We start from the raw sequence: 476589 nt of genomic DNA, 5'->3' as shown, positions 1-476589 counted from the left end.
TTTTAGAAACGAAGACTCTCAGATGCCGCCCCAAGCAGGCTCCTTAGCTCCTTCAGTGATGACCCCTACAGCCTTAGCTCCGCCCCATCTCAGCTCCTGACCCCGCCCTCTCCCTCCGCCCCGCCTCCTTCACCCTGCCTCTGGCCCGCCGCCTCCTTAAACTGGAGTCACAAGTACGCATGCTCCCTCCTAGCCTCCTCGTGACGTGATGACGTTGGCGTGGTGACGTAGCGCCGGTGGCAGCGCGTGTTTCGGCCGGGGTCCCGGGAGTTAGGTTTAGGAAGCCGCGGGAGCCTGTTTGGTCTCCCGGCCGCCCAGAGCGCGTGATTTATTTCAGCGTTCGCCGCCGAGTGTGCTGTGTCTGTTCCGCTCTGTCCGGGAGAGGGCAGCGGAGCAGAGGTTCTGTGGGCACAGTGGCGGGGTCCCTGAAGGGGACGAGAGCAACCGGCGAGCTTTGGAGCACCTGGGGGCAGCGCTGCGGCCCGGGAAGGGGAGAAGGGACGGTACCCGCGTCCGAACTCGCTGGGATCAGAGCTGGTCCGGAGGAGGGCCTGGGGCAGCCGCGCGATGCTCGGGGCCCGGTGCCTGCTCCGAGCGCTGCGTTCCTGTTCCTCCGCTCCCTGCCCGAGACACCAACCTGTCGCCAAACTGAGCGTGCGGGACGCTCTCGGGGCCCAGAACGCGAGTGGGGAGCGCGTTAAGGTCCAGGTTGGTGTATGGGAACGGGACGGGTTTTTTCTTTTCAGTGACTTACATGGCACATCGCGTCTAGGCTTCCCTTGTACTGTGGGGTCAGACAGAAGGACTGGCAGGGAGAAGTTAGAAAGTGTAGGCAGTCGTGTGCATCCGCATTTTTCTCCTTTCTTTGGCTGCCGTTACTTCTCGCAGAATTGTTCCGATGCCTATAAAGTGCTGGAACTTTGCTCTCATGATACCAGGGCATTACCTGTAAACTTGTTAATCGTACAGAAAAATGAATGAGCCCGTTTTCCTTTGTTGCTTATGATGAATATCCACAGTTTTATGTGATTGTCTTGAGCTAGCTCCTTCGGAGAAGAAACTCTGTCTGTGGTCGTGGTATTCACACATGGCTGACAGTAAATATTTGATCAACTAAACCATGCCTTCTATTCAACTTTTAGCCACCTCACTGCCTAAAATGGGGCTTTGCATATAATTTATGTTTAATAAATTGGGAGAAAGAGTGGAGTGTAGCAGTATGGAAGAGCTCTGGAGTCAAGCTGCCTAGGTTTAAATCTCTGCCACTGAGTAGCTCGTTAATTAGGGGCGTGTCACTTATGCACCTTAAACCTCAGTTTCCTCTTTTGAAAATGGAGATAATAGTCCCTACCTCATAGATTCCTGAAGATTAAATAATTATAAGACATTTAGGACAGTGGCCCACAGTCAATAAATGTTAGCCGCTCTTATTTGTCTTGCTAATAGTGTTATTTTCAGCAGCTCCACATAGAAGATTCCTCCTTAAATGAGCAGACCAAACAAGGTGGTTCGACTGTTTCTTATTAGGTTGTTGAAACACATTGATGCAATTATTTTTCTTGTTCTCACATATCCTTGATTTTTAGCAGTAAGACCAATCTACCCCTCTTTGCATTTCTTTGAATTTCATATCCTTTCCATAATCTAAATCAAAACCTTTTCTTGCATTAACCTATTAATTCGACATACATTAATGATACCTTCTGTGTACTGGTCAAGAGATCATTCAAAGATGAAAAGAACAGAACCTACTGCCTAGGTTAGAAGCTTTCATTTTATTGCTGTGCAGTCCGATATAGTAAGTACCAGTCCGTTGTGTCACTGAGCATCTGAAATGTGGCTAGTCCGAATTGAGAGGTGCTGTAAATGTAAAATAGACACTAATTTTGAAGAACAAAAGAGAATGCAAAGTATCTCAATATATTTTTATATTGATTACATGTTGATAATATTTGAGGCATAACGGGTTACGTAAAATGTATTATTAAATTAATTTTACTTGTTTCTTTTTACCTTTAATGTGACCCCCAAAAAGAACATAAAATTACAAATGTGACTCACATTGTATTTTTGTTGGACAGCCCTGGTCTACTGGCTAAGACAAGTAATTACAGCAATGTGATAAGTATTAGTGGTATAAAGAAAGAACTATTAGAAAACAGAGAGGGAAGTCCTGAACTGTGAGAAGGTCCAGGAAGACTTCTTGTATGAGGTGACACTTCAGCTGAATCCTGAAGGATGTGTTCCTCAGGTAGATGAACTGGGGATGAGGTGGAAATAGCATTCCAGAAAAGCTTGTTGTTAAGAACCTGAACTTGGAAGTAAGAACTGTATTTGAATTCCAGCTCCAATACTTGGTAACTGTATGACCTTGACTATTTAGAGAGGTTATCCTCCTCTCTCTAAATATGTTTCTTCATCTCTAAAATAATATTCACTTTATTAAGTTCTTGTGAGGATTAAGTAGTATAATATTTAGAAAGAACCTAGAACAGAAGGACATTAAAAAATATTCCATAATGTTAACTTTTACTAACAACTAAAAAGCAAGAGAGTAGTGCTTTGGAAATTACTATTGATTGAGCATAACTGAAGAGCAGGTGCCTTTGGGAAAGCATGATGAGATGAAACTGGAAAGATGGGCATGCTCCAAATTATGAAGGATCTTGTATACAAGGCTGAGCCAGTTTACACTTTATTCACTGTAGCCCTGAAGAAAGATCAAGGGCTTTCTAGTAGACTTGGGTTCAACTTCAGGCTCCACCCTTTACCAGCAGTGTGACTTTCAGCAAGTTAACTTCCCTAAACCTCAGGTTCTTCACTTGTAAAACAGGAATCATGATAATCCATGGAGCTGTTGTGAGCAGGAGATGGGACCAGATATGAAGAAGGTAGTAAAACGCTTGTCACATAACAGATGTTCAGTACTGTACATGGTAGGTATTCTTTCAGTGGCAAACATTTATGGATTATCTACTATGTGCCTGACAGTAGCCTTCAAAGCAACTAAAGCATGGTTCCTAAACCCTCAAAACATAATGGACATGCAAATAAGTAATAGAAGGACTTTATAAGAGTGTCTATAGAGTATGAGGGGGACACAAAGAAAGTAAGGGTCAGTACAGTTTTTCTAGGTAGGATCATCTTGCTTTTCCAAGCGTGTTTAATCAAACAGCATCTATTGTTTCACTGTTCTACACTAGTTAAATTTAAGTTGGGTGTGAGCCTGTGAGAGCTGTTTTCAGTGTTACTGGTCTATTTGAAGACACTCAATTATACTCACACATATCTGTCATTTAAATTCAGAGTTTCTTGAAAGTTTATGTACTACTTAATATGTGTTCATAATGAGAAATTTCTCAAGAACTCTTTTTGTATGATACTTTGTAAAAGGAAAAAATATCCCATAAAGATGTTTCTACCCTATTACTATATAATCTCCCTTCTGGGAATTTGATACAAAAGAAGAAAAGCACCAAAATATGTACCCTGTTATTCATAATGGTGGGGGAGAGGGGCGGAGGCCAGAGAAAATACCTGGAATGGCCAATATTGAGGGAATTAGTTATGTGAATTAGGCTCATCAACCCAATGGAATATTAGGCATCCATTCAGAACGATGAGCTTTATTAACAAAACAAAAAAAAAAGGTGGACTGCCAAACCTGTGTCTCACTGTGGTAAGAACCATATAAAATATATGCATATGGGTGAACTAAAAGCAATTAATTGATTTGGGCCGGCCCCGTGGCTTAGTGGTTAAGTGCGTGCTCCGCTGCTGGCGGCCCAGGTTCGGATCCTGGGCGTGCACCACTTCTCCAGCCATGCTGAGGCCGCATCCCACATACAGCAACTAGAAGGATGTGCAGCTATGACATACAACTATCTACTGGGGCTTTGGGGGAAAAAATAAATAAAGAAATAAAATTATAAAAAAAATCAATTGATTTAAGGCAGGATTATGAGGACTTTTTTTTTCTTTTTTCATTTAGTCTTCTATGTGTACGTGTAATGAAAATGTAAAATGTTTACCTGTTTTAAACTCACATTTAGAAATATTTCTCCTCGTTAGGGATGGATTCGTTCAGTCCGGTCCCAGAAGGAAGTCTTGTTCCTGCATGTAAATGATGGGTCGTCTTTGGAAAGCCTTCAGGTTGTAGCAGATTCAAGCTTTGACAGTAGGTGAGTTTTTTTTTTTAACGAGTCCTTTGATTTTTTTTTTTTCATGTCCTCTGCTCCCCATCCTTAATCCAGTGTTCACATTGCCCCCTGAATGATCTTTCTAAACAAATCTGCTTTTCATAGCCTTGAGGCTCAAGTCCAAAGACTTGGAATCAAGATCCTTCAAGCTCGGGCCTTTCCTCCTCTAATATCTTCACATGACAATGTCCTCTACCTATCCTTTGCTTCAGTCTCTCTTAACTACTTGTAGCTCTTAACCCAATTAAGGGTAAAACTTCTATCATTAAATATCTTAATGTTCTAGTAGCAAGGCCTGTATTACAATGAGGGTTATATCTAATGACATCTTGTTTATGCTGTTTTTTTTGTTCCTGTAGAGAACTGGCTTTTGGGAGTTCTGTGGAAGTTCAAGGGCAGCTGGTAAAAAGTCCATCCAAAAGGCAAAGTGTGGAACTGAAGGCAGAAAAAATCGAAGTTGTTGGAAATTGTGATGCCAAGGTATGCTTTGTTTTGTTTTGTTTTGTTTTGTGAGGAAGATCAGCCCTGAGCTAACGTCCATGCCAATCCTCCTCTTTTTGCTGAGGAAGACCGGCCCTGAGCTAACATCTATTGCCAGTCTTCCTCCTTTTTTTTTTCCCCTTTTTCACCCCAAAGCCCCAGTAGATAGTTGTATGTTGTAGTTGCACATCCTGCTAGTTGCTGTATGTGGGACGCCGCCTCAGCATGGCCAGACACACAGTGCGTCTGTGTGCGCCTGGGATCCGAACCCTGGCCGCCAGTAGCGGAGCGCATGCACTTAACCGCTAAGCCACGGGGCTGGCCCCCCGAGGTATGCTTTTAGACACTTTTATGGAGGTTGTTTAGGCTTAATTTGAAATATTAGTGATCTCTTTTAAGTGTGATTATTGGGAAGATGGCACTTAGAACATATTTTGATTGTGACTTTCCACGTTATTGAAACAGGCTGTAGAGTCTGAGGAATGTAGAGAAAGTAGCAAGAAGTTTTTATGTAGATGGCTGAGTCTTATGAATGAGAGCTAAGTATTAATCTGTGCATCTCTGTGGTGCCTGTCACAGTTGAAATTTGGCACTTTTACAGACGTGCCCAGTCAGCCACAATGACAGAGACAGACCAGGGCACCACGTTCTTAGGGAAGCTCTGCCTAGAAATGACTTTTGCATGATCTAGAACTGTATTGTTCAAAACAGTAGCCACTAGCTGCCTGTGGCTGTTTAATATTAAGTCAATTAAAATTAAATTAAAAATTCAGTTCCTCAGTGGCATTACCCACAATTCAAGTGCTCAGTAGTCGCCTGCAGGTAGTGGCTGCCGTCCTGGATAGCACAGATACCGAGCATTTCCGTTTATTGCAGAAGAGCCTATTGGACAGTGTTGATCTAGAGTGTTGTAATGCTGGGGCTGAACAAACATAAGAAATTCTACATTAAGACATGTTAATATCTGTTTTTACAAGATTCTTTTGTTAGTTGCTTTTTATTTATAGCCTGATGAAGAGGTTAGTGGAAATAAAATCAAAGATTCTCAATCCAGTTTCTCAAATTGGAGAAAATGGGGCCCAGCCAGGTGAAATGACTTGCCCAAGGGTGTACAGCTGAAATTCATATGCTAGGCAGTTGACTCCTCTGTGTTTTCGCTTTGCTTGTCTTCAAGTATTTAATGAACAAAAAGTGAGGGACTATAGGGGCTGGCCCAGTGATGTAGTGGTTAAGTTCACATGCTCCGCTTTGGCGGCCCGGGGTTCACAGGTTCGGATCCTGCGTGTAGACCTATGCGCGCCTTGTCAAGCCATGGTGTGGCAGGTGTCCCACATATAAAGCAGAGGAAGATGGGCACGGACCTCAGCCCAGGGCCAGTCTTCCTCAGCAAAAAGAGGAGGATTGGCAACAGATGTTAGCTCAGGACTAATCTTCCTCACCAAAAAAAAAGAGGGACTGTAGGGAAATTGTATCACTTTAATTCATTTTTAGTTCTTTTAGAAAATTGGAAGAAATTAAATGTAAAGAAATAAGAAAGAAAATGGAGTGATTTTTTTAAATGTCATTCTGAGTAATTTTCTTTCTTTTTTTTTTTTTTTAAAGATTTTATTTATTTTATTTTTTCCCCCCCAAAGCCCCAGTAGATAGTTGTATGTCATAGCTGCACATCCTTCTAGTTGCTGTATGTGGGACTCGGCCTCAGGATGGACGGAGAAGTGGTGCCTCGATGTGCACCCGGGATCCGAACCCGGGCCACCAGCATCGCAGCGCGCGCACTTAACCACCAAGCCACAGGGCCGGCCCAACTGAGTAATTTTCTAAGAAATTCTAATTGACATGTAAAATCAGGAATCAGGTCTAAGATTTCTGAAAAATAGACTGTGAAAATAATTTGGAACTCAGAAAGGAGTGGAGATGGTAATAATTTTTGGTTTTGCTTTTTTAGAGGGTTATATAATTATTAAAAATTTGCCATGTGTTTTGTTCTTCTTACATTGTTCTCCGTTGGCTTCTTTTGGTGTTGATGACTTCACCATCTCTTCATCTTCATTTCAATGTCATTTTTAAGTATTCACACATTAGGGAATTCTGAACCCCTGGCAGTCCCCAGATTCCTATTAATGTGGTCATATTTTCCCTGTAGTAAGTATGTGCTTATTTCTATACAACATAAATTAGTGTGTGCACAAGTCCTAAAGGTGATAGACAAGACTAGAAGAAAAGAAACGGGCTGCCAGTGTAGCTCTTTTACTTAGCTTCTCTGTAATCTTTTTTATTGAAACTTTGGTTTTGGTCTGAAAGTTTGTTTTTGTCTTAATCTTGTAACATGAGTGTGGGCAGGGTGGAAATATTTCTAGGTGGAGTCATAGTTTCCTTAAAATTTTTGTAAATATACACTCCTCTGTATTTCTTTCTGTTATCTGTGGATAACAGAAAGCTGTTGATCCTCCCTTATGTTCTGAGACAGCAGTATGTGTTGATGAACAGTGATGTACAGTGCCAATCGATTGTCAATGATTGTGGGCTTTCAAGACATTTGGGTGGTTTTAAAATTGAATACCAGCCGTGTGTATACAGCTGTAGAAAACATAATCTTTAATATCTACAATATTCTGAACTCCTGTGTGTCAAACAGTGGACTGTTTTGCTTAATTGTATCCTAATTTCTCTATTTGTAAATAGTGATTGATAGTTAATGGATAGAAATTTGATAAATAACAGATTAGCCTTATGATATTCAATAACTTTGCCCGAGGTTCCACAGCTAATAAATAGTAGAGCTGGATTCAAACCCATGTCTCTAATTCCACCCCACCATTCTACCAACTTGTTGGAATTAATGTGGGCTGTATTCAATTATATTAAGAAATAAAAAAGGAAAGCATCTTAGTTTTGTTCTAAAGCACTACTTTTTAACATTTGCCCTGGAAACTGATTTTATAAAACAGTATCTTTTTTAGCTTTTAATTTGTTTTTTCCATTTATTGGCAGGCTTTCCCTTTTAAATATAAAGAGAGGCATCCTCTGGAGTATCTGAGACAGTATCCTCACCTTAGGTGTAGGACTAATGTTCTCGGTTCTATCCTGAGGGTTCGCAGTGAAGCCACAGCTGCTATTCATTCTTTCTTTAAGGTAAGGGGCTTTGCTTCTGGGAGTTGTTCTTTGTGAAGAAGTTGAATAATTATAACACTGGAGTATTATCCTGAAAGTTCTGTTAGTTTTTTATTCCAAGCACCCTGTACTTATGTGGTACTTTTTTGTTTGGCTCATTTTAAGATTTTATCTCTGGTTTTGAGCAGTTTGATTATTATGATGTGTCTTGGCATAGTTTTCTTTATGTTTTGAGTTTGTTGACTTTTTTTGGATCTATGCATTTATAATTTTCATCAAGTTTTTCAGCCATTTCTTCAAATATTTTTTCTGTTACCTCCCTCCTTTGGGGACTTTAACTACCTATATATTAGACCATTTGATGATATCCTATAACTCACTAATGTTCTTTTCTTTCCTTTTCCTAAATTTGTTTTTCTCTGGTTTTTTGAATAGTTTCTAGTGTTATATCTTCAAGCTTACTGATCTTTTCTTCTGTGATGCCTAATTTATTGTTATTCCTATCCAGTACATTTTTCGTCTCACGCATTGTAGGTTTCATATCTAGATGTTTGATTTGGGCCTTTTTTATGTCTTCCATGTCTCTGCTTAACTTTTTGAACATATATAATACAGTTTTAATCTGTTTAATAACTGTTTTAACTGATAAAAACTCTCAACAAAGTGAGTGTAGAGGGAATGTACTTCAACATGATAAAGTTCATATATGACAGGCCCACAGCTAACGTGATATTCAGTGGTGAAAAGGTGAAAGTATTTCCTCTAAGATCAGGAACGACATGAATGTCCACTCTCTTCACTTTTATTCAACATAGTATTAGAAGTCCCAGTTGGAGCAATTAGGCAAGAAAAAGAAATAAAAGGCATCCAAATCAGAAAGGAAGAAGGAAAACTGTCACTATCTGCAGATGATATGGTGTTATATATAGCAAACCCTAAAGACCCCACCAAAAAACTGTTAGAGCTAATAAACGAATTCAGTAAAGTTGAAGAATACAAAATCAATATACAAAAATCTGTTGTGTTTCTATACACTAAGACGAACTCTCAGAAAGAGAAATTAAGAAAACAATCCCATTTACAGTTGCATCAAAGAGAGTAGAATACCTAGAATAAATTTAACCAAGGAGGTGAAAGACCTGTGCACTGAAAACTGTAAGACATTGATGAGAGAAATTGAAGAACACAAATAAATGGAAAGATATTACACGCTCGAGAATTGGAAGAATTAATGTTGTTAAAATGTCCATACCACCCAAAGCAATCTACAAATTCAAGGCAATCTCTATCAAAATTCTAATAGTATTTTTCACAGAAATAGAAAAAACGATGCTAACATTTGTATGGAACCACAAAAGACCACGAATAGCCAAAGCAATCTTGAGAAAAAAGGACAAAGCTGGAGGCATCACACTCCCTGATTTCAAACTATGTTACAGAGCTATAGTAATCAGAACAGTGTGGTATGGGCATAAAAACAGACACACAGATCAATGGAACAGAGTAGAGAGCGCAGAAATAAACCCACATGTATATGGTCAATTAATTTTTGACAAAGGAGCTAAGAATACACAGTGGAGAAATGACAGTCTCTTCGATAAATGGTGTTGGGAAAACTGGACAGCCACATGCAAAAGAATGAAACTGGACCACTCTCTTGCACCATACACAAAAATTAACTCAAAATGGATCAAAGACTTGAATGTAAGTCCTAAATCTATAAAACTCCTGGAAGAAAATGTAGACAGTAAGCTCCTTGACATCAGTCTTGGTGGTGATTTTTTGGATTTGACACCAAAATCAAAGGCAGGAAAAGCAATAATAAATAAATGGGACTACACCAAACTAAAAAGCTTCTGTGCAGCAAAAGAAACCATAAACAAAATGAAAAGGCAGCCTACCAGATGGGAGAAAATATTTGCACATCATATATCTGATGAGAGGTTAATATCCAAAATATATAAAGAACTCATACAACTCAATTGTTTTCAATCAGAAAACAATCTGATTGAAAAATGAGCAGAGGATCCAAATAGACATTTTTCTGAAGAAGGCATATAGATGACCAACGGATACATGAAAAGATGCTCGTTGTTAACTAATCATTACAGAAATGCAAATCAAAACCACAATGAGATATCCCCTCACACCTATTAGAATGCCTATTATAAAAAAAGACAAGAAATAACAAGTGTTGGCAAGGATGTGCAGGAAAGGGGACCCTTGTGTACTGTTAGTGGAAATGTAGATTGGTGCAGCCACGATGGAAAACAGTATGGAGGTTCCTCACAAAATTAAAAATAGAACTACCGTATGATCCTGCAATTCCACTTCTGGGTATTTATCCAAAGAAAACGAAAACACGAACTCGAAAAGACATATACATCCCCATGTTCATTGCACCATTATTTGCAATAGCCAAGATATAGAAGCAACCTAAGTTTCTATTGATGGATGAATGCATAAAGAAAAGGTGGTATGTACATGACAATGGAATATTATTCAGCCATAGAAAAGAAGGAAATCTTGCCATTTGTGACTACATGAATGGACCTTGAGGGCATTATGCTAGGTGAAATAAGTCAGACAGAGAAAGACCATTACCTTATGATCTCACTTATATGTGGAATCTAAAAAAAATGAACTCGGAGAACAGATAGGTAGTTGCTAGAGGCAGGGGTTGGACAAAATGGGTGAAGGGAATCAGAAGGTACAAACTTTCAATGATAAAATAAGTCATGGGGATGTAAGATACAGCTAGGTGACTATAGTGCATAATACTGTATTGTATATTTGAATGTTGCTAAAAAAGTAGATCTTAAAAGTTCTTATCACAAGAAAAAAATTTGTAACTGTGGTGAGGGATGTTAACTAACTCGTTGTGGTGATTACTTCGCAATATATACAAATACTGAATTGTTGTGTTGTACACCTGAAACAAATATAACATGTCAATTATATCTCAATTAAGAAAAATAAAAATAACTTTTATGTCGTTTTCTTCTAATTCTGACATATCTGCCAGTTATGAGTCAGTTTTGATTGATTGATTAGTCTCATTAGGGGTTATGTTTTCCTGCTTCTGCATACCTGCTAATCTTTAATTTGATGCCAGACATTGTGATTTTCCCTTGTTGGGTGCTGGATATTTATAAAGCTTCTTAAGCTTTGCTCTGGTATGCAGTTAAGTTACTTGAAAACTGTTTGATCTCTTTGGGTCTTGCTTTTATGATTTAAGTAGGTCCGGAGCAGTGCTCAGTCTAGGACTGGTTATTCCCCACTATTGAGGCAAAGCCTTCCTGAGTACTCTACCTAGTGCCTTGTGAATTAGGAGTTTTTCCAATCTGTCTTGTGGGAGAAGGCACTGTTCCCAGCCACATGTGAGCACCAGGCACTGTTTCCTCTAGAGAACCTCTCTGGATGGTTCTTTCCCTGACTTTGCATAGTTTCCTCACGCACGTGTGCTGATCGGTCCTCTACCTAATACTCAGGGTGATCCTCTGCACATCTCTGGAGTTCTCTCTGCAGCCCTCTCCATTCTGGTACTCTGTCCTATGACTTCTAGCCACTCTGATCTCCTCAGACTCTCAGCTGTGTCTCAACTCAGGGAGTCTGCTGAGCTCCACTTTATTTCCCCCCTCTACCTGCTATGGCCCAGAAAATCTCAAGGTGGTACTAGGCTACTCATAGCATTCACCGTGTTTGTCCCCAACTCTCAGGGATCACTGTCCTTTGTTGTCTGATATGCATTGTCTTGAAAACCGACCTTCCATGTGGTTTGCTTGTGGCTTTTTTTGTTTCGTTTTTGTGTTCTTGGTTGTTTCAGGTGGGAAGGTATATCCGGTCCCTATTTCTCCATCTTGATCATAGACATTTTTTATATATAGTAAGCACTAATTTTAAAGAATTATTGGTGTTGGTCAAGTAGATTGATCTGATGACTAAAGGCATTTTGCCTCATTTAGCTTTGCTTTTCAGCCATTTCCCCCTACCCAGGAAAGCCACAATGGAAAGTAGTTGGTAAGTTGCTGGGGTAAAGGCACCCTCCCCCATGTGATGGGAAGGCCCCATAGGCAAATGAAGTTCAGTGTTGTTTTGTGTGGTTTTGGAACTCTTCCTGTGCCGCTTCTCCAGATCCAGCTAATTTGCAGATTGTATAACAGCATACCCCTTTCCTTGGACCGTATCCACATTCATGCAGCCCCACCAGCCCTGCTCTGGCATGCCAAGAGAATTCTTGCTCTTTGAAAAGCTCTTTCAGAGTTAATTTCTGGTGAAACAGCTAAAGAACATCATGGCTTTAAGACATGCACTTTTGAATAAGCAAAGGAAAATAAATTGCATTATACAGTGTCATCCCATTGTGGTTTGCAAGGGTGCATTTACATAACACTCTCATAAACTTTCTCATGCAACTTCCGTGTGACTTTTCAGTAGTGCTTGAAGCACACAAACATAACATTTGTTTAGATCTAAAAATGTTTTTTTGACCATATAGGTTTAACAGCTGATAAAGTAAGTGGACCTGCTAATTCGGAAAGAGTTTTGTAGATTTCTGGCCACTAGGTGGTGGTGTTGGCAACCCATTGACAAATGGGCTTTACCTACTTTGTATATTTATTACTTGAAGCTTTTATACTATGTGAACAATTAAAAAATAAGAGAACAAATTATAAAAATCTAAAATTGAAAAAGCAAAATAAATTAAAATTTAAAAAACATTTTAAGTGTTTGAAAATAACTTGAATTTTAGCACTGTTGTGTGATAGTTATTAAGGTAGGCACTTTTGAGTGCTGTTAAGTTCACTTTTTTTTCACTTTTTTTTCGTTGTAAAGCCCTGGAAAATATAATCCTGATACCTCCTTCTATGGTGTTTCCCACATGTGTGTGTGACATTTAGGAATGAATTGTTTAGAGATATCATTGGAGTGCTGTAGGACATATTAAATAATAGTTACATGTTATCTAGTATTTAGTACTATTCCTGTGACTTGTTACATTAGGCTCCCTAAAAGATGTTATGCCTTAAAATGTAAAATTTTCATAAGTTCAAAGTCCATCAATAAAAATGTAGAAATGTGAGAAAAAATAGAAACCTAAGCAGTAACTTTTAGTTAGGATAATTTAATGATCTAGAGTTATTTTATTTATTTATTTTTATTGATGTTATAATAGTTTTTAACATTGTGAAATTTTGGGTTGTACATTTTTGTTTGTCCATCACCATATATATGACTCCCTTCACCCCTTGTGCCCACCCCCCATAGAGTTACTTTTTAGTTTGAGTATTCAGAACCTTTTGTGTGTAACTTGGTTTGCTCATAAAGTTGACACATTTGCTGTGTACTGAAACTTGGCTGTCTAGATCCTCAAGGAATGAGTTATTTAGAAGAGCTGAGTTTCTCAAATAACTGAGAATTCTCTTTTAACTTTTTCTAAATTCCAGTGGAAGTTATCCTAAAATATATTACATACTCCCCTGGCGTCCTAAATTGAACCAGTAGAACAGGGTTTGCCCTTTCTTGAGAAGTCAAGGTTCTTCCTTGAAGTATCAGATTTTGCCCTCTTCTGTATGGCAGTGCCTTCAAAGGCTGTCACCATGTAGAGTGTTCTTTGCCTCTGTGTTAAATGACCTTTGAGTTTCTGTGACTGCTTTTTATGGATTTTTTTGTCTTCTCTTGTTGGAACTTTTTGTTGCCAGTGGTGTGCCTGTGGCTAGCAATTGCTGTCACGTTTCTTTTTTGTTGATTTTGATTAAATAATGATACTTATTTTGGGTGTGTGTGAGAGAAAAAAATAGACCATAAGTCTTTGAGTGATGTGTATGGTCCTTAGGATGTGAATTTTGTAGTTTTCAGATGCTCAGTGCCTTATAAAATATCTAGAATGTGTTTCTGTCAAAATATTTAGACATTTAGAGGTGGTGGATGGAATCTGAAAAATTGGATTAAAGTGTATATTTTTATTTTTTGCCCCTTCATGGCCTCCATATCTCTAATTAGGAACCCCTTTGCTGTGAGATGGGATAGGTACCTGACACTGGTACCCCACTGGAGGTACCTACTGACAGAACTCCTCCACTCCTTGGTATTTATTTTCCTTTTTATCTTTCTACTTCCTCTGCTTTCTCTTTTTTGAACTTTTTTCTCACTGCTTTATTATTCTTCCTTTGTACTTTCTCCTTTATAGCTTTTGATGGTAATGTTATAGACTTTGATATGATAAGCCTTGCTAGTAGCATTAAGGCTTAAAAAGCTGATGACCCCTTTTGAAAGATTTAGCATTAGTTGAGTATTAAAAATAATTCCCACTACTTGAGTGATTTAAAAAAATTATGTCCCATGCAGTTATTTTCATAAGATTTACAGTGTTGTTTCTTGTGGCACTTTACCAGCTCTAACTTTGGCAATTATGTTTAGGCCGTTAAATTTTCTCCTCCCTTCCCCCTCCCCCTCGCCACCCTCATTTCCTTTGGATTTTTCACTTCCTTTCTTTGTTTACTGCACTCATGCTCATAGTTGCCTGCATTCATGTGGAATAAATGATTCATGTCCATAATTCTGGGCTCTTAGGAGATAAAAATTTTATGCAGTAATGTTATTGATTATATTTCGTACGTTCTCTGTAATGTGCTCCGTGTAGCACCTCTAGGCATGATGCTCCCAGATTAAGTACATATTTGAATACTTTCTGAGACTGCTAATTTATAGCTTGAATATTTAATCAGTCTACATTATAAGGCAAGTTGTTGACTGGATACTTTGTATCGTAGCCAGAACACTTGAATTCGACCTTTTTAGGAAGGAAGGAGCAAATTTGAGCTGCCCCTGGTAATGCAGAGACATTTTACATTCCACTAGTGATAGGCAGAATTTAGCAGAGATTGGATGTGTATATACGAATTTATTGTATGGATTTCAAGACCAAAATTTTTGCATTAAATGTATAGTACTGTTCTGCGTTTGCAGCGTTAAGTTCACTTTGGCTACCTTCACCCCTACCCTGCAACATTTATGCTGAATGTAACCTTTTGCCTACATCCATAGTCAAAATGAAAGCAGCATAACCTTGAACTGGCTGGGTTATTTCAATCCTACTAGCAACAGCTTTTGTGGTTCACTAATGGAAATATTCTCAGACTTTGGGGCGTAAGAATTACAGTTGGGCGCCTGGGTAATGGATGGATTTGCTGCTCGGAATCTTCCTTGAGGCAAAGGTAGTGCACTGCCTGTGCCATGTGCAGTGCACGGTGCCATCAATTTAATGACAGTCTTCCTAAAAATTATTTCTGCCTTTTTTTATTTCTTCAGTCTCTATTTTTCAACCTGTTTTTTTCTCCTTTTTGGTGATTTGTTACAATTGAGAGTCTCATTGCAAAATAACTGAACTTCATATTGATCGCTTTGTATTCCCTTAGCAATGTGGACAAAATTGTTATGCATTAGCCTTGAGTGAGTGTGTGTGTGTGTGTGTGTGTGTGTGTGTGTGTTAATTCACTACCGGTATGTTAGAGAAATGGGAAGAAGAAATAGCACCAGAGAGAGACCCTGAAGACCTAGGTTCCGTCCTGGCTTTGCCACTGGCTAGCTGTGTAACTTTTGGCAATTCATTAAATCTCTCTGGGCCTCAATTTCCTTATCTTCAAAATGAGGAGAGTGGACTAGATAATGTCTAAATCACTTCCTGATTTAAAATTCCTTGTGCTTCTTCTGTGCATAGTAAAACACTCAACTTGATATTTCAGTAGTTTTATTTGGGGGGGGGTTAGGGAGAGATTTGATATGGCATTCTCTTAGTACTATTTTAGTAGCATAATAAAGTGTATATTCTTGGCATTGTTTCATATACAAGTATACTGAAAAAAAGTGGCTTTTCTTTTTCTTCCAGGACAGTGGCTTTGTGCACATTCATACTCCAGTAATCACATCCAATGACTGTGAGGGGGCTGGAGAACTTTTTCAAGTTGAAGTAAGTTGTGCTTCCCATCTTGGGGGATATATTCCCCTCTGATATTTTTCGTTTAAGGCTTTGCGTTAAATTTAATCAGAGTTGTATGGATAAACCATGACCAGAACCTAAAATTTTGTTGATAGTAATCCTTAAAAAACATATATAGAAAATTCTCAAACTTCTCTGATTTCCTGACCTACCAGTTGTATTACTTACATTGTGACTGAAAGGAGTGGATTTTTACTTTCGTACTCCATTTGCTTTTCTTATATAACTGTGAATTGGTGAACTAGAGAAGTTGGAAGAGATTAATAAAGATTCTAAGATATGTTTTCTGCAAATTCAATCCCCAGTTAATATTTTTGGATATGTCATATTTTAAAAGATAAATTAAAATAGAAAAGTGTACATATGAATATTTTCTTTTTCAAAGTCTTTAAAAAATACCTTTGTCATAAGAAGTGATTTATGTTCTCTATACCTCATGAAGGCCCTTATTTTAAGTCTTTGTTCGTTGTTTGAGCTCCTACTGTATGCCAGGCATTGTCAGCCTGCCCTTGTTGCAGGTAATTTAAAAATTACCAGTTTTTCTTACTTGTAGGCAGCTGAAAGCCTTTCATTTACCAATTCGACAGCCTGTTTAAAATCATTGGCCAGTGGTATAATAATGGACAAAGAGAAATGTATGTTGATGACTGGTGCTTTCTGTATTTCTTTCGTTTATTCACTGATTTCTTTATCTCTAAGAAGTCAAGATGCTTACTTATACATTTGGGTGATTCCATCAAATGATAAGACCTGTGTATAACTACTCTCTCTGGTTCAGGACTTTCTGACTCTTGATAATGATGCTTCCCCTTCACATTATTGAACAAAGTATTCACTGGGAAAACTTGTCCTAATATGTTGAAGTCATACTCAAAATAATAATCAAATGCTGTCTTTCTTCTTACGTAGCCTGAAGAAATCTTGATGATAGCCTTCTGCAAAAAGCAGAATGAAACTGCTTTGTTGACGATGAAAATAGGAGTGTTAGCATTTGTATATAAGAGTTAAAAGAAGGCAGTAAATGATAAAATGACAATATACAAGTTGTAAAAAAATTCTCTTCTGGCGTTTATGTTGTTTATTTTCTCTTTGCACTTTAATAGTCTTCTGAATACTGAAGTGAAGAAGAGTTAACCACCTTAAATACATTTCATAGTCCCTTAATCTAAATCACTGAATATTAAAAAGATGACATAAAAAAAATGACAGAGAAGGAAAGTTATAATTTAAAGAAGTTTTTACAAATAAGAGGGGAATTATTAAAGAGTCCCAAATTAAACAAGTAGAAAAAAACCTGTAACGAACTTAAATAATGATAATTTGGAGATAACTGTTTTGCTACCAGGGAAAGCCCATAAGCAAGTCTGGATAGTTATAGTATGTGTATTTTGGCCTCTAAACAAAAATAAGACAAGTTAATGGATAAGTATGAACACAAAGGAAGGGAAAAAAATGTATTTCTGAAGCTAAACAAATGAGAAGCATTCTACAGTCATAGTATTGCAGAGATTTTATATAGTGGAATTAGATTTGCCTATTCAGAGTACCAGAAAGAGATGCATTTGAATTCATTGATCCTAGGCTCCTGCAGTCAGGGACTAGACCGGGTTTCAGGAATTTGTGGCTTTTGTGCTGTGATGTGCCATCTTTGTTACTTTCAAAAGTTCAGTTCCTGAAAAAGTTGTCTTCTGCCCCTGCCAACCCTCTATCCTTTGGAAGCAGTGTTCCTTCTTATTCTCACCTCATATACCTGTGTACTTCCAAGCTTCATTGTGTTAACTTCGTCCTGACTGCTTGTAGAGGCATAGGGGTTTGAATCTTGGCACCCCACTGTTAGGAGGAAGTGGAGTTTCATATTTAAATTCTTGCTTCCCTTAACAGTGCTCTTTTTCGCTCTAACGACAATCAAGTGTCAGTAACTATTTAAAGGTAAGGATGCCTAATACACACTAAGGTTTGAGGGCAGTAGTAAGAGGCCACCTTGAAATGCACAGTAAAATCATTTACTTCTAGTACACTCTTGAGAAGTGAATGCATGTCCCATCATTTTAGCTTTCTTTTTCCTCGTTTCCATTTCCTGCTTCAAGACTTTGGATATCTGTTAAGGTTTGGGGACTTAATACCCATGTAGGAAGTTGCATTCAAGGCATTCGCTTGTTATTCAGCAGACATTTGGTACCATGTGTTCAAGATGCTGTGCTGAATGTTGTGAGGGGTAAAAAGATGTAGTTGAGGTTCTGGCCTGTAAAGGTGGTGAGTTGGCAGGGCTTGATGGAGGAAGGAGCATGCTTTTCATTCACTCTTGACATTACTTACCCTACAGTATTTCTTGATTGTACACTTTTTCCTCTTTGTCTTACAGCCCTACCTGAGTTCCCACGATTATGTTTGGTCTTTATGATTCTGGAATAATTAGTTTGTCTTTGAGAAGAAAAAAGAGATTCAAGGCAAGAATTAGAGATTGTGGCAAAAACTACACATTGATGGGGAATAAGGTGAAACTGCTTTATGTATATATTTGAGGCTACAGTGTTACCAATTATAAGTGCTATGGAATCTAGAGGAAAATTATGTCAGTGAGCATTGACTTGGTCAGAAAAATCTTCAAAGTGAATATGTGACTTGACTGCACCCTAGGGACAGTATTCCAGGTAGCAGAACAGTGTGAGCAGAGTCAAGCAATTGAAATGAGTATGGGGTTTTCAGTGGACTCTGGATGGACAGATTAGAAGGTTCATATTGGTGAATCATAGAAAATAAAGTTGGATAGCTATGGGAATGAGAAAATGGAGCAGCCTTTTTAAAAACAACTTGATTGAGATATACTTTACGTACCATAAATTTCACCCATTTAAAGTATACAGTTCCATGGCTTTTAGCGTATTCACAGTGTTGTGCATCCCCACAATCTAATTTTAGAGCATTTTCATCGCCCCACAATGAGACCCGGCACCCGTTAAGCAGTCCTTTCCCATTCCCACCCCCAACTCTATGTAACCACTAAACTACTCTCTATAGATTTGCTTCTTCTAGAACATTTCATATAAATGGAATCATACTACATAGGGCCTTTTGTGCCTGGCTTCTTTCACTTAGCACAAAGATTTTGAGGTTCATCTATGTTGTAGCATCTATCAGTACTTCATTCCTTTTTCTGTCCAACTAGTATTCTATTGTGTAGATGTATGACATTTTGTTTATCCACTTGGCAGTTGATGGATATTTGGATGGTTTCCACCTTTTGACTATTACGAATAATGCTACTGTGAACATTTGGGAAAACATTTAGATGAGCATATGATTTCATTTCTCTTGGGTGGAATTGCTGGGTCATATGGTAACTCTATGTTTAATATTTTGAGAAACTGCCAAACCATTTTCCAAAGTGGCTGCACCATTTTACATTCCCACTGGCAATGTACAAGGGTTCCAATTTCTCCACATCATTGCCAACACTTATTATTGCCCTTCTTATTTTATTATAGCCATGCCAGAGGGTGTGAAGTAGTATCTCATTGTGGGTTTTCTTTTTTCACTTTGCTTTTGAACATTTACAATTTATATTTAAATGTAAATTCACATTAAAGCTTTTAATTACAATTCTGCTATGCCAGAGTGTGATAGATAAATGGTCACACATTACGAAATTAAATTAGGCTGAGAAAATCTAAGGATAATACTTCATATAGTAGGAGCACTATTCAAGTCTAGAATTTATACATTTAAATACTTTAATTTAAAGTGAAGAATGAACTGAAAGTGTAAGCCTATTAAATGGAGCCCAAGAAGACTTGTGTAATTTTATATCTGAATCTCATACTCTGGGAACTCTCATACTAAGATTCTCATACTGAATCTCATACTGTGTACTGAAGTTTCACATTAGGTTGGTTTGCTTTTTTTTATTATTGTCGTAAAAAATATATATATATATATATAAAATTTACCATTTTTAAGTGTACAATATCATTAATTATATTCACAATGTTGTACAACCATCACCACTATCTATTTCTAAAACTTTTTCATCACCCCAACAGAAACTCACCATTCCCCTTAGTCCCAGCCCTTAGTGACCTGTAATCTTCTTTTTTGTCTGTATGGATTTCCCTATTCTGGATATTTCATATAAATGGAATCATACAGTATGTGGCCTTTTGTGTCTGGCTTCTGTTGGTATATGTATCAGAATTTCATTTCTTTTTATTACTGAGTAATAATTTATTCTGTTGTGTGGATATACCACATTTTGTTTAACCATTCATTCATTGATGGACATTGGGTTGTTTTCAGCTTTAGGTATTGTGCTATGCTGCTATGAACATTCGTGTACAAGTTTTCCTTTGAACACCTGTTTTCAGTTCTTTTGAGTATATACCTAGTAGTAGAATGGCTGGGTGATATGGTTATTCTCTGTTTAACTTACTAAGGAACTGCCAAATTATTTTCCGCCGTATGACATTTCCACCAGCAAGGTTTGAGGGTTCCACTTTCACCACCTCGTCGCCGATGCTCGTCATTTTCAGTTTCTTTGGTTATAGCCATCCTAATGGATATGAAGTGGTATCTCATTGTGGTTTTGATTTGCACTTCCCTAATGACTAAGGATGTTGAGCATCTTTTTGTGCACCTATTGGCCATTTGTATATCTTCTTTGGAGAAATGTCCATTTAAGTCCTTTGCCCATTTTTTTTATTGGCTTATTTGTCTTTTTGTTGTTGAGTTATAGGTGTTCTTTATTTATTCTAGATGCAAGTCTGTCCTTCTCCCTCTCCCACCCCAGCAGTCTGAAGCCTCTGATGTTGCCCCCTTGAGTATGCCCACCCAGAGATGGCATTGATTCTGTCAGGGCTCTCTTTGGCTGTCTCTTTCTCAGATCACACCCAGCTCTTAAACTTCACTAATTGCAGGCTGATTGCTTTAGTGTTTTCAACAATGTTCTGAGGCATAAATTGCTTCACAGACTGATCCAATCAAATTCAGGCTCCTTTAAAGGTATGCTTCCCAAAGTCAGTGTTTGAAATTTATTCTGACCCTAAAAGGTTTCTTCACGGCTGTCTCTTTCCCAGTTTCTCTTCAGCAAACTAGCAGGTCTGTAGTGTAGCCTTTGTCTCTGGTGAATCTGTCAGGCTCCTCCCAATTGCTTTTCGCCACAACCGCCATTTTCAAGAGTACCCTTAGATTTGAACTTCTCCACACTGTGTTGCAAATGAAGTCAGTTCCTTTGGGGAGAAATTTGGAAGTCTGTTTTTTTTTTTTTTTAATTTATTTATTTTATTTCCCCCCAAAGCCCCAGTACATAATTGTATGTCATAGCTGCACATCCTTTTAGTTGCTGCATGTGGGACGCGGCCCCAGCATGACGGGAGAAGCGGTGCGTCAGTGCGCGCCCGGGATCTGAACCCAGGCTGCCAGCAGCGGAGCGCGCGCACTTAACCGCTAAGCCACGGGGCCGGCCCTGGAAGTCTGTTTTATGGCCTGCTTCTACCTCCAGGCAAAATCTCTGAACCGAGGTTCTAGTGCTGGAGGCAGATCCTAACTTCACAGTGACAGCCCAGTTTAGGAGCTGAGTGCTCAACTTAGTGGGTGGCTGCAGCCCCAAATCTCTTCAGTTTGCCTCTCCCAGCATGGAACCCCCACCCCATGAGCTGGGGCTACAGAATCAGGGCCTAGTCTTCTCAATAGTGCCTCGTCCAAGGCAGAGCCTCTGTCCCATGAGCAGGGACTGGGCAAAAGAAGGGAGCCCCCACCTTTCAGCCCCACTTGCCCAGAACTTAACTTCAGTAACAAGTAGCTGTGGGCAAGATGAGAAATGCTGGTGTGCTGCCCCTCCTCCTCAGATAGTCCTCTGGCTGGGAGCTGGGGGTCAGGAGAGCCCTGTCTCCTTGGCTGTATCAGTCTGGAGTGGGGTTTCTGTTACGCTGAGTTGTGATGGGGAAGGGAAGGAGTGGGTTGGCAAACACCACAGACTTTCCCTACCAAGTTTTAGTAGATTTTCTTGAATAGATGTTTCTTCATTTGCTGTATGCCCTTAGGAGCGTTTCCAGAGACTTTAAATGGCTGGAGTGGAGGTGGGGGTTGTTTTTTTGTTTTCTATTCTGTAACTTTCACCAGTTTCCCCAAGGAGTGGGTCTGCAGAACTCCCACACTGTCATGCCAGAAGAGAGGGTTAAAAAAAAAAAAGCTAATCTCTTTTGGACTACTTTTTACCACCACAATCCTCAGTTTCCTCCCTTGTAAAATGTGAATAACACTATAGGCTATAAGGATTAAGTGAAATAACATCCATGAAAATTTAAAATTGCTATTCAAAAATAAGGAAAACTTAATATGCAGGAGCAGGCTGATGGAAGCATCAAAAGTTTCTCTTTTCCAAACTCTTGTGCATTCTAGAAATGGTAGCAAGAAGTTATTGGACCTCAGGAATTTTGGTGCTTGTAAATTTTTATGGCTAAGTTACTTACAGCACACATCACTTGGATTCTGCTTGATGTTTTCACTTTTTAATACTCTTACTTGTTTCTTTTAAACTTTTTAGATGGTATGAGGCTAACCCAGGTCAAACCTCTTCTCAGAACAGCTCTTTCAGCTAACATTAATCTTTTCCTTCTCCCAGCTCCTGTTGTACTTATGTTCAGTTGCTATAGCCTATTTTAACTGTCACTTGTTCTTTAGCGGTTTTTTTACATCCATTTTGTTTCCTCATCTAGATCATAGGCTCCTTACGGGAAAGAACTGTGTCCTCCACGCTACCAGAGCGGAGGAACATTTGGATATTTGTTCATTGGTATTTTCTGTGGGCTCTTTTCGCTTTGCAGAGCTTTCAGCCTTGAGACTAGTCATTTTCTGTTGAGGATGTGTATTTCTATTAAGGAGGTCTAATTTTTTCTGCAAATAAAAAATGCCAAGGACATATCTAAGAAGATAGATAAGAGACTCACTATGTTTGCTCCTGGGCGTGGGGCCTGCTGTTCTATGTTCTTTGAATATTTTATCATATGCATGTATTACTTAAAAAACAAAAAGATAATATATATAAAAAGTACACAATTCAAAAGTTACAAAAGAGCGTAAACTAAAAAGTCAGTTTCCCTTCCACCTCTGACTCCCAGCTACCCAGTTCTCCTTCCCACAGGCAGTCACTGTTAACCTGTTTCTCTCTGGAGAGTTTGTACCAGCTTTTATTTCTGTCAGCAATGCATGTGGATGCCATTTCTTATGAATCAGCTGTCAGAGTGTGTTACCAAATTCTTAACTTTTTTTCCAATTTTAATTTGATATATTACTTTCTCAGTTACCAAAAAAAAAAACTAATTTAAAAAAGAGAAAGAAAGAAAATGCCATACTAGATTAAGAAGCAAATCTGTTTTCAAGGGCACTGAGAGGGACCTGACCTGAGAAGCTGGTGTGCTCCCACCAATATTGGGTTTTTGCTGCCTCACTGTGAAGTGAGGATCCTGTGAATTAACACCATGGTAAAAAAAATTCCTTCAAACTGTGAACTGATACAGCCTGCTGTTGTCTCCTAGTCAGAAGACTGAGCTATTTCTTCCAACCTGTGGTATCCACCAAGTGGAGTACCTTCTTAAAATGATCTAATCCCATCAGCCACACAACTGGACTAAAATTGCACTATTTGATTCATCCTGTAAATATTTGTTAAGTCTCCTTTTTTGTGAAAAGTACCGTGCTAGTACTATTTGACTTACAAAGTTATTTCCGTTTTGCCTCTCAGCAACATGCATTTGCAAGATATTTTTAAACGGGAAAAACAAAATCCTGCAATAATAAATGCCACCAAGATAATGTGAACTTGAAAGCTAGCCATATTAAAAGCAAATTGTAGATATTACAAGGATACATTTTAAGACAAATCATTAAGAATATGAAAATAATACTGTGAAATCTGAATCCAGTTATGCTTGGGTTCATAATTTTAAAATAGTTTTAATTTGATTCAGAGGCCAGCATTTTAACCTGAGGATAGATCAGACCAATAACAACATCTGACATTTGTAAAGCATAAGTCAACTGATATTTGTATAGCACTTTTTTGTATTCTTTCGTATTTTTGTATTTGAGACACTATTTGTATAGTGTCTCATGTTATTTTATAATTTTTTTATCATACTAAACCATTAGACAGGGTTTCTAAAAGGAATAATCCATTTTATTAACTTTTAGTAATCCAAGCAGAAAAAGAAAGAGAAATAGCATTTTTTGAATACCAGGTATATTGCAGGCACCATGTCAAGTTCCTTTATATATATTATATAATCTTTTCAGCAATCCTGTGAAGTAGGAATTAATTTGCCTATAGGAGGGCAGAAACAGTGTGTTTCTTATACATTGTTGTATAACACTTGGCACATTCCCTGGCACATGGTAGGTGCTCCATAAATATTTGTTGAATGAATTATCTTTTGTTTTTGCATGAGGAAACTAGGCTCAGATAGTAAAATTTATCAGAAGGCACACAGTAAAGGGCAGAGTTGTAGTTTCAACAAGATCTCTTTGGCTATAAAGTAAATGCTGTTTGTACACACCACGCTGACTCTTGAAGTATCTTGAAGATACCAAAACTTTAACTAAAGTTTGAGGTTAAAGAAGACTCTTTAGGGCCGGCCCCGTGGCTTAGCGGTTAAGTGCGTGCGCTCTGATGCTGGCAGCCCGGGTTCGGATCCCGGGCACGCACCAACGCACCGCTTCTCCGGCCATGCTGAGGCCGCATCCCACATACAGCAACTGGAAGGATGTGCACCTATGACATACAACTATCTACTGGGGCTTTGGGGGAAAAATAAATAAATCAAAAATTAAAAAAAAAAAAAAGACTCTTTATTAGGTAACAGACAACTGTTAATAGTGAGCTCCACAATAAAGTAAAGCATCCTTGCTGTTTCTTTTGGCCACCCTTCTAAGACAACCTTTTATTTTCTTGGGAAAAAGAGAATAACAACATTTACTGATAGCCTGTTGTTAGCAAGAACTATGAGTAAGACTCTTTTTTGTATAAATAACCCATTAGTAATACTTAACTCATTTTTATTAAATGTTGTATAGATGTCAAGTAATATAAGCTATGTAGACAGTATAAAGATACACCTGTACCCACTACTAAACTTAAGAAATAGTGTTAATACCTCTGATTCCCCCACTTTGTGCCTTGTCCCATTCCACCGCCCTCCCTTTCCCCACTATGCTGATTTTGTGTTTATTGTTCCCATGCTTTTAAAAAAAATAGTTCTACCACATGGATGTACCCCTAGGCAAAATATTGTTTCGTTTTGCATGGTTTTCAGCTTATGCAAATGAAGTCATACTATTCTGTGGTAAGTTTTTTTTGCTCAGTATTATGTTCCAATTAAATCAGAATCTCTGGGAAATAGGACTCAAGAATTAGTATTTTTTAAGGATCTCTGGGTGATTCCAATATGCCTTCAAAGGTATATACAGAATAATGGCAGTGCATATTCTTAGCTTCAGCTTTGCTAGGTAAATCCAAATTTTTATAGGATGGGAAGAATGAATTGAAACTCCCACCAGCAGGGTGTGCTATTCCATATTCTTGCCAACACCTAATATTTTCAGTCCTGAGCTAACATCCGTTGCCATCTTCCTCTTTTTTTATTTTTTTGGCTTGAGGAAGATTAGCCCTGAGCCAACATCTGTGCCAATCTTCCTCTATTTTGTATTTGACATGCCTCTGCAGCATGGCTGACAAGTGTAGTAGGTCCACGCCCAGGATCCGGGATCCGAACCCATGAACCTGGGCCAACGAAGTGGAGCACACGAAACTTCAACCACTCAGCCATGGGGCCAGCCCCCTCTGATAACTATTGATATTGAGAATCTTTTCTGTGGTTATTGGCCACTCATTTCCTCTTGTATAAAATTTTCTATTGTGTTGTCTTTTCATATTGGTGTTTTTATATTCTGGATAACATTAATCCTCTGTTGAGTATATTGTTGCAGATGTTTTCTCCCAATGTGTGGCTTGCCTTTTTCTCTTTATACTATCTTTTGATAAACAGAGTTCTTAATTTTAATGTAGTCAAGTTTCAGTCTTTTCCTTTATGGTTTGTGCTTTTGTATCTTGTTTAAGAAATCCTTCCTGTATTATCTCCTAAAAGTTTCATAGTTTGTGCATTACATGTATGTCTTTAATCTACTTGGAATTGAGTTTTGAATATGATGTAAGAGTCCAATTTTTTTCCTAAGTGAATAACTAATTATTTCAGTACTATTTGTTGAATAGTTCATGTCTCTTCCTACGTTTGCAGTTGTCAGCTCTCTCGTAAATCAGGTTTCCATATGTGTGTGTGCCTATTTCTGTGTGCTCTATTCTATTCCATTGGTTTATCAGAGTATCCCTGTAGCACTCCCTCACTCTCTCAATTGCGGTAGATCTTTGATAAGTGTTAATATGTAGTAAGGCAAATTCTTCCACCTTATTTTAGGAGTTTCTTGACTATTCTTGATCCTTTTCTCTTCCATATAAACTTTTGAATCATCTTGACAAGCTCCAAAAAACCCTATTTGTCTTTAATGGGAATAACATTCATTCTGTAGCTAAATCTGGAAAAACTGGTGTCTTTATGGTATTGTGTTCTTATCCCTCGACATGTATATCACTCCATATATTTAGGAGTTCTTTAATGTTTTTCAATAGAGTTTAATAATTTTCTTTATAAAGATAATGAATACTTTTGTTACATTTATTCCTAGGCACTTTATATTTTTTTGTGGTATTGTAAATGTTCTGTGTATCTTTGGAAAGAGTGTATTTTTCAGTTATTGAGTACAGTGTTCAATATATGTGTATTAGAACAAGATTATTAATTATATGTGCAAATCTGTAGTATGCTTATTGATATTTAGTCTTTATCCACCATTTACTGCTGTGTTAAAAATCCTGTGGTGTATTTTTCAATTTTTTTCTCATAGTTTTTGCTTTGTGTATTTTTCAGACTCTGTTACTGGGTATACACAAATTTGGAATCACTTCTTGGTGAAATCAACCTTTAATTATGTAGTAGCCCTCTTTCTTTCTAGCACTGCTTTTTGCCTTATGGTCTATTTTGTTTGATATTAATTTAACCATACCAAGTTGGTTTTGGTCAATATTTGTCTGGCCTGTTTTTTTTACTGTCATTCATCCTTTTACTGTCAACCTTTATTTGTCTTATCTTTTAAGTGTGTATTTTGGAAACAGCATACAGCTCAAATTTTTTAAAAAATGTTATCACTTAGTCTTTGCTCTTTTTACTGTTTAATTTAGTCCATTAATTTTTATTGTGATTGCTTACGCATTTGAAATTTTTAACCATCTTATTTTGTTCGTGTCCTTTCTTTTTCTTTTTAAAAAAAATCCCTCCCTTTTTTGCTTTCTTTTGAATAAATTAAATTCTTTTGCTCATTTTATTTTTTTTCCCACTACTAGTTTAGAAGAGACTGATGGGGGTAAAGGAAAAGAGAGTTTAAAGCAGTGATTCTCAATCTCAACTGCATGTTGAATTCACCTAGGAACGTTAAAAAATATGAATGCCTGGGCTTTGCCCCCCAAAATTCAGATTAATTGGTGTGGGATGCAGTCTGGCATGGGGAATTTTTAAAGCTTACCAGGTGCTTCTAATATACAGTCAATATTGAAAGCCACTGCCCCTGGAGAAACTCTATTTTAATATATGACATCAAATGTAGATACAGGCTTAAAAAGCTAGGTAATCATGACCAACACCCTTTTCTCCCCATACTCATAGCTGCTTTGCCTCTACCAACTAGGAGAATTCACCAGCTAGGTCAGTTTTTTTCTGTTATATACTAGTATGCACAGATTTGTATTATGTCATATGTCGAGAATTTTTAATTAAAAATTATTTTTTAAATTAAATGAGCTGGTCCTCAAGAAATCTTCCTTTGTTCAGAATATAAAGCTGACACATGAAATTATAGACAGAATAAATATTTAATTGGGTTTTAAAAGGGTAATTATACAGAATAATTTATACAGAATTATTAAATGTCAAATGTGGTTCACATTTTATAAGTGTGCCAGGAGAGTTTTCTGACAAGGAGAAACTAGATGCTAGAGTGATCAGAGATGGCCACAGGGCCAAGTAAGCACTTTGTGACCCTTTTTGATATTTGTGTCTTTGATTTTTGCCCCCAACATTGTCTTTCACACTCTGCTTCCAAAATAACCCAGATTCACCCCGAGTCCCTTTCCAGAAAGCTAAATTGGTTAGGAGTTTCGGGAAGGGAGAGGCCCATGGTGAGAAGCAAGCATTTAGGGTCAATTATTGATGCACATTACTTACTTAATGCAATAATTAATTCTTTTTTCCAATTAATATTCAGAACATAGCAACAGTATGTGCTGGGGATATGATGATGAAAAAGTACATGGAAGTCTTTTTCCTCGAGAAGGTATATCCTTGTAGAAAGGGAGGCACAATAAGTAAAACATAAAATATATAGTGTGTTAGATACCGTGGTAACTGTCTCTAAAGCCAGCTCCCTAATGTGCTCTGCTTCCTAGTACTCATAGCCTTCTGTCGTCCCCTCCTACACTTCATTCGGGCTGTGTAACCAGTAGAGCAAGGTAGAAATGAAGCTTCTTTGGCCAGGTCATAAATCTCACAGTTTCTGCCTTGGTCTTTTGGAATGTGAGCTCTGGGGGACGCCAACGTCTGTGTAAGAAGTCTAACTACCATGAGACCACCATGCTTTGTAGCTAGCCCAGACTAGTCATGTGGGAATGCTGAGTGGTGAGACAAAGATTCCTGACCAGCTGTTTGAGCCATCCCAGCTAAGGCACCAGACATGTGGTAGAAGAAGTCATCTTGGATATCTAGCTCATTTGAGCCTTCAGATGACTTCAGTGCCAGCAGCCATTTGGCTGTAACCACATGAGAGACCCCAAGCAAGAACCACCCAGCTGAACCCAGGCAACCCACAGAATCATGCAAGATAGCAATAGACTGTTGTTTTAAGCCTCCTGGTTTCAGAGTGATATGTTACTCAGCAATAGATAATCAGAACAGATGGGGATTAGTACTGTGGAAAAAAGTAAGGCAGGAAAAAGAGGTTAGGGAGTGCCAGAGAGAGAGAAAGATTCAAGTTTAAATTGGGTAGCCAGAAAAGCCTTACTGAGAAGATATTCAACATGATGGATGTGAGGGAGTGAGGAATGTTGATACCTGGGGGAAGAACATTCCAGTCAGAAGACACAGCAAGTACAAAGGCCCTGTGGCTGGAGCTGCCTGAAGTTTTCAGGAAACAGCCATGAAGGCCACTGTGGATGGAGCGTAGTAAATGAGAGGAAGAATAGTGGGAGTCGAGGTCAGACAGGTATAAGGGGTTGGGAGTAGATGCAGATTATATAGGGCTGTGATGTTCAACTTTATAAGGTAGAGCACTCTTTTTTATAACAAATATGTTGTAATAATCTCTTTTCTCTCCTGAAATGAAATATGGATAATATAAGCTTTTTATGCACTCAATTTAAAAAAGAAAATAATACAGTCTTCCCAACTTAATACAAAGAAGACATAAGATGAAGGTAATGTAATTAGTGTATTTCATTATGTAAATACTGTGGTATGACCAGTCTAGAATACAAGTAACCTTTATATTAGAGTTGCTGACTTGGAAAGCTACAAATTAGGACTTAAACAGGTGTGTTATATTGGTGACTCAATTACCATGAACAGTGTTGCTAATGGTGATGGGCTTCTGTGAAATGGTGAATAATTCTTGATAGAGTTCTACACCAAGCAAAGTGTAACCCTCCCTTAATTTACGTGGAGTGTGTATTCTGGAAAATTCAGAGTATGTTGAAAGAACAAAATTCAGGTAATTCTTAACATGAATGTGGCATGGGATATTTGAAACTCTGGTAGTACCCGCTAAACTCCAGTACCTCTCCTTAATTATTGTGATAATCAGAAACATTCCCACTAAGAACGTCAGATACAGGACTTTGCAGGCCATTGTAAGAACTTTAACTCTGATTGAGACGGGAAGTCATTGGAGAGTTCTGAGCAAAGGAGTAACATAAATCACTTATGTCTTAATGAGATCATTCTGGCTGCTGTATGGAGAATAAATGGTAGGTGGGTAAGTACAGAAGAAGAAAAACCAGTTAAGAGTCTAATGCTGTAATCCAGGTGGGCAGATGATTGTGGTTTAGAACAGAGTTGAAATGGTAGATCCTAAAACGTGGTTGGATTCTGGATATATTTAGAAAGTAGTTATTCATGTCAGTACTAGGACACATTTTTTTGTTTTTATTATCTCTACTCCTGGCCTGTATTTTCCCAGAAATAGTTATGTTGGCTAGTTCACCTCTGCTAGAGACTTTTGAACTTTTAGTATGGAAGGGATTATTTTTTTTTTCTACAAACGATTGTTTCCATTCCACAAAGTGAATTTTCTTTTTTCAATGTGAACTTTCATTTTGCTAGTCCAGACATTAGAGTTCAGTTAAGTACTCATAAATGAAAAGAAAACTTCAGCTTCATAAACGCTAGAAAGCCTTTTGAGCTTACCTCTTTAGGGCCAGTGCCATTTAATTGTTTTGGGGAATGGGTTTTTGTTGGAAATTGGACATTTATTTTATGGACGCCATCCTTTAAGGAAGCATTCCATGGCATTGTTTTCTTTAGGAGACACTTTGATCCCAAAAAATGATATGAATATTTTTTGGATAATTTTTTAACAACATCAAAATGATGAAATTTATATCAATATGCCTTATAATAGCTTATCCTTAAGCACCACAGCCAGAGGTGAAGGATGACCGTGCCCTTCTGTTCCGAGTATCAATAACTTGCTTTGCTTTGTGCAGCAACTGCAAGAAAATATGTTGTCTTAGTAATTGTTGGTTGGATTCAATTTTTATATTGGGAGGAAGTGTGGGAGATAAGGGGCTAGCTTTCATAGAAGGGTATTTGATAAGTATTCTAGATGCTTGGTGCAGTTTTGTTTTATATATATTGAGTGCCTACTGTGTTTAGCGGTAGCCAAGTCCTTTGGGGGGGATAAAAAAAATATGAAGTAATCCCTGCCAAGAAGGAGCTTATATTCCAGTTGAGGAAATGGGTACATACAAAATTGAATAACGTTATAAAGCAGTATATGATTAAGTGGTATAAGATTGATAAAGCATTATTTCTCGGAGGGAGAGGGGCAGGTGCATTCCAGGGAGAAAATATAGGATAAGCACTCAGAGTAAGAATGACTAAGGCAAATGGGGGACCCAAGATCTGTTGGGTGTGAAGAGTATTATCAATATGTTTTTCTGGTTTTGAGTGTTTTTAATGGAGAATAATGGGAAAGAAGCCCAAAAAGGTAAGGTAGGTTAGGACAGAGTAGAGGACACACTGCAGAACTAGTGAGGATTTCTAAGCATGAGAAAGACTTGATGAAAGCAGCAAAAATAGGTCAGAAGAAGGAGAGAGAGGAGAGGAGGAGGTAAGGCCATTGGAATAAAATCTGAATATGAGGTGAGATGTACCAGGTCTTGGTAGCAATGGTGAAAATAGAAAGGAGGGAACAAAAGATTTTAGATATTCAAGATGAAGAAAAGGTTTGGAACCAATGCTTCATGATCAGAAAGGGCTAACAGGAGAATTTTTTTGATGAGCAATATTCCAAATTTGCGTTTACTACTTGAATATTTCCCTCTCACTACCTCCTTCCAGGATTCTCACTTTTTCCTTTATCTCAGTAAGTGGGAGGAAATGTTTATTTAGTTGATACATACAAGTGGTTTAGGGACTTAACTCTGGACAGTAGATTTCCCTTCTCACGGAAGGGGCTAGAAAATGGGATGAGAGGATAGTTAATGGGCTGGGACCATATCATATCCATCTTTATAGCCCCACTCTGACAACTAATAAGCCAAAATTACTATTTTTTGAATGATAGTGAAGAAAGTGTTTGGTACATTTTCCCTGACCCCTTCACCTTTGGGAGCAAATTTGACTTTTGGAAATTTGCGTTGTTTCTCTCCTGAAAGAAACCAATGAGGCAGCGTTGTTTATTCACCTTTTGTTTTGCCCCAGCCTCACCCCTCTGATGTTACAGACCCCAGTCCCCTTTTCTTGGTTCTTTCCTTGTTCTTTCTCTATTTCTCAGACTGCCCAGCAGGAAAGCAGACTGTTTGTAAACAGTCTGAGCTAACAACTTCCTTTCTTGCTGATCAGATGGTTGCCAAAATGAAACCTTTCTCAGGGCTGAGAGTGGGTGTTCTAGTTAGTGGGTGTTCTGGAATGTAAATGGATCCTTATTTTAAGAAAGATTATTTTTATACTGGAAGATCACTGTACACCAAGATACACATATTTGTAGCAGTTGGAAAGTATGGAAACATAAACTGGACTTATTGGAAATTATTAGCTCAGTGAAAGGCCTACTTATATGGCTTATTAAAAATAGGAGAATCTCAAACATAACCAGCAAAGTAGAATGCAGTTTATTCAGTCTGCTTCCCTTGGCTTGAGTTTTTATATATGAGATGCAGTCTGATGGCATGGCACGGCAATTCCTATGGCATACAGCAACCCCCTTTGAGACACAGCTTGACGGGGAACATAAAACTACCAAACCACAAATCTGTGGGGTCTGTATGACAGATTTAGTTCCTGTGTTTTGTTTTATAGGACCAGAATTCCACACTTAGGAGAAACTAATGACTTTTCTTAAAACAGCTTTTTGGGGGCTGGCCCGGTGGCGTAGTGGTTAAGTTCGCACGCTCTGCTTCGGTGGCCCAGAGTTCACAGGTTTGGATCCTGAGTGCGGACCTACGCACTGCTTATCAAGCCATGCTGTGACAGGCGTTCCACATATAAAGTAGAGGAAGATGGGTATGGATGTTAGCCCAGGGATGTTTGATGTTAGTCAGCAAAAAGAGGAGGATTGGGGGGCCAGCCCAGTGGCGCAAGTGGTTAAGTCTGTGTGCTCCTCTGCGGCGGCCCGGGCTTCGCTGGTTCGGATCCCGGGCACACTGACGCACTGCTTGGCAAGCCATGCTGTGGGGGCGTCCCATATAAAGTGGAGGAAGATGGGCACGGATATTAGCCCAGGGCCAGTCTTCCTCAGCAAAAATAGAGAGGGATTGGCAGATGTTAGCACAGGGCTGATCTCCTCACAAAAAAAAAAAAAAATGGAGGATTGGCAACCTCAGAAGTTAGCTCAGGGCTAATCTTCCTCACCAAACAAAAAAGAAAAGTTGTACTAAGGTCTCATCTAACTCAAAGGTTCTTTGATTCTTTATTATCTGTATCACGAAAGGCATAGCCTCTCTATAAACCCTTAACTGGAGTAAAGAAAGAAAATAGGATATTCACTGGTTATGTGGAGCTTACAAATGGTGATTACTGTCCCTTTCTTTCATGTTCTTTAAAGGAAATTGCAGATTAGGGTAAACAGGGCAATGGCATGCTGTTTTGATTTTAGACCTTTTAGGTTTCTGTGTCATGCTTCATCTTGATACATTCTGTTCTTAACTTTTCCTCTCTGGGATTATGAGTAAATAGAATGGGGGAAAATGTGGGGGTGAGGGGACAAAGTAGAAGATGGAAAAAGAGTAAAAGGAGATAAAATAGGATGTGGGTGCTTTGGTAACTATGGAGGTCAAATAAATTTTCCATCGTTGATTATATTGCTTTCCACTATTCAGTTAACTGCTGCTTGCCCTCTCCTTACTGCATATTTTACCTGGAGGCAGAGTCAGACTTGTGTGGGTTTTGCTGTTTCATTCTCTTGAGATTTTGAAACTACTCAGCTATATTTGTTCTGCTATGAGAACAGATAACTAGAGGGCAATTCAGAATGTTTATTTAATATTTTCTTGGAAATCTTCAAAGAAAGAGGGAGGATTTTAGACCCCTGATATGATATGAAACTCAATGGGATACACATATTTTAAAATTTGGGGGTAGTTCTTAGATTCCTTTTTCTTGGCTCTGTGTTTTCTGTCTCCCAATGGCAGAATAACCTAGCAAAAATTTTCTGTTGTACATGATAGAGAAAGTCTGGGTTAAATTGTGTTGCTCTAATAAACTTTATGTGATGAGGGAAAGGTTAATTGAATCATAGAATATTCGAGTGGGAAAGACTTTAAAATCATCCGTTGTTGTGGGCTGGCCCGGTGGCGCAAGCGGTTAAGTGCGCGCGCTCCGCCGCGGCGGCCCGGGGTTCACTGGTTTGGATCCCGGGCGTGCACCGACGCACTGCTTGTCAAGCCATGCTGTGGCGGCGTCCCATATAAAGTGGAGGAAGATGGGCGCGGATGTTAGCCCAGGGCCAGTCTTCCTCAGCAAAAAGAGGAGGATTGGCAGATGTTAGCTCAGGGCTGATCTTCCTCACACACACACACAAAAAAATCATCCATTGTGATTTTCAAATGTTTTTGTTCATAAGTCTTTTTCAAACCGAATATTAAACAGAGAACCAATATATAAACTAGATAAAAATAATGACTGTGTTTATCAAGCAGCTCAAATCTGCACTGTTTGGTTGATAATTTTATGCCAATCACCTGTATGAATGTCTCTCCGAACATTAGAAAGTTGGGAGACTGCAGGGAAAATCTTAGTTATGTAGGACTTTGTACATATTGCCAGACAGCCTTGACTCTTGCCCGCTAAATGCCCCTACAGATTTCCACAGTATTTGCTAGGGAACGTTATCATCACCGTTGAGAAGCACTAATCTATGACCTCTCCCCCAGTAATCTTACACAGTTCCAAGGCTTTGTGTACTATTTACATACAGATGACTACAAACTTGTCTCCAGCCCCAGCCTCTCTTTCTGATCTCCAGATGTAGAAGCAACTGCCTACTTGACATTTTTTCTTGTGATGTCTAGTAAACATCCAAACATAGTATGTCTTAAGTATAACTCTTGATTTCTTCCCTCCAAAGCCTCTTCCTCTTCCAGTCTTGCTCATCTCAGTAAGTTGCTGCTACCCACTCAGTTGCTTAAGTAAATACCTAGAAGTAAAACTTAACTCATGCTTCCTCTGCCCATCTTCCCCAACCTCACATCTAATTTACCAGTAAATTTTCTTGACTTATGTCAATGTAAATCCTCAGTCTCCTAATTTCTATTTCCAGTGTCACCTGTCTTAATTCAAGCCACGGTCTTTTCCTGCTTTGCAATTAGTCTCCTCACTTACACTCTTGTCCCCTTATTGTCTATTCTCCACTCAGACACTTGCATAATCGTAATACACATCATGCCACAACCCTGCTTAAAGCATTTCAGTGGTTACATTGTGTTCTTAAAATAAAATCCAGACTCCTTACCGTGATCTGTAAAGGCGCTGCAATGATCTCACTCCTGTCTGCCTCTCCAACTGAATCTTTTAATACTTTCTCTAATGCTCGATCTTCTCAAGCTGCAGTAACCTACATTCTATTCCTTGAATATGTGAAGCCCCCTCCTCACTTCCTGATCTCTCCACTTGCTGTTCCTTGTGCCCAGAATCTTCTTCCCAGTTGAGAGTATTGCAAATGCGTTCTTGTCCTTCAGGTCCCTGCTGACATGTTGCTGCTTCAGAGCGCTGCCCTCCCCACGCCCCCATCCCTGACTCATTAATCCCAACTTGTAATTATCTTGTTTCTTCATTAGTTTACATGTTCATTTTCTTTCTTCCCCCTGAGACAATGTAAGCTCTCAAAGAGGGCTGTCTTATTCATTGCTCTGTCTCCACGGTGTAGCACAGTGCCTGGATGAATGAATGACATGTATGTACAGGTTATTATGGAAGTCCATAGGAGGGTCGTCTTTCCTAGCCTAGGCACAGTGTGGGCATTAGAAGTGACTGTAGCAAGGCTTCAGGGATAAGTGATTTATGAGCTGAATCTTGAAGGACAAGTAAGAGGTGGCTGTGTGAATAGAATACAGGACTTCTGAGTAGAGGGAGCGATGTACTGATACAAAGACGCAGAAGTTAGCGAGAACATTTTGCAGGTAAACATGACTAGAGTCCACAACGTGAGTATGAATTAGAGCAAGAAAGCTTTAGAAAGGTAAATACCAGAAAATGAAGTTTCTTTTATGCTGGTTTGAGGGAGGCTATGGGAGACCATCAAAGATTTTTTTACTGTTTTCAGAATAATCAAAATTTCAATTTTATAAAGATTATGCTGGCAGGAGGCTTGAAGTTTGATTGGAGGTTTTCAATATTGGAGACTGTGAGACTTTTCCCTATAGTTTCTTGTTTATTATGGCTTTGTTTTAGGCCTTGATTGTGTTAAGTAACTCACTTGGTTTCCTGCTGGGGAAGACAGATTGGTTTGGTACAGCCATTCCCTAGATCCTTTTACACTGAAAAGTTACAGAGCACCCTGAAGAGCTTTTGTTCATGTGAGTTATATTCTGTTGATATTTGCCATATTAGAAGTCAAAGCTGAGAAAATTTTAAAATATTTATTACTTCATTTAAAATTAACTATAATAAACTCATATTTTAGCATAAATATTCTATGAAAATAAATATATTTTCTTAAAAAAATTAGTGTTTTATATATTTGCATATCTCATTAATGTCTAACTAATATAAGACATTTGTATTCTCCTATTTGTGCCTGCGTTCAATCTGTTGGAATATGTTGTTTTGGTTGAAGTGTATTAAGAAAATCTAGCCTCATATAGATACATAGTTGGAAAAAGGAGGAGTATTCTAATAACCTTTTCAGATTATTGTGGCTCTTCTTTGATACTATACCACAACTCAATAAATGGTAGTTTCTTAAAGATTAGTTACGATGTAGAATCTATACTCATATACTCATAGTGTACTGATCTCTATACTCATATCATAATGTACTGGTCTCTCCACTGGTTGTTGCTTGTGCCTGGAATACTCTTCCCAGTTCATACTATAACAAATATATTTTCATCCTTTCGTACTCTGTTACATTGAGATCCTTTGGTCTAGCTTACAATTCGAGTGGCTCTTTTACCCCTGCTTAATTTTGTAGCATCATACATTTGTTATTTTTGGAAAATATTGATTCTCTTAGTTATGCAGATCTTTTGAATGTCAACATATTTACATTCATTAATATCACTCTTAATCTCATCAAGAGATAGCTCTAGATATTGGGAAGCTATCAAGCTCACAGTGGCAGATTCACATTTTCCAAAATCTCAGTTTTTGCTTGAAAGCTCAAATTTTATCATTGGTAAAAAAAATGCTGCCAGTTGTTTTCCTTTCAGCGATAGGCTCCCTTCATTTGTTTTTGAGAAAATGTCAGCCAAATATCCAAGACTGAATAAACCATGTCAGTCACTCTTGCAAGTAAAATTGGTGTTCCATGAATAAAGCAGCTCGTTCGACTCTCAGCTCAATCACACAAGTGCTTTTGCTCAAGACAACAGTTATCCTTCACTATGCAGCACAAGTGCTTTACATGTACTCCCTGTTTTGTCATACCAAATATTAAAAAGACGTACTGAGTCAAGATTTAGTAAAATTAATAATTGAAACAGCTTCGTCAAAGATTCTTAAGTGAAACTGGCTTTTTTTTTTTTTCTTTCTGAGCACATGGTGGTGAAGAATACAGTGACTACTAGTACAGTTGGGTGCCACTGCCATGATTTGAACTGATAGGAGACGCCAGCAGTTTTACCCACTATTGTTGCACCATCAGTGCAAATACCAACACGATGGCAAAGACAGATAACTTATTACTATTATTATCACAATAGTTTTGACATCATGAACATCCTGAAAGGATCTTGGGAAACCTCGGGTAACCACAAACCACACATTGAGAATTACTGTTTTGGTGTAACGCAGTGTGGAATCTTATGCACTGCTGGTGACAAAAGACATTGGTGTGACCACTTTAGAAAACAGTTTGGCATAATGTACTAATGTCAGAGATATGCATACCCAATGACTCAACAATGCTACTCCATACAAATGCGTATCACTTGACATTTACAAAAATGTACACAGCAGCATTATTCATATTAGCTTCAAGATGGAAACAATTCAAACATCTATGAACAGCAGAATAGATAAATTCTAATAAAATCATACAATGGAATGCCTTACAACAATAAAAATGAATGAACTACAGCAACACACAACAAAATGGGTAAGTCTCACAACTATAATTTTGAGGGAATGAAGTCAAACATACTATATGATTGCCTTTATATTAAATCAGAAACAGAGAAGTAATATGAATTTTTTTTCCCCAGCTTTATTGAGGTACAATTGACAAATAAAATTGTAAGATATTCAAAGTATACAATGTGATGATTTAATATACTTACACATTGTGAAAGGATTTCCCCCATCAAGAGTTAGTTAACACATCCACCACCTCACATATTTACCTTTTTGGTGGGGAGAACATGTAAGTTCTACTCTCTTAGCAAATTTCAGTTATACAATACAGTCTATAGTCAGTATCAACTATAGTCCCCCTGTTATACATTAGATCCTCAGACCTTATTCATTTTATAACTGAAAGTTTGTACTCTTTTACTAACCTCTCCCTATTTCCCCCACCACCCAGTCCTTGGCAACCACTTTTCTACTCTGTTTCTATGTGTTCGACTTTTTTTTTTTTAGGTTTCACATATAAGTGATAGCATGAGATGTCTTTCTCTGTCTGGCTTATTTCACTTAGCATGAAGCCTTCCAGGTTCATCCATGTTGTTGCAAATGACAGGATTTCCTTCTTTTTTAAAACTGAATAATATTTCATTGTGTGTATATGTATATATTGTTGTTGTTAGTGCCATCGGGTCGATTCTGACTCCTAGCAACCCTGTGTACAGCAGAATGGATGGTGCTGGGTCTTTTTGCACCATCCTTTCACCTTCCGGTGGCTATATAAGACAACGCTCCGCTGTTGTTCACAGGGTTTTCATGGCCAATTTTTTGAAAGTAGGTGGCCACATCCTTCTTCCTAGTCTGTCTTAGTCTGGAAGCTCCACTGAAACCTGTCCACCATCAGTGACCCTGCTGGTATTTGAAATACCCATGGCATAGCTTTCAACATCACAGCAGCATGCAGCTGCCGCAGTATGACAACTGACAGATGGGTGGTGTGGTTCCCTGACTGGGAAATAAACCAGAGCCTCAGTGGTGAGAGCGCCACATCTTAACCGCTAGACTGCCAGGGCTGGCATATATATGCATATATCTCTCTCTCTCGCTCACATTTTCTTTGTCCATTTATCTGTGGACGCACACTTACGTTATTTCCATACCTTAGCTATTGTGAATAATGCTGTTATGAACTGGGAATACAGATATCTCCTCAAGATAATGATTTCATTTCCTTTGGATGTAGACCCAGAAGTGGGAGTATTGAATCATATGGTAATTCTATTTTTAACTTCTTGAGAAACCTCCGTACTGTTTTCCATAATGACTATACCAGTTTACATTCACACCAACAGTGTACGAGGCTTCCCTTTTCTCCACATCCTCACCGGCATTTGTTATCTCTTATCTTGTTGATAATAGACATCCTAACAGGTGTGAGGTGGTATCTCACTGTGGTTTTGATTTGCATTTCCCTGATGATTAGTGATATTGAGCACCTTTTCGTGTACCCGTTGGCCATTTGTATGTCTTCTTTGGAAAAATTTAGGTCCTTTTCCCCTTTTCTAATTGGGTTATTGATTGATTAATTGCTATTGAGTTATATGAATTCCTTGTATATTTTGGATATATAAGGAATTGTATATCAGATATGTGGTTTGCAAATATTTTCTTCCATTTAATAGGTTGCCTTTTCATTTTGTTGATGGTTTCCTTTGCTATGCAGAAGCTTTTTAGTTTGATGTAGTCTCATTGGTTATTTTTGCTTTTAGTATCAAATGTAAAACATCATTGTCAAGAATGATGTCAGGGAGGTTACCCACTATGTTGAAGTTCTTCTAGTTTTATGGTTTCAGGTCTTTCATTCAAATCTTTAATCTATTTTGAGTTAATTTCCGTGTGTGGTGTAAGATAGGGGTCTAGTTTCATTCTTTCACATATGGCTGTCCACTTTTCCCAGCACCATTTATTGAAGAGACTGTTCTTTCTCCACTGTGTATTCTTGTCTCCTTTGTTATAAATTAATTGACCATATATGCTTTGGTTTATTTCTGGGCTCTCTATTCTGTTCCATTGGTGTATATGTCTGTTTTTATGCCAATACCATACTTTTTTGGCAGCTTTGTAATGCAGTTTGAAATCAGGAAGTGTGTGGCCTTCAGCTTTGTTCTTTCTCAAGATTGCTTTGGCTGTTTGGGTCTTTTGTGGTTCCCTACAAATGTTGGTATTGTTTTTTCTATTTCAGTGAAAAATGCCATTGGAGTTTTGATAGGGATTTCATTGAATCTGTGGATCGCTTTAGGTAATATGGACATTTTAACAATATTAATTCTTTTGATCCATCAGCACAGAATATCTTTCAATTTATCTGTGTCGTCTTCAATTTCTTTCATCAATGTCTTATAGTTTTCAGTGTATAAATCTTTAACCTTGTTGGTTAAACTTATTCCTAGGTATTTTATTCTTTTTTTTTTTTTTTTTTTTTTTGATTTATTTTTTTGTGAGGAAGATCAGCCCTGAGCTAACATCAGATGCCAATCCTCCTCTTTTTTCTGAGGAAGACTGGCCCTGGGCTAACATCTGTGCCCATCTTCCTCTACTTTATGTGGGACGCTGCCACAACATGGCTTGACAAGCAGTGCGTCCGTGCATGCCCGAGATCTGAAGCGCTGAACGCTGGGCTGCCAGCAGCAGAGCGTGTGCACTTAACCGCTTGAGCCACCGGGCCAGCCCTGGTATTTTATTCTTTTTGATGCAACTGTAAATGGGATTATTTTCTTTGTTTCATTTCTGATAGTTCATTATTGGTGTATAGAAATGCAGTGGACTTTGGAATGTTGATTTTGTATTCTTCAACTTTACTGAATTTGTTTATTAGTTCTAATGGTTTTTTGGTGTCGTCTTTAAGGTTTTCCAAATATAATATCATGTCATCTGCAAATAGTGACAATTTTACTTCTTCCTTTCTGATTGGATGCCTTTTATTTCTTTTATGCCTTTTATTGCTCTGGCTCAGACTTCCAGTACTATATTGAAGAAAAGTGGTGCGAGTGGGCATCCTTGTCTTGTTCCTGATCTTAGAGGAAAGGTTTTCAGCATTTCACCATTGAGTATGATGTTAGCTGTGGGCTTGTCATATATAGTTCTTATTATGTTGAGGTACGTTCCCTCTGTACTCACTGCATTGAGAGTTTTTATCATGAAGGGGTGTTGAATTTTGTCAGATGCTTTTTCTACATCTCTTTTGAGATAATCTTACGATTTTTATCCTTCTTTTTGTTAATGTATTGTATCACATTGATTTGTGGATGTTGAACCATCTTTGCATCCCTGGAATAACTCCCACATGATCATGGTGTATGATCCTTTTAAGGTATTGTTAAATTTGGTTTGCTGAATTTTGTTAAGGATTTTTACGTCTATGTTCATCAGCAATATTGGCCTGTAATTTTCTTTTCTTGTAGTGTCCTTGTCTGGCTTTGGTATTATCAGGGTAATGTCACCCTCATAAAATGAGTTTGAAGGTGTTCCCTTCTCTTATATTTTGGAAGAATTTGAGAATGATTTGTATTTGTTCTTCCTTAAATATTTTGTAGAATTCACTAGCAAAGCCGTCTGGTCCTAGACTTTTCTTTGTTGGCAGGTTTTTAAATTACTGATTCAATCTCCTTACTAGTAATTGATTTGTTCAGATTGTCTGTTTCTTCGTGATTCAATCTTGATAGGTTGTATGTGTCTAGGAATTTACCCATTTCTTCTAGGTTGTCCTATTTTTCAGCATATAGTTGTTCATAGTAGTCTCTTATGATCCTTTGTATTTATGTGGTATCAGTTATAATGTCTCCTCTTTCATTTATAATTTTTATTTGTTGAGTCTTCTCTCTTTTTTTCTTGGTAAGTCTAGCTAGTGCTTTGTCTGTTTTGTTTATCTCTTAGCTTCATTAATCTTTTCTATTGTCTTTTTAGTTTCTATTTCATTTATTTCCACTCTGATCCTTGTTATTTCTTTCCTTCTGCTAGCTTTGGCTTAGTTTGTTCTTCTTAGAAAAGTAATATAACATTTTGATGGTCAGGTTAACAGTTATCTTTGGGGAGGAAAGAGGAATTATTAGGGGGAGGGACACTAGAGTCTTCTCAGATGTTGTTACTGTTCTGTCTTGTAATCTGGGTAGTAGTCACGTACGCATTTATTTTGTGATAAATCATTGAGCTGTATATTTTCTGTGCCTTTCTGCATGTGTGTTGTATGTCTCAATAGAAAAGTTAGAGAAAAAAATAACGTTAGCAGATTTTTAGTGGCATTTCAGGACTTTTAGTAGAAATATACTGTTCATGTTTCCTAAGTAAATTATTAATAAATTTTAAAATGCCTTAAACCTTGCTACCCCTGCATCAAAAACTGCCTTTTCTAGAGTTTTAACATGTTTAGAAATTGAATTTTTTGTTTGTATCAAGTGGGATTATATTCCTTATTCCTAGTATAGTATGCTTTAAAGTTCCTAATAAGGAATGTATTTAGATAATATGGTGATAATTAAGTCAGTGCTGTTCCTTAGTGTTTATTTAATTATTGGTTTTATCATCTAATTCTGAAACTTCTGGGCACTTTCACAACATATAAAACAATAAAAACAAAGACCCCCCCCCCCAATTCCTATTTCTGAGTCTCATCTTTGCAATAAAGAAGCCAGAGTAAACACCAGTGGTACCCTATGTGAATACAACCACCTCCGCAGCTTCCTGGTGCTGTGTGTATTCTATCTAAGGAGTTCTTTTTCTCTGTCTCTGGTTTATATTTGCTGAGACTGATAGAAATGAGACCCTTTCTCTTGGCAAATGAAGGGTATAACATATTGATCATAGAGATCCATATGTTGACTGTCTTTTTTTAAACAGACTTTACTTTTTAGAGCAGTTTTAGGTTGACAGCAAAACTAAGCAAAGATAAAATATTTCCCATATACCCACTTGCCCCACACATGCATAGCCTCCCCCATTATCGACATCCCCCACCAGAGTCATACATCTTTTACAGTTGATGACTCTACATTTACACATCATTATCACCTAAAGTCCATAGTTTACATTAGGGTTCACTCTTTGAATTGTATATTGTTTAGAAAAACATAGAATGACATATATCCACCATTATAGTAGCATACATAGTAGTTTCACTGCTCTAAAAATCCTCCATGTTCTACCTATTTATCCCTCTCTCCTCGCTATCCCCTGGTAACCTCTCATCTTTTTACAATCTCCATAGTTTTGCCTTTTCCAGAATGTCATATAGTTGGAATGATACAGTATGTAGCCTTTTCAGAATGGCTTCTTTTACTTAGTAATATGCATTAGTTTCCTCTATATCTTTTTATGGCTTGATAGCTCATTTCTTTTTAGCACTGAATAATATTCCATTGTCTGGATGTACCACAGTTTATTTATCCATTCACCTACTGAAGGACATTTTGGTTGCTTCCACGTTTTGGCAGTTATGAATAAAGCTGCTATAAACATCTGTGTGCAGGTTTTTATGTGGGCATAAGTTTTCAGCTCCTTTAGGTAAATACCAAGGAGTGCAAGTGCTGGATCGTTATGGCAAGAGCATGTTTAGTTTTGTAAGAAACCGCCAAACTCTCTTCCAGAGTGGCTGTGCCGTTTTGCATTCCCACCAGCGATGAATGAGAGCTCCTGTTGCTCCACATCCTCACCAGCATTTGGTGTTGTCAGTCTTCTGGATTTTGGCCGTTCTAATAGGTGTGCAGTGGTATTGACTGGCTTTTCAGTGTGCTTGGCCAGGGTACTGCTTTTGAGTCATTTTCTATGGATCACATGGTTCATACATCCCCACTCTCACCCGTTAAAATGATAGCAGTTAGTTTTTTCAGGAATCTATGAGCCAGTTTTTCTTGGAATGTTGGTACACCTAAAGGAGTAAGAAACCTGGGGAAAATTCTGTAAGTTCCTTCAGGTTGTTAACAGACTAATTGATGAATGAGTGAATAAATTAGGACTTTGTCGATGTAACCTGCTCCAGACATATTCACAAGTTCCCAGAACTCTTAAGAGCAAAGCTTCGTATTAAATAACTTTTGTTTCACAGTGTTAACCTTTGAAATTAAAAAATACTGGAGTTCCTCAGGGGCCTCGTCTCTTATTCAGTACTGTATCACTGCATTTAGCCTAGTACCTAGCACATAGTAGTCACTCTGTAAATATTTGTTCAATTGAAAAATAAATTGAAGTAGTTCCTGGAAGTATGGGAGATATCTATATTTGAGATGAGACACAAATTTATTTCTCACTGGAGAGTCCTTGGAAAAGTCTCCATTCATGTTAATGCTAAGGAATACAGTGATCACAAATGCTTGAATAACCAGTAATAAAATATACTATAAAGCTGCTAAATTAAAATAGTGTGGTATTGGTGCACAAACAAACCAGTGTAGCTGGTTTTTTATATTTAGCTACTTACTTTTTTTAGAGCTACTTAAAACCAGTTGATACTATACTGGCATTACCTAAGGGTTCTTCTTTCCCTATGAATTAGTTTTCTATCACTTTGTAACAAATTACCACAAATAACACCCCTTTATTAGCTCACAGTTCTATAGGTCAGTAGTCCGGGATGGTATGGCTGGGTTCTCTACTCAAGGTCTCACAAGGCTGAAACCAACATGTCAGCCAGCTGCATTCTCATGGAGCTTGAGGTTCCCTTCCAAACTCATTTCTGCTATCAGCGCAGAATTCAGTTCTTTGTGGTTGTAAGACTAAAGTTCCCATTTTGTTGCTGGCTGCTGGCCAGGTTGCTCTCAGCTCCTAAAGACTGCTCTAATCACCTTTCCCTGTGTCCTTCTCCCATCTTCAAGCCAGCAACAGCATGTTGAATCCTTCTCATGCTGCAAATCTCTGACTTCCTGTTATGCAACTTTCTGCTTTTAAAGGGCTCACGTGATTAGGTCAGGAACACCCAGAAAATCTCCGAATCTTGAGGCCATCTGATTTGGAACTTTAATTAAATTTGCAAAATCCCCTTCACATCAGTACCTGGCTTAATAGTGTGATTGAATAAACCCGGGGCTGAGAATCTTGGTGTGTGTCTTAGAAATCTGCCTACCACATCCTGAATCTACACCTATGCTGTATATTATACTCCTTTCTAATTTTTGTCAACCTGGTATAGCTAATGAATTCTTCTTAAAATGACTCATTTTAATTTGCATTTCTCTAATTCATGGTGGATTTGAGTGTTTCTTCATATATCTTAGCCATTTGAATTTTCCTTTCTGTAAAGCTACTTTTCATATCCCTTGCCCGGTTGAGGCGAAGCTTATTTCCCCTTTTTTGTTTCCTGGCAGGAGGTCCTTGTATATTCTCTTGATGAATCACTTGTCAATTTTAGATGTTGAAAATATTTTATTCTTAAACTGTCGTTCTTCTGCTAACTTTGCCTGTATCTTCCTTTATTAAATAGAAATCCTTAATTTTAATGTAGTTGAATTTTTCAGTTTTTCAGTTTCTCATTTGCAAGTTGGGGATCTTGTTAAATAAATCCTTACCCACTGGCAAAGTCACAAAGTTAGATGCTTAATGCATATATATATATATATTTTTTTTTTTAATTTGTGTGTGTGTGTGTTGAGAGGAAGATTGGCTCTGAGCTAACATCTCTACCTATCTTCCTCTATTTTGTGTGTGGGACACCCCCACAGCGTGGCTTGAGCTGTGTGTTGGTCCGCGCCTGGGATTCAAACCTGCTAACCCCAGGCCGCTGAAGCGGAGCGTGAGACCTTAACCACTACGCCACCGGGCCGGCCCCAATTCATAAATTTTTTTCTTTCTTCATTACTAACAGCAGTATTTAAGATTTCGAATCTTAAATTTGCAATCCTATGTTAGTAGTTTTTGACCCTGTCATATCTGATAATTACTTGTCTGTATATGCTTTTTTTTTTTTTTTTAAAGATTTATTTATTTATTTTCCCCCCAAAGCCCCAGTAGATAGTTGTATGTCATAGTTGCACAGCCTTCTAGTTGCCGTATGTGGGATGCAGCCTCAGCGTGGCCAGAGAAGCGGTGCGCCGGTTTGCGCCCGGGATCCGAACCCAGGCAGCCAGCATCAGAGAGCACACACTTAACCGCTAAGCCACAGGGCCGGCCCTGTATATGCTTTTTTAAAAATTGAGGTGAAATTCATATAACATAAAATTAACCATTTCAGTAGCACTTAGTACATTTTCAGTTTTGCACAACTATCACCTCTGTCAAGTTCCAAAACCTTTTTATTATCCCAAAAGAAAACCCCATGCCCATTAAGTAGTCACTTCCCATTTCCCCTTCCCCCTAGACCGTGGCTCTCACCAATCAGTCTTTATGGATTTACCTATTCTAGATATTTCATATAAATGGGATCCTACAATATGTGGCCTTTTATGTCTTTTTTTTTTTTTCACTTAGCATAATGTTTTCATGGTTTATCCGTGTTTTACCATATATAAGTACTTCATTCCATCTTATGGCTGAATATTCTGTTGTGTGTATATATTACATTTTGTTTATCCGTTTATCTGTTGATGGACATTTGAGTTGTTTCCACCTTTGGCTGTTGTGAATAGTGCTGTTATAAACATTAATGTACAAGCATTTATTTGAGTACCTGGTTTTAATTCTTTTAAGTCTTTACCTAGGCGTAGAATTGGTAGATTGTATAGTAATTCTTGTTTATCTTTTAAAGGAACCATCAAACTGTTTTTCCCAAGTAACTGCATCATTTCTAGTTTCATTCCACTATGGTCAAAGAAGATAATTTGTATGATTTCAGTCTTTTTAAATTTATTGAGACTTGTTTTATGTCCTAGCATGTGGTCTATCCTAGACAGTGTTCCATGTGCACCTGAGAAGAATGTGCAGTCAGCTCTTGTTGGGTGGACTTGGCCATTTTTAAGTTTCCTCTTTCTTGATTCAGCATTCATTTGGTTGCTATAAACCTTTGACTATTTTCTAGACTTCCCACAGTTGATTCTGACAGTTTTTACTCATTATTTTTAGTTTTTCTGTGGAGGGACAGGCCTTCACAGCTACCTGTCCCACCATTTTTGCTGACGTCACTCTCAGCAATTACTTTTTAAAACAAATATTTTGTAATGTCTGTTTAATATCCAGAAATAAAATTTATAGGTAATATAACTTAATACATGGAGAAATTTTTAAAAATCAGTGTCATGCGTTAATTGTAATATAAAGGAGAAATAAAAGGAAGTAATTTATGAAAAAGTAGTATGAATTTCAGTATGTTATGCTTTCATATGACATTAGACAAAGCGTAAAGAAGTAGGGATATGTTTATACCTATTTAACTAAGTTGGATTTAAGAGATGTAAGAAGATCAGGTTCCATTTTGTACAAAGGCTAATAAATGAAAGACTAAAGTCTAGTCATAAAGACTAGACTTATTTATATGTACAGAGAATGAGAGAAAACACTTTAAGAGAAGTCAGGATAAAACACCAATACAAATTATAGACTAAAGAAGTGACAGAAAGGGAAAAGTGTAATATTATTGTAAATGTGCTGGGCCTTATTTGAAAAGTAATTATGTAGTAAATAGTGAAGAAATATCAGAGAACATATCTTTTATTTTGAAATTCTGACAGATCAGATCAATTAGTTTAGTCTTGAGTAAAGTACTTGGAAACAGTATCCTTTCAGTGATAATGGGATTCAAAGATGGATTTTAAAAAAGCGATGATAGGACATTTGGACCAGTATCAAAGTAAGTTTAAAAAATAATAGGCAATTACAAAATAAATGAATGATTTCAATTGGTAAGTTTTACAGTAGATTTCTCATTCATATACATACACCAATACATAATATGCAATATTTTTAGAACAACCAATGGAATTAAATAAGATGCCTTCATTTCATTTGTTTCTGTAATTCAGTATTTGGTACTGTTAAAAAAAGGAGTGTTACATCTTCTATTGAATATTTAAAATTGGCTGTGTTGCTTTTACAGTAACTGTACCATCACACTAAAACATTTTCAAATAAATGCACAATTTGAAATATAAGAATAAATTAGCTTCCTTCCAAAAAAGAGTATAATAACCGTAACTGTTCTAGCCAGAAGCTTTCTTAATTATGCTATTTAAATTGTGTTTGGCCTCCAAATAATTTTTTTTGCTTACTTGTTATGAATGTTGACTGGCTTGTTTCCTGCCCTTTTCAAATAGTGTAAGCACCCTATCTATAGTGTAAGTTTAAAAAAATCTTTAAATCTAATTGTTCATAATGATAGAGTCCTGTTCTTACCTCCGAGTTGTGGTGAAAATTAAATGAAATAATATGTTTAAAAGTTTATAAAAATCTGTATTAAAAGTATTATTATTAATAATAACAACATGACAACACATGTTCTAAAGTCTATTTTCTTGAGAAAATTAAATCTCAATTATGGGTCAAAATTTTAAGAGATTATGTAATTCTCGACATTTAAAATTTTTAATTCATAAAATCTTTTTTATGGAAAAGTGTATTTTGTGACAAAAGTACTTTGTCCATTGGTTGTCTTATGTTTTGAAAACATGGAACAAAATTCCTTGACCTTAGCACTTGCCAAGCAGGCATTTTCTCTTTTAGGTGTGTACTGAGAACTGCCTTTATTTTTGTGAGATGACCTGTCCTCACATATGTTTAATTGCATTATGGTTTTTAGTTGTGGTGCATATGTGACTGTGAAAAGCAGAGCAAAATATGTAATAGCTTTTTGTGGCTTGTGGTTTTCATTTGCAGCCTTCAAGCAAAATAAGGTTACCTGAGGAGAATTTCTTCAGTGTTCCTGCTTTCTTAACTGTCTCGGGACAACTTCACCTAGAAGTGATGTCAGGGTACAGAATTTTCTTTTCTCTTCTGCTTTAATGGGCTACTGATTATGAGCTGGGTGAGATGATATTATGCTTCCTTTCCCAATGCTAAAACCTGAAAATTGAAATTCATGTTTATGATTAGTCCACTTGAATTCACCAAAAGTATGTTAAGATTGACAATTTGACAATATCCAATTTTTTTACTAAAAAAAATCACATTAATTTAGACTTTTGTTTTTAATGAAAAATGTAACACTGGAAATAGGAAGTTGTGATTTTTTTCTTTTTACTAATCTTTTTTTGCTTGATATGTAATCAAGATTTAAGTATAATTAATCATGTTTATGAAAGTAAAAGTAGTTATAGTTTATACCTGAACCAGGTATTAGCCTATAACATTGGAAAGAGAGAGGTACCTGGAACAGATGGAAGAAAAATTTTTTTAATAATTGGTTTAACTTAAAAAAATTAACCCACAGCGCCATCATGAGAGGTGTGTGACAAATTGGAGAGTCTTAGAAGTCAGATTGCATTAACTTGAGCCCCTCTCAGACCTCTGAAAAGTCACCTTACTCCTTTTGGCCCAGCTTTCCTTTTCTTTAACACAGACGATTGGGCAGGAAGATCTCTAAAGTCCTGTCTAAATCTTATATTCTATGATTCTGTGGGTAATTTCTTAATGCTAACTCAACAAGTACTGAGTTTTCTTTATGTATCTTTGTTTTCTCATACCGAGATTGAGACTTAAAAATCTCTTCAGGAAATGGCTGCAGTGAAAACAAGGGAATCTCTATGTGTTTCCCATTGTTTTTAACATGCACAGGTGGGAAAACTCAAGAGAAATATAATAGAATAGTGTTCATGTTTATTTTTTCAGGTACTTTACTGGCAGGATGGAATGTCAATGGTGAAATAAAGATGGTCTTGAAAATAACATATGCTTTACTTAGATTCTTTTCTCATTTATCTTTGAGACAGAAAGATGTTATTTGATAATTCCAATAACCAAATCATTGACAATATTATCAAAATAACTGTGCAGAAAAACTATCATCATAATAGCCCTGTGAGATTGTAGGATTTGCAGAGCTATATGGGGGAAAGGCCATGTCAGGCATTTCATGGAAAGTTCCTTATGCCTGTCAAAGTATAACTTTAAAAAATTAAAAACATGACTCATACAAATATTAAGTGAACATGTATCAAATATTTTATTCAACTCATTAATTACTGAGGGAACAAGTAAAATAGTAAGGCTAATTCAAGGAGTATATGAGGAGCTGTGTATTCATACGCAATTCAGTAAAGGAATTATAGAATAAGATTGCTAGGTTACAAACTGGTTAATGTCCTACAGACCAATAAACCCTAACCTTTGAAATTTTCTCTTCGACCTGACAGAAATGATTTGCAGCTCTACTGAAGAAAAGTCTGCAAGTTAACATGTAACTTGACTTAATCTGGGATATTTAATTCAATAGTAAATAGAATAATACCGCAAAGTACATTCCCCTAAGTAATTAAATAACCTTTGAAGGTTTCTGTGTCTCCGTATCACATTGAAAGGACATGCTGTCTACATTTTGGTCTTACATCCATGTTTTGGATAACATTTCTTAACACTCTTTCAATATTCGTTTCTTTTATCTCTAAAGTTAGAGGCAAGATATCTTCCCCTCAGAAGTGTCATAACACGTGAAAGGTGTGAACTTACCAAACGTTTGTTTCTCTATCACGATGCCACTGGTGGATTACATATGTTCCCTCTTTCCCAGTAAAGTGCAGTGAACCACAGAACACAGTGCACAGTGAAACTTGACAGAAGATTAAATTGGTAAAATATGAGGTTTTGTATTTTTTAATGTTATGAAGTATTTCTAATGTTAGTCAAGTGTTCCTAGTTTAACCGCATAGTTCTAGGACTATTAATATACAGTACATCATGTTTCAGATTAATGCATGATTTAATCTCCAGTAAGAAATTGTTATTCTTCTTTCCCTCTGCTTTGTTTTTCTTTAATTTTATTTAACAGACTTTTAAAATGGAGTAAATGGTAGTTAAATTTAGAAGGTTAACATTTTCCAAAAAGATATCTATGTTGGTTTAGTGGAATTATGGCTCCATTTTAAAGTTTAATTTTGTTGTTGTTGTTTTTAAATAATAGAAAAGTTGCAAAGATAGTGCCAACTTTTTGTATACCTCTCACCCAGTTTCCCCCATTGTTAACATCTCACATTACCATGGTACATTTGTCAAAACTAAGAACCCAATGTTAGTACATTACTATTAACTAAATTCCAGGCTTTATTTGGATTTCACCAGTTTTCCGCCAATGCCTTCTTTCTTTTCTCAGGATCCAGTTCAGGGTACCACATTCTATTTATTTGTCATGTTTCCCCAGTCTCTTCTCATCTATGACAGTTTCTCAGTCTTTCCTTGTTTTTCATAACTTGTAGACTGTATCCCAGTCTGGATTTGTCTGATGTTTTTGTCATGATTAGACTGGAGTTACATGGGTTTTGGAAAGAGTACCACAGAGGCAAAGTGCTCTTCTCATCATATCGTATCAGGGAGCATGTGATATCCATATGGTGGTATTAACCTTCATTAGTGGATAAGGTAGTGTTTGCCAAGTTTCTCCACTGAAAATGTACTATTTCTTCTATCTCTACTCTGTTCTTTGGAAGTGAGTCGCTAAGTCTAGCCCATCCCCACTGGAGGGGTTGGAAGTGGCAGATGGAATTAGGCACCACTTGCTGGAGGGGGAGGTATTCAGAAATCTTCTTTATGGAAGATTTTTTGTCTCTTCACCCCTTATTTATTTATTTATGTAATCATTTATATCAAGATGGACTCGTATATTTATTTTATAGTTTGTGTTATACTTCAGTTCTATGTTATTTATTTTGTTGCTCAAACTGTGTTAGTTTTAGCTGTTGGAAACTCTTTCAGATTGACTCTTAGCTATTGGAAACTCGTTTAGATTGACTCTTGTATCCCTTTGACATGCTCCTATCCTTTTGCTTTTTGAGTACTTCCTTATTCTCCAGTATTGTGAGATACCCCTGATTTATGTATTTGTTTGTTTGGTTATTTAATTTATTTATTTTTACGATTGATGAACCTACACTGACACATTATTGTCACTCAACGTTTGTAGTTTACATTAGGGTTCACTCTTCATGGTGTACCTTCTGTAGGTTTGGACAAATGTATAATGACACGTATCCACCATTATAGTATGACACGAAATAGTTTCACTGCTCTAAAAACTAGTTCCTCTGTGCTCCTCCTCTTCATCCCTCCGTCCTGCCTAATGCCTGGCAACCCCTGATCTTTTTACTGTCTCCAAAGTTTTACCTTTTCCAGAATGTCATATAGTTGAAATCATACAGTATGTAGCCTTTTCAGACTGGCGTCTTTCACTTAATAATATGCATTTAAGGTTCCTCCATATCTTTTCATGGCTTGATAGCTCATTTCTTTTTAGCACTGAATAATATTCCATTATATGGATGTAACACAGTTTATTTATCCATTCACCTACTGAAGAACATCTTGGTTGCTTCCAAGTTTTGGCAGTTATCCCAGGCTTATTTTGTATTTTCCCTACCCTAGCCCTAGAATCAGCCATTTCTCCAAGAAGCCCTGCTTCCTTTTACTGGAAAATGGTATTTAGAGACCAAGATTTAGTCACTGGGTGTCCTGCTGCTGGGGGATTGTTGCTTCTAAGCCTTCTCAGTGGACACAGCTATAAACATGTTTTTTAAATAAGAGAAAGCTAAGTGTTTTCATTACATTCTGCCTATAAATATAATTTATAAGTGGGATGTTCGTTCTGAGAAAATTAGTAATGTTCTTAATTACAAAACCTGTAGTTAAGAAACGTCATGTAATAAAATTTTCTATTTCTTGTCAGTTAATGCCAGAATTGGAGGAAGGCTCAGCCTAAAGTATTTGAAAGAGTTCTTGACTATTACTGTTTTTCTTTTTTTGTTGGTTTTGTTTTGTTTTTTCTTTTGGTGTTTTGTTACAGGTGTTTTTGTCTTATTATGAATTTTTCTTAATAAGCTATGAAGTCAAGCATATTTCAGGATAAAACTGATGCTTTCCTCTTGAACATTGCTATCGAAGGTATATATTGATACTGCCTCTCTAGAGGAGAACTTTTTCACTCAGAATTTCATTTCTAGGAATTTTTCTTAAGGAAATGATCTGAGTACTCTGTAAAGATGTGTAAACAAAAATGTTGAAAGCAACTCTGGTTATACTAGTGAAAAATAACTAACAACCTAAATGTCCATTTAAGAAGATTGATTTACCCTCAGTATTCCAAGAAAATAGTCATCACCATTTACCATCTGGGCGTAATGGACCTTATTTTTTTTTTTAATAATTTTATTTATTTATTTTTCCCCCAAAGCCCCAGTAGATAGTTGTATGTCATAACTGCACATCCTTCTAGTTGCTGTATGTGGGACGCGGCCTCAGCATGGCCAGAGAAGCAGTGTGTCGGCGCACGCCTGGAATCCGAACCCGGGCCACCAGCAGCGGAGCACGCGCACTTAACCACTAAGCCACGGGGCCGGCCCCCTGGACCTTATTTTTAATAAATATTTTTAAGCCATCTTATGAATAAATTGCAGAAGTAAAAATAAAGGGATAGTGAAAATCAACTTTATTAGAATTTTAATAAGAATTTAAAACATAGCAAACTCGTATTTTTAAAAACTGCTTTATTGAGAGATAGTTTACTTACCATAAAATTCATCAGTTTAAAGTGTACAATTCAGTGGGTTTTAGTTTATTTTCACAGTTGTTCAAACATCACCATAATCTAATTGAAGAATATTTTTATCACCCAAAAAGAAACTTTTTCCCATTAACAGTCACTCCCCTTCCTCCCTCCTACCCTAGGCAACCACTGATCAATCTACTTTATGTCTTTATGGATTTGCCCATTCTGGATATTTCATATAAATGGAATCACACAATATATCATATTTTGTGACTGGCTTAGTTCACTTTGCATAGTATTTTTTGTGTCCGTCCATGTTATAGCCTGTATCAATACTTTATTCCTTCTTATTGCCAAATAACTTTCCATTATATGTATACCACATGTGTTTATCCATTCAGCAGGTGGTGGACATTTGGGTTGTTTCTACCTTTTGGCTATTATGAGTAAGGTTACTTTGAATGTTAGAGTACAAGTATTTGTGTGAACATGTTTTCATTTCTCTTAGGTAGGTACCTAGGAGTGGAATTGATGGGTCACGTGGTAAGTTTAACTGTGTGATGAACTGCTAGGCTGTTTTCCACAGTGGCTGCACCATTTTCAATCCCACTGACAATGTATAAAGATTCCAATTTCTCCATGTCCTTGCCAACGCCTATTGTATGTCTTTTTCATTGTGCCATTTTAGTGAACGTAAAGTAGCATCTGATGGATTTGATTTGCATTTCCCTAGTGACTAATGATGTTGAGCATCTTTTCATGTGCCTATTGGCCATTTGGATATCTTCTTTGGAGCAATGTCTGTTTAAATCCTTGGTTCATTTTTTTAGTTAAGTTGTCTTTTTATTATTTAGTTTTAAGAGTTCTTTGTATATTCTGGATACACGCCCCTTATCAGATATATGATTTGCAAATATTTTTCCCATTCTGTGGATTGTCTTTTTATTTTCTTGATGAGGGTGGCAAACCCAAATTTTTATTCACACTTTTCTATTTTTTGAAAGTACCCCAGATAGACACAACCCTTTGAATGTAGCTGTTTGTCAACTGCCATGCATGGAATACATCTGTACTTTAAATACAGATTCCAGATTTCAAATACATCTTTATTTTTTTTTCAAATACATCTTTAATAGGTTCTAGCTTATTATTACTTCTGCTTCTTGCACTCACATCATCAAAAAGTAATACTTTTGACAAAAAGTAATCAAAAAGTAATACTTTGACAGCTCAAAATTTTGTTGAAGAGTAGGTGGCCATCTTTTCTACTCCATAATTGCAAAAAATTTTTATTTTTAGATTCATAAACACCGATTAGAATGATCAAATCAATGAATTTTTCATTTCCACATGATATTTTTCCTTCCAAACACCTTTGTATACACACTTGCCTTCAGCATTTGGCTACTTATAAACCATATGAAGTAAATTTTTATGCACAAATAGACGATGAAAGAATATTATCACAAATCCTTATAGCAGGATGGTATGGTCCAAGTTCTTGCTGCAAATTGTTGCATAATGAAGTCCTCACTGTGGAATGACTAATTGAATGAAAATACCGTTATTTCCTTTTTGCCTTTAGAAATGTATTATTCACTTATCAGTTCTTGAGTTTGAGAAAATTCGTTTAGGATATTGGTATCTGAAGGCTCATAGTCTGAAATCTCACTTATACAACCAATTTTACCATCATCATTAGAGACTAGATTTTTACTCTCTGTCTCTTTGCATTCATTTCCTGGTTTGTCTGATATTTCTGAAGCATCTTTCTCATTTCTCTTCTGTTTGTCATTTTGAATGAAAAATAAAAGATCTCAATTCTGGATTAGGGTAGGTCCTAAGTCCGGTGACTAGGATCTTTATTAAAGAAAGGAGAGGGAGATTTGGATACGAAAATACAGAGGAGGTACACACGGAGGGAAGAAGGCCATGGGAAGATGGAGGCAGAGATTGGAGTGATGCCGAGCAATGCTAAAGAGTTGCTGGGAGCCACCAGATGCTAGCAAGAGGCAAGGAAAGATTCTTCCCTAGAACTTTCAGAGGGAGCATGGCTCTGCCAACATCTCAGTTTTAGACGTCTAGCCTCCACAGCTGTGAGAGAATAAATTTCTGTTGTTTTAAGCCACCCAATTTGTGGTAATTTATTATGGCTGCCTTAGGAAACTAATACAACCTCTAAGAAAGTATAAAAATCATGAAATACTAATTTTTAAAAATAGTTATGGGGCCAGCCCAGTGGCATAGTGGTTAAGTTCGCACACTCCGCTTTGGCGGCCCTGGGTTCGCAGGTTCAGATCCTGGGCATGGACCTCTGCACTGCTCATCAAGCCATGCTGTGGCAGGTGTCCCACATATAAAGTAGAGGAAGATGGGCATGGATGTTAGCCCAGGGCCAGTCTTCCTCAGCAAAAAGAAGAGGATTGGCAATGTTAGCTCAGAGCTAATCTTCCTCACCAAAAAAAAAAAAGAAATAGTTAAAACTGCTCAACAAAGAAACTCAAAAAATTAAAACTGGGCATAATGGACCCTGGCAGTTAACTGAGGGTTAAATTAATTATGATTTGTCCGTGATTACTGTACAGCCATTAAAATTGATGCTAAAGCTTTACAATGTGTTGTTAAAAGGAAAAAAAAGTGGTTATGAAACAGGAAGTAGAATGTGATTCCAGTTTTTACAGTGTGTATCTATGTATGCATAGGAAAAATATACACCAGTATTCAATGTGTAAGCAATGGCTGTCTCTACTAATTTTTATTTTCTTCCTTAAACTTGTCTTTTTTTCAGATTTGAAAAATTAGTGTTTATTACTTTTATAATGCGAAAAAATTAGCTATTTCCATTTTGAGGGGGAAAAATCAGTTTGGGCTTTGAGTTGATTTCATTCCAGTTGATTAATTGGCTGCTCTGTGGTTGGTATGAGCAATCCTAACTCAACTCATTCCCTTGGGTTATCTCATCAGTTCAGATGCTGAGCTCAGAAACCATGAAATATTCATACTCAGGATGCACTCATCTTGTTAAGTGGCTGTGGTGAGAATGTCAATATGTGAACCTGAGTTAAACTAAGGTACCCTTTATAGCTGGGTGTGAAACTGTCTTCCCATCTCATATGATTTTCTCATTCTTTATCCACTTGATACTTAGATGCTGATCTGAACTTTGTTAATTTATACTCATTTGATTTTCAAGATCTTTTTGATTATGGCTGTTTTATTCATGCCATGCATTTTCATGCACCTCTGTTTCTAATGCTCCTCCTTGTAGCTTTAGACTGCCTTTTCCACATCTGCTCATTCCTCAAGGCTCAAATGAAGTACGACTTCCTCCTTGATTCCTTCCCTGTTTTTCCCTCAATAGAAATTATTTTTCTCTTTTTCTGTTTTCCTATAGTACTCACCTGTTTCATGTCCTAAAGAAAAAAATATTCCTCTTATTTTTAACGTTTAGCCAGTTTGTAGTACTTTTCAAATATGTCTATCTCATAGATTATAAATATTCTCAATATTCATATCTACTAAAAGTAGTAGGTAATTCAGTAAGTATTATTAAATTGAATTTGTAAAGCACAAATTCTCTTTCTTATAAAATTTTCCTTTACTGTTTCTACTGTCAAGTTGAGCCCACAACAGGAGTTAAGTATATATTAATCATTCCTTTTACTCTATTTCATGGAAATGATATCACCATGAAACTTTTGAGATCTTTCATTACTTTATTGTTTCCTGAATATATGTGAATGATGGTGGTTCTTTATGCTATTCTCTTGATGGTGGGACCTTAAAACAGAGATTTCTTCTTTTAGTGTATTATTTATGTTAAAAATTAACCCTATTTAGATAGAAATATGAATTAACAGACTATTGGTATAAATGACTGAGAAACTTCATTCATTATCACCTTACCAATTTCATTACTTGTATCATATTGCCAGGGCATGAGCATTTCAGGCAAATTGAGCAGCAAGTACAGAGCCTTCTTTAATAGGTATACTTAGCTTGCTTGGGTAAAGTACAGAGAATGTGAATATTTGGATTAACCAGGGATTAGGTATTGCCAAGTGGGTTTGATGGAAGTAGAGAGGTACAGAATTTTATAGTGATAGATCAAGGAATCTATGTTTTGGGAAGGAAAGAAGTGAGGAAATAGGGGTAGAGGGTGATGAGGGAGAAAGTGGTGAACTTAAAGAATTGGAGGTATTAATGAAGAATTGTTGCTGTGGAAGTACTAGAGTAAAAACCTGGACGAATACAAGGTGATGGTCAAAGAATGGTGTTGTGAAATTCCTGTCTCTAACTTGGAATCTCTGCTCAGCTCCCCACCTGTAAATTAAAGTGCCAATTGTCTTCTTCAGTTGGCTGTTGTATAACCATCCCAACACGTTCAAAACTAAATTCATCATCTTATTCCCTAATTTTGTTTTCTTCTGAATTCCCTATCTCAGGAAATGGTACTACCATCCTTCCAGTTTGTCAAAGCAGCTATATGGATATCATTCCAAATTCTTCTTTTTCCATACCCTTTGCAGCCTTTCAGTCATTTGCTTCCACTTCCCTTTGCTTCAGCTATCCTAAACTGCTTGTAATATTCTGATCGCATCGTCCTGTTTCACATATTTCTGTTCCTTTGCATGTATTGTTTTTCTACCTAGAATGTCCTTTCCCCATGCCTTTATCTAGCTGACTCCTGTCTATAAGTCTAAACTCAGCTTAAAAATGATCTCACCCAGAATCCCCACCCCCACCATCACCACTGTGTCTTTCTTGTTCAAATGCCCTTCTTCTATATGCCCATGTTGCTTTATTCTTCTCTATTTTGTAACACTGGAATCATTGATTTTTTTTTTCTTTATAGCTTAGACTCTGAGCTTTTGAATTTAGGGACTGTGTTTTGTTTAATTTTGTAACTCTGTTACTTAATACAGAGTAAAAAAGACTTAAATATCTGTTGGAAAAAGGTTTCTGTCAATTCTGTTTATTAAAAAATATTGATGGGGCTGGCCCAGTGGTGTGGTGGTTAAGTTCATGTGCTCTGCTTCGGTGGCCCTGGGTTCACGAGTTCAGATCCCGGGTATGGACGTGCACACTGCTCATCAAACCATGCTGTGGCTGCGTCCCATATACAAAATAGAGGAAGATCGACACAGGTGTTAGCTCAGGGCCAATCTTCCTCACCAAAAAAAATATATATAGAAATTATGTTTATATGCTTATCTTCTCATTAGCCTGTAAATTCCTCAAACTGTATCTTGTTTCTCTTTGTCTTCTTGGTTTTGGTTTCTACCACTTGCCTGCTCCAGGGCTCACAAATCAACCTCAATTTGATTGAACATTTGTTGAGAGCCAACTGAGTGCCAAACACTAGGTTAGGTGCTGAGATACAGAGAAGAACAAGACAGATATGATCCCAACTTTCGTGACCCTGTATATTCTAATGAGCAAGATAGGCATTAAATATGAAATTAGAAATGTGGTAGCTGTTATAACAAAGATCGTCCTGAGAGCAAGAAGAGCATATGGCAAGGGAATTTCACCTTGTCTAGGTTGAATTGAATTTGGAGGTAGCCTTATCGATAGAATGATTACATGAGAGTGCATTTTAAAATGCCATTTATATTTAATGACTACTGGCTGTTATATTTGGTTTGTATTCTATTGCTTCTCTATTGAAACAGCAGAAATCCAGTAAATACAACTTTTTCTTCCCATTATTGTAGAGCATTTTATGGTGCTACCCTGGTACCCTGGTACATATTATCTGTATTTGGCCGTGGAATGTCTTTTGGTACTTTTATGTCGTGTTCAATACGTTATCCTTGAATTAATTATATTTAGCCAAATCAATAGCTAGAAAACTATCTAGCTTCTCTGTCCTGTTCCTTTATCCACTTCCAAATAAAAACTTAGAGTCTTTTTTTAAACTTCATGTGAAAAGGTTGTGACTTTGTGTCCTGTCTGACTTTAGGACAAGAGCCAGGATATGAGGGATATGGACATCATGGCCTGAAGAAATGGTTGAAAAAACTGAATATGTTTAGTTTAGGGAATACAAGGGGGAGATGTGATTTGATAGTTATTCAGATCTATTTGGTGGGCTTCTGTGAGATACCTGTGTGCAAATGAGTTAAGTGATTTTTTAAGAACAATTTTATTGAGATATAACTCACATACCACAAACTTACATCCCTTAAAAATGTTGAATTCGGTACTTTTTACTATATTCACAAAGTTATACAACCATCACCATCTAATTTTATTTTTTTATTTTTTTTTTTTTTTAAAGATTTTATTTTATTTTATTTTTCCCCCCAAAGCCCCAGTGGATAGTTGTATGTCGTAGCTGCACATCCTTCTAGTTGCTGTATGTGGGACTCGGCCTCAGGATGAACGGAGAAGCGGTGCCTCGATGCGCACCCGGGATCCGAATTCGGGCCACCAGCACCGCAGCGCGCGCACTTAACCACCAAGCCACAGGGCCGGCCCACCACTATCTAATTTTATATTTTCATCACTTCCAAAAGAAATCCCTTACCCATTAGCAGTCACTTCTCATTCCCCTTTCCACCCAGCCCCTGGCAAACACTACTGAATCAGAAACAGTGGGAGTGGGGCCCAGCAATCTGTGTTGCAACAAACCTACCAGGTGATAATGATGCTGAGGACCACTGCTTGAGAGAAAGACCCTCTGTTCCCTGGTTGGGGGAACATCTGGCTTCCAGCCACTCTGGCAGGAGGTGAAAGAGGGTTGACAGTAACATATGCAAACTCGCAATGAATCTGCATTTCCCCATCCCCAACCTCACCAAGGTTCTATGGGCAGGTCACCTCCTTTGTGGTGCAGCATACTCACTCTGTATTCCAGATAATGGCTTCCAGGCTTTGACACATTGGTCATCACTCAACCATCTGTTTTCTGTCCTACGAAGATTTGTTGAGATCTCTTGTCCACTGAAGGCTCCCTTCCTGTTTCTTCCTTTTAATTTTTTTTGTTGTATTTTAAGATTGTCCCGGGAAGGCGTGAGTATAAGTATCTGTGCTTATTCATTATTTGAACTTCATTTTTACTAGCTTGAGTGGTATTAATTTGCTTTTCTTTAATTGCTAGTTAAGTTATGCATTATTTGCATGATGATTTAGTGTCTCTCTCTCATGTGTTAACTCTGCAGTGTCTGCATGCTGTCTGAGAATTCTAAACATTGGGTTCTACCCATTTCTAGTATTGCGTTCCTTTGTGAGGGGATTACTAACCTGCCTTTTCTCAACTTCAAGTGTATGGGAGAATAGCCCCACTCTTCTGTTATCTAGTTCACTGAGGTCTGGCTAAGCAGACAAAATATCTGAAGAATTGAATGCCTTTGGAATAAGCAAGTTTGGTGTGAGTTTTAAAAAAAAAATTCCCAGTTAATCCCTTGGGTAATGGTATAAATAGAACTCATTTTGCATGAAATGCAGTGCCTATTGGCATTGTCTAAAAGCAAATGCAGGTTACTATAGTGAGACATCAAATTAATCCTTACTAATTTAGCCAATATGGACAATAATTGGAGCTATAAAAAGCAAAACTGACGTTAATTCTTTCAATTACTGTATAATCTTGTCCAAATTCTGTTTTGCTTAGGTGGCTTTAATTACTTTTTTAGGAGAAGGGGAAAAAAAATCGGTGTTTGTTGCATGGTTGCAGAATTTAGGTTGGGTTGGGAACAGAGAGAACTTGTCATTTTAACTGGTTTTTTTCCCTAGCTTGTTTTCTTCTACCTAAAAATAACTATGAGTACTCATTTATTCAGCAGTAATTTTAGTATTCACCCAAATGGTTTGGAACTGTGTTGGATACCAAAGAGGATGTTAAAAATATGAGACAGCCTCAATGATTGACATATAAAGGGTTACCAGTGCTGTTACAGAGTTAAATAGCTACTGAGATAATGTTATCCCTGCCAAAAAGTACTGATTTTGTCCAAGTGAATGTTCCTGTTAATTGAAGGAAATGTAGTCAGAGAGACTTAAATTAGAATTCTAACTTTTTTACATACTAGTTTTATATAAGCTTAATGTCTGAACCTGCACTTCCTGTCTATAAAGATAAATTATAATAGCCACCTTGCAGAGCTGTTGTGAAAATCAGGTACTATGTAAAGCCCAGCGTTTATCACAGTTTGACACTGAGCTAGTAAGTGCTGTGATGATGGTAGTGATAACAACTGGGACCTGGAGAACCCAGGGTGATTATAAAGGCCCAGCTAAAGAAAGAAGCCCAAGTGGTGTAACCAGGAAGAATAGCTGACAGTTAGTAATCAAGTTGTTTTACAACAGTAACAGAACTGGAGTTTACATAAAACAGCGGATCAGGACAAGTAGCGTCTGCCAGGATTCAGGATTCACAAGACAGGTCAGAAGGTTAAACTAAACCAGCGCCTGGAACGAAGGAAGGGATTGGGACACAGAAATCAGACACCTGTCAGAATTTGAAGACCAAATCAGAAATAAACTATGAGAGCAGATTAGGTCATAATCTGCCCTAAGAGCTGCAGTCAGTTTTGTTGACGGTGAGGCATCACTGTGTTCTGGATGCTTTTGTTCTTTGATAGGTCATGGCTGTGCCCTTTCTGTGGTTCCTAGACCCACCTTTTATACCATAGTTGGGACATGATTATGATTTAAGTGATTAAATAACAGGATAAACCACTGTATGAATAAGCTCTTTTTGTTATTGTTGCTTCTCAATCAACTTTATTGCGTATACTTTACATACAATAAAAATGCACCCATTTTCAGTGAACAGTTCAGTAAATTTTGACAGATTTATAAACCTTTGTAACCTCTACTGTGACAAAAATATAGAATATTTTAATCACCCCCAAAAATTCCCTCATTTCCTTTTGCAGTCAGTCTCCCTCCCCAGCTCCAGGCCCTAGGCAACCATTCATCTGCTTTCCGTTATCATAGATTAGATTTTCCTTCCCTAGAATTTCTTACAAATGGTCTTTATATAATATTTAATTTATATTTATATAAATAGTATCATACAATATTTACTCTTTTGTATCTTCTTTCACTCAACATAATGCTTTTGAGATTCATCCAGTAATTTGTTCCTTTTTATTGCTGAATATTATTCCATTGCATGGATATATAATTTGTTAATTCATTTGTCTTTTGATAGACATTTTGGTTGTTTCCAGTTTGAGGCTATTATGAATGAAGCTCTGTGACAATTCATGTACAAGTCTTTGTGTGCACCTATGTTTTCATTTCCCTTGAGAAAATATCTAGGGATTGCTGGGTTGTACGATAAATATATGATTAACTTTATAAGAAACTGCCAGTGTTATGAAGTACTTGTACTATTTTATATGCCCACCAGCAGTGAATGCGAGTTCTATTTGCTCCACATCTCTGACAAAAATTGGTGTTGTCAGTATTTTTTTAGTCATTCTGGTAAGTTTATGATATCTCATTATGTAATTGCATTCCTGTGATGGCTAATATTATTGAAGTGTTTTTTCTCATGTGCTGTTGGCCATTCGTATATCTTCCTTTATAAACTGTCTTTTCAATTCTGTTGCCCATTTTTATTAGGTTGTTTGTCTTATTATTATTTATATATGTTTTATATAATGTTCTGGATATATGTGTTCTGTTTATACGTTCTGGGTACTAGCCCTTTATCAGATATATGTATTATAAATACTTTCTCCCAGTCTGCCTTTCTTTTCCGTTTTTAACGGTGACTTTTGAAGAGCAGAGTTTTTTATTTTGTTGGTGTGTACTTTATCAGTTTTTTCTTACATGATTCATGTTTTTTGTATCCTATTCAAAAGGTTGCAAAGATTTTCTCCTGTATTTTTTTCCTAGGAATTTTATAGTCATAGCTTTGTATATTTAGGTCTGTGATCTCCCCTACTAGTCTATAAGTTCCTTAAAGATAAAGGCCGTGCCTGATTTACATCTATATTTTCTGTAGTGGTTGGTAGTCTAATCAATATTTGTTGAATGAAGAAATAAATGAGTATGACTTCATGGTAGATAATGATGATGGTAAGATAAGGACAGATAGCTAGGCCCGAGGCTGCTGTATCTGTTTCTTCTTGGCTGCTGTGATCTGTGGGCTTGAATTACTTCTGTGCTTTTGACTTATTTCATCAGCCTATTCTAACTGGGAAAAAATCTCTGTCAGAAAATGCATTAATGAACTTAGAATAATATTATATTGGGTCTATTTAGATATTTTAAAGTACCCTTATTATATGAAAGTAAATTTTGATTTTATATTTCCATGTTGGTATGAATTCAGAAAATTTTGTGTCTTTTAAAAAAATCAAAATTTAAAAAATTCACCTGTAGGGCCGGCCCCGGTGCTTAGCAGTTAACTGCGCACGCTCTGCTGCTGGTGGCCTGGGTTCAGATCCCGGGCGTGCACCGACACACCGCTTCTCCGGCCCTGCTGAGGCCGAGTCCCACATACAGCAACTAGCAGGATGTGCAACTATGACCTACAACTATCTACTGGGGCTTTGGAGGCGCAAAAAAAAAAAGGAGGAGGATTGGCAGTAGATGTTAGCTCAGAGCCGGTCTCTTTCAGCAAAAAAAAAAAAAAAGAGGAGGATTAGCATGGATATTAGCTCAGGGCTGATCTTCCTCACAAAAACAAAAAAATTCACCTGTGAACTATGTACATGAATTATAGAAGCCACAGAAACACTTCTGTGTATTTTACTTTACTAAAATAGATTTGTTCCTTTTTATACAAAATAAAAGGAAACTTCATCTTTGCTCCTCTAGAAAAAATTGCTAATAAAGAAACTCAGCCATGGTTTTTCCTTTTCTCTCACTAGTAGAAATTGGTGACAAATAAGCTTAGTCACATAAATTGGTTTATTTTCACATTATTTTTATTTCTCTTGATGTTTAACACCCACTTTCTCTCTCATGATATAGCCCTACACTGAAAAAATTAAATTCCTGTTTTGCCACTTGAAACGGATGCACAGGACAGATAAATAGACAAGTGTCACATAAATCTCTACAATTTAGAGAATATGCAAAACCTGAGCCAGCCTTATTTCACATTTAAGAGGCAGATTTAGTGTATGAATTATGATAGAGATTGGGAGATAAAGATAAAAACCTAAAAGTTTTTGTTTCTGAAACATCATTTAGTGACTTTTGCTTAGTTTTTGCAACTGGATAATTATTCTGTGCTTTCCTCCTGATTCTACTTCAGGACAGTATAGTATGAGGTTCAATGAGAACATCTCAATTCTAGGCAGACAGTACTTTAGGAACTACTATACAAAGAGTTATCTCAAAGTTTTTCATGCATGCCCCTTGTAGCCAAAATATGTGTTTGATTTGATAATACTGGTGTTTCATATATAGCTGTTAAGGGTTGGGTGTGACTTGAGAATTTGAAGATAACTGCTTAGTTCAGTCCAAAGTCTCTCTACCTTGTGTGTAGATCATCCCATGATCCATATCATTAAGAGTATTTGTTTTTAGTATCTGTACGGTATTCACTGTTTCTTTGTGCCATTTAGAGACATATTTGTAAGTGAAGCCAAATCAAAAGATGGAGGCACTATCATTTCATCATGTATCTGTTTTGAATATTCCTTCTCCGGAAGCCAGGATCATTGAAGAATAGTTGGTCCATTTTCATCTTTAGAAGATAATGAATAAGATGGCTATAGTTTGCCCAGGGATGAGTTAAGAGCCTAGAAAAGCCTGATTCTGAGAGTTATACATGCATATGGATGCGTAACAAAATGTTAATAAAAGCTAGAAACATGATTTACTGAATAATTCTTAGGTTGTACATCAGTGCCTTTCAGAAAGAGAACCATTTTATCAGAAGAAGGGAGCTATGCCTGCAAACACGAAGTAGGGCATTAGTTTTATAAAGAGGGGTATAAGAGAGGGAAGGAGAGCCACAGAGGCCTGGCATGGCAGAGCAGTAGCTGTGGGAAAAATAGAACGTGTATGACCAGGCACTGGAACAAATTCAGAAGCTATACCCAACAAGTCTGTCCTCCATTGGTCTCTTCCTTCGTGTCCCATATTCTGAACACACATTTTTTTCAGTTAATTATCTTCTGCATTAATTGAGATTTCAACAGTCTACTTTGGTGCTGGACATTATAAAACTTACTGCAATAATGGAAATGTTCTGTATTTGCCCTGTCCAGTATAATAGCCACTAGCTGCCTGTGGCTGTTGAGCACTTGAAATGTGGCTAGTATGACTGAGGAACTGAATTTTTATTATTAATTTTATTTCTTTTTAATTAGTGTAAATTTAAATAGTCACATGTGGCTAGTGGCCACCATATTTGAACAGTGCAGATTTAGTTGGCTTCTGCCCAGATTGTAAAGCATTGAAGTCACCTGTGTCATATGTCTTTTGGAGGTTTCTGTTGCCCTTAGCATAGTAATAATGCTGGGCAAGTGTAGGTATTCAGTATGTATTAGAATTTGTTGAATTAAACTGAATGGACAGTCAGAGAGGGGAAAGGTAGGAAGCTTGAAGAACCGAGTGGTGTCCTGGTAAGTGTTTTGGGCTCTGGTGCTAATGCCTGCCCTTTAGTTTTAGTATAATTTTGTCATTTTACTTTTTTATTGTGTTTCATTAAGTTGCCCATCTTGACTCTTTTTGGTGTCTAAATATTGCATAGACACAGTATTAAACTTTTAAAGAGATGTATAGGTAAAGTATAAAGAATAATAATACACTCAACACCCGGCTCCTCCTAGAATGTTTTGTTTCTTTAGTCTCCTGTATGTCCTTTTCTAATCACATCCCCATTCCTCCCTGTGAGAAGTAGCCACTAGCCTCAATTTTGCGTTTATCATTTCTTTTGTTTATAGTCTCATCACATATGTTCATATTTATAAACAATACATTGTTTAGTTTTATAAGTTTGTGAATTTTATGTAAATGGAATCATCTGTATGTATTCTTCTATGACTTACTTTATTCCCTTAACATTATATTCCTGACAACATCCATGTTGTTACGTTATATTCCTAAGTTATATCCATGTTGTATAGTCTATTCATTTTCACTGCTGTAGGATATTCTTTTGTATGAATATGCCACAAATTATCTATTTTATTATTGATGGATATTTTTTCCTACTGTTTTGCTAGTGCATGCAAGTGCAGCTGTAAATCTCTGTATATGTCCCTTGGTATACATGTGAAAGAAAGACTTACTGCAGGGTTCAAAAGAACATTTCTCTATTCTTTGTGTGTGTGTGTGTGTGTGTGTGTGTCTTTGTCGTCGTCTTCTTCCCCCTCCTCCCCCTTCCTCTCTCCACCTTCCCCCACCCCATCTCTTCCCTCTCCTTCCTCTTCCTCCTCTTCTAGAATTTGGGGAAAATGAATGCAGAGTAATAGAGATTTTTCTGTATTATTTCTATAAGCTAAGTGTTCCTTTAAAAGCATTTGCGTTTGGTTCTAGTCTGCCGTGGTCTCTTTGTGCTTTTGTGTTCGTAGACCAAGCTCTGATTTGGAGTCTGTCAAGAATATGAGAAATGTTTTATATTATTCATAATGTATAGCTTATGCTATACTATATAGTAAACTTATATAGTAACTATATATATATAGTTATATATATATATATATAAAACTATATAGTAAAGTTATGCAAATGGTACTTTTTTGTGAAATAACACCTTTTGTATCAATTATTTGTGCCTTTTACTTTCTTTTTTTTTTTTTTAATTTTATTTATTTATTTTTTTCCCCCAAAGCCCCAGTAGATAGTTGTATGTCATAGATGCACCTCCTTCTAGTTGCTGTACGTGGTACACGGCCTCAGCATGGCCGGAGAAGCGGTGCATCGGTGCGCGCCCGGGATCCGAACCCGGGCCACCAGCAGCGGAGCGCGCGCAGTTAACCGCTAAGCCACAGGGCTGGTCCATGTGCCTTTTACTTTCAATCATAATTGGTCATTAGAAGGTCTAGATCAGTGGTTCTCAACTCTGGCTTTTCATTAAGATGTCTGAGGAGCTTTTTAAAAAATAGAAGTGCATCATATTTCAGATCAAGCCCCCAGGAAAACGAATTTAATTGGTCTGGGGGGTGGGACTGGGCATCAAGATTGTTTTTTGAAGTACCATAGGTTATTCTACTATGCAGCCAGAATTGAGAACTGCTCTAGATCATTTGTTCTCAAAGTGTTGTCCTTGGACCAGCATGACCTGGGAATTTGTAGAAATATAAACTCTCAGGCTTACATTAAGACCTACCGAAGCAGAAACTCTGAGGGTGGGGTCCAGTAAGCTGTGTTTTAACAAGTCCCTGCTGATGCTTAATGCATGCTGAAGTTTTAGAACCCCTGCTCTAGATCGTCTGAGCATTTGTCACAAAGCCTCCTTTTACTTAGGTCCACCCTTTTAGGGTCCACAATGTTCCACAGTGGCTCTGGACCTAAAAGTAGCTAAAGGAAGGGGGAGGGAAAGAAGATGCCACAAGAGAAGTCAAGCTCAGGTAAATCCCTGAGCTTGAGCAAAAGTGGCCACAGCAAAAAGAGCTATAAAGTATATTGGATGTATTACCATTTTTTGTAACCGAAAATGGAATGAAAATGTAACCTGATTGACCATCAATGCGTATAAATGACTATCCCCTTTCCACTAAGGAGCTGTAGATGGAGGAAAGCATAGACGGAAAAGAGCAGCTGTAACTGGTGGGAAGTGGCGGTCGCAGAGACAGCAAGTGGAAGAAGGGTGAGTCAGGAGCAGCCGCCAAGAAGGGAGTGACCATGTTGTATAGAGGGGCAAAGCCGCCTGGATAACCATGATGTTGAAGTGCAGAACTTCTCTTTGGAGCGTATGATAGTGTTATGTGGGTTTCTGGAGCTGTTGATCATCTGTGCTGCACTTCCTTAGTTTTGAAGAGTGCGCACATGCAGCACAACAGAAAGTGGGCAGTGTAGTCAAACTGCTTTGCTTAAAGCCAGCTTTGCTGTGCTACTCTGGACTAGGTACTTAACTTGTCTAAGCCTCGGTTTCTGCAGTTGTGAAGTGAAGTGAAATCACCTGCCTCATAGGGTAGCAAGGATGAAATAAAACATGTGTAAAGTGCCTGATGGACAATTAGTTTCAATAAACTTTTAAAAAATTTCATTGTGATAAAATACACATAACGTGAAATTTACTATTAGTGACATCGTGCAACCCAACACACTATCTAGTTCCAGAACATTTTTATTACCCCAAAAGGAAACCTCATACCCATGAAGCAGTCACTCTCCATTATCCCTTCTCCCCAGCCCTTGGCAGTCATTCTTCTGCTTTCTGTCTCTATGGATTTGCCTATTCTGGATATTTCATAGAAATGAAATCATAAAATGTCTCCTTTTGTGTCTGCCTTCTTTCATTTAGTATAATGTTTTCAAGGTTCATCTGTATTGTAGGATATATTAGTACTTTGTTCCTCTTTATGTCTGAGTAATATTCCATTGTATGGATGTACTACATTTGGTTTATCCATTAATCCATTGATGAACATTTGGGTTATTTCTACTTTTTGGCTATTATGAATAATGCAGCTGTGAACATTCATGTAAAAGGTTTTGTTTGAACACTCATTTTTATTTCTTTGGGGTATATACTCAGGAGTAGAATTGCTGGATCAAATGGTAATTCTATGTTTTACTTTTTGAGGAATCACCAAACTTTTCCACAGCAGCTGCACAATTTTCCATTCCCACCAGCAATGTACAAGGAGTTTCTACACATCCTTACCAACACATATTATTGTCCATTTTTTTAAATTATAGCCATCAAGAAACTTTCTAAAAAAGTATATTGATTAGGGAGGGATCTAAACTATTTTTAGAGTTGTGGTTCTTAATCAGGGGTTCACATAATAATTACTTGTGGAACATTTACATATACTCATGGCCAGGACCCTCCCTAGATTTTCTGGATGGCAGCCTCCAGAGATAAAGCCTAGAATTAATACTCCTCATTAAGAACCATTGCTTAAGGTAGTGGCTCTCAAAGTTTGGTCTGGGGATCTCTGGGGCTCCCTGAGACTCTTTTCAGGCAAATCCTTTGAGATTAAAACTATTTTCATAATAATATAAAACAGTATTTGCCTTTTTCATTTTCATTCTCTCGTGAGTGTACCAGAAGTTTTCCAGATTGAATGCATAAGCAGATATGAGAATCCAGCTGTCTTCTATTAAGCCAGATATGAAAGAGATTTACAAAAATGTTAACAGTGCCACTCCTCTTATGAATTTTTATTTAAAAAATGTTCGTCATGACTTATGGGTTTATTGTTTTTAAAGAAATAATTTTTTTTTAATTTCTCAGTTTTAATGGTAAACATTGATAGACATAACCTACATAAACAAAATCTCTTTGAGATCTGCAGTAATTGAAAGTATTAAGAGGTCTTGAGATCAACCAAATGAGAGCTGTAGACCTGTGGAAAGGAAGGAGACAAAAAGATAGCTATTACCATTTGTCGAACACTTACCATATAGTTAATATGAGGTTCAGCTTTTTGTGTATTTTGTTTCATCTTTATAATAACACCATGACATATGTATACTTAACCCTGTTTTCACATGAGGAAATTTAGTCTCAAAGTTAACTTGGCTAGTTGATAACTGAAGGAGCCAGGATTTCAATTTAGGTCTTTAGAGTACATGCTCTTAATTGCTTCCATAACCTTAAAAAAGTAAGGGTCATCTGTACAGAACTTGAGCCCAGGAAACTGTTGAGAGTTCAATGCCATAATGAATCGTCTACCTCTGTAGGATCAGGCCTCAAAAAAGGTAACCTTTGAAATCTTTGTAGACTTAAATAACATGTAAATACCATGTGGTGCACGTACCTAAATTAAAGTACTCACTTGTAATTCTCTTTAGCAGTCCTGAATACAAGGACCGCTACATATGAGAAATGTGAGAGGGATAATCTAGGCATGAATAGATGCAGTTCGTAAAATTTATCTTTTTTGGAAAGACGATTTTAGCATCTTGTTGAAACATGAGGATAAATATTCAGTTAGAAAGAACAATCAGCAAATTGTGACGCTTTAGGAAAATGTTATTTTCTAAGACCTCGTAACCAGTCAGTCAGTCCTCTGAAGAGCTCGTCATTGCAGGAATGATGAAGTGGCAGTAATTGTTCTCATTTGTTGGTGTCCACTCTGGTTCTTTACCAGGTGCTGCTCTGTTTACACAGAATGAGACTTATGGTAGTTTTTTTCATGTGGTAATATTTCAGTTGCTCAAAAAATAAAATCTGGGCCGGCCCCGTGGCTTAGCGGTTAAGTGCGCGCACTCCGCTGCTGGCGGCCCCGGTTCAGATCCCGGGCGCGCACCGACGCACCGCTGCTCCGGCCATGCTGAGGCCGCGTCCCACATACCGCAACTAGAAGGATGTGCAACTATGACGTACAACTATCTACTGGGGCTTTGGGGGGAAAATAAATAAATAAATAAAATCTTTAAAAAAATAAAATAAAATCTTTGCTAATTAGAGAAGTTCACCTGATCTAGTCCTTTTCAAAGATTTACTTGTAGCCTACAGAATAAAAACTAATATGTGGGCACTCACTTTTCAAAAAACTGATTCTTTATCTCCCAGTGCCTTCTGTGAAAAATTATTTCAGAGAATAGAATTTTTTGTTTAGTAGTTGATATTCTGTTTACCATCTTCCTCTTCTTATTTTTCTATCCTCACCCCCATCCCAATGCTGTTTCGAAGATTCAGTTTGGAGATCAGCATATTTTATGGAAAATGACCTATTTCCTTATTTGACAAATATTAATTGTCTAATGTGTGTGTGTTGGGCACTTGGTTAAGACAGATACTATAATGAACCAAAAAAGTAGATAAGGTTGCTCATGAAATTTAGAGTCTAATGAAGGAGATGGACATTAAGCAAATAATCACATCTATATATGTCAGTTTTTTTGTTTTGAAAGGTGCTGTGAACAGTAATATGTGGTGTTATTAAAGAGCCTAATGGGAGGATTGACTAGGAAGGTTGGAAGAAGACTGAAGCCAAAGTGAGGGATTGGGGAAAGTGTGGGTTCTGTTTGTGACAAGTGAAAGGATCAGCTAAGCAGATGGATATATAATTCTGGAGCTTAGAAAAGAAGTCTGGGCAGGAGATACAAATTTGTGAATTGTGTGCCAATAGGTAGTTAATTGAAATCATTGGCTGAGGTGAGATCATTTAGGGAGAATGTATACAGTGAGAAAAGAAGAGAGCCTAGGACTAACTTTTGAGGAATGCTAGTGTTTAATGAACAGCCAGAGTAGAATGTAGAAGGAGGCAGAGGTGGAGGTCAGATAAATAGGAAGAAAACTAGGAGAATACAGTGTTAAATATTTCAAGAGGAGAGAGTATTTCAAGGAGCATCAAATAAAATCCAGACTCTCCTTGCTGCGGCTTACAAGCAAGGCCCTGTGTGTTCTGATCCCTTCCTGCCTCTTGACCTTATCTCTTACCATTCATCTGGCTGCTGGCCTACTTTTGTTCTTTAAAAATGTCAGGTTCTTTCCTACCTCGGCATCTATGTGCTTGGTGTTTCCTTTGCTGGAATGTCATCTCCTCAGAAAAGAGTAGCCAACCCACACTCCCTTCAGCAGGATTGTTGTCAGACTCCATCAAACTTTGAATCTCATCATAAAATTAAGATTAAATTTTGCTTGGGCCTCAAATTCAGTTCCAAATCAAATATTGAGGACATGTTAAAGAAAATTTAATTTTGCAGAAATGTTTAGCAAAGAATTAGTTAAAGAATTTTTAGATTTTAGAGTGCATCCTCCCTAAGGCATCTTGACATGAATTGACGAAATGGTGAGAGCTACATCTCTTTTATACCGTTCCACGAAGTATATTGCAGGATTGTCAGAGGAATAAGGGAAAGCTGAAAAGGAGATGACTGGAGTCCACTCTGTTGGGCATGTAGAAATAATGAATGACAAATACGTCACAATATTGATAGTCCAGTGGAAACAAAGCAGTAGTAAAATAGATGATGATTTTTTGAATGGTAGGAATACCACTTGACAAAGACTATTTTAAAAGCCAGTTTAAAGCTGTCTGTGAGTTCGCTTCATTTCATGTTAATAAGCGTTTACTGAACTGGCAATAAAGAAGTGATAGGAGGTTGGGAGTGGGGGGGCCTTAGGGAAAGTTGCTGATCCAACTTATGCTGAATGATAAGTTCTTTCCCAGCTAAAGAACAGTAATTCCTCTATTCTTACAAAATATAAAGCTTAGCTCTTAAATTTCAGAGCAAGAAAGAGCAAGCAATCAGTAACCATTTTAGAGTAATCCGTTTGCCAATTTAGGGCTTCGTAAAACTCCACACAAGGAAGAAAACGACCTTTGTCGAACCTTTTTTTTGGTAACTTTACTTTTTATTTTTAAAAAGCCATTTTTGTAGCTATCTTAGTTGATGTGTATTGAGTGTACTTTTGTTATCTTAAACATCAACTCCAAGCTCATGGACTTTCCTTATATAGCTTTCCTCTCTCCATAATTTGGCACGAGAATGCTTTCTAGTGCTGAATGTTTTCTTTTTCTGCTGGTCTCTTCTCAAGCAGTACTGGCCTTTCACCTGGTTTTGTATCTTATTTTAGAAATGGCCTTGTTCTCAGACCTTATTTTAAACGTTGGTTGGTCCAAGCCTTGCTGCAAGTGGCTTTCATTTGAAGACAGAGAAAAAGAAAAAATCAGCATAAATTAAAATAAGAGCAATTTCACATGGACCTAGAAACAAAATTATTGCAAAAGATACTAGAGATTAATAACAAGCTGCTCCCATCTCCCACTCATGTAAGAATTTGAAGTCCAGAAAAACTAGATGATTTGCTAAAGGTTACAAAATATTGATGAAAATTTATCATTTTCATTATTTACATGAAGGCAACATATCCTAGAAAGCTATAATTTTAACATGTAAAGCAAATAAGCTATTCATAAGGAAGGGAAATATACCAAACTACTTACCCTAGTTATCTTTGAGAAGGGAGGGATGTATTACAAATTTTTCTTTCTAATTTTCTGAGTTTATCAGTGTTTAGTTATGAGCATGATTATTTTAATCTCGTGATTAAGGCTGTGACCATTAGGAATCAGACCTGGATTTGAATCTGGCCTCCACCACTTCTTAGACTATGACTGTATAACTTTGGGGAAAGCTTATTAACCTCTCTGAACTTCAATTTCTTAGCCCGAAAAATAGAAGTAACAATACACACTTGATTGAGTTAATAATACACACTTGATTGAGTTAACGATAAAGGCGTTAACTCTAAGGTTTTTACATCTATTGCCTGGCCCACAAGGGGCACTTGCTAATGGTACCCACTGTCACTACCATACTGCCACCACCGCTACTTTTATAATAGGACACTCATTATTGAATGATTGAAACATTCATCTGCTTAAAGACTAGAAACTGAATTAGGCAATTTTTCAACATATAAAATGAGCTGGAAGCAGCTCATTTTATCTTTCTGTTAAATCAAAGGAAGCAATTAATCAAAAGTTAATTGTTAAGCAAAGGTTATTAGTTTTTACTTACTCTATTAGAATAATACTTAACTCTTAGGTTCTTCATTCGGAGCCTGGTCCTTACTTTAATTAAAATAAAAATCCATGATCCTCTTCTATATTTTATACTAAACAGCTTACCTTCCATTGCTAGGGAAAATCACTAACCACTGTTAAGTAAAAAATTCCTATCGCTACTCATCTTGGAGTACCCTACATAGAATTGCCATGTGAGAAGCAGATGCCCTTGTGACTTGAATTTGTAGTTCATTTTAGAAACCACTGTCTTCTCTGTACCTAGTACCTTCATACAAATAACATGTCTCTTCTGAACAGCAATCCCATTGGCCTTCCTTGTAGTTCAGGAAGATAACTGCCCATTTCTTGGAAGTCTCCCTCAAAGCCCCCAAAGTAAATTTCACTTATGCCACCTAGTTTTTATTTATGCCCTGGAAAATCTCAATAAAATATCCTTTATTGTTAGTGAATATCTGTATATACAATTTCTTGTGATGCAATACCAAAAAGAAATGTCATTTTATTTATTTATATACACTACCTAGAGACTGTGTAGTCACAGATTGGAAACTCAAGGCCTTATAATTTTTTAATTTATTGTTTGGGACAGATCTAGATTGTTTGACCCATTTTAGGTACTGAGTAACAGCCACAGTAAAATATATCTGAGCATTTTTCTGTACATTATTTGTAATGTTACTATTTGTGAGGATGTTTTGTGCTTTTCCAGTTTACAACTGAGGAAGCCTGTCATCGTTAGTACTCATTCATTCAACATGAGCAGCTGTTTTATGTTAGGCACTGGAGATGCAAATATGAATAAAACATGATTCCTGCTCTGGAAGATTTCATAGTTTACTAGGGGAGAAAGATACTAAAATACATAATTACATTTCAAAGTGATACATTCTATATAATAAATAGATGAACAAAGTGTTATCCTCATGTCAGGTTACAAAGAGAAAGTGACATTTGAGCCAAGTCTTGAAAGATAGATGGGAATTTGCCATTTGGAGAGAGAGGAGCAGGAGGTGGGCTCCTAGAGTAGGAAACAGCCTAAGCAAAGGCTTAAAGGTGTGCAGGGGCATGCTGTGTAAGGAGAAGTCTTCAATGCGGCTAGGAAAAGGCTTTGTGAAGGAAAAGTCAGGTCAAAGGTTGGAATTTTATCCTTTGAGCAGTGGGGAATCATAAAGATTGTTAAATTAGGGCTGATGAAATCAGGTTTGAGTTTGAAAACTCATAGTAGTTTGGGGCTGGAGGAAGAAAGACTGGTAACAGACACCAATTAAAAAGCTGTTGTAGGGGCCGGCCCCGTGGCCTAGTGGTTGAGTTCGGCACTCTCCACTTCAGTAGCCCGGGTTCCAGGGTTCGGACCCCAGGGGCAGGCCTGCACCACTTGTCAGCCATGCTGTGGCAGTGACCCGTGTACCAAGTAGAGGAAGATTGGCACAGATGTTAGCTCAGGGCAAATCTTCCTCAGCAAAAAAAAAAAAAACAAACAAAACTGTTGTAGTGTTCCAAGCAAGACACAAGAGTTTACACTAAGACAGTATCTGGAGATAAAGAAGTCTCTAGATTTGAAAGAGTTTTCCTAGGTGTAAACAATATAATTTTGTGATCAATATGATACAGGAAATTGGGCAGTGCAGGAGGGGTGAGGGACCTGGTTTGGGTGACTAGCTGGATTAACCGAGATTAACAGAGCTGGAGAAATGTAAAAAGAAAAACAGAATTGTTCATTGTTTTGTTTTTTGTTTGTTTTTGTGAGTAGGGCAAGAGTTTTCATTTTGCCAAGGCAGGTTCAGTGTTTTCAGGAACATTCTAGGAGGCAAGTCTGGATCTGAATCTTGGGAGAGAGGTTACCATAGTAATATTTTTGAGTTCTTACTGTTTATTTTTCCATTAAAAACTAAGGTTCTCAGAGGTTAACTGACCCTGGTCTCAGGAAGGTGGCTGTAGAACCAAAACGTAAATTTCTAAGCTTCTTACCAGCTAGGCCTTATCTAAAATGGCCTTTTGAAAGAAAAAGTAAATCTCTTGATTTCCACTATAACTGTTTTACTGTTTCATCTCCCAGAGTATCTTTACTTAAAAAAACAACCCAACAAAAAATGGTACTGGTATGTATATCCACAATCCATCTATTTTCTGCACTATGGTTTCTCATTTTACTGTTATTTGACTGCTGACAGACAAATGAAGAGTGCTCACTGTAATAGCTAAGGAGCACTGAACCTCTTGTTTTGTTCTACCAAAACTTAAAATTCAAAGATTAGATAGCCCTCAGGAAATATTCATTACTCCATATTTGCCTGATCTAATCTCAGTTGTTGCCCTGTTTCCATATGGGGGAGACTGACTAGAAGTGTTAAAGAATGAAGGTGTAGTGTCTACTTCTCTGTAGGAATTTAATTGTAAGAATTTCTTTATTTCCGTCTGGATTGTTGAGCTATAGTCCTTCATGAAAACCATAAAAAGAGTAGACAGTTCTTCAAAATCCATCCTCACCCCCAGATTTCAGGTGGTTATGGAGGACTCGGGCAGGCTTTGAACAAGACAAATCACTACACACCAGATATTCTTTTCTCACGTTTAAAAAATAATTAGCACACCTTATGCACATAAAATTCTAGTTTAACTATTACTATCTAGATTCTCTGTGTGGCTTCTTGGGCTGTGGTATTTTTCCTTTACTTTGTTCTCAATTGCTGTGAAATGTAGTTGCCCGCTGTTTAAGGCAGCTGCAGTAGAGTGCACCCAGAAGTGGTTGTTATTCTATATTTAGTAAGCCATAGGGTTTGTAAAGCATTTGCAAATTCCTTTGGGATAAAGTGGTTTCTATAAATGTAACATTTTTAATGAAACTATTATTATCATCCATTAGAGAAATATAACAGCTAATATGAGTGGATTTGTGGACAAGACAGACATAAAACTTTTTTCTTAAGAGCTCACTGAGTATTTTAAATACTATTAATTAATCATGTGAATCCTATTTTTATACTCTGAATGTTGAATTGCAGAGCTTTTACTCAAGTGTTTACCTTTGGTCCAACATTCCGAGCGGAGAATTCTCAGAGCCGGAGACACCTGGCAGAGTTTTACATGGTAGAAGCCGAGATTTCTTTTGTTGATAGCCTTCAAGATCTCATGCAGGTAGGTATGCAAGTTTTAAAATACAGTCACGTGTCGCTTAACGATGGGGATATGTTCTGAGAAATGTGTTGTTAGGTGATTTTGTTGTGTGAACATCATAGAGTGCATTTACACACACCTAGGTGGTATAGCCTACTACACACCTAGGCTATATGGTACTGATCTTATGGGACCACCGTCAGATATGTGTCTGTCATTGAGCAAACATGGTTATGCACCACATGAGTTTCTAAATATTAGGCATCTGTGACATTAAAATGCTTCTGTATACATTTTTACCTCGGACATCTGTGCATTACAGGTGTTCATAGAGTGAAGAAGATGGAGAACTACTTAATTTAATAAGCATCTACTGAATTCCTTTAGTGTAATAATAGTTTAAAGTACAAGAGTCAGACAGATTTAAGTTCATATCCGAGCTCTGCCGTTAACTTTATGATGTTTCTTAACCTTAGTGGTCCTTAGCTTTCTCAACTGTAAAATGAGAATAATAGTACCTATTCCATAAGGTTATTGTGAGGAGTACATGAAATAATATATATAATGTAAAGCTCCTAAAAAGGGTTCTGGCACATAGCAGGCTCAGTAAGTAGTAGCTCCTGCTATTTGCTAGGCAAATAAAACATCTTTATAGTTAGAGAAACATCTATACAGCTATATTACAAAGCATCCACAGGAGCTGTCAGAGCTCTGTTTGTGGAGCAAGGGATAAGGCTGGAGAGAGAGTCAAGAGTCAGATCATGAAAGACAGACCTCATATTTAAATGCCATCCTAAGGAGTTTGAACTTAATCTAATTTTTTTTTTCCCCCAAAGCCCCAGTAGATAGTTGTATGTCATAACTGCACATCATTCTAGTCGCTGCATGTGAGACGCGGCCTCAGCATGGCCGGAGAAACCATGTGCTGGTGCGCACCTGGGATCCGAACCCGGGCCGCCAGCAGCAGAGTGCGCACACTTAACCGCTAAACCACAGGGCCAGCCCTGAACTTAATCTGAAAGGTAAAGGAGAGAGAGTTCTTAGTTGGGAAAGGCCATGGTCAGAGTTATATGTTAGAAACATCTCTCTAGCAGCAATATGAAGAATGATTTAGAGGGAGATAAAAATAGGGATGGGAGCCCTTTTAGGAGGTGGTGGCCATAATCCAGATAGAGCACACAAGCTCCTGAGTTGGATGGACCAGGATTTGATTCTTAGCTCCACCACTTACTTGCTATGTGACCTTAGACGAGGGACTTAATTTCTGTGAGCCTCAGTTTCCTCATCTATAAAATGGGAATAATAATTCCTACATCATAGAGAAGTTCAGTGGATTAGACAGATAATATATATATAAGGCACTTAGCATAGTTCATGGCACCTAGTAAGTACCCAGAAATTGTTAACTGTTGTTATTATGAATTCTCTATCCAATACCATTTTGGTTAATTTCTTAGTTTGGATTTGTAATTACAGCATGTTTATTTTAGCAGTTTTCATCAACGCTCACTTTTATTCATTTATATATCTTTCTACTCTGATTCACCCAGTAAATGACCCAATTCCAGTTAAAAAATACATATACCACCAAGTAGAATGGACTCACTATTTTATGATCTTATCTTAGGTTGGATTTCCTGGTAAACAAATTCTGCAGAGATTTGCAGGTGGGGGATTATTCGGGAATGCTTTGGAGAACACCACCTGTGAGGAAAGGAGGCAAGCAGCATTGGGCAGAGGGAAAAATTGAACTGTGATGCACTTGCAAACATGGGCCTTAGCAAATTCTGTGAGCAACTTTGGAGCTGGAATGGTCCTTCATAGTTGTCCCACATGAAGGCAAGGGGGTGGGCCTTTGTGTCTCCCCCCTTCAGCCAGTCATTGGAGAGGGGCTTGACTTGGGAAGAGGCTAACCTTGGGTAAGACAGCAGTCTTGGCCTGGACAGTTCCCGAGGAGGGACTCAACTGTGAACCATCAGCAGTTAATATTCCCAGCAGGTAAAGCTCTTGGTCCTGAAGGAGTGTTCTGGCCACCCACCACAGTGTCCACTTAGATGCTCCTTTAACATCTCCCATTGATTGTTCTAGATCAGTGTCCACCAGGGGACATTTTTGGTTGCCCCTACTAGGGGCAGTAGTAGGATTGGGGGAGTAGGGGAGAGTGGTTCCTACTGGCATCTAGTGGGTAAAGGCTTAGGGATGCTGCTCAACATCCTACAATGCACAGTCCCCTCCCCCTCCACAAAGAATTATTTGGCCAAAAATGTCACTAGTAACACTGTTAAGTAACCCTTTTCTAGATTATAGGGATTCAAGATGTGAGTCTCACAAGGTGTTAGTAAAATTTCTTAAGCAGCTTTCAGTTTGAGCCCACTACCCAATTCTGTATTATTATTTTACTCAGGCAATGAGAGTATTGTAAGGAATTGAACCACACGTTTTACCTCCCTGTTTCTGCCTTGACCCTGACTCTACTGCGCCAACATAGATACCAGAGGGAAAAATTACAAAGACAATACATAAATTGTGTTAGAATTTATTAAACCTTATAATCTTTGCTCTATAATTACATATTCTGTAATTAAATAATTTTTATTTGGTACTCCACTGAGTGGCACTCAAGGCATACTCTGTTGAATGATTTAATTAATTTAAATATAAATTTTTTTCCTAAAAACAGAAGAAAAAAGGGCCGGCCCTGTGGCTTAGCGGTTAAGTGCGCGCGCTCCACTGCTGGCGGCCCAGGTTCGGATCCCAGGCGCACACCAACACACCACTTCTCCGGCCATGCTGACGCCGAGTCCCACATACAGCAACTAGAAGGATGTGCAGCTGTGACATACAACTATCTACTGGGGCTTTGGGGGAAAAAATAAATAAATAAAATTTAAAAAAAAGAAGAAAAAAGTATGCTCCCCCCAAAGTAATCTTCTGCTTCTCTTAATTTTTTCCCTTTTATAAATTACATTCTGTGGAAATTATTATCTTGATGAAGAGCAGTCCCTTAAAGATTGAATCATAATATTATAACAAAGGATTTTTTCCACTCATGAAGCAGGTATAAGCAGTTGAATATTACTATTTTAATGCCATTGAATAATATATTTTTAAAAACATCTGAGGGTTATGCTAACTCTCAGTTAAGTTTCTGTTTTCCTCAAATATATTTATAGAGCATAGTCTGAAAGTGAAGGTTAGAGAAGCCAGTGATTTTCTTCTTCACTGGAAATTTACTGCTCATGAAAGATACCGATTTAACAACCCCAGTGGTCAAAGTCTTCATCTTACAGATAGGCGTATGGCGTCCCTCGGCAGTGCAGGCATACTGCCCAATCGGCCTGTTCTTTTTTCCTCCCAGTACAAGTCAGCTTGTTCTTTTTTCCTTCCAATACACATCGGCTTTTTTTAGTGACTGAGGGATATGACCCTTCATAAATCATTCAGTTACTTAGTGATTGCTTTATCTCACTGCTAGATTGAAGGTGATATAGCCTCAAGGCAAAAGATCTTTAGCCTCCTTTTGCTCTTCTTCCATGAACTTATTCCTTATTCCTATACAAAATATATGTAAATATAAAAATGTAAAATATATATAAAATAGAAAAATATTTTGTATATATAAAAAAATAAATGTATCTGGTAGTCACTCCGTAATTAAGTACTTTCCTATATCTGATCATTGTTAAATTACTTCAGTAGATGCTTATGTCCCTGCTGTGTTTCCAGCCTTGATAGGATATCCCCGTGATGCAGGAGAGGAAAGGAAGGTACCTGCCTCTGAGGCAGCCTGTACTCTATAAATGTATCTATCTTTACGAGTACAACATTTGGAGGTCCTACTATGATCTCACTGACTGCAGAGCAAAAATTCTAGTTCCAATTAAAAATGTTTTAGAAATATTTTCCATTCCAATCACTTTTTTCTTCTAAAAACAAGTTTTTCCCATGAGACTTCTATGGACACCCCAGGCAGAATGAATTCTTACATACTGATGTGTGTTGTATAATGATTTGTGTTATTTTTACTTTATGCTTTAGCAAAGCAAAAGTGTATATATTTAGATGTGGCTGTATCTCATTGCTTCTCTAATTTTAAAGCTTACTTTCATTTGCCAATGAGCAAATGAAGCGCTTTTCAAAGTGTCTCACTCTTCACAACAACTGATGTTTGTTGTGTGCTTCTCTGACCAGGTACTGAGCTAAGTCTTATACATAGATTATCTCTTTGGATTTTCACAACAATCCTGTAAGCTAGGTACTGTTATTATCCTGACTCTACAAGTGAGGTATATTGAAATTTAGAGAGGCATCAGTCAGTTTCAGCTGTTCATTTGACATCCCACTTCAATACCAGTATTGAGGGCCGGCCCTGTGGCTTAGTGGTTAAGTGCGCACGCTCCGCTGCTGGCGGCCCGGGTTCAGATCCCGGGCGCGCACCAACGCACCGCTTCTCCCGCCATGCTGAGGCCGAGTCCCACATACAGCAACTAGAAGGATGTGCAACCACGACATACAACTATCTGCTGGGGCTTTGGGGGAATAAATAAATAAATAAATAAAATTAATACCAGTATTGAAACTGTTAACAAAAGATTCAAATATTTTTCTTTCTTTTTTTTTTTTTTTACCACCTCTGAGAAGAAGTTGTGATGCCTCCTCTGATCAATCTGGAAAACTGAACTAACTTGCTCTAGTATATTCAGGGATTAAGAGGCATAATGGATTTATAGTTACTAAAACCTGAGAGCAGTCCTTATAGGGCCCTAACCAGGTTTTTCATATAAAGTAGCTTACTTGTCAGGCAATTCTGTGTCATCTCTCTCAGGTTATGGAGAGGCTCTTCAAGACGGCAACAATGATGGTTCTCTCAAATTGTCCTAAAGATGTTGAACTCTGTCACAGATTCATAGCTCCTGGCCAAAAGGTAATTAGTTTTGTGGATAAAGCCCAATATATCTACTCTTTAAATATGTTAATTACATATAATGAATATAATTACATTTAATTAATTTTCTTTTTTCTCTTTTCTTACCAAGGACAGATTAGAAAATATGCTAAAAAACAACTTTTTAATGTAAGTAGATATTATATTTTCTCTGAACTTTATTCATACTTTATCATCACATTTTTCATTAAATTTTTTGTTTATATATCTGCTTATCACACTCCCTAGACTCGAGGAAGGCCCATGTTTTAATTATTTTTATAGCTTGTGTCTGGTTCATAGCTGATAATCAATGTTTTGTGAATAAATAAATGAATAAATCATAGCAACATAAATGAACGTAGTAATTATTAACTGTATTAATACAATTCAAACTAATTCTAACTTTAGTAATCAAAAATTTGCTTGATTAAAAAACAGACTTTTAAAATACGCACATGTAATGTCTACCCCTCAGTTTTTCTCTGTTTCAGTCTTTCTTTTTCTTCTTTACCTTCACTTGCTAAAATCTGATAATATATTCTATACTGGTTTTTAGCCACTTTTTTTAAACCTAAGGAGCTGTATTTTAAGTATAACACATACATTATTGCTTCATTTCCACTATAATCCTATTCAAGTAGTGCTTGATATTGGACTGTTTATTCCACCAACCATATTAATCAGATAGGCTGTTCCTTTTCACAGTTTATTAAAAAACACATACTTGATATGGAAAAAGAACAGTAAGTAACCTCTTCATATATAGTACCAAAAACATATATAAGACTTAAAGTATTTAGTGTATTTACAGTGTATACAGGAAGTAAGTTTGATACTCAGAAGAATAGAAAATTGTTTCTGAACATAAGTTGGTATCATTCTTCACTTGCTATCTTTGGGTTTAGGAGGTTTTTGTTCCGGAAGATAAGGATTCAACCTGTCCTTGAGAAGGTGAATGAGAAAAACTTGGCCAGCTTGACTGAGCTGAGGTTTCAGGTATCAGCCTAGCCAGCCCTTCATGCTACAAGTTAAAAGTGATGAGTCAGTGAGCCTGAAGGAACACCAAGGCAGCAGACGTGGGATCAGAAAAGGAGGAAGTAGTCAGGAGCCCTGTGATAGAGAATCGAAATGTAGTGAAGTACAAGTGAAGGCCTTTGAGGTTTTTCTTTCACTTAAATGTATATCGAATACTTACTGTGTGCCAGGCCTTGTTTTCAAATCTGAAAACTGTCTTAAAGCAGTGAACAAAGCAGATAAAATTCCCTGCCTTCATTGAGCTTACTTTTCTGGCGAAGGTAATACCAGCCAAGAAACAAGATAAATAAGTAAAACATATAGTCTGTGAGAATGAGTAATATTAAGGGGAGAAAAAAACCCAGAGAAGAGAAAGAAGAGTGAGGAGGTAGAAATTTTAGATAGCGTAGCAGGGAAGATCTCACTGAGATGATTTTTGAGGAAAGAACTAAAGAAAGTAAGAAGACTAATTATATGGCTGTGTGGGAAAAACATATTCCAGGCAGGGGGAATAGCAAGTACAAAGGCTCTGAGGTGGTGGCATGCCTGGTGTGTTCAAGTAATAGTGAGGAGTGAATAAGGGAAAAGGATAATAGAAGATTACAGTAAGAAAGGAGAGCCGTGGGAAAGTCACGTGGGACCTTGTAGGTCACTGTGAGGAGTTTGGGTTTTTACTTGAGTGAGATAGGGAAGCCATTGAAGGGTTCTGCCCAGAGGTTGACAAGCTCTGAATTGGATTTAACAGGATCACTTTGGGCGCTTGTTGAGAATAGGCAGTCGTAGGACAAGAGAGAACAGAAAACCAACTAGGACATTATTACAGTCATCTAGGAGATCATAACTGGTGGTTTGGACCATGTATTAATCAGAGTTCTCCAGAGAAACAAGACCAACATGATGTGTATACACAGCCATGCTTTGCTTAACAACAGAGATAAGTTCTGAGAAATGCGTCATTAGATGGTTTGTTGTGTGAACATAATAGAGGTACTTACACAAACCTGGATGGTATAGCCTACTATACACCTAAGCTATATGGTACTAATCTTATGGGACCACCGTGGTATATGCAGTCTGTCACTGAAAGACTGAAACGTCTTTATACAGTGCGTGTGACTGTATAAAGATTTATTTTAAGGAATTAGCTCACACAGTTGTGGAGGCTTGGCAAGTTCAAGATCTAGTGGAGTAATCTAGCAGGCCAGAGACTCAGGGGAGAGTTGCAGTTTGAGTCCAAAGGTGTTCTGCTAGCAGAATTTCTTCTTTCTTGGGAGAGACCAGTCTTTTTTCTGTGAGAGCCTCCAACTGCTTGGATGTGGCCCACCCACATTATGGAGGGTAATCTGCTTTACTTAGAGTCCACTGATTTAAATATTAATCTCATCCAAAAGACACCTTCACAGAAACGTCCTGAATAATGTTTGATCAAATATCCAAGTACCATAGCCCAGCCAAGTTGACACATAAAATAAACCATCCCAGACCACGATGATAGCAATGGAAGTAGAGAGAAGTTGTCCTGTTCTGGATATATTTTAAAGATAGAGCAAACGGGATTTGCTGAAAAGTGAGAGAGAGAGAGAAGAAGAGTCGAGGGTGATTTCAGGCTTTTGTCATATATTGCTGTAAAAATAGAGTTGCTGGGCCGGCCCTGTGGCTTGGTGGTTAAGTGCGTGCGCTGTGATGCTGGCGGCCCGGGTTCGGATCCCGGGTGTGCATCAAGGCACCACTTCTCTGTCCAGCCAGAGGCCGAGTCCCACATACAGCAACTAGAAGGATGTGCAGCTGTGACAGACAACTATGTACTGGGGCTTTGGGGGCAAAAAATAAATAAAAATCTTAAAAAAAAAAAAAAAAAAAAAAAAAAAGAGTTGCCATTAACTGAGATCGAGAAAGCCATTACAGTAGCAGGGTATTTGGGGGAGAGAGGAGAGGTTATCAGGAACATCATCATCAGGTATCATGTTAAGATTGAGATGCTTTCAGACATCCTGTTGTAGATGTTGTGTGGGTGGTTTGAGTGTACAGATCTGGAGTTTATAGGCGAGTTCTGGACATAAGTATATTGATAAAAGTAGTAATTAAGTAGATAAGAAAAGAAGTAATTTGGGCATCCCAAGGAGCCTGTGCTGGTGACAGAAAACCAGGGAGAAGATCTTAACAGAAGTTATCCAACTCCTATCTAATGAATAAGATCTAAGATGGGGAAAAAAAATATCCACCATTTATTGAATATTTACTATGTGCCAGACAGTGATAAACTTCACATACATTAGTAGTTCATTTTATCTTCACAACAGCTCTGTGAGTAGTTGTTATTACCATTTTATAGATGAAGAATCAACTTAAGGAGATTCAGTAAGTGAAAGATGAAATGGAGCATCCAACTCATCCTCACCTGATTTCAAAGCTCATGCTTTCAACCACCCTAGTTTCTGTATTCAAAAGGGCACTGGAATTAATGCTAGAGTAGTTGTAGCTCCCCGACTATCCTTATGACCCTTACGTATCCCTTAACTGTTGTGCTTGGGAGTCCATATCTGTAAAACACTGGAGCTGGGAAATGACCTCGTGGGCTGTGCCGAATCAATCATTGCCATCACCATCATCCATTCCACACAGCACAAATTGTAGTTGTGGTTTAAATTTATATATGTGATTATTTGGTGTCTGTCACCTCCATGGGGTCAGGGGCCTGTTTATTTTGCTTACTATTATACCTCCGGTGCTTAGCATAGTGCCTCTAACAGGAACTCAGTAAATATTTATTGAATAACTGGGTGAATGGATAAATGACATTTGAGTAACCATGGGGGTGAGGGAATTGTCCTTTAGGCTAGGTCCTTTCCCTGAGATTTCCTGTTAACTCATATTATTTACTTTAGGCACTGAGTGTAGTGAACTCTGATTCAGAGGACCTGGATTCTAATCCTGGCTCTACCACTTATTAGCCATTAATGAATGAATTGGTATTTTTTTAACAAATATTTATTGACTACCTACTATGAGTTAGGCACTGTGCGAGTCATTGAGGATTCAGTAGTGAAAATAGGCATGGATTGGTCCTTTTATGGAGTTTAAAATCTAGAGAAAAAGATGAATAGTTAAATATTTGCATGAATAATTATTTAATTTACAACTATGAACTTGATTAATAGTAAATCTTTAACCTTTCTGATCTTCAGTTTCCTCATCTATAAAGTGATAAGTTGTCTGTCTTATATTGTTGAAAGGATCAAATGACCATACTATATAAGCAGTATGTCAAACTAGATAACTTGAAAACACTCCTGCTGCAAAACATCTAAAAATGCTAGTTAAAATGTAAAATCCTTTTAAATCCATTGTTGAGTTTACGAGAAAGTAAGAGAAGTTCCAAGAGCTAGAAATGAAGAGGGAACCAAACACCAGAGGGGTATACATAAATGACATAATGCTGAAGATTCTCAGGATGGAGGGTACAGGAGATGGAGGAGGATTTGCCAGTCTTGGAAACCAGAGATTTTAATAACCCTGAGAGGACATCAGAGTTGACGAGAAGCGGTGCGTGGGTGCGCGCCCGGGATCCGAACCCGGGCCGCCAGCAGCGGAGCGCTCGCACTTAACCGCCAAGCCACGGGGCCGGCCCTCTATTCTTTTGAATAAATAGATTTCAGTGTATTCTTGAGTACTCGTTATAATTGTTTTATATGAAAATATATTATTTAAAGGACTTGGGTCCTAATTAAATTTAGCCGTTATCAAGCAGAAATAGAATTCAATTATTTTACATTTCTTTTATATTATTAAGGTTTTTAAAATATAGAGTACTTACCTTTCTATTTGTTCTTCATTTATCTGTGTGAATTTGAGGTAAAGAAAGCTGATAATGATCTCTTTAGCTTAGCAGTTTTACTCCAACAGCTTCAGAATAATTTTCTTCATTCAACAATAAAAAATTCAAAATATGAAGGTAGTTTGATGCTGTATTATGTAGTATCACAATGTCCTCTCCTTTCCTCAGAGCACTTGGGAAATAGTTTCTGAGGAGAAGGAATATTATTCTCTATACATATCAAGAAAAATTAGTAGAGAGAGTTGATGAAGGCCATTAAGGATATCCAGTGTCAGAACTGTAATTTGAACTTGAAAGCTCTGCCTCAACTTAAGGTGTGGGGGGAGTAGGGCAGAAGATAACAGAATAACAAGAGATATTTAGACATGAGAGTCATTTTTTCTTAATAATGAAACAGTAACATATCAATGGCACAAAATCCTAGTGCTTCCCATTTTGACTGCTCTTACATTTCTCAGTATAATGAGTAGATCATATCAAATAATTAATGGAATAGAACAATAGAATGTCTAAGCAGAAAAGAACTTTAGACAATATAGTCCAATCTCCTTATTTTAGAAGTACAAACACTTAATTTTTTAATGTTTGTATTTATAAAATGCTTTCATTAAAGTGAAGTGATTTACATAGCTAGTAAGTGGTCGAGTCAGACGGAGAAGACAGAGCCCATTATCTTTTGTTTTGATTGAACATATGAAACTCCAGGTGGTTTAGGCGTTATCTTAGCAGTTAAAAGCGTAGCCTCTGGAGTCAGCACATCAGAGTTTACTGCTTACTTACCTGAGTGATTTTTGGTAAGTTACTGATCCTCTCTAAGCTTCAGTTTCCCTTCTGTGAAATGCTCATTTTAAAATTACTACTATCAACACCACCACCATTTTTACCTTAGAAATTACCTATTATTTAATACTAGATTTTAATTTGATAGATTTTCATCTTAGAAAAAACCTATCGGGCCGGCCCCGTGGCTTGGTGGTTAAGTGAGCGCGCTCCACTGCTGGCGACCCGGGTTCGGATCCAGGGCTCGCACCGACGCGCTGCTTCTCCGGCCATGCTGAGGCCCCGTCCCACATACAGCAACTAGAAGGATGTGCAGCTATGACACACAACTATCTACTGGGGCTTTGGGGGGAAAAATAAATAAATAAAATCTTAAAAAAAAAGAAAAATCCTATCACTCAGAACATAGCTTTGGGGTCTTTATTTGTACTATTAAGACACAACTCTTTCCAGTTATTTATTTATAGGTATGAACTTCATTTTTGCTTCAGAGAATAGGTTGGTTTTTTTTTTTTTTTTTTGTGAGGAAGATCAGCCCTGAGCTAACATCCATGCTAATCCTCGTCTGTTTGCTGAGGAAGACCGGCTCTGAGCTAACATCTATTGCCAATCCTCCTCCTTTTTTTTTTTCCCCAAAGCCCCAGTAGATAGTTGTATGTCATAGTTGCACATCCTTCTAGTTTGCTGTATGTGGGACACAGCCTCAGTGTGGCCGGAGAAGTGGTGTGTTGGTGTGCGCCCAGGATCCGAACCCTGGCCGCCAGTAGCGGAGTGCGCGCACTTAACCACTAAGCCACAGGGCTGGCCCAGTAGGTTTGGTTTGAGTAAGTTATTTTTTGAGCTCAAAGTCCTTCAGAAAGTTTGTAGATTTTTGTTTTTAATCATCCAATATTGCAGAGGACATAGGGAAACTGACATTTTCGTATACTACTGGTGAGCATAAATTGGTGTAAAAGGGGAGCCATATCTTTGGCAATATCTTTCAAAATATGTAAAAACTGCAAATGCAAATTCCCTTTGAATCAGCAATTCCATTTTTTCCATGTGCTAAATTAGTATATGAGAATCGTTTGTAATAGCATAAAATAGACATATGTAGTCATGATTTATAATGGCAAAAGATTGGAAACAGCTGAAATATCCATCAATAGATAACTGGTTAAACTAATTAGGATACATCCACAAAATTGAATATTGTGTAATAGTTCAAAACATGAAGAAGCTCTTCGTATACTGAAAGGAAAAGATTTGCAAAGTATATTGAGTAAAAAAAGATGTAAAAGAGTGTGTATGGTATGTATGCTGTGGCTGCCATCTATTAAAAAAAGGAGATTGTATGGGCTGGCCCTGTGGCTTGGTGGTTAAGTGCGCGCGCTGCGATGCTGGTGGCCCGGGTTCGGATCCCGGGTGCGCATCGAGGCACCACTTCTCCGTTCATCCTGAGGCCGAGTCCCGCATACGGCAACTGGAAGGATGTGCAGCTACAACATACAACTATCCACTGGGGCTTTGGGGGGAAAAAATAAAATAAATAAAATCTTAAAAAAAAAAAAGGAGATTGTGTATTAATATTTGCTTGTAGATGTATAAAACCCTCTGGAAGGATATACAAGAAACCAGTAACAGTGATTGTGTGTGAGGAGAGAAACTGGGTAGCTGTGGGACAGGGATGGAAGGGAGATGTGTACTCTTTTATAGATCTTGATTTTTTTTTCTACTATGTGCATATATTACCTATTCGAACAGTTAAAACAGATCCTTGGTTTAGCTTGTTTTAGGCATGAGGTTTTCTTACTGAGGTAAGCAATGGTATTTTTCCTAAACAGTCTTACAATGCTTAGAATATATTACAGAGCCCTTACCATGGTCTGAGAGAGTCCATAGGATCTGACTTCTGACTACCTTTCCTATCTGATTTCCTGGCATTCTTCCCCTTGTTCAGTATGCTGTAGTCACATTAACCTTTTTGTTCCTTGAATGAACCAAACTGTTCCTCATTTCAGGCCTTTGTACTCACTGTTACCTTTTGCCTGGAATACTTCCCCCCAGATTTTTATGTGGCTCATTTCCTTACCTTATGCAGGTTTCTGTTCACATGTCACCAACTTGGTGAGGCCTTTCTTGACCATCTTATCTGAAATAGCACCGCAAACACCCTCTGTCTTCTTACCTTGCTTTATTTTTCTTCATAGCACCAGTAGCTCCCTGGCATTATATTATTCTGTTTATCTTTCTCCCCACTCCCCACCCCTCACCCCAACACTCACTCTCACACCGGAATATGGACTCCATAAAGGCAGGGGCTTTGTTTTTATTTACTGTATCTCCAGTGCCTAGAATAATGTCTAGCACATAATGTATGTTGTTGTTTGTTGGATGAATGAATGAATGAATGACAACTTTAAGGAAAGACTTTTGCTCTTTCGGCCTCAATATTTCACATCTTTTATTAAGGCATTGGCATAGCATGAATTCGAAGAAAATCTTTCATTGCTTAAGTGACTAGCTCCTCTGTGTACATGGCAAGTAGATCAGGAGTGGGGTTATTAAATGGTTACTTCTCTTCATGCTAATCAGACTCTCATAGGATCAGATCAGCCTTACTTCCTGATTACTCAACAATCATTTAATACTCATTTAGGATCTCAAAGGCTGTATGGAAATAGGCCTTTTCTAGTTTAAGATGGACTAGTTACCAACAGCCCACTGTATTGACCTTTCACCTTGTTTCCCTCCAGCATTTCTTATACTGAAGCAGTGGAGATCTTAAAGCAGGCATCCCAGAACTTCACCTTCACCCCAGAGGTAATATTTAAATGTATATAAACGAAAATATGTTTCCCTCTTGTCCTTATTTCATTAAGGATCCTTTAAAATAATTTTACTTCTCTTATTAGCAATGTGCAGTACTTGCTCATCTGTACATTGGCTTTTTTGATGGTTGCTCAACCTTGTTGAAGTATTTAGAATGAAAAATAACTTTGAAGTAGAATCATATCATTTGGAATAGCAGTGACTAAAGGTTATAAAGAAGCTTCCCAAGTTTAGGAAGATGAAAATCCTAAAAAGGAATGATAATCATAGAATATTAGTGTAGAAATCAACTGGTTCAAAGTATATGCTGAATGATGTTAACAGGTGACAGACAAAAGAGGTTATGTGATCAAATAAGTTTAGGCAACACATTAAACAGGTTTCTTTTTCTGTTGAACTTTATAAAGTCTTCTAATTTGTGATCCGCTTTGGAAAACACCTAATTTTTTTTTTTAAGAACTCCTTTATTTTATTGGCAAGGATATAGGTCCAGAGAGGCCACCTGATTTGTCAGTGGGCATGCACATAATGTCAGACACAAGTCTCCTCGTTCCAGTGCTGGTGCTTCTTTCCTCTAATTAAGATAGTGCCAGACAAGTGGGAGTAAGAAGATAATGTTAAGAATGTAATACCTTTGTCTTTAAACTATTGCTTACCCCAATCCCATTCCCAGTTAAGTCAGATCCTCTTATAAGTTATAATAGTACCATGTGCTTGTTATATTTATAATCAATTAATTTCTTTGTATAATTTTTTATTTAATGTTTGTCTTCTACCCTGGAAGCTTCATGAAGTCAGGGAGTCTATTTTTCTTACCACTATATCCAGTACCTAGCATGGTACCTGGGATTTAATAGGCACATTAGTATTTGCTGAATAAATAGATGAATAGTGTTATTAAATATTCATCAAAGAATGTCTGATATATGAGTTGACTCTTTTATTAAAAAAAAATTCACTGAGAGAAGCCATCTAGCCTAAGATAGACTCAATATCAGGAATATTATCTTTCATCATTTAATTTCCTGAGATTTAAGAACAGTAACTGTAGAAGAAGCTCTAGGCAGTATTAATAAAAAGTATGGTTCTGAAGTCAGTTTTTATCCACTGTGGACAGTGTGCTTTGTTTTCCTGCAGATGCTCTTCATCTGCGACATGCTGCTCCCTGAGAGGGGGCAGAAAGCAGAGTGTTGATCTCCGAGTTTCAGCTTGCACCTTTCCAGGCCTGTGGATGTTCTTGTTAACACCTCTCTCTCTAGTCAGTCATCTGTGTAACCTCAGCAGACAGCTCCACACATCATGATCCTCAGGGAGAGGAAGCCCTTGGAACTGATGCAGGTTATTTTCAGGTCCTGCAGTATGTATTTTAACTCTGTCTTCTCCTCTGGTAATTTCTTTTTTCTCATTACAGTGGGGTGTTGATCTACACACTGAACATGAAAAGTACCTGGTGAAGCACTGTGGCAACATACCAGTCTTTGTCATTAATTATCCCTTAGCACTCAAGCCTTTCTACATGAGAGATAATGAAGATGGCCCTCAGCACACAGTAAGAAAAGACACTAATTAAATTAGGGTTAGTCATCTCAGTCTGGGTTTTTTGCTTAATTAAAATTTCATTTATTCTTTGGCATATTTTCTTAAATTATAAGCATCGTTTTTTATATCTCTTAAAATGATAGTTTCTCAAAGGCACCTCTAAAAAAGTGTTCCCAAAGAAGATCCCAATGTTCTGTAAACATAACTTCCTCATTTCTGTCGCAAGGTGTCCTCCTTCGTTTAGCAGATGCAAATGTGGGTATTTTTGTTTTGGTTTGGTTTTTAAATAACTGAGACAAAGTGGCCTAGAGCTCCGTATAGCAATGCCAGGTCTACTGTCAACTTAAATACTGGTTAGGAGACTACTGGGAGTAGGGGGGGCCAGAGGCATATGCTGGGCAAGAGATGATAGCTGTGGCATGATGGGCAGAGGAAGAGCTGGCTTGGCAGAGCAGGAGGCTTAGAGTACTTTGGCTCTCAGACAGAAAGAGTGAGGGGAGGGCTGTGCAGTGACAGAGGAGGTCTGGGCAGAGACAGAGGAGGTCTGGGCAGGTTCTGCTGTCAGTTCTCTCCTGACTCTCTCTTTTCTACCTGCCTGTCCCGTCTCTGTCTCTCTGCTCCCTTTAGCCCTTCTTATCTTCTGTTCTTTTTTCACCCTTAACTTTAGTTGCTTTTTATTCTTCTGGTTTCCTTTTTCCTTTTTTTGTCTCTTCTTCTCTTCTTTACAAAATTAGCAGTAATATAAAATAAGAATATATTTGACTATATATTTATTGAATAGTTATATACTTAATATCATTAATTGTAAAAGTCTATGAGACAAATATATTATGTTTATCTCAAAAAAAGGTCCAGAAACTAAACTTTGCTATCTGGTGCTTTTCACACAGTTTTAGACACATTGTTAACAATTAGTGAGTGAGTGACTTGTTTTGCTAAGGAAATTTCTGGGAAGCTAAAGAGCAGCTTTTACTCTAAATTTTTTGAGTGATAGCAACATGGCATAAAGGAAAGTCCAGTGCTTTAGAATCAGACACTTTTGGGTTCAAGTCCCAGATCTGTGTGTTATAAACTATGTGATTTTAGGTAAACCACCTAATTTCTTTGAGTCTTAGTTTCCCAATCTGTAAAAATGAGATGATAATATTTTCTGGAATTGTGAGGAGTAAATTAGATAATATATGAAATATACATAGCACAGTGTTTAGGGTGGTAGGTAGTCAGTAAGTGTGAAGCCCTCTCCTTTCCTTCTAAATTTTGATAAAATCTTTATTATGATAAAGCACAATAATGTTGAAATACACTCGTGTGTATTGCCACATCATAACATACTATTACATGAGATTCCTCAAAAGGGAGTTCCCTCGTAGACTATGGTTCACAAACATATCTTACCTTTTGAAGTACCAGAAGGCCTTCATCATGACAAGTCTCTCTAGTAATGTGGTCTCACAGCTTGAAACCTGAAGGCATTATAATGAGACTTTAGTGTACTGCTATAATTTAGGCAGTACGATAGCATATAACTTCTCAGAGCTAAATTATTCAAATATAATTTATTTAACCTATATACATGAGACAGATTATAACATTGATTCATTAGCAACCTAGATTTCTTTTCAACCCACTTGTATAAAGTACTTGCTTCTATCCCTACTTTATGTTTTTCAGTGGTGAATGAACAGGCTTTGGGCCAATTAACTAAATTCTGTGCTACTTTTTGTAGGGCTGTAATAACAGGTTGTAGGCAGGGTTGCAAGAATTTCTGTGGTGGGAGTGATTCAATCTAAAAAAATTAAAACGTGTGTTTCACAAGTGCCTTCTCTAGGGAATCAAAGGAGAAGGATAGGGAAATGTTTAACCTACTCTTGTAACGTTTGGCCAGAGGTAATAAATAGTAAAATAGTATATTTTTACAGTTATAATTTCTTTTCTTTTTCTCCCCACCCCCCATCCTCTCCAGAAAAATGAAGGTATACACTAGGTTATAATGAAAAGCACGCTGGATTAAGAAGTTAATAGTGCTAGGTTTGAAATCCAACTTTCTTAACTAGTTAGCTGTCTGACCTTAGGCAAGTCTCTGCGATCTGAGCGTGAGTTTCTCCCTCTATAAAATCAGAAAATTGGGGGGCGGGCCCAGTGGCGCAAGCGGTTAAGTGCGCATGCTCCACTTCCGCGGCCCGGGGTTCACGCGCACTGACGCACCGCTTGTCAAGCCATGCTGTGGTGGCGTCCCATATGAAGTAGAGGAAGATAGGCCTGGATGTTAACTCAGGGCCAATCTTCCTCAGCAAAAAAGAGGAGGATTGGGATCGGATGTTACCTCAGGGCTGATCTTCCTCACACACACACACACACAAATCAGAAAATTGGATTAGATGACGTCCAAGGTCTAAGATTCACTGATTTCACATAGCCTAAGTTTTTCCTCATTTGGATATATAAGAATAACTTGCGAATTGCCAAACACATTTGATAATTTGAAGGGGACAGATCATGGGCCTCAATAAAATGAATCGAAGCGAATATGCAAAATGCCATATGCCCCTGAGTCTGGGTCCCTAAGTAATTCCCCCAAAGGCAGGTAGCAAATATTCAGGTAGGGAAGTGGCTTCACAAAGAATATCCATTCATTCCAGCCATGTGTGATTAGGAAAAATGACTTCCCAATGGTGCCTGATGAGATGCCAGTATCACCAGGTAATGTTGTAGTTTTTAAAATTGTATCAACATTACTTAGCAAATCAGAAAAATTTAAGCATTAGTGAACATTCCGTAAAGTACATATTGTGAAGTCAACTTAGAAAGAAGAATACTCAACCAAGGGTGTCTAATGAATTTCTCTGTGCTAGGGCTAATTAACCAACCTGCATTAAAATAGCTTGAGCCTCAAACCAACAGAAATAGTGATTCAAGGAATTGCCAGTTTTCCCCGTATCTAGGACTAATGATTATCCTGGGAATTTATGTCAAAGTTGAAAATATACATTTCAGTCCATCTAAAGTGCTCCCAGACCAGCTATTTTACTAGCCAAAGTCCATTTTCAGTCATTGCTGCCTGCAGCCCATCTGCATCTTCACTGCCGTATCTGGAAGGCTCTTTCCTAACTGTGCCTCATTGTTTTTAGGGGCAAAGCACTGTCTGTGTCAGCAATTAGAGCAAGAGCTCACAGAGGCTGAAACCACAAACATGTTTCCTATGGTTTGTGGAACATTCTTCTTCTTTTGATAACAGTATGTGATGTTGCTCCAATGTTGGTAGCAGCCTGTGAGAAACTGAATAGGGAAGTGTTCAATTTGTGTTTTTCGTCAGTATTTAAAATTACTGAGATAGGTAGGAAGAGAGGTAGCAGAGACATTAAAGAGACATTAAACTTTTTCCCCTTCTCTTTGAAGTTAGCATAGAAAAAGTAATGTATTCAATGCCTTGTTCCTATCTAGCCTATTTGTTTTTTAATTCAAGGTCTGAGTTTTATTTTCAGTCCATTGATTGGAATCAGAGAGTAAGAGTCAAAAGGGAGTATCATAAATAGAGACCAGGATTTGTTCAGCTTGAATACCAACACAGACTATTTCTAGACAGCTTGCTGCTGCAGCTGTGTGACTTAAGCAAAATCAAAACTCATACACAGTGGAGGAAAATATGGCAGGCAGCATTCTGGCCTAGAAGATGTGCCCAAAGTCAGTGTTTTAAGACTAGGAAGTTAGCAAAGAGTATAGTAAGATTATTCATAGCCTTCGTTGTTATCTGTGTAGGAGAGTGAAAGGACAGCAGAACTAAAGTCCTTCCACTTATTTCAAGTCTCCCAAAGTTGCTTTGGGAGTGGAGATTTTAGCCACAGAAGTGCTCAATTTTGGTCAATTTTGGATTAAGAGGACATTTCACTACGCAACCAGTAAATTCTCACTTTCCCTAATTAAAGGCAGGGTTGCTCAGCCCCCGGCTCTTTAAGCCAGCCTCAGACTCCCATAAACCACAGACCTGCCGGCCCATAAAGGCAAGTCGTAATCACCAGCTAATGTTCTAAGCAATGTGCTTGTTTCCAGCCTATTTGCACTCTTAACCCCCTCCCTGCCCATCAGTTGGCAAACATACACAGGTTTTCTCATTCCTTCTTAAGAAATTTGTATGATTCCCTGCATATTTTGCATTTTGTGCACCCTTATGTCATGCTGTGTGTTATATCTGTGGGCCTTTTACCTCTGCTAAAGGCTTAGAGAAACAGGTAGTTTCTGTAGTAATTAACCCAGTAGTTATCAGGGGGAGACACAGCTAGAAGAATCCCACCTGGAATCTCAACCCTAACTAAAAGGTATGGAAATTGAGGGAATTGTTCTAGTGATCTCTAGGGAATGCAGTATTTTTTTTATATCATATCAGAACAAAGTGCAGCTCTATGAATAGCAAATGTAAATGTCTTTATTTATAGTTGAGGAATACTTTACTATGTTATAGCTTCTCAGAAAGTGTGCAGAATCTCTAGATTGGAGGATATCGTTATAAAAGAAAAGCAGGAATTATAAGAATCTGACATGGTTGAAGGGAAACTAAACTAAAAGTGAAAGAGTGGAGAAGAAGGTTATATGGAGAAAGAGAAGAAAACAAGGCCTTTGTGGGCCTTTCTTTGCAGAGAGAGAAATCGTTCCTTGATAAAGAAGACATAGTGCCCTTTGATCATGGAACATTTATGGAACATTTATGAGGCATTGTAAAGCAGTGCCTTACTTAAAAGATACAGAGGGGAAGCTACTTTATGTCAAGAAAACATACAGGAAATTCACCCATCTGAGAGTGGGAATTTTCAGACCATCTAGACAAAGAAAGGACATAGATGATGTATGTGTTCGTCTGCATGTCACAAAATTAGTAGTGATATGGGACTTTACCTAGATGTCTTCTAAAATTTTTCTTCAACTTTAGACTATTTTGGTAAGTTCTTTCCTACTGGTAAGTTCCTTTCCCAGAGTAGAGAGGAAGAAAATAGAGGAACTACTATTCTGACCTTAATTCTAATTAACAGTGAGGAATTGGTTGGGAGAGTAGAAGTGAAGAGTCTAAGTAGGTGGGGGAAAGTAACACGGTCAACTGTTTTATTGTACGTAAATAGTTGCCGCTCCTCCCTCAGGGAGGATTAGGCTTCCCTGCCCCCTTGACATGAGCTTAGTGACTTGCATGTGACTTGCATTGGCAGAAAAACTGAGCAAACGTGACCTACATACATTACTTCTGGACAGATTCCTTTAGTGCATGGTCATCTTGCTCTTTTTCACCATCTGCCACGAGGTCAGCAATACCTTAGAAAGAGGGTTTTTTATCAGCTTCAAGCCAGGATGTAGCATACATTTAAAAAAGCCAATTCGGCTGTTGTAAAGCAGAGCTTCAAAATCAGGGGTTATTTTGTCCCCCAACCAGGAGACATTTAGCAATAACGGAGGCATTTTTGGTTGTCACAACTAGGGGAGTGCAACTGGCATCTCGTGGGTAGAGGCCAGGTATGCGGCTAAATATTCCCCAGTGCACAGGACAGGCCCTCACAACAAAGAATTATCTGGCCAAAATTGTCACTAATGCTGTGAGTGAGAAACTCTGTTGTAAGCTTCTGGAGTTGTTTATTACTACAGCATAACCTAACCTATCCTGATGAATACAGCAACTACCACATTAATTTTATAGTAGCCAATGTGGAAGTAGTTAGGTGTAACCAGTTAGGTACTTTGATTAGTAGGAAAACAAGTTTGAAAGAAATCCAGAAAAAAAAACAGATATCGTACTATGGCATAAGATTTTGAGGTGACTCAAAAGGTTCAGAAGCTTCCAGTTCCACAACTATTACTGTGCAATTGCAAATATTCCAGATAAACAGAAACCAGACAGAAAGGTCTAAAACCAATATGGTTGCACATTGAATTCTCCAGTGAACTCAAATATTAAAATAAAGGATGTTTATAATCAAAGATAAATATGTCTTGTACTCTCCTCTAAAAATAGCATTAAAAAACTAAGGTCAAAAATTAACATAATTTAGACGTGCAAAAAGTACTAAGATCCCAAAAGAGTTTTTTGCTTATTTTAGTTGTGTTAGCAGCAAGACCGAGCAAGAAATGGATCTCTTGTTTGAAAAAGCAGAGCAGCTCATCAAGGGTTGCCTCTAGATGCTAGCTCAGAGCCTGTCTTCCTCAGCAAAAAGAGGAGGACTGGCATGGATGTTAGCTCAGGGCTGATCTTCCTCACGTAAAAAAAAAAAAGGGGGGGGGTTGCCTCATTCCCTCATCACGGGCCACCAGCCTCAGCTGGACTCCTTACTTCCTGTTCTTCCATGACAGCTGATTCTCCAGCATGTTTTCTTGAGGTAGTTGACCTTGACCTTGTTAGCTCTGGCTCATAAAGCTTTTTTTTTTTTTTTTTTTTAAAGATTTTATTTATTCAGTTTTTCCCCCCAAAGCCCCAGTAGATAGTTGTATGTCATAGGTTCACATCCTTCTAGTTGCTGTACGTGGGACTCGGCCTCACGTTGGACGGAGAAGTGGTGCCTCGGGGCGCGCCCGGGATCCGAACCCGGGCCGCCAGCATCAGAGCGCGCGCACTCAACCACTAAGCCACGGAGCCGGCCCTGGCTCATAAAGCTTTGAATGTACTTGCAGTATCAGAAGCAGTTGGAATCACCCCAACTTCAAAACCTTGAAAATGATAGATTTTGGATATACCTATCCCTTCTTAATAGTCAGAGTTACACAAGGATAGAATGCTCTGTTTCAGGGGTAGTAGTTCCCAGTCTTTAAATATTTTCAAGCAAAGGCCAGAGAGTCACTTGGTTGTCTCTTCTCTTCCAACACTGATTGCCTATAATTCTCAACTTAAAACTCTGGGTTGAAGTTAAGAACAAGTTTTTCATTATGTGTTTCTTATCTCCTGGTATATTTTAGCCATGTCTAAAAGCAATATACTAGGAAATAAAGATGCCAATCCTTCTGTGGCCATAAAAACTCCGTTCAACCTTGTCCTTCCTCTGAGAACAGAAGGATTACTTCTGGGTGCTGGTTGTAGTCTAGCTCTATTAATTGTCTAGCCCATGAGAGTTTCCTCATCACATTATTAAGACTCTCTTTTTCCACCTATCCACAGCTGTCTGTTCCATTACCTACTTTCACGTCTAAGTCACCGAATCCACATTCTAAAATACCTGCCTGTTCATTGTAGGCCCCCCACGTTTATAGAAGAATTACTGAGATGTGGTCATCAAGCAGTGGTAGCGTGACAAAGACCTGTTTGTACACTTACTCTTCACCAACTTATTGAGTGGTAGGAGATTTAGTGAAAGTAGAAACCATTAGTGAATTTCTGTTCTCTCTCACTCTAATTCAGCTGAGTGATGAAAATCATACCTAATGTTTTCTCTTTTAATGATAGCAATGAGGATGAGTTATACAGCATTTGGGGCACATTCTTGAATTACATTCTTTATTAATCTCAATTATTTATAAAGGATAGCTCAGTGAAAAGTTCTGAAATCAAAACAGTGGGATGGCTTGATAGTAAAGTGAAGCAAAGTTTAAGAAAAGAGTTTACGATATAATGTTGACATTTATTTTTTTTTTTTTTTTTTTTTTTTTTTTAAAGATTTTATTTATTCATTCATTTTTTTCCCCCCAAAGCCCCAGCAGATAGTTGTATGTCATAGGTTCACATCCTTCTAGTTGCTGTACGTGGGACTCGGCCTCGCGCTGGACGGAGAAGTGGTGCCTTGGGGCGCGCCCGGGATCCGAACCCAGGCCGCCAGCATCAGAGCGCGCGCACTTAACCGCTAAGCCACAGAGCCGGCCCTAATGTTGACATTTAAAGATTAAAATATGTTTTATAGATTCCTAATTTTCATTTGTTGCATTAAATCTTTCTTAGTTTTGTGCCTTCAAATTCTTGGTCTTCAATGTCTACCTGCCCCCTAAAAAAGAATTACCAAGTCACAAAATAATACAGATAGCAAATAAAGAGTCTCAAAAATTAAATATTACTAGTAATTGAAGAAATACAAATTAAAATATCAAGCTACCATTTTCCCCTGTTAAAAGTTTTTTTTTGCTGTTTTCTTATTATGAAAGTATAAAACATCTTTATTGTAGAAAAAAGTTCCACTTGCTTGAGAAGCTGACAATTTTTGGAATCCCCTGAAAATGTAATGTTGTGCATGTATGATTTTTTTCCTGTTTAGGTTGCTGCTGTTGATCTTCTTGTTCCTGGAGCTGGAGAGCTCTTTGGAGGAAGCCTCAGAGAGGAACGGTACCATTTCTTAGAGCAGCGACTGGCCAGGTATTGGTCAGAACTCAGGGAAACAAAATTCAGAAATTGGGGATGGGGCACTCAAAGGCAGTCATGGCAAAGTAACAGAGAACAGCACGTGGGCCTCAGCACCTGACAGACCTGGCTCTCATTCTGTGTGACCTTTCTGAGCTTCCCTTTCTTAAGAACTGGAACTGTTACATGAAACAAGGTCGCAATGATATTTGCCCACTATTTGTATGTATCTCTCCCTATGGAAGTCGCTTTTTAAAAAGTTAATGAGGGGCCGGCCCCATGGCTTAGTGGTTAAGTGCACGTGATCCACTACTGGCAGCCCAGGTTCGGATCCCTGGCTCGCACCGACACACCGCTTGTCCGGCCATGCTGAGGCAGCAACCCACATACAAGAACTAGCAAGATGTGCAACTATGACATACAGCTATCACTGGGGCTTTGGGGAGAAAAAGGGAAAAAAAAGGAGGATTAGTGATAGATGTTAGCTCAGGGCCGGTCTTCCTCAGTAAAAAGAGGAGAATTGGCATGGATGTTAGCTCAGGGCTGATCTTCCTCACAAAAAAAAGAAGTTAATGATAGAAGAAGGAAGGAGATTTCCCCCTTAAAGCTTGTCCTTCATTTTTCTCTTCTCTGTGTTTTTTTTTATTTACTCTGAATTATGATTGGCAGACTCCTCAGGGACATGAAAGACAGGGGAAAGACAGGGTCTCTGAACCAGGGAAAAGATAAAGATGGAGAAAGAAAGATACTAAAATATCCACTAAGCTAGCACTTGGAATAAGCAGTTTTCCCTTCCTCAGGTTTTCTACTATGTAAGGGTCTTTATTTAGCTGTTTGAATAACTTATTTTAACTTGCTGTTTGAGACCTGGGAAATGAATCCATAAACACACAGAAAATGTTTTGGAGATGAGAAGTAGGGAATCGTGTTTCTAATTGAACTACCACTCCTATATATGCATGGTCTGCCAACAAACCACAATGACTTCCTAAACTAACTAAGGTTATAAACCTCTATTTTCCATGGTTTCCACTTTTGCTGTGCCAGACTTTTAAAAAAAAGGCTTTCCCATGTCGAAGGCTTAATCCTTCTCTCCAGATGATACTGGGTTTCATAGTAACCTGGAAAAGCCATAATTGTTTGAAAATATCCTGTTAAATTAGCCATGTGTAAGGCATTCTTTTCCTAATGGAGAAATACTTAAAAAGTTGATGCTTTTCCAAGATCCCAACCTATAAATCTGTTGGGTAACTTGGTTTTGTAATCCCAATCATTTGAACTGCTCTATTTGGTTAGGGTCCAAAAGAAAGAGGACGAATATGTTCTGGAAGAACTCTTTTTTATCAGACTACTAACTCCTTCTTATTACTATACCATTAGAAAGTCCTTGGAAAATTGTGGAATTTAAGTGAAGATCAAACTCCTTAGGTGGAAAGAATTTGGATATTTCCTGGGTTTTTTAAAAAGCACAATAAAAATCACACATGGCAAGAAACCTCATCTGTTGAAAGATTAATTGGTCTGTTTTCTTTGCTTGCTTCCTTCCTTCAGGAAACCTTTACTCATAACATTAAATGTTTACCTAATATCTGATAATATCCAAATTTATCTTTTCTAATAAAATGGATATGTGGGTTTCCCTGTCTTGGAGTTCTGTCTGTGACTTCTGTCCCTGTTTTCTATATTTATATATTTGAATTTTTCATAGTCCTGATCACTTTAGATCCAGTCTGGTCCCAAACTCTTTTTTTAAAGGGCTGAAATTAATTTTAATGAATACTAAGAACTTAACCTTTTATTAACATTTCTCAAATTGGCAAAAACCAGTTTGCAACCATGTTATGAAGGCAGCCTCAGAATCTATATTATTGTTTTAATGTTGTTGGATGAAAGGCGTGTCTGTGTGTCCCTTGTGTGTGCCTCCCAACAACCTTACATAGTAGTGATAGTGCTTTTCTTGTGTCACAGGACAATAAGCTCATCGCAAATGAACCGTACTTCCTTCGTATGGCATTTATTGTCTATTCCACTTACTTGATAATACCTTGGATTGTTGGTTAATTTACCTTTCTTAGCATTTAGTAAAGGTTCAGCTCCTCAGCTACATTGCATATTATTTGAGAGCACAGGTTTTGGTGTATACTTCTTTAAAAGGGCGCTTTGCACACAGCCCAGAAGAAATGTTTGGTGATTAGTATATTTATCATATTGCCATTCTCTTAAAGAATTTTATTATTTTCCTTTTACAGATTAGGACTGACAGAAGCCTACCAATGGTAAGAATGTGGCCCCTGATGATTCTTATTCTAGCTGTTGGTCTTAGTGTTACGTAGTTTTTACTTGAATTGCCCTAGGCACTATGGAAGAGAGTTAAGAACAATGAACGGGTTCTCACAAGATTACTTACTCCCTTTGAATCCTTGAAAAATAGTAATAATAATGGCTACCATTTATTTCTTACTTATTTTGTGCCAGATAACTGTGTTAAAAGTTTGATGTAGGGGCTGGCCTGGTGGCGTAGCGGTTAAGTTTGCGCGTTCCACTTCAGCGGCCCAGGTTTCTGAAGTTTGGATCCTGGGTGCGGACCTACTTACCACTCATCAAGCCATGCTGAGGCGGCTTCCCATTCAGAAAAGCTACAACTCTACAACTGTGATACACAACTACATACTGGGGTTTGGGGAGAAAAAAGAAAAATGAAGATTGGCAACAGATGTTAGCACAGGGCCAATCTCCCTCAAAAAAAAAGTTTGATGTATATTATCTCATATAATCATCATAACACCCTGTGAGTTAGGGACTGTTCTTATCTCCTTTTTATTACCCTTCTAGACCTGAGGCCTATGGTTGTTAACTAACTTAACAAAGAGCACACAGTTAGAAGCATAGAGCTGGGACTTTGTTCCTAACCATTGTGCTTCAGTTTCTCTATGTGTGAAATTAGGGGCTTGAGCTAAGTGATCCCTCAGGTCTCCACCAGCTGTGGAAATTTAAGCTGCTTAGGGACGATCACCTGCCTGCATTCATACATTTACTTCTCCAAAGGTGTTCTGGTTTTCTTTCTGCAGACCCTTTCTGCCAGTTCTTTCCAATATATACAAATCATTTATTTATATTTCTGTAATAGCACTCCTTTGCGATCTTGGTGTAATATCAACAATATTATTAATTCTTTGTTGTCCTTAGGAGAAGAACGGGTCAAATTACACTTTTGGTAATGAAAGAGCTAGATTTCAGAGATGCAAAAAGAAAAACAAATTCTAATTATTGGTTAAATAAGTTTAGGCCTTTTCTGGTCTCTCTTAATTATTTCAATACTACTCTTTTCCCTGCTGAAGTTTTCAAAGTCTTAAGATCTCCGAATATGAATATTTATTATTTGAATCTGCTTCCTCTTATATGGTAACTATAGTATTTTAAAAGTAGAAGGAATTTTAGAAATCCTCAAGTCTGTGATCTCTGCTAGTGTTCCACTACGCTGTGAGTAGCTACCCCAGGTGTCTAAGAATTTACTCACTTCCTATTTCTAGATGGCATATGCAAATAAAATCTGTAACTAGTTCCACAAATTTTGTACCATCTCTTCTATAATTTGGCGGCCCTAGAATCAATTTAACAACAATCCAACAAAACATATTCATTAGAAAACTTTGTCTTAGGAGTGGATTTTAGCTCTCAGAGCAAAGGCAAAGAAGATGCTGCAGACTGAATTTCTCTGCTGAATGCAGTTTCCAGACATTTATGCCAGTGTTTTGACATCGATGTATGAGAACTTTAGAGCCAGCTAAAGCTATTGCTGGACCAGCTCAGATCCTGCAGGTGTTTGTGGCAGGTGGTTTGATATGCCCTTTATCTCATTTTCTCACTAAATCAAAGTACACCCTGCCCCCATGCCTTGTAAACTTCAAGTTAGTTCAGCTGCCGAACATGTCAATTACTCAAGGCTGTGCTCCTTCCATTATTCCTCATAGTCCTTACTAGTCTGAAGTTTTATACTAGATACTCCTGTTTATTGATCGCTTGCTTGGTTGTAACTCACCTAGTTGCAATTCATCTTCTCTAGAAAGATAAGTACTTAATCTTAACTGCCTAAAATACCAATACTTGTAACCATTATTATTAATAGTGGGGAAATAGATGATAGTCTTTATCCTTGAGGAGCCAAATGACTACCAGCTATGGCGCTTAAGTTTTATTCTGGAACTGATTTTACAAATCATTCAAGAAGCTATAAACTGGTTTTAACCAATATTATATAACTCAAGAATTCCCCCACCAAGTGATGTCATAAAAATCTTTATAAAGTCTTCCTCCTCCTCTTCCTTTCCTAAAATAACTTTATCCCAGGCTGGTGTATTAGAATCTGAGTTTGAATCATGGCTGTAACCATTTTCTAGCAATGTGATCTTAAGTGGGAATAGAATGTGTATGAATGGGCTTCAGAGGCTGTCTAGCTTTCCAGAAAAATGACTCTGGACGTCTTCCACGAGGCTTGAAGCAGAGAACTAGAAGTTTCTCCACACTCCAGCACTGAAGAGTATATTGTTGTGCCTTCAAACAATAAATCTTCATATAGGAGGCATCTACTCTAGAGCAGGCACTGGAGATAAAGGGTTAGATAAGACACAGTTCCTGCCGTTGATGTAGCTTATAGTCCCCCTTACAGTAGGGGATGTCTTTTTATAATGTATCAGGCAAAACTCTTCAGTTTCTGTGTATTGAACAATATGTGGGTGAAAAAAAGAGCATTATCATTAACATACTAACAAATAGAAGAATGTATTTTCAAGAAAATTAGTAAAGTTATTAGAAAATTTTCTCTAGCCTCATAAAGCAAGTTTTCTGTATACAAGTACGTAAATAACTTAAAAGAAAAAGGATCAAATGAGCAGAGCCCATGAATGCATGGCAGGATTTGCTACTCTTTGGGTAACCTTGAACAGATTAATTTCTCTGTGTCCTTCTTCTGTCTGTGGAGGGAAAAGACTGGTCTACCACAATGATATGGACAGTAACAAATGATTGCAAAATGCTTTTGAAACATAAAAAGCTATCATAACATCTGATCCCATACAGCATTTATAGATGATGGTTCTCTGTTTTTCAAAATCAGGTATCTGGACCTCCGTCGATTTGGATCTGTGCCACATGGAGGTTTTGGGATGGGATTTGAACGCTATCTGCAGTGCATCTTGGGAATTGACAATATCAAAGATGTTATCCCTTTTCCAAGATTTACTCATTCATGTCTTTTATAGCTGGAAGACTGGTTAAGGAAGATCCCTCCGTGCCAGAGGTATTGCACATGAGCGTGCATACAGGAGAATGCATGTTTGAATTTCAGAAATGCACAAGTTTTTATGTGTAATTGTCATGCCGTAAGATATAACAATTGAAAAATAGAAGTGATCATGATTTTCTTAGAAAGTTGAGAGCATTTCATAGAAAGATGAATTCCCTCAAGAAGAGGTACTGATAGCAGGTAGAATCTCAAATCTATTATGTCAATTAAGAAGAAATGAAGAAATTGAACTAGATGGTCTCCAAGTGCCTTTTAAACTTGAAGACACAGTGAGACAGGGTATTTTACTTTGTCTTTAATTATTAGATCCTTTCCTGTGTGACCCTGAGAAACAACTAGTAGCTAAAAATAAAATGTTATTGGATCTTTTCTCCTCTGCCATTTAACCTATGATAAATGCCCATCTTATTCTCAGTTCTTTACTAAACATTACAGAAGTAAATATTCCTTTTGGGGGCCTTAATTGAGTTAATAAAGTTGCTATTCTGAATTGAAATCTTCTTTCATTAGACTGGGTGAAAAAAATCACATTTAATAACTGTTGATCTTTAATTCTAAAAGCTAACAAGATGTATTAATTATTTAAACTAATCACTGTTGTGTTATAATTAATGTTAGATGTTTATAACTTCTATAATAATAAATAGATTTTTGATACAAAAATCAGAGAAAAAGTCATATTTTTAAATTCCATTTTGCCTTTTCCCAGTGAAATTTGGAAGAAAGATATTTTCGGTCCAAGATGAGGATACAAATATTGCTAAACCTAAAGGATGGGTAATTCTGGAGTCAAAAAGTAACATTGTCTAGTAGAGTGAGAAGATTGGGAGTTTGAGACCTGACAGTTCTAGCACTTTACATGTATGATTTTGGACAAGCCACTTACTCTGTATGTGCTCATACATCATTTTTCTCAGAGTTGACATAGTAATTACATGAATGTGTCTGTGTGTGTTTAAAACTGAAATGCTACACAAATTTTTTTTAATTCTTTACTGTTAGTCTTCATTGAGTTACATATTATGTGGACTTATAGCAAATTATATACTCAGTAGAATTTGTATGTATCAAATACCTGTAAACAGGCATGCCTGCCTGAATAATCAATTTCTAAGTCTCATTAGATTACTTATCTTAGATTATTTCCTAAGGGGATTCTTTATGCACTTTATTTTAACCTAATGCAAAATCAAACAGCTGAAAAGAACTGCAGGACCTTAGAGTTAGAAGTCATGGAAGTCACTGAGAGGTTGTCAAGTTCGAACTTCCGCCTAATGCAGAGAGATCTTATATACCTGGGCAGCCTCTTCTTGGCCAAAAGCTCAGTGTCGGGCCGGCCCCGTGGCTTAGCAGTTAAGTGCTCGCGCTCCGCTACTGGCGGCTCGGGTTTGGATCCCAGGCACGCACCGACACACCGCTTCTCCAGCCATGCTGAGGCCGCGTCCCACATACAGCAACTAGAAGAATGTGCAGCTATGACATACAACTATCTACTGGGGCTTTGGGGGAAAAATAAATTTAAAAAAATTATTAAAAAGCTCAGTGTCCCATAAATTAGCTCATTCCGTTTCTGAATCTCTCTGATTGGTAGCTTTTGCTGAACTAAAATCTACTTCCCTGGAACTTTAATCCTTTGGGCTTAGATACCAAGTTTAGGACAGGATAAAAGGGATAATTAGGGCTTCCACAAGACTTGCCTCAACCACGGGTTAGAGAGATAAATTCAGTTGTTTATTCAACAAATATTATTTAAGCTTATTCTATAGGCCAAGAACTGTACTAGGTGCTAGATAAACAGTAGTGAACAAAACAGAAGTGACCCCTGCCTTCATGGAATTTACAGTCTGTTAGAGAAGATGGGTAATCAATGAGTAAACAAATGCATTATTTCAAAATATGACCTGTGCTATAAAATTTTATAAAAACAGGCCAAGTATGGTAAGCTTGCTAGAGAAGTCATCTCTGAAAAGGTGATATTTAACTTTAGACCTGGAACATAAAACACAGGAACCATTTTGAAATATTTGCAACACCAGTCAATATTGATTTGGCGTTCAAGTTTTGATACTGTATTAATTTTGTGGAGCAAGAATCACAAACATTCACAGGCCCCAAAAACCTGGAGGCACTAATAGTTTCCAAGGCTATCAAGAATCATGCCTGCAATGATTTTTGAGGAAACAGAATTGTAATGTTAACATGATGACCAGGAATCAAATAACAGTGATAGAAAAAATACTGAACTAGAGAAACCCCATGTTCTCTAGTTGGTCCCAGTGCCACCAATTTATCTGTAGAGCATTAGGAAAGGAAGATCATCTTTGTGCCCTCCAGTTATTTCATCTGTACAACTATCATTTTGAAGTAGATGAACTCAAAGGATCCTTCTCTCTTAATCTTCTATGAATCTGTGCTGGACATATTCACTAATAATAATTGATTTAGAGTCTAACCTTCCGACTTTATTTTAATACATACTAGGTCTCCAAAAATGTATAGTGACGTCAGATCACTGAAAGTTTAACAATAGACTTGTGTGTTCGTTATGTGTATATGTGAGGTGGGAGAAGGTTCTTCTCAACGAGTCAAACATACGTTCTTCCTTACCTTTTTGGTAGTCTTCTCAGCAATATACTTCCAAACCTTCATACGTATTTGTTCATTCTTTTCCTTCACAATTGATCACACAATAAGTATCTGGTTAAAGCTAAACACTTGCCACTTATATTAAGCCTAATAATTTCCATCTTTGGCTCAGTACTTCTATTTTACCAATAATTGAACAAAAACAAACACCAGTGTCAGATAAAGATGATGAAAATGCCAAAACTAGACTGTTGCTTGCAGGCAGCATCAACAGGAAAAAACTGTAAATTTAATGTCCACTTGTCAGCTGATATATGAATATCCAAATTCTACATACAAGCAGCATTGTATAGTTCTATGTATAATGAATAAAAATATAGATTTAATAGTTGAGGACCTTCTATACTTATAATAATATTCTTATAGAGCTTAATTTGTGAGTTAAAATGTGATTTGAGGGTATTAATTTTTACTTGAGTAACCAGTTTCCAATGAGGGAAAAAATCAAATTCTGTTTTCCCAAGATTTCCAAACATCACCTCAAAATAGTAACTCCAGCCACCCAAGTAAGAGTGTATTCTAAAACTTAGAAATGTTTTTTCCGTCATTAATTCCCATTCTCATTTCAAATTTTGAAGTAGGTGGAGAAAAATAGTTACTTTCCATCTGGCTGTCCTCTTGCCTGGGGAAGTTGTACTGCCATTTTTTTTTCAGTCTGACAAGAACTTAATTGTGTGAGTGATCCATTCCAGATCTAGACATAACTCTCCCACCCTCTGACCCAGCCCAGAGTCTCTTTAACTGTCACAGAACAGCAAAGGAACTGTTTGACCTTTTGTTACTCTTAGACAGGATCTGCCAGAAGCATCTTGCTACAATGTTATACATTCATAGTCTCTATAAATTGAATCTAGACATTCAAGCATGACTGAACAGGCACTGAAGATGCAATTGGTGAGCTGGATTAACTCTATCCTTCTTTAAATCTCTTGCTTCGGATAATTATAGATGAAAGATGCTTATTTGGATTGGATTGCTGTTTGTTCACATATTTATTTTAGTAAGTGGTGAGGCAAGAACATAAAAATGCAGAGTTGAAAGACAGATTGGCCTGGATTAAACTGATAAGAAATGCGTGGGGCTTTTTGGCTTCTGATCAATATTTGTATTCAGTCTGCAATCTGAAGTACGTATAATAAAAAGAAAACAGGTGGGAGTAATATCTGACTGTAGTTTCTTCCCAGTTGGTATTCCAAATTAAAAGATAGAAAAAGCCTTAAGAAAAGGAAAGCAACCTTAATCACCTTACACCAAAGTCATTCAGTAAGACTTCCATAAGACGGATCTTATTAGATCATCGTCAACACCCCTCCAGAAACCTAGACATCTACCATTGCCAGGAGCCCTAGATTACCCCTCTGATCAGCCAAGGCTCCAGTTAGCTCTTGTGAAGTTTGGTTTGAAGTCCAGTGAATTTACAGCTATTATTAGCACAGTGTGTAGTAGTTTCTGAGGGACCTTTGTAAAGAACTCAGTTTAAATGGTTCTTAAACTGTGATTCAGGCAGCTAATCATTGAACTCACATAGCTCATGAGTCTTCAATAACTTGCTGCTATGTCTTTACTGTTCATAATTGTTATTAATAATTTAGTCATCATTTTGGCCATTGCTTTACAATTTACAAAATTTTTTAAAGTATCCTCTATATATTGTGGACCTGGTTCCTTTGTAGCCTATGGTGCCTCAAATTCATTTGGTTTAATGAAAGATTCATTTATTTGTTATGAAGGCTGGTTATTAGGAATTCCTAATATTGAAGGAGAGTAAGACTACAAATAAAGATCACTGCTCTCAGCCTCCAGAGAAACTGAAAGCACAGAATTTTTTATAGTAATCAATGAATCTTGTATCTTAAGCCCCAGAATTTACGGGACATGTTGCAAAACAAACACTTTGGCCTCTTATTTCCTTGTTCTGCACAGGGAGAAGAGACTTAAGAATGTGAAAGAAAATGATGATTGACCTCAACTATATTCTAGTGAAGAGAATCATTGAAAAGGGAATAAAGGGTTCTGGACCCAGCAGTGTACTTAAGCTCACTATGCCTCAATTTTTTTTTATGGATTTACACTCATATTTGTTCTTAGCTTCCTTTTAGGATCATTCTAGAATATACATAGGAAGAGAGATATAAGAACTTTGCTTAGAATTATTAATATCTTCAAAGTGATCGACCTTTGATATTTCAACATGATACTCTGAGAATAGAAATTTGGTGGGCCCATCTATGTAGCAAAGGTTTTTTCATGTTAAAAATACACATGTGCACAGATAGAACTGTGTTTTGCAGAACCTTCTCTGCACACTGGCTTAACAAGAACTGCTGGTTTGCTGTTTTCCTTGGATCCTAGATTTGAAACATCTCTTAGAGATCATATCCCTTCCCCTGTCTATGAGGTATAAACTACTCTCCTGTGTATTTTCCCCAGTTCCTAGTAATTTACCCAATGTCCTTTCGGTGAATAGGAACTTTCTACCTTAAAAGAGAACTTTTTTTTTTATCTTTGGAGACCTCTGATTGTGACCTGATAGTAACAAAACCTGCATGCAAATGTAATCAGTTAGAAACACAGCAGCGGCCGGCCCCGTGGCTTAGCGGTTAAGTGCGTGCGCTTCGCTGCCGGCGGCCCGGGTTCGGATCCCGGGTGCGCACCGAGGCGCCGCTCCTCCGGCCATGCTGGGGCCGCGTCCCACGTGCAGCGGCCGGAAGAATGTGCAGCTATGACATACAACTATCTACTGGGGCTTTGGGGGAAAAATAAATAAATAAAATCTTTAAAAAAAAAAAAAAAACACAGCAGCACTTTTTCTTCTCCCCAGCCTTTTCTTCTCCAGAACAGAATCTCGATAGCTGCTCAGCTGGACAGTCTGTCCTTCCCTGAAGGGCTGCACCCGGCCACGTTATTCATCAGGCAGTGTATCCTTAAAATGGGCCTTTCCCTCGGTAGAGGAATGCTTCCCTCCGCTGTCCACCCAGCTGCTGCTAGTATCTTGTGATACCAGTCTTGATGTTAGAGGAGCTTTAAATTAGAAGTTAAATTTAAATTAAATTAAATTAGAAGAGCTCCAGTGCCTCCTTCCTATTTGTCTTACAGCCTGTAGTAGTTGTTCCACTTGTGTGTATAAGAGTGCTGAAGAATCTTAATTACAGTTTCAGAATGTTCAGGGCAATCCCAACCCCCTTCATTTAGGGATTGCAGAAATGGACCTGGGTCATATACTGATTTGTTGTTGAAGAACAGTTAAGTTCTTTCACTGAAGATTTCCACTAATATACACATTTTCTTTGCAATGCCTTGAAAGGCAGGAACTGATTCCTGTACAGTTAGGATATGGCTGGTCAATGATCTCTGTAAATGTAATTTCCATCTTTCATATTTTGCATTACAGGTTTTTGCATCAGGAAACTGTTAGGTCAGGTTCCTGCCAGAAAATGTGCTTGATGGTTGGTGTCTTGGAAAGAGTATTTTAGACGTAGAGGGAGAAGACTCAGTTTTAAGTCTGACACTCTGCTTATGAGCTGTGGAACCTTGAGCAAGTTATTTTATCTCCGAGTTTGTATATGCATCTGCAAAACGGGGATAATACTTATCTTACAGAGTGTTGTGAGAAACAACAAAGACTGTGTGAGAGGGGTTCATAAACTGAAAAGCACTGCACAAACATAAGGTCTCCTCAGGGAAACCTTTTCAAAACTCAAAAAAACCCTGTATGAATTAAGATATTCATTGCATTTTGAATGAAGTATTTTACAGCCATTAAAAATTATGAGAGAAAATGTACTGAAAAAATTTTAAATTGTAGTTTGCAATTACAACAGTGTAAAAGCCATGTACCTGGACTAGAAGCATACGGGAAAAAATGAAATCAGCTATTTCAGAACAGTGGAATTGAGTTACTTTTTCTTTAAAAATCTCTTTAGTGTATTCAGTTGAGTTTAATAAACTTACTGAGCCTTCACTGTGCAAGATCCAGTGCTAGACTCTGTGGCTAGAGATAAATAGGACATGCTCCCTCGTGTCACTGACTCCCGTTTTGTACAGTCTTTGTCGAAGTTTGTTGTGTATTAGAATCACCTGCAGAGCTTATTAAAAATTCAGATTACCCTGGTCCCACCCTAGAAAGTTCTGGGATGGAACAGCCCATAATTTGCATTTCTGAAACAGTCACCCTGAGTGATTCTAATGTAGGCAGTTTAATTCCACACTGTGAGAAACCTTCAGTGAGGTTTTAATATTTTTACAGTAAAAGATAAGTAATAATTACACAAAACTGCTCATGGAAGAAGATACTCTGTTTGATTGTTCTGTCTGCACCTTTGAGCTGGTTTTTCTGCCTCTATATGAAGGATGGGAGAGCCAGCCTGAAGAGTGATATTGCTCTGGAACCCCTGCAGCATGGAACCCACCTCACCTCTCCGACTTCCTCTCTTTTCCTCCCTCCCTTTCTCTTCCACCACCTCTCCCATGTTTTTTTTTCTCTTTGCGTGTGTTTCTCTCCCACTCTGATTCCTCCTATGCCTAGTAATATATCAACATCCAGATGTTTCGCCTTCCTTTCTCCACCACATCCCCAAATCAGACATGTCAATTTTATTGGGAAGAGGGAACAACTTATATCTAGTTTACTAACTTGTGCTGGAAGACTCTTGTATATGGTTAATGTTTCTCAAAAAACTTGGGAGTGAGCTCTTCATTAATCAACCACCACAAAAATATCATATGTGGAAACTTCCGTGTCTCTATGTTTGACTGTCATTTAGCTCTTGATGAACTTTTTTCCAGTGAGTTAGCAGCCCTCCAGAGATTCTTGTCCTGCCCGTCGAGCTGGAGCATACCCTGCACCCTGAATCAGCACTTCTTGTCTCCACATGCCTGTGAATGGGCTTGGGTGGCTTTCTCAGGCTGCAAACCTGTCACCTCTTAGTTACCCAGAATCAAAATATTAACAACTCTAATCACACTGTCTGATGCTATGAGGCTTATTTCAAGAGTGGTGACACTCCAAAATGCAGCTAGGATTTCTACATTTTCACGTGTTTATATTACTAGTGATAGTGTTTGTAGTACATGTACTTCAAGAAACCAAGAGTTGAACAATGGCTTCTAGACTCCCTTCTTTCATTATGCTCCCTCAGAACCATATGCAAATACTGGTCGTCTTATGCTGTCATTTCTCTTCCCTGCCAGAGCATGAGCTCCATGAGAACAGAGAAGAGAATGCATTCATCATCGTATCTGCAGTGCCTTGGAGGGTACCCATTAAATAACTCTTAAATGAATTAGATATCACTGAGGTGTCCAAAAAAAAAGAGGAAATAACGTCCATCAGACAAAAGGGAAATATTCCTTAAAACATAATTCCCAAACTGGCTTTTCCCTCTTTATGTGTCTGAAATATTTCATAAATTTTTAAACTAGTGCTGTTAGCATGAATCCAAGCCGTTGCCTGAACATAGAACAAAAGTCAGAAATCAAAAGTAATTGTGAGGGCCGGCTCCGTGGCTTAGCGGTTAAGTGCGCGCGCTCTGATGCTGGCGGCCCGGGTTCGGATCCCGGGCGCGCCCCAAGGCACCACTTCTCTGTCCAGCGCGAGGCCGAGTCCCACGTACAGCAACTAGAAGGATGTGAACCTATGACATACAACTATCTGCTGGGGCTTTGGGGGGAAAAAAATGAATAAATAAAATCTTTAAAAAAAAAAAAAAAAAAAAGTAATTGTGAGTTCAGCTAGTAATTTGTCTTTACCATCTGTTTCTGAAGGTGAGTTTCTAGGGCATCTCTCCCAGCATTGCTTCTGGAGTATAGTGACTTAGTAGACTTCTTCTCAAGAACTTCTTCATACTGTTCATCATTATATAACCAGTATCTAGCCATGTGCCTTGCATACAGTAGGTGCTCAGTAAATATTTGTTGAATGAATGTATTTGATTGAAGAAGAATTGTGGAACCAAGGCCCAGATGAGTTTCATTGGAATTGCTTAGGTTTTCAGTTAGTGGTTTTCTCCATCTTGCTCTCTAAATCTAGGTAAGTTTCTTGTCTCCAAATTGAAGTAGCTACTGCTTACATCATCGAATTCAACAAATGTTAGTTGATGCCTACTCTGTGCCTATGTCTTGGGACACTCAAAGAAGTAAAACCTAAACCCATACAGTTTCAGTCCCTATACAGTTGGTTGATAATTTTTCTGTGCTCCCACAACCCTTTGAACATAGCTTCATTATAACATTGCCCACACACTACTGTAGACACCTCGCTACTTATTTCTCTCCCCAGAAAGACCTTGAACTTCTTAAGACCCTGGTCTTATTCATCTTGGTAGTCCTTTGCTGAACTTGGGGTAGTAGGTTCTCAGAAATTCCTTATTGAGAATTGAATAACAAGTATATAAATAACCATTCCTAAGTAACGTGTATTTGAGTATAAATATATTTTGTATTTGAATAGACATACTTGCTTTTCTAAGTGTTTTGAAAGTTTCAAATGAGAGATACTAGGTATGTCCTGAAAGAAACAAGATTGGTTTTCATGTCTCTATTAAACACCTTTCAAGGTGTCTACTTAGTTATCAAACCTATCCCTCCTGTGAGAATTCCCCCACCCCTATCCTAGCCAGTGGATCCCTAGCAGACATATTGGGGACATGAGCTTCTCTTGCTGATTAGACTAGGGGTGGACACCTGACCCAAAGTGGACCAGTCTCATTTTCTCTTGGAAAATTGGAACTGAGAACACTAGAGAGTCTAGACTGGTTGCTTGAAGCAGGAACATGTACACTTAGGAGCTCTAGGGCAAACGTGTACCTCAAGAGACAGAGAAAACCATCTGCAGAGAGAAAGAAATGAGGGCAAAATGCTCAGAGATGAAAAACCACGTGGCCTGTAAGAGAGAGGGACAGACACATTGCACATACAAACTGGCTGCCTAGTTTCTGCTATATTTAGTCCTTGCTAGCCTTCCTGAGGCCAGATTATTCAGCTTTTTCTTGGGTTACATGGGATATACCTCATTTTGTTACCAAGAAATTCCCTATTTGAGCGTGAGTGAATTTAAAATGGGTATCTGCTTTTGTAATTAAAAGACAGTACACTCTCTGACTTATGGAGAGAATTCGTGTTACCTGTTTTTTTTTCAGTCTCATTACCTTTTAGCCATATCCACATATTGTCCCAGAATATATGTGAATCAGAAAATTATTTAGATGAGGAATTCCTGATACGTAAGATGCAAGAGGAGAGTAAGTGACTTCTTTGCTTTTCAAGCTTCTTGATACCCTAAGTCACAAAAACAGAAAACAAATGGATGGAGGCTTATTTACAGAGGGGATTGGATACGTATCAGACCTTTTCTGAACTACAAAATTGGATTAGAGAGGTTTTGAAGAACCAACACATTTGGCAGCTTCCCAAGACATCTATTTTTGAAGATTCTGCTTTCCAGAACTGGATAAGAATGGCTTTTGTCATGAGCCTTAGCTGTGTTTCAGACTAGCCAAAACTGAAAACTGGAAGAGACTAAATAAAAAAGTGTGCGCCTAGAGCAGCCCAGACCCTGCTGCTGGGCTGGCCATAAACAAGGATGGCCAAATCTATCAAACTAAAAGACTCCGCTCTTCAGAAACAGGGCCAAGTGTACACAGAGCTTCGTGCACCACATTGATTCAGCCCTGGCCTGCCGCGCCCTGAATTTAGTCCTCTCTTAAAATAATCATTTTTAAAACATGCATGGAAAATAGAGGGAACCGTAGACTGCGAAAATCATCATTTGTCTGGTTCAGGAAATTTTCAGAGGAAAATCTTAGGGCTTTTTCCTAGAATGTTATGAAAATATTAAGCTATACTAATTGTTGCCAATATAGTTCTAACCACTCTAGGAAAAGAAAACAACAACAACAAATAAGTTTCCAGCTCTTTTCTGAGTCAACACTGGACCTTGGAGAAGCTTGCATGTGATTTGACTGCAGCTACCTTCCTTTTTTAGTTAATTGTGTTAAATGTGCCTCATAACTTCTAATCCCAGTGGGGCTGTCATTTAGAAGAGGGTTGAGGGAAGCTGTTTTAATTCTGGCTTTTGTTTCAGCCACTAAATGTAATGCCACATGATTGTTGACCCAACAGTAATCCAATTAAAAAACAGTCTTCAGAGGTAGTGCATCATCAAAATTAACCCTGATTACATCAAATTATGTTGAAACAGACCACAGCTGTTTGCCCTGTTGAAGCAACTGCTTGAGAGCTCATCCAGAAGATACATCTGGGTGTCAGGAAGATACATTTTGATTTTTATTTTTGTTTCTCAACACAAATGTAGGAGGGAAACATTCTGTTCTGCCCAGAGTGCTTGGTGGAAGCTGAAAACCTTGTGATTCTCCAGAATCAAAAATTTTCTTAATTCCAAAAGAGAAGAAAACCTGAGACCTTCTGTTTTGGTTTTCTATAGGAAGGATGTAAAAAGAAGGAAATTCAAGTCTGTTGAGTATTGCTCTCGTCAGCAAAAAGTGGAACTGACTGCAGAGAAGGGTGGTAGGATTTTCTGTAGTAGGCTGTGTATATGCAGTGGTGTGCTAGGGCTGGCGTATAACAGCCCATGAGAGTAGATGGTTAAGTTGTGAAAAGTTTTGCAAGCTGGTTGTCAAAACAACATTATTAAAATTGTGATTTAAAAATGGAAAATAATTTTTGGAGACAATGTGGACAGATTGGAATCCTCACACATTGCTGGTGGGAGTGTAAAATGGTGTAACCACTATGGGAAACAGTTCAACAGTTCTGTAAAAAGCTAAACACAGAGTCACAGTATGATCCAGCAATTGACTCCTAGGTATATACCCAAGAGTACTGAAAACGTAGGTTCACACAGAACTGGTACATGAATATTCACAGCAGCATTATTCATAATAGCCAAAAAGTGGAAATAGCTGAAATGTTCATCAACTGATGAATGTACAAATAAAATGTGGTATATATATCCATGTAATGGAATATTGTTCAGCCATAAAAAGGAATGGAGAAGAATTGATATATGGTACAACATGGATGAAGCTTGAAAACATTATACAAGGTGAAAGAAGTCAGACACAAGAGGTCGCATATTGTATGATTCTGGTTATATGAAATGTCCAGAACGGGCAAATCCATAGAGACAGAAAATAGATTAGTGGTTATCAGGGGTTGGAGTTGGGGGAATGAGGAGTGACTGCTAATAGATATGGAGTTCCTTTTTGGGGGTGATGAAAATGTTCTGAAATTAGGTAGCAACGATGGTTGTACAACTTGGTGAATACAGTAAAAACCACTAAATTGTACATGTTTTAAAAGGGTGACTTTTATGGTATGTGAATGATACCTTAATAAAAAAATTGTCACACCAGCCCCAGTGGCCTAGTGGGTAAGTTTGGCACACTCCGCTTCAGCAGCCCAGGTTCCATTCCTGGGCGCAGACCTACACCACTCATTAGTGGCCATGCTGTGGTGGCAGCTCACATATAAAAAGAGGAAGATTGGCAACAGATGTTAGCTCAGGGCAAATCTTCCTGAGCAAAAAAAAAATTGTCATATAAACTTACAATTAAATAAGTTATATTAAAAACAAAGGGAATAAATAACCAAACTCATTGGTTAGTAATTATTTTACTGCATTTTACTATCATCTCTGCTCCTGGTATTATTTATGTCTATTGTATCTCTATGTTGGAAATATTAAATAATGATATATTACTGTGCATCTCTTAAGTCTCTGTTTAAAGACATGAAGTTAATAGCTTGAAATTGGTCTGGGGTGGGGTACAGTATTTGCACCACAAAAATTGTCACATACTACAAATCAAGGCTACCACCACCACCACCAGAGAGCCAGTTTTTTTTTTTATTATTTATTGATGTTTTAATAGTTTTTAACATTGTGAAATTTTGGGTTGTACATTTTTGTTTGTCCATCACCATATATATGACTCCCTTCACCCCTTGTGCCCACCCTCCACCCCCATTGCCCCTGGTAACCAAAATACAGTTTTCTCTGTCCATGTGTTGGTTTATATTCCACATATGGGTGAGATCATATAGTGTTTGTCTTTCTCCTTCTGGCTTACTTCACTTAACATAATACCCTTCAGGCCCATCCATGTTGTTGCAAATGGGACGATTTTGTCTTTTTTTATGGCTGAGTAGTATTCCATTGTATATATATACCACATTTTCTTAATACAGTCCTCAGTTGAGGGACACTTAGGTTGCTTCCACTTTTCGGCTATGGTGAATAATGCTGCAATGAACATAGGGGTGCATAAGCCTCTTTGGATTGTTGATTTCAGGTTCGTTGGATAGATTCCCAGTAGTGGGGTGGCTGCATTATAGGGCATCCCTATTTTTAATTCTTTGAGGAATCTCCATACCGTTTTCCATAGAGGCTGTAACAGTTTGCATTCCCACCAGCTGTGTATGAGGGTTCCTGTTTCTCCACATCCTCTCCAACATTTGTTGTTTTTTGTCTTGGTGATTATAGCCATTCTAACGGGCGTGAGGTGATATCTTAGTGTTGTTTTGATTTGTATTTCCCTGATGATTAATGATGTTGAACATCTTTTCATGTGCCTATTGGCCATCTGTATATCTTCTTTGGAGAAGTGTCTGTTCATTTCCTCTGCCCATTTTTTGATCGGGTTGTTTTTTTGTTGTTCAGTTGTGTGAGTTCTTTATATATTATGCAGATCAACCCCTTGTCAGATGTATGTTTTGCAAATATTCTCTCCCAGCTGGTGGGTTGTCTGTTCATCTTGATTTCTGGTTTCGTTTGTCTTATAGAAGCACTTTAATCTGATAAAGTCCCACTTGTTTATTTTTTCTTTAGTTTCCCTAGTCTGGGTAGGCATGTCATCCGAAAAGATTCCTTTATGACCAATGTCAAATAGTGTGTTGCCTATATTTTCTTCTATGAGTTTTATAGTTTCAGGTCTCACCTTCAGGTCTTTGATCCGTTTTGAGTTAATTTTTGTGAATGGCGATAGCAGATGGTCCACTTTCATTCTTTTGCATGTGGCTGTCCAGTTTTCCCAACACCATTTATTGAAGAGACTTTCCTTTCTCCATTGTATGTTCTTAGCACCTTTGTCAAAAATTAGCTGTCTGTATATGTGTGGTTTTATTTCTGGGCTTTCAACTCTGTTCCATTGATCTGTGTGTCTGTTTTTGTACCAGTACCATGCTGTTTTGATTACTATTGCTTTGTAGTATGTTTTGAAGTCAGGGATTGTGATGCCTCCTGCTTTGTTCTTTTTTCTTAGGATTTCTTTAGCTGTTCGGGGTCTTTTGTTGCCCCATATAAATTTTAGTATTCTTTTTTCTATTTCTGTGAAGAATGTCACTGGGATTCTGATTGGGATTGCATTGAATCTGTAGATTGCTTTAGGTAATATAGACATTTTAACTATGTTTATTCTTCCAATCCATGTGCATGGGATATCTTTCCATTTCTTTATGTCATCATCGATTTCTTTCAATAATGTCTTGTAGTTCAGAGAGCCAGTTTTTAAACATTTACCAGCACGTCACTGGCCATACGGGTCAGACAATCATTTTGGGTAACTTTGGTACAATTAGAGAGTTAGATGAAGTGATCTCCTGTGGCCTTTGGATCCCCAGCAAAACAAATACTAGCACATCTGCGCACTCACTATGCATGCGTTAGGTGCAGAAGAAAATGGCATTTCTGGTCAGCTGTTGGATGAAACTCACTTTTACACCTTGAGTCACAGGAAATGATTTCTCCAGCTTTGCTAATATCGTGTGTGGGTACAAGGGGTTAAGTGCTAGAGCCCCTGTATGACTGTCACAGTGAAGCCAGATACTAGATAAACCACAAGTTATTTAATTCTTAGTCCCAGAGAGGAGGGTATCTGGGGAGTCTGCACAACAGTGCCAGGGTTTGGAGACCAGAAGTTAATATGTTTAGCTCTCTGGAGCCTGGGGGTAGAAGTCAAAAGGTCTAAGGAGCCATTGTCTTTGAAACTACCCAAGGGTTTCAACCACCTTTGAAAGTGAAATTGCAAAGGATTGCAATCCTGCTGCTCAGCCCTTCCCACCAGGTCAGTCCCTGTGGGTTTAAACACTTGAACCACTTATAAGTACCTTCACAGATTCTGTTCTCTGGTGTGGATGGATCAGAGTTCTGGATGCTCCAGGCATCCGCAGCTCCCACTTGTCATCCTTTAAGGGTTGGTTCCTTCATTCTTACAACAAACACTTAATGTGCATCTGTTGTGAGCCTGGCACCATGCTGGGAGGCTCTAAGGACATAAAACGGAAGATACAGCCCTGCCCTCAAGGCACTCAGAGGCCCTCAAGGCACTCAGAGTTCCTTGACAAGGAAACAAATATTTGCAGTACGGTGTGATAACTCAATCTGTATAGGTGCACCTGTGAATCTAAGAAAAGAATGAACAACTCTGCTGGGGAGTGGGGATGGTCAGTTTTAGGGAAAGGGAACTTGACCTATGTTCAAGATCTAATTCAAGGTAGGAGTTCCCTCTGAAGGAAGTAAGGGGCCATCATACAAAGTATGGTTTGGAGTACTAAGGTACTTTCCCAGGTACCTTGCCAGTCTTTGTTCTTGGGAGAATATGATAATTGATTTTGCAGCATGATCTGTGAACACAATGATGATACCACCCCCACCAGTGTCAGCAGAAATGTCCCAGGAGCCTAACTGCCGCAAAGCAATTAGCACGGGTTCTGGTTCTTTACAGGGGAGCCATTGGGAAACTGAACTTGCTCAAACTTTTCTCTTTAAGAAAGTTTATTTCCAAAATGTCTCCCACTGGGTGTAATGTCAAGTAACTCTCAGACTGTTAGCAGCCGCAGATGGGGAGGAAACCCAATTAGGTTTTCAACCACACCCCAAGCCCACTTGCAGATCTCAGTCCTAGTCAGATGCCAAAAGTTGATTTGAGCACATCCACCAAGTAATTTGATGGAGGGAACCAAATGGGCTCAAAGCACCCAAGGGTTAAAGAGGCACACACCTCAACATGCCTGAAGACAAGTGTCCTGCAAGTCACCAGCTGAGGTGGCTCAGCTGGCCACACTGACCTTGGCAAGCAGCACTCAGCTCTGAAATTAACCTGTCAACTAAATTGAAGGGGAGAAAAGGCAGAAGGGCCAGGACACAAACATCCATCCCCACCCCCAGTTCAATCACTGATGTCAAGCCTGGCGTGGGTGGTATTAATCACACCAGCCTGGTGTTCAGTTGAGGACAGCTCTCCTTCCAGCCCTTCCAACCCGTTTCTGGGAGCGTTCCACCAGCCATGCACCTGCCACTGGCCACAAACCCTCAACTCCCAGACAGGCACGGATGCAGGCTGTCGCTGACGACACTCAAAGCCACAGTGCACCCTTTAGAACCCAGGCTTTCGGGGGTTGGGGGGGAGGCGGGAGCAAAAGGTGGTGCCCGTGTTTTCCTCCCAGGTGTGCATTTCTCTAATCTCTGCAATGCTCCCTCCAGAGGAACTTTCCCTATAAGAAGGTCATTTCCTGGGGATTTAATGAGAATATAGAATTAATGGGCCAAAGCGCTCCTTGTAGTCGGTCATTAATTCCCCCAGGAATTACCCGTGGTCTTTAATCAAAATTGCCTAAATTATAGACTAGTGATGCATGTCTTCCCAGGGTTTGGCGGGGGGGGGGGGGGTGGGGAGGGCATGTTGTCCCAACTGGTTCCGATAGATGGCGCCTATCTTCATGTAAATAAATCACTAAAATAATTTGTTTTCCATTTCTCCCCATCGAGCATTAAAAAAAAAAAAAAAAAACAGCAGGGAGTGGAGAGGACTTAGTAAAGGCCCAGACAGGAACGTTCTGTCCGAGGGCTGTTTCCAGGCCTGGCACGCACCTCAGGTTCAGATGATTGAGCCACATCAGACTGCTGCCAGGGACCTCAGCAGTAGTCCTGCCTCCTATGTGTAGCCGAAGCTGGGCACTGGCAGCTTAGTAATGAAAAGGTTAGGGTGGGAGTGAGGAGGAGCAAGAGAGCACCAGGAAGAGCCCCTTTCTCTAACCTTTGAGGAAGGAGGGCTATGTCCAGAGAAGACTTCCTGAAGCTGACACTCTGTAGCTATTGTGTTTCACTGCCCCTCCTGTCATTGGCCACAAAACATCAGACTTTTCTGTTTCCACATAGAATTGTAAATAACAACACAGGGGGTGAGGGGGAGGAAGCAGGGGCTTTTGCTAAACAAAATAAGACCCTAAAGAGTTTCTGGTAGAATGCAGCCTAACGCCCAACTAACCATTGCTGAACGGTCTCCCAGTCTGTCTCCAATCATATAACTATCAAAGGATATGTAATAGAAGACCACTCTCCTAGGGAAAGGTCAGGCATCTATATGAATGAATTGAATCACAAAGCTCAGCTGCAAACAACCATGCAGATTTCTCAGACTCTGCAATCCCTGAGACTTGGCACCATGACTCAGATGTGAATGAAGTCAGAAGGATTGCTTTCTTTCGGTTGGGAGTCACCGCCCCCTGATTGATTTGGCAGACTTGAGTATTTTGGTATTTGTCTCACACGGTTTAAGGTACTTAACACCACCATAATTCTGGTGGTGGCCCTTGTGTGAGGCTTCAGGATCCCTAAATTGGAAGACTAAGGGACATCTGGCCCCAGCTATAGCCTAATAGTTTCGGCTTTACATTCAATCCAGCAGCACACTGGCCAGGGAAGAAAGGCAGTGTAATGTTGGGTCCAGGGAAGCTCATCTCTAAACCTCCCAGGGTGCTTAGAAGAGCTAAGCATGTAGTAAAGGATTAGCTTTTACAAACTGAAGTGGGTGAACTTTCACCAGCCCAAGCAAGATCTCTAAAACCAGAAGGATGTCCAACTGCTTGAAACACCTAGCTTTGCTGCACAGGAAAACGAACAAAATAGCCTTAGTCTAAAGTTGTATGGGGAGTGCAAGATGCTGCTTCCCCTATTCGGATGCCCCCAGTACAGTTCCCTATTGACATCGTGGGTTACTATCTACTTCTCAAAGAAGTTGGGGGAGGACCTACATTTTAATACTGCTTGTAAAGTTAATTTGTGAGTTGAAAAGAGCCCCTACCAAAGGGTTTTTTTCCTCCACCCTCCCCCTGAAGGGCTGAGTTGTGAAGTGTATACTTGTGCATACTTATCTCAGTTAAACCTCACCACAACGCAGTGCGAGAAGTATCATATCCCAACTTTCATATGAGCCCCAGAGAACTCTCGTAACCTGTGTCGAGGAGTTGGAACTCGGGGGAATTTTGACCCCAATTTCTTGTTCTACACCACCTTGCCTTCCAGTTCACTAAGAAATACATTGACTCATCTTTGCTTCCTTGATTCTGCAAATCATACGAATTTTCTTCGACTGAATTGTTTTTCCCCGAGGCAGTATGGGAGCCAGCTGGACTTTACTTCCTGGTAATGAGTTGATCTGCAGGCATTAAAGCAATCCTCCCACTTTAAATAGCAGATGAGCAGGACCCCCATACACACATCCCCACCCACCCCCCAACCCCCGCCCCGAATTAGAAACTAGGCTTTGCATTGCACAGGCTTTGGGACCTTAGGCTATCTGTAAAATGGGAATAATACTGCCTGCTCAATTTGTAGATTTGTAAAGACAATCATGTAAACGAGGAATGTAAAAGCGCCCAGCACGTAGTAGTCTGCTCCCTACTCCCGCCAAGGGGATGCGCGAGTTAATGAAACTCGGTGGGAAGCGGATCACTGATTTCAGCTAAAACCTGACCCACTGAAACCTGAAGCTCTGGGAATGGATAGGAAACGCGAACCCCCTCGGGTCCCTTCCTGACGACCCTCTGTGAAAAATCAATTCGCGATCGAGGACGCGCAGCGCCCTCCCTTCACCCCACGCCCACTCCCACCAAGGGCGCGGCCGCCTCCCAGCTTGCTGCTTGAGGAGGCTTCGGGGAAAAGCGAGACCCGGGGGCGCGGCGGGCGGCGGGCTTCGACGTCCTGGCGAGCCCCGGGCCTCTCGGGTCCAAAGACGCGAGGCCGTGTTTGCGTCTTTGAAGGCGGCCCGCCAGGGGGCCGGGCGGGCTGTGGGCGTGGCGAGCGCCCCCGCCCCCACGGGCCGGGCGGGGAGTGCGCGCGGGCGCGGGCGCGGGGAGGCGGGCGCGCGCGAGGCAGCCGAGCCCGCGGCCGCCGGCCGCCCCGGCCCCTCCCCTCCCCCGCGAGCTGCGCACCGCCGGCCGGCTGACCCAGCGGCCCGCGCCCTTGTCCGCCCGACCCCGCGGCGGGCTCCAGGCGGCCGGCAGCATGAGCGGCGGCGGCGACGTGGTGTGCACCGGCTGGCTGAGGAAATCGCCCCCCGAGAAGAAGTTGAGGCGCTATGTGAGTGCGGGCGGCGAGCGGGCGCGGCCGCCGAGGGCGCGGGCGGGGGTGCCCCGCGGCCTGCCGAGGGGCTGGGGGCGCCGGAGGAACCGCGCGGACGGGGAGGGCGGGCCCCCGGCTCGGGCCGTGTGGGGCACCTGCACACCTGTCACAGGTGCGCCGCCGAGGGGCGGGGCGGGCGGGGGAAGCTGCGGCTCCAGCTCCGCGGGGCGGGCGCGGCGGCGGCGCCTCCCCAGCAACCTCCTGTAAACTACATACTGTATTGAAGTTTGTATTGATTGTTTTTGGAAACCGAGGGAGTTGATTCCCGGGGCCGGGGGACCATAGGTACCCTGAGCGGCCTCAGCCTGCAGGGTTGGGGGAGTGGGCAGGAGAGGGGGGCGCAGGCTGAGGGGCCGCGCGGCCCGGCCCCCACAGAGGGCGAGGCGCCTCACACCCTTTCCCCCTTCCCTTTCTCTGCCCGCCGCTCCCGGGTGGCCGCCTGCTTCCTTCCAGTCCACAGCCTCTGCATCATGGGCAGCGTCAGCGGCATGTGCAGCCCTTGTATTAAGTGACTCATTTGTTTGTCCCCCCTTCTTTCCCTTTATTCTGTATGTCTCTCACATACACCCCCACACACGCACACCACCACCACCACCACGATGGTGACACTGCAGTTTGGTCTGCTATAACTGGCCTGGGTTTTGTGTTGTGCAGTCCTCAGCGTCTGGGGTCGGGAGAGATCAAGGTTCTCAGTTGCCAGGTGGTGCTAACCGACAGTGTTTACTGAAATTGCTGGGACGGCTTCTCCCCTCTAGGTGAGGAACTGGCAACATCAAGGGGAAGGTGGTACAGGCTGGTGCTGAGCGGTAAGGAGTTCTGGCCTTTTTTTTTCTTTCCCCCACCAGAATATGCCTTGCCTGGTGGGGTCAAAGTACAAGATGGTGCTAATTACTGAGGTTTGGCTGAAATCAGCTCTAGGGTGTTCCCAGGAGTTTGGAAATGGAAATAAGGTCGCTAAAAGGTGTCAGGGTCTCCCGTTTTTTTCCCCTCTTCGCTTCCCATGAAATGCCCTTGTTACACTGACTCGTGGTGCCGGACTCTGGGCTCGTTCCCACAGCGTGGAAGTGAGCTGTTGCCTTCCAGCTGCAGTGCATCAAGGGAGCTCTGAACAGACCCTGCCCTCTGTCAGCTGCACCAGTGGCTGTCCATGGGGGGAGAGGCAGAAGCTTACCAGAGTTTCCTGTCTTGGCTCCCCAGATCAGAACCAAGGGACTTTTGGCCTCTGGATTGAGGAAGTGACATTCTGTTTTTCAAAGGAAGTGTTTTTGTTGGGGAGTTGTGTGTGTATGTAAATGAAATCAGGCTCTTATTTAGATCATTTGCTGGGAAGAATCTCAGGTTTAGCAGATGACTTTTGAAAGTGGACATAGATTTAAAATATAGTAGAGATGAGGCAATGAAGTGTTCATCTCAGTGTTAAAGCTCATTTTCAGGGATGTGTGTGTCGCCAAAGAATTATAATTACTAAGAAAGAATTTTTTCTCCTTTTCAGGGTTGTATCAATTCATTAGGAAGGGTGAATATCTATATTAGATTAAGGAAAAGTAATTTGCTGTTGATGTTTTTATAAATATTAAAAAAACAAAAATCTTTGGCCCCAAAGCCCTTCTGAAAACTAGCAGTACAAGTGTAATACCATACTAGCTAGTAGAATGGAGTATCCAGTAAAAATGTAACTGTTAATTGCAAATTAGAACACTACCCTAAAGATCCTTGAAACTGTTTTTGAAACAGTTTGTAAACAATTTGACACTGTATCTATGTTTGACTGATGACTACTTCAACTCTTATCACCCAGACTCTCTTTATGATCCATTTTTTGGGTATTTTTGTTCCCGAGCAGCTTTAGCTCAAAATAAGCAAGTTTGGAGGCCTTGGGGTCAAGCACTTTTTACACCCATTTGAACTACTTGACACCCTACAGTCATATGATGACCTCAGCCTCTTTCCCATCTTCCTTGCAGACACCCATGTGGTGTCTGACCCAACTAGCAACAGCTTTTCTTAGGCTGGGGTGTGATGTGTTCCACTGGTATGGCTGGAAGTCTCTCCCACTGTGAAAGTTCATTTCCCTTAGTTAAAACTGAGCTAAACTCCTGGAGAACAGTCTGCCTTTATATCTCCTTTTTTGGGGGGGGGCGAGGGGGAGTATTGGGAATATCTGCCCCCTGTTGTAAGTTAGAACTCTACCAGTTCCTCTGTTCATTAGAGGCCCAAGTGCATTAGAACCAAACTTGGAAAAAAGTGTTTCCCAGCCCCATTGCTAAACACATAGCCCAAAATAGCTGGTTCTTCTGCTATGTATAATAGCCATGTGGTGTTACAGATTGATAAATCTCCATTATAAAATGTATCGAGCATCTGAGATAAGAGAAAAGCAGTTTATGAAATAAGATTACAACTATTTAAAATTATTTTTAAAAAGCTAGATCGTATTTAATGTGGGGAGGGGGTAGGTATAGAGAAAAAACAACTTAGAAGAAATTATGGCAAATGTTATCAGGGATTAACTTTAAGGATTTTTTTCATCAGCCTTTTCTAATTTATTAATCATAAGAAAGTGTAAAAAGGTCTATTCAGTATTTGTTGTGTACCCTAGAGGAATTACAAAAAGTGACCTCTGGAAAATGGTGAGTATTGCCTCTGGGGCATCATGATATGGTTGCGGTAGGAGGCTGGCAGAAGGAATAGCCCGCCCATCATGCTGCACTATGTATGTGTATATGTGTGTGTGTGTGTGCACGCGTGCGTGCACACGTGTGAACAGGCACACACATATATACATGTATATAAAGCTGAGACCAGAATTTCTTGGTGGAAAACATATTTTGTGACATACAGTGCTCTGTAATTTTCTGCTATTTTCATTGGGATCAAAGATTTCTGGAAAAAGATTGGCAGCAGCACTGCCCCCTAGTGGCTAATTTTGAGAACGTTGTGTATTGATTCTAATGAATAACTGCTTTAAGGAAACTGTTTATTTTAATTTTATCTATTCAGTAAACTTATTTATTAAATATTTGTGTCCCAGCCACCTGGATTAAATGCTGAGAATAAAAATTAAGCCAGCCCTTCAGTCTTAGCAGATGACCTTGCCTCCTCCTTCACAAAGAAAATTGAATCTATCAGGGAGTAACTGTCTGCACACACTGCACCAAAGTTCCAAATTTACATGTATCTACGTGGCTCCTTTTCTTTTTCCTTCTTCTTAGAGTAGATGAGGTGCCCCTTCTAACTATGCTGACCCTGCTACCTGTGCTCTGGATCATATCCTCTCCTACCTTTTCAGATAATTCTTCCCCTTTCTGTCATGAATCTTCACCTTCTTCCCCCTACCTATTCCTTTCCATTGACATTTAAACATACTTCCCTTTGACAAAATTCTCCCTCAATGTCACACCCTTTCTTCTCACTGTGGTTTCTCCTTTTCTTTAGGGCTAAACTTGTTAATGATTGTTTTTACTGTCTCCATTTCTGCTACCTTCTTCTCACTGGGCTCCAGTCTGAAACCTAGTTTGTCATTTCCCTAAAACTGTTCTCAGAAAAGCACCAGTGACGCCTAGGTCACAAAATTCAGAGGTTTGTTTTTCAGTCCTCGTTTTATCTCTTCACTGCCTGGTCACAGTGGCCTGCTCACTCTTTCTTGAAGCACCTTCCTCTTGTCTTGAGTGATAACCATATATGCCTGGTTTTTCTCTTTTTTTGGCCACTCTGAGTCTCTTTTGCTAGCCTGACCCTCTGTACCCAATCCTTAAAGGTTGAAGCTCCTTGATAGTCACAGTGGCTGTGGTCTAGGGTCTTTTCTCCTCCTCGGAGATCTCGTCCATTCTCTTGGCTTCACTTATCATTTGCATGCTGGTCATTATCAAGTTAAACTTCCATCCCAGAGTTGTGTTCTGAACTCCAGGCTCGCATATGCTCTTGTTACCTGGACAGCTCTACTTGAATGTCTCTCAGTGAACACAAACTTAACGCACCCAAAACTAAACCCTTATTTATTTCTCTCTTCTTCATCCCATGTCTGCTCAGTAAATGGTGCCACTGACCACCCACTTGCTCAGATGTGAAACTTGGGAATCATCCGAGACTCCCTGTCACCCACCATTCCACATCTAATCTTTCCCCAAAACCCATTAGAGCTATCATCCATATGTCTTTTTATATATGTTTCATCATCCCCACTAACATAACTCTTCAGATAATCATTTTGATAGCCATCTGTTGAGCACTTACTCTGTGCCAGGCATTATGCTTAGACCACTGATCTCTTAATTTAATCCTTTTAGCTGAATATGAGAAGGGAAGCCACTTGCCCAGCATCACCCAGCTTTGACCCAAAGCCTGAGCTTTTTTCTTTTTAATTAAATATTTTATTTTGAGGTAATTGTAGATGCACAGCTAGTTGTGAGAAGTAGTAAAGAAAGATCCCATGTACCTTTTACCCAGTTTCTCCTAATGGTAACATCTTTTTTTTTTTTTTTTGTGAGGAAGATCAGCCCTGAGCTAACATTTGTGCTAATCCTCCTCTTTGCTGAGGAAGACCGGCTCTCAGCTAACATCTATTGCCAATCCTGCTCCTTTTTTTTTTTGTCCCCCAAAGCCCCAGTAGATAGTTGTATGTCATAGGTGCACATCCTTCTAGGTGCTGTATGTGGGACTCGGCCTCAGCATGGCTGGAGAAGCAGTGCGTCAGTGCGCGCCCGAGAGCCGAACCTGGGCCGCCAGTAGCGGAGCGCGCCGCACTTAACCGCTAAGCCATGGGGCCGGCCCCCTAATGGTAAGATCGTGCAAAACTACAGTACAATATTATAATCAGGATATCAACAGTGGTACAGTGAAGATACAGGACATTTCTATCACCACATGATCCCTCATGTTGCCCTTTTATAGTTACCTCCACTACCATCCCATTCCCACTGGTACAGTGAAGATACAGGACATTTCTATCACCACATGATCCCTCATGTTGCCCTTTTATAGTTACCTCCACTACCATCCCATTCCCACCACATCTTCCACCCATGACAACCACTAATCTGTTCTCCATTTTTATAATTTTGTCATTTCAAGAGTGGTATATATAAAGGAGTTCATACAGTACATAACTTCTGGGGATTGGCTTTTTTCATTCAGCATAATTCTCTGGAGATTCATCCAAGTTGTTGCATGTATCACTAGTTTATTCTTTTTTATTGCTGAATAATAGTCCATAGTATGGATGTACTGCAGTTCATTTGTTTATCTGTTCACCCATTGGTTTTAATTTACATTTCCCTTATGGCTAATGATATTGAACATGTTTTCATATGATTATTTGACTTCTGTACGTCCTCTTAGTTCAGATGTCTGTCTTCGTCTTTTGTCCATTTTTTATATGATTTTTTTTTTTTTTTACTGTTGAGTCTTGAGAGTTCTTTACACACTTAAGATACTAGCCGTTGCAAAAGATGTGGTGTGTGTGTGTGTATGTATATATATATATACATGTATACATACACACACACACACACAATGGAATATTATCCAGCCATGAGAAAGAAGGAAATCCTGCCGTTTGTGACAACATAGATAGACCTTGAGGGTATTATGCTAAGTGAAATAAGTCAGATTGAATAAGTTCTGGAGATCTTAGGCATAGCATTGTGGTTATAGTTAACAGTACTATATTTTATAGTTGAAAATTGCTAAGAGAGTAGATCTTAAATGTTCTGATCACAAAAAAGAAATGGTAATTATGTGATGTGGTGGAGGTGTTAGCTAATGCTGTGGTGGTAATCATATTGAAATACATAAGTATATCAAATCAACATGTTGTACACCTTAAACTTATACTGTGTTATATGTCAATTATAGCACCAATAAAGCTGGGGGGGGGGAAGAACAGGGGAAAGGGAGGTCTTCAGAAACTAGAGTGAATTCAAGATTTGTTTCTAGACCATGCTAGGCAGCCAGGGCTTTATTCCAACAGATTGAGTATTTTAAATTAATGTTCTATCTGGTCCCAATTCCTGAGATAGAGAAACAGATGGAAATTCCGTTTAGCAGCTTTCTGTTCTGTGGTCCTAATCACTGGATTGATTCTTTGATTGTGTTTACAACATCGAAGAGATTGTTCTAACCCAGGGCCAGTCTCCTGAGCTTCTTGTCACTCAGATTGGATCAAAACTCCTCATTTGGAAGCAACCCATGTGTCTATCAACAGATGAATGGATAAAATGTGGTGTGTACATGCCATGGAATATTAGCCTTAAAAAGGAAGGAAATTTTGACACATGGACATACTACAACATGGATGAACCTTAATGACATTATGCTAAGTAAAATAAGCCAATCACAAAAGGACAAATACTATATGATTCCACTTATATGAGGTACCTATATGAGCCATTCATAGAGACAGAGAGTAGAAAGGTAGTTGCCAGGATCTGGGCACCGGGGCAGAATAGGGAGCTGTTGTTTAATGGATGCAGAGTTCTAGTTTTGCATGATGAAAAGAGTTCTGGAGGTGCATTGTGGTGATTCACAACAAAGTGAATGTATTTAATGCTGCTGAACTGTACACTTAAAAATGGTTAAGATGGTAAATTTTATGTGTATTTTACCACAATTTTAAAAAAATTACTCCTCATTTGCTAAGGATTAGTACTTGGCCCTGCTACTACTTCTCATCCAAGGGGAAAAGACAGGATGGAATCTCTGTAACCTTGAACAGTAATGGAATAGTCTCTCAGAGATATTTAAGGACCAGAGGCAGTTAGGTTGTACAAAGCAGGAACACAGGCCTGTTGCTTTGCTTAATGAAACAACTTTGATGTTGCTTTCTGTCTCTAGCTGGCCTTTCGCTAGCTGGAAGGGAATAATGGAATATAGTAACTTCAGGCTTATGAAAAATGCTGAGAAATATAGGTTCCTAACTAGGCTGCTGCCTGTATCCACATTAACGTTGGCAAGTGTTTATAGAATATATTTTGTATCCTTTCCCTCCCCAAGGGAATAAGTCAATACTCACCCTGCCTTCAAGAAAATTGCAGGCTAGGGAGACCAGAAGTATACAGGTGAAACAGAGTGATGCCCTTATATAGAGTTACATGGTCCAGGTAGCAAGTTGAGTAAAGGCAAGAGCTCTGAGCATGGAAAAAAATTGAAAGGACTTCCTGGAGTAGGAGGTAGGGATGTGAGTTGGACTCAAAAGATTAGGACCTAGGAAGGAACATGGCAATTAAGGTGGGAAAGGGTCAGTGCACAGGGGTTGTGGAGGGAAGGGAAAATCCATCCAGGGTAGAGGAGTCTATAGTGGAAATCAAAAAGAGGTTTGAAAAGTAAATGAAGAGCTAAGGGGGATAGTCCATAAAATGCCTTTGATGGTAGGATGACATTTATTAAGAACATCACTCTAACTCAGTAAGTCGTTGCCTCTCAGATACACACTCTTTCAATGGGAAATGTCAATGGTGTGTTGACATTGTTTTTCATCAGAAAATCTCTGTCTTAGTGTTTCAAGGGGCTTTGGGTTCTTGAGCAAATGACTTGATTCTCTGAGTCTACTTCCTTGTCTGTAAAATTGGAGTAATACTTCTTACTTCACTGGGTTTGAGAATTTACTAGGATAACAAGGGAAAAGAGCCTTAGCACAGTGTCTAGCCCATAGTAGGTATTTAATATTAGAGGATGTGGCAGTAGGGGCTGACCTCGATTTATATTTGTTAACCCTTTCATAGAAATTCTGAACATGAGTATGGGTGTCTTCACATCCTTTTCAAATTTGGGCCAGACCTGAAGTTTTCAATGTCAGAATGTAAGTGGAATTCCCAAGCTAGATATTACATCAAGTTCTAAGGAGTTAATTTTTCCTGAAAGGAACATCTCAAGAGTCTCCTGTTCCAGGGAAGGGAAATGAAATCACTTGGGGGTTTGTCTGACACTGTAACCTTGACCAGTCCCTGGAAAGATCAATGTGTGAGATTCTGGAGCCCATGTTTGAGAATGATTTAAAATGCAAAAACTTCCCAGTAAGTGATAATCCTTTAAAGCTCAGATGTCTCCTACCCTCATACCCCCCTTCAAAGTGAGTCCCCTTCTTGGCTTGATTCCATGGCACTTTTGTTCACTTCTAGTTTGGCATTCTCACCTTGGGTTTCTGTCTCTCTCCCTTTGCTAGATTATGAGCACTTTACATGATAGTGTAAGCATCCCTCTTAGAGCTTGGTGCAGGCTTGGTGCCACTTGTCCAGCACCAGCTATAAGTAAGACACTTTCAAAGTCTTCGTCATTTATTCTTTACAACTACCCCTCCCCCCCCACCTTATGCTTGCTTCTTTTTATCTACCAGTTGTCAAAAGAGTGAGTGGGTTCCTTAGTCTCCTTCAGAGTGATCAATTAGGGTATTTTTTAGTATCATTATGAGCGCACATGTTTAAACACATCTGATATGAATCTATTCTAATTGTTATCCTTATTGATGGTCAGATTATACTATCTTTAGCCAGTGGAAGCTTATTCAAGTTGGCTTTTGAGTCCTTTTGATGTGTCATTACTAGTATTTGATAGTTCCTTTGTTACCTGGTATGACAAGATGTTCCAGGTTTATCTTGTACGCTTCCTGATCCAGACCTGGAATCAGCCATTTCCTCAAAGAGTCCTTTCCTTTTAGTAAAAATGGTATGTAGAAACCCACAAGGGCATTAAGGGGTGCTTATTGCTATTGGGTTGGTCACACACTTAGTTCATGTTGATTATAACCATGTAAAAAATATCACTTTTTTCACGGTGAATATTTTCATTTACTTCCACATAGTATTTTTTCCAGTTTTTAGTTAATTTAAAATTTAATTTAATTTTAAATTTCAGTCATACACAAAAGTGGAGAAAATGGTCTAATGAACACCAGTTCACACAGTTTCAAAATTTTCAGGATTTCATCACATTTGTTTCATCTATCCCTTTTACCGTTTCTTTGCTGAAATATTTTAAAGCAAATCCCAGACATGTACATAAGTCTTCTAAATATCATGCAAGTGAGTGTATCATACCTTATATACACATTTCCCCTGGTTAGACATTTATGTTACTTCTAATTATTCACTATTATATAAAATAAAATACAAGTCTGGTCTGTTATACAGGTGGCACTTCTGAGAGTTTCACCCCAGCTGATGATCCATAGCATTTAGGTATCATTAACTGTCACCACAGTTCACTTGGAAGATTTTCTTGGACAGGCCATCAGTATATCTTTCCTTAGCTTGCCTTAGAAGAATGTGCCAGTTGGAGCTCTGCTGGCTTTCAAAAGCAAAGGATTTAAGTGCTAAATTTAAATATAGTAGAGAGGCTTATTTTCTTGTGATGATTATAGGAATGAATCTGTTGATTTGGTCTTTTGATACAATTTTCTAGAGGAAACAATGGGTGTAGGCTAGATATATATATATATACCTTTTTGGATGCCAACAAAGGCTATAATGTGTTGAGTTTAATGCCTATTAGAAGTCTTTCTGAAGATACTGTTGTTAACAAATAGTAAGAGTCTACAATGTACATAATATTCCCCTTTGAGTTTATAATCTTGTTGGGAAGCAACTTGGATTATAATGGCAGGCTGTACAAATGGCAAAGACCAGTGCTGTAGAAGCCCAGAAGAGATTGGTGTAGTGTGGTCAGTGAGTTCAGTGTCACAAGACCACTGTTTGGATTTTACTTGCTGGGTAATCTGCCATTTCACCTTTCTGCACCCATTTCCTCATACATTCTTAGGACTCGGTTCACGTGTCACCTTGCGGCAGCCTTTGCTGCCCTGCCCTCCTCATCAGAATGAGTTACGGAACCCCTTCTCCATGCTCCTGTGTCCTTATGCCTTAGTACCACTAACTGTTGGTTTATGCTGTGCGTCCTCCAGACTGGTAGCTTCCAGAGTACACCATGTCCTTTGTTCTTCCTTGTAGCCGTGGTACCTAAAGCACAATAAGTTACTGGTTGACTAGTATTTTATTTTATTTTATTATTTTTTTTTTTAAAGATTTTATTTATTTTATTTTTTCCCTCCAAAGCCCCAGTAGATAGTTGTATGTCATAGCTGCACATCCTTCCAGTTGCTGTATGTGGGACTCGGCCTCAGGATGGACGGAGAAGTGGTGCCTCGATGCGCCCCCGGGATCCGAACCCGGGCCACCAGCATTGCAGTGCGCGCACTTAACCACCAAGCCACAGGGCCGGCCCTAGTATTTTATTTTTGATTAGTATTTTAAGTTTTGAGTAAATCTTACTTTAGGATCAGTTACATTTCTTTGGAGAAGAAAGAGCTTGACCTAGAATTGGATTGAAAGTCCAACTTTTTAGCAACAGATTTTGGAACTTTCATGGTATAGGCTATTAAAAATTGAATTTGGGGGGAGTAATACTTAAATTTCACTCATAATAAAGTTATTGTAAACACAGAAGATTACAAAAAACAAATAGCAATATTAGAGTGCACCCATAGTACTTCTACCATGGCATAAATGTTGTTAACATTTTAGTTTATTTCCTAGTCTCTTTTTTTCTGTTTATATATGCTTTGTATATTTTACAAAATCACGATAAGATTCTACCACCTTTTTTATGCTTTAAAATATTGAAAAACAGTTCCCTGTGTTACAAAATAGCCTTCTAAAACATGTCCTTCAATGGCTACTTGGGCAAAATGACATAACACAGAGCTTCTCAAACATGTGTAATGTAAGGACACTTGAAACAAACATTTTTAAAGGTTCTTGAATGTTAAAATATCTTTGTTATTATGTTACCGAAATGTCTATAAATAAAAACTATGAGGTATAAATATATACTTACCTCTCTTCTACAACTATAAAACCAAAACAGATTTACAAATTAAATATAAAACTTAAGAACCAATATAATTCACATTAACAACAATAGATATTTTGCTGAAACTAAATTACTGCTTAAAATGTGAATATGGCCCTTATTCCTTGAGCGTCTTCTGTGTCTTATTCTTTTCTCCCACCACATTTCTGTGTTTGAACCACAGTGAAACTTTGGTTTGTATAGCAAGCCATTTGGCTTTTCATTGGTTTGACCACATTGTTTATATACAGTCACCTCTGTCTTTTCTCATTAGTTATTGGTGTATAAAAATTAAGGAACTTAATACTTGACATCAGTAAGATTATGAATGCAAATGCTAGTAGTCAAGGAGCAGCATTCACTTATAAGATGATCGTTCAGATGATCAAGACTATGCTTATATCGGGGCCGGCCCTGTGGCTTGGTGGTTAAGTGCGCGCGCTGCGATGCTGGTGGCCCGGGTTCGGATCCCGGGTGCGCATCGAGGCGCCGCTTCTCCGTTCATCCTGGGGCCGAGTCCCACGTGCAGCAACTGGAAGGATGTGCAGCTGCGACATGCGACTATCCGCTGGGGCTTTGGGGGGAAAAAATAAAATAAATAAAATCTTTAAAAAAAAAAAAAAAGACTATGCTTATATATTTTAAGATCACTCTTGAGATGCAAACTGAATATTGGAAAAAATTTTTGAAATGGATTTGCAGATCCCTAGGAATATGTCTTTGGACCCTATATTGAAAAATCCTGGTGTAACTGTAAAAGGCATGGGCTCTGAGGCTAGTTTTAGGTTGGAATCCAAACTAATCCCCCCATGTGCTTTGTGGGCTTGGGCAAATTTTGTAATCTTTCAGAGCTTTAATTTCCTAATCTGTGAAGTGGAGACAAGGGTAACTTTAACCAGTTAATTGAACAGTTTTAACTCAGGGCTGCAAACGTGAACGCTTTTATTTTTCTCCAGTCAGAACCCCCAGCTGTGCCTGGTCAAAATCTCCCTTCTCAAACTCTAGGGGACAGATCCCTTGATGATACCTCAAGGGCAGAATCCATAACCTTCTGGTCACTCTGGCTTTTTGAAAGTCCACCATTTTAAAATTTCAATATAGCTAATTGAAAGCTTTTCCCACTCTTATTACTGACCAGACTTGTGGCTCTGGGGATGCGAAGTGGGAAGAGGTAGATTTGGTTTGTTTTTCTCCTCCTCTTTCTCATCTTCACCTTGGAGAGTACAGGGTGGGAGGACATGCAGTCTCTCGGGATGCCTCTGCCCTGCTCTCTTCTAGGTTCCAGTTGTTCTGGTGTGTAGGGATGGGCAGGAGAGAGAGGGACAGGGTAAGTGTCTCTTAAATGGCTGTTGTTGGGTGCTCCTTGAAGACATTTACTGGTTGCCTGACCAGCACTACCTGTGTGTACACTCCCCCACTTGTGAGTTCTTTGCAGGGGAGGCTTTCCTGCTGCGTGGTCTCCAGACCTGGAGAGGACACAGCTGAGATCCACTTGCTTACTGGACAGCCCTCTTGTGTGGGGAACTGGTAAGAGGGTTCAAGGTCAGCAATTTCCATGCGACTGCATGATGCAGGGGGCTTGCATCTGTGCCAAACAATGGGGTAACAGCATTGCTGTCTCCCCTTCCCCTGTTCAGAATGGTGCAGGGCAGAGCTGTAAGTCAACTACCTGAGCAGATATTCATCAGGCATTACAATTTTTAAAAAATCTTGCCGCAGTCCTTTTCTTCGTGCGCCCTTAGTCTCTGTAACTGATTTTCTTAAAGGAGCCCACTGTGGGGGTAAGGAGAGTACCACCCCAAAATACAGCCCTACCCACTGGGTGAAGGGATCCATGGTTTCCCCTCCCTTCTCTACTCTTCTTTTGTGGACTGGGGAGGGGGAGGGGCAGTGCAGGGGCACAGGTGATGGTTGGCTTAGAAGGTCTCATACTGTAGCTTCTTAATAAGTTCTTGAATTAGCCCAGCCCCAGTTACTGACTGCTCTCCTTACCTTGTGGAGAACTTACCTCCTCTCTATCCTTAGCTCTGGGTTCTATTTGCCAATTCTGGGGCAACTGGAAAAGTCTCACTCAACATTCACTTACGTAACTACCTTATAGATTGCTGTGGTGTTAAGTAGGATAATGCTAGGCACATTGTAAGCACTCTGTAAATGGCAACTGTTAGATTTATTGCAGTGCCAAATTTATTTGGCTCTTCTGTTGTTGGACATTTAGGTAGTTTACTATTTTCCATTGTTTTTAAATAATGCTATGATGATCTTTATAGCAAGGATTTTTATCCTTAGGACAAATTCCTATAAATGGAATTTCTAATTCAAAGAGTGCAGTTATTTGCAAGGTTTTTGATACTTCATGTCAAATCACCTCTCGGAAAGGATAGAGTTTTGATTTTCCTGATTCTTCTTTGATATCAGATATTATAATTTTTAAAAATGCTTGACAATTTGACAGGTGAAAAAGTAGTTCCTTCTAATTTGGATTTCTTTGATTGCTACTGATTTGAATATTGACTCATATTTTTTTAACGAGTTGCCTGTTCAAATGATAGGTGCTTTTTGATGTATAATTGATATAACTGGGAAGACTGAGTGGCTTTGTAAAAAAGGGAACTTGGAATAACTAGAGCAGGGAATCTCCAGCAGTAGGGAGGGAAAACATTGACCAGACCTGACCAGACGTTCCTCTTATTTAGCATTTCCCTTCTGAGACCTTTTTAGCTCCGATCCACAGATTTCCCCGCTGCAGCCTTCTGATCTTAATTCGGTTTCAAGGCCTACCTCAAATGTCACCTGCTTGTGCCACTTCCTGATTTCCTCCTGAAAGAGGCTTGTCTTCCGACATCATCCTGCCGTACTTCTGTACAGCTGCAGCTCTTATAACATTGCAGTGAGACTGTTTTTAGATGTCTCTCCCCTTAATTACATGGGCTCCTCAAAGGCAGTGATTTTTCTTCTATGACCTGGTGTTTGCACAGAGGCACTCAAGGAGAAGATAAGGTGATGAATAGGAATCATCCTTGCTCTCTGGTAGCTCACAGTTTATCAAGGAAAATAGACATCGAAACTGACTAAATATAATGGAGAGTGTTCTGCTATACTAGAGGCTGTGGTAAGTGTTGCAGGCAAGTGGAATAGAGAGATTAATTCCACTTGGAATGGGGCAGTATGAGAGAAAGCTACAGAGAAAATGATGGTGGAGCTAGGCTTTGTAAAAGGAGTAGGAGTTCATCCAGCAGATGAGAAAAGAACATTTCAAGTAATGAGAACTACAGACTTAACTAAAGGCCTAAAGATATGGGGACATGGATATTGAGGAAAATGTATGGATGGGGAAGGATGAAGAATGAGGTTCAAGAGGCCCCCTCTGTTCTCCCTACAACCCCATCTTCATTACCTTTACTCCGCCTGATCCCTTTGCTTTGTCTGGAATATCTTCTCTCTCCCCTGACTCCTTGGACCCTATCAATCATTCTGCAAAAATTACTGAATACCTATTATGTACCATGGACCAAGGGAAAGAGGCAGAAATGGGTTCCTGGACAACTCTGAGTGGCATCGTGGGCATGTTAGCCCCATATTGAAAATCTAGACAAGTGATGTCTTACCCAAATTCTTTTTGGACTGCCCAGATTCTTCCAAAGAACTGAGGCAATTTCTATTATAGCAGCTGTAGATAAAATAGATATTCTTAACAATCAAAAAAATGTAATTTATTTAGTCCCCTGTGATAGCATAAGAGTTTCTCTCAAACCAGGCCAAGACAATCAAAGAAAATATAGCTTCATATTTTTCTATAACTGATCTGCTTCTTCTCTATCAGTTCCCATCTGTTGTCCCAGTTACTTTTTCTTCATAATAAATCTTTGGACATGATAAAGCATGCCCAAAACTTAGTGCCGTAAAACAACCATTTTGTTTTGCTCACAGATTCTGTGGGTCAGGAACTCAGATAGGGCATGGCAGGGACTTGTTTATACTCCCCAGTGTCTGGGTCCTCAACTGGGAAGACTTGAATGGCAAGGAGTGCCTCAACTGCTAGGAACTGGAATGTTCTGGAAGTGTTTTCGCTCACATAACTGTCACCAGGGTTGGGGTGACTCAGGCTCTGCTCGGCTGGGGCTGTTGACTAGAGCACCTACAAGTGGCCTCCACATGCAGCCTTGGCTTCCTCACAACATGGCAGCCTCTAAGTAATCAGGCTAATTACATGGTGGCTCAGGGGCTCCAAAAGTGAATGTCTTAGTGGCCAAGATGGAAACTTCATGGCCTTTTTTAATGGCCTTGCTTTAGAAGTCACACAGTGTTAACTTTGCCATACTCTAGTGCTCAAAGGAGTCACAGACCCACTCAGATTCAAGGAAAGGGAACATAGACTCTTAAATTCTTGGTAGATGGAACATCAAAGAATTTGTGGCCATTTTTTAAAAGTGCCATAATACTATTTTAATTTTTCAAGGTAAACAGTCTGCTTTGAATATTTTCAAAGTTCAGCTGCCTAAACAGAGGTTAAAAATAAATACTTCATCTTTCAGAGATCTGCCCCCTTCCCTTTCTCTACCTCAAAATCTTGTTTGCTCAGGGCAGGGATTTTGTCTGCATCATTTATCTCCAAATCTTCATCAGCCTAGAACAGTGTTTGGCAAATAGTTGATGCTTAATACCTGTTACTGACTGCTTAATAAGAATGCTTGCCATGTCTTTGTGTGAATTGGAGAGAAGAGGATGTCTATGTGGATATCCATATTGATATCCATGTGATGTCCTCTGCTTCACTGTCTACTTTGGAATGTATCCTGGAGTTGTCTGTTGAGTTGTAACTAATTCTGTCTGTCCTTTGGGAATGATGTGCAGGAACCCACTATGAAGGTTGTGGTGCTTGACATTTGTTTCAGAGTCCCTGTACACTGAGAACTCTTTGCTGCAACCACAGACATCTACTGGTCCACCAGTCACTTAGCAACTTCTAGCTGCCCTGCATGCCATGCTCAGCCTTTAGGGAGTGAGCAGTGCTGCCCCAGCTCATCTTTCTGGCCTCTTTCTGCTGTTCCATCCAAGCACCTGCTCCCATACCATATATTGGCACAGAGCTGAAGAATGAACTTGAGTAGCCTGAAGCCCACCCCCATGTTATGTATAGGAAAATGGAGTCTCAATATTTCTGAAGCTCATTGCTCCCTGAGTTGAACCTGCTTTGGAGAGGAGGAGGAGTGTGTATGTGGGGAGCGGGTATGTGCATGAGCACCACTATGCTTTTGTTCACCCGTTCTATCCTTTTTCCTCCCCAAAGGGCCAGGCTTCTCTTTACTTCCCCTTCCATGGCCAGGGCTTCTTGTATATCACCTCCTCCTTCCCAACTCAAGCTTAGCTGCCAGTAAAGAGGCACTTGATATATGGAGTACGTGAAGAGAAACTGCTCTGTCAACAAGGGGACACAAATTAGGAAGCATTTAAAAAGTGTTGTAACAATTATTCTCCATTACGTTGCAGCCCCGGTCTAAACTATTTATAGACTAGCTTCCCTCTGCCAAACCTTATTTTCACAACACCAGTACGGTAAGTTTGTACCAGGAAGATGTGGGAGCATCATCAGGACTCGGAAGTGCTGCCCTGTCCTTGTTGCTGACTTGAAGGAGTGAATCCTTGAGCGTGTTTTCTCTTCAGTAAAATTAGGATATACTACCAGTCTTCAATTGGCAGCGATTACAAGTTTCACATGATTGTTAAGTGAATATTTGGATGATTTGCATAGTAATCAATTTCCCATCCCATTCTTCCTAAAGTTCCCAACATTAAGTGTTTCTGAATGACCTGAGAAGCTTTAAAAATTACAAATGCCATCCTGCTCTGGTCTAAGTAAATCAGAACCTCTGAGGGATGGGGCTCAGGAATGTGTGTTAGAAAGTTAATTCCTGTGACTTTGTGTACCCCTGCTTAAAAACCTCTGCAAAAAAAAAAAAAAAAACTAGAAATACAATATTGTAGTGTTCTGGAAGCAAGTCTTTTTATGAGATTGTCTAAGGCTTCTGTTTAAATTGGACTTGACCAGGGCCGGCCCCGTGGCTTAGCGGTTAAGTGTGCGCCCTCCGCTACTGGCGGCCCGGGTTCGGATCCCGGGTGCACACCACGCACCGCTTCTCCGGCCATGCTGAGTCCGCGTCCCACATACAGCAACTAGAAGGATGTGCAACTATGACATACAACTATCTACTGGGGTTTTGGGGAAAAAAAAAGGAAGAGGATTGGCAATAGATGTTAGCTCAGAGCCGGTCTTCCTCAGCAAAAAGAGGAGGATTAGCACGGATGTTCGCTCAGGGCTGATCTTCCTCACAAAAAATAAATAAATAAATAAATTGGACTTGATCAAGTTAGAAGTCACTTATTTGCGGCTTGTTGTCATGGGTTCCAGAGTAATAGCCTTGCCAACCCTGGTTTCATTTATGTTAAACCCTTTTTAAACCAAAGGGACAGAGGCAAAGTGCCTCCTTATTTGCATGAATGTCCATGTCAGGGTTTTGTATTAACTGGATTTGTGGTTGGTGAGCTTTGAGCATAAGTGCTATGCTCTTTTGTTACTGCAATTGGTGTGTGTCGTGTTAGTGTAAACTGTACCTCTAAAGCCGCCTTTCCTGAACTAATGAATTTGTGTGGTGATGGACACATAAGGATCTATATTATCCTGAAGAGAACAAAACAGTATTATCTTATCCTTATACAAAGTTACTGTGCAACAAATGCCTTAAGTGCCTGCTGTGTGCAAGGACCTCTGGTAGGCATTGTGAGGGATCAGAGCATTATAACAAGGAGTCATACAAAACTGATAGTATTGGTGACCTGTGGGGATTTAGGTGGGAGGGAGGGTCAGAGGGGCTTCAACTTCATAGTGTCTCAATTATTTTTTTTAATAACTACTTTTTTGAAAGATAATTCACGTACCATGAAATGGACTATTTTAAAGTGTACAATTCAGTGCTTTCAGTATATTTACAAAGTTGTATGACCATCACCACTATCTAATTCCAGAACATTCTCACCCCAAAAGGAAACTCCATTCCCATTAAGCAGTTGCTCTCCATTGTCTCCTCCTCAAAGTCCATGGCAACCACTCATCTGCTTTCTGTCTCTATGGATTTGCCTATTCTGGATATTTCGTATAAATGGAATCATAAAATCTGTGATCTTTTGTGTCTGGCTTCTTTCATTTAGCATGTTTTCCAGGTTCATCCATGTTGTAGTGTATATATACTGCATTCCTTTTTATGTCTGAATAATATACCATTGTGTGAACATATCGCATTTTGTTTAACGTGATTGTTAAGTGAATGCTCGGATGATTTGCATGGAAACTAGTTTCCCATCCCGTTCTTTCTTTTTTTTTTTTTAAGATTTTATTTATTTATTTTTTCCCCCCAAAGCCCCAGTAGATAGTTGTGTGTCATAGCTGCACATCCTTCTAGTTGCTGTATGTGGGACGCGGCCTCAGCATGGCCGGAGAAGCAGCGCGTCGGCGCGAGCCCGGGATCCGAACCCGGGTCGCCAGCAGTGGAGCGCGCTCACTTAACCACCAAGCCACGGGGCCGGCCCCATCCCGTTCTTTCTAAAGGACCCAGTGGAATTGCTAGGTCATATAGTAACTCTATGTTTAACTTTTTGAGGAACTGCCAAACCATTTGTCTCAATTTTTTTAATAAGAAGAATATATTCATATACTATTTTTGTACTTATGAATCAATTTTTAAGTTACTTTTAAAACAGAACAGAAAGTATTACGGGGGATGCTAAGAAGAGTGTATACCCGGGTTTTGATTGTATTCTCTGGAACTTACCAAGTTCTGTTGCCTCTTAATTTTTGATAAAGTCAAAGAATCAAAACAGTAGAAGAGCTACTTCTCTTCTATCAGAGTCTCTAAAAGAAACGATGGAGAAGAACATAGACTTGTTCTTCATGTCAATCTCAGATGTTTCCCCCACAATAAAATGTTCTCTTCTTTGTTCTGATCTCAGGCCATCTAGATTGAAACTCTGTCCTGGCACTTAACACATTCTGCCAAGGAGCTAGTAGTGTATATACCTCTTTCCTGCTAGATTATGAGGACCTTGAGAGCAAAGACTAAGTCTTATGCTCATGTTTGTACCTACCGTATTTGTACCATAGAGCATATGCTTAATATATACCCATTAAATATTGATTTGAATTATATTAACATCCTTAGACTTTCCAAGTTGATATTAAGAGGAAAATTCTTTTCTGACCAAGACATCCCTAGTTCACTTCTCTGTTAAGTGGAGTTTCTCGTTCTTCTGTTTTTACCCAAAGAAGTATGGTTTAAGGCAAGGTAACAGTTCACATTTTCTTCTTTTTTTAACAAAACAAAAATAAACAAGACTAGTGGTGGGAACACGATCATTGTATTACTTATTATGAAGCTATTTTCTCTAAGGATATCCATAGCTCTGAAGGAAGAAGGTTGGTAGAGAGCATTTGGATAAAGATAAAAGAAATTATTTTCTAAGACTATATGTGAGCCATGTATATAAATATATATTCATATATATGACTGTCTAAGTCATATGTACACATATATATGTATGTATAGAATATAGAATATGTATAGAATACATACATATATATAGGTAGATATAGAAAAAAGTATGGATTTTCCTATTCATATAGATAGATTTGTCTATATATATATATATATATATATATATATATGGGATACTGTTCTGAGCACTTCTTGTCTATCATCTCATTTAATCGTCACAGCAGCCCTAAGAGATAGACACTTTTATTTTCTCTATTTTATGAATAAGGAACTGAGGAACAAGGAATTTAGGAAATTTGCTAAGCTTTCTCCATTAAAAAAGAAAGGAAAGGGGCCGGCCCAGTGGCGCAAGCGGTTAAGTGTGTGTGCTCCACTGCGGCGGCCCGGGGTTCGCCAGTTCAGATCCCGGGCGCGCACCAACACACCGCTTGTCAGGCCATGCTGTGGCGGCGTCCCATATAAAGTGGAGGAAGATGGGCACGGATGTAAGCCCAGGGCCAGTCTTCCTCAGCAAAAAAAAAAAAAAAAGGAGGATTGCAGATGTTAGCACAGGGCTGATCTCCTCACCAAAAAAAAAAAAAAGAGATTTTGACCCCAAGCAATCTTCCCCCAGTGCCTGGCTGCCCTCTCTATAAAGAATAAGCATATGTTTTTATTGGACAAATCTGAGTTTGAATCCTGGCTCTACTATTTAATAATAATATGACCTTGGGCAAGTTATCTTGTCTCGCTGAGCATCCTTTGTACATGGGGTAGTTGGCAGACTGTGAGTGAATTTCCTCATTCCATTTTAATTGCCTCTGCCACTTCTTTGTGCCTATGTCTCCGCTAACATCACACAACGTGACAGTGGTGGGATATCAGAATGATGGCAGATTTCAACTAAAATTCTTCAGAGTTTGGTTGTGTAATAAGTGAACTATTCAACACGTCATTTTCTGGCCATGTTGACAACTTTGCTTTCTCAACTCACTGAGAGACCACTGTTACTATGGACTTAATTCTGACCCAGTGGGAGATATCTTGGTAATATAAACTTGATGAGAGCTTGGGAATGTGATGGTCAGTTTAGTTTGCTATCAGTGAAGAGAGAAAATATTGTACCCCAGACTTTAGGAATGCATATTTCAGAAAGTATATATCTTAAAATCTTGATCAGCGCTAGTACATCTAGAGAAGATGACCAGGGAATTGGGTGGGAAACATGTCAAAAAAGGGGTAGTGGGAAACCCAGAACCCTTTTGGTGTGAGGAAAAGAAGAGAAAGTAGATTTATTTCCTTCCAGCTGTATTTCCAGTGTTTCAGTGCTTGAATTAATGAAGGCTGTATCTTATTCCTGCTTCCCATGGAAATGATAGTATTCCCTATATAATTTACTGTCTTTTCTGGAAAGCTATTTTTAAAGTCAGACCAAAGTTATATTAAATGTATTTTTTGAGAAACATTAGTCTAGAGAATCTGAGAGGCATGAGACTTTTGCTATGAGTAGAAGAATCATGGCTCATAACCACTAGTTTTGATCTCAAACCATTGATCCTATTGGAATTCCTTGTTATTAGTAGACACAAATAAATGTTTTTGGCTCCCAAATCTACAGGAACTTTATTCAAAGTGGTTGAACAGTATTTTCCAGTGCTTTGGGCTGTTATAAAAGTAGAGTTTATTATTGCTAAGTCTAAGGGGCTCATGATTACAATTGGCTGTGAAAAGGTAGAAATGAGTCCATTTCCATGCACAGTGACTTAGCTTCTTGTAGAGAACTATGCAGTACACAGAGACTTACATAGTTGCTGTTCGTGGAAGGTTCGTTAGGCATAAAAGTATAAGTATCCTTGTTGTTAATTCTGCTTGGAAAAAAAGCATATACCTCAAGTCTTTTGTGGATCCAGGAAAGCTTTTTTTTGGAATAGGTATCGCTAGCAGAAGAGAGCTAAGGAAATGTAGGCTTTTACTGAGTGCTTAGAGGATGCCTCTCACTGGGAATGTAAAGGATATGGTGCTTGGCCTTCAGGAACCCAGACTAGAAGGAAATAGGTCAATCAGTTGCTAACTGAGATCCACTGAGAAAAGTGCTGCAAAACAGACATAAACAAAGTGCCATGAGATCACAGAGGAGGGTACAGCTAATTGCCTGGGAATGATCAGAGAGGCTTCAGGAGGTGTTATATGCAGTAGGTCTGGAAGGACCAGTAAAAGTTGGACTGGAAGGGGAGAAGAAAGGCATTTCAGCCAGAGAGAACACCATGGGAAACTGGCCCCTTACATGCTGGAATAATCATAATGGAGCTGATATGTGGGAGGGGTGGTGGGATTTACAAGGTAGCTGGGGCCAAGTTATAAAGACTCTTGTATGTTATGTTAACCAGTTAGAGCTTTTATTCTCTAAGAGCCAGGATCTGTGAAGATATGTGTTGTGTAGGTTTTAATGGCCTGAGCTCAGACATGTGATACAGCAACCTTTGGTTCTATGGTCAAATAATTTGGGAAACATTCCATACTATATTTCTTTTTCTTGGAGGCTATATGTACATAACCACACTGAAGGCTCTGAAATGATAAACCCATTTAACTTATTTAACACATGGTCAAATGTGTTCAAACATGGAACCCCTTATATTTATTTTACGTTTTAGTATCCTGTTTAGGGCATCTGATATAGGGAAAAGAAGAGAAAGAACAACAGGTGTCTAGGAAAATAAAAGAAGAGCCTTGCTCACTAATTTATCAGTATTTGGGAGTGAGGCCAGGGGGAGGGAAGGGGAGCTATTTCTTAAACCTAAAGAGAGCCCTGGACAGGTGTGAGGATGTCTTGGTTCTTATCCTGGCTTTGCTGTTAAATATGCTGTGTGCCCTTGGCCAATTCACTGTCTTGAGACTCATCCTCAAGACACAGATAGTACTGCCTGACCATAAATTGATTGGATACTGTATTAAGCACTTACATGCATTAGCTCATTAAATCCTCAAATCAAACCTCAAGTTAGATTCCCATTTCAGAAATAAGAAAACTGAGGACTTGAGAGATTAAAGAAACTGTTCAAAGTCACCTTTTAGTAAATGAAGGTTCTGTGATGGGTGAGGCATTTTCAGTGGAAGAAACGATTGAAAGGCACAGAAGTGGAAAGGGGCAGGCAATCTTCAAGGAACCACGTATATAATAATTTGGTATGTAGCCCATTGAAGAGTGGCAGGAGACAAGAATGGAAAAGGTAGGTTTAGGTCAGATCTTAGAGGCCCTTTGAATGCCATGTTTTATTTGCATTTTATTCTGTAACCATAAGGGAGTCATTGTCATCCCAGTTTTCAAATGAGACCTTAGAAATGTTATCATTCAATGGTCATTAAATCTAATATGGTACATATTTAAATATACACTATTATTTTACATACCACTAAGAAGGAAAAAAATGCCTTATTGAAAGAGCACTCGTAGACTTACTTGGACATGGATTTATAGTCTGTTACTCTCTTGCATACACAAAAAGGAAAATGTAAGTGAAATATATTGGTAAAGGATTCGTAAAACTTCTTAATATTTGAGTCTAGCTTTGAATCACTTTTTGACTCACTATCCATATTTTCATACCTAATACTTATCCTCTCTGCCATCAAGAGTATTGATGGTACAACATTTCTTTAAAATGTTTCATCATCATCTTCAAAATTTTCTTCCAAGACCCTGACACGTATTCTGCTAGTTTCAATGCTGGTGTTTTCTTGATCTTACCAGAAGATCTTAACAAAAAGTCTTCTCACAACTGCTAAGATTCATATTTCTGCCTGAAATGGACCTTGAATATTTGTTCAGGGTTGTACTTGTCCAGTCACACCACCAGAAATGACAACCAAGTACACCCTTGTTGACAGCTATGTCCTGACTACAGCTTGACTGTAAGAAACATTCTGATTTTGACAGAAATATTCTGAGTTTGATGTTAAAATGTTCAAGAAAAAAAGAAAAGAATTTTAGAATTCGTAAAATATGGTAGCTTATTGAAGGTCACACAATGAAGTATCAAGACCAGTATTCAGAAAGAAGGAATATGGATCCAGGCAGACTTCTTAGGTTCCAGTCCCAGGCCCTCCACTGTCAAGCTCTGTGACCCTGGGCAACTTTCTTCACCTCTCTGAGTCTATTTCCTCATCTGTAAAATTGGGATAGTATTACCTGCCTTACAGAGTAGTTGAGAAGAATGACTGCAAAGTACTTAGAATAGTGCCTGGTACTTATTAAGCACTCTCTCTCTATATATATTACCTTCTGCTGTTAATAACGTTATTTTGACAGAGGGAATCAACACCTGTAGGACATTTCAGTGTATCTTCACTGCTTAATCTTTGGGCCTATTTAATAGATGGAGAAACTTGAGACTCAGAGAGATCAGCTCCTTTATAGCCTCACAGCTAGTCAATGGCAGACCTGGAACTTGGGACTTCTGATTTTGTCTAATGTTCTGTCCATTGTTCCACATCGTCTCCCCTCCTACCTGTTATATCAGAAACATGATTACAGGTTGTGGATCATGGTTTGCAGTGCTAGCCCATGGTCAGGGTGAATAGACATTCATTATTGCCCCTTCCCTTGCAGTCCTGGAGGAGTTATCACCTTTGGCTGCTGGATAGGTGTGTTTACAGTTTAGGTATGTCCAGACATCAGAGGGCATCAGAACAATTCTCTCCCCAGTACTGTGTAAGATTGGGCCTGCTTTTTGTTCTTGAGGATCACTAGTTTTCTGAAATGAGGTTAATGCACAGGCATTATTCACCTGTTGTGGTTGTCTACTAATGTTAAAATCTAGCAGAGAAGTTGGATCTGGCATTCCAGACCAAGACGTGGACCCTGTGACCTTAAGAATGTGATGTGTCAGGGCTCGTCTCCTCCCTGAAGAGGCCATTGTAGCTTGCTCCTTGTCAAGCATGTCTAAGGCCTCCTCTGTCTCCTGTCTCCAATCATGCCTCATTGACTGTTTATCAGTATTTCTGCTGTTCTTTGTCTAAGCAGAGGGAGAGGGAAAGAGGGAGGAAGTCAAGACAAAAGTCCCTGGAAAAGCAAGATACACACATAGAAGAGGCTCTTCTCTCCTGTTCCTTACCCTCAGGCTCAGCTCTCCCAAGAATAAGCTTTTCCAGAACAGCTGATTCTATTGCCATCTTTCCTTTCCCCTACAGCCCTGGGGTGTGGGGTATAATTAATTGTCTGAGGACCATATCTTTCTTCACTTGTTACATTTGGCCCTTCAGTGTCCGTTTTTTACCAGGACCCTTGGCTATTAGACGGCGCTTTAGTTGCCTGATGTAGAGATAGAAGACACGGGGCAACACAGGATACCAGGGCTCAACTGAGGCCCTGCAAGGAACCTTCCTCAGCAGCAATAAATGATAGCTAGCATACTGATATATGAGTCTAAAACACAGATTCAGTTTCAGAACCAAAGGGCTAGACAAAGACAAGAAATAAACAAGAAACCTTGGCTTCACTGGGCAATGCCAAGTTCAGAGACAAGGTGGTCCTGATCTGAGGTCCCACAGAACACAGCATTTCTCTCCAAGTTGCATTCCTCAGCAGAATCTCTCAGAAACCTAGGTGCATCTTCTGTTTATAGCCAGAAGCTTTTCTGGGAAGATAGAGGCTATTCTTAGACAAATGATTATATTTAGCTTAACTTGATGTCATCTGTGGTTGTGGCTGCAAGACTGAACTTCAGAGTCAGACCCACCTGGTGTGAGTCCTGGCTCTTCTACCTAATAGCTATGTGTCTTAGGCAAATTTACTTAGTCTATTAAGCCTCACTTTCCATATCTACAAAATGGAGAAGAAGATAATACATATCACAGGACCATTGTGTTAAGAAATTATATAATGTAATATCACTATAAGGCATTTAGCTCAGTCTCTGACATATAGAAGGAATCAAAGAAACTATTGATATGGCCTGTACTGCCTCCCAAGTTCAATCTCATACCATACTGCCCGTTGTTCCCCATTGTTCACTATCGTTTAGCCACAGTGGCCTCTTTTCTCTTCTTTCAAAGAGCCAGGTTCTTCCTTACTTCAGGGCCTTTGCACTTGCTTTTCCCTCTGCTTAGAATATCTCTGCCTCCTCCACCCCCTTCCACGTGTCTGGCTCCTTCCCATCCTCATGGTGTCAGCTAGTATATTCAAGGAGCCTAGGAAGGTGGTTAAGAGCATGGACTCTGGATTCAAATCCTGGCTCTGCCACTTACTGGCTCTGTGACCCTGGGCAAGTTACTTCTCTGTGTCACAATGTCTTCGGCTGTAAAAGGGGGTAATACTGTCTGTTTCATTAGGTTGTTGTGAGGATTAAATGAATTAATATATGTAAAGCACTTAGAATAGTGCTTGTCATGTAGTAAAGCTCTGTAGCAGTGATTGCTATTATTATAAAATGTCATTACCTCAGAGACCTTCCTTGACTAGTTTATCTAGAGTTCCCCCCAAACCACTGTGATTATTTGTTATGATCATTGACATATTTGGGTATAGTTCTGCCGTCTTATTTCATGCTGTTTATCCTGCTTTCTGTGATTCCCCCTCCCTTCCACTGGATTTATCTTGTTTCCTTCATTTCTCTTTCTCTTCCTCCCATAGTTTGGCATTCACACATCGTATTTCTGTTATTTTAATGATTTGCCTTGCTTTTTTTTTTTCCTTCAAGTTCCTTACTTGAAGTCTAAAGTAAAACATCTCTCCCCTCCTTAGAATTCAAGATTCTTAGAAATTTCTACTTTAATTCTGCTTGCTCCCTTCATTTCCATCTTTATTGTTGTCTAGTCTTTTGATTCCAACTTGTTTTTCCACTCCCCAAATTAGTTATCATTAGTATTTTACACTGTCAGTGCCTTAGATACCCACATTCACCAATTTCTTTCACTATGTTAGATATAGATGTTGATTAGAAGGATAAATGACCATAGTAGTGGAAGGTAAGAGTACAAACCAGGAATGCAGTATATGTTAGCAAAATGTCTGTAATAAATGTCACTAATGAAGAGTGAAGCATCATAAAACGTTTCTGGTTGTCACTTGGTGTTTAAGTGCTATCTTATATCTGATCATAGTAAATTAATTCAGTAGACAGTTATGCCCCCACTGTGTTTGTAGCCTCAATAGGATGTCCCTGTGATGCAGCGGAGTAAAAGAAGATCCCTGCCTTTGAAGAAGCCTGTACTTTAGACATGAATAATAAAAACTAGTACTTATTCATTAAAAAAATCTAGTAAACACCTACTATATATGAAGCCATATCCTAGACACTGGGCATGAAACTGAATGAGAGCAACAAGGTGCCTGACAGTGGTGCAGGCATTTGGGGGTGGGGAGGGGGTACGGTTCAGAGAAGGCAAAATTAAAGCACAGAAGGGGAGTAGGAAGGGTGTGTGTATGGGGTACAGTTTTAAGTAAAATAGGGAAGGCTTCTGATTGGGAGATTGACATTTGAGAAAATGGAAAGGAGGTGAGGGAAGGAACCATGCAGTTGTCTGGAACAGGAATTTCAGGAACAAGGACCTGCAAGGGCAAAGACTCTGAGTCCAAGGGGCATTTGGGGAGCCCCGGTAAGGAGGCATGTGGCAGGAAAGGAAGTCAGAGAGGTAGTGGGGGAATAGAAAACTTGGGCCATTGTGAGGAATTTCACATTAGCTGAGTGAGGTAAGAGTGAAATATGTAAGCATTATGAAGGAATTAAGTGGTTAGGTGATTGAATAAAATATGCTTCAAGTGCCTCAAACACTTTTTCTTCATACTGTTTTTATGTCTGTCTAGATTGAAGGTGATTTATCTTGTATGATTTTGGAGTTTTTGATCCTCAAATTTTGAAGTGGGAGAAGTTCCAGTTCCAGTAATGGTGAAGTAGCTTGTATCACACTAAATCAGAAAAAAAAAATTAATAAGCCCTAAAACAAAATATGTAAAAATAATTATTTGAAGTCACTAACCAGCAGCCAGAGTAGGCGAAAACTAGAGAGGATTTGACTCTTAAAATAAGGGAAAGGCATTGAATGAGAGGCACAGTTATGTGGCTTGTCTTCTTAGGGTATTATTCCCCAGTATACACAAGGAAGAGCAGCTGGAACTCAAATAGAAAGCTGTACTGTTAGCCTGAAGAGTTTGGGATTGACAAAATGACTAGAAATTGAAAGAGAGAATCCTGAAAGAGAGGAGTAACAGAGTTTGTTTATAAACACCCCTCAAATATTTGGTTGACCTCTGAATTGTACTTGGATGAGTGAGACTTTCAGGACCCAAGGAGGAAACAACAGCTGGGAGGCTGAAACTGCCTATCTGAGATTCAGCTGCTGCCCAACACAGGGGAGATAGATTTTATGGTTAGAGACGCACCAGGTTGGAGGGGCTTGGTAAACACATCAAGCTTTTCGTTGAAACCCTAGAAGGGCTGCAATTTAAAATTAAAGATTATATGCCCAGACAAAGAGAATCACCCTAGGACTAAAGGCAATACAAAAATAATTCTGTCCCAACAAAGCATAAAATAAAGCCTCCACAAGTTCAAAGTTATCCTTCAGTAATTTAACTACCTGCTAGAAAAAAATCACTCTTCAGAGAAAGATAATAGAATCCAGAATCTCCTCAATGTATCATCCACAATAAAAAAAAGATTACTCAACATGTGAAGAAACTGGAAAATATGTCCAAACTTGAGAAAAATCAGTTTTTAGTTTTTAGAGAACTAAACACAACCCAGGTATTAGAATTAGCAGACAAGAGCTTTAAAGAAACAATAATAAATACGTTAGTGTCTACAGCAAAAAATGGATATAATAGGTGAATAGATGGGGAATTTCAGTAGAGATTTGGAAATTGTAGGGGGAAAAAAAAAATGGAAATTCTGGAACAAAAAAATATAAAATAAAAAATTAATTGATGGAATTAACAGAACATTGAATAAAAAAAGACAACAGGAACAGAGAACATGACATAAGAACAAGAGAAATTTTTCAAGCCAAAGCATAGAAAAAAAGATCGAAAAGAAAATGAATAGAAGGTCAGTGACTTGTGGAATAGTATCAAGAAATCTAACATATGTATAATTGGAGTTCCAGAAGAAGAATAAGGAGGAGGAGGAGAGAGACTAGGGAAGAAAAAATATTTGAAGGAATATTAGCTGAAATTTTGCCAATTTTGACTGTAAACAGAGCCCACAGATCCTGGAAGCTCAGCTATTTCCAAGCAGGGTAAACACAAAGAAAAACATACCTAGGCGTGTGATGGTAAAATTGCTAAAAAACAAAGATAAAGAAAAAAAATCTTAAAAGCAGCCAGAGTGGGGAAACACGCACACACATATATATTACCAGATTGACAACCAGCTTTTATCAGAAACAATAGAGGCCATAAGATAATGTAATGACATCTCTACAGTCCTGAAAGAAGAAAACTATGATCCTAGACTCTATATCCAGTGAAATTTTCTTTTTTTATAAGGGCAAAATAAAGACAGATTAAAAAAAAACTGAGAAAACTTGTTACCAGATGAACCAAAATATAAGAACTGCTAAAAGAAATAATACGGGCTCTGGTAAATTGATACCAGATGGAAACTTAATTCTATAAGAAGGGAGGAAGGGTGATCATTGAAAATGATAAATATGTGGCTATATCTAAAAAATTATTTTTTCTGTGTATCAATGTTTTAAAAGTCAATTGAGGGCCGGCCCTGTGGCTTGGTGGTTAAGTGCATGCGCTGCGATGCTGGTGGCCCGGGTTCGGATCCCGGGTGCGCATCGAGGCACCACTTCTCCGTTCATCCTGAGGCCGAGTCCCGCATACAGCAACTAGAAGGATGTGCAGCTACAACATACAACTATCCACTGGGGCTTTGGGGGGAAAAAATAAAATAAATAAAATCTTTAAAAAAAAAAAAAAAAAAAAAGTCAATTGACATTTTAAACCAAAAATAATAATGATGTATTGTTGGGTTTATAACATAGATAGAAGTAAAATATATGACAGCAAAAAATGTATATATGATAGCACAAAGAACAGAATGGGGTGTAAATGGAATTTGAAGGTTCTTGCATTATAGTTTAAAGTGATATTAGTTGAAGATATGCTGTGATGAATTCAGGATGTATATTATAATCCCCAGAGCAAGCACTAAAGAAAAAAGAGGGAATGGGAGAGAGAGAAAAGCTAAAAAATAATAATAATAATAACAAGAAACTTGATTAACTAAAAGAAGAAGGAAAGGAGAAATAAACAGAAAGTCTACTTAAACCCAACTATATCAATAAATATATTGAATATAAATAAACTAAACACAAATTAGATGACAGAGATTGTCACATTGGATAAAAATGCAAGACTCAATTATAGATATCCCTCAATTTAAAAAAAAGAAAAAAAGCTGTGTAAGAATGTTTATAGCAGCTTTATTCATAATTGCCAAACACTGGAAACACTCAAATATGTTCCACAACTGCGGAATTCCTGTTCTTTTCAAAGATTCAAGTAATACATGTTCAGGAATATATGTGAATCACAGCTAAACTTTAATGACCCTGACAGTCTAATGAGGTAGATTGTGGGCACCCTCATTTATATAAGTCAGGAAATGAGGCTCAGAAGGTTAGTCTTGTTCAAGATGGCAGTCATGATGAGAGGTGGGACGTCTCTCACCATGGAGGTAAACAGTAAACATCTGTTCAACTTTAAAACCCAAGTTCTTTTGACTCAAGAGCTCAAAGTGAGTGAGTTTGAGTATTGGATCTAGAAGCCAAGTCTCCTGAATCTCAGTCTAGAGCTAGAAATCTGTATCATCTTCTCATTATATTCCAACAGATACTTCGTAAAAAACCCATTTGCTCACTGTTGTCAGTCCAACCTTTGGGAAATCTGTTTTGTTGGTCAACTGAGTGATAAAACCCTTTCCTAAAGGAAAGCCTTATGTTTCTTATTTTCCATTATTTTGAGTTTATGCTTACTAAGAAGGAAGCCAAGCCAAGGAGACAGACAAGGACATTTTAATTGAGTCAAATGGGACATACTTTTAATCAGATCTTTCATATTACAGCTTCTGGAGAGTGCCTTGAGATCTCTTAATAATCTTGCCAAATCAGCTTTTCAGTTTGGTACTCGTGAGTGTTTAGAGAATCATTGATAGACTAACTCGCTTCCCTGTGGAGAGTAGACGCAGCCTCTGGAGGACAGCAGTCTTAAATTAGACTGAAGAAGAGTGCGTTCACAATAGAAAGTAATGTGAACAGAAGGAGTTATTGATCAGATGGTTCAGAAATCTAGATAATCCTAAAAACATGTTTATTCCAATTTTCCTTTGAGTATGTAGTGAACACTTGTTGATTGCTTCCCCTGAATCCATTTCCCCCTTTCTTCTCCCTAGCAGCACCTTAATTTCTGTTAAAACATCTGTGTGGTTCTGGGGAAGCTGGCGACATCTACCCTTAAGATTTGGCCAGGTAGCATGTTCCATCCCCCTTGCCACAACGATTATTTTGGCTTGGGCATGTGAGTTAAGTAGGTACAATCTGAGTAAACTCTAGTTGGTGCAGTATGTGGATGTGACTTGGTTAATACAAGAAGTAACTCAATCCTGTACTCTGACCGTAGGCTTGTAAAGGGGTTCACACTATTGTAGATGTGCAGTTGGAGTGAAGGGGGAAAGAGAACCAGTGCCTTCTAGTCAGGGCTGCTATGAGGATTAAATGGGATCTTGTCTGTAAAACACTTTGCAGAAAGTCTGCGATAAAATATAAACTCGTGTTTTAAGTACTTTTTGAATTACTAATGACAGAAACTACCTCAGACAAATTTAAGCAAAAAGTGGAAATGTATTGGAATGATACTGTGGAAGTTCAGAAAATTGCAGGAAATGTTCTAGATACCCGGGCAACTCTGGTGACTTTGGACACTAGAATCATATTTCAGTGCCCCCAGGGCTCTCCTTGTATCTCATCATTGCTTGTTTGTGGTTGGCTTTCTTTTCTCTAGGTGATAGGAAAGAAGGTCACCAGCAGCCGCCAATCCTTCCATCTCTGTGTCCCAAAAGGCAAGTTCCCTACTCCTGGAACTCAAAATTGGAAAATGTTGGGGAAGAATGCCTACAGCTTGGGTCATACTTCTACCCTTGGAATAATCACTATGGCCAAGGGATTGGAGCACTTGGTAGGTCAGACCACGGCCACACAGGCTCCACCTGTCTCTCCCTGGGTAGGTGTGGAGGAGTATGAGTGGCAGCCCCTCCCAGAATCATGTTTGCTTTGCTTGAAGAACAATTTCCCCCAATGGAAAGGGATGTGGTGCTGAATAGTAAAACAAGTGTCCATAGTTATTCAGATTGCTTTTCTTCCTAAAGAGATTCATTCTTCTTCTCTCTCTAGTGGGAGTGGGAAGGGGAAAACAGGAAGGTGGAGGGGAGAGTGAGTGTAGATTTTATTGTTCACTTACTGTGTAGTAAGTAGTGTGTATTAGCCTATTACATCTCATTTAATCTTCACTAAGTACTGTGAGGTAGATAATATTGCCATTTTAGCCAGAAACAAGCTCAGGCTAAGGAACTAGCCCAGGATCACAAAACATACAAGTGATGGAGCCAGAGCTAAAGTTGGGTCCACCTGTCTCCCAAGCATACCATGCTTCTCAGAATGCAGTAAACTACACTTACCTGATCAACGTGCCTTTCCCCCTTCCCTCCCTAGTCACTCCTGCCGTCTCTCCACTGTCATGAGCCTGGATTAGAACTTGAAACCTAGATTTTTCCAGACCTGTATGGACATTCTTGTCTCATCTCATAACAGGCAAAGGATGTGTTCCCTGTCTTATAAGCAGAAGTGCTTATGTGTTGACCTAAAACTGGAGAACACATTTCTGAACACAGCCTTTTATTTAAAGTAGTGAAAAAGTTGTAGCAAGAGCTGAATGGCCTGTTTTTGTTTTATAATTTTATTTATTTATTTATTTTTTCCCCCAAAGCCCCAGTAGATAGTTGTATGTCATCGTTGCACATCCTTCTTTTTTTTTTTAAAGATTTTATTTATTTATTTTTCCCCCCAAAGCCCCAGTAGATAGTTGTGTGTCATAGCTGCACATCCTTCTAGTTGCTGTATGTGGGACGCGGCCTCAGCATGGCCGGAGAAGCGGTGCGTCGGTGCGAGCCCGGGATCCGAACCCGGGTCGCCAGCAGTGGAGCGCGCTCACTTAACCACTAAGCCACGGGGCCCGCCCTGCACATCTTTCTAGTTGCTGTATGTGGGACGCGGCCTCAGCATGGCCGGAGAAGCGGTGTGTCGGTGTGCGCCCGGGATCCTAACCCTAGCCGCCAGCATCGGAGTGCGAGCGCTTAACCACTAAGCCACGGGGCCGGCCCATGAATGGCCTGTATTTGAATCCCACTACTTACTAACTAGGCAGCATATTCTGTGCCTCAATTTCTTCATCCATAAAGTGAGGCTAATGATAGAACCTAGCTGATGGGGTTTGTTGTGAGGATTAAATGAGTTAATATATAAAGCGCTTAGAACAGTGTCAAGTACACAGTGTTAGCTCTCTTTGTTAGAACCTGTTACTCATCATTAATGGACTCTTCTGGTTAACGCCAAAACAGGCAGAGTTTTTGCTTAAGGAATCTTCATTTTGCTACTTGGGTTCACATCTGGGATGTATGTACTTAGCTCTCAAAGGGGCAAACCCATCTTACTATAAACTAAGGCAGAAATAAACTACTCATGATCCAGGGAGCACAGTTCCAAGGGGGAAGCAGTCTTCCTGCCTGTCTGGTCCTGTTCACACACCTACGATTAACATTTCTGCCATATGTCCCCTTATCATACCTAGGTACTGATCTTTTAAACACACGAGTTTAAATAAACTTCCCCCTGTCAGGTCTGTGACACTATGGGAAACAGATGAGTCTGGAGTGCACAGTTACTGCCTCCAAGGTACTGAAGGTGATTTGGCAGAAGGGTGATAGGAGTGGGAGGGTCTGAGCGTGTGTGGCAGGGTTGAGAGTCCCGCGGAGAGTCTGTGTATGTAGCTGCTGAAGGAAATGGAATACAGTTTCCTCAGTGAAGAGCTAGGACAACATGGCAAAATTCCGGGGTTGCAAGGCCCCCAGAGAGAACCTGAAGAGCACTGTGACGCATCAATCACTGAGTCAAAGAAAGAAATGGAAGGACATATATCGCTCTCGCTGACTGTGTAAGCTTGACAGGTTTGGGGTGGCCCAGTTCTAGGGCCCTTCCTCTGCCTGTCTCTAGCTCAATTCAGATTAGTACCTGATTCGAGGATTGGATCTGAAACTCATTTGTAGTTGATGAATCTCAAGATTTTGCCTCTACATCAGTGGCCACACTGGGAACTATACCTCTAGATGTAGTTAAGCTATTTAGTGATTGCTGGTCTCTATGCATCTGTCTTTGTAATTTGCCGTGTATTAACTGCTATACAGTTAAGTGCTTTTTCCGTGTTAAACTTTTTATAACAAAAACTTCCCCCATGTCTCTGCGACTAAAAAGACATTTTATACAGAAGCAGAGCCATGGATTTTTCAAACTGTACCTGGTTCAAAAGGCAGAAGTCAGACTACTTAAAAATCAAAGTGAATACTTGTAGCCTTTGATTTCAAAAAGCTCATACGATGGATGAGACTATTCTGTAAAAGTAGTTTAATTCAAATACCTGAATTTTGCAAAGGGTGCAGTTTGTGGTCTTCCCTTTGTTACAGATGTGCCTGTGTGTGAAATGGAATTTGCATTACATGCTACAATTAAAACAATATTTAAATAGACTTGATGCTGTTCTTGATTTGAGATTCAGCGTATCAACTGCATTCTGGCATTTGTTCCCCTCCCCATCCCTCTGCCTTGTTTTATACATAAAATTAACAAACCTCCAGCATTTTCTTGCTTAGTTCTTAGTTCCCTGATGTGTCTACCCACCCACTCAGAGAGAATAATGGGGCTCACTCTCATACTTCTGTAGAGTTGTGTGTATCCTCCCAGTATAGTACTTGCCACCTTGTATTATAGTTGCATATGATCTCTCTCCGACTCCAATAGAATATCAAAACGTTGAAGATAGGGATATTCTTATTCATCTTTGTATTTTTAGCATTCAGCGTAATCTTAGCACATAGTAAGCATTCAGCAAATATTTGAATGAATCACCATTTTATACATTAAGAAATGGATGATTAGGGAAGTATAACGACTTGACTAACATATCTAGTTGGTGGCAGAACTGGTACCAGGACCCAGGACTTCAAGTCTCCCCCACCCCCCGGTCTTTCCATTATAGTGGGTGTTTGTTGACATGGACAGTAAGGTCCTACACAGACATAATTTTAAAATGAGTTCAGAAATGTCACCACAAAAGCCAAACCTGTGATTAAATACAAGATTGTATTGTAGACCTTGGTCTTTAAAATTTTGTTTTTCTTTGAGAGTTGAGGAGGTCACGAGATTAGAGAGATACGGTAGTCAAGTGCATGGAAAATCTTTATTGAGGAAGTGATATTTTTGGATTACAAAACTAAATTGGCATCAACTTGACTTTTTAAGTCACTTGTTGGAATGTGTGACTAAAGTTGCTCTGTTTATCGTGTGTTATAATACAATATTGGTTCAGTGAAACCTTCTGATTTATCAAATCTTTGCCAAAAATGGGTCTCATGGAAGGTAAACTGGACTGGAATACTTCACTTAACAGAAGCAAGTCCTTCTACAAGCATGTGTTGACACCAGCTCTGTGTCAGGTACTGTGTTAGGTGGAGCAGCAAAGAAGCATTAAAATAACCTTGCTTCCAGGGACCTATTAAGTCGGCTTCTCTCCCTAAATTAACTACTGCATGATGTTGTAAATTCTGTTATAGAGGTATGTATAGATAACAGTAAAGGAGCTGGGGATGGAGAGGATCTGGTCAATAATAATAATAATAATAATAGCTACATTAATTGAGTTCCATGCCAGGAACTATTCAAAGCAATTTACATGTATTATTTACATATTTTTTTATGTTTTTGGAAGTTTCCTTTGTCTTGGACCCCTTCAATATATTAAAGGATTTTTATCTCTATATTTAAAACCTTTGACCTTTTTTGTTTTATGACTTGGGCTCCCTTATTTGATTAGAGAGAGTCATTACAACTAGCTGGGAGCCTTAGATCTAGCTCTTTTTATAGTGTATGTTACAGAGAGAAATTATTCACATCACTATTCACTGTTCCCGCTCCTTTCTCCCTGGCTTCTAAGGTGGACGGAGTCTTGCCTTCTGGGTCTTCTCCCAGGACTCGACTTTGTTCTAACGGGCGGAGAATGGAGTGAAAATATAAAAATCAGGAAGACACACTGACTCTCCATAATGAAGAATTGAAAGATAAAGAGGAAAGAGGAGAGTGCAAATTTAAAACTAGTTTGTGAAGGTTGGGCTTGGGGCAGATTGGCAAGTGAGAGACCCTTGAAAAACTGTAGTGTGTGAGAGAACTGGTCAGGAGAAGATAAAATGTCTGGGTTATAATTTTGATTCCTCTTTAATTCTCGCAATGAGAAATGCATGTAAAGATTGGAATTAGTTTTTTTTTTTCTTTCTTTTTTTTACCTTTGATTGCTGGGATGTCGTTAAATGTCATTCTGCCCGCTTAGATTGCTGGGGTTTATTCAGGTTACACATATCATGTCCCTCCACTTTAGCTGGCTTTTTGTCCCTTTCCTTCCCTAATAGTTTTTCTCTTTAGGCAAGTAACTGATAAATGAGGAATTCTTATATTCTTTTTAAGGATTTTTCCTGAAAGAAAAGTTTTCAAGAGGCAGAGTGGGTCTAGGGAATAACACAGCCTTAAGCATCCACTGTTGAACCTTAAGGGCTGGTCAAATTTATTTGAAACACTGTTATTTTTTACCATGTCATCAGCTAAGATTTGGATATCTCTCTTATTTATTGCTTTTTTGGTTGCAGCTACAATCCACATCTGTTCCAGGGGTCTTGGAAGCTCTTAGTCTGTCGGCAACTCTGGTGGGTCTCCCTGGCAGGTCTACAGCAAAGGCAGCAGGGTAAGAGCTGAAAGAGGGAGGCTAATGTGAAGCACTTGGTAAACCTACAAAGGAAAGTATTTTGTACAAAGCCTAGCACAGAGCTGACATTCAGTTAAAGTGTGTTAAATGAAAAGAACAGGAAAAAAAAGCCATGAGATTTCTCTCATGCCAGAAATCTCTTCTTTTCTGATCCTCCTACCACCAGCAAAAAAAAAAAAAAAAACCATTCTGGTACAACTCAGGACATTTGCCAAAGAGTTACCCAAATTACCCATAACTGGTGATTTTCCTGTGTATATGTTGGCCAAGTTGTGAACTATCATTCAGTAAGTTAGGAGTTGTGTTTGGTTGCTAGTAACAGAAACCTAGCTATAGTGGCTTAAATATACAAGGGTTATTCTCTAACATAAAGGAAGTTCAGAGATTGGAATCTGGGATTGGTATAATGGATCCATGGAGTCGTCAGGGATCTAGCCTCCTTCTATCTTTGCTGCTGGTGACTTTCATCTTTAATCAGCTGGGAATGCCTTTTTCCCTTTCTGCTGCTACCTGGAATGTAGACATAACAGGGGTGCTCCAAAAATCAACTAGTACCGAAAGTTCCAAAACACAGAGTGAACTGTTGCTGAATCTGCTCTATTTCTACTCTCTTTATAGTCTTTAACAACAACACTAACCATGAAGGAAATCAGTATTCTGGAAGATCCCAGTAGTGTTTCAAAGTAGTTTCTTTTTTCTGGAAATTAAAATAGGCTATTTATTTTTTCTGGTTGTAAGTTATCAGAAAAGAAGGAAACAACGAGTCAAATGAGTCAGAGAATCTTCTATGCTGGTAGAAAGAAACTGTGTCATTAATATGGCTGCATAAACCACTCCCTCACATAGGTTCACAGGGTCTCCCTCCTGCAGAAAAGTACCCTTAGGAATTAGGAAAAGAATGAGACCTTTCAAATCACAGGAGCTGTGGGACTGAGCAGCCTTGGTCAGGGTAAGAGTGTAGGGGGATAAGAGTGCTCTGAAGCAAAGATTAACACCATGCCAGTCATAGTTTATATTATTTAACTTCAGTCCTTACAATAGCCCTAAAAAATATAGTAGGATCCCCATTTTATGTTCAAGGCAACTAAAGTTTTAGAGTTTGTGTCACTTGCCCAAATGTCACCCTTGTAGCAAGGGATGGAACTGGGGTGGGAATGCAGATCTGTCTAGCTTCAAAGCCTTTGATTTTTTTTTTCCTATCTTTCTAGCCAGAACAGCTGTCAGACTGTTTAGGAAGTCTGATGGGTCCTTCAAGTAACTTTACTAATAGTCTTATGAAAAGTTATCTCCCCTAGGAACTGGTGTTTGGAGTTCTGGTTGGTTCAGCAAACATGTGCTTGGCCCCAGATATGAGCATAGCTGTGCTAGGCACCAAAGGGGGACATGAAAGAATCAAATAATAACTCTCTCTTCAAGGAGCTCCCAGTGTAGCGAGTGAGCATAAACATAAATAATGCTGGGCAGAATGAAATTCTAGTGTGATCTCAGGTCTCCTGGAGGAGCAGCGAGGAGGGAGGGATCGAATGAAGGAAGGAAAAGAATCAGCCTGTTTTATGTAAGAGGCAGAACCATGTCTGTCAGAGCCTAACATCTTTTAGCCACCTGAGCTCATTTAATCTTCACAATAACCATGTAATATCCTGATTATATGCATGAGCAACCCACCCGTAGTTTCCCAGCACATACTAGGCGCATGGGATTCTCAAACTCCGAACTGTGTGGCTCCAAGTCCCTGTCCTTTCCTTTAGGCCACTGGGTATAGACTAAGTACAGGTTTTTCTAATGTTTTCAAAAATAAGACACACATGATGGTGAAAGATTCATTCTGTACACAAGCTTATGTGTCTGGGAATCTACCCAGATTCCCTTGGTTCTACCTGCCCCCCAGGCCCTAGTTGGCTTGCTTAATGGCAAGTCTCAGCTGCTGCTGCTTTTGCCTTATTTCCTAAAACTGCTGGCTGTCTCAGCCTCCCTCTGGGTGAAGGCTGGGCTCTGGTATAGTCTCTGTTGTGCCCACTGTGCAGAGAGCCACAGCAGCTCAGAGGCTTAAGCTCCGTCTGACCAGTCCCAAGAAGGCTCTGACTCCTCCTACCACTTCAGACTCAAATGTAGGGTCTGTTCTTTCCCAGTGACTATCCAGGGGGCTGGGTAACACAGCCTGGATGTGGGGAGGTGGGAGCAGTTAACACCTATGACCAATGCAGTTGTAAGCTGGGGAAGGGAAGGAACCAGCAGATAAAATGCTTGCTGTCTGCCTTTCTCCTCCCCCTCTCCTCCATTCCTCACATATACTATTCTTAGCTACAGTAGTTCTATACAATCTATCCTGAATGATCTTGCCATTGGCTGTGTTTTCATGTAAAGTTTGTTAATGCACAGCCTTGTATTTGCTTTCTTTCCTTCCTAGCCTGCCTCACTAATCTTTTTCCCCTCTCTCTGTCCTGAGATTTCAACACCTAATAAAAAGCAGGTAAGTTTTGCCCGGAACTCGGCTTTGCTTTCTAGGGAACCTGGACAGGGTAGTATTCAATGAAAAGTAAGTGTCATTCCCACCCCATACCCTTGCCCAGTTTACCCTGTCTGGCATCTTGTTATATTTCACTTTATAGTATAATAATAGGTAATATTTGAATGCTTATGTGTCAGATACTGTTCTAAGTCCTTATGATTAATATGCACTACAACTCTATGAGATAAAATAAACCATGGAGATAATTTCATATTAGCACATACAGATCAACTGCATTTGTTTTATTTTTTTAAAGGAATGATTATCACTTTTGTTAAAATAGTACGTGTTCATTATAAATCAAAAAATGCTGAAATATTCAAAGAAGCAAAAATTCACCCCAAATTGCATCCTCTGAGAATAACCATTAGGCAAATAATGTTCCATACAGTTCTCACAAACCTCAGATTTTCACAACTGTATAGTATTGCATAAGTATAGTTTTGTTATTTCCAGAATTTGCTGGTATATAAGACGTGTTCCCCCCTTTCCCAAATATTACCCCGATGTTACCTTGTGTCGAATGCACTTGTTTTGCAGATGAAAGTTTTTGGGCCAAAGCAAAAGGTATTTAACAGCAAGATGATCTGCCCTGATGTGATTCCTCTAACTGAGGAGAATGGAAACACAAAATATGGCAGAGATACAAGTTTCACATCCCAGAGCTTTAGTAACCAAAAGAAGCCATCGGCTACACAGCTGATCAGAGGTACATTTTGGGTTATTACATTACGTTTTAGATTTAAATTTTGCCACACTAAGTCATGGCTCAAAAGTAGTGGAGGCACTGATTTATCTTTAAGTTCATATACATTGCAAACCAACCTAGTTAAAGGGCAGCCGAACCCTATTTTGAAGGCAGGATAACTAAGTTTCTAATGCAGCAAGTGCTAGTGATTAAGACAGTCAACTGGAGACCAGCAGAGATGATGAATTTTCCTGGCACTAGGGATGATTTACCTGACTTTGAAGATGATTTTCCAGAGTCTGAGGTTGAAGATTAAAACTTATACTTTTTTTCTTCTTTTCTTCTCTTACTTACTTTGTACAAATAATTAGTGAAATTCTTGCTTAGTATGCTTTGTTACAGTTTTTATTAAAGTATTTGCTGTACCATGACTACCTCTGTAGCAATTTGTGTACATTTTAGATTGTAGTGTGCTTTTTAATCTTGTTAGTGCCACGAGTCAATTCCAGCTCCTAGTGACCCTGTGTACAACAGAGCTGAACCACGCCCAATCTTTTTGCACCATCCTCTCACCTTCCAGTGCTAGATCAAACAATGCTCTGCTGCTATGCATATGGTTTGCATAGCCAATTTTTTTGGAAGTGGGTGGCCCGATCCTTCTTCCTACTCGGTCATACTCTGAAAGCTCTGCTGAAACTCACTGGTATTTAAAATACCGTTGGTAAACTGTCATAGCTTACAGCATCACAGCAACATGCAGCCACCACAGTATGACAACTGACAGATGGGTAGTGTGGTTCCCTGACCGGGAAATGAACCTGGGCCACGGCAGTGAGAGCGCCGAATCTTAACCACTAGACTACCAGGGCTGGCTGCTTTTTAATCACCCAGTACCGTATTTCAGTGACTTCTGAGCAAATGTGATTTAGCTATAGGATCAATTTCTAGTAGAATTTCTGGGTCAAAGAGTATGTGCCTTTAAATTTTGATAGACATTGTCAGAGTGCCTTTGAAAGAAGTAATGAGAACTAAAGGAGGACTGACTGGGTTTATTTTTTTTCCCCATATATTTTTAAGGTAATTTTTTTGCCTAGAATAATATGCATAAAGTCCCTGCTTTGAGCATTTGAGGTGACAGAACTTTTCTGAATATCTTGCCAGATGGTAAGCCTATTATAGGGCAGATGGGAATTAATCATATTAACGAGCAGTGTTAATCTGTTGATTGACCAGAAAAACCAGCAAGGCAGCTGCTGTGATAGTGTTGCTCTTGATGGACTTTCTGATTGAAGAAAGAGGTCTTGCCATTCTTAGCAAGGAAGTACCTAAGCAGGAGTCAACACATCAATGTAGCTAGTAAGTGCTGTGAGAAATGAAAAAATAATGAGAGAAGTAAGAACTAAAATATAATGGGCTATTTTCTGAAAGAGGCAAAACCTAAAGGTTCAGGCTAAATGCCTTCACCTCCTTGATGCTTGTGCAGACTTACCTAGCTAGAACTGGTTCTTCCTCCTCAAGCCCAGTAGTTTATAACACTTATATGTCGTGACTGTATCTCTAAACCAAAAATCATGATACATGTTCTAAGACAGAGGTCATCAACTGGCCTCTTCGGTCTGAATTCCATCCACAATGTTTGCTTTGCCTGCAGAGTTTTAAACAGTTTTAATTAGTTGTAGATTATTAAAAGCTGAGAGATTTTTACATAAAATTTCCAGCTTCCAGGTCTGGGAGCACTGGGCCCAAATTTCTGCTTAGCAGCAATTAGCTGGAACTGGGTGGCATCTGCCCACTTTAGCCAAGTCATATGCTTTCCAAGTCTCTGTATTCTCGCCCCTCTCCACCCATTGGATCACACATATATGTACCTGCTTGACCCTTTACACCTCTAGAATATATGCCCTTTAAAAGCAGGATTTCTGTCTTTTTTGTTCATTGCTTTTTCCTAATGACCAGAATGTTGTTTGGCACATAGTAGGTTAAATAATATTGTTTGATGGGACAAATGAATTTGTGACTCTTGGTCTAACTTTATGGGGGAAATAAGACCGAATTTTTCGACTTGGAACTTTTCCAGAAATGGGATAATGTACCTCTTTACCCTTGAGGCATTGTGTATGGTTAGCATTATATTTTTCATTTATGACTTATCTTCCTTGTTGGATGGTAAACTTATTGGAGTCAGAGACCTGCCTTGTAATGTTTTGTATCCTTAATAATACCTTAATAATAATAATACTTAATAGCGTATGCTTAAATATTCCTTGGAGGATTGGTAGAATTTTTAAATTTCTCATGAGAAAGAACTTTGTGAATAAAGGCAGGGAGATGTTAACGAGTATGTTGTGATAGAGCATCATGACATGGCCCATTTGAGTTTCTTCTACAGCTATATTTTCTCCATACCCTCACCCCCAATTGTATTCTGTTCACCAAGACCATAGAAGGTTTTTGACAATCTTCACCCCTATTCTTTAGTAGCAAAATAAATTATTCCCCATTCCTCATTTTGTACATACTCTATTTTAGTACTCATATTCTATTAGAGACCTTATCTCCTACACTAGTCTGTGATTTCCACATAGGTAAGAATTCTGTTGGTTTTGTGTGTGTGTATCTAACAGCTAATATTTATGTTATAACATTTGTGCACCAACTCTGTATAAGCACTGTTCTAGGAACTCAGTAAATATTTGAATTTAATTGAGTTTGTGTTAGGAATTGTATTAAAGCTTTTACATCACTTTATAGTTTATAAAACATTGGTGTATTCATTGTCTCATTTGATCTTGAAATCATCTCTGAGAGCTGCAAATGAGAAAATCAAAGCCAGAGAAGCTGTGACTGGTGTAGAGTCACACGGCAGTTAATGACTGAACATCCTGCCTGCACTTTGCCACTTAGTGGCTGAACATTCACTAAATTATGATGCGTAGATAGGGAGGGATAGAATTGTGGAGGACTTGTCATTCTTGGCTGAGAAATTTGGACCTGTGTCTTGAAACAAGAGAAAGGGAAATGTTTCTTGATAATTTATTTTTGGATGAGGGCTCTTTGCCATCCAAGGCTTTATCCCCTCAATCTGGACGACAATAGCATTCCTTAGGGGAGTGAGAAGGATGATGAGTAGTCGTTAGTTTACTTGCCTCACCCAGATTCCAATCTTACCTTCCAGAATTTTCCCCGTTTCCACCCAGCTCTTCAGTCACAATCAATCCCAATCAGTGGCTGTACTTCACTTTTTGGATCAAGGAATACACCTCCCTCCCTTCTCCATCTTCCTCCTTAGGGCTTTGGATAGGAGCCCTTTAATTGCTGTTGACTAAAGAACTGGAGGCCAGCCCCTGCATACCGGGAATGCCAGTGGCTTTGTTAGCTGAGGAGGGCACTGCATTAGCACTGCCCTCTAAATCCCAGAGCAGGTGGAGGAAATCTAATTAGCGCTTAGTAAGCCAAAGCCCCTTGGGGAATTTCTGATAAAGAAAAGGTCAATGCAAAAGAGAAGGAAAATTGATAGACTTCATTTTCCTAGTGGGAACTTTCTGAAATGGCGTGGGAATGAAATAAGCTGGATTCTAATCCTTGTCCTACCAGTGGCTTTTTGGCCACTAGCAAGTCCCTCTACTTATCTGAGGTTTAATTTTCTTGTTTGTGTCTACTCCTTTGCTAAACCCCCTTTCCTAAACAAATATTTGTTTTGTAAGAGTGGAAGGGACCTCAGATCATCAAGTCACTATCGCCTGGGAAGTTTTCCCAGCATTCACATATCCAAATCTCACTCTGTATCTATCTCAGTAGATTCAGTAGATATGTAGTAAATATGTATAGATTGGGAAAAGTTTCCCGGGAAAATTTGATAATATCCTTGATTTATGCTTTTCGGAGAACTTAGCCACATACAGCAAACTTGAGGCTGGCACAGCGTTTCCTCTACACACAGTAGTTGCTCAGGAATATGTTTGGAGGGGGCTTTTACTGGGCTGTCAAGTGAGGAGCTAGAAGCAGAATTCCAGTTGAGAGAAGCGCATTATAAAACATCACAAGCAGTAAGCATTCTAAAAAATGGGGTTGAGAGCTACTAGTGAGTGGTGAAGTCAATGGTAGTGAGTTGTGAGAAGCATTTTTAAAAATGAAATAGAGAGTAGCATGCATTGTATCCAGTAAGGGTATCTCATGAAACTTTTAAGTTAAATTTATGGGTATCTTGGTGCAATTTTAAAAGAATTTCTTGTTGGATTGTGGTCAAAAGCCATCAATCTAGACAGGGGTCTGTATTGGACTAAATAGGGTCCTAGGGGGAAGGAGTGTCAAGACAAGAAGCAATGTGGAAAATACACTAGGAATGTAGGTTCTATTCTTTACCCAAGCTGTTTGACTTAGAGTAAATCATATTTTCTCCTGAACTTCATATTCTTCTTCTTTCTCATGGCCCTGAATATTCTCTGCCTGCCCTCACCCCCATATCTTTTTTTTTTTTTTAAAGATTTTATTTATTTATTTTTCCCCCAAAGCCCCAGTAGATAGTTGTCTGTCATAGCTGCACATCCTCCTCCTCAGCATGGCCAGAGGAGGGGATCACCCCCATATCTGCTTGGTAAGACTTAACTCAAATCTCCCTTCTCTGACACCTACCTGATTCTGGAATACAGTGGGTACTTATAAATACATGGTAAATGGTTGAGAACTTTCCCTTAGCTCTCCAGGTACTTTCTCTGGGCTCTTATACCCACCTCTCCACTCAAACTTCTGTTTATAGCTTTTTAAAAATATATATTTCTGTTTTTCTTCTACTAGAGAACAGACACCGTTTCATTCATCTGTGTATTCCTAGTACTTAACATAGTGCCTGGTATGTAATAGGTGCTTCATAAGTATTGGAACGAATAAGTTATTTTTAAAAGGGATGTGTAATAGATGATTCCATAAAAACACTTACTGAGCACTTATTATATACCAGGCATGTGGCAGGTGCTGGGATAGATAAAATTTGTGTAAAAGAGCAGTATTTTCCCTTGAGGAGTTTAAAGATTAAGAAATTGAAACATAAGCACATAGAATTGCTGACAAAGCCATTAGTGTTAGTGTCTAGCTATATGGTTGCTCTGCGGATAATGTGTAACTTCCCATTTCTGTGTTTGAATGTTGGTCACCAAAACCGGACAGGAAGCATGTCTCTCCATCTCGATTTATTTCCTCAGAAATTAATTGAGAAACCTTGTTCCTGATAGGGTGACGTAGCAGTTCCAAAGCAGGTTAATTTGAGGAGGCGAAAGGAGCCTCACCCTTTTTGTGTCAGTTCCTGAGAGGTTGTTTAAAATCTCCCATTATGATAATGGACTTGTCAGTTTCTACTTGCAGTGATAGCAATTCTTGCTTTATATATTTCGAGGCCATATTTTAGAATTATATATGTTCCTGGACCTTTAAACCTCCTGTCTTTGTGAAGTGACCCTTTTTGCCTTAATATCTTGCTGCTTGATAGTCATATAGCTACAGCAGCATTCTTTTGAGTAGCATATATGCCTTGTGTAATTTTTTCCATCCTTTGACTTTCAACCTACCTGTGCTCTTATATTTTAGATGTCTCTTTTAAGACAGTATGTAACTGGATTGTGTTTTTATTTAGTCTGACAGTGTTTGTCTTTTAACTGAGATGTCTAGTTAATTCACGTTTATTATGGTTAATACAATGAGACAATCTTTGTCTTTTAACTGGTGAGTTTAATTGATTTAAATTTATTGTGATTATGGAAATATTTAGATTTATTTCAACCATCTAGTGTTATGCCTTCTATGTGTTCTTATCTTTGGATTATTTTGTTTTCCTTTTTCTTATTTTGTTTTTACTCCTCTACTAATTTGAAAGTTATACTCTGTTTACTTTGTTAGAAGTTATCCTAGATATTCTATTATGCATACTTATTAAAATTTTTAAATGTAATAGACAATACATTTACATGGTTTCAATATCAAATATTTGAAAAGTATACTGTGAAGAGTCTCCCTCTAGCCTTCTACCCCCATCTGCTCAATTCCAATCCTCTAGTATATCTGTGTCTATAATATATATTCCAATACAGATTATAAATATAGATACAAATATATAGATATTCTAAATGTTCATTTCGGGCCGGCTCCGTGGCTTAGCGGTTAAGTGCGCGCGCTCTGATGCTGGCGGCCCGGGTTCAGATCCCGGGCGCGCCCCAAGGCACCACTTCTCCGTCCAGCGCGAGGCCGAGTCCCACGTACAGCAACTAGAAGGATGTGAACCTATGACATACAACTATCTGCTGGGGCTTTGGGGGGAAAAAAATGAATAAATAAAATCTTTAAATGTTCATTTCTTACAAATGGTAGCATAAAGCACAGCTTTCTCTATACTTAGCTTTTTTCACTTGATAATATATCTTGATACTCTTTCCATATTGATATATGAAGAATTTCCTTCCCCACTCCTTTTTTTTTTAGCAGCCATGTGGTATTCTATTAATTGATGAAACCATAACTAAATGTCTTTATTGATGGCCAATTTACATTGTTTTCAATCTTACTCTTTTAAATAGGTCTGCAAAATGTACATATGTCATTGTGCATGTGTATTAGTTTGTCTCTAGGATAAATTTCTAGATAGGAATTGCTTAGTTAAAGGATATATACTATTATGATTTTGATATATTATATGTCATTTTGCCACATTGCCCTCCAGGGGGTTTGTAACTATCTACACTCCCACCAGCGATGTATGAGTGTGCCTATTTTCCCACAGTCTTGCCAACATAGTTATCAAATTTCTGGATTTTTGCCAATCTAATGGATGGAAAATAGTATTTAGGTGTAGTTTCAATTTGCTTTCCTTTTGTAAAGGAAAGCATTGATCATCTTTTCACATGTTTAAAAATAAATTTTATTTCTTTATCTGTGAACAGTCTGTTCATATGCTTTGCTCATTTTCTACAGGGTTGTTGGTCTTGTAGGAGTTGATTTGTAGGAGCTCTTTATTTAAGAGATTAGCCTTTTGTAATAGCAATTGCAAATTTTAACACAATATTTATGACTTCTAACCCAGTTTATCATTTGTTTTCTTGCTTTGCATATAGGAGTATGTGTGTGTGTGTGTGTGCGCACACACTTGTGTGCTTATTTGTTTGTGTTGCCATGCAGGATTTGTAGATTTTTGTGTAGTCACTCTAACGATCTTTTCTTTTTTATAGCTTCTAGACATCATGTAATAGACTTTCCCACTCAGAAGTTATAAAAGAAATGTACTATCAGGCCGGCTCCGTGGCTTGGTGGTTGAGTGCACGCGCTCCACTGCTGGCGGCCCAGGTTCGGATCCCAGGTGCGCACCGACACACCACTTGTCGGGCCATGCTGAGGCCACGTCCCACATACAGCAACTAGAAGGATGTGCAACTATGACATACGACTATCTACTGGGGCTTTGGGGGAAAAAAGGAGGAGGATTAGCAATAGATGTTAGTTCAGGGCTGGTCTTCCTCAGCAAAAAGAGGAGGGTTGGCATGGATGTTAGCTCAGGACTGATCTTCCTCACAAAAAAAAAAAAAATGTACTGTCTTTTATTCTATTACTTCTATAGTTTCATTTTATATTACATTTAAATCTCTGATCCATTTGGAATTTATCCTGATCTATGCTTAGAGGGACAGATTCAACTTTGTCACCATGTCATTTAAATCTCAAATGCCATCTCAAATCTTTTTCCCATGATTAGAGATGCCACCTCTATCACAACCTAAGTATGTTATGCATTAGTACCCATTTGTGGACTTAAAATATATTAGATTCCAGTGGTTGGTCTGTCAATACATACGGCAACACACTTTGCTTTTAATTAATGAGGCATTTTGGTATGTTTTTGTAATGTGGTTGCCTAAGTCTCCCCTTATTGCTATTCTTGTTTATTTTTCTGTATGAACCTTAAAATCACCTTTTCCTATAAAAAAAAAAGTTGGTATTTTTACTGGGTTCATGTTAAATTTATAAATCCACTTAAGGAGAATTGAGCTCTTCGTTAGCACATATATTTTAATTTGGCCTAAAGTAATATCTTTACCTTCTGTATTAGTTTCCCATGATTACTGTATAAAATTACTACAAATTTGTTGGCTTAAGACAACAGAAATTTAATCTCTCACAGTTCTGGAGGCCAGAAGTCCAAAATCAAGGTGTCAGAGGGTTGTGCTCCCTCTGAAGACTCTAGAGGAGAAACTTTTCTGTGCCTCTCCCAGCTTCTGGTGGCTCCAGATGTTCCTTGGCTTGTGACTGTATTATTCCAATCTCTGCCTCCCTGATCACATTGTCCCCTCCTCTTCTGTGTCTTCTCCTCGGGGTGTGTCTGTGTCCTCCCTCTTTCTCTCCTTCTAAAGGATACCTTTGATTGCATTTAGGGCCCACCCGATTATCCAGGATAAGTGCCTCCTCTCAAGATCCTTAACTTAATCACATCTTTTGCCACATAAAATGCTATACACAGGTTCCTAGGATTAGAATGTGGACGTATGTTTTTTTGGGGAGCCACCATTAAACACACTACACCCTCCTTCTTAATTATATAAGAATCATAGAATTCTTAAACTCTGATCATTCCTCCCAACTTACGTCATTGTTATCCAGTATTTTAGTTCTATCTTGTTTATTTCTAACCACACAAATTAAGTAGGATTCTCGTTTTACACTGGCAGTGTTCAGGTTTTCCACATATTTATCAATATCTTTGCTCATCTTTGTTTCCTTTTATGTCAGACCTTTCATCTGGGATCATTTTTCTTCTTCCTAAAGTACATCCTTTAGAATTTCCTTTAGTGAGGGTCTGTCTGTGTTAATGTCTCTGTTTTTGTCTGAAAATAGCTTTGTTTTGCTTTCCATTGTTGAAAGAGTTTCATTAGTTATAGACTTCTGCATTGACAGTTAATATCTTTAAGATTTTTTTTTAGAGCAGTGTTAGGTTCACAGCAAAATTGAGAGGAAGATACAGAGATTTCCCATATACCCCCTGCCCCTACACATGCATAGCCTCCCCGATGATCAACATCCCCTACTAGAGTAGTACATTTGTTAAAATTGATGAACTTACATTGACATATCATAATCACCCAAAGTCCATAGTTTACATTATGGTTCACTTTTGGTGTTGTATGTTCTGTGGGTTTGGACAAATGTATAACAACATGTATCTATCATTATGGTATCATACAGAGTATTTTCACTGCCCTTAAAATATTCTGTTCTCTGCCTATTCATCCCTTCCCCCTGCTTTCCAACCTCTGGCAACCATTGATCCCTTTACTGTCTCGATAGTTTTATCTTTTCCAGGATGTCATATAGTTGGAATCACATAGTATTTAACCTTTTCAGATTGGGTTCTTTCACTTATAGTAATATGCATTTAAGATTCCTCCATGTCTTTCCATGTCTTGATAGTTTGTTTCTTTTTTTTTTTATTGAGTTATATTTGACATTCAGTATTGTTTAAGGTATATAACATATTGATTTGATAATTTACTTGCAATGGATTGCCATAGTAGTCTTAGCTAACACCTTTATTGTGTCACATAATTATCTTTTCTTCTGGTTTGGGGAATGGATCATATCTTTTTGGTGTTGAATAATATTTCGTTGTCTGAATGTACCACAGTTTATCCATTCACCCGCTGAAGGACATCTTGGTTGCTTTCAAGTCTTGGCAGTTATGAATAAAGCTGCTATAAACATCAGTGTGCAAGTTTTTATGTGGACATAAATTTTCAACTCCTTTGGGTAAATACCGAGAGGTGAGATTGCTAGACTGTATACTAAGAGTATGTTTCATTTCATAACGAACCACCAAACTGTTTTCCAAAATAGCACCATTTTGTGTTCCCATGAGCAATGAATGAGAGTTCCTGTTGGCACCACTTCCTCACCAGCGTTTGGTGTTGTCATTGTTCTGGATTTTGGCCATTGTCGTAGTGCTATCTCATTGTTTTAAAGATTTTATTTATTTATTTATTTTTCCCCCCAAAGCCCCAGTAGATAGTTGTATGTCATAGCTGCACATCCTTCTAGTTGCTGTATGTGGGACGCGGCCTCAGCATGGCCGGAGAAGCGGTGCGTCGGTGCGCGCCCGGGATCCGAACCCGGGTCTCCAGCAGTGGAGCGCACTCACTTAACCGCTAAGCCACGGGGCTGGCCCTATCTCATTGTTTTAATTTGCATTTTCCTGATGACATATGATATTGAACATCTTTTCATATGCTTATTTGCCATCTGTATTTTCTTTGGTGAGGTATCTGTTAAGATCTTTGGCCCATTTTTTAATTGGGTTGTTTATTATTGTTGAGTTTTAAGAGTTCTTTGTGTATTTTGGATAATAGTCCTTTATCAGATGCGTCTTTTGCAAATATTTTCTCCCAGTCTCTGGCTTGCCTTCTTATTCTCTTGACAGTTGTTTTTTCCTTAGCACGTTGAAAATATTATTCTATGGTCTTCTAAATCTTACTGTTGCTGTTGAGAAGTCAGCTGATAGTCTAATTGCTGTTCTTTTGTAGGTAATCTCTCTGCTTCTCTTTTAATATCTTTTTTGTTTTTGGTGTTCTTAAGTTTCATTACAATATGTTGTTTTATTTCTATTTATCCTATTTGACATTTGTTGAGCTTCCTGGATCTGAGGTTTGCTGTTCTATTAATGATTGTGGAAAAATTCTCAGCCATTAGCCTTTCTCCATCCTGTCTAATTAGTTCTTGAACTTCAGTTAAAAGATTAGATATGTTAGACCCTCTTACTCTATCATCTGTGTCTCTCTCTCTCTCTCTCTTTTTTTTTTTTTTTGCTGAGGAAGATTGGCCCTGAGCTAACGTCTGTGCCCATGTTCCTCTATTTTGTATCTGGGACACTGCCACAGCATGGTTTGATGAGCAGTACATTGGTCCATGCCCGGGATTTGAACCTGTGAACCCCAGGCTGCCAAAGCGGAGAGCGTGCACTTAACCACTATGCCACGGGGTCAGCCCCTCATCTATATCTCTTAAACTCTCATCTTTTTCATATCTTTACTTCTTGGTCACATTTTATGGAATTTCTTTGGATCACTTTTCCTGTTCACTAATTATTTCTTAGCTGTATCTAATCTGCCGTTTAACCTGGCCATTGACTTTTTAACTTAAATGATAATTTTTATTTCTGAAAGTTCTGTTTGTTTTCAGATGCCCTTGGTTCTTTTTTTGTTCCTTGCTAATTTTTTCAGGCCTGTCTTTTATATCTTAAAATCTAATAATCATAGACATTTTATATTCTGTCTCTAATTCCAATATCTGAGGTCTTTCCAGGTCTTATTTTGCTGTCTGTTTTTCCTGGTTATCACTCGTGTGGCTTATTTCTGGGTGTGTGTTTTTTGTTTTGTTTCTGTTTTAAATGTAATGTTCCTTAGGACTTTAGCTGTGGAAATTATTCGAGGCCTGGGTTAAGCTTTTATTCTACCAGAAGGGATGAGGAGTTGCTTCTGGCAGTAGCCTGAAGACAATACCAACTGGACTACTTCTAGATCTTCACTTGAGGTTACGTGAATTTGGTCACAAACCTGCACTAGAGCCAGCTTTTGGTTATGGATTCTTAGGAGAGATATTTCTCCTTCTCTACTGGTTAAGACAGGACAGTTTCTTTGTGGTCCTTCTCAGTGCTGCAGATTTATTTATGGTTCATCTCTACAGTGAGAGTACAGCCCATTGGTAACCCAAGTTTATAAAGGTGTTTCATATAAAACTTTCCAGTTAGAGTGGGCCCTAGGCTTTATCTTCTGTTGCCTACACCCCATATGGTCATTGCAGTGGTCGCTAGTGTCTGTTACATAAGCCACAGGGCAGAAGCTGGCTATCATATTCTCTTTCTTTGCAGGATATCTGCTTTCATTTAATTCTCATTTCTTATAGTAAAATACACAACATAAAATTTACCATTTAAACCATCTTTAAGTATAAAATTCAGTGGCATTAGGTACGTTCACATTGTTATATAACTATCACCACCATCCATCTCCAAAACTTTTTCATCTTCCCAAACTGAAATTCTGTACCTATTAAACAATAACTCCCCATTGTCCCCTATTTAAGCCCTTGGCAACCACCGTTCTACTTTTGGTCTCTGTGATTTTGACTGCTCTAGGTACCTCGTGTAAGTGGAACCCTAGAGAATTTGCCCTTTTATGTCTGGCTTATTTCACTTAGTATAATGTCTTCAAAGTTCATCCATGTTGTAGTATGTATTAGAACTTTCTTCCTTTATAAGGCTGAATAATATTTCATTGTATCTATAAACCACATTTTGTTTATCCTTTCATTCTTAATGGACAGTTGGGTTGTTTCCACCTGCTTTTCGTTTTACGTAATTTTTGTTGTGTGCCGATTCCTTAGTTTCTTGACAGCTCAGCGTGATGCATTTTAAAAATTAGTTTTTGGGAATATTTTATTTAACTTTTTAAATTATTTTCTTTCTTTCTTTTTTTTTGTGAGGAAGATCAGCCCTGAGCTAACATCCATGCTAATTCTCCTCTTTTTTTCTCTTTTTTTTTTGCTGAGGAAGACCAGCTCTGAGCTAACATCTATTGCCAATCCTTCTCCTTCCCCCCCGCCAAGCCCCAGTAGATAGTTGTATGTCATAGTTGCACATCCTTCTAGTTGCTGTATGTGGGACGTGGCCTCAGCATGGCTGGACAAGCAGTGCATCAGTGCGCGCCCGGGATCCGAACCCAGGCCGCCAGTAGCGGAGGGCGCGCACTTAACCGCTAAGCCACGGGGCCGGCCCTTAAATTATTTTCTTTGGGAGGGTCATTCACAGTATCTAGGCCACATTACTGGAAACCAAAGTCTCATACCTTCTATTTGAAGATCAGAAGACAACTGCCGAGAACACATTTTTACATTCTTCCTTTTTAGGCCACTAGAAAGGGAAGATTCTGAGATATGCAACAATTAATATATAGTTTTATATGTTTTAATTCTTTCCTTGAGTCTGTTAGGTAATATTTTTTTTTCCTTATCTGTGAGAAAACCTTTAGAATATCATAAGAAAACTCATCTCTGTCTTGCAGGATTTGGTGTTCTTAGCATGTTGTTTGTGCCAATCTCCACACCCCCCTGACGCCCTAATATCCAGTAGTAGCATTTGAAACTTGTACAGAGATCTCAAAATCGTTTACTGCTTGAGCTGAAAGGGTCTAATTCTGACTCCTCTCCCCTCCACCACTGTGTCTTAAAAATTGGCCAAGGTTAGGGCCGGCTCCGTGGCGTGGCGGTTAAGTGCGCGCGCTCCGCTACTGGGGGCCCGGGTTTGAATCCCGGGCGCACACCGACGCACCGCTTCTCCGGCCATGCTGAGGCCGCGTCCCACATACAGCAACTAGAAGGATGTGCAGCTATGACATACAACTATCTACTGGGGCTTTGGGGGAAAAAAAAAAAGGAGGAGGATTGGCAATAAATGTTAGCTCAGAGCCGGTCTTTCTCAGCAAAAAGAGGAGGATTAGCATGGATGTTAGCTCAGGGCTGATCTTCCTCACAAAAAAAAAAAAAAAAATTGGCCAAGGTTAAGTGACTGACTCAGGGTGGTAGAAGGAGTCTGTGACAGCTAGAACTTTGGTTGCCTCACTTCTGTCTCATTATACCTTCTGCTTCTGTGTCCTTTCTCTCTTTGGGGAGACTTTCTGTGAGTTCTGAGCTTGGTCTTTTGAAAAGTTGCTATGGATGTTGGTGAACGTGATCTGACACTGATACATGCATGGGTCAGAGTAGAGGCGAAAATCCTCATCTAATTAACTGCTTGAAGACCAAATAGAGTTGGCCTTCCATACTTTACTTCACTCCTGTCTCCCCTGTCCATGGAGTCTTTTTAGATAATAGAATGTTAGAGCTGGGGGAACTCTGTGATTATTCGGTCCAATCTCAGATTGCCTACAGGGACATTTTGGAATCCTTTGCCTGGGAGCTTTTCTGTTCTTTATAGATGAGGAAACTAAAACCTAAAAGATTCAAATAATTTCCCCAAGATCATATAAGGATTTCATAGCAAAGCTGGAACTATACTCAGGTCTCCTAATTCCTATTCTAGTGGAGGATTTCTATCACCCTAATGCGTTAACTTCACTCCTGGTCTTTAACTAAGCTCCACCCCCATGGTCTCTGGTTTAAGGTTGTGAAATGTCCTAAGGGTGGTTAGCCTTTGAGAATAAGCCAGAACCTGAAGGGTTAATAGAAATTGAACAATGAAGTGGGAGCCCTTTTCTCCTCTCCTCAACTGGGGAGCTGCTGGGCTGTTTCACTTGCACCACATGTGTTCCATTATGGTATAATGATGTAATTACCAGTAATGCTGCTGCTGCTAGAGTAGTGGTGGAGAGGCAGCATTAAGGAAAAGACTAGCCCCCGTTTTCTCCTAAGAGCCATTTCAGCCCACTTCAGTCTATTAGACTGAAGATGCTGGAAGGCGAATGGCTTCAGCGGAGGAAAAGGTCAGATTTAAAAGCTTTTCTGGGCATGGTATTTATTGTTGCTTTTTTGACCTTCAGAAAAGTCCCCTGTGTGTTTGTCCTTGGTTCTTGCCTTTTCCATTAATGCTTGAAAGCTGTATTGCTGGCCAGGCCAGGTCTTTGGCATAGATGGTTTCCTATGTGGTGTTATTTGAGAAGGCGTAGTCCCCCTGTCCAGATTACCAGTCCTACTGCCTTTCGTACCACCATCATAGTGTCAAAAGTCTTTTTGACTCTTGAATATTTTAGTTTTCAGCATTTCTTTACTAAAACATATATATATATACACTCTCCTACAGATATGCTTATACCTAAACAATTTATAATACTTTAAAATACAGAAAAATAAGGAATAGGACCTAGTGCCTTGGGCAAATCACTTGACCTTTCTGTGTACCTCTTCCAAAACATACAGCCTGCCACTTGATGATTATGAGGAGGTAATCATGGTCTCTGGAACACGATAGAGCCTTCCAAAAGTTTTCCTCTCTTGGGGGATAGCCATTATTCTTTCAGAAATATCAAGCACCTGCTGGACCCAAGGCACTGAGCTGGTGTGTACTGTGGGACATACAGAATTGAAAGATGTCAGCTCTTATGTCAGGGAACTTTACCTCTTTGTTAATTTGATGAACACAAAGGAAAACATTGGTTAGAATTATAGAAAAGTGGCTTTGATACAGGTTATAGGAAGGCACAAGCAAGCTTTGCTTGCTTCAGTGGTTCTCAAGGTGCTATCCCTGGATCAGTAGCATCAGTATCACGTAGGAACCTATTAGAAGTGCACGTTCTCAGGCCCCAAGCCAGACCTACTGAATTGTAAATTCTAGGGGTGGGAGCCTCGATCTGTGTTTTACCGGAGCCCTCCAGTGATTCTGATGCATACTGAAGTTTGAGAACCACTGGCTTATTTTACAACTTAGTACTAGGATCCATTTGACAATATAAAATTCCTTATGTTTATCTAGAGCTGCAGTCTCCAATACAGTAGTCACTAGCCATGGATGGCTACTTAAATTTAAATAAATTAAAACTAAGTAAAATTTAAAATGCAGTGTCTTAATTACACTAGCCATATTACAAGCACTCAGTAGACACATGTGGCTAGTGGCTACCATACTGGACAGTGCAGATATAAACATTTCTATCATCACAAAAATTGAATAATGCTGGGCTCGGAGCAGCGGTCCTCAAACTTTAGCATCACCTGGAGAACTTAGGAAAACACACATTGCTGGACCCCATCGCAAGAGTTTCTGGTCCGATAGGTCTGAGGTTGGGCTGGAGAAATAACACCTGTAACAAGTTCCCAGGTGATACTGATGCTGCCCCCAGGGAGCACACTTTGAGAACCACTAGTCTAGAGTAAGGATTCTTGAAATCTGTAAACCTCCTAAAATTGAAGGCAAAATATTGTTTATATCCACATAATAAAGGTTACAGGATATAGGGCCCATAGTTTTAAATCTGATTGTCAAGTGAGTCAGCAGATCAGTCAGGAAAACTTTTAGATGCAGTTAACAGAAAATCTGAGTAATAGTGACTTAAATTACAAAGACATTGATGTTACTTTAGCAGAGTAAGAGGCAGAAAGTTTCAGGGTTTCAGTGGCTCAAGCATGTCACCAAGAAAATCAGGCATTTTCTCTCCTCAGAAAACCCCTTATGTTTTTTTGGTTAGAACTGGATTACATGCCCACCTCTAGACCAGTACTGGCCCAGGGGAATGGGATTTCCATAATTGCTTTAGACCACTTGTGATTCAATCTCTGGGGCTGAGGGGGAGGAGGTTTACCTTCCCTGAGACCATGGAGTCTCTACCTGTTCTCTGAACAAAGTATTAGTCCAATACAGGGATAAAGAGAGAAATTGCTCTTGGGTTGATAGAGATCTGTGTCTATCTCAGTGAATGACCTGAAAAAGGTTAGGAACATCTGGTCTGCATCTTTTCAGCTCATCACATGCTTTCAACTTGCTAAACAGGCAGGGTCTAGACATGCTCAGCTGTGAAGATTTACTTGGCTCTGTCCTCTCCTAACTTAGTACAGGTCTGTGAAGTAGTTCCCTTCACACTGAGGGTGAGGTGGAGTGGAATTTAAGAACCTGATCCAGGCCTCTGGAAGTCAGCATCAAGTCAGCCTGAAAGTTAGTCCCCTCTGACTTTGGCCCCCATTTCTAAAAAGGGCTCTTGCCTGGTTCCTTTGGCCAAGTCCTTGCCTTGTACTTTGATTCTTTAGGGATTCCCATTATTCTTTTTCTTGTACTAGTCCTCTTAGAACTAGAGTCCTGGTCCTGAATTTTGAGACCAAACACTTGGATCCTGCTGCCAGACTTCCAGGTCCCTGTCTGCGTGCCTGGATCCCTGCTTGTCTCCTCCCATCAGTATGCTTCAGATACTCTGCCTTGCTGCGTAGAGAGATCGTGTCTAAAAATGTTAATTCGAGTCTTCTATGTAGAAATGGTAGGTGGAGCACTGGGAGTTAATGAGATCATTGAAGGAGAAGATGTAAGGAAAAAAGCTGAGAGCACCCACCCTAGCCTACTGAATCAAATTAAGGACATGATCATCTATATTTTTATCTGTAAACTCCAAATCAATAGACCTACGAATCACACACAAATCAACACACATCAGTAGACCTAATAGTGCTCCTTGCGGCCCTGGGAATCCAGAGGGGTGCCTGGTGAAAGGGATGATGGCAGCTGAATTGAAAGAGCTCTCCGCCTATGTCTGCTACCCCCCAGAGCAGTTCGGCTTTTATATTATTTTTGTATATTATGGTGCTGCACAAAATTTTGTATGTAGAAATAAAGGGTTCCACTTCTTTAAAAAAGGGTGGGGGAGCACTGGCTAAGCGATGTCAAAAGGTGCCTTCCAACACTGGCATTGAGCTCCAGGGCTGGAAGCTAGAATACAGGTACTAGACTGTCACATGTGAAGCAGAAGTGTAGTACTTTCCTCTTTTAGGAGCAAGAACTCTGATGCCCTCGTCTCCAGTGGTTTTGAGCTGACAGTTGCCTCAGTCAGCTGGATACAGGACCCAATTGTCTGCAGCAAAAGTGCTGCAAGTCTGTTTCCTCTAAAAGCTTCTTCAGCAACTTCCCTCCCCCCATCCTCCCAGGACAGAAGTGGACACAAGGGGGAATGTTTCAGTTCCCCTGCTGGGTTGTGTGTCTTCCTCTCACACCCTGTCCAGAACGTCTAGGGAATTTTTACTTTCCAAAGTTGCTTACCAGAAACAATTTGGCAAAGCATAGTTTGGGGGAGGAGGCTCTAGTGAAATGAGCACAAAAGCACATGTCCCGTGGTGAATTCTCAACGTGTGTGAAGAGGGAGCAAAGGAGCTTTAGTAAAATTGCAGTTCAAGCTAAATCAGGAATGAAAATGAGGAACAACCCAAAACATTACAATTTGTATTAGGACATTTAATCCCTGGCTGTCAATAACACACACTCAGTATTGTAACAGAAATTCAGTGTATGTTTATATATATTTCAAAAAAGTTTTTATTTGGTATTGTAATGTATGCTGATAGAATGAAAAGCTGCCTGTTTTTATAGTACAGATTTCAGAAAGTAAAGCTTGGCTGCTGGGAAAGAAACAGGCAGCAGAGCAATTCTCAAAGAGGAAGTGCATGAGAATCTTGAGGGTTTAGGGGGAAGATTATTTTTGGTTACAAACGGAGGACCTTTGTTAAAAGTTGAAAAACATGATCATCCATCTAGTCTTCTGAGGCTCGGAGAGAGAAGGTGACTTGCCAAGGTCTCACAGATGATTAGATAAAGTTAATCCCAGAACCCGCATCTCTACTCTGTCCACAGAGTTGGTCCCTACCCTGAGCTGCCCTCCAGATCTGAGTTTCCCATGGTTTCTCTCTGTGGCCCACTTTCTGCAGCTCAAGCCACCTTCTCCTTGATCTGTTGGCCTGGCTTCGGGGGAGATGGGCTACAGCTGGTCTGAAATAGGAAGACTGTAAATTTATTTAAACTTTCAGCATGACCTATTTGCCTCACTTTTTCCACTGTGATGAATGAAAATGTAGACAACAGAATGTTTCACAAGATGGACAACTCAAAGAGAATAAGGAAAATGCAGAACAAGGAAGTGTGCAATTTGTTTTTGCTTTTAAAAAGAAGTGTATTACAGAACTTCTTGATTTTTTTTTTTTTTTTACCTCTGTCATCTGTGACCCATTCGCCTGCTCAGCCAAGATATTTTGGCCTTTTTTCTCTGGGAAACCAGTGGGTGGGTGAATATGGAGGAGCCAAGAGTTAACAAAATACCAGCAGATGCTGAGGCCGAGTGAGAGGATTCTGCTCGGCCTCACAAGCAGAGAGAGGCGTACCCCACCCCCACCTTCCCTGGCTCCTTTCAAAAAGACTGCTAAAACTCCCGTACTTGAGAGGATTTCCCATCTTGATGAAGGAAATCTCCAAGAACTCTTCCTGTCCCTACACCATCAAGAGCTTTGCCTTTCTTAGGCTGTCCCAAGCACTTTAGGAAATAATAGCATTGTCTTTGAAGTCAGGATTACCTGGTTTGATTCCAGATCCATCGTTGAATCCAAATCAACCGTTTCCCATCTGGACAGCTTTGGATGAGTTCCTTAAACTTTCCAAGCCTGTTTCCTCATCTGTAATAGAGAAAATAGTGCCTACAGCATCAAATTTGTTAGAATTAAAGAAGGTCGTGTGTATCAAGTGCTTAGCACATTGCCAAACACCTGACTGATACTCAATAAATTAAAAGATTTTTGCAATACCACATCTTTCCTCAGCAATTTATGTATAGCTTTCTGTTTTCCCTGTGACCATGAGATAGGGAATAGTAGCTTTCTAACTTGATTCTAGTGGCAGTAGGAGTGGCAAAGTGAATTAATTTTTTTCTTATCAACTTTAAGGAATAATTTACACACAATAAACTGCATCTGTTTAAATTCATTTAATTTGACAGTTGTCTATACCCATGAAATAACTACTCCAGTGAAGATACAGAACATTTCTATCAGCCGCAAAAGATTCCTCTTGTCCCTTTGCAGTCTGTCCTTTCCTTTGTCCTCAGCCCCAGGCGAGCGCTCATCTGTTGTCACTATAAATTAATTTGCATTTTATATGAATGTAATCATACAGTATGTACACTTTTTGTCTGGCTTCTTTCGCTCAACATAATGACTTTTAGATATGTACAAGTTGTTGCATATATCCATTGAATGGATATACCATCTGTTGATGGACATTCGGGTTCTTTCCAGTTTCTGGCTATTTTAAATAAAGCTGATGTGAACATTCATTTTCATGTCTTCATGTGAGCATATGTTTTTATTTCTCCTGGGTGAATATCCAGGAGTCGAATGGCTGGGTCGTATGGTAGTTGTTTGTTAAACTTGGTAAGACACTGCTAACTGTTTTCCAAACTGGCTGTACCATTTTACATTTTCAGTTGCTCCACATCCTCACCAGTATGTAGTGTAGTCAGTCTTTTTAATTTTAGTCATTCTAATGGATTTACGGGGTAATAGGACTTCACGGTTGTTTTAATTTATGTTTCCCTGATGTCTAATGATGTTGAACATCTTTTCGTGTGCTAACTGGCCTTCTGTATATCTTCTTTTGTGTAATCTCTGTTCAAATCTTTTGCCCATTTTAAAAATTGCATAGTTTACCTTCTCGCGATTGAGTTGTAAGAATTCTTTACCTGGGCCGGCCCTGTGGCTTAGCGGTTAAGTGCGCGTGCTCCACTGCTGGCGGCCTGGGTTCGGATCCCGGGCGCGCACTGACGCACAGCTTCTCCGGCCATGCTGAGGCCGCATCCCACATACAGCAACTAGAAGGATGTGCAGCTATGACATACAACTATCTACTGGGGCTTTTGGGGAAAAAATAAATAAATAAAATTATTTAAAAAAAAAAAAAAGAATTCTTTACCTGGTCTGGATACCAGCTCTTTGTAAGATAAAAATATGTGAAATTTTTCTTTCAGTCTGTGAAGACATGTGAATATTTTCTCCCAGTCTGGCTTGCCTTTTCATTTTCTCAGTAGTGCCATTTGAGGAGCAATATCTTTGAATTTTGATGAAGTCTATTTTTTCTATTTTTCTTTTATGACTTATGCTTTTTGTTTACCTACTGCAAGGTCACAAAGATTTTTCTTACATATTTTCTTCTACAAGCTTTTAAGTTTAGCTTTTACACCTAGATCTACAATCCATGTCAAGTTAATTTTTGTCTATGGTCTGAGGTGAGGGTTAATATGAAAATTATTTTTTGAGTGTCTATTATGTATTAGGAATTTTATTTAATTCTCAATAAATAAGTGTTCTAAGATAGGTAATTATCCCCATTTTAATGATGAGAAAAACAAGTCTCAGAAAGATTAAGTAACTTGCTCCAATCATACAGCCAAGATTCAAGCCCATGATTGCCCAATGCCAAGGCCCATATTCTTTCTACCCTATTATGCTGACACCTTCAGCATTGAATGAGAATCTATATAAGAAATGCCCAGCTGTAACCTTGGAAGAGGATATAAAAATATGAGATGGACTGCCATTCTGAGGACATTCATATCCCAAGTCCAACTGTATGATATTAACAACAAGGATGTTGGGAACTAGGGCCAGGGGTTCCATGTCAGCTCATTTGCTTAGGTCTGTATCTCAGAGTTCCTTTGCTGCTCTCTTAACAGGAGCCTTATTCTGAATTCCTTTTCCATTTTACAGCTGGTCTATCAGAAATATGAGGTTAAGTGCCTGGCCACACAGACAGTTAATCCTTAGAGCACCCGGCTGGATAGCTGAGTCCCACTGTGTTTGGTTTGAGTTTTTATTTTTGGAAAACAAATAGTGAGTCAGCCTCCCTTCTCTCCCTCTCACTTCCTCACCACCCCTTCTGGATTCTCTTAGCTGCTGTGGTCATACTAGGTAAATAGTCTTTTCCCTAAAACTTCCTTTGAGCCATGACAGAATAATGTGAGAAGAGAAGTCCTCTGCCCTCTGATGTTTAATGCCCACCCCCATCCCCGCCCCCACCCCCCACTTTTAAAAGAAAGATCTGTTTAAGGCTGTTCACTTTTGTCATCTTGGAAGAGTCTCTGAGTCTTACTTAGCAGGACTATTTTGTTTCTTTAAAATAATGTGGGAAGAAGTATAAAGATAACAGCTGTACCTCTCTGTTCTTGCTTTTCAACAATGTAGCTTTGGTAATTTCACTCTGTCTTCTTTCTTCAAGTGAGGCGTGTGGTGTAGGGGGAAGAGTATAGGACTTTGGAGTGAGAAGGGTGTAGGTTTGAATCCCTGCTCCACTATTGACAGAGCCAGCAAATCACTCAATCTCTATGAAGTTTAGTTTCCTTTTCCTTGTCTATAAGATGGGAATAACATGTGCCTTATGGGTTTGTCATAGAATGTCTGTACAGTGTCTGATACTTGTATGTGCTTGTATTATCTCTTCCTGTTCTCCTCTTTTATTACATCTCTTTCTGAGGAGTAAGGACATGGGATACTCATAAAAAGTCTGAATAAGCGGTGTTTGAGACTTCTAAAGGATATTTTTTGAGTACAGAGCCCTATTAAGGTACCTTAACAGATATTCTTCTTTCTCTTTGGCCAACCTGCGCAGTCTCATTTCAAAGTCCAGCCATGGAGGGTGAAGCACTGTAGTCATTCTGCCTGTTATTTTCCTTGCAGCTGCAGAGTAGGTTGTCTTGGGTCTCTAGAAGCAAACTCTACTGTGATGTGATTGTGTGCTAGTGAGAAACTTATCTTATGGGCAGAAGTGTGAGTTGGGGACGGGGTGGAGGAGAAAAGACAGTCTATCTGTCTAATACAGAGAAGATCAAGTATAGGTTGATGGGAGGGGGAGGGGAACCAGTTTACACATTTCAGAGAGTTGTACCTCCATCTTCTGAAATACAGCCCTGAAAAACATCAATCTTGGTATCAGTGGTGGCATGAGGACAAGTCAGTGTCTCTCAGTACCTTCTGGTTACTATACCTTACAACTGACCTCATTTTCCTCTGTTCCATGAGAGCCTCCTTTGCATTTCAGTCTGAGAGGCCGGCCTCTGCTTCCCATTTGCCCGCTAAGGATTGATTCTGTGGTCTCCCCAGTCACCATTTTCAAACCTATATATCCTTTAAGATACAGTTCACGGCTTAACTCTTCCAAGAAGCCTCCCTTGTCTACTCTGCACAATTTGATGGTTCCTTAGCCATCCTAAATCGTTCAAGTAGCCTTGGGAATTTGAATATGCAAACATTTAATGAATCCCAACTGTGTGTGTTGGCGAAGGGGGATTGATTACAGAGATAGATTGGAGGTAGTACCAGTGCCTAGCACTTGGACTTAACTATTCCTTGTGTCACTTTTATATCCTCAACTAGATTCCCAACCCTCTTGAGGATTGCCTCTTAGAAGTCTAGTAACTCGAAGCTAAATCTCTCCTAATACATAAATGTAGTTCACATTTCATTCCTTTTGCCCTGGCTTCATACTGTCTGTACAATTTTGGATATACTTTATTTCACTTAACATTATAAGCTTAAAAATTCTTATTATAAACTGAGGATAATTTAATGGCTGCAATGTGGCTCATTAAACCACTTTTTACCACCAGAACATTGGAGCTTAGTGTTCCTAGATAAGGGAATGGGCATCATTGAATCATTAAAGCGCCTTAGTCAGACTTGTTTTATGCAACATACCACTTATGCCTAAAATTTTCTTTTTCCCTCCTTAACTGTATACAGAATAACACAAAAGTGAGATGAGAAAATTAGTCCCTTCCTATCTTAAGGCATGTATTGAATAGCTAAATAACATTTACATTCAGATCTATAAAATAAGTAAGTCTTAAGTTTTACCTGTGGATTGATGCTAAGAATTAAAAACCAATAAATATCTTTTGCAACATTGCAATTATGTAAATATTCACAGCAGAGCTGAGACGCATAATTTGACCCATAGGAAGAAAATAAAGTTCTGTGATACTAAACCTGTTACATTTAAAGGAGAATGTTCCAAATATCAAGATCAAATAAGAAATTCTCTTTCTATATTCCATCACTTTGCCACATTTTCTTTGCTTCATATTTATACCTTGCTTTGCTTTTTGTTTTCCTTGGAGTTTCTAATTGCCTTTTTTTCTTCCTGGGTGAAGAAAGACGCATCTGCCTTTACCTTATGACTAATGTCATTTAGCTTTTTAATCATACTGTTTGTTGTAGGGAAATGACTTTCATCTTGACACATTCTTCTCTAAGTCCACAGAGTTCATTTTCTAATTTCAAGGCCTGCTGCCATTTCATTGAAGTCCTGGTTAAATCTCCTTTTTTGCACCCTGTGTCATCCTCTTTCTTAAAATCCTTTTCAATTTTGCTATAAAGCATCCTTGGTAATTATTTCAAAAAGAATGCATAGAAGTCAAACTTTGTAAGTCCTTTGCGTATCTAAAATGTTTTGCCCAGCTGTTCTTTAGACAGTCCTTCAATTAATTACCTTGATTTCTGCTCTTCTTCCTGACTTCGCTTTCCTTATCCTCTAATTCTGTGCTATCAATTACAATAGCCACTAGCCACATGTGAGCTGTTGAGCACTTGAAATATGGCTCATCTGAATTGAGATGTGCTGTAAGTGTAAAATACAGACCATATTTTAAACAACAAAAAAGAAAGAAAGAAATATTATTTTTTATGTTAATTATTGAAATGACAATATTTTGGATATATTATTAAAATTAATTTCACTTGTTTCTTTTTAAATGTAAAAAAATTTTAAATTACCTGTGTGACTTGTATTACATTTCTACTGGATACTGTTGCTCTACTCCCCAAGATGGCACCTTTCCACACCTCATCAAGGAGTCGTTTTGGCTACTGCATGCAGCTTTTCCCATGTTCCTTTACCCAGCTTCCTTCACTTGGGTTATCTGTAGATGCATCTACATTGTAGTACATCTACAATATAGTACATCTACCACTGTAATCCCATGTACTTTCCATCTTTTGAAAAGTGTTAAAAGTTCCTTTTCTGCCTTTATTCTTCTCTTCCCACCCTAAGCACAGGTATTAATTTATTCCCTCTTGTACTACTTTGTTACGTCTTTGGGATTTGGGAGGGAAGAGAAGTAAACATATTTTCAGTCTGTCAGTTGCGAAACAGAAGATTTTACTGATTTTTGTCACTGTTTTGAACAACAGTACAGTGGTCGTCTTTATGCATAAGTCTGTCTGCATCTCTAGATATTTTCTTAAGATGGATTTCTGGAAGTAGACGTAGTAGTTGAGATGATATGAATTTTTTATGGCTCTTGATATACATATTGACAAATATGTTCCCCAAAAAGGTATCAATTTGTGTTCTCAGTGGGTTATTCAATGAAAGATGGGAGCAGTTATCCAAGAGGTGCCCAGATTCAATCTGAATCCTCTTAATGTGGGCCTTTTATCTGAGCTTCTGTGGAAAGCAGGTCCTCTTTTCTGAATCACTTACCTTTTATGAGCCTTCATTTTCTTATTTATAAAATAGGGATAATCATGCCCTGAAGTGATGTAGATGAAAGCTCATTGAAAGTAATATTTTCATTAATTCCTTTCAGCAAGTGTTTAGGAGCCTGGTACTTGTGCTAGGCATATATGCTACACTAGGAACTATAAGGGCTGTCCAAATGATATAGACCCTGGCCTCAAAACTAATTTCTTACGAAGGGAATAGAGTGGTAGACAAGATATATTCATAAGAAACTAGCTCACAAGTCTTTTAAAACAGCCTGGAGGAGGTGGCATTTAAGATAGGCCTTGAAGGAGGAGTATAATTTCAACATGGTCAGAGAGTAAGGTGGGGGCTACATGAGTTGTGAGGATGAGCTTGAGCAAAGAAAGGCACAGGGGTGAGTTCTAAGCAGATCAGTTGACAGCATTCACTAGAGTGTCAGCAGAAGGTAAAGAAATCACATTGTAAGTAGAAATTTTTGTTTCTTTGAGTATACTTACTTGCATGTGCTGCAGACTGAGGTACTCCCTATATTTATTTCTGCTATGCTTCTGTAGGGAAGGCAAAGACAAATCATTTCACTCCTTTTTGGCTCTGGCCAGAATTTGGTAGGCAAAGTTTGTCTTGTCCATGGGGAAGAGAGCACAGTGTATTTATACTGGCCTTCTCTCCCTTCCACAGAGGTTGGAAATTCTGAGGGAATTTGAAACAGTTCTGAGGCTGTGACACATTACACTTATCCAATCAAATGATAACTTGCATTAGAAGTTTTGAGGAGTGGTCAGAGGAAGAAGACTCCCGAAGAGAAGAATACCTAGACAAAGAAAAAGCTGGCAATAGAGAGAGAATAGTGAGGGAATTAGACCTTTGCTATTGTCATGAAAAGGTGAGGAATTTTATGAAACAAAGATAAGGATTCTGTTTTCTATCCGTCTCTCTGGCCCTCTGCTTCGGGAGTCCACTGTCTTCTCAACAGTCATTTGGTACCTTCTTGCTGTCCTATGACAACCTAGAACCATTATGGGTATCACCCTCCTCCCTCCCAGCACCGTGCCCAAGATTTTTTTCATCCTCAGCAACATTCAGGATTCTCTTTCCTATTGCCTATAAAATGAAGTCAAATTCCTATGCCTGGCGTTCAAGGTGCCCTCAGCCATCCAGCTTGTATTTACCATCTCACTTTACGTTGTGCGCCAGTACTCTAATCTTGAGTCCAGGGCTTAACATCTCTCATCCACTTCTTCAAAAAGAGGCATCTGGCTCATTTATTCACTCAACAAACATTTATTAAATGCCTATGATGTATCATTTCTTCAGTAAACTTTTATTAAGCAACTGATGTGTCGTAGGTCTTATTTAGAGCCCGTGAATAGAGAAATAGGAAAGGAGATAATATTGGTAAATGGAAAAAGACCATGAGATATATTTGGGGAATCCATATAGCATACTAAATATAGGTGTGACAGGAGGTGCCCATGTAGTCCCCTCAAATAATCATTGCCTTTTGGACATTCTGAGCTAGATAATAGTAGACATTGGGATCGAGTCTCAGGGAGCATTTAGATTCAATTCAAATATGTTGCCAAATGGAGATGATAAAAGAAGCAACAATCATGGTCCTGAACTAGAGTCATCAGCTCTAGGACTGCTGATAGTTTCTTAAAAGATATGACTTACTGCCTATTCTGATTCATCTTGGTCAACAATTTCACTCTGGTAATACCTAATAGCACTGTTGGAGTCTGTTTTCTGGGGCCCTTTTCTTTCAATGGTGGCTCCCAAAGAGCAGATACGCAGAAGCTGCTACACACTTGCCCACCATATTAGCTCAGTTTCCATTCCCTAAATGAGCCATATGCTTTCCTGCCTCCATACCATTGCTCATCAGTGAGGTGAGGAAAGAGATGATTTGGAGCTAGATCTGGGTTTGAGACCTAGATTCACCTTGTTTGGTCTGTAATATTGGGCACATTTCTTAAGCTGGTTAAAGGTTTTGAGAGAATAATAGTACTTGCCTTTCCTAGCATCGTCTGTCATAAGGTACATATAAATTAGAATTTATATGAAAGTACTTAGCATAGTGTCTGTCACATGGTAAGTACTCTTTCCTTTCTCCCTTTCCTGGGGGGCTTCCTTTTACTCCTTCCCCCATCTCTATTTATTAAAATTCTGTCTATCCTTTATTTAGCTCTTATATCATCTCCAGTAAAGCTTTTCCAGTGTTCCTAGATGCAAGAAATATGGTCTTCCCCTTTTGTCTGTACTTCGTTTGTGGGGTTTTAGACTTTTGAAGAAAGAGTTCTAAGTAGTAGAGGGAATGGCACAGGAAAATGTAGAAATGTGAACAAAATAGTGCTGTATTTGGAAGCAGGAAAATAAGAGTCAGTGAGAGACAGTATGCAAATGGTATAAATAAGGGTGTCTTGTCACTCAATACAAGGTGATTGATTCTTAGCCCATCTTATCCCAGTAGGCCAAATATGAAGGTTGTCTCTAGGTCCTAGTATTAACCACAAAAAGGGGCCACTCAATCCTCTTTATTCAGTGAGAGCCAGCTACTAATCCTCCAGATAGCCCTGAACTTGTAGAATTTGATGCCGTATTTTGATCAGAATTGGGCAGTCAGTCTATAGATTTTTCTAGGAAGACCTAGCTTAGTCAGCAGAATAGAAAGCATCCAAAATGACATCAGTCTGACAAGCTTTGAAGGAAACAACTAAAGATGGCTAAAACAACTGCTTATTCTTTTATTTACCATTTCACACCTGGTGCAGTCAGGAAGCTACATTTAAAAAACAGTTTTCTCTTTAAAAAATAAAAACATAGTCAAAAAAGCACTCATTCGCATAAAGCCGGAAGGATTCATTCATTGGAGCTGATTGTTCACATTTGTAGAATTTAGAATTTTGTAGATGGTAAGGGCCTTAGAGTTGAATAGGGTCTTCAAAAGGAAACAAAAGGCTCTTGCTTTCTGCATGAACAGAGTTCATTCACAAGACAGTTTTTCTTGATCTATGAGGAGTGATTTCAGACAATTAGCTAATTGGTTGAGGGAGGTGACCTATCAGCTTTGCAGAGAGGATGTCTGCTCTTAGGGATCCACATAAAGGACATATCGTAAGCTTTCCATGACAGCCAAAAGCAGCCCCATTAATCCTCCTATGTAATGGCTAGTCGCAACCACAGATGAGGAGTACATTTCACTTGAGAGTAAAGCAATGAAAACCCTAACAGCTGCCAACAGCTGATCACTGTCACCATCAGCTCAGTGTTGTTTTAGGGTTTGAAATATTTCTGAATGATCTTCCAATTTGCTGCATTGTAAGGAGATAAGTGACCCTCCAGAAATAGTCCGCTGTTTATTTTAAAGTGTTATCAGATGTTTAGTTTGTTGAAATGACACTTGTCTATTGTATAGAAAACAAGGGCAGAACTCATTTGTGGCCATCTTGAAAGTCCAAATGGGTGCAAAAGAAAAAAAAAAGAAAGAAAGCAGAAATGGAAGGTTTCTGTAGGCAAATGTTAGATTTTTCTAGATTTAGAATGTGAAAGAAATTCAGAGTGAAAGAAGAGGATCATAGACTTGTCAAGAAGGGAATCAGGAGAAGATAACTGGTACAAGTCAATAAGTTGAATCCCTTTGCCTCTAGACTGAGAGCTAATGAAATTGGTGTCATTGTTTTTTGGAACATATTATTAAGATGTACCAAGAATATAAAGTTTTATGGTGAGAATAGCTGTGACCATCATAAGATGACTAGTCCCGCCAACCAAAACAACCACGGGACAGGTCATTAAGAGACCCAAGTTTTCATATCACTGCATGCACTCTTGTTAGTGTAGTGCCTAAGAGTCTGGGCTTTGGATCTATCAGATGTGGGCTTGAATTCTGTTTCTGTAACCTACCCGCTTTATTGCCTTGGCTAAGCACATGATAAGTATTTGTATCAGAAATATTTTCAATTTATTAAGCTAACTGATAGTGGTTTAAATAATATTATCACATTATAAGAAGTCTAGAATAAACAGGTGCTACCTTTGGTTTAGAGACTCAGTGTTGTGATCAAGGATGCTTGTTCTTTCTATCTTCCCATTCAGCCATCCATAATGTGTTGGCTTTCAGTCTCATGGTAGCAAGGAAATCAAAAGCTTTCCCAGGAGCCCCCAGCAGATTTCTACTTATATCTTATTGTGACACATGGATACCTTCTGTTAGAAGGCTAGGGAAAGCAAATGTTCTGCTTTTCTAGACTCTATAATGAAGGCAAATAAGCAAGACAGAGATTGTGAATGGGTATTATGTTATCCAGCCAACAGTGCAATGTCTGACTCAACATTCATTTAATATTAAATGCTGTTATGATGATGCTGACAGATAACCCACTTCGTGCTCTTCTGAAGATTCAAGTCATATGAAATTTAACATTTTATACTTTACAAAGTACTTTTACTTACCTGTGTAAGGATTTTGTTAGTGGTTATTGTTGTTATTACATGTTTAGAAGTTCCTTGATGGTTGATCCAGAGAAGAAAGGTCAACCAGGAAGGATAGCATAGTCCAAGCTTTCAGAGTGACCTGGCCCAGTTCCAAATCTATTGCTTACAAAGCCTTCCTAGACCACCCAGAATCACAGCAGTTGCTCACCACTCTAAATTCCTAATATCACTTATGACTTATAATGTTTATTTGCTGCTTTATATTTTTTAAAAAAAACATGACTTCTTAGCTAGTTTTGGAACTCCTTAATTTCAGGGTCTGCATAGAGTGTGCTCTCTGGAATGTAGGGAAGAACTCAATTACTATTCATTTATTGACAGAACATTTTCTGTTTCTCACCATTAGCTGAGTTTGAAGATGGGGATGTGATTAGAATGATGCTCTTCTATGGGGGAAAAATTTTATTTTCTTTTGCTCAGACCTCTACCATTTTTTCTCCTACTTCCCCCTTTTTGCTCTTTGCCTCATAAGAGAGTAGTATGGATTATCAGGGGATGAAGTATATCACTCCATTTTTTAATACTTTCCAGCCTCTTCTTAACTAAGTCTTGACTCTGACTTAGCTATGAGGAATTTTGCCTTACTTTTTAGTAGGCAAAAACTCCTGCCCCTTCACTGCGACCTGTGAGACTGCAGCCAAAAGGAAACCCTTGCATTGTAGTTTCTTTGCCTTTTGCACACTCTGCCACTGTCCTTAGGTCTTTTTGGAGAATTGACTTAAGAGGCAAATAGTAGTGGGTAAGGAAATCAAACCCATTGACTGAAATCTACAATGAAGTGTAAATGATTATCTGATCTTTTACTGAGACCAAATGCTAAGAATGTGTAGGGATCTTGGAACTTGAAGATATTAGATGAGCATTTAGCAAGGAGTATTTAGTAGCAAAGCCAGTTGGAGAACCCTATTGCCCAGTCAAAGGTTCTTTCAACATTGTTCTCTGCTAGTGCTATAGTCTTCAGAAGTCCATAGTGAAATGTAGATGCCAGAGTAATCACAGCCAGATTTCTGGGCGGTTGAATCCAGTGGCTCTCTTCTCTTTACCATCGCTGAGATTTTAGAAATAGAGATGAGAGTAGTCGTTAACATATTTTAGTTTAATTTGTGTCACTTCTTAAGTCACTAATCCAATTTTTGTTTGTCTTGTTTCTAACTGCACAAAACCCAAGAATTTCCTAACATCATGTTTCTCATACCCTTTGGCCACTTAATTTTCCCATACTTTTTATTCCTGTCCAGTTTTCGCTATTTGATGATCATTGTTGTTTAGATATAGCAAATGAAATGACAGCTGTGGTACCTATATTTTCAAGTTCTAACATAAACTTAATATGCAGACATCTGGCGACAAAACAAAACACAAAATCTTAATTATCATCTATTTACATTATAAAGCAGTTCACCAAGGCTTGGGAGATTTGGGGTGCCAGTTAACTATCCCCTTTCCTTCTTTTTTTTTTTTTTTTTTTTTAAAGATTTTATTTATTTCCCCCTCCCCCAAAGCCCCAGTAGATAGTTGTATGTCATAGCTGCACATCCTTCTAGTTGCTGTATGTGGGACACAGCCTCAGCATGGCTGGAGAAGCGGTGCATCGGTGCACATGTGCGCCCGGGATCCGAACCTGGGCTGCCAGCAGTGGAGTGCACGCACTTAACCGCTAAGCCACGGGGCCGGCCCTCCCCTTTCCTTCTGATGTAGAGAACAGGAAGAAGGAGCCAAATGGAGGTAAAGGTATTGACTCTACTCGTGGCTGCCCAGGAGCTCCTAAAGTCTAGTCTGGAGATGTAAGTCTAGGAGTACTCCATGCAATGAGAGAAATCCAAATCACCAAGGAGGATATAGAGCAAGAAAAGAGGAAGCTGAGGATGAAATCCTGGGGATTGTAGACCTTAAAGGAATCCCCATGAAGACGGAAAAAGGAGCAGAGATGCAGAAAGTTGTGGTGTCAGATAATCCAAAGGATTTGAAAGCAGCATTTAGGAAAGAAGGAGTGCTCGACTGCCTCAAACGCTGCCAAGAAATCAGTGAAGGTATGCGCAGCAGCAACAAATGTATCCCTGGGAATTGACGACAAAAGAAGTCTTAGATCGTCATGGTTAAAAAAAACTTGGTGTTCTCCCAGCCTAACCTCCCTAGACTCTAATCACCTAGGACCACCTATGTTTTGTTTTCCAATGCACCTTCACATCTGGCTCCCATTGGGTATAAAAATATGACACCGAAAGATCTTTGGCCTCAAATTGTTTATTAGAAAACCTGGAAGAAGGATGTATGGTATGTGTCTGTGTGTTTGAAGGATGATTGGTGATAAGATTTTCCTTTGTAATCAGGGTCCAGAATTTCTGGGTATGAGGACTGTAAATTGCTGGATCGGGAGGAGTGTACTGATGAGGCGACTGGGTGATGAGTCCTGCAAAAGTTATGCCAGGATCCCAGGCAGCCCAGCACTGCCCTCCTCCCTTCTCTTATCTGTAGGACATGTCTTTGCTATTAGACTGTGAGGTTCTTGATCTGTTGTTGTTCAGTGCTGTAGGAGGTCCACTGATGTTGGGGCTCAATAAATGTTTGGCAAAATTAGGCTTCTGGAAGTATACGAGATGGGGAAGGAGAAGGCTCTAAAAACAAACTCTATCTTCTTCAAATTCCTGTTCAGGCCCGAGGGCATGGAGGAAACTCCATGGGCCAGCTTCTGCCTCTAAGCACCTACAGAAAGGTTGTTTCTCAAAATCACACAAACAGCACTCCTTAATAGCTACTATTTGGTCCCCTAATGTTGCATTTTAGTTTCTCTACTGTTAAGCCAAGCTTTGATTTGTCATTATAAATGCCTTCAAGTACAAACAAGTTTTCTGCATTCCACTGCCACCTCTACGCAGCTTTTCCAACCCTCTAAATCTTCCTAACTCTTAAATTGTGAGGTTTATTCCTTGATAATCAAAACTCACTTAAATACAGGATATCGTTTGTACTACCTATCCATTTCGCTCGTCATTTAAGTCAAGCTGTGTGTATAAAGCACTAGAGCTCGTCCCTTCTATGCTATAATGACTTATATAAATAGAGAGCCTAGAACCCAGGGAGGAGTTGATGAATTTAAATTGAAATTTAAATCACACCAGATGCCTGATAAGCTTTTCTGGGGAATAAAGCCAATGCTAAATTGATCTCAGTAGGTTGGTGGGCGAGGAGAGTTCCCAAGCCTGTAGCTTCCTCAGACACTTCTGGAAGAACTAGGGGCCCTCGCCGCCAGCTTCCAATAGCTTGTGTATTTTTAGTCCTCGCTTTTCATGTAAGTTTCCCGTTAACTGCTTGCAGGAAATCTTTTCTTGGACATAATCTGCCCATTTCCTGAAGTCTTCCTCTCCACATTGTGTCAGTTTGGGGATGAATCAAGTCAGCAGTTTTGGAGAGTGTGTGTTCTCTTCCCTGCCACAGCCTCCCCCCTTTGTGGAATACCAGAAAGCTGCCTTTCTTGTCTGTTTCTAGGGGTGAAGGGAGGAGGGGCAAACCCTTGGTGTGTGTCAGCCTCTTGGGCAGCCTGACACAAATGTCCTTTTGTATGTGGAGGGGGCATGTGTGTGTTTTTCCCTTTCCCAATGGACACTTGCATTTATTAGGTCCGGATGGTGTCCTCTGAGCTGTAAACAATGGTGTAGGAGATAAAGAGCTGCCTTAGTGAGGAGGCTCCGGTGGCAGCAACTGGTTTTCCTTCTCTGCCTCTGCCTCCCACCCGCTTTGTCCATTGTGAGTTTGGTCTGATTTGAGCCAGGCTAGGACCTCTGTCATCCCTTTCTAGGGCCAGAGCAGCATAGACACTGTTCCTCTTAACTTGAAGAAAGAGGTTTTCCACAGTAAGGATAACAGTTCTTTATATTTGTACAATGTTAGTTTTTAAATATGTTATGTCTTTTGAGGAACTGAAAGTCTGGCTTTTGTTATCCCTTAAGAATGTAGGATTTGGGGCCGGCCCCGTGGCTTAGAGGTTAAGTGTGCACGCTCCGCTGCTGGCGGCCCAGGTTCGGATCCCGGACGCGCACCGATGCACTGCTTCTCCGGCCACGCGGGGGCCGTGTCCCACATGCAGCAACTGGAAGGATGTGCAACTATGACATATAGCTATCTACTGGGGCTTTGCGGGAAAAATGAATAAATAAAAAAAAAAATTAAAAAAAAAAAAAGAATGTAGGATTTGGATCAAAAGATAGGAGTTTGCATGCTGGCCCTGCTATTTAATCACTCTGAGACCTCAGGCAAGTTACAGAGCTAATAATAGTCCCTGCTTCAGATGATATTCCTAAGTTTAAGTAAGAAAATATATATAAAGTGCCTACCACATAGGAAGCACCCAGTGTTAACCAGAAAAAAAGGGGGTGGGAAGGGGTGTTAAATAAGATAATCTAGATGAATATTCTATGCATAAAATGCTAAACATTTTAGTTACTATTTGGTTTGAAGTCTGAGAGTTAGCATTTTCTCTCCCTTCTACAGCTGTCCCTTCACCTGGACTCGCATTCTGACCATTCCTTCCTTTCCGCAGACATCCATCACTGTGGACTCTTAATGTGAGCGTGGATCTTCTATCTGAAAGCAAACCACTGTCTCTTGAGGCCAGCCCAGACCAGTCCAGTGCTTGGTACAAAGTAGGGCTCAACAATTACTTGAATAGGTACTCGTGAGAAACTCCAAAATGCAACCCCTTTCCCATCCCCTCGTCACTCAAACTTCTTTCTTAATTTTTATACCCAGGGACCAGTGCAGGAAATAGAAACCACTCCAGATATTTTGAACAGGAAGGAATTTAATACAAGGAATTAGATGCTCATCAAATGATAGGAAGAACTAACGCTGAGTGGTCTGGTCTAGGACTCGACAAATGACTCACCCCTCGCCCCCTCAGAACACCACGGGAGTGGTCACTTGAGCACCTCACCCCCACTCCATAGCTGTGAGCTAGCAATTGGGAGGTCAGACTTAAGAAGCTACTGCTGCAACTGCTCCATGGCACTCAGGAAGCTGGAAAATGCCTCAGCTGCATAAAACCCTTTCATGTCTACACCGTTGCTTGCCAGAAGAAACAAGAAATAGCCAAAATAGAGCAAGTCTTCCCCCCTCTTCTAACTTACTAGTCTTGTGTGAACAAAAATAATTGGCAGATTAACTGCAAGCAAATCTGGTAAAGGTGATTTTCTAATTTTCCAGCATTTCCAACTAGAAGAGGAGTGGAATGGAGGTTGAGTGAGCCAACCTACAATATATACTATACAAGCTTCATCTAGAAAGTACTTCAGGTGGTAATATGACATGATAAAAGCTAGATGAGCAAATACAGATAGGTCCCTTTGCATCTAGTTATTACTTTCCAAGTACAGAATCACTTCCATAGAATGCGTTTGGGATCATGTGTCTCTATGGGAAATCTTCCATATCTTCCCATGGCCCTGAAAAAGAGTTTGATTGCCCCAGCCTGCTTGCCTTGTAACCCATGGGATATATTCAAATGCTTGAATGAGTGCCCTCTGTATTTGTCAGATACCATGCTAGGCAAAGGGAATACAAAGTCAAAAAGAAAGACAAGGCCCTGCCTTCAAGGAGTTCTTGGTAGTCTAGTAGGGTGATACAGAAACGAAAACAGTTATGAAATGAGATTGTAAATGCTAAAATGAAGGCATTCTGAAGAACACAGATGAGAGGTACATAAATCAAAATGAGAGATGAAATGAGGATAAATATGAAAAGGCTGTCTGTATTCATGTAGAGTTAAATGTAAGGGATTTTTATTAATGTTAAGAGCCTACAAGCCTAGCCTTATAAGCTTAAATATAATCTCTTTCTCCCAATCACCCAACCTGGACACGAGACCCCAAAATTTTCTTTATTTTTCCCAAAACTTTTTAATGAAAATTTTCAAACATACAGCAAAGTTGAAAGAATTTTACAGGGAACACCCATATATCCACCATATAGATTCTGTCACTAATATTTTACTATACTTGCTGTATCACATACCTATCCATCCCTTTATCCATCATTATCCATCTTATTTTTTAAAGCATTTAAAGTAAATTTCAGACATCAGTACATTTCCCTCTAAATACTTCAGCATGTATATCATTAACAAGAGTCCTGTATTTGTTTACTATTTTTCTTTAAGGTAAAATTTACGTGGAGTGAATGCCCAAAACTTAAGTGAGCTTTCTCTGAGATTTGACAAATGCATATACCTGTGTAGCTCAAGCTATAAAACATTGCTATCATCCCAGAAAGTTTCCTCATGCTCCTTCCTAGACAATCCCTACCCCCACCCTCCAAAAGCAACCACCATTCTGATTTTTTCCCATCATAGATTAGTTTTGCCTGTTTGCAGCTTTCATATAAATGGAATCTTTTATGCTCGCTTGTTTGTCTTCTTTCACTCATCATAATACTTTTGAGATCCATCCATGTCGTTGATTGTATTTATAACCCATTCCTTTTTATTGCTGAGTAGTATTCCATTGCGTGAATATACCAGTTTGTTTATCCGTTCTCCTACGGATGGATACCTGGATTGTTCCCAGTTTTTGGCTATTATGAATAAATCCACTCTGAACCTGTAATGTACTTTTATAAAAATTAACTTTTATTTCTTCAAACAGTTTTGGATTTATAGAAAAATTGAGAAGATAGTACAGAGAATTCCCATATAGCCCACACCCAGTTTCCTTTATTATTTATGTCTTACGCTTAATGTCCTTTTTAAGGCCCCCTATGGCTTAGTGTTTTTGGCTGGACTGCTTAATGGATTGCTGTTTGGGAAGACTGCAGATGCAATGCTGCCAGTAAATACCCTGCAATGGGAAATCATTTTTGTCATCCCATTGAAATTATTTATTTATTTTTTGTGTGTGTGTAAGGAAGATCAGCCCTGAGCTAACATCCATGCTAATCCTCCTCTTTTTGCTGAGGAAGACCGGCTCTGAGCTAACATCTATTGCCAATCCTCCTCCTGTTTTTTTCCCCCCAAAGCCCCAGTAGATAGTTGTATGTCATAGTTGCATATCCTTCTAGTTGCTGTATGTGGGACGCAGCCTCAGCGTGGCCAGAGAAGCAGTGCATCAGTGCACACCTGGGATCCGAACCCGGGCCGCCAGTAGCAGAGCGTGTGTGCACTTAACCGCTAAGCCACGGGGCTGGCCCCCATTGAAATTATTGACCCAGGATTTATTTTATCAAATAAGTTGGAATCATGAATGCCTAGTGATGGATATGTATATCTATCCCTGGATTCTTGCTCAAGGAAGGGTTCAGGGTGAGGTCCTTGAGTCTGAAGGTGAGGGTGATAGAGGTATGTCTTCATCTGCGCTAGCAAATGATCATCCCACCACCACCACTTTCTTTTCCACTTCTAGACTTTTCTCTCACCTCAATAAGGTTGTAACACTTTTTTCCCATAGCACAGCTTATGATTATAATAGCAATTAATATTTATGTTCTACTTGCCACTTTATAAAGCTCTTTTTTTTTCTTTTTTTTGTGAGGAAGATCAGCCCTGAGCTAACATCCATGCCAATCCTCCTCTTTTTGCTGAGGAAGACCGGCCCTAAGCTAACATCTATTCCCGATCCTCCTCCTTTTTTTTTTCCCTTTTTCTCCCCAAAGCCCCAGTAAATAGTTGTACGTCATAGTTGCACGTCCTTCTAGTAACTGCTAAGCTGCGGGCCGGCCCCTATAAAGCTCTTTAAAATCCATTTTTTTCTTCATTTCAATCTTGTATGGTATATATTATACTCATAGAGGAAATACTAAAGCTCAATGAGATTAAATTACTTCTCCCAAGTCACGCTGCTGCTGATTAAGAGTTTAGGATAGGGCCAGCCTCATGGCTTAGCGGTTAAGTGCGTGCGCTCCGCTACTGGCGGCCCAGGTTCGGATCCCGGGCGCGCACGGATGCACCGCTTCTCCGGCCATGCTGGGGCCGCATCCCACATACAGCAACTAGAAGGATGTGCAACTATGACATACAACTATCCACTGGGGCTTTGGCAGAAAAAACGGAGGGGGATTGGCAATAGATGTTAGCTCAGAGCCGGTCTTCCTCAGCAAAAAAAGGAGGATTAGCACGGATGTTAGCTCAGGGCTGATCTTCCTCACAAAAAAAAAAAAAAGAGAGAGAGTTTAGGATATAAACCCATCTCTGTCATGCCTTTAAATCCTGATTTTTTGTTTATAGCATATTCTTTCTCCTCAAAATTTTGGGCCTGGCCATTCTTTTTCAAGGCAAAGCTCAAACCATTAGTAGATCATTTAAGACCCTCTGTGATTGGGACTCAACCTACTTTTTCATTCTCATCTTTTCCTGGGACCTTCTAGGCTCTAGAAACACTCAGTTGCATATTGTTTCCTGAACACTTCATGAAGATTGCTACCTCCATGCATTTTGATGATGATGTCTTCCCTTTTATGTTCAGAATATTGTTTCTTCCATCCTTCCTCTCTTGTTCCCAGAATTTGCTTTGGGAATATTTTTCATCTTTTAAGACTCATCTCAGATATTATTACTTTCACATGAAGCATCCCTTGATTACTCCCCTCCCCCCTCCACCCCCTCCCCAACCTGCAGATTCCCAGCATGAGGTACGTGGGTCCCTATTCTGTTCATATATTAAACTTTGAGTGCCCAGCAGACCCATTCCGTATTCAGACACAAAGATAATTGAAATGTGATGCCTTGAAGTTGTTTACAGTCTATTAGGAGACTTAGACATGTACAGAAGTGATGATAATATAACGTAGGGATTAAAAATTGACCCAAATGTAGATTTATTGAGTTCCCACTGTGTACCCAGCACAGATACTCAGTACATATTTGTAGAATCATATTGAATAATAGACATGACGCATTTGGGCTAAGTAGGAATGATCTTGAGCATAGACAAAGATGGAAGCTCACCTGCTGTTGTTAAACAGCATAGAAGGAGTCTCTGTTCAAATAAGTCTCTATCCAGTTTCTTCTTAGCCTTCATCCTACTGGGTCAGAACTGTGTCTTCTTTGGACATGTTTGAGGATAGCAAACTGAGTTCTCAGGTGATTTAAACATTCTCTATAATATCATTTCTTCTATTCAGCAAAAGTCACTGAGGTCCTACTCTGTGCCTGTGTCTTTGTCTATGTCTGCGAATACGAAGATGAACAAACTGCTACCCTCTCAAGCAGCTCATAGCAGAATGTAGACACCTTCACAGAAAAATAATAATAAATAACCTGACTCTTTTATGGAATAAGATAAGGCAGAAATAATTTAAAGTAACAATTGTTTTCCTATAGGAAAGCCCTTCAAAGCACTTTCATGACCGTAATTTCAGTTATTTGCTTGTCATTTAGCCTTTTTTTGAACCCACAGAAAAAAAAATTAGTACAATTTGATTCAATAGAGCTTACTACTCTTATCTTATTGACCTTATATATCATTTCATTTTATAAGGAAAACCAAATAAATGCAAAAACGAAATCCCCCTAAAAGTTTATCAACATGAGCTTAAGTAATTTTCTCATTTGAATGGTGTTTGTTAGCCCTCCTCTGGCATCAAGTTGTGATGATTTTAAATAAGACACTTATCTGAAAATAACACCTGTTCTGACTGTCTCACAAGGTTGGAAGCATCTTCCATAAAAAGTAATGAAGAAGTTCGTGGGGCCGGCCCGGTGTCACAAGCGGTTAAGTGCGCGCGCTCTGCTGTGGCGGCCCTGGGTTCGCCGGTTTGGATCCCGGGCGTGCACTGACGCAATGCTTGGCAAGCCATGCTGTGGTGGCATCCCATATAAAGTGGAGGAAGATGGGCACAGATGTTAGCCCAGGGCCAGTCTTCCTCAGCAAAAAAAGAGGAGGATTGGCAGATGTTAGCACAGGGCTGATCTTCCTCACAAAAAAAAAAAACTTTTTTTTGGCGAACTTTTGACTGTTCGCCATTTTGTACCTCTTGATTCTTGAACCATATTACTTCTTCAAAATACAATGTTTAAAAAGAAATGAACAAAAAATGGTTTCAAAATAGTTTGCTGAAGTTTATAGGAATAAGCTATTGTGAATTATTTTTTATTCATGTTATTATTCATTTCATGTCTTCTCGTGCAGCCACCCTCTAAGTATAATCTCTGTATCTTTTGACTTGACCACTGACAATGTAATCATTATCAGGGTGTTGCTAAGTCAAGTAAGATTCTTGGAAATACCACGCTTTAGGTTGGCAATGGTTTCTGTGGTCAGGAAGAAGGCACCTGTGAGCATAGATAGAGTTCTTAGAAACCTAGCATCACAAACTCTCAAGCCTGGAAGAACCAGAAGTTCATTCTAGTCCACCCCTCGTTGTATGTTTATGTGCCGTCTGCATCATTCCTGCTTAGTGGTCGTTGTTGCTATGAAGCTAGCTAAGTCAAGGAAGGCTTCAACTCTGTGGTCTCTGTGCTGTCAGGGAAAAATCACTGGATTGGCAGTCAGATTATTTGACTTATAGCTTTGCCACTAATTCACTATGTGGCTTCAGGCAAATCACCTTCCTTCTGTGGGTCTCTGTTTCTTCATCTCTAAAATTAGAGCACTGGACAGTGTCAGGGACGGCAGGTACATGACATGGTTGCTGCCATTTCCCCCTCACTGCCTGTGACAGGGATCACTTCTCAGTTTTGGCAGGCTCCTTATGATACATAACCACAAACGAAGTCTCAGAATCCTTCTCAGCACAGTCTTCCAGGCAGCTAGAACCAATAGATGGGACCTGGCAAGTGAGATGAAAGTCATTCCCTTCCATCTCTAAGGTTGTCAAGCAGCGATGTGCTGGTAAATGTTTAACAACAAGTTCTCAGAAAAAAAAAGAAAGAAAAAGATGCCCTGATTTGCAGCATTTGCCAATTTCCGTGTTGTAAATACTCCCACCATGGTTGATTTCAAATTACTAAGATGAAGTCAACTGGATTGGAAAATTCCTGAAAATTTAACAGTTTTCATGAGCTGATAGAAGCTGACTCCAGCACATCACTGTAAAATCGATGACTTTGGATTAACTGGCCACAGCTATAAATGAAAAAATCACCATCCTCTAGGGAGTTTTATCCAGAGGCATAATTCTTACCTTTTAGTCTTTTGGACTTTGGAAATACTTGAGTGTCATGACACCTTGGTGAAATTATGTTACTTCCCTGAGCCTCAGTAACACTATCAGTAAAATGGGGCTAAGGATTCCTACCACATAGGATTATAGTCAATAATGAGGGACTGCATATAAAGCACCTAGCACATTGTTTGACCTCTCAAATATTCCCCTGCTTGTACCAATGTAGAAGGCTGTCATGCTAGATTGTGTCTTGATTTTTTCCAGACTCATGAAAGGCTAACCATTGCTTTCCCTCCAGCTCTTCTTTTTTTCCAACCATTATACTCTCTTGACGTTCTCCTCTCTCCCTCTTCTCTGCTCTAATGTATTTAATCTTCCGTCTGAATGGAATATAAATATTTAGTCTTACCTATTCCTAATGTTTTATCTGTATTTATCCTCTATCCAATCCAGTCTGTGCTGTCAGATTATAGGCACACTTGTGGGTAGAGACCAACCCTGTGTAGGTCTCTTGGACTATCCCCCATCACAAGACTTTGAGTAAATAAGTGCTAGTAAGTCACCACTCTTGAGATCAAACTTACATCAAGGCTGTTGCCAAAAGGACCTTCTTTTACATGAGCACCAGAGGAGACTGCTGAATATCAGTCCAAGGCTTAGTGGCAGACACCTAGTATGAGCTCATGACCAAAGAACTGACAGCAGGTAGAAATAATTTAACAATTTAAGAGCGTATCATTTTTTTCTGCAAGTGAAGTACTTTTGAAAAGTCCAAAAACAAAAGTTTGGTTAAAACATACATACAGCCTCCTCCCTCCTGCAGTATAATGTTTATAAAATAAGAGTTATTAGAGGAAATGCAGTGTAATCTGTGCTGCATCTCCTAATTACAGCATCAATTCTCCATCAAAACACTAAACACACATACTATGCCCCAGACACTGCTGTGGGCTGGGAGGAAAAAGATGTGAGACTTGGTTCCTGCTTGCAAGGAACTTACACTCAATAGTCAAGAGATAAGCCTGCCATAAAGTATAACATAGGATGGTAACTGCAAGCAGTAACAGAGGTGGTAAGTAGAAGGTTATCTGTTCCGTTAGCCTGGAACAGATGGAGGATTGTGGGAAGGAGTGATCTGGGAAAACTCGCTTCCCCTTTTTTCCTCTCTCACAGCACTTAGTACTGTGCGAAGCTCAATAAATCCTTGATACAAGGGTGGTTATATCCACTCCCATTGCCTCAGTTACCATCCCTATGTGCCGGTGACTTCCAAGTCTGTATCTCCAGCCCACATGTGCACTTTGAGGACCAAATCCTTGGCCTACAGTTCAGCTCCACAAGGATGTCTTGAAGACCCTACAATTCTAAATGTCTAAAATTAAACTCAATATCATCTACCCTGTACCAAATTTCCTCATGCTCCAGGAAACCTGCGTCGGTAGATGTCACAGTTTGCTCAAGCCAGAAACCTAGAAGTCATTCTTCTCCATTTATCACCCCCTACATTCCAGCAATCACTAAAACGTTGATTCTAGCTATTAAATATCTCTTTTGCATTACCTTTGCTTTCTCTCCATTGCCCCACTTAGCCTAAGTCACCGTCATTTCTTACTGGGACTATAATAGCCTCCCAGTGGATGTCCCTGACCCTGGTCTTGCTCTTCTCCAACTATTCACATAGCAGCCAGAGTGATCTTTCTAGAACACAAATCCAGTCATTGCATTACCCTTTTAAAAACTCCACGTATTTTCTGCTGTCCTTAGAATGAAGTCCAAATTCTTTAACTTCTTCCCACTGGCTTTTTCTGACCCCTTCAATAAGGATAAGACCCTCTTGCTATTTATTCCACTAACACACTGTATTTCCCTTTGTCGAAATATTGATCATGCTTTGTTATAATTACTTGTTTCTTGTTGATATCTCTGCTAGATACTAGGCTCTGAGATCAAGGACTATGTCTGTATTGTTTACTGCTATAGCCTCAGCCCCTAGCACAGTGCCTGGTACATGGTAGAATACTGAATGTGTAAACGGGTTCTTTATTCTAAATGAATTTTTTAATAATACTCTGCTATCCTGTAAAATGAATAGAAAGCCTCTAGTGTAACTCACTGGTAAGTTTGGTTAGTCTTATAGTAAATTTTCTTAGAGCAGATCTTCTTTAGGTTGTGTCATGGGTGAGAGATTGTAGTGTCTGTCATTATATCTGGTTCTGTCAAGAGCCATAGAGATCAACCTTACAAAGCCTAAGGGAAAGTTAGAGGGAAAGACATAGGAGAAAAAAAAATCTAAAGAACAGAGACTTTACTACTTTTTTTTTCCTTCTAGTGCTGTAATATGTATCTTCACACATATATTGTTTTCTTTTCTTTGAGTCCCTTAGTCACTTGCCAGAAATGAGAATTATTGGGTAAAAGGGGATGAACATTTTTAAGGCTCTTGAAATACTGCCACATTGTTTTCCAAACACATCATATCAACAAATAGCTTTGAGCAATGGACAAGGGTGTCTGTTTAATCACACTCTTTACCACTGGGAAATGTCATATAAAATCTTTTTTGCTAGTCTAATAGAGGGGAAAAAATCATCTTCCCCATTCCTTTTAGTTAATATTTGATCTTTTTAATCTGCTTCTTCATGTAGCTCCTTCTGAAGGAGCATCCTACCCCTCAAAGACTTGTTCAGAGGCTGTGGGGCTCACAACCTCAGTGGCCTCTGGGGCATAGCATCTCCGTTGTGCTGTGGTCGGGAGGGGCAGTGATGGAGGGAAAACATAACACAAACCACACCATTGTTAGGGGATGAGGTCGCTGGGATAATGCTGTGAGAAGGGATGAAAAGAACGATTCTCTATTCTTGGTTGTTGTGATTTCCAAGGATGAGCCAACAGCTCCAGCACGGGAAGGGATGGGTCTTTACTGCAGCCAGATGCTCCTTTTTCCAGGGCTGCCTTCCATTATTTCTGGTGAGAAGGGGTGGGGGGGTAGCCTAGCAGCTGAAACAGATGAACTTTTATGCCAGTTTCCTCCCTTTGAGTGATTGCCCTGGACCTAGGGACATTCAGAATTAGTCAGAAAATGTTTAGAAATAAGAACGTGGTTCAAGGTCCATAGTGTTTAAGAGCCAACCTTCTGGAGTTCGTGCACCATTCCTGCCTTTATCTGTGGGAGCTGCTTGAGGCAAACAAAGCTTTCTTTCCTCTCCTGCCCCACTGCCACTGCCTTCGTTCAGGCCCTCATCCTGTTTTGTCTGGACTATGGCAGTAGTTTCCTGTTTCCCTTTATCTTCTTCTACACTCTTGCCAAACTGATATTTCTCCCATACGTGTTGGATCTTGTCCTTCTCCAATTTCAGCTGTCAGTGGTTCCCCATTGTCTTTAGGATAAAATCCCATCTCCTTTTCCCAGCTTTTCGGGCCTTTAGCAGTCAGATCCCAAACTGCTTTTCCAGACTGGCTTCCACCTGTCCTCTGGACTGCGCCCTGACAGTGTGTTCATCGTCTGTTAGGTGCTCATGTTGGGCCTCGGCCCTGCTTGCCTTTCGGCCTCTGTTCTACCTGATTAACTCCTTCTAATCCCCACATCCTTCCTCAAAAAGCAGGCCCCCCTCATTTATCACCTCTTTGGTGGATTTTTCCTAGCAGTTAATCACTCTCTCCTGTAACATGATCTCTACATCTATTTCCCCCAAATCAGGAATTATCACCTTCCTTTTGTATGTTTGTGTTTGTGAATCCCCCAGCCCCTACTGCAATATTTAACACATAATAAATACTCAAAAATGTTTTCTTTCCTTCCTTTCTGCTAGCCTATTCTTAATCTCTTTAACCTTCAATGTGTTCTTATTTTTTAGAGCCGAAAGGGAGTGTAATGTAGTTTAATCCCCCCTTCCCTTTTTTTCTTTTCTTTTTTTAATGGTTAACAAAACCAAAGACCAGTGATGGGAGGAATTCACCATGGGATGCACAGCTAGATTTAAGGGCAGAGCTAGGGAACCTGGTTGAGGCTGAACTCCTTAGGGAACTTGAAAAGAATCTTGAAATAAAGGATTGTATCAGGGAGAGAGGAAGGAACTAAGGTTCACTGCCAAGTTTTTTGCTGGATGCTTTGTATATATTACCTTATTTTTATTTTGGGAAACTTATCCCTTTTTTAAAAATTGTAGTAAAATACACATATAAAATTTACCATCTTGGGGCCCGCCTGGTGGCGCAAGCAGTTAATAAGTGCGCGCGCTCCACTGCTGCAACCCAGGGTTCGCCAGTTCTGGTCCCGGGCGCGCACCGACGCACTGCTTGGCAAGCCATGCTGTGGCAGCGTCCCATATAAAGTGGAGGAAGATGGGCACGGATGTTAGCCCAGGGCCAGTCTTCCTCAGCAAAAAAAGAGGAGGATTGGCAGATGTTAGCACAGGGCTGGTCTCCTCACAAAAAAAAAAAAAAAAAAAATTACCATCTTGACCATTTTTAAGTGTTCAGTTCAGTGGCACTAAGTACATTCACACTGTTGTGCAACCATCACCACCATCCATCTCCAGAACTGTTTTCATCTTACAAAATTGAAACTCTGTACCCATTAAACAATAACTCTGTATTCTCTCATTCCCCCCAGCCCCTGGCAACTACCATTCTACTTTCTGTGTCTATGAGTTTGACTTCTCTAGGTACCTCATATAAGTGGAATCAAATAGGATTTGTCTTTTTGTGATTAGCTTATTTCACTGAATATAAAGTCCACAAGGTTCATCCATGTTGTTGCATGTGTCAGAATTTACTTCCATTTTAAGACTGAATAGTATTCCATTGTGTGTATATACTGCATTTTGTTTCTCCATTCATCCATCGATGGACACTGGGTTGCTTCCATATTTTAGCTGTTTTGAATAATACTGCTATGAACATGCATGTACAAATATGTGTTCAAGACCCTGCTTTCAATTCTTTTTGGTAAATAGCCAGGAGTGGAATTGCTGGGTCATATGGTATTTCTATTTTTAAGTTTTTGAGGAACCACCAAACTGTTTTCTATAGTGACTGCACCATTTACATTCTCACCAACAGTGCACAAGGGTTCCAATTTCTCCATATCCTTAACAACTTATTTTCTATTTTTTTGGTAGTAGCCATCCTAATAGATGTGAGGTGATCTCATTGTGGTTTTTATTTGCATTTCCCTAATGATTAGTGCTGCTGAGCATTTTTTCATGTGCTTATTGGCCATTTATATATATTCTTTGGAAAAATGTCTGTTCAAGTCCTTTGACCTCTTTTTTGTGTGTGTGTGAGGAAGATTAGCCCTGAGCTAGCATCTTTTGCCAGTCCTCCTCTTTTTGCTGAGGACGATGGGCCCTGGGCTAATATCCGTGCCCATCTTCCTCTACTTTATATGTGGGACGCCTGCCATAGCATGGCTTGATAAACAGTGTGTAGGTCCACACCAGGGATCTGAACCCCTGAACCCTGGGCTGCTGAAGCAGAGTGCGCGAACTTAACCACTATGCCACCTATTCTGGATGTCAATCCATTATCAGATACATGATATGCAAATATTTTCTCCCATTCCATGGGTTATCTTTTCACTCTGTTGATTGTGTCCTGTGATTCACAGAAGTTTTTAATTTTGATGTGGTTCAATTTACCTATTTTTTCTTTTGTTGTCTGTGCTTTTGATGTTATATCCAAGAAATTATTGCCAAATCCAATGTTATGGAATTGAATGAAGCTTTTGCTCTTTGTTTTCTTAGATTTTTATAGTTTTAAGTCTTTGATCCATTTTTAGTTAACTTTTGTACATAATATAAAGATCCAGCCCCATTCTTTTGCATGTGGATTTCTGTTGCTGTTTTTCCAGCATCATTTTTTGAAAAGATATGTTACCTCATTTTATATGCATGATAATCCTGAGATGTGTTATAACTGTCTTATGGATGAGAAAACAGAAGTTGAAATATACCTGAAGACACCCTAAAAGCAGGCCCCTTTGAAACCTTGGCAGGCCAAAGGCAAAAAGAAAAAAAAGACCATATATGATATTAGGTGAGAAGAGGGAAATGGAGAGAGAGGGAAAATAAAATTACATAGGCAGCTAGCCCTGAGCAGAACTTTGAAGTGTGTTTAGAATTCACTTGAGAGCCCTTCTCCTTCTGCCCTTTTACTCTCCTCCTTCTTCCTCTGACTGTGCTCTCTGACTCTCAAGGTGGTCCCTTCAGTTTGCTGCCTCTTTTGAAATTCTTCCAAGAGGGTCATTTCAAGCTTTTCCACAGTCTGTCCCCAACCTGTTTTCTCAGCCTTATCTGCTGTCACTCCCTTCCTGCCACTATGAACCTGTACTTGAACTGTGTTAGTTCTCACTGCTCCAGAAACAAGCCCTGCCTTTACACACCATGGTCATTTTATTCACTCTGCCTTCAGTACACTACTGTCTTTCTCCAAGGCCCTTTGAGGGTGGGGGCACATATTCATCTCTGCATCTCCATGGCATTTGGCACAGTGCCAACCACAGGGGTGGATGCTCAGTAAATATGTTGAAAAGATGACAGTTTCTGTTCATCTGTAATGATGAATGCATAATCATTATTACTCATATTTGTATTGATATCATAGACTCATTCATAATGATTATGAATGTATAATCATTCAGCATATGCAACATAGTCTTACTTTTAGGGATTTTAAAAGGTCGTGTGACATGGTCTCTGCCTACCGTAACTGCAGTCTAGTTGGGAGAAGACAAGATTCTTTTACATGTACTTTGCACTTTACTGTTCGGTGTGATGTGTAGTCCTTGCAACAGTCAATGAATGGCAGGGAGGACTGGTTTTATCTCCACTTTACTTTTAGGATACTAATGCACAGCAAAGTTGAGAGGTTTGGCTGAGGTCACATAAATGGAAGAAGATTGAGGTAGGACCTGAACCTAGGTGGCTGACTTCAGGCAAGATGCTTAACCACTTTAAGCAACTCAGTTTGTTCATCTACAAAATGAAGATAATAGTATCTCCTTCCTAGTTGGTTGTGAGTATTGAAAGCCAGACAGTGTACGTGAGTAAAGAATTTAGCACAGTACTGGCACATCGTATAGGTGCTAAAATGCTAGCTGCTATTATTTGTCTCTATAGCTGGTGTTTTTGTCCCTGTTGTAACACACTGTGTATTACTTTGGAAAAGAGGCTTGCAAGTACCATCACAATGGTTTTGCCTTGAATTGTTGGGAATGTTAATGGCTACTCCTGCTTTACATGTGAGTCCTATGTAAAGCATCTCATGTGATTCCTATCTGACTCAGGCGCTCAGTGAATGGTTCCTTTACTTCCCCTCCTGGCTTTGTGCTTTTATGGGTGAATTACATGGGACTTGATACTTCTAAGTCCAGAGGCTAGGGAATAATTCGTTAGGAATAGAACAAAGAATTCTCTCATATTTTCCAGACTGTAAGTTCTTTTCAGTTGCTCTTTACGCAGTCTTCCCTGTGTTCTCTTCTCATTTTTTGTGGTAGGTGGATTTAACTTGGTAGGATCACTGAGGCATAATAGAAGCTAATCTGTACTGTCTTATTTTCGGTTTGTAGAGGCCCCACGATACTTGTGTGATAAATGGTGCCATGTAAATTAAAATCCAACTAAGGGTCTCTTTGGTATTTCTGGAATTAAGTTTATTATGTTTAGTAATTTGCACCTAGAGGCTTTTGTTGTTATTTGTTGTAGTGACTGTGGCAGTAATGAGCCTGCTCCCGGCATAGCTTGGCACATGCCCCACAGACAGTTTATTTGCATTTGGCAGGAATCCATGGTGTACCCTGACCAAATGAATCAGCCTATTTGGGGGATGGGGAAACTCAATCATGGGGAGACTGTGAGTCTTGCTCATGATCCCCAATGATCCTGAGATGGGGGGATTACCAGAGAGTTCTTGTTCTGTTCCTAACTGGATTCTTCCTTAGCCTATGGAGTATCAAGTCCCATGTAATTCACCCATGAAAGCACAAGGCAGGGTGGGAGTGGGGAAGGAGGAGTAAAGGAACCATTCACTGAGCACCTGAGTCAGATAGGAATCACATGAAGTGCTTTACATAGGACTCACATGTAAAGCAGGAGTGGCTATTAATATTTACAACAGTTCAGGGTTCTGATCCAGTCTCGGGACTATCTGCTTTATTGTAGTTGGTAACACTTTGTTTATGTCGCAGCTGCATTGATCCAAACCGTTCAAAGAACTAAAAAAAAACATCATCAGAGTGATCCCAAAGCCAACATACTAAAGCTTGTACACATCTTGAGTCTCATGACAACCTTGTAAGATAAACAGAGCAGGTGATAATTTCTTCATGAGTCTTAGAGAAGTCATGGAACTTTCCTGGGATCACACAGTAAATAGCAGACTGAGGATTGAACCCAGATTTTCTGACAGATCACCACTCAAGATTCTCTAATTCTAAGATTCAACATAAAACAGTATATAATGTCTTATTTTTCAGTTCCTGCTTCTACCACCCTTGTGAAGAGTCTTAATACTTCAGACCTGGAAGGTTGCAGACATTCCTAGCTGAGACATATAAGGTAGTCTGAGTTTAAGAGAGAAAGCCTTGGTTAGCAAGAAGAGTCCAGAAAACAGAGTTGGAAGTCCTTGCTTTACCACTACATAGCTTTACATCTACGGTTAAGTTGCTTAGCTCTTTTGTGCCCCAGTTTCTTCATCTTTAAAATGAGATAGTAATAGTAACTACTCATAGGATGGTCATAAGGATGAAATGAGTTAATATAAGCAAGGTGCTTAGTTCAGTGCCTGACACAGAGTAAATATATTTAGTTATTATTCTTACAGTAAACACCACACAGCCTGGAAAAACCCCAAGATAATCTCCCTCTTGCTTTCCCCATACTTTCTTGTTGATGGGGAGAATAATCTATCCTTTCTTCTTCCTCCTCCTCACACCACTTCCTCCTCCTCAACCATCACCACCACCTCCACTACCTCTACCTCCACAAAACAGCCTGGCTCAGAGCTTACAGTAAACACCAGAGAGCATTCAGTAGATTGTGGCATTCATTTGGTTCAGGGCATCTTGTATAATGTTCTGCCACGTGACATAGACGGGGAAAAGAATTGTTTCCAAGCCTAGAATTGGGAGGGAGGTTGGTATTCTTAGTCATTTACAGCAAGGCATGAAACTGATTTCTATCAGGAGATCCAGCACTGGACAGCATTATTTATTAGATAAAATTGTCTCCTCTGCCTCCTTCCATGTGTCTCCCACCCCATCACAGGGTCTCTGGTGTGTGGCCTCTGCATGACCTGGCCTGACTGAGCTTCTAGTAGGTACCTCTCTCAGGGCTCACCATCCCCTCTCTGATTGCCACTCTCCCTGAGTCCAGTTGCCTCAGGCTTTCTAGGTGTCTAGCTACTCTGGTAACTAATTGCATCTTAGATACTTATGGAAAGAATTAATGAATAAACAAATGTATTGAAGCAATATAAAAGCCATATAATAAGCAGTACCAAAGTTATTAACGCCTACTGCCTGGCCCAGGGCCTGGCACAAAGCGGTGGCTCAATGAAGATTTGTTGAATAAATGTTATTACTTTCGATGTAATACATTTACTATCCTAACCATGTGTTTGAAGCCTAGTTCAAATGCTTCCTCCTGGGCCGGCCCCGTGGCTTAGCGGTTAAGTGCGTGCGCTCCGCTGCCGGCGGCCCGGGTTCAGATCCCGGGTGCGCACAGAGGCACCACTCCTCCAGCCATGCTGAGGCCGCGTCCCACATACAGCAACTGGAAGGATGTGCAGCTATGACAGACAACTATGTACTGGGGCTTTGGGGGAAAAATAAATAAATAAAATCTTTAAAAAAAAAAAAAAAAAAAAACAAATGCTTCCTCCTTTGTTAAACTGTTCTCATATCAAATGTAAACTCTCCTACTTCTATACTCTAATAGAACTTTATAGGAAAGTTTATATATATCAAGTTTATATTCTTTATTTAGGGAAAGAAAAAAACCAACCTTTCACTTCTGATTCTCACAGCACCCCTGATAGGATTATCATCTTCATTTTATAGTTGAAGAAACTGAAGCTTACGTGATATGAAAGATGCCAAGTTCATGCAGTTCTTAAGTAGCAAAGCTGACCACAAAACTTACTTTCAGCTGTTAAATTATTTCTGTTGCAATATGTTAGACAAGCGAATGTGTATTTTATTTAATTGTGTTCATGTTTTAACTTCACCACTAGAATGGAAGCCCTTTTAATCTAAGGACCATCTCCTACTGCCGCATATGCTTCCCAGACCTTCACACATAATAAATGTTTGAAAGTAATTTGCCGATTTTAAGTGTTCTTCAATGCTGGAATCAAAGGGGTGACCAATGGCAGAATTTCATGCAAAATCAGTGTAGAGAGAGAAAAAGGTTTAGGGGGAAGACAGATCAAACTTTTTTCCTTGTGTAGGGAGTTCCATAATGGGCTTTCTTAACTTTCTTAAGATGGACTGTGGGGCGTACCCCCTGCGGGTCCTCTTTCTGATGGTTTGTACCACTGAGTACAGCCTTTACCCTTTCCCATACCTGAAGCTGCAGCTCAAGCACACAGCATAGACTCAAGAGAACAGTGATGGTAGAATGCTGTGGGCCGGCCCCGTGGCTCAGCGGTTAAGTGTGCGCGCTCTGCTACTGGCGGCCCGGGTTCAGATCCCGGGCACGCACCGCCGCACCGCTTCTCCAGCCATGCTGAGGCCGCGTCCCACATACAGCAACGAGAAGGATGTGCAGCTATGACATACAACTATCCACTGGGGCTTTGGGGAAAAAAAAGGAAGAGGATTGGCAATAGATGTTAGCTCAGAGCCGGTCTTCCTCAGCAAAAAGAGGAGGATTAGCACGGATGTTAGCTCAGGGCTGATCTTCCTCACAAAAAAAAAAAAAAAGAAAGAATGCTGTAGGTCCTGGGCCAAGGAAGGTCCTCCTCAGCTAACTGAGACTCATCATTATTAGTATCTGGGTTTCTATTAATACTCCCTTTTCACTGTGAGCTAATTTAAATCTTCTGTTCTCTAAGCTATTCTTAACCACACGTTCATGGGCCTGGGCCTGGTTCCCAATTACAGATCATAACTCTCCATTTTGGTTTTCGTACTTGCAGAAATAATAGGAATTCTGCCCCTGTTGATTCTCAGAGGAGAGATGGGGCTCTGTTGAATTTTGGGTGGGGCAATTCTTTGTTATGCAGGACTGTCCCATGCATTATTTGAGGTTAGTATCCTTGTCCCCTGCCTCTAATGCCCGTAGTGCTCCCCAATCATTGTGACAACTTACCTCCCACCACACACATTTCCAAACCCCTGGAGAGTGGGCAGTACTACCACTAATTGAAAGCCACTATAATCTGATGCCTGTCTCTGCCAACTTGATCCCTGTTGACGTGAGTCCCTATCCAAGTTGGAACTAGGAATGGGGATGTACCCCTCTTACATCTTGAGAAAAGAAGGTTTTCAGCTTCTCCAGAGCTCCCATCTTTGTGGAGAGACAAATTGAGTCTCTGAAATAAGATCTCCTTGGGGATTGGGCAGCTGAGACCAATTGACTGTCACTGTTAGACTATCAAGACAGATTTTAACCACAAGATTTTATTTTCTTAAAATTACATGAGGTCTGGGGGGTGGAAGCGCACAGGGAATGGGGAGTGACCGTTAATGAGTAAGTGAGTATGGGGTTTCTTTTTGGCTGGTGAAAATATGCTGGAGTTAGATAGTGGTGATGATTACACAATCTTGTAAATACACTAAAAGCCGCTGAGTTGTACACTTTAAAGAGTGAATTTTGTGGTATGTGAATCATATCTCAATTTTTTAAAAAATTGCATGAGTCTGCTGCTCTTAGTATTTTCCCTACCTATCATCCAATTTCCCAAACTTGAAACTTAGAAAATCGTACACTTTTGACTCTTTCCTTTCTCTCAGTTTCTATTTCTAATGCGTCACTAAGACCTAACTTCTAAGTAATTCTCAAATCCCCTTTTTTCCTCTCTGTCCTTACTGCTGATGACCCTTCTCAAGCTCTCTTCCCTTGCCTGTACCGTTGTGACCAGCTCTTAATTTCTCTGCCTGTCTCCAGACTGCCCACCCTCGTCATCCTTCCAGGACACTTCGAATTATGTCTTCTTCATTTCATTGTGAAATATAATACATATACAAAAAATGTATACAACATATGGTTCATTAAAGGATACACCTATATTACTACCACCCAGGTCAAAACATTCACAGAGCCTCAGAAACCCCTGTATGTCTCGTCCCTATCATATTCTTCTTACTCCACCCCTTCCAAATATAGTAACTTTTGTGGTAATCGCTTCCTTGCTTTTGTTTATAGCTCTTCCATGAGTATGTTTATCCTCAAGCAATATTGTTAGTTTTGGCTATTTTTGGACTTTATATAAATGAAATCATATTTTCAGCCTTGCTTTCTTCTTTCAACTTCATGTTTGTAAGATTCATTCATGTTGTGTGTAGCTCAGTTATATTTTCTTAACACCTAGATCTGATCCTGTTTCTTCCAGTCACCTAGATGGTAAATCCATGCTTCTTGGTGTGGCAGCATTCAAGGCCTCCCACGATCTGATCTTAACCTGCCTCTTCAGCCTCATTTGCTGTGACCTCTCCCCGCCTATCCTTTCCTATAATCTTACCAAAGAACTTGCCATCTCCGGAAGATGCCATGTATTTCTATACTTCTTTATGCTTAAAATCTGGACTCTCTTCCTACCCTTTCATCCTGGCATATTCTTTGACTCCCTTCTCAATGTACAATAAATCACTCTTTTCTGTATTCCATAATTCTTACGCCCTCTTTTTTACACTCTGTAAATGTCTGTATTAGGATAACAGATAATGGTTACTGAGTGTGTACAGTGAGCCAGGTGCTTAGATTGGATTGGTACTAAATAGATGCTCAATAAATGTTACTTTCTTCCCCACTTTGCGTAGTGGATGTTCAGTCCTGTAGTTGAATCCCTTTGGGGGTGAGACCATTCCTCCTTTAAATCAGCAGTATAAGAAATTATAGGCTACTTTATCTATTCTGGAGCATCTTCTAGAAACTTTTCCTGATGGTCAAATTTATGGCTGATATGACCACTCTATCAGATATTTGGAATTGCCAAGAAGCTTTTGTGCCTAAAGAGGAATACTGGCATCTATTTATACTTTGTTTAATATTTAACTTCAAAACTTTTGAAAATTAGTTTTTGCACATTTAAACTTTAGTTACATATAAATTTGTTTCAATTCCCTTAATATAATTGCAGTTACAAGTTTAATTTGCCTGATTCTCTTGAATACTTCAAAAACCTTAAATAGTAAATAAGACCTTTACAAATACAGTAATTAGAAATCTTTTTTTTTTTTTGTGAGGAAGATCGGCCCTGAGCTAACATCCATGCCAATCCTCCTCTTTTTGCTGAGGAAGACTGGCTCTGAGCTAACATCTATTGCCAATCCTCCTCCTTTTTTTTTTTCTTCTTTTTCCCCCCAAAGCCCCAGTAGATAGTTGTATGTCATAGTTGCACGTCCTTCTAGTTGCTGTATGTGGGACGCAGCCTCAGCATGGCCAGAGAAGCAGTGCGTCGGTGCGCGCCCGGGATCCGAACCTGGGCCGCCGGTAGCGGAGCGTGCGCACTTAACCACTAAGCCACGGGGCTTGCCCCAGTAATTACAAATCTTATTTGTATACTTATGCTTAATCTTACTGTAAAACATCAATGCCTTGGGTTTAATTAATTTCTTCATTATCTTTGTACTTTTTTGCATGTTTTCCTTGGGCATTGCTATACTTATTTTCATATCTTCCCAAAATTGAAGTTATAATTTTGACCCAGGGAAACAACTGGGGAATAACCTAACCAGAGCAAAAAGTAAAAGGAACACCTTCTTAAGTTGGCAAAGTCTTGGTATCCAGTTAAAAACTAACTGATCCTTGGGGCCGGCCCGGTGGCGCAAGCGGTTAAGTGCGCGTGCTCCGCTGCGGCGGCCCGGGGTTCGCTGGTTCGGATCCTGGGCGCGCACCAACGCACTGCTTGGCAAGCCATGCTGTGGCGGTGTCCCATATAAAGTGGAGGAAGATGGGCACAGATGTTAGCCCAGGGCCGTTTTCCTCAGCAAAAAAAGAGGAGGATTGGCGGATGTTAGCACAGGGCTGATCTCCTCACAAAAAAAAAAAAAAAAAAAACTGATCCTTGTTTGGAGCACGTGGCTTGGTTGCCTTCTCACAGTGTTTCAGACCTCTGCTGCTGGTTATGAAGCTGAGCTTCTTTTTTCTAGATAAACTACAGTTATTACATTAATACAACTTTTAGTTCATGCCATTCACATAGGTTTTATTTTCTTATAATCTAGTTTCTTACCTTGAAATGAGGAAATTTTTAGTCTCTCACTTGGCCAAGGTTATAAAAGACTGTCCAGTCATTATGACATAGTGAGCTGAATGTTACCACTATTCAGAACTTACTTATGCTTCAATAGTATGTCATTATCATCAGTGATGCATATATCATCAGTGATGCATATGGGGCGATGGTTCTCAAAGTGTGGTTCCAGGACCAGCAGCGTCAGCATCTTCTGGAAAGTTGTTAGAAATGCAAATTCTCAGACGCCCCTACCCCAGACTTTCTAAATCAGAAACTCTGGGGGTGGTGCCCAGAAATCTGCGTTTTAACATGTCCTCTAGGTGATTCTGATGCATGCTCAAGTTTGAGAACCACTGCTAGAAGATGAAAGATTAGGAGTTCATGAAGTCAGCTCTCCCCTGCAAGCTGAAGTATTACCTTGGAACATACTGTTGAACCCTCATTCTGCTTGGTCAGTGTACATGACTGTACTTACTTATAGTTCCTTGTACTTACTTATACTTCCTTGTATTGATTCTTTCTCTGCTTATACAGATAGAAACAGGTATACATCTATGCTTTATATCAGATATTTTGCTTAAAAGAAGAAAGGAAGGGCCGGCCCCATGGCTTAGCGGTTAAGTGCGTGCGCTCCACTGCTGGCGGCCCGGGTTCGGATCCCGGGCACGCACCGACGCACCGCTTCTCCGGCCATGCTGAGGCCGAGTCCCACATACAGCAACTAGAAGGATGTGCAACTATGACATATAACTATCTACTGGGGCTTTGGGGGAAAAAAATAAATAAAAATTAAAGAAAAAAAAAAAGTCAGTTTAAAAAAAAAAAAGGAAATGTCCAGTGTCTTGACTTTCCTTCTTATTAAAATCTATAAAAATACCAGACAAATCCTATTAGTCACCTTTCTTTTGTATAAAAAAACTTCTGTATACTTCGTTCATTTGAGTATCATGAACTCATATTTTCACAGGCTCAACTTACTTTTAAACTTAAAATGTTACAACTTGGCCATGGGGAACCCCGTTAAGTCTAGTCCTTTTGACTTTCAGCAGTCCTTGACATCTTTCTTCTCTGTATATTTGAAAGCACCCTTGCTTTTATTATTGAATAAGCAGCACATTCAGACCTGTCCTGATTATTATTTTTTTTATTCCATGACATGAAGTCAACTGCCCTCCAAAGAATTCTGATTCCTTTTGTGGAGAATGATACTAAGGACCCACAGCCAGGACTGCAGGTGCACATGAGAGGTTGTGGTGTTCAGAGCACTGCTGCTGCCATGAGCCACTCTCAGTGACTGAGTTGGGAAGTTAATTTTTTCAAGTTTATATATGGGTGCTATACCTAATTTTCTTTGTATGTTTATTGATCACTAAGACTCTCTCCTACATAGATATCAGGAAGTATTTTAGTTACCCGCTACGGTCTCTTGCACAAATACAGGGGTGATAAGAGGCACATGTTCAAAACAATTAAAAGATAAAGCTTATATTTGTACATACACTTTTTAAAAACATGTATACCTTGCCTTATTTTTTTTCTCTATATAACCACGTAAGATAGGTGGAATTTGTTCCTTGTTAAAGAAGAGGAAACTAAGGCTCACAGAGGTTAAATGACTCACAGCTAGTAAGTGATAAACTGGAATTTGAACCCATATCTTTAGATTCTAAATACTGTTTATTTTCCACCGTACCATGCATTTTTTCCATCTCTGCCTTCAAGAAGCTTACAAAACACGTGTGCATCTGAAATAACGTAAGTAACATTCATGATGAAACTTGGAGCTATAAACCAAGGACTACTGCTCATGAATGAAATCTCTACTTATAATCCTTTCAGAGAAAATTTCTGATCTAATTTGATTCTACATTGATAGTTGTAGAAAGTGTACAGGTTTGGATTTTGTTGGGATTGGTTTATTAAGATTAATAAATCATGTTATATTCTGGTTTATGAAAAGCTCATTTCAGTTTGGGGTATAGTACACTAAAGTTGAGGGTTCTAACAAAAATAAAGTGCCAAATTTCTAAGTATAGGGCAGGTATGGTGAATGGGCATAGGGGTTTTAATATAGGGGTATGCATTCTAGGGATTAAACTGTTGGACTTTGTAGACATTTGTACTCTGAGAGCCTGTCTACTGAGTCCTCAGCCAGCATTCAGTTCAGCTGTTGCTTCATGAAGGGGAGAATGGGCATGGTCCCTGCCCTTCCAGAGAGTTCCGCATTTGAGTAGACTCTAGAAGGATTAGTAGTATTTGACAGGGAACATCTCAAAGGCACAATTGCATGGCTTCTTGGGTTAAAGCTCTTTATTCTGCCTGGAGTCTAGGATATTTGTGGGAGTAAGAATAAGATTGGAAAGAGGGAAGAGTGTAGAAGGCAATTACAGGAAGCAGTTTGGGGCCAAATGAAGGAGGGTCCTTGAATGCTATTCTGATTAGTTTGGACTTGGTACCGTAGGCCAGTGCTTCCCAAACTTTTTCATATCACATCACATAAAAAAATAATATTTTAACATCAGGCTGCAGGTAGCTTGTAGCCAGAGGTGACTGGCCCAAGGACTTCAGCTTTCCTTAGGGTTGAAGTAATCAAAACTTTCAGTAACTTGGCACACTCTCAGCAGTTGAAAAGTGCTGCTAGACAATGAGGAGCCTATTTAACAGGTTTCAGGAAAATTCTCTCTTCTTCCATCTCTCTCAAGTCCCAGATTATAATGTGCCTTCAACTCTTTAGATTCCTGCATTAGACTCGATCTCTGTGGAAATAGAGTACGCCAAAAATGGATCAATCCATCACTGTAGATCCTACAGACATTAAAAGGTAATAGATTAGTAGTTGCAATGGTCTGAGAAGAAAGGGGAATGGATAGTCACTGCTAATGGGAACAGGATTTCTCTTTGGGGTAATGAAAATGTTCTGGAATAGATAGTGGTGATGGTTGTACAACCTTGTGAATATGCTAAAAACTATTGACTTGTACACTTTAAAGGGGTAAATTTTATGGCGTGTGAATTATATGTCAATTTAAAAAAATAGAATATTATGAACAACTTTACCTGAATACATCCAATGGACAAATTCTGTGAAAGACACATATAATCAAAGCTGACACAGAAGAAAGTAAAAATACAAATAGCTCTATATCTATTAAATAAATTAAATTCTAATTAAAAACCTCCCACAAAGAAAACTCCAGGCCTGATGGCTTCTCTGGTGAATTCTATCAAACGTTTAAGGAAGAGATGATACCATGTCATTTCTCTCCCAATTAATCTCTAGATTCAATGCAATCACACTCAAAATCTCAGCACTTTGGGTTTTTTGGTAGAAATTGACCAGCTGATGCTAAAATTTGTATGGAAATGCAAAGAAACTAGAATAGCCAAAACAATTTTGGAAGAGAAGAACAAAGTTGGAGGATTCATGTTACCTGATTTCAAGACTTATTATAAAATTGCAGTAATGAAGTCAGTGTGGTATTGGCATAAGTATATGTATAGAGAGAAAGCAATTGACCATAATAGAAAGTCTAGAAATATACCTACTTATATTTGGTCATTGATTTTCGACAAAAAGCCAAGGCAGTTTGAGAAGGAAAGGATAAATCTTTTCAACAAACACTGCTGGAACGGCTGGATATCCATGTGGAAAAACATGAACTCATGATCCTTACACTTTGCACCAAAATGGATTATAAATCTAAACATAAAAACTAAAATTATGAAGCTTCTAGAAGAAAACAAAGCAGAAAATCTTTTTGACTTTGGGGTTGACAGGAATTTCTTAGATAAGAAATATAAGACACAAAAGCCTGAACTGTTAAAAAAAAACGATAAATTGGGGGCCGACCCGGTGGCACAAGTGGTTAAGTGCGCACGCTCCGCTGCGGCGGCCCGGGTTCGCCGTTTAGGATTCCGGGCACGCACTGACGCACTGCTTGTCAAGCCATGCTGTGGCGGCATCCCATATAAAGTGGAGGAAGTTGGGCATAGATGTTAGCCCAGGGCCAGTCTTCCTCAGCAAATAGAGGAGGATTGGCAGATGTTAGCTCAGGGCTGATCTTCCTCACACACACAAAAAAAGATAAATTGGACTTCATTAAAACTAAAGACATTTGCTCTTTAAAAGACACTATTCAAAAAATGAAAAAGCAAGTCACAGACTGACGAGAAAATATTATTAATACATATATCTGACAAAGGACTGTATCCAGAATATATATAAAGAACTCTTACTACTCAATGATAAAACAAACAGGAAAAAAACTCAGTTGAACAATGGGCAAAAATTTTGAACAGACACACAAAAGAAAATAAATGACCAGTAAGCACATGGAAAGTTGCTCAACATCATTAGTCATCAGGGAAATGAAAATTAAAAACATAGTGAGATACCACTACACACTCACTAGATTGGCTATAATAGCTACGTGTTTTGGAAAAACTGGAATTCTCAAACATTGCTGGGAATGCAAAAATGAACAATCACTTTGGAAAACATTTTGGCATTTTTTAATAAAATTAAGCATATGTTTACCAGATGACCCAGCCATTTCACTTCTAGGTATTTACCTGAGAGAAATGAAAACGTGTTCACGAAAAGACATGTACATGAATGTTTTGTTTTTTTTTTTTTTTTTTTTAAAGATTTTATTTATTTATTTTTCCCCCAAAGCCCCAGTACATAGTTGTCTGTCATAGCTGCACATCCTTCTAGTTGCTGTATGTGGGACGCGGCCTCAGCATGGCTGGAGGAGTGGTGCCTCGGTGCGCACCCGGGATCCGAACCCGGGCCGCTGGCAGCGGAGCGCACGCACTTAACCGCTAAGCCACGGGGCCGGCCCCTGTACATGAATGTTCATGGCTGATTTATTCATAATAGCCCCAAACCAGAAACAATCTACTTATCCATTGATAGGTGAATAGATAAACAAATTATGGTACCTCCATAAAATGGCATACCATCAGCAATTAAAAACTTCTGATGCATGCAATAATATGGGTGAATCATAAAACTTTGTTGTGCATAAGAAGCCAGCCCCAAAAGAATGTATACTCTAAGATTCCATTCTGTAATACTCTAGAAAAGACAGATCTAATTTATAGTGATAGAAAGCAGATCAGTGGGGCCAAGGTGGTGGGGGTGGAGATCAACCTGGAAAGGGCACAAGGGAACCCTTTAGAGCATTGGAAGTGTTCTGTCTTGATTGTGGTGGTGGTACATGGTGTATGCATTTGTCAAAACTCATCGACCTGAACTCTTAAAATGGGTGAATTTTATTGTATATAAATTATACTTCTATAATGTTGACTTTTAAAAAACAAGGGAGGAAAAAAGAGGAAGCATTAGCCCAGAAGTCATTCTTCTAATGCTGTGTACTGACTTCTTACAAATTAAACAAAACTCTTTTAAACAGATCATATAGAGGCCATGGAATAGTCTCTATATGGGAATGTTTTTCAGATATACATACTTCAGATAGCTGGATTGATGTAAATTAGGGCTCCCAGGAGGCAGACAGGGCATTTATTTGAGCACCTGAGTTAATCTTTGGAATTAGGTTCAGTTTCTCCTTCCATCCTTTGAATTACTTCCCTGCATTTATGTTGAGTGGTGTGATTAAGCAAGAGAAGCAGGCTCCACAAGGGCCCCATGCCCAGTTCATCCTGTACCTTAGAAGTCACTTTTCATGATATTTGCTCATGACCAGCAGATTCTAGAAAGCACTGGATTTTGTGCTCTGGTTCCTGTATATCCACAATCTGAGTACCTTAAGGAAAGCCAGTCAAGTATAGTAGGGCAAGAAGCCCTACCTGACATTTCCAACCATTTGTCTTTTCCTGTGGTCTTAAAATGTCAGAAATTGAAGGGAAGTTGGAGCTCCACCAATTCAACACCCGTACGTTATAAATGAGAAAACCATGGCCCAAGAAAAAAAGTGTTGTCCCTCTGCCCGGGTTCATATGCCCAGCTACCTGACTGGAGACAGAGCTGGAAGTACGTCCCAGGTCTCCATGATCCACTTATTCCTCCAGAGCAGCTCACTAAGTTATAACCATGTTTTATCAACCATCATTAACAGTGTAGTACAGTGTTTCTCAAAATGGGGTTCTTGGACATTCTGTAGTAGAGTCACTGGGGGTTTATATCTCTGGATCCCACTCCAGACCTACTGAGTCTGAATCTCTGTTGAGATTGGGACTTGGAAATATCTGCATTTGAACAAGTGTCTCAGTGATTCTGATGCACACTAAAGTTTTAAATACCATTGTTGAAGCAAGGAAGTAACACAACCCTGTGTGTTTAAGAAAGTATGAAATCAGGTCTTTAGGGAAGCCAAAGCCCAGGAGTCTTCTGCTCTCTCATTACTTGGGGTGGGAGAGAGAAGCCTTTGTCCTAGAGGAAAGGAAACAGTTTAACTATATTCCTGAGCATTATTTGTCTACCCTCCCCCCAACTTTGCCCTGGTTTTGGCTGGTAACCTTTGCTTAATTCAGTGCTTTAAATATAACTTAGATCAGAGCATTCAAGGACGTGAAAGGGAAGTCCCTCAGTGGAATGACCTTTGTTTCTCCAAAATGCAGAGGGTTGGCAACAGCTCATTTGTTGTTTTGTCAGTGGGAGAGGTAATTCCACTAATGGATTCCCTGAGACCTCTGCAGAAAGATTGACCTAGTCTTTGGGGAATCAATCTCATAGAATTCAGTCAATGTAATCACTAACACAAAGCTCTTTGGTTTCCCAGATGTGACCCTCTCCCTCTCACACGTCAAATTCATTTTACCCTTTGTCTTTGATGCAGTAGAGGCAAAGAATGGGTAGAGTGCATAGGCTTGTCAGAGAGATATGGCTTCCCCACCATAAGTCATAGCACAGCCCACCGACTTACGGAAGCTGGAAATCTTGGAGTCTTTCTTCTTCCTTCTCCATATCCCCCATATTCAGTCCATCACCAAGGTCAGTTATTTCAGTCTCTGAAACGTATCTTTAATACATACGTCCTTTGCCACTGTCCTGGTTCAAATCACTGTTATTTCTTGAGCAGCTTTCTATTTCGGCTCCCTACTCATGCTATTTCCCCCTTCATTCCATTTGCCACAAGCCAGAATGGTCTTTAAGAAACGTAAATACAAAAAAATGTAAAACCATTCAGTAGTCTCGTGTTCTATTATTTGAAAATACTGAAGTATATGGATTAAAATGTAAAAGTTCCCTTATAGTCTTATATACCCACTCTCCTCCACAGGGAACCATTGGTAACAGTTTGAAATGATTTTCTAAGGATTTGTAAGACACAGTGTGTGTGCTCATGTGTGTGTACACAAACTATATATGTATAATATATATACACATATATGTGGTGGTGTGCATATATGTGTGTCCATAAACATACAGGGTTTTTAATATAAATAGGATCAAACTACATTGTTCTCAAGCTTGTTTCTTCAATTGCTACTGTATCAGTGTATTTAATTATGCCCCTACTGAGGGATCTGGTTCTAATTAAGAAAATCTACACTTCATAAAATGGCCTATAAGGCTCCACTGTGATCTGTCCCTGCCTTTTCCTCGTGCTTTTTTCCACTTTTCTCCAGCCATGATCTACTGTCAGGTCCTCCTATGAGCCAAGAAAGGGCTGTGCACATGCTGTTCCCTGTGTGTGGGCTGCTCCCCTAGGTACATGACTGTGGTTCCCATGTAGTGGACAGGGTCCTTGAAAACACACACACTCACACTCACACCAAGCATTATTTATGCACCGAATAAGTATTTTGCATGTATTTGTACTTTAAAAAAATGTAGATATTGTGATTAATAAAATAATTGAGTTGATGAATTCATAGTAGCTTTTATTTATTAGTTAATAATACTAAGAGGTATATTATTGTTCTATGGGGGAATTCTCACATTTTTAATGTTACATTAATATTTGATATTGAGAACCACTGACCTACAGAAAATACGTAAAACTCAGCGTGTGAAGCCCTTCTTAAAATAGCCCCAGACCACTTTTCCAGCCTTCCTTTCAGTGATTACCTTTCCATACTGTTTTTCATCCTCCTTCCTTCAGCTTCACCAAACTTAGCTTTACTATTTGAATACACCAGGCTTTTTCTTATACAGTCACACATCTCTTAATGATAGGGATATGTTCAGAGAAATGCGTCCTTATGCGATTTTGTCATTGTGCGAACATCATAGAATGTACTGAAGGGGATCAAAATTTGCCACCCAAACTGTCTCTTTAACATGAGGATTATTTTAGGCTGACTATTTTTAAGAAACAAAAGACTCAGAAAGTTTTTCTCCTTACCTCCCCCTTAACTGCCTAAAAGAATTCAGATTAAAAAAACCTGTCTCAGGAAGTGAGCTATCAATTTAGCACAACATGAACTGGATGGTAGACAGGGAGGAACCTAGAAAAGCCTGTTTGATGGGCTCACCTTGGTGTGCTTCTGTTTCTCTGTTGCCAAACACTTGTTTTCCAAACATTTGCTTCTTTCACCTACTTGTGAATTGCCTTCCTTCCCTTTGAAGTCCCTGACTCTTCCCTCCCCTAAACATCTTCTTTTGTCTTTAGCTAAGAATAGTATTTAAGGTGGTGACTTCAGCCATTTTGGCGAGTTTTCCTGTGTTTCTCCTATATATACATGTGATTAAACTTTTGTTTTTCTCCTGTTAATCTGTCTCATGTCAATTTAATTCTAGACCAGCCGGAGGAACCTAGAAGGGTGGAGGAAAATTTCTTCCTCCCTTACAATACTTACACAAACCTAGATGGTATAGCCTACTACACTCCTAGGCTATATGATATTAATCTTACAGGACCACCATCATATACGCGGTCCATTGTTGACCAAAATGGTGTTATGTGGTGCGTGACTCTATATAGTCAGTACTCCTGGTCAGATTCCAGATTCTGTATCTGTGAATTCACCTACTTCCTAAAATTTATTTGTAACCTCACATCAATACTCACAGCTCTTTCGTGGTCAGTCACAGACACGCACATGTGCAGAGCAGTGAGAAATTTGAGTATGCCATGCACATGTTCCCAGCTGAGGTAGAACAGAGCCACGCTCTGCCTTCTTATTTCAGCTTTCATACTGTGAACTAGTGCCCTTTTTTCTGTCTATTTAATGCCATGTTTTTCACACTTTTGTGCTTTTTGTTGGTGATTTTGCTGTTTCAAATGGCCCCCAAGCAGAGTGCTGAACTGCTGTCTAGTGTTCCTGAGTGCAAGAAGATTGTGATGTGGCTTGTGGAGAAAATGCACGTGTTAGATAAGCTTCATTCGAACTTGAGTTACAGTGCTGTTGGCTGCGAGTTCAATATTAATGAATCAACAATATGTATTATATAAGGTTTTACACAGAAACAAACAAAACAGGATAATGTATTGATTGGTTGACAAAAATATTGTGACCAGAGGCTTCCAGGAACCTAACCCTGTATTTCCCCTAGGAAAAATGGTTGTGTTTGCTAAGTCAGTGTTTGTGGTGACTTTATAGACCATCACCACTGTGAATAATAAGAGTCAGCTGTACTCGTATTACTCTCTTTTCCTGAAAAGTTCCCCCTTCAGCATTTTTTCCTCAACCAGCAAAACTCCTCTTATCCTTCAAGAGCCAATCCAAGTGTCACCTGTGCTATACAACTTTCCCTGACTCCTCCCAAGCAGAGTGGTTCCTGTTCATACCATTATTAGAGCACAGACATCAGCGTACCAAGTTACCTGTGTACTGTACCTGTTTACCTTTTCCATAGATCATGATGTCCTAAAGGACCTGGCACTAATAGGTTTGATAAATGTTGATTGAATGATTGGAAGGAGGAAGGAAGAAAGGAAGGGGAGTAGATATAATGAAAAAGAAATTGAAAGTGAAGGAAACAGAAACTGGATGGAATAATGAATATGACAAGAGCACATGGAAAGGATCCCTGCGTTACTCTTGTGGTAACAGACTGGTTCTAGTGCTCAGCATAGATCACATGCTTAAAACCTGTGTTGATTACATAGTAACCAAATTGCCTTAAATGAGAAAAGAGTTTATTGAGTCACCTAAGCCAAAAAGGGGAAAACCTGACTTCAGGATCAACTTGATTTAGGACTCATATTTCATCAGGATCCATGTTTTTAACTCTGCTCTCTTTGGGTTGGCTGTTCTCAGACTACAAATGGTTGTCCGTGCAACTTCAGGCTCATATCGTCACAGCCTTCTGTCCAGGCAAAGAGAGAGCCCACTTTGACTAACACAAACAAAAGTTCTGGAGTTGAATTTTAATGACTTTTTGATCATGTGCCCATCTCTGAACCAATCACTGGATGAAATGCATTAATTGGCTTAATCCAGGCTGCATTTGCTTAATCCATGATCTCTCCCTGAAGCCTAGGGTTGGAGTCAGTTTCACATAAAAGACATAAGCTTTTCCAAGTGATCTTTTGTGTTTATGGTGTCTGTGTACCATCTCACCCAGGATAGAGATGGTTAGAATCCTGGAAGTGTTACCTTAGCAGGTCATCTCCCTGAGAGGTTTTGTTTGTTTTTACCAAAAGAGGAGCAAATAGATATTCTTTCCATTTGTTCCTTTGGTATACCTTTCATTGAAGAGTTGTATAGTGTATAACATGTATCAAGCACTGTGCTAAATTCTGGAGATAAAAAAGCCCCTGACCTCAGAAAGTAGCAGTCTTGTAGTAAGATAAAGTTCATTCTGCGCCCTGGGAACAAATAAGGTTCATTTGAGTCAGCGAGAAGCTTTATGACTCAGGAGCATATAATTATGCTGCCCCTTCTAGGGGATTTGGATTTGAGAAGTGGAAATAATTTTGGACTAGGAGTTGAGACTAGTCTAAATTCTAATCCCTCTATTGCCATCGCCTATGAGCTGTGAACTTGACCTTTCATAAACTCTGTGGCCAGTGTTTCTCGAAGTGTAGTCAGCAGTCCATCTGCATTAGCTTCACTTCAGGTTCTTTCTGGACCCTAGCCCTGACCCACTGGACCAGAAGATCTGAGGCTATCATCTCTACAAATTGTTTAACCTCAATGAATCTCATTTTCCTCATCTGTAAAATGGGAATCATATTTGCCTTGCAACATTGGTTTGAGGATTAAATGTGATAATGAATAGAAAGCACTTGGCATGTTAGCAGGAGCTCAGCGAGTACCATTTCGTTTCCTCCCTAAGAGTATAAAGTCACTATGGTCCAGAGTAGTTGAAGGATTCCTAGAGGAAGGATAACAAGAAGCCGTTATGACTCAGGAAGTGTTCCTCCAGATATGTGTGACTTTTACATGATCCACAGGACTCTCTTAGTGTTTGCTCTTAACTGTTGTGGGACATAAGATTGGCCAGGTATACTTCCTGCTGCAATGTATTGGGATGTAGTTGTACATCATAATACTCAATAAGTCAGATCAAATCCTTCTGTCTTTCTGATTGTTTGAGCTGGAACTCAAATCGCATCACCAACTGGGAGTTTCACTAAGAGAAGGTGAGTGTGAGTGAGTGAGTGTGTGTGTGTGTGTGTGTGTGTATGTATGTGTTATTGGTGAATTTTTTTATATGTAAAGCAAAGAGCTTTTTGAAAATGCTAGTATTATGTTTTTAATATCTCTGACAAATAAGTTCAATTTATTAATATCACCTAGTAACTTGTTAGATTCTGATTAACTAACTATAACCCTCACTTGACAGAATTCTCCTGGTTTATTGGCAGTTTTTGGCTTTACCCTCGTCAGAAAGAGAGAAGTTAAAAGGACACACCCATTTCTAGGAGTTACACAAAATTCTCTTCCAAGAAATGTCTTGACTCTTCTACAGCTTTAGCCACAAGGCATGTGAGATTTTGTATCTGGAAAGATGGTTTGAGACTCTGAGAAGTCCTTAGTCGTCAAAGAAAAGTTCTCTTATCTTTGGTATAGTACCTAAGGCAGGGCAGAAGATTCTGGAGTTTTAGAAATATTTTCAACTGTCAAGGCTGAAACTAAAAGGAAATGCTAGTTAATACTTGGTTATTTAGATGAACACATCCCTCTGTTCCAAGAATCTGAGTAATCTGATTAAATCAGGTGTTACCATATCAGATTTTCTTGGTTAAAAATACAACAAGGCTCTCGAAGTTGGAAGAGACCTTAGTACCTTTTCTGTCTACTCATCCAGTGCTTGAGCCCCCTCTTCAGTCTCCCTCCCCACCCCCAGCCTAGGCCAGGGGTCAGCAAGCAAATCTTGCCCACCACCTCTTTTTCTAAATAGTTTCATTGGAACACAGCCGCTCTCATTTGCTTAAAAATTGTCTATGACTTCTTCCATGCCGCTATAGATTTGAGTAGTTGTGACAGACTATATGGCCTCCAAAGCCTAAAATATTTACTCTCTGCCCTTTACAGAAAAAGTTTGCTGACCCTTGGCCTAGGCTATCTCCTCTTCATTGTCTCCAATGCTGAGTAGTTCTTCAGTTTCCGAGGGAACTGCTTTGGACCACTCAGAAAATTCTTACTTATACTGAGCCAAAATCTACTTTTCTGTAGCATGCCCCTGCTGGCTCTAGTTCACCTTGAGTATGTGGGATCACCCACAAGAAATCAAATTACTCTTCCCTGTGTCTGCCCCTTATATATCAGAACACCCCAATCATGACTCTAGGCAGGACCTCACTGAATCCCGGTACCTTAGGATTTCAAGTCCCTTCATCACCACCAGAACTGAACACAACACTCCCATGTAATCTGGCCAGGGTAAAGCTAAATTGGGGCCCAACTAAGTTTTCTAGGTGCCAAGAACAATGGGAAGAAGTCGTGGCTTCATTCTACGTGCTTGGAGACTTTGGAATCTAACCCAAAGAACAGAGGCAGGTTCGCGTGGGACATGCACTCTGCTCAACAGTTAGAAATGACGCAACTTCCGGGCCATGTGTATCCACAGTGCATGTCTGTGGTCTGGGTGGTTGTGAAATGGTTTGTTTTTTGACTGGATTTGGGTAGAAAAGGAAAACAGTCACTTCTATTTCATCAGAGAAGGTGGTGGCATTCTCTTGATCATAGACACAAATGGAAGGTTCTAACTTCCTTGAGAGTAGGCCTATATGCCATATACTTCTTTAAGCCCCATTGCTGAGTAAAGTGACTTGCATTGTCTTTTCCTCTCTGCCCTGTTGCCATCTTCCCTCACTATTGCAGACTATTACAACAGCTTCCTAAATAGTTTTCCTGCCTCATGTTTTTCCTTTCTCTGGTTGGTCTTCCTCATTCTGCCAATTAAGAGCACAGCAATAGTTATCATTTCTCTGCTGATCTGTACTCTTTGGTGGCTCCTCATTACCAATAAAGGTGAGATAAAACTCCTTAGGATGGCATTGAAGGCTTTCCAGGACCATCAAACTCTTCCTTTCCTCCTCCTTCTCCACATTCAAAAGAGACTATTCCACATTCCCTGAACCTGTCTTATATTTTCCCATACCCAGGCCTTGGTCATACTGTGTGCTCTATAAGAAATGTCCTTTTCTTGTTCCTTCCCAAAACCATATATCAAACCCTGCCTTCTTCATATTCATTCATATTTTTCTCTCCCTCTGTCTCTCTCTCCCCCTCTCCTCTGCCCTCCCTAAAATTTTGAGATTGTTGCTTCAGTGGTCTAGTAGCATGTCATGTCTCTTTTTATGGTACTTCTAAAAATCTGCTTTTTATTTTAGGGATATGTGTTCACGTCTTATCTTCCCACAACATTGTAAACATTTTAAGTTACTTGAAAGGAGTATTTGAGTCTTTCCTCTTTTGTTTATCCCTCAAAGCATTTGGCAGAATTTGTGCTTGTTTTACTGAATACTGTAGAAGGAGCTCGTTGATTCTGCGTGAGCAGTGAAGTAGCAGGAAGAGTTGAATGGGAGTAGACAGTATTGAATCTGAGAGACTGGAAGGAGAGTGATACCATTAACCCAAAGAGGTAGAACTCAGAGGAGTTGCTGATGTCTGGTATGGGGCAAGAAGAAGGACAAAATAGTGCCACCTTAGTGATGATATAGTAGAAAGAACACTGAATTGGAAATCTGGGGATCTTTTATAATGATAAGTCTTTTGCCAATTACATGATCTCAGAATGTCCTTGGGCTGCTTCAGATTCAATAACTATGTATTTGGCACCTATCATGCAGAGTTGGGTCCTAAGGGCTTTCACATTTATTAATTTTACTTAACTCTCAAAGCAATATTATTAGTTTTATATTTTATTCCTTTTATATATTTGGTTATTGAGGCTTAGAGAAGTTAAGAAATTTGTCCAAGTTAATAAAGCAAGAACTAGGACTATAATTCAGGTCTTTTCATTCTAATTGCAAGCTATTCTCATCACACTCTGCATCATCTATCTTATTCTGCTTTCCTTATTTGCATTTGTGCCCCTTGGTTTAAATTTTTGTTGATCTGAATTAATAATGTTTCTTCTGCCTGGCTGGGTTATGCCAATAATTAGGCAAAAAGTGATATCCTTTTTCCTTCTTCATATTGCCTATTTGACATTTTTAAATGACTTAATATAATTTATTATTGAAACTAGGAAAAATTAGTTTCATGATGACATATTTAAGCCTGAGTATACTTGTGTTTTAATGAGATTTGGCTAATTTACTTAGTTCGGTAAATAAGAGTACTTAGAGCACAGAAGGAAGGCCTTGTGTGAGGTTCTGGGGACAAGAAAGATATGACCCTCTCTTCTGAAAGAGCTCTAGATGTTGGAACCTTGGATGAAGGATGATCAAAAATGGTGACACGACAGGATAGCATTCAAGTATAAGCGAAACTTGGGAGAATTTAGAAAGGAAGGAAGATTGGGAGGTTTTCAGACAGAGGGAAATTGAGCGTGTGGAGGTGGAAAAGCACCGGACATGTTTAAGAAACAGTGAAAATTCTACTTGGTTTGAATAGTAGCAAAGTGTATATATATATAAAGGAGTAGAAACGAGATGGAAAGGTAGGTTTGAGCTAGATCATGAAGGCCTTCAAACTGAGCAGTAGAACCCAAGAGTCCATCAACAGATGGAATGGGTAAACAAAATATGGTATACATGCAATGGAATATTATTCAGCCTTAAAAGGGAGTGAAATTCTGACATAAGCTACAACATGGATTAGTGTTGAAACCATCATGCAAAGTGAAATAAGCCAGTCACAAAAGGACAAATATTGTATGATTCCACATATATGAGTAGTCAGATTCATAGAGACAGAAGGTAGAATGGTGGTTTTCAAGGACTGGGCATAGAGGGGAATAGGGAATTAGTGTTTAATGGATACAGAATTTCACTTGGAGAAGATGGAAAAGTTCCACAATGCGAATATACTTAATGCCACGGAACTGTACACTTAAAATGGTTAAAATGGTAAATTTTATGTTATGTATGTTTTACCACATTGAAAAGGAATAAAAATTTTTTAGTTAAAAGCTAAGCCGTAGAGTTTGGACTTTGGTATGCAGGTGATGGGAAGCCATTAAATTTTGGGACAGTGGCGGGGAGTAACACGATCAGAGCTTTGCTCTGATTAAACTGGAAGATTAATCTGGAAGCATTTACAAATATTGTTAGGATAAGTGGTTAGGAGGCTATGACAATAGTCTAGATTATAGGTAACAAGTACTTGAAATAGGGAGTGCAGAAAGGCAGGCAGGATGAGGGCTGTTATCAATAGTGTTGCAATAAACATACTTGTATTTTGGTTAATATATATACATAGTTATTTTGGGTATGTACCTAGGAGTAGAACTGCAGGATGCTGGGGTTCGAATACGTTCAGCTTTAGTAGATACTGCCCTTGTTTTCCAAAGTGGTTATACCAAATTACAGTCCTACTAACAGGGTATGAGAGTTTCAGTTTCTCCGTATCCTTCTCAGTACTTATTATTGTCAGTCTTTTTCATTGTAACCATTTTGATGGGTGTGTAGTGGTGTTAATTTGCATTTCCCTGATGACTAATGAAGTTGAGATCTTTTTATGTACTTATTGCCATTTGTTTGTCTTCTTTTGTGTAGTGCCTATTCAGATCTTTTTCCCATTTTTCTCTTGAGTAATCTCTTTTCCTTGCTTATTTATAGGAGTTTTTTTATATGTTCTGAATATAAGTCCTTCACTGGATATATGTATTGCAAATATCTCCTTTCACTCTCTTGGCTTGGCTTTTCATCCTCTTAATGGTGCCTTTTGATGACCAGAAATTAAGTTTAATGTAGTATAATTGATTACTTATTCTCTTGTATTAGTACCTGTGGTGTATTCAAGAAATCTTTGCCTACCCCAAAGTCGTGAAGATATTTTCCTCTAAATGCTTTATTGTTTTTTCATCTTGCACATTTGAGTTTATAATGATCTGAAATTAATTTTCACATATGGCATGAAATAAGGATCAACAATCTTTCTTTTCCTTCGGTTATCGAATTGACCTGGCATCACTTATTGAAAAGATGATTCTTTTCTCCATGGCGCTGCAGTATCATCTTTTTCATAAATCTAGTGATGATGTATGTATGAGCCTGTTTCTGGATTCTCCTATTCCCTTGGCCTATTAATCTATCTTTTAGGCTCTGCTTTTAGTCTTCTAAATAGATGAGGCTTTCCTACTAGTGGTTACCATTGGTTACATCTCCCAAGCCCTGGAGGTAGAAAGTAGAATGCATTAGTTATTTATTGCAGCATAACAATTTACCCCAAAACTTACTGGCTTAAAATAACAATAAATATTTACTATTTTACATGGTTTCTGTGAGCCAGGAATTCAGGAGCAGTTTAGCTTGGTGGATTTGGCTCAGGGTCTCATGAAATTGCAGTCAAAAAATTGGCCTACAGCTGCAGTCACCTGAAGGCGTGACTGGGGCTGAAGGATCTGCTTCTAAGAAGGGCTCATTTATATGGCTGGCAGGAGTCTTTAATTCCTCACCAGGTGCACTCCTCCTTAGTACTGCTTGAGTATCCTTACAAGATGGCAGCTGATCCAAAGGAGAACAAGAAAAAGGCTGCAATGTCTTTTATGACTTAGCCTCAGAAGTCACACACTGTCATTATGCAATATCCTGTTGGTGGTCCTTATTCAGAATGAGAGGGAAGTACATAATGCTATACTAGGAAGTGAAACTCATTGGAGACTATCTTGGAGGCTGGCTAATACACAGAAAAATAGGAGAAAGTGGCTGGAACCCTATTTATATATATATTTTTTCCTCTGAGAACTTTTATTCCCTAAGGCAGAGAATCATGCCTGCCTTTACAGCCAAGATTTCCTAGAGCTGACATGTAGTTTGGTAGGTTCAGAAATACTGGTCACTCTTAGTTCATTCCGTTTTGTGCCCTCCTGCTCAGGAGCCTAAACTCTAAAGTTTATTCATATTTCCACAATGTGATTCCTTAAGAACCCATCTACATCCCAGAGTAGGAAAGATTGAGGACAGCTGGATCTGGTTATAATCATTAGGCAACTATTAACAACCTTTCTCTCCATGATCATCTCTTCTCAGAGGAATATTCGTCTTCTCCTTAAGGTTTTCTTGAAATACAATTTCCTACTTATGAACATTCTAATTCTCTTGTGGATCAGTTTTTTTTTTATTATTATTATTATTTTATTTATTAATTTATTTATTTTTTCCCCCAAAGCCCCAGTAGATAGTTGTATGTCATTGCTGCACATCCTTCTAGTTGCTGTATGTGGGACGCGGCCTCAGCATGGCAGGGGAAGTGGTGCATCGGTGCACACCCGGGATCCGAACCCGGGCCGCCAGCAGCGGAGCGTGCACACTTAACCGCTGAGCCACGGGGCCGGCCCCTGGATCAGTTTTTTTTAATTAAACTTTATTTGAGATAATTTTAGATTCACATGTAGTTGTAAAAAGTAGTACAGAGATCTCATGTACCCTCTGCCAGTTTCCCCAATGGTAACATCTTCCAAAACTGTGCCACAGTGCTACGGTGCCACAACAAGGATGTTGATATTGATACAGTCAAGATCCAGAACATTTCCATCACCACAAGGATCTCTTATGCTGCCCTTTTATAACAACACCTACTTGTGTCCCGCTCCAACCCCTTCCTTAACCACTGACAACCACTAATCTGCTGTCCTAAATTCTGTCATTTCAAGAATGTTATGTCAGTGGAATCATACAGTATGTAACCTTTTAGAGTTGCCTTTGTTCATTCAGCATAATTCCCTGGATATCCATTCAGGATTTTGCATGTGTCAATACTTTGATTCTTTTTTTATTGCTGAGTAGTATTCTATGGGATGGATGTACCACAGTTTATTTAACCATTCACCCATTGAAGGACATCTAGATTGTTCCAGTTTGGGGCTGTTGTAAATAAAACTTACATCAACATTCATGTACAAGTTTTTGTATGACTATGAATCTTCATTTCTCTGGGATAAATGCCCAGGAGTGCAATTGCTGGGTCATATACAGTAATAGTTGTGTATTTAGTTTTTTAAGAAACTGCCAAACTGTTTTCCAGAGTGGCTGTATCATTTTAGATTCTCACCAGCAATGTTTGAGTGACCCATTTTCTCTGCCTCGATGCCAGCATTTTGTGTTATTGTAATTTTTTTTATTTTAACCATTCTGAGTGGTCTGTGATAGTATCTCATTGTGGTTTTAATTTGTGTTTCCTGAATGGCTAATGATGTTGAGCATCTTTTTATGTGCTTACTTGTCATCTGTATATTCTCTTCAGTGAAGTGTCTCCTCATGTCTTTTGCCCATGTCCTAATTGGATTGTTTCCTATTTTTAACTGTTGAGTGATGAGAGTTCTTTATATGTTCTACATACTATCCTTTGTCAAATATGTGGCTTGCAAATATTTTCTCCCACTCTGTAGCTTCTCTTTTTATTCTCTTAACAAAGTGTTTTGCAGAGCAAAAGTTTTAAATTTCAGTAAAGTCTAATTTATAAGCCTCTCCTTGCATAGAGTATGCTTTTGGTGTCGTCCAAAAATTCTTTGCCTAGCCCTAGATCCCAAAGATTACCTCCAATTTTTTTCCTAAATGTTTTATAATTTTACATTTAAGTCCATGATTCATTTTGAGTTGATTTTTGTATAAGATGTGAGACTTAGATTGAGGTTCATTTTTTTTCCCCATGGATGCCCAATTGCTTCAGCACTATTTGTTGAAAGGGCTATCTTTCCATTGAATTGCTTTTTCACCATTGTCAGAAATCAGTTGGGATATTTGTGTGGGTCTATTTCTGGGTTTTATGTTCTATTCCATTGTTCCATGTGTGTGTCCCTTTGCCAATACCACATAGTCTGTGTAATAATTATTGAAATCTGGTGGACTGATTCCCCCCCCCACTTTTGTCTTCTTTTTCAAAAGTGTTTTAGCTTTTGTACTTTCTTTGCCTTTCCATATACATTTTAGAATAATTTTGCCTACATCTATAAAAACTCTTGCTGGGACTTTGGTAGAAATTCTTTTTTTTTTTTTTAATTAATTAATTAATTTACTTTTTCCCCCGAGTCCCCAGTAGATAGTTGTATGTCATAGCTGCACATCCTTCTAGTTGCTGTATGTGGGACGCGGCCTCAGCATGGCCGAGAAGCGGTGCGTTGGTGCACGCCCAGGATCCGAACACGGGCCGCCAGCAGCGGAATGCGTGTGCCTAACCGCCAAGCCACGGGGCCAGCCTTGGTAGAAATTGTCTTAAACCTGAACGTCAATTTTGGGAGATGTGTTATGTTGAGTCTTCCAGTCCATGAACATGGTATACCTCTCCATTTAGATTTTTTTTATTTCTTTGATCAGCATTGTATAGTTTTCAGCATACATGTCCTGTACATATTTTGTTAGATTTACACCTATTTCGTTTTTTAAAGTGGTTATAAATGGCTGTATATTTATATTTTCTATGCCCACCTGTTCATTTGCTAGTATATAGAAGCAAATTGATTTTTGTATGTTCATCTTGTATCCTGTGACCTTGCTGGACTCACTTATTATTCCTGGGAGTCTTTATCTAAATTCCTTGGGATTTTCTATGTGGACAATTTCATGTCATCTGCAAATAGGGACAGTTTTTTCCCTTTCTTTCCAATCTTTTTATCTTTTATGTCCATTTCTTTATTGCCCTGACTAGAATTTTCAGCATTGTGTTAATAAGAGTAGTAAGCACAGACATCCTTGGCCTTGTTCCTGATCTTAGGGGGAAAGCATTCAGCTTTCCAGTACAAAGTATAATGTTGGTCTTTTGTTGATGCTGTTTATGAAATTGAGGATCTTCCCCCCTTCCTATTTTTTGAGTGTTTTTTATTACGAATGGGTATTGAATTTCATCACGTTTTTTCTGCAAGGATTGATATGACCATGTGTTCTTTCTTCTTTAGCCTATTAATATGGTGGATTACATTGATCAATTTTTGAATATTGAATCAGTTTTACATCCTTGGAATAAAACCCACTTGGTCATGGTATATAATTCTTTTTATGTCTTGCTGAATTCTATTTGTATTTTACTTTTAAATCCATGATCCATTTTGAGTTAATTTTTGTAAGAGATTTTGTCTAGATATAAGAACAGTCCTGAAAAAGGTTTCTTCTTAATAACATATTCAGGACTCAGGTTCCCATATTCTTCTTGCATTATGTGTCGGTAATCCAACAGCAGTTTTTCATTTCTGTATCGTGGGACACTTTCAAGCTGAAACTCCCAGACGCCCTTATAAATATTTATTACAAGGTCACTGCACTTATCAGAATGAAAGGAACAAGATGGTAAAGAACTCATGTCATAAAGAATCCACAGCATACCTTTATCTTTTTTACTTTCTTTTCTGTAATCTTGCTGTCTTCCTTTCCTACTTCCTATTGTGAAAGCTTACTTATATTTTAAGTTGTATTTCTTAATTTGAATGAATTAACATATTGATTGGATGGAAAAAATGTCAGCAGATCTTTACTGAGTGTCCATATAGGCTAAACACTCTGCCAAGTACCTGTTAGCCGCTCAGGACCCTAACCTCAAGATGCTCAGAGCTTAAAGGGGAGAAAGACATATAAGCAATTGGCATGCCAAAGTTGAGGGAAGAAATGCCAAAGAAAGCACAGGTTATTAAGGGAACATAAGACAGGAGCACCAGCTCCACCTGGGGAAGTTAGTAAAGACCTTCCAAGAGAAGTGACACTTAAGTTGGCACTGAGAGGACGTAGGAATTTTCCAGATAGACAAGGTGAAATGAAAGGCATTCTAGGAAGAAGGAACAGCTTGTGCAAAAAACATGAAGTCATGCAGTTATGTGGCACATTGGGAGAATAATAAGTCATTTGTTATGCACCTATAAGTTCTGTAAGACCGGGAATTCATGCTGAATCCTCAGCATCCAGAATAATACCTGTAGCGTAGTAAGCATTAAGTAAATATTTGTTGGATGAGTGGATGGAAGGAAGGAAGGAAGGAAAGAAAAAGAGAAGGAAGGAAGGAAACATAAATGAGGCCAGAGAGTTAAGAAAGGTTCTCATCTCTCTGATAAGAGAGAGAAAGATAAAGTGATAAAAGAGCCTTGCTTAGCAACATTTAGCAAATATCTGCCATGGAGATTCAAAGAGGAATAGGAGGAGATGTTGTTCATAGTCTACTTGGGAAGAAACAACAAATACAAAAATATCTGTAATATGTTGTAAAAAAAAAAATGACATGCCATGAAAAGTACCTAAGAAGTGTTTAAAAAGTTTCAGAGGAAGTAGAGGTACATTTCAGCTGAAGCAATCAGAGAAGTTGTCATTGGAGCTAGACTCTTTGGAGTTGCTTATACTTGGTTCTAAATTGTTTGGTTTCAAAAAACAAAAAGAAAGTGCATGGAGTTGGAGAGAAGTTATGGCAGAAGAAGGATGTGAATTTGGGACTAAACCGGACAGGCTTGCCTGCTCTGTTATAAATTGATCAGCGTTTTATAGGTAGCCATTTATCAGCCTGCACCACTTCCTTGGAAGCAGATCCTGACAGGCTCTAATGTTATCTGTAGCAAACACCTTTTTCTTGTTTATGAGGGTATCTGTATGTATGTTTATGCTTGCACCTGCACATCAGTGATTTGGAGACCTCTTTCTACAGAGACTAGCACTGAAGGGGACGCATCAACTGAAACACAAGCAAAACTATTAACAGCGGCTTTTTAAAATGCATCTTGCTCCCCACACACTTACATGTATATGCATGCACCTGCAACATGCACACACACAGTTCTGTAAGCAGCGTTCTGGGCAAGGTTTTAGATGACTATAAATAAATGGTACTTAGTTTGATTTTCCTCAGCTCTATCCTGTCTGGCTATACCTTAATCTTCATTTCAGTCAAAGGCTTTTTAGGCACCAGTTATATCCCCTGACCTGCTAGATGCTGTAAAGAGTTTATGTAAGAAAATGAGTCATTAATTAATCCAATACATATTTATTGATAACCAGCTATGTGCCAGGTACTATTCTAAACACTGAGGATGCAACATGGGGTAAAAACAACCAATCCTTGCCCTCACGGAGTTTACATTTTGGGAGGTGGGTGCAGATAACCAACAAAAATGTGGTGGTGTAAGTGATGTAAGTGCTGGTGAGACCAGTATAGCAGAGTAAGGAGGAAAGAGAGTGTGAGGGTTGGGTGGTAGGAATGGCCTCTCCAATAATGTCACATTTCAGTAGCGACTTGAATGAAAGAATAAGCAATGGAAACATCTGGGGAAGGAGTATTCCAGGCAGAGGGAACAACTAGAGCAAAGACCCTGAGGTAGGAATTTATCTGGCCAGTGTTTAAGACCAGTTTGGCTAGAGCAGAATGGGCAAGGCAAAGAGTGGCAGGAGATGAGGTGAGAGATGAGGGACTGTCATATCAGGCCCATTGGCTATTGTGAGGACTTTGACTTTTACTCTGAGTGACATGAAAAGACATTGGAGGTTTTGCACATATAAGTGACATGTTCTGATTTACATATGGCTTTTCTGGCTTCCGTGTTGAGAAGAGATTGCAGGATGAAGGAGTGGAAGCACGAAGACTACAAAATGGTAGACTAGACCAAGTAAATAACAATGGAGGTGCAGAGAAGTGGTCAGATTGTAGATACATTTTGAACTGTTTGAACCAATAGGATTTTCTGATTAGATGTGGAATGTGAAAGAAAGGAGTCAACAATGACAACAAAATTTTTGGTCTGAGCTACTGGAAGGCTGGAGTTGCTATTAACTAAAATGGAAGAGATTGCAGGGAGAACAGGTTTGGGGGATATCAAGAGCTTAGTTCTGGGCACATTAAGTTTGAGATGCTTATTAGTGAAGAGTTAGATATAAGTCTCTGGAGTTCAATAGATGGGTCTGGGCTGGAGATATAAATTTGGTAATCGCAGCAATTAGATGGCTTTTAAAACTGTGAAACTGAATAAAATAACTTAGGGAATGGGTGTAGAAAGAGAAGGGAAAGAGTCTGTCACCTGAGCATTGGGGCATTCCAATGTTTAGAGGTCAGGGAGATGAGAAGGAACCAGCACTGCGGATGGAAAAAGAGGCCAGGGAGATAGGAGAAAAATTGAGAGTGAACATTGAAGCCAAATGAAGAAAGTGCTTCAAAGAGGACGGAATAATAAACTGTTATGAAATGTTGCTGAGAGATCAACTAAGGCCCCAGAGTTGTTTCAGCAGCACTGAAGTCTTTGGGACCTTTGTTGAGTTATTTTAGTGGTGGTGGTGGTGGTGGTGGTGGTTTTAGGGGGGTGGGCAGATTGATTAGATTGCTTTCAAAAAAAGAATGGGAGGAGAGGAAACCAAGATTAGTAGTATAGAAAACTCTTTGAGGTTTTACTGTAAAGAGTAGAAAAACTGGGCTGTAGTTGGAGGGGAACATGGGATCAAGTCAAGCTTTTAATTTTTTTTTCCTAAGATGGGAGAAGTTGGTTTCCTGATGGGAACAATCCTAGTAGGGAGGGAAAATGCAGAGATTCAGAGGAAGGGGAAGTTGTTAAAGTGATGTCCCCATGTTGGTGAGAGGGGAATGCACAGGTGGAAGAAGGTTGGCCTTAGATTGGATAAGATGTCTGTGCTCCCTGGTAACAGAATTCTTGGCTACAGATACAGGCCACTTGGTAAACGTGGTGATGGAGCATGTGTGAATTCTCTTCTGATTGCTTATATTTTCTCATGAAATAAGAAAAAAAGGAGTAGAAGTGTTGGAGATTTAAAAAGAGAGAAGTTCAGAGATTGTTGCCAAATAGGAGGAGAAAGACAGACTTGGTAAATGTAGTAGGATTATTGGGCAACACGAGGGCCCATTTGATTTAAAATGAGACCAATCAACATAGTTGTATGGTTTTCTCCAGCTATATACAGCTGAGTGGGAACAGGCAGAGCCTCAGGCTTAGCCAGAGGTTGTAGTTTTCCTAGATAAATAAGAGGAATGGAGAAAGAAGCAAGAGAAGGATTATAATGAAGTCCGCTAGGGAGGCACATGAGGCCAGGGATGGAAGGTAAGAGAGAGAAGACAGTAGGATTAATGGAGTGAAGGTCCTAGTGGGATCCAAAGAATTATAATAATCAAATCCTTGGCATTCCTAGTGCTTTAGACTTGTATATGAAGTGCTTTGGGTGGACTTGCATAATAAAAACCCTGTAAGGTAGGTAGGTGGTGGTGGTCGTGTTGATTCTCATTATATAAATGGGGCAAGATCCAAAGAGGTAAATGACTATCTAAAATCACACAGAAAGTCAGTGGTAAAGCATAGACTTAACCCAAGGCTCTCTATTTTATGTAACATCTTTTTACTACTTTGTGTGGTGTCTGCTCACAGATTGCTGTCTTGTTGAAGAGAGGGAATGTAGAAAACAACATAGGGAACATGTAATCAACTGTTGAATTCTATAGTATGGAATGATATAAGGAGTTTATTCATTCACTAATACATACTGAGCGCTTAGTATGTGCAAGTCTCCAGTATAAGTACTAGGGATATAGCAGTGAATGTGACAGGAAAAAAATCCTAAAATTATATGCTTCAGAGGAGTGTTAGAAAAGTTTCTCTGTCATTCTAACAGGGCATCATGATTGGTAAAAAAAAAAAGCACATTGTACGTTTTAGGAAACTTGTTTTTTCACTACTTACTCTGACATTGTTGCTTCAACTTACCATGTCTTAGTGGGGGTCCCCATCCGTAAACTGAGATCTTATGGTTTTGCAAGTTCCACCCTGCCTAAAAGTACCATGAGTTTGAGTCTGTATTCTAGCCTAATGGAATAGTTGCTCTAAAGTGTTTTAGTCCTCGTCTAACTTCCTGATCTAAAAAGTGGGAATGCCACACCTCATTTCATAGTGGTAATACCCTGTTTCCGTAGTGAAATGCTGCACTAACAAGCTTTCTAAAATATTCCGTTTTTGAAACTCTGAGGCAAAGTGTGAAAGGGAGATAGAGGCCGTATTCAGCCTGCAGGTACAACAGTCCCCTCCTTAACCTAGTGACATCTGAGAACCTGTTAAAAGCTTTGAAATAACTAATGACTTTTTTCCCTCTTCTTACTCCTTCCTGTTCAGGCCTGGAAGAAACGCTGGTTTATCCTGCGGAGTGGCCGGATGAGTGGTGACCCAGATGTTCTGGAATACTACAAGAATGATCACTCCAAGAAGCCCCTGCGGATCATCAACCTGAACTTCTGTGAGCAGGTGGATGCAGGCCTGACCTTCAACAAGAAGGAGCTGCAGGATAGTTTTGTGTTTGACATCAAGACCAGCGAGCGCACCTTTTACCTGGTGGCTGAGACAGAGGAGGACATGAATAAGTGGGTCCAGAGCATCTGCCAGATCTGTGGCTTCAATCAGGCTGAGGAGAGCACAGGTACGAGAACAAACACAGACCTCTCTCAGAAGGGGCAAGATGGCTTAGCGGTAGGGGCTGAGATGAGGCCTTCGTCTCTCCTTGAGCAAAGAGAGCAGGCTGTAGCTAAAAGCTTTCCTCTTTGGCAGATGAGTAATAGGCAAAGAGTAAGAATATGAAGGGGTTGGCCGAATATTAGAGGGACTCCTGGCTCTAATTACACTCAAATGGGAAACTAAGATATGTTGGGGTTGTGATGAAGCTAAAAGTACTTTGTGCTAAAGTTGCTTTCTTCAGGTCCCTCAACACCACCCCATTTCTCAACCCTGCATCTTTCTCCCCTTCCTTCAGCTCTCTAGCACTCTGTACCCTGTTACCTATCAGCCATCCCATAGGGCAGCTCACCCCTTGATCCCTTCTCTGGTCCATCTCTGTTCTAGCCCGTCTATTTGACACCATCATGCCCAGTGACACTTGCCACTTTTGTTTGTATGGGGTCCTGTGTGATTATTATTGATGTATAATCCAGTGTTTATTTATATGCACTTGGGAGGGGACAGGTGAAGAAGGGTAAATAACTGATTTATGTTTGTGTTTTGTTAACCTTCATGAAAGGGTAGCTTGGTTTTTTTCTTTTTTTGGTAAAGAAGATTTGCCCTGAGCTAACATCTGTTGCCAATCTTCCTCTTTTTGCTTGAGGAAGATTGGCCCCAAGCTAACACCTGTGCCAGTCTTCCTCTATTTTGTATGTGGGTCACTGTCACAGCATGGCTTGATGAGTGGTGTAGGTCCATGACAGAGATCCGAACCCATGAACCTGGGCCTCCGAAGAGGAGCGCACCGAACTTAACCACTATGCCACTGGGCCGGCCCCATCAGCTTTTTGAAATGAGTTTTAAATTGCAGAAATACTATCAGACATTTGTTTGGACTCATCCCCAACTGTGGGATGATTGAAAAGCGGGTTTCTTTTTGAGGCAGGCGGAGAGCCTAAATCAGTAGTGCTTAAACCGGGTTGTACATCAGAATTAAAGAGGAGCATTTAAAAAAGATTGATGCCAAACACCCATGACAAATCAGTTAACTAAGAATCTCTGAGAGAGGGACCTAGGCATTTGCGTCTTCTGAAAGTTTCATTCTAAGTAGCAAGGGTCCAGGGCTCAGGAACCATTTTCTGTAAATATTTGAAGGCCACATATAGTCTCTGTTTCATATTCCTGTTTTAAAATTTTTTTTACAACTCTTTAAAAACATAAAAACTATTCTTAGCTCATCAGCGAATTAACATCATCTGGGAACCTGTTAAAAATACACTCTTGGACCTTACCCCAGACTTACTGAATCAGAAACTCTAGGGATGGGGCCGAGCAATCTATGTTTTAATCTGCCAGGTAATTATGATGCACAGTTAAGTTTGAGAACCACTAGTCTAGACTCTTGGTACTCAGAGTGGGGTTTGTGGACCACCGGCATCAGCTTCTCCTGGGAACTTGTTAGAAAGGCAGAGGACTTCTGCTCAGACTTACAGGATCAGAATCTACATATGTTTACAACTTCTTATTTTGAAGTAATTTTGGACTTACAGAAGAGTTGCAGAATTGTACGGCAAGTTCCCGTATACCTTTCCCTCAGCCTTCCCTATTGTTAACATCTTATTTAACCATGATACGATTATCAAAACTGACAATTACCGTTGATTGGTATAATACTATTAACTAAACCACAGTTTATTTGAACGTCAGCTGTTTTTCACCAATGTCTTTATTCTGTTCGGGATTCAACCCAGGCTACCACATCAGATTTAGTGGTTGTGTCTCCAGATCTCCTCCAATCTGTAACAGTTTCCCAGTCTTTCTTGTCTTTTTTTTTGAGCTCGACACTTTTTACACAGTAGTACCTGTTGGCCATTTGAATGTCTTCTTTGGAAAAATGTCTATTCAGATCGTTAGCTCATTTTTTAATCAAATTATTTGTTTTTTTGCTGTTGAGTTGTGTGAGTTCCTTATATATTTTGGATATTCACTGCTATCAGATCTATGGTTGCAAATATTTTCCCCACTCCGGGGGCTGCCTCTTCATTCTGTTGATGGTTTCTTTTGCGGTGCAGCTTTTCAGTTTGATGCAGCCCCTCTTGTTGATTTTTGTTTTGTTGCTTGTGTTTTTGGTGTCGTACCCAAAAAATCATCACCAAGACCGAGGTCAAGGAGCTTTTTCCCTATGTTTTCTTTTAGGTGTTTTATGATTTCATGTCTTACATTTAAGTCTTTAATCTATTTCGAGTTAATTTTTCTGAGTGGCGTAAGACAGGGATCCAATTTCCTTCTTTTGCATGTGGCTGTCCAGTTTTCCTAGCACCATTTATTGAAGAGACTGTCTTTTCCCTGTTAACTATTCTTGGCTCCCTTGTCAAATATTAGTTGACTGTAGGTGCATGGGTTTATTGCTGGGTTCTCGATTCTATTCCATTGATCTATGTATCTGTTTTTATGCCAGTACCATACTGTTTTTGTGTGTGTGTGTGTGTGAGGAAGATCAGCCCTGAGCTAACATCCATGCCAATCCTCCTCTTTTTGCTGAGGAAGACTGGCCTTGGGCTAACATCCATGCTCATCTTCCTCCATTTTATGTGGGACACCGCCGCAGCATGGCCTGACAAGCGGTGCATCGGTGCACACCCGGGATCTGAACCCGGGCCACCAGCAGCGGAGCACGAGCACTTAACCACTACGCCACGGGCCGGCCCCAGTACCGTACTGTTTTGAGAACTGTTGCTTTGTAATATAGTTTGAAATCAGGAAATGTCATGCCTCCAACTTTGTTCTTCTTTCTCAGGATTGCTTTGGCCATTTGGGATCTTTTGTGGCTCCATGTGAACTTTAGGATTGTTTTTTCTATTTCTATAAAGGATGCCATTGGAATCTTGATAAAGATTGTGTTGAATCTAAAGAAGGCTTTAGGTAGTATGGACATTTTCACATTATTAATTCTTCCAGTCCATTAACATGACATATCTTTCCATTTATTTGTGTCCAAGTTCTTAACCTTTGAACAAGAGGCCCTGCATTTTCACTTTGTGCCAGGGTCTGCAATTGTGTAGCCAGTTGTGCTGGACTAGATGTCCTGCCCTCGGAATTCTGTGATTTTTATCTTCCTTGGGGAAGGATTATGAGCCCCCATTTTACTCTTAATTTCTTTGGCGTCTTCTTCGCTTCCTGTGTGGAATTTCTTGTTTTCCCCAAATCTTTGTCATTTATAGGCTTCCTGAATTTTGTTTTTGTTTTTCCCTTTATTTTATTCCTGATGAAGGAATAAAATTCTCATTGCAAAAAAAAAAAAAAAGAAAATAAGAAAGGAACCAAAAAGCTGGTGGGGTAGGGGGGGCCATAAACCTTCCAGTCTCAAAGCTTTCATATATATGAGAAATAGGTCTAAGGACTACCTCAGCTTTTTAGGAAATAGGTAGAATTGGGGGAAAAAGTAACAAGAAAGCAAATTGCTTTAACTGAATTATTTTCTTGTAGGATTAGAGATGTTCCTACCAAAAATAAAAAACATATCCTTGAGATGTAGCAAAAATTGCTCTTGGTGCAAATATCTTTTTTTTAAATCACGTATTTAAAAAACAGTTATTGTCTGAACCCTTACTATATAGGATTTAAGTACAATTCAAATATGGATATATAGAACTACATTCTCTGCTTGCTTTCTTTGGTAGGAAGATTCATTTGTTCATTCACACGTTGTTCATTCACTCATTCAGCAAACCTTTATTGAGCACTTATTCTATGCCAGTCCTTGTCATAACCACTGAGGCTACAAAAATGAATAAGAGGGTTCCAGTGCTCAGACATCATAGTCTAGTGGGAGGGACAGACGCATAAGGAGACAGTCGCAGGGCAGTGCTGTAACAGGCACCAGCAGGGATGGAGAGACCAGCCCACGCACCACCAGCTCAGGAAGGGAAGGAGGCGAGGGGAAATAGTAAGGAGGTGGCAGATAATCAAGTCAGTATTTTTCCAACAGCTTTGTCTGTTGAAGGATATATTCCCTTAAACCTTGAACTTCTTTTTTTAAGATTCTTTTACTAGATGTCTAGTGGTTTAATTACCAGAGCCCAGATATTAGTTGTCTATGATAGAGTTTAGGAATCTTTGTGAGATCTTGCTGATGAAGACAACAGGCTTTTCTTCCCTCTCATAGGAGAATCTCGTATGTTAAAAGATTCAGCCACGTAATGAGTTACGTTTTAATTTAGAAGCTTTCTTAAAAGTGGATTATATTTATAAAACCCTCAGGTAAGGAATTAGCGTTTAAACACGCAAGTCAGTGTTTTTTAGCAGAGAGTCAGGATTTGAGGAAAAGCAGGAAGGAAGTTAACATTTGACTACCTACTTAGCTTAAGTACCTTATTTCATTTAATCACTTTATCAACTGTTTCCAGTTTTTTCAAATAAGGAAACTGAGTGCTTTTTCTTCCCTGCCTAGCACTCCAGGACTAAAGCTCTTCTCAGTCTACACCTCTGTCTTGGCTGGGTTCAGACAAGCAGTCCAACTCTCATCTGACCCTGGAACTCGTCCTTAATGTAACATTGCTCTCCTTTGCTAGGGCCTGTGAGAATAATCTAGTCACCTAGGCGTTAGTATCAGCACCTGCCTTACGTAAGGAGCTCTCTGTACTGATGCTGATACCTAACCCTTAGCGGCCACACAAAGAAATAATAGCAGCTATGTATTGAGCATCTACTGTACAGACAGTAGGGACCTTATGTAAATTCCCTCTAAAAATTCACAGTAATCCTTTGAGGTAGTTAAGATTTTAACCCAAGGTCACATAGCTAGAAAACGACAGAGCCAAGATTCTTGTCTAACCCAGTTCTCACTTTGCATTATAATATGCCGTCTCTTTGTCCCTGACCCCCTGGAATACGAGCATCTGCCAGAATCAAGCCTAAATATTTTTGCCACTTTGGACACTATGTGTTGGACTGGAAGCACTCCCTGACTCCTTCCACCAGGGTCCTACAGCTGGCTCAGGTTTCCCCTCCTCCCCAACCCACATTACTCAAATCCTTGGGCTGGAATATTCCCAATTTAGTAACCTCTAGGGCTTTCAGCCAGTTATCAGGCTCCATTGGTGAGTCTGTAGGCTGGGAGCGAGGATGCCTGAGTTCAAAACACATTTCTGAGATTATGTGACAAGTCACTTGATTGAAGTCTCAGTGTCCTTTGTCAAATAGGAGTAAAATTATCTTCTCACCCAATGCTTCTGCTTCTCTCTGGGTCCATCAAGACAGACCTTAGACCCACTGGCAGCACCTCAAGTTCCATATTTCGCAAAGAATTATTCACATATATTCCCTTTAAAGGACTCCCCTGGAGCTGTGCAGTGCAGTAGCCCTGCTTGCTGCTTGGTCCTGGAGAAATTTCTTCCTACAGGGAACCCCCTTCAAGCAGATACTCCCTATTTCTTTTTTTTTTTTAAGAGTTGTGATGGGACCCATAAAAAAAACTTCTGTTTTTCATTTTCAGCTGGAAGAGGTTCCATGGCAGATGGAGTCTTTTTTTTCCAATCCTTCTTTCCACCGCCAGCTTCTTCTTTCTACTGCCACCCTCCGATTCCTCACATATTCCAGCCAAAAATGCCTAGGATAAAACCGTCTAGGATCAAGACCAGACCAGGAGTGAAACTGAGTCTAAATATCGACATAAGGGTGGAGGAAACAACCTCCTGATAGAGAACTCTTTCCAAAAGGAAACCAGGGATGGTGCTCAAGAAGGAAAAGCAATTCCAAGAACAAATATCAAGAAGATTTCATATCACATGTGTGGAGTTTGTTTTCTGTTTATTATGTGTGTGTGTGTGTGTGTGTGTACGTGTGTACATGTGTACAGGTAAAATAAGCGCTCCACCTTCCTCTGGGAATCAAAATAGCCTTCAGGCCCCAGAGTAAGGGAGCAGAAAGCTGCTCTGAGCTGTGATTACGAGCAGGTGGGTCCAAGTCCTCACATTTGTGGCCCGGTCGTGGGCAGCTGTCCCTGGCCAGATGTACCACACACAAAAAGAACCAGCTCTCAGCATAGAGCTTTCATGAATTATTCATAGGCTCAGGAGTCATCACTGTTAGGAAAGCCCTCACCCCTTTGAATCCTCAAAGCTGAGGACTTCTCCTTCCCTTTTATCCCCTCCCTCCTTCATTTATTCAATAGCTATTCCAGGGCCTGCACAGCCACTCTCACATGGACTCTGAAAGGTAGGCTAGCTGCACTTGAGTCCCAGCCCTGCTATTTGTTTGCTCTATGATGTTGAATAAGTAACTTTATCTTTTTGAGGTTTTATCATCTGTAAAGTGGAGATGATGCTCCCTCCCAGAGTTGTTGGGAGGAAGCTGGGGACATGTATAGGTGCACACTGTGAACAGCAGCTGCTCGTTTCACTGTACTCCATGTAGTGGTTGTGGTGATAATGGTTTTTATATCTGCAGGTCAAGATGAACAGGATATGATATATCTGGTGTTTTTAGAGAATTTTACAGTCTACAAAACACTTACGCAGTCTCCTTTGAGTATAAGGAAACAAAATACGATAGGCAGAGCTGCTAGCATTATTCCTGTTGCACAAGTAAGGAAGCTAAGGTTCAAAGGCACTACGTGACGGTGCCAGAAAGCAGTGTTGCCAGGTCTAGAACCCAGGGCTTTTAACTCCATCCCAGGGCTGTGTGCTCACTCCTCTCATTTGTCCTAACCCCTTTTCACAGACTTGTTTACTATGGCTGCTTGTAAGTCACAAAATAGCCGGCAAGAAGGAGAAGCAAGAAGTTTATAAATCACTGAGAACTGACGATTTAGAAAGTAAAGTGCTGTCTGTACATTAATATTAACCTCTGAGGGCTAAATTAGCAAGAGAACGTGATCCATCTGAGAGTAGCCAACAAACTCCTGTGAACTAGAGCTCAGAGAGTTAAGGTCACCAGAGCCCCGTTTGTAACTCTTGAAGATTTTGAAATCAGGCCAGAGCCTCCTCCATATCCTGTCTATTATTTTAGCTTTTCCCCTTCTTCTTGAACTCCCTGACAGGAATTTCACAGTAGTCACATGCCTAGGTCTATGGAATGAAGACTTCCCAGAGTTACGACCAACTGTTCTTTATCTCTTCCCCACCGGTTCTCTACTAAAATTTTGGGTGAGGCTGCTCCCCCCCCCCGCTTTAAATATTTTATAAATATTTAAACTTCTAGTAACCCTTGAGTCTCCTGAGTAACTCAACAGCATAATTATTTTAAGCCCTGGGTCCCATCTGGGATCAAATTATACCCATAGGAATGCTTTGGGGGAAATCTTCAACCTCCAGTGGAGGAATGTTATCAGGGGTCTTCAAACAGCTCCTTCCTCTCCAGAGCGAATGATTGGTGCCTTAAAGGTCAGGACCCCGTATTCCAGCTGGATTTCTGACAGCAGGGAGGGCTTCAGTGGAGCCAGGCAGTCCACTCAGATGCCTTCTGGTGACCTTGGTCCTTCCCCACTGACGCAGTGAGTGGGAGAGCCAGGGGAGAAGCCGGGAGTAGAGGAGGGTGGGGAGGAAAGAGGCCTTCTCAGAGACCTCACCCTTTCTCTCTTCTCATCCCTGAGAGGACCTTTTCCTCCCTTGTTCCCTCCCCTACCTTTTGCTCTTTGTTTTTTTTAACTGAACTCAGATCTCTCAACTCCTCTGGGGGACCCTTGTTGGAAGCGTAGAGCAAATGTGGGAGGTAACATGCAGCTTCTCCCCAGGCTGAGACTGGTCCCTTGAGGAGCAAAGAACAGAGTGGAGACTGACCCGGGCCCCAGCCCAGAGGCGGAGGCTGCTGTCTGAATCACCCACCCTTTTTTTCCACTGAGACAATGAGGAAAATAAACATCCAGACCAGTTTCCAGCCAGATCTGAAATCCTCATGCCTTTAAAAAAAAATGTTATTCTCAATAACCCTGAAATATCAGGCCTTCCTCCTCAATCTTTTGTTTGTTTGTTGTCTTTTGTCTACAGCTGGGTCTGGTCACCCCGAGAGTATGCTTTGAGTTGGAACATAAACTCCATAAAATCCCCACAGACACTTCTGCATTGTCCTAGAACAGGCTGCAGCCCGGACCTGCAGGGAAGTCCAGGCCCTCTGGAGGAGGGAAAGGTGACAGGGAGAAACCTGACCCTCGTCTCTTCGTTCTAAGCTTTGATCCTTCTTCCTGCTTTCCTTTTTATCCTAGACACTCCCCCTCACCACCCCAGCCAGCCAGCATAGATTAAGTCTAGTGTTACCTGCCAAAACCCACAGACTCATAGAGACGAGAGCATCTCATCCCAGCTCCTCAACACCAGAAGCTTTGGATAGCTCCCAGACATCTCCTGAGATGCACCCCCTTTTCTGTTCTTTGAGTGCTTCTGATTATCTCTAGTGAAGGAGGGTGATAAATCATTGTTGAATTGGTCCCAGACCAGATTCCAAAGTGCTAACTCTGACTTTTGGCTAGAGGTAGAATTAGGACTTTGTATTTAGTGGTAAGTCACCTTGGACCTCTGACGATCTTGATGATGATTAAACATCCAGTTAAGTATAGGTCTACATAGGATTCTGAACTCTACAAAATCAGTCGGTATGGTCATTTCTCTCTCGGATCTGAATTGGGGTCAGAGTCCTGGTTTATAGTTTCAGCTTTGTTGCTGATTCAGTGTGTAGGTCTCAGTTTCTACAATAGTAAATTAGGAGTTTGGGGACCAAAACAGTGATTTTCAAACTTTTTTTTTTACATTGCTTGTTAACCAAATCTTCCATGGAACACAATATATGAAATAGGTGAGAAGGAGCTACTTTCAGTATTACGGGAGAGAGAGTCAAGTGCTCAAGTGCTCTAAGCTGGAACTGGATGGACCCAAATGGCCTGCCCCTCCTTCTGTCCCATGGTGGCTGGGAAGCCTGGAAAACAGTGTGAAAATACTGGTCCGTGAAAGATATTTCAAAACAGGGACCCACAGACCAATGCTGAGCTGTGAAAATTTTCCTTAGTCCACAACAAAAATGAAAAACATGAGGAAGATTTAGTCAGTTTTCATAATGCTAAATGTCAGATTTTAAAACTTCTCTTTATTCAGAGATTCTCTTTTTATGGGTGTGCACGTTTATTAAAGTGTTGGTGTATGTGTGTGAAATGACAGTCATAGTAAACAATAGTTTTTCCATATTTGACATAACAAGAAAGTGGCAGCCCTCGTGTCAGTGTTTAAAAGCGCACAAAGTGTCGGGATCACTGATCCCCAGCCTCTGCTTCTGTACTCATGGCCAGAGGCGTCTGAACTTGACCTTAAAGCTCAGGCTCGCCCGGCACTGCAGTGTCAAGTCAGTGCTCTGAGATCTTTGTCCCTTTTGCTCAATTCTGGCCCTAATCTTGTGTGCTAGCTAGGGTCAGCCCTGGGATTTTTGCCTACTTTTCCTGTTCTTAAGTCATTTCCCTGTCAACTTGCCTGTGGTCTTAAATTCCACCTAGGACTGGACTCTGTCCTGCTTTTAGTTAGCCTTCCTCAGAGACCACAGTCTTACCCAAACCCTTAAGCCAGTGGCTGGAGCCGCACTGCCCAGTGGCAGACTTCTGGGTTGCCAGTGGTCTGTCTGCCTGAATTTCTGAAGAAAATCTGTTTCTGCTTTTCTCCAAACATGCTTCCTCTTCCTCATGGACTCTACTGTCCACATTTTTAGGTGATACCCAGCTTCTGTTTCTGTGTTCACTCATTCAGCACACTGAGTACCTGTTTTTGCCAGGTCTTGTTCTAGGGACAAGTCCCAGAGAAGAGCCTAAGACGTGACCCCCTCTCTGAACTCACAAGCCTCGTCATGTTCTCCAGTGTATGTTCTTGCTGCCAAACTACCCTTGCAACTCTTCTTAGTCAGTGCCTGCCTCTTCTGTGTCTAGTTTTAGGGCCTGGACCCCTCAGTTTTCACAAAGATTTACCTGCTTTGAACTGAACTGTACCTGGCTTTGTGCCAAGACATATCTAGCAGATAAAAAAATTTTAACCCTCAAGTGTGGAAAAAAAAAAGATTTTTTTTTTAATTTCTGAATTTAGCTTCAATACCAAGCCCCCATCTGGCCAAAAATAGAAATTGAAGTTTTATTTTTTTTATTTTTTTATTTTTTTTTAAGATTTTATTTATTTTCCCCCCAAAGCCCCAGTAGATAGTTGTATGTCATAGTTGCACATCCTTCTAGTTGCTGCACGTGGGATGCGGCCTCAGCATGGCCGGAGAAGCAGTGCGTCGGTGCACACCCGGGATCCGAACCCAGGCCGCCAGCAGCAGAGCTCGCACACTTAACCCCTAAGCCACGGGGCCGGCCTGAAATTGAAGTTTTAATCATCTTAGCATACAACTGGTTAATACAGGATTTTCTCAGTTATTTCAGGTTTCTCTCTTTTTTTTTTTTTTTACATAAATGGAAATATATATACCAGATATTTTTTTCCTAGCTTTATCGAGGTCTAATTGACAAAACTGTATAAATCTAAAGTGTACATCATGATGACTTGATATATGCATATGTTTTGAATTGGTTACCGCAATCAGGTTAGTCAACACATCTATAAACTCAAAATTCAGGTTTCTCTTGCTGTCTTCATGGGCTGCTATTCAAGTTCCAGAGGCTAGAGCACAGAGTTTGGGAATGGGGGAGGAGTTGTGTGAGAGACTCGAGGGTGAGAACAGGACTCTCCTATCTTTCTGTCACTGCATTAGTAAAGACACATAGTAGCTGCCCAATGAATATTCAAATGAATGATTTAGTTACAATGTTTGGTTATAAGTTTGTAAATAGTTATACAAAATTATTGTTATTTTGAGAAATGCACTGTTGAGGAGGGGAAAAAAACTTCAAAAACATTCTAACCTTTTTCCCAGGACATAAGGTCAGGGTATGCCAATGACTTAAACTTTATTTTACATTATCTATCATTTGTTTATTGTTTGCTTTTATTCCCTACCTCCTCACCCCTTTTGGGGATGAGGTCAGTGAACAAAATTCTTCATGGCTGGTGAATCATATTAACCAAAACACTCAGCCGAGACAGAGAAGGGAATAGATTTCACAGAATGAGAAAATTCTAGAATGTGAGATCTTGAAGGGCCCTTAGAGAGTGTTTAGTTCCAAACTCCTCAAATGACAGAGTATCCAGAGGTCGAGAGAGCTAATTTGCTCAAGATTATACAGCTAACTGGCAAGGCTAGAATTGAAACCCAGGTTTCTTGACTTTCAGCTCGTGTTCCAAATGATGTTGATGATGATACCATGTTGCATTTGTATAAAACCATATGGTTTATAAAGTGCTTTTATGTATATACTGGTTTAGAAGGCCAATTTAGTACAAAGAGCATAGGTCTTGGAATTATATAAATACATGAAACCACAACATTGACGAGTTCAATCTTAATATGGTCTTGAGTAAATTAATTTCCTTTCTGAGCCTCAATTTCTGCATCAGTAAAACAGAAATAAGACGTTCTTCACAAGATTATTATGAAGATTAAATAAGAACCCACTTAAAGCTTATAGCATAATGTTTGGTACATGATAAGCGCACATTAAATATCTGCTGAATGTATGGCTAATAAATTGTCGCTGCCTTCTCTATGATCTTCACAGTAGCCCTTTGAGTATGTGTACCATGCTATTCTTATCTCCCCAGAACTGAAACATCCTAAATAACCCCATTTCTATTTTGCCCACTCTCAAAAACATTTTTGTTGTGTGTGATTAATATGTTTATCAAATAAATCTTGCCGACCTTCCTGATTTGAGATGCGTTATACTTAGGTTGAGGTGCTCAAAAACAAAGATGTCTCTTTAAATGCATTGTTACTACTACTAATAACAGCCAAGGGGCCAGCCCAGTGGCACAGGAGTTAAGTTTGCGCATTCCACTTCCCTGGCCTGGGATTCGCCGGTTGGGATCCTGGGCGTGGACCTACGCACCACTCTCAAGCCACGCTGAGGCGGCGTCCCACATAGAAGAACTAGAAGGACCTACAACTATGTACTGGGGGCTTTGGGGAGAAAAAAGAAGAAAAGAGGAAGAAGCTCAGGGTCAGTCTTCCTCAAAAGAAAAAAATTAAAACAGCTAATATTTACATAGAGCTTACCATGTATGAGGCAGTGTTATATAGTATTTCACAGATCTTAACTCATATAATCCTATGAGGTAGATACCTATTATTATTTCCATTTTACAGATGAGGAAACTGAGGCACAGAGAAGTTCAGTAACTTTCCCTAGTTCATACAACTAGCAGGTAAAGGACCTAGGATTCAAAATCAGACAGTCTGGCTCCAGAATCTGTGCTCTTAACTATTAAGCCATAGTCTGAAATTCTAGATGTAGTTCCTTCCCTCGAGCTGTCACAGTACCTCTAGAGGGTCTTCAGTGCATGCACAAAGACCTGGGGAAAACCCACTACTGTCTCTGCTCTTTTGTGATGACCTTCTCTGGCTTTGCCTGTATAGCTGCTTTCCCTACATTCCTTTAAGAGGACATTACACAGAGTTCTTGCTGCTTTTAATTTCACCCTTAGCCAACTTTTCTCCTTTAACCTAAACCATAGCTTCAGTTTTCTCTGAATCTTGGAAAGATGTTTTCATCCCTGCTAGTCTACATAATTATAAACGGAGCTTGAGGGCCCAGCTGTGGGGCTTGGCTATTGGTGGATACATTTTCCCCTTAAATTCATCAGAGCAGTGGCCCTCTGGAGAAAGGCACCAAGGACGTACTTCTCATATGATTGGTGATCTGAGTGGAAAATGCTTTGGACTGAGGGACCAGAGACCTGGGTTCTGATTCTGGGTCTGTGGTTTACTTGCATTATGAACCTGGGCCAACCATTTGTTCATCAAGCACTGTTTTAGACACTGGGTATGTTAGTTCAGGTTCTTGGAGAAGCAGCTGTCAAGATGAGTTTAGATGTGCAAGAGATTTATCGGGTTAAACACCTGTGAGGGATAATGGGTGGGAGCCAGAGAAGGGCAGGAAGCCTTTGGTGGGATGCAGGTCTGAGACCTGTGATGGAGAGAAGGCAGGAAGGAGGATCAGTCTGCAATGCAGTTCTAAGACCATTTCAGCCAGGTCAGTGGAAGTTTTCGAGCCAAGGTCTCCCATTAAAGGAGTACTGTGTCTCACAGGAACAGGCCTGTATTAGTACTTCTGCCATTCTTTGTCACTGGATAAGAACAGGCCATGGAAAGTTGAGGATGCAGAGGGGCCAGCAGCTGGGGTTGTCAGTCAATTATGCTACCCACATCAGGAGATCTAAGAGGCATATTTTTATGGCCACCACACTGAAGCATCAATGATGAACAGAACATGTGAGGTTCAAACTCTTAAAGGGGCTTATAGTCAAGTGGGAAGAGACAGATCAAAAACAAAATGTTTAAATGGTAGCAATAAGTGCTTTGAAGAAAAGACAAAGTCATGTAAAAAGGAGTGACTAGAAAGGCCCTTAGGTCAAGTGATTGGGAAAGGCCTCTCTGGGTATTGGTTTCTTTATTAGTCATATTAAAATAGATTTTTTTTTTTTTAAAGATTTTATTTATTTATTTTTTCCCCCCAAAGCCCCAGTAGATAGTTGTATGTCATAGCTGCACATCCTTCTAGCTGCTGTATGTGGGACGCGGCCTCAGCATGGCCAGAGAAGCAGTGCGTGCCCGGGATCCGAACCCGGGCCGCCAACAGCGAAGCGCGTGCACCCAACCGCCAAGCCACAGGGCCGGCCCAGATTTCTTTTTTAAATTCCACTGGATAGTTGTGTAGCACTTGTAATTTATAGGTATATGCTTTTCATCTACGCTCACATAGAGCTGCACAGTAGAATGAGCCCTCAACTTGGTGTGAAAAAGACTTAGGTTTGAATCCTGGTTAGGGCATTTTCTAAGATTCTGTAACATTGAATGAGTCATTTTATTTGTCTGAGTCTTAGTTTCTTCATATGTTAAATGAATTTGCAAAGATCACTGCCCTGCCAACTTTTCAGGGCTGTTATAAATGTCAAAGTTGTTGAAAGCAGCCTACAGTTGGAAAATAAATTTTTAAAAAATTCCTTTTAGAATAGCATAAAAATAAAATACTCAGGAATCAGTTCAACAAAAAACATGCAAGATCTCTATACAGAAAATGACAGACCATTGCTAGGAGAAATTAAAGACCCAGTAAATGTAGAACAATATGTCATGAAGTAGAACATTCAATATTGTTACTATGTCACTTCTCACCAAATTGATCTATAAATTGAGTCCAATCTCTGTATAATCCCAGCAGCCTTTTTTTGTATTACTTGGTACCAAAGCAAATTAGAAGGTACTATATGCACATATGAAAATGTTACTGTTTTTTCAAAGAATATGTCAATAATACTTCTGACCTTTTTCAGTCATTAGTGTTGGACTTTGTAGAGAACTTCAGGAAACCATGTTAGATTATTAGATGAAAGCTATTTTCATTTTCCTCAGAAGTAGAAAAGTATACTCAGAGCTTATAATGTTTGTTGTTATTCCAGTTAGATGTAGTACTAGAAAAACACTGAACTGAGAAACAAGAGATTGACATCCTTGCCCAGGTCTGCCACTCAGTCACTGGTAAGAAAATCACTTGGTCTCTCTGGGCCTTAGATTTCTTATCAGTAAAATAAAATATTGAACTAAATGATCCCTTGGTCATTTCCAGACCTGTGCATTTGTAATATGGAAGAAGAAGTGGTTAAGGATCAAAAAGAACAATACGGTTCTTTTTTCCAAGCCTGCCAATACAAGTTTATCATGTTATTCTCTTGAAGCTTTTGATTCTGTGTGCAGACCAGAAACTAGCATGTTGTTTGTGCCCAAGATGTGCTAAAATGTAAATGAATATGATTTCTTATAATAATACTAACGACCTCTCCAAACTGGCTTTTCTTGTGATTCTGCCTCTTGATTATTTCAGAGCATAAGTTTGGGATTCACTGGTCTTGGTTTCAGCTTACTTTTGTCTCCTTAGTGATGAACTTAAATTAGATGCTAATGTATTGAAAGAGGACATGATTATACAAACTAGAATGAAAACTTCTAGTCCAAGAGTTGGCAAACGTTTTCTGTGAAGGGCCAGATAGTAAATATTTTAGTCTTTACCACTCAAATATTCTCTGTCACAAGTACTCAACTTTGCCATTGTAGCCTATAAGCACCATAAACAATATGTAAATGAATAGATTTAGCTGTGTGCCAATAAAACTTTATTTATAAAAACAGGCACTGGACCAGATGTGACTTACGGTCCGTAGTTTGCCACTCCTTGTTCTAGTGTAATAATATGCCTTGGTGGGCCTGCTCAGATATATGTACATATGGTCTTAGTGTGTTGGCCCTCCTAGTGGTATTAAAAAGGCAACGCTCCCTTTTGGAGTGGAAAAAACCTAGAGTTGCTGAGGTGTCAAAGACGCAAGGCTGGAAGATGAGTAACGAAGCTGCAGATGTGAAGCCAGGAGATTATTGTGACACCAGGACTGGAGGCAGTGGCTGAGAAAGAGCTGCCAGCTAGAAGTTGGGTCCTGCCAGGCTCTCTGCCCCTGCAGTCCTCTGCTCAACACACAGAGGCCAATTGAGTCCATTTGCACCCTCTGGGACCAATCCTGGCTCTGATCAGATCCTGAAGGTTTCTGAACACCAAGTTTAAGATCTTCTCCCACACCAGGTTACCTCCCACGATGGAGTGCTGGGAGAACTTCCCTTTGTGGAGCACTCATGTGCAGGAACTATGGCATTTCTTTACTCGGTAGGACAACCCTACAGGTAGCTGTTTTGCAAGTTAGGGCTCTTAGATTCAGATGCCATCCCTAGGTTCCATAGCTAGTAAGCTGAGATTCAGATTGTAAAATCCATTTTCCTTTCCCTGTACCGCACTGCCTCTCCTGAAGCCAAAGTTCTGCTTCAGATAATGCTGCAGATCTCATAATTCTCTAGGCAAGCTGGAGCTCTTAGAATTCCAGGCTCGCCATCCAAATAGAGCAGTTTCAGGTATTGTTTGTGTGATTATTGCTACTGTAATGATTCCTAAGTTCCCACCATTGTAATGTCTGACACTCGTGTTTCACACTGATTGCCGGTTGTCTCTTAGTGAAAGTCACTGTAAAAGAAGGAGAGAGAAGCTTACCTCTTTTAAGTTGGTTAGCTTAAAAATACAGTGATGTATTTTCGATATTTTTGTGGAAAGGTCGCAAGGGTCAAATGCATCATTGACATGTGAGCTTATGGTGCCCACTAGATGGAATGATTCCCATGGGAATGCTAATGGATTCCCAAAGTTCCTTGGGGGAAGGGAGAAGTGCTGCCCTGAATATAAATTTGCTCTTTCCAGCTGCAATATAAGCTCATAGAGCAAGGACCAGATCCACTCTTTTTGACAGGCCTGCAGCTCCTAGCGTAATGCCCACAGTCAGTGCTCATGACCCTGAGTCAATGACAAGAGTGCTTCATTTCCAAATATGGATTAACTCTTTGAGGGGGACCACCCAGCCAACCCAAGCCCCACTCCAAGGAGCGGGAGTAAGGTCTGCACAACTGAGATGTGCTGTAAGTGTGGCAGGTAAGGTGAGAACAAAGCTCGTAATTTGATCTCTCTAAAATGAACAGGACAATGCATGGCTAAATATAGACTGGCTGTCCAGAAACAGAAACACACACAACCCAGAAAACTCACTAAGAGATAACAGTTCCTTCCACTCTAAAGAACAGTTTATGTTTGGATCCTGGAGCTAGTCATTCATTTTTCTGACCCAAGGGGGAAGGATTCTGACAAAACTTACTGCCGTGGTGTGTTTGTCAAACACCTTCTTGTTCTAATCTGGACGTTTGCTAGGCACAGAGCATTGTGCTAAACACCGTCAGAGAAACAAAGATGGTCTAGATCCTGACTTCTAACAGCTCACAGTCTAGTTTTGTATGACAGATTTGTGAATTCCCAACAACAAATAAACAGCAAAATGAAATACTATAAAAAGTTTAGAGGAAACCATGGTTAATTCTAACTAGAAGCTTATGGAAAGCATGGTATTTGCTCTGGGCCTTAGTTTCCCATCTCTAAAATAAGATGCCCCGGGGCAAAGAAGGTTATGTAAGGACGTGTGACCAGGGACTGCGACATGCCTCTAAGCTACAGCCACTCGCTCTCTTTCCCCTGTGCCCTTCACAGAATCGATTTCTGCTAAAGTATACCGAGAGATGGTATGTGTTAAGGTCAGGATGTTCTGACTTGGCTCTCAGAGCTCTGAGATGGTGTTCTTTCTCAGCTCCTTCCTAGGAAGGGGGTTGGGGAAGCATAGTCCCTGCAAAGTCTCACGAGGTCTCATGTTACTGCCTGTCTCTGCCTCCTTTTTCTTCCTCTGCTTTATAGTTTTTATAAACACTAGGAGACTTATATTTTTGAACTTGGGGAATTATTTATACTAGTCTTTAGTAGTGTGATCCAGCAAATGTTTACTAACCATGCAAATATGAGTAACATTGTAAACTCGTAATAAAATAACAGTCCTGCCGGCCAGTGTCCTGGTGATCAGATCTCCTGACTTGATTGCCCCTACATACACACATACACGCACACACACTCTCTCTCTCACATTATAGAGAATACATCTTCATTCACGTTGATACATCCTTTTTTTTGGTACGGTAGAAGGACCGCCGGACTAGGAGATCTGAATTCTAATTCCAGGATTCACATCTGACCCACTGTGTGGCCTTGGACAAGTAGCTTTACCTTTCTGGGCCTCAGTTTCTCCAACTGTACATGAGAGATTTGGGGGTGTTGGGAGGATGGCAGTGATAAGACAGAGACTGGACTCCGGGGCCCCTTCCAATTGCCATATTATGTGAGTTATTGTTTAGAGTGAAACCATTTTGTGTTTGGCCTTAAATTTTTGAATAACTCCTCTAATTATGATGTGTGCAAGAGGATTTTGAAGATTATTTCTTCTTAAATAATTTCAGGCTTGGGATTGTAAGTTATAATGATAGAGAGCTGTTGGTCCAATCTTGCCCTCAGCACCTGTCAACATGCTTTTGTTTTTAGAATCCTCCACACATCTGATCCTTGTTTTTCAGTTAGCTTTCTATGGGGACCACTCACCCCATAGAATCCTATACCATTTTCTGTTTTCAGAATTCTTTCATCAATCATCTTCTGCCTGTTAGAAACCTTAATGTTACCACCGTTCCACTTCTAGGAATAAATGATGGAAAGAACTAGTGTCAAGCCAACAACCATTTATTGAGTATTTAATAATTACTATTTACTCATATTTCATCTCATCAGATCCTCAAAAGAACCCTGTAAGGTGGATGTTCTCTTTGGCATTTGACAGCATAGGAAGTGAGGTACAGAGAGATCAAAAATTTTGCCCAAGGCCTTGCAGTAGAATAATTTCAGAACCTGGACTCCCATGTTTCTGAACCCATGTCAGGGTTCTTTCTGTTACAGATTGTTCCTTCGGAGGGGCCCATAGACAGATGATATGAAGGGCCAGTGAGAACATGGATGGTTTCCAATTTATAATTTTGATGATACAAAGAAAGATTTTTGAAAGAATTTGTTCTTTCATTTGGTTTTCAGACCTTGCTTTGCCCTTGATTTTTCAGCCGACCCTAATTCCTCTGCCTCAGAATTAAGAACCAGAGATTGTTAAAAAGCAAACCAGCAGAGCTTAATCTAAATCTCTGCGTAAATATGACTCAGTAGGTCTTACGTGGAGCAGCTCTCTTAAGTTTCCCAAAGATGACTTTGATGTGTATCCCTGATCTAATCCAGGTTCTTCCTTTTATAAATAGAGAAAACGAGGCCCAGGAAGGTGAAATGGCATGCCCAAGGCCCCTCAGCCAGTTCACAGCAGACCTAGGCCTAGACCCTTAGTCTCTTATTTGACTTTGCCTCCCATAAAGCTAATAATACCCTTCACCTGATAGGGATCTTGTGGGATCTCTTTTCTCTACATGGGTGAAAATAATTGGCTTTGAAGACAGTGAGATCTATTTCAGATCTAGGCTTTGCCACTTTCTAGCTGTGTGACCCCAGAACTTATTATTTTTTATTTTTTATTTTTTGTGAGGAGGACTAGCCCTGAGCTAACATCCAGTGCCAATCCTCCCCCTTTTTTTTTCTTGAGGAAGATTGGCCCTGGGCTAACATCCGTGCCCATCTTCCTCTACCTTATATGGGACGCCGCCACGGCATGGCTTGCCAAGCAGTGCGTTGGTGCGCGCCTGGGATCCAAACCTACGAACCCCGGGCCGCCGCAGTGGAGCACGCACACTTAATCGCTGCGCCACCGGGCCCCAGAGCTCATTATTAACTTCTCAGTTTTTTCACTAAAAAAAAAAAATGGAGATAGTACTATCTACTTCATAAGGTAGACTAGAGACACATAGTAGGTGCTTAGTAAATGGCAGCTATGATTATTATAGTCCATATTGTCCTCTTTGTTCTCGTTCATTCTGCATATAACATCTATACAGGGTATAGTTGTGACTAAAACACTGATAACAATTACCTTCTGAGCATCCACTATAGCTTGGAAAGCAACGCCATACGTCTTGGCCAATTTCAAGGTTTCTGCCAGTTTCATGTATACTCCAGGAGTAGGTGCATTGCGAAGGGTGGAGTTCCATGCTAAATGCTTTATATAAATGATCTCCCATCCTCACAGCAGCCCTACAAAGTATGTATTCTCCCTGTTGAACAAGTGAGGATCAAAGAGGTTTGTGTAACTGTCCAGGGCCACAGAGCTAGGAGTTAGCAGAGCCAGGCTTTGCCTCCATCCCGGGCTCCAGCATGAGCTTTGGTCTACCACTTTGTGGGTTCTGAGACCCACTGAAGCTTGGGGTGGGGATTTTAGGGGGAAAGGATAAAGATAAAAAGGGCATTGAGATAAGGGAACCAGTCATTATTTGGCCAGTCATCTTTTCCAGAAACTCCCGCCAACTGCCCCTTTCCTGCTCCTGTTATCACTAGCCACTTGATGGCTGGGCTGGGCTAAGCTGGGCTGGGCTGGGCTGGGCTGGGCTGAGCTGGGCTGGGCTGGGCTGGGCTGAGCTGGGCTGGGCTGGGCTGAGCTGAGCTGGGCTGGGCTGGGCTGGGCTGGGCTGGGCTCCTTCACTGAAATCCTTCAGAGCTTTCCTGTTCTAGAGTTTTTCAAGAAGGTGGGAGGAGTGTTTGTATGCTGGGCAGGCTTCCCAGGGGTGATTGTGGAAAGGAAGGAGAGTGATTTTGTAGGGCCCTAAAAAGAAGCCAGGATGAAGAGGAAAAAATAAAACCCTGTTTAAAAGAAAACAAATTGACTCAGGCATTTTCTGCCATTATCTTTAGTCTAGACTTGGAGATAGAAGCCCAGGCCAGGAGTCTGGAAAAGTCCATTTTCTTCTTGCTGTGTAAGTGACCTTCCTAATGACCCAAGACACATCATTACAACAGCCTTACAGCCACGTACCAAAAACAGCCCAGACACACATTGTTTAATGTTTTCCTTTATCTTTACCATTCTTTCCTTCCCTCAAGAGGTACCCAGGCAATAAAAATAAATCCTGTTAACGTTTTATGGGAATGCACAGATTTGTTTTCATACCCTTATCTCATTCACCTTTTGTGACAGCCTCACGAGACAGATAGGCAGGCCAAGGATTATTCTCCCAATTTGATAGGTATGGGACTAAAGCTCAGAGAGAGACCTGTCCGTGATCTCATAGCTAGTTAATGGCAGAGCTGGAACTGGATCCCCAGTCTCCTGACTCCTGTCACATGCATGAGGTCCACTCACTGTGAGATGGAATTTCAACCTGCTTGGATCTTTTGACCCCAAACCATAAGTTCTTGCTATTTTGTGTTGCTGAAATTCCCACTGCCTTGCTATGATTATAGGGTGAAGCCCTGAACAGTGGGGTTGGAGGAGATGTAGGGAACCGAAGATAGGAAAGGGAGAATGTCTCTTACTCAGTATACTTTAGTAAGGACTTGATATTTACTGAGTGTTCAATTTTCTCTTCAAAGAGGAAATAATGAAAAACTAAAGGTTAGATATATTTAATTAGACTACTGTTAATCTCTTGCATATACTTAACACTTCATACTTTACAAAGGGCTTATGCATGTGTGTGTGTGTGTTTTTAATTCACATACCATATATCATTCATTTAAAGTGTACAAGTCAGTGTTTTTTAGTATATTCACAGGGTTGTGCAGCCATCACCACCATCTAATTTTGGAACATTTTAATCGCCTCAAAAAGAAATCTCATACCCATTAGCAGTCACTTCCCATTCCCCATCCTCTCGCCAGCCCTAAGCAACCCCTAATCTTCTTTCGGTCTCTATATATTTACCAATTCTAGACATTTAATATAAATAAAATCTAGCTTCTTTTTATTTAGCACAATGTTTCAAGGTTCATACATGTTGTAATATGTATCCATACTTTATTCTGTTTACTGCTGAGTAATATTCCATTGTTTGGATATGCCACATTTTGTTTATTTATTGATCAGTTTACAGGCATTCGGCTTGTCTCCACTTTTAGCTGCTATGAATAATGCTGCTATGAACATTCATGTACAAGTTTTTGTATGGACATATGTTTTTGTTTCTCCTGAGTATGTGCCTACAAGTGGAATTGCTGGGTCATATGGTAACTCTTTTTGAGGAACTGTCAAACTGTGTTTGTGTTTATAAATTTACTAAGATATATTTCCCATACCGTGAAAGTCACCCATTTACAGTATACAGTTTAGTGGTTTTAGTATTTCAGAGGGTTGGGCAACCATCACCACAATCTAATCTTAAAAAATTTTCATCACTTCAAAAAGAAAACACCATCCTCATTAGCAGTCATGTTCCCTTCCCACTCCCCCATCCCAGCCCCCAGGAAACCGCTAGTCTACTTTCTGTCTTTATGGATTTGCCTATTCTAGACATTTCACATAAATAAAATCATACAGTCTATAGCCTTTTATCACTGGCTTCTTTCACTTAGCATAGTGTTTTGAAGATTCATCCATGTTGTACCATGTATTAGTATTTCATTCATGCGGCTGAATAATATTCTATTGTATAGATATATCACATTTTGTTTATCCAGTCTCTACCTCTCTCACCATTTGGCATTCTCCTTCTATGTCTCTGTTTTCTCTTCTTATAAGGACACCAGTCATTAGATTAGGGTGCACCCTAATCCAGTATGACCTCATTAACTCATTCTAATTTAATTACATATGCAAAGACCCTATTTTCAAATAAGGTCACATTCTGAGGTTCTAGGTAGATGTGAGTTTTGGAGGGACACTATTTAACCCAGTATAGGCACCAAGGAATAATCATGTAAATTCAGGTAGAAATCTTTTAAAGTTGCAAGCAGAAGTGGGATTTTGGTAAGGGTTAGTGCCAAAACAGCTTTGAAAGAACTTTTCTGGAGCTGCAGACCATAATGGAGCTCACTGGTTTTATAGACATAGCTTTATGTTGGTAGAAAAAAATTCCAAGCGTCTGTGGGCCCAACTCATCCTAACCCCTACTTCATCTTATTAACAGACTTTGAAAACCTCTCTGATTTTGACCACAAGAAATAAGCATATTTGGATTTTTGTGCCAGGGAAAATTCTTTTATTCATTCAACAAATATGTATTGAATAGCCACTATATACTGGGACTGTTCTAGGCACTGGGAATGCAGAAGTGACTAGAACACATTTTGAGTACCTAAATATGTAGAGTTTTCTAGACCCTTTATGCATTTCATCCTTATAACCACCATATGTCAGTTTGTAAATAAGGAAACTGAGACTCAGAGAGGTGAAATGATTTCTCCAGTTCTACAGGTAGACAGGCTGGGTCACAGATTTGATTCCACAGCCTGAGCTGGAGGCAGAGGACACCAGAGGTGAGGACAGATCACTCCTCTTTTATACAGACCCACAGCCCAAGCATTCAGCATAGGGGACATGAAGGATGTTTTGGGTGACAAGGCAGGATAAGGAGGTTGGGACAAAATGGCGTTTCTTGTCAGACTGGGGAACCTGGACTTGATTCTGAAGGCAGTGAGGAGTCTGAATGTTATTGAGGCGGTATGACTTATTATGGTATGTACTTCCTTTATTTAATCAACACATATTTATGGAGTTGTGTCACACACTGGGCTTGATGCTAGGTATAAAACTGTTACAGAAGAGACAGAATCTCTGCCCTCACTGAGTTTACAGCCTAATGTATGGAGTGATGAGAGAGAGGTTGGTATTTTCCTGAATTTCTGTTTGAAACACAGGGTAATACTGGTGAGGAACAAGGTTGAAAAAATAAACAGGAAAACGGTTTTAAAAAGAGAGAGCTTTGTAAGTCATCCCGAGGATAACAGGGATCCATTGAAGAATTTTAAGCAGGGCAGTGACATAATGACGTGATGTGGTTGTTGAGAAACAGAAAAGAGTCATAGATAATGCCTAGGTTTCTGGCTTGGAGACCTGATTAGATGGTGATGTTGATGTACTTCACTGAGATAGAGAACACAGGAGGAGGGTGAGGAGATCAGTTGAGATTGTTGAGCTTGACTTGCTTGTGGGACATCTGAATGGAGGTGCCCAGCAGACGGAGGGATATTCAACAGGGAGCCCAGGAGAGAGAACTGAGCTAGAGATTAAGATTTGAGAGTTGTCATCACATAGGTGGTAACTGAGGCTGTGAGAGTGGACAGGATACCCCAGGAGAGTCTCCAGAGTGAGAGTGAAGCTGTAGGAGAGTCTGGGGCATAACCCTGAAGACTGCCCCCATTGAAGGGGTGGGCAGAGGAGGAGGAGTCTAAAAAGACCATGGAGAATGTAGAATCGCTCCAGAGGCTTTCTCTTTGCACCTTCCCTGTGTCTTCTCAGGCAGCAGCTTGTGTTCATTCCCTGGCGCCATGGCTACTCCGTCCCCTAGCATAAAGCCTCTGTGCTCTGCCATTAGAGAATTCATCTTGCAAATCTAATGGAGTAATGAAGCCATTGATTCTGTTAACAAACGTCCAGTTCACTACAAGATCTATAATGGGAATTCATTTAGGAGGTCAATACAGCTGTCACTGGAATAGTTTTTCCCCAGAGGCCTATGGCTTTTTTTGTTGTACACTGGCAGAAGTTGTCCTGCCTAGCATCAGAAAGACTGGAGAGTAATTAATACTGTAGAGCATTAATGAGCTGGTGGTCCTGCCTAGGGCTATAAGAAGAGTACAGCCTGAAATAGGTCAGATAACAGGGAGTGAAAACAGAACTATGTCCCCTCTGAAATGATTTGAATAACCCTAGAAAGCCACCATCATCACCACTAAAGCATTATCCCTCACTAGCTATCACATCACCAGAAATTACATCTTTAAACCTTTATTTGTTTTGAACAAAAAGTTTCGCTGTTGGAATTATTGTATGCTGAATGACTGTTTTTGCTTATTCTGCAAACACAAACTAAGAACTTCCTATGTACCTGGTCTTTATTAGGTAAATGCTGGGACTATAGAGGTAACAACATCAGTTCTTAGAAACCCATGGGCTGGACAAGGAAGCAGAGTGACGTAATGAAGCATGAGCCAAGTGCTGTTGGCACCTAGAAGAAGATCGAGTCCAGGAAGGTTTCAGAGAGAATATGATATCCATGTAGCGTCTTAAAGTCTACATATGAGTGCCAGGAGAGCAGAAGTGAAAGCTAGGCGAAAGGTACAGCATAAGCCAAAAACAAAGAATCATAAAAGAAGCTGGTGTGTTCAGGACTGATGAAGCTTCCATATGCCTTGGGTATGGGAGGAGAAAAGCAGGAAATAGGTCAGACTGTGAAAGGCCTTGTATGTTATGCTAAGGAATTTGGACTAAGCTTGGAGAGCCAGCCAAATGAATAATGCCCTTGGCTTGGGGTGTAGCACTCTAAGCTATTATCTGTCTTTAATACCTCGCTTCCTTTCTAACACAACAGATGAGACTTTAAGATAAGAGTTAAGAGAAAAAAAGACCGATAGAGAGTAGTGGGTACAAGAGTTGGGGAGTGGGGAACATCGCTATCCTCAGAGGACTTGGAAGGGCAGGCAGGAGGAGCTGGGACCAGTCGTAAGGGACAGCTCCAAATATATTTGTGCTTTTATCATTAATACAGTAAGGCACAGTCCAGGACCTCAGTGAATGAGTCTCCAGGATGCAAAGCTTCATTTAACAAAGCTAGCCTTATCTTTGAGGGAGGAGATGAGAACAGGAGCCCCCAAAGAGAAGGAAGGCAGTGGTACTCAGTACCCCAGAGGCTGGCCTTGCCTGAGGGCTGGAGTCACATTCCTGGACACAGGTAGCCACACCTCCTGGAAGTGGGCCAGATCCTGGGCAGTATCTGCCCAGGTTGTGATAGAGAGTGGCCTCCAGGTGACTCCAGGAGCAGTACAGAGGTATAGACCCAGGAGGCCACAGCCCTCCTTTCTGGGAGGGCAGAGCGGGGGCAGGTGTGTGATAAGGAGGGAATGCTGCTGCTGGATCATTGCCTCTGCTCTTAATATTTCTTCTTCCTCTGACAGCCACTTTGAGATAAGGACACCTTTCCTTCCTTTTTCATTCACAGAGCTCTTTCTCCTTTTCACAGACTCCCTGAGAAACATTTCCTCAGCCAGTCATGGCCCCCGCTCTTCTCCAGCTGAGCTCAGCAGCTCCAATCAGCACCTTCTCCGAGAACGAAAATCCTCAGCCCCATCGCACTCCAGCCAGCCAACCTTGTTCACATTTGAGCCCCCTGTGTCAAACCACATGCAGCCCACCTTGTCCACCAGTGCACCTCAGGAGTATCTCTACTTGCACCAGTGCATAAGCCGGAGAGCAGAAAATGCAAGGTAGGAGCCTGCTGTGAACAGTAGCTGGTAGAGTGACCACTCACAGGGCCTAGTACTTTTCAGTCTCTGTTTTTTCATTTTAAAGACAAAGAAGTAAAATGTTACATCTTTTCGGGTAAACAAATATATATTTATAGGACAAAACACCATTTTTTCGCTTAGGTAACCTTCACATTTTATTGGTATCATCTATGTTGCTATACAGTGATAATTGGCTTCCAGAGAAACCTCCCATTATCAAAAATCATGCTATAAAAATTTTCTCTTTTCTTTGGGGAAAAAAGGCATTAAGGGCTAGAGTTTCAGAACTGAAAAAAACAAAGTCAGTTTACTTGTTGGCCTTAAGAGTATAGCTATAAAACCTTACCATTATTGAACAAATCCATATTTCACTTTTGCTCTAGAGCTGCACTGTTCCATATGGTAGCCACTATCCACATGTGGCTATTCAAATTAATTAAAATTAAATTAAATTAATTACAATTAAATAAAATTTAAAATTAAGTTCCTCCATTGCACTAGCCACATTTCAAGTGCTCAGTAGCCACACATAGCTAGTGGCTACCATACTGGATAATACAGATAGCAAACATTTTTATCATCACAGAAAGTTCTAGAGCTAGGACTCCCTGCTTTAAAAAAACTGTCTTTGTCTTTCTAACACCACCAGCGCTCTCTCAAGTGCAGAGCCTATACATATTTTTATTACCTTTTGTTCTCATTTTTGGGATAAACAAAAGCACAGAGCTGATGGGCTTTGCCACAGCTGGTTCCCAATTGCTACCATGGCTGGCAAATTACAAATCATGTTCCTTAATTAATTAATGTAGAAATATCTAATTTGTATTATGAAAATTAAAGCAATTAGAGAATTGGCTGTATTAATGTATCACTCTCACAGAATATTTTCATGTATAATCTCTCTTGAACCAGTCAAACACACTGAGAGATGGCCAGTGTAGATCATTTATCTCTATTTCATAGATGAAGAAACTGAGACTCACAACTAATAAAGGACTAGAACCCAGGTCTTCTCATTTCCAGTTCTGTACTCACTTCTCGACACTATGCTACTGTGATTCTGGTTTTCTGAGTTATTTACCATGACACAACAGAGGCTCCCAACACTTAATCTTAAGGCTGCCTCAGATACCCATTTTCCTGAAGCAGCATGATTCATTTCTGTGAACTTGCACTAGTTCAGCCTTCATCAACTTATACATGAAGAGCTGAGTTCTAAGAAGGCAGAATGAATTAGCCAAGATCACAAGTTAGTGGCAGAACTGTAAATAGCACCTGATTCTCCTGAGTCACAGACCAGAGAATCTGTGATATAATGAAAAGCATCTTACAGGCTTTGGAGTCAGTCAGATATGGGTTCAAATTCAGGTTCTGCCACTTCATTGTGATCTTGGCCAACTTATTTAACCTTCCTGACCTTCAGTGTCTTTATCTGCAGAATAGGAATAATTAATTCAGTGGCTTACTAATGAGAATAAAATGACAAAACATACATAAACTACCCAGCAGTAGACGCTCAGTACATATTACCAGTTGTTCTCCTGTGCCCCATCCCCTTCTACGACGTGTATGATTGCCTGGGAGTAGAGATGTGAGGTCTTACAATCCTGGTTCTAGGGAAAGACAAAATCCTTTATAATAGTGCCTCTCAAACTTTCATGTACATGTGAAATACTTGAGGATCTTGTTGAAATCCTGATTGTGATTCAGTAGACCTGAGTAGGTCCTGAGATCCTAAACTACAAATGATGCCAGTGCAGATTGTCTGCAGATCACACTTTTAAGTAGAAGGCCTTATATAATATTAACAACCACCACCACCCCCACTCCCATGATACTGCTAAAGCAACAGAGAACAAATATATAAATGTCTCTACTTGAATTAGCAGTTAGGGCCCACTCTCCGCATCCCCACCTCTCTAAAACCTCCCTTCATCTTCCTAGCTGGAATTCATTTCTGCTGTGAATTCTCATGGCAGTTTTTGATCCTCTCTCTCACAGCGCTTGGAACTTTCTGCTTCCTAATATGGATTTTTATATTAATAGATTACTACTCTTTGAAGACAGGACCCAGGGCACACAGTAGGTGCCTAATAAATATTTGAACAAATCCGTGTTGTAGAGAGATAACGTAATAGAGGAGATAGAACTTATCTATAGCTGGGGAAGCAGCTTTATTGTGGCGCCTTGACCAAGCTGTGATTTTCTCTGTCTTTGTTTTCTCTTGTGTAGGTGTGGGAGCAAGAAGGTGATAAGCAGGATCTCAGGGAGATTTTTGGAAAAAATAAGTTCAAACATTTTTTGCAGAATTCCAAGGGGGGCATGGAGGGTGGGAAGGAAGCTTTCTTCAGTCCAGAAAAACTGTATAGTTTCTGATAGTAGTAGAGTAGCTTGCATGATACTAAACATACTGTAACAATTATAAACTCTGGACAAAACATAAAAAAACAACTGTTTGAAGGCACTGAAGAACAATGAAAAAGCAGGCAGAAACTGGAAGAGATGTGACTCTTAAAAGGAGGGACCCACACTGGGTGGGTCCAATTTACATGTTTTTTCCTATGGAGGAAATTCCTATAACATATCATCCAAAATGTTCAGTATACAATGAGAAATTGCTAGACACAGGAAAAAACTGTAAAAGTTGACCCATAGTTGAAAGAACTCAGTTCTTTCAAATTTTGGAGCTAGCATACAAAGATTTTAAAATGATTGTTAATTGCTTTCATCTGTGGGATGAAAATGGATAATAAGTGAAGAGATGGTAAAATTTAGGAGAGAGATGGAAACTCTGAAAAAGAACTTAGGAGTTCCAGTTCTAAGTGTGGGACTGACCCAAACCAGCATAACAAAGGCTTTGTGAACTAAACTGAGATTTGTGCTACCACACACAGGCGGAGGATCAAAACTTGCAGTCTGAGCCTAACCAGGTGTGCTGCCTGCAAAAACAAAAACATCAGCATTCTTCAGATGATTATAACAGAACCCAGAGTCTATATAACTTAATATCACAGCATTCAGAATATAATTCAAAAGTTTTCAGCATACAGAGAACCAGCAAAGTGTAACCAGTTTTCAAGGGAAGATGCAGTTGTCAACCCCAACATAACCCAGGTGTTGGAATTATCAGACACAGATTTAAAAGTCCATGTTATAATAATATTCCATGTGATAATGAAAAACACACTTGAAATTAATGGAAAGAAAAAAAAAACTCAATCAATCCAGAAGTCTATAGCGTGCAAAAGTATCCTTCAGGAATGCAAACAAAATTAAGACATTCTCAGATGAAAGAAAAATAAGAGAATTTCCAGGAGATCTAATTTAAAGAAATGATAAGGAAGTTCTTCAGGCTGAAGCAAGATAGTACCAGAAGGAAACTAATATCTTCAGGAATGAAGCAAAAATAGTAAATAGTAAATATAGTAGATATCTGCATAATTATGAAAGACTATTTTTTCCCTCCTAAGTTCTTTAAAATATGTATGAGTGTTGGAAGCAAGTGTTAAACATTGTCTAGTGGAGTTTTCACATGGTTTTCTTTCACTTCAGCCAGAAGAGCTTCCTTTACCATTTCTTGCCATGTGAGTCCCCTCATGATATATTTTCCCAATTTTCATTTATCTGGAAATACCTTTATTTCATCTTCATTTTTGAGAGATATTTTTGCTGGGTATAAAATTCTGGAATGATGGTTTTATTTTTCTTTGGCATTTTAAAGGATACTATAGTCTTCTGACATCATTGTTTCTAATGAGAGGTCAGCTGTTCCTTGATTCTCATTTTCCTATGTGTAATGTATCTTCCTTCCTCTAAATGATTTTTTGCTCCCTTTTTAAAAAACTGTGGTAAAATACACATAAAATTTACCATCTTAATCATTTTTAAGTGTACAGTTCAGTGGTGTTAAGTACTTTCACGTTGTCACGCAACCAATTTCCAGAACTCTTTGCGTCTTGCAAAACTGAAACTGCACCCATTAAACAATTCCCCATTTCTCCTTCCCCTAGCCCCTACAACCTCCTTTCTACTTTCTATGTGGATGAATTTGACTTCTCTAGGTAACTCATATAAGTGAAATCATACAATACTTGTCTTTTTGTGATTGGCTTATTTCACTTAGCATAATGTCCTCAGGGTTCATCCATGTTGCAGCATATGTCAGGATTTCTTTCCTTTTTAAGGCTTAATGATATTTCATTCCATGTATATACCACATTTGTTTGTTGGTCATTTGTATATCTTCTTTGGAGAATTGTCTATTCAGGTCCTTGGCTCATTTTTTATTGTTTTTTTTTGTTGTTGGGTTGGTGAAGTTCTTTATATATTGTAGATATTAATCCCTTACCAGATATATGATTTGCAGATATTTCCTCCATTCTATAAGTTACCTTTTCATTCTGTTGAATGTGTCTTTTGATGCACAGAAGTTTTAAATTTTGATGTAATCCAATTTATCTATATTTACTTTTGTTGCCTGTACTTTTGGTGTCGTATATAAAAAATCATTGCCAAATCCAATTTCAAGAAGCTTTTCCTCATATGTTTTCTTCTCAGAGTTTGATAGTGTTAGCGGTTACATTTAGGTCTTTGATCTGTTTTGTGTTAATTGTAATATATGGTGTAAGGTAAAGGTCGAACTTCATTTTTTTGCATATGGATATCCAATGTTACCAGCACCATTTGTTGAGAAAACTGTCCTTTCCCCATTGAATGGTCTTGGCATCCTTGTGGAAAATCATTAGGCCATCTGTGTGAGGGTTTATTTTTGGGCTCTGTATTCTATTCCATTGGTCTGTCTGTCTGTCTTTAATGCCAGTGCCACACTGCTTTAATTACTGTAGCTTTGTAATATGTTTTGAAATCAGAAAGTGTGAGACCTCTAACCTTGTTCTTCTTTTTCAAGATTGTTTTGGCTATTCGGGCCTCTGACTATTTTAAGTTTTTTTTCCTTTATCTTTGTTTTTTAGCGATTTAATTATGCTATCATATGTGTTTTTCTTCATGTTTACTCTATTTGGGGTTCACTTACCTTTCTGGTTTGATGTGTTGCTATTTTTGATCCAGTTCAGCCAAATTTCTACCACTAGTTCTTCAAGATTTTTTCCTGCCCCATTCTGTCTCTGCTTTGCTTCTGAGACTTGAATTATTCATATGCTAGGCCACTTGATACTGACACGTATGTCACTGATACTATTCTTTTTTTTTTTTTTCGATCTTTTTTCCTCTCTGTGCTTGGTTTGGATAATTTTTTAAATTGATTTTTCAGTTCTAGAAAAACTCCCCTTTCTCCTCCCCCCTTTTTTTAAAATAATTTTTGAGGGGTGATTGAAGTACAGTCAATGTCATAGACATAAAGTTTCCTCATGCTCCTTTGTAGTCCATTCTTCCCTCTACGTCATTCTTCAGGAACCACTGACAATATTCCTGTCACTATATTGTTTTTATATTCTAGAATTTTACTTGAATGGAATCATACAGTATTTCCTATTTTTCCTGACTTCTTGCAGTCGGCATCATACTTTTGAGAGATTCATCCATGTTGTTGCACGTATCCTTAGTTTTTCCTTTTTATTGCTGAGTAGTATTTCAGTGTATCTTTTTTTTTGAGGAAGGTTGGCCCTGTGCTAACATCTATTGCCAATCTTCCTCTTTTTCTTTTTTCTCCCCAAAGCCCCAGAACATAGTGGTATATCATAGTTGTAGAGTTGTAGCTCTTCTATGTGGGACACCACCTCAGCATAGCTTGATGAGTGATGGATAGGTCCCTGCCCAGGATGAGAACCAGCGAACCCTGGGCTGCCAAAGCAGAAGGCGTGAACTTAACTGCTACACCACCAGGCCAGCCCTCAGTGTATCTTTATATCACAATTTATTTATCCATTCACGTGTTGATGGGCACTTAGGTTGTTTCCATTTGGGGCAATTACAAATTAAAACGGATTTGTACATAAACAGTCACTAACAAATCTTTTTTTTTTTTTTTAATAATTTTATTTATTTATTTTTTTCCCCCAAAGCCCCACTAGATAGTTGTATGTCATAGCTGCACATCCTTCTAGTTGCTGTATGTGGGACGCGGCCTCAGCATGGCCGGAGAAGCGGTGCGTCGGTGCGCGCCCAGGATCGAACCCAGGCTACCAGCAGCGGAGCGCGCACACTTAACTGCTAAGCCACAGGGCCGGCCCTAACAAATCTTTATGTGGACATTTGTTGCATTTCTCTTGGGAAATACCTAGAAAAGTAGGCCGAGGTTGTTTTATTGGTGAATTCTGTCAAATATTCAAACATAAAATAACACAAATATTACCCAAATTCTTTTAGAAAACATAAGAAGAGGGAATCCTTTGGTAACTCATTTTTATGAAAACAGCATAACCCTACTACCAAAACCTGGCAAAGATTACAGAAAAGAAAATTACAGAGCAATATTCCCTGTGAATATAAATGCACAAATCCTTTTTTTTACGAAAACATATCAGCAATCGAATTCAACTAAAAAAATGTATATCTATATATATACACACACACTCATATGTATATATATATCACACATATGTGTTTTAGGAAAAATATATATAATAGGGAATATTTATGTGTATACATCATTAGAGATAAGACATCATGATAAAGTAGTGTTCGTCCCAGGAATGCAAGGTAAGTTTGACATTCAGAAGCCAACCAATATCACTCATCACATTAAGAGAATAAAGGAGGAAAATCATGTAATCATCACCTCAATAAATGCGGAGAAAGCATTTGACAAAACTCAATACCTCTTCATAAAAGAATATTTCTTAGCAAATTATGAATAGAGGAGAACTTCTTCAAACTAATATTGGGCTTCTAAGGATAACGTACAGCAAATATCATACCTGATGAAGAAATAGTAAACATATTTCCCCAGTATTAGGGACAAGAAGAAAATACGTGCTCTTACCACTTCTATTCAACATTACTAGAGATCCTAGCCAGTTCAACAAGGGAAAAAAAAGATATAAAAGACACTAAGATCAGAAAGGAAGATATAGCACTGTCTCTATTTGCAGGTAACTTAATAGTTTATATAAAAAATCCTAAGGAATCTAGAAAACAACTATAAGAAGTAATAAGTGAATTTAGCAAGTTCACAGAATAAAAGTTAGTATACAAAAATTAATTTTTACATACTAGCAGCAGACAATTGGAAAATGAAATTTTTCTCCCCCCCCCCCCCTTTTTCTCCCCAAAGTCCCAGTAGATAGTTGTATGTCATAGTTGCACAGCCTTCTAGTTGCTGTATTTGGGATGCAGCCTCAGCATGGCTGGACAAGCAGTGTGCCGGTGCGCGCCCGGGATCCGAACCCAGGCTGCCAGTAGCGGAGCGCGCGCACTTAACCGCTAAGCCACGGGGCCAGCCCCGGAAAATTAAATTTTTAAAACTTCTGTACATAATGATGCCAAAAGACATGGACTACTTAGGAATAAATTTAACAAAAGACATGCAAGACCTCCTCACTGAAATCACTATCAAACATTGCTGAGAGAAATTAAAGCTCAATATGGAGAATGATATACTATAGTATGAATTGGAAGGCCCAATACAGGTACTATTAAAACAATAATTCTGGGCGGCCCCGTGGCTTAGCGGTTAAGTGCGCGTGCTCTGCTACTGGCGGCCCGGGTTCGGATCCCGGGAGCGCACCGACGCACTGCTTCTCTGGCCATGCTGAGGCCGCGTCCCACATACAGCAACTAGGAGAATGTGCAACTCTGACATACAACTATCTACTGGGGCTTTGGGGGAAAAAAAAAAAAGGAGGATTGGCAATAGATGTTAGCTCAGAGCTGCTCTTAGTAAAAAGAGGAGGATTAGCATGGATGTTAGCTCAGGGCTGATCTTCCTCACAAAAAAAAAAAAAAAGATAATTCTTCCCAAATTGATCTATAGATTCAACACAATCCAAATAAAAATCCAGCAAAGCTTTTCATAGAAATTGATAAGCTAACTCTAATATTTATGTAAAAATGCAAACAATCTAGAATAGCCAAAGTGATTTTAAAAAGAATAACAACAAAGGTTGAGGATTTATACTATCTGATTTCAAGACTTCCTATCAAACTAAAGTAGTCAAGACAGTGTTGTACTGATGAAAGGGAAAACATATACATCTCTAGAACAGAATGAGGGGGAACATATATGTGTATATGTGTGTGTGTTTTGAGGTGCCAGTAGGGAAATGAAAATCTTTTCAATAAATGATGCTGGAACTGCTGGATATCCATGTAGGAATGGAAAAAGAACCCTTACTTCATATCACACTACTCAGAAGTTAACTCAAATATATCAGAGACCTAAAAGTAAAGTCGAATACTGTGCAACTTCTAGAAGAAAACATCTCTGATTGGAGTAAGCAAAGGTTTTTATATAGGATACAAAAAGTAGGAATCATAAGAGAAAAAACCGTAAAGTAGTTTTTATCAAAATAAAACTTTTGCTCTTCAAAAGACCCCATAAAGACAAAATGGCAAGTTACAAAATGTGATAAAATATTCAAAACACATATATCTGACAAAAGGTTTATTTCTAGAATATGTAAAGAACTATTACAACTCAACAAGAAGAAAAAATTGCCCAATTTTTTCAAATGCGCAAAAGATTGGAACAGACATTTCACACACACAAAAATAGAAATGGCAGTAAACACATGAAAAGATGGTGAATCGTCAGGGAAATGCAAATTAAAACCTCAGTGACATTTGGCTTCATCTCTACTGGAATGGCTAAAATTAAAAAGACTAGCAATGGCAAGTATGGGCAAGTGTGCGGACGAGCTTTAATCCTGCACTCTTCTGACATTCACGTTACATACTAAGCGCTCTGGAAAAAAGGAATAACGCTTTATCATTTACAAAGTACTTTTATATTAGTTACCTCATGTGATCTCTAAAATAATCTTACAGGGTTACTTTTGAGTAGGCAGTTTGAAGAGCGAATCAGCTCATTCACCTCTGCCTAGCATAGACATAAATATGCCTGATTGAGGGGTCGGCCTCGTGGCATGATGGTTAGGTTCGCTTGCTGTGCTTTGGGTGTCCCAGGATTTGCGGGTTCAGATCCTGGGCGTGGACCTGGGCACTGCTCATCAAGCCATGCTGTGGCAGCGTCCCCTATACAAAAAAAAATGGAGGAAGATGGGCACGGATGTTAGCTCATGGCCAGTCTCCCTCACCAAAAAAAAAAAAAAAAAAAAAAAAAAAATGCCTGCTTGGATTACTATAGTGAAATAGTATTTACTGAGGCTAATAACACCAGCCTTCTTTTTTTTTTTTTTTTTTTTAAAGATTTTATTTATTCAGTTTTTCCCCCCAAAGCCCCAGTAGATAGTTGTATGTCATAGGTTCACATCCTTCTAGTTGCTGTACGTGGGACTCGGCCTCGCGTTGGACGGAGAAGTGGTGCCTCGGGGCGCTCCCGGGATCCGAACCCGGGCCGCCAGCATCAGGGCGCGCGCACTTAACCGCTAAGCCACGGAGCTGGCCCAACACCAGCCTTCTATCTATTCCTTTTTACATTTATGGAGGAACCTGATATAAGTTAAGCACCTCAGAGATAAAACCATGAATTATTTATCAATACGTTTACTACAGGACTAGCCACTATTCTTCCTTCAAGTAGTACATAATATGTATTCAGGTTTAAATGACTTCAGTTCTCAAAATCCAGCTCTTCCACTGAGCTAAAGTAAGCAACTAATCAGAATACTAACTATTGGCAATGGAAGGAGTTTTGAACTGACACCGTCAAGACAAGCAGAGTCCTTTTTGTCTTCGAAGACAAATTAGTCTCGCTGGATTTATTTTTGCCCTCCAGCCTTGAGGCCTCATCCCAGATTATAGCTAGTCTCTGTCTTCTTATTTCAAGGAGGCTGTTAAACCTGTAACAGGTGATACATTATGGTGAGTCACATGCCCTGGAAAGCCATAATTCTGGTGAGGGTTGGAGGAGGTGCAATTGTAAGGGCCAGAGTCCAGAACGAAAGCATCACTGACCCTGCAACAATATTCCACAGAACGATGGTGGGTAACAAGTAAAATCAGAAATGTCAGTGGAGAACTTACCTACAATTAATCATCTCTAAGGCTTCTCTGACTCATTTCCCAGTGGCTTTGATTGACCAAAGGCAGAATATACAACTTTTAGTTTCATTTACTTTCACATATACCGCTTTCTTCTGTAACCATAGAGAAAAGCAGGCTCTATATTGCAGCCAGGAGGGTTTGAAATACAAAGATCGCTCACCTCTTCGAGATTGTGAGACAGAATTTTCTGAGTTGTTTCCCTCACGGGAAGGATCCATTTGGGATGGGTAAAAACGCAGGAGGATGGTCTGAAGGATGTCTTGGGATTGCCAGTGATAGCTTCAGAACTGTAAATGGTGGTTAATTGACTTACAAGCATTTATATCTTAGGTTTCCTTAAATGGGAACATAGTGATTAAAAATCAAACTGGGCCCCTTCATCATTAAGGTGCTTGGAGTCTGAATCTAGTAGGGTGGAAAAGAGTGAACCCGTGGTGTAGTGTGGTACATAAAATTATATAGAAATATGCCAAAAAACAATTGCAAAATAAATTGGCTAGAATAACTAGGAAACCATTCCTAAAAGATAAGGGAGAGGTTTGGGGTTGATGTGAAGACCAAAGCACGTGTTGCAAGAGGTGATGTGATAGCACCAACAGCCTCTGGAGCAGCTGGTAGCCAGGGCTGAGAAGGAAAGGCATTGAGCTGCTGGCATGAGGGAGTATTGTCTCCCAGATTTTTCTCTGCCCCCAGGGAGCTCCTCTACATACTTGTGTTCAAGTATCTTCCATCACGAACTCTGCCACTTACCATTTTCCTCATCTCACACGTGAGCGTGGTACTTGTCTCTCAGAACTGGTGGGAGGATTAAAAGTGACATCACGTGTGCTGTGCCTGGCACAGTACTGTGCTCATTTTATGAGGCCTCTGTCAGCCCACAGCCCTCCACATCCACTGCTTCCAGGCATCCATCCCGCAAAAGCAACTCAGGACATCATGGTGACATAGGCCTCCATAAAGGTTTACATGAGAGTAGTCAAAGCCACAGGACTAGCTCAGCATTCCCCTCTCTTGATTCTTGACAGAGGGAGCACACTGTAGCAGATGGGGTTAGCGCAGGGAGTCCCGAGACCTGGGTGCTGGAACCAGCTCCACTACCATCTGAGTTTGTAACTTTGGGCAAGTTTATTTCCCTTGTTCAACTCCTTTTACCTGATTCTTGAAGTAATGACCAATCTCCCTCAACAGGCATTGGTATTATCTCCCACATGCCGGGCACCACGCCAAGGTACAGGATATGGTCCCTGCCTTCTAGGAGCACAGGGTCCAGTAGAAGTGGAAAGACACAGACCCAAAACACAAGACAGAGTAAGGGTTATGATGGAGAGCTGTGGGAGCAAAGAGGAAGGAGTGATTGAAGTGAAAAGAAGAATTAGAGGACCTGCAACACCTTTGTGGAGCAAAAAGCTTCTTTTGCACTTTGTATAGGATTTTGATGCATCAAGGAGGCATTCCAGAGAAAGGCAAATAATGCAAGGCCAAGGCTAGAGCTTAGACCATGTGGAATGTGTTTAGGGATGAGTGAGTAGTTCTGTGAGTTAGGAGGATGCTGGAGCAGAGGGAGGTTGGGACATAAGCTAGTGGGTGCTGAAGGGGAAGGGTTTTGATGTGCTGATCCAAAGGGTTCAGTCCATGCTCAGGAAAGGGGATGGCAGCACCAGCACTTTTCTTTATTCATTTGTTTACTTATATATTCATTTGCTTGTCCATTCAACAAACATTTATTCGTTATTCATTATTTACTGTGTGACAAACACTAATCCGGCGCTGAGGAGACAAAAATGAATAAGACACGGTTTCTTTCCTTGAAGAAATCACAGTCTGGTGGAGGAGACAAGTAACAAGGATACATAACACAGATAACAATCACTACGTGATCCAAGAACAGAGTTGACCAAGTGCTTGAGTATGCTTGGAGGTAGAGGACATAAGAAACAACTTTAAAAGATGTGCAATCTGGGCCAGCCCTGTAGTGTAGTGGTTAAGTTCGGCACACTCTGCTTCGGCGGCCCAGGTTCACAGGTTCAGATCCCAGTCGCAGACCTATGCCACTCGTCAGCCATGCTGTGGCAGCAACCCACATCCAAAATAGAAGAAGATTGGCAGAGATGTTATCTCAGGGCTAATCTTCCTCAAGCGAAAAGAGGAAGAGCCAGAAGATTGAGGAAGATTAGCCACAGATGTTAGCTCAGGGTGACTCTTCCTCAACAACAACAACAAAAAAGGATGTGCAATTTGAGTTGAGTTTGAAGGATAAATAGGAGTCAGAGCTTGTCAGATTGAAGTAAGAAGCCTTTCAGAGAGAGTGAACAACACAACAAAGCCCAAAGGCTTGACCGCATGGGGCGTACGGGGAACACTGGGAAGTTTGGCTGAGTGGATCCTAGAGTGGGAACGTGAAGTGGGGAGGAAGAGATTGGAGGGATGGGTTGGAGTTGGAATACAGCTTAGACCTAAAGGCAGTGAGTCAGTATTGAAGATATTTAAGCCGAGAAGTTAGGAAAGTAAATGTCATTGGGGGTCTAGAGAGGATCAGAGAGGTCCCAGACAGATGGTAGGGAGACTAGTTACCAGCCCTTTCATTTATGCAGAAAAAAATCAGGAGGACCTGATTCGGGGTGGATTCAGTAGGACCTGATGGGGTTATTGAGTGAGAAATCATAATCTGGGTAACTCCCAGGTTTCTGGCTTGAGTGACTGGTGCCATTCCCAAGACAGGAGAGTCAGGAGGAAGATGAAGAGTTCATTCTTGAATATGTTTAAGGCTACTGCAGGAGACCTGTGATGCTCTCCCCCTCCCCCTCCCCCGTTTTTCCCCCTCCAAAGCCTCAGTAGATAGTTGTGTGTCATAGTTGTACATTCTTCTATTTGCTGTATGTGGGACACGGCCTCAGCATGGCCAGAGAAGTGGTGCGTCGGTGCACGCCCGGGATCTGAACCCGGGCCGCCAGCAGTGGAGCGCACGCACTTAACCGCTAAGCCATGGGGCCGGCCCTCCCCCTCCCCCTTAAAATCCTTCAGGGACCCCCCCATTCTCATCAGCCCTGGCCTGGTCCCACCACTGTCGTCTCTCAGCCCTGCTTCCTGACACACTTGCTCCAGCCCGAGCAGCTTGCAGTTCCTTGACCTTGCCAGATTGTGTTCTACTTCTTTGTGCCTCTAACTAGAACACCTTTGCCCTTCTCTTGCCTTTTGCCTGGCCACTTGCCAGACTCACTCAGAGGTGACATCTTTAAGAAGCCTCCACTGACATTCTGTACCACCACCACCAGGGAGGGTCAGTATACATCTGGCAACTGCCGGGTGCTCACCCACTTGACTGTAATGATTTGCATGCATGTCACCTCCTTCACCACTGTGCCCCCCTAGAGCAGGAGGCATCTCTGTATCCATTATGCCTGGCCCAGATGGAAGGTGGGATGTCAAGAAATGTTAAATGAACAAATCCAGATGGGGGCATCCAACAGAGGATGGGAAATTCCAAAAGACAAAATGAGAGGCACCAAAGAAAAATGTGAACAATGTGAACACCTTATGTCTACTATTGGCTCCCCCATCCTCTGCTCCAGGCACTCCATTATCTAAAGGTTAGATGCTCAATGATCTAGGCCCATGGCTGTTGGCTTGGTGATGTGTGTGGAATGGAATAGAAAGGGAGAAAGAACACAGAGTTCTAGAGAGGAGGGCCGCTGAAGGTTTGGGGACTGAATTGGAACTCCCAGCCATCAAAGATGCAAGTTTACATGAGAGGGAGTCTGGCCTAAACACCTGTTTCCCTTCCTCTTTCTAAGCTGCTGGGCTCTATTTTCTACCACCATCTGGTGGCCACATCCATAAATAACAAGCTCCCCACGAGCTAAAAGAGGTTGTGTAAGGCAGAAGTTCCGTGGATTGCCTCAGAGGGTTATGACACCCACTCCCCACCCCCCAGATATAGCATGCAAATTTGTATGTATACTGGTGAGAAGTGCCAGGAACTTTTTATCAGATTCTTGAGGCTTATAGCCTCCAAAAGGCTGAGAATCACTGCTATAAAGGATTGTTCTAGAAAAGCGTTTTTTACTTTTTTTCCCCAAATGAAATCCTATAAAGAATCATAATGTAAGAGAGAGAAAAGCAGACCTGGATCCCTACTTGCTCAGAACCTCACCCCCCAGTTTCCCAGGGCACCTACACAGAACACAGAATCCAGTTTGAAAACCATGCTTATAAAGCCAAAGGCATGGGCCGGCCCCGTGGCTTAGCGGTTAAGTGCGCGCGCTCCGCTGCTGGCGGCCGGGGTTCGATCCTGGGCGCGCACCGCTTCTCCGGCCATGCTGAGGCCGCGTCCCACGTGCAGCAACTGGAAGGATGTGCAGCTATGACCTACAACTATCTGCTGGGGCTTTGGGGGAAAAAATAAATAAATAAAATTATAAAAAAAAAAAAAAAAAAAAGCCAAAGGCTTATGGAGCTTCAGAGCCAGATGGACCCTTAAAAATCAGTGAGACCCACTAGGTCCCACCCTGGAGAGGGGGTTTGGTGAAGCTCACAGAGCATATCAGCAGCAGTACTGGAACCTAACACAGATCCCTCCACTCCCAGGTCTTGTTACTGCTCAGTCTTGCCTTATTCCCTAAAAACCTAAATTAAAAAAAAAATAAAGCTTTTTCTATCCCAAATATAGTTCCCCTACAGGAAACCATTTTTCCTATAGATATTTAGACTTCTGGAAAGAGAAATTTCTCCCTCTAAATGCCTCTCAACAAACCATAATACATGGTAGAAAATCTGTGGCTTACGTTTGAATATTTCTTTACAACTTATAACATCAACACCCATTAGCTGACTTATTTTATAATGGGAAAACCAAGAGTCAGATAAAATAACTTGCTGTTTTCTGACACTGATTTAAGGGTTCTTTCCACTGTCTCTCAGCTTTTGTATTCAAATGTATATATTCTATGGTACTTAAAACAATGAACAAGTGGGTGGTATCACTGACTTGTTGATACCTGTTTGGGGCGCGGGGGTTGGGTAAGGCCAACGCTGCTCATCACAGCCATTTGGGGTAAGGGGAGGGATAAAGGCTAACACTGATTTAACATCTATCTACTAGATATACTAGAGTCTAATTGTTGAACAACCTTCAAAGTATGTTTTTAATGACCATTTTTGCAGATGCATAAGCTGAACCTCAGAAAGAGAAAGTGCCTTGCCCAAGGTCACATAGCTAGTAAACCGAGATAAACCTCAGGCCTGCCTGCCTCCTCAGCCTGTGTTTTTTCCACACCAACTAGCTGCATGGGGCTTTGAACATGCCAGCTTGCCTCCCTGGGCGGGCAGTCCTGGCCTCCTCTGACCCCTCTGCCCCTTCTTTCCTTTCTCTCTCTTAGGAGTGCCAGCTTCTCTCAGGGCACCAGGGCCTCGTTTCTCATGAGGAGCGACACAGCCGTACAGAAACTTGCCCAGGGCAATGGACACTGTGTCAACGGGGTCAGTGGTCAAGTCCATGGCTTCTACAGCCTCCCCAAGCCAAGCCGGCACAATACAGAATTCAGAGACAGTACCTACGACCTGCCCCGGAGCCTGGCCTCCCATGGCCACACCAAGGGCAGCCTCACAGGCTCTGAGACAGATAACGAGGATGTGTACACCTTCAAGACGCCCAGCAACACCCTATGCCGGGAGTTCGGGGACCTCCTGGTGGATAATATGGACGTTCCAGGCACCCCACTCTCAGCCTACCAGATCCCTAGGACATTCACACTGGACAAGAACCACAATGCCATGGCAGTGGCCACTCCTGGGGACTCAGCCATAGCTCCCCCACCCCGGCCCCCCAAGCCAAGTCAGGCAGAAACACCTCGATGGGGCAGCCCTCAGCAGAGACCTCCAATCGGTGAAAGTGGCAGATCGGTCTCAGCCGCGGCCACCATCCCCAGGCGCAATACTCTCCCTGCAATGGACAACAGCCGACTTCACCGAGGTCAGTATAAGCGCCAGCTGAGACCCAGGGGAGAGGGAGGTAGCACAGGGGTTCTCAGTAGTTTGCTAGTCCTTGATCATCCATGCTGAGGAGACTTAACGCCCACCGAGGTGGCTGATGTTCAGGGGTTCAGGCATCTTCTACCCAGCCCGGTTACTAGTTGGTCCTCCAGCACTGGAGGCTATTAGTGGACACCCACAATAGCAAGAGTGTAGCAGACTCTGCCTGAGAGAAGTGACTGTTCTATTAAGGGAGGTAGAGCATTCTTGGTTAACCACAATACAGTGTATTATGGGTCTGGAAGTCCAAATTATAGTATTTTATTCATTTATAAGTCAAACCAAAGATTTCAAAAATAAATATAGAGGACTAGTCCAGACTGGAGCCAAACCTATGTGGAATAACAGACTATTCAAACAAAATTAGATCTACAAAATATTTTCTAAGCCACGCTTGAATCTCTTTGGTTCAAGTCTGAACTTCAATCTGAAGTATCTAAATTCTGTTATCACTTATTTTCCATTGAGAGTATTACAACCCTGCATATAACCTCCTCTATTTGAAGAAAAAGCACAATAATATTAATTCCTTTCATTTTGCATCTTGCTTTATAGTAGGCGAAGCCTGTTCTTATCTGTCCCATTGTTTAAGCCATGTAGTTACCCTAAGAGTTTGGTGGGACAGAGCCTCATTGTCTCCATTTCACGTGAGGCCCATGGTAGTTAAGAGACTCATTCATGGTTGCAAAGTGAGTCAGCAGCAGAGATGGGACTTGGACCTTGGGGTCCTGACTCCTGGCTCTGTACTCTTTGCAGTTTTTCAGTCCATCAGCTATTTTATCAATCACCCTGTGCTTTGGAACAGAAATGATACAGACATATGTAAAACATGTCTCTGCCCTTCAGAGAGCTCACGTCTAGTTGGGGAAATAAAACCAACATGTATGTATTAGTCAAGTATCATTATTACTATAGTATTTGTGTAAATGATGGCTGGGGTGAGTGGGACAGGTGGTAAGTGCTATAGGAGTTGAAAGAGAGGTGCATAAATGAGGGCGGAAGTGGTGAAGGATGGATTTAATGTTGATGCTAACGCCGGAGCTAGATCCAGAAGACTGGGAGGATTTTTGAACTGAGATGTGACATGACAGAAGTAATACCCTATCATCTGGGGTTGGGAGTAGTATCTTTTGGCGTATCAGTAAGCCCCTGAGAAGCATTGGTGAGGGTTTAGGGAAGTGTCAACACGTGGATCAACCGAGTGCACATGGATCTTCCTTCCTCTGTCGTAGCGTCTTCCTGTGAGTCCTACGAGTACCCCCAACGTGGTGGAGAGAGTGCAGGCCGGTCTGCTGAGTCCATGAGTGATGCGGTCGGCTCTTTCCTGGTGAGTGGGGCTTAGCCAGGGGTCCTTAGGCCAGCTCAGGTGTGTTAAAGTTCACACCGCATGGAAATAACAGCCCAGCCCCAAAGAATGATGGCATCTCCATTTTAGGACCCTGCCTAGCTTCTTGTCTTAGTTTAGAACCCTGGGTTGAGTTTTTGGAAAGTAAGATACGGGTATCCTAGTCTGGAAGAAATGGGTGTACTTAGGTACACTAGACTCCAAGGCTCACCAGCCCTGTGGGTAAGCAGGAGGGGTCTAGAATGCAGAGACACAGGCTCTGGGACGGTGGCTCTAAGGCAGCATCCTTATCCATAAGGTCTCACCTGGAGAAGGGCTCTACGGTGTGAGACTACTGGCAAGGGTGGTTCTCAGAGTCAGGCTCCAGGGCAGATTTATAGTTTGAGTACAGGATCCCAGGATCCCCCCTCTAGAGGGGGCTGACCACAGTTCTACAAGGTGTCAGGCCCCAGCTGAGCAGACTAGGGCCTGGCTTCAGGCCCACTGGAAAGACTGTGAAATTAGGTAATCAAGGCAGAAGCAGCTTAGTTGTATGTCTGGACAGACAGGGCAAGAGTTGATGCATTGTACAACTCTGTGACAGCCCTGATTGCAGCCTGGGGGTCACATTAAAAGTTGAACTGAGGAAGGACAACTGGCCCCAGACCTCAGCTGCCAGGGCCAAGGCTTCTAATACACTCCTTGCCCTGCTCAGGGCCTGAGATGCTGACCTGCCCATGGTGAGTCTGGACTTGAGGTGGAGGGCAGATCCTGAACCAAACCTGTGCAGTCCATGGCCTGTGCTACCCTCTGCCTAGGTCAGGCATCCAGAAAGCCTCATGGACCCAGCCACCAAGGATGTTTTATGCTAAATATTTATCACAAATCATAAGTGGGTCCTAAAGGATCGTGGAAGCTAGAAGGGACCCACAGACCTCATTTCTCCCTGTCTCCCACTTGGCTTTCTTATTTGGTTTTCCCAGGGTCTGCCTTATAGCTTCAGAGCGCAGCTAAGTCAGTCATGACTCTTCTTGCCTTGTATACAAATTCTCACCCCTTTCTTGTTTCTTCTTGCCAGTGACAGCTGTATTTCTTTCACTCTCCTTCCTAGCCAGGGAAAACAATTGTGAGCCGATCAGATAGCACCAACTCTGAAGACAACTACGTGCCCATGAATCCAGGTTCCTCCACCCTGCTGGCCATGGAGCGAGCAGGTGATAATGCTCAGAGTGTCTACATCCCCATGAGCCCAGGGCCCCATCACTTTGACCCGCTTGGCTACCCCTCCACAGCCCTTCCTATGCACCGAGGCCCCAGCCGAGGGAGTGAGATCCAGCCACCCCCTGTCAACCGCAACCTCAAACCTGACCGGAAAGGTAAGTCCACTTTCCCCTGTCCCATCTCTGGACAAGGTCCAGGGACTATTTGCATTCGTTTAGGGATCAGGTGGATCCTGAACTGTTCTTGCAAGGAAGTGGTGGCCTCTGGGGCCTAAACCACCCCAAACTCACACACACACATACACAGACACTCCAAATTCATCCCAGTGATCTGGCACCCTACGGACTGGCTGCTGGAGTAGCCTTGAGGGGCATAAGCAGTGCACGAATCAGAAGGACAGGACAGATTCGAGTTCCAGCTCTGCCACCTGCCAACATGTGATTGTAGACAAATCACTCTATGCCTCTGAGCCTTGTTTCTTCATCTGTGAAATAGGAAATGTCACACTCACCTCCCAGAGGCAGTGAGGGCATAGATAATATATCTAAAAGTGCTCTGTAATGTATAAAATGCTATTCAAGGGTGAGAGATTAGTATTAGATCTGGGGCTGGGCAGGGTAGAACTGACAAGGTGGTCTATTAACAGATGCACTGTGCTGTAATAGAAAGGCTTGCGCTTTCAAACCAGGTAGACGTGGGTGGAATCCTTATCCAGTACTTCCTAGGTGTGTGACTTCAGGTAAATCGTTTAAATTCTCTGAGGCTGTTTTCTTGTGTGAGATGGGGCTAGTCACTCCTGCCCCAGGTTTGCTCAGAAGGAAAGCATGGAGGGCGTTGACTCTGGTGCACAGCAGGTGTTGAGTACAGTTAGATCTGTGCCCACTGCATGGAGACCGGAGGAAGTGCTGCAGTTCAGGTTCCAGGTCTGCTCTACCTCACTGCTGGCCTTGGGTCAGTGGCACGGGTTCAAAGGAGAAGTAGAGTAGCCGGGCAGAGATGAGCCCCCCTTGTTCTGGCCAGCAGGGAATTAAAATCCTAGTGTTGGGATTGAAGCTTTCAGGGCCCGGTGGCGTTCACCTTCCTCCGCTGTAGGGCCACAACCCTGGTCCAGGAGCAGCAGGGAATAGTCATGGTGGCCTTCTCCACTTCAAGTATCATCTCTTGTTTTGATATACAGTCACAAATCTGGGGAGAACAATCTGTTGTCAGACACTGGGTCCCCATTTTGGATTCTGAAAATATGATTGCCATAGATACAGTGCAAAGAATATATAATTTGGAATCTGAAGACATGCCTTCAAGGCCTATCAACATGGGCAAAGATTATATAACCTTGCTGAGCCTCAGTTTCCCTATGTAAAACTGGGATGAATATGAAGGCATTTATAAATAGACTTGTGTGTTGTATATAAGTGTGTGTATGTGTGGCATTATCATTGGCTGATTACTTGACTTACTGTTCCTGCTCCAGCAAAACCAACACCACTTGACCTAAGAAACAACACCGTCATCGATGAGCTCCCCTTCAAATCACCTGTCACCAAGTCTTGGTCTCGGGCCATGTGAGTGTCTGTTTGTGGAAGCGGGAGCTTAGAACAGGGCCTTTAGGGTTGGTGAGTGGAATGGTCACGGCCTGTGGGGCAGGAAAGCTGCATCCCGATGCTAATGCTGTAGCTGAGCACATCTCTTAATCTCTTGGGGCTTGATTTCCTCATCTGTAAAGGGGGAATAATTGTACCTGCCCTGGATCAGATCTTAATCTGATAATGGAGTGTGAAGCTCTGAGGGTGGATGTCTGGGTGTGTGAGGGTCAGGGACCCAGCTGGAGGCTGAGAACTTCCTCAGGGCTTACTCTTTGTCTCTCCTCGACAGCCACACCTTCAACTCTAGCTCCTCCCAGTACTGCCGCCCCATCTCCACACAGAGCATCACCAGCACGGACTCGGGAGACAGCGAAGAGAACTACGTCCCTATGGTGAGTACCCTAAGGTGACTCCCATCTGAGGCCCCTGGGACGCACATCTCAGTTCCCCACTTCCCAGCTCGGCTAACTCACCTCAGCCCAGGGGCTCCCACGTTATTTATGGTTTAGTTTGCTGCTGGGGTCATCATCAGAGGCAGGGAAGACATGGCTCCTGCCCTCCAGGAGGGCGCGGTCTTAAGGGGCAAAGAAGGCCTGTCTCTCTCATGACTGTGACACAGGTGGTGTAGTCAGTGCCCTTGGAGAGGCAGTGCTGCAGGGACTCCCCCACAGGGCAGGCAATCATACCAGGCTGGAGGTGCTGAGGTGGAGGTGGCCGTGCAGAGGTGGGACATGGAGGAGAACAATAATCGTTAACAATGGCTGAAGGCAGGGTGAGGTTGAACTGGAGCCAGATCATGAAAGACGACAAATGCCGTCTTGGGAAGTCTGGACTTTTCCTGTGGGCAGGAGGGAGCCCCAGAAGGTCTAGCGGGCCAACTGATTAGACAGGTGTTTCAGAATAGTGATTGGGAGCCTGTAGACAAGGACTAGAGCACTCTTCAGAGTTAACATTCTTCTCTGTCCTCTTAAAATCTTTGAAAAGTAAAAGATCTCTTCATTTCCTTATCCTGTTGTTCCCATGACCATGGGCCAGTATGTGAGTGTAAGCGTTACTGAGTATCTCCTCAGTGGTGGGGAAACACACATGTGCATGACTCACTGTGGTGAAGGCCATAATAGAGCCATGAACGCAGGCAGCGCGTGATAAGTTTCTTCCCCGAGATTTTCACTGAAAAGAGAGTAGCTGCCCAGCACCTGGTGCTCCATGAATAATGAAAGAATGAACCAACTAACCAATAACGCAGCGAAAAAACAGGACACAGGACTATTGCCTTTCTCATTCAGTATAAGACTTCAGGAAAATCCTAGACAAGTTGTCTGTGGTCCCTGGATGGAGACAGGACCCCAGAGCCTGTCACTGGAAGAGCTGCTCAAGGAACTGGGGCTTTGTGCAGCCTGGGGAGGAGGCGGCTCAGTTCAGATCTCTGAGGTGCTGGGGCTGGAAGGAGCAGGCTGCTTCAGTGTGACCTCTTCTCTCTAGGCCACGGGTGGGAGTTTCAGAGAAGCAGATTTGGTGCAACAGAAGAAGACTTGCAAACATCCAGTGCATAAAGGAAATGTGCTCCCCTCTTAGGGCCAGCAAGTGAAGGGTGTAGATGAGCTTTGGCCTGATGCCTTAGAAGGGAGGCAGCGTGGTACAGCGGGATGAGCATAGGTTTGGGAGTCAGAAAACAGACCTGGTTCTCATCCTTGCTCACCAGCTGTACAACTGTAGGCAAGTCACTTGACTTCTCTGAGCCACAGTTTTATCTTTGTTTTAAAAAATAAGAATAGTGATAATACCCCATGTCACAGGATTGTTGTGATGGTTTAAGTGAGAACATGAAAAGTCCCTAGCACAGCGCGTGACTCACAGCAGCCCTCAGTGAGCTTGTAGCTCTAACTCCCAGAGGTGTGTTTTTCCAGGTTAGTCTGTTTCCTAAACTTACTAAGTTTTTTCCTTCTTTGTGATAGCAAAACCCAGTGTCTGCATCTCCCATTCCCAGTGGCACCAACAGCCCAGCCCCTAAGAAGAGCACCGGCAGCGTCGATTATCTGGCCCTGGACTTTCAGCCGAGCTCCCCAAGCCCCCACCGCAAGGTGCCTGGGGTGGGGGGTGTCAGAGCTCTCAGGGCCCTAGGGGAGGGATCTCGGAAGCCAGGGGCCTGCAACACTGAACAGCAGCACTCGGCCTCTCATGACTCGGACACGCTTTAGTCTGGGTCTTAAGAGGGCTCATTCCTCTCAGCGCACAGGCACCCTCGATCCGTAGGACCTCTTCAGCCAGTCCACCCCCCTTGTTGTGCAGATGGGAAATGAATGCGTGATCTGCTGAAGGTCACCAAGTGAATCAGTGACAGATCCAAGACTCGGGGATCCTGTGTCCTGGTCCTGAGCTCTTCTTTGAGGAGCACTCACTGTCTGGCTTGGTCCCAGAGCCCTGCCATTGGCACGCTGGCCTTCCGAAGGGACTTCCAGGCCTAGGAAAGCCCTCTGTGGGAAGTACACTTAGCTGCCCAGTCCAGACAGCAGAGTGGGGATCCACCTCAGCGGAGTTCCCCCTCACAGGATGGCTGTGAGTGCTCACCGAGGGCCACACACAAAGCCCTCTGGCTGGTGCTTGTTGGCACCCAGCAAATTCCTTCCCCTGGATAAGTGGCCACAGGGAGGTGGATGGAGGCAGAGATGAAGGCCTGGACCCATCCACCAGGCCAAGGAAGGGCCTGGGTCCTCCTAGGAGCTGGGAAATCAGGAGGGCTGGCGGGGGCTTGTAGCATCGAACAGGAGAGATGATGCAGTTTGGAGTTCAGGCTCTAAAGGCCACTTTCAGAAAAAGAAGACAGGCTCGTGAGGCTGGTCAAAGCAGCAGGCAGAGGTCCACCTCCACTCCCCTTGAGACAGCTCAGGCAGAGCCCACCCGCCTGCTCCCCACCTCACTGACAACTCACAGCTCCTTCCCCTTCCCACTCTGTCCCTCAGCCATCCACATCATCTGTCACTTCCGATGAGAAGGTGGACTACGTTCAAGTGGACAAGGAGAAGACCCAGGCCCTGCAGAACACCATGCAGGAGTGGACAGATGTGCGGCAGTCCTCGGAGCCTTCCAAGGGCGCTAAGCTGTGACTCCGGGGCCACCAAGCCTGGGGAGGGGCCAGGAGGCAGCATCTCCAGAGCTGGCTCCTCCTTGTCTGTCTCTCTTTCTCCTCTCCCATTGCCTCCTCCCACCCCTCCCCCTCCACTCTGCCACTCTGGCCTTCAAAGCACTTGACATCAGGGACCCTGAACCCTTCCCCTGGGAGGTGAGGGCCTGATCGAGGCACTTCCTCTGCCCACTCGGGGCCCACCTTTGATTTTTATCAGCAATGGCCATGCCTCTACCCACCTTAGTTAGAGCTATTGCCAAAAAGCATCCTTCAGCCTCTTCCTGCCCTTTAGACCTGAATATCTACCAGATGTTTGGAGGGAGGGGCTGGGGCTCTGAGCCAGATTCTACACCTCACATTCGGTCACAGCCCTCAGCCTTCTTCCCTCCCGCTACTGGGCTACCTCTCCTTCAGTCTCGGAAGAAGCCAAGTTGCCTCGCTCACCCAGGGAGCCAAGGACCAGCAGACCAAAGTGGACATGGACTTCTTCATCCCTGTCTGTCTGGGCAGGGGAGAGGCAAGGCCACCAAAAGATGGAGGAGTCGAGAAGGAAGGTTAGAGGTGGTCTTGAGGGACAAAGGAATTAGGTTGCAGATGCAGAAGGGCAGCTGATACCTGTAGGGTCCCCCACTTTCAGGCCAAGTGGCAGTGCAGCTGTTGCCAGGGTGGAAGAGGCAGAAGGATGAGGACAAAAGGAAGGGAAAACTGAGGATGGTGGGTGACCAAGATCAAGAAGGTGCAGGGCTCAGAGCCCAGGAGATGGGGTGACAAGGACACTGCAGGGTTGGGCCCCCAGAACTGTGGAGCTGCAGGCCCACTGCTGCTGTGACAGCATGCAGTCTTCCTCAAGTCTCCGCCCACCTGAGAGAGCCACACTGGAGAGGGCTGGACCGTGCTGGGCAATGCAGCGTGCAGTGTGGGAGTGCCAGCATGGTCAGGGGAGGCTGGCGGGAAAGCAATGCAGGGTGCAGGACGTGGGAGGGAGGGAGCATGGGGTGGACTGGAGGTGATGCAGGGACTGAGGGCAACCCTGGGACACGAATGGGCTGGGCAGAGGCCCAGGGCAATGCACGGATACTGCAGAGGGGATGGTTCAGCAACGGAGTTTCTGCAAGGTGGGGAGGCGCAGAGGTAACTGATGGGATGAGAGGCAGGGGTGAAGGCTGTGGGGGAACAGTGTAGCAAGCGGGGAAATACATCCAAAGAGCCTGGTGGAGGTCCCAAGGCAGTGCCATGGGGACGCAGGGTGGAGCAGAAAGTGAAGGAGTGGCATGTCGTGTCGGGAGCGTGGTGTGCATGGTGGCATGACACAAGGGCAGTTCTCAGGACTGACGGGTCACAAGTAAAGCAGTGCAAGGGAGAGAGCAGGGCAGAACGGAGCCTAGAGGATGACATGTGAGAAAGGCTGGCAGCTTGTGCGGTTCAGCTGGGGTTTGTGCCCGGTACCAGGCCCAGAGTGTTTTCTTGGCTCTTCTCACCCTCTGTTGCTCCCTTGCATCCCAGCTGCCACATTGGACTCAAACCTGGCTACAGGGACAGGAGAGGCCAGGCCTCTCCTCCTGTGGTCTGAAAGGCTATCAGATCAGCATCGCCCTCTGCCCAACCCTGCCAGGGACAGAGGTAGGGTGTCATCCTAGACTCTCTGTCCTAAACCAAGGAGGGAGAATGTGAATGTTTTACGTTGCAAGGTCTTGGCCAAAGGGTTTCAGAGGCAACTGGGCAGACCAGATGTTTCATCCTACCCTGGGGTGAATAGATTTGCTTCCTCAAAAAAAGTGACTTTCCACCATGTTTAATGGAGGTGTCTACTGCTCACCTTTCAGCTCCTGTGAGCGCACGTGCATGCACACACAGAAGCGCACACCTCGCCAGCCCAACGGCCTGACCATTCTCCAAGAAGTCCCATCCTGGGAGAAATTATTTTCTCAACAGTAGCCCCTCTCTTCCTAGTATTAGTTCTACTCAACTCAACAAGCATTTATTAATGGCTGCTGTGGCCAGGCTCTGTCTAGGCTAGGCACTGAGGACGCAGGAATGAATCAGACTTTGTCCCTGCACTTGAGGTCACAGTCGATGAGAAAAAACACAAGACACTGGTAATGGCCTTGAGAAAGACATACTTAAAATGCTGATGGCGTGCAGAGGAAGCAAGGCTACTTCTCCAGGAGATGCCGGGGGCAGGGATGGAGAGAGGATACAGATCAGGGAAGGTGGTTTCTAGGAAAAGGGGGTACCTGAGATGGGCCTTAGAGGAAGATGGGTCAGATGTTTACAGGAAAGGAGGGCAAGGCTGAGGTGCAGCGGAGGAAGGAGAGACTTGGAAAGCCTTGTGCTTTGGGAACAAAAGACCTGTGAGAGTATGGGTCCAGCCACTTAGAAGCAATGGGGCCATGCCTTGGTGTTCCCACAGGCGAGACAGTAATGGTGGCAGTGGCCTACATTGGGCAGGGTTTGCTGGTTCAGTCTACGTACCCCTGACTGTGTCCCTTAATTTAAGGCCTTCTATGAAGGGTCTCACGTGGCAGAGCTTTTCGTGGTCCCAGCCCCAGCAGCCTCCCCTGTTGGCCCCAGGGTGCCCCAATAATGTCAGCATTTTGTGTGTGCGCCATGATGTGAATGAAACCGGTTGGAGTCTTCAGAGACTGAGGTATCCAAATCTAATCTCCAAGGCGGCTTCCTTCCAGCTCTTGGTTCCTGTAACTTCCAAACCCTTAGGTGGAGGCGAGAGTAGAGGTGAAAGGAAGTACAAGAAAAAAGGAAACTGGCCTGTTGAATGTGGAGACTGTGGCTCACAAGCCCCAAACTACCAGGGGTTTAGGACACACCTGTCAACTCAGTTTACAAAACTGGTCCTTTGGCTCCTCAGTGGGTCAACGTCCACCTCTCCTGATAGCCTGGCTAGGACTGAGACCCCAGAATGGGGATGCCTTCTCAGCCAGCCCAGCTCACACCAGGACTCGTCCTACCTGGGGCTCCCTAAAGAAGGAGCCATCCTCCTCCTATTCCAGCTCCACCTGTAAAGTAGAGCAGGAACAATGAGAAAAGGAGTAAGTGCTACAGGGAGATGATGTCTCCTTTGGACCTTAGTTTGCCCATCTGTGAAATGGGTGGTTAGATTAGACAGTCCCTGAGGCCCCTTCTGTGGCTGATGGCAGCACCCAGAGCATTAGCCAATTCACCCAGTCCCCTCCCTAGACTGATTTTGGTAACTTCTACATTTGAAACCCTTCAAATATGCCCCATTCCTAGGACAGAAGCACAACCATTCTAAGTGATTGGAGGATGGGCTCAACTCCAGTCTGCCCTTTGGCCCCTTACCTGCCATGGGGCTAAGGCCTCAGCACCAAGCCATGGGCAACCAGCCCTCCCCAAACCCATACCCCTTTGACAGAGCTCTCTAAGAACAGGACGGGAGAGAAATTAGCACACACATCCCCTCTGGGCCTTCATCTGCAAAATGTGGGGGAAGTGAGGCTGACCAGGTGAGCTCAAAAGCCCTCTCCTACGGGGGGCCGTCATTCTGGGACTCACCAAGCTCTTGGGGCCTGGGCCACGGGTAGGCTGCCTGCTGAGGGGTCCCACTGGAGATTCAGGCTGTCATGTCATATTTGGTGGTGTGTGTTTTTGTGTGTTTGTTGGTTACATGTGTCTTGAAATTTAGAATCATTTCGCACAGAACTGTCGCTATTTGTCGGGAAGTAAAACTGGGCTAGGAGAAGCCCAGTCTTAGGTTCTTGCCCTGTTACCATTTAAAATTGACATTTAATTTTTCAAATCTCTGTTGGTGCCTAATCACTTAAGTTATTAATTTATTCTGTTTTCTTTTAAAAAAAGATTTGTAACACGTATTTATCCTGTGAGTAGGTCTGGGGTGGGGTGGGAACATGTTGAAGTGGGTCCTGTTTTTGCTGTGGTGACACATGGTACAGGCCTGGAGCTTACAGGTCCCTTTTTACTGTGGTGTTGGAGCAGGACAATAATAAAGTCCATTAGAAGAACCAGAGAAGGCTGTTGGAGTCTGCCTCATCTGAAGAAGCTAGGGGAGGGAATCTACACGCGTGAATCCCAGCCTGGGGGCTGTCCATGTGGAGGCTTAAACACGTTCTCGACGAGAAAATCCTCTCTCTCACAGTCCCAGGCAAGGCTATGTGCCGGTCTGCTCCACTTCCATTTTAATAGGAAATAACTGGGTACTTTTGGCTGGGAACAAAAGTGAATTCTCCTTGCCTTGGAATCTGTAGTCCACATGGGTAAAATGGGCATTGTAGTAACGTGTCAGCTCATCTTTCTCAGAAGGTGTACTGGACTGGGACTGTAGAGCATGACTCAGTCCCCGACAGACTATCAGCCCACTTTAGCTGGTTCCTACGGTCTGCCATCTCAAGGGTCTGTGACATCTGGGCCAAAACTCAACTCCTGCACCTTCAGCACAGGCAGACAGCCCCTGGCTTTGCTGCCACCTCCCCACCTCCTTTGTTCTCCCAAAGGGGCCCCTGTGTGCCTATCCGGCACCAAGAATGGGATGACACCTGAGGCACGCCTCCAGCCTTCTACCTGGTCTGTACCCCCAGGTTCTCAGAATGTGGTATCAGCAGTGGCTAATTCCGGGCAGTCTGGAGTTCCTGGGGTCTGCAAAGCCCCCAGCTACTGGGACTCCAGCCCTACCTGATTGATAGGTGAGTCAAGTCCCCCAGCCTATGTGCCTGCCCCTCCAGAGGCGAAGGACTCCCCTGCTTCTCAGGATAATGAACCCCCTCTTCCTTCTCTCTGTTCGTGCCTGCGTCTGGGTATGTCCCCTCCACCGGTCCCGGCTCTGCCCTCCGGGTCCTCCCAGTCCTCACCTGTAACTCACACAGCACGTCAGTGTGGGGGGCTTTCACCGCCAGTGGTGTGTTGCACAAGTCAATGGGGCAGGGAGTGTACCCTCCTTCCTGCCCAGACCCAGCAAGAAACCAAGGGTAAAGTGGATATCACAGCCACTGAGGCAGGAAGAATGACATCTTAAAGGCTTCAGAGAACCTATTTTATTCCTGTTTTGAGACCCCGTGTCTCTTCTCTCCATTTAGAAGGGGTACAGCAGTGTCAGGGCACAATGAGGTCACTATCTGCTCCTCACCAGACCACCTCCGCCAGCCCCCAGGCTGTGCTAATGGCCAGCTTTCGGGACGGACAACAGCTTTAGGAGAAACACAAACATATTTGCAGTAAAATAAGGACTATCTTCACCAGAAAGGGGATGCAAATGGTGCCATCTCAGGCACTGAGGCAGGCGAGGGGAGAGGGGGTCAGGGGCCTCCCACTGTGAGGGGAGCTGCCCTCCCCTCTAGCGGGGAAACAGTCTCTGATCCTGTGCCAGGCTGCTTCCCACCTACAATCCTCTCAAAAAAACTACAAACGTTGCAGGCACCCACATACGTCGCCTCTGAAACCCCCTCAGAGAAACAAGAAGGCAGCCAGAGGTGTGACACACTGCCTCCTCCTTTGTGCAAGGACTTGGAGCCTGCTCTTTTTACAGTACAGAGCAACAGGATTGTCTGCAAGGAGCCAGAAGGGAAATGCTACTTGATGGCAAAACACTAGAGCTGTGACGTTCAGCTCTGTTAGGGAGCCTGCTGGGAGGATGGAGGGAGACAAGTCCCAGAGTGGTCCATCTAAGCTGCTTCAAGTTGACCAGGACACTTGGGTGTAAAATCTTAATGGGGCTCATCCCAGTGTCAGGGCCAGAGGCCCAGTTTAAGGGGCTTGGGTCTCACCTCTATATCTGAATCTCCGTGTACCCTTCAGGCTGAGGAGCGGCATCCCAGAAGCTCCCTCTCCATCTTTCTTGACCTTGAAAGGGCCTGCCTTCAGGACTGGACTGGCCTCCACAACCTCCCTCAAACCCCACCTGGCAGAGCACCTCTGCCTAGGACCTGGGCCCCCACCCTGCTCCCAGAAGGAAGGGGTCAAGGCCTCCCCTGAGGTTGCTGTGGTGCCCACACAGGTAGGAGCAGGCTGAGGGAGGATTCACATTAGAAGACCAGTCTGTGGAAGTCACCACCATTGCCACCTGCAGGGTTGCAGCCCCCCGGAGAGCCTTCGTCCTCATCCTTGTCTTCATCAAAGCCCCTCCCCCAGCGCGGAGATGAGGGGAGTGCAGAGATGTAGGCTGCCCTGCTCCGTGCCTCCTTCTCCTGCTCCTGGGAACACAGATGGGGATGGGGCAGGAAGCTTAAAATTCAGCTCTAAAGCTGGAGTCCTCTCTTTACTCCCTCCCCCAACGCCATCCACCACAGCACTTCTGAATGTCCCCTTGGGTCCCCAGGGCGAGGCACAGAGGAGCCACTTTAGCTTCTGACCTAAAGGCATTCCAACTCAGTGGGAGGAACCCATCCTTCCATCCTATATCCAGGCTTCAAAATCATTCCTCCTCCTCCCCCTAATAAAAAAAACTCCCAGCCCCTTAGAGGAAAGGAACTCATTCATATGAATAGCTGACAAGGGCCTGATGTGGCACCAGGAAGCAGGAGGTCGAGGGACTTCAAGGGTCACGTTACAGCACACAGGGACCTCTCTGCAGGCTTCCTGACACAGCTTTCCAGCTCACTCAAGGCACCAGGAACAGATTCTGCCAGTGAGAAAGCTCTCCTTCCTGCTGAACTGAGGCTGGCCGCACGGGGACTCCTCACCACTGGCCCCGCCTCCGCCTGGACAGCCAGGCAGCAATGCAGAAGCAGGCCGTGTCCCCACCCCACATAAAACACCAACACCATGTGCTGCTGTCCACACGTCCTGTGTGGCTACTTCGGTGGTTTGTGGCTAGTACCCTCCCATTGCTCAGAGCCCTTGCTGTCCCAGTTGACTCGCAAGAGTGGAATTGAAGGCACAGTGACAGGAGGTTCACTGGATAGGGCAGTCCCCCAGAGCCCCCCAGATGCCCCCTCTACCCGCTCCTACTTGACTGTTCACTCGTAGAACCCAATGGTGCTCCTTCAGCACGCTTAAGAAAACTTAATAAATACCTGATAATTATTTAATGTCTGTTCCTCTGAAGTAAGGGGTTATGTCTATCTGGGCCACCAATAAAGTGATAAATAAATGGATAAAAGAAAAAAGGAAGACACTCAGAGAGAGAACCAATAACTTATCTAAGCCTGTGGTTGTGTTGGGAAGCCCTCCACCCAGGAGATGAGATCAAAGGTCCCAATGGGTCTGCTCACCTGCAGGTAAAGGATGTTGTCTTTGGAAATGGCTTCCATCAAGTCTTTGTGGAGGGTGGGCTCTGTCCGGACTCTGGGAGAGCCTGGCACAGCCTCAGGCCCCTCCCCGGGCCGCTGCCGGTAAAAGAGCACGTAAGCCGTGTCCTTGGGGAAGAAGGAAGTGACGTTGCTGACAGACTCGAAGGAGGAGAAGGACACCCGAGTGTCGTTGAACAGATACCACTGGTTCTCGGGCTCGGGCCTATCGGCAGTGCCCAGAGAAGGGACTGGGCGGGCAGCGCCCTCACGGGCATAGCAGTAGTAGTGACCGCTCTCCGAGGACACTCCGGAGTGCACCACGACGCTGCAGAGGTCGTAGGCCTGACCGCGGCCCCCCGCCAGTGGCAGGCGGAGCAGCAGGGGTATGGAGACGTCGTCCAGGATCTTGCGGCGCCGCATGGTACGCAGGTCGAAGGAGAAGCGCAGCAGAGTCAGGATGAGGTAGCGCGGCCCCTGGCCCAGCTCCACCACCTTTTCGGCGTCCTGCAGTGAGGCACACGACTCACAGTAGTAGCGGTTCTCTGCTGTCAGCCTCTCAGGGGACAGGAAGTAGTTGACCAGGTCCAGGACGGAGCGGGAGCCCTCCCCAGGGGATGCGGCAGCAGCCCTGTGGGTCCCTGGTCCCAGGCTGTCCTCTTCCTTCTCCACCTTCTCGGCCTCCCCCTCCACCTTCTCGGCCTCCTTCTCCACCTCTTGCTCTTTCTCTTTCTCCTTCTCCTCCTCCGGTCTCTCCTCCTTCTCCTCTGCTCTCTTCTCCTCCTCCTCTACTCTCTCCTCCTCTGCTCTCTCCTCCTTCCCTGCTCTCTCCTCCTTCCCTGCTCTCTCCTCCTTCCCTGCTCTCTCCTCCTCCTCCTCTGCTCTTTCCTCCTTCTCCTCTGCTCTCTCCTCCTTCCCTGCTCTCTCCTCCATCTCTGCTCTCTCCTCCTTCCCTGCTCTCTCCTCCTCCTCCTCTGCTCTTTCCTCCTTCTCCTCTGCTCTCCCCTCCTCCTCCTCTGCTCTCCCCTCCTCCTCCTCTGCTCTTTCCTCCTTCTCCTCTGCTCTCTCCTCCTTCTCCACCTTCTCCTGACTGCTCTGCCCCTGGGGTCCCTGGGGGCCCAGGCCTTCAATGTCCAGGACGGTGGGGGGGGCGTCCCCTGTGATGCAGTGTTTCCTCTGCCTCGGAGGACCCGCCCTGCTTGGAACCTGGGCTCGGGATGGCAGTGGGGGGTCCCGGGCTCCGAAGTCCTCTGCAGGGAACATCACTGAGCCCAGGCGGCGGCGGCGACAGCGCTCAGGGGGTGGGAAGGCAAGAGAGAGGTCCGTGAAGGCCTCCTCCCTGGAGGAGACATTGAGGCAGCGGAGACAGCATATCCGAGTCACGATCTTGCCTCCAAACATCTTCTCCACAGAGGTTGAACTTGGGCTAGGAGGCTCCTCGGGCGGGGAGGGTGAGCTGGACTGCATGAGCTTCTGGTAGATCCTTGTCCCCGTTTTCTCCTCTTCATGCAGCCTGCAGCAGGGAGCACAGGGTCTTCATACATACACACGGATCCACCAGGGCACTGGCCTGATTCGTGCCATCTACCTTACTCAGCTGGCCAGGCATTTAGACACGTACACATGCAGGAGTATGCAAGAGGGAGGATATGTGCAAAATGGCATCCGTGCACATGCACTCACAAGCCAGGCACACACGCTACTAACCTGCATACAGGCACACAAACCTGCTACATAAAGACGTGCCACGTCTATGTGCACATGCCCCCAGAGCTGTGACAAAGACAGACACACACTCAGGCAAGCACAGCACAGTGTATACGCACACACTTACCCCTCCCAGGTCACAGTTCAGGTCAGCATCTCCCAAACTGCCCTCACACTCAGCCACGGCCCCCACACCCATGGCACACATCTTCTCTGAGCCTTCCACAAGTGCAGTGCAGTGCCCCCATTTCCAGGAAGAGGCAACACCGCTCAGAGGGGTGGGGCTTTCCCCCAGCCTGCAGCCCCCATGCAGAGCCAGACCTGGCCCCTCTTACCGATCCAGCAGGTATTTCAGGTACTCTGAGCAGTCCTGTTGCGTGCCGGGGCTGAACCAGGGTGTCCAGGATGCAGAGAGGAAGTTCTCAGGAGAAATGGCAGGCCGCTAGGACAAGACAGGTGGATGGCAGGGTCAGGAGCAGAAGGCCGCTCACCAACCAGCTCTGAGGGTCTACCTGGGGACTCTGCCCCAAACTTGCTGGCCTCCTCACTGAAGTCCTCGCCCTTCCAATGTCCCTGACCCATCCCACCCCACCACGTCCACACAGCCTATGAGCCAGGCACTGGAATCCATGCAGATGAACCATCTGCTAGGAATTTGCCCTTCCCTGACACAACTCATACTTTCCAGGCCTTTGCTCACTGCCATTCCCTCTGCCTAAAATACTCTTCTCCTCGTCAAAAGCTTAGCTATAGCGTTCAGGTCCCAGATGCATAAGTGTCACCTGTTCCATGTCTTCCCAATGGCTCGCTCCCCCATCATAATCAACCTCTCCCTCCCTTGCACGCCCACAACATGCTGCATTTCCCTCTGTTCAAGTCCCTCTATTGAAGCACTACAATTGTTATCTGCAGGCCCATCTTCCCCACCAGACTGTGAGCTCCATGAGGGCAGGGACCATGGCTTACTCATCTCCGTGCCCCAACACAGGCCATACATAATGCTTGGCCAAGGGCTCTAGGGTCCATGAGGGCAGAGACAGTGAACAAAACAAATACAGCCTTCAGGGTGCCTGGCAATGTGAGTGCTCAAAAATGGCAGCAGATGAACAAAGCAACACCTAGTGCAATGCACTGAATCACTGATGGGAAAGATTTGGGCAGCACATCACAGAAGGGGCTCAAGGAGGCACTCCCTCTCCTGCCCAGTAGGGGCACTGAATTGGCCCCATGGGCTCTGGCCATGAACCCATTCCACCCTGGACTGGGGCTCAACAGCCAGATGCAGGCAGGTCCTGGGGAAGAGGAAAGTGCCAGACCGGAGCCTCCTCTCCACCACCACCCCGAGTCCCCCTGCACTCACCTGGCTATGCTCCAGGAAGGCAAAGAGCCACTGCAGCTTGGTCATCAAGGGCTGTGAGTTGTTCTCAGTCAAACGGAGCACACAGTGTCTGAAGCTTCAAAACAAAGCAGAACACACAAGGTAGGCCAAGGGCACCAAGGAGCCTCTGCTTGCTCATATCGCAGGCAACCCTGGGCCTCCAGGCTAAAGGCAGAACTGACACTGGTGGCTCAAGTCTGGGCCAGCAGCCGGGGAGGAGGAGCACCTAAACAACTCAGCTTGGACAACAAGGTGACCCCTGCAGTCCCTTCTGGCCCTGACAGCTAGGACTCCAAGATTCCAAGATCCAAATGTCCTAAGGTCCTATGGTCTCAGAATTCTAAGGCTAGAACTCACTGCCATGCTCCACAGTCCGTGCAAATACCATCACCAACCACTCCAGCCACTCACATACTTCTCCCTGCTTCCCCGGGAACTGGCGAACGTTCAGATCCATCCAGAGCAGTAGGCCTTGCACCAACCTCAGCCCTCCAAGTCCACTCTTACAGCCCCTCCCCAGGGCCCCTGCCATTGGCCCTAGGATCACCCCCAGGGTTCCTCTGGCCTTCAAATGAGGGAGGCAGGGGCCAATGTGAGGAATATACTGAAAGAAGAAGACACTTCTGGGGTAGACTGCCCCCCAGGGATGGGGTCTGATCCTCTGGGAGACAGGAAAAAGCCCCTCCTGACACCCACATTCCCTGGAACAATCCGATTCCCAGGCCCCAGCTTAGCTCCAGTTCTGACAAGAAGCTCTGGGAACACAGGTCAGGTGTCTCTCCAAACTGAGCCCACTGTGCAAAACAGCATTATGAAGTGTGGTCCACTGAGCAGTCTGCAACAAGATAAGTTCAGAAACTGAGAGCATTTAGAAACCTGTATAATGATCAGACGTTGCTACGACCACACAAGGACGTGATCATTTTTCTGCTAAGTCATTTTTTGTATTTTACAAAAGTAATGGTCTGCAGCAGACTGTAAATTAGAAAACTAAAATAAAACTAGTCCTTCACCAGGCAGTTAAGCATGAGCAGCAGTACCTTAGGAAATCCTAGATCAGCTCCAACCTCCTCCTACTGGACCCAAAGCTCAGAGAGAAGAAACCAACTTGAGGTCCTACCGTTAAGCCAGCAGCAAAGCTTACTTTCACTGTGACTCTCAGAAAAGATGTCTAAGTATGGTAATGATGAAAGAATAGTTGAAAAATCAGCAGAACAGAATAGAGAGCACAGAAATAGACCTCCATAAATATAGTCAACTGATCTTTGACAAAGGAGCAAAGGCAATAATACAATGGAGCAAAGACAGTCTCGTCAACAAGTAGTGCTGGGACAACTGGACATCCACATTCAAAAAAAATCAATCTAGGCACAAACCTTACACCCATCACAAAAATTAACTCAAAGTGGATCACAGACATAAATGTAAAATGCAAAACTATAAAACTCTTAGAACATAACACAGGAGAAAATCTAGATGACCTTGGGTACGGTGATGCCTTTTTAGATACAACATCAAAGACATGATCCATGAAGGAAATAATTGATAAGATGGATTTCATTAAAATTAAAAACTTCTGCTCTGTGAAAGACAATATCAAAAGAATTAGAAGACAAGTCAGAGACTAGGAGAAAATATTTGCAAAAGACACATCTGATAAAGAAGGACTGTTATCCAAAATATACAAAGAACTCTTAAAACTCAACAAGAAAACAAACAACCCAATTAATAGGACAAACATCTTAACAGACATCTCACCAAAGACATACTGGTAGAACATCAGCATGTGAAAAGACACTCCACATCACATGTCATCAGGAAATGCAAATTAAAACAACAACGAGATACCACTGCACACCTATCAGAATGGCCAAAATCTGGAACACCGACAACACCAAATGCTGGCGAGGATGTGAAGCAATAGGAACTCTCATTCATTGCTGGTGGGAATGCAGAAGGCACAGCCACTCTGAAAGACAGTTTGGCAGTTTCTTACAAAATTAAACATACTTTTACTATATGATCCAGCAGTCACACTCCTTGGTAATTACCCAAAGGAGTTGAAACGTTATGTCCACATAAAAAAGTGCACATGGAAGTTTACAGGAGCTTTATTCATAACTACCAAAACTTGAGAACAACCAAGAAGTCCTTCAGTAGGTGAATGGATGAATAAACTGTGATACCTCCAGACAATGGAATGTATTACTCAGCCCTAAAAAGAAATGAGGTATCAAGCCATGAAAAGACAAGGAGGAACCTTAAATGCATATTACTAAGTGAAAGAAGCTAGTCTGAAAAGGCTACATATTGCATGATTCCAACTATATGACATTCTGGAAAAGGAAAATGATGGAGATAAAAAGATCAGTGTTTGCCAAGAATTGGAGGGGGATGAATAGGTAGAGCATAGAGGATTTTTAGGGCAGTGAAAAGACTCTGTATGATACCATAATTATGGATGCATGTTATTTATACATCTGTCCAAACCAACAGAATATACAACACAAGAGTGAACATAATGTAAACTATGGACTTTGGGTGATTATGATGTGTCAATGTAGGTTCATCCTTGGTAAAAAAAAAAAAAAAAAGTACCATTCTGGTGAGTGATGTTGATAATAGGGGAAGCAATGCAAGTGTGGGGACAGAGGGTATATGGGAAATCTCTATACCTTCCTCTCAATTTTGTTGTAAAACTAAAATTGCTACCACCCCCCACCCCACGAAAAAAAGAGGATTCTGGGAAGATGGCAGAGAAGGAAGCACCAGGAAACTGTCTTCCTACCTAGACAAGGATTGCACTGGCAGAATCTGATGTAACCATTTTGGAACTCTGGAGTCTGCTGAACACTTGCAACTTCCAAGGGAAGGCTTCCACTGTAAAGTGTGGTGAGTTCAGCTCTTAAGCACAGTAGCAGCTGCCCATCCCCCACCCCCAGCCACGTGGCAGGCAGCTGTGCACATGTTCCTGGAGCAGCTTATACAGAGTTTGCAGGAGCTAGGGTGGGTAAAAAGGACTCTCCCCAAATATTAAGCGTCTGTGCTCTTACTGCTGCTTCTAATCACAAGTTGCAAAGAGGTGAGCAACCATTGTGGCTGCACCTCCCCCTTTTGTTGCAAGCCCCTCCACCTCAAGGTAAAGTGACTTTCAGGAGATTAAAGGACTGGCGCCCTTTCCCCCAACTCCTCTTCACTTTTCACTTTTCCCCTTTTGGGAGCCAGGCATTAAAGACTAGGACATTCAAAAAAACATATACAGGGAAAATTAGAAAGTGACCACACATGCCCAAGGAAAGGCTCAAAAAAGACATACGAAGACATCAAGTTTACACCTCAGACTGATCCTCGGCACAGAAACAGCATACAACAATAAAAAACAAAAACAATAATAAACAACAGCAAACCCTGGGAAAGGGGGAGAATCTCATTTCCCCAGTTACCAGATTATTAAACTCAAATGTCCAGGGTTCACAAACAATCAAAAGACATACAAAATAAGAGGAAAGTATGGCCCATTCAGAGGAAAAAAATAATTCAACAAAATCTGTCCCCGAAAAAGACTTAATGGCAGATGTATTAAAGAAAGACTTTAAAACAATGATCTTAAAGATGATCAAAGAACTCAAGGAAGATGTGGAGAAAGTCAATGGAAATATCAATAAATAGATAGAAAACCTAAAAAGAAACCAAAAAGAAATTCTGGAGCTGAAAAGTACAATAACTAAAATGAAAAATTCACTAGAGGGATTCAAAGGCAAATTTGAGCAGGCAGAAGAGTCAATGAACTTGAAGATAGGACAATGGAAATTAACAAGGCTTAGGAACAGAAAGAAAGAAGTTGGAAGCAAGGTGAAGAGAACCTAAAAGACCCATGGGACACCATCAAAAGGACCAATATATGCATTGTGGGAGTCCCAGAAAGATAAGAAAAAGGGGCAGAAAGAATATTTGAAGAAACAATGACTGAAATGTTCCTAAGTTTGATAAAAGACATGAATATAAACATCCAAGAAACTCAACAAACTCCAAGTAAGATGAATTCAGAGATTCACACTGAGACACTATAATCAAACTTCAAAAAGCCAAAGACAAAGAGTGAATCTTGAAAGCATCAGGAAAGAAGCAAATCCTCACATACATGGGATCCTCAATAAGATTACCATCAGATTTCTCATCAAAACCTCTGGAAGCCAGAAGACAATGGGCAAATATATTCAAAGTGCTCAAAAAAAAAAACCTGTCAACCAACATTCCCAAATTCTACAAAACTGTCCTTCAAAAGTGAAGGAGAAATCCAGACATTCCCAGATAAACTGAAGCTGAGAGAGTCTGTGGCCACTAGACCTGTCCTGCAAGAAATGCTCAAGGGAGTCCTGCAGGGTGAAAAGAAAGGACACAACTCAAAGCTGTGTAGAGAAATAAAGATCTCAATCAAGGTTAATACCTGGGCAATTGTACAAGCTAGTATTATTATAACTATAGTTTGTAAGTGTACTTTTTGTTTTCTATATAATTTAAGAGACTAATACATGTAAAGAAGATAACAATTATTAATAGCTAGTATTGTTGTAACTTTGGTTTGTAACTCCAAATCTTGTTTTCTACATAGTTAAGGAGGCTAATGCATTGGAATAATTATTAGGTTATGTTTTGGGGCACACTGTTTAATTAATTAATTAATTTATTTGTTTATTTATTTATTTTTGTGAGGAAGGTCAGCCCTGAGCTAACAACCGTGCTAATCTTCCTCTTTTTGCTGAGGAAGGCCAGCTCTGAGCTAACATCTATTGCCAATCCTCCTCCTTTTTTTTTTTCCCCCAAAGCCCCAGTAGATAGTTGTATGTCATAGTTGCACATCCTTCTAGTTGCTATATGTGGGAAGCAGCCTCAGCGTGGCCGGAGAAGCGGTGCGTCAGTGTGCGCCCAGGATCCGAACCTGGGCCGCCAGTAGCAGAGCGCGCACACTTAACCGCTAAGCCACGGGGCCGGCCCTGGGGCACACTGTTTTTAATAAAAAATAAAAAATAAAAAATAAATAAAAAAAAAAAAAGATTTTATTTATTTTATTTTTTTTCCCCCCAAAGCCCCAGTGGATAGTTGTATGTCGTAGCTGCACATCCTTCTAGTTGCTGTATGCGGGACTTGGCCTCAGGATGAACAGAGAAGTGGTGCCTCGATGCGCACCCGGGATCCGAACCCCGGCCACCAGCATCGCAGCGCGCGCACTTAACCACCAAGCCACAGGGCCAGCCCAAGCACACTGTTTAAAGATGTAATTTTGTGACATCAACAACCAAAAGGAGTGGGGATGCAGCTATAAAGGAACAGAGTTTTTGTATGTTATTGAAGTTAAACTGCTATAAATTCAAATTAGAATATTATAAGATTAGAATGTTAAATGTAACCCCCATGGTAACCACAAAGAAAACAGCTATAGAATAAACACAAAAAGAAATTAAGAAGGAATTTAAACATTTCACTACAAAAAAATCAACTGTACACAAAAAAAGACAGGAATATAGGAAATGAGGGACTAAAAAAACTATACAGCATATAGAAAATAGCACAATGACAGAAGTAAGTCCCTCATTATCAGTAGTTACTTTAAAAGTAAATGGATTAGACTCTCCAATCAAAAGACAGAGATTGGCAGAATGAATGAATGAGATTCAATGATTTGCTGTCTACAGGAGACTCACTTGAGATCCAAAGACACAAACAGGTTGAAAGATAAAGAATGGAAAAAAGATATTCAAAAGAGAGCCGAGATGGCTATACTAATATCAGATAAAATAGACTTTAAATCAAAAAAGTTTACAAGAGACAAAAAAGGAAATTATATATTAATAAAATGTTCAATACAGCAAGAAGATAACAATGATAAACATTTACACACCTAATGACAGACCACCAAAATATATGATGCAAAAACTGACAGCATTGAAGGGAGCAATAGACACTTCCACAATAGTTGGAAACTTCAATACTCCACTCACAACAACGGATATTAACAACCACACAAAAGATATGTAAGGAAACAGAGGACTTAATACAATAAACCAAGTAGACCTAATAGATAGATACGGAATACTCTACCCAACAGCAATAGCATCCACATTATTCTCAAGTGCATATGGGACATTTTCCAGGAAAGACTGTAAGTTAGACCACAAATTAAGTTGCAATAGATTTTTAAAAAGACAGATATCATACAAAGTATCTTCTCTAAGAGATGAACTTAGAAATCAATAACAGAAAACTGGAAAATTCACAAAATTGGGGAAACTAAACAATACACTTTTAAACAACCAATGGATCAAAGAAGAAATCACAATCAAAATTAGAAAATACTTAGAGATGAATGAAAACAAAACACAACATACCAAAACTTACGGGACACAGCAAAAGCAGCACTAAGGGGGAAATATATAGCTATAAACGCTGATACAAAAAAACAAGAATGATCCCAAATCAACTACCCTACTTTACAACTAAAGGAACTAGAAAAGGAAGAACAAGATAAACTCAAAGCTAGAGGGAAGGAAATAATGAAGATTAAAGTAGAGAAATATGAAACAGAGACTAGAAATACAATAGAGAAAAATCAATGAAACCAAACGACTCTTCAAAAAGATCAACAAAATTGACAAACCTTTAGCTAGATGGACTAAGAAAAAAAGAAGACTCAAAGTACTAAAATCAGAAATGAAAGCGGGGACAATACTACTGATTCAACAGAAATGAAAAGGACTATAAGAGAGTACTATGAACAACAGTATACCAACAAATTAGATAACCTAGATGAAATGGACAAATCCCTAGAAACACAAAACCTACCAAGACTAAATCATGAAGAAATAGACAATCCGGATAGACCTATAACTAGTAAAGAGGTCAAATCAGTAATCAAAAATCTCCCAACAAAGAAAATCCATGGACCTGATGGCTTCTCAGGTGAATTCTACCAAACATTTAAAGAAGAACTAATACCAATCCTTCTCCAACTTTTCCAAAAAAACTGAAGAGCAGGGAACACTTCCTAACTTATTCTATGAGGCCAGCATAACCCTGACACCAAATCCACACAAAGACAGTAAAAGAAAAGAAAACTACAGACTAATATCCCTTATGAACATTGATGCAAAAATCTTCAACAAAATACTAGCAAACAGAATTGAGCAGTATAATAAAAGTACTATACACCATATCCAAGTGGGATTTATTCCTGGAGAGCAAGGATGGTTCAACATACAAAAATCAATCAATGTAATACACAACACATCAACAAAATGAAGGGATTAAAATCACACAACACCTTTTCATGAGAAAAATACTCACCAAAATAGGAACAGCAGGAACCTACATCCAAATAATAAAAGCCATATATGAAAAAACCCCAGTGAACATAATACTCAATGGTGAAAAACTGAAAGCTCTTCCTCTAAGATTAGGAACAAGACGAGGATGCCCCCTTTCACCACTTCTATTCAATATTGTACTGGAAGTTCTAGCCAGAGCAACTAGGCAGGAAAAAGAAATAAAAGGCATCAAAATGGAAAGGAAGAAGTAAAACTGTGTCTATTTGCAGATGATATGATCTTATATGTAGAAAATCCTAAAGTCTCCACAAAAAAGCTGTTAGAACAAATAAATGAATTCAACAAAGTAGCAGGATACAAAATCAACACACAAAAATCTTTTCTATACATTTCTGTACACTCACAATGAACAATCCAAAAAGGAAGTTACAAAAACAATTCCATTTACAATAGCATCAAAAAGAATAAAATACTTAAGAAGTAACCAACAAGTGAAAGACTTGTACAATGAAAACTACACAACATTACTGAAAGAAATTAAAAAAGACATAAGTGAATGAAAACACATTCTATGTTCACGGATTGGAAGACAGCATTTAAAATGTCAATCTTACCAAACATGATCTACAGATTCAATGCAATCCCTATCACAATCCTAATGACATTTTTTGTAGAAAGAGAAAAACCCATTCTAAAACTCACTTGGAATCTCAAGTGGCCCCAAATAACGAAAAACAACCTTGAAAAACAAGAACAAAACTTGAGGACTCACATTTCGTGATTTTAAAACCTAACACAGAGCTACTGTAATCAAAACAGTGTGGTATTCGCATAAAGACAGACATATAGACCAATGGAATAGAATATAAAGCCCAGAAATAAACCCTCGCATACACAATCAAATGATTTTTGACGAGAGCGCCAAGACCATTCAAAATGGGGAAAGGACAGTCTTTTCAAGAAATGGTGCTGGGAAAACTAGATATCTACATGCCAAAGAATGAAGCTGGACCCTTACCTAACACCATATACAAAAAGTAACTCAAAATGGATCAAGTACCTAAATTTACAATAAAACAATAAAACTCTTGGAAGAAAACATAGGATAAAAGCTTCACGACATTGGATTTGGCAATGATTTCTAGGTTATGACACAGAAGGCAGAGGCAACAAAAGAAAAAAATGGACAAACTGGACTTTATGAAAATGTAAAAATTTTGTGAATCAAAAAACACTATTTAGGCTTCCAGTTCAACAGAGGAGGATCCTGAATTCACCTCTTCCCATGGATACACCAAATACACAGCTACATATGGAACAATCCCCTCTGAAAGAAATCCAAAAACTCACGAGACTCTTACACATTGGGGGATGAGGAAAAACCCACATTGAAACGGGTAGGAGAGGTCAAGACACAATCTCACCAGAAACCCCATGGCCATCCCCATCACAGTGACCCCAATCAGGAGGGAACTGACATCTCCCACCCTCTCCCTGGGGAGAAAAGGGTTTGAACCCCACATCTGGGACCCCAACTTTTAAGACCTGCACCAGAGAGACAGGCCCCCAAAACATCCACCTTTGAAAGCCAATGGGGCGAGCATCCATAAGATCCACAAGGCTGTAGCAAACAGTTTTTAAGGGGCTCTCATGTGGACTCAGTGTGGATAATCTCCCAGGGCCAGCACAGACGCAGCTGACTGAAACACACCCAGTTTTTCTGTGAAAGAGGCCTATTCGCTTATCTTGAAAGCTTCAGCCTGAGAAGCAGGCTTCTAATCTACAGCACATCTAGGGGCCAACTGAAATACTCTCCAAAGATCTCAGAGGCTGGCAGACGCCACCTACACACACTCCCTCTGCTTTACTCCAGGTTGCTGGTGTCTTGAGGTTTTTGCAGCTCCCACCCAGGGGACACCCCTTGAACGCCTGGCTCTGGTGGCCAGCAGGGCTTACGTGGGTCCCACAGGACTGCAACTCACAGAGAAACAGTTCTTAACCGGCTACCCCCCAGGGCACAGCACAGAGGCAACAGACAGAAACGCACAGTCTTTCCACGAAAGACGACAAGTAGCTTATCTTCACAGCTGCAGTGTGAGGGGCAGATTTCTAATTAAACACACATCTCGGGACTGACGGCAACCCTCTCCACACACTAAGGTGGTCAGTGGCACCATCTTAACGCTGTCCCTCTGCCCCACTCCAGAGACACTGGTGTCTCTGAAACAGGAGCTTGTGCACACGTTTGGTGCCCCAGCTTTTGTGGCTGCTGCTCAGAGGACACATCCCTGATAGCCTGGCTCTGGTGGTCAGTGGGCTTGGGCTTGTGTTCATGAGTTCAATGGGATGGGAGCAAACAAAAATACAGTTCTTAACTGGCTGTACCCCCAGAGCTCAGTGCAGAAGGAGCAGACAGAAATGCCCATCTCCCAGTCTTCCTCTGAAAGAGGTATTCTTGCATACTTTAAAAGCTGCTGCCTAAGGGTCCAACTCCCAATCAGCCTACATCCAGGTGCTGAATGAGATCCTCCCCATTGGGACAATGACAGGTCTTGGCAACTGAGAAAAAAGCAGGCTGCTTGGACAATCACCAAGGTTTCAGAGACAACCAAGAGCTAGGTCAGGGCCCAATGATAAGCTTTCTTTACATGAGGCCACTCCTTAAACTGGGAGAACTGGCTGTTTTACCTAATGCATAGAAACCAACACAGAATATCAAGGAAAATGAAGAAACAAAGGAATCTGTTCCAAACGAAAGAACAAGATAAAACAGAAGATTTTAATGAAATGGAGATAATAAGTGATTTACTTGATAAAGAGTTCAAAATAATAATCATAAAGATGCTCACAAAGGTAAGGAGAACAACGCGTGAACAAATGAGAATTTGAACAGATAGAGAGAAAATATAAGAAAGTACCCAAGAGAAATCACAGAGCTGAAGGATACAATAACTACACTGAAAAAATACACTAGGGAGGTTCAACATCAGACTAGATGAAGCAGAAGAAAGGATCAGCAAACTCAAGACAGGGCAGTAGAATTCATCTAATCAGAGGACCAAAAAGAAAAAAGAATGAAAAAGAGTGAAGACAGCTTAAGGGACTTATGGGACAATATCAAAAGGACTAATATTCACATTATAGGGGACCCAGAAGAAGAGAGAAACAGGCAGAAAACTTATTTGAAAAAATAATGGCTTGGGCTGGCCCCGTGGCTTAGCGGTTAAGTGCGTGTGCTCCAATGCTGGCGGCCCGGGTTCGGATCCCGGGCACGCACTGACGCACTGCTTCTCCAGCCATGCTGAGGCCGCGTCCCACATACAGCAACTAGAAGAATGTGCAACTACGACATACAACTATCTACTGGGGCTTTGGGGGAAAAATAAATAAATAAAAATTATTAAAAAAAAAAAATAATAATAATGGCTGAAAACTTCCCTAATCTGGGGAAGGAAACAGACATCCACGTCCAAGAAGCTCAGAAAGTCCCAAATAAGATAAATCTAAACAGACCCATACTAAGACACATAATCAAACTGTCAAAAGTTAAAGACAAGGAATCTTAAAAGCAGCTAGAAAAAAACAATTTGTTATGTACAAGGGAACCCCTATAAAAACCTGCATATTTTCAGCACAAATTTTGCAGCCCAGAAGGAAATTATATGATATATTCAAAGTGCTGAAAGAAAAAGACTGCCAGCCAAGAACACTCTACCCAGCAAAGCTGTCCTTCAGAATTGAAGGGAAGATAAAGAATTTTCCAAACAAGCAAAGCTGAAGGAGTTTATCACCACTAGACCAGCCTTACAAGAAAGGTTAAATGAACTTCTTTAAGCTGCAAAAAAAGGGTGCTAATCAGTAACAAGAAAACATATGAAAGTATAAATCTTACTGGTAAAGGTAAATATATAGTAAAATACAGAATAATCTAATGTTGTAAAGATGGGTTAATCACAAAGCTAGTATGAAGGTTAAAAAACTAAAGTAGTAAAAATAACTATAACTACAATAATTTGTTATTGGATACACAAGATTAAAAAGATATAAATTGTGACATCAAAACACACAAAACGTGGCCGAGGAGAACTTTAGAATGAATTCAAACTTAAGTTATCAACTTAAAACAGACTGTTATAAATATACTTGTTTTATGTAAGCCTCATGGTAACCACAAGGCAAAAACCTATAGTAGATACAGAAAAGATAAAGAGAAAGAAATCTAACCATGCCACTGTAGAAAATCATCAAATCACAAAGGAAGAGAGCAAGAGCAAGACAAGAAGAAAAGAACAAAATAATTACAAAAGAGCCAGAAAATAATTTAAAAAATGGCAATAAGTACACACCTATCAATAATTACTTTAAATGTAAGGGAACTAAATTCTCCCATCAAATGACAGAGGTAGCTGAATGAATTAAAAACAAAACTCATCTATATGCTGCCTACAAGATACTCACTTCAGATGTAAGGACACACAGACTGTAAGTGAAGGGCTGGAAAGAGACATTCCATGAAAATGGAAACCAAAAGAAAGCCAGGGTAGCTATACTTATAACAGGCAAAATAGACTTTAAGACAAAGACTGTAATAAGAGACAAAAAAAGATCATTATATAATAATAAAGGGGTCAATCCAACAAGAGAATAAACATTTGTAAATATTTATGCACCCAACATAGGAGCACCTAAATATATAAAGCAAATATTAACAGACCTAAAGGGAGAAATAGATGGCAATACAATAACAGTAGGGGACTTTAATACCCCACTTTCATCAATGGATAGATCATCCAGAGAGAAAATCAATAAAGAAACATTGGGCTTAAATGACAAGTTAGACAAGATGGACATAACAGACATACACAGAACATTCCAGCCACAAGCAACAGAATACATGTTCTATTATTCTATTCAAGCACACATGGAACATTCTCCAGGATAGATTATATTAACATATGTCACAAGTCTTAATAAATTTAAGATTGAAACCATATCAAGCATCTTTTCCAACAACAATGGTATGAAACTAGAAATCAATTACAAGAAGAAAACTGGAAAAATCACAAATGTGTGGAGATTAAACAACATGCTACTGAACAACCAATGGGTCAAAGAAGAAATCAAAAGAGAAATCAAAAACTACCTTGAGACAAATGAAAATGGAAATACAGCCTATCAAAACTTATGGAATGCAGCAAAAGCAGTTCTAAGCGGGAAGTTCATAGCAATGAATGCCTACATTACGATACAAGAAAGATCTCAGATAACCTAACTTTACACCTCAAGGAACTAGAAAAAGAACAAACGAAGCCCAAAGTTAGTAGAAGGAAGGAAATAAAAAAGAGCAGAAAAAAATGAATTAGAGACTAAAAAGACAACAGAAAAGATCAATGAAACTAAGAGCTGGTTTTTTGAAAAGATAAAATAGACAAAACTTCAAATAGACTCACCAAGAAAAGTGAGAGAGGACTCAAATAAAGAAAATCAGAAATAAAAGAGGATAGATTAGGGGCCAGCCTGGTGGTGTAGTGGTTAAGTTCACACACTCCGCTCTGGCGGCCCAGAGTTTGCAGGTTCGGATCCCAGGTACGGACATACTCACCACTCATCAAGCCATGCTGAGGCGGTGTCCCACATAGAGCAACTAGAAGGATGTACAACTATGACACACAACTAGCTAGTGGGGCTTTGGGGAGGAAAAAAAGGAAAAAAGGAGGAAGACTAGCAACAGATAGTAGCTCAGGGCCAATCTTCCTCAAAAAAAAAAAAAGAAAAAGACAAGAGATTACAACGGATCCCACAGAAATACAAAGGATCATAAGAGACCACTATCAACAATCGTACACCAAAAAAATTGGACAACCTAGGAGAAATGGATAAATTCTTAGAAACATACAACCTGTCAAAACTGAACCACGAAGAAACAAATCTGAACAGACCAATTACAAGCATACCTCATTTTATTGCACTTCGCAGATATTGCATTTGTGTGTGTGTGTGTGTGTCTGCGTGTGAGGAAGATTAACCCTGAGCTAACATCTGTTGCCAATCTCTTCTTTTTGCTGAGGAAGACTGGCCCTGGGCTAACATCCGTGCCCATCTTCCTCTACTTTACATGGGATGCCTGCCACAGCATGGCTTGACAAGCGGTGCATAGGTCCACACCCAGGATCTGAACCCACGAACCCTGGTCTGCCAAAGCGGGGCAGGTGAATTTAACCACTACACCACTGGGCCGGCCCCAGATATTGCTTTTTTTTTTTTTTTACAAGACCCTCCACCAACAAAAAGATTATGACTTGCTGTGCTGAAGGCTTGACGACGGTTAGCATTTTTTAGCAATAAAGTATTTTTCAATTAAGGTATGTACATTGTTTTTTTAAAACAGAATGCTACTGCACATTTAATAGACTACAGTACAGTTAAACGTAACTTTTCTATGCACTGGAAAACCAAAAAATTTGTGTGACTTGCTTTATTGTGGTGGTCTGGAATGAAGCCTGCAATATCTCCGAGGTATGCCTGTACTGGTAACGAGATTGAATCAGTAATCAAAGACCTCTCAACAAAGAGAAGACCAGGACCAGAGAGCTTCACTGGTCAATTCTACCAGGCATTTAAAGAAGAATTAATACTAATCCTTCTCAAACTCTTCCAAAAAACAGAAGGAGGGAATACTTCCAAACTCATTTTACAAGACCAGCATTACCCCAATACCAAAACCAGACAAGGACACTACAAGAAAAGACAATTACAGGCCAATATCCCTGATGAACAAAGATGCAAAAATCTTCAACAGAATATGAGACCACATTCAACAATACATTAAAAGGATCATAAACTATGATCAAATAAGACTTATGCCAGGGATGCAAAGATGGTTCAGCATCCACAAAACAATCCATGTGCTACACCACATTAACAAAATGAAGAATAAATATCACACGATCATCTCAATAAATACAGAAAAAGCATCTGACAAAATTCAACACCCATTTATGATAAAACCTCTCAACAAAGTGGGTATAGAGGGAAGGTACCTCAACATAATAAAGGCCAGATATGACAAGCCCACAGCTAACACCATATTCAATCAGGAACAAGACAAGGATCCCCACCCTCACCATTCTTACTCAACACAGTACTGCAAGTCCTAGCTACAGTAATTAGGCAAGAAAAAGAAATAAAAGGCATCTAAATGTAAAAAGAAGAAGTAAAACTGTCACTATTTGCAGATAACATGATATTATATACAGAAAACCCTAGACTCAACCAAAAACCTGTTAGAATAAATGAATTCAGTAAAGTTGCAGGATACAAAATCAGTATACAAAAATCTGTTGCATTTCTATACACTAATAACAAACTATCAGAAAGAGAAATTAAGAAAACAATCCCATTTACAATTCCATCACAAAGAATAAAATATCTAGGAATAAATTTAACCAAGGAGGTGAGAGACTTGTACACTGAAAACTATAAGCAATTGATGAAAGAAATTGAAGACACAAATAAATGGAAAGATATTCCATGCTCATGGACTGGAAGATTTAATATTGTTAAACTGTCCATACTATTCAAAGCAATCTACAGATTCAATGTAATCTCTATCAAAATTCCAATGGTATTTTTCACAGAAATAGAACAAACAATCCTAAAAGTTGTATGGAATCACAAAAGACCCCAAATAGCCAAAAAATCTTGAGAGAGAAAAACAAAGCTAGAGGCATCATGCTCCCTGATTTCAAACTATATTACAAAGCTATAGTAAACACAACAGTGTGGTATTGGCAAAAACACATACACACAGATCAATGGAACAGAATAGAGAGCCCAGAAATAAACCCACACATATATGGTCAATTAATTTATGACAAAGGAGCCAAGACTATCCAATGGGGAAAGGATAGTCTCGTCAATAAATGGTGTTCAGAAAACTGGATAGCCCTATGCAAAAGAACAAAACTGGACCCCTATCTTACACCATACACAAAAACCAATTCAAATGGATTAAAGACTTGAACATAAGACCTGAAACCATAAAATTCCTAAAAGAAAACACAGGATTAGCTAAGCTCCTTGACACTGGTTTGTTAATGTTTTTTGGATTTGACACCAAAAGCAAAGGCAACAAAAGCAAAAATAAATAAGTAGGACTACATCAAACTAAAAAGCTCTGTATAGCAAAGGAAACCATCAACAAAATGAAAAAGCAACTTACAGAATGGGAGGAAATATTTGCAAATCATATCTGATAAGAGGTTAACATCCAGAGTATATAAAGAACTCATACAACTCAATAGCAAAAAAACCAAACGAGTCGATTAAAAAATGGGCAGAGGATCTGAACACACATTTTTCCAAAGAAGACATACAGATGGCCAACAGGTACATGAAAAGGTGCTCAGCATCACTAATCATCAGGGAAATGCAAATCAAAACCATAATGAGGTATCACCTCACACCTGTTAGAATGGCTATTATCAAAAAGACAAGAAATAACAAGTGTTGGCAAAGATGTGAAGTAAAGGGAACCCTTGTGCACCGTTGGTAGAAGATAAATTGGCACAGCCACTACAGAAACCAGTATGTAGGTTCCTCAAAAAATTAAAAATAGAACTACCACATGACCCAGCAATTCCACTTCAGGGTATATGCCCAAAAGAATCAAAAACAGGGTCTCAAAGAGATATTTGTACACCCATGTTCAGAGCAGTATTATTCACAACAGCTAAAACATGGAAGCAACCCATGTGTCCATCAACCAATGAAGAGATTACCAAAATGTAGTATAAACATACAGTGAAATATTATTCAGCCTTAAAAAGGAAAGAAATTCTGCAATATGCTACAATATGGAGAACCTTGAGGACATTCACTAAGTGAAATAAGCCAATCACAAAAAGACAGATACTGTATGATTCCACTTATATGAGGTACTTAAGAGGAGACACAAAATCACAAGTATAACGGTGACTGCCAGAGGCTGGGGGGAGGGGACAATGGGAACATGGGGAATTATTATTTAATAAGTATAGATTTCCAGATTTCTAAGGTGAAAGGGTTATGGGGATGGATGGTGGTGACAGCTGTACAACAATGTGAATGTACTTAATACCACTGAACTGTACACTTAAAAATGGTTAAGATGGTAAATTTTATGTTATGTGCATTTTAACACACACAAAAATAGAAAGTATTTTTAAAAGATGTCTACTTCTGTGGCTGAGACCTTGAGTGATTTTTAAGCAAGCCATAACTTGGACAGTAGCCACTGACAATAAAGATTTTGTTTTAGTAAAGAGGGGGGCACGTCTATTACCAGGGTGAGTGGGAGTTCTACTCTAGAAGACACAATCCACCATCATGGACTTGAGGAGAAATGTCAGTGACATCAACCAACTCAGAGCAGACCCCCTTCCCACTGCAGCCCCGCCCCATCTCGAGTTGTCGTCCAGTCTTGACCTCTTGTCTTGGCAACGGCCTGGAGCCCTCTGGGACCTCGCATCTGCCCTTCATGTATCCACAGACCTCAAGGAATTATGCCAACAATGCAAAGCAAGACCCACCCTCTCCAACCCCCACCCCTACCTCCACCCACCAGGGAGCTCAAAGGGGAGAAGCAGAGGCAGACAAGGAATTCAAAAGCAGCACCTACTCGGAAGCCATGAATAAGGCCTGAAGGATGCTGTTCACGTAGCACGTGTTGCCCAGATTGATTAAGCCAATCTTGCCCGTGTCTGACTTGGCCATGAGCCGGGGGTAGAAGCCAGCCAGCTCGCTCTTCTGAGAAGTCCAGGCATCCTGCCCCAGCAGCTGCTTGATACGGTCCTCGTTGGGAACATGGAGGTCCTGAGGAGGGAACAAGCCAGCAGGACGGTGGGGGCCAGGGTCAGCTCTAAAAATATCACCTCCTCCAGGAAGCCTTCTTGGACTACAACCTACCCCACAACTGCCCAGGCAGACCGCCCCACAAATGTTCTAGAGATGTGTGCGAACAGCCCTGTTTCCAAACTTATTCTTGGTTCTCATTTTGACATATGGGCCTTCTACATGATATTTCATGTCACAACTGCCTCAAGAAGGTAGTAAAATCCCCATTTTATTAGATGAAAAAACCAAGACTCAGACAGATAAAAGAATTTTCCGGGGTCATATAGGCACTAAGCAAAGAATCTGTATGTCCTTAGAGCCCGGCGTGTGACAGACTCTCAGCAATGACAACACTGGCCCACCAGCCAGAACCAGCAAGATCTCAATCCTAGTCCTGACTCTTGTCCTCACTAGCTGTCCCCTCTGACTGAGCCAGTTAACCTCCCTGGGCCTCAGTTTCCTCGTCTGTCAAGTGAGGATACTCCTCCCCTCGATCAGTTTGGCACTCTATACTTTCACGGTGCTCACACACAAAGATGCTCTCGTTCACCTCCTACTTTTAGGTTTGCAGAGTCAGCTTTTTTGAATCAGTCATCCCCCTGGAACTTGATCCTACAGACAGGACGGTGGGAGGATGCCGGGGGTCTGAGGTATGGGTCCTGGGTCACGGGCTCGGGGATTAGCACGCTTTCCCACTCCTTATCCTTTTTCACATTACACAGCTGCACCTAAAAGCATATTACCAAGCACTGGTTCTAATAATGATATATTTTAGAGAAAAACACCTAAGCGTAACGCAGTTACCTACTAAATTTTAGCGACATTCGTAACAGTTCCTCCAGCCCTGTTCTTATTTCCAGATCCTGAGCACAGTCCCTAGATTTGTCCAGGGCTCCAGAGCTTCAAACCAGCTTCGCACCAAACACTCTCGTCTCCCTGGTGCACGTCCTCTGGCCACTGCAGAAGCTCTGGCTCAAGCAGTGGTTTAACACTCTGCTCACTCATTTCCCAGGACCATTTATGAGATAATTTATCAGATTAGTCAGTCACCTCTCACAGATGATACAAAATACAGGAGCTGCCAGAGGCTCAGTACCTTCTCTCTCCGTCCCTGCTTTTTCCTTCCTGTTCTCCCCTATCCAATCCCCACTCCACACACAACATGAACAAAAAGGCAGACAGACAGAACCCCACACCCGCACGCAGGCACACACAGAAGATGCAAAAATATCCACACCAGAAAAAAACACTTAAATGCCATTTTTCCCACAGAAGGTAACTTTGTATTCTCAGGAAAATAAAACAAAACTTCCAAATAACGCTCAGGCTCCTCATGTTACTAGAAATTTCCACACGACTCCCTTAGTAAGGACCACAGTTCCCAGAGAAACTACTGTAACCTGATACAACTGCCTAAGTGAGAGAACTTTCCAGAATTTATTAAGAAGCCTGTATACAAAGAAGGATGTATTCGTAGAATGCATGTGAAAGAATTTTATAAACAATAAAATCTTATGGATAATTTGCTGCCGTGCCTTGGCTTGTACCAAGGGGTATTCAAAACCACAGGACAAAAGTAGCATATCTTGGGGACGGCCTGGTGGTGTAGTGGTTAAGTTCGTGCACCCTGCATCAGCGGCCAGGGGTTCGCAGGTTCGGATCCTGGGCGCAGACCTACACACCACATATCCACATGCTGTGGCGGCATCCCACATAAAAAGTAGAGGAAGATAGGAAGATGGGCACGGATGTTAGCCCAGGGCCAATCCTCCTCAGCAAAAAGGGGACGATCGGCAACAGATGTTAGCTCAGGGCTGATCTTCCTCATCAAAAAAAAAATTAGCATATCTTCCTGGAGCTATAGTCTCTAATAGTCAAGGAAGAAAAATATATTTATATCAAAACAAATGTTTGTAATTATGAAGTACATACTTGAATCTTCGAAATAAAATGAGATTTTAGAGAAACTCTGAGCTTGTGTCAGGCTGCTTGGGGTAAGTCCCCTCCTCTGAGGTCAAGCACTTCGGTGGAAACGTTTGAGAAGCCCAGGTCTGCTGGATTCAGCAGAGTCACTCAGCCTGGTTTTCAAGGCCCTCTGCCCTGCTGATATTTCTGATTTCCCCTCCAGTCCACAGAACACTATGGCCAAATTGGACTTGCACGTTCCCACCCCCATGCCTTTCCCTCTGACTTATGTGGAGTGGCCTCCTCCTGCGAGTTTCCATCCCTCAAAGTCTACGTTTACCAGTCTAATAAAGCCTAACTCCCTGCACCTAGTGCTACAGGTGTTTGCAGACTCACCTTGTCCCTTGGATCAGACTATAGCCCCTACTGCAAAGCCTGGGTCTCACTCAGCATGGGTTTCCCTCAGTGTTCAGTGCAGGGCCATGCTCCCTCCTCTTCGCTCACACTTGCCTGATAGCATCCTTCACACTACGGGCATGTTCATTCACTCACACACATTTACCGGGCACAGAGATCAAAATGACGTGGTCCCTGCCTACCAGAAGCTCACCATCCAGCAGGAAGCAGTAACAGTCACCCCCAACAAGTGGAAGTCCTGTCTCCTCTGCTCACCCACCTCAGTGACAGGGAGCTCATGATCTAGCAAGGCAGCCGCTTCTATTGTAGGTTAGCTCTGACTATTAAAAAATTCGCATGTTAAGGTGGAAAAACTGAGAAGATCCAAGTAAATGCCAGAGGTTTCGTTTCTTGTATCTACCCACTCTCACTCATGGTGGATTGTTCCCTTGTGTGTTTTGTAATTTGTGGATTATAAACTCATCTTTAGGGGGCCAGCCCGGTGGCACAAGCGGTTAAGTGCACGTGCTCTGCTGCGGCAGCCCAGGGTTCGCCAGTTCGGATCCCAGGCACGCACCGATGCACTGCTTGGCAAGCCATGCTGTGGCAGCATCCCATAGAAAGTGGAGGAAGATGGGCATGGATGTTAGCCCAGGGCCAGTCTTCCTCAGCACAAAAGAGGAGGATTGGCAGATGTTAGCTCAGGGCCGATCTTCCTCGCAAAAAAAGAAGAAAAAACTCATCTTTAGTAGAATTTTATCTTTGTGACTTGCAAGCAGTTTCATTTCTGTTTCTACTAGGCAATCCTTGGGTATTACAAGTTTATGACTACTTTTAATGTTGTTGTCTGAACTTAGGGGTCCCACAACCCCAAAGAAGATAAGCATTAAACCCCTAAATCCACATGAGGGCGGGCCAATGATTACAAATTTCTTTTTTCCCAATCCAGAGCCCAGATCAAGCCAGAAAAGTTTCCTTGATGTCTATTTGGGACCATGTGTATATTTTTTCTAGACCACTCTTTTGCTAACGGTAAAAACTGTCTTGGGTCCTAACTTATGTGGGCCTCATAGTGCTAACTCCATACTGGGGACAGGCCCTAAGCCTCACCTCCTGCCCCACCAGCTCAAGCCCGTTGGTGACTGAGGCTGGCCATCCCACCCACCGTCCGTCCCCACCCCGAGGCAAGAGAGCATCATCTCTCACTTACCAGTCTGGAATTCGGTTTCTCTTCCTTTCTGGCCCCTGGGGATTCGACCTTACTTTCTTGCAAGCTCAGCTACATACTTAAAAAGACATTTGCTGTATTTTAACAAGCCTTTCTAGGTGTTTCGTAGTGGGACACTTTTCAGGTTTTTTATCTCCTGTACTACAGAAATGGAAGTCAGATCAGAGGTTCTGAAAGGGCCACCACCTACCTAGACCTCTTTCACCCAAGCTCGGACCTGCCCTCTGTATCAGGCAATGGGAAAGGGCTCAGCAACCCAGGGCTCTGGCTGTGTCTCTCACAAATCACCAAACCTCTCCAGGTCTCATTTCTCTCATCTATGAAACTGACAGAATCACAATACCTGCTTCACAGGTTTCTCGTGAGCGTCAGAAAACAAAATATATGGGAAAATGCTATCGATGTGGCACCGTCTACAAATGTTAGTTACTGTCTTAGCAACCTAGCAAGCCCAGGTCAGAAGCCCACTCTTCCTTGTAGCCTCCTCCTCTAACTGGAGAAGATCTTTCCCTCCTCTGGTTCCTCCCTGCTCTTGGGCCAACTCTCACAGGCATTTCATAAGCTGCTTAGATCAGAGTTACTTGTATACAAGTCTGTCACCCCACTAGCCTGCAAGCTCCTCAATGGGGGGGACTTAGTCTGCCTCATGCCCGTGTCCCCAGTTCCCAGCCTGGGCCTGGCACAGAGTAGGGCATCAGTAAAGTCATGTGAGCAACTGTAAACAATCCCTGCTCTGGAGTGCTCAGTCTGGGGAGAGACAGACACACAGAGAGAGAGTGACAACATGTAACAGAGGGATGCACTGGGGCTGTGGGAGCCCAGAGAGACCCTGAGTCAGCCTGGGGTGGGTAGGAAATTGAGAGTTATCAGGGAAGGCTTCCTGGGGGAGGTGACACTTAGGAGGTAACACCTGAGGGAGCAGAGCCTTAAAGAATACGTAGGAGCCATCCAGGCAGAACAGAGAAGGGTTTACAATTGGAGAGAAGGGCATATGCAAAGGCTCAGAGCAATCAAGAGAGAGGATGACCCATTTAGGGAAGGGCAGGTGGCTCAGTGTGCCTGAGCACAGGATGGGCTGGGGGAGGTGACGGGAGAGAGCCAGGATCAAATGATGGAGGCTGCCACTAACCTGGAGTATGGCCTTGAGCAAGGCCCAAACTGGCACCCTTGTCCGAGTGGGGCAACAGAGGAGTGGGGGATTGTCACGCACCTTGATGGCCTCCATGACGGGCTCGTACAGGTCCGGGAAGCCCGGGAACCTGAAGACCATGCAGTGGACCAGCTCCGCCAGCTGCTCCAGGCAGCTGGTCCCTGAGTTGGAGTCCTCCTTGACCAGAGAGGCCACCATGGGGGGGATGTGAGGGAGGAGCTGTGGGAGCAGAGCAGGGTTAGACACAGCACCACTTCACACACCCCAGATGCGGGACAGCGGTCAGTGCTGAAAACACCCAGAATTCCCTGAGGCAGGGAGGTCTGCCCGCCTGACCACTGTCGCCCTTACCCACATGGGGCTCTGAGCTCTGCAGGCAGGTGACTCCTTTTATGAGATACATGACCTTGGAGACACTGCCTCGGTCTCTTCATCTGTTAAATGGGATAAATAACTCCCTCCTCACAGTTGAAGGGAGGTCTGAGCCCGAGGGCCTGCTGTTAAGCCTCAGCCAACTGACCTGCCCGAAGAGCCTGAAGGCCTGAGTGACCAGGGCTACTCTGCCTGCCCAGGAGTGATGATGGGGCCACAACGTGGCCAGCAGGTGGGCAGCCCTCACAGAGCATGAGCAGCCACCTCCAGGGGCAAACACCATCATTCTTTCACCAAATTTACGTGTCAAGCACTTCATCCTCACAATGACTTGAAGTGGCGATTATTATCCCCATTCTATAGACGAAGAAACTGAAGTTCGAGAGGTTATGTTATTTGCCAAGGATTTCACCATGGGTTACGGGAGAAGCTGGTGTCTGAACCAGAACTGTCTGGCTCCAAAGCCCGTTTCTTTCCTTGGTGCTACAGAGCGTAAACTTTCAAACTCACAGGGGTGCCCCACCATAACGTCCCAGGGATGGACAGAGTCAGGCCACAGGAACCGGAAGCAGAGGAGCCCAGGGGAAGGATGGAAAGAACTAATTATCCATCGAGTCCCTAGCATGCAGCAGGCTCTTGACAAACATCACTCACCTAATCCTCTCCCACCATCCTAGGGGTTTACCCCTGTTCCAGGCTCTGAGCGCTAAGTGCCTGGCCCAAGGACACCATGTCTGGCAAACGGCAGAGCTGGGACTCAACCACAAGTACCCCAATCCCTGGTTCTGTGCTTTTCCTGCTGCAGCAAATCAGGAAGCATGAAGTTTCTGCCCTGACTAGGGGTCATCAGAATCTAGGGCCCGGGGCCGGCCCCGTGGCGCAAGCGGTTAAGTGCGCGCGCTCCAATGCGGCGGCCTGGGGTTCGCCGGTACGGATCCCGGCCGCGCACCGACGCACTGCTTGTCAGGCCGTGCTGTGGCAGCGTCCCAAAAAAAAAGTAGAGGAAGATGGGCATAGATGTTAGCCCAGGGCCAGTCTTCCTCAGTAAAGGAAGAGGAGGATTGGCAGATGTTAGCACAGGGCTGATCTTCCTCACAAAAAAAAAAAAAAAAAAGAGTGGTCATCTCTGTCCTATGGGCCAGCCCTGTGGCTTGGTGGTTAAGTGCGCGCGCTGCAATGCTGGTGGCCCGGGTTCGGATCCCGGGTGCGCATCGAGGCACCACTTCTCCGTCCATCCTGAGGCCGAGTCCCACATACAGCAACTAGAAGGATGTGCAGCTATGACATACAACTATCTACTGGGGCTTTGGGGGGAAAAATAAAATAAATAAAATCTTTAAAAAAAAAAAAAAGAATCTAGGGCCCCATCTGCAGGTCTGGGGAAGGAGGCAGGAGGAGGGTGGCCCCCAGGGCTGCACGCTGTCCTTCGCAAAGGAGGGCCCTGGAGACAGCAGAAAAGGGGCCCCAAGCCAGAGGCCAGGCCACATGGGTGCTGGCAGACAGCAGGATTAGGAAGGACACTGGGTCAGGGTCAGACCCACCTGGCTAAAAGCTTCCCTGGAACGCTCACCAGCTGTGTGTCTGGGACAAGTGACTTAACCTCCCTAAACTGCAGTTTTCTCACCAGAAAGATGGGGAAAATGATAGACCTCCCTCTTGGGGATGTTCTGGGAGTTAAATGAATGAACATATGTACTGTCTTTAGCACTGTGCCTGGCACACAGCAGGCACCCCGAGAACATTAGCTGTCCTCATGCTAGACCTGTCACTCTACTGTGGGCCCATGGGGAGGCCATACGTATTCTCTGGCCTCAGTTTCCCATCTATAAAATGGGGTCTCAAGTCTCCTCCAGTCCTAACACTTAGGACTTTGAGATCTTCAAAGCCCCGACCTCTTACCCCACTCCCAACAGAGACAGCATATCTGGCCTCCAGCCAGACCCATGGCGGATGCAGGGCCATCCGTCCTTGGGGCAGCACACAGGGACCCTTACCAGGTGGAAGGCCTCATGGGAGTGCTGGAAGGTCAGCAGCATGTACTTGAGGACAGACAGGGCGGCTCCCCGGACAATGGGGTACAGAAGCTTGGAGAAAACCTGTAAGAGAGTCCCTGGTCAGGAGTCTCCTAGGCTGGGCTGACCACAGCCAAGTGCAGCCACAGGCCTGAGAGGGGGTCAGAGACACCAGAGTTGAAGCAGTAGACCCATACAAGAGCAAAAACACAGAGGGGCTCCCAGACCTGGGTGAATGAAGATGGCGAAATGGACAGCAAGGTAGTTATATATCTGATGGACAGACGGACAGACCAAAAGTGACAGACACACATTCTCGAATGAACAGTCAGAGGAATGAATAGCAGGAACCTGAGGCCCAGAGAGGGGCAGTGATTTGTCCCAGGTCACAGCAAGCTTGGATGGCAGCCCCGGTGCTCTGCCTCCCAGACCTGCACTGCCCCTGGCAAGGGACTAGCAGGAAGCGCCATAATTGGGGGCTAGGACAGGTACCCACCAACCTTCTCAATTTTGGCGAGTGAAACCTCGATCAAGATGCTGAACTTCTTAACAGCGGCCAGGCCCTTCAGCAGTGCAATGATCCACTTGTCAATGTTCTTCCCCAGGGGCCAGGATACCCAGTCGATCATCCTGGGGAGGGCAGTAACAGTGGCACAAGGACCAGGGAGGCCCTAATGCCTGGGTGGGGGGAGCGTGGGGACGAGCTATAATGTCCTGAGACCTCTCACTGACTCACACCTGCACGGGGCGGCCCTGGGGTTGGTGGGATGAACAAGACACCTCTGGGAACTGCAAATAAGCCCAGCACAGGCACCCGCCTCAGACGGGGGCTCCTGGCCCGGCAGGAGGGGAGCCAGGCCCTCTCAGCACCCCAAACCTCACCCCACACACACTGGGCTGCAGTGGCAGCAGGGCTTTCGGCTGCTTCCGCCTGGACCCTGGGGCCCAACAGCAGGAGGAGCACTGCTCCCAGGCCACAAGCTCTGGCTCCAGCAAACCCTTGCCTGTGACCTGAAGCAAGTCATTTACCCTCTCTAGCCTCAGTTTCTTCCTCTGGAAAATGGGGCCCATACCTACCTCACACGGCTGTTGACTGAATTAAAAGAGGTAACAGCTAATGCTTACATAGTACTCATTCTGCACCACGCACGGCTCTATCTGCCTTGCACGGTAACCCTTCTGACCCCCACAACATAATGCCTGTGCACACCGAGCATGAGCTACCACACAGGTGCTCAGGAAAACGTCACTATTCCCGTTATTTTTATACTCAGTAGACTATACTATAAAGAAGTAGAACAATGAGACAGCAAATTAGTAGTAATTATAACAACTACCACAGCACTACTTTAAGGACTTTAAACCCATTATCTCAGTTTACCTGATTTAATCCTCGCAAAAACCCTGTAAGATGAGCTCAGTTATACTACATTTTATAGATGAGGAAGCTGAGCCACAGAGAGGTTGAGTAACTTGCCTCAAGTCACACAGGTAAGCAGTGGAAGAGCCAGGATCTGCACTCAGGCAGCTTATGTCCCGAGCCTGCACCCTCACCCACTAACGACAAGGAATCCAGGAAGGCCCCACCGAGATGGCGGATCTGTGCATGGGTATGGAAACAATGGCCGGGGAGGCACGCCCAGTGGATGGGGTCTGCAGAGCCAAAGACCTGCAGGCAGGGGTGCAGGCAGCCTATTCTGGGATCGCTGGACGGGCAGGTGTGGCCAGATCACAGGTGCAACGACGTTCAGGGAGGGGAGGGATGTGCAAGAGCTCTGCGAGCTGAAAAGCACCAAACCCCGTCTATCATACTCACCAAACTCAGAAAGCACTTCATAAGGTACCCTGACCTTCTAATATGATCCCACAAAAGCCTGACAACTTCTTAAACCACCTCTGCTATTTCCCCCCCTCAGAGGGGGAAAGTGAGGCTCAGAGAGTTCACTGACTTGTCCAGGGTCACACAGTTGGTACCCAGCCTGAGATACCACTAGGGCAAGGCTCTCTGTGTCTCCCACATCCAGCCCTGGTCCAGGCACAGAGCAGGGCTCAAGAAAGGATGGATGGACGAACAAGCATGAGGGCCCGGGTCCTCTGACACTAAATCTAGCCCAGTGACCCAACCCACTGGAAGGGGCTTCTGGGAGGCAGAGAGACTTGACCACCACCAGGCCCTCAGCCCACCTGCTGATGGCAGTCAGCATCTGGGAGTCCATCACACTGTCATCATTACTGAGGTTCCGGACGACGCCATCCATGAGCTCCAATGGGAGGTGTTGGACCACGCTGGCCAGGGCGCTTGACGGCGGCTCTTCCTCTGGAACACGGGGCTCAGCTAAGCTTAGTAGAGTAGGTGGGCCCCTCACCTCCCCCATCACCCACTGCCCTCATGCAGCCAAGGAACTAGGCTGGGCTTCTGCAAAGAGAACATTGGGGCCGCATCTTTGCCTCCTACAGCATCACTGCCTCTGATCCCATCTTAGCTCATTCACTCAACAAACCTTCACTGGCACTGCTTTGGGCCCAGTCCTGTGCTAGGCACAGAGAAAAGCACTCACCCCAACTGTGCGTGTACAGGCAAGGCCTTTAGAAGGGATAACATTGGAGCTGGCAAGAACAGGTAGGAGGGCTATGTAACTTGGGGGGAGGGAGGACATTCCAGGTGGAACCACATAGACAAAGGCCTAGAGGTGAGAAAGAACATTTAGTTATCAAAACTTGTCGTCCAGTTGTCTAAGGACCCAGGTCCTTACACACTGGGCCTTGGTTCTTCCTCCTGCCAGCTGCACTCCCTTCCTTTCCCCTGAACAGCTCTATAACCAGGGAAGGCACAGATCTTATTTCAGTCATTTATACTACAGTCCAAGTTGCACAGTTGTCAATGGAGGACCAAGATTTTACATTTCAGAGTTGACATGTACAGGCTCCATCGTGTCTCCAGATGTTGGCCTCTGCTGCCTGGTGCTGCCCAGCTCGCAAGACCTGACTCAAAAGTCAGTTCTACGAAACCCACCGGACCCAAAGGGCATGATGACCTCCCCTTCCTATTGTCGGGCTCAGCCCCCTGGTCCTCCTTCTGGCCAGACTGATCCGGGTCTCGTCCTCCCTGTGTGCCCAGCACACACAGCTGGATAGCACCCACAGTAGAAGCTCCGGACAGGCCTGCTAACTAAGTGAAGGACGATCGCACTCCTCCACCTGTGCATTAGCCCCTTGCGCGCACACACACGCCACACCACCACACCGGCACGCTTAGCAGAAGCATCTGCCAACACAGCCCTCGGCCCGGGCGCACATCCAGGCCCCCGCGCGCACGCGCACACGCACCTGTGCAGGAGATGACCGCGAACAGCTCCTTGAGGCAGGGCAAGATGGCGGCGGGCTGCGCGCGCCACAGCTGCGCCAGGAGCCCGCTCACCTGCTGGGCCTGCTCCAGGAACTCCACGGCGCCCTCCTCGCCCTCCGCCGGGCAGCGGAAGCGGCCGAGGCAGCGCACCAGCTGCTGGCAGAAGAGCAGGCGGTGCGGGCCGTCGGGGACACAGCGCGGGTGCCGCGCCAGCAGCCGTGCCACCTGCGCGCAGGCCGCGGGCCCGGGGCGCTCGCACACGGTGCGCAGCACCTCGCGCCGCAGCACCGCCAGCACCTCGTCGGCCCCGGGCCCCTCGGGGAGCAGCTGCAGGCCGAGCTGCACGCAGGCGAGCGCGCGGGCGCCCGGGGGGCCGGCGCCCCCCTGCAGCAGGCGCAGCACGCGGCGCGCGCTGAAGAACTCGGCGAAGACGTCGGGGTGATGGCGGCCGGCCACGTGCAGCAGCTGGCAGCCCACGCGGCGCGGCAGCTCGTCGGCGCCGCCCACATAGAGGCGCGTGCCCAGCGCCAGCAGCGCCAGGCACTGCTCCCGCTCCAGCGGCTGCCGCGCCGCCTCCAGCACGCGCCGCACCAGCCCCTGCTTCACGCTCGCCGGGTACGACGACGTCACCACCGCCTCCAGGATCTTGTCCATGGCGGCTGCGCTGCGGGGGACAGGGAGCAGGGTCACACTATGCCCGACGGGCCCGGATCCCCCTGTGGGCCCCTGCCTGCTGAGACTGGGGGCGAGCAACTCAACCTTTCCAGGCCTCAGTTTCCTCATCTGTGAATGGAGCAAGGATACCTCCCTCACTGGGCGGTACCATGATGAAGTAAGCATAATGCCTGGTATGTAGTAAGTCTCAGTGAGTTGTAGTTATTGCTGATGGGTGCCTTTAATCTCACAAAGGCAACATCTGAGCTGTCCCTCCTCCTCCCACCCCTTTGCCCTTCTCTCCCCAGCCTCCCTGGTGACTCATCCACTCTTGGGGCAGGTAGGAGCTGGATCTACAAGCTGCTGTCCAGAGTCTTGACCAAATCATCTCCTGTGGGGGAGATGACATGGGGTACACACACACAGTCACACCTCCAGGGACCAAGGGCTTAGGGCCCCAAGGGAGGGCCCACAGGGCTTCCGGAGATCCCTTGCACACTTTATTTTGCCCCCAATCAACTTCTTGCTCTTTCTCAGATGATCTACACTTTTCCAAGGCTCCACTTCTTGGTGTATGCTGTGACTTGCCTGAAACATCCTATCTCCCAAGACTTCCACCAGCACACACACGACCAGGCAGACTCCCATTGTCCTTCAAAGCCCACCTCAAACGCCCTGTCCTCAGTGAGAACATCCCTCACCCTCCATTCCTCCAGCCAGCTGTGGCCTCTTCATTACACCTGGGATCACACAGTGCCGGCGCTGTATGGGTCCAACTCCCCTCCACTGAAGCACAGCGTCTTGTCTCTGTGCTCTGGCCCTGGCCACTCAGAGCCCTGCTTCCCCAGCCTCAGCCCACACCAGCCCCTCACTCTTGGCTCACTGTGTTCTCCCTGCCACTGGGCCCTTTGCAGATGCTCTTCCCTCCTCCTTGCTTGGCTCACCCTGCAGACTTCAGCTCAAACTCACGTCCTCAAGGAAGCCTCACCTGACCTCCCTGCCTGGGTCAGACACCCCTGTTCACAGTTTCAGAGCACCCTGTCCTCCTTTATAGCACCTATCATGATTACTTGATTGGAGTCAGCCGCCTCCACTATACTACATGGGTTCCTGAGGGCAGGAACCGTGTCAGGTTTTGTTCATCATGGTGTGCCCAGCACCTAGCCCAGTGCCTGGCACACAGTAGACATTTGCTGAATGAGCAGATGCAGAATACAGTGTGAGTTACTGCTACTTTATTCCTCTGAGCCATGACCACCTTCCCTCTGCCCTTCCCCTCCACGTGTGATGTTTCTTGGAAGCCTTCATCCCAAGCTGACCCCCCTTGACTCTGGATTCCCATGCTGGTTCACATAGGCACAGTTGGCTCGCTCTCTCTCTTTTTTTTTTTTGGTGAGGAAGATCAGCCCTGAGCTAACATTCATGCCAATCCTCCTCTTTTTGCTGAGGAAGACCGGCCCTGAGCTAACATCTATTGCCAGTCCTCCTCCTTTTTTCCCCCAAAGCCCCAGTAGATAGTTGTATGTCATAGTTGCACATCCTTCTAGTTGTTGGACGTGGGACGTGGCCTCAGCATGGTCTGACAAGCGGTGCGTCGGTGCGCGCCCAGGATCCGAAGCCGGGCCGCCAGTAGCGGAGCGCGTGCACATAACCACTAAGCCATGGGGCCGGCCCCACAGTTGGCTCTCTTAATAGCCAACTTGCAGATCCTAGAAGGCAGGGCCATTTCTTTGCTTCTTTGTCTAATCCCACTCTAGGGAGGACCCAATGTAAGGCTCAGCATACAGTAAGTGTTTAACTTATTGGCTCAGTAAAAACTGTTCTATTCTTGAGACCCGGACTTGGTGTGAAGACAGGCCAGAAATTTCCTAGATGGGGGGCCAGAAACTTTTATTCAGAACTACAGATATAGCGGGACTCCAACTATGTGCCAGGTCCCATGGTCCCTCCCTTCTGTCCTCGCTCTTGGCAGAGACCAAACCTCCATTACTGCCTGTGTTACAATGCGATGGGCCCATGTGTTCAAGCCTCTGTCTCTCTCACCAGGCTGTGAACTCCCCTGGGCAGGGACTGGGGCTTACTTATCAGTGGCTGGTATCTCCCATGCCAGTTGCTGCAGACCGAGTGCCTCTGAAGAGATTACTGTGGGTGTAGCCAGGGTACAGATCAGTGGCCTGGCTGCCTCAGAATCACTGGGGCACTTGGTGCAAGTTCATACGCCCAGGGCCCACTCCAAGCCTCCTGGAATGGTGTGTTAGACTCTGCTTGTTTACTATGAATGAGATTCATCTGGGATGCGTTCGGCTTACCATCCAGGTTCCTTATGCTCTCCGAGCCTCTGTCTCCACCCTTCAGGGTTTTTGTGAAGACAACTATTGTCTTTAGCTCAGTGTGGGGCACAAGGAAGTGCTCAGTCCCCTTAGCATTAGAAGCAAAGTCCTTGCCCTTCAGAGCTTCCAGTCTGGTGATGGAGGCAGAAGTGTTGGTAAAGAGTGCTGACACAAAGCACAATCTCAAAAGGCCTTTAAGAGTGTCTTATAAACTGGTCTCCCTCCAGCCCTGGTCCTCTCTTTCCTAGGCAGTGCCTGTGACAAGGCAGTGGCTGTGACCAACCTCCCTTGCAGACCATCACCCCAGCTGCTACCCCTGCCCTCCAGGCTAGTGGATTTAATAGGCTTTCAACCCAGGATGCCAAGAAATCCTCGTACTCAGGCAGCTAAGGAGAAACCCTAATCGATTAGCTATTGACATCGTGTGTGGAGGAAGAGGACATGGGGGCAGGCAGAAATGGAGTTCTAGGGCCAGGGAAGGCTCTGGAAGTGAAAAGAAAAACAGACTAGGAATGAGGACTCCTGCACTCTAGTGTGACCTTGAGCAAATCTCATTCTAGTCCTGCAACTCATTGTGTGACCTTGAGCAGATCACATCGTGAGCCTCTTTTCTGTAAAATGGGGATAAAGGATATCAGGTTGAACCACATGAGAGGGAAGGATCAGATGTTGGCAATTTCCTGTCGTTCTAGCTGACGCCTACCACAGGAGGTGGTCTGTGCCTGGCAGCAGGACCTCAGTCAGTGGAGCCATTCTGTGAGGGCTCTGATCGCCAAGGCCAGCCCTGCAGCCTCTGGGCAGTCCTTGGCCTGACCACTCCAGGCAAGCCCAGCTGCTGCCCCCACCCCCATGCAGGCAGTCTGAGGTCAGCTGTCACCATGGTCACCAACAAACCCACTCAATAATATCTTGGATACATTCAGGCAAAAGGGTTTTAGAGGCTTAGACCTCACCTGACCCCATCATGGGCCACAGAAGGGAGGCAGGACAAGGCCTGCCATCCCTAGGGCATAAATGGGCAAGCCAAGGATCAGTGAGTGAGAGGGACACGGCCTCGGCAGGGTGGGATTAGAACCTGTACTCGGCCTCCCTGGGGAGGAAGAAGCAGACTGCCAGCATTCCTCAGGGGAGACTGGATTACCCCTTTAGGCTGTGGATGAGGAGATGGTCTATTGGCCTGTCGGCACTGGCTCTGACCCAAGAGACAGCTGCCCCAAGCCAAACACAGCAGCAAACGGCAGCCGTATCCTCCCTCAGAAGAGCCTGCATTGGGCCGGCCCCGTGGCTTGGCGGTTAAGTGCGCACACTGTGCTGCCGGCGGCCCGGGTTCGGATCCCGGTGCGCACCGACGCACCGCTCCTCTGGCCATGCTGGGGCCGCGTCCCACATACGGCAACTAGAAGGATGTGCAGCTATGACATACAACTATCTGCTGGGGCTTTGGGGGAAAAAATAAATAAATAAAAAATCTTTAAAAAAAAAAAAAAAAGAAGAGCCTGCATTGAAAGCATGGGATCCAGGTTTTCTGCTTCAGAATCACCAGGTGACCCTGGGTGAATCCCTGCTGGGCTCCAGCCTTCTCACCTGGAAAATGGGGACCATTCTGGCCTAACCACCGATGGGACTGGGACAAGGTATAAAGAAGATGAGGGCTGGGGCAGTCATGAGTCTATTCTTGGGCCATCTGGCACTGAGGGGTAAAACAGACACTGTCAGGGAAGGAGACAAGAAGACACACACTCCTGACCTAGCTGATTCTACAGGGAATTACATCCATTAGCCCTCACTGCCAACTTAGCCTTTCCACTGTCTCCCCCTGAGCTCCAGCCCCACGCAAGATCAGCTCCTCTTTGCTTCTTGCCTGGACTAGTGCAGTAGCCTCCTAATCAATCTCCTGGTCCCTCCCTCCATTGATCCACCATCAGAGACATGTGTCCTGCAGCAGAGTAGAGTCCACGCTTCGAATCCAGCCCAGCCACTACCGCCACGGTGGCCACAGCCATGAGGCTGGTGCTCTTTCACCTCTCTGAGCCTCTGAACCCCAAAACGGGAGATGACCACCTGCCCACCTCTTAGCGTTTCCCAGCCAATGCTACTGCTCCTCCAGAAGCCCTGGGCTTATACCTCTCACTGCTGGCATGACAGCATGAGAGTCCCAGCAATGCCCAGCCCGCTCCAGGGCACAGTAAGCACACAGGAACATCATGGTCCTCCCCTGGAAGGCCCAGATCCGTTTATTTGTCCCTCTCTGATGACTCTCCATATTTCTGCTGTGTATTGACAGGTCTCTGTTCCTGCCTGGTGGAGCCTGACTCATCTCCATCACCCCCAAAGCACTGTGTGTGTGTGTGTGTGTGTACAATGCCCTGCCCCACCCTAGGCCCCAACTCAGGCTTCTTCATCCCTCCCTGGTCTCTCTGACCCACCCTGCAAACATGGGCAGAGTAATCTCATTACACGACAAACTCCATCCTGCCATGCCCCCACTCAGAACTCTCAAGGCTCCCCAACCCCTTCAGGATAAGGTCCAACCTCCTGAGCCTGACACTCAAGCCCTTTCTGTGCCACTGAGCTGATATGGGGCAGGGGTAGAGGATGAACTTGACAAATGCTGTTCGGTGGTGAATCTACAGGAATTTGGACAGTGGGATTTTCCTGCTGGCCACCTTTCGGTGATGTCCTCTCTGCTGGGAAAGGGCTTCTCCCTCTTCTCTCCTGGCGAATTCTGACTCATCCTTCAGTGCTCAGGTCACATGCCCCCTCCTCTGGGAAGCCTTTCCTAATCTAACTGCAGACCAAGTCTCTGAGTTCTGGCTTCCCAAGGCCCTCTTCCCCTCTCTCATCCCTCAGCAGTGTCACTGGATCCTATGTCTATCTCCCCCACCAGGATGGGATCTCCTTTGGGAGGAAAGGGGTCCAATCCCCCTGTCTGTGCCCAGTGCTAGCACAGGACCCAGCACAGAGGTGAAGGAGTGCCAAGTGACCACAAAAGACATGTGACAGCAAGATGAGATAAAACCAAGGATATGACCACAGAAGCACCAGCCTAACCGTTGGTCCGGTCACTGCCCCCTTATCTGCCCAGGTCTGCTCCTACATATCCATAACCCTGAGCATCTTAAACATCAGCCAAGAAAGCCCCTACAGAGGTCACTGGACGGGACTGAGTGAGGCTTTAGCCATTCTGGAAGTGACTCAAACAACCAAAGCTAAAGAAAAAGAAACAAAACAAAACAACTGCTCCTGGTTAACCAGTTGTCAGGTCAAAAGCTCACAGAATCTCATGGGACAGGGTAGGGGGCTTCAAGAAAGTTGCACGCAACCTCCCTCTACCCCAGAGCACAGCAGCCCCTCAAGCCCCAGCTCAGCATCTAAGACTTGAGGAGGCCATTTCCTCTCCTCTCTGACCCTCACACCCAGTCTTCCTCCTTCGACTCCCCTGGGTGCTGGAGCTGCCTCGGGGGCACCAGGCTGTCCCTGTCCTCACCCAGAAGGGCCCTCCATCCCTGGCCTCACTGCATCTTGCTGTGTATTTTTTAACTTCTACCCAAGGCAGCCCTGGGAAGGAGCCCCTCCCCCAACTACTGGGAGGCCCTCGTCTGGGCCACCAACCTGTCTCCTGGAAAGAAAGGAAAAAAAGGGTTTTACTGGTAAAAAGCAACTGCTCTTTTACTGAGAGGAATGGGAGCATATATTCCCTTCTCAGGAACCCATTACACTCACCCATCCCCGCCCAGGGCCTCCCCTCATATACCTCGGATGGCATGCCCCCACCCCCACCCCAGGCTTTCTGGAAGGGCGGGCACCAGGCTAACGCATGGGGTCTCACGTTCACAAGGGCTCTTGCAGGGGGAGTACCCGGGCGGGGATGCTGAGAATAGCTGAAGCCCATTGCAAGCGGTGGTGGCCTCTTGGCCCCCCAGTTTGTGCTCCAGCTTGGCCCTACCCTTCCCTCCAGTCATACCAGTGCACCAGCGCCCAGCCCAGGCTGGGGCTGCGGACCCCACGAAAGGCCGGCGAGCTTCGTGGTACTGGGCGCGGGTGCCGTCAGCCCTGAAGCGGGTGGAAGCGGGATCACCTCGATACACAATTGATGAAGAAGGAGGATGAGGCCCAGAGAGGGGCAGCTACTCGCCCAAGGTCACACAGCGAGGCCCAGGATGCACCCAGACCTCCCACCTCTCAGCCCCAGACTCTCAAAGCCCTACGCGTGTGTTCGGGGCTCTTGAACCGCCAGGGTGCAGACACTCCTTCCCCGCAACCCGCACACACGCCCCCAGCCCCCTTACCTCTGGGACCCCAGTGGCCCCTGCCTCAGAGCAGGCTCCTGGGTGGGGCGGTCAGGCCCGGCAGGACTAGACCGGGCCAGGCTAGGTCAGGGCGGGTCCTCTGCCCACCCCTGAGTGAGGACGCCCTCCGCCAAGTCCCAGGCGGCAGGGATGCTGCTTCCACTGCAAAGTCCAGCCTCCCCACCGGGCTCTGCACAAGCCCGTACCCAGGAAGTCCGACTCAGCGGCGCGGCGGCAAGGCTGCGGGACCAAGCGGGCGGAGGCGCGAGGTGCGGGAAACGGGGCGGAGCCGGAGCGGGGGCCACCCCGCGAACCGCCACTCAGGCCGCGTCCCCTTTAAGGCCAGCCGGCCCGAGGGCTGGAGGGGGCCGGGCACTGGACGGCTCACCGCAATGCCTCCTGGGAGACAGAGTTCGCGCTAGGCGCGCCGAGCCGCAAAGAGCCCAGGGAGAACTACAAGTCCCGGAGCGCAGCGCGCAGGTCCCGGGCCGCCACGCCCCTGGGCTGGGCTGCGGTCCTCCGCCCCCCTCGCAAAGCTGCGCTGGCTGCCCGCGGAGGGGAGGCTGCAGACCGAGGGCAGGAGGTGGGTGCGGCGCGGCTGGGGATGTGGGGCGCAGGAACAGCAGGTGAAGGGACGCAGGCCCACCTGGGCACCTGTCCTACCTTGAGAGGTCATCTAGCGTACCCTAGCCTCGCCATTCTCATCTGTGCAATGGGAATGGCAATGTCTCTGCCTCCGGGGGAGGGGGTGCATATCGGGGAGAGGGGGCGGAGCTAGTGGAAGGAGCCAGGATGGATGGTGATGATAGGAAAAGCCCGGATCATGAGGGTCGAGACTGTGGGAGGAATCTCTGGTGGGTGGGGCAAGGGTGGGCGGAGTTTCTAGGTGAGACGGGGAACACGAGTGAGGTCGGAGAAGAGGGCTGCAGAGCTGGGGAGCGGGTGCTGAGAAAGCCGATGAAGCCTGGGTTGGATTGGGTGGAATGGGCCAAAAAGCATTAGGGAAGGAGGGGCGGAGACACAAAAATGAAAAGGACCGCTTCTAGCCCTGGAAAGCCCAGTGTGGGCAGCACTGGTATGGTTTGGGCAAGGGGGTGCCCGAGTGAGCAAATACTTGTGGATGCACAGAACACCTTCTTTCCTTGTGACTAGAAGTAAATAGCCCATCCCTTAAACTCAGTGCGTCACACACATGATCTCATTGAGCTCTCACACCCTGTGAAGGCGTCACCATGTCTGTTTACAGGTGAGGAATATGAGGCTCAGAGAAGTGAAGTGAGTTTGCCAAAACCACCCAGGACTCCTTACTCCAAAAACCGTGCTTTTTTTCCTGCGCTGCGGGGAGGCAGAGGTTTAGTCTGGAGTGGATGGCAGGGAAGAAACAAAAGTTTCCATGCCCTGTCCTTCGCAGGTTATGTGGCAGGACCAGCTTCTAAACCCTTCTGAATGCTAACCTGTAAGGCAACCCTCCCGAGGTTATTGTGAAGATGAAATCAGGAGAGGGATTTAAAAGCCTTTTGTTTATAAATTATTATAATTGTTGTGAGGAGCAGGAAGACCATAAGAAAGAGAGTAGTTGAGATGGGGTACTCGTGCCTGAAGAAAACCCACAAGATGAAGCTTGAGAGTGAGCTGAGATGATGAAGGAAAATTCTGGAAAAGGATGGGGGTTGGTGGTGGTTGTTGGGAGTTGGCACCAGGTAAGAGAATACTTTGCTATGCAAATGGAGAAGTCAGGTTGCCAGGTCAGGTGGCTTCCCTCCTCCAGCCCACCTTTCCCTATCACGTGCCCTGCTGGGCAGCTCACTCCAGGGTCTGTGTGTCACCCGAGTCTAAGAAGCTCCTTTTCTCCCTACGGTGGGGGTAATGGAGCAGCCTGTGGACTTACAGATATGAACTGGGCAAAACAGGGCTAATGATACAGCTGTTGGGTGTGGGGAGGCCAGGAAGAGGAGGTGAGGGGCAGTGCCTCATATAGTCCCGAGGGCTGTGAGAGTCTTTGATCCTGAATTTAAAAATTCAGGAGAGGGTGATAAACCTCCCTATTGGTAGACGACCGTCAGTCTAAGGTGAGGAAAATGGATCTGACTAAATAGGGGAAGAAATCTCTTTCTCTTCCTCTACTCTCCCTGCTTCCAGGGGTACATAGAGGGGAGATCCCGGCCCCAGCAGGGTGGCCGGACACCCATCTACTTGCGTAAAGTGGGCTTTGGTAAGGGGTGAAAATAAAATGCTCTGGAGATGCAGAGGAGGAAGGAATGAATTCCAGCTGTGGGGCCTGGCAGATGAATGGGATTTTCCTTTGCGGTGCAGGCAGAGGGGATGGCAGATACCAAACTGCAGAGAGAGGAGAGGGCCTGGCATGGCAGAGTAGGGATAATAATAGTATCTAGTTCATCTATGACATCAACTTGCATGAAGTGCGCAGCACAGTAGTAACTGCTCAGTAAATGTCAGCCGTTGTTATTACTGCTACTGTTGTGATCACCATCATCTATCCAGGAATCCGCCTAGGGCCACACAGCCGGGAAGTGGCAGATCCCACTCATGCTGAAGCCCAAGCACTTTCCTCTCCCCCTCCAGTTCTTTCTGCCCATCCACCTCACTTGTGAGACCCAGAAGTGGCCCCTCTTTGTGAACATTCTGGGTGAGCTGTAACAGGAGTTTCTTTCCTGCCGTAGTAGCAGAGACTCTGGGTTCAGGAGGAGGCAGGGGAAACAAGGCCTGAACAGCCATCTTCTCCCAGCCTGGATCCCAGCAGAGACAGGCAGGCCTAGTGTGGTGGTTTCTGTGGGCAAGACCACTCAGGTTGAAATTCTAACTCCCCCAACAACTGCGGGCTGTTTTAGCTTAGCCCTGGTTGGCTTCCTCATCCTCCAAAAGGTGGCGACACCTGGAGAGGAAAATTATGAGATTTTAATGCTTCTTAGTAGTAGTAATAACAAATCTACTACTTATTGAATTTGGCTAATTATTGGGGTCAGGCGCTCTGACTGGAACCTCACATTTGTAGTCCTACGAGGGAAGTGTTTTTTTCTTCCGTCTTCTTTCAAAATGAAAATATTTTTAGAATTTTCAAGCCTACAGAAAAAGTTTAAAGAATAGCGTTTCGGGGCCAGCGTGGTGGTGTAGTGGTTAAGTTCCTGCCCTCTGCTTCGGCATCCCGGGGTTCATGGGTTCAGATCCCGGGCACGGACCCACACAATGCTCATTAAGCCATACTGTGGCCATGTCCCACCAACAAAATAGAGGAAGACTGGCATAGATGTTAGCTCAGGGAAAATCTTCCTTAAGCAAAAAGAGGAAGATTGGCAACAGATGTTAGCTCAGGGCCAATCTTGCCCTCCAAAGGAAAAAAAAAAAAAGAATAGCCTTTCACTTAGATGCACCAATTCATGCATTGCTGATTTTGCTTTTACACACACACACACACACACACACACACTTTTTTTTTTACTAAACTATTTAAGTTACATCTTGACACTTGATCCCTAAATTCTTCAGCAGGTATCTCCTAATTATAACATTCTATTACATAATCATAATACCATTATCATACCTAAGAAAATGAGCAAGTCGATATTATCTAATAAACAGTTGATATTCAAATTTGCCCAACTGCCAAAAAATATCTTATGTAGTTTTGTGTTTAATCAGATGCAGTCAGGATTCATGCATTGCATTTAGTTATATCTCTTTTTTTTTTTTGCTGAGGAAGATTCACCCTGAGCTAGCATCTGTTGCCATTCTTCCTCTTTTTATATGTGAGCTGCTGCCACAGCATGGCCACCGACAGACGAGTGGTGTAGGTCTGCGCCCAGGAACCTAACCCAGGGCACCAAAGCAGAGCATGCCGAACTTAACCACTAGGCCACTGGAGCTGACCCTAGTTATATCTCTTTAAGCAACTTATTTTATCTAGATCGAGCCCCCTCCACTTGTTTAAATTTGTTTGATTATTTTATCAATGATTAGATTCAGATTAGATTTTTTTCTTCTGGGAATGTTGTGTACTTCTTATTGTATCACACGTGTAATATCAGGGTCCTACTCTCCGTGAGTGCTAAATTAGATTATTGGTTAAGATCATGACAGCCTGATCTCTCCATATAAGGGTAAAGTTTTCCCTTTTGAAATTAGCAAGTAGTCTGTGGAGTGATTCTTTGAGAAATTGTGTATTCCCATAATCTTTCACTCCACATCCGTTGATGATTTGCAACATTGAGGGTTGCAAAATGGTAATTTTCTAATTATACCATTCTTTCTATATTTATTAGCTGGTATTCTTTGTTATAGAATAACTTTTTCCTGCGTGTGTCTGTGTCTGTGTCTTTCTCACTTCCTCTCTTCGCTCTCTCTTTTTCTTTTTGGACTAACATAGACTCATGATTTCTTCTAAATTTGATGTTATAACCCATTATCATCACTTAATCTTTTTTGGTACTCAAATTATGCCAAATTTGGCCAATGAGAGTCCCTTTAGGCCAGCTCCTGTGTTCTTTTGTTTTGTTTTGTTAGTTGAGATTATAATTGATATATGTAACATTGTATTAGTTTCAGGTGTACAACATAGTGATTTGAGATATATACATATATTGCAAAATGATCACAGTGTGTTTAGTTAACATCCATCACCACGCATAGTTACAAAAAGAATATTTTTTTTCTTGTGATGAGACTTCTAAGATCCCCTCTGTTCTTTTGACATGACCTCATCAATCTTTGATTGCTTCTTTGCTCTCTGGCAAGAGATGTTCCAGGCTCACCTTGAACTTTTCCTGTCAAAGTCCTGGAATCATCAGTTTCTCCAGGAAGCCCTGGTTTCTTTTTGTAGGCGGTTACATTTAGAAACCAAGATCTGGAGTCAGGTGTGCTCATTGCTACTGGGGTATCATTTCTAGGCTCTTTGAATGAGCAGAGCTAAGAAATGATGGATGGGAAGGTGGATGGATGGACAGATGGATAGATAGATAATTATCATTGCTTAGTAGATTCATTGTTGTTACAAAAACTGGGATCCTCACTCTGTAAAATGAGTAGATTGTGCTAGAAGTAGTTCCATTATGGAAGCTCAGTGGGCAGTAACGTAGGAAATTGCACAGAAAGCCCTATTCCAGGACTCCATGAGCATACAGGCTGTTGACTCAGACCTCTGGGGCTGCCTTCAGTCTCTCGCTCAAGACCCAGATTAGAAAAGACCCCAGGCTGTCTCCAAAGACCTGTTCTTTGAGCAATATCCAAACTCAGAGCCTCCCAGAGGCCATGACTCAGAGGTCAAGAATGCACTCGAGGGCGTAGCAGTTAAGTTCCACTTCGGTGGCCCTGGGTTCCCCAGTTTGGATCCTGGGCATGGACCTACTCACTGCTCATCAAGCCATGCTGAGGCGGCATCCCATATAGGAGAGCTACAACTCTACCACTATGATACACAACTATGTATACACAACTATGATGTACTGGGGTTTTGGGGGGGAAAAAAGAAAAAAAAAAAAAGAGAAAGATTGGCAACAGATGTTAGCACAGAGCCAATCTTCCTCTCTGAGTTTATGAAGTAAGGAGAATGTGATCTGCCAGGGTCCCATGATTGTTGTAAGGATCAATATACAATATATATTTAGTTTTTAAAATTGCTAACTGGTCTTTTCAACACATGTATTGCAAAACTCCTCTTTTTCATTGTTTTAATACCACAGTTTGAAATGTTGTTGCTTTATAATCTGATTTAATACATCACACTAAGATAACTACTCTTTTTCAAATATTCTTTGAGGTTGTCACTCATCAATTTTTCCAAACTAAGATTTTAATATTTTGTTTTTAATCTTTGGAAAAAATACTGTTGGGATTTGGACTAGGTTAGCATAACAACTGTAATTAATTATAGGAGAACAACTTTAAGATATTTCGTCTCCATCTCGGAAGCATTACAAGTCTCTATTCAAATCATTTATGCTTGTTAATAAAGTATCATGGCTTGTGTTACTGGAGGGGGCCCAGGCTTTGGAGAGAGACCTCCTTGGAATTCTAGCTCTGCTGCCTCTAGCTGTGTGATCTTAAGCTGCCGTCTTCACTACTATGTGCTTCAGTTTTATAATCCTAAAAATTGGGATGATAATCATACCTACCTCACAGCATAGGTGTGGTATTTTAATGAAACAGTCTACAGGGAAATGCCTCACATAGCTCGGGGTGTGTCCTCAGCGCTCAGGAGATGTTGGTTCTCTGTGTCATGGTCTTTATGTAGGTCAGAGTCAAATTGAGATGGCAGATGTGAGAGCACCTGGTAAGAGGTAGGAGGCAGACAAATGACAGACCTCTCCAAGGGCCTTGGCTGCCGAATGCCCACAGAGGAGTGTCGTGGTTCAGAGCACAGACTGCAGTCACACAGGCCTAGGCTTCAGTCCTGGCTCTGCCACTGCTTTTGGGCTCAGGTTCTCATCTGTAGAGTGGAGATAATACTTTCCTTGAAGGAGTGTTCCGGGGCTTAAGTGAGCTCATATGTATAGCACACCCAGCACAGGTAGGTACACAGTAAATACTCATCGAGCATTCGTCGTGACCCTCATGAGGCCTGGAGGACTTGGGTGCCAGGGCAGAGTTTTAAAGTAGATTCTCTAGGGCCGGCTCCGTGGCTTAGCGGTTAAGTGTGCGCGCTCTGATGCTGGCGGCCCGGGTTCGGATCCCGGGTGCGCCCCAAGGCACCACTTCTCCGTCCAGCGCGAGGCCGAGTCCCACGTACAGCAACTAGAAGGATGTGAACCTATGACATACAACTATCTGCTGGGGCTTTGGGGGGAAAAAGATGAATAAATAAAATCTTTAAAGTAGATTCTCTAGAGTGATGTTTTGGCTGCCCAGCCTTATTGGACATCTCCTCTCAAAGAATTATATTTTCTGTGTCACAATTAGAGGTTGCAACCAGGTAATTTTCAGGCCCCAGCCTGGACTTGCCCTTCACCTGGTACCATGCTGGGCCTTAGGACCTCCTCTCATTTGGCCCATGGACCCACTTCAGGGAGGAGAGAATTCCAGCTGCAACTCCAAATTCGCAGGCCCCCAGGCCTTCCTTTCTCAGTCAGATGGTCCAAAGATCAGCATGGCGTAATTTTGTGGTTTGACGCCAGTGGTTTTCTCAGAGAGGGAGATGGGGCTGATCTTTTTTTGTTTTTTTTTCACGTTGAGAGACAGACTTCAAAAGTCTGCTGCTTAAAAAAAATTATTCAGGCCTGCCCCGTGGCATAGTGGTTGAAGTTCTGCGTGCTCCACTTCAGCTTCACGGATTTGGATCCCAGGCACAGACCTACACCACTCGTCAGCCGTGCTGTGGAGGCATCCCACATACAAAGTAGAGGAAGATTGCCACAGGTGTTAGCTCAGGGCTAATCTTAATCTTCCTCAAAAATGAAAGGGGGAGGATTGGCAGCAGATGTTAGCTCAGGGTGAGTCTTCCTCACCAAAAAAAAAGAAAACATTCATTTGGACACAGTGGTGGGTTTCTTTTATCTTGTACTGCCTGGTTTGGTTTGCATTCCCGTTCATCTTTTCTAATCTGGCTTTTAAAGATTTTATTTATTCAGCTTTTTCCCCCCAAAGCCCCAGTAGACAGTTGTATGTCATAGGTTCACATCCTTCTAGTTGCTGTACGCGGGACTCGGCCTCGCGTTGGACGGAGAAGTGGTGCCTCCGGGCGCTCCCGGGATCCGAACCCGGGCCGCCAGCATCAGAGCGCGCGCACTTAACCACCAAGCCACAGAGCCGGCCCTAATCTGGCTTTTAAAAACCTGGCTTTTTGTGTGTTGCTGCTTTGTCGTTAGACAGCGTGAATCACTGTTGAAATAGAAAAGTTTAGACCACTCAGTGGACTTGCCCTATGTCAGCTGTGGAGGGGCACTGGGCCATCCTGGGCTCCTGTCCCCGTGTCCTCAGATGTGAGTGGGCAGAGCCCCAGGCCGGTAGTGGACAAGCTGCCAAGGGAGCCTACCCCGGTCTGGTCTGGACGGAGAATAAGGGAGTGTGATCTCTCACTCATGTTGGGACCCCTTGGTGGGAAGTAAAGATGATCAGAGCTGTTGGACTCACACAGACCTGGATTTGGATCCCAGTTGCTCCACTGACTCTTAACCTTTCTGAGCCTCGGTTTCCTCATCTGTCAAATGGAGATAGTAATAGTATCCATCTCACAGAGTGCTTGTGAAGACATCAAATGAGGGAATGCATGTAAAGCATCTAGCACAATAGTATCATTCTCTGTACTTTTCTGTTTGTTTTTACTGAAAATAAATAAAATGCTGACAGGTGTTACGTGAAGCGCCTCAGCTTGTAAAAACAAGAGGTGTGTGCTCAGCAAGTAGTGACTGTTTTCTTGCCAGTAAGCTGCAGAGCGGTGTTTTAAAAGGCTGCTTCAGCTTTTCTCAGACTTGGTGAAGCTCCTACAGCCTTTTGTTGCTGTTACAACTCTTAGCAGCCTGTGTAGTGGGAAGAGAGTGGGTTTCTGTTCACTGGCTGTGTGTCCTGGGCAAGTCACCAGTCTTTCTGAGTCTTTCGCATCTGCCAAACAGGGAGAATGATGCCTGCCCTGTAGGACTGCTGTGAGGATTAAAACGGCTGAGAGTGTAAAGGCCATGGATGTAGTAAAATGCTCAGTAAATGTTCCTTCCTTCCCTCTCACCCCCGATGCCACTGGCACCCACTGTGTGCTAGGCAGTGAATATGCAGGGACATGAAACATGTCATTGCTCGCAAGGAGATCACAAACTGGGCAGCGGTTTTCAAAGACAACCCACAGTGTGAAGATGCACTTTATATCACGGTCCAGTTCATACACACTGTCAACTGAAACAAAAGTTTCAAACAAAAATATAACTGGTCGCAACCCACTGTATTTGTGTATTTCACGCCACAATCACAGTCTTGATGTTTTTTCCAGTTTATGAAGGCACAATTTATATACAGTAAAATTCCTCTTTTAGGGATACAGTTATATGAATTTTTGTAATCTTTATACAATCATTTGACTACCACCGCATCAAGACATAGACTATTTCCATCACTCTAGAACGTTTTCTTTTGCCTCTTTATAGCCAGTCTTCTCCCCAGCCTAGCCCCTAGCAATCACTGATCTGATTTCTGTCTCTATGGTTTTGCCTTTTCCAGAATGTTATATAAATAGGATCACACACCATGTAACCTTTTGAGGCTGGCTTCTTTTCCCTTAACATAATGCTTTTGAGATTCTTCTGTGTTGTGGTGTGTGTCAGTTGGTAGTTGCTTTATATTGCTGAGTCATATTCCATTGTATGGATGTACCACAGTTTGTTTATCCATTTACATTTTAGTTGTTTCCAGGTTTGGGCAATTATGAATAAAGCTGCTGTAATCATTCACATACAGGTTTTTGCATGGACATAGGTCTTCATTTCTCTGGGATAAATAACTAGGAGTTATTTATTGCTAGGGATTGCTAGGTCGTGTGGAAACTGTATGCCAAACTGCTTTCCACAGTGGTTGTAGCATTTTGCATTCTCACCGGCAATGTATGAGAGTTTCCATTGCTCTGTATAATCACTAGCATTTGGTGTTGTCAGATTTTTTATTTGAGCTATTTTAATTGGTAGATAGTAATAATCTAATTGTGGTTTTCATTTTCATGTCCCTAATGACTAATGATGTTGAGCATCTTTTCATGTGATTATTTGTCATCATTATATCTTCTTTGGTGAAATGTTTGTTCAGATCTTGTGCCCATTTTTTAATTGGGTTTTCTGTTCTTACTGAGTTTTGAGAGTTCTTTATATATTCTGGTTAGCAGTCCTTTATCAGATATGTGTTTTGCAAATATTTTCTCCCAATCTGTGTCTTATTTTCATTTTCTTAACACTGTCCTTTGAAGAGGACAAGTTTTTCATTTGCATGAAGTCTAGTTTGTCAGTTTGTTTATGGTTTGTGCCTTTTGGGTCCTATCCAAGAAATCTTCACCTAACCCAAAGTCACAAAGATTTTCTCCTTGAAGTTTTTATAGTTTTAAAAAGATTTCACAGGGCCGGCCCCGTGGCTTAGCGGTTAAGTACACGTGCTCCGCTGCTGGCGGCCCAGGTTCGGATCCCGGGCGCGCACCGACACACTGCTTCTCCGGCCATGCTGAGGCCGTGTCCCACATGCAGCAACTAGAAGGATGTGCAGCTATGACATACAACTGTCTACTGGGGCTTTGGGGGAAAAAAATAAAAAAAATAAATAAAATTAAAAAAAAAAAAGATTTCACATTTAGGTCTATGATCTATTTTGATTTAATTTTTGTTTATGGTGCAAGATATGGGTCAGGGTTCTTTTTTGCATATGGATGTCCAGTGATCTGCATCTTGATAAAGCCAAGGAGGAGGGCCATGTGCAAAGCAGATCATAACATGCCAGAATGGTGGGCACTGCCAGAGAGGGCTGTGCAAGGGACCAGGAAGGCCCAAGAGGAGAGCTGTTAACCTAGTGGAGATCTGGGGACAGCTTTCCAGAGGCAGTGACTGATAGGCAGAGCCTTAAATGTTGACAGCAGAGAAGGTGGAGAAGGGAGGTGTAAGGAGAGCAAAGACAGGACAGGTGCCAGTGCGAGGGTGTGTGTGGTGGCGTCTGGAGGGTCAGAGCGGAGCGTGTGTGTGGGAAGGGCAGAATTAGAGGTGAGAGGGGAAGAGCAAGGTGGTTTGGGCAGGCAGTAGTGCTTCAGGAAGCTCAGCCGCAGACCGAAATGGAAGGCAGACAGAAAGAAGGCAGGGAGCCAAGTGAGGATGTAGGGGAGATGAGGCTAGAGCTCCTGGAATAGCTACAGAGATAGGTTCAAGGAGACAGAGTCCAGAAGAATTTTAGGGATGAGGGGTCAGGGCTGCCTCCCGGGCCTTGGGCTCAGGCATTTGGGTGGCTGAGAAGAGCTCACAGCAGGTTCAGGGAAGGAGGAATTCTGTGTTAGGCTTCTGGTACCCACAGCACACCCATGTAGAGATGTCCAGGAGGCAGCCAGGTACGCACCGGGGGCTGTAGCTCAGTGACGTTAGTTCATCCCCACCTGACCACAAACCCTCTGCCACACTCATGAAGCTCCTCAGCCCCCCAGAGGTGTCAGTTCCTGCCCCCTCGTGTCATTGTGCCTTTTACAATAGGGTTTCTGCATTTGTGACGGTGGTCACAGTGGTGCTACCACTAGAAAAATAGCACCTGGAGGACTGAGCTCTGTGACTCATGGGCATGGGGCGAATACCACAGGGAGCACCCGGTCTGGGGGTCAGTAGACCTGCCTTCTAACCAGCCTGCGCCCCAGCTGACCATGCAGGTCTCTGTGCTGCTCTCCCCCAACTAGTGACCAGGAGCCGTGTAGCCGGAGGGCGAGGGGCAGGCAGGCGGTGCTCTGCTGCTTTTGCAAGCAGAGAAATAGGAGTTTGGGTACCCACCCAAGGGCCCCCGGGTATGCCCTGTGGCTCCTGACCGTCTCCCCCACCCCCCGTGCTCTGAGCTCTTCAGCACTAATTTACGGTGGAGGTATGGGGTCCGCGGCCCACAGAACTGTCAGGAAAGACAGCCCAGCCTCTCTGACATCTGAGCCTGCTCTTTCCGTGAGGCTGAGCCACTTCACAGAGCCTGCGCCTTAAATCAATTAAATCAAGGAGAAGGAAAGATTGAAAACTAGAATATGCAAATTACTGTCTAGAGAGAAAAGGAGATTCTGGAATGAGGAAGGGGTGGCCCACTCCTGGGTCAAGCTCCCGCCTGGGCCCTCTGGAGAGAGAATTGGCCAGAGTCAGCCCTGAGGCCAAGCACCTTCCCCAGCTGCAGGTCTCCACAGCAGCTACCCTTCCTCGGGCCCTCACCCCACCCCTCTCTCGGACCTCCACACTGTCTCGCAGCCCATCTGCTCCAGGCTTCTGCTGACGATTTTGTAACTTCATCATGGGCTTGTTTCTCTTCAGACATTCCAGATGGTTAATGCCTTTCTGCAATATAAAAGTGCCCCATTAGATGGAAAAGGAATCATGAGGGGACCCCCCCCCCGCTCCAGAAAGTGAGTGGGGCAGCTAAACATCTCCTCTATCCACCCAGCATGGCCCCCATCTCTGGAGGGGGCTGTCTCCATCCTCTGGAATAAGGGGGTCTCGGTGTAGCCAGCCTCCTCAGAAGGCAGACGTGGTGAGAAGTGCTCTGGCCTGCTCCCCACCCTTGCTGGGTGACTTTGGGAAGCCCATCCTCAGACCTCTGTTTTCCCATCTGGACAGCAATAATGCCAGGATTCATTCTGACCAACTCCCACAGCTCTTGGTACATCTCCCTTGTCACTGCGCCCTCACTGCCCCTTGTCTCTGTCTCCCCCACCAGTCTGAGCTCCTCGAGGGCAGCACTGAGACCGATTCTTCCCCGTGTCCCCCCACACCCAACATCAGGAGACGGTTGCTGAATCCATTCCACAGGTTGGCTCTTAGGACAGTATCGTGTTGGAAGCTGAGAGCGTACATCCCCTGCTTTCTAGAACCTTGAAGAGAAGTTAAACTCCAAGACTTCTGGTTGAAAGAGACTCACCAGCCCTAGATACTGGAGGCTCTGAGATCAGTGGAGGAATGGGGGGGGGGGGGGCTTTGTTAAGGAGCGGATAAAGAGCCCTTAGGAAGGGTGCTCGGTGGCAGAGTCCCACATTTGCACTGACCTCGAAGCAAGTTTCAGAGGAGGCTGGGGAGCCTTCATGATGGGAAAGGGCAGGCCGCGAAGAGCATCTTCATGGCAAGGCAAGTTGTTACAGGAGGATGAGAGTCCAGAAAAGGGAGTCATTGAGAGTCCAGAGGGCTGAGTTACCCATTATGGGCCTGGTAGATGGATGGAAATGGCACTAATAACAGCCATTTGTTGTAAATTCTTTGAGAGAAAAATAATTAAATTCAGAAACAACATTGGTACAACAGAAGGAGAACTGGGCTTGGAGTCATAAGTCTCCAAGCATTTGCTACGTACTTAGAGTGTACCAGTCTTTGGCTAGTAAGCATTTACACATATTAAGGACCCGGGTTTGAATCCCTGCAAGGCCCTTCACCTCTCTGAGCACCAGGGAATGAATCCTGGCAGTTTTCTTCATCTGCACAATAGGGCAGGATGGTGGTACTGTCTATGTCAAAAGATATGTATGCCCATTATGTAAGCAGATGTGTGTAAGAGCAGGTAACAGCATTCAGTTCAGGCACGTTGTCTTTCTCTCCTTAGACCAGTGGTTCTCTGTCCTAACTGAACATTTAGAATCACCGAGGGCACTTTTTAAAAATAGCAATTCTGGAGCCACAGTCCAGACCAATTAAAACAATCTCTGGAGGGGGGGACCCAGGCTTCATTTGCTCTTTTCTTTTTCTTATTTTTTAACTCCCTACTGAACCTAATATGCTTTAGACAGTGTGGCAGTTATCACCCATCCATTTATTCCTCAAGCATTCATTCATTTTGACCCCAAGGGCTGTAGGCTTGATCTACAATAAGGAGTTGAGAACTGTGACTACCCAGACGTTATGGACTGAATGTTTGTGTCCCCTAAAATTCATATGTTGGAGTCCCAACCTCTAATGTGATGGTATAAGAAGGGAAGACCTTTGGGAGGTGATTAGGTCATAATGGTAGGGCCCTCGTAAACAGGATTAGTGCCCTTATAAAAGAGACTCCAGAGAGCTCTCTTGCCCCTTCTGCCGTGTGAAGACACGGTGGGAAGATGGCCCTCACCAGACACAAAATCTGCCCGCACTTTGATCTTGGACTTCCCAGCCTCCAGAACTAAGTAAATGAGAACTAAATAAGTAAGTGAGAAATAAATGTTTGTTACTTAAGCCACCCATTCTATGGCATTCTGTTATACCAGCCCCAACAGACTAAGGTGTCAGATATGGTTGGATAATGGTCATTTCTCACTTTTTTTCCTTCTCTAAGACTACTTCCCAGCACCGCAGCCTCCTGCCATGTCCGACCCCATCACACTGAACGTCGGGGGGAAGCTCTACACAACCTCCCTGGCAACCTTGACCAGCTTCCCTGAGTCCATGCTGGGCGCCATGTTCAGTGGGAAGATGCCCACCAAGAGGGACAGCCAGGGCAACTGCTTCATTGACCGTGACGGCAAAGTGTTCCGCTACATCCTCAACTTCCTGCGGACCTCCCACCTGGACTTGCCCGAGGACTTCCAGGAGATGGGCCTGCTCCGCAGAGAGGCCGACTTCTACCAGGTGCAGCCCCTGATTGAGGCACTGCAGGAGAAGGAGGTGGAGCTCTCCAAGGCTGAGAAGAATGCCATGCTCAACATCACGCTGAACCAGCGTGTGCAGACGGTCCACTTCACCGTGCGCGAGGCACCCCAGATCTACAGCCTGTCCTCCTCCAGCATGGAGGTCTTCAACGCCAACATCTTCAGCACCTCTTGCCTCTTCCTCAAGCTCCTCGGCTCTAAGCTCTTCTACTGCTCCAATGGCAATCTGTCCTCCATCACCAGCCACTTGCAGGACCCCAACCACCTGACTCTGGACTGGGTGGCCAACGTGGAGGGCCTGCCAGAGGAGGAGTACACCAAGCAGAACCTCAAGAGGCTCTGGGTGGTGCCAGCCAACAAGCAGATCAACAGCTTCCAGGTCTTTGTGGAGGAGGTGCTGAAGATCGCTCTGAGTGATGGCTTCTGCATCGATTCTTCTCACCCGCACGCTCTGGATTTTATGAACAATAAGATTATTCGATTAATACGGTACAGGTAAAAGGACCCCAGCCACGTTGGAGGGGGGCTGCCAAGAAGCTCCACGTCGGCCAGGATGTTGGAGAGTATCTTGCCGGTGGTGTGAGGCAGGGCACTATACTAATCTGTATTAATCACATAGCAGGATTTGATTCCCCCACGATGCAGTCCACCTATAGGAATCCATGTGTCCTCTCAACAGAGCCACCTTTTTTCTTGCCATTTTGAGCTGGAGAAGGGCAGTTGGTTATGACAAGTGCGGAGTCTGCCGATGTCTCCTAAAGGAGGTCACAGGAAGACTGGCTGGCTGGACAGAGGAGCAGTGGTTTTGTCCTGGGCTCCATCTCTGTACCACTAGGCAGGGCCTCACTTAGCCATCTGTCAAAAGAGCCTCTGGTGGAGGGGATGGGGTGAGAACAAGAGGCTGTCTTCGGTTTCCCAGGACGTAAAGCATCCAGAGATTCCCATCCCGCCTGCTCCTCTGTCCAAGGATGCAGCCAGGACCTTGGACTTGTTTGCCTGGGGGTGACCGGGTTTGGCTGGCTTGGACATGTAGTGTGTTCTCAGAGCTATGTTTCTGGAGAGATTTGAGCTGTGGCATGGCCTAGAGGAGTGAGCATCCAGGCAGGGTTCAGAAGATGGGGATATCCCTCTTGACTGGGCCAAATCTAGGCTTTGGGGGATTTCTGGCTTCGGAAATGGGCTGCTATCCCTGTAAAGGTTTGAAAATCTGGAGCCAGTGCAATGAAAGGCACTTCATAATGTGGCCTGTTACCTGACTCTTGTAATTCTTTCACCAAGAATTTAAAGTATAATTGAAACAGGTCATTTAAAACAAATATATTATGGACTCTCAGGGTTGGAAAGTTGATTCAATGGCTGCTTGGTCCTTCCGCACCCCAGCACACCCTAGCACATTTGGGGCTGAGCATCTCTCCCCAGCACCTTCTAGTGATCACCTATCCCTGCTTGCATACCTCCAGCGATGGAAAGCTCATCATCCCCAAGGCATCCCCTGCTGGCTGTTAGAAAGTTCTTCCTTATATTGAGCCAAAATCTGTCCTTCCCCTCCCATTTCCTTGTCTTGGTTCTAGACCTTCCTTCTCACCCAAATGTGTATTTTCTCTTTCAAAATATAGAGGGTCCCCAACTTACGATGGTTCGACTTAAGATTTTTCAGCCTTATGATAGTGTGAAAGTGATATGCATTCAGTAGAAACCATACTTAGAGTTTTGAATTTTGGTCTTTTCCCGGGCTAGCAATATGTGGGGCGAGACTCACGTGATTCGGGGCAGCAGCAGCGAGCCACATGATCACGAGGGTAAACAACCCATATACTTAGACCCATTCTGTACCCACACAACCGTGCTGTTTTGCACTTTCAGTACAGAATTCAATAAATGACATGAGATAGTCAACACTTATTATAAAATAGGCTTTGTGTTAGATGATTTTGCCCAATTGTAGGGTAATGTAAGTGTTCTGAGCACATTTAAGGTAGGTTAGGTGTATTAAATGCATTTTCAACTTACAATATTTTCAGCTTACAGTGGGTTTATTGGGACGTAACCCCATCGTAAGTCAAGGAAGATCTGTAGTCACCTTCAGAGGCCAGACACTCATTCTGAAAATATTATTATTAGGATTCCTTTTTGGGATCTGTCTTCAGAACCAAGGTTAGCCCCCTTCCATCCACTGTAAGTCAACCCCATTTTGTTACGGCTTCACCTCCTTCGTGACCTCCCATTTCACCCCGCTTCCTCACCAGGCATGGCTCCGCATAGCTTTTGACCATCTTCTGTTGGAGGATGAAGATTTGCTGCCCCTGAGGAAGTACTGCCAGAGGAAGGAGACCAGGGTCTTGGAGGGCAGTAGGCAGCGAGGAGCCCAAGAGTGGTCTGAACCATAACACTGCCCTTGGAGTAAGTGTCCAGCCCCTAAGATACTGCTCTGAAGGAGGTGGCCTTCCCCTGTGGTACTGTTTCTGGTCCTAACCAGCCATGGACCTCCTTGGGGTGAGATCCTGGGCAAGAGACCTGGAGCCACCACTTCCCAGGGGGTGATGAGCAGTGCAGGCCTCGAAACTGCACCTTATGATTCATCCCTGGAGTGCGTATGGCCTTGGGAATCCTGGAGTCTTCCCCAATAGGCAGGGGCCCTCAGACAAAGCCAGAGAAGCCTGGTGACACAGGTAGCACTGGGAGATGGGTCAAGGAAGGGGCTTCCATGGTTGTGCCCTGTGAGTAGGGAGCTTGTATACTGGGCTGTGGTCAAGGCCGCATCCCATAGGTAATAAAGGCCTTTTCCCCCTACAGGGGGACCCAGGAGTCCCTGACAGCTGTCCCAGGTACTTGGGAAAGCCACTCAGGAGAAGCCAGTTTAAACCAGACAGCAGGAGCTGTGACCATAACAAACCAGTTTAAGGAAGAAATCTCGTAAATCACTGCTTCCTTTTTTTCTTCTCCATAAAAATTCTCTTTCTCCATCTGTTTGGTGCTTCTTAATTCAAGCAGCTTGACTTTAGAGAAAGTGCAGGACCTGTGAAGCCACTAATGTGCTGTGTGACTTTATGCAAGTCACTCACCTCACTGAGCCACCTCCATTTCTTCACCTGTGAAATGGGCATAACAGTAATACATAACCCTACCTACCTCACAGGGCTGTTGTGAGGATCAAATGAAATAATGTATGTGAGAATACAGTATAAATGATAAATGGTTGTTGTTATTTTGTGTCTGCTTATAAGAGAATAAACCCTGGCCTAGGAGTCAGACTGGCCAGGGTTTGAATTCTGACTCCATCACTCTCTGTGTAACCTTGGGCAAGTCACTGGGCCTCTCTGATTTGCTTCCTCATCAGATAACAACCCCCACCTCCTAGTGTTAGGTGACTTAAATGAGTGGGTATATGTGAAAATTCCTTGCTAGGCCTGGCACACAGGAGCTCAATAAATGCTCTCTCGGGAGATAATAATGAGGGACTGATGTGCGGAGGACACCACGAGCGTACACTCTAACAAGCCCTGCGGAGCACTCGGTATGTGGGCACTGAGGATGGGAACAGCCACAAGTTCAGTCTGGAAAAAGCTTCGAGGTTCACACAGTGTGTTGTGGGAACTGGGGAAAGAGCGCTCAGTTCTCAGGGTGTAATAGATGGTCGAGCTGGGCCTCTGAGGATAGTTGGACTGACAGAATGAGCTAAGGAGGGCCTGGTGGGTGTGAGAAACTGTAGGAGCAGAGGCCTGGGATCCAGACAGGGCGGGTGACCCGAAGAAGGGTGAGGCTCCACGCGGAGCCGCGGCACAAGGGAGCGACAGGTGGTGTGTTCAGTGCCCTCACTGCGCTTGTGTCTCAGTGAGGAGAGTGCAGCCATCTGCTTGGCAAAACTGTGAGGAAGAGAACGCTGAGTGATGCCAGCAGCACCGTCCTAGGGGACGAGTGCGTCAGAGTGAGTGTGGACCAGGGGACAGGGATGTGCTGCTTGTCATGAGCCCAACGCAGGACCTGATGGTGATCAGTGATCTCAACCGGACTCAGTTCATTCAGCCTTTTGCACAGCCGAGAGCTTTGTCCCAACTGGAGGGCAGTTCCGGGCACACGTGAACTTGTCAGCTGTGTTCCTGCCCCAGTGTGATCCCAGGCACGCAGAGGGACAGTCAGAAAGGGTGGTCAAGGGAGCCCTATGGCACCCTGGTGTGACTGCTTCATGAGGCCTGCCATCAAACAGGGCCCTGCATGCTCGAAGGCCAGCAGTAGCCACCACCTCAGGTACCACTCCCTGTGACCTCACACCCTCAGGACCTCCTAAAGCCCTTTGCCCTTTTATGAAGGGCAACCCTTGTGACCCTCTGTTTTGCCTTCGGGCCACAGCTCCCTGCACAGGGGTGGCCAGTGTCCCGTCTTGTTCTCAACACCCCCCTCTGCCCACACCTCAATGCACCACACAGCCCACAGCCCTGCGGGCCAGGATGCAGTCACTCTGCTTTGTAAACGGCAGTGTGGCCTAAAACAGCGCTTTTGTAACTGCCTCTTTGATCACCCCGAAATTGCAGCTTTGTTTTACAAATTACTCCTAAAATGGGCTGCTGTGAGTGGGGGCTTGGCCAAGGTCAGCCCTAGACCAATTTCTTGGCTCATGTGGCCAGAGCATCAGCCCATCCCTTTCCTGAACTGTAGTCTCTTCACGCTGATGCCTGAGTCTGCCTGTGTCCCAGGGGGCTCAGGCTGATGGGGGCGCCTGGCAAGGAAATGAGTCTCCGTAATCGTCTGCGGAGCAGAACAACTTTGATAACTGGCCCATCAAAGGGAGGAGCCTGGGCTTGTTTCCAGGCCCCGGGGGGTCGAGGCTCTGGCAGCTCCGTCTGCCCAGACAGCCCACTGACCTCAGTCTCCTTCAGAACCTTCGGGACAGTGTGGCACCAAGCAGAGAGCTGTGGAGACAGTCTGGTGACATGCTCACCCTAGTCTGGGGCACAGGGACCAAAGGGGGCCCTGAGGACAAAAGTTGGCCTGCGGAAGCCAGAGGATCGCTGAGCAACCCATAGCACCAGGACTCCACCCAACACAAAGGACAACAGAACAAGCTCTGTGGGCCACTGGCTGGCTCTGACTTCTGGGCAGGAAATGCGTGCCCAGCCAGGTATGTCTGACCCTCACTGCCCCGTCTCCTGGTCCTATATCCCGTCAACTTCCCTGGACCTCCCTCCCCAATGTACAGGGCATTTCAAAGCCTTTGTCAACATTTCCCAGTTAGCTGGAAGCCTTAGACTATTCCAGCCCAATCTTACACCAGGTCCTTCCCCAGAGCCTAGGTTCCCTTTGACTCAGGTGTGGGGTAAAGGCCCAGTCGAGTCACATTTGAAATCCTCTAGAGATCCTGCCAGCTAAAGACAAAGGTTAATGTGTTGTGACATGGGTACTCCCTCCCCAACCCAAATTAGTTCACTTTATAAATCCAGTATTGGATTTGCTTAATAAATTCCCTTTGTTTGGCACCTCATAGGTTGCCAAGCTCCTTCATGTCCATAGTTCCCTTTCACGGAACATAGAATGAATATGCCATGCCATTCCACACCTCTGCAGCAGCTGCCCTTAACTACTTTGCCTTCAGAGCAAACATCTGCTCATCCTCAACACTCTGCATGAGCCTTGTCCCCTTGGCTCACCAAGTAGAGTAGGTCCCAACCCCCTTTATCATCCTATACCTGGTGAGGGCTTTATCGTCAGACTGTAGCTGTTCACAGGCAGTGTTGTGCTGGTAATTATTTAACAACCAGCTCTCAGGGAAAAGCCCTGATTTGTATCATTGGCCAATTTCCATGGTGTAAATACTCCACCATGGTTGACTTCACGTCCCCAACGTGATGTCACTGATCATCAGGGAAGAGAGGCACACAGCGGGCTCTGGAGAGCCAGAGTGAGGCTGCTCCAGCATCCCTCCACGTCTACCACTGAACTGCATGTTTGTGAGGGCAGGGGCTCTGTCTTCCATTTGTATCACCAGTGCCTAGCACAAAGAAAGTGCTCAATATTTGTTTGAGGGCCTCTGCCACCTGTGAAATGAGACATTTTTACCCCCATGATGTCGTCTCTTGGTCAAACTCCTTCGTGCTGAAAAGTCTTGCTCAAACTTTTTCCTATAGCACAAAAAAAAAAGTCCAAATGCTTCAGCCTACTGTAAGAGCACAGATTCTGGAGACGGACTGCCTGGCATCAAATCCTGGCTCTGCCACTTAATGGCTATGTCAGCTTGGGCAAGATGCTTAACCTCTCTGTTTCCTTGTCTGTAAAGGGTTGTTACAAGGGTTTGATGAGGAATAAATCAATAGCTTTTTGAACAGCACCTGGAGTGTAAGTGCTATACTTACTACATTGCTTATTATTATTATTATCATTATTATTATTTTCTGTCCTCGTCTTTCATTGCTGTCTTATTTTCCCACTCCCTCAGTGTCCCTTGCATAATATACATAGATGTCCATCTCCTGACCCTTCTGGTTGGCATCTCCATGGGTCTGAGAATCGGATCTCATTACATGTTCCGTGTATTTGCATACTCTGTTAAGCACCTGCCATCTGCCAACCCCAGGGCTGGGCTCTGGAAAATCAAAGATGAACCCTGCACATTCCTCCCGTGGGAGTGCGGTGGGAAAGAAAGAGACAGGTAAACGAATTCCAGTGTGGTGGGCAGTGCTAAGGTGGAAGTCTGCTCCAGGTGGAGTGGACCTCAGAGATGGCATGGCCAGCCTTAGCAGTAACGCCTCCGTGTACACACCACTTTACAATTTACAACGCACTTTGCCCCCTTTTTCTCATTTAATCCTCATGACAAGGATCTGAGGGGCAGCACAGGCAGCACTTTTTTTCAGAGATGAGGAAGCAGGTTCAGAGAGGTGAAATGACTTGTCTGTGACCACACTGCGTGTAAGTACAGTCCCTGGCAAATAGTAGGCCTTCGGCTATTATGAAATTGAGTTAAGTGTCATTTAATTCAAGTCACCAAGTCGAGGCAAGAACCCAGTCTGAATCTTCCTTCACGATTATTTCCACTCGACTGTGAGGTTTCCTAGTGCCAGGATTCTGATCCAGGCTTTTCCGTGGATGTTCCAGGTGAACTTGGGCAAATCACTTCACCGTCCTGGGCCTGAAAGCTTCCTTGGCAAAATGCAGCAAGGTAGAGTTCAGCTAGTCTACCAGCTAGAAGTCTCTTCCAGCCAGACCTGGTTGGAAGAATGATCCTCGTAGCTCTGGAGCTATGTGAGCAGAGACCAGAAAATCCCTTGACGGGGCGGTCCTGGGGGTTTCAGGCGTGGGACTGGCCCCGCGTGTCTCCTCGCAGCCTGTCAACCTATGAACATAATACTCGGTGATGGAGATGGAGCTCTCCTGGGATTTTTGCCCTTTCCAGTGTAAAACGCTGGACTCTATTAAATGCTGCTGAGGCTAAAATGATCGGGCAAAGTGGAGTCACTCAGGTGGCACGTCACACTACTGCCACTCCCCTGAGTGAAGTCGGAAAGCTTCTGTGAGGATGAAGCTCATTCCACTGAAATGTGGTGCCCCCACCTCCTTAGAAGAGGAGGCAGATTAGACAAGCTGAGCCCTCCTGTCGTCATTCCTGAGCAGAGAGGAGCTCCCTGTGTTGGCTGCCAAGAGAGAGGACTGTCAGAACGTGACAGTCATTGGCTATTTTTTGGCATAGACTCTGAGAATGTTGTGCTAGGAGGAAACTTACGACTGACTGACCATCAAAGGTGAAGAGAAAAGAGAACTGGCTTGGAGTCAAGCAGACCAGGTCCAACTCCTGGCTCTGCCATGTGACCTTGGCAAGCACCATCATCTTTCTCAGTCTCAATGACCTCATCTATGAAGTGGGGATAAAAACACCTGCATTACCTACTTCATACAGTGATGATAAGGATGAAGCGAGAAAAGCACTGAGAGCTCCCTCCTCTTTGCTCTCTGTACCCCTTGCTCTCCACACTGGACGGAGCACTCTCCTAAAGCAGGGACCACCTCTCATGCCTCTATATCCTCAGCCTTCAGCACATTGCCTCCTAAGGGAGCTCCTCAGTTCACGTTTGTTGAATGAATGACTGAACTCCACTGCTTTACCCATGAGGCAACAGGTCCAGAGTGGTGGAGGGACTTGTCCCAGTTATACAGCCAGGGAGGACCCCAGGACCTCTGAGCCCCAGTCCTCTCTCTCCCATACACTACCTGGTGCAGCCACGTTTGGCAAAGCTCTCCTTGCACGCTGAAGCCTTTCTTCTTTCAGCCTCTTGGTTGGTGAGGAGCAGCCTTGGAACCAGAACTCAGGTCTGCTGGGCTCCAAAGCCGTGAGCTCATTCTACGAGGCCCACCGAAAACTCAAGTGGGGCCTAAGCAGCTTTTTGGCTCTGTTTCCCAGCCATGGGTTTAGCTGGTTCTGCAAGTGAGGAGGCTTAGTTGGGATGATGCCTTCCCAGCCTGCCTCCTTGCATAAGTTTGACCTTGAACAACGGCCAAAATCTGAGGCCGAAGGCCAAATGGCCTTGCCTGCCCCTCTTGTTGCCAAAAGCAAAGAAACAGGATATGCTCTCTTTGAACAATTCTAAGACACATATTTTTTCAAATTCCAGCACCTCTGAAATCAGGACTAGACCTAACAATTGATAGCATCTTACAATTATAAGTGACAGCATTTATTCTTATGTGGTGGAACATAAAATAAATTTGTGTCTTGAAATTGTCTTAGATTAAAAGAAATCCAGCATTAGCCAGCCTGCAGTGTCACTGCAGGTCAGCTCACTGTTTCCCTTGGGCTATTTGGACCCCAGAGGCTCACTTCCTTCTTAGCTTGCTGCCCCTGGCCCAACACCCTTGTTTCACCGATAAGGAAAATGGCCAGGGTGACGAAGCCTGTCAGTGGCAGAGCTGGGTCAACTTCCTGTGGGCTGGACCTGCTCCTCTCCATCTCCCTCCCCAGTGCCCAGCAAAGGGCCCTCACTCTGCAATGCTGAGTAATAAGATTAACAACAATAATAGCTAACACTTACGAGCACTAATGAGCCAGCAACATTCTAAGTACTGTATTAACAGTTTTAATCCCCACCAGATCCCTGGGAGGTAGGAACCATTTACTGTCCCCATTTTATAGGCTGAATTGTGTCCCCCCAAATTCGTATGTTGAGGTTCTAACCCCCAGTACCTCAGAATGTAACTGTTTTTGGAGATAGAGTCTTTAAAAAGGTAATTAAGTTAAAAGTAGTCATACGGGTGGGCCCTAACCCAATACGACTGGTGCCCTTATAAGAGGAAATTTGGACAGACAGACATGAACAGGGAAGACCATGTGAAGACACAGGGAGAAGTCAGCCATCTGTAAGCCAAAGAGGGAGGCCTCAGAAGAATCCAATGCTACTGACACTTTGATTTTGGACTTCTAACCTCAGGAACTGTGAGAAAATAAATTTCTGTTGTTTAAGCCATCCGGTCTGTGGTACTTGGTTATGGCAGCCCGAGCTGATTAGTACAGTGAGAAAGCTGAGCCACAGAGAAGTAAAACAGCTAGGAAGAGGGTGAGGAGGATTCTGCACTCAGGCCGGGGGCTCCGTAACCCATGCTCTGAACCACCACCTCCACCACAGAGAAGGCGTCATGGCTCCAGCCCAAAGCAGTGCCACTGCCCGAGGCTGGTCCTCCTTCTTGGCCTCCAGGCAGCCCGGCCAGCCTACACGGGCTCCTGGCGGCTCCTCTGCCCCCATTCCCCCAGCTGAATGTGGTGTGGAAAACCAGGATGGGCCTGGGGCAGAGAAGATGGACCACAATGGTGGGGTTGAGAACAGAAAGTACACACACGCACACACACACTCACTCACATAGCCCTTCTTCCCAGGGTTCTGGTCTCCTGGAGCACAGTTCTTTCTGCCTCTTCACACTGCCTTAGAATTATATCATGAAGGCAAACAGTCTGATGCTCAACCCTGGTGTGAATCCTGTCATTAAAAATCCAGGCCCGGGCCAGCCCCGTGGCTTAGAGGTTAAGTGCGCACGTTCTGCTGCTGTTGGCCCAGGTTCGGATCCTGGGTGCGCACCGATGCACCGCTTCTCCAGCCATGCTGAGGCCGCGTCCCACATACAGCAACTAGAAGGATGTGCAGCTATGACGTACAACTATCCACTGGGGCTTTAGGGGGGAAATAATTAAATAAATAAAATCTTTAAAAAAAAAAAAAAAATCCAGGCCCAAGGAACAACTACCACTGGCCAGGCACCATCAGGAGTTGCCTATATGATCTCATTTAATCTTAACAATAATCTGAGACAATCATAACTATCATAACACTCATTTACAAGTGAAGACACTGAGGCCCACATAGATTAAATGGCCCAAGGGAATGAAGCCAGACAGTGGCAGAGCTAAGACAGACCAAGGCTGTCTGATGCAGGGCGACCAAATTGCACAAGTCCAGGGGGCTCTATTTACATAAAATAATAGACTACAGTATGACTGCTGCTCCGTGGAGCTGTGCAGCCCCCAGCCCTGCAGGCCTCCTCTTTCCCAACCTCTGAGCGTTTCTAATCTAAGGATGTAGATGCCGTTTCCTAAGCCTCTTGTGGGGCAGGCACTGTTAGGCCCAAGGGCACAGACGCGAGGCTGCCCTCCTGGCTGGCATTGTCCACTGGGGAAGACAGGCAAGTAAACAAATGATTTCTACACAGTGAGATCATGCTCTGCATGATGCAAAGGTGAGAGGGCTGGGGGAGAGCTGAGAGAACTAGGGACCACGTTGAAGATGAAACGGGGGAGAATCATAGATGCCTCACCAAGGAGGACACCCTTATGACAGGTATTGAAGGATGAGTAGAAGTTTCCTAGGCAAACAAGGCAAGGAAGGGCATTTTAGCCATAAAGGATATCATGTGCAAGTAATTATAATAGCAAATATTGATTAAGCACTGGTTATGTATCAGGCATAATGCTGGGCACCGTACTTCCATTATCTCATTCAGTCCTCACAACGACAGTATGCAATAGGTACTATAACCAGTTTTACAGTTGACAAAACAGGCTCAGAAAGGGTGAGCAACTTGCTCAAAGTCACACAGCTGGTAAGTGGTAGGACCAGGATTCCAACCCTGATCTGTTGTCTCAAGAGCCTATGTTCTCACCACCACCATGTTACCATCGTTGTAGAAGCCTAGAGTTGAAAGTTAGTAAAAGAACTTGAACATTTCCTTAATAATTTCTCTGATTTTGCCAGCTGTGATTAGTGGTGATCAGCTCTTTCTTCAGCCTTTTCTGAGCAGAGGGTGAGGGGAGTTTCATGTCCTGGGACACAGTGGACTCATTTGGCAGTGAGATGGGGCAAGAGAGGATGTGCCAAGCTTGTTTACATTTGGAAGCTTCTAGGGCCTTGTGAAATTTTCAGTATTTTTTGCTTTGCCCTAAAGAAAAATCCAAACTGGGAAACATTTCCTCTCCAAAGGCCCCACCATCTTAAGAAAAAGGAAGGAGGATCCCTTTTGTGAATTCTGTCCAAATTGACTTGGTGCCCTGCTGGCCAGAGGCCCCAGCTTGAGTTTAGAGTGTTTTGTTCTGCTGTTTTTGAGGACTGGGTCAGCAAAATACACCCCAGGATTGCTTGTCTATTTTGCCCTGTTGCCTCATGACTCCCAGAGAAGACTTGCCAAAACTCACTCTCCCACCAGCACTCTCAAAGAAGTCCCCTTTGGAGTGAGATGTAAGCCAGAATGGAGAAACATTCCAGGCACAGACAGGGTGGTTGGTGCATGGGAGGCCTGGGGTCTGGCCTTGGCTCTTTCACTCACTTTGTCACATGGACAGGTCCCTCAACCTCTCTGGATTTGTTTCCTTGTGTGTGAAAAGATGGGGTCACTTACTCATTCAACAAACATGAACAAAGGACCTTCCACATACAGGCACTGTGCTGAGGGCTGGGGATACCGAGGTGTGAGAGGTGGTCCCTGTTTCAGGAGAGCTCCCAGTCCAGAGTTGGGAGAAACTAGTAAAGGGAGCAACGAGGAGTGAGGGGCAGCCTCCCTCCCTGGTTGAAGAGGCAGGTGGGGTCAGGGACTTGACATCTGGGCTGGACTTTAAAGGGCAAGTAGAGTTTGCTAGAGCCAGAAACTAGGGAAAGGCATTCCAGCAGAGCCCAGACTCCGAGACTGGAAAGAGCATGACCTTTTCTGAAACAGAGGCACTGGGTGGGGGGAGGGGGGCTGGGAACCGTTGAAGCACTGGGAAGGCTGCCTGGCTTCAGGTCCTGGGTCTACCACTTGCTGCCTATGTGACCTTCGGCAAGGTACTTCACCCCTCTTAGCCTAATTTCCTCATCAGACAAATGAGGATACTAATTATACTGATCTGAGAGGGTTCTTAAAGATTAGATGAGTTAATATGTGTAAAACACTTAGACAATGCCTGGCACCTGTTACACACTCAATAAATTGTAATTATCAATATTGCTATTATTCTGTGTAATAAGTCGAGGCTAGAGACTAGCTAGGGTCTAGGCTAAGGGAATAGGCCAAAATGTACCCTGGAAGCAGATTATGAAGGGTTTTGTTTGTTAGGTTCATTCAATTCAATCCCCAAGTATTTCCTGTTTATCTGGCGCTGGGGATACAGTGCTCGATCAGAGACATACCTGCCTCTAAGTCATGGCCACAGAGCAGGGCTGCCAGGCGGCATTGAGGGAAGGAAGCAGCAGAAATTGAATGTAGTGGAAGCAGTCCATGCGGGGATGTGCCTTTCGTCATCAGGCAGCAACTACATGACACAAAAGGGACCTGCCCCGATGGAGTCTGCATTCAAGTGTGGACAGATACCCCCTCTTCTCATAATTCCACATGGCGCAGCTGTGACCAGACTTGGGCAGTTAATAAGACTTTCCCTAGGCTCAGGGGATGGCAAGTTGAAAATAAACATTAAGAACAACTTGAGCTAGATCATTTTTAGAAGGTCAGGTCTACTCCTCTTCAGCACGGAACGCCCCATGGGAGGCCTCACACTGTGTGTGTATCAGAGGCCATTTTCCAATCCCACCCAAAGGTCCTAATCGCCCTAGGTAGACTGCTCCAAGTTCCAACCCCCAGAAAGAGACCCAGAGAGACAGCTGGTCTTTTACTTGCCCATCTCAGGTGTATCTTTCACAATGATTTTCTCTCTTGTACTTAACTGTTCTTTCACAACTGTCGCAAAGAATCATCACCTCTTACGAAAGCGACTAATCCTCCGACGAGGACATGACCTTACCCTCTGGCCTCGGGATATCTGGTCCCTTAGGAAAAGAGATGATAAACCGATTGTAGCAGAGGCTGCTGATTGACCCTCAGTACCCATTTTTCCCTACTTCTTTCTGGAATAAAACTCATGAATTTTAGCCAGGCACTTGGCCACCAAAAAGAAAGACCATACCTCCCTTGCAGCTAGGTATGGCCATATGACTAACATCAGACCAACAGGGTATGAGGAGAAATGGTGTGGGTAACTTCTGGGACATGTCCCTAAAGTGAGGGAATGTGCTCCTCTTCATCCCTTCCTGTTTTTTGCTGGCCGGAATTGCAGACATGTGGCAGGAGCTCACATCATGGACCATGAGGTGAAGGCCATGTGCTAAGGATGGGGGAGCCACAATAGAGAAGGAACCTGGGTCACTGACATCATGGAGTGCTGTACCAGGCCTGGACTGATTATATCAACACTTCTTCTATGAGAGAGAATAAATGTCAACCTTATTTAAGGCATTGTTTATTGTCACTTGTAGCCAAACCTAATCAAAACAAATACTTCCACCTTATTCATACAAGGGAAACCCACATATAAGAGCAGGGGTATTGTTTTACACCAAGCCAAGTTATGTCCCAAGAGCCCCTTTCTGAAATTGGTCTTCCTGCCCTGAGCCTGGGGTTCAGTGAGCCTAGAAGGAGCACTGATGCTCCAGCTTTCCCCTGACCCCTGGATTGGCTCAGTTCCCCTGCCAGGGGCAAAAGCTTTGTCCTGAGCCCCAGCTTCCTTGCCTGGGTCCAGAAAACTGTCCAGCTCTGTCAGTCTCTCTGTCTACGCTCTGGCCCCTGGACCCATCTCCCCAGTTGGAGGTTGAGGCTCTGCTTCATAAGGACAACTTCCCTGGGACAAAGATGCTTCCTGCCACCTGCTAGAGTATGGGCCTTGCAGGTGAGGCATTTTCAGCAGGAACTGGGGAAGCTCTTTGACATGCCTTACTGAAGTGGTGCCTAAAGAGCCCAAGCTCTTCTTTCAGATCTGGCATTAGGCAGTTATAGCCTCTGTTGCCTGTATTTTTCCACGTATTAAATAGGTGGATAACTGAAAATCTCAGATTGGTCCTCACCTGTCCCCTAGCTTACATTCAGGATTTATGTAATCATGGTGTTCATCTGATAGAGGAAGACCCCCACTCTTCCCATGATGTCTGATGCAGCCTAGAACTATGCGGAAACTTTCAGTCTTCATGAGCTTCACAGGAAGGGGCATAAAATGCCAAGGGCTGGGGCCGGCCCCATGGCTTAGCGGTTAAGCGCACGTGCTCCACTACTAGTGGCCCGGGTTCAGATCCCGGGCGTGCACCGACGCACCGCTTGTCCGGCCATGCTGAGGCGGTGTCCCACATACAGCAACTAGAAGGATGTGCAACTATGACATACAACTATCTACTGGGGCTTTGGGGAGAAAAAAGGAAAAAAAAAAAAAAAGAAAGAGGAGGATTGGCAATAGATGTTAGCTCAGGGCTGATCTTCCTCACACACACAAAAAAAATATGCCAAGGGCTCATGGGAGAAGGTGCGATAACAATCATCTCCAAAGGGGCTGGGGCAGGGGTAGCATTAGCAAGCTCTGGCCTCCATGCTCCAGATGCCTATCTTGAGATGTGGGCTGTCATTGCAGTGTAGGGCTGGGAGTTGGACACTGAGAGAGGACTGTGTCATGGTTGCAATGGAAGATGAGATATTTGAGACATAGACAATTTGATCAAAATATACCCCACCGAGCTCAGTGGGAGATGTCCAGAGCCTGCTCTTGTGATGTCATTAAGTAGTATGAGCTCAGTACAATATATGGTACTTCCTCATATTATCCTCAAGATGCCAAGGGATCAAGTCTTCTCAAAAGGGGCTCCTAATGAGGGAAAACATTCCCACTGCAGACACTCCTGTGACTATGCCCAGCCCCACGCTCCAATTTGGACCCCAGATGCCAGTGCCACTGTACGTCCCATTCAAGCCAGGACTACTGAGCATGTTCCACAGTGGGATTGCACCGCTGTCTGTACCCCACCCTTCTCTCCACATTGGCCTACCACTGAGACCTCTGTATGTTTCCTGGTCAGGGCCAGGAAGCTATAAGAGAGCCTTTGCACATGAACTTCATTCGTTCTCTTTCTTCATTCCAATGTGCCAAATCTACCCAATTCTTTAAGATCTAGTTCAAATGGCCCCTCCTCCAGGAAGCTTTCCTTAGTTCCTCCTCCTAAGTTCCTACTGTTAGTATTAATAATAATAACAATAATAATAGTAATTCATTAAGCCCTTACAAAGAGCCAGGCACCCCATGCTGTTATTTACAAACATAAATCATTCAATTGAATCCTCACAATGACCTTCTGAGATTAGTGTTATCTCCATTCTATGGATGAGGAAAGTGAAGCTGAGAGATGGGAAGTGACGTGCTCAAGGTCAGAGAGCTGGTAAGGGACTGACTCAGGATTTGAGCCCAAGTGTAGCCACTAACGACGGCACTGCACCGTCCCACTGGAAGCGACCACTTATGTCTTGGAACTGCCCTGGCTGTTTACCTGGACTCTCTTAGGGCGGGATAATTCCCTGACCCACTCCAGCTCTGACAGCCTAGGGTTCTGGGATCATCAGAGGGAGTGGTGAAGGGGACACAGGGCCTTCGTGGTGGCTCTTGAGAAAGCACGGCAAGCACCTCTGTTGCTGGGTTCTCTTCTAAAAGAGCGTCCTCCCCCAACTCAGCCCTTTATGCAGGGTGCAGCTTTAGAATTCCTGCACTCAGCTTCTGAATATCGATTGTTTGCAGGAACGAGTCAGCAATTTGTGGTTTCCCGACAATGGCTCTGTGTTCTATTATAGAACTGGGCTTGTCTGCATTTCCACCATCAGGCAGGGCACAGGCTTGGGGTCTGGCCCACCCTTTTGCCTGGTGACCTGGAGCTATCCTGTGGTCAGGTCATCTGCCCCAACCCTTCAGAGTGGAGAACACAGGACAGGGCAGGAGGCCCAGCTCTGCTATCAGGAGGCTAAAACCCAAACAAAGCTGTAGCTCTTGCCCAGAGAAAAGATCATTATGATGCCTGTTTTTTAAATGTGCATTTTAGTACTTTAAAGGAAAAAAAGTAGGTTTAAATCCAGAGCGACAGTGTCTGATAAAAGGGTAGGGAAATAAGCACCCTCCATGTACTATTGGTGGGATATAAACTAACGCGATCTCTTTGAAGGACAAGTGGCTACTATTTATGGACATTTCAAATGTGCAAAACCTTCAACACAGCACTTCCAGTTCTAGAAATTTATTTTACAGATATTCTTATACATTATGCAAAGATGCATGTACAAAGATGTTTACTCTTACATTATTTATAATAGCAAAAAATGTTAGTAATCTAAATGACCATCAGGTGGGGACTTAGTCAATAAATAAATTATTGTTTAACCACAGAATGGAACACTTTGCAGCCATTTTAAAAAAGTAGATTTGTATGTGCCGAAATGGAACATTCTCCAAGATGTACTGTTAAATTATAAAAACAAGATGCCAGGGGCTGGCCCAGTGACACAAGCAGTTAAGTGCGCACGCTCCGCTGTGGCGGCCCAGGGTTCGCCGGTTCGGATCCCGGGCGCGCACCGACGCACCGCTTGTCAGGCCATGCTGTGGTGGCATCCCATATAAAGTGGAGGAAGATGGGCACAGATGTTAGCCCAGGGCCAGTCTTCCTCAGCAAAATGAGGAGGATTGGCAGATGTTAGCTCAGGGCTGGTCTTCCTCACAACAATAATTAATTAATTAATTAATTTAAAAAGAAAAAAGGAAAATGTGGGGCAGGGGATGGGGGAAGCCGGGTGTGGAAAAAGGTGTGTGAGCACGCGTGTGTGTACATACAGAACAAAATTCTGGAAAGATAGTAGGAAACTATCAGCAATGATTTCTTCTGAGTAAAAGGCCTGAGATTCTGGAGTGGGAAGGAGACTAACTTTTCAGTGATTATCAATTTGAACTGGTTTGATTTTTTTTCCCTATGTACTTATATTACTTTTATTTACAAAGTATCCAGATTGGAAAAAAATATTCATATCCAAACCAAACCCTGCTCCAAGGCTGGACATCTCCTGGCCCTTGCCCTACCCCTGCTCCCACCCCATGCAACCTACGCTCCAGTCTTACCTAGACACTTGCCATTCCTCGAATATACCACAAACTGTCCGTGCTCTATGCCTTTTTCCTGCTATTCTTTCCGACTAGAATGCCATTCCTTCCCATCCTCCCTCCTAAAAAAGTTACCTTTTCCTTAAGACAATGTCAAACAATAACATCTCCAGAAAACCTTAGTGGCTGCCACCAACTGAATTACTCTCTCCCTCTTCTTTGTTTTTACAGAGATATTTTTGTTTCTATACAGGAGCATTTAGCACATTCCCCCTGATATTATGGTGACTGAAGCACCTGACTAGTTTTTCCTCGTCTGTAAGTTCCTTGAGGGCAGGGACAATAAATCCAGCACCTTTGTAACACACACAGCGCCTACAATAGCATCTTGAATATATCTATTTGTTTGAGCAAATGTTAATGAGGCACTGTTCTGTGGCAGTTTCTATGTTGGATGTTGGAGGAAATACTATTTAAAAACACAACTGGAGGGCCGGCCCTGTGGCTTGGTGGTTAAGTGCGCGCGCTGCGATGCTGGCGGCCCGGGTTCGGATCCCGGGTGCGCATCGAGGCACCACTTCTCTGTCCATCCTGAGGCCGAGTCCCACATACAGCAACTAGAAGGGTGTGCAGCTATGACATACAACTATCTACTGGGGCTTTGGGGGCAAAAAATAAAATAAATAAAATCTTTAAAAAAAAATAAAAAAAAAAATAAAAACACAACTGGACAACATTTGCTTCTGTCTCGAATGAAATGGCAAAATCCCCTCAGGAGTCACTTAGGTAGGCCTGATGGAAGTAAGTGATAGCAAAGAATCCAGAATCTGAACACAGCCAGTCTAACACTGGAGGGTAACTGGAGGGTGCAATCTTAACCACTGTGCAATACCATCTTCCAAAGGTTAGAGCATAGGACATATATGTATCCATATATATATATATATAGAATCCCACAAACCTGGGTTCAATTCCCGATTCTACCAATTCCTAGGGTATGATCTTAGGCAAGTTGTTACATCTTTCTAAAACTGCACTGTCCCCCATCTATAAAGTGGGCATAATATTTATATCTACCTCATAAGATTGTTGTGAGAACTAAATGTATTAAACCACATAAAGCATTTAGCACAGTGCCTTGCACAGAATAAATGCAAGGTAAATGTTTCTAATATTACATTTTCCAGAAAAGTTGAGCCCCTCAGGTATGGTTTGGAAGGAGAAAGCTAAACAGAGATAGCATAAAATAAGAGTTAGATTCGGGGTAGGGAGAAGGGAGAAGAGGGAGAGGGGAGTTAAGTAACAGAGCAGCAGATGGGGATTCTGAGGAAAAAAAGTCAGTCGGTGAGAAATTCTGAGTGATGGAGTTGGCCAATTAATAATAATAACTAACAGTTACATGGTGCTTACCATATGCCAGGCAATTCTAGGTGTTTTCCATACAGTAACTCAATTCTCAAAACAATACTGTGAGATACTTACTATATTTTTCCTCATTTTATAAATAAAGAAATTGGGTCACAGAGAGGATAAACCACTTGCCTAAAGTCCGACAGCTAGTGACTGGTTAAGCCAAGATTCAAACCTCCACAGTCTGATTCTCAAAGCTTTGTTCTTAATCACTATGCTGTACCACGGAGGGTAATTTGGAGGAATCAAAAAATCAGAATTCAAGAAAATCATCCAGGCCGGCCCAGTGACACAGCGGTTAATTGCGCAGGCTCCGCTTCCGCGGGCCCGAAGGTTCACTGGTTCGGATCTGAGGTGCGCACCACTGCACTGCTCATCAAGCCATTCTGTGGTGGCGTCCCATATAAAGTAGAGGAAGATGGGCACGGATGTTAGCCCAGGGCCGATCTTCCTTGGCAAAAAGAGGAGGATTGGCATTGGATGTTAGCTCAGGGCTGGTCTTCCTCACAAAAAAAAAGAGGTGATGTCAGCATCATGGCAGAGTGAGCTTCCCACATTGAACTCTCCCCCTCTAAGACACAACAAAAAGGACATTCATATTCCAACGGAAGCTATTCACACAACACAGGGAACGTCTGAGGCACCCAGGCAGCCATATACCAGAGGATGGAGGTGCTGGAATCCCCAGAGGAAGTGGAAGGAGGTAAGAGGAACTCCTTTCCTTCCCCAAGGACTGCGACCCAGAGACTGAGACCATACGGCTCTCAGTGAAAACCGGCTCTCTGCGTGAAAACCAGCGCTCTCCAAGACCCCTCACAGCCCGAGGAGATCCCCCTACGGAGGGAGCAGAACTGTTGTGAGGGTAGTTTCAGCAAGCTAGCCCCTCAGGAGAGCAGAGAGCGACAGCGAGGTGAGAAACCTCTGAGATCAGAGAGGCGAAAGTAAGCACCACTCCCCCGCCCGGCCTGCCTGACTGGTGCTTCAGCTCAGCCCCTTCCCCAGAGGCAGCAGCCCCCAGGCACTTGGGCCCCACCAGCAAGGGCAGCATGACCTCCCCACCCCCACAGGCAGTGGCCCCCAGGTGCCTGGGCAGACCAGCAGCCAGGCGAGCCTGTGCCGCCACACCAGAGGCAGCGGCAGCTCAGGCCCCACCACGCCACAGCCCCAGCTGCTCGGGTTGGACCAAGCCATGGCCCCAGCTTCCCCAGCTTCCCTGTGCCACGGCCCCAGCTCCTTCGGCTTGGCCACCCCCCACCCCTGGCTCCAGCGGCTTCAGCTTGGCCTGTGCTCAGGCTCCAGATGACTTGGCACCAGCAACTCCAGCCCACTGCACTCCAGTTCCAGCTTCTTTGGCCCAGAGGCACTCCAGTTCCTCCTTCTTTGGCCCAGCACACTCCAGTTCCAGTTTCTTTGGCCCGGCGATGCCCCAACTCTTCCTTGTTTGGCTCAGCACACTCTAGTTCCAGTTTCTTTGGCCCAGCACACGCCAGTTCCAGCTTCTTTGGCCCAGAGGCACTCCAGCTCCTCCTTCTTTGGCCCAGCACACTCCAGTTCCAGTTTCTTTGGCTCAGCACACTCCAGTTCCGGCTTCTTTGGCCAAGAGCACTCCAGTTCCAGCTTCTTTGGCCCAGTGGACACCAGTTCCAGCTTCTTTGGCCCAGCGGCGCTCCAGCTCCTCCTTCTTTGGCCCAGCGCACTCCAGATCCAGCTTCTTCTGCCCAGGGGCACTCCAGCCCCTGCTTCTTTGGCCCAGTGGCACCTCAGCTGCAGCTGCTTCAACCCACCCACACCCGAGCCCCAGCTGCTTCGGCCTAGCTGCGCTCCAGTCTCAGCTGTTCCCACACTCCAGCTCCAGCTGTTCCCATGCTTCCCCCCAGCAGCCTCCACTCAGCCAGGTCTCAGATCAGCCAGGGGCTGGTGAGAGTGCCCGCAGATTGAGGAGGGCCAGAATACACAGCCCTTGACCCCCACCCAGTGGCAGCAAGGGGAAACCGCGACCACATATTTTCACTATGAGGAAAAGTAAGCCAACACTGACAGGCACCATGCAAAAATATATTAAATCTCCAGACCAGAAGGAAAATAACAAGCACCCAGAAGTCAACCCAGAAAGCACAGAAATGTATAACCTTAACGACAGAGAATTCAAAATAGCCATCATAAAAAAGCTTAATGAAATACAAGAAAACACATACAGACAATTCAATGAAATCAGGAGTTTCTTCACAAAAGAGACTGAAACTGTAAAAAAAAAAACCAATTAGAAATCTCAGAGATGAAAAACACAATAGAGGAGATAAAGACAAATCTGCAAGCCTTAAGCATCAGAGCTGACAATATGGAGGAAAGAATAAGCAATATTGAGGACAGCAATGCATAAATGCTGCAGATGGAGGAGGAAAGAGAACTAAGACTAAAAAGAAATGAAGAAATTCTCCAAGAAATATCTAACTCAATTAGGAAATCCAACATAAGGATTATAGGTATTCCAGAGGGAGAAGAGAGGGAAAAAGGAGCAGAGAACTTGTTCAAAGAAATAATATCTGAGAACTTCCCAAACCTGGGGAAGGAGCTAGAAGTACAAGTGAATGAAATCAATAGATCTCCTAAATATACCAACACGAAAAGACCTTCTCCAAGGCATATAGTAGTAAAGCTGGCAAAAGTCAATGACAAAGAAAAGATATTAAGGGCAGCTAGAAAAAAAAAAAAGGACTTCCTATCAGGCTCTCAGCCAATTTCTCAACAGAAACTTTACAGGCTAGGAGAGAGTGGAATGATATATTCAAAATTCTGAAGGACAAAAACTTTCAGCCAAGAATACTCTATCCAGCAAAAATATCCTTCAGATATGATGGAGAAATAATAACTATCCCAGATAAACAAAAGCTAAGGGAGCTCATTGCCACAAGACCCCCACTACAAGAAGTGCTCAATAAGGCCCTCATCCCTGAGGAAAAAAAGAGAAAGGGGATTCGAAGTTTTGAACAAGGAGGAAAATAGGTCAACAAAACCAGAAAAATTGCAGTCCTCTACCAAAATAGATTAGCAAACACTTAAATATAAAACCAAAGATCAAGGGAAGGTAAGCACCAAGCATAAATATAAACTCATCATGTTAAACATGAACTCACAACACAAGAAGGAATAAGATGTGACAACAATAACTTAGAAGGGGAAGAGGAAAGGGATAGAATAGACTTAGTCTAAGGGAATAAGAGGCCATCAAAAAATGGACTATCACATCCACGAGATTTTTTATACAAACCTCATGGTAACCACTAACCAAATAATCAGAACAGAATCACACACGATAAAGAAAGAGAAAACCAAGACAACCCCCATACAGAACTACCAAACTAAATTGGGAGTCTGACACACAAGGGACAAGAAACAAAAGAAATGCAAAAGAACCGGGAAAAGAGCGATAAAATAACAACAACAAGCCCCCATATATCAATAATTACCCTAAATGTAAATGGACTGAACTCTCCAATCGAAAGACACAGAGTGGTGGGATGGATTAAAAAACAAGACCCAACAGTATGCTGCCTCCAGGAAACACATCTCAGCTCCAAAGATAAACACAGGCTCAGAGTGAAAGGACGGAAGACAATACTCCAAGCTAATGGCAAACAAAAGAAAGCAGGTGTTGCCATACTTATATCAGACAAAGTCGACTTCAAGATAAAATAGGTAATGAGAGACAAAGAGGGGCAATATATAATGATAAAAGGGACACTCCACCAAGAATACATATCACTTTTAAATATATATGCACCCAATACAGGAGCACCAAGGTACATAAAGCAACTATTAACAAACCTAAAAGGAGATATTAACAACATCACAATAGTAGTAGGGGATCTTAACACCCCACTTTCATCAGTGGACAGATCATCCAGACAGAAAATAAATAAGGAAATAATGGACCTACATGAAAAACTAGATGAGATGGACCTAATAGACATATACAGAGCACTCCACCAAACACAGCACATTACACATTCTTCTCAAGCATGCATAGAACATTCTCAAGAATAGACCATATGTTGGGAAACAAGGCATGCTTATATAAATTTAAGAAGATTGAAATCATAACAAGCATCTTTTCAGACCATAATGCCATGAAGCTAGAAATCAACTACAAGGAAAAAACCAGGAAAGTGACAAAGCTGTGGAGACTCAACAACATGCTACTAAACAACGAATGGATCATTGATGAAATTAAAGGCAGAATCGAAGTGTATTGGGAGACAAATGAAAATGAAAATACACCGTACCAACTCATATGGGATGCAGCAAAAGTGGCCCTGAGAGAGAAACTCATAGCAATACAGGCCCATCTTAACAAACAAGAAAAAGCCCAAATAAGCAACCTCAAACTACACCTAACAGAATTAGAAAAAGAAGAACGAACAAAGCCTAAAGTCAGAAGAAGGAGGGAAATAATAAAAATCAGAGCATAAATAAATGAAATTGAAATTTAAAAAAGCAGTAGAAAGGATCAATGAAACAAAGAGCTGGTTCTTTGAGAAAATAAACAAAATTGACAAACCCTTACCCAGACTCACCAAGAAAAAAAGAGAGAAGGCTCAAATAAATAAAATTAGAAATGAAAAAGGAGAAATTACAACAGATACCACAGAAATACAAAAGATTATAAAAGAATACTATGAAAAACTATATGCCAACAAATTGGACAATCTAGAAGAAATGGATAAATTCCTAGACTCATACAACCTCCCAAAACTGAATCAAGAAGAAATAGAGAACATGAATAGACCAATCACAAGTAAAGAGATTGAAACAGTAATCAAAAACCTCCCCAAAAATAAAAGTCCAGGACCAGATGGCTTCTCTGGACAATTTTACCAAACATTCAAAGAAGACTCAATACCTATTCTTCTCAAACTATTCCAAAAAATAGAGGAAGAAGGAACACTTCCCAACACATTCTACGAGGCCAACATCACCCTGATACCAAAGCCAGGCAAAGATAATACTAAGAAGGAAAACTACAGACCAATATCCCTGATGAACATAGATGCAAAAATCCTCAACAAAATATTGGCAAACCGAATACAGCAATACATTAAAAAGATCATACACCATGATCAAGTGGCATTTATACCAGGGACACAGGAATGGGTCAACATCCGCAAATCAATCGATGTGATACACCACATTAACAAAACGAAGAATAAAAACCATATGATCATCTCAATAGATGCAGAGAAGACTTTTGACAAGATCCAACATCCATTTATGATAAAAACTCTCAACAAATGGGTATAGAAGGAAAGTACCTTAACATAAGCCATATATGACAAACCCACAGCCAACATCATACTCAATGGGGAAAAACTGAAAGCCATCCCTCTGAAAACAGGGACAAGACAAAGGTGCCCACTCTCGCCACTCTTATTCAACACAATACTGGAGGTTCTGGCCAGAGCAATTAGGGAAGAAAAAGGAATAAAGGGAATCCAAATAGGTAATGAAGAAATGAAACTCTCGCTGTTTGCAGATGACATGATCTTATGTATAGAAAACCCTAAAGAACCCATTGGAAAAACTATTAGAAATAATCAACAACTACAGCCAAGTGGCAGGGTACAAATCAACTTATAGAAATCAGTTGCATTTCTATATACCAACAACAAGCTAACAAAAAGAGAACTCAAGAAGAAAATGCCATTTACAATTGCAACAAAAAGAATAAAATATCTAGGAGTAAATTTAACCAAGGAAGTGAAAGACCTATACAATGAAAACTATAAGACATTACTGAGTGAAATCAATGATGACATAAAGAAATGGAAAAAGATTCCATGCACTTGGATTGGAAGAATAAACATTGTTAAAATGTCCATACTACCTAAAGCAATCTACAGATTCAATGCAATCCCAATCAGAATCCCAAGGACATTCTTCACAGAAATAGAACAAAGAATACTAGCATACATATGGGGCAACAAAAGACCCCGTATAGCTAAAGCAATCCTGAAAAAGAAGAACAAGGCTGGAGGAATCACAATCCCTGACTTCAAAACATACTACAAAGTGAGAGTAATTAAAACAGCATGGTACTGGTACAAAAACAGACACACAGATCAATGGAACAGAATTGAAAGTCCAGAAATAAAACCTCATATCTCTGGGCAGCTAATCTTTGACAAAGGAGCTAAGGACATACAGTGGAGAAAGGAAAGTCTCTTCAATAAATGGTGCTGGGAAAACTGGACAGCCACTTGCAAAAGAATGAAAGTAGACCATCTTCTTTCACCATACACAAAAATTAACTCAAAATGGATCAAAGACCTGAAGGTGAGACCTGAAACTATAAAACTCCTGGAGGAAAATATAGGTAGTACACTAATCGTCATCGGCCATAAAGGGATCTTTTTGAATTCCATGTCTACTCAGACAAGGGAAACAAAAGAAAAAACAAACAAGTGGGACTTCATCAGATTCAAGAGCTTCTACAAGGCAAATGAAACCAGAATCAAAATGAATAGGGAACCCACCAGCTGGGAAAAAATATTTGCAAACCACATATCTGACAAGGCATTAATCTCCATAATATATAAAGAACTCACACAACTGAATAACAAAAAAACAAACAACCCAATCCAAAAATGGGCAGAGGAGATGAACAGACACTGCTCCAAAGAAGATATACAGATGGCCAATAGGCACATGAAAAGATGCTCAACATCACTAATCATCAGGGCAATGCAAATCAAAACCACACTAAGATATCATCTTACACCCATTAGAATGGCTATAATCACCAAGACAAAAAGCAACAAATGCTGGAGAGGCTGTGGAGAAAGGGGAACCCTAACCCACCGCTGGTGGGAATGCAAACTGGTGCAGCCTCTATGGAAAACAGCATGGATATTCCTGAAAAAATTAAAAATAGAAATACCTTATGATCCAGCTATCCCACTACTGGGTATCTACCCAACAAACCTGAAATCAACAATCCATAGAGGCTTATGCACCCCTATGTTCATGCAGCATTATTCACTATAGCCAAGACATGGAAGCAACCCAAGTATCCCTCGACTGATGAATGGATAAAGAAGATGTGGTATATATATACCATGGAATACTACTCAGCCATAAAAAAAGACAGAATCGTCCCATTTGCAACAACATGGATGGACCTGGAGGGTATTATGTTAAGTGAAATGAGCCAGAAACAGAAAGACAGACTGAGACAGATTTCTCTCATATGTGGAAGATAAACCAACACATGGACAGATAGAACTGTTTGGTGGTTACCAGGGGCTGGGGGGGGGGGGGATGGGCACAAGGGGTGGAGGGATGCACTTATATGGTGACTGATAAACAATAATGTACAACAAAAATTTCAAAAAAAAATAAATAAATAACCAAAAAAGAAAGAAAGAAAGAAAGAAAATCATCCAAAATGGGGACCAAGATTTCTGCAGAAAGATGTCCCATCACAGTATTATTTATTGAACACCTGTTAGGGGCCAAGAGCTGCCTTTGGTGTTTACACGTATCACTTAATTCTCACAAAAACCCTATGAGATAGGAACTGTCGTCCCCATGTTTAGATGATGAATTTGAAATTAAGTAATTTACCCAGGGCTACACAGCTAGTAAGCAGGACCAAGACTGCAACTGAAGTACATCTGTCTCCAAAAGCAACATTCTTGCCCTTACAGCAAAAATTTACAATTTAAATACCCAATAATAGAAAAACAACTAAGTAAATTTTGCTATACCCACTTACTATGCAAATTCAGCTACTAAAAATTAGGATTATCAAGAGATTTTAATAGCATGGGAAATTTTTCTCATGTTAAGTGAACATTTTAAGTGAACAGGTAAAATTGCATTTATAGTGTGAGCTCAACTAGGTTAAAATATGCGTCGAGAAAAATTGGAAGGAAATACTCCAGTTGCTTCTGGGTAGTAGAATTATACGTGATCGTTTTTTCAATGTCTTTATACTTTTCTGTACTTTACAAATTTTCTACAATGTGTATGTAATATTTTTATAATCAGAAAAATAATAAAAGAAAAAATTTTGTAAACCAGGCCCTATGTTTTCTCTGTTGAGAGCCCTTCTTTTTTTTTTTAAAGATTTTATTTATTCAGTTTTTTCCCCCCAAAGCCCCAGTAGATAGTTGTATGTCATAGGTTCACATCCTTCTAGTTGCTGTACGTGGGACCCGGCCTCACGTTGGATGGAGAAGTGGTGCCTCGGGGCGCTCCCGGGATCCGAACCCGGGCCGCCAGCATCAGAGCGCGCACACCTAACCGCTAAGCCACGGAGCCGGCCCGAGAGCCCTTCTCAGTATGGCACTAGTGGCAGAGCAGCAAAAGAGATTGAACGTACAACCCAATAGTCTCCTATGTCAATGTCAGAGTCCTGACAGAAAAGGAACAAAGTCCTAACACCTGAGATGAGGACATTTTGGCAGAGAAACCTTAGAATCTTAAACTCCAAGATTCTCCTGAATTCCCTGTTTCAGCAGAAGCAGCCCCTTCCCTCTTGCCAGAAGAAAGCAGTCTCTTCTTGTCTGGAGATGCGTGTCTTCGTCAATATCTGACCCTTTACCCCATCTGCTGCCAGGCTAATAACTAGGGCCAGGTATCAGCCTGGACTGGAACAAATAATCCCTGCTTTGGGAGGAGATGCCTTACATACCAAAAATATTACAGGCCCTGACTGATATGTACTGGAAGGAACCAGGGTAACACGTGTGGGGATGGATCTTGAAGGTATTAGACTTTGGAGGATGAAATACAAGGTTGGATAGGGGAGAAAAGACTTTTCAGAATTGTTGGATACGGAATGTGAGTTGACATTGATTTTACCAATGGACCCAAAACACCACTATGGTCCTCTGCTTACAGTAGAGAATTATGGAAGTCAACTGATAAAAGGACTTCTAGCCCAAGTTCACTTCACAATGGTGAAATACATTCATAGACCCATCCTGTGATTAATGCCCCAGTTTCTGAGAGTAGAGATTGGTAGAGATATATTTAACAGATATCGGAATACTTGTATTAGTTTCCTGACCTGAGGAGTAAGAACCTTTACAATAGAAGGGGCCAAGTGGAAGCCTTTGATATTACCCAACCAGCCCACTGCCTCCACCAAGTCAAGAGAGTAAATTAGAAGTAACACTGCACTCAGAGGAAATTGCAGAGATTAGCACCATCATAAAAGACTTAAAGGATGCAAGAGTGTTCATCCCCATTATATCTCTATTCCAGTCACCTCTCTGGCCTCTGCAAAAAGCAGGTAGACCTTGGTAGATGATGGTAGACTATTATAAACTTAACCAACTGTAACCTTAATTGTAGCTGTCATGCAAAATGTCGTAGCTTTATTGTAACAGCGTCAGGCGCTTGAAATGTGACTATTGCTCTGACAGATAGTTCTTCTCAATCCCCATCATTAAAGAAGGTCAAAAGCAGTTCACCTTTATCTGGAAAGGATAATAGTCCACATTCACTGTCTTGCTCCAAGTCTATGTCAACTCTCCTACTCTGTCACAGAGTGGTCTACAGACCCCTTAATCATCTGCTCATTCCAGAGAACATCAACCTTGGTCTACTAGAATGATGGCACCATGCTAGTGCTCCTGGTGAGCAGGAAGAGGAGAGTACCTTAGATGCCCCAACAAGATACAAGTGTTCCAGAGGGTGGGAGATAAACCCCATGAGGATTCAGGCACTTGCCCTGTTGGAGAAGTTTTTAGTGGTTCAATGGTCTAGGATACGCAGAACATCCCATCTAAGGTAAAGGACAAGTCTTTGTACTAGTACTCCTATACTGAGAAAGAGGCACAGTGCTTGGTGGATTTTGGAGGCAGCATATACTAGACTACACATGCTGCTCTGGTCCATTTATCTGATGACTTGGAAGGCTGCCAGTTTTGTTTGGGGCTCAGGGCAAGAGAGTGTTCTGCAGCAGATTCAGTCTGCAATGTAAGTTACCTTGACATTCAGGCATATGACTCAGAAGATCCATGGGGCATAAAGATGCTGTGTGGCATCTCTCAAAAACTCTACAAGGAGAGTTGCAGTCTTAGAATTCGGGAGCAAGACCGTGCCTTCTGTGGCAAAGAACCACTCATCATTTGAAAACCAGATCCTGGCATGCCACAGGGTCCTAGCAGTGAGTAATTGCTTGACCTTGGGATACCACATTATGAAGGGCTGAATAGTGAACCCCAAAAGATATCCATGTCCTAATCCTTGGAACCTGTGAATTCTACCTTACATGGCAAAAAGGTTATGAATCTTGAGATGGGGAGATTATCCTGGATTATTGAAGTGGGCCCTAAATACAATGACATGTATCTTTATGAGAGGAAAGCACAGGGCGATTTGACACACACAGAAGAGGAAAAGCAATGTGACCATGGAGGCAGAGATTGAAGTAATGCATCCACAAGCCAAGGCATGTGGGCAGACAGGCACCAGAAGCTGGAAGAGGCAGGAATTGGATTCTCCCTCGAGCCTCCAGAGGGAGAATAGCCCTGCTGACACCTTGATTTCAGCCCAGTGATACTGATTTTGAATTTCTGGCCTCTAGAACTAGGAGACAATTATCCATTTTTTAAGCCAGTTTTAAGTGTGTGGTAATTTGTTACAGCAGCCACAGGAAACTAGTACACTAAGTTACTATACGACTGGAGCTGCCCGTCATGAGTAAGTATCATCAGATCCACCAAACCATAATGATTGCAGCAGCAATCCACTGTAGGATGGAAATGGTACTTTTGGTATTGGGCTCATGCAGGTCTAGAAAGCATAATTACAATAAGCCCAGTCTCCCATGTCACCTATTTCTGTTGCACTGACACCTCTTCCTCAACTCATGCCTATGGCTTTCAGAGGGAGAGGGGATGGCCCACGTAATCAACTGACAGAGAAGGAGAAAACTCAACCCTACTTATAGAGACGGGTTGGTGCAATTTGTTGGTACTAGTTAAAAATGGACAGCTACTTCATGACTCAGAGGTGGCTATAAAGAGTAGTGGTTAAGGGAAATCCTCCCAATGGACAGAGCTACAATCAGCACTCTTGGTTAATCACTTCGTGAGGAGAGAAAAGTGGCCTGAGCGACAGTTCTACATGGTCTCCTGAGCAGTGGTAAACGGCTTGTAGTGGGTGGTCAGAGACTTGAAAGAAACAATATTGGAAGATTAGACTGAGGAAATCTGGGCAAGAGGCATGCGGATGGACCTGTGGGAGCTGGTATTTAGGTCTTTGTATCCCAAGTTAATTTCCACAAGAGAGCATCCCCCATAGAGAAGGTGCTCAACAACAAGGAGAAAGGATGAATCGTCTTGTGGATGTCAGTCAGCCTCTCTCCTCAGGTACCCCAGTGCTAACACAATGGGCCCATGAGTTGAGTGGCTATGATGGCAAAGATGGAGGCTATGCATGAGCTCAACATGATGGGCTGCCACTTATCAAAGGTGATCTAGTTATTGCCTTTGCTAAATACCTAAATAGCCGTGGCAGAGACCAACGCTGAGTTCTCAGCATAATACCAATCCTCAGGGAAACCAATCGTCCTCTTAGTAGCAGGTTGATTATAATAGACTCCTTCAGTCCTGGAGGGAGCAGTGAAATGATGCCTAGCCTGGATATGATTTTGCCTTCCTTGTCCTCAGTGCATATACCAGAACTACCACCTGAGAGCTTCCAAGGTGCCTGAGCCCACACAACACTGACTCAGAACAAGGAACCTACTTTCAGCAAATGAGGTGCTCATTACAAGACCCACTGATCATACTGTATACCTCATCACCTAGAAAGATTATTACCAGAATGGTGGAATGTTTTGGTAAAACTCGGTTAAGTGCCAGCTTCGGAACAAACCCAGTGGTAATGATGAACAGGCAATTATAGTAACTATGATCTGTAATGGTAAGGCAACTATACCAGCTTCAGGCATGAAGGTCCTAGTCCCCCCACGAAGCAAGAAACCCAGTCCAATCAAAGTGCTTGCTGAGAGTAAGGAAAATTTAGATTGGATGGTAGAGGAAACCAATGATGACTATCAGTTATAGCTTTGGGACCAGCTGCGGCAGCAGGGATTCTAACTTGTTTCACTAATTCTCTTGGATTATTAAGTGTTTGCAGCCAGTAGCCACACTAAAGAGGACTCTATGGCCAATTGGACTTAGAGGAGGGCGTAAGTGAACCTGAATGGTGCAACAGGGGAACTATGTCAAATACCTCCTGTGTCCCACTTCAAGTCCTGTCAATCTCACCTCTTATTCCAGCCATTGTACACAATGTGTACCCTCATGCAGATGGAACCTCACGGTGCCTGGCCTCAGGCCTGCCACATACCTCTCATTTCTAGCTTTGCAGCCTCTTTGAGCTGCCACATGGGATGACTGTGGGAATCCACTTAACACTCATTTACATGAAAACTAAATGTTCTCTGGGGCCACTCTTGACCAATGCATGATAGAAGCCGATGGATAAACATTTCCCCTTCTTCCCCTGAGCAAGATAGTCCTTAAATGCATTTCATAGAGCTTCTCATATGGTCTCACATATTTGAGCAACCAGTTGCCCTTAGTGGTAGCCAACTCAGTATCTTATCCTTGTATAATCAAAGCCCAATCAAATCTTCTAAGATTCTGTGTGTTATACCTGTTTTTGCCTTCTTTTAAGTTACCCTAGAATCCCTAAGAGCAAAGATTACTGAAATGGGAGTCCTGGCACCAGTAACAAAATATATTATAGAAAAGGAGACATTGGATTCTCTTTGGCTTTCAAATTAAAATACTAATTGCTGGCACAGTGGCTTAGTGATATCAATGAGCTAGGAAGGAATGAAAACTGATCAGTCAGTTCTTGCAAACTCCTGCCTCTGAGGACTCATGATGGGTAGCTCAAGTTGTAAGATCCCAAACGCTGAAAAAGCAGCTAAAACAAAAGACTTGCCAAGAATACCACATAGGGTCTGAAAAGGGTTCTTGGACCCAGTTTCAATTTGTGTGTGTGGAGGCTCTTCCACACCAACAACAAGCAATTCTGAGATGCCAGTAGGGTGTCTGAGAATTCAATTTAATTCTGACGCTATCGACCCAGAGATGGAATCAGATTCCACAGGTAAAGGGCTTGGTCTCACAAGACCACCCTGCACTTCAGGCGCCAGTTGCAAGCCCAGGTTGTTACCTGTGCTTTTAACCGACCAGCTACAAAATGGAGGTTCCAATGACCCCCTCCAAGTCAGGATGCCAATCGCAAGTTCAGGTTGTTATCTGTACATCTGACTAACTGGCTATAAATCAGAGGTTCCCATGATCCCCTCCACAGATTCGATTAGCTTGCTAAAAGGGCTCAAAGAACTCAAGAACACCGGTTTCCCGTTTATTCACTAGATTACCAATTTATTACAAAGGATGAAAAGGATTCGAATCAACAGCTAGATGAAGAGATATACAGGGCAAGGCCCCAAACAAAGGAGCTTTTGTCCTCGTGGAGCTTGGGGCCTGGCACAGTGGCATGTGCAAGCATTCTGGTTCCCCAACATGGAAGCTTTCTGAAAAAGAGGCCAATGAGCTGTCCTTTTTGGGTTTTTGTGGAGGCTTCATTACATAGTCATGATTGACCAAGTCATTCACCATTGGCAATTGATTCAATCTCAAGACCCCCTTCCCTCCCTGGAAATCAGAGGATGAGACTGAAAGTTCCAATCCTCTGATCACATGGCTGGTTCTCCTGGCAACCAGACCCAACACTTGGGTGGGGGCCCCAAAGTTACCTCATTAGCATAACAAAAGACTCCTTTATCACTCTTGACACTTTGGAAATTCCAAGGGTTTGGCGATCTGTGAGCCAGGAACTGTGAACAAAGACCAAATATATATGAGAAATATATTTTGGTCATCTGAATAACCAAATATATATTTCTTATAAATCACAATATCTCAGAGTCCCTACTTCCTTCAGAAATCCTATAGAAAGTTTCAGGAAATTCCAGAGACATAAACCTGGCTAATAAAGTGGGTGTGTGCACATGCCTGCAGGCCCCACACAGCCCTCCTGCTTGAGGGCTGGGCTTAGGAAAAGACTGATGGGATTTAATACATAAAGCTGGGGAGGGATGAAAGGGAGTTCATTCAACATCCAGCTTTACTGAGGCATTAGAGGAGGGTGAGGAATGTGCAGGTGGTAAAATCTGGTGTGTTGAATAAGAACCACGGGCTAGAACAATTCCGGGTTGGCCTTCTGCTTTGAAAGTACTTCTTAGCCAAGCAGGTGGGTTTTAATAATAAGCTACCCAGCGGGCCAACCAGGTCCCCACTGTGAAGCGTTGGATATCATGTGGGGATTAGAACGAAGTGTGGTTGGTGGAGCAGAAAGGAATAACTGGGAGCCACCTTCTCATTTTACAGCCGAGGTACAGAGAGGAAAAGTGACTTGCCCATAGATACGCAGCAAGTTAGAGGCAGACAGGGACTAGAATTAGGGCTAGACCCTTAGTCAGCCTCTTCCTTTTGCATAGCAGTGATCCGTGGGGACCATCAGATCAAACTAACATCAACCTATTCATGCTTTGATTCAGTTTTTTCAGTCATTCTCATCAATCATCAATTCATTTATCCAAAAAATGTTACTAAGGGCTCTGTACAGGAAGCTGGGGGAACCAAAATGAACCAAATAAGACCTGATTCAGACCCATGGATGAAACACTCATAAACATATAGTTAGGTAAAGGGATGGGAAAATGATTATCCGAACTGCTGGCCCCGGAATCCCTCTTTGGAAAGGAATTGGCTTTGTTTGGGAAAACACCTTGATAAGCTCTTGGGTAAAGGAGATGCCAAGAGTAGAAAGTGCCCAGGAACTGCTCTCATGAGAAAGGCTGTGGAAAAGGTTTGTGGCTTCAGAGAGTAAGGGAGGGCCAGAGAAATGGGGAGACTGATACTGCATGAGGAAAGGGCAAAGGGGGGACCCCATGTGGCCAAGGAGCCAAAGAGGATGAAGAGGGCCAGGCTGACTCCTAGGAACTTTAAAGGATTTGCTCTGTGACCCCCAGCTCTTCAGTCAAGTCTTCTGTATTCATAAATACTGTGTAGGAACAGATTTTGCCTGGAAACCAGTCAAGGAGCAGAATTTCCCATCTGGATTACAAGGTAAGAATATAGGCCGCAAATGAAGAAGTCAGAAGTCCAGGAGAAAAGAGGTGACGTGAAAACGTTTAGTGGAGGAAGCAGGACGGGGTGAAGATGGAGGAGCTAGCAGAGGCCCTGTCAGAAAGGATCTGGATGACAGTTTCGACTTTTCCCTGCAAACAAGAGGAAGACCGCACTGTAGAGGATGACTCTGGCAGTGGTGCAGCAGCAGCCCTAGGATTTGATTATTCCTCCCTTTATGCCCCTTTATGCCTTGTGCATACCTCTAGTTGCTGCAGTCATCACATTCTATCAGCAATTGATTATGTGTCATGTGCTCTGGGAGACGCTGAGCTCCAGGAAGGCCAGAACCATGCAGGTGGCAGGATAATGTAATATTAGTTCTGAATCCAAATCCTACCTCCGGGCCGGCCCTGTGGCTTGGTGGTTAAGTGTGCGCGCTGCGATGCTGGCGGCCTGGGTTCGGATCCCGGGTGCGCATCGAGGCACCACTTCTCTGTCCATCCTGAGGCCGAGTCCCACATACAGCAACTAGAAGGATGTGCAGCTGTGACATACAACTATCTACTGGGGCTTTGGGGACAAAAAATAAAAAATAAATAAAATAAAAAATAAAAAAATAAAAAAAAAAAAAAACAAATCCTACCTCCTCAACTTACTGAGTGTCCTTGGGCAAGTTATTTAACTCTTGAGGCTCAGTTTCCTCACCTGCAAAGTGAGGATAATCATAGCACCTATCTCAAAGGATGGTTGTGAAGATAAAAAGAACAGAAATGCTCAGCATGGTGCCAACATACATCAGTCCTCAGGTAAAGCACCTCTTGTTCTTATTCACCCTGGAATTCCCACAGCCCAACACAGGGCTTGCACATCTTGAAGGGAAACATAACAGGGGCGAAAGACTGTTGACAAAGAGGACAAACTAGACATGATAAATGGAGGGCCTTCCCACAACAAGAGTCTGTTTGTTTGTTTGTTTTTCATCTAGATACAATCATGTTTCTGATAGCCTAAGAGTATAGCTGAGACATGTACGGTAGTTTTAAAATCTGTCAACAAATTCTTTCATATTCCTATCTTCTGAAGGTGGCATCTAATTGCCCTTGGCTTGAGTGTGGGCCGGACTTGGGAAGTAGTGTCTAATAAATAGAATGGAGCAGAAGTGATGATGTGCACCTTCAGAGACGGGGTAATAAAAGGCAGTGGGACTTGCTCCTTGCTTCCTCTTGGATCACTCACTCTGGAAGTGGCCAGTTGCCATGTCCTGAGGACACTCAAGCAGCCCAAGGAAAGGCCCACGTGGCCAGGAACTGCGGCCTGCTGAGGTGGATCCCTCAAGCCTTCAACAGACTACAGCCCCGCATGTTGTCGTGACTGCCACCTCGTGAGAGACCCTGAAGCAGAACCACCCAGCTAAGCCACTCCTGAATTCCTGACCGCAGAAGCTATGAGATAATAAATCTTTCTTGTTTTAAGCCACTAAGTTTTGGGGTAATTTGTTATGCAGCAATAGAGAACTAATATAATATCTAAATGCAATACTGTTCATTTTTATTTTTAAACTTGGAATGTAACTGTTTCTTTCTGACTTTAATTATCCTCCAGGTGACATTCTGAACAATCATCCTGAGGTATAAAAACATATAATTTATTGGATTAATCATAATCTTTGGTTCAGGTTCCAAGAAATATAAGAATTAAAAATAAAAACAAATCTCTAGGTACTCAGAACATACAGAGCTATTGTGGTCTGTGGGATGATAAAAATCTGAGCACCCTCCCTCTCAGAGAGAAGCTTGTTGCAGTGGTCAGGAGAGCTTCCAGTCACCAGCAATGCACCAGAACTACTGAGAGCAGAATGGATTAACTCCTTCGAAAGGAGAGGCCAGGTCATGTGGTCTATGAAAAACTTCTTTACCAAGTTGTATATTGTTCTATCTGCTTGGGTTTTCCAGCCCGAAGATCCTATAAAACTAACATTGGCCCTTTTCTGCAATTTCTCCCCGTGTCCCAAACCTACTCATCCTGGGTGGTGTACTATGGTGTACTAAAAAGCAGGGACCCAGGGGTAGGAGAGACTTGGGCTGGAATTCTGTTTCAGACATTCATGCCATTCAACGAATATTGAGTGCATAACGTTGTGCCAGCCGCTGCTGCTACAATAGTGAGTAAAAATAGACCAGGTTCTTGCCCTCAGGGAGTGAATACCTGGTGGGGGAATTACATAATCACACAAATAAAAGTAAAATTGCACTCAGCTAACAGGTGCACAGGGTATGATAAGGAGAAGCCAGGGAAGGTTTCCCTGGGGAAGTGGTATTTGATTTGAGAGCTAAAGGATGGTGAGTTAAATAGCCTAAGGGAATGTTAAAAACAAGACAACAGCTCAAAATGGAGTCACTTATGCTTAGCTCTATATCACCAAACCGAGACTTAATTACAGTTTTGGCTCTCCCAGAAATGGAATCTTCAGCCAGTCAATCAAGAATCACCTGATGAACATAAGTTAGGTAATCTGCCTGACACACCCCTGCCGTCCTCTACAGGAAAGTAACTTTGCAATAACCAACACGCTTTTTTGACTAGTATAACTTCCTTGTTCCTGCACCCTTTTGCCTATAAAAGTCTTCCATTTTGTACCGCTCTTCGGAGCTCCTTCCTATCTGCTAGATTGGATGCTGCCTGATCCATGAATCATTGAATAAAGCCAATAAGATCTTTAAAATTTACTCAGTTGAATTTTATTTTAACTTTTGGGTTTTTATTTATTTATTTATTTATTTTTTGTGAGGAAGATCAGCCCTGAGCTAGCATCTGATGCCAATCCTCCTCCTTTTTTTTTTGTGGAGGAAGATTGCCCATGAGCTAACATCCATTGCCAATCCTTCTCTTTTTGCTGAGGAAGATAGGCCCTGGGCTAACATCTGTGCCCATCTTCCTCTACTTTACATGGGATGCCGCCACAGCATGGCCTGACAAGTGGTGCATCGGTGGGCTCCTGGGATCTGAACGTGTGAACCCCATGACGCGGAAGCGGAGTGTGAGCACTTAACCACTCTGCCACCCGGCCGGCCCCTGAATTTTGTTTTTTAATGGGGAGAAGGAAGAACGCTCCAGACAGAAGGTACAGAATGCATAAAGGTGCAGTGTCAGGAGGGAACACAGCATGTACCAAAGGCTGAAAGCTGGTCAGTGAGTCTGGAATGAAGAGAAGAGGGGGTGGAGAGGAGTGGATGAATGTGAGAGATACCGAGGAGGTCAAATAGACAGGACCTGGCAACAGCAGTTAGAAATGCTTTAGGGGCCGGCGCGCCTGTGGCGTAGCGGTTAAGTGCGCGCTCCGCTGCTGGTGGCCCAGGTTCGGATCCCAGGCACGCACCAACGCCCCGCTTGTCAGGCCATGCTGAGGCACCGTCCCATATAAAGTGGAGGAAGATGGGCATGGATGTTAGCCCAGGGCCAGTCTTCCTCAGCAAAAAGAGGGGGCTTGGCATGGATGTTAGCTCAGGGCTGATCTTCCTCACCAAAAAAAAAAAAAAAAAGAAATGCTTTAGCTGGAAGGAGCAGATGACCTGACCAACAGTGGCTTAAACACATAAGGGTGGCGTGGTGTGTGCATTTCCTCAGATAATAAGAACTTTCCTTCGATAATAAGAACCCTGGAAGCAGGAAGGATTTGTTCAGCGGCTCAGTGACGTCACGGCCAGCATGAAGTGCTTTTTCCTCACCGCTGAGTCCAGCTCCATGCCTCACAACAAAGTTCAAGGCAGGAAGAATGAGAAAGGAAGAATGAGAAAAGGGGCAAAATTTGCAACAATGTCTCTCTTATCAGGAAAGGGAAACCTTTCCCAGAAAGCCCCAGCAGATTTCTGTGTAAGTCTCACTAGACAGTACTGTGTCATCAGGCCACTCCTAGCTGCTAGGAAAGGTGGAAGATCAACTGTTTAACTTTTCTAGATTTTTTGGAAGAAATGGAAAAGGGAGAAGGGGATTGGGAATGGGTGTTGAGTTAGTCAACACACAGTGAGTTTGCAGGTGCAGGGCCGGGGAGGTGAACAACAGGATGGTGGGTGTCATTCTCTGAGTGGATAATACTGAAAGATCATGAGTTCAGTTTTGGATACACTGAGCTTGAGGTGTGGTAAACCGAGTAATGGCCTTCAAAGGTATCTGTGTCCTAGTCCCTGGAACCCGTGAATATTACCTTATTTGGCAAAAGGGACTTTACAGATGTGATTAAGTTAAATATTTTGAGGTCAGGAGATTATCATAGATTAGTCAGGTGGGCCCTAGATGTAATCACAAGTGTCCTTGTAAGAGGACAGGAAATTTGACTCCAGAAAAGTAACAGATGTGACAACAGAAGCAATGATACCAAGCGATGGGCTCACTCTGCTTGCCGAGATCCGAGCCAATTAATCACAATGAGTTAAAGATCGAGAAACAAACTTTAATTAGATTAGCCGGCAAATCAGAAGATAGATGACTAATGTCTCAAAGACCCTTCTTCAAAGATTACAGAATCTTGAGGCAGTTACATAGGGAAAATGGGCAGTAAGGAGGGGGTCCAGGGATGTTGGTCTCCAGGCATGAAGGGCTCCAGGCATTACATTGTTCCATTCTTCTGTCAGCTGTGATGGATAACTTGTAGGTGTGTTTCCCGCCTGTGGTCAGCCTGTTTCTGGAGAGAAACTCATAGAACAAAGTTTTTAATTTACCAAGCTATTGGGGAGTACATACATAAGCGGAGGCCATAAATCAGGAGAGCATGTGAACTTGTTGGAGTACGTGCAGAGCAGCGAGTAGTCAGTGGAGGAGGGGCTGGGGCCATTCAGTGTAACAAGATGGCCTCACTTATGCTCACTTACAGCAAGAGGTTAGAGTGATGCAAGGAAGGTGCTAAGGAATGCAGGAAACTTTTAAAAACTGAAAAAGAAAACATTCTCCCCTCAGAGCCTCCAGAAGAAACCAACTCTAATGACATTTTCACTTTAGCCTAGTGAAACTGATTTTAGACTTCTGATCTCCACAACTGTAAGAGAAAAAATTTGTGCTGTTTTAAGCTTGTGCTTAACGTTTGTGGTAATTCGTTACAGCAGCAATAGAAAACTAATGCAAGGTGCCTTTAAAACATCTAAGAAGGGCCGGCCCGGTGGCACAAGCGGTTAAGTGCGCGTGCTCTGCTGTGGCGGCCTGGGTTCGCCGGTGCGGATCCCGGGCGTGCACTGATGCACCGCTTGGAAAGCCATGCTGTGGCGGCATCCCATATAAAGTGGAGGAAGATGGGCACGGATGTTAGCCCAGGGCCAGTCTTCCTCAGCAAAACAAGATGAGGATTGGCAGATGTTAGCACAGGGCTGATCTTCTGATCTTCCTCACCAAAAAAAAAAAAATCTAAGAGATGTCAGATAGGCAGTTGGATATAGGGTCTGGCAGTGAGAGAAGAGGGCTGGGCTTGAGATATAAATTTGAGTGTCATATTCACATGGGTGGCATTTGAAGTTGTGGGAGGGCATAAGCTCATATAAGGAGAGTGACACTGTCACCTACTTCCTGTGTATCTTTCAGCAAGGTACTTAACTTTTCTGAAACATTATTTGTTGAACATTTATTCTGTCCTGGCATCATATCAAGCAATTTACATGCATTGTCATTTAATCCTCACAACCACTGTAGTGACTATTTAATCCTCACAACCACTGTAGTGAGGTAGACACTATTTTTATCTCCTGTTTACAAAAAAGGAAACGCGGTCTAGAGAGACTAGTCATTTGTCCAAGATCAGATAGCCCATGAGGGAGACAAGACTCACTCCATCCTTGTGCCTCCGCCCTTATGGCCCAATGCCAGAAGCACTAGACTCTAATCTGCCTCCAGAATGGGTTTCACTCAGGCTGCCCCATGAGCCTAGCTCAGAGTTCTAGAAGTACAGAATGCTCTTCACCTCTCTTGCCATTCTCCACCTGGAGCTAATACTCCCCTTCAGCCGTCCGGATTAGGTGCCTCCGGTACTCTCAGGTACTTGTATCTACTGGAACTCTCCGATGACAACTCCTTCTCCTCCACTAGCATGTGAACGTCTCCAGGGCGAGATACAAGTCTTTCTCGCTTAGGTACCCCAACGCCAGGCAAAAATCAACACCCAGGGCAGATGCCCAGCAAATATTCGAACCGAAGCGGCAAATGAGACTCAACTTGTCGCCATAGAGACCCGCGCAAACGCAGTGAAGCCCTCCCACGCCAGGGAGTGAGGCGGGGCGAGGACAGAGCAGGGAGCGGGAGCTTTAAATGTCCGAGCTCTGGCCTCCGGCCCGCGGAGTGGCCGGGCGCATGCGCGCAGCACACGGGCACCGCCTCAGGGGGCCTTCCCCGCATGCGCGGGAGCCGGATTGCGGATCAAGTTGATTGACAACGCGGTTCCGCAGTGATGGCGGCTTTCGGAATTGCGACGGGTGGTGGCAATTGGTTCTCGGCTCTGGCGCTCGGAGTTACTTTCCTCAAATGCCTTCTCATCCCCACCTAGTAAGGGACCCGCACGGCCAGGGGCTGGTCGGGGAGGCCCCGCGGTGGTCAGGGCGGGAGAGAGAAGCGTGGATGCCCCCGGTGTGAGCAGGAAAGGGAACTTGAAGTCGTGTGGTCGCCGCTCCGTTTTTGCTATGCATGGCTAACTAGATCAGAGCCCTGGATGGCAGGGGTCAGGCCTGTGCTGTCTGACTTTAATGTTCCTGAGCCTCAGGGTTCTCATCCTTAATACGCAGATGAGCAACACCTACCTCCACTATTCATTCAGCCGGTGTTTATCAGCTGCCTACTGTGCTAGGTACTGTTCTACGTTCCGGAGATGCAGTGGTGAGAAAGATATTTCCCGCCCTCGCTCTCGCCCTCGTTGGAGTTGGTGGGGGCAGATAGACAAACACGAAAGTTTCGGATTGTGATAAGATCTGTCAAAGAACTAGAGTGACTACAGGGCAAGGCTTTACTCCTCTTTTAGGAGATGACGTTTGAGTTAAAACCCAAAGGATGAAAAAGAAGGAGCATTGTGAAAAGCAGTTCAGATGTAGGAAAAAGTAAGTGCAAAGGCCCTGTGGTAGTTAAGAACTTAGCATTCTAGGAAAAGAAAATGGCCACTGTGGCTCAAGAGCAGTAAGGTAGGAGGAGAATGACACAGGTTGAGGTAGACAGTGGCCAGATCACACAGGGCCTCGACTGAAAGCACGGAAACCAGTTAGGAAGCAACCACCAAGTGGTAATGTGCATAGAGTGGGTACTCAATATTTATAAATGTTAGTTTCCACCTTCTCTTCATCCTTCCTAACTCTTCTCCCTCGGTTTTCCCCCTCATTCCTTTTCTCCCTTCCCTCCAGGGCTCCCTATCCGCCTTCCCAGTTTAGAGTTTGCTTTATTGGTATTGTTTGGTTCAAGTTCTTCATGCCATTTGTTGGGAATGAAAGAGCTGTATGTATAGAATGTACATCCATCCTGATGTGTATATGTATGTTCAGCAAAATGACTAACAGGGACTTAGGAAAAGAAGGGGTTGGCCGGTTGAACTTTCCGCATAACTGAAAGCAAGTAAGAAACATCTTTTCATTTTAAAAGCAAATTGGAAAAATCTTTCTAAATTGTAGGAAATTCCTTTCAAATCAGAGTGAAAAGGAATTTTTTTTTAACTGTAAGTCTGTGCGTATAAGGTGATATTTCTTGGTTTCGTTACTTCAGCCTGGAAATGTGTCTTCAGAGTTGTTATTTTGAATACTGCTCTTGGTCCAGGGTTAAGAATGTATATAGTTGCAGTTAATGCTCTGCTTCTCAAACTGGAACCCCCAGGGATGTGAGAGGGAAGCTACAGGATAAATGGAAATATATGTGACAAAATGTTTACTAATTGCTTTATTATATACCACGTACTGTGGCTAGGCACTAGAGGGAAGGACAAAATGGATATGGTCCCTAATCCTATAAAGGGTATAACAGTTCCAGAAACAAATCAACACAAATATGTAATTACATAACTACACTTATGTTGTGTTATGAAGGTGGGATCCTCTTAGGGTGCTAACAAGGAGAACTTGCTTTAGAGTGGGTGTCAGGGAAAGTCTCTGAGGAACTGACATATAATGGGAGGCCTGAAGACACACCTAGTACATGTCTTTTGGTGAACATGTGTATGTATTTCTATTGTACGTATAGCTAGAAATGGAATTGCTAGGTCATCAGATCAGTTTTGAATTGTGATTTTGAGGAATCTGTAGGAAATTCAGGTGACATTGTCAGCAGGAAGTTGGAGATGTTTGTCTCTAGAACTCAGGAAAGAGACCAAGGTTGTATATTGTGATTTGGGAGTCATCATTATACAGCTGATAGTGGAAGCAATAAGTGTGAGTAAGATTGTCCAGGGTAGAGTGAGTTGCATAAAAAGAGGACCAAGAACAGAACCTAGGGGAAGATCAAGGCATTTACTTGATGAATATTGGAATGGACAGCCATGAATGAGACATAGAAGGGGTTGGCTAGGAAACTCAGGAGAGAGTTGTCACTGTGGAAAGGTGGTGTAAAACATCGGAAAGTATAAATCGGGTGTTGCTGTGGCACTCATTGTTGACTTTGGTGAGGGGTTAATTCAACAAGAATGGATTGAGCTTATCCGTGTATCAGGTGCTATTCAAGACGTGGAGGGGAGGAACAGCAGTGGACAAACAGAAAAAAATTTTTCTACTAAAAGGGGAGAAGGGTAACAGAATATACTACCCCAAAACGTGCCTCCTTGACGTAAGGATTATTTGGGGCTGATTATTTTGAGAAACTGCAGACACGGGAGAAGCTCCCGAAAGCAGTAAAAGTTACCCTTTCATAAGGGAAATTTACATTAGAAAGGAGGCCTGTACCCGGAAGAGAGCTGTTACCAGAGATAACTTTACCTGTGAGACTTATCTACACGGCAGGGCAATCTTTGTTTACCAAACATTTCTTCTCACCTTCCCCTGATTTGCCTTCCCCCTTCTTTGAAATTGCCAGGCCCCCATCCCTTTCCTTAGCTCAGGATCGTATATAAGCTTCAATCATCTGGCTGCCTTTGAGTCTCCTATCTTTCTCATATCTTTTGGGGCTCCCTATGTATGTAATTAAAATTGGCTTTTTTACTCCTGTTAATCTGTCTTAGGTTGATTTAATTCTTCGACCAGCCATAGAACCTAGAAGGGTAGAAGGAAAAATTTTTTTCTGCCTTCAGGGGAGGTGCTTGGATATATTTATACATAGTGAGGGAGAAAACAGTAAACGGAGAATTTGGAGACATGGGAAAGGCAGGGCAGGGGCCTTTCTCCACCTTCTCTGTGTGATGAACTCCTACTCATCCTTCAAGATCCAGTTTGTGTGTGAAGCCTTTTCCAGATAATGAATCTTGTTGGAATTCTTTGTGAACAAGAGTAAGTCAGCTCTGAGCAATGGCCTGAAGGCCTCCCTTAAGAAAAAGTATGGGGTTTTTAGCTAACTCAGAGACTCTTTTTACTTGTTTGTAGATCCCCAGCTTTTCCAGAAGATCTGACTTCCTGATAAGTTAGGTGTTTCAGGATTATGTAATATCTTTTACTGTCTTTATAGGATAGTGAGCTGTGACTGTTTAGGGGGTGTTGGTCCATTTAAAAGCCTAATTTAGAAATGTGAAATTGATAAATGTTACAAAATCTCATTTTCTTCATCTGATTGTTTTGAGTAGCCATTCCACAGATTTTGAAGTACACCGAAACTGGCTTGCTATCACTCACAGTTTGCCAATATCACAGTGGTATCATGAGGTAAGTTGTAATTTTCACCTTTTTGGTTGCTTGTTTTTTTTTTTTACGATGATATGTGAGGGGCCGGTCTGGTGGCGTACTGGTTACAGCCTGGGGTTTGCAGGTTCGGATCCCCGGTGCAGACCGACGCACTGCTTGTAAAGCCATGCTGTGGCAGTGTCCCTTATAAAGTAGAGGAAGGTGGGCACAGATGTTAGCCCAGGGCCAATCTTCCTCAGCAAAAGAGGAGGATTGGCAACAGATGTTAGCCCAGAGCTAATCTCACACAAAAAAAGATGATATATGAAATCATGTGTTATTGATATTAAAACAGTTTTCTGTGTGATCATAGGTGTAATTAATCTCTATAAAAATTGTGTTCTTTCCTCAGTTCTCTCCTCTGGCACTGTTAGGGAATTTCCTTACTTCAAAATGAGTTTCTCAAACCATAAATTGGGAATTATAATATCTGCCACACTTCTGTTGAAAGAACACGGGATTGTGAAAGAGAAAGAGTTGGACTGTAGGTGTGGCTCTGCCACAACATAGAAAAGATACTGCATCTCTCTGGGCCTTAGTTTCTTATGTGGCACATGAGGATTGGAATGAATCATTTCTAAGGTCTTGTCTATCCCTAATATTTTGTGATTTACGAGGAAAGGAAAAATCAAATGTGATGTGTAGGCATCTGGTAATATATAAACCATTCTGTTCTATTATTTTTTATAAAAATCATGTTTCTATTTTTATTTCTGGCATGAATTACTAAATTGCATATGATACTTCATGAAAAACAGGTGTCAGCTCAGAAATGTCTTAATCAAAAACAGCACTCTGCTGTCAGGGAGATTTTTTTTTAAGACAACCTGTAAAGTTTTCTGTGAGTTGTTGCTTTTTGGGTTTTTTGGCCGGGTCAGAATAGTCCTTTGTACTGAAAAAGCTTAAGAACAGTTGACCTAAGTGACCAAGTTCTGGTTACATAGTAACACTATAAGTGTTTCATAGGAAAGCTAAGGAACTTCAAGTAATTACTTTAGTGTAAGGTATTTCAGTGTGCACATACGTATACCAATTAGGAGAATATGTGTGGCCTAGTGGTCAAGAACTTGGGGCTGTGGTTTCGGACTGCCTGGGTTTGACTTCAGCTCTGCCACTTAAGACCCATGCTGGGTAACCATGGGCAAACTTCTTGACCTTTCAACCTCAGTATCCCCAACTATTAAATGATAATAAATAATTATTAGGATGAAATGAATATAATGCATGTGAAGCACTCAGCATAGTACTTGGAACAAAAATGCTGAGTAAACATTAAGGGTTATTAATAATTAGCATTATTAATATAATGACTCTCAGCCTATAAATGAAAAGTCAGCCCCTTGTCTTGCGATTTCCTCCTTTCTCTCTGACCATTTCTTCTTAGTCTCTTGTGCTAACTCTTCATCTGTGCACCCTTTAGAAAGCTGGTACTCTGTGGGGGTCTCTCTCTTTTTTTTTGTGAGGAAGATTAGCCCTGAGCTAACATCCATGCCAATACCTCCTTTTTTTTTTGCTGAAGAAGACTGGCCCTGAGGGGCTAACATCTGTGCCCATCTTCCTCCACTTTATGTGGGATGCTGCCACAGCATGGCCTGACAAGCGATGCCTCGGTGTGCGCCCAGGATCCGAACAGGGGCCGCCAGCAGCAGAGCGCGCGCACTTAACTGCTACCCCATGGGGCCGGCCCTGTGGGGTTCTCTTTGTGTTCCTTTTCTTCTTTTAATTCTATAATTCTTTCTGGATGTTCTCTGATTTACACCTGTAACTTTCACTACTGCCTGTTATCTTAGGACTCCTAAAACTATATTTAGGCCAGAACTGTTTCCAAATCAGTTTATTTTAGATAGAATTTTATATAAAAGAGATTCTAGTAATGGTTTACCTCTTTATTCTCCCCGCCCTCCTCAAAAATAACAACAAAAACCAGCAAAGAGCAAAATTCGGTTGTCTGTGAGGTGAATGTACATGAGAGGAGGCTCACAGTTGGAGATAAGACTGGAGAGGTGTGTGTGGTCAGGTCTGGAAGGGTCTTTCTAAAGAAAGGGTCTTTCATACTGAAGAGAGTGGGCATGTGAGCCGTGGATTGCTTTGTAGAGCTCTCCTTAGCTGTGACTTCTAACCTACCTTTCTGCTCTGGCCTCAGGTTAAATTGATTAGTTGGCTGGTTGGGAAAAGACACCAAAAAGACCCATAATAAATATTTGTAGAATGATCACAGTCGTTTTGAATCTTAGAGGTCGGATGTTTCTATATTTGAAGAAATAGCTCTGTAATAGTAGCGTCCTGAGCAATGAATTTGGAGTCAGAAGACCCAGATTTGAGTCCCTGAACTGTTCACTTGGGAGGAAATATTAGCTGATAGTTTCACTGGCTTCCCCAGAGCTATTTAGGTAAGAAGATGGCCCCAGATGGAAATCCCTGAGGTCAAGAGGGCCTCTGGGCTAGGTTTGGGAAGTCTTTGTGGGGAGTAGGGGTGGCATATAGAGAGCCTCAGAGTAGTGTGGGAGTGGGGATAGCAAAGGAAGGACAGGGACACTTTGTTTTGGAAGAATGACGGTATCTCAGGCAGCACCTGTTCCTCCTCCCAATTCTTTTAATGCTTCTTGTTCCTCATTTTATTTAAAGTAACAGATATGTCAAAAAAATAAAGTAGGAAAAACTTTTAGACTTCCAATAAAATAAATGGCTCTTTAAGGTTAGAATGACCTCTAACATAGAAACTGTAGCTGGAAACTGCAGATGTTAATAAAGTTTAAATTGGTGTTGAATTTCTTGGAACTACATGGAACAGTAATTTCTAAACTTTTTTAAATTTATTTTTAATTTTTTAATTTTTTTTTTATTTAGCTTGTTTTATTTGACTTTTTTTTTTTTTTTTTTTTTTGGTGAGGAAGATCAGCCCTGAGCTAACATCCATGCCAATCCTCCTCTTTTTGCTGAGGAAGACTGGCCCTGGGCTAACCTCTGTGCCCATCTTCCTCCACTTTATGTGGGACGCCGCCACAGCATGGCCTGACAAGCAGTGCCTCGGTGCGTGCCCAGGACTGAGCCCAGGCCGCCAGCAGCAGAGTGCGCGCACTTAACAGCTACGCCACGGGGCCGGCCCCTAAACTTCTTTTTTTTAATATCCATACCCCAGGAAGAAAACATTTTTGAGTATTCACTACCCAATATGTCTTTATTTATAGGTTATAAAGATACTGCTCTATTAATAATACTATTAAACATAGAAATTAAGAAAGATGAGATTAAAAAATATAATTTCTCATTTTTGTTTCCACAGTTCAGTGGGTCATCTTGTTTATACCCCGCATTGGAGACTTGGGATTAGAGAAGGAACTTTTCATAAAGGAGAACTCAGTGGGTTGTTCATAGCCTGAGTACCTTAGACAGACAGCCTCTGGGTTTGCTTCAAGTCTGAGGCTTCTGCATTTTATACCTACAAGGGGGTAAACAGGCTACTTCTTACCAGGACCAAAAGATGTCATTCATCCTTATCATGAACAAAGAACTAAAAAGTAGTTTGTCTGAGTCTCTCTTGCCTCATTTTATACCACAGAGAGACCCTAAATAGGAGTCCCTGTGGGCACCCAATTAGTACCCAGTGAACCTTTAATGCACTTTCAGATGAAGAGGAGTTTTCCACTGAAAAGAACTACAAATGCAGATGATTATTACTGTCTCAGCTCTTCTAGGTGCAAGGTCTAGGTTTAGTTTTAGGGACATCCTATGGAGGTAGTAATAATTTTTACAATGATAATAAATAATATGTATTGATACTTAGTTTGTATCTGGTTCAATACTATATATGTAGTATTTTGTAGGTTTATGTAAAATTTAATACAATAAACCGTGCAGTAGGTACTACCATCCCTGTTGTATAGATGAGGAAACCGAGACTTGGAGAAATCTAACAAAATATAATATGCTAAAGTTTGTATATTTTTCATGTGACCTGTATTTTCATTTACTCATTAGTGACTGTTGATTCATTTAACTAATGATTATTTAATATAGTAGGCACTTACTACATGCTCAGGAAACAGAAATGACAAAGAGTAGTTTCTCCTCTCAAGGATCTCATACCTAGTAGAACAAAAGATAAGTAGCATTTTTTCATTTATAAATATATTTCATATGTGTCATCTGATTTCATCCTCACACAAGACCTCATTTTACAAATAAAGAAATTGAGTCTCTGAGACAGAACTTGAACCCAAGCTAGGGAATCATGTGTTATGCCATATCTCCATTTTTGTACTAGATGGGCAAAAACATGGCATAACCAAGTTTGTTACTACAAGGTTTCAGATCGATTTCCTTTGAAGTACAGTTGACTCTCTTTAAGGAAATTGAAGACCGTATTAAATAACTGAGGAGACAGGTTTTGGGGTTCTCTCAGCCTTACATAGGAATTGCTCTATTTATGGCATATTTTGAATGCAGTTTCATTACATGTGCTTTTTTAAAGACCAGAGAAAGAAAAATCTCAATCTTTGCACCCTCTTTATTTATTCAGTTACTTAGGAGATATTTTATCTTCAATTTTTCCCACAGGCAACTTCAGAGTGGACCTTGGATTACCCCCCCTTTTTTGCATGGTTTGAGTATGCCTTGTCACATGTTGCCAAATATTTTGATCAAGAGATGCTGAACGTTCATAACCTGAATTACTCCAGCTCAAGGACCTTACTTTTCCAGAGATTTTCCGTCATCTTTACAGATGCACTCTTCGTGTATGCTGTCCACGAGTAAGTCTGAGCATGTCGTTTTGTGTGGAAGGTGTTGAGGAAATATTATGGTATTAAATGGTATTAACTTGTTCCTGACTTGGGGGAAACAAAGTTCATATAATAGTAAATACTAGAACAGTCCAAAACGGTGTTGTTGTGTTTTAAGCTGCACAAAAAGTAATTACACTAAGCAGTCTAGCTGAATCTTCTGGAAGAAAATGGGGGATAAGGTGGGGTTGTGAGGCAGAGGTAGAACAAGAGATTCGGAATGTTGTGAAAAGTAGTCCCAAGTAGTTCCAGGACCATTTCTCCCGCCTAAAATGGTTCCATATGCTTGTCTTTCCTTCCATGTAGCAGGCCCCCAGAGGCTTCCATGACCTACCCTATACTTTGGGATACACACACTTACATACAGCACATATATACTTGTGCACACATATGCATTGTGCTAACCATCAATGGAGTTTCCGTTCTAGTAAACTCAAGAAATCTGACAGTGCTTTTAGTTGTTGTTTCTGGATTCTTTCCTTCCTGAAGATTCTTCACTAATTTTAAGTTATATTCATATTTTACATTTTTATGTGTTGCATCTTTTATTTATAAATTAATTTTTAGTTGAATACACTTGTATAGAATGTCTCGCACAGTGACTTCCAAGTAGTAAGTTCTCAGTTAATGTTGGTTTCTATTCTGTCTTAATACTTAAGCCTGCTGATATGATAGAGACAGAGCAGTAACTGGTGTCTCTTCAATGACCCTTGTCATAAATGGATCATTTCTGTTTGTGAGGCCCTCTAGACTGAATCCTTGGTCCATTCAGGAAAGAGTCCCTTGGGAATGTTTTAAGCCCTGCTCATTCTCACGGAGTCACTCCTATTTGACATTCTAACTTTCAATCTGTTCATGACCTGGCAAGAGTTGGAGGGGAAGATGATTTGTAATGCACTCCTTTAAACTCAAAATGTTTGAATTCAAGCTCACAGGGAAAGTGTGTACAGGCAGAGAGAGGGAATAGAATGCATTTCCATCTTTAATGTAGAGGGAGCGGTTAAGTAAGATATAAATTTTTGAAATCTCTGTGCCAGTTCCCAGAACCAGGCACTGTGTATGGATTAGTAACTCACTCAATTTTCTCAGTTCCCCTGGAAGGCTGCTCTGTTTATGAGGAAACTGAGGCTCCTGGGGGAAGAGTAGGACACCTTTTGCCAACCCCTCTTTAATTGCATCTTTTTTTTTTTTTTTCCCCAAAGCCCCAGTAGACAGTTGTATGTCATAGCTGCACATCCTTCTAGTTGCTGTATGTGGGACGCGGCCTCAGCATGGCCAGAGAAGCAGTGTGTTGGTGTGCGCCCGGGATCCGAACCCAGGCCTCCAGTAGCAGAGCGTGCACACTTAACTGCTAAGCCACGGGGCCGGCCCCTTTAATTGCATCTTTATTGTGTCTATATTTAGTTTTAGATTCCTTTGTTTTTAGAATTTTCCAATATTCAAATGAAACACATTTTTAAAAATCTTTTTATAGAATAATACATCCTTATTGTCCAAATTTCAGAAACAGAAAATCACACACACACACAAAGTAAAAATGACCCATACTCCTCTACTTAGAGCTATTACTATTGGCATTTTGGTGCATATTATTTCAGCCTCTCTTCTGTGTCTGAATGTAATTTTTGTAAAATAAAAATAGGATTATACCATTTTGTCATCTGCTATTGTCACTTAATATATCTCAGCCTTGGGCCGGCCCCGTGGCTTAGCGGTTAAGTGCGTGCTCTCCGCTGCCGGCGGCCCGGGTTCGGATCCCGGGTGCGCACCGAGGCACCGCTCCTCCAGCCATGCTGAGGCCGCGTCCCACATACAGCAACTGGAAGGATGTGCAGCTATGACACACAACTATGTACTGGGGCTTTGGGGGAAAAATAAATAAATAAAATCTTTAAAAAAAAAAAAAAAAAATATATATCTCAGCCTTTAAATGACATACATTTTTACATAATAATTACATAATTATTTTTTTAACTTATTTGGACGATCAGGAACTACAAATTTGCAGCTCTATTCTTAATTTGCCTGATATGATGATATATAATTTATATCTTGCCCTGGTCTGCATTTTTTTTTTTTTTTTGGTAGGAAGATCAGCCCTGAGCTAACATCCACGCTAATCTTCCTCTTTTTGCTGAGGAAAGCGGCTCTGAGCTTACATCTATTGCCAGTCCTCCTCCTTTTTTTCCCCAAAGCCCCAGTAGATAGTTCTGTGTCATAGTTGCACATCCTTCTAGTTGCTGTATGTGGGACGCAGCCTCAGCATGGCCGGAGAAGCGGTGTCTAGGTGCGCGCCTGGATCCGAACCCGGGCCGCCAGTAGCGGAGCGCGCACAGTTAACCGCTAAAGGCCCTGCATTTTTTATTCTTAAGAACTGAAATAGTGTGTGCCCTCTCAATTTTCAAAATCCTTACTTTTGAGTTTTTGGTGGCTGTTTATTTTTATTAAATGAAGACTTGGTTTCAAATCAGCCTAGCTGAGAAAGAGACACGGAACTGGCCCTGAGGTCTTTGTTTCTGCTACCTTTTTACACAGAAAATGGCATGGACAGTCTATCAGGAATGACTAATAAAATGTATCAGAGCGTATGTGGTGTACTTCTTTAGAAGTATTCTGATGTTTTAATGAAGATCAAAGTTGTTTCTGATTCTTTCCTGGTGTTTCAATGTAGGTGCTGTAAATGCATTGATGGAAACAAAGCAGGTAAAGAACTCACAGAGAAGCCGAAGTTTATTCTATCAGTATTGCTGCTGTGGAACTTTGGGTTGTTAATTGTGGACCGTATCCTTGACGTTGTATGTCCTATTCCCTTACTTATTCTGATTTCTACTAAGTATGAGATTAATTCTTTCTATAATGATGATTCTGAAACATGAGCGGCTCTTGAAAATGAGTGTGGGGTGGATTCATGGGTCCCCCAAACTGTGGTCTCTGCCCACCTTTACCAGACTCTGATTGTTAGAGCACTTTGTCCCTGAAAAGTTAGTGGTGGTATTCGAAAACCAGTTAAACCTCCAGTGAAACCTCCAGTAAAGCAATATACTGGGATTTGCTAACTGTCTTTAAATTCGTCTAATACATTTATCTTAAATAGTTTTAAAACACATTATTCTAAATACCTCTTATAGGAAAGGGCATATCACAGTGTTGTATATGGGAACGGACAGTCCTTCATGCTTTTCTACCATCTTGGCTTACCATGTATTAAGAGGCAAAGTTCTTATAAAATCCAAAAGGTCTGAATGTAACTGAAATTCTAATGATGGAAGCCTAATATTTTACAGTTTTCATAGAAGTAGGCTGATGTAGAAGAAAACACTCAGACTTTGGTTTAAGTCTGATCTGGACTCAACTCTTAGTTATGTCATTGCAGTAGCTTTGGGCCGTGAGTAGACTAACGTCTCAGCTCTAACTACCCCTCAGGTTCATTGTGAAGCTTGGTAAATGAGATTGTGTACGTACTATGAACAGTGGAGTGGCCTTCAGGGGCTGTTAGGTCCCTTCGTTTCTCATTCCTAATTCTAAAAAAACAAAACAAAAAACATCTTGCTCTTGAGCTACTGGGTCTTTAAGGTAGAAAAAACATGGGAAAGTTTCCTGGTTTTCTTCTTAAACATAAATTTTTCTTCTCCCCTACGATAATCCTTGGCACTACGTAAATTTTAATTAAAGAGTTTGTCCAAGATTTGATTCTGTTTATAGAAAACATATTTATGAAAAGTCCAAAATGATAGTGACATTTTTACCTGTTAAGAAAGCGTTTCCAATTTTTATATTCAGTTTGCTGGCACCGTTCATTGTGAATTTGGTATTCTCTGTTGTCTTTCCTTGACCTAAGTCTAGATATTCATTTCCAGTACAATGGTTTCTTGTTTGGATTAATGCTGCTCTCCATTGCACGATTATTTCAGGTAAACACAAAATAGACTAATTAGATTTTTTCCCCCTCCAAGTTTGGTTTTTAGCTTGTAAAGGCAACAGTGTAATGGGTGATTGGAAAACTTATTTGACCAACTGTTTTGAGTTGCCAAGTGCTATAGACACTTTTTTTGAGTATTTCTCACAAATTCCATCTTTTGACAATAATTTTCTTCATTTTACACACAGGAAAATTATACTCTAAAAAACTTATTAGAGTGTGGCAGCCCTGAAATAAACTTGAGTTTCTATATTTGGTTGGGATCATTTATCTAGGAATGAAACCTTCAGCAGTTTTTACAATATAATAACTATGATGAGGGAGCTTTACCATCAGAAGCATGTAGCATAGTATAATGGACAGTATGGGATTTGGAATCAGAAGACCTTGAAAACCTGACTAACCCTAATAAACTTTGTGACTCAGACAGGATGCATTGGCTGCTTCAGGTTAGGTACATTATATATATTATTGAGTAAACCTCACAACTATTCTGTGAAGTTATTATAATTATTATCCTCCTTTTTAAAGAAGAAGAAATCAGAAATTCAGATTTCTGGGCCACCCCTCTGTACACTGAATCAGAATCTCTGGGACTGGGGTTTAGCAATCTCTGGGGAATTTTGATACACTGTCAGGTTTGGGAACCATTAACCCAAGGCAAGTCATTTAACTCTCTCAGCCTCAGTCTTCTCATCTATAAAAAGAAATTTACCTCTTGTTGCATTCTTATTTGTAAAATGGGGCTACCTACCTCACAGAGACTTTGGAAAGATCAAATTTGATAATCTGTTTTGAAGTTCTTTGTCAACTATAAATGTCTGGATAAGTTCTTATCTTTTAACCGTGAAAAGCCACATAGTATTTAGAACATGATTGGTGTTCAGTGAATGATTGTTGGATGGTTGTTGAAGAGATATACTAAAGTTTAGCTATGGAACCAGCTAGACCTTCTTTGAATCTTAAGTAAATTATGAAATTGATGAAGAGAGATCTAGAAGCATCTCATTCTTTTTCCTCGTCATTCCTAACTCATCTATTCTAGACCCACCCTGATGAGATAGAGAGAGAAGGAACCTGGCCTTTCAGGGTCCCTTTGGCAGTTTCCTTGCTGAATCCCAGGAACATTATCTCACTTGATCCTTCCAAAATTCCTGTGAGGTAGGTAGAATTCAGACCTCTTTAGTTATTGTCAACTTGGGTTTTTTTGTTTTTGTTTTAAATCAGAATGCCTTTAGTTCTCCTAGGTAGTTTGTTAGGATCGAGTACTATACTTGGGGCCTTCAGCTTGATTTGCTATATGTTACGTGATCTATAATAGAGGATTTAAATGGCTCTTTGGTAGCATAACATCATCCGTATTCATTCATACTCTTTCCCAGCTCCTCTGTGGAAGTCAACTTCACCTATTGTAAAACCGTAAGAGGGTGAGGGTAATTGAATTCTCTGCGCTTTAGATCCGTAGGGAATTTATAGTGTGTTGTTATAAGGATGTATCCTATACCTCAGCATCAAGCTTAGTACTTAATAAATATTTGTTGAAATAATGAATTTATGAACCTTCTAGGCTCAGTATAAAAGCTGGCTGAAATCACTTGCCTGTGTTTTCCTTGTATTGCATGTAGAATATTTGCCTGAATTTTAAAACTTTTTATTACAGAAAATTTAAATCATATACAAAAGTAGAGAAAATAGTACAGTGATCTGCACACAAAGGATTATTTTGAAACACATCCCAGACTCATACTTTATTCATTAAGTATTTCAGAATATATCTTTTAAAATATGTATTTTTGGGGGCCGGTCTCATGGCGTAGCAGTTAAGTGCGCATGCTCCGCTGCTGGCAGCCAGGGTTCAGATCCCAGTTGCGCACTGACGCACTGCTTGTCAGGCCATGCTGTGGCGGCTTCCCACATAAAGTGGAGGAAGATGGGCACGAATGTTAGCTCAGGGCCCGTCTTCCTCAGCAAAAAGAGGAGGATTGGCATGGATATTAGCTCAGGGCTGATCTTCCTCACGAAAAAAAAAAATTGTATTTTTAATTTTTTTTTAAATGCATGGTGTGATTTTATTTATTTATTTATTTATTTTTATTTTTTTTTGTGAGGAAGATCAGCCCTGAGCTAACATCCGTGTTAATCCTTCTCTTTTTGCTGAGGAAGACTGGCTCTGAGCTAACATCGATTGCCAATCCTCCTTTTTTTTCCCCAAAGCCCCAGTAGATAGTTGTATGTCATAGTGGCACATCCTTCTAGTTGCTATATGTGGGACGCGGCCTCAGCATGGCCGGAGAAGCGGTGCGTCGGTGCGCGCCCGGGATCCGAACTCAGGCCGCCAGTAGCGGACCGTGCACACTTAACTGCTAAGTTATGGGGCCGGCCCCCAAAAAATTGTATTTTTTAAATTGTGGTAAAATAACATAAAATTTACCATCTTAACCATTTTTAAGAGAACAGTTCAGCAGTGTTAAGTATATTCATGTTGTGCAACCAATCAACTATTTTTTAAAATAATGTTAGATTTACAGAAAAGTTACAAAGACAGTACAGAGAGTTCCTGTACCCCTCACCCATTTTCCCCTAATGTTACCTTGTTGTGTAACGATGGTACATTCCTCAAGACTAAGAAACCAACATTGGTACATTCAGATTTTACCCGTTTTTCCACTAATGTCCTTTTTCTGTTCCAGGATCCAATCCAGGATACTACCTTACTGCATTTAATTTACCCTGAATTTTAAAGTGGTGTTTCCCTTTTAAATCTCCTAGAAAAGGCATATGGAAGGAGCATTTCTCTTTGCTGTTCTTCTACATTTCAAGCACATTTACCTCTACGTAGCACCAGCTTATGGTATATATCTGCTACGGTCTTACTGTTTCACCGCGAATAAACCAGGCAAGTTTTAGTGATAAGAGCAAAACCGTCTTTCTTTCATTTTTCCTTGACTTGGTGGCTTGCTTCACGAGAGGATTTTATGAGGCACAATAGATACTTTTCAGCTATTGATCCTCTAAACCCTTTACCCATTCTGACTCTTCTCTGCTCTTGTCACATCGTCAAGATTGGTGTGCTATCAGGGGATGCTTCTAGTTTCAGCACGTGGTGTAAGTTATGGCTCTCCGTGCTCCTGGTTGATGACAGTGTTTCTTTTCTGTAGATGGGTCCATCCGATGGAGCAGCTTCAGCTTCCTTCGTCTTATTTCCCTGGGACTGATGGTTTTCCTAGTTTCTGCTCTTTCGTTGGGTCCTTTCCTAGCTTTGGTAAGCCTTTTATTTTTTATAAAGTAATAATGTTTTTTTGTTGTTGTGGTAGAAAAAATAATAAAGCCAAGAATGTATATAATAAGCAAAACTTATTGTATCCTTTCTTATTCTTTCTTACTCCTCCCCACTGTGACTCCCCAAAGACAGGATGGTATTCTTTCAGACATTTTTGTGCATATTCAAATATGTATGCTTATTTATTTATTTATTTATTTATTTATTTATTTATTTATTTATTTATTTATTTATTTTTGGTGAGGAAGATCAGCCCTGAGCTAATATCCTTGCTAATCCTCCTCTTTTTTGCTGAGGAAGACCGGCTCTGAGCTAACATCTATTGCCAATCCTCCTCCTTTTTTTCTTCCCCAAAGCCCCAGTAGACAGTTGTATGTCATAGTTGCACAACCTTCTAGTTGCTGTATGTGGGACGTGGCCTCAGCATGGCCGGAGAAGCAGTGCGTCGGTGTGCACCTGGGATCTGAACCTGGGCCACCAATAGCGGAGTGCGTGCACTTAACCGCTAAGCCACAGGGCCGCCCCTGTATGCGTATATATTTATAGGTTTAACTATATGTTCCGACCCATAAACACACAGAGTTGATAATCATTATTCACAGATTTCTGTGTTTGCTCATTTGCCTACTTGTTCTCATTTATTCATAACCCCAAAATCAGTATTCTTGGTGCTTTCACAGTCATTCACTGCCAGCAAACCTTCTCAAGTGCCTAGAATGTTACAAATGTTTGATGGATAATTTTTTCCCCTTCTTCTCTCACCCTGAATTCAGCTAATTAATTTTAATTCCTGGTAAAACTGAAAAGCGCTGCATCTTTTGTAAAGTCTTCCTGCTGCTGCCTTCTCTTCAGTAGACTTGGATAAACTGCAGTCTGTGTCCTCCTTTGCACCCTGTAAATTCTTCCGTGATCAAACTCCTCTCATACTAGTATTAGACTGGTATTCAGAGTACTTTTATGTGTCTTGTCCCACTCAGCAGATGAGAAGGTTAGACAAAAAGAGGTTCTGTGAACTGCTCAGGATCACACAACTGTACTTACTTGAAGGAAGGAAGACTGGCACTTAGACTTCATAACTTTCTATACTCTGTGGCATACATAGTTTCCTAGTTCCCTTTTTGAATTTGGAAAACCTTGATCACCATTTAATCTCTTTTCAACAGAACCAACTGCCTCAAGTCTTTTCCAGACTCTTCCCTTTCAAGAGGGGCCTCTGCCATGCATATTGGGCTCCAAACTTCTGGGCTTTGTACAATGCTTTGGACAAAGTGCTCTCCGTCATCGGTATAGTAGCAAACCTTCTTACTTAGACTATGAATGTTGAAAGGATTTGTCACATTGAGACATGGGAAAACCTGCTTTGTGTTTTGAATGTGGCTGAACTGTTTGTTCTCCAGCCCTGCATTTCAGCTTTCAGAATGAACAGAGGAGCAGTTCTAGGGACTGAGGCTTCAGTGCAGTAAATAGACTGTGTTCCTTATAAAAGCTCGTTGTGGCAACGAGGTTGTTGATCTTTTCCTTGGGGAAAAAATGAAATATTTAGATTTTTTTTTTTTTTTTTTGGTGAGGAAGATTAGCCCTGAGCTAACGTCTGTTGCTAGTCCTCCTCTTTTGCTGAGGAAGATTGGCCCTGGGCTAATATCCATGCCCATCTTCCTCCACTTTATATGTAGGATGCCTGCCACAGCATGGCTTGATAAGTGGTGCATAGGTCCGCGCCAGGGATCTGAACCCGTGAACCCGGGGCCACCAAAGCAGAGCGTGTGAGCTTAACCACTACACCACTGGGCTGGCCCCTAGACATTTTTTTGTGTATGTGAAGAAGATCAGCCCTGAACTAACATCTGATGCCAATCCTCCTCTTTCTTTCTTTCTTTCTTTCTTTTTTTTTTTTTTTTTTGCTGAGGAAGATTGGCCCTGGGCTAACATCTGTGCCCATCTTCCTCTACTTTATATGGGACACCGAAAGTACAGCATGGCTTGACAAGCGCAAGCGTTCTGTTGGTGCATGCCCGGGATTTGAACCCACGATCCCTGGGCTGCTCGAGCAGAGCACGTGCACTTAACCTCTACGCCACTGGGCCAGCCCCCTCCAGACATTTTTAAAAGGTAATTTTTGCCTTAAGTAAAACATTCAGCAATTAACCCTGCTTTTAAACTGAAATATGTGAAGAAGCAAGAAAAAAGAACGTGTCTGAGGTGACTCTGGGTGTTAAACCAACAAGGAACATGATAGCCATGCATTTTGGCATGAGATGAAAAGAAGTGGAAAACTTAGGCTATGCTTTTAAGTTTGGGTTGTGATGAGAAATAATTTATACCTTAAGATGATTTCTACTGAAAATAACTCGTTTTGGAATAACTTACAGTTTCTCCTTCATGAATACAGCCTAGCTTGATGGGAAATGGCAGAATCAAGAGAACAGTAGACAGACTTTTTCCGTAATAGGCCAGATAGTAAATATTTTAGGCTTTTCAGGCCACATAAGTTGTTTGTTTTTTCGTTTGTTGGTTTACAACCTTTAAAAATGTGAAAACCATTCATAGCTTCAGGATCACACAAAAACAGGTCACAGGCTAGATTTGGCACTCAGGCTCGAGTTTGCCAACATCTGACCTAGAGTCTGATGCCTTGGTTGGAGGCTGGCTCTGTGGCACTGGGCAAGTCATTTGATTCCTCTAGCTTTGCCTTCCTCCCTATAATAAGGAGATAATAGTACTTGACCTGTTCCCATGCAGCATGTTGTGAGAAACAAATGCAACAATAAAGAAGTGCTAGGTTGTCAGTAGCAGGGCCTTTGGAACCAGGCAGAACTGGGTTCAATTCTACCACCTGTTAGTTGTGTGACTTTGGGCAAGTTACTCCATCTTTCTGTGCCTCGAGGAGCTAAAAGTAATGGCTGCAAAGCCCTTGGCACGTGATAGATGCTTAATGCATAATGACTGCTATTCCTGGTTTTGATTTGTACTTGTAGGACATCATAATTTGATATTATCCCTCACCCACTGTGAATCTGGCCTTGATGTACACAGCATTCTTATAAAGTGATTTCATGACATTTTCATAACATTTTATTTCACAAAAGCTTTAAACAATAAGTATATTATGAGGTACAAGGGCCACGTGCCTTGTCCGAGTCAGGAAACTGCTGCACCTCCTTTGTATATCTGTCTCCTCAAAGATGTCTTACCTGGAAAGTCATTGGCAGGGAGATAGTTATTAGGTTTAAGAGAGAATCAGCAGGCTAAAGGGAAGAGGGAAGACGTGAATGAATAGAAAATATTTTGGTAGTCTATACCTTTCCCACATTTCACTGATTTTCAGTGGCATTAGATAGGCCCACATAGGTGCTCAGACTGCCCCTGACTGTCCCGTTAGCATCATCCTCAGACTTGGTTCATTTAATAAGTAGTTCTTGAACTCCTATGTGCTACGGATAGAAATGAATTAATCATCATTCCTGCCTTTAAGGAACCCAGGGTAGTAGAGGAAATGAGAACGTCAACAGATGCAGTGCAGTGTGGTAAACACTAGACGGAGACATGTTCAAGGGATACCTGGCCCACATGAAAATCAGCTCTACTTCTTTTTTTTTTTGTGAGGAGATCAGCCCTGAGCTAACATCTGCCAGTCCTCCTCTTTTTGCTGAGGAAGACTGGCCCTGGGCTAACATCCGTGCCCATCTTCCTCCACTTTATATGGGATGCCGCCACAGCCTGGCTTGACAAGCAGTGCATCTGTGTGTGCCCGGGATCCGAACTGGTGAACCCCGGGCCGCCACAGCGGAGTGCATGCACTTAACTGCTTGCGCCACCCGGCCGGCCCCTCAGCTCTGCTTCTTGATGTAGGACCTTTCTCAGATGAGTAAGTGAATTAGGAGTGAACTTCACCAAGTGAGTAGGCCTTTATAAGCAAAGGGAGTAGCCGGTGCAGAGGGACACAAGTGTTGAGAGTGGTATGTCAGTGCGTTGTGGCCAAGCCACATTTAACAAGGTGGAGGAGATGAGGCTGGAGAGGTAGGAAGGGGCTAGATCACGGAAGACACCGTATGCCACGGTTAGGAATATAGGCTTTATCCTGGAGGCAATGAAGCATTCAAAGCTGGGGTGTGACGTGGTCGGAAGACCTGTGTTTAAGAAAGCTTGCTTCATTTTAGAGGCGAGAGCCGATTGCTACGTATGCTGCCTGCCAGCAAGGTTCCTATTAAACTGCACAAATTCCCTGTTCCACTGCAGGCAGCTGCTTTGCATAGTATAACGTCAAGACCAGCCACATGTTAGGTAGAAAAGTGCAGAACTGAGTTGATGAAATCTTGACCTTGAAGCAGTCCTAAGATTTAGTAGCTTTTTTTTTCTTGAAGAATTAATTGGTAAAATTTGGTGTGCCGTTGGTAAAAACAAAACAAAATAAAATGTCTGCTTACTCTGTAGGTTTGCAATTGAAACTTCTTGATCCCAACAAGATTCCCAAGGCCTCAATGACAAGTGGTTTGGTTCAGCAGTTCCAACACACAGTCCTTCCCTCAGTGACTCCCTTGGTCACCCTCATTTGCACCCTGGTTGCCATATTGGTAAGAATTCACACGTGGGACTCATTTCTTGAGTTTCTTTGCTTTTCTCTCGTGTGGCTGGTTGAATTTCAACTTTTTCTAACCATAGGATAAATTCTATAGCTGGAGTCCTGCTGTGGATTGAGGCATTTCCTAGCAATTCTTAGAGTAACTTTGAACCCCGTAAGGAAGGATTACTGGTAAAATGTCTCTGGGAGAAATTCCCCCCAGAGGCTATTAGACCATCTGTTCACCCTTGGATGAGGAAGAAAGAAAAGCCCAGGGAGGAGGGGCATGGACCACACTGTGGAGAAAGAGCAAAATGTTTGTAGTAGGGACATCCAGGGTTTTTGTTGTTGTTATTGTTTTCCGCCATGGCTAATTGATCAAAAATCCAAATTTGTCTGGACTGCATGGATGTTTTGTCTTGAGGATGATAATGAGTTGAGAGTCAGCAATGGCTGTTTGAGCGTCAGATAAGAATCTAATATGAGTCAGATGCTGTTCGAGGCTTCATTCAGAGTTGTTTTTATTTGTTAGTGACCATGATGCCCTCAATTTCATGATATAATTTTGGTAGAATTCAATATAAATAACTCAATCCTGTCTATAATTACACTCAGCTTTAATTTTGGTTTCTAAATGATCAAACCTACTAGCAAGACACCTGACCCCACTTAATTACGTGGCAGTACTGGTAGGTAATTAAGCTCTGGTGGCCTACTTGTTCACATATTCTAAGGTAAAAACTTTTTCTAAAACCTCAGCCTTGTATGCTGCATATGGAAGGCCATCGTTTTATTGTAAATTACACTCCATCCCACAAAGCTAGGTGTTTATTAATATGTTAAACTCTAATTCTTTTTAAGCATAGTTCTTTTTATTTTTTTTGCTGGGAAAGATTTGCCCTGAGCTAACATCTGTTGCCAATATTCCTCTCTTCGCCCGCCCCCCACCCCCACCCCAAAGTCCCAGTACATAGTTGTATATTCTAGTTGTAGGTCCTTCTAGTTCTTCTGTGTGAGCCACCACCACAGCATGACAACTGATAGACAAGTGGTGTAATTCCGCACCTGGGAACTGGACCCGGGCCGCCGAAGTGGAATGCGCTGAACTTTAACCACTAGGCCATCAGGGCTGGCTCAAAATTTAATTTATTATTAGCCCTTGGGCGGACCCGTGGCTTAGTGGTTAAGTGCGTGCGCTCCGCTACTGGCGGCCCGGGTTCGGATCCTGGGTGCGCACCGATGCACTGCTTCTCCGGCCATGCTGAGGCCGCATCCCACATACAGCAACTAGAAGGATGTGCAACTATGACATACAACTATCTATTGGGGCTTTGGGGAAAAAAAGGAGGAGGATTGGCAATGGATGTTAGCTCAGAGCCGGTCTTCCTCAGCAAAAAGAGGAGGATTAGCACGGATGTTAGCTCAGGGCTGATCTTCCTCACAAAAAAAAACCAAAAAATTTATTATTAGCCTCAAAATATCTATGAACTTTTGTAGTTTGACCTAATAGGTTCAGTGATAATTAACTAATTTGAAGGTGTAATAAAGGGTTATACTAGATATTCTAGAACTTATCATTTATTAATTTTGATGACTAGAATTAATTTTAATGAGTTAAATATATATTTTTGAGTGCTTTTTTTTTCTGAGTAGTTGTTTTTATGTTAACTTTTGGTGGACTATTTACAAAGTGATGAATTATGCCAGTTTAATGGAGAATTGTCTTAAGATCTACTGTTTTTCAGAGATGATGCAAATTGTATTCACCTGAACAATGTTGCTGGAAAGTCTATTTTAAATGATACTGAAGTTTTATCTTTGCCTGTTGTTTCTAGCCTTCTATTTTCTGTCTTTGGTTTAAACCCCAAGGGCCCAAAGGTTTTCTCCGAAGTCTAATTCTTTGTGCCTTGAGCTCCTTCATGTTTGGGTGGCATGTCCATGAAAAAGCCATACTTCTAGCAGTTCTCCCAATGAGGTAAGCAGATCAGCATTTCTGGCATATTTCACAGTGATCCTATTGTTTCCCCTTTGCTCCGTCCCTTCCTGACGTGTGGGATAAGCAAAGGCAAAGACATACAGGGACAGATTTATACTAGGACAGGACAGGGATGCCTAACTCAGGATCCTTGCACCTGTGAAGTTTCTGAGGTACGCAAAATTGCATGTGTTGTTCCTACATTTTTTGTTAAGTGGTACTGTAGTGGTTAAGAACCATGACACCAGGCTGTTAGGTCTGGATATTGAATGGCAGCATAGTATGGAAAAACATGGGCTTTGGTGTCATCACATCTCTGAAAATAAGGTCCCATGGTTCCTTGTAAAGTGTTGTTAGTCAAAGTGAGGATTGAGTCCATTATGGAATAATACGTAACATTCATATAGCACTTCAGATTTTTCCAGAACTGTTATTTTGGTTGATGTTTTTGTTTCTTTCTTTCTTTTCTGGGCTCTTTCTTTTGAGCCTTGCAACAATTTTTAAGATAGTTAGGATAAATGGATATCATCCCCTCTCTTAATATCCACAGAAACTTGGGCTCAGAACTTTTTTTTTTTTTTTTTGCTGAGGGAGATTTGCCCTGAGCTAACATCTGTTGCCAATCTTTGCTGTTTCTTTTGCTAGAGGAACATTAGCCCTGAGCTAACATCTGTGCCAGTCTTCCTCTGTTTTGTATGTGGGTTGCCACCACAGCATGGCTGATGAGTGGTGTAGGTCTGCACCTGGGATCTGAACTTGCGAACCTGGGCTGCCGAAGTGGAGTGTGCTGAACTTAACCACCAAGCCACGGGGTCAGCCCCAGGCTCAGAGAGTTTGAGTGACTCATCCAAAGTCACACAACTAGCAAGTAGCAGAGTTAGGACTTAAAGCCTGAATCTTATGATCTTTTCACTGATACATGCTAAAAAAAGCATTTTAAATGCAGTAGTGTCCATTTTATGTATAAATGAAACCCAGTAGATAGATAGGTGGTAATAGAATTAGCCATTTTTCTTGAGATTTTTTTCTTAAATCCTGAGAGAAATCATTTAAGCTCTGAAAGAACATTAAGCAAATTTGTTGGGTCAGTGTATGGCTTGTCTGGGGTCATTTAGCAACTTGGAGTTTCCTAATTAAAAAATTGAGCAAAACTTTTAATGTCTTTAATTAGAATTCATACCGAACACCAGCAGGTACAGGGCATTTTCCAAGAGAAGAGCTATAGGGTTGGAAATTAAATTCCTCAGTCCTGCTTCCCTGGCTGCCACCACTAGGCAGCTCCCAATCCCACAACTTCCCTTTCTTCGGAGAAGGCAGTTACTCAGGGAAACAAGATTCAGTGTGGTATACTCTTCTATTGATTGCTTCAAGTTTGCCACTGAGAAATTAGTATTCTCAATTGAATTGGACTTGTCGCAAAGATTAGTATGTTATTCTATGCTTAAGCCAATTCTGGAAGTTAATAGTAATAGATGCAGTTTTCAATTCAAGCTATTTGCAATTGTAAGTTTCAGTTGTTGTTTAAAGGAATCATTATAAGGATTTTTATTTTTAGCCTTTTGTCTGTGGGAAAAGCAGGAGATGCTTCGATTTTTCTGATTCTGACCACAACAGGACATTATTCCCTCTTCCCTCTGCTCTTCACTGCACCAGGTAAACAGCTTCTTTTTAGAAAGATAATTTGATTGCCACGCCCTTTTCATCAGGGCCTAGAGATCAATACTATCTGATTTAAACAACCTTAAAATCTCTTGGAAGGAGAGAGCTCATCCATTGTCTTAAATAAAACCTCCAATTTGTCCTGAATACTCAGTATCTTTAGACATTACAAAAATGCATGGTTAAGCCCAAAAAGCATTACTAGCACTATGTAGCTATCAGTGCTTATATTGCCTTAAGTATCATAAACATTGCTCTTATCAACTAAATTATCATCTGTATTTTTTTATTCTTTTAACAGAACTTCCCATTAAAATCTTACTCATGTTACTGTTTACCATCTACAGTATTTCCTCATTGAAGACTCTATTCAGGTAATCAAGAAAAGTACATTTAAAATTATATTTACTCTTGTGAAAAGTCTACTCCTAAGTGGTCAGATAAGCCTTTGAACATTTATTTCTAAGTTCTAAAAATAATATAACAACATTACAAAAAATTGGCAAATAGAGAAATTACCCGTAATCCCGTCACTCTAGCTCATGCCAGACAACATAGGTCGTGTCTTTAGTTTGGGGGAAATATTTGAAGAGGGACTACCTAACTTAAATTAAAACCTTGTATGAAAACTAAAAAATGGAATGTAAAATATGCATTATGAATAAAACCACATAAATACAGATGCATAAAACTAAAAGATATGTAAAAATTCTTGTTATAGAATTATGGGTGGAATTTTTTTCTCTTCTAAGCTTTATATAACGTTATCTGTATAATTTTTAAAAGCTTGCTTATGGTATCTGATTGTGTCCATAAAACCTCATATACTTATATGAATTATATTAAAATTCAACTATAACCATATGACCCAGCAATTCCACTCTTAGGTGTATACACAAAAGAATTGAAAACAGGGACTCAAACAGATACTCGTACACCAATGTTCGTTGCAGCTTTATTCACAGTAGCGAAAAGGTGGAAACAACCCAAGTGTCCCTCAACAAATGAATGGATCAACAAAATGTGGTGTATACATACAATGGAATATTATTCAGGCAGAAAAAGGAATGGAGTTTTGATATGTGCTACAACATGGATGAACCTAGAAAACCTAGGCTAAATGAAATAAGCCAGACATAAAAGGACAAATATTGAATTCCACTTATATGAAATATCTAGAATAGGCAAATTCATAGAGACAGAAAGTAGATTAGAAGTTACTGCAGGCGGGGGCGGGCCTGGTATTATTGCTTAATGTTTCCAGAGATTGTGTTTGTGGTGATGAAAATGTTTTGAAAGTGGATAGTGGTAATAGTTACACAACATTGTCAATACACTTAATGCTACTGAATTGTTTACTTAAAAATGGTTAAAATAGCAAATTTTATGTTATTTTACCAAAACAAAAAACATTTTTAAAACCCTCAGTTATATATTTACCATATTCTTATTCCAATATCGCCATATCCAGCTCCCTTTCCTCTTCCAAATATGTAGCTAATTCTCTCTCAGCAGCTTCAGCTAAGTGACAGTTGAGGGGGAAAATGATTGGGTAAATTTGGATTGTTGAGACATGTTGAGATTGTTTGGATATACTGAGATTGTTGAGATAATGGTATATCATTTTCTCCTAAATGTGAAATTTAATGCACTCTTTTGACTCTGGCTTTGGCTCTACTCCACATCAACACAGTGCAGGTGGGAAGCTTTAGCTGAGAAATGTTTGCTAAACCAGAATGACTCATCTAAAATCAGACTTTCCTCTCCTATTTTCTTCAGGAAAGAAAAACCTCTTTTTAATTGGATGGAAACTTTCTACCTCCTTGGCCTGGGCCCTCTGGAAGTCTTCTGTGAATTTGTATTCCCTTTCACCTCCCGGAAGCTGAAGTACCCCTTTATCCCTTTGTTCCTGACCTCAGTGTATTGTGCGGTGGGCATCACATATGCTTGGTTCAAACTGTATGTTTCAGTATTAACTGACCCTCCTGTCGGCAAAACAAAGAAGCAATGAATAAAGGAACTGCTTGGATGTAATCCAAGCAATTATTTCATGGGAAATTAATCAGAACTTAAAGAAAGTTGCTGGTGGCATGAACCATTCATTTCAGTAGATCTGTTGGGAGGACCATTCTTCCAAACTCGGCCTTGCCCAGCCTAGCAACCTGATTGTCACCATGGTGAGAAGCCACTTGTCCTCGATAAGCAGTGAAAGGCATCTGAAACAGATCTCGCTTTCCCCTGTTAAAATTGTCTGAGATCCTTCAGACTGCTCGGCTTGCTCAAGGCGAGCAGGGAGTCTGATCAGCAGCGTGATTATTTGTAGCCTATGATAACCATTGCCAGGCTATAAAGCATAATTAGAATCATGTGCTAAGGGCAATATAAATAAAATACTATTTTTTATTTCTGCACAGATATTGTTTGGCTCATTACCAGCTCCTATATTTTCCTGTTGGTGTGCACACAAGCAGATGGTGTGCTGTCCCCATTCTGTACACCTTGTTCCAGGAGATTTTTTTTTCATTGAAATTATACAATGACAATACTCACAAAGCCAGGGGGAGTACTTAATGAACTGGTTTGGCCTATCAGCAGAGACTATAAACCACATCTACTCTTACGTTGAGGTAAGAACATCTTGTACAGTTCATTTATTCTAACGAAAGCACTGCAATTTTGATAAGGCTGCCACTTCTTGAGCTTTCCTCATATCGACAAACTTAAGTGGTTTTTGCAGCCTGGTCTTCTCCTCTACCTTCCTTAAGAGTACCTCATACGGGCCGGCCCCGTGGCTTAGCGGTTAGGTGCGCGCGCTCCGCTGCTGGCAGCCCGGGTTCGGATCCTGAGCGCATACCGACGCACCACTTCTCCGGCCATGCTGAGGCCGTGCCCCACATACAGCAACTAGAAGGATGTGCAACTATGACATACAACTATCTACTGGGGCTTTGGGGAAAAAATAAATAAATAAATAAAATTATAAAAAAGAGTACCTCATACACACTTTTTATCCAGGACCCCAGTTTGCTTAATATCTGCTGCACATTCAAATTCAGCCAACATTTATCTAGCCCACACTAGGAACTTGCACACATTTTATTTACCCACTTTTCCCTAAGAAGATCAGAGAGTCCAAGGTCAGTGGCATCCTGGGGTGCTAATCCAGCTATCTCGTCTCTTCAATTCACTCAGTTTTTCCAGACTTGTTTTGAGTCTCATTGCAAAGATGAAGATGGGGATTTTGCCAAAGGGGGAGGGGAGCATAGCCCCTCTAGCCTATTTTCCTCACCGCAGTCCCCCTTGCACCCTGTGTTCCAGCTGTCCTAACAACTTAAATTTCCCAGTGTACACGCTATTTTGTACCTCTGCTTCCTTTCATTCACGCCGCTCTCTCTCTCTCTTTCTGCTGACATTTCTACCCTGTCATCTGATTGTACGTACTTCTTCAAGATTAACTGCTACCATATCTATGAATATAAACATAGTGCAGCCTAGTGATTAAGACTAGGAGCCCTGGAGTTGCACAGCCTGATTTTATTTTATTTTTTAAAATTTTTATTATTTTTATTTTATTGCAGTCACGTTGGTTTATAACATTGTATAAATTTCAGGTGTACATCGTTATACTTCTATTTCTGCGTAGATTACATCACTTTCACCACTCAAATACTAATTACAATCCATCACCACACACATGCTTAATCATCCATCCCTTTCTCCCTCCTCCCTTCTCCCTTCCCCTCTGGTAACCACCAATCCAGTCTCTGTCTCTGTGTGTTTGTTGTTGTTTCACAGCCTGATTTTAAATCCTGCCTCTATTTTTTAATCTGTAACTGAGTTATTTAACCATCCTTTGCCTTAATATCCTCATCTCTAAAATGATCACAAAAAATTTAAAATCCTGCCTGACACATACTGTGTTCAATAAATATCATTTGATATTTTTATGAATCCTTTCCCTCTACCTTCTCTCCCCCACCCCCAGAACTGAGTACCCCCACCATGTGCTCCCATCCTAGGTGTCTACTTCTACCATTAATGCTGTGATACTTTATTGTTTTATCTGTTTTCCCCAGGAGACCACACTTGTCTTGTTAGCCCATTTTTGGCACATTTGAATGAATGAAGCACACCACACAGCCATGATTAAAACCCAAATGTTTACTCGTACCGGCATTGTCACAAGGGACCCAGTGTAGTTCCTCACATCTTTGCCAACTGGTGTGCAAGCCAAAAAAAAAAAATTAGAAGATGAATTTGGATGCATCTCAACAAGGCCAAATTTAATTATGCTTTATAGGGTGTTACTGTGAAAGTGATGTGATGTCAGAACTGGAAGAGCTTATCTGGTGCAGAGATTTCCAGAACGCTCTGCAGAGCCTTAGAGGTTCTTGCGAGTTGCCTCAGAAGCTCTGGGCCCTGTCCCATCTTCCACAAAAGCAAATATGCTTTGATCTATTTCATATATTAAGTGTCATGTAAGGTTTTGTTTGACTTAAGAGTTCAAATCCAAATAGAGTCTTTTTAAAGCAATTAACTCCTTATATTACCAGGAGGGAAATGGCTCCAGAGACTGAGAATAGCTTGTTGGTGCCAACACAGACTAGAACTCACACTTCTGCCTACAGCCCAGGACTCTCCCAAGCACTATACTTTGTATTCATTTAAACTTTGCAGAGATGTGGGTAGTTTTCAACAACAAATTCCTAGGTTTCAATAGTTACTAAGTAAATGAAAGTGCTGTTTCAAAATGTTTTGAAATCTGGAATTAAGGAAAGTCAATAAGAACAAGCTAAGATTACTATCAAAATTAAAACAAATAAGATACATGAAGAACTCATTTTTTACCTGCTGTTTAATTTAATTGCAGTGTACCAAAATTTAACAAATAAAAGAAAAGTGTGGCAAGAGGAACTTGGTATTCTTGGTCACTGTGTCCTTCCCCAGGCAGAGGGACAGAGTCAGAACTAGGAGGGAACTACTGGGAAGATGCACTGTCTTTCCAGCCCAACACTGGAATAGTTTTCCTTGTTAATGACTTCTACCTGAAAATATTCCTTGAGAAGGAAGCACTTCAGTATCAGAGAGTATTGCCCCCTGTGCATGGTCCATACAACTTCCGTTTCCAGTTAATGGGAGAAAAAAACATTCCAATAAAATATGACCTTTGAAAAAGATGTTTTACTCTTGTAGTAGTTTGATGAAATTGTACTTCCAGCATGATTGTGGTAAAAAAAAAAAACAACTCTTGACCCATCTATCCTGTTTTTCGTGCTCCTTTGTCCATGCAAAGAAACAGACTACTGTGCCGATGGCAGCTGAGATTAGAGAGATTTTATAAACCTCAAAAACTTGAATCAATATAGCCATTAGTTTCTCACAATGAAGTCCTATATTCAGCATCCCCGTCTCACAGAAAGGTCAGTAAATGTACTAATTTTTTTTTCAGTCTTAGGAGTCAGGAATAAAAACAAGTAGGAAAAGGACAGGACCTGTGATACACCTGCGTGGATTCACGGAGTCCTAGAAAGGCTCTCAAAGAGCACTCAGGGCCGATTTATTGTTTATGGTTTTCCTGACAGAGAACAGATAGCTGATTAGGCAGTGGAGGGGTGTTCACCACCTCACAAAGCAGCCCCTCCCATATGTGCAGCTATTTCTCAGGGCATTTAATGCTGAGTTAATATTTTTCTTCCTCTAACTATTACTAGTTGGTCTCTGAAGCAATACATAATGAGGTTCTATTCGCATTTATATGACAGCCCTTCACATGATACACGAAGGGAAAGCCCCATATTGTGTCCCTTTCTGTTGAATGCCTACTATGTGCCGAGTACTGTGCTAAGCATGAACGCTTTTTTTTAATAATACATTTTATTTAGACAATATCTAAAACATCATTTCAACATGTAATCAATATAAAATATTATTGAGATATTTTACTTCTTTTCTGAACTAAGTCTTCCAAAGGGGAGGCCTCGCATGGATGTTGGCTCAGGGCTGATCTTCCTCACCAAAAAAAAAAAAAGAAAAAGTGATGAGCATGAACTAAGTCTTCCAAATCTGGCCTGGTTTTTTATACTTTACAGCACATCTCAATTCAGATGCTAAATTTTCATCAGAAATATTTGATCTTGGGGCCGGCCCGGTGGCGCAAGCAGGGGGGTGCGCGTGCTCCGCTGTGGCGGCCCGGGGTTCGCCGGTTCGGATCCCAGGCGCGCACCGACGCACTGCTTGTCAAGCCATGACGTGGCGGCGTCCCATATAAAGCGGAGGAAGATGGGCATAGATGTTAGCCCAGGGCCAGTCTTCCTCAGCAAAAAGAGGAGGATTGGCAGATGTTAGCTCAGGGCTGATCTTCCTCACAAAAAGAAAAAAAAATTTGATCTCTATTTAGATTTCATAAAATTTACAGCTAAGAAAGTAGATTCACATATTCAAGTTGTTCCAAACACAGTTAATAGTTTTTAAATAATTGAATTGAGTATCCATTTTAACTTTATTAATATATTTTTTTGAGGTCATAATGGTTTATAACATTGTGAAATTTCAGGTGTACATTATTATTTATCAGTTTCTGTATAGACTGCATCATGCTCACCACCAATAGTTTAATTTTTATCCATCAGTAGATATATGTGCCCCTTTACTGCTTTTGCCCACCCTCCAGCCCCCTTCCCCTCTGGTAACCACTGATTGGTTCTCTTTGTCCACGTGTTTGTTTATCTTCCACATATGAGTGAAATCAAGTGGTGTTTGTCTTTGTCTGGCTTATTTCACTTGATAAGGTCCATCCATGTTGCAAATGGGACAATTTTGTCTTTTTTATGGCTGAGTAGTATTCCATCATATACATATATACCACATCTTCTTTATCCATTCATCAATTGATGGGCACTTAGGTTGCTTCCATGTCTTGGCTATTGTGAATAATGCTGTGATGATCATAGGGGTGCATAAGTCTCTTTGAACTGTTGATTTCAAGTTCTTTGGATAAATACCCAGTAGTGGTATAGCTGGGTCATATGGTATTTCTGTTTTTAATTTCTTGAGAACTCTCTATACTGTTTTCCATAGTGGCTGCTCCAGTTTGCATTCCCACCAGCAGTGTATGAGGGTTCCCTTTTCTCCACATCCTCTCCAACATTTGTTATCCCGTCTTGGTAATTATAGCCATTCTAACAGGTATAAGGTGATATCTCATTGTAGTTTTGATTTGCATTTCCCTAATGATTAGTGATGTTGAACATCTTTTCGTGTGCCTGTTGGCCATCTGTATATCTTCTTTGGAAAAATGTCTGTTCATATCTTCTGCCCATATTTTGATCGAGTTGTTTGTTTTTGTTGTTGAGTTGTATGAGTTCTTTATATATTTTGGAAATTAACCCTTTGTTGGATATATGATTTACAAATACTTTCTCCCAGTTGGTGGCTTGTCTTTTCGTTTTGTTCATGGTTTCCTTCGCCTTGCAGAAGCTCTTTAGTCTGATGTCCCATTTGTTTATTTTTTCTTTTGTTTCCCATTAGGCATTAACTCGTTTAATCCTTCCTAAGACTTTGAAAATCAAATTCGTTAATTATTGCTTCCAAAAAAAATTCACTGAATTCCTGTTGAGTGTTATGCACTGTGCTAGGTGCTGAAGATCAAAAGGTGAACAAGAAAGAGTATATTCCTTCCCTCAAGGAATTTATATTCTAGTGGCTAGAGGATCATAAGAGCCAGGAAGAGTGGTTTGGGTTGAGGTTGGAGAAGTAGGCAGGGCCCAAGTCATGCAGGGTCTTTTGGGCCATTGTAAGGAGTTGAATTTTATTTTACATCAAATGGGACCAAAGAGTTTAAAATTTCCTGAGTGACATTTTCATGTACATGGAGCAAAATTTAAAAGGTCCCCAGCCAACCAGTTCCCCTACCAAGAGGGAACCATTGCTATCAATATCTTGTGTATCATTCCAGAGATACCAGAGATATTCTATGCGTAGACAAGTATTTATATACACATAAATGATACACACTGTTATGACTTTTTATTTATTTTTAATGAGTATATTTTGAAGTTCATTCTATCATCAGTACATAAAAAATTGCATCATTCTTTTAACAGCTGCATAGGAGTTATATTAGTTATCTATTGCTGTATAACAAACTTCGTGGCCAAAAACAATACATTCGTGTGTGCGTGTGTGTGTGAGGAAGATCAGCCCTGAGCTAACATCCGTTGCCAATCGTCCTCTTTTTGCTGAGAAAGATTGTCCCTGGGCTAACATCCGTGCCCATCTTCCTCTACTTTATATGGGACACCACCACAGCATGGCTTGACAAGCGGTGTGTAGGTCTGCACCCGGGATCCAAACCTGCAAACCCTGGACCGCCAAAGCGGAGCTCACAGACTTAACCACTATGCCACTGGGCCAGCCCCAACAATACATTTATTGTCTCACAATTTCTGTATGTCATGAGTCCATGCATAGCTTATCTATGTCCTCTGCTTCAGGGTCTCTCACAGGCTGCAATCAAGGTGTCACCTGGAGCTGTGGTCTCATCTCAAGGTTCAACTGGGAAAGGATCTACTTCCACACTCACATGGTTGTGGGCGGAATTCAATTCTTCATAGGCTGTAGGACTGAGGGCCTCAGGTTCTTGCTGACTGTTGGGCGGAGGCCACCCACAATTCTTTGTCATAGGGCCTCTTCATGGGGTAACTCATAACATAGCAGCTGGCTTCATCAAAGTCAGCAAGGGAGAGAGTCTGCTAACAAGGAAAATTTTTATTACCTTATGTAATGTAATCATGGAAGCCACATCCTGTCACTGTTGCCACATTCTGTATATTAGAAGGAAGCCACATGTCCCACCCACACTGAAAGGGAGGGGATTACACTGGGCACGAGTACCAAGAGGCAGAGATAATCGGGGGCCATCTTGGAGTCTGTCCATTATAGTATCCATTGTATAGATGGACCATAATTTATTTAACAAATTTGCTCTTAATGGACATTTAAATTGTTTCCAGTATGTTTGCCAGTATGACTACTGCAATGAATATCAATATTTCACTTTGCACATGTGCTAGGATTTTCACATATTGTAGGATTAATTTCTAGAGGTGGAATTTCTGGGTTGGAGGCTATGTGCATTTATAATCTTGGTAAATGTTGCAAAATTGGTCATAGAATTTGCACCAATTTATGTTCTTTGGGCAATGTATGATGCCTATTTGCCTACACACTTGCCAACTTAGTGTGTCATCAGTCTTTTAGATCCTTGCTGATGATGTCTCAGAGTAATTTTCATTTACATTTCTCTTAGAGAATAGAATCTTTTCACATGTTTAAGAGCCATCTGAGAGTGGGCCCCGTGGCTTAGCGGTTAAGTGTGCGCGCTCTGCTACTGGCGACCTGGGCTCGGATCCCGGGTGCGCACCGACGCACCAGTTCTCTAGCCATGCTGAGGCCACATCCCACGTGCAGCAACTAGAAGGATGTGCAACTATGACATACAACTATCTACTGGGGCTTTGTGGGAAAAAAATTTAAAAAAAAAAGAGCCATCTGTATTTTCTTTTCCGAAAACTGTGTTTATGTTCTTTGCCGCTTTTTCTATTGGATTTCTTATCTTTTCTTATTTACTTGTAGGATGGTGTATATTTTCAAAAAAATCAGTCCAGTTATTCTGTGGAGAATTACCTGGGTGCAAGATTCTGGAGCTTGGAAGAAGAGTGGTGGCAGTGTGATGGAGAAGTGGATGGATCTGGAGTTGGAATTGACAGGAGTTGGAAATGGATTAGATGTAGGGCAAAAGGGTAAGGAAGGAATCGTAGATGACTCCTACATTTCAGGTGTTGCATCTGGGTGGATGGCGGCACCATTTACTGAGGTGGGAAAAATGTAGGAGAAGCAAGTAGAGGATGGAAGCGTGCTATCAAGAGCTTTGTTTTGGAAATTGTAAAATTCTTTAAAGAAAATTTAGGACCTTGGTTTGGAAATATTTTTTAAAGACACAAAACAAACCATAAAGAAAAAGATTAGATTGATAAATTTACTACATCAGAATTTTGACTTCTGTGTAATAGAAGACCTTATAAGCAAAGTTAAAAGAAAACAGATTTGGGGGCAAGTATTTTGTAACATATATAACAGACAAAGGATACATGTTACCTCACATGAGAAATTCCTACAAATCATTAAGAAGAAGACAACCCTAAAGAAAATAAGCAAAGTATATGAATAGACAGTAAAACAGAAGGAAACCCAAATGGCAAGTAACTATAGAAAAAGATACTCATTTTCACTGGATAATAGGGAAATGCAAGTTAAAACAACACTGAGATCCCATTTTTCACCATCAGATTGGCAAAAATGAAAGTCTAACAATAGAAAATATTGCTACTTTCACATATATTGTGGATGAAAATGGAAATTGGATCAGTCTCTTTATAGAGGAATTTGATGGTATCTAATAAAATTGAAAATCCATCTATTCTGAAACTCAGCAGTTCTAATTCTAAATACAGACCCCAGAGAAACTCTTGAACATGTACTTAAGGAAATAATATGTACAGAATGTGTAGTTTTAAAACCACACAAAAAAATTGTGTTTTATATTTTTTATGAATTCATCTATTAATATAAATGTATTAAAATGGACACTAATATACATATGGAATTTAGGATCACGGTTGCCTCTAGGGAGGAAGGAAAGAATCTGGGACTGAGAGTTGAGGTCAAGAGGAGTTTTAGCTCTGTTCTATTTTAGTTACATATGTTTAAAGGAGAATATCTGTAAATTTTGTGTGTACATGTACATTTTACATATATACAACAGGAAATAAAGACCTGAAGCAAATACAACACAATGTTGTAGTGGTAGAAATATGGGTGTTTGTTATATTATTCCTTATACTTGAAAATATTTTTTAAATTTCTCAATGTGAAGAAGAGTTTTATTTTTGGACATACTTAATTTGAGATATATGTGAGATATCCTGGTGAAGATGTCAAGTAGGTGAGTAAATGTATCATGAGCTCAGAAGAGAGTTTGGGCTAGAGTAATAAATGCTGGTGTCATCTGTATATACATGATAATTAAAGCCAAGGGAGTAGATCATCACCTAAGAGAATAGAAAGTAAAGAGAAGAGGACCCAGGACAAGTCTTGAGGACATCTAACATTTTCAGACTGAGATGAAAAAGAGGAAACATCAAAGGAAATTGATAGGGGCCAGCCCTGTGGCATAGCGGTTAAGTGTGCACGCTCCGCTGCTGGCGGCCCAGGTTTGGATCCCAGGAGCGCACCAACGCACCACTTGTCAGGCCGTGGTGTGGCAGCGTCCCATATAAAGTGGAGGAGGATGGGCACGGATGTTAACCCAGGGCCAGTCTTCCTCAGCAAAAAGAGGAGGATTGGCATGGATGTTAGCTCAGGGCTGATCTTCCTCACAGAAAAAATAAAAAATAATAAATAAATTAATTAATTAATTAAAAAAAGGAAATTGATAAAGTGAAGCCAATGAAGCAAGATTGAAAAATTAGTAGTGTACGGTGTCCTGGAGGCTAAAGGAAGAGAGTGTTAATTGAAAGGATGGAAAGGACAACAGTGTCAGATGCTGCCGAGATGTTGAGTAAAATTGGTCTCATTGGGTGTGGAAATGTGGAGCTCATTAGTGTTCTCGACAAGGGTAATTTAATTGAAGATGAGAACAGAAAGACATTGTAATGGGTGAACAAGATTTCTTAGGCACAAAAAGCACAATTCATAAAGGGAGAAAATGAATAAATCTGACTACATAAAAACAGTAAATTTCATTAGTGTTGAGAATATGTGTGGAATTCCTGCAAATCAGCCAGTAAACAAGATGATCCAAAAGAAAAATGGGTAAAAGATAAACAGTCAATTAATTCACAGAAGAGGAAGATACAATAGCCAATAAATATGAAAAGATATTCAACTTCACTAATGATGAAGGAAAGGCAAAACAATAATGAAATAACATTTCCACCAACAGATTAGCAAAAATCAAAATTTGGCAATGACAATGGGCTAGGGTTGCCAAGGATGTGAGGAAATCCAACGGAATCAAGTAAAAAACTATTAGAACTAGTGATAGAGTTTAGCAAGATTGCCGGATACAAGAGCAACATTCTAATTAACCAATTAGAAAAGGTAATAAAATAGAAGATAACATTCGCAACAGAAACAAACTATAAATACCTAAAGACTAATAAAAATGTGCAAGTATTTTATGGAGAAAATTATAATGTTTTAATAAGGGATATAAAAAGAAAACTTGAATAAATGGAGAAATATATACCATGTTCATGCAAGAGAAGACTCAGCATTTTAAATATATCAATTCACAGGAGCTGGGCCAGTGGCGTAGTGGTTAAGTGCGCGTGCTCCGCTGCGGTGGCCCGGGGTTCACCGGTTCGGATCCCAGGTGTGTACCAACGCACCGCTTGTCAGGCCATGCTGTGGCGGCATCCCATATAAAGTGGAGGAAGATGGGCACGGGTGTTAGCCCAGGGCCAGTCTTCCTCAGCAAAAAGAGGAGGATTGGCAGATGTTAGCTCAGGGCCGACCTTCCTCACAAAAAAATTTAAAAAAAGAAAAAAAAAAAAGATTGATAAATTTGACTGAATCAGTAATTTAAATTTCTGTGTTAAAAAAAAAATAAACCCTCTATAAATAATGTTCAAAGACAAGCAACAGACTTGGAAAAGATATCTGCCACATATATAACAAATGATTAGTATCAGAATATATAAAGAATTTCTACAAATCAATAAGTAAGAGAAAGACAATTCAGAAGAAAAATGGGCCAAGAATAAAACCTGCAATTTGCTGAAGAGAAAACCGAGATGACAATAAACATATGAAAGAATTCTCAGAACCCCTCTATTCATCACGGAAATTCACATTAAAACGAGATATTATTTTTCTCTTTAAAAATGTATTATTGGGGCTGGCCCCGTGGCTTAGCAGTTAAGTGTGTGCGCTCTGCTGCTGGCAGCCCAGGTTCGGATCCCGGGCACACACCAACGCACCGCTTCTCCGGCCATGCTGAGGCTGCGTCCCACATACAGCAAGTAGAAGGATGTGCATCTATGACGTACAGCTATCTAGTGGGGCTTTGGGGGGAAAGCAAATTTAAAAAAAAAATGTATTATTGGCCCTGAATAGCCCAAACAATCTTGAAAAAGAAGAAAAAAGTTGGAGACCTCACACTTCCAGATTTCAAAACATACTACAAAACAACAGTAATCAAGACAGTGTGGTACTGGCATACAGACAGATATATAGACCAATGGGACAGAATAGAGAACTAGAAATAAACTCTTGAGTATATGGCTAAATGATCTTTGACAAGGGTGCCAAGACTACACACTGGGGAAATGGCAGTCTCTTCAACAAATGGTGTTGGGAAAACTGGACATCCACATGCAAAAGAATGCATATATAAGAATTAACTCAAAATGGATTAAACACCCAAACATAAGACCTAAAACTATAAAACTCCTAGACGAAAACATAAGGGAAAAGCTTCAGGACATTAGATTTGGCAATGATTTTCTTGGATATGACACTGAAAGCATAGGCAACAAAAGCAAAATTAGACAAATGGGACTACATCAAATTTTAAAACTTTTGCACATCAAAGGAAACAACAGAGTAATAAGGCAACTAGGGAATGGGAGAAAATATTTGCAAATCATATATCTGATAAGGGATTAATATTTAGAATACTTAAGGAACTTTTTTTTTTTAATTTTTTGTTTATTGCAGTAACATTGGTTTATAACATTGTAAAAATTTCAGGTGTACATCATTATACTTCTATTTTGATGATAGATTACATCATGTTCTCCACCCAAATACTAATTACAACCCATCACCACACACATGTACCGAATTATCCCTTTCACCCTCCTCCCTCCCCCCTTCCCCTCTGGTAACCACCAATCCAATCTCTGTCTCTATGTGTTTGTTTATTGTTGTTATTATCTACTACTTAATGAAGGAAATCATATGGTATTTGACCTTCTCCCTCTGACTTATTTCACTTTGCATTATACCCTCAATGTCCATCCATGTTGTCACAAATGGCTGGATTTCATCGTTTCTTATGTCTGAGTAGTATTCCATTGTGTATATATACCACATCTTCTTTATCCATTCGTCCCTTGATGGGCACTTAGGTTGCTTCCAAGTCTTGGCTATTGTGAATAACACTGCAATGAACACAGGGGTGCATGTACCTTTACAAATTGGTGTTTTCAAGTTCTTTGGATAAATACCCAACAGTGGAATAGCTGGATCATATGGTAGTTCTATCCTTGATTTTTTGAGGAATCGCCATACTGTTTTCCATAGTGGCTGCACCAGTTTGCACTCCCACCAGCAGTGTATGAGAGTTCCCTTCTCTCCACATCCTCACCAACACATGGTGTTTCCTGTCTTGTTAATTATAGCCATTCTGACGGGGCGTGAGGTGATATCTCATTGTAGTTTTGATTTGCATTTCCCTGATAGTTAAGTGATTTTGAACATCTTTTCATGTGTCTGTTGGCCATCTGTATATCTTCTTTGGAGAAATGTCTGTTCAGGTCTTTTGCCCATTTTTTAATTGGGTTGTTAGTTTTTTTGTTGTTGAGACGCATGAGTTCTTTATATATTTTGGAGATTAAGCCCTTATCAGTTGTATGGTTTGCAAATATCTTCTCCCAATTGTTAGGTTGTCTTTTCGTTTTGTTGATGGTTTCCTTTGCTGTACAGAAGCTTTTTAGTTTGATTTGTTTATTTTTTCTATTGTTTCTCTTGCCTGGTCAGACATGGTGCTTGAAAAGATGTTGCTAAGACCGATGTCGAAGAGCGTACTGCCTACGTTTTCTTCTAGAAGTTTCATAGTTTCAGGTCTTACATAGAATACTTAAGGAACTTCTACAACTCAACAACAAAAAGAACCAAATAACTGGATTTAAAAATAGGCAAAGGACTTGAATAGTGCCAATTCTCCAAAAAAGATATACAAATGGCCAATAAGCATATAAAGAGATGCTCGACATCACTAACCGTAAGAAAAATGCAAATCAAAACCACAATGAGGGCCAGCCCGGTGGCGCAAGCGGTTAAGTGCACGCGCTCCGCTGCGGCGGCCCGGGGTTCGCTGGTTCGGATCCCGGGCGCGCACCGACGCACTGCTTGGCAAGCCATGCTGTGGCGGTGTCCCATATAAAGTGGAGGAAGATGGGCACAGATGTTAGCCCAGGGCCATCTTCCTCAGCAAAAAAAGAGGAGGATTGGCGGATGTTAGCACAGGGCTGATCTCCTCACCAAAAAAAACAAAAACAAACAAACAAACAAACAAAAAAACCACAATGAGATAACATCTCACACTCATTAGGAGGGCCACTATTGAAAGAACAGAAAATAATTGTTGGCAAGGATGTGGAGAAACTGGAACCCTTAAGCACTGTGGAAATGTAAAATTGTGCAGTCGTTATGGAAAACAGTATAGAGTTTCCTCAAAAAAAAAAAAATAGAATGACCATATGATCCAGCAATCCCACTTCTGGGTATATATCCAACAGAATTCAAAGCAGGATCTTGAAGAGATACTTGCACACCTATGTTCATTGCAGCATTATTCCCAATAACTAAGAGGTGGAAGCAAGCCAAAGCAGGATCTTGAAGAGATACTTGCACACCTATGTTCATTGCAGCATTATTCACAATAACTAAGAGGTGGAAGCAACCCTAATGGACATCGATAGATGGAAGGATAAAGAAAATGTAGTATATACATTTCATGATGGAATATTATGCAGCCCTAAAAAGGAAGGAAATTCTGTCATATGCAACAACTTGGGTGAACCTCAAGGACATTAGGCTAAGTGAAATAAGCCAGTCACAAAAGGACAAATATTATATAATTCCACTCAGATGAAGCATCTAAAGTAGGCAAAATCATAGAAACAGAAAGTGGAAAAGTGGTTGCCAAGGGCTGGGGGAGGAAAGAAAGGGAATAAGTATTTAATGGGTATAGAGTTTCAGTTTTGCAAGATAAAAAATTCTAGAGATTTGTTGCACAACAATGTGAATATACTTAACACTACTGAAGTATACACTTAAAAATGATTAAGAGGGTAAATTTAATGTTATGTGTTTTTTACCACAATAAAAAAGTTAAAATTTTAATCTAGTAAAAGAAAAAATTTATTGTTGCATAAAATATATCATAAACCTAAAAGTGTATAAAAAGTATATGTAAAGTTAAAAATAATAAAATGTTTATCCATGTACAGCTTAGAAACAGAATACTATTAATACCTTAGAGGCCTTCTGTGTGCCCCTTGAAGGGGAGGAAGACTATCCTCTACCCACTCTGGGTCCTTTCTGGCTGGGCTACAAAGTAAACTGGCATGAGACCGAATACCAGGAGAAAATCAAACAAAGCTTTATAACATGTATACATGGGAGAAACCAGGGAAACTGAGTTTTTTGACAAATGGCGGAGACCTTAAATAGCATATTCAGGTAGACAAAGGAGGATATTGGGGGTGGGGGACTCAGCTATAGATTACCAGAAAGCACAATAAACAAGAGTATGCAGATTTAAGTCCTCACCTTCTGCACTGATAAGAGTTTCTAGAGATAAGGTCATCCCCCCTTCCTGGTACAGAGAGGGAGAGACCTTTACAAATGGAGATTTCCCTTATAAATGTAAATGTCTCTTACAAAGGATAATTTCCACTTTTCAGAGCTCCTTTCCCTTCTGTGGTTTGTTAAAAGTAACCAGCCCAAAATAATCCTCATGGCAGAGACATATTTTGGAGTGGCCAATTCTGATCTCCCACACCCTCTTTCCCCAGAGGTAAGTATCCTGAACATTTGTGTTAATCCTTCCCTTGCTTTTCTCTATAGTTTTACCACTAATATGTATATCTCTAAATAATATATTTTTGCCTAATATTGAACTTTGTGTAAATGGAATCATATATTCTCATGTAACATCTTTTTTTCTCTTATCTCTTATTCTCTTTTTTAACATGAATTTCTTTTTTGAGATTCATCGTACTGATGCATGGATATTCCTTTGTATGAAAACACCACAGTGTATTTTCTATTCTGTTCTTAATGGACAGAATGTTTCTAGTTTGAGGGTATACAAACGGCCATTAACTCCTGTGAATATTCTTATACATTTCCTAGTCTTGGTACACATGTGCAAAAGTGTCTCTAGAGGGCCGGCCCCGTGGCTTAGCGGTTGGGTGCGCGCGCTCCGCTGCTGGCGGCCCGGGTTCGGATCCTGGGCGCGCACCGACGGACTGCTTCTCCGGCCACGCTGAGGCCGCGTCCCACGTACGGCAACTAGAAGGATGTGCAGCTATGACGTACAACTATCTACTGGGGCTTTGGGGGAAAATAAATAAATAAATAAAATTATTAAAAAAAAAAAAGTGTCTCTAGACCATAGATTCTACAGTCTAGACTTGGGTAACTGAAAAAGAAATGGAAAACAACCTAAATATCCATCAAAAGGGTACTGCATGAATAAAATGTGTATGTTATCGCACAAAGGGCACGATCTGCTCACCGCAAGACAAAAGCCAATCGCCAAGAGGCAAGATGATGGAAAAGAAAGGGCAGTTTATTACAGCTTGCTAGCAAGGGGGAAGATGGCCAACTAATGTTGCAAAGAACCATCTTAAGGGGGCAACAAAATCTTACAGCAGTTATATAGGCCGTTCGGTTATAGGGGAGGGGATTAGGAATGTTGACCTTCTGCTATTACAGCCTGGGAGTGCCACACCAGATCTTTCAGTTTTCACTGATGATGGCTATCAGCATAGACTCTCTGTTCGGGGATCATCACATTCCTAAGAAACTCAAAAGGACAAAGTTATCGTCTTATCGCAGCTGGGAGGTACATGCACAAGCAGGGGTAGTAAAATCTACAGAGCAGTTAGGTCTCCTGGAGGGTACATGTCCAGCTGGGTTAGTCTGTTAGAGGTCATTCAAAGTTACAGTAGGGCTTCTTTTCTACAATATGGCTTCCCTCATGTCAACCTTGTCTTGAGCTGGTATCATATATATGTGATGGAATATTATACAGTAGTCAAAAGGAATGAACCTGATCTTTCTGTATCATCAAGCATACATCTCAAAAATATTATATGAAATCATAAAAGCAAGAGAACAACAGGAACAATAAATCATACTATTTAGGTAAAAAAATTAAAAGCACACATAACACAGTACTAAATAGATGTATACTGAAAGTATACCCACTAAACTCATGACAGTGGTTGTCTCTGGGGAAGGAGACAAGCTTTATCTATAGCGTTTTATTTCCTTGAAAAGAATTGTTAGAAATAAATATGACAAAATATTAATGGTTGTTAATTCTGAGTGGTAGAATATGTATATTTGATTTATTGTTCTTTGTATTTTTTTGTAACTTTTAAGTTTCTTAAAAAAAAAAAAATCCCAGATTGGACCCAGAAGAATGTGGGGGAGAAGAATGTGTAAACGTCATTTAAATACTTAAGTGTTGGGCCGGCCCGTGGCTTAGCGGTTAAGGCAGCGCGCTCCGCTACTGGTGGCTCCGGTTCGGATCCTGGGCGTGCATGGACGCACCACTTCTCCGGCCATGCTGAGGCCGCGTCCCACATACAGCTGCTGGAAGGGTGTGCAGCTATGACATACAACTATCTACTGGGGCTTTGGGGGAAAAAAAATAAAATAAAATAAGTAAATAAATATTTAAGTGTTTGCCTAATAGTTCATCTAGTGTTCAAAATTTACATAGTCCTACTGTGGAAGATTTTTTATGGTTTTCATTATTTTGATATTATTTTAAAAGAAACACTGTGGTTAAAAAAAAAACTTTGTGCAAAAAAGCTTTTTCATATGTCATACCATTTCTATAGGACAGATTCCTAGACATGTAATTACTGGGTCAAAGAGTGTGAACGTTTGAAACATTTGCTGCCTTCCAGGAAACTGTTCCAACATAGACTCCTTGGAAACCCCTAACTTGAAATATTACAGATCTGACAGTGCTTTTTATAGGCATAAAAGGTCCATCCTTTATTTAATCACTCCTGATATTTAATTCTTCCACTTTGGAGATCAATATCTTTGATGCATATACCTTTGCATTAACCTCTGGTTTAATCAGCATTTGTCTAGATAAGATGTTGATCTCACTAACGAATGAACACAAAAAGAAGACATTTTAGCTCAATATCAGGAAGGGCTTTCTGAAGAGAGAACTGTTCAAAGACAGAAGCTCTCCAGTATTGGAGGTAGGTGAGCAGAATGGACAATTAAATGGCAGAATGTTATAGATTCCTTCTTTCTTTCATTCTTCAAACCTTTAGGGAACACCTCTCCCCTCAGCCACGTGCAAGGACCTGAAGACCCAGCGGGGAAAAATTTTAGGGTGCTGCGACCCAGGCTGAATTTCAAGAGTTTGGCAAAATGATCCGGTCCTGGGGTTCTCTGAATTCTTTGTTGCTGGCTGGCCCTTAATTTTAGGCTTTGCAGGGTGTACCTGTGCGAATGAACGACTGGAAATCCAGAAAATGAAAACTAGCTTTTGCGAGATTTCAATTAATTACGTTTCTTAAAACTATCCATTAGGCCCACTTGTGGGTGTTGGAGGCAAAGATAAATTCTTACTGAAGGAACATTCAGGAGCGGGGAAGGGAGAGGCAATTCCAGATGGAGGACTTTGGGCGAGAAAAAGTAGCGTTCCTTAGCCTTCTCCCGGTTTGGCTGGTTTTGCGGACTCCCCGACCCTGTGGTTCCAGCGCCCCCAACCCCAGCAGCTGAATTAGCGCGCGCGGGCGAGCAGCGCGGGCCGTTTAGGAGCCCGGAACCTCGCGTGCGGGGTTTCGGCCGCGGCGCGCACAGGGAAGCGTCTGGGCGCTGCACCGCCGCGCGCCATGCCCTTCAGCCCTGCGCCCGGAGGAGAAAGCTCGCGGCGCGGGCCCCGGCGGTGGGCCTGGTGGATTTCTTTGTAGGTGGCGGTCTGAGGCCAGGCCTCGAGTGGGAACGGCGTCACCATGATGAGCGGACGGCCGGGCCGAGCGCCCTTAAAGTTCCTGCCGGACGAGGCCCGGAGCCTGCCCCCGCCCAAGCTGAGCGACCCGCGGCTCGCCTACATGGGCTTCTTGGGCTACTGCTCCGGCCTGGTTGATAACGCGATCCGGCGGAGGCCGGTGGTGTCGGCCGGTGAGGGCTGCGCGGGCGGGCTCGGCCGGGAGGAGGGGGCGCGGGGCTGCGGGCCGGCCCCCTGAGGTGCCGGCGTCCCCCCGGGCCTGTTGCCCCGGGGCTCCTCAGAATCGGGAGGGCCGGAGTGTCAGCTGGCGCCGGAGGGTAGCGAGGTGCGGTGCAGCCCTCGAGCCCCGGGGAGGCTGCGGCACCTGCAGGACTGCCTGCTCCCCTCTCACTTCGCGCGTGGGGTGTGCAGAACGAGCGTGCACTCCGTGCCGTGCGCTGCGGGTACTCCGGGCACTGTAGCATTTAACCCTCGGGGCGCCTCGTGGGGGAGTGTCACCCACAGTGAGGAAACGGAGCCTGAGAAGTTAGAGCAGCCTGCCCAAGGTCATAGGCCTAGTACATACGTAGAAAGCCTGTCCGTAGACCTCAAAGTCTGTGTTTGAAACAACTTGATGTGCATACCAATAACCTGGGATCTTGTTCAATGCGGATTCGGATTCCTTAGATCTGGGGAGAGGCCGGATGTTAACAAACTCCCACATGCTGCTGGTCTGGGGACCCCGCTCTGAGGGGGGCTCTAAACCACCGGGCTGTGTTTCCTAGTGGTGTGTCAGTGCCCTCCTGTGCGAGACTGGCCAGCTCTGGTAATAGGGGACACAGTCCTGTGCTAGGGGCTGTGGGTCTCCAAAGGGGAGCGAGGAGGGCAACTCTGGAAGACGTGTATTTGAGCTTAGCTCTGATTTATCAGGCACACGCTAGGAGGGAGCCTTCCGGGCCATGGGAGCTGGCAGGAGTAGATGGAGGCAAGGGCCCCTGAATGGGGGCCAGTTTGATGAGTGAGTGAGTGTGCAGGGTACGTGATCAGGCTGCAAAGGAGATTTAGGTGGATCGTGGCAAGTTATTCTCTAGCAGACAGGAACCGTCTTAGCTTTTGGTTGCTGCGGGGGTGGGGGTGGGGGGGAGGGGTGCAGTAATCAGACCTGTGTTTTAAAAGGTCACCTTTGTCAGCAGTGTGAAGCACTGGTTGGAGCCAAAGGCCCCCAGTGAGGAGGAAAGCCAATACAGTGGTTCACGCAACCAGGAATCACCTCACTTGTGCCTCTTTTGCCTTCTTTCAGCTCTATGTCATGCCTGAAGGTCTGCTCACAGCCCACCAAATCTCAGCATTTCCAGTGCTCAAATAGTATTGAAATCGCGTCTCCCTTGGACATGACCCCACAGGAGTTGTGAAAGGAGTGATCTTTGTCCGTTTCTGCCTCGGGGAAGATGGGGTTTTCTCCCTTTCCATCACCACTCTACATTTCCCCAAGGCTATCGCTTGGTGTGATGGAAGGAGCGCTACTTTGGCACTAACTGGTCTTGCTCCACTGCTTCCCAGCTGTGTCGCCTTTGCCAGGTTACTTGCTCAGGCCATTTCAGAGCCTTCAGTTTCCTCATCTATAAAGTGAGAATAATTAATCTTTGCATATTTGTTGTAAGAATTAAGTGAGATTCTATAGGTAAAAATGCCAGGCACACAGAAGATGCTGGACGGAGTTCTCTTTCCGTAGCTCTTGTTATGCAAACGGTTTACCATCTATTTGCTTGTTCAGCGTTTACTGAGCTCTTTCTCTGCCAGGCAGTGTTACATACATGATATATGGGGTGAGGAATACTGTCCCTGCCCTTGAGGAGCTCCTGGTAGAGTCAAGGAGACAAGTAAACAGTCCATTATGGGACGAGGTGTGACAGATACATGTTTTGATAGAGATGGTTGGGCAGAGAGCACTTTGGGAGCAGGAAGGAGGTACAGATCGGGAGGGAGACTGTTCTAGAGGAAGTAAAGGTTGGCTAAGGCGTGAGGTATGTACTGCTTAATCTCGCCTCATTGTTGTCGAACAATGTTCTGTGTGCCTTTTCTAGGAGACAGAAGAGCATAGTGCTTAAGGCGGGTTTGACACCGCCTCTACCTTAGTAGCCGTTTGATGCTGGGGATGTTACTTATCTCTCTGAGCTTTAGTTTCCTTATCTGTGAAATAGGGATAATATTTACCTCCTTGTGTGGCTGTGAGAACTATGAGATGCTGTATGTAAAGCGCTTAGCCAAGGCTAGGGGTCAGAGTTCCTGAGTTCCCTGGGTTTCCATAAGTTGCTTTGGAAAATTTAGGGCTTGAGGACTTATTGAAATGATTGTCCTCAGCAGCATTTATTGAATGTGTATTGTGTTTGTCTTGTTCAATGTCTGGCCTATAGTAGTGCTCAATAAGTATTTACTGAATGAAGAAGCATGTGTAGAGTACAAGGAAGTATAAAACATGGTCCCAACCCTCCAAAGATTTACAAACCAGATCAGTATATCCGTTAAAAAGACAAATTGTGGTACAAGTTTATGCACATAGGGTAACAAGTGTGACAGAGTCGGAGGAGTGAGGAAGGGGAGAGAGAGGGTGGATTTTCAGTCTACGGCGCTGGAGAGTACCTAACATTCTCTGAGTAGTATTGGAATAGTCTACCAATGAATTCAAATTGTGCACATCTTTTTCAAGTGAGCAGAAATATTAAGTAGAATATTTCTTAAGCTTTTCTCCGAACACCTGTTTTTAAACCCTTGTTGCTGGTTACCACTTACCTGGCCTAAATTTACAGTTCATTGGTTTCTAAGTGTAGTCCAGAAAATTAAATATTTAGTGACTTCTAGTTTAATATAGCAGTAATTTATGGTGTTCTGCAAAGAGCACCATGGCTTCCAAGTTTAGATTCATTGAGTAAAGGAAAGAAAGGAAAAATGATTGTGAAGGGGTTGTATATGTGGTGAGAGAGAGACCACCACTGAGAGAGAGAGGAGAGGTTAGGGGAGTGGGGACTTGGGAAGAGGTCAAGCCATGTCTTTAGGGCTGGGACACTGACATCATCCTCTAAAACATTTATGGAGTCTTTTTCTATGAGGGATACGGGTAAGCATGGAGAGTCTGGGTCTTTGTATCTGTGTAGTCCAGTGACACACAGGAGAACACTTTGGTTTGCTATATTGCAGGTGGCCCATTAGGGGAGGCAGGGTTGTTTGGGGTAAGGAAGAATGCAAAAGAGCCTGGGTCCTGTCCAGTCCCAGATCATAGTAATATTTTGCATTTTTATTGTTTTACACATTTCTCCAAAATACTTGCACACTCATTTTCTTTTGGTTTATATAATACTACTGTGAGAAAGATAGGATAGGTATTATCTATGTTTTAGAGGTAGTAAATTGACTTGCCCAAGGCCATTCATCCATTTATTAAATATTTATTTAGTGCTGTCTATGTGCTGGTATACAGAGAAGAATCGAACACTGCTTTTGCATGGTAGTAGAGAGAAATAATTTCTATAGCAATTTATATGCTAATAGAGATGAGTTCACCCTTTTAACTCCAGAAAGGTTCTGAGAAGACTTCTTAGCAGAAGTAATGTCTGAGTTGGGTCTTGAAGGATAAAGAAGTCCCTGGGCAGAGAAATAACCAGTGTGTGGTATATACAAGCATGAAGGAGCCTTGTCTATGTGAGGAATTAAAAGTAGTTCAGTACTGCTGAAGCACAATGCGTAACAGGGAGTGTCAGAGGATGAAGGTGTAAGAGTCTCTTCAGGAGGGCCTGGGACGTCATCTGCAAGAGTTTGGACTCCTGTTTGGCGTAACTGAAGGAGAAGGGACTGACTGGCTAGGTTTGTGTTTTAGTAAAAATTCCTCTAGTGACAGGGTAAAAGCTGGGATCAGTGTGGAGTGGAAAATGAGAGGAAAGGGAGACCAGTTAGTGCAAATGAGAGATAAGTTCCTTGAAGTGAGGAAAGGAAATATTTACACTGTAGCATTGACAGGACTCAGTGACTGGATGTGGGGGAAGAGGGTGGGAAAAGAGGTGATTACTGTGTTTATTACCCAGGACTTAGGTTCCTAATCTTTTTCTCCAGATTAGGAGGAAGAGATAAGAATAGGAAGGAAATGAGTTCGTTTGGCGGCATTCAGGTGAACATATCTGTCAAACATTTCAATATAGCTATTCCAGCGAGGGTGTCTGAGTTGGACGTAATGAGTCACCAGTACATGGACGGTAGATAAAACTATAGGAATAAATGAGTTCTCCAAAGGAATATGTGTTGGATAAGAAGAGGGCTGGGGCGGGCTGGCCCGTGGCGTGGCGGTTAAGTGCGCGCGCTCCGCTACTGGCAGCCCGGGTTCGGATCCCGGGCACGCACCCATGCACCGCTTGTCCGGCCATGCTGAGGCCGCGTCCCACATACAGCAACTAGAAGGATGTGCAACTGTGACGTACAACTATCTACTGGGGCTTTGGGGAAAAAAAGGAGGAGGATTGGCAATAGATGTTAGCTCAGGGCCAGTCCTCCTCAGCAAAAAGAGGATTGGCATGGATGTTAGCTCAGGGCTGATCTTCCTCACAAAAAAATAAATAAATAAATAAATACCTAATAAAAAAAAAAAGCTGGGGATAGAATTCTGGAGCATAGCTAGAATCAAACCTACAGTTAGCCTTTTGCAAAAAATGTTTCCATAAAATTCATACCTTTGGATCTCCCCTTCAGTTTTGGCTTCCCTTAGATCATATGATTAGACCCTCCCCAGTCTAGGATGATTTTTAAAATAGAGGTTTTGAATAGGTAATACCTGCACATAGTACAAAATTTAGAAGGTACAAGAGACAGTTGAGATATATTTGTGGTGTAGCTGGCTGTTTTAGTAACCAGTAAATATGCAAATATAAATTGGTATATGGAGACAAACCAAATGGCTTTTCGACCATTTGTACAGGACTCAACCTGTCTCATCACATCCTGAACAGGTCCTGGAATACAAGTTAGCTTAGATCTAAAGTTCACCTGTTGAAAAAGAAAAAAAAAATTCTGTTCTCAGTCTAGCATTCAGGATTTTGTACTTATCCACATTTTTACATGAAGAAATTTATAAAACCTGAATTTTAAAAAAATCTTGGGTTCTGTTGATAGTTATGTTTGTAGGCATAATGTTGTTTTTCTTTTTTTTTTGTTTTGTTTTGTGAGGAAGATCAGCCCTGAGCTATCATCCATGCCAATCCTCCTCTTTTTGCTGAGGAAAACTGGCCCTGAGCTAACATCTATTGCCAATCCTCCTCCTTTTTTTTTTTTTTCCTCTTTTTCTCCCCAAAGCCCCAGTAGATAGTTGTATGTCATAGTTGCGCATCTTTCTAGTTGCTGTATGTGGGACGCTGCCTCAGCATGGCCGGACAAGCGGTGCGTCGGTGCGCGCCTGGGATCTGAACCCGGATCGCCAGTAGCGCAGCGCGCGCACTTAACCGCTAAGCCACGGGGCTGGCCCCTATAATGTTGTTTTTCATAATGGCCAGATTTCTTTAGGAAGACATCTCAAGGTCAAGGCTACTAGTTCAGAATAGCCACACAGAAAAGCCTTGTTTTTAAAAGAATGTTGGAAGAAATAATAATGTTATATATCTGAAATGTAAAAATGTAATTTTAAATATACATTGACTAATTTTTGCTTTCTTTGGGATTTGTCATTTGAATTTCAGGTTTGCATCGCCAGCTTCTATATGTTACTTCCTTTGTTTTTGTTGGATATTATCTTTTAAAACGTCAAGACTATATGTATGCTTTGAGGGACCATGATATGTTTTCGTATGTAAAATCACATCCGGAGGATTTTCCTGAAAAAGGTATTTCAAGTTACTTGTAGAAAACGTCTTTCTTACTCTGTCATTTTCCCTGGTTAATTTTATCCATGCCTGTGACTTCAGGTGCCCTCTATATTCTATTGACTCCCACATCTTTGTCTATACCAGAATTCTCTTGGATTCATATATCCACTTTCTGGCTGAGTACCTCTGTGTCCCTCAGACAGCGAGCAGAACTCATGTCCCCTCTGCCTGCCCAGACCTCTTGTTCTTCTGTGTCCGGCTCCAGTGAATGGCACTACTGCCCACCAGCCAGAAGCATGGGAATCATCTTCAAGTCTTTTCTTTCACTTCCCATTAATCATCAAGTCTTACCAGTTCTACTTCCTAAATATTTCTAAACCCTGAACTCTCCTCTATCCCACTGCCACTACCTGGGTCAGGCCCTGATAGATAATCTCTTGCTTGGACTGTTGCACTTGCCTCTATGTCATGTCTCTCTGGATAAATATGGATATCCTTAAAATAGCTATCCATTGCCTATAGGATAAAATCCAGACTCAGAGGATGGCTGATTCCCCAGGCTGAACTAATTGCCTGGTAGAAACACCTTACCTTTGATCCACCACACTGCATACACGTGTCTGTGTCCCTCACTGGACTATAGCTTCATCTTTGTTTCCCCAGCTTCTGCATAGTAGTCACTTAATAAATAATAGCTGACCGGGGGGCTGGCCCGGTGGCGTAGTGGTTAAGTGCGCGTGCTCTGCTTCGGCGGCCTGGGGTTCGCAGGTTCAGATCCCAGGCACACACTGATGCACTGCTTGTCAAGCCATGCTGTGACGACGTCCCATATAAAGTAGAGGAAGATGGGCACGGATGTTAGCCCAGGGCTAATCTTCCTCGGCAAAAAGAGGATGATTGGCATCGGTTGTTAGCTCAGGGCTGATATTCCTCACACACACAAAAAATAATAGCTGAACTGAACTATACAGAACCCTGCTCATCTCCCATCGCTCTTCTCCTGCCTTGTGAAATGCTGTGTCCTGCCCTGTATCACTTTATACATGCAATACTTCTTGATCCTCCCTTTGCCCCATTTCTACCCTGTCCACCTAGCAAATTCCTGCTCAGGATCCATTATCTTAATGAAGACTTCACCCAACTACAGACAGGAATTTCCTCAGGTTATATCCTCCTGCTTATATCTGTGCAACTAGGAATATAATTGTAATAGAACTATTTTCTTGTTTGTATTTTACACACATATACATGTGCATACACGTGAATGAATGAGTGTAGACAATTCTGAACTTGTAAATATATAGATTTTTAAATAGATATTCATATATAAGTAAATGTGTAATATTAAGTATTTAAATTTCATTAGACTGAATGATGATCTCTAAGATCCTATTTAGCTCTAAGATTTTATTACTCTATTTAATATTCCCATAGCCTTCAATCACCTATGTGATGTTTATGGTGGATCAAAAAGGTAAAGCCATGAATAGTGAAAGTATCAGAGATGGGGAATACTCAGGGCTGCTGGATGTTAGAGCTGGAAGGAATCTTGGGCATATTGATTCCTAAGAGTGAGACCCAGTGGCAGAGCAGTCCTCAGTTCCAGACCTCCGGCTCCTTGCCTCCACATGTCCACTAGCTTCCTCTGTCATTCTGTCTCTGAGCAGATTACTGGCAGGGGTGCCAAGAGCCTCATGCACTGAGCATGGAGAGTTTGACCACCTCACCTCCTGGCCCCTCCCACTGATCTCTGCCCCTCCCTGTCCCATTCCTTCATTGCCTCTCAGCCAGGATCCCCCTGGCAGCACTTTGCCCCTCCAGGTAGCCATCTGGATGTCACCACAGGTTCTTCCAAAGTTTTTCTTCATTCAGTAGAACAAAATGTCTCAGTGATTGCCGAGCCATGGTTGAGGACTAGAAAATAAGGAAATTCTTAGACGTTTCTATCTATAAGAATATTAAGTATTAATTTTGCTTTAGGAAATATGATTTTTTAAACATAGTTTTAAAAATAAATCTTTTGTGATCTTTCCTTTTATAGATAAGAAAACTTATGGTGAAATTCTTGAAGAGTTCCATCCAGTGCGTTGAAGTTTCCAAAATGCTTGCTCCAGTTTCACTGATACTGGTTATTTCTGAATTTTGTGGAACTTGTTTCCGTGACATCTGAAGTTTATGTTAATCTATATGTTAACAGTTTGTGATTAAAATGATCATGAGCACTCTGACTCCTTTGTGTCATAAGAAAAATAGTTCATCAGAGAATGGTCAGTTTCCATTCGCCCAGTTTTAGGAGGACATCTAACAGATTTTAAAATGGAGTTTAGTTCTAGATCAGAGTCAGCACTCTCTAGCCTCTGGGCCAGATGTGGCCCACTGCCAGTAGAGTTTTATTGGCACACAGCCATGCTCATCTCTTTACATGTTGTTTACGGCTGCTTCCATGCTACAGCAGCAGAGATGAGTGCTTGTGACAGAGACCTGGCCTGCAAAGCCCAAAATATTTAATATATAGCCCTTGACAGAAAAATTCTGCCTGCTCCAGTTCTAGTACAAAGCGAAACAAAGCAAGCCAGATTAGGGAGGGTTTTGTGAGTCAGGCAGAAGAATTTTGATTTGATCTTGTATGTAGTGGGAAGTTACTAAAGGGTTTTAAATGCTAATAACATGGTCAGGTTTGTATTTCTGAGCTCTCTCTGCAACAACAAATTAGAAGGAGGAGGCTCAAGACCGGGAGAACAGTTGGAAGTCTGATACTGCAAAGGGGTCTTAGCTCTTAGATGGATCACTGCAAAGGGGTCTTAGCTCTTAGATGGATCATCCTGGAGGAAGGGGCTCAGGAGCTAACATTGTCTACAGTGGAGCTTGATGCAATTAGAAGTAAAAGATCCCTCCTAACTGAAATGAGGTTACTCTCAATGGCTTATCAAATCCAAATGCTTGTCCAAAAAGTTTTTGTTTCCAAGCTCAGATTTTATAATCAGATTGTTTCTCAATTTATGTGTGATTTCAAATTAGGTGGCAGTATGAATATAAGCAGAATATGAGCAAAATCAGATGAGTTCCATCTCTATTCTCTTGAGTCCCACTTGTTAAAAATGAAATCATTATCTGAGAAAGTACTTTAGAAGTTAATAGAGATACATACAAATATAAGGTACTTTTTTATTGCTACTGCAGTAAGTAGGTTTATAGTTCACCTGTGCTGGGCAGGTACAAGAGAGTGAACCGCTCATCCAAAGGCCTCTGCTCCCCCTTAGTTCTGGAGAGTTAAGAGCTGGAGCAAATGCCAGGTGTGGGTGGGAGGAAAACAGCCTAGAATAATAGCTTTCACATGCCAGGTGCTTTTGATTCATCATCTCGTTTAATTTTCATAACCATCTTGTGAGGAACGTAATACTATCCCCATTTCATAGATGAGGAAATTTAGGCTCCAGTGGGTTAAATAACTTGCCCAAGATCACATAGTGAATGATTGCCAGGAGGAGGGATGTGAACTTTGGCCAGATGCTAAAACCTATGCTCTTTCTACCGTACCACACAGTGGCCAGGTAACCTCTAGTCCCTCGTGAACCACTGGCCATCACCCCAAGCTGGTCAGAGGAATGAGGGGAGTTGTGGATAGCAACAAGTGTCCCAAAGGTGTCCCAGTGCATAGTCCACGAGTTGATGCTCAGAGGGAGGGAGGGAAGCATCCCAGAGACCTGCGTCGCCTTTGCTTCCAGCTGCACGTCCAGGCCTTTCTGGTCTCTGTCAGGGCTAGGGAACTGCTCCATGTCCTCCTCACAGAGTCTGCCTTCTATCATATAAAGTGATCTGTGGAGTGCAGAAATTTTGAAAAACCAAGTGAGTACAAATTCACATCACTAAGAGACTGTCACATGCCTGTTAAAGTAGGAAAACTAAAGAAAAAGCACAATGGTGTTGCTGTAGGAAAATTCTGGCAGTGTCCTAGCACTGTAAGAAGAATCAGGTTATCAGAGCTGCAATGACTCTTCTAGTCTCACTTCTAGAATTTACTAACAGGGAAGCTGCGATGCAGAAAGGTGAATAAGTGGTCCAGGGTCATACAGAGGTCAGTGGCAGAGCCAGGACAAGAGCCCAGATTTTTATAATACAGCCTCCACGAAAATCGGGTTCGGGTGTGTGGAAGAGTTATGGTGTAGAATTGCTGCTCTTGTCTTTGAAGCAGTTTGGTTGGACAAGGAGTGGGGTTTCTATTCACTCTGCCATCCCCAATTCCCACCTCCAGCCGGGCTGCAGAATTCTAAGGTGCTAAGGAAATGCACTAGGTGGAGAGGAAAGGAATTAGATGTGAGTTAGGCCAGGGTTCATTCACATCTTGGCTCTGCCATTTCCTGAGTAACCTTGGACTCATTTTACTTCTGAGGCCTTCAGTTTTTTCATCTGTAAAAAGGGATGATAATCCCATTAGATAATTGATATGAAAGTGATTTTAAACTGTAAAACTATTCAAGTGCCAGTTGTTATTTTTACTACTACTGATATTCAGTGAAGAAATTGAAACCCAGAGAACTGAGGTGGCTAAACCAAGGCCTCACAGCTCTTTAGTGGTAGAACCAGGACTTGAACACAGAGCTGTTGACTCAGTCCAGTTATATTCAAGAAGAACCTCTGAAACACAGCCCCGGGACCCTCAAGAGGAGAGGGAAGCAGGGTTGAAGTTGACAGTTTGGGTTTAAGTTTGAGGTCGGGGAAGGAAAAATGGCTGAGCAAAAGGCTGGAGCAGAGCTTTTTGTAGGCCGTGTGCTCAGGGTCCGTGTTCATTCCCTGTCATGACAGAGCGCCTTCAGGTAGATTATGAAGATAACACAATACGGCAGACTGTGGGTATGAAGGAAAGAACACTCAGCTCAAAGTTGGGGCCTTTCTTGCTTTTGTCCTTTTATTAACTGTGTGACTTTGGGTGAGTCACTTAACTTCTCTAGCTTTAATTTCCTTACTAGTAAAATGGGGATAAAAATCCTGCCCCACAAACCTACATCAGGTGGTTTTGAGATTCCTGTGGACGTGGATGTGGTTTATCACTGATGAAGCCAGTTTGTGGGAGCAGGGCTGGCAGGTGGCACAGGATCAAAACTAGCAGGTGCCGTGGCCAAATTTCTCCCAATTGTTACCCATGAGTGACCCACCCGTGACTGTCCCGGGTCCTCTTCCCACCTCCTACCCTGTGCCACCACCTGCTTGTCTAGCTTGCTGCTCATCCACACCTCACAAGCCCAGCCCTTCTGTGCACAGACATATGGGCTCAGACTCCAACACATATGCATATGTTCTCACAATAAGTCTTCCCAATGGGCATGCCTCCACCCTGGTGTGACTGGAACAGATTAGAGTGCCAAGATAGCAGTCTTTTAGCTTTCCATTTGGCTGGCTGCAACCTAGGATGGCCAGAGTACCCTAGCCCACTGCAGGAATACTGTGAGCAGCCTCACCCATGTACCCCCGTGTACCATATAAATGTAATTTTCCATGGTCCATGACTTGAAAAAATGTTGGGTAGCACTGCCACAGACACGTCGAATTCACAATGGACACCTGAGTAAATACACATACCTTGGGTAAGTTTCTTTATTTGTAAAAAGAATAAATCTATTTGTATTTGTATTAAATAAATCTATTTGTAAAATAATAAAATCTATCTTCATAGAATTACTATGAAGCTTAAATGAGATAATTCTACGTCAAACACTTAGGGGCTGTGCTGGCACTTACTATGTGCTCAAGTGGAAGCTCTTATCAATATATGACATTAGGGATTCTTATTTTAGGATTAATAGATGGGCCTTGGTGAATGGCATATCCCCTGAAATCATATGGACAGTTATGTGTCTATATACCTGGACTCTGGGGAGAGAGTGCATAGCTTTAATCAGTTTCTTTCTTTCTTCCTTTCTTCCCTTCTTTCTTTCTTTTTCCCCCAAAGCCCCAGTAGATAGTTGTATGTCATAGTTGCACATCCTTCTAGTTGCTGTATGTGGGACGCGGCCTCAGCATGGCCGGAGAAGCAGTACGTCGGTGCACACCCAGGATCCGAACCCAGGCCGCCAGCGGTGGAGCGCGCGCACTTAACTGCTAAGCCACGGGGCCGGCCCTAATCAGTTTCTTAAAGAAGTTGATGGTGAGAACATTCTCATTCAATTCATACAGTTCCGAGCATTTACAAACTTACTAATAAATGCATACATTGGGCCGGCCCCATGGCTTAGCGGTTAAGTGCGTACACTCTGCTACTGGCCGCCAGGGTTCGTATCCTGGGCGCGCACTGCCGCACCACTTCTCCGGCCATGCTGAGGCCGCGTCCCACATACAGCAACTAGAAGGATGTGCAACTATGACATACAACTATCTACTGGGGCTTTGGGGAAATAAAGGAGGAGGATTGGCAATAGATGTTAGCTCAGAGCCGGTCTTCCTCAGCAAAAAGAGGAGGATAAGCATGGATGTTAGCTCAGGGCTGATCTTCCTCACAAAAATAATTAATTAATTAATTAATTAATTAAAAATAAATGCATACATGCATAAACACATAAATGTGCACATAAGGGATGCACTCACAGGCCACTTTTCCTTCTGTCTCCATGACAGTTTACAGCCATTACTCACCAATTCTGGGTCAGAAGGAGAGTAAGGCAGGCCTGGCCTTGGGCCTTCCCAGGTCCTGATCCCAATACCCTGAAGTGAGGGTGGCTCTGTCTGAGAGCCGGGCTCTCCCTCTCCCACTGGGTTGCACCACTTCTCCCTCTCCTCCCCTGGAATGTCCCTCGGTGGATTCTGACACCTACTAGCATGGCTACCATTACCTTCCCTCGAGTCCAAGGCCTACATGGCCTGTCCCAGCATCTCCTGGTATTTCCTCGTCACCTCCTCGGCTTTCAGGGTAAGATGGGTGAGGACGTGATGAAGGCTGGAGAAGTGCAGGTGGAACTGGGCTTCTAGGTCCAGCTGCCCTGAGACCCTCTCCTCCTCGGCCTCCTCTGTCTCTGCAGCTTCGTTCTCAGCCACGTTCGCTTTGCGGGCTGCCACCTTGGCCTGCCACTCCTCCCGGGGCAGCAGCCCGTGGTCCACATCCACGCGGATGGCCTTGAGCATGGTGAAGCAGTTGTAGAGATCGGGGTCCTGGGCCTGGTGCCCGTGTGCACTCAGCTGCACATCCTGCAGAAGGCTGGGGATCATCACCACCTGCTCCATGTTGCGCACCACGGCCGAGTACCGGTCCATGACGGTCAGCAGGCAGTTCTTGGGGTAGCGATCGGTTAGCACTTGCATGGTGGCTTCCTTGTTCACACTGAGTCCGGCAGACTGCCCCAGCACTATTTCTAGGCTGTTATTATTATGTGTGGATGTGACAGCAGTTTGACAGAATGCCAAGGCCCGGCCAGTGGGTCAACACAGCCCTCTTTTAGGCCAATCCCAGGGCTTGAGTCCCAACGTCTGTATCTGGTGATCTATCTGCCCATGGACAGAACTGCCAGACTTCGGTCTGTCACTTCAGCACTCTGTGACTGCCTCTGCAAGATCCTGGCTCCTCCTCCCTCAGCTCACAGGGCCAGTTAGAGGAAAGCTTTTCCCTTTGGCAACTGGTCCACTGGAACTCAGGGCAGCAATTCATTTTTCAGGTCACTTGAGGCCAAGCAGCCTCCTCTCTGCCTGCCTCCTCATGCGCGGCTCACTTCTTCAACCTGGGGTGGCTCAGCTTGAAATGAACAAGGGAAGAGGATCATGAAATCAAACAGCTTCATGTGTGCAAACAGCACTCAAGTCAGAGTTAGAAGCCCAGTCCTGCGATTTCCCAGCTGTGTTTTTTGGTTGTTTGTTGGCTAACACTTATTGAACACCTGCTTCACATCGAGTTCTGCACTAAGCTCTCTCACAAGTTATCTCATTTAATCTTCACCACCACCCTATGATGAATGTTTTAATATTCTTGTTTTACCAATGAGGAAACTGAGGGGCAGATAGCTAGAGTAACTTGCCCATGGCCCATTGGAGCTGGGATTCTGGCCCAGGACCACCTCTCTCCCACCTCCACTCAGTGCTCTAGACTGATGTGTGAGGTTGGATAAGTCATACAAGTTAACTGGATCCACGCCCTTATCTGTAAACTTGAGATGTTGTGAGGATCAAATAAGACAAAGCTAAAGAAAATGCTTTGTAAACCACAAAGAACAATCCCCAGACATACTATCTGTGCAGATTCTAGATTAATGCTGAGGTGTCTCTCGACTCTAACCGGTAATTCCACGAATTGCAATGCTTCCACTTTACCACGCACCTAGTCTTTTGGCCAACAATCTTGGAAGACAATAATCCTTTGCAGAGCCACATTATCGCAGTGACAAATTTGCTATATTTATTTATAACTAGGAAAATGAGGCCCAGAAAGAGGCTCAAATTGCACAGCCAATTAGTGGCGGAGTCAAGTGAACACAACCTTCCGAGTCCTGATTCAGGCAGCTGCTTACAACACTACCTTGGGTGGAAAGATCTGCTAGGTACCTTCTGTCCCAGCAAGGGTGGAGAGAGGAGGAGGAGAGCACACGGAGAAGATCTTGTCTCACCTATGCCACCCTCACCCCCACCGCAGGGCAGGAGCCCCCTCTGCACCCTCCTGACTGACAGCCATCCACTCGCCCACTCCCTCCGACTCCTATGACCAGGGCTATGAGAAAGTTCATCTTTATTTTGAACTGAATTCTACCTGCCTTTACCCTCTCCACATTAAATTATATTCACCTCACCTCAAATTCACCAGCCTTAACTACGCTTATATCAGCACAACAGGGTAGTGTGAAAAACCATTTCCTAGCTCTTAACTTGCTCGATCCCCACAAATGCCCTATGAGGCAGAGAAACATCAGTATCCTCCTTTTCAGATGAGGAAACTGAGACTCACAAAGGGGGAGGCACTTGTCCAAGGTCTCTGACATGACAGGAGGAGGCTCAGCCCAGCTCTCCAGGCCTCAGAGGAAAGCAGTGGTCTTGCCTCTCTCCAAGTCCCCTTCATGGGCTGGCTGTGGCCTGGAGAGTTGGCCTTGCCTCTCCAGGGCAGAGAGGGCAGCCAAGTCCAGGCTGTGGGCCTGCTGTGACGGGTCAAGCTTCCACTTTCACCCTTTCTGTACTGCAGGTCATAGAGTGGAACAGAGAGCATGGGCCAGCTCTTCCTCCCTCTGGCTATGCGGCCCTGGGCTAGTCACTGCCCCTCTCCCAGCCTCAGCTTCCTCCTATGTTATAGTAATCATAAGAGCAAACATCGACTGAGGGCTTGCTCTTCAAACTAATTTATGCCCAGCGCTCAGAACAGACTCAGTGCTCCCAACAATCATAGGTGGCAGGTAGTTGCCATTTACAGAGGAGGAACTTGAGGCCTAGGAAGGTAAAGTAATTAGCCTGAGCTCACTATTAGTTCTTAGACACAGAAGAGTCAGAACGAGTAATAACTCCCACACAAGGGTAGTTACGAGGATTAGAGATGATGTTCGTGAAATATCTCATATATTGCAAGACCTCAATAAATATGCACCGCCTCCTGGCCACTTCCCCTTCCCAATTCCTCATTTATTCCTCCATTGTAGGACTGGCTACACACATTTCAGTTCATTTTGTACCTGTCCTGGGGCCCAGTGCTGCAAATGCTTGGTAAATACTGGCTGAATGATGACCATTAGATTCACTTCTTGACACAGTCTAGGGTCTTTGGTCATAACGTCCAGTCACCTCGAAAAACAGGGTTCCTGGCTTGGGGGGAGGCAGTAGTGAGGTCTTTGGGGGTGAGGGAGCCCAAGCGGCTACAGCCACAGATGGCCACCCAGGAGCTGCGTGCAACCTCTCAGACCTGACTCTTTTCCAGAATTACTCCCCAGGGAGGGAGGGGTGTGCCATACTCCTGTCCTGACAGTCTCTATTATACAGAGTGCCTTCCCAGGACTTGACTGAAAACTAAACTGGTAGCAAGACACATTAGCTCAATATTTCCTCCACCAGTCAGCAGGGTGAAGAATTTGCATGAAATTGTTTCCTAAACTATGAGTGGAAAAGAGCAAGTTTTCTAAATTAATAAATTAAGTGAAAGAATTTAATTTTAACAGATTACTTAAGTAAACATTTGCTTAGTTCATTCGTAGCCCTAAAGTATTTCTTATTTGTTTGTTTTTGACTTTTACGCTTTAAGAATGTTTTCCCCTCAGGAAAATGGGGCCTCCCTTATATATGAACATCTAGGATGGCTGAGCAGTAGGCACAGCCAAAGACCACGGGGTGGGCTGTTGTGGTTTGGGTTTGGGGTTCTGCCAGGCCCACTTATGAGCAGGCCCCCTGGGCTCCCGTGTCCACAGCTGTAAAGTGAAGGGTTTGGAGACCTCTGAAGGGAAGGCCCTTCCAGCTTTGGTTGTGTAACTCCTTCTGAATCCACGTCCAGGTCCCTGAGGACATTACCCTGCCCTGGTTCTTTTGGTTTTAACCCAGGGTCACTGACCCAGAACTGGAAACCGTGATCTGCTGCCTGTGGAGAGCACTAGGGGAGCTGACCCAGGCATGGTGGGCAGGCCAGGAGTGCCCTGCAAGCAGTGGCCTCCTTCCTCTTTTACCCAGGGGCCTGGGGCTTCCCTGAGCCTCCCTGCCCCATCTATGCAATGGTGGTGGGGGTGGGCTGATGCTTGTTACGGCCTCTCCAGCTCAGACTCCGGGGGACTCCACCTGAGCACATGGCCCCTGTGCCCTGCTGTGTCATTCTGCCTCTCTGTGTGCATCCTAGTCCCATCTCAGGCCAGTCTATTCCCAGACATGTTCCCAGATTGGCCCTGAGGGATAAGTGAGTGCCACGTGAATGAGTGAGTGAGTAAATCAGTATGTTCGAGAAAAAGGGAGAGAGTGACCAAACTAGTAATTGGGCGAATAAATGAGCTGTGTGAGTGAAAGAGTGCAGAACACACGAGGAGCCCTGGGAAGGAAGGAGGGGAGCGTCTGCATGGCTGCAGTCATCCAACCAGCAGGTTCTGGACCAAGACTGCCTCCAGGTCCACCTGGCAGATGGAATGCCCTGGATAAAATGTTGCTGAATCAGCAGCTGCCAGCCTTCTCTGATTACAGTGAGCAGGAATCTAAGGGGCTAGGCTGGACTCAGACAAGTTCTAGGAGTGGGGAGAAGAGGAAGGAGGAAAGAGGGGATGTGGGGTCTTCTCAGGGGGTGTGGTGGGGCAGAAGAGGTGGCCCTCAGTTCAGCAGGGCCCACTGAACTCAGGAGTCCCTGCTCTCAAGTTGCTGTGTCCCAGGGTTGGGAGGTTATCTGGTCCAGCTGGGCCGCTGCAGGAGGGGAATCCTAGCAATGAAGGGGAGGGAAGCAGCAGAAGCTGGACTAGACCTCAAGCTTCTTTCAGTTTCCCCACTGTTCCCTCCTGCCCTCAGATAGGGAAACCGAGGCTGAGTGAGGCACTTCGCTGGAATGGCCTGCGCGGAGCTGCCTGTGGCCTCACCCTCAGTGTATCTGAATGCCCCAGTTTGGACAAACTAAACTGGCTCCAGATGGACTAGGGTCAAGGCCCCTAAGGGTGAGGCCAGGAACATCATGTGAATGTGGTGCGAGGGGTAAGAGGATCAAGTCGTGCCCTGGGGCACAGACTCCAAGTAACCCCGCTGGGCTCGCGCCCAGGAGCTACAGAATGGACTCAGACAAAGGTTGAGACAAGTTTTCTAGTTTTAAAAAGAATTTTTATACACACATACATCACTTGATGTCTACGGACCTTTGGCTGTTTTCCTTCCCATTGTCACTCCAGTCCTGACCTCTTGGGGAGCACGTGGGGTCAAGAGTCAGGAGCTGCTCCACCCCAGCCTCCAGTCACCAAGCCCCTGCTGTGGGCTCCTACCCCCTGCTGTGCCGTGAGGAGGCAGGAGGAAATAGGACAGGGTCCCTGCCCTCCAGGACCTGACTCCCACTGTTACCAGGGGGACCTCAAGTATCGAGAACCTACTGTGTGTCTGCACTGTGCTGGGCCTGCGGATGTAACAGGGCATCAAGCAGACATGGCAGTTTATATCTAGTGGGAAGAGAGCCACAACGAACATATGCACAGATAAATACGATAATATCACATTGTGACATGTACTAAGAAGAAAATAAAATAAAATAACGAGCTAGAGCCTTGCTACTACAAGTGTAGTCTGCAGACCAGCAGCATCTAACTTCCAGGGAGCTCATCAGAAATGCACATTCTCAGGCCCTGCCCAGGACCTACTGAATGGGAAACTGCATTTCAACAAGATCCCCAGGGGATGCCTATGGTCGGGGGGTCAGGATTCACTCCAAAGATGGTTATTACTGCAGGGAAAAGGAAACATCTGTATTGAGACCTGAATGTTCTCAACTTCTGGAGACCTGTGTTCTAGGCAGAGGGAACAGCCAGTGTCCCACGTTGTAAAATATACTGCTTAAAGGCACAACTAACTCGCTGGGTAACCTTAAGCAAGTCATTCCATCTCTCTAGGCCTCAGTTTCCCACCTGGAAAATCGAGGAGTTGGACTAAATAGAGGCTCTTTCAAACTGAAAAAAAAAAAAAAAAAAAATACAATCCTCCGAATAGAGGCTTTTGAGGCATCAAGAGTCAAATGACCAGCTAAGAAAGAGCTGTTGGAGGGAGTGTCAGGGCCCTGGAGTCCTCAGGTCACCCCAAGAGGCCCAGGCCTTTTCTGTTACTCGGGAATATGGGTATCTCTGCTGTTTGAGGAATCCACAGCAAACTACTGTTACAAGGGCTCCATGTGAATGGCTGACCAGAGTAGACCCAGGAAGCTGGCAGGTCTTCCCATCCAGCCTCCGCTCTCAACTTCCTCCCTGTCACACCTCTCCCCTAGTTCTGGGAAGACCCAGTCCTTCCTCAGGCCGATACAACTGGCTCTGGGGCAGCCTAAGGGCCTCTGGGCTTGCTGAGTAGTAGAGAGAGGGGCTGACATGTCAACAAAATGCTCCCAAGTCAGTTAGTCACAGAGGTCTGGATTATGAGCGCTGGATATGCTAGAGTGATCCTGCAACTACTTTATCGATGAGGAGATTGAGACTTCAACTTATATTTCCAGTCATGTTTTGTTCACTCCCCCGGAAGGACTTCACCTGGCCACACATGTCACTTACTATAAGGCTATGATATTTTAAAATTCTGTGACCACACAAGACTAGTCACTCATATAGAAAACATGTCTGTATCTCCTCTACTTGGGCCAAGAAACAGCTCTAACTCTTGCCTGTGACCCCAGGACCCCAGGAGCTCAGGAAAGTTTCCTTAGTTTGTTGACTGAAAAGATGAATGAATGAAAACTATAGGGATCTGTCTGCCCTTGGTGTGCTTTCCAGGTATTTCTTTACCCCTTCCTCCATTTTTTTTTCACACACTTTTACGAGTCCCCCCCAGAGGAAGTGCTGGCTACAGAAGGCACTCATTGGGGAGGCTGCCAATGCCAGCCCTAGGACCGCAGAGAGCTCAGTGGTGATGGGGCCTCAGCTCAGCTGCCTCCTTCTGAGATGGCCAGTCCCTGACAGATGCTCTAAGAGTCACCCTCACTGAGAGGAGCTCTTACTCTGCCCACAGGGCTGGCTCCCAGGGTGGGACACAGGCCAGAGTCCAGGAAGTGACCAAGGACCCATCCGCACTCTGGACAGGTGCTGGGAGGGGGCTTGGTTAGGGAAGGAGGAGACACTGACCAAGAGCCATGAGCTCATACACAAAACTCAGCCCATGAACACCCTTCTTCCAGGCCTTCTCAGATCTCCCAGCCCTAAATCCACCCCCAACCATCTTTTGGGGCCTCCTTTCCTTTCCAGCCTGGGGTTCAGGTGGCTCCTGCTCTGGCTTCTCCATGATTCCTCCCTGCACAATCAATTCTCCTGCAGTACAAGAAGGACCCACTCCTCCCTAGCTCAAATACCTTCAATAGCTCCTTTTATTATCTTCCTACGGCTGCCGTAACAAATTACCACAAACTTAGTGGCTTAAAGCAACACAAATTTACTATCTCACAGTCCCAAAGGTCAGAAGTCCAAAATGGGTCTCACTGGCCTAAAACCACGGTGTCAGCAGGGCTGTGTTCCTTTCTGGAGGCTCTAGGGGAGAATCTGTTCTCTTTTTTTTGTGAGGACGATCAGCCCTGAGCTAACATCCATGCCAATCCTCCTCTTTTTGCTGAGGAGGACCGGCCCTGAGCTAACATCTATTGCCAATCCTCCTCCTTTTTTTTTTCTCCTTTTTCTCCCCAAAACCCCAGTAGATAGTTGTATGTCATAGTTGCACATCCTTCTAGTTGCTGTATGTGGGACACGGCCTCAGCATGGCCGGACAAGCGGTGCGTCGGTGCGCGCCCGGGATCCGAACCCAGGCCCCTAGTAGCGGAGCGCGCGCGCACTTAACTGCTAAGCCGCGGGGCCGGCCCCGAATCTGTTCTCTTGTCTTTTCCAGATTTTAGAGGCTGCCTGTCTTCTTTGGTTCATGGCTCCTTCCTCCATCTTCAAAGCCAGCAATGTCTTCTCCTACTGCATCTCTCTGGTTCTCCCTCTTCCAGTTACAAGGACTTTTGCCAATACGTTAGGCCCACCTGGATAATCCAGGCTAATCTTCCCATCTCAAGGTCAGCTGACTAGCAATTTTAAATCCATCTGCATCCTTAATTCCCTTTTGCCATGTAACCCAACATATTCACAGGTGCCAGGGATTAGGATGTTGACGTCTTTGGGAGCCATTATTGAACCCACCACCCTCCTTATCCCTTTCAATTTTGTTTTTACATGCCATGATATTTCCTTAAGTGAAATTTTGCACAGAAGCCCAATGAATAAAACAAATTAAGAAGAAATTGATTTGGCTGCAGCAGGATGAGATGGGCTATAGCTGCATCCTCTTGATCATTTTTCATTAGCCCTCAGGTCACCTCTGGAGAGCCTGAGAGCCTCTACAGAGCACAGCTGCAAAACCACTAGCCAAGTTGAAGTCCAAAGCCTTATCCTGGCATTCAAGGCCTCAAAGAGCCTTTCTGGCCTTATTGTCTGCCATCAGGTCATCAAACCTGAGCCCCACCTCTGGGCCAGGCTCTGGGCTGGGCAGGAAGGACACCTGGATGCAGAGTCCTGGCCCCCAGGAAGCTCAGAGCCTGAATGGGGGGAGGATAGACAACTAAGGAGGCCACTTCAACCTCTCTGGTAAGTATCACAAGAGCAGAGGGAGTAGAGAGAAGAGGTGCTTGAGGAATCTTCCTGAAGGAGTAACAGCTTTGTGGAGTTAGCAAGGCAGAGAAGTGTGGAAACAATCTTAAATGCAGGATGGTAAGGAGAAAAATGTTCTCTATGTATATTCACTATACACACAGTACATACAATATATACTATATATATGTATAAATACTATATAATACTCTAGTATATATACATAATATATATAGCATATATATTCTAATAGTATTTATAGAATAAAGGATATATCTATTACAATTTTTCTGATTTCATGCATCTATATATGATTTATGAATATACATATACAGTAAATAAAAACATGGGAATGAAAACATGAATTTGAAGAGCCATCTCTGGGAAGAGGGAGGGTGAAAGGGAGGAGTACACAGGTATTTTATATTTGTTAGGTCTTATTTCTCAAGCTGAGTGATGGGTACACGGATATTTATATATTTATTCTCTAATATTTTGAATACATTAAGTACTTATAACAAAAAGAAAAAAAGGAAAGTGGGAAATGTTTTCTAGGTAAAAGTACCAGCTTAGGTAAAAGTACCAGCTTGAGCAAAAGCCCAGAGACACGAAATAGCAAGACTAGTGATGCCTCCTCAACATGCCCACAGTCTCCCAAACTCCACAGTAACTTTTCCAAATCTTCGCTCCCCCTCCTCCTACTTCACCCCCTTATGTCCAGCCTCAGCCTCCGCGGCCGACCTTTCTGACCAGAGCAGCCCCCTCCCCTATAAGATGGGCTCTCATCCCAGTTGCAAGCGTACACCTCTCGTCGGACGGTTCCCTTCATGAACGTATGCTTCGCCCCGAGACTGCAGACTCCAGGGAGGCTGAGCCCGGTCCAGCACCAGAGCGTGGCTCGGAGGCCGGGGGCCGGCCGCTGCGGCTCTGGCCAGCAGGGGGCGCTGCGGGGCAGGCGAGGACCTGGGCTCGGCCCGCGAGCGGCGGGGACCCCGAACTCCGGCCCGCGCGGGACACGTCGCCCGCGGAGACACACGGGTCTCCAGGCGATAACTGTCCGCCTCGGCTTGATAGAAGAGGGTTGGCCGATGGGGGAGACAGTGGGAGGAAAACCCTCTCCTCGTTCCAAGACCCCAAGGCCCAGACAGGCGTCACGAATGTTTTGTAGCCGTTTATTAAAGGGGCTTGACTCGGTAGGCGAAAGCACGCAGCCGATTTTTCTTTCCCACCACTGCCCTGTCGAATGGATTCTGTGGACTCATTCTCTACTGTTCCTGGGTGAAGTCTCGGCAGGTCCCCAGCTTTTCTGAGAGTCTCCCGTTTATTGTCAGGTATCTAAGGGCAGGCCAGAGTTCCAGCAAAACTCCCCCTGTGGCAGCCATCTCTGCCTGGGACCCCTGCTGGCTGGGGAGGGGACTGGGCACCTCTCTTTCATCGCCTCGCTCTCCTGCTCCTCCGGCCCCTCCCTGGCTGCCTCTGCTCTCCAGGGCTGGGTGGGGGAGGAAGAGAAGTCACAGCCGGAAACGTCCAACTACACTAGAGCCCTCTGGGCATGGAAGGTTCCAGATGCTGACACTTTCTCTCAGGAGCACTTTGATGGCTCCTTGGAGACCCACCCCACCATTCAGCTGCAGTAACCCTAAAAAAAGGGGGTGCCTCCTCCTTCGGGCTGCTTACAACCCCTCAGCTTCTGCAGTCCTCCTGACACCTCTAGCCTCCTTCTGCTGGGGTCCTGTAGGGCTTGGCATTGCTTGCTCAGCAAGAGCCCACAAGCCCATTGCAACCATGTGTCCTTCCGGCTCCCTCCTGGGCAGGACGCCCAGCTGCTGGGATTTGTAACAATCCAGGGCCTGGCCAGCCCGGATCTTACCTTAGCTCACTTAAAGAACATTACGTCTTAAAGGGACACAGAGCCCCTCTGTGTGAGCTACTGTTCCTGGGAACGCTGGTCTACCAGGGAGAGCCCCTCTTGGCAAGCATATAGCCTTTGTGTCCCCTGCTTATATAAGCAACCCCCTCCCCGCCTGCGGTTGCAGGTGCACATTGCTGTCCAGCCAGCCGCCACTGGACATCCCTGTAAGTAACTCCCAGTAAACCTATATGTCTCGTTCGCTGTCTCCGGGTCTTTTCTTTGGTCTCTCCGAGACCTACCCTGCACTGCTCACCCACCTGGGCCTGTGGCCAGACAGGTCCCCTCACCCATAAATGGAAGCCCTCTTCCACGGGGTCCTTTTCAGGAAGGCCTAGGCCTACATTCTGCTTCTTTCTGTGGGGTCTACATGTGCCCTCCAGGAAACACACTCACCACTGGAAGTGCAGCCCAGCCAAGAGCCCCTCTATTTGCCAGCTCTCACCAGATTCGACCCCAGAGCCTCCCCGTCCAAGACTCCGCAAATTGTTCTCTGAAAGCCTCTCCCGGGTTGAGGTGAGGAGGGCAGCTCCTCTGCTCCCTGGTGAGGTGTGGGTGGGAGACAGGCAGAGTGAGTTCTCTGACAACTCCCTCCAAAGATTCTCCTCCCACGTTCCTGGGGGCTTTCAGCTTCCTCTCTGGGGCCGGCAGGTAGGTAAGAGGGTGGGTTTTAGCCCTGCTCTCCCTCCCTCGGAGTCCTGCACAGGTGATCCAACCTCTCACTTGAGAGGCAGCAGCTCTGGCATTGTTTCTGCCTTTGGGGCCTCAGCTGAAATCATGAGGTGACTGGAAAAGTCTTTGTTTACATCTTATTAGTTTCCAGACTCTGCCTGAGAGCAGTGTCTCTAACCTCAGCCCAAAAGAGACCTCCTCAGAGTATCCACCAAAACACAAATCTGACTGTCACTCCTTGTGTAAAACCCTTCAGCCTCCAGCAGCTCCCGGTAGGCATGCTGCATTTCAGTTCCTGGGCTTGACAGACACTTCCAGAACCTCATGCTTTCTCTCACACCTTTGCCTTTCCTTCCGCCAGAAGAGTTCTAGTTCCGCTTCTCCACTTGGCTGACTCCTTGTGGTCTTTGAAGACCAGAGTCAAATGTCACCTCCTCCACTGTGCTCCCCCAGGCCTTGTCACAATGGTGTTTTGTTGTAATTACCTCGATCTACACCTATCTTCTCACTAGATTCTGAGCTCTTTGAGGGCAAAGATGGTATTTGTTTTGTTGACTGTTTAAATTTTTGATATGAAAAACACCAAAAAGAAAGTCAAAATCACCCATGAGCCCACCACTTCTTTTTGATATCATAGAAAGGACAAAGAATCTCCTTTCTCCTGTCTGCCCCACCTACCTCCACTGACAACCACTTCTACTTAAGAGAGTGGTATGTTTCCTTATTGCCTTTTCCCAGCACGCACACGTACACACAATTTTATAATTCTTACTATATACCTTGGTCTGCAGTTTCCATTTTCACTTAACAGTCTATCTTGGGTATCTTTCCATGTTAGTGCATATGATTCTACCCCATTCTTTTTTTTTTATTATGTATATAAATAAAACATAAAATTTGTCATTTTAACCATTTTTAAGTATACAATTCAGTGACATTAATTACATTCACAACATTGTGCAACCATCACCACTATTTCCAAAATGTTTCATCACCTCAAACAGAAACTCTGTACCCATTAAGCAATAACTCCTCATCCTCCCCCCACAACCTCTGGTAACCTCTAATATACTTTCTATCTCTATGACTGCCTCTTTTTTTTTTTTTTTTTTTAGGAAGATAGCGCTGAGCTAATATCCGATGCCCATCCTCCTCTTTTGCTGAGGATGATTGGCCCTGGGCTAACATCCGTGCCCATCTTCCTCTACTTTATATGGGATGCCGCCAAGCATGGCTTGACAAGCGGTACATCGGTCCATGCCCGGGATCTGAAGCTGTGAGCCGCGAGCTGCCGTATTGGAACATGTGAACTTAACTGCTACGCCATCGGGCTGGCGCCTGCCTCATTCTTTTTCAATGGCTGAATATTATTCCACAGTGGAAGACATCATCATTTACTTAACCATTCTGTACTGATGGACATTCAGGGTGTTCCCAATTTTTTGATAATTCAAACAATGCTGCAACAGATACCCTCATGCATAATACATGTGGGAATCTTTTGGTAGAAGGCCCAGGAGTGGGGCTGCTGGGCCATAGAGTGTGTGCATTTAAAATCTAACATTACTTACTGGCCTGTGCATCACAGCTATCTTTAGCATGACGATTCCTGACCCCCGTCCTCAGATATTCCAGTTTACTAAGGATGAACTGGGGTCCAGCAACCTGGATTTTTATAAACATCCTACCTGATCTTTGTGATGTGAGACCATACAATGAGAAACACGTCTGTGGGGCCTGGATCTGCTACATTCCTGGGTCCCCAGCATCCAGCCCTGAGTCTGCCCACAGAGAGCAGGTTTCCCCCCTGGAGCGATATCATAAACTCTGGTGCCCCTACCCACACCATGCTGCCACCATGCCAAGGCTGCCCTGCTGAGTCATGGGGCACAGTGTGTTGGCCCCTGGGGTGACAAAGCCTCTGAGGGAGGCTTGATGGACTGTGTGTCTCCCAGCCTGGAAGCCCTGAGTCACCCCGGTTTACCAGGCAGCTCCCAATTCTGTGACCTGTTAGCTTTGCCCTTTGTGGGAGGTAAACTCATCACTCATTGGAATCAAGGCGTCCCAAGGCACAGGCTGCCTTATCTCCCTGGGAAAATCGTGACTCACACACTGGAGTGGTGGGTGGAGCACAGAGAGCCCCAGAGGAGAAAGAGAAAAGAGACAGAAACAAGGATGGATTCAGGGGAAAAATTAAAAGGTGAAGGAAGAAGAGGAGAGAGGAAGAGAAACAGACACACAGAGAGAAAAGAGGCCGAGAGAAAGAAGACCAGAGTTAGAGAGGAGACACGGGAAGGAGAAGTGGAGGGAAAAGGAGAAAATAGGAAGGAAAGAGAGAGAGAAAAGGAAGGGGGAAGTGAGAAGACAGGAGAAAGAAAAGAGAACATGGAGCAGGAGGTGGGGTGCGTTCCTTAGCTGGTATTTTGGATCAGTCCAGAAAAAAGTGCTCATGCTTCAGATGCCAGGAAGACACAGGTGGTCGAGATGGCTTGGCTTGTTTCTCAGGCCCTGCCTACAAGCCAGCTCAAGTTTTCAGCCCTTGCCTGCAGTTCCGGCAGCCCTCTGGGGGGTCAGACTCTGGACACGGGGGCAAAAACATACTCAGGGCAGCCACACCTTGTGTGCCCGGGTGGTGGGCACAGCTTTCTTAGTCATTTGGTGACAAGGAATAAGATCCTCTAAAAAGGTGCATAATCCTTGCCTAGTGTCTTAGCTACAAAAGATGCTTGTTGCAGAGCTATTTATAGTAAAGGAGAAAAAGGAAAGAAGGAAAGAAGGAAGAAATGAAATGTGGCTTAATAGATTTATGATATATTTATACAACAGTGCTATGGAGTCATTACAAATGGTTCAGAAGAACTCTTAATATGAGGGAAATCCTCACAATACTGGATGAAAAAATAAGTGCATACATGTTTAAATCAATCTTTAAAATGGTATGATTCAAATTTTATTAGTGGATACGTGTGTAGTGGGGGTGGCACAACCTCTGCCCCGGCTCAACGTCTTCTTGAAGTTCAGTTCTGTTCAGCTCTGTGCTAAGAGATAGTTGGTTTTTTTGACAATCTCAAGTGCAGACCCTACCCCTTCCCTACTGGCCCTGTTCACTCCCTTTTGGGGAAATTCCCATTAAAGTCTTTCTAGGGGGGTAATTCCTGGTCCCTGCTTCCACCACAGAAGCCCGAGTGATTGGATTCTTTTCTACCTGCCCCTGGTATAGCCAGGGGCCTGCCTGTGACCACAGCAGCAGAAGCTGTCTAGTTCTGTGGTGTCATCCTGGTCAGGCTCTTACTGCCGGGCGCCCTGAGCTCCTGGTCCCCATCCTCATCCTCAGTGAACATTGATAGTCTTCTAAGAAATTCCCTTTTTGTTTAAGGAGCTCTTGCTTGCTGTGTGAGAAGGCACCCATGTGCAGTAATCAGCTGGGGCCTACGCACCGGGTTGGGCAGCCCGTGAGTGAGGAGCTGGACTCAATTCGGTTAATTCCTCTCCAGGAACCTAAAGAAGATGAGCTGGCAGATGTCCTGAAGACAGGCCACGGAGGCGCTCTGCTCAGCGACAGTGGGCAGCAGTAAACAATCGCTAGCCTCCATGTGGTGCCTGGGCCAGGGGCTGCCAGCGTGCTGTGAAAAAGAGGGTCTGGGGAGGAGAGAGAGGGTATCCAAGCTTTGCCTCAGACTGGACCGCAGAGAGGCTTTCAGGGCTTCAAGAGATGTCTCAGACAGGGAGGGAGGAGGGGCCTACCAGGAGCAGGGACCTAAGGGCTCTGGAGGTCCCGGGACTTGGGGCCCCACCCACACTGGTTACTTTGTCCCACTTCATCTTTACTGGGCAAGATTCCATCAGAAATTCTTAGATAAGAAGAGTCTCTGGGTGTGTTTTTGGGAGTAACGAGGGAAGACGGTTGGAAAGATGGCACCCCGCTCCACAGCTGGTCTGGTGGGGGAACCCTGGGGCAGGAGTCCGTAGCAATGATACATATATATTTTTGTAAACCGTTTATTGAAGTATAAGTTTACACACAAAAGAATGTACCCAAGTAATTGTCACAAAAAGTAAACACACCTGTGTGACTATCACTCAGCCCAAGACAAAGAACGTTACCAGCATGTCAGAAGCCCCCCATTGGTTGGCAGTGATTTTAAAGAGGGAAGTGGGCAGGGTCTGAGAGCAAAGGAGGAAGGAAGGGAAAGATCCTCCCAGGTACCAGCCTGGGCTGATGTGTGGTCCGGAGACTCAGCAGGAGGGCCCCTGCTTTATTAGCAGCAGCTGGTGAACTGGCCTGCATGCGGATCTCAGGGACACACCACACACCTGGTGTTCAGAGTGGCCCTTGGGAACTTGGTGAGCAGGTTATTAGCCCCAGGCAGCCCTACAAAGAAAGACAAGGAATAGGGTGTTTGCAGAGGCTCACAGACCAGTTAGGGCTGGGCCGAGAGCACGAAGGCAAACAGGGAAGAGGATGGCTTCCTGGTCGGGCTGGAGGGTGTGTGTTCACGAGGGTCTGGGAGTAGCCAGTCACAGGGGAGTGGCCGCAGCAGACACACTATTTACTCCCTGAAGTTTCTGTTTGTCCAGGGATGATTCACCTGAGTTCCACTATCAGCCCCTCCTCCTTTTCCCCCACTGTGAGCACCTGTATGGGAGACAGAAGGGCACCATGGAACAAGCACAGCTGTGACATCGGGGAGACCTGCGTTTGAACCCTGACTCTAGGCTGTGTGACTTTAGGAAAGTCACATTCCCTCTCTGATCTCAGTTTCCTCATCAACAAAATGGGACAACAGCATGTCCCTCATAAGATTGTTGTCAAGAGGAAATGAGATAATCCATGTAAAATGCCTGACATTGGGTGGGCCTTAGCAAATATTGATTCCTTTCCTTTGTCACTTTTTCATTTAGCAAATATTTATCTGGGGCCTAGTATGTAGCAGGCAACTGTGCTAGGTGCCAGGAAAAGAGTGGTGAACAAAACAGGTATGGAGACAGGCTGCCCTCATGGAGCTTAGAATCTAATGAGTGGGACAGACCTTCAATCAATAAACAAACACACATCATGAGGGAAAAGCACAATGTGTTATGAAAAAGAATACCAGTAGTGACTTCCTTTAAACAGAGAGGTCAGGGAAGGCCTCCTGGGGAAGGTGACATTTAAGCTGAGACCTAAAGGATGAGAATGAACCAGGCATTTTGGAAAGCAGTACCCTGAGGGGCTAATGGGCACAGGTTTTACTTCCAGATGTATATGGGTTTCAAAACCTGGTTCACTAGTTACTCAAGCTGTGGGACTTTACATGAGGCCCTTTACCAATCTGGGCCTCAGCTTTACCTTCTATAAAGTGTGGCTAAAAATACCTACTTTATAGAATTGTGGGATGAAACCCAATCGCGTATATAGGGTGCCCTGCATGGAGTCTGGCACATGGCGGGTACTCAGCAAAATCAGTTCCCTTCCTGTCCTGGCTCATGATGAATTGTCAAGTGGCTGACACAGAGACAATGCATGCACACGTGTGCACACATATATGTGCATGCATAGTGTGCGCACACACACGTACATTCAAGAACACATATGTTGGGACACAGATGGCTCACTCAAGCTGGGTATTTGAGGAGAGTTTAGTAAAGGGACTCTTTACAAAGGTATGCAGGGTTTGGGGAGAGCAACAGGGCTAGCAACAGTGGAGGCATGTTGGAGGTGAGGAAGAGAATAGTTACCAGAACCAGAGAGAATAGGTGTGCGGGGAGGGCGTCTGACAGGAGCTGGGACCTTTAGAAGAGGGAGGCAGCTGATTTACAGGAACTGGGCAAGGAGGGATCTGAGGGAATAATTACTCTGACCTCAGCCTCCCCTTGCCCTCTGATCTCCTGCTAGGCCTCCCATTGGCCCAACTCAGATGGAAGCCAGAGGGCCTGGGAGCCTGTGGATGGAACCCATAAGGATCAGCAGGGAGGCTGGCAGTGCTTTGAGCCCTGGTTTGGCAGTGCAGGGAGTGGTCAATGCAGCAGGCTCTGGAGCCAGATTGCCTGGATTTGACTCCTGGTTTAGAAAAACAGCCTTTCTCAGCTCCGATTTTCTCACCTGCATAATGGGGATGATTTTAATCTTCCTTATAGGGTTGCAGTGAAGATAAATGAGATAATTTACCTTTATTTATCTGTTTTTTTAGTGAGGAAGATTGGCCCTAGGCTAACGTCCGTTACCAATCTTCCTCTTTTTGCTAAGGAAGATTAGCCCTGAGCTAACATCTGTGCCCATCTTCCTCTATTTTGTACGTGGGACGCCTCAATAGCATGGCTTGATAAGTGGTGCATAGGTCTGAGCCCAGGATCACGAACCTGTGAACCCCGGCCACCGAAGCGAAGTGTGTGAACTTAACCACTACGCCACCGGGGCAGCCCTGATAATTTACTTTTATATTACCATTCCCTACTGACAAGAGATTCTCACACATTGAGGTACGTGGGGTAACTATTTGGGTTCAAAACTGATTCGGCTTGAACTAAAAAGCCTGACTTGTGGCCTATCAAACATACATTGTACATCTGCTTAACCATTAAAGTAAAGAATACACTCTCTTATGATAAGAATGCCTACTTCCCCTCCTATGCCCTATTGGTAATGCCTACATTAATCCCTTTCCTGGCATCACGGTCATGTTGACCTGCTAATTGGCAATTGAATACCTTTTGAAATTTTGATGAAAATGTATCCTGGGTGTGTTTAATGTGTGTTTGTTCTACAAAGATATAAGACTGTACTGAAAACCCTGCTTCTCGGGAACGCTTTCTAAGGCCTTCCCGGGTTATAATCCTCACTCTGGCTCAAGTAAACTCACCTTATGTCTCTTGTCTATAGAATGGTTATTGGTTATTTTGCACTGACACTACTCTGGGCATCTTGACTCCTGCTCCTTGCAAGGGGCGTCTTTGGGGTTAAAAGGCCCACGAGCTGGTGAACTCGAGGCACCCCTGGCCTCCAGCCTTGGTCTGTGTCCCTGCAGTCAAGGTGAACCTGAGCAAGTTCTAACCTCTACGGGGAAGCTCTGGCTGCCTCCTGCCTCCAGAGAGGAGCTTGCCGGGTCTGCGGCCCCATCAGGGAGAGGGCTTCAAACAGAAGCCCAGCCACGCTTTCTCCCCATGGGAGTCTCTGGGGATGGGCACCCGCTCCTGCCCTGTGCTTGGCGCTGACTGTACAGATTCCTTTCCGAGACTCTGTAGGGGCATCACAACTCCCCTTTTTCAGCTGAAGAATGCGAGGCTCCCAGAGTTAAAGGGACTTGCTTCTAAATAAAGACTTCCCCTGGGTGGAGTTGGGGGACTTCCCAGGGGCAAAGGAGCACACGATGATTGATTCTGCAGTTGGTCCATTGAGGCAGCGCAGTCTCTGGAGTTTATATGGTGGCCTTTCCATCCAGAGGCTGCCTCAGCCAAAGATGATCAAAAGGGGACGTCCCTCCTTGCTCCTGTCACAGACCTCCTTTCTGTTCCTCATCTCACTCGGCACCTCGCTCCTGCCTCGGGGCCCTGTGTGCCCCTCCCTACCCCATCCTCCTTCTCCTCACCCTTCAGACCTCACCCCGGGAAGGCTTCACCGCCCTTGCTCCCCATGAAGGAGCCCACTATTATCTGTATGCTCTCACAGTTTCTCGCTCTTCCCTCTCGGGGCACCAACCACGCTGCGTAACCAGATATTTGTGTGGTTATTCGATTAGTCTGTGCCCCCGCTGATAGTGAAATCCATGAGGTCAGCTCTTGTCCTCCAGTTCACTACTCTTTTCCCAGTGCCTGGTGCCATGTCTGACACATAGTAGGCCCTCAGATATCTGTGTCCCCCCTCTCCATAAGGGGAAGAACTCTACCTGCTACCAGTGTTGTTCTGAAGATGAAATGGGGCAAAGCTCTCCAGGGTTCCTGGCCCAAAGGCACTGGTCCAGTCCTGGACCAGTCTCTAAAGACCTGGATATTTCTCAAGTGGGTGTGGAGCAGAAGGAAAGGAAGAGGGTCCTTGGGGGTTGGCAGGGGTCTCCCCCACTGTGGGACTCACAAAGGGAGCCTTGTGTGGGAGCGGTGGAAGGATGCCTCGTGGGACAGCTGGGCCTGGGGCTGCCAGGCCTGGGCTGGGCACTCTGCCACAGGCACCCCTCTGAGGGCCCTTTCATCTGAGCCGCAGCTGCCACTTGGCTGGCTGGCCCAAAGCCCAGCCGCCTGGAGAGGAGAGGGGCTGGCGGCTTTGTTTCAGGAAGAACAAAGAGTGGGATGAACAGGAGGAGGGCAGAGGGAAGCATGCTCGCTCTTGGAACCAGGCCAAAGGGAAACAAGATCCCCTCACAGGCAACACCAAAGGCTGTTTGAATTTTTTTCTTGCCGTAGCATCAAGCAAGACAGGATTGCAGGTACCACCTCAGACAACGTCCCAACCCCCACCATCTTATGAGTGGACAACAGAGGCCCAGAGAGGAGCAGGGTCTTGCCCAAGGTAATACATGAATGGCAGAGCCAGAACTAGAACCGGTCTCTTATCTCCCGGTGCTGATGACTCTGAAAGAGGCACCTCATCTCTGGGAGGCTTGGGGGTCCTCATATATAAAATGAAGATGCTAATTCCTATTTTGAATGATGAGGGTCAAACGTGCTAACGGATATAAAAGCAAGAGGAGGACCATTTGAGTTGGTCCTCAAAAACTGTGTAGGAGTTTTCCAGAGGGAATGAGCTGGTGGAGAAAGGCATTCTGAGCAGAGGGAACAGCATAAACAAAGGTGGGAAGGCATGGGAGTGTACAGGTTGTGTTTCAGAGTAGCTGGGGCTGAGGAAGAAACAGGAAGTGGGGCTAAAAGCCCCAGGTGCTTTGTGCTGTCAGAAGTGCCCGCTGTCCCTCTGAGTGCCCTCCTGTCTGGGGTGATGACCCTTCAGAACTTAGCCTCCTGGTGAAGTCATCCTGGCCCATGCAGCCATCAGCCCTCTGCGGAGTGGGTCTACACAAGGGGAAATGGGCACTTGTGCTGTGCGGAGCCTGTGGGAGGGCAGGAAAGCCTGCCTTCAGGAGGTCACAGCTGCCTCCCCATGCTTGGTCCCATATGCAGAGTCAGAATGTTCAAGGTACATACTCTGCCCAGTGTCTTAGTCCATTTGGGCTGCTATAACAAAAACACCGTAAACTGGGTGGCTTATAAACAACAAACATTTATTTTTCACAGTCTGGAGGCTGGGAAGTGCAAGACCATGGCACGAGCAGGTTCGGTGTCTGGTGAGAGCCTGCTTCCTGGTTCATGGATAGTCATCTTCTCCCTGTGTCCTCATATGGTGGAAGGAAGGGGCTAGCAAGCTCTCTGGGGGTCTCTTTTAAAAGAGCACTAATCCTCTGCTGCGGCGGCCTGGGGTTCAGATCCTGGGCGCGAACCAATGCAACACTTGTCAAGCCATGCTGTGGCGGCGTCCCATATAAAGTAGAGGAAGAGGGGCATGGATGTTAGCCCAGGGCCAGTCTTCCTCAGCAAAAAGAGGAGGATTGGCAGATGTTAGCTCAGGGCTGATCTTCCTCTCACACACACACACAAAAAAGTATTAAAAATGTCTATATTACCTAAAGCAATCTACAGATTCCATGCAATCTCAATCAGAATCCCAATGATATTCTTCACGGAAATAGAAAAAAGAATACTAAAATTTATATGGGGCAACAAAAGACCCCGAATAGCTAAAGCAATCCTAAGAAAAAAGAACAAAGCAGGAGGCATCACAATCCCTGACTTCAAAACATACTACAAAGCAATAGTAATCAAAACAGCATGGTACTGGTACAAAAACAGACACACAGATCAGTGGAACAGAATTGAAAGCCCAGAAATAAAACCACACATATACGGACAGCTAATTTTCGACAAAGGAGCCAAGAACATACAATGGAGAAAGGAAAGTCTCTTCAATAAATGGTGTTGGGAAAACTGGACAGCCACATGCAAAAGAATGAAAGTGGACCATGTGCTATCGCCATTCACAAAAATTAACTCAAAATGGATCAAAGACCTGAAGGTGAGACCTGAAACTATAAAACTCATAGAAGAAAATATAGGCAACACACTCTTTCACATTGGTCATAAAGGAATCTTTTTGGATGACATGCCTACCCAGACTAGGGAAACTAAAGAAAAAATAAACAATTGGGACTTTATCAGATTAAAGAGCTTCCACAAGACAAACGAAACCAGAATCAAGATGAACAGACAACCCACCAGCTGGGAGAGAATATTTGCAAAACATACATCTGACAAAGGGGTTGATCTCCCTAATATATAAAGAACTCACACAACTGAACAACAAAAAAACAAACAACCCGATCAAAAAATGGGCAGAGGAAATGAACAGACACTTCTCCAAAGAAGATATACAGATGGCCAATAGGCACATGAAAAGATGTTCAACATCATTAATCATCAGGGAAATGCAAATCAAAACAACACTAAGATATCACCTCACGCCCATCAGAATGGCTATAATCACCAAGACAAAAAACAACAAGTGTTGGAGAGGATGTGGAGAAACAGGAACCCTCATACACAGCTGGTGGGAATGCAAACTGGTGCAGCCTCTATGGAAAACGGTATGGAGAGTCCTCAAAGAATTAAAAATAGAGATGCCCTATGATCCAGCCATCCCACTACTGGGAATCTATCCAACGAACCTGAAATCAACAATCCAAAGAGGCTTATGCACCCCTATGTTCATTGCAGCATTATTCACCATAGCCAAAAAGTGGAAGCAACCTAAGTGTCCCTCAACTGACGACTGGATCAAGAAAATGTGGTATATATACAATGGAATACTACTCAGCCATAGAAAAAGACAAAATCGTCCCATTTGCAACAACATGGATGGGCCTGGAGGGTATTATGTTAAGTGAAGTAAGCCAGAAAGAAAAATACAAACACTGTATGATCTCACTCATATGTGGAATATAAACCAACACATGGACAGACAAAACTGTATTGGGGTTACCAGGGGCAATGGGGGTGGGCACAAGGGGTGAAGGGAGTCATATATATGGTGATGGCCAAACAAAAATGTACAACCCAAAATTTCACAATGTTAAAAACTATTAAAACATCAATTAAAAAAAAATAAATAAATGAGCACTAATCCCATTCATGAGGGCTCCACCCTCATGACCTACTCACCTCCCAAAGGCCCCACCTCCAAATACCATCACACTGGGGATGAGGTTTCAACATATGAATTTGTGGGGGACGCAAACATTCAGACCATAGCACCCAGATACAAAACAATTCTTCATGGTTCTAGAAAGAGAATTTGGGAGTGAGAAAGACATGGAGTCGAAGCTGGGCTCTGCCAATTACCAGCTGTGTGGCCTTGGAGCCATTCACTTAATCTCTCCGAGCCTTGGTTCCCTCATCTGTAGAGTAAGTTTAACTGCTTGGAAGGATTGATTCAAGTGTCTGTGTTCAGTGCAGGTGCTCAGCACATGATCATTTTCCTTTCATTTCCCTCCTTCACTTGGCACAGCTGACCCCTCTTCTGGGAAGAATCCCCCACAGGCCTCTCTCAACAAACCTCTCCCTCCACCAAGAGCCAGCTTACATGCCACGTCTTCCATGAAGCCCTCCCAGATCTTCCAAATTGAAAAGCTGACTTCCTCACGGAATGCCTGCCTTGCTCTTGTCTTATGTTGCCTTTTCTTTTTTCAAAATTTTCTCTTTTATGTTTTCTTATGTTCATTGCAACTAGTGACGTAATACAAAGATATATTAAGAAAAAAAAAATCAGGGGCCAGTCCGGTGGCACAAGCCGTTGGGTGCGCATGCTCCGCTGCGGAGGCCTGGGGTTCACCGGTTCAGATCCCGGGCGTGCACTGATGCACCGCTTGTTAAGCCACGCTGTGGCGGCGTCCCATATAAAGTAGAGGAAGATGGGCGTGGATGTTAGCCCAGGGCCAGTCTTCCTCAGCAGAAAAAGAGGAGGATTGGCATTGGATGTTAGCTCAGGGCTGGTCCTCACACACAAAAAAATGGGGCTGGCCCGGTGGCGCAAGCGGTTAAGTGCTTGTGCTCCGCTGCGGCGGCCTGGGGTTCGCTTGTTTGGACCCCGGGCATGCACCCACGCACTGCTTGGCAAGCCATGCTGTGGCGGCATCCCATATAAAGCGGAGGAAGATGCGCACCAATGTTAGCCCAGGGCCAGTCTTCCTCAGCATAAAAAAAAAAAAGAACAAAATCAACAATCTCCTCTCTCCGTTTCTACCTCCACCCTACTGAATAACCAATGGTAACACCCAGTATGTATCATTCTACACCTTTCTGATTATATGCTGACATAAATAGATATAAGCTCATATAAGAGGAGGTTTATGTTTATGGCTTTACACAAATGGATTCCCACTGTATACACTGCACTAAAATTTATTTTTAATTGCTTAATAAATCATGGATAAACGAATAGATATTGATCCACCTCATTCTTTTTAATTGCTGCATAGTATTCCAAGGCATGGACAAATCGTGGTTTATTCAACCATACTTCTGTATATCTAATTTTTGCCACCACAAAGAAAACAATGATAAACATATTTGTGCATAAATCCTTTCAGAGTAGTGCTTTTATTTCTATTGGATAGATTCTCAAAATTAGGAATATTGGGTCAAATGCCATCTGTATTTTTTTGTTTTGGTAGATATTACCATATTACCTTTCAAAAAGATCACAGCAGGTCACACTTCAACCAGCAAAGTTTGAGGAGCTGTTTTCCTGCATCCTCATCCCCTCTGGCATATTGCTATTCTTCTCAATATTAGAATGATGGATGAAAAATAGTACAACATTGCTCCTTTGATTGCATTTCCTCAACCCCTACTAAGTTTCAGTAACTTTTCATTTCAGCTATTTTATTTTCCATTTCTAGAAGTTCTATTTGGCTTTTTTCAAATCTGCCCAGTCATTTTTAACCATGTCTTCTTGCTCTTCATTCAGGTTTTAAATGCACCCTTATATTTATTTAAGCACATTAAGCACTTATTTTATATACCACGTCCAAGAATCTCAATATTTGAGGTGTCTGTGGACCTGTTTCTGTTGCCTCTTGCTCACGATACCTTGTTTCCTTTTGTGGTTTGTGACTTTTGATCGTGAGCTTGCGTTTGTTGGACTGCTATCTGTGTGGGTTCTTTGAGGCTTGGTTTGACTGTGGCTTTCCTCCAGGAATGGTTTTCATTTTCTTTGTCAGGCATCAGAGGGCACTACCAACCCAGGTCCAGTTTAAATTAAATTCCTGGTTGTTGTTGCTGTTGTTGACCATGAAAAAAGTGACCAGATTTATTTCAGCTCCAGCCTATAGCCAAAAATTTTCAGGGGAGACTTTTTTCCACCTAGAACCAAGGAATGAGACAGGGAAGTTTCCACAGCACGCACCTTTGAGTGGCAAATTTTTATTCATTTACCCTTTTTTGTGTGTGTGTGAGGAAGATCGGCCCTGAGCTAACATCTGCCAATCCTCCTCTTTTTGCTGACGAAGACTGGCCCTGGGCTAACATCCATGCCCATCTTCCTCCATTTTACATGGGACCCGCCACAGCATGGCTTGCCAAGTGGTGTGTTGGTGCGCGCCCGGGATCCGAACCGGCGAACCCCGGGCCGCCGCAGTGGAGCGCGCACACTTAACCACTTGCGCCACCGGGCCAGCGCCTCATTTACCGTTTTATAGTCTCTGATCTGATATCTTATGTTGTGAGTGGCCCAGATTTTGTCTTCTACTCTCTCTCCCCTTAAAATAAAAGTTCTATATCACTCAGGGTTGGAGATAACCTCAGGGAAGCCCATGGAATCAGTGCTTGGTCATCTCAGAGCACCTCATAGCATTTCCTTGACTTTGTTGCCAGCTCAAACATAAAGATATACACATATTCAATATTTTCAATCTCATTTTTGAGATGCTTTGTAGCAGGATGATTTGAGAATATCTAGTCTTCCACATTACTGGAAACAGAAGTCCAGGATGTTTTCATATGCTCACTTACTCTTTTATTAAAGTTATTTGCACTCATATCTTTAGGACAGAGACATGTCTCAGGCACCTATGTCCCCAGCACCCAACCCCTAGCCAAGGTCGGTATCAGTAATTTGTGGTTGAATAAATGAAGTGACAACACACAACCCACATGGAAGGAGGGAGAAGAAGGTATTGGAAAGGTAGCCATGGCTGGATGGAGTGATGCTGGACGGGTAGTGTCATGGAGTCTGGGGGAACGGGCACTGATATTCACTGAGTCCACTCTAGGAAAGGCTTGTAAATGCGTCATTCTAGTGTTTCCCAAATTTCCAAGATGACAAGACACTTGTTAAATATCCAGATTCCCAGGCCCTTCCTTGTGATTTGGTTTCAGTATTCTGGAGGTGGGGCCCGGAATGGTTTAACAAGCGCTCTAGGCGAGTCTTAGCATCAGGGAAGTTTGGCAAACATGATAGATTATTTCACTTAATTTAATTCTCACAAAACCCCACCAGAGTAAGTACTTGCATGTATCTTACAAAAGAGAAAATCTGGGCTCAGAGAGGGGAAGTGATGATGGTCACACAGCTGGTAAATGGCATGTCCAGGGTCCCATTCCCAGTTGTCTCACTCCAAAGCTGTATCTTTTTTCACCAGATACTGATTGGTTATTACGATTATTTTTTCCCAAGTTTGTGAACCATTAGTTTATTAGTTTATGACCAAGAGTCATGTTTTTTTCCTTTTTTATTGTGGTAAAAACCACACCACATTAACTTACATCTTAACCATTTTTAAGTGTACAGTTCAGTAATGTTAAATACATTCACATTGTTGTGAAACAGATCTCTAGAACTTTTTCATCTTGCAAAACTGAAACTCTATACCCATTAAACAATTCCTCTTTTCCCCTAGTAACAACCATTCTACTTTCTGTTTCTATTAATTTGACTACTTTAGATACCTCATATAAGTGGAATCATATAGTACTTGTCTTTTTGTTACCGGCTTATTTCCTTTAACATACTGTCCTTATGGCTCATCCATGTTGCAGCATGTGACAGGA

The 476589-nt window shown here is 42.1% G+C and overlaps 7 protein-coding genes across 16 annotated transcripts; 5 read left to right on the top strand and 2 right to left on the bottom strand.

Annotated features, from left to right (window-relative positions):
* Positions 1 to 237: 237 nt before the first annotated feature.
* On the top strand, positions 238 to 170710 carry NARS2 (asparaginyl-tRNA synthetase 2, mitochondrial). Of its 4 annotated transcripts, none has more exons than XM_087433513.1 (14): positions 238 to 708; positions 4072 to 4181; positions 4559 to 4679; positions 7671 to 7811; positions 15679 to 15759; positions 48666 to 48760; positions 77057 to 77189; positions 81994 to 82092; positions 82205 to 82242; positions 90463 to 90529; positions 91950 to 92087; positions 100285 to 100382; positions 102617 to 102643; positions 161064 to 170710. In XM_087433513.1, exons 1-14 carry the CDS (start codon positions 568 to 570, stop codon positions 161167 to 161169), a joined length of 1395 nt encoding a protein of 464 aa, XP_087289639.1. In that variant the 5' UTR covers positions 238 to 567; the 3' UTR covers positions 161170 to 170710. The 4 variants fall into 4 exon arrangements, with proteins under 4 accessions (XP_087289639.1, XP_087289641.1, XP_004434099.1 ...); XM_004434042.2 differs by lacking the exon at positions 161064 to 170710 and adding an exon at positions 105481 to 106159 and having other exon boundaries at positions 239 to 708; XM_087433515.1 differs by lacking the exons at positions 90463 to 90529; positions 161064 to 170710 and adding an exon at positions 105481 to 106159 and having other exon boundaries at positions 82210 to 82242.
* On the top strand, positions 124515 to 302541 carry GAB2 (GRB2 associated binding protein 2). Of its 4 annotated transcripts, none has more exons than XM_087433509.1 (10): positions 124515 to 124690; positions 244902 to 245202; positions 270828 to 271071; positions 286590 to 287182; positions 288474 to 288568; positions 289677 to 289941; positions 291258 to 291348; positions 291659 to 291761; positions 293325 to 293450; positions 294330 to 302541. In XM_087433509.1, the coding sequence occupies exons 1-10, from the start codon at positions 124616 to 124618 to the stop codon at positions 294471 to 294473; spliced, it is 2037 nt and encodes a 678-aa protein (XP_087289635.1). In that variant the 5' UTR covers positions 124515 to 124615; the 3' UTR covers positions 294474 to 302541. The 4 variants fall into 4 exon arrangements, with proteins under 4 accessions (XP_087289635.1, XP_087289636.1, XP_087289638.1 ...); XM_087433510.1 differs by lacking the exon at positions 124515 to 124690 and adding an exon at positions 125111 to 125487; XM_087433512.1 differs by lacking the exon at positions 124515 to 124690 and adding an exon at positions 125521 to 125538.
* Positions 299503 to 339965, bottom strand: USP35 (ubiquitin specific peptidase 35). Of its 2 annotated transcripts, XM_087433506.1 has the most exons (11): positions 339670 to 339964; positions 332378 to 333060; positions 331235 to 331367; positions 329551 to 329680; positions 329033 to 329134; positions 326727 to 326885; positions 321773 to 321966; positions 304775 to 304868; positions 303750 to 303856; positions 301693 to 303220; positions 299503 to 300672 (listed from the first exon to the last, which is right to left on the bottom strand). In XM_087433506.1, exons 2-11 carry the CDS (start codon positions 333048 to 333050, stop codon positions 300505 to 300507), a joined length of 3288 nt encoding a protein of 1095 aa, XP_087289632.1. In that variant the 5' UTR covers positions 333051 to 333060; positions 339670 to 339964; the 3' UTR covers positions 299503 to 300504. The 2 variants fall into 2 exon arrangements, with proteins under 2 accessions (XP_087289632.1, XP_087289634.1); XM_087433508.1 differs by lacking the exon at positions 326727 to 326885 and having other exon boundaries at positions 339670 to 339965.
* Positions 339966 to 340214: 249 nt separating this feature from the next.
* KCTD21 (potassium channel tetramerization domain containing 21) lies at positions 340215 to 357119 on the top strand. The gene is made up of 2 exons (XM_087433505.1): positions 340215 to 340252; positions 353602 to 357119. The coding sequence occupies exon 2, from the start codon at positions 353631 to 353633 to the stop codon at positions 354411 to 354413; it is 783 nt and encodes a 260-aa protein (XP_087289631.1). The 5' UTR covers positions 340215 to 340252; positions 353602 to 353630; the 3' UTR covers positions 354414 to 357119.
* Positions 357120 to 394264: 37145 nt separating this feature from the next.
* Positions 394265 to 420269, top strand: ALG8 (ALG8 alpha-1,3-glucosyltransferase). 3 transcript variants are annotated; one of them, XM_087433503.1, is made up of 13 exons: positions 394265 to 394396; positions 397590 to 397668; positions 402244 to 402437; positions 405139 to 405248; positions 406311 to 406378; positions 409156 to 409282; positions 409545 to 409648; positions 410830 to 410950; positions 414139 to 414237; positions 416094 to 416199; positions 417755 to 417852; positions 418160 to 418232; positions 419638 to 420269. In XM_087433503.1, exons 1-13 carry the CDS (start codon positions 394302 to 394304, stop codon positions 419867 to 419869), a joined length of 1506 nt encoding a protein of 501 aa, XP_087289629.1. In that variant the 5' UTR covers positions 394265 to 394301; the 3' UTR covers positions 419870 to 420269. The 3 variants fall into 3 exon arrangements, with proteins under 3 accessions (XP_087289629.1, XP_004434096.1, XP_087289630.1); XM_004434039.2 differs by having other exon boundaries at positions 414098 to 414237; positions 416060 to 416199; XM_087433504.1 differs by lacking the exons at positions 409545 to 409648; positions 414139 to 414237; positions 416094 to 416199.
* A 17541-nt stretch (positions 420270 to 437810) lies between these two features.
* On the top strand, positions 437811 to 445961 carry NDUFC2 (NADH:ubiquinone oxidoreductase subunit C2). Its single transcript, XM_004434038.3, has 3 exons — positions 437811 to 438093; positions 443614 to 443757; positions 445781 to 445961. Exons 1-3 carry the CDS (start codon positions 437925 to 437927, stop codon positions 445828 to 445830), a joined length of 363 nt encoding a protein of 120 aa, XP_004434095.1. The 5' UTR covers positions 437811 to 437924; the 3' UTR covers positions 445831 to 445961.
* Positions 445962 to 450582: 4621 nt separating this feature from the next.
* Positions 450583 to 451029, bottom strand: THRSP (thyroid hormone responsive). Its single transcript, XM_004434037.3, has one exon. It carries the CDS (start codon positions 451027 to 451029, stop codon positions 450583 to 450585), a length of 447 nt encoding a protein of 148 aa, XP_004434094.1.
* Between the last annotated feature and the right edge of the window lie 25560 nt (positions 451030 to 476589).

The sequence above is a fragment of the Ceratotherium simum genome, chromosome 7 (assembly GCF_057802395.1).
Source record: "Ceratotherium simum simum isolate JZ-2026a chromosome 7, ASM5780239v1, whole genome shotgun sequence".
In the NCBI taxonomy this organism is placed as follows: Eukaryota; Metazoa; Chordata; class Mammalia; order Perissodactyla; family Rhinocerotidae; genus Ceratotherium; species Ceratotherium simum.
This window is presented reverse-complemented; position numbering and strand designations above follow the sequence as displayed.

Bases quoted from the DNA above. Each gene is read 5' to 3' on its own strand.
- ALG8 (XM_004434039.2), top strand. From the start codon at position 394,302: ATGGCGGCTTTCGGAATTGCGACGGGTGGTGGCAATTGGTTCTCGGCT. The intron at 405,249-406,310 runs GTATCCTTGACG...ACCTAAGTCTAG, and splicing joins TGGGTTGTTAATTGTGGACC to ATATTCATTTCCAGTACAAT. The intron at 410,951-414,097 runs GTATAGTAGCAA...CTTACTCTGTAG, and splicing joins CAAAGTGCTCTCCGTCATCG to GTTTGCAATTGAAACTTCTT.
- GAB2 (XM_087433509.1), top strand. From the start codon at position 124,616: ATGAGCGGCGGCGGCGACGTGGTGTGCACCGGCTGGCTGAGGAAATCG. The intron at 287,183-288,473 runs GTCAGTATAAGC...CCTCTGTCGTAG, and splicing joins CAACAGCCGACTTCACCGAG to CGTCTTCCTGTGAGTCCTAC. The intron at 293,451-294,329 runs GTGCCTGGGGTG...TCTGTCCCTCAG, and splicing joins CCCCAAGCCCCCACCGCAAG to CCATCCACATCATCTGTCAC.
- KCTD21 (XM_087433505.1), top strand. From the start codon at position 353,631: ATGTCCGACCCCATCACACTGAACGTCGGGGGGAAGCTCTACACAACC.
- USP35 (XM_087433506.1), bottom strand. From the start codon at position 333,050: ATGGACAAGATCCTGGAGGCGGTGGTGACGTCGTCGTACCCGGCGAGC. The intron at 331,368-332,377 runs GTGCGTGTGCGC...CCCGTGTTCCAG, and splicing joins CGCGGTCATCTCCTGCACAG to AGGAAGAGCCGCCGTCAAGC. The intron at 326,886-329,032 runs GTAAGGGTCCCT...CTGCTCCCACAG, and splicing joins CCCATGAGGCCTTCCACCTG to CTCCTCCCTCACATCCCCCC.
- THRSP (XM_004434037.3), bottom strand. From the start codon at position 451,029: ATGCAAGTGCTAACCGATCGCTACCCCAAGAACTGCCTGCTGACCGTC.
- NARS2 (XM_004434042.2), top strand. From the start codon at position 568: ATGCTCGGGGCCCGGTGCCTGCTCCGAGCGCTGCGTTCCTGTTCCTCC. The intron at 15,760-48,665 runs GTAAGTTGTGCT...TTTCATTTGCAG, and splicing joins GAGAACTTTTTCAAGTTGAA to CCTTCAAGCAAAATAAGGTT. The intron at 82,093-82,204 runs GTAATTAGTTTT...TTTCTTACCAAG, and splicing joins TCATAGCTCCTGGCCAAAAG to GACAGATTAGAAAATATGCT.
- NDUFC2 (XM_004434038.3), top strand. From the start codon at position 437,925: ATGATGAGCGGACGGCCGGGCCGAGCGCCCTTAAAGTTCCTGCCGGAC. The intron at 438,094-443,613 runs GTGAGGGCTGCG...TTTGAATTTCAG, and splicing joins GAGGCCGGTGGTGTCGGCCG to GTTTGCATCGCCAGCTTCTA. The intron at 443,758-445,780 runs GTATTTCAAGTT...TTCCTTTTATAG, and splicing joins GGAGGATTTTCCTGAAAAAG to ATAAGAAAACTTATGGTGAA.